The 428947-nt window shown below is 46.6% G+C and overlaps 3 protein-coding genes across 12 annotated transcripts; 1 reads left to right on the top strand and 2 right to left on the bottom strand.

Annotated features, from left to right (window-relative positions):
* Positions 1-39530: 39530 nt before the first annotated feature.
* Positions 39531-95742, top strand: LOC119971359. 4 transcript variants are annotated; one of them, XM_038806789.1, is made up of 13 exons: positions 39531-39661; positions 60796-60876; positions 60971-61015; positions 62476-62519; positions 65674-65851; positions 67804-67885; positions 78870-79031; positions 79640-79726; positions 80430-80510; positions 89249-89285; positions 89565-90631; positions 92383-92462; positions 95074-95742. In XM_038806789.1, exons 8-13 carry the CDS (start codon positions 79721-79723, stop codon positions 95138-95140), a joined length of 1338 nt encoding a protein of 445 aa, XP_038662717.1. In that variant the 5' UTR covers positions 39531-39661; positions 60796-60876; positions 60971-61015; positions 62476-62519; positions 65674-65851; positions 67804-67885; positions 78870-79031; positions 79640-79720; the 3' UTR covers positions 95141-95742. The 4 variants fall into 4 exon arrangements, with proteins under 4 accessions (XP_038662717.1, XP_038662716.1, XP_038662715.1 ...); XM_038806788.1 differs by lacking the exon at positions 78870-79031; XM_038806790.1 differs by lacking the exons at positions 39531-39661; positions 60796-60876; positions 60971-61015; ... (1 more) ...; positions 65674-65851; positions 67804-67885 and adding an exon at positions 75777-78206.
* Positions 95743-102216: 6474 nt separating this feature from the next.
* Positions 102217-333818, bottom strand: carmil2 (capping protein regulator and myosin 1 linker 2). Its single transcript, XM_038805993.1, is given in 41 exon segments — positions 102217-103703; positions 116849-116947; positions 119054-119149; positions 121891-122226; positions 124602-124697; positions 131973-132009; positions 138115-138231; positions 140446-140679; positions 140681-140831; positions 151672-151811; positions 154070-154314; positions 157500-157566; positions 160355-160492; positions 162762-162849; positions 166176-166351; positions 168259-168372; positions 169854-169982; positions 172055-172153; positions 172290-172383; positions 174082-174150; positions 181128-181300; positions 183036-183090; positions 183973-184069; positions 184149-184230; positions 189562-189631; positions 192088-192192; positions 194199-194275; positions 197443-197520; positions 202933-203042; positions 207003-207089; positions 213822-213916; positions 215579-215667; positions 225706-225781; positions 229020-229093; positions 234434-234504; positions 234690-234787; positions 248147-248268; positions 270007-270066; positions 294446-294496; positions 319360-319451; positions 333668-333818. Coding segments are annotated over 41 exon segments (4404 nt in total). The 5' UTR covers positions 333708-333818; the 3' UTR covers positions 102217-103626.
* Positions 333819-355639: 21821 nt separating this feature from the next.
* ctcf (CCCTC-binding factor (zinc finger protein)) lies at positions 355640-427450 on the bottom strand. Of its 7 annotated transcripts, none has more exons than XM_038806780.1 (11): positions 427262-427450; positions 420029-420793; positions 413903-414073; positions 409417-409550; positions 396959-397079; positions 390430-390579; positions 389316-389476; positions 384617-384802; positions 382134-382269; positions 378527-378709; positions 355640-357391 (listed from the first exon to the last, which is right to left on the bottom strand). In XM_038806780.1, exons 2-11 carry the CDS (start codon positions 420786-420788, stop codon positions 357225-357227), a joined length of 2169 nt encoding a protein of 722 aa, XP_038662708.1. In that variant the 5' UTR covers positions 420789-420793; positions 427262-427450; the 3' UTR covers positions 355640-357224. The 7 variants fall into 7 exon arrangements, with proteins under 7 accessions (XP_038662708.1, XP_038662712.1, XP_038662713.1 ...); XM_038806784.1 differs by having other exon boundaries at positions 355640-357388; XM_038806785.1 differs by having other exon boundaries at positions 355640-357388; positions 384617-384799.
* Positions 427451-428947: the final 1497 nt, after the last annotated feature.

Here is a 428947-nt window from a genome sequence, read left to right as displayed (position 1 = left end):
TCTGCAATTCTCCCTGTGTCTGCGTGGGTTTCCTCCGGGTGCTCCGGTTTCCTCCTCACAGTCCAAAGACGTGCAGGTTAGTGGATTGGCCATGCTAAATTGCCCTTAGTGACCAAAAAGTTATTGGGTTACGGGGATAGGGTGGATGAGTGCTTAAGTGGGTCGGTGCAGACCTGATGGGCTGAATGGCCTCCTTCTGCACTCTATGTTCTATGCCCATGATTTCCCCATCCCCACCAGTGGCGGATGAAGTGGTTACAACTCTTAATTTTATGGATACCTTGCCAATGACAGCTACTCAGGTGCGAATATGGTAACAGTGGGATCCAAGCCTGGCAAAACTCCATCTCATGCTTTTTAAAATAAATATTTTTATTAAAGTTTTCATTTTATAAAACACAAAATAAACAAATCCATTCTAACAAAATATCATTTACAAACATAAGAACGTAAGAACATAAGAACATAAGAACTAGGAGCAGGAGTAGGCCATCTGGCCCCTCGAGCCTGCTCCGCCATTCAATTAGATCATGGCTGATCTTTTGTGGACTCAACTCCACTTTCCGGCCCGAACACCATAACCCTTAATCCCTTTATTCTTCAAAAAACTATCTATCTTTACCTTAAAAACATGTAATGAAGGAGCCTCAACTGCTTCACTGGGCAAGGAATTCCATAGATTCACAACCCTTTGGGTGAAGAAGTTCTTCCTAAACTCAGTCCTAAATCTACTTCCCCTTATTTTGAGGCTATGCCCCCTAGTTCTGCCGTCACCCGCCAGTGGAAACAACCTGCCCGCATCTATCCTATCTATTCCCTTCATAATTTTAAATGTTTCTATAAGATCCCCCCTCATCCTTCTAAATTCCAACGAGTACAGTCCCAGTCTACTCAACCTCTCCTCATAATCCAACCCCTTCAGCTCTGGGATTAACCTAGTGAATCTCCTCTGCACACCCTCCAGCGCCAGTACGTCCTTTCTCAAGTAAGGAGACCAAAACTGAACACAATACTCCAGGTGTGGCCGCACTAACACCTTATACAATTGCAACATAACCTCCCTAGTCTTAAACTCCATCCCTCTAGCAATGAAGGACAAAATTCCATTTGCCTTCTTAATCACCTGTTGCACTTGTAAACCAACCTTCTGTGACTCATGCACTAGCACACCCAAGTCTCTCTGAACAGCGGCATGCTTTAATATTTTATCGTTTAAATAATAATCCCGTTTGCTGTTATTCCTACCAAAATGGATAACCTCACATTTGTCAACATTGTATTCCATCTGCCAGACCCGAGCCCATTCACTTAACCTATCCAAATCCCTCTGCAGACTTCCAGTATCCTCTGTACTTTTCGCTTTACCACTCATCTTAGTGTCATCTGCAAACTTGGACACATTGCCCTTGGTCCCCAACTCCAAATCATCAATGTAAATTGTGAACAATTGTGGGCCCAACACGGATCCCTGAGGGACACCACTAGCTACTGATTGCCAACCAGAGAAACACCCATTTATCCCAACTCTTTGCTTTCTATTAATTAACCAATCCTCTATCCATGCTACTACTTTACCCTTAATGCCATGCATCTTTATCTTATGCAGCAACCTTTTGTGTGGCACCTTGTCAAAGGCTTTCTGGAAATCCAGATATACCACATCCATCGGCTCCCCGTTATCTACTGCACTGGTAATGTCCTCAAAAAATTCCACTAAATTAGTTAGGCATGACCTGCCTTTAACGAACCCATGCTGCGTCTGCCCAATGGGACAATTTCTATCCAGATGCCTCGCAATTTCTTCCTTGATGATAGATTCCAGCATCTTCCCTATTACCGAAGTTAAACTCACTGGCCTATAATTTCCTGCTTTCTGCCTACCTCCTTTTTTAAACAGTGGCGTCACGTTTGCTAATTTCCAATCCACCGGGACCACCCCAGAGTCTAGTGAATTTCAGTAAATTATCACTAGTGCGTCTGCAATTTCCCTAGCCATCTCTTTTAGCACTCTGGGATGCATTCCATCAGGGCCAGGAGACTTGTCTACCTTTAGCCCCATTAGCTTGCCCATCACTCCCTCCTTAGTGATAACAATTCTCGCAAGGTCCTCACCTGTCATAGCCTCATTTCTATCAGTCGCTGGCATGTTATTTGTGTCTTCCACTGTGAAGACCGACCCAAAAAACCTGTCAGTTCCTCAGCCATTTCCTCATTTCCCATTATTAAAACTCCCTTCTCATCCTCTAAAGGACCAATATTTACCTTAGCCACTCTTTTTTGTCTTATATATTTGTAAAAACTTTTACTGTCTGTTTTTATATTCTGAGCAAGTTTACTCTCATACTCTATCTTACTCTTCTTTATAGCTTTTTTAGTAGCTTTCTGTTGCCCCCTAAAGATTTCCCAGTCCTCTAATCTCCCAGCAATCTTTGCCACTTTATATGCTTTTTCCTTCAATTTGATACTCTCCCTTATTTCCTTAGATATCCACGGTCGATTTTCCCTCTTTCTTCCGTCCTTCCTTTTTGTTGGTATAAACCTTTGCTGAGCACTGTGAAAAATCGCTTGGAAGGTTCTCCACTGTTCCTCAACTGTTCCACCATAAAGTCTTAGCTCCCAGTCTACCTTAGCTAGTTCTTCTCTCATCCCCTTGTAATCTCCTTTGTTTAAACACAAAACACTAGTATTTGATTTTACTTTCTCACCCTCCATCTGTATTTTAAATTCCACCATATTGTGATCGCTCCTTCCGAGAGGATCCCTAACTATGAGATCATGAATCAATCCTGTCTCATTACACAGGACAAGATCTAGGACCGCTTGTTCCCTTGTAGGTTCCATTACATACTGTTCTAGGAAACTATCGCGGATACATTCTATAAACTCCTCCTCACGGTTGCCTTGACCGACCTGGTTAAACCAATCGACATGTAGATTAAAATCCCCCATGATAACTGCTGTACCATTTCTACATGCATCAGTTATTTCTTTGTTTATTGCCTGCCCCACCATCTCGTTACTATTTGGTGGCTGATAGACTACTCCTATCAGTGACTTTTTCGCCTTACTATTCCTGATTTCCACCCAAATGGATTCAACCTTATCCTCCATAGCACCGATGTCATCCCTTACCAACCCTACCTCTTGAAAGAAAAAAAACCCTTCCCAACCATCCCCATTAAAGTCCCAATCAAATCCATTTGGTCAAGTCATAGAATCGCTACAGTCGAAGGAGGCCATTCATCGAGTCCGCACCGACCCTCTGAAGGTCCACCCAAGCCCAATCCCCCACCCTACCCCAACCACGTAACATCTTTGGACACTAAGGAGCAATTTAGCATGGCCAATCCACCTAACCTGCATATATTTGGACTGTGGGATGAAATCAGAGTACCCAGAGGAAATCCACACAGATGCGGGGAGAATGTGCAAACTCCACACAGACAGTCACCTAAAACCGGAATTGAAGCGGGTCCCTGGAGCTGTGAGGCAGCAGTGCTAATCACTGTGCCACCGTGCCGCCCCCATCCAAGCTCCTTGACAAAAGCCTCCACCTCCTCCGACGCATTGAAAAAATAATCCTCTGACCGGAAAGTTATTCTCAGCCTCACTGGTTACACTACCTGACTCCGCTCCTGAACAGCGCCGACTTTGCCTTATTAAAAGCCGCCCGTCCTTCGCCAACTCCCCTTCGATATCTTGGTATATCCTGATGATGCTTCCTTCCCATCTCGAGTCCCGGTTCACTTTGGCCATTGCAGATCCCGCTCCTTCTCCTGGAAGCTGTGGAATCCAATAATCACCGCCCGCGGTGGCTCATTCGTTCAAGGCTTCTGCCGGCGCACTTGGTGCATCCGATCCAACTCGGGGGGGGGGGGTACATTCACCCGTTCCCCCTCCAAAAACTTGGTGAATATCTGAGAAAAAACTTAGTCACTTTCGGGCCCTCCAGACCTTCCGGCAGCCCAACGATTCTGAGGTTCTGTCTCCTCGACTTGTTCTCCAAGCCATTCATCTTTTCCCTCAGAGCCTTGTTCCTCTCCTCCATCAGCAACATCTCAGCTTCCAACAAGGCGATTTGATCATCGTGCTGCGACAAGGCTGCCTCCACATCCTTCAGCACCTCTCCAAGCTCTTCCACACCCTCCTGACGTCTTTTCCAGCTGCTCCCAAATCGAGCCAAGTGTTTCCTAATTGATCACTTAATGGTTTCTGTCATCACCCTGCCCTATTCATCAAAAAGCTTTGAAGCTGTTTTTTAAACTCCTGCGCCATCACTCCAGTCAGTGTTTTCATCATGATATGAGCAGCCCCGCCCAAGCCCGGGTCCGCCTCCTTTCCTCGTGCTGAGCGTTGTAGGCTTTCTAGTTCTGTTGAAGGATTACCCCCTGTAATCTCCTTGCCACCAGCCCTCTTCGTAGATTTCAATAAATTCCTTATCCCATACAAAATCAGAAATCCCAAAATTCCAAAATCCCTGGGAACCAGGTTAAAAACTCCAAAGCTCCCTTATTTGTGACCTTCTCCCCCCTGTCACCACCAGAAGCCCCCATCACGTACTTTTCATCAGCGGAATGCAGGGGATCCCTTCTGTAGACCTACAGCCTTTTGCCCAGAAGCTCTCGGAGCTCAGCGTGGAGTACAGTCTCATGTTGTGGGGAGCTTGGGGGCGGCATGTGGCGCAGTGGTTAGCACTGGGACTACGGCGCGGAGGACCCGGGTTCGAATCCTGGCCCTGGGTCACTGTCTATGTGGAGTTTGCACATTCTCCCCGTGTCTGCGTGATTTTGCCCCCACAACCCAAAGATGTGCAGGCTAGGTGGATTGGCCACGTTAAATTGCCCCTTAATTGGAAAAAATGAATTGGATACTCTAAAAAAATTTTTTTTTTAATTTGGAGAGGGAGCACTTTGGCTTCCAGGTGTCATGCTGCAGGTAACAGCACCTATCTCCTACTCAGTTAGGATTCAGGTAGAGTTCATCGGAAGCATCTGGACTACCTCAAGAAGCGGGTGCCCACACTACATGATGCCCAACCAGCAGCATTGACGTTCCATTTATGTCAAGAACCTCCCCTCAGCCAGGGTGACCCAACCGTCTATATCCCAGCGCCCGGACCAGCAGGAGGAGGGTTACTCTGGCTCGGAAATGGACACGGAAGAATCCATGTAGACAGACGATTTTGTGTCCGCGACCGAGGTCCCGGTGATAACACTTAGGAGGTCAGCCAGGAAAAGGCGGTCAATGGAACGATATACACCGCCCGACCCAGAATCATGGCAAGCACAGCCTCGGATGAATGGCATAGAAGACCCCCCCCATTGGCGGCTGAAAGGGAACTTTCTGACTTTGGGAAGGAGGGAGAGATGTCAGAACCTCCACGAGGACTATGGGGAAATCATTGTCAATCTCTCTGTGGGACTCGTGGAGTACGAGCTTCCCAGGTAGGCGGCAGAGGCCGCCCAGCTGGAGCTTGTCAAAGACCTATACATAAAAGCCAGCCCAGGTGGGGCCTGGAGTTGTTGGTTGTCCCAACAAGGAAAGGATTGGCAGAGAGTTATTGCAATGGGCAGAGTATTACACATAGTTCAATAAATCCTAATCCACTACTGCCGGCTTCCTCAAGTTACAAAAGTGAAGTTACCTATTTTGGTTGGAAAAGTGATAGTTTTGAAAAGACAGCAAAATGTTAGTAGTCAGAGGGTGTCCTTGTGTAAAATCACAGAAAAGTAACAGATACACCAAATAGGGAAGCAGGTAGGATGTTAACTTTTATTACAAAGTTATTGGAGTATAAGAATAAAGAAATCTAGTTACAATTATATATGGCATTGGTGAGACCACGTGGAGTTTTGTGTACAGTTTTGGTCTCTTTACCAAGAGAAGGATACATTTGCTCTAGAGAAAACAAAACTAATTATTGTGATGAGGAAATTGTCCTCTGAGGAGAGACTGAGTAGATTAGGTTTATATTCGCTAGAGTTAAGAAGAATTGAAACATATAAAATTCTTCAGGGATTGACAGTGTAGATGCTAAATAGCCATTTCTGCCGATAGTCTAGGGATCCCAGTTGCAAAATAAGTTGTAGGCCCGTTAGGACTTAATTTCACAGATATTTCTTCACTCAAAGGGTTAAGAATCTTTGGAATTCTCTACCTGAAAAGACTGAATGCTGAGACATTGAATAAATTAAGGACAAAGATCATTAGATTTTTGGATACTATGGGAATCAAGGGATTTCAGGATGGAACAGGGAAGTGGATTTGACATGGAAAAATGACCATGATCTTACTGAATGACGGAACAGGCTCAAATGGCCAAAAGTCCTACTCCTGGTCCGATTTATTTTGTTCTTGAGTTCTTCTGAGGGATACCTGCAAGAAGGTAATGGGGTCCATCTTTAAATCTGCCACTCTGATTACATCATTTGGGTATGATGACAATTTTAACCAGAGTCTGTGCAGACAAATATTGTGGCTTCCCACCAGGCCAAAGATAGCCCAGAAATTTAAGTTTCCTTGTGGAATAGGAAGAGCGGGAGTCCTCAAGAGGACCTCCAGATTCTTTCTCGAGTGTTGTGGACAGTTCCTTCAGGTAGCAGCTTCCTGCTGCCTCAAACACTCCTACCTCCTGCCAGCCAGCCCGCTAGCACTCCCACCAGGATCAGGCAGAAGGCTGAAAGACATATGAGGCCCAGCAGTTATAATATCCTGGGCAGGATTCTCCGTTGCCCCACGACAATATCGTAATTGCCAATTGGGTGGAGAATCCTTTCTGACGATGGTTTCCGCCACCTTGAAACCAGAGTCATCGCGTTGCGTGCTGCACGCCATTGGAACGGCATTGGTGCGTCATCGAAAGGCCCTCCCCCATGCTCCACTCCTGATGGGTCGAGTTCCCGACCGCGCAGTTGACATGTGGTCTGAGCACTCGGGAACCCGGCGTGGCGGCCATGGACCGTTTCAAGCACCGCCACAATTGGCCGGGAGCCGTGCTGCTGGCCGGGGGGAGCTTCTCGGGAGTTGGGCGGACTGGTGGGGGGTGGCCAGGGGTAGTCCGGTGGGGGGTGGCCAGGGGTAGTCCAGTGGGGCCGTATTTGGCAGGTCGGGTCTGTGCATGCCTGCGCATGTTGTACGGTGCGACCGCTGCAGGTCGTCGCCATGTTCATGCGTGGCCACGGACCCGGCCATTCTCCAGGCCGTTTTTGGCGCGGGAGCCAAGAGTTTGACCCGGCACCACTGCTAGCCCCTCACCGGTCCCGGAATCGGTGAGGGTTCGGCGCTGATTTTGGTGTCATAAAACACCACAGTTTCCACTCCGATGTCGGCACTTAACCGCAGAATCGGAGAATCCATCCCCCTAGGTTTCATGTTGCGTTGGTTTCCATAGTTTGCTGTCCTTGCTTGTGTGGCTCCTGGCTCTGAATTAAAACCAGCATGATAGTATGATCAGGAATAAAGTCGCCATAGTCCCAGATGACTATAGGCTGCTTTCCTCTTTGAAGAGGAGAGCTGACTGGTGGCGATTTAACCTAAGAATCACCACACCTCAGGCGAGAGTCAAGATTGTGGAGGCCTCAGCTGGCATGAATGAGCTGTCATGCCAACTGAGCCAAACCGGCCCACGGTGTTGCTCATTTTACTGGAGTGTGATTAACACGCCTCCGTTTAAAGGCCGTGTGCTTAACACTACTATGTCTCTGTATGTGTAATTATGCTCGGAGTCGCCAGGTGTCGTATTGAGACACCGTCACAAGTATATCAAGGTCAGGTTCAAAGTAAAAAATCCATACACCGATTAGTAAGTCCAAACGATTGGTGTTTATTATAACAAATATAATAAATACTCATGCATACGCTAAAGAGACTAACTTACTTCTAATACTAAACAACTAAATACTTATCTAGACAGGAACAGTCAAGGTCAGGGAGCAAGGCCTTCGTCCCGTTCTTGGTCTGTAACTTTCTGATTGGCAAAGTTGTCAAGAGCTAGCAAGGTCTGGATCACGTAGCGATCGTTGTGTTAGCACTTACAGTTCGATGGCTGATGCTCAATGGCCGGTGATGAAACTGGAGTCAGGATGCGATGCAACAGGTCTGGGCCGGAGTCTGGAAGCAACAGACCGAGTCATGTGCTTGACCTTCTTTTTATAGGTCCTAGGAGGTTCAGGCCCCCTTGGGGTGGTTCCCTCATCTATTGGGTCTTTCCCAATCGATATCTTTCAAACTCCCCAATCCTAGGGCCGTTCCTCGATGTTTGGGGCAGTCCCTACGGCTCTTTGTTTTGGTTGCTTTGGCGCCATTCTGTCTGGGCGTCTATGGAAAAGTATCCATCGATACTTAAATGTTTCTATTGTACCTGGGCCTGGGCCGGGATCACCTCATTAATATGCAGATCTGTTTCCCATTTGCACCTTTGGCTGAAACTCTGCAACTCTTTGGAAACTGGTTTCTGTACGTGCAAAATGCAAAACAGTCTTTTGCAAGCTGTGTGTCCTCACTATGACTGTTTTTTCCTGTGTTCCTTGCGGTTCTCCATTTTGTAGCCCAGTGTCCATCTTAGATGGCTACAATGGTCAGGAATAAATAATCAGGAACTCACAATTAATTTTTATTTCACTGCATGTTAGTGAAGAACAGCACATCTTGTATACATCATAATGAAAGCAAATTACTGCGGATGCTGGAATCTGAAACGAAAGAGAAAATGCTGGAAAATCTCAGCAGGTCTGGCAGTATCTGTAGGGAGAGAAAAGAGCTAACGTTTCGAGTCTGATGACTCTTTGTCAAGCTTTGACAATTTTCCAGCATTTTCTCTTTGTATACATCATAGCCTCTTCACCTGCATACTGTTATATTATTTTATGTGATATACAATGGTGATCCCTTGCACAGGTCTTAAAGTATCAGTAACACCTCAGAATTCTGTTGCCAAACAATGAAATCAGAAGAACCACAAGTATCCCTTTATCTTTGAAAACATTTTTCGGGGCAATGTTAATGATAAGAACAAAGACAGTTATCTCTGGACAACTGGTAACTTAGGGCCATGTGGAAAGATTAGATCAAAATACAAACCATACATCTCGGAATAGTCCCTAAAACGCACACAGTCGTATTTAATTAATTCTCTAAAGGGCTCATTTGTACGTACTTAATAAAAGCAGAATGCTCGAAAGACCAAGAACAAGTCTCCTATTACAATAGATATGAAGGATTCCAGAGCAACGGTCATGTCCCAAAAAGGAATCCTTTTATTACAAATTTGCACTGGTGTCAGGTATGTCTGATTGATGTATTTTGGTGAGTGGAGTTCAGAAACTAATGCTGAAAATTCAAACAAATGATTTATCATGCATTTAAGAATAGTACACAATAATTAATGTAGTGCACATGTATTCAGTGGACCTTTCTCGTTGGAAAATATTCCCCAGATTAAAATTTCTAATTTATTTCTCCCATAACATTTCAAGCTCATTAAATTTTAGGTTTTTTTCCCTGACCTGCTCCCAGATTTCTTTTCAATGCTGCTCCACAACCAGCCCCTTTGATGTCTGAAGGCATGTTTATCTTCTCGTCTTCTCTGTTGCAGCAAATCTCTTGCCTGCGCTGCACTGCCAAAAGTCACATCCTGGAACTCAATAAGACACAAACCAGTTATGTGTTGCTATCATAAGTCAATGGTTGTCAAAATATTTTTGTTGGATGAACCTTTTTTCAAATGGATCGAAATCATGGATCTTCTATCTAAATTATAAAACTATATAATACTCATAATACAAAAGTGCTGCATGTAAATAACATCTTAATGTTTTTACGAAATTGGCTAATTACTTAGCAGCAATTGAGCACAGTTCCATTGATGTAATAGACAATGATGAGACAAACCAGAGAACCCAGAAATCAAGGATAAGTAGAACTTCATTGAGATTCCAGAGCACGCCAATTGAATTGTTTTCAATACAGTTAAAGACTTTGAATTGCTTTCAATACAGTTAAAGACTTACTGTTAATAGCATACATTCAGAAGCAGTTCACAGATCACTTCCAATACAAACAGCTATTAGTCACATCAGTATTATCTCACAGTGTTAACAAACTCAAGACAACTCACTATTTTAATTTTGAAAGTAAACGTAAGATAAAGTCGCCATGGTCCCAGATGACCACAGGCTGATTTTCCCTTTGAGGGGGAGAGCTGACTGGTGGTGATTTAACCCGAGGGTCACCACACCTCAGGTGAGGGGCAAGGTTGAGAAGGCAGGGCCTTCATGAATAACCTCAGCCGATACAGGGATTGAACCCGCGCTGCAGGCCTTGCTCTGCATCAAACCAGCTGTCTAGCCAAGTTTGCTAAACCGCCCTTTTTAAAAGTGATTTGCCATAAACATGCAAGTTTCCTTCCCTCCAATTCTAGTGTACTTATTTGAAAGCGACATTATCTGCAACATTTTATCGATCTGTGCAAACCCAGCCAAGTTCTCAGTGTTAGTTAATCATGCGAGGAATTTACATACGGCAGCATGGTAAAAGATATAAGTAAGTCAAACTGACAGTTTTTACACAAATACAGGAATCAAACCAACAAGAGATTAACAGAAGATGCTGGAAATACTCGGCCGGCCAGGCAGCATTGTAATGGCATTTGCTCACTGCATGAGCCCAAAGTGAACATGAGGCTCCTGGCTGAAAACCAGGGCAGCCAAGGGGCGAGTGGTCAGGAGCGTCGGGGTTGGACGATGTGTCCAATATTGTGCCTGGCTAACGCTACTATTAATTTATACAAAAAGGGCAGCTTGTTTTTTTCTCCCCTTTATGTGGCTCCCGATAATTGTATGGAAATGGGGCTTGAGTGGTGATAATTGGTTTCATGCCATGCTCTGGCGGGATCCCAATTTTGTCTACAGGAGCATGCCAGTTACATTGCAAACGATTCTCACTTTTGGCCTCTCCCGCTATTCATCGGCCGCGTTTAGAACATAGAACATAGAACAGTACAGCACAGAACAGGCCCTTCGGCCCTCGATGTTGTGCCGAGCAATGATCACCCTACTTAAACCCACGTAACCCGTATACCCGTAACCCAACAATCCCCCCATTAACCTTACACTACGGGCAATTTAGCATGGCCAATCCACCTAACCCGCACATCTTTGGACTGTGGGAGGAAACCGGAGCACCCGGAGGAAACCCACGCACACACGGGGAGGACGTGCAGACTCCACACAGACAGTGACCCAGCCGGGAATCGAACCTGGGACCCTGGAGCTGTGAAGCATTGATGCTAACCACCATGCTACCGTTTCACTTGAGCGGGAGCAGAATGAGGCCGGAAAATCGCTCCCACAGAATTTATATGGCTGGTCCAGTTACGTTTCAGGATGTTGATTGTGGGGGATTTAGGAATGCTAATGCTGTTAAATGTCAAGTGGAAATTGTTATATTTTCCCTGGTTGGAGGTGGTCATTGCCTGGAATCATTCCAAGTCTGAACATTATCCATGCTTAGTTGCATGTGGGTATGGGCAGCTTCAGTTTTATTTTTTTCTTTTAGAAAATATTTTATTGAAGCATTTGTAATTTTCACAGTTTAACACACGCAAAACACCTAAAAGAACAAAAAACAGAAAACAACATCCCCTACTACCCCCCGCTCTATTACCTAATTACCCGTATACTAAGTTCCCTGTCCTTATCTAACATTGCCATGCCTCCTCTCCTCTCCCCCCCCCCCCCCCCCACCCTTTCCCCTCCCCCCTTACTGCTGACGTTCAATTTTCCTTGAAGAAATCAGTTGCCATCACCGGGCGAACCCCTGAATTGATCCTCTCAAGGTAAATTAGATTTTTTTCCCCAGACTGAGAGACCCTGCCATATCGCTGACCCACACTCCTGCCTTCGGGGGCTCCGAGTCCCTCCATCCCAGCAAAATCCGTCTCCGGGCCACCAGGGAGGAGAAGGTCAGGATATCGGCCTCCCTCCTCCCCTTGGCCCCCGGATCTTCCGATAACCCAAATATTGCCAGTTCTGGACTGGGAGTAACCCTCCCTTCCAGGACTTCTGACATAATGTCCACAAATCCCTGCCAGAATCCCCTCAATTTCGGACATGCCCAAAACATATGTACATGATTCGCCGGGCTTCCCCCACACCGCCCTCATCTGTCCTTCACCTCCTCAAAGAACCTGTTCATCCGGGCTGCCGTCATGTGGGCCACCTTGAACTGGATCAAGCTAAGTCTGGCACACGACGAGGATGAATTGACTCTCTTCAAGGCTTTTTCCCACAGTTTAATTTCCAGCTCTCCTCCCAGCTCCTCTTCCCACTTCCTCTTCATCTCTCTGGTAGGGGCCTCTTCCCACTCCATCAACTCCTTGTATATCTCCGAAATCCTCCCCTCTCCAACCCCTGTTTTTGACATCACCTTGTCCTGAAGTCCCTTCAGGGGGAGGTGAGGAAAGCCTGGAATCTGCCTCTGTACAAAGTCCTGCACTGAAAGTATCGAAACCCATTCCCACCTGTCAACTGAATCTTCTCCTCTAGTGCCTCCAAGGTCGGAAAGCCCTCCTGGATGAATAGGCCCCCGTGCAGTCCCCCCGGGGCAAACCGGCAGTTGTCACAAATCGTTGACCACACTGACGCCCCCTCCAATCTCATGTGTTGCCTCCATTGCCCCCACACCCTTAGGGCTGCCACCACCACAGGGCTTGTAGAGTACCGAGCCGGTGAGAACGGCAGAGGCACTCTTTGAAAAGCCTTCAAACTCATACCCTTGCAGGATGCCGCTTCCACGCGCTCCCAAACCAACTCCTCCCCCACTACCCAAACCGACCCCTCCCCCACTAGCAGCTTCAGTTTTAAGGAGTCATGAATGGTGCAAGATGTAATTTTGTGCAATCATCAGTGAACATCCCCACTTCTGTCTTTATGATGGTGGGAAGGGACTTCCGGTGGCGGCCATGAGCTGAGAGGTCGCACAATAGGTGGCTCTTGTCTAGAAACTTTGGTTAAGTCCCTTTAACCCCAACAAACAGAATCAACCCCCCCATCGATGGCAATGCCTCCCAAAGTGCTGAGGAACCAGCAATCCAGCCAAAAAATGTCTAGCGAGGAGGAGAGAGAAACCCTAGCCTCGGAGAAGGGGAGCCCGCATGGGGGTGAGGAACCGACGATGGATGGTGCCACAGACCTGAAGGAGGCTGTGAGCAAAATGGAGCGAGGCTTGAGGCCCAAGAAGCAATGAAATGGGACCTCAAGAAAGCTGCCAAGGACCAAGGGGATTGGGTCACAGCCCTCAAAGCCGTGTTGGTGAGGCTGTTCAAAACACAGAAAGAGCTGAAGGAGAAAATCGATGACCAGGAGAACCAATCACATTGGCGAAAACTGTGGATCATGGGGCTGCCAGAGGAGACAGAGGTGAGTTGGTCAATGAGGAGGGCTTCGCCAATCCCCTGGCGGTAGACTGCGCCCACAGGTCACAACGGCGGCAGCCCAATGCGGGGGGAGCCAACGCGGGCGATGATTGTGAGGATCCATCAGTACCAGGATAAGGAGCAAATCCTGTGGTGGGTAAAAAAGCATGCAAGTGGGAAGTGCATTCCATCCGCTTGTACCTAGACATTGGAACAGACCTGGCAAAGTGTCGGGCAGAATTCAACGGGGCCAAATCCATATGGTACAAAAGCAAGATGCGGTTGGTGTGCTCTACCCCACCAAGCTTTGGATCACCTTTCAGGGCAAAGAGTACTGCTTTGATGTCTGGAGGCAAACAAGTTTGTACAGAAACACGATCTGGGAAATAGCAGTAGAGGGCAATGAATGCACTACAGGCTTTTGGGATCCAAGAGGGGCAGGGGCAAACGCTCATGGTTGGGAGGAGCTGGGGAGATAAGCTTATGGGGTTATTTGGGGAATCCGACTTGAGGGGAGCCAGTACACTAGCGAAAAGCGGAAGTATAGCAAAGGAGAAGGTTGCAGTGCACCTCCCGAGAGGGAGGGAGCGCCTTGCAGGAGGGAAGGAGAAAACAGAAGCTCCGATAAAGCAAATGTAAGAAAGGAGGAAATGGGGTTGGGGAGGGGGGTTAGAGAGGGTTAAAGCCAGGGGAGGAGGGAGGGACAGGAAAGGGGGGTGTGGGGGCTCAGGGAGAGGCAAAGAGCAGGTGTGGGGAGGGTAGAAGGCTGGCTACAACAGGTGACATATAGCGATGATGAAAATGAGGAAGCAGACGGTAGCCATCTTGAATGGCCTGAGAGCGAGGGCAGGCTCAAGCAAACAGGGCCGCACCCATAGGATGAGTATGGCTGCCCCCACAGGAGCGGTGGGCAAACCCCATCAGAATAGCTACATGGAACATGAGAGGCCTCAATGGGCTGGTGAAAAGATCCGGAGTCAGGGCAGCATGGTGGCGCAGTGGTTAGCACTGCTGCCTCACGGTGCCGAAGTCCTAGGTTTGATCCCGGCTCTGGGTCACTGTCCGTGTAGTTTGCACATTCTCCCCATGTTGCATAGGTTTCGCCCCCACAACACAGGGGGGTAAGTGCAGGGTAGGTGGATTGATCACTCTAAATTACCCGTTAATTGGAAAAAGTTAATTGGGTACTCTAAATTTAAAAAAAGAGACGATCCAGAGTCCTCACCCATCTCAAAGGCTGAGGATGGACGTAGCCTTCTTACAGGAGATCCACCTGAGGGAGAGGGCCTGACTGCGGGTAAGGAAGGATGGGTGGGACAAATGTTTTACTTATGTTTCAGCACCACGGTAAGTGGGGGGTGGCCATATTAGTCAGCAGGACAGTAACGTTCACGGCGATGAAGACAGTGACAGACCCAGGTGGCCGATTCGTCATGGTCAGTGGGACCCTGGAAGGGGACCCTGTAGTACTGGTAAATATAAACGCCCCAAACTGGGACAACGCAGAGTTTGTCAAGCAAACTATGGCTGAAATCCCTGACACCCACTGACTCATCGTGGGGGGTAACTTTGGTTGCGTGCAAGACCCAAAAATGGACAGATCCAACCCTAGGACGACAGCCATAACAGGAATGGCTCAAGAGCTAAACACCTTTATGGAGCAAGTGGGGCCAGTAGATTGATGGAGGTTCAACCACCTGAGACAGAAAGAGTTTTCCTTCTTTTCCCATGTGCACAAGGCCTACTCATGTATAGACTTTTAATTGTAGGGACAATGGTGCTTCCAGGGGTAGTGAGGGCGGAATGCTCCGCAATCGTAACCTCCGACCATGCCCCTCATTATATGTAGAGTTGGAGAAAGGCCGGGCCCAATGCCACCCATGGAGGCTGGACACAGCCCACCTCGCCAATAGGGAATTTTGTACAAAAATGTCCCAAGCCATCAATTGTTATGTAACCTGCAACCAGAAAGTGGAGGTCTCACCCTCCACATTCTCGCAGGCACTGAAGGCGGTGGGTGATCAGGGGGGAAATAATATCTTATAGGGCCCTGAGGGAGAAGAGAGAAAGGACAGCCAGGTAGTGGCTGATCGACTCCATACTGGAGGTGGATCGGCGGTATTCCTCAGCCCCAACCGTGGAACTGCTGGTGGAGAGGAAAAAGCTGTAGATGGAATTCGATCTGCTCTCCACGAGGAAAGCAGTCCACCAGCTCCACCAGTCCGGGGGGTCCTTCTACGAACATGGAGACAAAGCCAGCCACATGCCAGCACATCACCTAAGAAAGCAGGCTGCCGCAAAATAAATAGTGGAAGTTAGGGATAGGAATGGTAGGATGGTAGCAGCCCCAAATGAGGTTAATAAGTCCTTTGCAAGTTTTTACCGGGGCCTGTACACCTCCGAGCCCCCGGAAAGGGATTCAGAGATGAAACTGTTCCTTGACAGACTGGAAATTCCAGTGGTGGGGGAGGAAAAGAAACAAGGGCTGGAAGCACCATGCAGTCAGGGAAGGTGCTGGGACCAGACAGGTTCCCGGTAGTCTTTTACAAACATTGTGGAACAGCATTGGCCCCGCACCTGCGGGAAATGTTCTACGATTCACTGTTGAAGGGGGCCCTGCCGCCCACGCTGGTACAGGCCTTGATCTCACTGATCTCCAAAAAAGACAAAGATCTGACAGAATGTGGATCATGCAGACCCATATCGCTCTTAAATACTGATGCGAACGTCCTAGCAAAAGCACTGGCGAGGCACCTGGAGGGTTGCCTACCAGAAGTGATCACAGGAGATCAGACCGGGTTTGTCAAGGGCAGGCAGCTAAAAGCAAACATCTGACGCCTGCTGAATGTAATAATGACCACACCCAGGGAGGAGACACCCAAAGTGGTGTCCCCTACAGCTCCTCCCCTTCAACTTCTCTCCCTACTCCATTTCAAGGTTTCCACCAGCTTCAAGAAGACCACCATCAGGGGCCGGTTTAGCACAGGGCTAAATCGCTGGCTTTTAAAGCAGACCACGGCAGGTCAGCAGCGCGGGTTCAATTCCCGTACCAGCCTCCCCGAACAGGCGCCGGAATGTGGCGACTAGGGGCTTTTCACGGTAACTTCATTTGAAGCCTTCTTGTGACAATAAGCGATTTTCATTTCATTTTATTTTCATTTCATTTCATTATACCGGTGCAAAGAGAAACCACGCAACATGCCTCAACGACTACCTTGACTTCGATCATTATAAAATGCTTTGAGAGGTTGGTCATGAGACACATCAACTCCATACCCCCCAGAATGCCTTAATCCACTGCAATTCGCATACTGCCACAACAGGTCCACAGAAGAGGCTATCTCCCTGGCCCTCACTGACACTCATCCCTGGAGCATCTTGACAACAAGGATTCCTACGTCGGATTCCTATTCATTGACTTCAGCTCCGTCTTCAACACCATAATCTCAGCCAAGATCATATCAAAGCTCCAAAACGTAGGACTTGGCTCTTCCCTCTGCAACTGAATCCTCAGTAATCCTACTGATAGACCACAATCAGTAAGGATGAACAACAACACCTTCTCCACGATAGTCCTCAATACCGGGGCCCCGCAAGGCTGCATTTTTAGACCCCTACTGTACTCCCTATACACACACGACTGTGTGGCAAAATTTGGCTCCAACTCCATCGACTGATGACATGACCGTACTTGGTTAGCTCTCGAACAACGGTGCATCAGAAAAGCACAGGACGGAGATAGAGAACTTTTATTTTCTAAAAATTTTGAATACCCAATTCATTTTTTTCCAATTAAGGGGCAATTTAGCTTGAGCAATCCATCTACCTGGCACATCTTTTCGGTTGTGGGGGCAAAACCCACGCAAACACAGGGAGAAGGAGATAGAGAATCTTTTTTTAATATTAATTTAGAGTATCCAATTCATTTTTCCAATTAAGGGGCAATTTAGCCTGGCCAATCCACCTGGCCTGAACATCTTTGGGTTGTGGGGGCGAAAAACACTCAAACACAAGGAGAATATGCAAACTCCACACAGACAGTGACCCAGAGCCAGGATCGAACCAGGGACCTTGGCGCCGTGAGGCTGCAGGGCTAACCCACTGCGCCACCGTGCCCTGGAGATAGAGAACTTAGTGGAGTGGGGTAACAACAACAATCTCTCCCTCAATGTCAGCAAAACTAAAGAGCTGGTCCTTGACTTAAGGAAGCAAAGTACTGTAAATACCCCTGTCTGCATTAATGATGCCGAAGTGGAGATGGTTGACAGCTTTAAATTCCTAGGTGTGCACATCACTAATAATCTGTCCTGGTCCACCCACGTCGGCACTATGACCAAGAAAATACGACAGCGCCTATACTTCCTCAGGAAACTAAGGAAATTTGTCATGTCCGCATTGACTCTTACCAATTTTTACAGATGCACCATAGAAAGCATCCTATTTGGCTGCATCACAGCCTGGTATGGCAACTGCTCGGCCCTAGACCGTAAGAAACTACAGAGAGTTGTGAACACAGCCCAGTCCATCACACGAACCCGCCTCCCATCCATTGACTCTGTCTACACCTCCCGCTGCCTTGGGAAACAGGCAGCATAATCAAAGACCCCTCTTCCAACTTCTTCCATCGGGCAGGAGATACAAAGGCCTGAGAACACGCACTAACAGATTCAAAAACAACTTTTTCCCCGCTGTTACCGGACTCCTGAATGACTCTCTCTCTTCACACATCTTCTTTATGGAGTAGTATTGCACTTTGTATGCTCACCTGTTGCCCGTGCCTATGTATTTACATTGTGTATTTATGTATGTCTTTTTTTTTAAAGTATGGAATAATCTGTCTGTACTACGCAGAACAATACTTTTCACTGTATCTCGGTACATGTGATAATAAAACAAATCCAAACCCAAATGATCGTCTCCCTGGACGCTGAGAAAGCCTTCGATCGAGTAGAATGGAGGTACCTCATGGAGGTGCTTGAACAGTTGGGCTTGGATCAGGGATCATCATGTGAGTGAAATGTCTGTATAGTCTCCCATAGCAAGTGTGCGTATGAACGCCACCAGCTCCAAGTACTTTCGGCTGCACAGGGGAATGAGTCAGGGGTGCCCGTTGTCCCCGCTCCTGTTCGCATTGGCAATTAAGCTATTGACCATTGCCCTTAGATTGGCAGAGTGGTGGATGGGCATTCGGAAAGAGGTCAGGGAGCACAGTTTCACTCTATGCAGATGACCTGCTCCTCTACGTGTCAAACCCCCTGGCCTGCATGGGAAAGATAACAAGACTCCTTAATGTGCCTTCTCAGGTTACAAAATCAACCTGGGGAAGAGCAAAATCTTTGCAGTAAACTCCCAAGGGGGAAAGAGCGGAGCTGGAGGAGTTACCCATTAAGATAACCCAGACCAAGGGCAGCACGGTGGCACAGTGGTTAGCATTGCTGCCTACGGCGCTGAGGACCCGGGTTCGAATCCTGGCCCTGGGTCACTGGCCGTGTGGAGTTTGCACATTCTCCCCGTGTCTGCGTGGGTTTCACCCCCACAACCCAAAAGATGTGCAGGATAGGTGGATTGGCCATTCTAAATTGCCCCTTAATTGGAAAAAATAATTGGGTACTCTAAATTTATTAAAAAAAAAAAAAAAAGATAACCCAGACCATGTTCAGGTACCTGGAGATACAGATGGCTCCCAACTGGACGAGGCTCTGCAAGTGGAACCTCTCCAGCCTGGTGGAGGAGGTAAAGAGTGACCTTCAAAGATGGGACTCACTCCCGCTCTCGCTCGTGGGAAAGGGTACAGGCGATCAAAATGAACATGCTGGCCTGGTTCCTCTTCATGTTTAGATTGCTCCCAATCTTCATCCCCAAATCCTTCTTCACCAGGGTTGATAAGCCAACCATGGCCTTTGTCTCGGGAGAAAGGTCCTGAGGATGAAAAGCCATTTTGCAGAGAGGGTGACATATGGGAGGCCTGGCCCTGATGAATCTCCTATTCAACCACTGGGCGGCGAATGCAGAAAGGATGAGAGGGTGGCTGAAAGAGCCTGAGGCGGAATGGGTCCAAATGGAAGAGACATCCTGCATAGGGACGTCTCTTGGGGCACTGGCCACCGCTTCACCGCCCCCCCGGCCCCCTTGCAGACACACTCAGGGAGTCCGGTGGTAGTAGCCACATTAAAGACCAGGAATCAGTTCTTTTTTTGTTGTTTAAAATTTAGACTACCCAATTCGGAAAGAGGTTAGGGAGCACAGTTTCACTCTATGCAGATGACCTGCTCCTCTGCGTGTCAACAACATCTCATCTTCCGGTTAGGCATGCCTTCCGGCCTGAACATCGAATTCAACAACTTCAGATGATCAGCCCCACCTCAACCCATTTGTTTTCATTTCATTTTAACTGTCTTTTACCATTTCTTTCTTTCCTGCACCTTTCTGCTCTTTGCTTCCCCCTTCCCCTCCCCCCACACCTACAGTTCATCCTCTGATGTTAGTTTCCCTGCTGTTTGACCTTTCACATCTTTTGTCCTCTCTGGGGACTGCCATTAGCACTCTTTCCCCTTTGTTTCTGTGGCCATTAGCACCCGGTTTCCCTGGGTTTCTGTGGCTATGACTCATCTTTCATTCTCACTCCACAGTATAAATATTTCCCACTCTGTCTGTTAGCTTTGACAAAGAGAAATCGGACTCGAAACGTTGGCTCTTTTCTCTCCCTACAGATGCTGCCAGAATTGCTGAGATTTTCCAGCATTTTCCCTTTCGTTTCAGATTCCAGCAGCCGCAGTAATTTGCTTGTACCCAATTCATGTTTTTTCCAATTAAGGGGCAATTTTAGTATGGCCATTTTTGGGTTGTGGAATGAGATCCACCCAAACACAGGAGAATGTACAAACTCTACACACACAGGCACGGTAGCGCAGTGGTTAGCACTGCTGCCTCACGGTGCCGAGAACACAGGTTAGATTCCGGCCCCGGGTCACTGACATGAGACGTTTACACATTCTCCCCATGTTTATGTGGGTCTCACTCTCACAACCCAAAAAGATATGCAGGTAGGTGAATTGGCCACGCTAAATTGTCCCCTAATTGGAAAAAAAGAAATTGGGTGTTCTAAATTTATTTTTAAAAAAAGATAAAATTCTCAATTCTCAATCACTGGATCCGAGGAGAGATTCTACGACTCGTGGAGAAATTTTGCCAAACCCAGCAATTTTGCCAGCAACCGGGGGGGGGGGGGGGGGGGGGGCATGGTGGGGGGATGGGGAGAGTCGCTGAGAATAATAATAATCTTTATTAGTGTCACAAGTAGGCTTACATTAACACTGCAATGAAATTACTGTGAAAAGCACCTAGTTGCCACACCCCGGCGCCTGTTCGGGTACGCTGAGAGGAATTGGGAGGAGGGCCCCATGCTGGGAGTAACACATGCCCCTCTCACATATAAGAAACTGGGGAGGTGGTACCGCCTACCCACCCTCGAAAACGTAGGGTTTAACATGACTCCCTTGATCACTATAAATATAAATACAACATTTTCTGTATGTATACAATTGTTAAGGAAACGCGACCGCGGGGACCAGGGTCACAGACATTGTGACAACCTGTAAATAATATGCTGTTTCGATTGTTTTTGTTTGTTTCTATTTTTCTCTGCTTGTTCTGTCTTGTGTAAAGTTTGATATTGTGTTAAAACTCCAATAAAAATATTTAAAAATGATGGTGGGCATCATTTGATAAATACGCTGAAGATGGTCGTACCTACCCTAAGGAACTCCTACAGAGACATCCTGGGACTGAGATGATTGATCTCCAACTACGACAACCGACTTCCTTTGTGCCAGATATGACTCTAATCAGTGGAGAACCTTCCCCGATTCCCATCAACTTCAATTAAAGGGCACCTTGATGCTAAATTTAGTTGGTAAACTTAGGGTGGTGTGGTGCACTGGTGCCTCACAGCACCAGGAATCCGTCAATTCCGATCTTGGGTGACTACCTGTGTGGAGCTTGCAAATTCTCCCCGTGTCTGCGTGGGTTTCTTCCGGGTGCTTCTGTTTCCTCTTACAGTCTGAAGATGTGCAGGTTAGGTGGATTGGCCATGCTAAATTGTCCCTTCGTGTCCAAAGATGTGCAGGTTTGGTGGAGTTACGAGGCTAGGGCATGGGCTGTGTGGGCCTGGGTAGGGTGTTCTTTCAGAGGGTCAGTGCAGACTCAATGGGCAGAATTGCCTCCTCCTACACTGTAAGAATTCTACGATTCTATGAAGGCTGTCTTGAGGTCAAGGCAGTCACTCTTTAATTCAGCTCTTGTTTCCTTTTTATTGTCACAGCCTGGTTATCAATATTAACTGTATTTCAAAGGCAGCATGTGGCACAGTGGATAGAACTGGGACTGCGGCGCTGAGGACCCGGCCATGTCACTGTCCATGTGGAGTTTGCACACTCTCCCCATTTCTACGTGGGTTTCACCCCCACAACCCAAAGATGTGCAGGTTAGGTGGGTTGGCCACGCTAAATTGCCCCTTAATTGGAAAAAAATAATAATTGGGTACTCTAAATTTATTTTTAAAAAAATATTAACTGTTTTTCATAACCTAGAAACACTTTGGCCTTGACACCTCTGCGACCCTACTTTTGCTCAAGGCCAGGACGAGATAATTTGCCCATTTGGGGCAGTAATGGCTATTGATAGATCCAAGCTGGTGGGTGAAGTCGAAACCAAAACGCAGAGCTTTTTTAAAAACTGAGAGTATCAAATTAATTTTTCCAATTAAGGGGCAAATTTAACGTGGCCAATCCACGTAACCAGCACATCTTTGGGTTCTGGGGGCAAAACCCACTCAAACACGGGGAGAATGTGCAAACTCCACATGGACAGTGACCCAGAGCTGGGATTGAACCTGGGACCTTGGCGCTGGAAGGCAGCAGGGCTAACCCACTGCGCCACCGCGCTGCCCTCAGAGCTTTATTTTACTGAGAGTGCGCGGTGAATAATTCAGTTTTACAATTCTCCTCCCATCCCCCAGTGCTCAAAGTGCTTAATCAAACAAAGCATTCACCTGTTAGCATAACGATATATTTACCGCACCATTAACACTGGCTGGTCTGTTTTAATTCATAGACAGCCTCTTGGGATTGAGAATGACTTGCTTCCTCTCTGGTTCAGTGGGTTCTGAAATGCCAGAGAAGTTCAAATCGCAATTTGAAGACTGCAACAGGCTTGAAGAATCATGTTGATGAGTTGTTTGGATGTTTGTGCGTGCTCTCTGTTGCCTCAACTTTGCCTCTGCGTGAAGTCTCTTTCTGTGTTCGGGGCTTTCCCAAATGAACCTTGTCTATTTTGGTCAGCCACAAGCCAGGGATTCCCATGAATCAGTGAGAATGTTTGACCTCTTCAGAGATGCTTTGACCATATACCTGAAGCATTTCCATGGTCCTCCTGGGAGCTTCCTGCCTTGGCTGAGTTCCTAGTAGAGTGGCTGCTTCTTGAATCTGATAGCATGCCCTGTCCAGTGGAGCTGGTTTTAAGTGATTAGTGGCTCGATGCTGTGCGTGTTGGCCTGGGAGAGGATGCTGCTGTTGGACCGTCTTTCTTGCCACCAGATTTGGAGGACCCTTTGAGGGAACTGCTGATGGTTCATCTCCAGTACTTTGAGGTACCTGTTATAGGTTGTCCAAGTGTCTGAAGCATATAGGAGTGTGGGGATTATTATAAGGGCAGTGATGCACGCTCAATTACACAAAGACCAGAGTTGAATGCAATCGAGGCTTTAATACACTAAGATATGTGACCTCCTACTGCAGCTGGCAAAATGGCTGCTGTACGGGGAGCACACATATTTATAGTCCGCCTACTGGGCGGAACCAGCAGGCAGGGAACTACCCCCGTACCGTAGTACAGGGCCTTACCACAAATCACATAATATATACATCAGTGGTGACTATCACATTCACCCCCTGTTAAAATTGAGTCCGGCGGGGGTGGTGGAGAACTATATACAAGTACATGTTTTAAAATACAGAGAATAAAAAATTGAGTCCAGCGGGGTAGAGGAGAATTATACAGAAGGATAACGTTTCAAGAGTCCCGATCAAGTTACAGGTTCAGTCGGTCTGGAGCCTTGATCTGCTGCTGGGACCGCCGCAGTGGTGGCGGCGATTCCAGTGTTGGTCTGGTCCTTGATGACTCCGGGAGCGTGCCAAAATCCTCGTCACCCTCGGGCGTGGGCAGGGCGAGGACGGATTGTCCTGGGGCGTGAGTTGCGGCTGGGTGCGCTGGGGGAGGGGAGGGTGGCGTCGAGCCGGAGGGGTGTGTGTGTGTGGAACCTGCTGGTGCCAGGTCCCTGAGGGAGACAGTATCTTGGCGGCCGTCGGGGTACGCTACGTAAGCGTACTGTGGGTCGGTGTGGAGCAGCTGTACCCTTTCAACCAACGGATCCGCCTTGTGGAGTCGTATGTGCTTACGGAGGAGTACGGGTCCTGGAGCTGCGAGCCAAGTCGGAAGCGACACCCCGGATGTGGACTTCCTGGGGAAGGCAAAGGGACGTTCATGGGGTGTGTCATTAGTCGCAGTGCATAGGAGCGGCCAAATGGAGTGCAGTGCATCAGGGAGGACTTCCTACCAGCGGGAGGCCGGGAGATTTCTGGACCGTAGGGCCAGCTGGATGGCCCTCCAGACCGTCCCATTCTCCCTCTCCACCTGCCCGTTTCCCTGGGGGTTATAGCTGGTCATCCTGCTCGAGCAGGAACGGACGCAGCTCACCGCTCATGAATGAGGATCTCCTGTTGCTATGGACGTAAGCGGGGAAGCCTATCAGAACGAAGATGGTGTTGAGGGCTTTGATGACGGTGGCAGACGTCATATCAGGGCACGGGATGGCGAAGGGGAATCTGGTGTGCTCATCAACCACACTGAGGAAGTACGTGTTACGGTCGGTGGAGGGGAGGGGCCCTTTGAAATCCACGCTGAGGCATTCAAAGGGGCGGGAGGCCTTTACCAGGCACGCACGGTCTGGCTGGTAGAAGTGCGGTTTGCGCTCCGCACAGACCTGGCAGTCTCTGGTGATTTCCCTGACTTCCTCAACGGAATAGGGCAGATTGCGGGCCTTGATGAAGTGATACAAACATGTGACTCCCGGGTGGCAAAGATTGTCGTGCAGAGTCCAGAGTCGGTCCATCTGTGCGCTGGCACATGTACCTCAGGATAGGGCATCGGGGGGCTCGTTGAGCTTACCGGGGCGATACAAAATCTCGTAGTTGTAGGCGGAGAGCTCGATCCTCCACCTCAAGATTTTATCGTTTTTGATCTTGCCCCGCTGTGTGTTGTTAGTGAGGAGAGTGAATCTCCTGCCGGCCACGTAATGCCTCCAATGCCGCACAGCTTCAATGATGGCTTGGGTCTCTTTTTCGACGGAGGAGTGCCGAATTTCAGAGGCATGAAAGGTTCATGAAAAGAATGCCACGGGTCTGCCTGCCTGGTTGAGGGTGGCGGCTAGAACGACGTCTGATGCGTCGCTCTCGACTTGAAATGGTAACGTCTCGTCGACTGTGTGAATCGCGGCCTTGGCGATGTCGGCCTTAATACGGTTGAAGGCCTGGTGAGCCTCGGCTGTTAGGGGAAAAAGAGTGGATTGGATGAGTGGGTAGGCCTTGTCCGCATAATTTGGGACCCACTGGGCGTAGTAAGAAAAGAACCCCAGGCAACGTTTGAGGGCCTTGGAGCAATGGGGAGAGGGGGTTCCATGAGGGGACGTATTTGGTCGGGATCGGGCCTCAGAGCGGTTCGTGCTGAACAGACACTTCTCCTTGTTGTAAGTTAGGTTGAGGAGAGTGGCGGTGTGGAGAAATTTGGCATGGTTGGCGTCATGGTCCTGCTGATCGTGGCCGCAGATGGTGAGATTGTCAAGGTACGGGAAGGTGGCCTGCAACCCATACCGGTCGACCATTCGGTCCATTTCCCGTTGGAAAACCGAGACCCCGTTGGTGACGCCGAAGGGAACCCTGAGAAAGTCGTAGAGGCGGCCATCTGCCTCGAAGGCAGTGTATGTGCGGTCCGCCGTACGGATGGGGAGCTGGTGGTAGGCGGATTTTAGGTCCGCAGTTGAGAAAACCCGGTACTGTGCAATCTGATTGACCATATCAGATATGCGAGGGAGGAGGTACCCGTCGAGCTGCGTGTACCTAATGATGGTCTGGCTGTGGTCAACGACCATTCTGTGTTTCTCCCCAGTTTTCACCACCACCACTTGGGCTCTCCAGGGGCTATTGCTGGCCTCGATGATGCCTTCCCGAAGCAGTCGCTGGACTTTGGACCTGATGAAGGCCTTGTCCTGGGTGCTGTACCGTCTGCTCCTGGTGGCGACGGGTTTGCAATCTGGGGTTAAGTTTGCAAATAGGGAAGGTGGGTCGACCTTTAAGGTTGCGAGGCTGCACAAAGTAAGGGATGGTCGGGGCCCGCCGAATTACAATGTTAGGCTCTGGAGGTTGCACTGGAAATCCAGGCCGAGTAGTAAGGCAGCGCAGAGGTTGGGAAGGACGTAGAGGCGGAAGCCCTGGACAGTGAGAGTGGCTATGCAGTACCCCCGGATCGCCACGGAGTGGGACTTGGAGGCCAAGGAGATTCTCTGATTGGCGGGGTGTACCACAAGGGAGCAGCGCCTTACCGTATCGGGATGAATGAAGCTCTCGGTGCTCTCAGGGTCCAGCAGACAGGAGATCTCGTGCCCATCGATTTTCACGTTTGTAGAGGCAGTTGCTAGGTTGTGTGGTCGAGACTGGTCAATCGTGACCGAGGCGAGAGACGCGGCTGGTCGTCGATGGTGGCAAACGATGGGGTGCCCAGGGGGCATGGGTCCTGCTACGATGGTGGCGCCCACAAACGACACGTGTCATGGGGAAGACAAGATGGCAACACTTGATGCTCCTGGGGAGGGCAAGATGGCGGCGCCCACGGGCCGCACGTGGTGGGGGTTGAACAAGATGGCGGTGCCCACGGGCCGCACGCGGTCCGAGGAGGGGAAGATGGTGGCGCCCACTGGCAGTACGTCGGAACAATAGCGGCGACTGAGCGGGCCTGGCACACCGCAGCGAAGTGCCCCTTCTAGCCGCAGGCCTTGCAAAGGGCGCTCCGGGCCGAGCAGCGTTGTCGGGGGTGTTTGGCTGCCCACAGAAGTAACATCTGGGGCCCCCGGGGTTGGTTGGTGGGCGCACGGCACAGGCGTGGGGTTGGCTGAGTGGGGTCCCTCACTTAAAAAAAGAAAGATTACTGAACACAGGTGACCTGGGGGAAGGGATCTGTGTTCGAAGAGGTATGGAGGGACGACACGGCGGTACAATGGTTAGCACTGCTGCCTCACGGTGCCGAGGACCTGTGTTTGACCTCGGCTTGATCCAGGTCACTGTCCATGTGGAGTTTGAACATTCTCCCTGTATCTGCACCCCCAACAAACCAAAGATGTGCAGAGTAGGTGGATTGGCCACACTAAATTGCCCCATAATTAGAGAAAAAATAAATTGGGTACTTTAAATTAAAAAGAGGTACGCTCACCCCAGACGAGACAAAAAAAGGTAGGAGAAAGAACTAGGCAGGGTGAAAGGGGGAGGACTCTGTATTGAAGCACTGCACAGGGCGAACTTCATCTCCACATGTGCAGGCCTGAGCCTAATGCAACTAAATAGGGTGCTCAGAGCACTCCCAATGAGAACACGAATGAGTGGATTCTTTCTGGAGATGGAGGACAAATGCGAATGGTGTCAGGGAAGCCCGGCCAACCACACCCACATTTACTGGGCATGCCCCAGACTTGTCGAGTACTGGCCGTCCTTCTTTGAAGACATGGGGCGAAATTCTCCGACCCCACGCAGGGTCGGAGAATCGGCGGGAAGCGGCGTTATTTCCGCTCCCGCAGGTTTTTGAATTCTCCCGCCGGTCATAAACCGGCGTTGTGCAAATCCCGCCGGCAGCCTGTGAAAACAGCTGGCGCCGGCGGGATTTCATTTTTTAAAAACTTACCTCAAATCTCCGGCCCGGATGGGCCGAAGTCCCGCCACTGGGAGGCCTTCTCCCGCCGCCGAGGTTTAAACCACCTCTGGAACGGCGGGCTCAGTGGCGCGAGCAGGCCCCCGGGGTCCTGGGGGGGCGGGGGGTGATCGGACCCGGGGGGGTGCCCCCACGGAGGCCTGGCCCGCGATCGGGGCCCCCCGCTCACTCCGCGGGGCAGTGTCGTGGGGGCACTCTTTCTCCTTCCGCGCCGCCACGGCCTCCGCCATGGCGGACGCGGAGGAGAACCCCGCATCGCGCATGCGCCGGCAGTGACGTCAGCGGCCAGCTGCCGCTGACGTCACTGCCGGCGCATGCGCCGACCGCCGAAAGCCTTTCGGCCAGCCCCGCTGCCGGGGGCGCCGGGTGTTTGCGCCAGTCTTCTGGTGCAAACTGCTCCGGCGCGGGGCTGGCCCCCAAAGGTGGGGAGAATTCCCCACCTTTGGGGAGGCGCGACCCCTGAGTGGTTGGCGCCACTCCCCTACGCCGGCACCCTCCGTCACGCCGGGTAGGGGAGAATCCAGCCCATGTTCAGAGATGTGGGAGTGAGGGTGGAGCCATGCCCACTAGTGGCAGGTTTCAGGGTGTCAGAGCTGCCAGAGCTCTTCATGGCGAGGAGGGCTGATGCCCTAGCCTTTGCCTCTCTTCTCGCCTGCTGGAGACTCCTGCTCGTCTGGCGATCGGCAGCATCACCCAAGGCTGGCTGTCCGACCTGGCGGAATTTCTCAGGCTGGAGAAGATCACATTCGCCATCTGTGGGCCAGACGAAGGCTTTCACGGGGAAGCCGTTCACCAACTTGTTTCACGACCTGTCTGCGGCCAGCAATCAATAAAGTAGGGAGGGAGATGATGACTGAGCAAGTCACGGAACAAGGAAGAGAAAGAAAAAGAGGTGGAAGGCACCGTGGTGGGGGCGGGGGGCATGGGTGTGGGGGTGATGAATGCACCCACAGAAAACATGAGATTCAAGCAGAAGGGTGGAAAACTACAAGAGACTGGTTTGCTGGCAAATTAATGCCTGAACCACAATGTTCATACACCACTGTAAATACATGTTTTGGCCATGTCTGGCAATGTAAAGTCTGCAAGTGAAGTAGTTTCATTAAGTGGGGCAATTATTACAGTTGTCGGTTGGAACTTCTTCTTTTGTTGATATATGTTGACCTTGTTTGACCCTGTGAATTGTGATATCAAATATTAAAAGCTCACTAAAAATATTTTCCAAAAGAAATGATGAAATTCCTACAGCACAGAAGGAGACATTTGGTCCATCAAGTCTGCACCGACCCTCTGAAAGAGTACTCTATCCAGGCCCATTCCCCAGCCTTATTCCAATAACCCCTTAACCTAAACTACACACCCTTGGATACAAAGGGGCAATTTAACATGGCCAATCCACCTACCCGGTGGGCACCGTAGGGATTGGGGTGCTTTATTGACCCCTTTAATTGCACTCTTATTTGATGTTTTTAAGTATCCGTTAATCTTTGTTATGTTCGGGCAGTGCCCCTAAAAGGAGCGGCCCTTTTTGCTTTGTTCCTAAATTTGTTTCCTTTCTTCTATTTGATTGGTTGACCTCAAAAGAGTGGCCAATCCACCTAACCTGCACATCTTTGAACTGTGGGAGGAAACTAGCGCACCTGGAGAAAACCCACGCAAGCGCAGGTAGAACGTGCAAACTCTACACCAGGTATTGTCAAACTCGGGGCCGTGACCCGTGGGCGGGGGGGGGGTCGGGAGGGTCGTGGAGCCGTCCATCGTGGCGCTTCTGAATGCGCAAATCCGCTCGCAACAGCCGCAGCAGCCGGCTTTTAATAATGGTGACTGCAAGCGGCCTTCAAAATGACCAAGAACAGATAAAAAAAATTTGTCTGCACCGTGCATGTGTGCCCAATCATCAGTGCGCATCCACAGTGGGGCCGTAATTTTCTTCATATGGTCATAGCCTTTTTTTTTCAAGTTTGGGGGGGGCCAAAGGGACTAAAGGGACAAAGAGACCATTGGGGCCAAAGGGACCCAAAACCATTTCCTCCATTTTTGTCAGCACCAAACAAGGTAAAAGAAAATGGCGGGTCGCGAAGGTCGGCCGGGTTGGGTCCCGAAGGTTGGCCAGTTGGTAAAAATGGGTCCCTGGAAAAAAAGTTTGAAGAAAACTGCTCTTCATAGTCACCTAAGGCCAGAATTAAACCCGGGTCCTTGGCGCTGTGAGGCAGCAGTGCTAACCACTGTGCCACCGTGCTGCCCAGTAAACCATAACCTTCGTTTTTTAAAATGTATTTTAGTACAAACATGTATCAAAACAAGGTACAGTGAACAAACAAACATGTTTCCCGACAATCAACTATGCAGCCTGTACAGATTTTTCCTCTTTTTCACCCCCCCCCCCCCCCCCCCCGCAACGAACAGCCCCTCAAACACTGTCACAAACATCCCCCACCTTTCCTCAAACCCCCCTGAAGAGCCCCTTAACTCATACTTTATCTTCTCTAATCACAGGAAGTCGTACAGGTCACCCAACCAAGCCCCGGTGGCGATGCGGACCACCACTCCAGAAAGATTCGCCACCAAAGGGTCCGGGTCCACCTCCTCCTCCACTGTCCTGGATAAGACTGCGAACACACCCGTCCAGAATCTTCACAATTTTTCACAACCCCAAACCATGTGCACATGATTCCCTGGCTCCCACCCACACCTCTCACACTCATCTGCTACATCCTGAAAGAACCCACTCATTCTCGCCTGAGTCATATGCACCCTGTGCACCACCTTAAACTGTATCAGGCTCATCCTTGCACATGAGGAGGTCACGCTTACCCTATGCAGCGCCTCACTCCATGCTCCCCAATTGATCTCCACTCCCAACTCTGCTTCCCATTTCTCTTTGATCTTCACCACCCGCTTGCCTCCCTGCTCCCCCAGCCACTTGTACATTATCCCAATTCTTCCCTCCCCTTCCACATCCGGAAGCAGCAGTCGCTCCAGCAGGGTGTATCCCAGCAACCTAGGGAATCCCCTCCAGACCTTTCGTGCAAAGTCCCTAACCTGTAGATACCTGAACTCACTCCCCCTCGGTAGCTCTACCCTCTCCCTCAGCTCCTCCAGACTGACGAACCCTTCCTCCAAATACAAATCCCTCACCTTGACCAGCCCCACTTCCCTCCACCTCCTGTATACACTATCCCCCCCCCCCCCCCCCCCCCCCCCCGGCTCAAACCCATGATTCTCGCACAGTGGTGTTAGCACCGACATCCCTTCCACCCTATAACTGATTCCATATCTTCACCGTGGACTGCACCACCGGGCCCCTTGAATACCTACTCGGAGCCATTGGCAACGCTGCCGTCACCATAGCCCTCAAACTAGACCCCTTACAAGATTCCTCCTCCATCCTAACCCACTCTACCCCTTCTCCTTCCCACCACCGTCACGCCCTTGTCTACACTGGCCGCCCAATAATAATGAAGCAAGTTCGGCAACGGCAACCCCCCCAGCTGCCTCTGTCTCTGTAGCAGGGTTCTCCCCACCCTCGGCACCTTCCCCTCTCACACAAAGTCAGAGATGATTGTATCCACTTTCCAAACAAAGGCCTTTGGTATAAAGATCGGGAGAGCTTGAAAGATAAACAAGAACCTTGGCAGAATATTCATTTTCACCACTTGGACCCTCCCTGCCAGCGTTAAGTGCAGTGTATCCCACCTCTTAAGATCCTCCCTAGCCTCCTCCACCAGTTTTGTTAAGTTACACTTGTGGAGCACCGTCCATTCCTTCGCTACCCGAATCCCCAAATACCTAAACCTATCCCTCACTATCGTAAATGGCATCCCCCCTAAATTAGCCCGCTGTGCCAGCTCATTCACCGGGAATACCTTGCTTTTTCCTACATTCAGCTTGTAAACCATAACCTTAGTTATAGGTTTGAGATCCTGGTCCTCAAGTATTCTTTCCCTTGCTTGGTCGAAGACTGAGCTGACATCTAGGAGGTAATGATAAATTTCATCATCTATGTCAGCCTTCATTGAGTGGAGGCTCCCAAGATATGGAACATTGTCGACATAGATCGTAATCGTAACTTCATTGAAGACTGAAATAAAAACTGAAAATGCTAGAAACACAATAGATGTAAAGAGAAATGCTTCAGGTTTGTAACTCTTCATCAGAACTGAAGACATTGACAACCCTTCTTTAAGAAATACTGTGTTGAATAGGAGCACAACATTTCCTTTCTCCCGATAAATAATCTTTCTTTCAAAATAAACATTTCTTCGATCTAGACATTGGTCACACTGCCCTGGCAAAATCACTAAAACTAATTATGCATTAAATATATAAATTAGGGCAGCACAGCGGCGCAGTGGTTAGTACTGTGGCTTCACAGCACCAGGGTCCGAGGTTCGATTCCCCGCTGGGTCACTGTCTGTGCGGAGTCTGCACGTTCTCCCCGTGTCTGCGTGGGTTTCCTCCGGAGGTTCCGGTTTCCTCCCACAGTCCAAAGATGTGCAGGTTAGGTGGATTGGCCATGCTAAATTGCCCTTAGTGTCCAAAAATGTTCAGAGGGGGTTATTGGGTTATGGGGATAGGGTAGAAGTGAGGGCTTAAGTGGGTTGGTGCAGACTCGATAGGCTGAATGGCCTCCTTTTGCACTGTATGTTCTGTGTGTATCTGTGTACTTCGGCACTGAGGACCCGGGTTCGATCCCGGCCCCGGGTCACTGTCCGTGTGGAGTTTGCATATTCTCCCCATGTCTGTGTGGGTCTCACCCCCACAACCCAAGATGTGCAGGTTAGGTGGATTGGGGGGTCACGCTAAATTGTCCTTTGATTGGAGAAAAAAGAATTGGGTACTCTAAATTTATTGAAGATATATATAAATTGTATAGCTTCAGCTATACATAACAACATTACCTCTAACACATGATGGTTGTGGGGTTAAACCAAATGCTGATATCACTCAGGATTGGAAGAGGTGGTAGAGCAGTTTGGCAAGAGTTTAAAAAAAAATATTTTTTAATTCTCCTTTTTCACATTTTCTCCCAAATTTACACCCACCAACAATAAACAATAATCAGCAACAAATATGGCAATCTTAATAACAACGATCCCATCCTCCCACCAACCCTGAAACATTAGTCCGCATGTTTACATAAACAAACGACAAAAAGGATTTAGGGATTACCCATAGTCACCACCTTGGAAATTACCCTAAAAACCTCCTTCCAGTAATTCTCTAGCTTTGGACAGGACCAAAACATCTTAACGTGATTAGCGGGACGCCCCCACAACGTTCACACACATCTTCTACCCCTTCAAAGAATCGGCTCATCCTCGCCCTCGTGAGATGCGCTTATATACCACCTTCAGCTGTATCAGCCCCAACCTCGCACATTTACTCTCCGGAGCACCTCACACCAGACCCCTTCCTCTATAAGCTCTCTGAAGTCTTCCTCCCACTTTGCTTTGATCCCTTCCAGTGGTGCCTTATCCTCGTCCAAAATAGCTCCGTACACCGCTGACACTACCCCCTTCTCCAGCCCCCTTGTCGTCAGCACTGGAGGTCGCAGTTTGGCAAGAGTTAACAGGATTGCTTCTGTCTTGTTAGCATCGAGTTCCAGGAAGCTATTTATTATTTCAGAGAGTATTGTCTAAATTGGGACAACACAATAAATGTGTATTAGTAAAATGCAGAGATTTATATGAAGATTTATTTTTTTATTAAAATCAGAATAGGTTTCTTCATTAGTTCCGAAACTCACGGTTATCAGTCTGTGTGTCATTTAATACCTTTAAATGTCTTAGAGCCTCTTGCACCTTCAGGCTTATCTGTCAGTCTGATTAATCGGAACAACATAGGCTGGCTCGACGCGCATGCGCATCAACTGGCGGGTGACGCACATTGCGCATGTGCGGACTTGGGGAGGATTTGGGGCCTGCTGGCGCCAAGCGATCGGCCAAGACCTGGCTTAGAGACAGTGCGGACAACACGAACCTCCCTACCCTCTCGGTATGAGATCCCACAACTCTTACATCGGGCGGCCGTGGATTACCGAGCTGTTAATGAGATACGGAGCAGCCAAGTGCCGACAGCGGCCGGCGGCAGCTCAGGTCACTGAGGTAAAGCAGCCGCTTGCTGGGAGGGAGCCTGTCGCTGGAGCTCGACGTGTGTGAATAATGGCACAGATCAGCATCTGTCACCCGCACGCTGATCACCCCATCAACTGGGTTTAAATACCCTGGAGTCCCTTAGACGTTAGGGATGTTTTGCAGAATATTTGGTTTAGAATACAGCACCGTTGGGTACTTAAATATAAAAGCCCAGAATATGAGCAGGAAAACCCTTGGGTGCTCTAATCTCCCAGTGACTGGTTAAAGAGAGCGATTTGTGCAGTTTTGCGAGCGAACGCCCGATTTGTGCTGACAGCTTGGGCTCAGTTGGTAGCACCCTAGTCTCTGTTTAAAAAGTTGGGAGTTCAGACTTCACAGCTGAACCTAACGGGATAATAATCTTTATTAGTGTCACAAGTAGGCTGACATCAACATTGCAATGAAGTTACTAGTCACCACACTGCAGCACCTGTTTGGGAGAATTCAGAATGTCCAATTCACCTAACAAGCACGTCTTTCGGGAGTTGTGGGAGGAAACCGGAGCACCCGGAGGGAAATCCACGCAGACATGGGGAGAACGAGCAGACTCTGCACAGACAGTGACCCAAGCCAGGAATCGAGCCCAGGTCCCTGGTGCTGTGAAGCAACTGCGCTAACCACTGTGCTGCCTGTAATCTTGTATTTACATAGGCCCTACACAGTCGCTTTAATGTAGTGCTTCCCAAACTATTTTCCAATGTGATCCAAATTTAACACTTGAAGTGACCTGAAACAACAGCAAAACAAAATGATTAAAGTTTGTGTATTATAGATCAAAACGTAAAATGAAAAACTGAATTTTAAGCACTTTTAAATATATACCGTTGTAGGTTTCATCCAAGGTCTATTCCCTGGTGATAAGAATATTCAACGAATCCCCTCTTACCCCCACCATGCACATGCCCACATACAAATGAGCTGAGAAAAGAGTTGCGATGAATCGATATAAGTTGTCTTGACAGTCGAGCAGATATATGGTTGGAATGTAAGCATGTTCTTCATCTCCTTTCTTTGTTTGAGATGTTGGTGCAAAATGGCTGTTCATTTCAGGTGCTTTGAGATACATCTGGAAGTTTTATAACAAAGGAAGAGCTTACATTTATGCAGTGTCTTTCATGACCTCAGGACATCCCAAAGTATTTCATGGTCAATGAAGGGAGGCACACTGGTTAACTCTGATCCGTCACAGCGTCAGGGATCTGCCTTCAAATCCGACCTTGGCTGATTGCCTGGAGTTTGCACATTCACTCCATTTCTGCATAGGCCACTTCGAGGTGCTCCGGTTTCCGCTCACAGTCCAGAAATGTGCAGGTGAGGTGGATTGGCCATGCTAACTTTCCCTAGGGTATCCAAAGGTTGGGGGGATATGGTGAAGGATTGGGTCTAGGTATGGCGTGCTTTCGGAGGGTTGATGCAGACTTAATGGGCTAAATGGTGGCCTCCTGACTGTAGGGTACCTATGATTCTAAGTACAGATGAAGTATAGTCACTTGTATTAAGGAACTAAATGAAAGCCAGCCTTTTAGCACCAAAGATGCAGCTAAAAATTTTGTTCTTGAAGCTTAGAATTACTAATCAAAGAAGTGCTAACCTAAGTTTCTAATTTGCCAGTTTGCAGGTTTTTCCTATTAATGATGCTTGTTGCTGTGATTGAATGTTAAAACATTAATGTAATGATTTAAATTGTTTTGGTATGGGCAGTACATTGCTGCCTCACAGCGCCGAGGACCCAGGTTTGATCCCGGCCCCGGTCACTCTCCATGTGGAGTTTGCACATTCTTCCCGTGTCTGTGTGGGTCTCATCCCCACAATCGAAAGATGTGCAGGGTAGGTGAATTGGCTGTATTTCCCCCTTAATTGGAAAAAAAAGAAGTGGATACTCTAAATCAAAAAAATAAATTTAAAAATGTTTCGGTACAAGCTTTGAATCTTTAGCTTATTGCTCATTGGGGATAAATGTTCAGATATTGGGTTTGCAAACACCAAAGAACTGATTTCCTTAAAGGCCAAGTATCGGATGGCTGAATTCAAACAGGAAAAGCTTCACCAAAAAGCTAAAGGTTGAGCTGCAAGCTGGCAGTAGAGTCTGAAGAATTGGGTTTATAAAAGCAGCATTCGCAACTCAATTGTCAGGCAATTGGAGTTATGCACATTCTCCCTTGACTGTTGCAATTAGATTTCCACAGGTCCTAAGATTGCCCAGGAATTGGATTTAGAATACAGTTGCACAATCCAATTATAAATGATTTGTCTTCAAGAAAAAAATGATACCTACAGGCAGTGATTGATTTCACAAAACCACAGTCCAATAGACAACATTATTAAAAATGTAATTTGGGGCTTTAGAAATTATATTAGTGGGAAATAAAGTCTCCAGTAGGCTTTATTTTTGGTAGTGAATCCGATGGAATCTAGATTTTCATTGTGGCGTCTCCCACCTCGTAAAATTAATTTGGGTGGGAGGAAGATGCATTTACTCTTCGATCCTATTATTCACTTTAGTTGGGTTGATGGGGGCCTGCAGCATGGACTACAGGGACTGAAAGAGGATAGCTGAATGAAATATAAACAATTTTTTTCCAGTTCATCTCCTGTCCCTTAAATGCTGAGTAGTTGCTGTGCTGCTGTGATGTTCCACAGACAGCAGACATGGCGGTACAGTGGTTAGCACTGCTGTTTCACAGCGCCAGGAACCCGGGTTCGATTGTGACCTTGGGTGACTGTTTGGGTGGAGTTTTCACATTCTCCCCGTGTCTTCGTGGGTTTCCACTGGTTGCTTCGATTTCCTCCCAGAATTCAAAGATGTCTCACTTACCAACATAACAAAGAGTCAGAGAGCAACAAGTCAGTTCATCAGTCTGACTGGATTCATACCTAAATTATAGCTATGGTAGCACTGTTGCTTCAGAGCGCCAGGGTCTCGGGTTCGATTCCAGCTTGGGTCACTGTCTGTGCGGAGTCTGCATGTTCTCCCTGTGTCTGCGTGGGTTTCCTCTGGCTGCTCCAATTTCCTCCCACAAGTCCCGAAAGACGTGCTTGTTAGGTGATTTGGACATTCTGAATTCTCCCTCTGTGTACCCGAACAGGTGCCGGAATGTGGCGACTAGATGCTTTTCACAGTAACTTCATTGCAGTCTTAATGTAAGCGTACTTGTGACAATAATAAATGTTATTATTATTAACAAAGATGGTGTACATATGCTGAGTGTCAAAATGTGATACCATAGCTATAATTTAGGTATGAATCCAGTCAGACTTATGAACTGACTCGTTGCTCTCTGACTCTCTGTTATGTTGATAAGTGAGACATTTTAGTTGAATCCCAATTCTATTCCAAGCAAACAGGTTCACAACACAAAACTAACCAACTGGCATCAAACGGGCTTTGCTTCTTAAGGTCAAAGCACACATTTTGGTGAGTAAAGCGGTAGACATATTAGAAACAAGAAAAATAGAAGCAGGAGGCCATTTGGCCCTTCGAGCCTGCTCCGCCATTCATTATAATCATGGCTGATCATCCAACTCAATAGCCTAATCCCGCTTTCCCCCCATATCCTTTGTACCCTTTGCCCCAAATGCTTTATCTAACTGCTTCTTGAAAACATGCAATGTTTTGGCCTCAACTACTTCCTGTGGTAACAAATTCCACAGGCTTACCAGTTTATTCTTGTAACCCTACCTCATCTGACATAATCAAGTAATTTTCTTCAATGTTTCATTTTCTATGTTTAATATCTTGTTAATTCAGATTGCATTGACAATATTAAGACATTCCCAGCAAGAATGGAACTCCATACCAAAATCGTAGGGCCAAAGCAAGTGACTTGGTCAAAGTGGTACGTTTTAAAAGTGTTTTAATGGTGGAGAGGGGCAGAAAAGAATCACCAGAACCTAGCTCCGAGGCATGGCCACCAATGATGCAGCAACAGAAATTGGGGACCACAAAAAGACAGAATTGGAAAAACACAGATCTCAGAAGGGCATAGGGCAGGAAGGAGTCAGGAGTGATAGGGAACACTGATGCTCATCTTCCCTCCCCAACCATTCCAAGACAGCCATGATGGTTGTCCTGCAGCAGGGGCCTACCATTATAAAGCACTGCACTGACTCTGTCTCAACATGCCCCAAACTCACTTCACTTAAATTCTTGTAGCTGACCAGAAAACTATAGTTGGCTCAAACACTGGTCGCAGAGCTCCAGCGATCATGGCTGGAAGTTTGTGCATGGACCAACCTACCCTCATGCATGGCAAAGCTCATGGGTGAATAATAAGCACTCTTAAGAAATACTACAGAATCTATTGAATCGCTATAGTGCCCAATGAGTTTGCACCGACTCTCCTGGAGAGCACCCTAACCTAGGCCCACTCCTCTCTTCCATCTCCACATCCAAGAACCCCACCTACTAAGACACTAAGGGGCAATTTAGCATGGCTAATCCACCTAACCTGCAAAGTCCCAACTGGCAATCGTGCTGCCCACTGCCCGCTATATATATCTCTTGAAATACGTGTATACATACCCATGTTCAAATTGTGCTCAGTTGACGAACTCGGTTTGGGTCAAAATTTTTAATTTATCATGCAGATGCCCTGGCTATGTAAATGCAATATATTCTTCAGCTTATTTAATAACAGTTGAAAAATGGTACCAATGCTTGCTATCAGCACATACAGAGCTAAAGTAGGTAGCCATCCGTGTTGACAGTAGCTGACGTCTGTTCTGTTTGAATCTGCAATGGGTGGTTGGATTTTTAAGTTTCTTTATTAAAACTGAAGTATTCTATAGTGAAAACACAGTTGGAGGTGTAGTTATCTGTGCTATATAGATATTGCAGTTCATTCAGGCTTTGAAAATATCTTCTGCCAGTAATGAGTTGATATCAATCTATGCTATTCAACTATTTTTTCAACTTAATCATGCAAACATGTATTGTCCACGGAAACTAACTTGCTATATATAAACTATGTATATGAAAGTTGAGAGATTTTAGACGGTAACAGATACTGCACTGAATTTCAACAATGTACAAAAATAATCCACAACTCCAAATTATTTTAGCTGTTAAATGCATTAACTTCGTAGATAGCAAATTGCTTTATGCTTGCCAGCCAGTTGGGACTTTGCACATTGATATCCTATAATAATGGCTTGGTGGCTTCAGATTATCTGAGCATATTACTATTCCATCGCAGGTTCTACCTGTGTTGTATAATGTATTGTGCATTTACTTTATGTTCGTACTGCATGTATCGTTGATTTGGAAAGGGCAGGAATTTATATTGCTCATATTTATAAACTTTTTCACAGAAATCCAAGAACCTTAGTTCAACCATAATTCTGCTGGAAACATGCCCCTCAGCGTTTTGCTGTAATCATAGAGATTTTTGATGTTGAATGCAACTTTATTCATAAATTGTCACCCTTAATTAATTCCTGTAATTGTGTACCTAGCAATTAAAACGTTGCTTCCATGTTACCTTGTGTGAGTGAACAGCTGGCCTGCTGCCTTGCTATCCTCAGAGATGATGCTTGAGATACTATGCTGTCAACTATTACGGATGGTCTGTATAACTGTACAAGAATATATTAACTCTGATCAAAGGCCATCCCATAGAGGTAGCTGAAAATATAGTACATTTTAGGAAGGTATTGGTTATCTTTCACAGAACAAAGTAATTGGGGATAATTTAGTTTGGAGCTGTGACTGAAATTTAATAGCATCATATTATATTCCCTGACTAGATTTAGTGCACTTTACCAAATACAGCGACAGGAATCCTTTTGCTCAGTCGTATGCGTCTGACAATTTGATACCATATTAGTGATTAAACAAATTGGGTTATGGTTGTTTTCAAATAGAAGCTTTGTTTTGGAATTGATATTCCCAAATGCCAGATTAGTAATTGCACCGAGTTTTTAGAACATCAACTTAAGTGTGGGTTTCTTTATAGTTTGTTCTACCTGAGAACTGGATAAATGAAACTGAACATGATGAACCTGCTGCTGCTGTTGTCCACGTGTCCGATCTCAAACACTACATTAAGGCGGTGGTGACAAAGGAAGCCAAACGTGACCTAGAGCAGTAAGTGTTTACAAATAAAAACACAAACCTAATTTGCTTTATGTAGTAATTACATTGTTGGTGAACTCAGCAAGACCAAGTCCTAGGCTGTGCAGCATATTTTTGACGTATGCCTGAAATAAATTCTGCATATGGCATGCATCTGATACACTGTAAATTGTTACTCAACTTGTCATGCAGTGAAAGGCTATATCACACTAGCACTTATTTGATTTAAGTATCATAATCAATGACCCAGGTTGGATCCCAGCACCGGGTCACTGTCTGTGAGGAGTTTATACTTTCTCCCTGTGTCTGCATGAGTCTCACCCCCCACAACCCAAAGATGTGCTTAGTAGGTGAATTGGCCACGCTAAATTGCCCCTTAATCGGGAAAAAAAAAAGAATTGGGTACTCTAAATTTTTTTTTAAGTATCATAATCTACAGCCAAGAAATTGCAACAGAGCAGTTCAACAAGCAAAAGGAGCATTTAAAAAAAATCATCAGCCATAATCCTCTAATTGATCTTAGCTTTAATTGTTTCCCACCTACTGCCGTTTTGTGCATATAATGGCTCTGGTGGACTTTTCAGCTTTAAAATTGCACTCTATAAGACATGGAATTCTTTTCTTTATTAATTTTTGTTTGATATTTTCTTCTACATTGTGCCACTTGCGTGTACATAACTTTCAGACATACCTGATCATCATCTGCATATTTGGCAGAATACACCTGTTTTGATCATCTAACTCAATAAGGGATTATTCCATCCTATTTCTAATCATATAATCATCAGCGGTCTTTCATTTGTTCATATCCATCTGTAATATTTGATGAACAACCAGTTATTCTTATTGCTTGCAGAGATTTATTTATGTGGACCATAGTGAGGAGTATGTCAGGAGTTTGTCGAACAGGTATGAGGTACTTACTCCCTGTGTGGATATGGAAAAGGGCTGCAGGGAGGATAAGTTAACTGACCACTGCATCATGGTACAAGAGGCCATTCAAGTGGGGGGAGCAAAAAGACGAGTGGTAGTTGTAGGGGATTCTATAATTAGGGGATTCATGGCATCCTTTGTAAGCAGGATTGAGAGCCCCGCACGGTATGTTGCCTGCCCGGTGTCAAGGTGAGGGACATCTCTGACCGGCTTGAAAGGAAATTGGAGTGGGAGGGGGAGGATCCAGTTGTTGTGGTCCACGTTGGGACCAACAACAAGGCAAGACTAGGAAAGTGGTCTTGTTGGGGGATTATCAGGCACTAGGAACTAAATTAAAGAACAGGTCCTCAAGGGTTATAATCTCTGGATTAGTCCTGAGCCACGTGCGAATTGGCATAGGGATGAGAAAGTTAGGGAAGTAAACTCTTGGCTAAAGGAGTGGTGCAGGAAAGAGGGGTTACATTTCATGAGGCATTGGCATCAGTATTGGAACAGCAGGGATCTGTACCATTGGGACGGTCTTCATCTGAACTGATCTGGGGTCAGTGTTCTAGCGGAAAGGATAAATAGGGTGGTCACAAGGACTTTAAATAGCAAGTGGGGTGGAAGGGAAGGGTGAAACTACAGGAAGAATAATGCTTAATGGGAAGTAAAGCGGTAAGTTAGAACGTGGGGTGGAGGGTTCAACTGCAGGGAAAATTTTGAAAAGAGTTAAGGGGAAGAAGAACTCAGGTGATGTTATTAATGGAGGTGTTAGGATTCAAAAAGATCGTTAAAAAACTAGCATAAGGACATTTTACCTGAATGCTCGTAGCATTCGAAACAAGGTAAATGAGTTGACAGCACAAATGAGTATGATTTAGTGGCCATTACAGAGGCATGGTTGCAGGGTGGTCACAACTGGGAGTTAAATATCCTGGGGTATCAGACTATTCGGAAGGACAGATAGGAAGGTAAGGGGGGTGGTGTAGCTCTGATATTTAAGGATGGCATCAGGGCAGTAATGAGAGAAGATATAGGTTCTATGGCGAAAAAGGTTGAATCCATTGGGTGGAAATTAGAAATAATAAGGAGAAAAGGGTCACTGATAGACGTAGTCTATAGGTCAATAAATAATACCACCATGGTCGGGCGGGCAATAAACAAAGAAATAACTGATGCGTGTAAAAGTGGTACGGCAGTTATCATGGGGGACTTTAATCGACATGTAGATTGGCCAAACCAGGTCAGTCAAGGCAGCCTTGTGGAGGAGTTCATAGAATGTATCCGCGATAGTTTCCTCGAACAGTATGTAATGGAACCTATGAGGGAGCAAACTATCTTAGATCTGGCACTGTGTAATGAGACAGGAATAGTTAATGATCTTGTAGTTAGGGATCATCTCGGAAGGAGCAATCACAGTTGGTTGAATTTAAAATACAGATGGAGTGTGAGAAGGTAATAGCCAATACCAATTTCTTGTTCTTAAACAAAGGAAACTACAATGGGATGAGGGAGGAGTTGGCTAAGGTAGATTGGGAGCAAAGATTTTATGGTGGGACAATTGAGAAATAGTGGAGGACTTTTAAAGCAATTTTTCACAGTGCTCAGCAAAAGTATATACCAGTGAAAAGGAAGGACTGTAGGAAAAGGGATAATCAGCCATTGATAGCTAAGGAAATAAAGGAGGGTATCAAATTGAAAGAAAATGCATCAAAGTGGCAAAGATTAGTTGGGAAACTAGATTATTGTGAAATATTTAAAGATCAACAGAAAGCCACGAAAAAAGCTATAAAGAAAAGTAAAATAGATTGTGAGAGTAAACTAGCTCAGATTATAAAAACAGATAGCAAAAGTTTCTACAAATACATAAAATGAAAAAGAGTGACTAAGGTAAACGTTTGTCCTTCAGAGGATGAGAAAGGTGATTTAATAATGGGAAATGACAAAATGGCCGAGGCATTGAACAGGTATTTTGTGTTGATCTTCACAGTGGAAGACACAAATAACATGTCAATAATTGATGGCAAGGAGGCAATGGCAGGTGAGGATCTAAAAATGATCATTATCACTAAGGGCAAGCTTTAAAAAAAATAAATTTAGACTATCCAATTATTTTTTTCCCAACTAAGGGGCAATATAGCGTGGCCAATCCACCTAACCTGCACATCTTTGGGTTGTGGGGGTGAAACCCATGCAGACTCAGGGATAATGTGCAAACTCCACACACACATGGCAGCATGGTGGTGCAGTGGGTTAGCACTGCGGCCTCACGGTGCCGAGGTCCCAGGTTCGATCCCTGCTCTGGGTCACTGTACGTGTGGAGTTTGCACATTCTCCTCGTGTTTGCGTGGGTTTCGGTCCCACAACACAAAGATGTGCAGGGTAGGTGGATTGGCCACACTAAATTGCCCCTTAATTGGAAAAAAATAAATTGGGCACTTAAAATTTTTTAAAAAAAACTCCACACACGCACACTGACCAGGGGTCAGGATTGAACCTGGGTCCTGAGTGCCATTGGCAGCAGTGCTAACCATTGCTCCACTGTGCCGCTCCAACATTAAGGGCAAGCTAATGGGGGCGCTGAAGGTAGATAAGTCTCCTGGCCCTGATGGAATGCATCCAGGGTACTAAAAGAGATGGTGGGGGAAATAGCAAAAGCGCCTGTGGTAATTTATCAAAATCTGCTGGATTCCGGGCAGTTCCGGCAGATCAGAAAAGAGCAAATGTGACGCCACTATTTAAAAAATGAGGCAGACAAAAGGTGGGTAACTATAGCCCGGTTAGCTTAACTTCTGTAGTAGGGAAAATGCTTGAATCTATCATCAAGTAAAGAATAGCGAGACATCTGGATAGAAATTGTCACATTGGGCAAACGCAGCATTGGTTCATGAAAAGCAGGTCATGTTTAACTAATTTATTGTAATACTTTGAGGACATAATGAGCGGGGTGGACAACGGGGAACCGGTGAATGTGGTGTATCTGGATTTCTAGAAGGCATTTGACAAGGTGTCGTACAAAAGGCTATTGCATAAGATAAGGGTGCACAGCATTACGGGTGATGTATTAGCATGGATAGAGAATTGGTTAACTAACAGAAAGCAAAGAATGGGGATAAATGGTGTTTTTCTGGTTGGCGATCAGTGGTTAGTGGTGCGCCTCAGGGATAAGTTTTGGGACCATAATTGTTTACAATTTACAGAGATAATTTGGATTGAGTTGGGGACCAAGTGTAATGTGTCAAAGCTCACAGATGATACTAAGGTGAATGGTAGAGTAAAGTGTGCAGAGCACATTTAAAGTCTGCAGAGAGATATAGATAGATTAGGTGAGTGGGAAAGGGTCTGGCAGATGGAGTAACAATCTTGGTAAATGTGAGGTTATCCGTTTTGGTAGGAATAACAACAAAATGGACTATTATTTAAATGGTAAAAAATTGCAGCATGCTGCTGTGCAGATGGACCTGGGTGTCCTTGTGCATGAATCGTAAAAATTTGGTTTGCAAGTTCAGTGGGTAATTAAGAAGGCAAGTGGAATTTTGTCCTTCATTGCGAGAGGGATAGAGTTTAAAAACAAGGAGGTTATTATGCAACTGTATAGGGTGCTGGTGAAGCCACACCTGGTGTACCGTGTACAGTTTTGGTCTCCTTACTTGAGAAAGGATGTAGTGACACTGGAGCGGGTGTGGAGGATGTTCACGAGGTTGATTCCAGAGTTGAGAGGATTGGCTTATGAGGAGAGACTGAGTAGACTGAGACTATACTCATTGGAAATTAGAAGAATGAGGGGGGATCTGATAGAAGCATATAAAATTATGAAGGGAGTAGTTAATATAGAAGCAGGGAGCTTGTTTCCACTGGTGGGTGAAACTAGAACTAGGGGGCATAGCCTTAAAATAAGGAGGTGCAGATTTAGGACTGCGTTGAGGAGGAGCTTCTTCACCCAAAGGGTTGTAAATCGGTGGATATCCCTGTCCAGTGAAGCAGTTGAGGCTGCCTCGTTGAATGTTTTTAAGGCAAAGATAAATAGATTTTTGAACAGTAAAGGAAATAAGGATTATGGTGAGCGGGCGGGTAAGTGGAGCTGAGTCCATATAAAGATCAACTATGACCTTATTGAATGGTGGAGCAGGCTCGAGGAGCCAGATGGCCAAATCCTTCTCCTAGTTCTTATGTTTTTATGTGAGCTCAATTATTTATGTTTATTCTCGGTGAGATAGATACAGTTTTTTTGTGTTACCCATGAGCAAAACATATCGGCTCATTGAATCGGCACCGTCCCTCTGAAAGTGCACCCTACCTAAGTCCAGACCCTTGCCGGGGCTGGTGTAGCACAGTGGGCTAAACAGCCGACTTGTAATGCAGAACAAGGCCAGCAGCGCGGGTTCAATTCCCGTACTGGCCTCCCGAACAGGAATGTGACGACTAGGGGCTTTTCACAGTAACTTCATTGAAGCCTACTTGTGACAATAAGCGATTATTATTATTATTATTGCCCTAACCCTGTAACGCCACCCAACATTTTGTCCATTAAGGCACAAATGTACAAAGGGATTTAGATAGGTTAGGAGAGTGGGCAAAATGTGGTAGATGGAGTTTAATGTGGATAAGTGTGAGGTCAAGCATTTTGGTTGGAAAAATGGGAAGGCAACTTATTATCTAAATGGGGAGAGACTTTGGGGTGCTCCATTGCAGAGGAATCTGGGGATCCTCGTTCATGAGTCACAGAAAACTAGCATGACCTCTGCCGTTATCCGCGGTCTTCGCTAGACCAAATTATGTTTTGTGGCGAGGAGTTGGATTGGGGCTCCCCTAACGGGGATGCCATCTAATGGTTTCCTCTGCCCACTCCCTACTTGTTTTCATTAATATCAGAAAATTGCTGTCTTTGTGGTGTTTAGGCATTCTCTGTCTGTGTGGGTTTCACTCCATAGAAAGATGTTCAGGCTACGTGGATTGGCCAAGCTAAATTCACTCTTAGTTGGGGAAAAAGAAAATTGGGCACTCTTTTTAAAAAAAAAAAGGAAAACTAGTGTGCAGGTACAGAAGGTAATAAAGAAAGCAAATGGAATGTTGGCATTTATAAATAAAGGAATAGAGTATAAAGGTAAGGAAGTGCTGTTGCAACTATACAAGGCATTGATGAGAGCACACCTGGAGTATTGTGCACAGTTTTGGTCCCCTTATTTGAGGAAAGATGTAGTGGCATTGGAGACAATTCATAGGAGGTTCACTAGGTTGATTCCAGAGATTGTGGGGGGGGGGCATGATTCTTCGTCCCGCCGCGCCACATTTCTGCCCCGAGCGGCTGGCGGGATTCTCCGTTATGCCAGCCGGTCAGTGGGGTTTTTTCCCATTGTGGGGCAGCCCCCACACCGTCGGGAAACCCCCGGGCGCCGGCATAACGGAGAATCACGCCCTGCTCAGAACCCATCCGAGGGGTTTGTCGTATGAAGAAACATTGAACAGTTTAGGCCTACAATCTTTAGAGTTTAGAAGGATGAGGAAGATCAAATGGAAGTATACAAGATGGTAAAAGGTATGGATAAAGTAAATGTGGAGCGGAAGCTTCCTCTTGTGGGGCATTCTAGAATGAGAGGTCATAGGATAAGAGGTAGCAAATTTTAAAAGGAGTTGAGGAGAAACTACTTATCTCAAAGCGTTGTGAATCTGTGGAATTTGTTACACCAGAGTGTGGTGGATGCTGGGACAGTGAGTAAATTTAAGGAGGAGTTAGACAGATTTTTAATTGGTAATGGGTTAAAGGGTATGGAGAAAGGGCAAGACGGTGGAGTTAAGGTCAGGATGAGATCAGCCATGACGGAATGGTGGAGCACACTCGATGAGCCAAATGACCTAATTCTGCTCCTCTATCTTTTTAAAAATAAATTTAGAGTACCCAATTCTTTTTTTTTCCAATCAAGGAAAAATTTAGCATGGCCAATCCACCTATCCTGTACATCTTTGGGTTGTGGGAGTGAGACCCACGCAAACATGGTCTTCTCCAATAACGTAGGAGCTTATATTGGCCTATCCACCTGACCTGCACCTCTTTGGATGTGGGAGGAGACCCATGCAGACACAGAGAGAATGTGCAAACTCCACACAGTCACTCAAGATTGGAATTGAACTCAGGTCCCTGGCGCTGTAAGGCAGCAATGCTGATCACTGTGCTACCCTGCCACCCATGTTTTTCACCATTTACTTTGGCCAAGTTCATTGTATCTGTTGCTAGTGAAACACAGACCTTTTATTTAAACAATGCAGTTATATCATGTCCACAACTTAATTTTTTTTTAAGTTAGTACCCAATTCAAATTTCCAATTAAAGGGCAATTTAGCGTGGCCAATCCAACTACACTGCACATCTTTAGAGGTGCGGGGGCGAAACTCACGCAAACATGAGGAGAATGTGAAAACTCCACACGGACAGTGACCGAGGGCCAGGAACGAACCTGGGACCTTGGCGCCTTGAGGCAGCAGTGCTAACCACGGAATCACCATGCTGCCCTACAACTTAATTTTCCACTTTCAATTTATTATTGTTTGATCCATATTAATAATGTGAATATTAACAGTCACCTGGCCAATCTGAGCTAATTAGATCTTGGAGAATCAAATGAGGCAGGTATGGCAAAACCATGTTGCACTATAGCCTGCATGTGCATTATTTACCTTACAATCTGTGTCTGCTCTGCTGCCCTCCCCACTTTAGATACCTGGGGATGCAGGTTGCTCAAGATTGGGGGGGGGGGGGGGGGGGTCCGTAGGTACAACATTTCTAGTTTGGTGGGGAGAGTGAAAGCTGATCTGGCAAGGTGGGATTGTCTCCCTCTGTCACTGGCGGGTCGGGTACAGGCAGTTAAAATTAATGTGCTGCCGCGATTCCTGTTTATTTTTCAATGCCTGCCAATTTTCCTGACAAAGGCATTTTTTAGAGAGATTGAAGGGATGATTACCTCGTTCATATGGGGAGGGAAGGTGGCCAGAATTAAAAAGGTGCTACCACAGAGAGGAAGGCAGGCAGGGGGTTTGGGTCTTCCGAACCTGATGTATTATTACTGGACGGCGAATGTGGAGAAGGTACGGAGTCGGGTCAGAGGGGTTGACTCCCAATGGGTCAAAATGGAGGAGAGTTTGTGTCAGGATTGAAGGCGCTAGCAACAGCGCCACTCCGAACGACCCGGGGGAGATACTCAACGGGTCTAGTAGTAATAGCTTCGTTGAGAATTTGGAGGCAGTTTCAACAGCACTTCGGGTTGGGGGCAGGGTCAAGGGAAATGCCTATTCGGGGGAACCATAGATTTGAGCCAGGGAAGTGGGATGGAAATTTTCAGAGATGGTTGGAGAAAGGAATTAGGACACTAAAAGATTTGTTTCTTGGGGGTCGCTTTGCGGGATTGAAGGAGCTGGGAGCGAAGTATGGGCTGGAGCAGGGGTAAATATGTAGATACATGCAGGTTCGAGACTTTGCCAGAAAGGAGATACAGAGCTTCCCAGTAGAGCCGGCTTCCACATCGCTGGAGGAGATGCTGACGACAGGGGGACCGGAGAAGGGGGTAGTATCGGCGGTTTACGGGGCTATTTTGGAGGAGGAGAAGGCGCTGCTAGAAGGGATCAAGGTAAAGTGGAAGGAAGAGTTGGTAGAGGGTATGGAGGAGAGATTTTGGTGTGAGGTGCTCTGGAGGGTGAACGCCTCCACCTCATGTGCAGGGTTGGGGATGATACAGCTGAAGGTGGTGTCTAGAGCGCACCTTACAAGGGCGAGGTTGAGCCGGCCCTTTGAGGGGGTAAAAGATGTGTGTGAACATTGCGGGACGCCCCCGCAAACCACGTTCATATGTTTTGGTCCTGTTGAAAGCTGGAGGATTACTAGAAGGAGATGTTTCGGGTCATCTCTAAAATGGTGCACGTGAAACTGGACCTGGGCCCTCGGGAGGCCATATTCGGGGTGTCGGACCAGCCGGGGTTGGAAATGGGCGCGGAGGCAGATGTTGTAGCCTTCGCCTCGTTGATTGCCCGAAGGCGGATCCTGTTAAGGTGGAGATCAACCTCTCCACCCTGTGCCCTGGCGTGGCGGGGGGACCTGCTGGAATTCCTGACGCTTGAAAAGGGTCAAATTTGAACTGAGGGGTAGGATGGAGGGATTCTACAATTCATGGGCGTTATTCATTATGCACTTTCGAGAATTGTATCGTACTGAACATTAGGGGGGTTGGGGGCTGGGAGGGTTGGGGGGAGGGGGGGACTGTATGTGTTAATGGTGACTATGGGGTGATTCCTGATTCCTCTTTGTCATTTGTTTATGTTAACATGCGGGCTAATGTTTGGCGATTTGGTGGGAGGGTGGGATCGTTATTAATATGGGGATTGACATTACATTCGTTACTGGTTATAGTTTATTGTTGGGTGTAAATTTGGGAGAAAATGTGAAAAAGGGGAATTAAAAAATCTTTAAAAAAAAAAACAAATGAAAGAGAAGAACAGTTTATACTGTATGACAAGAAAGTGCAGATTGGTTGGCAAGTGGACTCTGGTTGAGGTCAAGTCATGGAGAATGCACTATTTGATGGTGACTGACAGTTAACTGCCAAAGATTGTTTGATTTTAAACCAGGCAGTTTGACTTTGGTCAAGGCATTGCCCTGAGGAATGAGCTAGCAAATGGTTGTCACTTATTTTGTTTAGCTGAAACAGGTGCAATGTGTGTACATGTTATTTCTGTCTGTCTGCCCTGTTAGCATCTTAGTACATGCAAACATGTTCTCACTACATTGAGGGTTGCATAGCAAATGATATCCAATTGTGGAATCACATCTAATGTTGGACACTGTGCTTGAGCTTTGCAGACACAGGCTGATTGGGTAGAGTCCATACCTTGCCTGTGGCGAACAGTGGAATGGACATGCTGTTTGGTTTGATCCGCCATGCTTCGGAGTGTATGGCTTACATACCTAGCATCCTACTGGCCCTGAATCCATATACCACATTACTCATTTTTGTGATGGGCAGAAAGTCATTTTGGCTTGATTGCAACATTGTGTGAGCGGTGAATACCACTTGTGTTACTAATGTAGAGTAGAACATAGAACATAGAACAGTACAGCACAGAACAGGCCCTTCGGCCCTCGAAGTTATGCCGAGCCATGATCACCCTACTCAAACCCACGTATCCACCCTATACCCGTAACCCAACAATCCCCCCCTTAACCTTACTTTTAGGACACTACGGGCAATTTAGCATGGCCAATCCACCTAACCCGCACATCTTTGGACTGTGGGAGGAAACCGGAGCACCCGGAGGAAACCCACGCACACACGGGGAGGACGTGCAGACTCCACACAGATAGTGACCCAGCCGGGAATCGAACCTGGGACCCTGGAGCTGTGAAGCATTTATGCTAACCACCATGCTACCGTGCTGCCCCAGTACTAACATGAAACAGCTAGCTTCACCTGTTGCTCAAATTGGTGGATAATGCATGTGTTTTTTTAAATATGCAGCTGCATGTAATAATTTTATTCCCTGTCTTAATAGGTTCCATTCTGTGCATAAGTTCACCTTTGAGATGGGGCATAATACGTTCTGCCTATCACACAAATGAGTAATGTGGTATATGTGGTATAAAGTGGCAAAGATTGCTGGGAGATTAGAGGACTGGGAAATCTTTAGGGGGCAACAGAAAGCTACTAAAAAAGCTATAAAGAAGAGTAAGATAGAGTATGAGAGTAAACTTGCTCAGAATATAAAAACAGACAGTAAAAGGTTTTACAAATATATAAGACAAAAAAGAGTGGCTAAGGTAAATATTGGTCCTTTAGAGGATGAGAAGGGAGTTTTAATAATGGGAAATGAGGAAATGGCTGAGGAACTGAACAGGTTTTTTGGGTCGGTCTTCACAGTGGAAGACACAAATAACATGCCAGTGACTGATAGAAATGAGGCTATGACAGGTGAGGACCTTGAGACGATTGTTATCACTAAGGAGGGAGTGATGGGCAAGCTAATGGGGCTAAAGGTAGACAAGTCTCCTGGCCCTGATGGAATGCATCCCAGAGTGCTAAAAGAGATGGCTAGGGAAATTGCAGATGCACTAGTGATAATTTACCGAAATTCACTAGACTCTGGGGTGGTCCCGGTGGATTGGAAATTAGCAAACGTGACACCACTGTTTAAAAAAGGAGGTAGGCAGAAAGCAGGAAATTATAGGCCAGTGAGTTTAACTTCGGTAATAGGGAAGATGCTGGAATCTATCATCAAGGAAGAAATTAGGGCAGCACGGTGGCCTAGTGGTTAGCACAACCGCCTCACGGCGCTGAGGTCCCAGGTTCGATCCCGGCTCTGGGTCACTGTCCGTGTGGAGTTTGCACATTCTCCCCGTGTCTGCGTGGGTTTCGCCCCCACAACCCAAAAATGTGCAGAGTAGGTGGATTGGCCACGCTAAATTGCCCCTTAATTGGAAAAAATAATTGGGTAATCTAAATTTATAAAAAAAAAAAAAATCAAGGAAGAAATTGCGAGGCATCTGGATAGAAATTGTCCCATTGGGCAGACGCAGCATGGGTTCGTAAAAGGCAGGTCGTGCCTAACTAATTTAGTGGAATTTTTTGAGGACATTACCAGTGCAGTAGATAACGGGGAGCCGATGGATGTGGTATATCTGGATTTCCAGAAAGCCTTTGACAAGGTGCCACACAAAAGGTTGCTGCATAAGATAAAGATGCATGGCATGAAGGGTAAAGTAGTAGCATGGATAGAGGATTGGTTAATTAATAGAAAGCAAAGAGTTGGGATAAATGGGTGTTTCTCTGGTTGGCAATCAGTAGCTAGTGGTGTCCCTCAGGGATCCGTGTTGGGCCCACAATTGTTCACAATTTACATTGATGATTTGGAGTTGGGGACCAAGGGCAATGTGTCCAAGTTTGCAGATGACACTAAGATGAGTGGTAAAGCGAAAAGTGCAGAGGATACTGGAAGTCTGCAGAGGGATTTGGATAGGTTAAGTGAATGGGCTCGGGTCTGGCAGATGGAATACAATGTTGACAAATGTGAGGTTATCCATTTTGGTAGGAATAACAGCAAACGGGATTATTATTTAAACGATAAAATATTAAAGCATGCCGCTGTTCAGAGAGACTTGGGTGTGCTAGTGCATGAGTCACAGAAGGTTGGTTTACAAGTGCAACAGGTGATTAAGAAGGCAAATGGAATTTTGTCCTTCATTGCTAGAGGGATGGAGTTTAAGACTAGGGAGGTTATGTTGCAATTGTATAAGGTGTTAGTGCGGCCACACCTGGAGTATTGTGTTCAGTTTTGGTCTCCTTACTTGAGAAAGGACGTACTGGCGCTGGAGGGTGTGCAGAGGAGATTCACTAGGTTAATCCCAGAGCTGAAGGGGTTGGATTATGAGGAGAGGTTGAGTAGACTGGGACTGTACTCGTTGGAATTTAGAAGGATGAGGGGGGATCTTATAGAAACATTTAAAATTATGAAGGGAATAGATAGGATAGATGCGGGCAGGTTGTTTCCACTGGCGGGTGACAGCAGAACTAGGGGGCATAGCCTCAAAATAAGGGGAAGTAGATTTAGAACTGAGTTTAGGAGGAACTTCTTCACCCAAAGGGTTGTGAATCTATGGAATTCCTTGCCCAGTGAAGCAGTTGAGGCTCCTTCATTACATGTTTTTAAGGTAAAGATAGATAGTTTTTTGAAGAATAAAGGGATTAAGGGTTATGGTGTTCGGGCCGGAAAGTGGAGCTGAGTCCACAAAAGATCAGCCATGATCTCATTGAATGGCGGAGCAGGCTCGAGGGGCCAGATGGCCTACTCCTGCTCCTATTTCTTATGTTCTTATGTTATGAATTTCAGTGCCAGTATGATTCTAGGTATGTAGGCACCACATCCCAAAGACTGGCAGATTGTATCAAACAGCATGCCCCTTCTGCTGTTCAGAATGGGCAATTGGGTCCGTACCCAACCAGCCCGTGCTTGAAAATCTCAAAATACAGTATACAACATTTGATACAATTCTGAGATTGTACAGCATTGGTTAAATAATCCTCAGTGTGCTAAGAATTATGATGACAACCAATTAAGATTGTCAGCCAGGCTGCAGTGTGGTGGATTTGCATGTACTGGCCCTGTTCTTTGCAGACAGAAAGCACTTGTACATATATTGTGCTTGTTAAGTGACAGCCATTCGCTGGTTGATTCCTCAGAGAAATGACTTGACCAATCAGAGTCAATCTGCCTGGTTTGAATTTAAACACAGCCGTCAGTTAACTGATGCATTCTCCATGGTAATGCCTCTACCAATCAGAATTCACTTCCCAACCAATCAGCATTCTCTTCTCATATAGCATAAATTGTTGTTCCCTTTATTACCTATTATTAATTGTTCTGATGAGTGCAAGATGAAAAGCTTCAACAAAAAAATATTTTTCCAAGCAATACTCATTTTCTGTACTACCAACAACCGACTATTTATATCAGTTTTAAAGTTGTGTATATTATGTAAATGAGTTTAGAAATTATAGATTCATGAATGAAAATTTGTATTTTCTTCCACATGTGTTTCCCTGACACCCACAGCTCATTGTATGCACTCTGTTAAAAGCTTGTTTTTCGGGGCAGCACGGTGGCCTCATGGCGCCGAGTTCCCAGGTTCGATCCCGGCTCTGGGTCACTGTCCATGTGGAGTTTGCATATTCTCCCCGTGTTTGCGTGGGTTTCGCCCCCACAACCCAAAAAAAAATGTGCAGGGTAGGTGGATTGGCCATGCTAAATTGCCCCTTAATTGGAAAAAATGATTTTTTTTTTTAAAAAAAAGCTTGTTTTTCAGATATATGCATTTTTCCCCTCAAATTTTAGGGAGGAAGAAAATTATACATTCAGTGATATCAAAAACAAAATTGTCATTTTGAGAAAATTCAATGTTGAACTCAGATTGGAACTGCAGCTGGTAAGTGATGACGTCAATAGCACATTGATGATTTTTGAGATTAATTTTGCCTTTGAATTGCAATGCAGTAGATGGAACAAAGGTATTTCTAGAAGCTCACATGAAAGAAAAAAATTAAGTAATATTATGATGTACTTTTCAAATGATTGGAAGATTTTGCTAGTGCGCATAAATATTGTTGCATTCAAATAATGTGTTCCACACCTTCCGGGCGGCCCAATGCCGGAGTGGTTCACACCACTCCTTGGCGCCGGTACGGCCCAGCCCGACGGTTAGGGGAGAATCCAGCCCCATGATCCTCTTTCTCTAAGAACTTCCCTCTATCCCTCAATGCGGTCAGGAGGCGCCCGAAAGCCGGCACGCCATAGCCAGTGCCGGCCCGCCCACCAATCAGTAGGCTCTGATCGCCAGGCCAACATAGAGGACTCTCTTCCCCCCCCCCCCCCCCCCCCCCCCACCCACCAGTACGCCCCCCGCAGGTCCCGCCAGGTAGGACCATACGTAAACCACGGCGGCGGGCACTCAGCCCGTTGAGGTGCGGAGAATTGTTGGGGGGGGGGGGGGGGCGTTTTCGACCCAGTTGGCGGCCCGGCGTCGGAGCGGAGTGGCACGATTCTCGCCCTCCCCCCCGGCGATTCTCCGACGCGGCGCAGGATCGGAGAATCCCGGCCGAGGTCTCAGTCTGAAACGAAGCGATCAGCCATACAGGATTGAGATGAGGAGAAATTTATTTCCTCACAATGTTGTGAATCTTTCGAATTCTCTACCTCAAAGAGCTGTGGAAGCTCAATTGTTCGGTATATTCAAGATGTAGGTCAATAGACTTTTGAATGTTAGGGAGACACGGTGACTTAGTGGTTAGCACTGCTACCTCACGCGCCGAGATCCCAGGTTCGACCCGGCCCCGGGTCACTATCTGTGTGGAATTTACATATTCTCCCCGTGTCTGCATGGATCTCACCCCCACAACTCAAAGATGTTCAGATAGGTGGATTGGTCATACTAAATTGCCCCTTAATTGGAAATAAAAAGAAATTGAGTACTCTAAATTTATTTTTTTAAATAGATTTTTAAATACTAAGTAGATATAGATAAAGGGGGCAGTGTGAGAAGTTGCCTTTGAAACAGGTGATTAACCATGATCTTATTGAATGGCAGAACAGGCTCAAAGTTTTGAATGGCCTACTTTTATTTTTTATCTGGAGATGGTAGTGAAAGAAACCCAGAGTAGAAGCATGATGGCTGAAGGCTATGCTCCAATTGATGGAACAGCTGGTGGGGTAGATACATAGGATGTTGACTTCCGGTGGCGGCTATGAGTGAGTAGGTCGCACATTTGGTGGCTCCCGTTTCAGTCAGACTTTTGGACCTTTTCCTCCGACTTTTTTGCGTCTTTGAGTGTGGAACTGGAAAGCAATAGTACTCGGGCACAGGACCCATACAGAATTGTATGGACCTAAGAAGCCGGAGGGACCGTAAACAGCAGAAGAAGTGGTCGAGTAAGGGCACAGTGGAGTCTGTGAGAGAGACCAGCATGGCTGGTGTTCAGAGCAAGGAGCCGACAGCCCAGCCCACAATGGAGCAGCTGCTGCAGACTATGCAGGAGGGCTTTTTGGCTCTGAAGCGTGACAACTTGGAGCCGCTACAGAAGTCGATTGACCGGATGGGAAAAAGGCTGGATGATCAGGCTGAGAAGCTCCAACAGTTGGAGAAGTCAGTGGAGGAGCAAGCTGACTTTCAAACGGTGGCGGATGTGGAGATTCGGAGGCTGAGGGACCAACAAAAAGTGCTTCTGGAAAGGCTGGAGGACCTGGACAACAGATCTCGCCGGCAGAACGTGAGAATCATGGGTCTCCCGGAGGGGGCAGAGGGGCTAGACAGTGCCGCATATGTAGAGGGTATGTTTCAGAAGTTGCTGGGGAACGAGGTGTTCCCGCGTCCGCCGGTGGTGAACAGGGTACGCAGTGAGGCAGCTGCGACAAGGGGGTCCCCCACGAGCGATGGTGGTATGTTTCACAGGTACCTGGACAAGGAACGGGTGCTGTAATGGGCAAAGAGCACACAAAGCTGTACTTGGGACAATACCACCCTGTGTGTTTACCAAGATTTGAGCGCTGAGGTGGCCAGGAGGAGGGGAGGCTGCAAGCAGGTGAAGGAGATACTGTACAAAAACAAGGTGAAATTCGGGCTGCTTTTTCCGGCGCGACTGTGGGTTATGTATGAGGTCAGCACCACTATTTCGATGAACCCGATGAAGCGATGGACTTCATTAAGAAGCAAGGGCTGGCCCTGAGCTGAGGACATTTGGACTCATGTTAGAACTTTTAAGTATATGTGGTGTCTCTCCCGTTTTGAAAAGTGCCTGCATGTTTGGGTCTGTTTTTGTCATTTCTTTTTTTGACCTTTTTAGGGGGTTGGAAGGTAGTAGGGATGTGGTTTTTTTTGTATACTATTTGCGTGGTTTACCTGAATGTTTCCTGTTTGGGCTCTTTGATTATTTGGAGTTTGGCTGGGGGGAAAATAATAAAGAAAACAGTTAAAAGGATTGGGTTAAAATGGATGCTGCAGGGGAACTTTGTGTAATATTTTTCTGTGTCTGTATGGGAAGGACTGAGAGTGCCTGTTATTTCGTATCTCTTTTTCTTTCTTGTTTAACTTGAATTGTGCTATTGTGGGGGTTGTTTATGACTTGCATAGAGTGTTTGCTTAAGTAAGGCTGATCTGGTGAAGTGGTGTGGAGGAGTTGAGGGAGCGGTGACTGGGAACAATGGATGGGAGACGTGCTGGCGCCGAGGCTGGGAGCCCCAGGCTAGCTGAGAGCAGCTAGTCAACGGGAGCCGAGGTGAGGCGTGTCCATATAGTTAGATTAGAGTAGGGGTTAGGTGATAGGATGGTGTTGCTAGGGGGCGGGGAGGAGTCGTTTTGCTGACGGGGATGGAAACTGGGCATGGCAACAGTGAGGAGGTCATGGGTGGAGCCGGTCAGGAGGCGGGCCAGATGAAGCGCGACACATGGCTGGGGGGCTGGCCAAGGAAAGGGGATGGCTGACCAGCAAAGGGGGGGGGGGGGTGGTTGAAGTGTCCCCCAACCAGGCTGATCACCTGGAATGTTAGAGGGTTAAACGGGCCAGGGAAGAGGGCGCGCATCTGCGGGTTCTGAAGCTGGACGTAGTCTTGCTGCAGGAGACGCACCTGAAAGTGGCAGACCAGGTTAGGTTAAGGAAAGGCTGAGTCAGTCAGGTCTTTCATTCGGGGTTGCAATCCTGATTAATGAAAGGGTACAATTTGAGGCGGAGGGCACAGTTGCCGATGTGGGTGGCTGGTTTGTTATGGTGAGGGGTAAGCTTGAAGGGGTGAGAGTAGTCCTGGTCAGTGTGTATGCCCCTAATTGGGACGATGTGGATTTTATTAGGAGGATGCTAGGGAAGATCCCCGACTTGGATTTGCGTATGCTGATCATGGGCGGGGACTTTAATACAGTCCTGGACCCGTGCCTGGACCGGTCATTCTCAAGAACGGGCAGGTTGCCAGCGATGGCAAAGGAACTGAGAGGGTTCATGGAGCAAATGGGGGGAGCAGATCCGTGGAGATTTAGCTGGCCGACGGCGAGGGAGTTCTTGTATTACTCCCATGACCACGAGGTGTATTCCCGAATTGATTACTTTGTGGTGAGTAGGGACCTGCTGGCCGGAATAGTGGGGGCAGAATATTCGGCAATTGCCATATCAGACCATGCTCCGCACTAGGTAGTCCTGCATTTTTGTAAGGACAGCTTTCAGTGCCCACCATGGAGGCTGGAAGTTGGACTACTCGCGGACGAGGCGGTGTTTGAGAGGCTGAGGAAATGCATGCTGAATTACCTGCAGGTGAACGATACTGGAGCAGTCTCGGCAGCGGTGCTCTGGGAGGCACTGAAGGCAGTGGTGAGAGGGGAGCTAATTTCAATCCGGGCGTACAGGGACAGGACAGATAGGGCAGAGACGGACCGACTGATTAAGGAAATTCTATGGACGGACAGGAGTTACGCGGAATCTCCGAGGCCAGAGTTACTCAGGAAACGACAGAGGCTGCAGGCTGAATTTGGGGTGCTGACTACAGGCAAGGCTGTAGAGCAGCTTAGAAAGGTAAAAGGCGTGATTTATGAGCATGGAGAGAAGGCCAGTAGAATGCTTGCGCAACAACTAAGGAAGAGGGAAGCGGCTAGCGAAATAGGGAGGGTAGTGGATGGGGAAGGTAACTTAGTGGGTGATCCGGCAGGGCTGAACAAGGTCTTTAGGGACTTTTATAGGAAGCTGTACACTTCGGAACCACCCGGGGGACCGGGGGGACGAGGCGATTCCTGGACGGACTGACCTTCCCAAGAGCGGGGAGGGGGTTGGTGGACGGACTGGGGGCCCTGGACAGGATCGAAGAGGTATTGGGGGGCCTGAAGGTCATGCAGTCGGGAAAAGCCCCGGGGCCAGACGGGTATCCGGTGGAGTTTGACAAAAAATTTACCGGGAGAGTTGGGTCTGTGCTGGTCAGGGTCTTTAATGAGGCAAGAGATAGAGGGAGTTTACCCCCGACGATGTTGCAGGCCACCATCTCGCTCATTCTGAAACGGGATAAGGACCCGGAGGCTTGTGGGTCATACAGGCCGATCTCTTTGATCAACATAGACGCCAAGTTACTTGCCAAGATTTTGGCGACCAGAATTGAGGACTGTGTACCAGATGTAATTGTGGAGGACCAAACCGGGTTTGTAAAGGGGAGGCAGCTGGTGGCCAACCTAAGAAGGCTGCTCAACGTGATTATGATGCCCTGGGGAGTAGGGAGGTCGAGATAGTGGTAGCCATGGATGCCAAAAAGGCTTTTGACCGGGTCGAGTGGGATTATCTGTGGGAGGTACTAGCACGGTTCGGGTTTGGGGCGGGGTTCATCGACTGGGTTAGGCTATTGTATCAGGCCCCTGAGGCGAGTGTAAGGGCGCACAGGACGACATCAGACTACTTTAGACTGCACCGTGGGACAAGACAGGGCTGCCCTCTCTCCTCACTGCTGTTTGCGCTGGCCATATAGTCGCTGGCAATTGCACTGAGAACTTCTAGGGGCTGGAAAGGGCTGGTCCGGGGAGGAGTGGAACATAGAGTCTCGTTATACACAGATGATCTGCTGTTATATGTATCGGACCCAATGGTGGAGATGGGCGGTATTATGGCAACCCTGAGGGAATTTGGCCGGTTCTCCGGATACAAACTGAACATGGCTAAGAGCGAGTTGTTTGTAATTCAGATGAGGGGGCAGGGGAGTAGCTGAAGGGGTTGCCGATCATGGCTAGTGGGGAAGAGTTTCCGATATTTGGGGATTCAGGTGGCACGGGACTGGGGCAAGTTGCATAAGCTCGACCTGTCCCGACTGGTGGAATGAGCGAGGGAGGAGATCCGGAGGTGCGATGCGCTTCCGCTGTCATTGGTGGGGAGGGTGCAGACTGTTAAGATGACGATTCTCCCGCAGTTCTTGTTTGTTTTTCAGTGTCTCCCCATCTTTATCCCGTGGTCCTTCTTTAAGAGGCTGAATAAAATTATTCTGGGATTTGTATGGGCGGGGTAGATCCAGGTGAAGAGGGTGATGCTTGAAAGGAACAGAGGAGAAGTGGGGCTGGCGTGGCCGAACTTCAGCAACCATTACTGGGCGGCCAACATAGCGATGATAAGGAAATGGATGGTGGGTGCGGAATCGGTTTGGGAGTGGATGGAGGTTGCTTCGTGCAAGGGTACTAGCTCAGCAGCCCTGGTCACGGCGCCTCTGCCCCTTCCGCGGGCATGGTACTCCACCAGCCTGATTGTGGTGGTGGCTCTTCGGATCTGGGGCCAGTGGAGGAGGCATGTAGGGGAGGTCAGAGCATCGGTGTGGACCCCAATCTGTGGCAACCACCAATTTGCCTCGTGGAACATAGACGGGAGGTATCGACTGTGGAGGAGGCCGGGGATTGTGAGGATGGGGGATCTGTTCCTGGAAGGGAGCTTTCCGAGCATGAGGGCGCTGGAGGAGAGGTTTGGGCTGGCGAGAGGGAACAACTTTAGATATTTACAAGTGCGGGATTTTGTACGCAGACTGGTGCCGTCCTTCCCACGTCTCCCACCAAAGGGGAGGCAGGGCAGGGTAGTTTCTAGGGGAGAAGTGGGAGAGGGTAGAGTCTCAGACGCCTACAAGGAGGTAATGGGAGCTGAGGATATGCAGATCGAGGACCTGAAGCTTTAGTGGGAAGAGGAGCTCGGGGTGGGGGGGGGGGGAGGAAGGAGGATGGAGGACGGTGTCTGGGCAGAAGCCCTGAGCAGAGTAAACACGACCGCAACATGTTCCAGGCTCAGCCTGATCCAGTTTAAGGTCGTGACCGGGCCCACATGATGGTGGCTCGGATGAGCGAATTCTTCGGGCTGGAGGCCAAGTGTGCTAGATGCGCCAGAGGGCCGGCTAACCATGTACACATGTTCTGGTCGTGCCCTAAACTCAGGGGGTATTGCAGATGTCATGTCCCGGGTATTGAAAACTGGGGTGGTAATGAGCCCTGAGGTGGCAATCTTTGGGGTTTCAGAGGATCCGGGAGTCCAGGAAAAGAGAGAGGCCGACGTTCTGGCCTTTGCTTCCCTGGTAGCCCGGCGACCAATACTGTTCGCATGGTGGGACTCAAAGCCCCCGAGGGCTGAGGTATGGCTATCGGACATGGCAAGCTTTCTTGGCCTAGAGAAAATCAAGTTCGCCTTGAGAGGTTCGCTACTCGGGTTTGCCCAAAGGTGGCAGCCATTTATTGATTCTTCGCAGAAGAGTGTCAGCAGGGAGGGGGCTAGGGTAGAGTAGAGTAGAGTGGGAGGATATTGAGGCAGGTCTGTGCGTGAACAGAGCCATGGTTTGCACTATGTTTAATTTGTGTCTTAACATCCTTAGTTTTGTACTGTACAATGTCACTTTTTCTATATGCCTAAAATGCCTCAATAAAATTGTTTGTTTAAAAAAAAAGATACATAGGATGTTGGAGGTGAGAGGAGCACTTGGGGATGGGCATTAATTAAATGCTGGCCTAACCAACGAAACCTACATCCCTTTCATGATTTTTTATTAAATAGGCTCCGGCAGCAATTTGGATATAACTGTTGAGATAAGAAAGAAGTGCACTTGGCTGTGGAGGTTTGGTGAAAGGCTCAGAGGGAGTTGTTGGTCCTTGAGAATGTTGGTTATGTTGAACAGAGACATCCAAGGGTCCCATTAGTAATACTTCATTTTCTTTTTTCCGTCAGGAAGCTTGTGAATTCTATCTTGTAGTTCAGGAGCTGAAGATCCTGCCAGCAGAAACGTTTTTTTTTGGAAACATGTTCATGGTAGGAGATGTTCTGTGTACATAACGGTTTACAATCAATGTTTTATAATGTTTATTGTTAAATAGCTAAATTTTCAAATTGCTTCCAATTACAGCAACTTGGACCCTGCTGTGCAGAAGAAATTGAGAGAATTCTGGCAGTAAGTAAACACTATCTCTGAATAGTAATCCCAAGAGAAATGGTTAAGAGGGCTCCATCATTTCCGCCTGCAGCTGACTTCCAGGAGGAGCCAGGGATTGATGACTGTCTTCTGAGTTATTTGGAATTCTGTTCCCAACTCTTTCCCTCCACCCCCACCATCTTGTGACATCTCTCCCACCCTCAAAATTTACCTCTCAATCTAACCTTTAACCATGTTTTCAAACAGTTTCCCTCTGCTTCCTTTTCATGAAGTCACTTGGGGTAAATTGTCTCAGTAACTTGCTACACAAGTGCAGTTGTGTCACTGTCAGTTTGGTTCCCGTTATATATTAATCAAAGATATTTTTACATCAGAATTCACCAACGGTACTTTGGACTTAAATGGATCTTATTTGATTGGGCCACTATTTTTGACAAACCTTCTGTGAAAATAGATTTTAGTTTGAATCTAACTCCTCTTTATGCTTCAAACCCTCAGCTTATTTCAGAAATCAATCTTTTGGCTCCTTTGTTGAAGATCAAATTATTTTATAAAATTTCCAGCAAGAGAAGTACATTGATGTATTAGTGCTACTGAAAGTGTAGTTTTTCCCAAATGGAAATCCCTCAGTCTCAACTATACTGACTGTGTCAGGTAGAGTGGACAAACATAATCAGCGTCGCATTCCCAAAGGAGCGATGAAAAGATGCAGGATAACTATACCTCGGACATTCTTGTATTGTCACTGTGGACCATTTTGGTATTTATAGAGGCCTTGAAGCAAGTAAGAAAGAACCTTGAAAATCTTAACCAGACTTTTACAAATTTCAAAGTTAACAGGTCTTTATTTTCATAAAGAATCATGGTTCTTCAATTTTTTTTTTAAATTAGAAAATATATATTTTCTATACATATTATGGCAGCATGGTAGCATGGTGGTTAGCATAAATGCTTCACAGCTCCAGGGTCCCAGGTTCGATTCCCGGCTGGGTCGCTGTCTGTGCGGAGTCTGCACGTCCTCCCCGTGTGTGCGTGGGTTTCCTCCGGGTGCTCCGGTTTCCTCCCACAGTCCAAAGATGTGCGGGTTAGGTGGATTGGCCATGCTAAATTGCCCGTGGTGTCCTAAAAAGTAAGGTATGGGGGGGGTTGTTGGGTTACGGGTATAGGGTGGATACGTGGGTTTGAGTGGGGTGATCATTGCTTGGGTGCTCCGGTTTCCTCCCACAGTCCAAAGATGTGCGGGTGAGGTGGATTGGCCATGCTAAATTGCCCGTAGTGTCCTAATAAAAGTAAGGTTAAGGGGGGGTGGGGTTGTTCGGTTACGGGTATAAGGTGGATTCGTGGGTTTGAGTAGGGTGATCATGGCTCGGCACAACATTGAGGGCCGAAGGGCCTGTTCTGTGCTGTACTGTTCTATGTTCTATGTTCTATATGAATATTAATTGTGGAACTGAAATTTAATACTCTCCATTTTGTAGAAACCATGTGAATAACATGACAGAGCAAACAGGATCTTTTTCTGGTAAGCTTCCTCTTTATTTTTCCTCCTGTTATATATACTGTTGCAAATTCGACAACAGTTAAATTATCTTTAATTTTGGTAATGTTTTGTTTTAAAATGTGTAGCTGCTATGCTGAAAGCACAGGTGTCCAAATCCACATAAGTTTGAAGGTCAATTGATAAACAGCTTTAGAACAGCATTAGCATGAAACTTGAGCGTGATTGAATTCATGATAAAGTTGGAAAATGGAAACCTTTGTGATGGATCCTTTTTTTAAAAATCTATCATATGTAGAGAAGACCTAAGCATTTTTGTTTGCATGTATGAGTTATGCTTTAGTTAGAGGAAAATAATCTTATCGGGGCTATTGGAAATTTTAGAAAAGAATTAGCAGTTACAGTTCTGGGTATCTTTCTAGGGGCAGCGTGATGGCGCAGTGGTTAGCACTGCTAGCTCATGGTGCTGAGGACCTAGGGTCAATCCCAGCCCCGAGCCACTGTCCGTGAGGACTTTGCACATTCTCCCCGTGTCTGTGTGGGTCTCACCCCCACAACCCAAAAAAGATGTGCAGGCTAGGTGGATTGGCCACGCTCAATTGGCCCTTAATTGAAAAAACAAAATAATTGGGTACTCTAAATTAAAAAAAAACTCTCCTGTGGCCTGTCATCCTCTCACCTTAATTCATGTCAGCAGGGCATTTGCCAGTAGAGGTCATTGGCATGGTTGATTTTACCGCTCCGCATTGTGCCAAATTGTAGTATTCTAATTTCTAAGGTCAGTTATCTCAGCACAGACCAGGAATCAAACTGGGACCGTTTCAGCTTGTATGCTTATTGCTACACTCCACAGTGTCATTATCCATGTAGCCATTAGGACAGTCTGGCTACATCATATTCTGCTTAATTAAGTTAAATATTCATTAAAATTGATGCCGAGGTTAATTACATGATGAACATAGGTTCATCATGAGCAGGTTATTAATCTAAATTTGTTTGTTGAAAATCAATTTAGAACAAGATTTTGAAATAATATTTCACAGTATGCTATACTTTAGGTTTGACATTTTGGGTATCCTCAGGGTTAGGAACTACTTGAAGTGCTGGTTCATTAATTGTGAGATGTAAACAAACATCTGGTTCTGGAGATGGGAGGTGAAAGAGATGAAGGGTTTGTTTCTGGAGGGGAGACTTGGAAGTTTAGAGGAGTTGGGGGTAAATTGGGCTGCAGTGTGATGAGGGTTCTGGGTATATGCAAGTGCGGAATGTCATGAGAAAGATTTTTCCGAGTTTCCCGGTGGCACCGCCATCCTCGTTGTTGGAGGAGGTACTGTCGGTGAAGGGGCTGGAGAATGGGGTTGTCTCAGTGATTTATGGTAGGATTACAGAAGAGGAGAAGGATTCGATTGAGGGGAATAAGGCAAAGTGGGAGGAAGAGTTGGGGATGGCGCTGGAGGTTGGATTATGGTACAAAGTGCTGCGAAGGGTCAATGCTTTGACCTTGTGTGCGAGGCTGGGGCTGATTCAGCTAAAAGTGGTATATAGAGTGCACTTAACAAGGGCGCAGATGAGCTGGCTATTTGAGGGGATGGTGAATAGTTAATAGAATCATAGAATTTACAGTGCAGAAGGAGGCCATTTAGCCCATCGAGTCTGCACTGGCCCTTTAGAGGAGCACCCCACTTAAGCTCTCACCTCCACCCTATCCCCGTAGCCCACTTTTCTTTTTATGTATGTTTTTAAAAAATATTTGAGTGCCAATTAAGAGGCAATTGAGTGTGGCCAATCCACCTACCACGCAAACACGGGGAGAATGTGCAAACTCCACACGGACAGTGACCCAGAGCCGGGATCGAACTTGGGATCTTGGCACCGTGAGGCTGCAGTGCTAACCACTGCACCACCGTGCTGCCCTCAGTGATCCCACTTAATCTTTTTGGACACTAAGGGGAATTTATCATGGTCAATCACCTAACCTGCACGTATGTCTTTGGACCGTGGGAGGAAACCCACACAGATACGGGGAGAACGTGACCCAAGCCGGGAATCGAACCTGGACCCTGGAGCTGTGCAAGCGATTACATGTGAAGCAACTGTGCTAACCACTGTGCCACGATGTTGTGTGGGAGGGGCCCAGCCAATCATGTCCATAAGTTCTGGTCCTGCTCGAAGTTGAAGAGGTATTACGAGTCGGTTTTCAGCACCATGTCCGAGTTTTTGCATGTGGATCTGGAGCCGGGTCCCCTAGAGGCCATATTTGGGTTGTAGAACCCGCCAGAGTTGCAGACAGGGGCGGGAACATATGTCTTGGCCTTTGGCTTGTTGATCGCTCGCAGCGGGTTATGGTTCGGGGTTGAGGCCATGTTCTCTCCCCAGTGTCTTGGCATGACTGGGGGACCTGCTAGAGTTTTTCGCCTTGGAAAAGGTAGCATTTGCCCTTAGAGTGGCCAATGAGGGGTTCCATCGGAGATGGGGGGTTGTTCATTTTTGCACTTTGGAGATCAGGTTGCTGCCAAAGGATGTGGGGGGGTTGTTTTGTTTGTGTTAAAATGTTGAATAAAAATATTTTTCAAGAAAGAAAATATTCTATAATCTTTATTAGTGTCACAAGTAGGCTTACATTAACACTGCAATGAAGCTACTGTGAAAGTCCCCTCGTTGCCACTCTGACGCCTGTTTGGGTACACTGAGGGAGAATTCAGAATGGCAAGCACATCTATTGGGACTTGTGGAAGGAAACTGGAGCGCCCGGAACAAACCCACGCAGACACGGGGAGAACGTGCAGACTCCACACAGACAGTGACCCAAGCCGGGAATCGAACCTGTGTCCCTGGCGCTGTGCAAGCGATTACATTGCATGATCATAAATCCTAATGCTTACAATAGTTTATAATCTGGACAAGGTATTATTTATTCTGAAACAATTTCTGTAGCATAGTTATTTTTTATTTGTCCAGCCCAAGTACTTTTTTCATAACGTAATAGGTGTGTCCGGGAGGTGCAATAAGAGATTGGACACATGTTTATTACTTTTGCTCCAAGATTACCTAACCTGCACTGGGAAATCAATGGTTCTTCGACAATATTAATGGAATTTCACATTTAATGGTGTCTTGTAAATAAGCTGAGTGACTCAGAAATGGTAGAATGAAAGATTTTTAAAATGTTGTGTTTTAGGTCTCTGTTTATCAAACCTAATAGCAGCAGTAGAGGATGAAGATAATTCATTAAAAGTGCAGTTGAACTCTGCCTTGATTTAACTGATAGATCCAAAGCTTCAACATCTACTTCATCCTATTTGTTACCATCAATTCATCCACCTACAGGATGGAAAACTTCGAGCAGAAAAGATACGGTACATCAGTTTCAACTTTTATTTTCAATTATTTTAGTTAATATGATATTGGGTGTGCTGGTTGAATACAGGCTGAGGAGCATTGAGGTTCAGTCTGATTCTAGTGGGTTATAAAACATTGACCTGGGTTCATGTTCAGTCCAAATGGTTCTGGGCGGCATGATGGTACAGTGGCAGCACTGCTGGCTCATGGCGCCAAGGACCCGAGTTCGATCCCAGCCCTGGGTCACTAGTCATGTGGAGTTTGCACATTCTCCCTGTGTTTGTGTGGGTCTCACCCCACAATCCAAGGATGTGCAGAGTAGGTGGATTGGCCATGCTAAATTGCCCCTTAATTACATTTTTTTAAAAGTCCAAATGGTTGGGATGAAAGTCTTCTAGAGCTCTGGTGACTAAGGATTTGAAGTGAAAACCTTGTCTGCATCCTACTTTTAATTTACAGACTGCTATTTCGCATTTCTAAGTTCTAAATGTATGCTGATGGCATTGAACTCTACCTCCCTGTCACTTCTGTCACAAATCTGAATATGGAAATTCTGTACAGACTGAGCCTGTTTTTGAGCCTCGAGTTGATTGATGTTCAATTGTTTGAGCAATTTCAGAAAAAAAAGAAAAGAAGGTTCAGAACAGATCCAGCGGCTAGAAACTAGACACCTATGAGGCAACCTATTAGCAGCAGCAGAATTATATTCAACCACAATCTTGTAATCTTAGTCAGACATATCCCTTACTGCTTTTACCATCAAGCATGTTGTTCATTGAGTGACAAGTGAATACATTGAATGGTCCAAGTTTTTAAACAGCATCAAATCAGTTGGTTCAACTGTTTGACAACATGACAATACCAATTAGGAGATTTCCAGTGTGTGCATGGAACGTCAGTGCATGCATGTTTCCGAGCATGGAGAGCCATGCGCACCACTCCGCAAGCAGTTAGGAGCACTGCATGTTTTATTCCGAGGGCTTCTACCTTCTGTAACACTGTCCTCGTGGCATTACAGATCCAAAATTCACGCCACATGTCCTTAATATATGTTAACAATTATATCCTACGTCACTTTATCAGACATCTACTGGAAACCATCTGCTTAGCATCCATTGTTCCTAATTAACTCAAATATTTCTACGTGAGTATTTATATATCTCCTATATAGTTCCAGAGCTTGACATTAGGCTGAATCATCTTTTAAAGGTACTGACTGGTAGCTCACAGATGGTTTTCCCAAGCAGCCTTTTTCACGTGTGCACTTGGGCAATGTGTTGGCTGACTCAGCATGTAACAGGAATCAAACGTGTAACCCCTTGGCCTACATATTTCAGTACCACATCATTTAACCGTTGTATTGGGAGTTTCATGATTTAAATCATTATAATTGTGCAACTTTTGACCGAACTCACCTGCTTCATTTATGTAATCAACCTAATTGTTACCTTCCCCTAAAAACCTGGCTGTATCTATTTGGAACTCTGTGACCTGTCATCTTTTCCTGTTACTTGTTTCAGAGAGGTTTGCACTAATTGTTAATATGAATGGCTCATCAGTCAATGATCAGAATTACACCTGGGTGAATCACTCCTTTTAAATGTCTTTGCTTATGCTTGATTGACATTGCGCTAGGGAAACTATGTGATTTCCCAATTTGATGCTTTTAGCATAGGCAGCTTATAAATAGCTGCACGTTTGTAGCATCATTTTTAGAATGCAGGAAAATAAGTTGAGGGCCATTAATGTTTTTTATAGTTAAGATATCGCTGGAGATGAATGTAACCAGAGCAAGTTAATGTATGTTTGGACTGTGTTATATACACATGAACTTCTTTCATTTTGTGAGAATTGATCATTTTTCCAGGATTGTGACATGATTAATAATATTTGAAAAATAACAATATTCTGAGGTAGTAAAAATGGTATTTATGTAGTCATCATACTAACAGTTGATTTTGTCCTGTAGAACGAGATAAATATTTTCACTATTCCTGAAGCCATGCTTATGATTTCGTCTAATCAAGAAGAAGTCTTAAATAATATAAAAGGTAGGCTGATCAGTGCCCATAATTTATTCAGCGAAAATTACAAACACATCAAGATTTTATAGTTCTGCTTTGTGTTCTCATTCTTTGTTTTTAAACATATTGCTCCCTATTAGTGTTTTTTCCCTCAGCAAAGTGAGATTGCCGGAGTTGCACACATCTTCAATTCTTTTCTTAAAAAGTGATTATTGGAGAGAATGGTGTGCAAGTCACCTAGTGAAAATCTGGAGAATTCCATTTTGAAGGTTGTGATTTTTATTTGAACAGAGGTAGCTGAGGTGTTGGGATTTCTTTATTTTTGTAATTCACATTAAACATCTACAGGTACAGTTTCTTATCCATCTCAAACTCATGCCCTCAGGGACAGAAAAGACGGTAGAGTAAAGTGCTAATAAGCAACGTGTGCATTTTTTAAAAAAAAATAATTTTTATTGAAAGAGTTTTTCCATACAGACATTTACCCCTACTAATTTTAAATTATTTACAACACAATCCCTCTAGGCAAATATCCCTCCCTCGCCCGCCCACTCGCGCGCACCATTCCTCCCCCCCCCCCCCCCCCCCCCCCAAGCAACAACTTAACAAACAAGGCAGCCTACAGTTTCAGACATGAGCAGCGAGCAGACTTGCCCGCGTTACAGTCGTGCATGCCCCCCCACGACCATTGCTGCCCCCCCCTCCCCTCCCCCCCCCCCCCTCCCCTCCCCCCCCCCCTCCCTCCCCCCCTCCCCTCCCTCCCCCCCCCCCCCCCCCCCCCTCCTCCCCCCCCCGGGTTGCTGCTGCCGCGACCCCGAACGCCTATCTCTGATCTAAAAAGTCAAGGAAAGGTTGCCACCGCCTGGAGAATCCCTGTACCGACCCTCTCAGGGCAAATTTGATCCTTTCTAGCTGAATATAGCTAGCCATATCATTAATCCAAGTTTCAACGCTTGGAGGCCTCGCGTCCTTCCATTGAATTAGTATCCTTCGTCGAGCCACTAGGGACGCAAAGGCCAGTATTCCGGCCTCCCTAGCCTCCTGTACCCCCGGTTCTACCCCGACCCCAAAGATCGCAAGCCCCCATCCTGGTTTGACCCTGGACCCCACCACCTTCGACACCGTCCTTGCCACCCCCTTCCAGAACCCTTCCAGCACCGGACATACCCAGAACATATGCACATGATTCGCTGGGCTTCCCAGACATCTGACACACCTGTCCTCACCCCCAAAGAACCGGCTCATCCTTGTCCCCGTCATGTGAGCTCTATGCAGCACCTTAAATTGAATGAGGCTCAGCCTCGCACACGAGGAGGAAGAATTGACCTTCTCCAGTGCATCCGCCCACGTCCCGTCTTCTATCTGCTCTCCCAGCTCCCCTTCCCACTTGGCTTTCAGCTCCTCCCCTGATGCTTCTTCCGCCTCCTGCATTATCTTGTAGATGTCTGATATCTTCCCCCCTCCGACCCAGACCCCCGAGAGCACCCTATCACTCGCCCCCTTACTGGGGAGCAGGGGGAACCCCTCCACCTGCCGCCTAGCAAATGCCTTCACTTGTAAATATCTGAACATGTTTCCCGGGGGGAGCTCAAACTTCTCCTCCAGCCCTCCCAGGCTCGCAAACCTCCCCTCTATAAACAGGTCCTTCAGCTGCCGTATGCCCACCCTGTACCAGCTCTGAAATCCCCCGTCGATGTTCCCCGGGATGAATCTATGGTTCCCTCTTATTGGCGCCGCCAACAGACCTCCCATTTCCCCCCTGTGTCGCCTCCACTGCCCCCATATCTTGAGGGTGGCCGCCACCACCGGGCTCGTGGTGTACCTCGTGGGGGGGAGCGGCCATGGTGCTGTTACTAGGGCCCCCAGGATTGTGTAGCCACAGGACGCCCTCTACATTCGTTTCCAAGCTGCCCCCTCCCCTTCCATCATCCACTTGCGCACCATTGACACATTTGCCGCCCAGTAATACCCCGAGAGATTGGGTAATGCCAGCCCTCCACTGTCCCTACTCCGCTCCAAAAAGACCCTCCTCACCCTTGGGGTGCCGTGCGCCCACACGTAGCTCATGATGCTACTCGTCACCTTTTTGAAGAAGGCCCTAGGGAGGAAGATGGGCAAGCACTGAAATAAAAACAAGAACCTTGGGAGGACCGTCATTTTGATTGACTGCACCCTCCCCGCCAGCGACAGCGGTACCATGTCCCACCTCTTAAATTCCTCCTCCATCTGTTCCACCAGCCTGGAAAAGTTCAACTTGTGGAGGGTCCCCCAGTTCCTTGCCACCTGCACCCCTAAGTACCTAAAGCTCTTTCCTGCTCGCTTGAAGGGGAGTCTCCCAATACCCTCTCCCTGGTCCCCCGGGTGTATCACAAAAACCTCGCTTTTGCCCAAATTTAGTTTGTACCCCGAAAAGTCCCCAAACTCTGCTAATAGTTCCATTATCTCCGGCATTCCCCCTTCTGGGTCTGCCACGTACAGCAGTAGATCATCCGCATACAGCGATACCCGATGTTCCTCCCCTCCCCTAGTCAGTCCTCTCCACCCGCCTGAACCCCTCAGTGCCATCGCCAACGGTTCAATCGCCAGTGCGAAAAGTAAGGGGGATAGGGGACATCCCTGCCTGGTCCCTCGGTGGAGCCCGAAATACTCCGACCTCCTCCCGTTTGTCACTACACTCGCCGTCGGGGCCGAGTAGAGCAACTTCACCCACTTAATAAACCCTTCCCCAAACCCAAACCGTTCCAACGTCTCCCACAGGTACTCCCACTCCACCCTATCGAATGCCTTCTCCGCGTCCAGCGCTACCACCATCTCAGCCTCCCCCTCCACTGCCGGCATCATAATTACATTCAGCAATCTCCGCACGTTCGTGTTGAGCTGCCGCCCCTTCACGAACCCCGTCTGGTCCTCATGGATTACCCCTGGCACACAATCCTCTATTCTAGCTGCCAGGATCTTTGCCAGCAACTTGGCATCCACGTTCAGAAGCGAGATAGGCCTGTAGGACCCGCACTGCACGGGGTCTTTATCCCGCTTCAATATCAGGGAGATCAGAGCCTGCGACATTGTCGGGGGCAGAACCCCCCCCTCTCGCGCCTCATTAAAGGCTCGTACCAGTACCGGTCCCACCAAGTCCACATTTTTCTTATAGAATTCCACCGGGAACCCATCTGGCCCCGGCGCCTTCCCCGCCTGCATCTGACCTATTCCCTTGACTAGCTCCTCTAGCCCTATTGGCGCCCCCAGCCCTTCTACCAGCCCCTCCTGGACCCTTGGGAACCTCAATTTGTTTAGGAAGTCCTCCATTCCCCCTCTCCTCGTCGGCGGCTCAGACCGATACAACTCCTTGTAAAAATCCCTGAAGACCCCGTTCACTTCTTGCCCCTTCTGCACTACCTTCCCGCCCCTCTCCTTCACTCCCCCAATCTCCCTAGCCGCATCTCGTTTGCGAAGCTGGTGTGCCAGCATCCTGCTCGCCTTTTCCCCATACTCATAGACCGCGCCCTGCGCCCTTCTCCACTGCGTCTCTGCCTTCCTGGTGGTCAGCAGGTCGAACTTGGCCTGCAGGCTGCGCCGTTCTCCCAGCAGCCCCTCCTCTGGTGCCTCCGCATATCTCCTATCCACTTCCAATAGCTCCCCCACCAGCCTCTCCCTCTCCTGCCTCTCCTTTCTTTCTCTGTGTGCCCTTATGGAGATCAGCTCTCCCCTGATCACTGCCTTCAGGGCCTCCCAGACCATCCCCACCTGCACCTCACCCGTGTCATTCAAGTCCAGATAGCTCTCAATGCCCTTCCGGACCCTTTTACACACCTCGTCGTCCGCTAACAGCCCCACATCCAGCCGCCACAGCGGGCGCTGGTCCCGCGCCTCCCCCATTTCCACATCCACCCAATGTGGTGCATGATCAGAGATCGCAATGGCCGAGTACTCAGCTTCCCGTACCCTCGGGATCAGCCCCCTGCTCAACACGAAGAAATCGATTCTGGAGTACACTCTATGGACGTGGGAGAAAAAGGAATACGCCCTCGCCCTCGGCCTACCAAACCTCCATGGGTCTACTCCTCCCATCTGCTCCATGTACCCCCTCAGCACTTCTGCCGCTGCCGGCCTCCTATTGGTCCTTGAGCTCGATCTGTCTAGCCCGGGGTCCAGCACTGTGTTAAAGTCCCCCCCCCATGATCAAGCCCCCTGCCTCCAGTCCCGGAATGAGGCCCAATAGGCGCCTCATAAAACCCGCGTCATCCCAGTTCGGGGCATATACGTTGACCATCACCACTTTCTCCCCCTGAAGCTTACCCTTCACCATCACATACCTACCCTCCTTATCCGCCACCACCTCCTCCGCCACGAACGACACCCTCTTTCCCACCAGAATCGCCACCCCCCGGTTCTTTGCGTCCAATCCAGAGTGGAACACCTGTCCCACCCACCCCCTTCTCAGGCGAACCTGGTCCACTACCTTCAAATGGGTCTCCTGTAACATTGCTACATCAGCCTTCAGTCCCTTCAGGTGTGAGAATACCCTTGATCTCTTGACCGGCCCATTCAGCCCCCTCACGTTCCAAGTGATCAGCCGGGTCGCGGGACGACCCGCCCCCTTCCCCTGCCGATTAGCCATGTCCTGTTCCCTGCTCGCCCCGGGTCTTCTGACCCGCTCCCCATGGCGATGGCCCCCTCCCCCCACCCCTCCAGTCCTCCACTTCCCGTTCCTGGTCTTTCCAGCAGCAACCCGGTGTCCCTCCCTAACCCCCCCCCCCCCCCCCCCCCCCCCCCAGGCTAGGACCCCTCCTAGCCGCGATGTACCCTCCATCGTACTCCCGTAAGTCAGCTGGTTTACGCTGACCCGGCTGCTCCTGCCACACTCCGACTCCTCCCGGCTCGGGGGGGGGGGGGGGGGGGGGGGGGCTCCCCCCCCTTGCCACTCCCCCCCCTTGCCACTCCCCCCCCTTGCCACTCCTCCCTGGCCCCGCTCCAACGCGGGAAAGGTCGCCATTGCTAGCCACGCCCCACGCTCCTCCCCTTCCCCCTCCTCTGCCCCGCGCGCGGGAAAACAGAGGAAAGCCCGCGCTTTCGCCCTGCCACACCCCACCCCGCCATCTTCAGTTCCACCCCCGTCCCCATCCATGCCTGTAAAGAACCCCCCCCATGGAGCCCATATCCCCGATCTGCTCTCCCCCCCGTCCCGCCTCCCCAACTTAACATTATAAATAACAGATAGATAACAAATAACAATGTACTTAACAGTCGCCCTCTACCAAACAATATAAATAACCATAAATAACCACAATAACTAAGGGAAGTTGGCAAAGGGGGGAAAAACATCAGAAGAAGAACCAAAGCAAGAGTTCAAGATCCAAACAAAGAAAGGAAAAAAAAAAAGGGAAACCGTTCCAATAAGAGTTGCACAGTTCCGACACAGCCGAAAAAGAACCGCTTGTTCCGCTGAAAGTACCCGAGCGGCTACGGCCGCCAAGTATCCCCTGGGTCTAATTCGAGTCCAGTTTCTCTTCCTGTACAAAGGCCCACGCCTCCTCTGGGGACTCAAAATAGTGGTGTTGGTTCTTGTAGGTGACCCACAAGCGCGCTGGCTGCAGCATTCCGAACCTGATCCGTTTTGCATGTAGCACCGCCTTCGTCCGGTTGTGCCGGGCCCGCCGCTTTGCCACCTCCGCACTCCAGTCCTGGTACACCCTCACCATCGAGTTCTCCCACTTGCTGCTCCTTTCCCTCTTGGCCCACTCCAGCACTCTCTCACGATCGCTGAGTCGCTGGAACCGCACCAGCACCGCCCTCGGGGGCTCATTTGCTCTTGGCTTCCTAGCCATGACCCTGTAGGCCTCTTCCAGCTCCAGGGGCGAAGGGACGGCCCCTGCCCCCATCAGGGAGCTCAGCATTTCTGCTACGTATCCCGGGAGGTCTGACCCCTCCAGGCCTTCTGCCAGGCCCAAGATCCTCAGGTTCTTCCGCCTCATTCGGGTATCCAGTTCCTCAAAACGGCTCTGCCATTTCAGGTGGAGTGCCTCGTGCACCTCTACCTTTCCCACGAGGACCGTGGCCTCCTCCTCCCTCGCAGTCATCTCCTGCTGCAGCTCCCGAATCGACGCCTCTTGGGTCGCCTGGGCTCCCATCAGCCTGGTGGTCGTCGCATTCATTGACTCCAGGAGCTCCACTTTCAGCTCCGTAAAGAAGCGCAGGAGAGCGGCCTGCTGCTCCTCCGCCCATTTCCTCCATTCCTCGGGTGCGCCACCGGCCGCCATTTTGGTCTTCTTCCCCCGCTTTTTTTGGGGAGCTGCTGTTGCTTTCTTTGCCACCCCACTCCGGGTACCGACCATAAAGTTGGTCTGGTTCTCCTCAGGGAGCCTTCCCCCACCGGGATTTGTCCTTCCAGCGCCGTTGGGGCCCTCCAGTCGGCCCAAAAACACCTTTGTAGCAGGAGCCGCCAAACGTGCGACTTAGCTAGTCATAGCCGGAACCGGAAGTCAAGCAACGTGTGCATTTATTCAAATGTGCATGTATCATCATTGTGCAAAGGAATTGTAGTATTGTTTCATTGTGTTTCTTGTTTTATATAACTTTCCCCTTTGAAAGAAAATTGAATGCACACGCCTGATTGCATTAGGTGAGCAGGATGTTCTGTTTAACTATTAACTAAAACATTTCCTGGATCTTGGACATATTACAGAATCTGTTATATTTGCTTTTTATTTCAATTATAAATTCTAAGACAAAAATTGCATTTATTTTTCTCATACTTGCTCATGGTCTCTTTCTTGCATTCCCTGTCATGAGTTGGCAGGCACATGCCTGCTCTCTCTGGATACAATTTCAACCAATTTTTGTAAGTTTTATTTTCTTTTGTGGAAAACATAATATTGTTTGATACTCCCAGAGCTCTGGGGCTTGATTCTCTGAAATTGACCCCCATAGGGGGCCAGCACGGCGATGTAGCGGTTCACGCCGCTCCAGCCTCCCTTCCCGGCGCCAAATGGGCGCTGCGCCTACCCACGCATGCGCGGGGGACTTCTTCATCGTGCCGGCCCTGATGCAACATGGAGTGTTGGTTTAGGGGCCGGCCGCACAACAAAGTAGGCCCATGGGGGGGGGGGGGGGAGAGGCCGGCCCGCCGATTGGTGGGCCCCGATTGCGGGCCAGACCCCATCGGAAGGCCCCCCCCCCCCAAAACAGGCCCCACGACCCTTTGCGCAGAATTCCCGCCGGCAGCGACCAGGGGTGAACGGCGCTGGCGTGACTCTGCTTTTTCCGTGCGGTCGCTCGGCCCATCCAGGCCAGAGAATCACCGACCCCGCCGCGTACAGCGGCCCGCAGTTGTGCTGCGTCAAATGGCGCAAATGGCCTGGCGTGGGGCGCGGAGAATTGCGCTCCTGATATTTTATCTGAATAGCCTACTCTGAAAATTGAGCTCAATGACTAAATGGCCCGTATTTTGTATGCAGCCTCAAACAAATGTCGCTCACATTCACCTTGCTGACAACTGCTCACAAATAATTTTTTTTACTTTTGAGTGGGGGACAGTGCACTTCCCTCTACACGACATTGATGACATTGTGAATGAGGCACTTCAACAAATTACATTGAAGAATGCTCATTCAGGTGCAACATCTAAACCAGGAAGCATAAATTAGATCTAAGCTAGCTATATAAAGATTGGGAAAGAAAGATGGATTTATGAGATTTTAAAAATCTCAACACTGAATATTGACTCTTTACTGAATATTGACTTGGAGGGGAACTTGCAGATGGTGGTGTTCCCATGTGTCTGCTGTCCTTGCTCTCCTGGGTGGTAGTGGTTGTTGATTTGGAAGGTGTAGTCAAAGGAAAGTTGTTGCACTGTATCAAGTAGATGGTACACACTACTGCCACAGTGGAGGAGGGAGTGAATATTTACGATGGTTGGGAGGATACCAATCAAATAAGTTATTTGTTCATGGACGATGTTGAACATCTTGAGTGTTAGAACTGGAATCATCCAAGCAAGTGGAGAGTTTTGCACCACACACCTGCCTTCTGCCCTGTGGCTGGTAGATGGACAGGCTTTGGAGAGTGAGGAGGTGAGTTACACGCTGTAAAATTACCAGCTCTTGGTTTGACCCTACTCATGTAACCGTAGTATTTATATGCTATTGGAATTACATTTTTGGTCAACACTAACCCCGCAGGATGTTGATGGAGGATCCAGAGTTGAAATGCTATTGAACATCAACTGAGAAATGATTAAATTCTCCCATGTTGGAGAAGTTATTGTTTTGCACTTGTGTGGTTCAGTTGTTACTTGCCATTTATGAACCCAAGCCTGAATGTTGTCCAGGTTTTGCTGCATGAGGGCACTGATCTCAGTACCTGAGGTGTTGCGAATCACAGAATTGTTATGACACAGAAGGAGGACATTTGGCCCATCAGCTCTGCACAGGCTCTCCAAACGAGCATTATGCTTAGGGCCATTCCCTTGTTTTTTCCTCATACCCATGCATATTGTTTCTATTGAAGTGATCATCATGCCTCCACCATGCTTCTAGGCAGTGCATTCCAGACCCGAACCACTCATGTGAAACTATTTTGTCTTGCATCACATTTGCTTCTTTTCCAAATCACTTTAAATCTGTGCCCTCTCATTCTTGATCCTTTTATGAGGGAAACAGTTTCTCCCTATCTATTCTGTCTAGCCCCCTAATGATTTTGGACACCTCTATCAAATCTTCTCCCAGCCTTCTCTCCAAGGAGAATATTCCCAACCTCTCAAATTTATCCTCAGAACTAAAGTTTCTCATCCCTAGAACCGTTCTTGTAAATTTCTTCTGTACTCTTTCTAAAGCGTTCACATCCTTCCTATAATGTGGCGCCCAGAACTGTACACAATATTCCAGCTGAGGTCTAACTAGTGTCTTGTCTAAGTTCAGCATAACCTCCTTGCTCTTGCACCCTTATTAATAAAGCTCAGAATATGATATGTTTTATTAACTGCTCTTTCCACCTGTCCTGCCACCTTCAAGGATCAGTGCATACATTCAGCCAGGTTCTTCTGCTCCTGCACCCCTTTAAACATTTTGCCCCTTATTTTATATTGTCTTTCCTTGATCTTCCTTCCAAAATGCATCACCTCATACTTCTCTGCATTGAACTTCATTTGAAGTTCTTCACTGATCTCTTCACAGTTCACAATATTTCCAAGTTCTTGTATCATCCGCAAACTTTGAAATGGTCCCCTGTATGCCAAGAAATAGATCGTTTATAAATGATCAAGAAAAACATGAGTCCCAATGCCAACCCCTGGGGAACGCCACTACAACCCTTCCTCCAGCCTGGAGAATATCCATTGACCATTACTCTCTGCTTCCTATTATTAAGCCAGTTTTGTAACCACGTAACTACTGTCCAATTTATTCCATGAGCTATAACTTTTCTCAGAAGTCTGTTGTGTGGCACTGTGTTGAATGCCTTCTGAAAGTCCAGGTACTGCAATCAACAGCATCACCCTCATCAATCTTTTCTGTTGCTGCCTCAAAAAAACTGAAGCAAGTTAGTTAAACACTATTTCCCCTTTGGAAATCTATGTCGGCTCTTCCTAATCAATCAACATTTTTTCCATGCGACTACAAATTCCATCTCAAATAATTGCTTTAGAAGCTTGCCCACTACTGACATAATATTGAATGGCTTTTAATTTCTGGGGCTATCCGTTCAACCTTTTTTAAATAAAGGTGTAACATTTGCAATTCTCCAGTCCTCCGGCAGCTCCCCAGAGTCTGGAAGATTATGGCCAGTGCCTCTGCAATTTCCATTCTCACTTCCTTCAATATCTTTAGATGCATTTCATCTGGTCCTGATGCCTTATTAAACTTTAGTACAACAGTTTATTCAACACTTCCTCATTATCAATTTTGAGCTTTACTATGGACAGAATTTCCATGTCTGTCACCATGTCCTGGGTAGCACCTACCTCCTTGCTAAAGACTAACGCAAAGCATTCATTTAATACCTCAGCCATGCCCCCTGCCTCCATTTTTAAATCCCTTTAAGGTCCCTAATCAACCCTACTACTTTTACCACCTTTTTACTATTTATATGCCTATAGAGGCTTTGGGTTGCCGGTCTTTTCTCGTAATCCCTCTTTGCTTCTCTAATGTGCGTTTCCACCTCCCCTCTGAACCTTCTGTATTCCTCTTAGTTCTCAACTGTATTTTCTACCTGACACCTGCCAAAAGCACACATTTTCTTCCTTATCTTAATTCCTATCTCCTTTTTCATTCAAGGAGCTCTGGATTTGTTTGCCCTACCATTCCTTTTTAAAGGAATATACCTTGATTGTGTCCGGACTATTTCTGTTTTCAAGGTAACCCATTGTTCAGCTACGGTTTTTCCCACCAACCTTTTGTTCCAGTCTAACTGGCTCTGCTCCGTCTTGCCCCATTGACATCAGCTTGCTCCCAGTTAATTATTTTTACTTTGGATTGCCTATTTTCCTTCTTTCATCATTCTAAACCTTACAATACAATGGTTGTTATCTCCTAAATGTACCCCCACCAACACTTGATCTACTTGGCCACTGCATTTCCAAGATCCAGGTCCAACAGTACATCCTTTCTTGTTGAACTGGACACATTGCTGTAGAATATTTTCCAGGACACAATCTTGGAATTTAAAAAAAATTAAATTTAGAGTACCCAATTGTTTTCTTCTCCAATTAAGGGGCAATTTAGCATGGCCAATCTACCTAACCTGCGCATCTTTGGGTTGTGGGGGTGAAACCCACGCAGATACGGGGAGAATGTGCAAACTCCACACAGAGAGTGACCCGGGGCCCGGATCGAACCTGGGCCCTCAGCGCCTTAGGCAGCAGTGCAAACCACTGCGCCACTGTGCAGCTGCAACAATCTGGGACCTTTTGCCCCTCTCTGCCCGTTACACTTACATTGTCCCAGTCTATATTTGGTTATTAAAATTCCCAATTAAAACTACTCTATAATGTTTGCATCTTTCTGTAATTTCCCTGCAGAATTGTTCTACATCCTTCTCACTGCCACTGACCGCTTCAGTCATCAAGAAACATCTCCACTTCTGATCTTAATGATGGAGGGAAGGTCATTGATGAAGCAGCTGAAGATAGTTGGTCAGAAGGCCAAAGCCTGAGGAACTCCTGCATTGTCTTGAGACTGAGGTGATTGGCCTCCAGTAACCACAGCCATCTTACCTTTGAGTTAGATATGACTCCAATCAGTGGAGAGTTTCCCCAATTCCCATTTACTTCAATTTTGCTAGGGCTTCTTGATGCTGCACTCTGTCAAATGCCATCTTGATGTCAAGGACAGTCACTGTTCCCTAACCTTTGGAATTCTTTTAATTTTATTTTGATCAAAATTGTAATGAGACTTGGAGCTGAGTTGCCTTGGCGGAACCCAAACCCAACATTGATCAAGAGATAAATGCTGAGTGAGTTAGCTTGATAACATTGCTTTGCTAATGATTGAAAATAAAAGGGTGGTAATTGGGTGGATAGGATTTACCCTCCTTATGGGCATGACATACCTGAGCAATTTTCCATACTGTCGGGTAGGTGGCAGTGTTGTAGCAGTACTGGAACAGCTGGACTAGGGGCGCAGATAGTTGTGGAGCAGAAGTCTTGAATACTACAATCCAGGTTGTTATGAGGGCCCAGAGCCTGTTCTTTATCCAGCCCATACACCTATTTCTTGATCTAACCAAGAAATCAAATTCACTTGGTCTGAACCATTGGGAAAACTAATCTGCTTTCATTTTTAATATTAGAATGGAAGGATGATTTTGTATGCACTGAAGATGCAGACTCTGAGGTGGAGCATAATGGTGACACAGATACATCCTTAAATAATGCAGGTATGTTTTCACAATGAGGACAACAACTTTTTGGAAAGTCGTGCATTAAGAACAATAACCGTTTGATATTAAACATAAATTTATTGAATTTAGAAACTTAGAGGACTGGTACAGTATCTGATAACCAGCCACTGATAGCGAGAGAGATCTCTGTAGCGATTGATGGGACAAAATTAAATGTCTTATTTCCACTTTTACATTCTGTCTGCACTTGTAAAATGACATCAGCGAATTGACTCAAACTATCCCATCACCACAGTCCTCTTATACCACTATGACTCTGCTAGTTACCTAGTTTAAAGTAAGTCTTTGAAAGTTTCAAATCATCTGTTTGGGTCTCAATAAAATGGTAGCACAAGTGACATTGCAGTTGTCCTCAGTCTAGATCACTATCCAATGATTGTAGTTTTAAAACGTATATGTGTCGGCATTGAGTGAGGACATGATTGCCTTGGCCCTGCAGATACTTACTATCTAAGCGCATAAGGAGTAGTCACTGGAGTAAGGTAGACTAGGCGTTTATGAGGCTATACACCAATGTAGATCGACATCTTTGAGGGGATGGAGAAGATTAAATATAAGAAGAAGTCGAAAAGAGGGATGCTATCAAATCCTTAAAAGAAACATGCATCAGTGTTGTTTAATATGTTAAAAACCATGTGATAAAGCCCATAAGGAGAATTTGTTGTAATATGTGTCACAGATGGACAGGAAGTTGTATCTTCACAGAATCCTTGGAATGAAGTATTACCTGTGCGTCTTGCTGGAACTCCATCTTCAGGGGGTGAGTAATATGCTTGGATTGGTTTTCAACTCTTGCAAACAAATTTCCAAAGAGAATAGTTTGAGAATTAAAGGCTGAAACCAATGTTTATTAAAGTGATCAATCGCCGAGTGAGTTATTCAGCTGTGTGTATGGCAGAACCTGTTTTTGAAGTCTAACTAGTTTTAATACCATCTTGTGCTGAAGCAGTAAATCTTTTTGCCTACAAAAGATGCGTTAAAAGTCCTGTGGGTTAGCAGTTGTTTGCAAATGTTAATTTTTTAAAAAGTATGTTTATTGAAGTTTTATATAATAACAATATAACAATCTATGAAGATGTAAGGGTACAAAGTCAAAAAGTTACAAACAGATCCCCAATAAAAAACACAAACTAAGCCGAAACGTATAACTAAACTCCCAATAGCTGAATGTGTCTAGATCCTTTTTTAAAAAAGGTAATAAGGGCAGCACGGTGGCCTAGTGGTTAGCACAACCGCCTCACGGCGCTGAGGTCCCAGGTTCGATCCCGGCTCTGGGTCACTGTCTGTGTGGAGTTTTCACATTCTCCCCGTGTCTGCGTGGGTTTTGCCCCCACAACCCAAAAAATGTGCAGAGTAGGTGGATTGGCCATGCTAAATTGCCCCTTAATTGGAAAAAATAATTGGGTAATCTAAATTTATTTAAAAAAAAGAAGAAAAAAAGGTAATAAAAGGTTACCATCTAAGGTAGAACTTCCCCACCGACCCCCGATGGTATATTTAATTTTTTTAAATGCAGGAATGACATTAAATTGCCAATCCAGGTAGAAGCACTGGGTGGGTTGGGATACCTCCAGCTAAGCAATATTTACCTTGGGGTTTCCAGTGAGGCAAAGGCAACAACATCCGCCCCTATCCCAGAGTGAAACGCCGGTGAGTCTGATACCCCAGATATGGCTACCAATGGACATGCTATAGAACCACCTGAAGAATCTCCAATAGTGTTGAAGAAGGAAACCCAGAAGCTGGCAATCTTGGGACCAACAGATGAGTTTATGGTTAGTTGGGGTAAGTGAACAGCGATCACAGCTGTCTCCCACGCTTGGGGGAAAAGCCACTCATCCTCGCCTTGGTCAATTGCATCCTGTATAATACCTTGAACTGAATCAAACTCAAATAGCACAAGAGGAATTGGTATTGACCCTGTAGTGGGCCTCCCTCCAAGCCTCATCAGTAAGCACAGAACCCAGCTCCCTCTCCCTCACCCATCCAATGGGGCGGGATCCGATGAGAGAATATAGTGCGCTTGTTCTGGGTGAGTGTGCTTAACACTCAATTTGGCTCTGTTTCGTTACTTAGCTCTGGAGTCGCCAGGTATCGTTAAGATACCGCCACAAGTTTCAAGGTCAAGTTCAAAGCAATAAAACCATACGCCAATTAGTAAGTTCAAACAACTGAGTTTATTATAATACAATTATAATACTACCCATGCACACGCTAAGATGATTAAACTATCCCTACCACTAAATAAACCAATACTTATCTCAAAGGGAACTGCCGGATCAGGGGACAAGGCCTCTTGCTCTGCTCTGGTCTGCAGACTTCAGGTTGGTATGGGTTAAAAAGGGGTCAGGAGTGTCTATCTCTGGTAGCGATCGTTGTGAGACACTTACTTGCTGGCGGCTGCTGTCCCAAACCTCTCCTCTCTCTCGTTCAAGGTCTTCTTTGGCAAAAGCTGGTCGAGATGCTGGTCCAGAGAGGAGGGCTGGTTAAGAAGAACGAACTAAGTGTGGGACCTGTCTTTTATAGGCGGACCCCTTTTGGGCGGACCCCTTTACCTGCTCGGAATCGATTGGGTCTCTTCCCAATCGATTTGTTTGAATCCCCCCAATACTGAGGCTATCTCTTGGCTACTGGGCGGGCCTTCAGGTGCTTTGTTTTCGAACCCCACTGGTGCCGGGGTGTCTGGTTTCCCATACACTGTTGCAATCACTTCTCTATTTGTGTCCATTGTCCCTGGGATCGTTCCATTGCTATGTTAACTATCCCGGAGATTGCCTCATTAGTATGCGGAATGTTCGTTTCGGTGCTGTCTGCTCTCTTAGCAGACAGAATACACATTGGCATGGTGCAGCCTGCTTGTGCTGCAAACATTGTCCATTTTAACCTGCAAGCTTTGCGTTCCTCCATTTTGTATTGAGGGAATGGCCAACTTCGGTGGCTACAATAGCGATATAATTCTGAGATAGATTCCTCGCCAGTTTGAACCAAGGATAAAACCTGCAGCAAGGAGGAGGGCAAGGCCAAAGGAAAGGAAGGAAAAGTCTTACCAGAAAAATCACGAATCTGAAAATAAAGGAAGAGGCTAGAAATGGGCACCGGAAATTTGTCAGCCAGCTCCCTAAAACTGGCAAAATCTTCCCTCTACAAATAGGTCCCCAAAATGCTTAAGTCCCTTTGCCTTCCAAGATTTAAATGAAGGGCCCAAACCTGAAGGTAAGAAGAGGTGATTGTTACAAATTGGGGCTAAATAAGACAGGGAAAAGAGCTTGTGCTGCCAAAGCTGTTTCCAAATCCTAAGGGAGGAGACCACTGCCGATTTGAGGAAAATCTAGCAGGAGAGAAGGGCAGTGGTGCAGTAATTATGGCATGAAGAGTAGAGATAGTCCAGCCGGAGAGCAGGCCTCCATGCTGCCCCAAATAGAATCGAGGTCACTAATTCACAGCAAAACGTTTTAGATGTTATTAACCCAATAATAAATCAAAAGATTTGGGAGAGCCAAGCCTCCTGCCTACCTGTCTCTTTGGAGCTGAACATTGCGGATCTTGGCACTCTTGCCCAGCCAATTGAAAGCAGAAATCAGTTTGTTAACCTTAATAAAATGGGTTGGGGTAAAAAATGGGGATACATTGAAAGAAAAAGAAAAACCTGCGAAGTACATTCATTTTAATTTCTTGGGATCCTGCCCACGATAAAACAGAGGGAGGTTGTTCCACCTCTGTAGACCTGCTCTGACACTATTAAAAAAAAAAAAAAAAATTTAGAGTACCCAATTCTTTTTTTCCAATTAAGGGGCAATTTAATGTGGCCAATTCACCTACCCTGCACATCTTTTTGGGTTGTGGTGGTGAGACCCATGCACATAGGGGGAGAATGTGCAAACTCCACATGGACACTGACTCGGAGCTGGGAATGAACCTGGGTCCTCTGAGCCACGAGACAGCAGTGCTCGCCATTGTTCCGCCCTCTGCTCTGACACTATTTATCAGGCTTGAATAGTTTAATTTATGAAGTGAGTCCAATTATGGGCCACCGAGATCAAAAATAACGGAAACTGGTATTGGAAGGGCGGAAAGATAATGAGCTAAACTGAGCTCTTCTACCGGGGGGGGGGGGGGGGGGGGGGGAGGTCACTGGAAAACATTTACTCTTGCCTAAATTCAATCTGTAACCAGAGAAGGAGCCAAATGTGTTAAGCGTCTTCAATATGCTGTCTGTGGAGGGGTTTGGGTCTGTAATGTGCAGAAGTAGGTCATCCACATGAAGCGACATCCAGTGCTCCACTCCATTACGACAGATACCTCTCCATTGACCAGAGGCCCCTAACACCAAAGAGAGAAGCTCTATCGCCAAGGCAAACAAAAGTGGAGAAAGAGGGCAGCCCCGTCTAGTGCCCTACCCAAGGAAAGTAATCTGAGTGTAGAGCTGGCAGTAGGGGCATTGTACAACAAACAAATCCAAGAGGCATATTCATGGCCGAATCCAAATCTCCCAAGAAGCTCGAATAGGTATTCCCATTCCACCCTGTCAAATGTTTTTTCAGTCCAGAGATAATATACCCTCAGGCTTGGGTGCTGGGGAGGGAGAAAGAATAACATCTAAAAGGCAACTTATATTGTCGGCCCTTCACAGACCTGTTTGACCCTCCAAAATTATACATGGGTGGCAAGGCTCCAGTCGGAGAGCCAGGACCTAAGCAAACAGCTTAATGCCTGTGCTTAAAAGTGGGTCGTTATGAATCGCACCCGGCTGTGTCCCTGACCCCCTTAAGCAGCCAGGGAAATAAGGCTTAAAATCATAGAATCCCTGCAGTGCAGAAGGAGGCCATTCTGCCCATCGAGTCTGCACCCACCCTCTGAAAGAGCACCCTATCCCCGGAACCCCGCCTAGGGGCAATTTGGCCTAGAAAATCAACCTAACCTGCACATCCTTGGACTGTGGGAGGAAACCGGAATGCCCAGAGGCAACACATGCAGGCACGGGGAGAATGTACAAACTCCACAAAGACAGCAACCGAGGTCAGAATCAAACCCGGGTCCCTTGCACTGTGTGGCAGCAGTGCTCAAATTTTATCAATTTTCTCTTACACCAGCTGATTTTAGGAGGCGACCTGAACTGTAGACTCTAAATTGGATGGTTCCAAACCTAAATATCTTGGATGGTCAGTGCTTTGTCTTCTTTTATGGGGGCAAGGGAAGGAATCCCTGTCGCTTTTTACATCTGAGCACTCAGCGTCTTTCTTTTTTCCCCACATCGCCATCATGCGTATTCCCGCAATGATTTAAAAAATTTTTGATAGGGCTGGGGCATCCGTAGAACATGTTGGCGTGGTTGGCCGGGCCTCCCTGGTACCATTCACATTTGCCCTCCATCTCCAGGAAGAACCTGCTCATTTGGGTTCTTGTCAGGTGTGCTTTGCGCTCTACTTTCAGCTGCATGAGGTTTAGTCTTGCACATGAGGAGGTGGAGTTGGCCCTACTCAGTGCTTCACTCCAGAGTTATCACCCTATTTCCGTCCCTAGTTCTTCCTCCCATTTTTCCAGTGCAGAAACTTATCCTTTCAAAGAGTCGTCCGTACAGGTCCCCACAGTTTCCCTTCCTCAGACTGTCCGCGTCCAGTAACTCTTCTAGAATTCTGCTTCGAGGGGGGTAGCACACTGATGTAGCACACTGATAAGTAGTTGGACAATGTTTACGGCGACGATGACGTCCTGAACGGGGCACTGGTAGTCCTTGTCAAAGTGTATGCGCAAACTGGGACGACACGGAATGTGTAAAGAAGACCATGGTGGAAATCCCCCGACATGGATGAGCACCGAATGATGATTGGGTTTTTGGTTGGGTGGGGGGGGGATGATTTTAACTATGTACAGGACCCACTGATGGGCAGTTCGAACCCCAGAACAGGGAAAATGGGCATGGCTAGGGAGCTAGGAACAGATGGGGGCGGTGGACTCACCTGGGTGAGAAGGAATTCTTGTTTTTCTCACCAGTACACAAGGTCTATACATACATCGACTTCTTTATAGTTGGGAAATCGGTGCTTCCAGAGTTAGGAAGAGCGGAATTCTCCGCGAATGTAATCTCCAACCACGCTCCACACTACATGGATGTGAGGTTGGAGACGGGCTATGCCCAACGCCCCACATGGTGGTTGGACACAACCCTCTTGGCGAACAAGGTCTTTTGCCAGAAAACATCACAGGCCATAGGCGAGTACATTATGAACATCCGGGATGGGGATGTCTCACCTTCCACATTCTGGGAGGGAGTGAAGGTTATAGCTTTGCCCATGATTACAGAGAGTTTGTCGGAAGCACTGCAGCTAGCACCTGAGATGCCAACAGTAGGACACGTGGGAGTTCGGATGTTGGGCAGGAGATGACTCAGAGAAAGAGATGTTGACAGCTGTTGAACACCTATCAGATGACAGTGGTAGTGAACCAGATTCTGAGAAGTTTCAGATCGAAGATGACCATAAGGATGAAGAATCAGACGAGGGTCTTGTCTTCGATTTTGGTTCTGATTATGAGGTAATGATAAGCAGTTGTTGCAAGAATGGTGGTAGGGAGGAGGAGACAGTCATGAGTTTTGACTTCGATTTTGGTTCTGTCTATGAAGTGATGATAAACAGTTGTTACTGAATAGACTCATCACTAATTGCTCATGAGCAATTGGCAAGCAATTCTTCTGAAGCTAGTAAAGAAGATAGCAACCCAAAAGTAGAAAATGAATTGGACCTTGCTAACAGTAACTCATTACCGCCTCTTGCTGTAAACCCGTTGCCATTCCCATCAGGTGAAAGAATTTCCCAGAGCAGGCTTGCTTTGAAGGAAAGTATACCTGATAGCACTTTAAAATCTTATGAGGAGAACTCCGTTTTCCTCAGTATAGCTTAGGGACATTCTGGTGGACTTGAAAACCAATAAGAATTACACAGGCCTGAGGCGGATCTTCTGAGTGAAGGTCCAGGCTAATGAAAGTGAAAGTGACTTCCCAGATAGAATCCCACAGTCGGATTCGGACTGAATGTTCCAGCCAGAGGATCCTTGTTAGCCCTTTGACGGGTGGTTCTCAATCACTCTGCGTCCTGGAAGGACAACCAGCTAAAAAAGCAACATCCGAAGCAAGAAACTCATTCTGCTCACTACTCCCACCCATCTTACCACAACCTCCATGCCACATCTCTTTCATGGGATGTGGGTGTTACTGGCTCGCCCACTATTTATTGCTCATCTCTAATTGCCCTTCAGAAGGTAGTGGTGAGTCACCTTCTTGAACCGCTGCAGCCCTTGTGGTGTAGCTACACCAACTGTGCTGTTAGCAAGGGAGCTCCAGAAGTTTGACCGAATGATAGTGAAGGGCCGGTGATATAGTTGCAAGTCAGGATGGTGTGTGGCTTGGAGGGGAATTTGCAGGCAATGGTGTTCCCATGCGTCTGCTGCCCTTGTCCTTCTAGATGGCAGAGACTGTGGGTTAGAAGGTCTCTCCTACCCTACCCCAAGCAGCCGTGGTGCTGGTGTTGGAGAAAGCGTGGCTTCACTCCCACTGACCCTGCTGCTCTATATTGAAGGCCTTGGGAACCCACTGTACTCTCTCTTCTTCTTGAGTTGGAAGGTCGGGCTAGAAATGTGCAGCTCCATTCCACTGCAAGTAAGAAGGTGTGGAGTGGCAATACGATTGTGGTTGCCACTCCTCAGAGCTTCTAGTCCCAATTGTCTAAAATGTAAGCTGTCATCGTTCAAGTAGTGTCTATTGGACTATTAATGATTGTAAAGCCATCCCCTGTCGCAAAGTAATTGTCAGAGTTGTCCACTAAGTGATTTGTGTACAATTGAACACACTATCAGAAAGCACAAATATGGGCAGCACAAAGTTGTGTAGAAATTATCATTTAAAAAAATTTTAATTAAAAAAAAATAAATTTAGCGTACCCAATTCATTTTTCCTAATTAAGGGGCAATTTAGCGTGGCTAATCCACCTACCCTGCACATCTTTGGGTTCTGGGGGCGAAACCCACGCAGACACGGTGAGAATGCGCAAACTCCACACGGACAGTGACCCAGAGCCGGGATCGAACCTGGGACCCCGGCGCCGTGAGGCAGCAGGCTAACCACTGCGCCACTGTGCTGCCCGCTAATGCTAACTACTGTACCACCGTGTTGCCCCAGAAATGATCATTTTTGACTACATATGTTAATTTGTATGATTGACTTCAGAAAATGTTTGGAACTTTAAACTATAGAATATAGAACAGTACAGCACAGAACAGGCCCTTCGGCCCTCGATGTTGTGCCAAGCAATGATCACCCTACTCAAACCCACGTATCCACCTTATACCCGTAACCCAACAACCCCCCCTTAACCTTACATTTGAGGACACTACGGGCAATTTAGCATGGCCAATCCACCTAACCCGCACATCTTTGGACTGTGGGAGGAAACCGGAGCACCCGGAGGAAACCCACGCACACACGGGATGTGCAGACTCCACACAGACAGTGACCCATGCCGGAATCGAACCTGGGACCCTGGAGCTGTGAAGCGATTGTGCTATCCACAATGCTACCGTGCTGCCCCTATGTTTTCCTTATTACTGTTGAATTAGTTCAGTGGGGGTACTCTTATGACAAAAGATCCTGGTTTCAAGCCCATTCCAGTGCAGTGCTAAAAGAGTGCAGTATTTGAAGAGAAAAGAGAAGTTTTCCATGGGTCCTAGCAAAATCGTCAAAACACTTTCTCATTTATCTAGTTTTTTTCTACGATTACGCTTGTCAATATAACTATGACTACACTTCAAAATAATTCCTTCGCTGTGAAATGCTTGGGGCTTTCTGAGAACTGGCAAGGTGGAAATAAAAGACTTATTTATTTTTTAACCTGGATTATTAGCACTATTTTGTAAAATTAGCTAATGCATGAGGGAGGAGGGGTTGCAACACTTGGCTTCAGCAGCTCTGTATTTAGGTTGCCGGATAGGACAGTTTTCCATTCTAATCCGTATGAATGGACCTTTGCTAGAAGTATATATTTGTGGATATCAGGTCAGGGTGGGATCAGATTCCGCTGTGATGCTCTACAGTTGATTAGCCTGTCAACACACCATCGTAGTCAGGTACCAGATGTTACCTGACTCCAGTAAGGATTCAGTGACTTTAGTGGAGTGGGGAAATTTGGCTGCGTAAAGAACAAAAAAGGGAAATATTTTAGTTCTTTTATGTCCTTGGGAAGGTGGCAGGTTCAATCCATGGTCTGTTAGTTGATTCTTTTTCATGTTTAGACCATGACTGCTCCCACCTCTGTGTTTATTCTAGAGTATTATAGAATGGATGGGATTAGTGTTAGTTATTAAATTATCTTTCAGCCACTTAGTTTGTGATATAATTAAGAAACCTAGTTACGTATAGGTAAATAAATACATTTCTGAAGTACTTTTGATTTAGAAATTAAATTAATCAATCTCCTGGACATGGAAGTGAACTTCACTTGTAATTCTCAGGTGAACTGGATCAGAGGATGGAAGAAAGTGAACCAGGGTATGCAGATATAATTCAGTTCCCACTTTTAAATTGTACACACTTGTTGTATTTCTGTTATACATTCCTATGTCTACATTTATAATGGAAACAGCATATGTATATAAATGTGTCTGATATAATTACACCTTCCCACAGTGGTGCCATTGGAGTATAAATGTACCGATTAAGAGTTTGTGATGAAAATGTTGACTGGCAGTATGTCTGATTGTAAGGTTTTTAATACTTGGATCGAATGAAATGGCACAATTAATTTATACCTGATCTCTTTTATTACAGAAACTTATTTTTCATGTGCTTCAGAACCATATAAGAAGCATTTTGGTGAATGTAATGTTCAACTGTCTTCCACGTTCTCTGATAGTCCTGCCTACATCAAGAAAGCCATTGAGCATCAGTTTCTTAATAGCAGTGCACAGGATCCAGAGAAATCATTACAGTTGTATACAGACAGCTCCCAGCAAGAACAATCACATTCAGAAGAACTGTGTGCTGGTAGTCCCTCACACACTCCAAACACATCTGCAGACAATAGACGGGTCAGAACAGACCAGGCAGAGTCTGAGGAGCTACCTGTAAACAACATAGAGAAATCTCTAAACCACAGCAGGACTGCCTGCACACGCTTGTTTAAAAATATATCTCCTCTCTTGGTTGCAGCTAACAGTTACAGTAATTTGAATTGTGTGGGCCTTTTTAAAAATATAGCTCCTGTGCCATCGACAACAGGAGGAAGTAACACGAAGCAAAATGGTGGACCAAGTACAGAGGCACAAAATTACTCAACAGTAGCCGGAAACTACATGCTGGAAGTGGGAGAACAGCAATTAAATCAAGGTGAAGGAGAAGAGCCCTATGAAATCCTGAGAGCTGGGAAAAGGAAACGGCAATTTGTTGATTCGGAGGATGAACCAGCGGAGGATGAACCAGATGGAAACAGAGTTGAGCCAGGCACGTCCAATGCTGTAAATGGGGATCAGAACTCCTTGAATGTCAGTAGTGATGAAACTTTCATTGGAACAGATAATTTTGAAGAAATAACTAATGATGTTTGTCAGATGAATACCACTGCTAGACGTGACAAATCTTGCGGAAAGCATGAAGCTGGAAGGAATGCAATGTTTAAAGAAACTGATTTGGGAAGTGTAACAGAAAACACAATGACAATGGTGTCAAGAAAGTATAATAAACTTGATTTTACTTCTGAGAGACCACGTGAACAAGTCAGTGATTGTAGAAGACAGACATCCTCAGAAGCCTCTATTGTGCAGCCCACAGCGGATGTTTCTGCTGGTATGAAACATGCACTTTCTCCCAATGCTAAACAGGACAAAGTTAAACCTCTGGTAAGCTATCTAACAAACATTAACCTCAAACTGCTTAGTCTGGATGCAGGATTACTGGTTCTGTTTGAATTTTGATATGCTGTGTGCACTGTCACTTAAAATAGGAACTTTCTTAATTTCTGTGCAGTTGGACTTTCAAGTGTTAGTGTGTTCTTATTGACATGCCCGCAGGTTGGCATGATTTGGATTTCAGCCGTACAGTTTTTGCTAATTTCTGTGTACTAAACATTTTGCACAGTCTACACCAATTCTTGTTTGCTCCTCACAAATTGCTGGAGAAAATAAAAATAACCAGTGTCAGTTAAAATGGAGCATCCAGGAAAATGATCAAAGAAAGAAAGCTGTCCTCCTTCCTTGCCAGACCGCGCTGCACTGCAACACATTGATCCTAGGCCATAGTGGAGTGTAATAGCAAGCTACATGTGATGATTTTAAAGTCAGGAGGAATTGGAGCAGGTTTGCTGGTAACTTTGCAAACTACATCAGGTGGGATGCAAACATGTTTGTTTCTGGATTGAGCTGCATCTGGAGTTGATGTAAGTGTGATACGAGAGGCTTTTATTCTTTACCTTATTGAAAGACCATTATGTTCTTTAAAAATGTACTTAATTTCCACTATAATCTTATTCTCTCTGTTTTATATTATCCCAACAATTTTTGTCAATTAAGAAGATGTACAGAACCTTAGAGGATATCTTAACTTGCACTAGACTGATTATAAGGATTGACAGATGCATGATTACATTGCCAGTCATTCTCCCCTTGTTTGCGTGGGTTTCGCCCCCACAACCAAAAGATGTGCAAGCTCGGCGGATTGGCCATGCAAAATTGCCCCTTAATTGGAAAAAATGAATTGGGTGCTCGCAATTTATTTTAAAACATGATTACATTACCAGATGACAAATTGCAGTAACTCTGAAGTTTGTGGCAGGCTTGCAGTGTAACTGCCCATGCCATCAGATTTGATACACATCATTCAACTTGCATTCCTGACCTGGAGTCAGTGCACAGTAGCTTGAAGACAGAGGTGTTCAAATTTTATGCTTGAGTGGTTACATTGCTGACATCTTTCCTGTAAACGCTAATGCCATGACTTTGCTGTCACTCATCTTGCAGTTCCAGCAAGTAACACGTTCAGTCTTTCTAAAGTAAATCAGATTTCTATGAGATGGCTGATCAAGGTGGTTGCTAAAGCAGTAGGAGTGGCAACTGATGTTGCAGAGACATTTCGGGCAGCAGTCCTGCAATATAAATGCAGCATGAGAAAAGCATTAATTTTCAATATCCTTGTGAGCAGTTGTCACTTGACATTTGCACTGTACCATTAAAACTGGCAAGGAAAGGGCTCAAACTCAAGCATCAAAAGATAATGTGCCAAAGACCTGCCTTTGGGCAAGGCACTCCTGGATGAATTGATTGTACCATTATTAGAGGGCAGGATGCTTCACTCAACATGTGTATGTAGTAATCAGGGTTAAACATGATGTTGCTACTGATAGTGTTAGTTATGTAATGAGCAGGTGGTAATGAAGTTTAACATAGGAAGGTTTTACTAATCAATGCTTGCTTTCTAACATGTTTAATCCATTGTTTGCTTTAGTTATGCTTAATTCCTTCCATCATTGCTCAGTGTGTCACTCTGGTCACACCTTTTGAGCTTTTGCTCAAAACCCAGCACCTCACTGCGGGAGCGTCTGAAAGGTTACAGGTTTCCTGAATGAGCCATAAGTATCTTTCTGTAATTTTTGCAGAGACATCCTGATGGAAGCCAATTTTTGTACAACTATCCAGCACCCACTGATGAGCTGATCTCTCAAGTTAACTCTGTAAGGTTTGTATTCCTTATTTTTTTTAAATATCTCCCATTTCCATCAGCTCTCCCTCTCTGAGTCTCACCCTAATATCATTAATACTCTTTGGTTAAGTCACTAGCAACCAACCATTTTCCTTGCTTCTATCAGATTTCCCCATAAGAGTGATAAAGCCTCCTTTCAGTATAGTTCCAGTGGGAATGGCAGTCATGCATCATTGCCTCGACCTTTGCATATGGTAGAAACTACATTTCTATAGTGCTTTTCAAGTATAGAGAAATGTTAACCTTGTAGGATGGTAGATGCTGATCAGAAGTGGTAATTGATTGGAAAGGTGAAAGCCTGATTGAACTGGAGGGCCTTAAGGAGGCTTTTGAAAGTGAGGAGAGAGATGACAAAGTGGAGAAAGTTCCAAAGGGTGAGAATGTTATGTTTGAAACAGCAGCTGCTATTGGTGGGAATGAGGAATAAACTAGTGCTGGGGGAACAGGGGATTATGAAGTGGTGTACAGTTGGAATAAATGGAGTTAGGGTGGAGTGAACTCTTGAGATATTTGGAAGTAATTTTAAAATTGATTTCGAGAGGCACGTGAAATAATCAGAGCCTAATGAGATGATAGATGTGAATGTGGACTGTCGGATTCTGGATGAAGAGCTAGCATGAAGAAGTAGAGTTGCAATATAATGGAACAATGGATTAAGGTTTTAGCAACACTGGCACAGTGATTAGCACTGCTGTCTCACAGTGCCAACTCCACACAGACATTCTCCGCGTGGGTTTCCTCTGGGTGATCCAGTTTCCTCCCATAGTCCACAGAAGTGCAGATTAGGCGATTGCCCATGCTAAATTGCCCTTTGGTGTCCAAAAGTTGCTGGGATTGAGCCTAGATAGGGTGCGCTCTCGGAGGGTCGATGCAGACTCAATGGGCCAAATGGCCACCTTCTGCACTGTAGGGATTCTGTGATATATTCTATGAAAAGAGGGAGAGTGGTAGGGGATGTGTCAAAGGTTCAAAGATGGAAACAGTCAGTTTTAATAATAGACTGCAAATGGGGATAGGTGTTGATTCTGGGCCAAGTAGCTGTCATTGTGGCATATCTTAATCTCAACCTGAGGTGAAAGACTGGGGTAGATGATGAAGTGAAAGCTGGAGTCATTTAGATGCATTCGGGAGTCAAAAAAAGTGTCATTGATCTTGATGTCAAAAGGCAGTTGAAGAGGGCGGCAGTCTTGAGTTAAGCACTGGAAATAACAAGGTACTGCAGTGTCCATTTGGAACAACCTCTGTGTTGCTGTTGAAAGGGAGCACATAATGATGATGAGAATGAAAAGGTTGGAGCCTTCAGTATAAAAGAAATGTGAAATTAGCAGAGGAGGAAATGTTTTGGAGGCAATTTATTGTCTGCTATAACTGGCCAGATTGGAATCTCATGAGAACATCGTAGGAGTGTCGTAATGGAGAATGGAATGGGTTAACTCTATTCAAGCTGGTGGAAACCCCAAGGATGATCAGGCAAGAGAGCAACCATTGTTGCCCTGGAGATTTGACCAGTGCTTTAACCAAGGAAACAGCATAACTCAGAAAAATAGCAAAGAGGTTTCAGAACAGTACGGTGGTTAGCATAGTTGCTTCACAGCTCCAGGGTCCCATATTTGATTCCCGGCTTGGGTCACTGTCTGTGCGGAGTCTGCACGTTCTCCCCGTGTCTGCGTGGGTTTCCTCCGGGTGCTCCGGCTTCCTCACACAGTCCAAAGATGTGCAGGTTAGGTGGATTGGCCATGCTAAATTGCCCTTCGTGACCAAAAAGGTTACCTGGGGTTACTGAGTTACGGGGATAGGGTGAAGGCGTGGGCTTAAGCTTACGTAGGGTGCTCTTTCCAAGGGCCGGTACAGACTCGATGAGCCAAATGGCCACCTTCTGTGCTGTAAATTCTATGATTCTATGAATAGTCCGAGAAAATGGTGGAATTGAGACTGGAATTTTTTTCAGTAGACTGTTCACAGTTTGGAAAATCATAGGCACCATGTTGAAGGATAGATATGAATTGATGTCCATTAGCATGTACCTCAATAGATAAAGAGCTGTGAGGTGGCTGTTTTGAACGAACATTTTAGTGGGCTTCATGGACAAATACAAGTTTAGTGAGAGAAATTATGGAAACATTGTGGAATAATGAGAGGGGAGCTCAAGAAGAGGACTGCAGTGAGGGAAGGTATGATTTGAGGAAATAATTGAATCTTGATTTTTTTTTCCACATTTGGCATTTGTTGTCGTGCTGAAAATGCAGTGAGAAGTTGAGATGATTGGTGGTTGCAAAGAAGAGTTTGAGGTTATTTCTCATACTGTAATGACCTTTAGGTTGGTTTACTACTTGTTCATTACATTGCTAAATCATAGCACTCTAAATTTACTTATCCGCGATTTAAAAACTTAGATTCTTGTCAAAACATTAGCAGCCATATCTCAGTTTCAAATGCCTTGTTGCCTGAATGGAAAAATGAATGATAGTAAGCAGAAATGCTATTTCAGTTGTATACAGCGTTTTAGTTCTCACATTGCTGGATGCAGAAACTGTTAATGTTTTCTTGTACATTGGTTTAATTTCACAAAATCTGCATTGTTTTTCAGGGTTCCAAGTGGGCTGCTGAAATGGGCTGTTTCATATCTTACTAAATCAAGTTTGACACAAGACTGACTGCTGTTCATTACTAGCATGCAATTGCTCATTTATCTTGTAACAATTTATATTAATAGCAGTGTTTGTATCTTTTTAAAACACAATAAATGTTTTTTCCATATTTTGTAACCTTGATCCATGTTAAAGTTTATTTATTGCAGTGTTACCACAGTGTAATAATAGACCAACACACATTAGGGATGGGGATTCTGATATAATGCTACATCCATGGGCTGCGCTCGCCACTTCTTAGCTGCTGACTCGCCGAGCTGGAGTCTGGAACAGGCAGGCTGTCCATACAGCTTCCCAGACAGAGATGGTTCACAGCCCTGGAAGACTAGGAGGATTGATGAAGCATGAGGGAATCCATGCCCTCACTATTAAAAAGCTTAATTAGTGAAGGGAATTTTGGAGCAGATGAAAGATTAGCCTTAAAATGGAGGTTAAAAGTATCATACAGTAGATAACAATTATAACTGAAATAGTTTCTTATTGGTACCTTGTGTTAATTGTTATTATTCAGAGCTGTTAGTGATGTAATGTGTTTTAAGTATGTGACATTCACAGCAAAGATCTTTACTGTTATTTGTTAGTAAATAAAAAACAATATTCTTGGTGAGTATTTAATTTTCTTGAATTTTTAGAAGGCTGATTTGCAATCACATAAGGACTAAATTTGTAGTTGTTCAAACTTTGCTCTACCGTTTAAGCCTAAATTCACCATGCAGCTATTGATTTGTTCCAGCACTTTGTCACTTCCACATTTGAGTTTCTTAACCTCAGCAAAACCTTCATTGTCTTGCATCCCTAGTACAGTTTTCACTCCATACTCAAGTCCAAGGGGATATGTTTGAATATAGCACATTCATTGCTAGTTCGAGCTGTACTACATTAAACTCTACCTCATTTTCCCATACCAAAATCACACATTATTCTTAGGATTGCCCTGAAGGCCAAAAGCGCCCTTCCTCCATTATAATATCAGTCCTCAAACTCATCTCTCCCTCTTCCAAGCCCACCTTGCAGGGAAACAATTATTTTGTCACCAGTATGAAGATCATCCATTCAGCTGCCCCTGCCTCTTCCTTTTCACATTGCCCACAGATTGTCCCCAGTCCCTTCAGTGTCAACCGTTGTTCCCCAATATCCTCTCTGAACTTTTCATCCATGAGACCTATCTCCTGTTTCCTGCTAAACTCCTGATTGCCAAGCTTCCCTTGTTGGCTGAGATTATAAAACTTCAACAACTTGCAATTGCACATCACCTGTAACACAGTGAGGCATCCTATGGTGCTTCACAGGAGCATCATCAAGCAAAATTTGACAGCAAAGCACATATTCAGAAAGAGGACAGAAAGAAGTGGGATTTTTCTTATTCGAGTGTTTCCTTTTATATACGACAATAAAAATAAACAAATCTACAAACCAAATACAATTTACAAAAGCTCCATATTAGAATTGGCCTCCGAGACCCAAATCCCCATTTTACTATATAGAATGTTCTCTTTATTGGTTTTTCATTATCATACATAGTAAGGTCGTATAGCGACACATATATTACATTGTGGGAAGTTGCTCCTATTCGGCTGCCTGTATTTACAAACTTTAGGTCTGGGGAAGGACCCCGTGTAGGGTGTGGTCGGCACGTATGCCTCCCTATTCTCTCTCCCCTCCCCTCTCCCTTTTTGTTGATGTTTGTGGTTCCTCTGTCTCTCTCCCCCCCCCCCCCCCCCCCCCCCCCTTTGCTCCAATGGCTGTTGGCTACAAATAGGCCCAGGATTGATTGATTGATATTTATTGTCACATGTACTGAAATACAGTAAAAAGTGTTTTCCTGCGGCCAAGGGAACGTACACAGTACGTACATAGTAGACAAAAGAATAATCAAAAGAGTACATTGACAAATAGTACATCAACAAATAGTGATTGGTTACGGTGCAGAACAAGGGCCAAACAAGAGCAGCATAGGGCGTTGTGAATAATGTTCTTAAAAGGAACAGATCAGGCAAGGGTGAGTCATTGAGGAGCATAATAGCTGAGTCGAAGAAGCTGTTCCTATGTCTGGATGTGCAGGTTTAATAAATTTCTGTATCTTCTGCCTGATAGAAGGGTGTGGAAGAGAGCAAAGCCTGGATGTGGGGGGTCTCTGACAATGCTGTCTGCCTTCCTGAGGCAGCGGGAGGAATCAATGGGAGGATGGCTAGCTTGTGTGATGCATTGGGCTGAGTTCACCACACTTTGCAGTTTCTTGCGATTTTGAGCTGAGCAGTTGCCATACTAGGGCTGTAATGCAGCCCGATAGGATGCTCTCTATCGCACATCTGTAGAAGTTTGTGAGAGTCGATGCAGACATGCCGAATTTCTTTATTTTCCATAAGAAGTAGAGACATTGTTGGGCTTTCTTGACTGTTGCATCAACGAGTGGACCAGGGCAGATGTTGGTGATGGTGACTCCCAGGAACTTAAAGTTATCGACCATCTCCATTTCGGAGCCATTGATGTAGATGGGTGTGTGTTGTACTACGCTTCCTGAAGTTGATGATCAGTTCCTTGGTATTTCTAACATTTAGAGAGAGGTTGTTTTCGGTACATCGTCCAACCAAGTGATCTATCTCCCTTCTGTAGTCTGATTCATCGTTGTTTGATATACGACCCACCACAGTTGTATCATCTGCAAACTTATAGATTGAGTTGGGGTTGAATCTTGCTGCACAGTCCGTATGCGTATAGGAGTACAGTAGACGACTGAGCACACGTCCTTGCGGGGCTCCAGTGTTGAGGACTATTGTGTAGGAGGTGCTGTTACCTATCCTGACAGATTGCGGCATGTTGGTGAGAAAGTCAAGGATCCAGCTGCACAGGGAGGGGTCAAGTCCAAGGTTGCAGAGTTTGGTTATTAGTCTTGTGGGGATGATGGTGTTGAACAGGTTGGTGAATGGCCTCCAGGTCTTCTGGAAGCTCTCTTCCGAGTCCCGGATGGTGAATTTGATTTTCTTGTGTTGGAGCAATTATGACAGAGTCAGCCAGCCAGTCTTCAGCTTTGGGTCTTCAGCTTCTTATCGCCAACTGAGCAGGATTCTTTGGCAGGTGATTAAGGAGGCAAAAGCTAGGGTATCGGCCCCCACCCCATAAAGAGTTCTGGCTGTTCTGATACCCTGGAGACTGCCTCTTTTGGGCACAGTTCTCAACCCCACAACCTTGGACCTTTCTTCAAAGAAGGCTGTCCAGAACCTGACAAGTTTGGGGCATGTGGGTGTGGTTGGTTGGCCAAACCGCCCTGGCACTGTTCACATTTGTCCTCCACCTCCAAGAAGAACCTGCTCATTTGGGTTCTGGTTATGTGTTCTCTGTGTACAACTTTCAGCTGCATTAGCCTTGTGTATGTGGAGGTGGAGTTGACCCTGTTCAGTGCTTCACTCCAGAGACCCCTCCTATTTCAATCCCTAGCTCTTCCTCTCATTTTTCTTTTGTTTCGTCCAGTGAGGAGCGTGCCTTTCCCAACAATCACCCGTACAAGTCCCCGCAGTTTTCACCCCCCCCCCCCCTTCAAGTTGCCCGCGTCCAACAGTTCTAATCGTGATTGTCCCAGAGCCCGTGGGTATGTCTTTGTTACCCTACAAGGGAAGCTTTTGACTTGCATGTGCCATAACTCGTTCCCCCTCTCTGTCGGTTGGAGCCTCTCCATCAGTTTTCTAGCATTGTCAGTCTATTGTCCGTGTAGAAGTCACTAACTGTCAGTGTTACACACACACACGCACCCCCCCCCCCCCCCCCCCCCCGCGGTCCTGTTCCACCTTTTAAAGGTGGTGTCCATTTTGGCTGGCACGAACCTGTGATTGTTGCAGATAGGGGTCGTAGTGGACATTTCGGTGAGACTGAAGTGTTGTCTTAATTGGTTCCACGTCCGGGACATGACAATTACCATTGGGCTTGTAGAGTGCTTTGCCGGTGGGAATGGGAGCACTGCTGTGGCCAAGGCCCGGAGGGATGTCCCTGTGCAGAACCCTCCATTTTTACCCATTCAGCTTCTGGTTCCTTTATGCATCCCCTCACTCTTTCCGCTGTGACTGCCCAGTGGTAATATTGCAAGTTTGGGAGGGCCAAACGCCCCATGCTTCTCGTTCTTTGCAAGACTTTTTCGAGCATCTTTGAATTCTTGTTCTGTTGCTTAACAGTGCCAGGGTCACAGGTTTAATTCCCACTTGGTTCACTGTGGAGTCTGCACATTCTCCCTGTGTCTGCGTGGGTTCCTCCGGGTGCCTGGTTTCCTCCCACAAGTTCCGAATGACGTGTTATTGGGTAATTTGGACATTCTGAATTCATCCTCCGTGTACCTGAACAGGCGGCGGAATGTGGCGACTAGGGGTTTTTCCACAGTAACTTCATTGCAGTATTAATGTAGGCCTACTTGTGACAATAAAGATTACTATTATTAGTCTGCCTTTGTTGTCCCTAATCTGTGCTATTTTTGTCTTTCCTCGTGGCTGCCTGCTTTCTCAGCTGGTGAGCGAGCAGGTGGTTGGCTTTGTCCCCGTGTTTGTACAAGGTCTCCCGTGTCTGGCAGAGTTGGTGCATTGCTTTTCTCGTGGACAGCAGGTCAAAGTCCATTTGTAGCATTTTCCTCTCTGCCAGAAGCTCTATTGTCAGGACCGCGGAGTATCGTCCGCTTATCTCCAGTATGGAGCTGCCTAGCTGCCCTCTCTTCCTTGTCTCTACGTGCTTTATATGCAATAATCTCCCCCTGATCACAGCCTTCAGCGCCTCCCAAAACGTGGAGGATTAGACCTCCCCATTCTGGTTGTTGGTAATATACCCATCTACGGCCTGTGGTATTTTCTCGCAGAAAGCCGTGTCGGCAACCTCCACTGGGGGGGTCCATCCAAAAATGGGAGAATTCTGAATGTCCAATTCACCTAATAAGCACATCTTTCGGTACTTGTGGGAGGAAACCGGAGCACCCGGAAGAAACCCATGCAGACACTGGGAGAACGTGCAGACTCCACACAGTGACCCAAGCCGGGAATCGAACCCGGGACCCTGGCGCTGTGAAGCAACAACGCTAACCACTGTGCTATAACCATCGTAATTAGTTTCACGGTATTTCAGAGCCACTCAAGTGTGAAGGAAGATTAATGAAACTTTGCAGACAGCTGGATGTGCGTGAAAACTGCCAATCACAGCCTAGTGAAAGCAATTTCACAAAGAACTGAATGAAAGACTTGCAGATCAAAGATCTGAAGAGGCACATTGGCGCCATGGTTAGCATTGTTGCCTCATGGCACTGAGGTCCCAGGTTCGATCCCGGCCCCACGTTGTTAAATGTGGATGCCAAGTTGCTGGCGAAGGTGTATGATTATGTGTGTGTGTGTGTGTGTGTGTAGGATCCACACTGCTCCAATCCTTTTCTTCAGTATCAGGGAGATGGACGCCTGCGATAGTGTAGGGGTGAGCTTCCCCCCTCTCCCTCGCCTCGTTATATGCCCTCACCAGCAGCGGCCCCAGATCCCCCCCCCCCAAAGTTTTCATGAAACCCCACTGGGGACCCATCCGGGCCCGGTGCCTTCCCCTTCCTGCATTGCCCCATACTCTCCATCACCTCCCTCAACCTAATGGGGGCCCTTTGTCCCTCCACCAAGTCCTCCTTCACCATGGAAACTCCTACCCATCCAGGAACCACTGCATCCACCCCCCCCCCCCCCCCCCCCCGACTCATATAGCTTCCTATAAAACTCCTTTAACTCCACATTCACCCCCACCCCCAAGGTCCAGTACCGTCCTTCACTCTACCAATCTCCCTTGCCGCCTCCTGCTTTCTACGTTGGTGGGCCAGCATCCTGCTCATCTTCTTCCTGTACTCGTATTATTCCCTGGCCCTCCGCAACTGCCTTACCTCCTTCCCTGTGGACACCAGCCCAAACTCTATAGAACATAGAACAGTACAGCACAGAACAGGCCCTTTGGCCCTCGATGTTGTGCCGAGCAATGATCACCCTACTTAAACCCACGTAACCCGTATACCCGTAACCCAACAATCCCCCCATTAACCTTACACTACGGGCAATTTAGCATGGCCAATCCACCTAACCCGCACATCTTTGGACTGTGGGAGTCTCGAGCCTCTGCCTCTCCCTCAACAACCCTGCCTGCGGGGCCTCCGAGTACCTCCTATTCACCCTCTGAATCTCTTCCACCAACCTTGCCATCTCTGCTTGTTCCACCTTTTCCCTGTGTGCCCGAATCAAAATAAACTCCCCTCTAACCACTGCCTTGAGTACCTCCCATAGCGTGGAGCCGTGACCTCCCCTGTATCGTTGAGTTTCACATACTCCAGGATGGCAACCCTGACCCGCTCGCACACCTCCTCATCCGCCAGTGACCCCCACATCCAGCCTCCACCAGCTCCCTTCTTCTCAACCCACTTCTGGTCTGAGGATCCATACACCAGCAGTCTCACTATGAATGGGGAAAGGTCCAAAGAAACCCCCCCTTGAGCGGGAGCTACCAAATGTGCGATCATTCACTCCATGGCCGCCCCCGGAAGTCTCCTCCACTCCACATTAACCATCAATACCATAATGGACTGATCATCATAAGTCAGTAAATTAGACTTTCATTTTAAATGTGTTTTTAATCTCATCTGCCCCATTTATCTCTAAAGCAGGTGAAGTGGAATATCGACCATACCGTCATAGAAATCATCATACAATCCCTACAGTGCAGAAGGAGGCTGTTCGACCCATCAAGTCCGCACCAAACCAGCACCCTATCTAGGCCTGCACTATTTCAATAACCCCACCTAACCGTTGGACACTAACGGGCAATTTAACATGGCCAATACACCTAATCTGCATATTTTTGGACTGTGGGAGGAAACCAGAGCAGCCAGAGGAAACCCACGCAGACAGGGTGGCGAACGTGCAGACTCCACACAGTCACCCATGGCCAGAATCAAACATCGGGTCCCTGGCGCTATAAAGACACTATGAGAACCTTGTTGGACACCAGCAATGAGGTACACCAGCCTTTGAAAAATTGTAGGGGAGTATGCTCAATGCATCATGCAGGAAATTGGTTTTGGAACAGACACAGCAGCATTTTATCCAGAATTTCACTTGCTTTTATTCAATATAAAAAAATTAAGATGTCTGACACCAACTGACAGCAGAGCTAAGTTGGGTCTCTGCTATTATCAGTGGTTTAATTTCATCAGGCATATAAAATATTTCTCAGGAAGTTTTAACTTGGCACTAAACACTTAAAACTGGAAAAGGCAAACAATTTTATAACAAATGAGTATTTGTGATTTTGATTTAAATTTAACAAGCATTTGGAAAATATAGCTTAAAATGCAAAATATCAGAAAATAAAAAATGAGGCAGAATTTAACTCTGCGACTTTGGGAAAGCTTTGAAATTGGACAGTACCGTATCCTAAATAAATTGTAACCTCCCTCCATCAGTCAGAGGGGTGGTGTAGATTATTTAAGGTGTGGATATTTTATTGCCACACTTGCTGACAGTCCTTGGGACAGAATTAACACCAATTGTTCTCTCCTTATTCCTCCCACTTTCTCTCTCCCCCCCCCCCCCCCCCAACCTTATAGTGAAGACTAGTAAAATGTAACTGTTTTGCGTTGAGGATGGTTGGGGGGGGGAGGATTAAACAATCAAAGTTGATCTCCTCATCCTTTGCTTCATATTGATCTGGAGCACCTCTAAGGGTTCTAACGGAAAGTCATCCCAAACCTTTTATCGAAACATGAGGATCCAAATCATTAAGAAACCTGTTTGTTTGATCCTTGTTTATGGCTATAAACATCATTAATTAGTCCTTGGATTTTGTTCATTCCTGGATGAGGAGTTTGTGCCCTTTTCAGACAGTGAAGAATGGTGTCAATAGCCTGTGAACCCTGCTTCAGTGCACTCTCTTCTCGCTCAGTCAAACTTACCACAAAACATATTTGCAAGCACATTGAAACAGATATATAACACTACGTTTTCCTCTTCCCTTCAAGGACATCTTATGGCAGGCACAATGAGATACTGCTAAATCTGCTCAGATATGGGGGAGCTGTAAGTGGCCAGCTTTCCCTCCACCGGAACCTACTTTAATCTCTCCAGTCTGCAAAATCATTCTGAAGGATAAACTGGACAGTGTCACAAAAAAAAAGAGGTAGTACATCAAGTTGTTTGTTCCTGGATTCCTGCTCCAGGTCCCAACATGCAGCGAATAGAGTATCGATTAAAGCGATCATTAGATGGCCAAAACTATGTACACGCAGCTTATGTATATTATAAATCCTTCATTTCTGTGATGCAATTTATGTGAAAATGTATCAAAAATATGATTGTTAAATGGAAATAATTTCCTGTTCCCCATGATTTTTGCAGAGATATTTCAAGCAGGTATACAGGACAGACATCTCCACAATCTAGTCCATTGGTCCACAAGTGAAAGTCTCCTGGGCAGTCTGTCCCTGAGCATTGATCAGAAAGATTTTCTTCTTAAATTGCAGTTGTTTCTTCTGTGTCTTCAGAGATCATTGGAGATAATAATTCTGCTGTGTGGATTTCACATTCGTCTGTAAGATTAATGGTCAGACATGAATACAGAACCAGACTGCAGTAGACTCCTCTATTGAGCATTGTATCTTTTATTTTATTCATTGGTTGTGGGCATAGCTAGCTGGGCCCTAATTGCCCTTGAAATAGTGGTTCATAGAATCATAGAATTTGCAGTGCAGAAGGATGCCATTCGGCCCATCGAGTCTGCTCCAGCACTAAGGGAAATTTAGCATGGCCAATCCATCTAACCTGCACATCTTTGGAGGAAACTGGAGCACCCGGAAGAAACCCACGCAGACACGGGGCGAACGTGCAGACTCCTCACACAATGTCCCAAGCTAGTATTCGAACCTGGGACCCTGGAGCTGTGAAACAACTGTGCTAATCACAGTGCTACCGTGCTGTTTTAGTTCGCTAGGCCTTTTAAGAGTGAAATGAAAATGAAATGAAAATCGCTTATTGTAGGCTTCAATTAAGTTACTGTGAAAAGCCCCTAGTCGCCACATTCCGGCGCCTGTTCGGGGAGGCTGTTACGGGAATCGAACCGTGCTGCTGGCCTGCCTTGACCTGCTTTCAAAGCCAGCGATTTAGCCCAGTGTGCTAAACAGCCCCTAAGAGTCACCAAATTGCTGCGTATTGTCCTGCGTACAGCCCAGACAGATCGTTCCTACATGAAAAATGGTTTCATGGTTATCACTAGACTTTAAATTGCAGATTTTTATTACCATGTACTGTGGTGGGATTCAAACCTGTGTCTCCAGGGGGTCTCTGGATTATCAGTCTAGTGGCAATACCACTATGTCACTATCACTGTTAATCATCTGGGAAAGGTGGAGACTTGATGGCGATGGGGTAAGAAACAGTTCTGCTAAATTTCTGCCCTGTTTAACTTTCATCCTGGATTAATGGGGAAGGGGGAAGGGTTTGGTGGTGATGTTGAAAAGTGTCATGGGGAATTTATTTGTGATGTGCCCACATGGGCATGGATTGCTCATTCTGATAATATGACACAAAATGTCAGGTTCGCTGTTTTTAAACATGAGACGCAGCACAGAATAGAGGTTTTCATGCTGGGTTCACAACTATTTTGGATGATTTGGAAGAATGTTACAATATTGTGCAGCAATTTAAGGTTTATTTCTTTGGAATTTTGAATCTCTACCTGTCGTTCAATTCCAGCAAATTTTAACAGATCTGAAAAGTTAGAAGTTTTTCTTTCTGCTACATGTTGTTGGAAAAGAGGCTTCACTGAAACAACATGGATTTCAGGACTAAAGCACCTATGGAGCCTTGAATAAGCGACAACAGCATCACCAGAGCTCGGATTATAGGATTGTCTTATTTAAATTAGCCATGGAGTGACTTCGCTCACACTGGTTGGTTCCACGTATGTCACCCTTGAAAAAAGAGACAAGTACTTTGCAGCTAAGATCCACCAGCAGAAAGTATCTTGACAATGCAGCGCAGGCAAAGCACCTAATGAGCTCACTGAGTTGTAGGGGTCAGTTATCTCATTTGGCGAGATGGCTAGTGTGTGGTGCAAAATAATACCAGGGTGGTGAAGGTTCAATCCTTGGACTGGCAGAGTTGGTCCATGCAGGTCTGCCTTCTTACCTTTCCCCATGGTTGATGTGGAGAGGTGCCTCTCAAGCTGTAGAACTAGTTGTCTTTCCCTAATGGAGAGAGAGATGCCTGTGGTCCTTTGAGACTAATTACCTCTTTGAGTCTCTTTGGATTTTTCATACGCCCTGTCAATCAGTGATGGTGTCGGCCTTCCACATGTATAATAATGACTAGTCCACTGTTTCTGATTTTCACACTGCATGTTCAACATCCAGCCCCGGATTAGCATACATTTCCCCAAATTAAATGTAGAGAAGACCAAAGCTCATTATGTTTGGCCCCCATCACAAACTCTGTTCCCTAGCCACTGCCTGAGGCTGCAATCTTGGCATTTATTTAATACTGACTTGAGCTTCCAATCACATAACCATTCCATCACTAACACCATCTACATCCACCTCCATAACATTGCTCCTCTCTGCCTCAACTCAACTGCTGCTACAGATCTCAATCGTGCCTTTCCAACATGTAGTTTTGAAGTATTCCAATGTTTTCCTGGCCAGCCTCCCATTTTCACACTGGATAAACCTGAACTTATCCACACTTCTGCTCTCATATCTGAACATGCACCCACCTCTCTGTTCATTTATCACTCTTGTGCTCGCTGACGTACATTAGCTCCTCATCCAGCAATGGCCAATTTCAAAACTCTGATCCTTGCTTTCGGATCCCTCTATGACTTTTCCCCCTCCATATAACATCCGTCAGTCCTGAAACTTAGCTCCTCCAATTCTGGCCTCTTATACATCCCTGATTTTAATTGCTCCACCATTGCCTGATGTGCCTCCAAGGGCTTAAGCTCGAAGATCTGGAATACCCTTAGCTAAACATTTCTGCTTCTCAGTCTTCTGAAAAAGTCCTCAAAACCTCTCTGAGGCGAACTAGAGTGACTGCCCTTGACACCAACGCAGTATTTGCCCAAGTATGGCATCAACTTGATAAACTGGAGTCAATGGGAATCTGGGGCAAAACTCTCCACTGGATGGAGTCGTACCTGGTTGTGGCTGTTGGAAACCAATTATTTCAGTCCCAGGACATCACTGCTGGACCTGCTAAGGGTAGTGTCCGAGGTCCCAAGAATCTTCAGTTACTTCATCAATGTATGCTGAGAAGTGGGCAAATTTGCTGAAGATTTCACAATGCTCAGTACTGTTCACAACTCCTCAAACACTGAAGCATTCTGTCCATGTGCAGGAAGACCTGGACAACCTATAGGTTTGGGCTGATAAGTGTCAAGTAGCGTTCGTGCCATATAAGTGCCAGGCAAGGACCATCTATCGCCCCACAACATTTAACAGCATCACAATTGCTGAATCCAGGGGGTTATCATCATGTACAAGGAGAGGGGAGACACGAGGTGACTAGGCTCAACTCATGGCTTTTGTCTTTGCATTTACAGGCAGCACTGTCCCTCTATCAATGTACTCACACACAGGCAGGTGGTGGCTGCTCTGCTCTGGGAGTGCTCAAGCTCTCCCACACAGGCAACAAGTGACTAAGCAACTATAGGATTCACCCTCATGTGAAGATGGTGGAGCGAGTTGGAGATTCCAGGAAGAGCGGCAATTGCAGCAACAGAGAGGTCCGGGATAGCTGTAGAGTTAGAGAGGGCAAAGAGGAAGCGCCTTTCCTACCTTCACAGCATATCAAACTTTCCACACCACCTGAGTATGAACCCTCAGATTGATGATGCACTGGACACGTGTACATACACACACACACATCTTCTCATACACGCTCTCACACACTCATGCACACCACAAAACATGTATGCAAGCACATAAAACAGGCATGCAAATTGATGCAATCATCAATTCACACGAGATAGAGAGTTGAAGTAAACAGTAGCTTTAATCAACTAGAACAGTGCCTGCCTGCGACTGCTCTGCAGTGAGAGCTGCCTACAGGGCAGCTGCTCTTTATACCTCCCCTCAAGGGGGCGGAGCCCACAAGGGCACCAACATGATACGATCAGTGTAGTACACTACAATGGTCCATAGGTGGAGCCTACATGGGCAACAGCGTGATACAATGTAGTAGTGGTGAATGATTACTATAATACGTTCACCACATTCACTCCCTGTTAAAAATTGAAGTCCGGCGGGGGTGAAGGGCTCACAGGTTCAGTCTGTCCGGCGCCCTGATCGTGCGCTGCGATCGCCGGAGTTCTGGTTTCGCAGCGGGTACGGGTGTCGAACTCGTCGGTGCGGGCATGGGTGGTGAACTGGCCGATGCAGGCACAGGTGTGGATTCCGGGACCGTGTCTTCAGGAGCTTCATTCCTGTAGGTCGGCGAAGGGAGGGAGGGGGTACGGGGGGGGGGGGGGGGGGGGGGGGGGGGGGAGCACGGTAGCATTGTGGATAGCACAATGGCTTCACAGCTCCAGGGTCCCAGGTTCGATTCCGGCTTGGGTCACTGTCTGTGCGGAGTCTGCACATCCTCCCCGTGTGTGCGTGGGTTTCCTCCGGGTGCTCCGGTTTCCTCCCACAGTCCAAAGATGTGCAGGTTAGGTGGATTGGCCATGATAAATTGCCCTTAGTGTCCAAAATTGCCCTTAGTATCCAAAATTGCCCTTAGTGTTGGGTGGGGTTACTGGGTTATTGGGATAGGGGGGGGTGTTGACCTTGGGTAGGGTGCTCTTTCCTAGAGCCGGTGCAGACTCGATGGGCCGAATGGCCTCCTTCTGCACTGTAAATTCTATGATGTAGGGGCGGGGGCGCTGTTCGGTGTAGGTTGGGGGGATAGGTTGGGGTGATGGTAGGGGATCCTGCGGGTGCCAGATCCCGGAGGGAGACCGTATCCTGTCGGCCGTCGGGGTGCTCTACGTATGCGTACTGGGAGTTAGTGTGAAGCAGCTGGACCCTCTCGATCAGAGGGTCGGACTTATGACTCCTTACGTATTTGCGGAGTAGGACGGGCCACGGTGTCGTCAGCCAGGACGGAAGCGAGACCCCGGAGGTGGGATTCCTCGGGAAAACAAACAGACGGTCATGAGGGGTCTCGTTCGTGGCTGTGCAAAGGAGTGACCTAATGGAGTGGAGCGCATCGGGGAGGACCTCCTGCCAATGGGAAACTGGGAGATTCCTTGACCGTAGGGCCAGGATGGCCTTCCACACCGTCGCGTTCTACCTCTCCACCTGTCCGTTTCCCCAGGGGTTGTACTTGGTCATCCTGCTCGAGGCGATGCCCTTACCGAGGAGGTACTGACGCAGTTTGTCACTCATAAACGAAGAACCCTGATCACTGTGGACGTAAGTGGGGAAACTGAACAAGGTGAAGACACTATGTAGGACTTTAATGACGGCGGCCGCGGTCATGTCGGGGCAAGGGATTGCAAAGGGGAAGCAGGAGAACTCGTCAACAACGTTGAGTAAATACGTGTTGCGGTTGGCAGAGGGGAGGGGCCCTTTGAAGTCGATACTGAGGCGCTTAAAGGGCCGGGAAGCCTTTACCAGGTAGGCCATATCCGGTCGATAGAAATGCGTCTTACATTCCGCGCAGATTTGGAAGTCCCTGGTCATGGCCCTGACCTCCTCGGTGGAGTAGGGCAGGTTGCGGACCTTGATGTAGTGACGAAGCTGGGTAGATCCGGGTGGCAGAGGTCATCGTGGATAGCTCGGAGTCGGTCATCTTGCGCGCTGGCCCATGTGCCGCAGGACAGGGCACCTAAGGGCTCGTTGAGCTTCCCAGGCCGATATACTATATCGTAATTATAGGTGGAGAGTTCGATCCTTCACCTCACGATCTTATCGTTCTTGATCTTGCCCCGCTGTGTATTGTCAAACATGAAGGCTACCGACGTTGGTCAGTGACGAGGGTAACCTCCTGCCAGCGAGGTAGTGCCTCTAGTGCCGTACGGCTTCCACGATGGCTTGGGCTTCTTGTTCTACTGAGGAGTGTCAAATTTTGGAGGTGTTGAGGGTACGGGAGAAAAATGCTACTGACCTGCCCGCCTGGTTAAGGGTAGCAGCAAGGGTGACCTCTGACACGTCGTTCTCCACCTGGAAGGGGACGGACTCGTCCACCGTGCGCATCGCGGCTTTGGCAATATCGGCCTTAATGCGGCTGAAGGCATGACGGGCCTCAGCCACCAGTAGGAAGATGGTAGCTTTGATCAGTGGGCGGGCTTTGTCCGCATAGTTGGGGACCCACTGGGCATAATAGGAAAAGAACCCGAGGCACCTTTTCAGGGCCTTGGGGCAGTGGGGAAGGGGGAGTTGCAGGAGGGGGCGCATACGGTCGGGGTCGGGCCCCAGAACTCCGTTTTCCTTGACATAGCCGAGGATGGCTAGTCTGGTTGTGCAGAAAACGTATTTCTCCGTGTTATAAGTGAGGCTGAGGGCTTGGGCGGTTTGGAGAAACTTCTGAAGGTTGGCGTCGTGGTCCTGCTGGTCATGGTCGCAGATGGTGACGTTGTCCAGATATGGAAATGTGGCCCGCAGCCCGTACTGGTTCACCATTCAGTCCATCGTTCTTTGAAAGACCGAGACCCCGTTGGTGACGCAGAAGGTGACCCGGAGGAAGTGGAAGAGGCGGCCCTCTGCCTCAAAGGCCGTGTAGTGGCGGTCCTCAGGGCGGATTGGAAGCTGGTGGTATGCAGACCTCAGATCCACTGTGGAGAACACCTGGTCATGTGCAATCTGATTAACCATGTCCGCTATCCGGGGAAGGGGGTACGCATCATGGTGTGTGTACCGGTTTATGGTTTGGCTGTAGTCTACAACCATCCGGCTCTTTTCTCCGGTCCTGATGACCACCACCTGAGCTCTCTAGGGGCTATTACTGGCCTCGATGATCACTTCCCGCAAAAGTCGCTGGACCTCTGACCTGATAAAAGTCCTGTTCTGGATACTGTACCGCCTGCTCCTGGTGGTGACGGGTTTACAGTCGGCAGTGAGATTTGCGAAGAGCGGGGGAGGGTCGACCTTCAGGGTCGCGAGGCTACATACGGTGAGAGGGGGTAGGGGCCCGCCGAACTTCAGGGTCAGGCTCCTGATGTTGCACTGGAAGTCCAGTCCCAACAGAAGAGGAGCGCAGAGATCGGGGAGTACATATAGCTTAAAGTTTGCGTATTCAACGCCTTGTATCGCAAGGTATGCACTGAGTGCGATCCAGAAGCGAGGGAGATTGTTTGAAGTGCGGGGGAGATTTGGAGCGAACAGCGCCTTACTGTGCCTGGGTGAACAAAGCTCTCTGTGCTCCCGGAGTCAAACAGGCAAGGCGTTTTGTATCCATTGACCCGGTCGGTCATCAAGGAGTTCCGGAGGTGCTTTGGGCATGACTGGTCGAGGGTGACCGCACCGAGTTGCAGGTAGCCGGCATGGTGAGAGATGGTGGTGTGGTCCCAAGATGGTGGCCCCCGTCAGTCGCACATGTCGGGCGGCATGGGAGACGGTGGCCAAGGTGGCGACCCCCATGAATCGCACCTGTTGTGCGGAGTCGAAGATGGCTGCCCCCATGGAGAGCACGAGGCAGATGACGTGCCCAAAGGGGGCGGAGCCTCTGAGTCTGAGAGTCGGGCCTGTGGTTTGGAGGACTTGGACCTGGCCAGGTAAACTTTGGATTTGTGTCCTATCTTGCTGCAGTCGCTACAGTTCACGTTTCGAGCCGGGCAACACTGCCTGGGGTGCTGGTGCTGGCCGCAGGAATAGCAGGGTAGCCCCCCCCCCGGGTTGGGCGGACAGCCGCGCGGCACAGGCTTGGGGTACTCTCTGGTCGCGTGTCCACGAGGGGGTTGTGTGATTGGAAGGGAAAGCATTGAGGCTTTGAAATGCTACTTCTAGGGAGGTGGCTAGTTTTACCGTCTCTTCTAGGTCGAGGGCGCCCTTCTTGGGCAGGCGTTGTCTGACGTAGTTGGACCGGATCCCAGCCACGTCGACGTCCTGGACGGCGAGTTCCAAGTGCTGGGAGGCCGTGACGGCCTTGTCATTGCAGCTTCGCGCGAGGACTTTGAGGTCGCGTAGGTACTCCTCCAGCAATTCCCCGGGGTGATGGCGGCGAGAGGTGAGGAGATATTGTGCGTACACTTCGTTCACCGGCCTCACGCATAGGTGCTTCAGCATCGCGAGGGCGTCTGCGTATGTGGTCGCTTCCTCGAGCTGCACGGAGATTTTATGGCTCACCCGGGCATGGAGGAGGCTCAGCTTCTATTCGTCGGTGACGGAAGGCAAGGAGGAGGTGGCGAGGTAGGCCGCGAAACATTGCAGCAAGTGTGAAAAAATCCCTTTGGCCTCTGCGGCCTGTGGATCGAGTTCCAGTCAGTCAGGCTTGAGGCCGATTCCATCGCGATGTTGTAGTTGATTAAACTGATGCGACCATCAATTCACACGAGACAGAGTTGAAGTGAACAGTGGCTTTAATCAACTAGAACAGTACCTGCCTGCGACTGCTCTGCTACTGAGAGCCGCCTACAGGGCAGCTGCTCTTTATACCTCCCCTCAAGGGGAGGAGCCAGGGGCTGAACCCACAAGGGTACCAACATGATACAATCAGTGTAGTACAGTACAATGGTCCATAGGCGGAACCCACATGGGCAACAGCGTGGTACAATGTAGTACAGTGGTGAATGGTACAGTACAAATGAAACACACATGCGTTCACACAAAACACATGCACGCACACACAAAATAGGCATGCACACAAAGTACATGCATGCTCACACAAAACACAGGCATGAGAAAACAGACACGTGCACACAAAACAGGCATGAACACAGAACACAGGCATGCATACACAAATGCATGCAGGCACACACAAAACACAGGCATGCATGTGCATACAAAAGACCGGCATGAAAACAACACACACAGACACAGACACAGACCCCCTCCCCAAACCTCCTACCCGCACATTGGGCCAGGAGAGCGGGAAAACGCAAGCTGAAGAACAATTTACTTTTGACCCCTACCTTCATCTGAATTCCACTAAGGTCAGCTTAGAATGCATGTGAACAGAGGCGAATACAAAGTTGGTGTTAGTTAAACCCAGCTCCTTAGCTCAGCCCTGGGCCCTCCTCATTCACTGGTGGCCAGGACCTGGGGCCTAGACTGTCTCTTTCTAGCTTTACTGCTGAAGTGAAAGGCAACAAGGATTTTAATGGTTAGCTCTGCTGCTTGACACTTTTTAATACTGTAGCCATATTCAGTAATTACAATTTTTTTTTAATGATCAATTTATTGTTTTTACATTGATTTTATTTGCTCAGTGAGCTTGCATTTTCTTCATTTCAACTTTTTTGAAATTCATATTGAATGTGCCAAACTAGATTTTAGGCAGCTGGTGCTGGGTTGCTTGCTGAAGGGGAATGAAAGGCTCACCAGAAATCTGCTTGGATTTGGAGAGCTGGAAAAAATGGTTAATTTTGCTCCAATAAAAATGGGAAATGTTGGAAATGTTCAGCATGTCTGGCACCATCTGTGCAGAGAGAAGCAGGTCAAATAATCCTTTGCCAGAATTAGTGCAGATCATGGACCTGAAGTGTTGACTCTGATTTTCTCTGCAGATACTGAGTATTTCCAGCATTTTCTGTTTATCTTTCAGGTTTCCAGTATCTGCAATACTTTGCTCTTCTGTTATTTGCATCATGCAGGGCATTGTAAGCGTGGTTAGTTCCAATTTAAAATAAGAAAATATCAATCAAAGCAAGGTGTAATTTTTCTGTTAACAAAGCTTATGTAGGTAGAAACAGCACATTATTGCAGGTGAATTGGTTGGAGCTAATTTCCGAGAAGATCTTTCCATTTTTAAACTTGGAAGTGAAACCAGGAGTCATGCACCAATAGAGCAAGTCATTGTTAGTTTGAGATATTCTCATTTGTGCATAGGATTGTTGTTTGAGGTGCTTGCGAAGTTTAAGCTTTTTGGATGTTGCTGTCCAGAAATTGCACAGGGCCAGGTTCAGAGAAGCGGAGCTTGTTACATAATAAAATTAAGAAAGTTGTGTATAATGGTCTGAAAAAGCCTTGGTTGTAAAGTATATCAAACCCAAAACCTGAGCTATAAATGGGCTTTACAACTGAAGGCATAGAGTGTAAAAGCCAAGAGGTTTCACTAAACTGATATAAAATGGTTCAACCCCACTGTGACTATGGTTCCCAATTCCAGGCAGCTAAAGGCTGTGAGGGGGAGAGTCAAAGGGGAGAAACAGAAGAAGCACCAGGGCCCGATATTTTCTGGCCCTGCCCATCGTTGGCTGGAAACTGAACTGGACTAGCATCTAAATACTGTGGCCACAAGAACAGATCAGAGGCTGGGAATTCTGCAGTGAATGACTCCCTTCCTGACTCTTCAAAGGCATCTACCATCTCAGGGCACAAGCCAGGAGTGTGATGGAATACTTTCCACTTGCCTGGATGAGTGCAGCTCCAACAACACTCAAGAAGTTTGATACCATCCAGGACAAAGCTTGATTGGTATCTTATCCCTCATCGTAAACATTCATTCTCTGCACCATCACCAGTGTGTATCACCTACAAGATGCACCGCAGCAACTCGTCAAACCACCTTCAACAGCATCTTCCAAACTCGCGGCCACTACTACCTTGAAGAACAGGGGCAGCAGATATACGGGAACACCACTACCCTAAGTTCTCCTCCAAATTGCAGACCATCCTGATTTGAGGCTATACAACCATTCCTTCACTGTCACTGGGGTTTAAAAACCTGGAAATCCGTGAGGGTGTACCTCCACCATATGGATTGCATGGTTCAATGGTGCAACTCACCAGTACCTTCTGATGGGTAATTAAGGATAGACAACTGCCATCAACACTCAGATCATACAAAAGAATAAAAATATCTGTCCTATTAACTTTTTATGTTCCTGCAAAGTGCCTTGGATGTTTTACAATGTTGATATATATAACTACAAATTGTCATTGTTGACACAGGTCTGGAAATGGAGTATAGAGGGGGGGTCGTAACAAAAAGTTAAGGAAAAAATTTATATACAGTTTTTGTAATCCTTATTTTTGTGTATAAACCCAAGCAAGAAGGGACAAAAGTAATGAAAACATTAGATGCTTGTAAGAACTTCAATGTCTACTATTCCACACACAATTTTCACTTTTCAAAATGTCCTTGTAGCTGAAGCCCTAGGACCTTCTATCCAGGAGGCCTAAAATCACATGAAAGCACTGAGACCCGGAAGTGCCAAGATCACAAAACATGGGTGATTAGATTCGCTAGCCAGGATTTTCCAGCTGTTCGCACGGTGGGATCTTCTGGTCCCGATAACGGCGAACCCCTGCTGTCAGTTTCCTGGCCGCGGAGGGGCCAGAGAACGTGAAACCCCTTTGACAGCAGCGGGATCATAAGATCCTGTTGTCAGTGAATGGTGGTCCGGCTCCACTGCTGGGATGGGGGGGGGGGGGGGGGGGGGGGGGGTGGAAGACTCTGCCCAGTATATTTGATAACATTACTGCAGCACAGACAGATAAAGAACATTATTGTATGCTGTAGTAGATCATTTTCCAAACAGTAATGGGAAAGTAGACCAGTCAGACTTTGTAAAGGGCGGGAAGCTTTCATCTAATGTGAGGCGGTTACTCAATGTGGTTCTGGCCCCTGCGATGGGGCCAGAGCCAGAGAGAATTCTGTCATTGGACGCAGAGAAGGCCTTCGATAGGGTTGAATGGAGATACTGGTTTATGGTTTTGGTGAAGAGGGGGTCTTGCAGAGGGAGAGGCAGGCAGGGGGGCTGGCGCTGCCGAACCTGTTGTTTTACTATTGGGTGGTTAAGGCGGAGAAGGTGTTGTGTTGGTTTGGGGACCTGGGCAATGTCTAGGTACAGATGGAGTCAGGGTCATGTAAGGGGTCCCGGTTGTGATGACTACTCTGCTGTTCACTCCAGCGAAGTATTCATCGAACCTAGTGGTCACCTCTACGCTAAAGATATGGTGGCAGCTTTGCCAGTATGTCAAGCCGGGGGGGGGGGGGGGGGGGGGGGGAGAGAGAGAGTGGGTATAGGACTTATTTTTAGAGGGTCAGTTTGCTCCCTGGGAGGAGCTGAGGGCGAAGGGAAACCTTGGTGGGATGGATATGTTCTGGTACTTTCAGGTGCATGACTGGATCCGGCAAGCGTTCCCGATATTCCCGGTGGTGCCACCGTCCACTTTGCTGGAGGGAATTGTTTCTTGTGTGGGGTTGGAGGAGGGCAGCTTGTCCGTGATATACGGATGGATCATGGGGGAAGAGCAGGTATCGGTGAAGGCTAGGTAGGGGGAGGAGTTGAGTCCCATTTTGGAGGAGGAGATGTGGAGTAGTCTCTCCCTCGGGGGAATGCCACGTTATTCTTTGCAAGGTTAAGTTTGATTCAGCTCAAGGTGGTGTTCAGTGCACATCTCACCAAGGACAGAATGAGTCATTTTTTTGAAGGGGTTGAGGATAGGTGTGAGTGTTCAAGGGGGCCATCGATCCACATGCACATGTTCTGGTCCTGCCCAAGTAGGTGGGCTTTTGGGGCCTTTTTTAAACACCATATCGGCAATTTTAAATATGGATTTGGGGCCTTGCCATTAGTAGCGATATTTGGCCAGCCAGAACTGATGATGGGTGTGATGGCGGATGGGTTCGCTTTCGCCTCCTTCATGATGAGGGGTGCAGTTGACGAGTTCTATCGAAGATGGCGTCAGTTTGTATTGCATTTCAAGGATCTGGCCACTGTTAACTGTAAGTGGGGGGGGGGGGGGGGTGTTCTATTGGGGAGAGTGGTTGTATGGGTTGGGGGGGTTTGGTTTGTTATGGTTTGTTGAGGTTTTGATACATGGTTTGTGGTTTTGATTGCTATTTTGTACATGTTGCATAAAATGTTAAAAACCTAATAAAAATACTTTAAAAAAAGTAATGGGGAAGTGCTCCATTTAGTACTGCTAACATCCTTCATACACACAAATGTAAGGTTGCCAGAATTCACTTTTTAAACAAGTTTCTAATAGCTTTAGTGAAGTGTCAAGTAAAAAATAGTCTACAATGGATAAATGTGTCTTTAGGAACTTATTAATTACCCAGGCTGATATTTCTAAAATATCTGGTAATCAATATGTACCATTCCACATTTCAGGCTACAGATCCTATTCTGATGGGGAAAAGAGCTTCAGCGTTGTCAATCTTTCACTCTGTGGCCTTTGTCTGTAGCCTCAGCATAAACCAGTATCTCAAATCTATAGGCAGATAATGAGAAATGTACACACCACCAAACTTATGCCCTACAGTGGCCAAGTAGTTAGCACTGCTGCCTCACAGAGCCAGGGACCCGGATTCAATTCCAACTTTGTATTTTCAGTTTGCACTTTCTCACCATGTCTGCGAGTGCTCCGGTTTCCTCCCACAGTTCAAAAATGTGCAGGTCAGGTGGATTGGCCATGCTAAATTGCCCCTTAGTGTTCCAGGGATGTACAGATTAGGTTACAGGGATAGGGTGGGGACGTGGGCTTAGGTAGGGTGCTCTTTCAGAGGGTCGGTGCAGACTCGATGGGCCAAATGGCCCCCTTCCGTACTATAGGAATTCTATGGTTCTATGGTACTGAGCAGAAAAACTCACCCTCTGATCTATGACACTCTTTTGTTCTACTTGTCTCCATTTGTCCTCTTGCCCTGACAAGGGTTCTTGCTTTTCTTGGCAAAGGAGTCTTTAAATCTGCTGTTGATGACAATAATATAGTGCATGCTTGATTTAAAACAACATGGCATAAAATGGAGGAGTTACTGGCTGCCAATGTGTTCAACAAGTGAAAACCATTTGACCCACGAAGCGCAACTCCACAAATAGTGCACAATTTACACCCAATTGGAGTCAACTCCAGTTAGTTTGCCCGGGGAAGGTTTAGTATAAATACATTGTAATTTTGACAAGTTATCAAGTGAAACTCCAGCCTCTCTGATGGCCCATCATTTTCATGGACAGATACTGTGATGCATTTCTCAGTCGATACCATGTTAGCTGATTTCAGCCAGAGTAGCAGCCGGATCCATCAGCATCTTTTAATTGAGGGGGGGGGGGGGCACAATCATGGAGGGTTTCCATGTCAAGAATGGCCACATCAGCTCACCACCAGAACGCTACCAGCTGCCACACCTGACCACCTTCGGAAAATGGAACAGTCTTCCCAGAGCATGGTCGGCACGGTGGCACTTCAGTTAGCACTGCTGCCTCACAGCACCAGGGACCCGGGTTCGATTGCAACCTTGGGTGGCTGGATGGAGTTTGTACCTCCTCCCTGTGTCTGCGTAGGTTTCCTCCAGGTGCTCTGTTTTCCTCCCCCAATCTAAAAATATGCAGGTTAGGTGGATTGGCCGTGCTAAATTGTTCCTTAGTGTCCAAAGACGTGCAGGTTAGGTGGATTGGCCATGATAAATTGCCCTTAGTGTGAAAAAAAAAAGAAAAAAACCATTAAGTGGGGTTTCTGGGTTACGGGGGTAGGGTGGAAGCGTGGGCTTAAGAAGGGTGCTCTTTCCAAGGGCAGGTGCAATCTCAATGGGCTGAATGGCCTCCTTCTGCACTGTAAATTCTATGGTTTTATGACTTACTTTCACCCTCTTAGTTCCTCGTGTGGTCCACAGAGGCAGGCTGGAGAAGTGCTATCGGAATCTAACTGCTACTTTATGGCTAGCTATGGGGAAACAGCATGGGGATCACGGGATGAATAACTACTGATTTTCATTTTGCTGCTTCAAGTGTTCAACTTTTCCTTAAAGGATGAAAATCATCTCCGTCTCAGAAAACAAATCCTCAACAAATTTAAAGAAATTTCTCCCAATTATTTCACTCTTCGGTACAATTTTAAATTGGTAACTGCTTATCACTGATTCCCCAACTACAGAGCAAATATTCTTTCCATATTCACTCTTGCAAATGTTTCCTAGTTTTATAAAGTTCCTAATCATTGTGGCTGAGTGTAAATGGAGAGATATATGGGAAGTGAGGAGACTAATGCTCCAGAAAAGAGCAGCGAGAAAGCAGGAAAATGGGAATGACAAACATATCGGCTATGATTGAATGTCGGAGCAGACTCAATGGGCCGAATGGCCTAATTCTGCTCCTATTTCTCATGATCTTATGGCGCACACACACTAAGCTGAATCATATCATTCTGATGTTCCGAAATTGAATGATCAACAGGAACTTCATATGGGGGCTTATGCTACAAACCACATTCATATTCATTAGCCCCTGATATATAGAACATACAGTGCAGAAAGAGGCCATTCGGCCCATCGAGTCTGCACTGACCCACTTAAGCCCTCACTTCCACCCTATCCCCATAACCCAATAACCCCTCCTAACCTTTTGAACACTAAGGGAAATTTAGCATGACCAATCCACCTAACCTGCACACCTTTGGACTGCGGGAGGAAACCGGAGCACCCGGAGGAAACCCACGAGGAGAATGTGCAGACTCCGCACAGACAGTGACCCAGCGGGGAATTGAACCTGAGACCCTGGTGCTGTGAAGCCACAGTGCTAGCCACTTGTGCTACCGTGATGCCCACATATATATTGTCCAAATGCAATGAGGCCATTACCACAATGAGCAGAAAGACCTGCCTGTTCCGCAGGAATGGGGAGAGACAACAGAGGATCACCGCTGCCCACCTCAATGGTTGGTTTCAGATTGGCAGCGGCGAGTTGCATGCCTGGGGAGGGTGCCAGGGTGGGAGAAAGCCAAACTGCAGGAAGTAAATTAGTCTGAAAATAAATAGGAACTTAGTGGTCATTCTCCACATGAAAGAGCTGCCAATTCCCTACCTTCCGGCTGGACTGGGCTGCTCATCTGATCCAATTGTGCTTCAGAGACAGACAGAACTTTCATTTGGGTAAGGGGCTTCTCCTGGTGATTTATATCTAGAAATAGGAAAAAACACATTGATTAACACAGGCCCCAAAAAAAATGCTGATTTCCATTTCCACCCTTGTTGCAAATCCAGTGCCACATTCCATCCAGGTCAGAGAATTAAGTGACCTGTTCCTTTGATGCCTCCTTAGCAGTATTCAATGCAACTCTGAGGCACTCATGAGAGGAAAGCTCTTGGGGCAGATTTTAATGTTGGCCATTGGGGTATTGCCTGCCTGGGAGAAATGGAGATGTGTGTGGCATGGTGGGGGGTTGGGGGGCATATTGTTTCAATTGCAGAAAGTCCGATGGAATTAAGTGCCGCGGGTCTTTCACGGGGTTCAGGATCCTAAAGGCAGAGATCCCATCCGCCGAGAGGTGCCAGGCAATCAGAGGCCAGCAGCTTTTCAGTGCCACTAAGAGTGGCGGATGCTGTCGCTAAAGCAACCAGGGAGAGGCCTACGATCGCCGAGGGACCCAGGGCACAGGTGAGTGAGGGCAGGTTGGGAGCTTTTGGCTGATAGTTGAGAGGTCAGAAGGAAGGGCAAGTGTAGCTCTCAAGAGGTCCGCCCCTCCCTTCCTAATGCCAAGTCCCTCGATTCCCACCCTCCCCTGCCCCAGGGTACACCTGCAGCCACCTGAGTTGGCCACTTCCCAGGTTCAAAATGGAGAAACACAAGGAATGCAGGGAAAATTGGACAATCCCAGAGAAACAAGCAGTTTGCAGACTTTTCCTGTGTATTCTGCCTGCAAAGACAGCCCTGAAACCAGCAGCCATACATATTAATGATCGATTACCGGGCACAATAGTAACAGTCAAAGGTGATCGAAGTAAAGCTAGACTCCTCGGCGCCAGCAGGAGTCCAAGACAAAAGAAGCAAACGGGCACCCAAGGACCGCCCAGCGATCGGGAAACAGCCCCAGTATTGGGGAATTCAAACCAATCGATTGGTATGGGATCCAATCGATTGGAAGTAAGCTCGGGGTCCGCCCAAAAGGGCGCAAAGCCCCTGAGGACTATAAGATAGAGCCCCCAAGGTCAGTTCACTCTCTTAGCCGGCCCTCCCAGCAGAACATCTTAGCAGCTCTCTAAGAACTTGACCATAAGAAGGAGAGGCCTGGTCAACTGCTGCACCAGTAAGTGTCCAGTCAACGCACGCTACGAGATAGATGCTCCTGACTCCTTAGTCTGTACCAGCTGGAAGCCTGCAGACTCAGGATCAAGCAAGAGGCCATTGTTCCCTAACCCAGCGGGTTCCCTTATCCAGATAAGTATTGGCCTATTAGTGGTAGGAATAGCCTAGTTTTTTAGTATTGTATGCATGAGTAGCAATTAACTGTGCATTAATAAACGTGTTTTGATTTGAACCTTACTAATTGGTGTATTGAGTCATTGATCTGAACTTGAACTTGAATCTCGTGGTGGTATCATAAGGATACCTGGCGACTCTAGAGCTAAGTAATAAAACAGAGCCAATTGAGTGTAAAGTGCACTCACCAGAACGAGCAACACACCCAACACCCACCTCCATTAAATTCTGCCATTCATCTCATCCTTCTACACCTGAGCTGGAGAAAATCTCAATGATAGAAACGGAGTTAGAATGAATGAACTGCAATGCTTAGCCGCTAAATTCGGTATGCTCTTAATTTGCACATTTTGCTTTTAATTTCTTACAGCCATAGAATATTTTCATGCACCATTTTAAGGAAAACCTCAAACATGCATGGTGTGTATGGATTCCAAGAGTTTTCCGAAGCCTATGATCAAAGAAGGCAAATATACTATGAAGTAAGATGGTGGAAATATGTTTTCTCTATGTTCCACAGGCAATAACTAGTGTATTCATGCTAACATCCTGCAATTTAGGTACCTTAAATCTAAGTTTGTCACCAGAGTTTCTTACTTTAGCTATGATCTCTTTACTTTGATTTGTACCATAAATAGTGCAAGTGACTTTGTGTGGTGTGGTATATTGCAACAATTGTCATAGGTTTTTATAATTGCCATGTATAGAACATAGAACATTACAGCACAGTTCAGGCCCTTCGGCCCTCGATGTTGCACCGACCTGTGAAACCAATCTAAAGTCCATCTACACTGTTCCCTTATCATCCATATGTTTATCCAATGTCCATTTAAATGTCCTTAGTGTTGGCAGGCAGGGCATTCCACGCCCTTACTACTCTCTGAGTAAAGAACCTACCTCTGACATCTGTCCTATATCTATCTCCCCTCAATTTAAAGCTATGTCCCCTCGTGCTAGACATCACCATCTGAGGAAAAAGGCTCTCACTGTACACCCTATCTAATCCTCTGATCATCTTGTATGCCTCAATTAAGTCACCTCTTAACCTTCTTCTCTTTAACGAAAACAGCCTCAAGTCCCTCAGCCTTCCCTCATAAGATCTTCCCTCCATCCCAGGCAACATCCTGGTAAATCTCCTCTGCACCCATTCCAATGCTTCCACATCCTTCCTATAATGCGGCGACCAGAATTGCACGCAATACTCCAAATGCGGCCGCACCAGAGTTTTGTACAGTTGTATGGTATTTGTTGTGCATACGAGTTGCTGCATTTGCAAGGAATTATCATTTGCTATGTGTTATAATTACTGCCTGTACTGAAATTCCACGGAAATGGCGCAGACCATAAAAATGGCGTGATAACAAATTACTTCCCTAACTATGTGCCTTTAACTCTTCAGCAACATTTCTGAACTTTAGAAAAAATGAAATGGTCAGCGGTACCTTTAGAAGGTGAACATTCTTCATTTTTCTTATTATCCTCCGCCTCGTTGTCCGGTTTTATCATTGATGTTATATTTGTTGGTGTATGCTTCTCACTGCTGGGAGCTTCATCTTGAATTATGCCTTTTTGCAATGCTATAAGCTTTCTTGGAACTGGTACAGGATTTGAACTCTGCTCTTTGCTCCCGTGTTGCAGATTTTTTCTGCGAGGAGGAGGAAGCAGGATTCTCTGGACCCCGCCTGATGTAACTTCTTGTCTTTTTGTTTCTTCTTCACTATCAGATTCTGCATTCTCAACTCCTGTGGACAATGGTCCTTCAGAATTCTCCTCTTTATCTGAATAAGGAAATGAAGATACTCACTTAAACAATATTCAAATATCTGGGGCGGGATTCTTTAATAATCTATGTCCACACCCCGGCGTGAAAACCGGCGCCAACCACTCCCACGTCAACACCCCCCGAAAGTGAGGGATTCTCCCCTTCCTAGGGGGCTATGTTGGCGCCGGAGTGGTCCACGCAGCTCCAGCCGGTACTGAATGGCCCCCGCGAGTTCACGCATGCACGGAACGGCCGGCGTGATTCCGCACATGTGCGTTACGGCCGGCGTGATTCCGTGCATGCGCGGTACAGCCGGCGTATTTACGTGCATGTGCGGGGGTTCCCTTCTTTGCGCTAGCCCCCGGACAATATAGCAGAACCCTACAGGGGCCCGGTGCGGAGTAAAATACGCCCCCACGGAACCAGCCTGCCTGCCGATCAGTAGGCCCTGATTTCAGTACAGGCCTAGGCTAGGACACCGTGGGGGCCCTCTCCGGGGTCGGATCCCTCGACCCCCTCCAGGACAGCCCCTGCACACTCACCTTCCAGGTCCCGCCATGTGGGACCCGAGTAATGCACGGCGGTGGGACTTGGCCAAACTCGTTGGCCACTCGGCCCATCGAGGCCCGGAGAATCGCTGGGGGAGCCGCTGTCAACGGTCCCGACCGGTGTGATGGCGATCCCGCGGGCGCCCGAAAATCGGCGCCAGAGAATGGGGAAGCCAACATCGGGGATGGGGGCGGGGTGCGACCCGGCGCCGGGTCGGAGAATCCCGACCCTGGATCCTGGTTTCCAAAGTCTTTCTCTTCTTGCCTCCGTTCTTCTTCACAAATTACGTTTGTATTTACTTTTAAATTTGGAGTATCCAAATTTGTTTCCAATTAAGGGGCAATGTAGCGTGGCCAATCCACCTACCCTGCGCATCTTTGGCTTGTGAGGGTGAGACCCTCACAGACACGGGGAGAACGTGCAAACTCCACACAGGCAGTGACCTGGGACAGGATCGGCACCGTGTGGTAGCAGTGCTAACCACTACGTCACCGTGCCGCCCTCAAATGTCATTTGTAGCTGGGATAATTATTTATTGTGTCAAATTGTGCCCAGGATGGGCGAGCAAAGCAATGTTATTGCATTCCATCCGAACATTCCTAAACCTTTATTGTCATCTGCACAACATCCAGTTGAGATTGACTGTAAAAAGCGCCACTTACCTCAAAACCTACTGTTCAGGATGAAAGTTTTGTCATACCAAATCATGCCATCATTCAATTGCCTTGGTTTCAAGTCATGGATTCACTTGCAGAATGTGAATCTAACCTTCCAAACCCACAACCTCTACCATCTAGAAGAACAAGGGCAGCAGATACACAGGAACACCCCCACCTGGATGTTCCCCTCCAAGTCACTCACCATCCTGACTTGGAAATATTTACAGTTTCTTCACTGTCACTGGGTCAAAAACCTGGAACTCCTTTCCTAACAGCACTGTGGGTGTACCTACACCTGAGGGACTGCAGCAGTTCACAAGGTAACTCACCACTGCCTTCACAAGGGCAGTTAGGGATGGGCAATATATGCTGGTCTAGCCAGTGATCCCTGTGAAAGACATTTTTAAATGTCTCTGCAGATTTACTGCTGGTGTAATTGTTGATGACTGGGGATATTGGTGTGTCATTTGTTTCAATGCCGTAAATTAATCAATGATACAATATATAAATTCTGTACCTGCAATACAATACCTGTGTTTGTTAGTAGTTAGACACCTGTAACAGCTACTGCCCAATGTGTAACTAAACCATGCAGATTCCATAGTGAATTGACTCATTTCACACAAGGGAATGGGGGTCACTGCAATTGATCTCAGTGCCTCTGCATAATGGAAAAATCAGCCATAATTTCCACTCCTGATCATAATCCAAAGATCATTGCTAAAAATGCATAGGTGTCAATGTCAGATGACAAAGACAAACATGCGGTTGATTAGCCCCTTGTCGTATCCTCCAAATATCCCAAACATTCCACAAGGGATGGATTACTTTTGAAGGAGTCACTGTTGAACACGGAGTTAAAGTCAGGATAACATTTTGGTTGCAATAGGTCCACTGTGAAGTGGGCTGCTGAAAATCAACGAATGGGGGTGAAGAGAGGTATCTCTTGGTTGAGGTAAAAAGTGGTGGCTGACACCGTAGAACTTTAAGCCAGCAAGAAGCCAATATCTTCGGCACAACATTGAGGGCCGAAGGGCCTGTTCTGTGCTGTACTGTTCTAATTCTGTTCTAATCTTCAGGGAAAGGTGAGAAAATAAACACCTTGCATAACTTCAAAAAATCCAACAACTGCCAACTTCCACAGTGGACAAGTTTTAAAAGCTCGAGGAATATTAAAGTTTACCTGCATTACTGCCTGCACAGGTTTTAGCCATATTGGCTAGTGCACTAAGTTTCAGAGATTGAGGTGGAGGTTGTGGTTTGTTCTCTCCAGGCATTCCTACTAAACAAAACACACATAACTCCATTAAATGTAGAATAACTATTTTCGTATCTCAAACACAGCGTACATACATAGATACATAATACTTTTACAAAGGAACAGCTCATGACAAGTGTTAAGATCCCGACCAGACCCCAAACATGTTTTTAATTTTTAAAACTGTGAGGAAAGGAGTGATTCCACTGACCAATGGACATATGGGGCGGAATTCTCCGCTCCCGGGAAAAATCGGGAGGGACGTCGTGAACTCGGCCGAGTTTCACGACGGCCTCGGAGGCCGCTCCTCGCCCCCTATTCTCCCCTCCAGGCGGGGCGAGGAGCGGCGCTCCGTAACTCTCGGCCGCGGGGGCGTCGCGCCAAGAATGACGCGGCCGGTGCGCCTAATGACGTCAGCCGCGCATGCGCAGGTTGGCCGGCTCCAACCTGCGCATGCGCGGCTGACATCATGACGCTGACGGCACGAACCCGCGCATGCGCGGTAACCGTCTTTCCCCTCAGCCGTCCCACAAGATGTGGCAGCTTGATCTTGCGAGGCGGCGGAGGGGAAATAGTGCACCCGATTTGGACGCCGGCCCGACAATCGATGGGCACTGATCGCGGGCCTGTCCCCTCCTGAGCACAGTCGTGGTCCTCTTTCCTTGCTAGGCCACCTACCATTCCCAAACGGGCTTCTCACTCCCGTTTCATGACGGCAGCGACCAGGTCTGTTTGCCGCTGTCGTGAAATGCCCGCGAACGGCAGGGCGCTTGGCCCATCCGGGTCGGAGAAAACGGCGAGCGGCGATTCTTCCGAGCAGGGGGGGGGAGGGGGGGATGTAGAATCGCGGGGGGCGCCAGGGGGGCATGAAATTTGTCGGGGGGCCCTCCCGCGATTCTCCCACCCGGCGTGGGGAGCGGAGAATCGCACCCATGGTATATTGAAACAAACTTTATTATTAACACAGGATTACTACTGGATTGATATCACAGAAACTAGCTTACAATTCACAGTTAAACCATTCTTAACCCTAAAAGGAAACTTCTAACTGATACGATCTCTATCTCCAATAAAGTTAGCAAACACAGGGATACTTGCTCTCCTCTGGATAGAGATTTCTTGGAAAGACTGACGAGAGAAAGAAAAACCTATTCAGACACCAACTGCAAGTCTTGCTTTTGGGAGACTACTGCTTAATCTGACATCCTTTGGCAAAATCTCTTGCTTATCTTAAAGCTCTGAGTAAAACTAAAAGTTAAACTGGCCGCTACAGACCTGGCTCCTCCCATATATTACATCATCTTTAAACCATTCAGATCCTTTGACTTGCTCACCCAAGTTCAAACACAAAATGTTTCAAATTATCTACACTCCAGGGAATCTTCTTCCTCTCAACAAAAGTCCTTTCTTTGCAAACACATACATGGATGAAATGAATGATGATTTCACTTTTGTGACATCTTAATTGAACCATGTGCAGCACACCCTATCCAGCCAGAGATTCTGGATACCTTAGCCTAGGTTCTTCAATAATATTACTACAACAAATATATATACACCTGAACTGAGGCTTTTAAAAACATCACTACACCAGATATATAATAAAATGTACATACCAATATCTCACATTCATCTCATAAGATAAATGCAGATAACCCATTTCAGCTTGTTCATCTAAAATCATACAGTCCCTTATCACTGCATCCAGATGGGCGGCACGGCGGCCCAGTGGTTAGCACGGCGGCACAGTGGTTAGCACTGCTGCCTCATGGCACTGAGGACTTAGGTTTGATCTCTGCCCCAGGTCACTGTCCGTGTGGAGTTTGCACATTCTCCCTGTGTTTGCATGGGGGTCTCACCCCCACAACCCAAAGGAGTTCAAGGTAGGTGGATTGGCCACGATAAATTGCCCCTTAATTGGGAAAAAAAAATCACTGCACCCAGTTTCCCTCATCACTACATCGACTTTCTCTCATCACTGGATCCAGTTTTCGTCATCACTGCATCCAGTTTCCCTCATCACTCTATCCTGTTTCCCCATTACTGCATCCAGTTTTCCTCTTCTCTGCATCTAGATTCCCTCTTCACTGCATCTAGTTTTCCTCATCATTGTATCCAGTTTTCCTCATCATTATATCCAGTTTCACCATCACTGCATCCAATTTGCCTCATCACTGTATCCAGTTTTACCCATCACTGCATCCAGTTTCGAGACTGATGTGTTGATCATTCTTGATGCTGTGAAGTTTTCATTGACTAATTTCCTACTCTCAAGGTTTAGTTTGGGGTCGTGCTTTGTCTACGTGCTTTGTCTACGTGCTTTGTCTACGTGTTTTGTCTACGTGTTTTGTCTACGTGCTTTGTCTACGTGTTTTGTCTACGTGCTTTGTCTACGTGCTTTGTCTACGTGCTTTGTCTACGTGCTTTGTCTTCGTGTTTTGTCTTCGTGTTTCAGGCATGTTGCTTCGCAGTTACATTCCTTGTGAGCTGACACTTCATGGTTTCTTCAATGGTTCAGCTTAGCTCAGTCTCCTGGCACAAAAGATTTGATTTATGCATCAGTTTGAGAGCTCCATTCCTTCTGCATGGCTGAAATGGGCTTGAGGGGTGAGCCTGAGCAGTGCATTACACTGGTTCCAGTTACCCAGGTTAGATTAGGAGGGTTAAAACCACCTCGAACTCCTCGGCACAATGACCAGCAGTCCCCATCCCACCCCTCCAGGCCCCCCATGGGATCCTCCCCCCTCCCAGTCTACCAAGGCCCCCCTCTCCCTTCTTACCCTGCCATTGGAGAACTCGACTGCCCCCTGACTACCCTCCTGATCACCCCCCAACTCCATTTACCATCCCAACCTCCTGACTGTCCTCTATCCCTGACCACCAATGATGAAACATCTATGTCTTGTTACAGACGATTTATATCATTCTCACTTTTTGGCATATTTTGAAATTTTACTCATCTCCCAAATGTATAAGTCATTATCTATATACAAAGAATGGTCTGAGAATTGACCCTTGGGGAACACCATTGTCACCATCCACCAATCTGAAAAATCCCCTTTTGACCATGACCCACTGTTTTCTGTCTTAAGGTTTTATTCAAGCTGACAGTGACCTTACTGTTCCATGAGCTCCAATTTTGTTAACTAGCATTCCATGTGGGGTGCATTGTAATAAAATGCATATGGACAACATCCACTCATTCCCATCATCAACTTTCTCAGTTACTTCATCAGAACATTCAATTAAATTAGTCAACCACTGCCTTTTTACAAATCCATCCTGGCTATCCTTACTTAACTCAAACCTTTCTGAGTGCCTATTATTTTTTTATCTTATTACTATTTCTAAAATGTTACTCAGCACTGATGTTAAACTGACCGGCTTGTAGTTACTAGGAATGCCCTTATACCCTTGTGCAGGGTGTCATGTTATGCCACTCTCCAATCCTTCGGTACTTCCCTGTCCTTCGGCATGTCTCCATAGGGAAGATTCGAAGATTAGGACAATTTAAGTTCTTCAGCTATCTCCAACCTCACTTTCCTTTAGCAAACTGGGATGTGAACCATCCAGACTAAGCAACTTATCCACTTTAAGCATAGCCAGCCAAAGCATCCTGTCTATCAATTTGCACTCCATCCAATGCCTCTAACATTTCCGCTTGTGTTGATATTTTGTCAGCATCCTCTTCTTTATGAACACGAATACAATGTACTTATTAAGTATTCTAGCTTTGCTCTGCATCTCCAAGCATATGCCACCCTCTTTGTCCTTACTAGGTACCACACAGCCTCTTATTACCCATTTACTATTTACCTGCTGGTAGAAGAGTTTGGTTTCCCTTTTAGGTTGTTTGCCATTCTATTCTCATATTCTCTCTTTGCCAGTCTTATTTCACTTCCCCTTTCAACTTGCATTTGGCCCGATTCTTACTGGAAGACTTCACCTGACATGCAACCCCTTTATTTTTGGTTTAATCACATTCTTTATCTCCCTCATTGTCAAGGATCCCTGGCTTTGGTTTCCCTATCTCACCCCCTTGTTGGAATGTACCTAGTCTGTACCTGAAACATCCCCCCTTTGTTCTGTTGCAGTTTTCCTGTCAGTTTTTGATTCCATTTTACCCCGGCAGATCTCTTCTCATTCCACTGAAGTGGGCCCTCTTTCAATTTGAAGGTTCTACTTTAGATTGTTCCTTGCTCTTCTCCATTACTAAGCACTCTAACCTGGGAGTTTCCCCACAGACACTTTGGCCACTTGGCTTACCTCATTCCACACCGCCAGATCCAACAATTCCCCACTTCCTTGTTGGACCAAGAATATACTGGCCAAAGAAGTTCTCCTGAACAACATTTCCGAAATTCCTGCCCCTCCTTATCATTTACTCAAACATTACCCCAACTTGGGTAACTAAAGTCCCCCAGTATCCACCATTTGCACATCTCTGAGATTTCCCTGCAGATTTGCTCCTCTACCTCTCTCACTAATTGGGAGCGATTAGGAAACCCCAGAAATGCGATCATACTCTTTTTGTTTTGCAACTCTAACTAAATGCTATCCTTCCCCCCTCAAGTACATCCCCCTTTCCAACACTACAGGTTTTTATTAGGAGAATTTAAAAGAAATTTAGGTTAACCAAATTCTTTTTGAATTAAGGGACAATTTAGCGTGGCCAATCCACCTACCTTACACATCTTTTTGGGTTGTGGGGGTGAGACCCACGCAGACATGGGGAGAATGTGCTCATGAGGCGAGTTAGTGAAGTTTCACATCTGTAATTATTATGTGAATGCAGATGCAAGTTATTTTTTTGTATATGGTGGAACCTACTGTATTGATGTTTTTGCTGCTGTTTAAACATTTCTTTGAACAAACCTAATTTTTAGTTCTGGTTTAAATCAAAGTCTGTCAAAGTGCTTATTCTTCTCTGAAGTCCAGGAGGGCTGTTGTAATCTCCATCTGTGGTGGGAGTGCTATCTCCCAGTGTAGTTCACTAAAGAATCTAATTCAGTTCACAGAAATGGCTTGTGGGAAGGATTCTTGTTATTTCTAAAATGGTTTTTATTACATTTTATTGCATTAGACCCTCAGAAATTGCTGGGTTTAGTGACATTACTTTGCACCCAAGTTAATAGAAAGGAAGAACTATAATTGGTATAGTTTTTTTCTGGCCGTTTATCACGGTCTAGATTTTTGGGTACTTACAAATCCATTACTTTAGATCCTCTAAACCCTTTTCAGCTTTGTGTTTGAACTAGCCCTTCAAAAAGCACGTGTACATTGTACAATCCCGAGTGTCAAGTTGCTAATGCAATATAATCAGATTCTGTGGGTTCTGTTCTTTCCATGGAGGTTAGATCACTGTTTGCTGGAGTGCAATAAAATATGACAAATTTTTAAAAATAAATTTAGAGTACCCAATTCATTTTTTCCAATTAAGGGGCAATTTAGTGTGATCAATCCACCTACCCTGCACATCTTTGGGTTGTGGGGGGTGAAACCCACGCAAACACGGGGAGAATGTGCAAACCCCACACGGACAGTGACCCAGAGCTGGGATCGAACCTGGGACCTCGGTACCATGAGACTGCAGTGCTCCCACTGTGCCACCGTGCTGCCCTAAAATATGACAAAATTGATACTTCAGCGCATGCTAATTCCAAACAAAATGATCTGCTTTTAAAATAACTCTTTGTCCACTAAGATACCTGTTAAAGAAGTATCACATAATGAATTGCATCATTATTCATTGCATGCATCAGTATTGAACACCCCAATGGATCTCCTGAGTTAACTTGTACTTTACATTGCATTAATTCAATAGTAAGCCACCCATTGCAAGGAGTTTGTACTTTGCATTTTGTTCAGATTGTTTAAGTTAACCATGATTAATGTATACGTTGTCCAGACTCACATATGAAGAATGGCAAAGCACCAGATGGCTGCTTGCGTCATTAGCGACATACCCCACTAAAAAATTGGGCTGAAATTTCACAGCAAGAATGTTAAATTTGCAGTGGGACAGTCAGTTCAAAACAATTTAACTTTGTTAGTCCTCGTATGGGTGGAATGCTGCTAATCTCATCCTTGGTTCTCAGACACGTTCCACTTAAATTCTGCAGCTGCCTGCCAATAAATGCATGGGAAACTTGTTTAGCCTGAGTTTTCCTTTTCCCGTCTGGGTAAATGCCTCCTGTCTACTTAGTGCTTCCACCCAAAAGACCCGGCTGAGATTGGGAATTTGCATGGCAGCAAAGATTTTTTTTTAAATTTCCAATTAAGGGGCAAGTTAGCGTGGCCAATCCACCTTCCACGCACATCTTTGGTTTGAGGGGTTGAGACCCACACAGACACGGGGAGAATATGCAAACTCCACACAGACAGTGACCCGGGGCTGGGGTCAAACCCGGGTCCTCGGCGCTGTGAGGCAGCAGTGCTAACCACCGTGCCACCGTGACATGGCAACAAAGATACATGGCCCAGAAGGTTCAAACATTACATGGAAGTGTGACATTTAACTGTCCTTTCATGCTTTCTTAACACTGCCAGGAAAATATACATCAGATTCTTAAAAATTAATGTACAGACTACGTACAAAAAAGAGTAATCTGTACAAGCGGCGACTGAAAGGCTAGGAAAAGGCAGAGAACTATGTTCTCATACACTCAATGCAGCACCAAGAAATAAATTCTTCACCACTGATAGTGGGAATTTTCCAATCTAGGATACATGCTGTATTTGATTTGCATTTTTGAAATCGAAACAGCAGGAGCTGGGCTCTGATTCGACATTTACAAGCAAGACAGCCAGCAATGGACACCTAAATCCCATTAATACAGAGTTAAATCGGGCAGCACGGTGGCCTAGTGGTTAGCACAACCGCCTCACGGCGCTGAGGTCCCAGGTTCGATCCCGGCTCTGGGTCACTGTCCGTGTGGAGTTTGCACGTTCTCCCCGTGTCTGCGTGGGTTTCGCCCCCACAACCCAAAAAAAATGTGCAAAGTAGGTGGATTGGCCACGCTAAATTGCCCCTTAATTGGCTAATCTAAATTTATAAAAAAAAAAAAATAAAAAAAAAAATACAGAGTTAAATTTGATCCCTTGCTTTGATTTCAGAGATGAAACAACATTGCATGACCAGCTTTTGCTTGTGTTTTCATTTCATGAATGCAGAAACTGCATGCAGCAAATTGTGGTCCCAGTTGTGGTGATGCTGCTCAATTATACTAAGAACAAGAGGAGTTTTTTTAAGTAACGCCAATATTTAAATGATCATTTCAGTTTCCTATGTCTTACCATTAGAGTTTGTTCCATCTACTTCTGATTCTGCACCCTAAAAGGAAAGAATAAGTTATCACAAAGTATACATAGTGTCTGGTACGTGTATTTAGTGGAGTTTAATTCCATTTACCCAAAGCCATTAAACAACAGCCATTAAACAAACTCTCTGAAAACCAACAATAAATGGGCAATCAATGTTAATCCCTTTTTCAAGTCAGAAGATGATGATCATTTTCTTTTTTGGGTCCCTCCTGCATAATGCAGCGTCAATGGCTGAGCCGGGAACTTTCTCCCTGGCTTCTGCTAACGGGACTCTGAAACTGGTGGTGTTACAATACTCTCGTGAATCGCTTGCGTACCCTATGATTTCGAAATGTATTCGTGAAATTCACATGAGAAATTTAAACATAGCTTCCGACATGTTTCAATTTCACACTTACATAGTTAGCCATTAAAAATGGCCATAGGTTGTGCGACTTTCAAGTGAGTCTTCAGTGCTATCCTTTGTGAATAGTGATGAAGATTGTCAGAGAATACAGCAGGATATAGATAGGCTGCAAAATTGGGCAGAGAAATGGCAGATGAAATTTAACCCGGACAAATGCGAGGTGATGCATTTTGGTAGATCCAATTCAGGTGGGAGCTATAAAATAAATGGCAGAACCATCAGGAGCATAGCGACACAGAGAGATCTGGGCATGCAGGTCCACAGATCCTTAAAAGTGGCAGCACAGGTGGAAATGGTGGTAAAGAAAGCATCCGGCATGCTTGCCTTCATAGGACGGGGTATCGAGTATAAAAGCTTGCAAATTATGTTACAGTTATATGGAACGTTGTCCAATTCTGGCCACAGCACTACTGGAAGGATGTGGAGGCTTTGAAGAGAGTACAGAAAAGGTTTACCAGGATGTTGCCTGGTATGGAGGGTATTAGCTATGAGGAGAGATTGAATAAACTGGGATTGTTCTCCCTCGAGAGATGGAGGCTGAGGGACGACCTGATAGAAGTTTAGAAAATTATATGGGGTATAGATAGGGTGAACAGTTGGAGGCTTTTTCCCAGGGCGGAAATGACAATTACAAGGGGTCACAAGTTCAAGGTGAGGGGGGAAAGGTTCTGTGGAGATGTGCAGGGAAAGTTTTTTATACGGAGGGTGGTGGTGGCCTGGAATGCACTGCCAAGTGAGGTGGTTGAGGCAGATACGTTAGCGACCTTTAAGACTTATCTGGATAGATACATGAACAGACGGGGTACAGAAGGATATAGGCGGTTGGTCTAAAAAGGACACGTGATTGGTGCAGGCCTGGAGGGCCGAAGGGCCTGTTCCTGTGCAGTACTATTCTTTGTTCTAATACTGGTAATGCAACCATCCATAGGGGAGTACTTGACTGCAATTCAGGAAATTACTGTCCAGCCAATTGTCCTTCCCTCCTTGTGAATCTGTGTTATGTATGTGGACAAACCACCTGCCCCGGCCTTCCATTCTATCTAGGCATGGGCCTTTGAAATTTCCTGCAATACAAAGTGCTCCTTGTTGAGCTCATTTTACGATGGGTACAAAAAGAACCAATTTCACTGCATTATCACATGCTTCAAGGATGCAGGATAAACGTCTGACCGAAGATTGGAGTGGTCCACTTTGCAGGTGCCTGAAACAGTCACCTAAAAAAAGTATTAAGTCCCCTGCTTATGCTAACGAGAGGGCTGATTACCCACTTAGAACCCCAGCAAGAAATTAGGTTGGTCTGAACAGAACAGGCCTGGGGTGTTAGCTGTACTTCAAAACTAATTCACAAGCTGGGATTTCAGGGAACGGGGGAGAGGGGGAGAAGGGGGCGGGGGCGGGGGCGGGGGGGGGGGGGGTACAAGAGGGCATTTTAAATGCTGGGTGAGGTCTGCTAGGGACATAGGAACAGGAGAGGGCTATTAGCCTGTAAGCATGTTCCACAGTTCAATGAGATTATGGCTTATCTGAATTTAAGTCTACATAACATCTTTGTCCCTTTCCCTTAATACCTTTAGATAACAATAATCTATCAATCTCAGTTTTGAAATTAACAATTGATCCAGCACCTGTAATGGGAATGTCACTTTAAGAAATGTTTGTTTGCTCAAGTGGCTGCAGTGATGTCAGAGTGTGGGTGGAGCTGAGCTCTGGCTCTGCTTTTTAGTTTCGCTTTGGGGAAAAGCTTGGGTGTGTCTGTGTTTTTGGTTTTGTTTTACTGTTGGAGCTGAAGCCAGCCAAAGAAGGTGTAATTTTGATCCCTGCCATCTATAGATCATTTGGTGATTTCAATGTGGTGTTCTCAGTAGTGAAGTTAAGCCTGATGTCTTTCTGTTCAAAGGATTATTTTTGCCTCATGGATGTTGAAAGGAAAGTTTAAGTATTACTTAGAATGTTGTATTCTTTGGGGATTGTATTTGAATTGATGGTTACGAAGATGTTCACTGTATGTTTTAAAAACGTTAACTGAGTTCATAGAATAAACATTGTTTTACTTTAAAAATTACTACTAAATTTCTGCTGCACCACACCTGCAGAGTGGGTCATGTGCTTCCCATACCACAATCTAGTAAAAGTCGTGGGTCAGGTGAACTCCATGATACACTTTGAGGTTCTCTGAACTTCTACCACCCTTTGTGTGAAAAAGTGTTTCTTAATTTCTGTTCTGATAGAGCAGGTTCTAATTTCTTGCCTGTGTCGTGTTGACCGACACTCCTTGATAGAGGAAGCCGTTTCTCGCTATCTACCCTATCTGCTCCCCTCAGTATCCTGAAACTTTGATCAACTCATGGTGGTGACATGTAGGAGGAGGTCGCATGTTGGGTAGCTCCCGCCAGAGTCCTCGGTTTTTGGCCTTCTTCACCCACTGTTTGGTGGGAATTTGATTGGAAACCTTTCCCAATTGGACGTTGGTCATGAAAGCATTGCTCAAAGCCAAAGAAAGAATGTTTTGAAGAAAGGTGGGAGAGCTAGTCCGCTGGCAGAGTGGGGTTCATTGAGGAGTGCGGTGGGAGGAAATATGGCGAAGGTGAGCTCTCCGGGTGGGGCCGCTCTGATAACAATGGAAGCACTGGCAGAGGTGATGGTGGCTGAGTTTGAGAAGCAGTTCAGCAAGTATTTCGAGCGGCCTTAAGATGGCTTAAAAGGCCATGCAGTCAAGTAAGGCCCCGGGGCCGGATGGGTACCTGGTAGAATTTTATAAAAAGTTCTCAGTGATATTGGGGCCGCTGCTGGTCAAGGTTTTTAATGAGGCAAGGGACCGAGGGGTGCTTCCCAAGACCCCAGATGGCTACCATCTCCTTGATTTTAAAACGGGACAAGAGCCCGGAGTTGTGTGGGTCTTATACGCCGATCTCCCTTCTTAACGTGGATGCCAAACTACTGGCAAAGCTTTTGGTCACTAGGATTGAGGATTGTGTGCCGAGTGTCATTAGGGAGGACCAAACAGGGTTCGTTAAAGGTAGGCAACTGGTGGCGAATATAAAAAGATTGCTCAATGTGATCATGATGCCCTGGAGGGAAAGGAGGTGGAGGTAGTGGTGGCTATGGACACGGAGAAGGCATTTGACCGGGTAGAGTGGGACTACTTATGGGAGGTGCTGGGACGGTTTGGATTTAGGGTAGGTTTCATCGACTGGGTCAGGCTGTTATATGAGGCCCCGGAGGCGAGTGTGAGGACAAACAGGGCGACTTCCGACTGTTTCAAACTGCATCGTGGGACGAGATAGGGGTGCCCCCTCTCCCCACTGCTGTTTGCGCTAGCTGTAGAGCCGCTGGCAATTGCACTGAGGGCTTCAGGGAGCTGGAAGGGGCTGGTTCGTTGGGGGGGGGGCATAGGGTTTCATTGTATGCAGACGACCTGCTTTTGTACATTTCGGACCCGATGGCAGGGCTGGATGGAATCATGGTGACCCTGGGGGAATTCGGCCGGTTTTCGGGGTACAAATTGAATATGACAAGAAGGGAAATGTTTGTAGTCCAGGAGAGGGGCCAAGGGGACCGGCTGAGGGAGCTGCCGATCCGGTTAGTTGGGGACATTTTCAGGTACCTGGGAATACAAGTGGCGCGGGATTAGGATTGACTGCACAAGCTGAACCTGCCCCGGCTGGTAGATTAAATGCGAGGGGAGATCCGGAGGTGGGATGTGCTCCCGCTGTCGTTAGCTGGGAGAGTGCAGACAGTTAAAATGACGGTCCTCCCAAAGTCCTTATTCATGTTCCAGTGACTCCCCATTTTCATTCCACATTCCATTTTTAACAGGATAAGCAAGATCATTTTGGGCTTTGTATGGGTGGGCAAGTCCCCGCGAGTGAAGAGGGTGTTGCTCGAGCAGAACCGGGGGGGGGGGGGGGGGGGGGGGGGGGCTTGCACTGCCGAATTTCAGCAACTATTATTGGGCGGCTACATAGCCATGATAAGGAAGTGGGTGGTGGGGAGAGGGTTGACTTGGGAGCGGATGGAGGCAGCCTCATGTAGGGGCACCAGTCTGGGGGCGTTGGTAACGGTGCCTCTGCCGTTCCCGCCGGTGCGCTTCTCCACCAGTCCTGTAGTGGTGGCGGCTCTTCGGATCTGGGACAGTGGAGGAGGCATGTGGGAGCAACGGGAGCATCAGTCTGGTCCCCGATATGTAACAACCACCGGTTTGCTCTGGGGATGTAGGGTAGTGTCTAGAGGATGTTGGGGAAGGGAAGTGTCTTGGATATTTACAAGGAGCTCATGGGGGCAGAGGAGACGCAGACTGAGGAACTGAGGCATAAATGGGAGGAGGAGTTGGGTGGAGAGATTCAGGAAGGCCTGTGGGCGGACGCGCTGAGCAGGGTTAATGGGACTGCGACATGTGCCAGGCTCAGTCTGGTTCAGTTTAAGGTCGTCCTCCGGGCCCACATGACAGCGTCCTGGATGAGTAGATTATTTGGCGTAGAGGATAGGTGTGTAAAATGTCTGAGACGACCGGCAGACCATGTCCACATGTTTTGGGCATGTCCAAAACTTTGGAGATACTGGCAGGGGTTCGAGGACGCCATGTCTAGAGTATTGATCACGAGGGTGGCAATGGGTCTGGAGGTGGTGATTTTCAGGGTTTCAGAGGCCCCGGAAGTCCAGGGGGAGAAAGAGGCCGACGTCTTGGTCTTTGCTTCCCTGGTAGCCCGGAGACGGATACTTCTAACTTGGAGGGACTCGAAGCCCCCGAAGTCGGAAGCCTGGCTGTCAGACATGGCGAGTTTCCTGGTCTTGGAGAAAATCAAGTTTGCCTTGAGAGAGTCGTTGTTAGGGTTCGCAAAGGTTTATCAAAAGGTTTATCAAAAAAAGAGTAGGTAGGGAGAAACTGCTCCTGTTGGCGGAAGGATTGGGAACCAGAGGTTTAGGATGATTGGCAAAAGGAAAAATTATCTTTTGCAGTGAGTGAATAGGATCTGGAATGCACTGCCTGAGAGTGTGGTGGAGGCAGATTTGATCATGGCTTTTAAAAGAGAATTAGATCTTTATCTGAACAAGATGAATCTGCAGGGCTCTGGGGAAAAGGCAGGAGAGTGACATTAAGTGAATTACTCTTGCAGAGAGCTGGCGCAAACATGGGCTGAATGGTCTCCTTCTGTGCTGTAACCATTCAATGTCCCCATTTCCTTATTTTCATCAATATCACCGTAATACATTTTCAAATGGCCCACACTGCTTCTGAACCCCCCTTTTTCCCAATGTAATCTCCAGGTTTCACTGGAAATTTGATGTCACTATGGGTCCACCAATAGCCCATGGCCTTCTGCACCTAAATTACTCAGTGGCTGCATTAACTGGCAGTATCCTGATTAAAAGAACATTCAAATAATCTAAACACAATGGAAAATCAAACCTTGTTAGCTTTCATTGCATAAAATACTAGTGCAGAGCTGGAACCGAAAGACGCTGTGGTTTATAATTCTTCAGATAAACTGTTTAATTTGAGATATGTTAGAGAAATAAAGGGACTTGATTTTACAAGTTGCCTTCTCACATCTCCAAAATGTCCCCAAGCCCTTCACAGTCTGTGTGTTATTTTTAAAGTGCAATCACAGTTGTTACACAGGCCAATGTGCTGATAGGGGTTTCCTCATAATATCAGCAAGATTGCTACAGACCCTACTCATGCCATTTTTAAAATAAGCTATTTCTTACCAGTTTCATCTTGGGGTCAGAGTACAACACCTTTAGACCTGCTCTATCTAGAGCTCGGTGGATGTTCTGCTCAGATCTGAGCAGCTGACTTCCCTCACACAGCTCCGAGTTAGGTTCCTGGGAGTTGACAAAAATGATAGGAGTTCTAACAGTAATTCACCAAACTATAGGTTTCAAATGACAATGCATTTTTCAATTTAAGCAAACATTAAGCTCTATTGTACCACTAGCCCTTTACAGGTAAGAGACAAAAAAATGAAAAATAAAACTAATGTAATATTTTTTTCACTGTTAATGTTTGGATCTTCTTTACTTTGCACCTTTTTCTGATGTTGCTAACTCATATTGACTACTGCTCCATGCGGACCTTACAGAGCATCAAACCCGAGTTTGATTCTGTCCTAACACATCAAGTGGGCAGCACGGTAGCATAGTGGTTAGCATCAATGCTTCACAGCTCCAGGGTCCCAGGTTCGGCTCCCGGCTGGGTCACTGTCTGTGCGGAGTCTGCACGTCCTCCCCGTGTGTGCGTGGGTTTCCTCCGGGTGCTCCGGTTTCCTCCCACAGTCCAAAGATGTGCAGGTTAGGTGGATTGGCCATGCTAAATTGCCCGTAGTGTCCTAAAAAGTAAGGTTAAGGGGGAGTTGTTGGGTTACGGGTATAGGGTGGATACGTGAGTTTAAGTAGGGTGATCATTGCTCGGCACAACATCGAGGGCCGAAGGGCCCTGTTCTGTGCTGTTCTGTTCTAAATCTATGTGCCACTTCCCAGCATGAATCCATGGTGATTCTCTTCCCATCTGCTCAAGGCCTAGGGTGAGGTTAAGGACACAGCCTGACTCCCCCCAGTGATCAGTTAACCAAGCACAGAACATGAATAAAAGCTTGGGCCTTCTGATTTGCAAGAATCAATTATTCAATGCAATTATCAGTCCAACCATCAAGGGAACTATTCGGTCTTAATTATGTCTTTCTCTAAAGCCATAGATTTCCTCCACCCCAACTCGCAATTTCATTCAGCCAGACTGGGCCTGGGCCTCCCAAATTTCTGTTGGGTTGCAATGAGACCCATCAGGAGAGATGCTGGGTCGTTATTTTAATTCTTTCACATGTGAGTGTTGCCAGCTAGGCCAGCATTTGTTACACTTCCTGAATTACACATACAAAGGTGGCGGAGAGCTATCTGCTTGGATCACTGCAATCTATGTGGTGCAGTTACACCCATAGTGCTGTTAGGTAGGCAGTTCCCACAGTGTTGCCCCAGGGACAGTGAAGGAAAATTCTAAGTCAGCAAGGGAACTTGCAGATGGAGGTGTATCTATACGTCTGCTGCCCCTTGTCCTTCTAGCTGGTCGGGAGGTTTGGAAGATGTTGTCAAAGGAGCCCTTGCTGCAGTGCATCTTGCAGATGATACACACTGCTGTCACTGTGCCTCGGTAAGATTTACCAGTTTGGTCTCTCAAAGAAATAGAAGTCAAATGTGGTGTTTGCAACTTCCTCAGCTGGTCCTTGGCAAAGATGAACTTGGTAGCAGATGAGAGTCTGGGGATGAGTTAACCTGCAAGAGCCATTTGTCATAATATACATCCAGGTATATGATGGTGCCCAGACAGGTAGTGATCGACACACAGGATGACCACTGAACACACAGAACACAGCAGCCAAGCACCAGACAGGACACGACCACTATAAAGCCAGAGGGCACTAGTTTTCCCGCTCTCTTGGGATCCAGCCTCTGAGACAGTCAGAGCTCGTGAGCAGCAACTAGAACATACACCATGTGGTAGTAAGATAGTCTGGTCAGGTTAGCCTCAGGTCTCCAGTCAAGTCAGTATAGTGTCAACCCACAGTTAAAACATATATGATAGTTAAGTGATCAATAAATCGAGTTGCATTTCTTCAAGTGTTGGAAGCCTGTCTCTCTCACACTGCAGTTAACACATTCCTCGCTGACCCAGCTTACCCAACACATCACCACTCAGCCAGGTAATGCTTTTTTAAAAATTTAAAGTACCCAATTCTTGTTTTCCAATTGAGGGGCAATTTAGCATGGCCAATCCACCTACCCTGCACATCTTTGGGTTGTGGGGGTTGTTATCCATTAAAATACCCAGAAAATGCTGTAATAAACTAGTTCCATCAGGATTTGAAAAGAGGAAAACTGATTAATGTTTCAGGGTAGCCCTTCATTGGATCTGGACAATGCAAAGTGATACATTTTATTTCAGATTTCCAGCATTGGCACTTTTTTTGCCAATCTCTGTTAGCCATAGTGCATGCACATTGTATTTTTCAGCAAGCTTTTAGAATATTGCCATTGTTTTCAACATACCTTGCCACGTACTGCGAACTGCATTGACAATTCCTCTGCATCCTTACTTCCTGGGAATAGAATTAACGAGCGTGCTTTGATACCTCTTGACGATGACTGGTGCCTGAGTGTACTTTCTTGCTTGGCTTGTTCTGCGCTGCCCTCTTGTGGTCTAGCATGACCATGCATCTCTTCAGATCTATTCTGGAACTTCATGATATCCATGGACAAACTTTTCTTGCCTTTCTGTTGGTTTTCCCTCAGGATCTCTCTCTGCCTTTTGTATTTTATTGAACCTGGTTTTCTTGAAGACAAACAAGTCACTGAGTTTGGGATATCGCTTTTTTGTCTTTGGGAGAGTCAGTGTTGAGGTGCTTGGGTCCTCTTGCTTTGGAGTTTGACCTTTTCTGCAAGAAGCGACGAAATAGGTTAAAAGAGCGAGTCAGATATCAGCAATACAGGTCCCTGGGGTACAAACACCTTCTCTGGTTTAGATTCCTCAACTAATAAGGTTCTTAAGTTAAGGCATTAAACTAGATTGCTCTAACCAACAAAAATGGAGGTTATGCATAGTTTGAAATTAGTTACGAATAGATGCTGAACAATTTTGACTTGGCCTGAAGTTTCCACCAGCAATTTTACAACATCAGTTGCACAAATGAGCCAGGCTGTTAGTCACAGAAAACAAGGTGAGCTCAAGGTTATCATCCTTTGAAGCTCCAAATAGCAACATGTCATTTTGATGCATACTTGCAAAATCTAGAATATAACATCAAAAAGCTGAACATGTAGCATGACCAGTCAAAACTGGATTAGCTACCAAAGACACCCTACCATAAATAGGATAAATTGCTGTGTGCAGTGTGCTATTGTGGGTACAGGAAGAATCATTTAGGTTTCTGTTTTCTGATAATAAACACTGCAACAAATGACAAGTTTCCTCAGAGCTGCATGGGTATAAAACACACCAATAACGAGGCGGTTTCTACGGAAATCAGCAATCAATGATGCGGGGAAGGGGGAGTGGGGATACAATTTTAACCTAACCACCTGGCAGAAAACCAACAGGATCGTCGCTTCAGCCACCTTCTATTGAGCTCAGCAGTAAGTAAAATCAGGTAGGGTATACAACGTGCTGTCGTATTATCATAACTAACAGCATTTCAAGGGTTAATGCAGTACCGTGAATAGCCACTAGAGTGAGCTGCAGATACTACTATATAAAGCAGTGATGCTGGACCTTAAGGAAGGAGTGTATGCAGGAGACAGCTAATGAAGGTCATAAGAGCAATTAGTGTGAGAAAGTTAGATTATAGTTTATACCAGTTAGTGAGATTAGCAGTATACGAGTGTAGTTAGGTGTTATTGATCAATTCTGTACTTTAATCAGGACTAAGTGTCGAAACCAAGTTTAGTAGTGTCAATAAAATCATAGCTTGGTTTCAGTAAAAGTTATACTGTGGTCTTTGTGGAACACTATGCCAACTATCCTCAATAAGCAACACAAAGAACACCATACGTGCATGGATGTGGGGTTAGAGAGGAGGGGTGAAAAACATCTTAAAAGTAATTCAGTTACTTCACAATACAGAATCATCGTCCCTTTCATTGTGTCGCACCCATACTAACCGGAGCCACTCTATGGAGTGGGACTGGCGGCCACCAGCACCCCGGGTTCCACCCCTCACTGCCGTGCATCTCGGAGTCAGCCCCCGGAACAAGGTGGCATGGCGGGGCATGTTCCGGTGACATGTGGACCAGGGCCTCAGATATCATCCATTGCATGTAATATTTGTGAGGAATTGGGGAGGTTGTGAGGCTGGCGATCAGCAGCGTCTTCCAACCAGGGACCCTTTATTCCCCCATTGCCCCCCCCCACCCCCCACATTCCTGGCCATCCGACACGCCCTGGCCATGCACCCCCAGCCACAGTGGGGGCACTTGGTCACAGAACCTCATACCCTGTATTGCAGACAACTGCACGTAACGTCACCTGGACTGGGTGCTGGTCCCCTCACCGGTGCGCACACCCACCTTCTGCTCACAGAAATGTCCCCAGTGCTGCCCCTGGTTGTTCCAAATTTGGTGCTGATTCCGACAGTGCTCAGGTACCATGTCCAGGCATCAGGGTCTCATTAGAATGCTAGGCTATAACTCCCCCGTGCTACATGACCCGCCAACCCACGGCATCCACTTGGGGGCTGTGAAGCCTTCACTTGACCACAATCACCAATTCCCAATTAGCAACAGCCTTCAGCTGCGTGGCCAGAGGCCTCCACGGTCAGTGGCAGTTATGGGTGGTCGGTGTGGCAGACAGGCAGGGGCTGGGGCTGCCCCTGTAATGGGTACACATCCAGGGGATGGCATGGCAGAACCACGGGCATTGAGACCCCCTCTCTCCAAGCCCAGGGCACACTCCCCCCTCCCCCAACCAATGGCGGCCCACACAGACCAAGGCGGAGAATTCCGACCACGGCGGGGGTGGGATTTACGCCGGCCCCGGGCGATTCCCCGACCCTGTTGGGGGTCGGAGAATTCCGCCCCTGGATTTGCATAAACTGGTCATGGGAGGGGACTTTAACACAGTTATTGACCCTGGCTTAGACTGGCCAAACTCAACAACGGGCAGGGTGCCAACAATGGCTAAGGAGCTAAAAGGGTTCATGGAGCAGATGGAGGAGGGGGGGGGGGGGAGGGGTTGGGGGGAGGGGGGGGGGGGGGGGGGACCCATGGAGATTTGGGCGGCCGAAGGTGAAGGAGTTCTCCTTCTACTCACACATGCATAAAGTGTACTCCCCAATCGATTTATTTATTCTGAGCAGGGCTTTACTGACAGCGGTGATAGACACGGGGTACTCGGCGATCACAATCTCAGACCATGCTCCGCACTGGGTTGACCTGCAGGTTAGTAAAGACAGTACCAGTGCCCGCAATGAGCTTTGATGTGGGACCTTTAGCTGACGAAGTGGGTGTGCGAGCGGCTGAGGAAATGTATTCAGAACTACCTACAGGTCAACGACACGGGGGAAATTTCAAGCAGCGGGTTGGTGTGGGAAGCACTGAAAGCGGTAATCAGAGGGGAGCTGATCTCGATGCGGGCCCTTAGGGAGAAGGTAGACAGGGTGGAGGTGGGCCATAAGGAGAAGGTAGACAGGGCGGAGACGGACCGACTGGTAAAGGACTGAGGAGCTGAAGCGCAAGTGGGAGGAGGAGCTGGGAGGGGAAATAGGGGATGGTCTATAGGCGGACTCGTTGAGTAGAGTCAACGCGTCCGCAACATGTGCCAGGCTCAGGCTGATACAATTCAAGGTCGTTCATCGGGCTCACATGAAAGTGGCCCGGATGAGCAAATCTTTGGGGTGGAAGACAGGTGTGCACAATGTGCGGGAGGACCAGTGAAACCACGTCCACATGTCCGAAGCTTAGGGGATTTTGGCCTTTGGTTCCCTGGTAGCCCGGAGACGGATACTATTAGCTTGGAGGGACTCAAAGCCCCCGAAGTCGGAGACCTGGCTATCGGACCATGGCTAGCTTTCTCTGTCTGGAGAAAATTAAGTTAGCCTTGAGAGGGTCAATGTCAGGGTTCGCCCGGAGGTTACAACCCGTTTTGTCGACTGTTTGTTGAAAATTAATCGTCAGCACGGAAGGCCGGGGGGGGGGGGGGGGGGGGGGGGGGGTTAGTTTAGCTTAGAGTGGGGGATTAATAAAGGTGGGACCTGTAAGGAGGGAGACGGCTTTTTGCACTATGTTTATAGATTGTTTATTTACATTGTTTATTTTGTTGTTGTTATATAACCAAAAATACCTCAATCAAGTATTCACTAAAATAAAAGTGGGACAGAGGATGGGAGTGGTGTCTTTCCTTGTCTTTTGAGGAAGATGTGCCCCTGAACACCCAGGGTTAGCACCGGGGACATCTCTGCAACCAGAGGGTGGGTGTTTGATGAAGATGATCCCCTGTCCCCTGTGGGTGAAAATACCTGTGTTATATATAAAACCTGTTTTATATATATACATATATATCTATATATATATATTTCTGCACACCTGAAACTTTAACTCACTCTCTCTCTCCAAAGATGTTGCCTGACCTGCTGAGTATTTCCAGCATTTCTGTTTTAATTGAGGCCCATAATGAAGGCTGATGGAAGCAGTAATAAACTGGTTAGCAAAGCAGAAGCACATGTGTTTAAAGTGTTGGTGTGGATGTGAAACCGGTTAAGCAGGGTGCAGTGGTGAATGATTGATTCTCAGACTTGAGAGAAATATACAGTGGTGGCTCCCAATGGTTCATCTTAGGGACAGCTGCTCTTTTCGGTTTATTTTAATGCGATGGACTTGTGCATAAGGGAAGAAAGTTTGCAGTTGGAACATAGCGTGGAAATGTAGTAAACAGTGAGGACACACACACAGACTGGCAAAAGTGGAAGACAAGAGGGCGGCACGTTGGCGCAGTGGTTAGCACTTTTGCCTGACGCTGCCGAGGACTCGGATTCGATCCCGGCTCTGGGTCACTATCCGTGAGGAGTTTGCACATTCTCCCCGTGTCTGTGTGGGTCTCACCCCCACAACCCAAAAAGATGTGCAGCATAGGTGGATTGACCGCACTAAAGTACCCTTTAATTGGAAAAATTCATTAAAAAAATAAAAGTAGGAAGACAGTACGGCAGGGGAAAATTAAATGCAGAGAAATGTGAAGTGAATTAGTTTGGTCAGAGTAATGGGGAGAGGTAGCGTAAACTAAAAGTCACAATTTTAAAGAGGGTGCAAGAAAGGAAGAGACTTGGGGTGGCTTGAATGCTATTGAAAAAGCCAGCGGGATCCTTGGCTTTGTAAGTGGAAGTTTATGTTAAACTTTTATAAAACTCTGGTTAGGACACAACTGAAGTATTGTGTCCTATCTTTGACTCCACACTTTAGGAAGGATGGCAAAGCTTTGCAGAGAGGACAGAGAGTGCTACTAGAATAGAATAGCAATGAGCAACTTCAGGTAAGTAAGGAGAGTAGAGAAACTGGGGTTCCCTTTAGGACATGGGCTATGTGGCGATTTAATAAATTTCAAAATTATTGCAGTGTTGAAAGAGTCGCAGGGAGAAAATGTTTGATGATTAGAACTTTCACATAATTGGCCAAAAAAAAAAACAGGGATGGTGGCTGAGAGGAGAATCTTTAAGGCAACAGGTTATAATAATCGGAATGGGCGGCGGAGGGAGATTTCACAGGAACCTTCAAAAGGTCATTAGTTAATTACTTGAAAAGGAAAAAAATTTGCAGAAAGAGTAGAGGAATGGGGACTAATTGGATAGCCATTTCAAAAAGCCAGCACAGGCAAGATGTGCTGAATAGACTCTTTCTGTACTGTATGTGCCCAGGAACACACTGTGGTATCCTAGCCAAGGTATCGGTTATCTCAGTAGCTTGCTGAGGTACATAAAGTGGTACAAATATTTCAAAGATAATTTGCTCCTTCCCCAACTCCTTGTTTCGAACCAAATACCTTCATAGGAAAATAAATTATTTCCATTTAATGATTAGCGTCATTTCCACGCGTGACAAAGGTTCTTCCTCTCTCTCCCCTGCTGCTGCCCACTGCAGTTCCTGACTGAGTAAAAGATGGCTGCCACTCTTCAAGTGAACACCAAGAGGTACATATGAGTAATGCGTCTGATTTTGAACCCGGTTGTTTCCCCTACCGTCGGGTGGGTTGGATTTTGTGAAGCATTTGGGGGCCTTGTCCACCAGTCAGGGAACCCGCGGGGATCTCATGTCAGTTCATGGGGGAGGCCCAATGGAATCAATGGAGGGCGGCACGGTAGCACAATCATTAGCACTGATGCCTCACAGCTAGAGAACCCGGGTTCAATCCCGGCCTTGGGTGACTGCCTGTGGAGTTTGCATTTTCTCCCTGTGACTTTGTGGGTTTCCTCCGGGTGCTGCAGTTTCCTCCCACAGTCCAAGGACATGCAGGTTTGGTGGATTGGCCATGTTAAATTGCCCCTTAATGTCTAAAGATGTGCAGGTTAGGTTACAGGCATAAGGTGGTGGGCGGAGCAGGAGACCTGGGTAGAGTGTTCTTTTGTAGGGTTGGTGCAGACGTGATGGGCCGAATGGCCTCCTTCTGCACTGCAGGGATTCTATAATTATATCAAATGCCCTTCAGGCACTTAGGTGGCCACACCAAGAGCTGCTGGCCAATCAGAGGTTGACAGTTCATCATTGCACCAGCACCAGAGAGGATGGTGGAAACTGGCAGTAGCGCACTCAGGGGGAGGCTTTCAGCAGCCCTCCACTTCCCAATGCTGGGTCCCTCGACGGGCACTGAGCAACTGCTATTGAAAGAACCCCAGAGGATGCTGGCAAACCCGACAGGTGTTTGTTGGCTGGCGTTCTCAGAGTTCAGGAAAGCTGTGGGGCCCCTCACTAATAAATTGCGGTGGACTCAGGGGTAAAAGTGGCTCACTAATGACATCCCAGCAACAGCGGCCAGCAATCCCACAAACTCTGCTTAATTGGGTTGAGGTTTTCACACTGCTGGGAGACTGACATCTTCCTGGTCACCATGGTTCCTGGCATTAAATCCAACCCAACGATTCTCTTACTGTTCTTTCGCACAATACTTTATCAACATTTGTGAAGAAAATACATGGAACAAAGGTTTTCTGGAGAGCAGTCAACAAGCTTGGCAAGATAGACGTGCCGCAAACAGGCAGGACATTGGTTACCAGTGATTCCCAAATTCTCATAGGTTCCCAGAAGTGGACTTTAACCCTGTGTAAGGTCATTAGAAATAGGAGCAGGACTAGGCCATTCGTTTTCCAGCCTGCTCCACCATTTAGTATGATTAGGGTTCATCTTATTGTAGCCTGAACTCCACTTTCTTGCCTGCACCCTTGTGGTGATTGTCACTTTAAGGGCAACATTGCAGATTAAGGCTCACCTGGCCTGGGTGACATATCGAGACTCAGAGCCGGGAATCACCCAAGGGGGAGGAGTTCACCTCGTGCATTGGTATTTTAGAATTAGCTACAAACATGCTATGTGGCATAGTGGATAGCACTGCTGCCCACAGCACCAGGAACTTGGGTTCAATTCCAGCCTTGGGTGACTGTATGTGTGTGGCATTTGTAGGTTCTCCCTGTGGCTGCGTGGGTTTCCTCCGGTTGCGCTGGTTTTTTCCCCACAGTCCAGGGATGTTCAGGTCAGGAGGATTGGCCATTCTAAATTGCCCCTGATTGCCCAATGATGTGCAGGTTAGATGGGGTTACAGCGTTAGGGTGGGGGAATGGGGTGCTCTTTCAGAGGGTTGTTGCCAATTCGATCGCCTGAATTGCCTCCTTCTGCACTGTAGGAATTCTATGATTCTATTCTTATGCTGCTGCTGAAGATCACATGTAAACAAATCCCTTCAACAGAGAAGTCTCTGAAAATGCGTCATTACATCTCCATACTCCTTGACTCTCTTTTACAGTCATGAATATATTCAAAGAACCGGCCTCCACTATTCCCTGAGCAGAGAATTCCAATGACTAACAAATCTATCAGAGAAGAAATTTCTCCTCATCTCCGTGTTAAACAAGACTCACCTTGGGCTGGATTCTCCGATTTTGAGACTAAGTGTTGAAGCCAACAGAGAATCTGTGGACTTTTCTGACAGAAAAGCCGGCGCTGCATCTGGACCGATTCCGCTACCATTGAGGGGCTAGCACCGGTGCCACATGGAACACAACCGATTCCAATGAAAAACAGTGTGGGATTCACCGGGTCGGTGATTGACACTCGGGAGGCTGACATGCTGCAGCCGCACATACACATTACACTCCCCAGACATACTTATCCAAGCCCAACAAGATGGCACTGGTTGTGCTGGAGCGCGTCATATAGCTGATGGGTCAGCTGCGGCCAGAGGGCACACGGGGGGTGGCCTGGGGCGACATCTATATGACCCATGGCACCAGGGTCAAAGCGGGCTGTTAGCAGTGTACGCAGCTGAGTGAACGCCTTGCCGGCTGCGGCAATGGTGTTCTGCGTCCGTCCACCCTGACCCCACAGCCATCCCCTGCTACTCCCCCCAGCCCTGGATGAAGCCCCTCGGCCGGCAGCACAACCTCCAGCAAGCTATGACAATGTTGGATACCTTCTATACCCTCTCTCCCCCTCATCAGCCGCCACTCCGGTTTCACGATTTTTAAAAGCCAATGTGAACCGCGCCGTCGGGAACGCGGCCCATCAGAGGCGGAGAATCGCGGAGGTCCCGGAGAATATCGGGTCGAGTCTGCTGATGATATGCAAACGGTTTACTGTACGTGGGGAGTGAAACGCACTGATGCCGTTTTGAGGTAACGGAGAATCGCGATTTGCCGTCAAATCAGCACCTGCTGTGATTTTGGCGTTGGAAGTCATTTTCCGCCAAATCGTATTTCCTAATTTCGGCGTCGGCTATGCAGAATCTAACCGTGCCCCCTAATTCTAGATTCCACCACAGCAAGAGCACATCCTCTCAGTATTTACTCTGTCAAATCCTCTCAGAATGATTCAGTAAAATTAATTCTCATTCTTCTAAACTCCAAACAGCATAGTCTCAACCTGCTCAATCTCCAAAACAAATCCCTTGTCCCAGAAATTAGCCTCAATATTGAGAGTTATCTTGCCTATGCTTAGTAATTGCAATACACAGCCAGCGACCAGGAACCCATGCCCTGAATTATTCAGCGCCACTGCTGGCCTAATGATGCTATCATATTTCCAATGGAAATTGTAATTTTGCAAAACCACAATCATTATTCCCACCCACAGCTGCATCATCTGGTGGAACTACATTTGTGAGCAGAGGTGATTTTAATCTGCACAGAGAAGTAAGCATACAATAACCTCAAAAGCGCAGACTGTCTGAATGAAATGCATCAAATAATGAGCAGGCTGACTGAAGGCTGACTCTGTGGATCGAGTCTTTCCTCATTCTTGCTCACACATAACTAACTTCACCAGAAGGAATTGGAATAACCTGATTAGAAATGCCGCTGGTTAGTTGAGCCTAGGTTAATAAGTAAAAATAATGTTTTAAATAAACAAATTGCTCTTGATAAAACCCACAGGTTTAGGTTTTTCTGCAGCCAATGTGGGAGCTGTGAAAAAAACTCCCAATTTTGGTCCAACCCAGAAACCAATTTTGGGTTTTGGGTCAGGACTCTGACATTGGGGTCAAATTGGGGTCAGGAATCGGCACTGTGTGAGAAGCATGTGCCCAACAATGATTTTGTGGCCAGAGGGGAGACTCACTGTGAAATGACGGACAATGGCCAGGCTGTCGAAGGCCTCCAGCAGAGTAGGGGTTGCCGCCTGCAATTCGGGTAGGGAGAGACGGTGTTGCCATCTTGTGGCAGCCTTTCACCAATTTTTAAAACTTCTCAATTAAATAAATGTGCACATTATGGGGCCGCCATTGGCAGCCTGTGGGCACAGCTGTGCCCAGTAGCATGGGAGAATGTCAATGCCTGCCGGGAGCAATGGTCCCTTGGTATGCCACCAGGAGGCAGTCTACAGTGCGCCGGAGTGCTTCGGGCTTGAGGGTGAACAGCTCTTTCTATTTCCAAATCTGCCTCTTGGAAAATGGCCCAGGGGCCAATGGTTGTGGCAAATGAACACTCCAGCCGGCGTGCAATCCTCGTGCATGCCTGTCTCCTATATAACCTTGTATTTTGGGGCAAAATGATTCTGCATCAATTCTGTCAAATGTTCCTTTGAAAGATAATAATGTCTTGCTTTGACATCTCCTGGCTCTAGTAGCCCTCAAGAGGTTTGGAGGAAACAATATAGAAGCATTAATGCTCCCACAATTCAAGTCGGCTGTTTTGAAATATAACACCTGGTGAAAAGACGGAAGGGCATCAGCTAACCCAGGGTTTTCCAAAGCTTTCCAGCCATGGAACCATATTATCGGAACCCCAAGGAAACATTCTTATTATGTTGAAGAGTTAAACCACAAAAAATTGATAGTTTTTGCACAATTAGTACAAACAAACAAAAACAAATTTAGAAAGTATTTTCTATTTCTTATTTGTATACCTTTATTTTAATTAAAAAGTTCTCTCATTCAACAAATACTGAAGTCTTACCTTCTATTTGTCATTTTTAATAGGAGGAGTGAAGCTTCATCTTTTGTTCATAAATTTGTTTAATATTAGGAGTGTTGCTGGAGAGTTGGATTTTCATAAGACCATAAGACATAGGAGCAGAATTAGGCTATTCGGCCCATTGAGTCTGCTCTGCCATTCAATCATGGCTGATGTGTTTCTCATCCCCATTCTCCTGCCTTCATACACCCAAAAGAAGCACACCCTCTCTCTCACACACACACTCTCACCTCTCACACACACACACTTTCACCTCTCACACACACACACTTTCACCTCTCACACACACACACTTTCACCTCTCACACACACACACACACACTCTCACCTCTGACACACACGCACTCACACTCTCATCTCTCACACACGCACTCACTCTCACACGCACACACTTTCACCTCACACACACATGCTCTCACCTCTTTCTCTCTCACGCGCACACACTCTCATCTCTTTCTATGTTGCTCTGTGCCACATCCGCTCTGTAGCTCCATAGTCACTTCACCTCTCGCCACCTGCTCCGCTGTCTGGTAGCCTTCGCTCTCGGCGTTGCCTGGGGCTTTCAATACCGCCTTTGCCACTATTTGCAGCTCATCCAATTGTCCATGACGATGCCTGCTTCTCAATGCATTGTCTGCTGATAGGCTGACTAGTGTGCCTATCAGTAGCAATTGCAGTGTGAAAACCACTTTCGATTGGACAAGCTGGAAGCAAAGCTTTTTTCAAATTTAAAATGGTCAGCCCCATCGTGGAACCCCCGGATGTTTCCTTCGGAGCCCTGAAATTCCACGGAACCCAGTTTGGGAAACACTGAGCTGCCAGTGACCTACAACAGGATCTGGATAACATCCACACTTGGGCATACAAATGGTGGATAACATTTTTGCTACATAGATGCCAGCTAATCACCATTTTAAATGAGGCAAAGCCCCCCCCCCCCCCCCCCCCCCCCCCCATAACCTTCAGTGGCACCATCACTGAGTTCCACACCATCGCAACACCATTGGCCAGAAATTGACTGGACCAACTGCAACAACGCTGTGGTTTCAAGAAAGCGGCATTGGCTGGGGACACTGTGGTTAGTGGCTCACCTTCTGACGGTGCACTCGTTACTCACCTGGATAGTGAATCGTCCAAAGCAGCAGGCACATAAATGCTTTCTTCCTGAACTATCTTCTTTGTGAAGAATTCTTCCAGTCCTAGATCTAGTTTACTCTCAGTTGCATCCTCTCCCTTCTCCTGCTCAACAGGCTGTACCTGTACCAGGCGCAAACACAACACAATGAACAGCCCAATCTGACAGCATCCAAATAGCAGAATACTAAAATGCTTCTAAAGCTTTTCCTCTCAGAATAAGCTAGTCACAATTTCATGTCAATCCTAATTGATAATCATTCGTGTCCTGGTAAGAATCTCAGTAAAAAAGTGAAACCACCCTTGACTCGAGTTAATGTAGCATTTCGCAGGCACACTGAGCATTGGGCTTTTTGATTAATTCAGACTCAAGGTCTAAACCCTCCTGACCGTAACGATGACCTTCATATGAAGCATTACAGTCAAGGGAGAGGAGGAACCAGCAGATCAGTACAAACCCATTAGGCTGTCATGGAAGATGATGCTACAAGACAAACAAAATAATTGCTAAAACTTACTCAACTGATAATGACTCCCTCCCAAACAGCGACTCCAGAACCTGGGAACAGGGAGGCACAGAGCTCATAATATACTGTGCTGGTCTGATCTTCCTGTTCCCCCTCAGGGCCTGGGCTCCTGAGGGCCGAGTGTGCATTTGGGGCTTGCAACAAAGAAAAGGAATAACTAATTTCACTGTCTTTGAGTAGAAAACTGATTTTGGAGAGAGGCTCTTGATGAATCAGAGGTGAAAAATTTCCTTACATTTTTAGGCCTCCCCAGCTTTGCTACCTGGCCCCTCAGGCTCTCCGATTTGAAAAGGCCGGGAGAAAGGCCTCCACCAACTTCTGGCATACTGGCAGCTTTTATTGGGGGGGGGAATGCGATGGACAGAGGGGAATACGTTGCCGTAGTTCATTATCATTAGTTTGTTACTAATTATTGCCTGTTGCAACTCAATAATCAAGTTCCCACCTTCAGAGAAATACCAGCTCCCCTGAAAGAACATCATGGAAGGAGGATCTCCCCCTTTCTGCCTAGGGACTGGGCACTCTTCAGCCATACTGAAAAGCAGAATTAGCTGCCACATTTCCAGCTCCTTGCCCCGGGGGCTCCATATTGTTGAAACGTGGATATTGTTGTAAAATTCCCATTCAGCCTAACTCCGATCCTAATCCCATTCCAAACTATTTTCTGCAATTTATTAAAATGAAATCCTTTATTTTTCCGAACAACTGCGACTCTCTGTGCTGTCGTTGAAGGTATCTTGTCAGGTTAGCCTAGCCTCTGGTGATTACGATTTATAGGTGATGCGCTAACAATTGCACACAAAGACACGAATCGGTACAAGAGAGGCTTTATTACCGTGAGATGTTATTCCCGCGACTGTAGCTGTAGAATGGCAGCTCAGGAGAGCTCATGAATATTTATACTGCTCCCTGTGGGCAGAGCTAGCCGGCAGGGGCTGACCGACAAACCCGTAATAGAGGTACTGCTGTACATCCCCTAATACAGGCACACACATATATATACAGTGGTGGATCACCACAATAGGGATAACCATGTTCAGAATTAAAATGCAGAGAACCCTTCGATTCTGAAATTCTATGAGGCAGTTGGATTCTTCATGAAATAATTTTTTTAGCACCTCAGTAACCATAATCTGTACAAATCCGATTTCATTTCTGCTGGCATTGCCCATGATACTCGAAAACCTTAATAACAATACAGTGATTTGAAGACATGGCTGTTCATTTCCCAGAATGCCTGTGGGAACTATGTAAATGTGATTGACTGATACACCAGTGGAGGGCGCTATGTTGCCAGCGTCCACCCTTTGTCACTGCTTTATTTATTGTGCCCTGTTATTTAATGCCTGCAATTCACCTGGATAAAGGAGAGGCAGAGAGGGCAACACACACACACACACATATATATTTCCTTTCACACTCTCCTTTGATCTCAGCTAACACACATTAAAAATCAATCCAAAATCACTATAAGGTTTAACAGGGTTACAATTATTGTTGACAACTCTAAATCTGGCTTGGTGCAAATAAAAACTCTCCAGTATGTCAGATACAAAGTTTATCCTAAAATTGGAAAACAGCATGGGATCTGGACCCTCAGCTTTAGTGTACCCCGATCTTACAGTGTTTTGGACCATTAAGATTTTTGACACCTGGACTGATGAGAAGAACGGGAAGAAATGAACTCTATTTGTGATTGTTGTTTAGTTTTTACTTCTCCCTGATCCTTCTTGTTTATGATGTTAATCATTAGCACTTAAACCAGTGGACTGTGCAATGTTAGTGATTGGCCAAATGTTCTTTGACCCGTTTGCTAGCTTGTCTCCACAAAAGATGCTTCAGGGACAGACTCACATTGGGTTTGGAAGGTGGTTGTTTCCTGGTCCTGTTTGGCCTGGGCCTGCTCCTGGTGCAATGTGACAGCTTCATTCCTTCAGTTGGCAAATCTGTAACAGTGTCTGTAAAAGTGGTCTCTGCACCGCTCATATCAGCGGAGGCCAGGCAAAATTTAACAGAACAACTGCTGACCGTTAACATTTGTTCTACAACTGCAGAATCTGTTTCATCAGCTTGCCTTTCCATCTCTATGTCTGAGATTCCTGAGGCAAAGAAGATGACAAGATTTAGGTTTTATTTCAGTAAATAGTACATTTGCTGCTCATTCTTTATTCAGCCTAACATCACTCTGAGTACCCCCCTCCCCCATGGCCACCAGTTCTTTATTCAGCTTAACATCACTCTGAGCATAATAGTACATTTGCTGCTCATTCTTTATTCAGCTTAACATCACTCTGAGCACCCCCCCCCCCCCCCCCCCCCATGGCCACCACTACACCCCCCCCCCCCCCCCCCCCACTGAAGCTGCTGACTTGAGCTGGGTTACACTGCTGTTTTCTATTCTGGCGTCTCATCCAAATGGCCATTCTTTTTGAATATCAATAGACTTTTCAAACCTTGAAGTATCACACTCAGTCCTCTGTTAACTCAGTCTGGATGATTGTTGCTCTGTTCGAACCCCCAGGTGATGACACCGCTTCTCATGGCCATTTTGCCACCCCAACCAAGTTCAATAATCTCAGCAAAGACAGAACTGAACTTGGGACATTTCTGGTCTGTGTGGCTGTAGTGGACAGGGCATTTGCTCCTTGGAAGAAATATGCATTTCTGCTAATGAAAAGCTGCACCATATTCCCAGATATCTAAGCGATCTTTTAACTCCCTTGCCTTGCCACACTGCAGGTCGGATGATGCGAAATTCATTCAACCCGAACACAGTTGGGCTCAGCTCAACATTTTTGTTCTGAAGGAGTGTCTTTTGGACTCAAAATGTTAACCCTGTTCCTCTGTCCACACATGCTGACTTTTCCCAGCATTTATTTCAACATTTTTGTTCCCAGTCATTTACACAGGTCGGTTCACACCGGATGGTGATCCCCACTAGGGAGGGGAGTTACACCAAAGCAAGTTCCTATGCATTGTAAGCCTCTGGCTAACGTCACATACAGATATAGGTGACTTTCAGACCCACTTTCCACTTTGATGACCCTTAATCATATCCACCAATCTAAAAACACTAATGACTGACGCCTGCTTCCTCTGGGCATTCACTCCACTTTGGTGGATATCTTGGGTCTCACTCAAACTTCATTGGGTTAAAATTGAATTCACCAACTTTACACTGTGACCATTCTCTTCCATCTTTTAAAAAAATTAATTTGGAGTACCCAATTATTTTTTTCCAATTAAGGGCCAATTTAGCGTGGCCAATCCACCTACCCTGCAGATCTTTTAGGGTTGTGGGGGTGAGACCTACGCAGACACAGGGAGAATGTGCAAACTCCACGTGGACAGTGACCCGGGGCCGGGATCGAACCCGGGTCCTTGAGGCACCATGAGGCAGCAGTGCTAACCACTGTGCCGCCCCTTTCTCCTCCATCGTAACCATTTTTTAATATCATGTACATTTTTGTTTCAATGTAAAAACATTCCTTCCTCCTCCCCCATTCCCCACAGCTGGTCATCTATTTCTTGCTCTGAAGGTTGCTACATTTTGGTTCCAATCTCACCCAGCTACAGCGTAGTATCGAACACATTTCCTTCTATCTCAGTTCTGGTGAAGAGCCAAGTGGATTCCTGCCCGGTGCAACGTGTCAAGCGCTCGCGAGCCAGCCCCAAATCAGACTCTGTGCTAGGTGTTAGATGCAGGATTCACCCCGCACATGGGACCCAACGGCTGAACCTGGGAGATTTTGCCAGGGCGCCATTTAGCACAGGTCCACCCACACCAACGTGGACCAGGCACTTGCGGGGAGAGGGGAGGGGCATATTTCTTCCAAGGAGCAAATGCACTGTCCACTACAGCCACACAGACTAGGAAAGTCCCAAGTTCAGCAAACTAACTTCAGTCCGCTGAATCGCGCCCATTAACTCTTGCTCCCTCTGCCTACAGATGCTTCCAGACCTGCTGCAGTTTTCCAGTGTTTTCTTCTGTTTCAGATTCCAGTATCTGCAGTATTTTGTTTATTTTATGTAAATACTACTACCTGTTTAAGGCAGTTTCCTGCCAACAAAACTATTAAAAGAAGGATTCAACAATACAATTACACTGCGGCACCCAGCCCAACATCAGCCTTACATAACACAGTAATTCTATGAGGCGGAGATGCCGGCGTTGGACTGGGGTGGTCACAGTAAGATGTCTTACAACACCAGGTTAAAGTCTAACAGGGTTTGTTTAGAATCACTAGCTTTCAGAACGCAGCTCCTTCATCAGTTATGGGCGGTATTCTTCTCCTTCCCCCCCACACACTGGGTGGGAAAATCGCCAAGGTGCTGCACGAGTCGCGACACGCCGCCCCGACACCCTCACGCGATTCTTCCACCCCCCCCCAAAACCAGCGGCGCGAGAATCGCGGCGGGCCGCTCGGAGAATCACTGCAAACGGTGTGCGGCGGTTCTCCGGTCCGGATGGGACGAATGGCCGCTCCGACACGACAGGTTCCCGCCGGCGCCGTCCACCCCGGTCGCTGCTGGCGGGAACTGTGTGGGAACGCTGGGGATCAGCCTTTGTGGGGGGGAGGCTCCTTCACTGGGGGTGCCTCCGATAGGGTCTGGCCCACAGTCGGGGCCCACCAATTGGTGGGCCGGCCTCTACCCCCCCCCCCCCCCCCCGGGCCTAGCTCCTTCTGCGGCCGCCCCCAGAACACCGGTGCCATGTTGGTGAGGGGCCGGCATGCGTAAGGTTCCTCGCGCATGTGCAGGATGGTACGGCCCAACTGCGCATGTGCAGGATGGCACGGCCCAACTGCGCATGTGCAGGAATGAAATGCCCCAACTGCGCATGCGCGGGTTGGCGCGGCGCCATGGGAGGCTGAGGGGATAATTTTATGAAGCACCTGTTGGCGGCAGCAATCTCTCCCACCTCATAAACAATAGGAAGTGTGGGGCAAACGTGAGAAAACATCTGGCAATGGGACTCAAGAGAAAGATAGCGTCATTAAGCTGGGAAACCTTATCTAAAAAAGACTTGCCCAAGGAGCCTCGACTTGTTTGGAGTTATTAGTAGTCGAGAGGTAATGGGAAGGTTACTAGGGTTCCTATCACCAAACACATTGTAAGATTGTACTCTCTACATGTGGGAAGATACTAGTCTTACATGGTAAGATGACTGCCTCCTTCTCCTTGAATGGGATGACCCTGTAGCTAATATTGACTTCAATTGTTTTCCTGGGTCTGAAAACAACAGCAAATCAATTAAAATAAATGTATCAACAACACCACTTACGGTTCATGGCTGTGGTTGGCCTGATTCTCCTGGAGTGTATTGTCTTCCTGCGAAGCATAGTCACACTCTATAGAAGAGACATTACAGGATCACAGAAGTGTTACGCTGCAGAATGAGGCCATTTGGCCTATATTATATCTGTAAATATTACTGATATTTATAACTTAAATCATTGCACCATTATTCTGACATTCTTAATATTCTGCATTGGAATGTGTAGTCAGGTATCCATAACTGAATTACAATTACCATAAATACATCCAATTATGCATCAATTTTAGCTTCTGATTTAAAAGACATTTTCCTCTGAACACGAATGCCCTCAACAAAAACTTGTATCAACATAGCACCTTTAATATGGCAAAACATCCCAAGTCACTTCACAGGAGCATTATCAGACAAATTAGGGCGACATGATGGCACAGTGGTTAGCACTACTGCCTCACAACTCCAGGGACCCAGGTTCAAATCTGACCTCGGGTGACTGTCTGGAGTTTGCAGGTTCTCCCCGTGTCTGTGTGGGTTTCCTGTGGATGCTCCGGTTTCTTTCCACAGATCAAAGATGTGCAGGTTAGGTGGATTGGCGACACTAAATTGCCCCTTACTGTCCAAAGGTTTGGTGGAGTTACAGGGTTACTGGAATAGGACGGGGGATTGGGCCTAGGTAGGGTGCTCTTTCGGAGGGTTGGTGCAGAGCCGATGGGCTGAATGGCCTCTTTTTACCTTCTATAGGTAATTCTATAATTCTATGAAAGTCTGAGCCATAGGAGGTGATATTGGAGTAAATGACCAAAATCCTGGCCAAAGAAATTGGTCTTAAGGTGCGTCTTGAAGGAGTAAAGGGAGGGACAAAGGTGGAGCGATTTAGGAAGGAAATTCCAGAGCTTAAAGGCCTAGACAGCTGATTAGTGCCATTGGCGGAATAATTAACATTTGGGATATCCAGAAATGGTGGAGCACATAAATCTCAGAAGGTTGTAGGGCTGGAGGAGATGAGAGGGAAAGGGAGATGCTTTTGACCAAGTTCGCTCACTTAAAAAAGTCACCTTTCAGACCGATGCACTGCGGACCCACAATGAGAATATTCTGCTGGGAAATTGGATTGAACCTAAAGGGCAAACTGTGTTGACAACTGGATGTCAATCTGAAGTCTGGTTTGAATTATTGAGCTGGATTTGCCGCCTCGCTTTGCCGGTTGTGGAGTTCCTGATGACACGGAGAATCCAGCGTCGTGAAGAAAAAAGATTGGCGCCCACCCCCCATTCTGTTTCCAATGCTCGGGCCCCTCGCTGGCATCAGGATCGACGTTCGCGCCCCGCGTCACTTAGCGGGCCGGGCATCATATTCTCCACGCCCGCAAGATTCTCTGGTCCTCTGGGTCAGGAATCCTGTGAGCAAGAATCACCACTGGTCCTGACGCTGTGGACCTCTCTTTAAGACAGTTGGTCTCAAAGTACATCCGAGGGCACCTTCCCTCAACAATTCAAGACCTGCCCACTGAACCCCCCCCCCCACCAGAGACCCCCTGAATAAAGAGACCCTGAGAAATGCCTAAAGAGACCCCCCCCCCCACGAGAGACCCCCTAAATAATGAGATCCCCTAAATAAAGAGACCACCTAAATAAAGAGACTCCCCCAAGAACCCCCTAAATAAAGATACTCTGCCATAACCAACACAGGACTTACGGGGTGGGAACAATCAGACTCCCCATAAGCCTCACCGAATACTGGTTCAATCCAATTTCCCAGCTAAATATTCTCATTGTGGGTCTGCAGCTCCCGTTAAGGAGTGGGGAACCTTAAACTATGTACAGTTATCTTCTGTATAAAGTCGGCCAAAGAGAGGTAAGTTGCATGGTAATCACATGCTTGAATGCACTTAGTGATTGGAAAGCACTTACCTCTCTTTGATGTGGTTGATGTTTATAAACATTGGGGTTTTAACACCCTCACCCATGAAGGGAGATGACTGAATCAAGGCTGCAGCATTTTGTGAAAGCTGTCAATCACAGCCCACTACTAGAAATAAATGAATGGCTTGCAGCTACAGGATCCGAGAGGTTTAATCACAGGTTGCAGTTGTTCTCTTCCCAGGAATGTACACGTGGTGCTTCCAGATAAGTGTTACAACTGTAATTTCCTTCACTGCCCTTGTCTAGACTACTCTCTAGCTTCCAGACAGAAGTCTTTTTCTAGGGGTTCTGTGGTGGGTGGGGAGGGGTGCCTCTAGTTAGGCTGTCCCTGTGGGGTCTCCCTCTAGTTGGGAGGTCCATGTGGGGGTCGCTCTAGTTAGGGGGTCTCTGTAGGGTGACCCTATTAAGGGGGTTCCTGGGGGGTCCCCCTATTAATCTATTAATGGGGTCCCTGTGGAGGTTCTTCCTATTAGGAGGGCCCCGAAAGGGGGGGGGGGGGAGGTGGCCCTCAGGTGGACTTTGTGGGCAACTGCCTTCAGGGGTTACTCTCTTGGCCCACCACCAGGTCCACCATGTCAAGTTCACGTTTGGGGAGACCTATTGTGATTCCTGCCCACGTGATTCCCGGCCCAGAGAATTCACACCATAGTCGCAGACGGAGAATTACCAAACTCTGTATCAAACTCTTCATGTATTCCCTGGAAACTAAATCTTTCTTAATTTACACTGTAAAGAATACTGAATTAAAGAAAAAGAACATAATTAACAATCCTTCAGTCTTCGATGAGCCACGAAAAAGCCAATCTATTAAATTGTTGCAGAAGTCATGAAATAGAGTTTGTTACTTTCTTAGCTTAAAAGCACAAGCGAAGATCCCAAGGACAAGAAAGCATCCAGAGGAGAAAGTCAATTCCCAAGTTGAACGTCTGCTATGAACAATACCTCAATTGGTGCCAAGTTATTATCGGGTTTGTCCAATGAATCCTTAGCTTCGCTGGTTGTGGTTTCATCTTTTGAGCTTTCTGCATTTGCTTTGTCTGAGGATAACGTTTCACTTGGTGGTTTTGATGCATGAGATGCCTAAATGGAGAAAGACATCGCTGAGTGCGTGTAATTGAAATAGCAAAATAACATACATGGTGGTTTCGATTGTGACCCGAGATCTAAAGAACAAAAAGCTCATCCCTAAGTAACTGGAAGGATGATTTATTAACAAGCATAGAATTGCTCCTGAATGTTTTATAGTTCTTGTTACTGGACACTGATTCCTGCTATTTGTTCAATTCCACCGTTAAAGGCTATATCTCATATCCCGGCGGAAACCTTTATTGTCTTCCTCCTTGAATGCTGTATAAAATATTTTGAGTGGATAGTTCCTTGGAGCTGTTCCCACTCCATCACCATAACTGCACCATAGATCAGCTGCCGATCTTACACTTTGTCCTGATTGACTAAAGTGGAATGGAAAATTATATGGGGCGCAAAACTGTCAACTGATGCAATCTTGTTAGTTTTTTCCCAGGTGGTTAGATTAACTTGAGCTCCTCAGATTTATGGATGCCTCTTGTCCATGTACATAGAACTGAAATTCTAATACCTAAAAGTGTCTTTTCAAAAATTGTTCTCCCCTCCATGATGGCTGGCACGGTAGCACAGTGGTTAGCACTGTTGCTTCACCGCGCCAGGGTCCCCGTGTTCGATTCCCGGTTTGGGTCACTGTGCAGAGTCTGAACGCTCTCCCCGTGTCTGTGTGAGTTTTCTCCGGGTGCTCTGGTTTCCTCCCACAAGTCCTGAAAGACGTGTTTATTAGGCGAATTGGACATTCTGAATTCTCTCTCAGTCTACCCGAACAGGCGCCGGAGTGTGGCAACGCGGGGATTTTCACAGTAACTTCACTGCAGTGTTAATGTAAGCCTACTTGTGACACTAATAAAGATTATTATTATTATTAGGTGCCGACAGTTGTTGACTGTCTTCCAGGATGATCCAGTGGCCGTTCTTCACACCGGAGCCATCATGTTATTTGGGCACACTCACAGTTGAGATTGATCCAGTATTATCTAATCTTCAATTGATTCCCATAGACAGGCACTTGCCAGCAGGAAAGTTGTTCGGAGCGGAAATCAGGAATGATTATCTAGGAGGTACTGAGGTAGAGATTAATTCGCACAGCACAGGCCAGGCATCAGATTCAAGGAAGAAGCTTTCAAAATTAATCTTTTGGAGCTATCCAGTAGCTATCCAGCTAAACAACTATAGAGCAACATATAATTAATGCCAATTATGTTATCAACCTTAAGTGTGTAGAGAAGCTGTACCTCTTTATCTGGTAATAGGAGAACATTGTGTAGTGGTTATATTATTGGATTAGGAACCCAGAATCTGGATTAATGATCCAGAGACCTAAATTCAAATCAGATCACAGCAGCTGGGGAATTTAAATTCAGTTAATTAAGTACATCTGGAATTAAAAACTAGAATGAGCAATGGATGACACCTTTGGATTTTCATAAAAACCCATCTGGTTCACTAATGTCCTTTTGGGAAGGAAATCTGCTGTCCTTTCCTGGTCTGACCTACAGAAATGTGGCTGACTCTTAACTAGCCTCTGAGCTGGCCTTGCAAGTCAATCAGTTGTCAAGAAGGGAATTCACAACCACCTTCTCATGGGCAATTTGTAGTGGACAACAAATGCTGACCTTGGCAGCAACGCCCACATCTCAGAAATGATGGGAAAGAATATTCGGCACGTTTTCCTTTTGCTTCTTGAGAAATCAATTTGAAAACACAAGGGTGAAAAATAGGGCCAATCTTTCCGAGGACAGATGATTGGGTGGAAGATCAACACTGGTTGGGCCAACTGGCCTGTTTCAGTGTTTCAATTTCCATGTAATTCTCAATTGAATTTTGAATGTAACCATTGCAGCAGGATTATATTTTATAAATTGGACAATGGATTGTTCTTCCGACAATGACAATTATTTTGGGTAAGGTCCCTGGTAAAATAGGTTCTAATATACAGAATAGTACTTGGCACCATGAACGTTAATAGACAAATGAGGGGGGAGCATCTCCATGATAACTAGGGGGTGGGAAGGGGGAGGGCAAGGTAAGGGTGAAGTTAGAACCCGCAGGCGCTCATTGGTCTAGGGGCAGGCAGAGGGGTGCAGCCCGGGGGCAGGCAGAGGGGTGCAGCCCCGGGGGGCAGGCAGAGAAGTGCAACCTGGGGCTGGCAGACTACACAAAGATTTTAAGTTTACGTAAATTGTACAGTTAATTTCCTATAGGATTTGACTCTATCACTGTAAATAGAAGCACAGACCACAGCGGAGCACATAGCAACACTCACAAGCTTCTGCTGAGCAATGGTCAGGTCCTTCAGAATGTGGTCCACAAAGTGGTCGATTAGAGCAGCAGTGACATTAAGCTTCACTTCACTGTGTCAACACAAAGCAAAAGTATTTGTTATTTATTGGAGCTAATCAAGCATCTTCTCTGTCAGTGAAATCATCTTACTAATTATGCTATAGGTGAACACAAATTCCTTGGTACAATTGTACTTTGTATTGTTAGCTAGTTAGTAATCACACTCATTCCACTACCGCTCCATTGGGTCGGAATGGGTCTACAGAACAATGATATCTAGGAGTCAGTACTGCCGTACCTCTCTTTGGGGAGGTAGATCCACAGTAATGTGTTTGACTCTAAAATGCCCTCTGAAATGGCCTTGTTCTAGGGCAATTAGGGATGCAAAATAAATGCTGGTCCAATTAATTTTTTTAAACTTCTTTAAATTTAGAAAACACATTTTTAAAAGTGACTGGAAATAGATAAAATATGAGTTTGGATCTTACAGCTATTTCCAAAGTGAGAGGCAGAGTGCAGAGACATTGGGCGCGATTCTCCGCTCCCCACGCCGGGTGGGAGAATCGCAGGAGGGCTGCTCTGGCACCCCCCGCGATTCTCCCATCCCCCCCCCAAAATGGCGTGTCGCGTTTTGCGACACGCCGCTCGGAGAATCACCACTCGCCCTTTTTCCTGGCGACCGGTTATTCTCCGGCCCAGATGGGCCGAGCGGCCTGACGGTCTCGACGGGTTCACGCCGGTGGCAACTACAACTGGTCGCTGCCGGCGTGAATATCGCGCAACAGGTAAGTGTGGGGCCTGTGGGGGGTGGAGGGAGGATCGAGCACCACAGGCGTGCTCGTTAGGTGACTGGCCTGTGATCGGTGCCCACCGATCGTCGGGCCGGCGTCTCTAAGAGATGCACTCTTTCCCCTCTGCCGCCCCGCAAGATCAAGCCGCCACGTCTTGCAGCGGAGGGGAAGACGGTAACCGCGCATGCGCGGGTTGGAGCGGGGCAACGTGCGCATGCGCGGCTGATGTCACTTAGGCGCCGCCGACCGCGTCATTCTCGCCGCGCCACTTTGACGAGTTTCTCGCAACACCGCTCCTAGCCCCCGGGGGGGGGGGGGGGGGGGGGGGGGGGGGGGGGGAATAGGGGGCGAGGAGCGGAGAATCGCGCCCATTGCCTCTGTGGCATGTTGTAAATGTTTTAACATTCTCCTACTGTTGTGTGGGTACAATCCCATGCCCTCCTCACCTATACCAGGGTATTGACATGTTCACAATTCACAATTGTGAACATGCCACAGGCCTGCTTACAAGTAACATTTGCTTTTGCTGGACATTCCCTCCCCACTATGTTTATGGGTTTAGTAAGGAATCATATTTGGCAAAAAGAATAGCAACCAAACATTTGACTTTTCAATGTAGTTTGCTGCTTTCTGTGCTTTTTTAGGTGAGCGGTCACAGCTGCAGGTTAAGGAAAAAAAGATGTTCCTGGTTTAAACTAGTGATAAATTCCACAGTCACCGTCTGAGGTCAATATTTCCTCCATTACCCTTAACAACATACTTTAAATCCCAGCTTCAGCTGAGTTCCTGTCGTCCACAAAGGGTTTGAAATTTCCAGCCCCAATTCTCTTTCTTGTGTTCAAAGTCAATTGCCATCAAATAGGCAGCTTAAGTGCTATTAGCATCCATTGCACACGAGATGGAGACTTTCATTGTTCATTTCACTTGTGACCCAAAGTCAAGGGAGAGGAAGGTTATTCATTAACGGTTATTCATTTTAATTCATTGTTCCCATTTACGATGATCAGGTATCAAGAAGATAAAATTCAACAAATGCTGTAGCCCATTTTTTTAAAGTTAATAACGCTAATACATTAAAAAATTATTTGCCTTTTTGTTAAGAACATAAGAACTAGGAGCAGGAATAGGCAATTCAGCCCCTCAAGCCTGTGCTACTATTCAATACGATTATGGCTGATTTAATCTCGGCCTCATCTCCATCTTCCTGCCCGCTCCCCATAACCCTTCATCCCGCTACTGATTAAAAACCTATCCATCTCCTTAAAGTTGTTTAGTGTTCCAATGCCCACTGCCCTCTGGGGTAGAGAATTCCACAGATTCACAACCCTTTGAATGAAGTAATTCCTCCTCAATTTTGTTTTAAATCTGTCACTCCTTATTTCCAGAATGTTCAACAAGGGGAAACATCTGCTCTGCATCTACTCTGTCAATCCCCTTTAGCTTCTTATATACCTCAATTAAATCTCCACTCATTCTTCTTCACTCCAGCGAGTAGAGGCCTGAACCGCTCAATCTTTCATCATTAGACAAGTCCTTCATCCCTGGAATCAATCTAGTGAACCTTCTCTGAACCGCCTCTAATGCATTTAAGCCCTTCCTCAAGTAAGCGGACCAAAACTGCACGCAGTACTCCAGATGCCATCTCGTCAATGGCCTATACACTTGCAGCAGCATGTCCCTGCTTTTATATTCTCTTCCGTTAGCAATGAATGCCAAAATTGCATTTGCCTTCCTTAGTACCTGCTGCATCTGCGTATTAACTTTCTGCGATTTGTGCACGAGGACTCTCAGATCCCCCTGCACCGAAACATTTTGAAGTTTCTCTCCATTTAGATAATAAGTTGCCATTTGAAAAATGAATGAAATGAAAATCGCTTATTGTCACGAGTAGGCTTCAATGAAGTTACTGTGAAAAGCCCCTAGTCGCCACATTCCGGCGCCTGTCCAGGGAGGCTGGTACGGGAATCTAACCGTGCTGCTGGCCTGCTTGGTCTGCTTTAAAAGCCAGCGGTTTAGAGCTAAACCAGGATTTTATTCCTCTGACCAAATCCCACCCCACACAATTTATTTCAAAGCCATATCTACAGCCCTAATTATTCGATTTGCCAGAACACTGGTCCCAACATGATTCAAGTGGAGCACCATCCCAACGGAACAGCTCCCTCTTTCCCCAGTACTGGTGCCAATGTCCCATATTGTCTGTTAATTATTGCACAGAGACAAAAACATTCTGGCAGAGATAGGCTCAGGGAAATTTGCATTAGAATTAGGGTTCATTAAAAGGGAAGGGCAATTCAGGAGAACCATTTTTCACTAATTAGCCATGAATGAGGAAAGTAATTTCTCCATCCGAGACCTTTTGCTCTCGATACTTCTCATTATCCAATCATAAATGACGCATTGATAAAAAGATGATGAGCCTCTGCTGAGCTATACAGAAATGTGTATTAAAATATTAAGTTGTGTCTCATTAAGTACATGTATTTTCTGAATTGACATGGGGCCAGAAATGCTTTGAACAATAATCTCCTCGAGATTCTGCTTCCCCATTAAAAGTAATTAATGGAAGACTACAGAGTAACTCTGGAGTGGTGGACTATCCAGACCTGAGTTTGTTCACAATCTCCAATCCAGCCTGTTCAACAATCACGCTCCTTGTAAAGTCCTTGGGAATGACGAGTTTATCAAACACTTTGTTAGTGATCTGTTCCTGAATGTTGACTTTCTGCAGAACATGAGGACAGAGGATGCTGGTCGATTTCATGAGGGATTGAATGAGTGTCTAAGAAGAGAATCAAAAAGAGCGAATTAGTTTTACCAAATGATTGTGAGAACATACAACTAAATTTAAGGATGATTGGACCCTTCTTAGAATGTATTTGTGCTGTGACAGTCTTTTATAAGACCATAAGAAATAGGAACCATTCAGCCCTTCGAGCCTGCTCCACCATTCAATAGGATGGTGGCTGATATGGCATTCCTCACGTCCACTTTCCTGCCCTTTCCCTGTAACCCTCGATTCCCTTACCGATCAAGAATCTGCCTGTCTCAGCTTTAAAGACACAAGGACGCTGCTCCACAGCTCTCTGTGGCAAGGAGTTCCAAAGACTCACAACCCTCTGAGAGAAGAGGTTCCTCCTCATCTCAAACTTAAATGGGCACCCCTTTATTCTGAGACTATGCCCTCTGGTCCTATGAGGGGAAACATCAGCATTTACTCTGTCAAGCCACTTAAGAATCCTCTGTGTTTCAATGAGATTACCTCTCATTCTTCTAAATTCCAGTGAGTAGAGTCCCAACCTGTTTAACCTTTGCTCATAAGACAATCCCTCTGAACCGTTTCTGATGAAATAATGTTTTTCTTTAAATAAGGGAACCAAAGAATTCCAGATGTGGTCTCACCAGTACCTTGTACAATTGCAGCAAGATTTCCCGACCTTATACTCCAACCTCCTTGAAATAAGGGTCAACATTCCATTAGCCTCCCTGATTACCTGCTGCACCTGTGTGCTAACTTTCTGTGTTCTGTGCACAAATATCCCCAAGTCCCTTTGTGTTGCAGCTTTCTGCAGTTTTTCTCCATTTCAATAATACTTTGTTCTTACTTCCAAAATGAACAACTTCACATTTCCCCACATTATGGTCCATTTGCCAACTTTGTGCCCACTAACTTAACCTATCAATATCTCTTTGCAAACTGTGTGTATCCCTCTCGCAACCTGCCTTTCCACCCATGGTGGTCTCATTTCCAGGCGTTGTCTTCAGAATGGTATACAGCTATTGTTTACTTTACTAGAAAAGGTAACCCATGCTCTAGGTAACCCTGGGAAATCCTGAGCAGTAGAGGCACAACTGAGGTTAATGTTAAAGTTAATCTCAAGGTCAAAGTTAATCTCAGTTGAAAAAGAGGAATTCAGAAGGACCACATATACAATTACCCACAACACCACAATCAGTTCTTGCCTCTATACATAAACATTCACAACCTACAACATCGGACTACAGCCCTTAGGAATACCGTCATAATCACACGGAACACAGGATTGCATCTCCTGTGGGGAGTTTCTTTTCCGTTAGGAGCAATATCCTTCTCACTCCTGTGAAGCCCCTTACCACCAGATTTGAATCAGGCATTCCAATTTCAGTAGCGGGTAACCGAATTTTCAGAACTGAAGAACAATTTTCAATTGACATAACCGAAAGTGCCTTGTGCAAACACGGGTGGATCTATTTGCGGTTCTGCGCACATGCTAGATGCCTCATTTGAGGTTCCATGCATGTGAGAACAGGTCAATCGCATTTAAGCTTCACCCATTGTCCAAATTCACTATCTGGCTATGAAATAGGCAAATGTTTGGAGCCATATCAACAAATCAGCTTTGAATGCACAGGAAATTTGCCACGGTTACACAGTGTCCCACAGGAACATAAAAACTAATAAATGAGAGATGAGACATTCCAGAGGCGTGAACTCAAGTGATGCTGACTCATCACCATACTCGTGGCCATCACAAAATCAGTTGAATAAGGGGGCATTGTGATTTCCCAGATAAGGGTGTGTTGTAAATTCTGGATAAACACAAAGGGGTTAATTTTTCCCCAGAGGGAAATGTCAGCACATAATCTGTGAGGGGGAAATGGTGCGCAGAGCTTTTAAAGACTCATATCAGCTGGACAGCTGCTCCTTACCTGGATTTCCTCTTCCACAGCCTGAGAGACCTCTTCAGCAGCTGACTCCAGTTTGTGCTGCACTGTTCTTAGTAAAGGTGGAGTGTTACCCATTTGATACAAGGTCGGTAACATCTGTAGAACAAGAAGAGTTGGAGTTGGAAAGAGAGAAACTCGTGGTGGGAGGTGCAAACAATTATAAAAGTTTTCAACATCATTAATAATTAAAAAAATATATAAAACTTTATGCCACCCCTCAATTCCTGATTTCTTGGCCAAACTGTATCAGGATGGGTGAAGAAGTAGAAATTTGAAGGTGTTCATGAACTAGAGTTCTCCAAGATCGAGTGAAAAAAATACATGTTGAGGGAAATGAGGCAAACAGTTGCTAGATTTTCTTTGATGTTGTTAATTAACTCAAGTATGGGAACAGATGAAGATCAAGAAAGATTATTCAGTCCAGCCTACCATGTTTCAAGTATCTCGAAGGCTCTTTCATTACAACCCTACCAGCTAATTACCAGGAATTGGAAAAACTGGTCATCACTCAGATCATAGAATTTTACAAAAGGAAACTGACCATTCGGCCCCTCGAGACTGTGCATTTCTTCTCCTCCACATAAGACATCAGGCCTGAACTTCCTTGGAGTGGCAATCAAGAGTTGGAATGTCACTCTGCTTCTAATTTTTTACTTGGAATTATTCCGATCTTTTCTCGACCAACCTCCTGACTCAAGCCAGGGGCAGAACTGTACAGGGCTCCCAGGGCCTTCTGTCGAGGGGTTTCAGATTTGGATACAAGGAGGCTATGCCCCTTTTTTTTACGGCACTGACTGCTATAAATCAGGTGAGTAAAGGTCCAGCTGCTTTCAAGCCCGGGAAAAGGTGGGTTTGTCAGGTAAGTGGTTAGAGGGCAGTCAAGGGGTGGGAGGAATTCCCTGGGGGTTCTGTGGAGTGGTAGGAGACCCCGGGGGTTTGGGGAGGGGTTGTTGAGGGGCCATTGAGCCACTGGGGAAAACAGGGAGGCAAAAGGCACTGAAATGACATCCTCCTGCTGACAAAGCATGCTGAGCATGGTCTCATTATAACAAATGCCCCCTTCCGCCAGAAGGACAAATACAAAACCACATGGAGACATATTAGTTCAAAGCATTAGCACCTCCTGAATTATGCCATTGTTCGGGTCAAAGATCTAAGTGATGCCTGTTTCACTCAACCTATGCAGGAGACTGGGAATTGACTGGGAGGAGCTTATTCAAAATAGCGACAACTTGTCCAGCAAGCTGCATCACGCTTTGATTCCCAATGTCTTGATAATGAGGCCCAGAGGCAGCAGTGAACGAAAGAAAAGGACGCAAATCCTGGACTCCAGATCCCACTACTTCATGGGCTAGCCTGCTCTATATGCCCAGAGATTAGCAGTCAACAACTGACCTGTTCAGTCACATGAAGACCCATGACAGGAACCTGTGACCCTGAGTAAACATCATCTACGAATCAAGAAACAGGCAATGTATTTAAATGATTACAGCAACTAACATTCCAGAGTAGTGATATGCCAATCCAGTAGGATATGGAAGTAAGAGGATACACTTTTAAATATTTCAGGGACTCACAGTGGTTAACATCTTAGCCTCCTTTATGGTTTCTTCAGCAAATGCTACATCTTCTTGCCTTTCTTTCACGGACTCGTTGCTAATGATGTTCAAATTTTCTTGTACCCTTTCACACATACTGTCCACCATCTGTACAAAAAGGTAACAAGTTACTGTGGATTTGGTCAATTACTCAACCCTGTACATTATTCTGTGCCCTAAATAGTGTGTGCTTCCTGTTCACAAACTCTGCTTCCTGTTGTCAAAATGTTTGATCATGTTTTCCGATCAACATTTACCATTGCAAATTTCTATGTCAAAAATTTTCATTCAACTTTGCAACATCAGGTGTCACAAGTCAAGGGCAGCATGGTGGCCCAGTGGTTAGCACTGCTGCCTCACGGCACTGAGGTCCCAGGTTCGATCCTGGCCCGGGTCACTGTCCATGTGGAGCTTGCACATTCTCCCTGTGTTTGCGTGGGTTTCACCCCCATAACCCAAAGATGTGCAGGGTAGGTGGATTGGCCACGCTAAATTGCCCCTTAATTGGGAAAAAATGTAATTGGGTACTCTAAATTTATTTTTTTTAAATGACACAAGTCAGCTGTGGGCTCTGGCCAATAGGTAGCTCTGCAGAGTAGGTTTCCGAAATCTCTTTTCCAAAGCATCGCAATCCGTATACAAAGGAAATTTGATATTCAGCAACTGACCATGAATAACCTGTTCATATCTTATATTAGGCACAACCTTGAGATATACATAAAACATCAATTCAGCTTTAACCTTACTTTTGCAGTTTGATCTTGGAGCATATATAAGTTATGGTATTAACCATGGGCGGGATTCTGCAATAATGGGGCTATGTCCCCACGCCCGCGAATAAAAGCACGCGAGTCACTCTGGACTTACCTGGAGTAAGTCCAGGGTGATTCTGCAATTTGTTGGGGGCTATCAGAGCCCCGGAGTGCTCCTCGCTGCTCCGGCTGCCGATATGAGGCCCTGCACTTCTGGTCAGGGGCCTGCGCATGCGCACGGTGGCGGCCTGTGTCGGCAGCCCCGAGCGACATGGCGGACCCACACTGCGGACCGGCACCAAGAAGATAGGCCCCCTCCAGATTGCGCACGCCCACGGATCGGTGGCCCCGATCAATAGCCTTGCCGTCCTGGAGGCCCTCCCCGGTGAATGATCCCCCCCCCCCCCCCCCCCAACTAGGTCGGCCGCGGACTGAGTCTGCAGCCGCCACGCCAGGTGGAACCATGAAAGAACCACACCGGTGGGAACTCGGCCAGCTGCACCTGGAGAATTGCTCCGGGGGCCACTTTCAATGGCCCCCGACCGGCGGTGTGTCGACCGTGTGCACCCGATTGGCAGCGATTCTCCGGGGACCGGAGAATTGCGTGAATGAAGCCCATTCTACGCCCCTGTGCCGAGCGCGATTTTGGCCCAGAGGCTCGGAGAATCCCACCCCATACATAGTAAACCTTAGCTTTCAAATTTGGGCTCCATTAACGCCAGCAATGCTGCAAAGTAACTTAACTCAACAATTTCCTCCTGTCCTGTTTATTGTTATTTGTTTTTTTTTTAAAGGGTGGCATGGTAGCACAGTGGTTAGCATTGTTGCTTCATAGCTCCAGGGTCCCAGGTTCGAATCCCGGCTTGGGTCACTACCTGTGCGGAGACTGCACATTCTCCCCATGTCTGTATGGGTTTCCTCCGGGTGCTCCGGTTTCCTCCCACAAGTCCCAAAAGACGTGCTGTTAGGTGAATTGGACACTCTGAATTCTCCCACTATGTACCCAAATAAGCGCCGGAATGTGGTGACTGTGGGCTTTCCAGAGTGACTTAATTACAGTGTTAATGTAAGCTTACTTGTGACAATAAAGATTATTTTTTAAAAAAAGAAGGTAATGGGCTGAATGTTGTCAGCATATATGTGGAAGATGTCCTCACATTATGGATGATATCACCAAGGGGCAGTGTGTAGATGACGAAGAGCATAGGGCCAAGAACAGATTCTTGAAGGCATGCCTAGATCACTGCCTGGGGCCAAGAAAATAAGCCAATTTATCTATTGACTGTTAAAGATAACAATCGGCGTGGTTTTATTGTGCATTTCTGCATCATAAATGCAGGGGTAGAAATTATTATTGACAATAGGAAAATGTTGTGAGAATTAACAGTTAATTCTGATTGTCTTATCAATAATAAAGCATCTTCTTACCTGCTGTGTGGAGGTAGTTACAATTCTCTCTTGCAGTCGAAAGGCTTGTTCTGGAGAAGATTTCTTCATCTGATTGTTCCGAAGGAGATATGACTGTATCTAGAAATCAGATATCGACCATGTAAGTTTTACATTTTCTGATATACATTTCCAAGTCAGTGTTGTACAAAATGCAAATTCAAAATCACAATCATTTGTGCGGTGCTGTCACAAATAGGATCGTGGACATTTTTACCTTCTGAAGGGCCTCCTCTGTTTTCTCTGGATTGCTGCGATAAGCCTGGGATATATCACTCATTGGTAAAGGCATTGACCTTAGCGTATAGTTCCTGAGGAAAAAGAAATCAAAGTGATGACTGATCCCATTTCATCATGTCACAAAATAATAGTAAAAGGAACAGGGGGAAGACTAACAGAGAACAAATAAAGAACTTTCAATCACCACAACATTTTCTTTCACCTCATCTCATTACGAACACTTGAGACGGGCCTTACCAATGGGTGACCAAAAGTCAGACTTCAAAGTTGCTCAGTTTTTGATAACAGCTTTGAATTAATTTGTTTGATACACTTAGTAACTCTAATTCAAGAAAAGCTGAGTACTTGAATATATATTCATGCATGTTTCATCTATTGCTTATTTCAAGCTTTTTACCATAAACATTAATAATGCTGAAAGAATATTATATCTTCGACTAAACTGCATGACAATGATCCTCCAGCATTACGTGTTTTGAGTTGTTTTCATGTTGATATTTGAGGATTTTCCCAATTTCTCCCCCTAACACAGTCTCAGTTCTTCAACACCAGCAAGATCAGCACAGTGGAGATTTGGTAGATGCCCCCATTTTGTAGGTTTCTGTATGGTTAATGCTGAGCTGCTCCAGTACAGGTACACCACTGGATTTACTCAGCAATGTCAAACCTTTCCCAGGTACATCCTGCTCACAAAATGCAGGACAAATCCAACCCGGCCAATTACCACCCCATCTGCTCTTGGTCATCAGCAAAGTTTTAAAAAGTTCATTTACGGGATGTGGCTTCGCTGGTTAGGCCAGTATTTATTGCCCATCCCTAATTTCCCATGAGAAGGTGATGGTGAGTTGCCTTCTTCAACTGCTGCAGTCTTTGTGGTGTGGATCCACTCACAGTACTGTTAGGGAGGGAGTTCCAGGATATTGGCCCAGCGACAGTGAAGGAACGACAATATACTTCCAAGTCAGGATGGTGAGTGACTAGGGTGGGAACTTCCAGGTCATGTTGTTCCCATGTGTCAACTGCTCTTGCCCTTCTAGATGGTAGCGGTCATGGATTTGGAAGGTGCTGTCTAAGGAACCTTGGTTAGTTCTTGCAAAGCATCTTTTAGATGGTACACATTGCTGCCACTGTATATCAGTGGTGGAAGGAGTGTTGAAGGAGTGCCAATCAAGCAGGCTGCTTTGTCCTGGATGGTGTTGAGCTTCTTGAATGTTGTTGGAGCTGCACTCCTCCATCACACTCCTGACTTTGTATTTGTAGATGGTGAACAAGCTTTGGGGAGTCAGGAGATAGTTTACTCGCCACAGCATTCCTAGTCTCTGAACTTTTCTTGTCGCCACAGTATTTATATGGCTAGTTTAGTTTCTGATCAATGGTAACCCCTAGATGTTGATGAAGGGGGATTCAGTGATGGTAACGCCATTGAGTGTCAAGAGGTGATGGTTAGATCCCCCCTTGCTGGAGATGGTCATTGCCTGGCATTTGTGTGGTGTGAATGTTCCATGCCACTTCTCAGCCCAAGCCTAGATATTGTCCAGGTCTTGCTGCATTTGTGCGTGGACTAGTTCAACATCTGAAGAGCTGCAAATGGTGCTGGACATTGTGCACTCATCAGCAAACATCCCCAATTCTGACCTATTAATCTTTGATTTATTTCAATCTGGTCAATAGAGAAAACGAAAGCCACATTTTCCTCTCTTCTGACATTTTATTGCAGAATAAAACAGGCACATAAGATAAATATTAACACCATATTATTTCTCAATTACCTCTCCAGAGCATTTGCAACATCCATAAATCCCACAGCTGCAGTGTTGTTTCTATCCCAAATCACGGTTCTGCCATTGAGAAAGTTAAGACTGTTATTAGCTGCTTTGCACCCCTAACTACTTTGTTCATTTCAGATCAGACTGGAAAAGCTTTAACTGGTCACAGATGAAGAATGTATTTCACAGGTAGAAATATAATTTACACTGTACCCCTAATGCAGTAATTTATAATTGTTATCAGTTTATATAACCATATGGCTCGAACTCTCCCGACTTTGGGATCCTCTGTTCCCGCCAGCAGTGCACCCCCACCTGCGTGTTTCCCGGCAGCCTGGGGTGGCTTCAATGGGAAATCCCATTGACAAGCGGCAGGAGTAGGGAATGGCACCGCCAAGTAATATGTGACAGGGTACCAGGGAATCCCACCCATAATCCTGTTCGAACATGACCAGTATTTTGTTTAGTCTTTAAAACGATTATTATTGAGAGGCTAGAGTCACAGTTTAAATCTGAGCTAGCTACAGTGCAGACTTTGTTTGCACTGAGTGCTGAATTTGGGTGCATTTGAGTGCTATAGTGAGAGTTTGGTGACTGAGGGAGTTAGGAGAGGAGGGAGTAAGGAGCTCCTTTCATTTCATCTCCTACATTTCCTCAAAGAGCGTGAAGGGCGGCGGGAGTTTACAGAGAGTGCAATTGACTGGGAGCAGAGTCGGAGGGCGGAGTTCCAGTTGGCCCACAGTGCAGCCATATTCTGTAAGGTAAGAGGGGATGGAGGCTAGGGCAGTTGCTTGCTCCTCCTGTAGGATGTGGGTGGTGACGGATACCACCGGTGTCCCCACTGACTATACCTGCGGGAAGTGCACCCAACCCCAGCTCCTGAGAGACCATGGGCGAAATTCTCCGACCCCCCACAGGGTCGGAGAATCGCCCGGGGGCGGATTAAATCCCGCCCCCGCCGTGGCCAGAATTCTCCGCCACCCGGGAATTGACGGGTCGGGAATCGCATCGCGCCGATCGGCGTGCCCCCTGCGGCGATCCTCCGGCCCGCGATGGGCCGAAGTCCCGTCGCTGAGAGGCCAATCCTGCTGACGTCGTTTCAACCACCTCAGGTGGTGGCGGGATTGTCGGTGCGAGCGGGCCCAGAGGTCCTGGGGCGATCGGACCCCAGGGGGTGCCCCCACAGTGGGCCCCCACGGTGGCCTGGTCCGCAATCGGGGCCCACCGATCGGCAGGCGGGCCAGTGCTGTGGGGGCACTCTTTTTCTTCCGCCACCGCCACGGCCTCCACCATGGCGGAGGGGGAAGCGAACCCCCCTACTGTGCATGCGGCGGTTGTGACGTCAGCGGCCGCTGACGCACTGATGCATGCGCGGACCGGCGAAGGTCTTTCGGCCAGCCCCTTGCCGGGCGGCGGGCGTCAAAGGCCGTTGGCGCCGGTTTTGGCGCCAGTTGGCGTGGTGCCAACCACTCCGGCGCGGGCCTAACCTCCAAAGGTGCAGAGAATTCCGCACCTTTGGGGAGGCCCGACGCCGGAGTGGTTGGCGCCACTCCGCTACGCCGGGACCCCCCGCCCTGCCGGGTAGGGGAGAATCCCGGCCCGTGTTAGGTAACTGGAGCTGGAGGAACTTCGGATCATCCGGGAGGCAGAGGGGTAATAGAGAAGATCTACAAGGAGGTAGCCACACCCAAGGTACAGGATAAGAGTAGCTGGGTTACAGTTAGGGGAAAGAATATGAATGGGCAGACAGTGCAGGGATTCCTCGTGGCTGTTCCCCTTCAAAACAAGTATACCGTTTTGGATGCTGTTGGGGGATGACCTACCGGGGGAAGGCCCTAGCGGCCAGGTCTCTGGCACTGAGTCTGGCTCTGGGGCTGAGAAGGGAAGAGGGGAGAATAGAAAAGCAATAGCGATAGGAGACTCAATGGTTAGGGGAATAGATAGGAGATTCTGTGGTCGTGAGCGAGACTCTCGGAAGGTATGTTGCCTCCCGGGTGCCAGGGCCAGGGATGTCTCGGATCGTGTCTTCAGGATCCTTAAGGGGGAGGGTGAGCAGCCAGAATGTGGTGCACATTGGTACCAACGATGTAGGTAGGAAAAGGGGTATGGATGTAATAAACAAGTTTAGGGAGTTAAGCCGAAAGTTAAAAGTCAGGACAGACAGAGTTGTCATCTCTGGTTTGTTGCCGGTGTACGTGATAGCGAGGCTAGGAATAGGGAGAGAGTGCAGTTGAACACGTGGCTGCAGGAATGGTGTAGGAGGGAGGGCTTCAGGTATTTGGATAATTGGAGCACATTCTGGGGAAGGTGGAACCTGTACAAGCAGGACGGTCTGCATCCGAACCAGAGGGGCACCAATATCCTGGGAGGGAGGTTTTCTAGTACTCCGGGAGGGTTTAAACTAATTTGGCAGGGGAATGGGAACCGGACTTGTAGTCCAGCAACTAAGGTAGCTGATGTTCAGGATGTCAAAGCGTGTAGTGAGGCAGTGGGGAAGTGAACACTGACAAAGGAGAGTACTTGCAGGCACGGAGATGGTTTGAAGTGTGTATACTTCAACGCAAGAAGCATCAGGAATAAGGTGGGTGAACTTAAGGCATGGATCGGTACTTGGGACTACAATGTGGTGGCCATCATGGAAACTTGGATAGAAGAGGGGCAGAAATGGTTGTTGGACGTTCCTGGTTATCGATGTTTCAATAAGATTAGGGTGGGTGGTAAAAGAGGTAGGGGGGTTGCATTGTTAATTAGAGATAGTATAACAACTGCAGAAAGGCAGTTCGATGAGGATCTGCCGACTGAGGTAGTATGGGTTGAAGTCAGAAATAGGAAAGGAGCAGTCACCTTGTTGGGAGTTTTCTATAGGCCCCCCAATAGCAGCAGAGATGTGGAGGAACAGATTGGGAAACAGGTTTTGGAAAGGTGCAGAAGTCACAGGGTAGTCGTCATGGGTGACTTCAACTTCCCAAATATTGAGTGGAAACTCTTTAGATCAAATAGTTTGGATGGGGTGGTGTTTGTGCAGTGTGTCCAGGAAGCTTTTCTAACACAGTGTGTAGATTGTCCGACCAGAGGGGAGGCCATATTGGATTTGGTACTTGGTAATGAACCAGGGCAAGTGATAGATTTGTTAATGGGGGAGCATTTTGGAGATAGTGACCACAATTATATGACTTTCACTTTAGTAATGGAGAGGGATAGGTGCATGCAACAGGGCAAGGTTTACAATTGGGGGAAGGGTAAATACAAGGCTGTCAGACAAGAACTGAAGTGCATAAGTTGGGAACATAGGCTGTTAGGGAAGGACACAATTGAAATGTGGAACTTATTCAAGGAACAGATACTATGTGTCCTTGATATGTATGTCCCTGTCAGGCAGGAAAGAGATGGTCGAGTGAGGGAACCATGGTTGACAAGAGAGGTTGAATGTCTTGTTAAGAGGAAGAAGGATGCTTATGTAAGGCTGAGGAAACAAGGTTCAGACAGGGCGCTGGAGGGGTACAAGATAGCCAGGAGGGAACTGAAGAAAGGGATTAGGAGAGCTAAGAGAGGGTATGAAAAATCTTTGGCGGGTAGAATCAAGGAAAACCCCAAGGCCTTTTACACATATGTGAGAAATATGGGAATGACTAGAGCGAGGGTGGGTCCGATCAAGGACAATAGTGGGAGATGGTGTATTGAGTCTGAAGAGATAGGAGAGGTCTTGAATGAGTACTTTTCTTCAGTATTTACGAATGAGAGGGGCCATATTGTTGGAGAGGACAGTGTGAAACAGACTGCTAAGCTCGAGGAGATACTTGTTAGGAAGGAAGATGTGTTGAGCATTTTGAAAAACTTGAGGAGAGATACGTCCCCCGGGCCTGACGGGATATATCCAAGGATTCTATGGGAAGCAAGAGATGAAATTGCAGAGCCATTGGCAATGATCTTTTCATCCTCACTGTCAACAGGGGTGGTACCAGAGGATTGGAGAGTGACGAATGTCATGCCCTGTTCAAAAAAGGGAATAGGGATGACCCTGGGAATTACAGGCCAGTTAGTCTTACTTTGATGGTAGACAAAGTAATGGAAAGGCTACTGAGGGATAGGATTTCTGAGCATCTGGAAAGACACTGCTTGATTAGGGATAGTCAGCACGGATTTGTGAGGGGTAGGTCTTGCCTTACAAGTCTTATTGACTTCTTTGAGGAGGTGACCAAGTAGTGAATAAAGGTAAAGCAGTGGATGTAGTGTATATGGATTTTAGTAAGGCATTTGATAAGGTTCCCCATGGTAGACTTATGCAGAAAGTAAGGAGGCATGGGATAGTGGGAAATTTGGCCAGTTGGATAATGAACTGGTTAACCGAAAGAAGTCAGAGAGTGGTGGTGGATGGCAAATATTCAGCCTGGAGCCCAGTTACCAGTGGTGTACCGCAGGGATCAGTTCTGGGTCCTCTGCTGTTTTTGATTTTCATTAATGACTTGGATGAGGGAGTTGAAGGGTGGGTCAGTAAATTTGCAGACGATACGAAGATTGGTGGAGTTGTGGATAGTGAGGAGGGCTGTTGTCGGCTGCAAAGAGACATAGATATGATGCAGAGCTGGGATGAGAAGTGGCAGATGGAGTTTAACTCTGAAAAGTGTGAGGTTGTCCATTTTGGAAGGACAAATATGAATGCGGAGTACAGGGTTAACGGTAAGGTTCTTGGCAATGTGGAGGAGCAGAGAGATCTTGGGGTCTATGTTCATAGATCTTTGAAAGTTGCCACTCGAGTGGATAGAGCTGTGGAGCAGGCCTATGGTGTGTTAGCGTTCATTAGCAGAGGGATTGAATTTAAGAGCCATGAGGTGATGATGCGGCTGTACAAAACCTTGGTAAGGCCACATTTGGAGTACTGTGTGCAGTTCTGGTAGTCTCATTTTAGGAAGGATGTGGAAGCTTTGGGAAAGGTGCAAAGGAGATTTACCAGGATGTTGCCTGGAATGGAGAGTAGGTCTTACGAGGAAAGGTTGAGGATTGCAGACCTTTTCTCATTAGAACGGAGAAGGATGCGACTTTATAGAGGTTTAAAGGATGATCAGCGGAATAGATAGAGTAGACAGTCAGAGATTATGTCTGCATCAATGGTGCTGAGGTAGTGTAGCCATGTAAAATGGCCTCCTGCAAAGGACCATGGGAATTGTGGTCAATTTGGGACACAGACAGATACACAGCCTCTGTATATTGTGCAAAGAAACCAGACTTGGCTGAAACTTGTATCCATTTAGAGTCGATCACCATTTCCCCAGGACAATAGAGTTTGAATCAAGGCGTTACAACAGTAGCAGACTAATCAGCACCACCCCCGCTTATTTGGAAAGGCCTACGTGCCTGGGACAATGATAGCTAGGACCCGCCCAGCTATTGAGGTATCCAACTCCTAATTGGCTGAGATCGATGAGGGTGATCGAGAACCCTATCGATCCATTGGACCTGGAGTAAGGACCGCCCAAAATGGCACGAAAGGGACAGAGGATAAGAAGCCCTGCGCACTAGAGATCTGTCTCTTTTGGGACCGGCCTGTGTGTGACCAACTGCAGCAGAACAACCAAGTTCAAGGAACCATGACCATTCCTGAAGGACGAGCCCAGCTGAGACAAACCCAACCACTTCCAAACCGACCACGTGGACCCGGATAAAGGCCTTATCTCGCACAGTGCCGGTCACTCGAAGTTAAGTAAAGGTCATCTTAGTCGTTAGGTGTAGTTTAGTACGGAGCCGCATGTGTTATTGCAAAGAGATACAAGTCTTGCGTTATTAATAAACTGTGGTTTTGAGCTAACATATTGGTTGTGTGGTCATTTGGTCGACATAAGAAACAGCTTGTGGTTCACCCCAAAGTAAAGAAGGCAACAGTAGAGATGGCTGAAGCTTCAAATTCCTCGGTGTGCACATCACCAACAATCTGTCCTAGTCCGACCACGTCGACGCTACGGCCAAGATAATAACAATCTTTATTAGTGTCACAAGTAGGCTTACATTAACACTGCAATGAAGTTACTGTGAAAAGCCCCTAGTCGCCACACTCTAGCGCCTTTTCGGGTACACTGAGGAAGAATTCAGAATGTGCAATTCACCTAAGAAGTACTTTTTTTCAGGACATGTGGGAGGAAACCAGAGCACCTGGTAGAAACCCACAGAGACACGGGGAGAACATGCAGACTACGCACAGACAGTGACCAAGCCCGGAATCGAACCTGGGACCCTGGTACAAGCACAACACCGCCTATACTTCCTCAGGAAACTAAGGAGATTCAGCATGTCCACATGGACTTTTTTTTCTATTTTTCCAGATGTACCATATAAAGCATTCTATCTGGCTGCATCACGCGAAACGGCCTCCGTCTACTCTGTCTACACCTCCCGCTCCCTTGGGAAAGCGGGCAACATAATCAAAGACCTCTCCCATCCAGGTTATTCTCTCTTCCAACCTCTTCCATCGGGCAGGAGATACAAACGTCTGAGAACATGCAACAACAGCTTCTTCCCTGCTGTTACCAGACTCCTGAATGACTCCTCTTCTGGACTGAACTGATCTCCCCATGCATGTTCTCTACGGAGTAGTACTACACTCCGTATACCTCACCTAATGTCTATGTCTATGTATTTACATTGTGTATTTTCATATTTCGTATTGTGTATTTGTATGTTTTTCATGTATGGAACAATCTGTCTGGACTGTATGCAGAATAATACTTTTCATTGTACCTCGGTACAAGTAACAATAAACTCAAATCCTAATCCAAAATTGTAGTTCATTTGTTGAGTTTGGAGCAACATTTAATTACTGGGAAATGATGTGGTCGATGTATGTCAGATACTGGGATCACGCCTGCCTTGACTATATTGCCGGTACAAGGTGGGGTGGAAAAGCCACCATCCATCATACTTTAACCCGAGCACTGGCCTCCTCCATGGCTGAGTGCTGTACAAGAATTGAGGTGTGTGAAACCATCGGCTGCTGATATTCATGAATGTGACATGGACTCCCTGTGATATGACACATATTAAACACACACTACACGTACCCGAGGCTTGTGTTAATCTGTAAAGCTTTGGCCAGCATCTTTGCTCCCGTGTCCCCCATAGCATTGCCACTGATATCAATCTTTTTCAAGCAGGTGTTACTGCCCAGAGCGTTGATAAGAACGTTGGTTCCAGATTTTAATCGTGAATCAGCGACCGACAGTGACCGCAGGGGCTGAAAGAGAAAGCAAGAAATTATTTTTAAAAGTTACATTGAGATACATTCATCACATTTTGTCCCCTTGCATTTTCTTTGCCCCCCCCCCCCGATCCACATCAGTGAAAAGCGACAACAACTAGGGTTGTTGTGAGTTACAGCCAGCACCTTCCTTGAGCAGCTGTGAAGAGAAGACATCACTCTCCCCATGGCAAGTGGCACCTGCCCTCCACATTTGACTCCCTGCAGCAGCAGTGTGGAGATTAGACACTCACTCTGTGAGGAATCTGGGATACAACTTCTGTCTACGCTCCATGGAGTAACTAATCAAAATATGGACCTTTCCACACCACTGCGCCAACCCAGATCGCACTGCTGACTCAGATAACAATGACTTCTAAAATCTGTCCCTAAATTGGCTATTTCCAAACGATCTGAATTTGTGTGAAATTTAGCCAACAATTCCGAATCTGACCTGTGAGTTGAGGTGTCTGGAAGCTGACCCTGCTGAACCACTCAAATCAAAGCTTTGATTGGGACCTCCCAAATGTAGGATTTTGTTTTAACTATAAACTGTTGTAATATCTTTGCTGGATGATATCATCAACCTGCAACTGGAGCTTGCAGCAAAGATCCTGAAAAGTTCCTTTCAAACTGTGATTCTATCAGGATCCAAACTGGCAATGGTAACTTCAGCGCATATCACTGTATCAGATTAACACGAGCTGAAGAAGTAGAAACAAAAACAGAAAAAGCTGGAAATGCACAGATCTTCTGGCCGTATCTGTGGACAGAGGAACAGCTAACGCTTCAGATCTGGGAGTTTCCATCAGTTCTGTACCATGGAACCTTTCCCATTTAATCTATCCTGTCCAGCACCCTGTCACACACCTTTTCCTTTGTTCTTTTCACTTGCTTGAAACATATTACATCCATAACTTCCACCAGTTCCGAAGAAAGGCCATTGATGTAAAATGTTAATGTGAATTGTTTCTCTTCACAACTCCTGCCCGACCTGCTATGTGTTTCTAGCATTTTCCATTTTTAATGTTGGTCTTCCAGCGACTGCATTATTTTGCTTCTGAAAGTGTTTTCTCTCGATGGGGCACTTTACAATCTCCCAGCCTCAGCATTGAGTCCAAAAATTTAAGATCATAGCCACTGCTATGGGGGAAGGTGCTGCTAATTGTTTAGCCCTAACCATTTGCCCCTCCTGTACACCCAAAATCCAATTTTTGTCCCATCACCGCCCTCTTTTCCTTTGCACCATCATTTATTTTGTTATTCAATCATCCCTGCCATCTACTCCATCACAGACCATCCATTTTGATCATTATCCCCCTCCCCCGCACCCCCCTCCCCCTCCATGCACCCTTCTCTGCATTGACTTATAAACCATTAAATACTTAACGTCATCTTGTTCTGTCAAAAGGTTGTTGACTTAAACTGTTAACTCTATTTCTCTTTCCACAAATACTGGGCCACTTACTATGGGCGGGATTTACTGGCTGTTCACGCCAGCAGGAAATTTCAGTCCCGCGCCGGCGCATGGTTTTCCCAGCGATGAGGGGTGCTGTCAATGAGAAATCCTGTTGACAGCAACAAGACCGGTATATCTCGTTGGCTGGCCGCCTCCCCCGTTAAAAAACACACGGTGGGATGGTCAGTAAATCCCGCCCTAAGTGTCCACCATTTTCTGTTTTTATTTCCCTGTATTAACTTAAGTTATTTTACTTCTTGATAACAAACTTACACACTCTTCATCCTGGATGAGCTGGACAATCCTGTGAAGAACATCAGCCAAGGCTCTGAAAATATGAACACAGGTGATTCAAGCTAATCAAGACATGGGCACAAATGCTCTTTTTTTCCATCGAAGACAAACATGTTTTGACCTGTTCCTGCACCACTGTATTGATTTAGACCATAAAGCCATAAAACATAGGAGCAGAATTAGGCCACTTGGCCCATTGAGTCTGCTCCACCATTCAATCACGGCTGATATTTTTTTCACCCCCATTTTCCTGCCTTCTTCCCATAACCCCTGATCCCCTTATTAATCAAGAACCTATCTATCTCTGTCTTAAAGACACACAGTGATTTGACCCCCACAGCCTTCTGTGGCAAAGAGTTCCACAGATTCACCACCCTCCGGCTGAAGAAATTCCTCCTCATCTCAGTTTTAATGGATCATCCCTTCCGTCTGAGGCTGGGCCCTCTGGTTCTAGATTTTCCCACTCGTGGAAACATCCTCTCCACCTCCACTCTATCCAGGCCTTGCAGTATCCTGTAAGTTTCAATAAGATCCCCCCTCATCTTTCTAAACTCTAACGACTACAGACCCAGAGTCCTCAAACCTGGTGGGAAGATAGCCCTCACGTAGGCCTTTAATTGGCCACATTCCACCCCCACCCCCACCCCCCCCACAAAGCGGGCACTGAGCTGTTGTCAATGGGAAACTTCCTTGACAGTGGAACAATATCACGGAGTGATTCCCTGGCATTTACCAGCCACCAACCTCCAATCTTACCAACTGGGAAGCAGCAAAATCTTGCCCGGTAACACTGTTTCTCTCTCCACAGATTCTGCCAGACAGGCTGAGCATTTCCACCGTTAACTGTCTTTATTTCTGATTGGCAGCAGCTGCAGTATTTCACCCCATGTGAACTTGTCGGTGTGTCTCAACTTACTTTGACTTTATATTGAAATTCTTGCCAAGTGCCACGTGTCGGATGGATTTGCTTCTTCCGATTGACAAGACCAGCGTCACCATGTCAGAGTCAAACCCTGTAAAAGGCAAAAAGGAGAAATTAAACACACCCATCCCCTTGTCCCAGTCAAAAAGCCTCTGTGGAGAGTCACCTACCATTGTCTGATAGGTCCAGGCTGCTGATAGAGTTGGCATCGATGATGTGGTCCTGAATCACCTGGGCACCTGCTGATCTCAGCTACAAGAGAAACAAAGTGAAGATGTTGGTTCAAAAATGCTGCAAATATTCTGTCAACGGGTACCTGAGACAGGACGCGCCCTGCCACCCAGCACATGACCCATCCAACAAAGGCAATAATAACTGGGAATCATTTCATCCCACAGGGAGGGAGTGAAACCTGTGGGTGATTGTCTTTCCCTCTGGGACACTCCCACATATCACAGCAGTGATAGAACATAGAACATAGAACACTACAGTGCAGTACGGGCCCTTCGGCCCTCGATGTTGCGCCGACCTGTGAAACCATCTGAAGCCTATCTGACCTACACTATTCCATTTTCATCCATATGTCTATCCAGTGACCACTTAAATGCCCTTAAAGTTGGCGAGTCTACTACTGTTGCAGGCAGGGCGTTCCACACCCCTACTACTCTCTGAGTAAAGAAACTGCCTCTGACATCTGTCCTATATCTATCACCCCTCAATTTAAAGCTATGTCCCCTCGTGTTGGTCATCACCATCCGAGGAAAAAGACTCTCACTGTCCACCCTATCTAACCCTCTGACTATCTTATATGTCTCTATTAAGTCACCTCTCAGCCTTCTCCTCTCTAACGAAAACAACCTCAAGTCCCTGAGCCTTTCCTCGTAAGACCTTCCCTCCATACCAGGCAACATCCTAGTAAATCTCCTCTGAACCCTTTCCAAAGCTTCCACATCCTTCCTATAATGTGGTGACCAGAACTGCACGCAGTACTCCAGGTGCGGCCGCACCAGAGTTATGTACAGCTGCAGCATGACCTTGTGGCTCCGAAACTCAATCCCCCTGCTGATAAAGGCTAGCACACCATATGCCTTCTTAACAGCCCTATTAACCTGGGTGGCAACTTTCAGGGATTTATGTACCTGGATGCCGAGATCTCTCTGTTCATCTACACTACCAAGAATCTTGTCATTAGCCCAGTACTCTGCATTCCTGTTACTCCTTCCAAAGTGAACCACCTCACACTTTTCCGCATTAAACTCCATCTGCCACCTCTCAGCCCAGCTCTGCAGCTTATCTACGTCCCTCTGTATCCTATAACATCCTTCAGCACTATCCACAACTCCACCGACCTTTGTGTCATCTGCAAATTTACTAACCCATCCTTCTACACCCTCTTCCAGGTCATTTATAAAAATGACAAACAGCAGTGGCCCCAAAACAGATCCTTGCGGTACACCACTAGTAACTGAACTCCAGGATGAACATTTGCCATCAACCACCACCCTCTGTCTTCTTTCAGCTAGCCAATTACTGATCCAAACCGCTAAATTACCTTCAATCCCATACTTCCTTATTTTCTGCAATAGCCTACCGTGGGGAACCTTATCAAACGCCTTACTGAAATCCATATACACCACATCAACCGCTTTACCCTGATCCACCTGTTTGGTCACCTTCTCAAAAAATTCAATAAGGTTTGTGAGGCATGACCTACCCTTCACAAAACCGTGTTGACTATCGCTAATCAACTTGTTCTTTTCAAGATGATTATAAACCCTATCTCTTATAACCTTTTCCAACATTTTACCCACAACCGAAGTAAGGCTCACAGGTCTATAATTACCAGGGTTGTCTCTACTCCCCTTCTTGAACAAGGGGACAACATTTGCTATCCTCCAGTCTTCCGGCACTATTCCTGTCGACAAAGACGACATAAAGATCAAGGACAAAGGCTCTGCAATCTCCTCCCTGGCTTCCCAGAGAATCCTAGGATAAATCCCATCTGGCCCAGGGAACTTATCTATTTTGACATTTTCCAAAATTGATAACACCTCCTCCTTTTGAACCTCAATTCCATCTAGCCTGGTCGACTGAACCTGGGTGTTCTCCTCGACAACATTGTCTTTCTCCAGTGTAAACACTGACGAAAAATATCCATTTAACGCTTCCCCTATCTCCTCTGATTCCACACACAACTTTCCACTACTATCCTTGATTGGCCCTAATCTTACTCTAGTCATTCTTTTGTTCCTGATATACCTATAGAAAGCCTTAGGGTTTTCCTTGATCCTATCCGCCAACGACTTTTCGTGTCCTCTCCTCGCTCTTCTTAACTCTCCCTTTAGGTCCTTCCTGGCTAACTTGTAACTCTCAAGTGCCCTAACTGAGCCTTCATGTCTCATCCTAACATAAGCCTTCTTCTTCCTCTTGACAAGTGCTTCAACTTCCTTAGTAAACCACGGTTCCCTTGCTCGACAACTTCCTCCCTGCCTGACAGGTACATACTTATCAAGGACACGCAGTAACTGTTCCTTGAAAAAGCTCCACATTTCGATTGTACACATCCCCTGCAGTTTCCTTCCCCATCCTATACATCCTAAATCTTGCCGAATAGCATCATAATTGCCTTTCCCCCAGCTATAATTCTTGCCTTGCGGTATATACCTATCCCTGCCCATTGCTAAAGTAAACATAACCGAGTTGTGATCACTATCACCAAAGTGCTCACCTACATCTAAATCTAACACCTGGCTGGGTTCATTACCCAGTACCAAATCCAATGTGGCCTCGCCCCTTGTTGGCCTGTCTACATACTGTGTCAGAAAACCCTCCTGCACACACTGTACAAAAACTGATCCATCTATAGTACTCGAACTATAGTATTTCCAGTCAATATTTGGAAAGTTAAAGTCCCCCATAACAACTACCCTGTTACTCTCGCTCCTGTCAAGAATCATCTTTGCAATCCTTTCTTCTACATCTCTGGAACTATTCGGAGGTCTATAGACAACTCCCAACAGGGTGACCTCTCCTCTCCTGTTCCTAACCTCGGCCCATACTACCTCAGTAGACGAGTCCTCAAACGTCCTTTCTACCGCCGTAATACTTTCCTTGATTAACAATGCCACACCCCCCCCTCTTTTACCATCTTCTCTGTTCTTACAGAGATATCTAAATCCTGGAACCTGTAACAACCATTCCTGTCCCTGCTCTACCCATGTCTCCGAAATCGCCACAACATCGAGATCCCAGGTACCAACCCATGCTGCAAGCTCACCCACCTTATTCCGGATGCTCCTGGCGTTGAAGTAGACACACTTCAAACCAGCGTCTTGCTTGCCGGTGCCCTCTTTTGAACTTTTAACCCTATCCCTGGCCTCACTACTCTCAACATCCTGTACACTGGGACTACAATTTAGGTTCCCATCCCCCTGATGTTGCTCCAGGGCTGTGCATGAAGAGATTTGACTCGCCAACCTCTTGAAAAAGGATCCGTTACTTTTTCAAATGTATTATGAAATAAGTTAAGGATCTGCAACCCCATCACAGACAGGCCTCCTAGTTAGGTACATGGGCTGTTTGGTTGTTGGATCAATGTCAATAGGATGTAGGAACACAAGTAGGTGATACAGCCCTTTGGGCCTGTTGAGGCATCCAGTGAGATCATGGCTGAGCTGTGACCGAGCTCCATTTTCCCGCCTTTTCCCCATTTACCTTCACACCTTTCAACAACAAAAATCTATCCATCTCTGTTTTAAAATTAACAATTGACCGGCTAGCATCAATTGCTATTTGTGGAAGAGAGTTCCAAACTTCTACAACCCTTTTATGTGTGGAAGTGTTCCCAAATGTCTGGCTCAAATTTTAAGCTGTGTCCTGAGACCTAGACTCCTCAAATTGCACAAATAGTTTCGCTCTCCGTACCCTCACCCTCTCTCTGCCCTCACTCTCTGCCCGCACTCGTCCTCTGCCCTCACCCGTCCTCTGCCCTCACTCGTCCTCTGCCCTCACTCGTCCTCTGCCCTCACTCGTCCTCTGCCCTCACTCGCCTCTGCCCTCACTCGCCCTCTGCCCTCACTCGCCCTCTGCCCTCACTCGCCCTCTGCCCTCACTCGCCCTCTGCCCTCACTCTCCTTCCCGCTATCCCCCTCTGCCATCCTGCTTTACTCCCTCTGTTCTCCATCTACTCCCTATCGGCCCCCCATCTGTTCTATATCTGCTCCTTTTAAGATCTTGAAAACTTTGATCAAATCACCCCTTAATCTTCAAAATTGCTGGGAATACATTATTAGTTTGTGCAAAGAATCCAAATGTCATTCTGATAAATCTACACTGCATTCCCTCCAAGGCCAATATATCCTTCCGAAGGAGTGATTATCAGAACTGCTGACATTAACTCCAGGTGTGGTTGAAACCGGGCTTGTGTATTGCTGAAGCATGATATCCAGCCCGTTGGATCGGAACATAATTCCACTTTCCTGCCTGTCCCTCATAACCCTCGATTCCCTTGTCGATCAAATCACATCACTGTCTAACTCAGCTTGGAATACATTCAATGAGCCAACCTCCAGTGCTTTCTATGGCAGAAAATTCCAAGGATTAGCGACCCTCAGAGAGGAAATTCATTGTCATCTCCACCTTAAATAAGTGACCTCTTATTTATAAACTGTCTCCTATTTCCAGGTTCCCCCAGGAGGGGAACATCCTTTCAAAATTTATCCTGTCAAGACCCCTTTGAATTTTACCTGTTTCCATAAGATCACCTCTGATTCTTCTTAAATGTCAACGAGTACAGGCTCAACCTGCTCAACATTTCCTCAGAACACAACCCCTTGATGCCAGGAATCAGCCTAGTGAACCTTCTCTGAACTGCCTCCTTGCAAGGAAGGACATCAAAATTCAGTACTCTAGACGAGGCCTCTCCATTGCCCTGTACAGTTGTATCAAAACGTCCCTACTTTTATACTCCATCCCCTTTGTAACAAAGGCCACCATTCCATCTCCCTTTCTAATTACACGTTGTACATGCATGCTAACCTTTTGCACTTCATGATTGAGGACACCCAGATCCCTCTGTACTGCTAAATTCTGCAATCTCTCTCCATATAAATAATATTCTGCTTCAGTATTCCTCCCACCAAAGTGAAAAATCTCTCATTTTCTCGCATTATACTAAATCTGCCAAATTTTTGTCCACTCAATAAGCCTTTCTATAACCCTTTGAAGACTCTTTGTGTCCTCCTCACAACTTACATTCATAGCTATCGCTGACAGCACATTTAACGAGATTGGAACTGGATGAGGACCCAGCACTAATCCCTGTAGAACCCCATCATACTGATTTTATTCTGTTGTTTTAATGATTTTCTCCTTCACACCTGTGAATTGCTTCATTGAAAGCAAAGTGCAAATTCAATGAGTCAATGATAAATATTACAATTGTTGGCAAAGTTGACCACACATTTATAGCTTTTGGGTCAAGATTTTTAAAAAGCCTTTTTCTAACAAAAGTAAAATGGTTGGATGGAACCTCTATAGGAAGTACTGGATCCTGGTCTGATAGCACAGTTTTCTATTCATTACCTCACAGTTACTAAGGTCCAGATGTACGTCACAGATGTGAGCGTTATAAGCCAGGCCCTGAAGAATGGCTCTGCAGAGTTAAAAAGAAAGACTATTTGCAAAAAAAACCTAGCATCAAATATCATATTGACTCAATCAAAGCACGGTCGGAGGTAACAGCGGGGGTGTTATTAAAAATATCTCCTGGGGGTGAGTTTTACAGCAGAGTATTTGAAGGTGGGTGGGGGGTGGGACTGCTTGTAAAATAAAACAGATGGCCAGCCTACCAAAACATGCCACCCCTGACCTGTCCCCCCGTATTAAGGGAGGATGAGTAAGCGTCAGCAGACCACCGGCCCTATTGAGGCTCTTACATGGCCAACTAAATACCAGTTAAGGGCCTCATTCCTCATCTACTGCAACTTTATGGCCTGCAGGAGAAAGGGCCCACCTGGGCAGCTTTGACAACGTGAGCGGCAGTGGGAGCACAGCCTCTAAAACACAATCCCCCCCTCCCCCAGCACCATGGTCTTCAATCTCTGGCTACCCAAAATATCCAGACCTTTTTACCTTTGAATCCAGGGGCATCTTCTTCCTTCCCAGGGACTGCTTGTAGTCCCAGTAGTGGCCACTATTCTCTTTTGGCACTGCTGGGACTACAGAGTGACCAACCGATCAGATAGCCTGGCAAGCCTCAAGGGCTGCACTTCCTCCCTGATGGGGGCAGGAATCCCACTCTCAAATAATTAAGGCCGCCCCAGCATATCATCACCGCAAAGTAGCTGGATTTCAGTCAGCAGAGTGCTGACAGCAGGTGGTGGGTCATCTGTTGCCCTGTTAAATTCACCCTGTAATTTGAGTGATTGCCTTTGGTAGTCACATTGCAATTTTAGCTTATTCCTAAATTTGACCTCCAATTTTCTTCTCTTTTTTTGGTTTTCTTGAGGCGATGGCTGAATTTGAATGAGGTCGGGTGATGATTGTGTTCAGAAAGCATCCCAAGGCAGGATGAAATGGGATTTGATGGATTAGTTCATCTATTTCTGACCAGCTCCTTGTCAGATGTTCCTATTATTCTGATGTCAGTAGAATGGGTGCCACATTTTGCAATACGTACCTTAGTTGATTCCCTGATTGATTTGAGTTCAATTATTGTGGTAATTCCTCTGGTGGAAGATACCAGAATTTGATGGCATCATTTTGGAATAGAGGAGAGAGTGAATGTTGGGCACCTGTGGAGGGACATGGACAGGGAGAGTTGCTGGGCAGGAATGTAGGGTGTTTGGCAGGATTGGGGGAAGTGCTGGGTGAGGGGATTTTATTTTATTTATTGTCATGTGTACCGAGGTACAGTGAAAAGTTTTGTTCAGCGGACAGTCCAGGTAGATCGCTCCATAGGACATATTATAAATACACAATGTAGGGCAGCACGGTGGCGCAGTGGATTAGCCCTGTCGCCTCACGGTGCCGAGGTCCCAGGTTCTATCCCGGCTCTGGGTCACTGTCCGTGTGGAGTTTGCACATTCTCCCCTTGTTTCACCCCCACAACCCAAAGATGTGCAGGGTAGGTGGATTGGCCACGCTAAATTGACCCTTAATTGGAAAAAATTAATTGGGTACTCTAAATTTAAAAATAAATAAATACACAATATAAATACATAAACATAAGACACTGGGTGCAGCATATAGTGTTACAATTGTAGAGAAGAAGCTTCGAAAGATCAGTTTAGTCCATAAGAGGACCATTCAGGAGTCTGGTAACTGCGGGGAAGAAACTGTTTTTGAATCTGTTAGTGCATGATCTCAAACTTTTGTATCTTCTGCCCCATGGAAGAGGTTGGAAGAGCGAAAGCCTGGGTGGGAGCGGTCTTTGATTATGCTGCCTGCTTTCCCCAGGCAGCGGGAGGTGCAGGCAGAGTCAAAGAACTCGGGGGCAGGCTTGCGTGATGGACTGAGCTGTGTTCATGGCTCTCTATAGTTTCTTACGGTCTTGGGCCGAGCAGTTGCCATACCAGGCTGTGATGCAGCCAGATAGGATATTTTCTTGGGTACATCTATAAATTAGTAATAGTCATGGAAATGCTGAATTTCCTTAATTTTCTGAGGAAGTAAAGGTGCTGTTGTGCTTTCTTGGTCATAGTGCCGACGTGGGTGGACCAGGACAGATTGTTGGTGATGTTTACCTGACAGGATTTCCTGACAGGGGAGTGAACGAGCACTGAGCACAAGAAGGGGACTCTTGGCAGAGGAGAGTTGCTGGGTGGGTGACTGTCCTGAACTTTGCTGTACTCTCTCCAACCTTGCTGCTGTCTCTCTTTAATTAAGCTTATAAAGAAAACTAGTGCAGAGCCAGCCCTCAGAATTTAACAGTTCTTCAGCCCCAGTCAGCTGTCTGTTCCCCAGTCACACTCAGGAACACTGCACTGATTGTATTGTGCTATTACCACCAGGCAGAGATACTTGTAAAATGAATGATGGCTTTCACAATAATTTAGACATTTATTACAGTGACACGTTTCAGAAGCTTTACTGATCGCTGAAACATACCTTACACCTTCCAGTGGCAGCTTAATACCAGACAGTGTAATGAACTTTAATGACGAACAGTTGCTGAAGAACTGCTTCAGTGAAAGAGGGACTTCCCGAATTTTCCTGAAAGAGAAGACATTGCACTGACTGTAACGTGTATTGAACCACACAAACTGTGATCGATTCTTCAACTTGCAAGCCAGATAGAAATACTGGAATTCGGATTAGAGAAATCAATACAAATGAAAATTGGGCAGATTTTATAACTTGGCAACAACAGTCTAAAGCAGAGTGGCAGGTGGAAACTCAACCACAACAAAGATAGGATCCGAAAATCAGGCAGAATTCAGTGGAAGCTTATCAACGAAACCACACATGTCCATTGGAGGTAGGCGAGCTGAAGAGGGTTAGAGTGAGGGTGTGAGGAATGTTGGTATGAGGAAGCAACGACTGTTAGAGTTATGGAGTGAGGATGTCAGAGTGAGTGGGTGGATTGTGTCGGAGTGAGGGAGTGAACTGTATCAGACTGAGGGGAAGAGTGTCAGATTCAGGGGGTGATGGGTGTTGGAGTGAGGGAGTGAAAATTCAAAGTGAGGGAGTGAAGTTTCCAAGCGAGGGAATGAAAATTCAGGGCAAGGGTGTGAAGATTCAAAGTGAAGGAGTAAAAATTCAGAGTGAGGGAGTGAAGATTCAAAGTGGAGAGACAACTCAGAGTGAGGGGCTGAAGAGTCAGAATGAGGAGGTGAAGAGCTAGCGTGAGATAGGGAAGAGTCAGAGTGAGGGGGTGATGAATATTGGAGTGAGGAGGTGAAGAATTTCAGAGTGATGGGGTGATGAGTGTCAGAGTGAGGGAGTGAAGAGTGATGGAGTGAAGTTTCAAATAGAGGGGGTGAAGAGTCAGAGTGAGGGAGTCAAGAATGTTGTAGTGAGGGAATGAAGATCCAGAGTGAGGGGGTGAAGAGTTTCGGAGTGAGGGGTGAAGACTTTTGGAGTGAGAGGTGAAGAGTTTGGAAGTGAGAGGTGAAGAGTTTTGGAGTGAGAGGTGAGAGTTTTGGAGTGAGGGTGAAGAGTTTTGGAGTGAGAGATGAAGAGTTTTGTAGTGAGAGGTTGAAGAGTTTCAGAGTGAGGGGGTGAAGAGTGTTGGTGTAAAGGGGCGAGGAATGTTGGTGTGAAGGGGTGAGAGTGTCAGAGTGAGGGAGTGAAGAGTGTCAGCGGGAGGGGGAAGAGTCAAAGTGAGGGGGTGATGAGTCAGGGTGTGAGAAGACTGAGTGAGGGGATCAAGAGCGTCAGAATGAGGTGGCAAAGAGCGTTGGAGTGAGGGAGTGATGACTCAGAGTATGAGGAGTCTGAGTGAGGGGGCGAAGAGCGTCAGAGTGAGAGGGCGAAGAAGTATAGAAACATAGAAGATAGGAGCAGGAGGAGGCCATTTGGTCCTTCGAGCCTGCTCCACCATTCATTATGATCAAGGCTGAACATCCAACTCAATACCCTAATCCCGCTTTCCCCCATATCCTTTGATTCCCTTTGCCCTAACTGCTTCTTGAAAACATTTAGCCTTAACTACTTCCTGTGGTAACAATCTCCACAGACTCAGCACTGTCTGGATGAAGAAATTTCTCCTCATGTGTCCTAAATGGTCTACCCTGTATCTTTAGACTGTGACCACTGGTTCTGGACATACCCATCATTGGGAACATCCTTCCTGCATCTTCCCTATTCAGTCCTTTGAGAATTTTATATATTTCTATGGGATCCCCCCTCATTCCATCTGAATGCGAATACATTCCTAACCGATTCAATCCCTCCTCATACATCAGTCCCACCACTCGGTTCTAATCATCAGGATCCTTTCATTTGCTTCAACATTTAGGGAATTAAAAGTGAGTTTTCTTCAATTTAATCGCTGTGATTTCACACAGGCTTTTAATTAAAGTCTAATTGGGAGCTACCATGTGGTTGGGTTTTAAACATTGCTCCAACTTGTGTGAAGATATCGGAATCCATCGGGGCCATGTGAAATTGAATGATTTGGGGTCTATGTTTGTGTCAGTCATGATTCCCACTGCATCAGCCTATAGGGAAATCTGAAAGAATTTCAACTCGTTTCACTCCAATAGGCGGGTACTTACTTGTGGGAAAATACATTCCGGTTGAGGATTAGAGAGGTCAGATGTGTACAACACCCACGATTCAGTGCCTCAAAAAGCTGAAAGAGGGACAGACAGAAAATCAGCCATGGAAAACCAGAATAAAAATTGTGATGGATTTCAATTTATTATGACATAAAATAACATCATCGGACTTTTTGACGTCTCAAATTCTGACATAGTAATTACTGTCATAGTTCCTCGCTTATTGATATATAACTGCTTCTCCCCATATAAGTTCTTTCAAGGGCAGCACACTGTAGCTTCACAGCGCCAGGGTTCCAGGTTCGATTCCCCGCTGGGTCATTGTCTGTGTGGAGTCTGCACATTCTCCCCGTGTCTGCGTGGGTTTCCTCTGGGGTGCTCCGGTTTCCTCCCACAGTCCAAAGATGTGCAGGTTAGCTGCATTACACATTCTCCCCGTGTTTGCGTGGGTTTCACCCCCACAACCCAAAAAGATGTGCAGGATAGGTGGATTGGCCATGCTAAATTGCCCCTTAATTGGGAAACATAATTGGGTACTCTGAACTTAGAAAAAAATTTATTAAAAAAAAGGTTAGCTGCATTGGCCATGATAAATTGCCCTCAGTGTCCAAAAGGTTTAGGAGGGGTTATTGGGTTACGGGAATAGGATGGAAGTGAGGGGATAGGGTGGAAGTGAGAGCTTAAGTGGGTCGGTGCAGACTCGATGGGCCGAATGGCCTCCGTCTGCACCGTATGTTTTCTATGTTCTATGAGGGCACAGCCATACACCTGCACACATCAGTGTCCCCAAAGGCAGCCTCCTCACCAGGAAATAGGAAGCAGGAAAAGGTGTCCCTCTGGATGTATCACAGTTTTACCCGAGTTCTGACAGATACTTAAATGATATTCATGAATTTGACTTTCTAAATACTGCCAAAAAGCTGAAATATATGTCTGATGATCCCACTGCTTTGAAGGTAATGCCAGTTTATAGAGGTGATGTGCTGGCGCCATCTGTTGGTGCCTCATGCACTTCAACAAAGATCGGGGAGAAAGAAAGAGCGAACTTGCATCGTCCATGACCCCAAGATGTCCCACAGGGCTTCACAGCATTTTCAATATAGGACAATGCAGCACCTTAATTTGTACACAGCTAGATCCCATAAACAGCAATGAGATAATAGGCTAACTGAACAGTTTTTGATGATAACGTATGAGGGGAGGGGACAACGAGCACATGTTGAATGCCTCAAACGCAAAGTTGTGAATCTGAAGGTTGCTGTTGTGGGACATAAGGGGCAGGGGACAACAGAACAAGGTGGGAGGGGATTGTCCCCAGGTCACAGCTATAGGCCTCCTGGCAATGCACATGCAGTAACAATTGGTGGAGGTTAAGGGGAGCAAGTTAGCCATCCAATTCTTTAGGTACACAAAGAAAGAAAGACTTAACTTGTATTCATATAGCTCTCTTTCTTGACCACTGGATGTCTCAGAATGCTTTACAGTCAATGAAGAACATTTGAAGTAATGTGGTAACGTAGGAAACACGGCAGTTAATTTGTGCACAGTGTACTGCAAACAACGATGTGATAAAGGCCAGATAAACTGTTTTGTTGTAATATTGATTGAGGGCCAGGGCACCAGCATTAATTCCTCTGCTCTTCTACAAAATACTGCCCTGGGATCTTTCATGCCCACCTGAGGGCAGCACGGTAGCACAGTGGTTAGCACTGTGGCTTCACAGCGCCAGGGTCCCAGGTTCAATTCCCCGCTGGGTCACTGTCTGTGCGGAGTCTGCACGTTTTCCCTGTGTCTGCGTGGGTTTCCTCCGGGTGCTTCGGTTTCCTCCCACAGTCCAAAAACGTGCATGTTAGGTGGATTGGCCATGATAAATTGCCCTTAGTGACCAAAAAGGTTAGGAGGGGTTATTGGGTTACGGGGATAAGGTGGCAGTGAGGGCTTAGGTGGGTCGGTGCTGACTCGATGGGCCGAATGGCCTCCTTCCGCACTGTATGTTCTATGTTCTACGTGGGACCACGATTTAAATTTTCACCCGAAAGACAGGAGTGAGTGTCAGGGTGGGGAGGGGGGTGGAAAGACAGAGGGGAATGGAAAAAAAATTGTGAATAAGCGGTGTGAAGGAATATCCGTCGTTTTGGTTACAGAGGGACACAGATAAGCTGCAGAGCTGGGCTGAGAGGTGGCAAATGGAGTTTAATGTAGAGAAGTGTGAGGTGATTCACTTTGGAAAGAATAACAGGAATGCGGAATATTTGGCTAATGGTAAAATTCTTAGCAGTGTGGATGAGCAGAGGGATCTCGGTGTCCATGTACATAGATCCCTGAAAGTTGCCACCCAGGTTGATAGGGTTGTGAAGAAGGCCTATGGTGTGTTGGCCTTTATTGGTAGAGGGATTGAGTTCCGGAGCCATGAGGTCATGTTGCAGCTGTACAAAACTCTGGTACGGCCGCATTTGGAGTATTGCGTACAGTTCTGGTCGCCTCATTATAGGAAGGACGTGGAAGCTTTGGAACGGGTGCAGAGGAGATTTACCAGGATGTTGCCTGGTATGGAGGGAAAATCTTATGAGGAAAGGCTGATGGACTTAAGGTTGTTTTCGTTAGAGAGAAGAAGGTTAAGAGGTGACTTAATAGAGGCATACAAAATGATCAGAGGGTTAGATAGGGTGGACAGTGTGAGCCTTCTCCCGCGGATGGAGGTGGCTAGCACGAGGGGACATAGCCTTAAATTGAGGGGTAATAGATATAGGACAGACGTCAGAGGTAGGTTTTTTACGCAAGGAGTGGTGAGGCCGTGGAATGCCCTACCTGCAACAGTAGTGAACTCGCCAACATTGAGGGCATTTAAAAGTTTATTGGATAAGCATATGGATGATAATGGCATAGTGTAGGTGAGATGGCCTTTAGTTTTTGACTTCCCATGTTGGTGCAACATCGTGGGCCGAAGGGCCTGTACTGCGCTGTATCGTTCTATGTTCTATGTTCTATGGTTTTGTACGTTAACAGCATCTTCATTTATCTCCTTCCCCTCATTCCAATGAAGGAAAAATAATCATTTGGAAAAAATAATACACTACTACTCACATCAGAAACAAATGTATTACGTTGTGTAGAGTTTTGAAACGGCCAGCTCCTGAAATAAGACTGGAACTACTACAGAGACGAAGCTGACAGCCATTACCTAGTCCGGGGAATTTAGGAATAATGTTAGAGAGCTGAATCTAAAGAGTGCAATACTTACAGAATCCAGGGCACAGTCTGTACCAGCCAGATCAAGGTGAGCCAGGGCATTCGGATGAGAAATGAAATTATAAAAATTCTGACACAAAAAAGAAAGCAGAAGCCAAGTTTGTAAACATTTTGCCTGAAATGTCAAGTCATGTTTAAGTGATAAAATAAATGTCACCACAGCCCCTGGGGATCATAGGCTGTTCTCCCCTTTGAGCGCTGACTGGCGGTAATTTAACCTGAGGGTCACCACACCTTAGGCAAGGGGAAAGGTTGAGAAGGTGGGCCTTCATGAAGAACATCAGCCAGTATGGTGATGGAACCCACACTGTTGGCGTCACTCCGCCTTACGGAACTAGCTGTCCAGACAACTGAGTTAACTGATCCTCAAAACTGTGAATATTAATCATAGGCTAAATCTTTAAGCTTAAAAAAACATTGTATTCCTTTATTTGCTTTTTGCCTAAATAGAGTTCAGATTGATTATTGTGAAGGCTGAACTCATTAGACGGGTCCCTAGGTGTGGTTTCAAAGCTGGGCATAATGATAAGACCATAAGACAGGAGTGGGCAAACTACGGCCCGCCAAAGGTGTTTATGCGGCCCACCAAGTCATTAAAAAAAAATAAAAAATTTGGGGGGGCTGTTGGGTTACTTACTGGTATAGGGTGGATACATTGACTTGAGTAGGGTGATCATTGCTCGGCACAACATCGAGGGCCGAAGGGCCTGTTCTGTGCTGTACTGTTCTATGTTCTATATGAAGCGCCCAGAATCATAACCGGGTGAAGTAATTACTTTACTTAATATACTATGCGGCCCTTTAAAATTGTGAATTTCTGAATGTGGCCCTTGCACGGAAAAGTTTGCCCACCCCTGCCATAAGACATAGGATCAGAATTAGGCCACTTGGCCCATTGAGTCTGTTCCGCCATTCAATCATGGCTGATATTTTTCTCATCCTCCTGCCTTCTCTCCATAACCCCGATCCCCTTATTGATCAAAACCCTATCTATCTCTGTCTTAAGGGGCTGGTTTAGCACAGTGGGCTAAACAGCTGCCCTGTAATGCAGAATAAGGCCAGCAGCGCGAGTTCAATTCCCGTACCGGCCTCCCTAAACAGGCGCCGGAATGTGGCGACTAGGGGTTTTTCACAGTAACTTCATTGAAGCCTACTTGTGACAATAAGCGACTATTATTATTACTATTATAAAGATCATGGCTCGGCACAACATCGAGGGCCGAAGGGCCTGTTCTGTGCTGTACTGTTCTATGTTCTATGTTCTAAGACACTCAGTGATTTGGCCTCCACAGCCTTCTGCGGCAAAGAGTTCCACAGATTCACCACCCTCTGGCTGAAGAAACTCCTCCTCACATCTGTTTTAAAGGATCGTCCCTTTGGTCTGACTTTGTGTCCTCTGCTTTTAGTTTTTCCTACAAGTGGAAACATCCTCTCTATGTCCACTCTATCCAGGCCACACAGTATCCTGTAAGTTTCAATAAGATCCCCCCATATCCTTCTAAACTCCAATGAGACGCAGAGTCCTCAACTGTTCCTCATACGACAAGCTCTTCATTCCAGGGATCATTCTTGTGAACCTCCTCTGGACCCTTTGATGACACTGATGCAGTGTATCAGTGTCAATTAAAATGCTCCAGTACCCTTTCAATTCAGAGGTGTGTTTAAGTAATTGTAAGGCCAGAACCAAGTGTTTTCCAATGCAGTTGTCACAGCGGAAGTACTAAGTGACGAAAGGTACCTGGTTTGACAGTGATGTGAACTGAGAGCAGGTAATTATACTGTATTGTCGGCTTCCCTACTGTTCTCACGGATTTATTTCCTTTTACTGTCGCAACAGAGAGTTGTCAATCCTTTCAACAATAACATCTGCAGGACTCAGGTCCGAAAGGTTATCAATAACAAGATTACATAAATATTGACTCACTGCAGTATTATAGTACAACTGTCTTTGGACCACGTTAAATGACAAGTAATACAACCTGGTTCCTAGGTTCAAGGTGATCGCTCTTGACTTCTAGAAACTGCCTGCTCGGCTATAGGGTTCTTGAGAATGTTAACTGCCAACGCTATAATCACACTCAGTGCATCAGGGTTTTATTATGTGTCTTCAGTCCCTTGATCATGCTGTGTTGTTTGGTTCTTTCATCCACAAGCTCAGCCAGTGCATCAAGAGCCAGCGCATTGTAAGAATTTAAATTTGCCATCTGATGGGCAAACAGTCAACCGTGGTTAACGTTCTTACAACCCTGAACTCTCCGAACTCAAGGGAATGCAAGCCAGGTTCATGCAACCTGTCCTCATCTTATATCCTTTAAGTCCTGGTATTATTTTGATGAACCAGTGCTCTCTCTGCTTACAAATTGTCTTTGTTCACACACAGAAACACCACATTGCTCGTTGACATCCACCCTCTTGCTAAAATACCTGGCGCGAAGCAAGCAGGGAGATTTGACTCTTAAGAAATCATTGAGTCATGCGGACACGGAGCTCTGCCAACCAGTAACGCTTCTCATGTTGGTAGGAAGCTGAGCACTCTGTCACTTCTTTAATGATAATTACAGGCGATGGAACAGATCAACAAGGAGATTTGCTAAAGTGCATCAAACACTGGGGATTGTCTCAGTCCCAAAACTGAAACATGGGTCAGCTACAGTTACCCTGTACACTTTACAGTTAACTGTGAATACAAATACGCTTCACAGCAACATGAAATGCACAATATAATGCTACTGCTAACCTGTTTTGCTGACTTTTAAAAAAAAATCACCATTTGCTGTTTCAGGTGCGGATTTTCTGCAATAATCACTCAGGTTTCAAAATGCCTTCCACTGCTCAGCAATTGAAAATGATAAACTGTGGATTTTAACTGATCCTGCAGAGAGGTGATGGGAATTGGTTCTCTGTTTATTCAATTAGCATACAAATTCAACTGAGAAAATCATCTACAAAATCTAGCAAACGCACAATAGAGAAAGCTTGAGCCAGAAACATAGACTTCTACAAAGGGCGCTGATCAAGCTTGTAGATGGTGCGTTGATCTATTTTCCCATCCATGGTTAATTGAGGCTAATTCTTCCTGGAAACTATCAGAACATCTATAGATTTTGTGTTGAATTATTCAGTGTGGTTTTGTGCAGCATGTTATTAGTCATTCGGGGTGAAAATAGAGGTCCTGAAATATGTAACATGGGTTGTCAATTTGCTGTCATCCATTTTAGACCATCACACAGAGTCAACATTACTCCCATTCACTTTCAAGCAGATCGGCTTAAATCAATGTGGAAAGTTGGACATCAGTTTGCAAACAAGCTGGACAAATTTGGCTGAGGAGAAACGTTAGTCCCAATATTTACCTAGCATTTGTAAACTGGAACTGGGAGTGATCTGAGAATGTCTTTTGAGAAGGAAGTTGTTTGGAACTGAGCAAAAACTTTGTATAAACAGGAACTTGAAAGTTTACCAGTTTCAACTTTCATTGTACCAATTAGTGATTCCCACCTTTTGAAACTAAGTTCATTATTAATAGTGCGCTGAGTTGCCATTCTTGGAATAAGGGGCAACCCATTTAAATAAATAAGGAGGAGGAATCTCTTCACTTATAGGGTGATGAACCTTTGTAGGCTGTGGAAGCTCAATCATTGAGGATATTCAAACAGAAATAGATAGATTTCTGGATACTATTGACATCGGGATAAGGGGATAGTGGGGAAAATGGCATGTGATGTAGATAGCGTTATCTGTTTGAATGGCAGAGCAGGCTCAATGGGCAGAATGGCCGACTCCTGTTTCCACGTACCTATGATCTTATATAAGTTGCGGGATTCTCCCTTCTGGAGACTATGGTCGCAATTCTCCGCACTCACGACGGTGCGGAGAATAGCGGGGTTCGTAAATTTTTACGGCCACGCTAGTCTGACGCCCTCCTGCTATTCTCCCCCCCCCCCCCCCCCCCCACGCCCGACTCCCGACACGAATCGCTGCCGCAGCGATTCACAGCTGGCCGATGGGCCGAAGTCCAAGCCCTTTACGGCTGTTTTTACGAACGGCAAACACACCTGGTCTGGCCGTTCGTAAAAACGGCCGTAAAGTCCCGATTTTGAAAACCATGGCACCGATTGGCACGGCAGTACCACGGCCGTGCCAAGGGTGCCATGGGCCCGCGATCGGTGCCCACCGATCGCGGGCAGCGGGTCCGATTCCCGCGCACTCTTTGTCCTTCCGCTGCCCCGCTGTATCACTTCGTGGGGCGGCTGAGGGGCATCCCGGCCCGCGCATGCGCGGGTTTTGCGCAAATGCGCGATGACATCATCCGCGCATGCGCGGGTTGGAGTCTTCCAATCTGCGCATGCGCGGCTGACGTCATGTGACGCGTCAGCCGGCGCAAACTCTGGCAAGCGGGCTTAACGAAATTCGTTAAGCCCGCGATGCCGGAGTTCACGGCCGCGGCATACTAGCCCCGACCGGGGATCAGAATCGGTTCCCGGTCGGGGAGGGGGAGGCTGGCGTCAAACCCGCCCGGATTTGACGCCAGCCTTACGATTTCTCCCTGTCTGGGAGAATCGCGCCCTATGTCCTCACACCCGCTGGAAAACGGACGCAAATCACTCCGGACGTTTTCCTCGAAGGTCCGGGGTGATTCTCTGTTTTCCCAAGGGGCTAGTAGAGCTCCAGCGTGCGCCCCGCAGCTCTGGTGTCGGCGGGGCCCTGTCAGCCAGACCATGCAGCTGCGCATGCACCTGGTGGCCCACATCGGCGCGGGCGCCGCCGACATGGTGGAGCCACACAGCGGGCCCACGCGGGGGAAGGTAGGTCCCTCCCAGATCGCAATGGCCCGCCGATCGGAGGCCCCAAATCACGGGCCTGGCCACTGCTGAGGCCTACCCTGGAGTCAGATACCCACCCACCCCAACCAGGACCGCCACCGCGAGTCCCAGTTCCCGCCGGGTAGTGCCACGTGTCAACCACGCCGGCGGGAGTTCGGCCGGTTGACCGTGGAGAATCGCCGCGGGGGCCTGTTCCAGCCCTGCGTTGACCGCGCGTGCTGGTCTAGTGGGTCCGTGGAGAATCACGGAAGCGCCGTTGCGACGGATTTCCGGCATGAACGGCTATTTTCCGCACCCGCGCCAGGCGCGATTCCAGCGCGGAGGGTCAGAGAATCCTGTCCGTGTTCTTTGATCCAATGCTTTATAGCCCAGATGAGAAAAGACAAGGCTGCTGGTGGAATTTAAATTTAATTAATTAATCTGGAATATAAAGCTAGTCTCAATAATGGTGACCGTGAAACTAGAATTGTTTGTCATAATAACCCAACTGGTTCACTCTGCCCTTTTGGGTCCTTACTTGGTCTGGCCTACGTATGACTCCAGAGCCCACAGCAATGTGGTTGAATCTTAACTTTTCACAGTTCAAGGGAATTATGGATGGGCCACAAATGCTGACTTAACCAACATCCCATTACAAAATATCTTCAAAATTCACTTACACAGGTATTCTCAGCAGCTAAAATCCCAGGGTTTCCAGAGAGGTCCAGGTGAACAAGAGAGGATGCAAAAGTTTCATTAGCAATAAAGGACTGAGCCAAAGAGTTCAGACCTGAAAAGGCAAAGAGAGAGGGTGAATAGCTATTGCAGACAAAGGGAATAACAACAAGAGATGTAATAATAATAATCTTTATTAGTGTCACAAGTAGGCTTACATTAACACTGCAATGAAGTTACTGTGAAAAGCCCCTCGTCCCCACACTCTGGTGCCTGTTCGGGTACACTGAGGGAGAATTCAGAATGTTCAATTCACCTAACAGCACATCTTTCGGGATTGCAGGAGGAAACCGGAGCACCCGGAGGAAACCCACGCAGACACGGGGAGAATATGTAGACTCTGCACACACAGTTACCCAAGCCGGGAATTGAACCTGGGACCCTGACACTGTGAAGCAACAGTGCTAACCACTGTGCTACGTGCCGCTCATATGGAGTCCAATTCAGCGGACTTAAAACAAAGTCTGTTGTCGGGTGCGTTTGGCGTGGGAGATTCGTGGAGGCTGCAGCGCCGAGAATCACCCCACTATTCCACGGCACTTTGCCGTTTATTTTGGCCTTGGTGAGTTTCGCTCCGCGAGGCAACATTTGAGTAATTTCTGCTGGCGAGCTGTCTATGCCATCAGGAACGGTTGTTCATCAATCGTCAATTTGGAGCAGCAGCCCTGGCCTTCCACCCACTTTCAGGCCACCCCACTTTACTGACACCCTCTCATACCCCAACATGTCGAGGCCCCTGGGAACGCCCCCTCACCAGCATCCAATTGGCAAGGTCCCCCCAGCCCAAACTCTGGCAGTACAAACCTGCCACCCGGGCATCCTGTCAGTCTGTCACTCTGGCAGTGTCGCTGGCACCCAAGCAACCAGGCACCCAGCCCCGGGTCACAATCCATGTGGAGATTGTACATTTTCCCCATGTCTGCCTGGGTCTCACCCCTACAGCCCAAAGATGTGAATGGTAGATGGATTGGCCATGCTAAATTGCCCCTTACTTGAAAAAAAAAAGAAATGGGCACTTTAAATTTATTTTACAAAAGTAATGTATAACTGAACTATTCCCATTGAGACAGTAATCTATAACTGAGCCATTCCCATTGAGACTGTAATCTATAACTGAGCCATTCCCATTGAGACTGTAATCTATAACTGAGCCATTCCCATTGAGACAGTAATCTATAACTGAGCTCTTCCCATTGAGACAGTAATCTATAACTGAGCCACTCCCATTGAGACTGTAATCTATAACTGAGCCATTCCCATTGAGACAGTAATCTATAACTGAGCCATTCCCATTGAGACAGTAATCTATAACTGAGCTCTTCCCATTGAGACAGTAATCTATAACTGAGCCACTCCCATTGAGACAGTAATCTATAACTGAGCCATTCCCATTGAGACAGTAATCTATAACTGAGCCATTCCCATTGAGACAGTAATCTATAACTGAGCCATTCCCATTGAGACAGTAATCTATAACTGAGCCATTCCCATTGAGACAGTAACCTATAACTGAGCTCTTCCCATTGAGACAGTAATCTATAACTGAGACGTTCCCAGTGAGACTATAATCTATAACTAAGCCATTCCCATTGAGACAGTAATCTATAACTGAGCCATTCCCATTGAGACAGTAATCTATAACTGAGCCATTCCCATTGAGACAGTAATCTATAACTGAGCCATTCCCATTGAGACAGTAATCTATAACTGAGCCATTCCCATTGAGACTGTAATCTATAACTGAGCCATTCCCATTGAGACAGTCATCTATAACTGAGCCATTCCCATTGCGACAGTAATCTATAACTGAGCTCTTCCCATTGAGGCAGTAATCTATAACTGAGCCATTCCCATTGAGACAGTAATCTATAACTGAGCCATTCCCATTGAGACAGTAATCTATAACTGAGCCATTCCCATTGAGACAGTAATCTATAACTGAGCCATTCCCATTGAGACAGTAATCTATAACTGAGCCACTCCCATTGAGACAGTAATCTATAACTGAGCCATTCCCATTGATACAGTAATCTATAACTGAGCCATTCCCATTGAGACTGTAATCTATAAATGAGCCATTCCCATTGAGACAGTAATCTATAACTGAGCCATTCCCATTGAGACAGTAATCTATAACTGAGCTCTTCCCATTGAGACAGTAATCTATAACTGAGCCATTCCCATTGCGACAGTAATCTATAACTGAGCTCTTCCCATTGAGGCAGTAATCTATAACTGAGCCATTCCCATTGAGACAGTAATCTATAACTGAGCCATTCCCATTGAGACAGTAATCTATAACTGAGCCATTCCCATTGAGACAGTAATCTATAACTGAGCCATTCCCATTGAGACAGTAACCTATAACTGAGCCATTCCCATTGAGACAGTAATCTATAACTGAGCTCTTCCCATTGAGGCAGTAATCTATAACTGAGCCATTCCCATTGGGCCAGCAATTTAACATTTCAACATTTTCTCCAGGTTGTAATCTGTAACTGAACTATTCCCATTGAGCAGTAAGTTCTAAATGAACACATTCCGTTGACACAGAGACTAATTGAACTCTTTCCAAAACAGCACAGATGGTCAAAAAGAGTCATTTGTTCCAGTTCTCTTCGAATTCTGCCAATCGTGCACCGAAGTTATGACTGGAGGATGAAAATTCTCTGGAAATACGATACAAATGAGTATCAATTGGAGAACATGACCTTTTCCAAATCACTAGCCAGTGAGCATCGCTGGGAAAATATCTGTGTGTGTGTGTGTGTGTGTGTTAATGGCAGGTGAGGATTGACCAGGCTCAGGTGTATGACTGAGGACTCTTTCTGTCACTCAGTTACAAGCTGCTTGTACATCTAATTGACTCTGCTACAGCCACTGATTTGTGTCCATCCCCACTGACCCCTACCCAACCCCCACTGATCCCTGCCCAGCCCCCACTGAACCCTGCCCAACCCCCATTGTTCCCTGCCCATCTCCCATTGATCCCTGCCCATCTCCCACTGACCCCTGCCCAGCCCCCACTGACCCCTGCCCATCCCTCACTGACCCCTGCCCAACCCCCACCGATCCCTGCCCAGCATTCACTTCTGAGGAGGACAGAAAAAAGCATGTGGCTTGAACATATTGGGCTGGATTCTCCAAAAATGGGGCTATGTCCCCACGCCGGTGTAAAAACGCTGCCGTTTTACTCCAGACTTTCCTGAAAAAAAAGAGAGCAATTCACTCACCTGCAGGGGGCTAGCAGGGACCCGGGAGCTTCACGCAGCTTTGGCTGCGGAAACAGTCCCCCGCACTTCCTGTTCCGAGTCCACGTATGTGCACGGTGACGGCCTCCAGCATTCGTGCCGAGCGCCATGGCGACGTGGACCATCAGCATAAAGAAGATCCCCTGATCGGACCCTTGCTGCTTCATCTGAACCACACAATCACTGCCCCAGCTGCCCATAAGGCACCCCCGATGCTGTTCCCCCCCCCCCCCCCCCCAATGCTGCACCCCAACCCCCCCGACCAGGGCGGCAGCAGACTGCGTCCACAGCTGCCGCGCGAGAGTCCCGACCGACCAGACGTTGTTAGAACCACGCCATCGGGAACTCGGCCAGTCAGGGTTGAAGCATTGCTGGGAGGGCCTCTGGCAATGGCCCCCCAGCCGCGCGACGTGACTCGTGGGAGAGCGATTCTCTGCGGACCGCTTGTTTCGGGCGTAAAAGCCAATTCTCTGCCCCCGCGCCAAACTCCATTTCAACGTGGGGCTGCAGAGAATCCAGCCCATTGGCTCCCGAGTTTAGATTTGTGGATTGGAGTAACTATAGCACAGAATAAAGCCTTTTTGCAACTTACTTCCAAATGCCAAACACTGTCATGTTCATCAATCATTTTGTAGAACAGAGGTGCGCACTGCAAGATAGCTGCAACTTAATTTTCAGGAGTATATGAGGTCCACATAGAATAATTTGTAATTTGCAATTAAACTTGTAGCTGACTGAAACTTAGTGGCTTGGTGGACATTTACCTTTTGTAGTCAATGATGTTCTGGAGAGGTTGAGGTACTTCAGTCCTTTCGACAGCTTTTCAAACTGTTGACTGAGTGCTGACACACCTATTGAAGGCAGGGAGGACAGATATTACAATGTATTGTTCATCAGTTTAACTTTATTGATGTTTTATGTTCCCCTCCCTCTTCCATCAATCTCCTCTGTGCTGGAGAGTTCAGGTAAGCCACCTGCATCCAGGCCCTTTCTCCATTTTGTTAATACATTAATGGTAAGGAAGTCCACAGGGGTGCCTTCTCCTCCCTTGTTTTGTTCTTCCTTCCTATGTGTTTGGGTATTTTCAGTCTGTTGCTTGCTACAATCCATTGCTCTAGTTCAGAACTCAGACTTTGAGTATAATGTGGTCAACTACCTTATCTTACCAGTTGATGGCACAGCACCTACTTCACCAATCTGTTACACCATCAGGTCACATTTAAAATATCTAATAAATGGTGCAGTTAATGAGTTACGTCCATTTACGTTGTTGGGTTTGTTTTAGTTCTCATTTTTTCTGTGGCCAGCTGTGTATCTGGCACATGCAGGAACCCCTTGCCACTGTAACAGAGTCAAGACATAGGGACACCCAAGTTTCTATAGAAATGCTTCTGAACCTATGATGGACAGCAACATCCAAATGTAAATGTTTTGCAGCCCTAGAAGAATCTATTAATGACAAAACATCAGTCATTAAAGGAAGCATTGCAACTCTTTCAGAAACGCTCGGAACAGACACTTAGAATGCCTTTGATGCATCATTGATGAGGATATTGAATAGGGTGGGTGACAGTGGACGATTTCGCTCTTTTTTGAAATGGGATAGACTAAGTGAGTATCACATCTACCTTTATGACACTCTTAACCCGAGAGTGCCCATCCTAGGTTTAGCCATGTACCATCATAGTGCCGAGCTTCCTCATGAAATACAATGAAAATCTTAACTGAAATCAGTTAAAACAACACGTAAGTTGAAGTGTTGTGGCACTCTGTGAACTTATGTGAAGCCACAACCTCCTGCAAGACTAAAACCCAGTCTCTTCCTTGTTGATAACACTGACTCAAAATATCAATCTAAGAACCACTGATATCAGCAAGATCTCTCACTCGTTTTTGCTCTCATTAGAAATTCCCTTCTTGCAACTACAAACCACAGCTGTGCTCTAAAATAGTGGGTGGAATCTTACCAAATTTTTTCAAAGTGCTGATTCCAGTGAGAAAACAAGGACGAATCTTACTGGTGCCGACGGTGGGAAAACTCACCAAATATTCACCCACTTCAACAAAATATCCTTTTCCATGTGATTCACTCCGCAACTCATGGCAGACTGCCTCTGACTCGCTCTCCAGTGTGGCAAACTTACTCTCTGCAGTCATTGGGGTGCTCCTTTTAAATGCCTCCCCAGCACTCCCTTGCGCTTGTTCCAAGTCCATTCGGGGGAATGGCTGACAGGAAGACAGCACCAAGATTTTCAGAGGAAACCATCACCACGCTCCTGGATGGCGTGGAGCAGATGTGTGACATTCTCTACCCACGATCTTGCAGAGGACCATCAAGCAAAGTCACCACCCCCACCTGGGAGGCAGCTGGCGCGATAGTGAGTACCAGCACAATCAGTAAGAGAATAGAGCAATGGCGCTAGAAGAAGATGAATGACATTTGCGCAGCCAGTCTGCCTCCCAATGTCTTCCACTGCACCCCTTCACACACCCTTCACACCCCCACAGTGATCTCTCACCCAGCCACCTCATGGATTCCCAACACTTGTCATGGCGCCCCTGCACCCTCCCACTCCCAGTGGTTCCCCCCAGTAGATGCTCCTCACATCCCCGTTCCCACTCGCCCTCCATACATGCCAGCCATTATCACCATTTGATCTGGCAGGACTCGCGCATACACTCTCCCCCTCGGTCTTATGGCCAAACAAACCCGAGCATAGCCAGCGTGAGCGGGCACAGCCTGCCGGAGTGATGTCTGAGTTGAGATGGCTACTGCTCTATGAGAAGAGAGCGCTTGAGGTGACAAGTGAGGAGCCAGATCCCACCTGTGCAAGGGTGAGGTGGGTGTACCTGACAGAAGTGAGAACCCTCAACACATGAAGGCATGGTGCAAGCCTCATGTGAGTTAATTTTCTCCCATCAATCTGCCCCTGTGATGCACTAATGCCATCTTGCTTCCCTTGCAGGTTGGATATTCGACCAGCCCATGCCATTCTTGCACTTTCTGGAGACCACAGGCTAGAGCAGCTCTGAGGGAGGCATCTCAGAGACAAGCATCGAGGAGGCATCACAGCTTCCACCCTCACCCTCCAGCAGTGCAGATACTCACACCTTGGTGGGATTAACTTGTAGGCAGGCAGCTGAAGATCCACAGCAGACGGAGGAAGGAACATCCCAGGATCTGGCACTCAGAGAGATGCTGGAGCCCAGGACACTGCTGAGCCCCTGGCCGATGACGTGCTCCTGGATTCGGTCATCCCAGAGCTGCTTCTTGGACTGCAAGGCCGACTGTCTCTTTGCCTTCTGTCTGTGGTAGTCACCATTGATTGTATATTAGTTGTAATGATGATTATTAGAGGTAATACGGTAAGGCTCCTGTACTACAGGTATGGGGGTAGGTCTCTGCCTGCTGGCTCCACCCAGTAGGCGGAGTATAAATGTGTGTGCACACCCGAGCTGTTTCCATTCTGGTAGCAGCTGCAGGAGGCCACACATCTCTGCTTAATAAAGCCTCGATTACTCTCTACTCTCGTCTCGTCGTAATTGATAGTACATCACTGTCCGAGGAGATGGTGCCATCACTCCAATGCCATGAGGCTAACACTGAATGGTGGAGCCCACAGTGGAGCCTTGGTGTAGCAGGTCCATTCCATGGCTCAGCTCATGACCTCCATGGTTGAGGGCATGAGCTCTATGGTGTAGGGCTGCGCCAGAAAAGCAGAGATTCAACGCAATCTCACGAGACGTTGCAAGGGGAATCCCGCCCACAATCGGTGGATCAATTTTTACCAAATCTGCATATTAGAGCGAGGCAGTAAGCCTTACTCTAACGAGCAGGTTCCAAAGGTACCGGAGGCTTTGGGATTCAATCCCTTTGGGGACCTTGGCCAAGTGCTGTTTGGTATTGGTCCCCACAAACAGGGATCAGACGGTAAGGCACACGTGGGGATCTCCAAGGGATCAGAGGCCCCTAGTTGCATGCCCTTTGGGAAGGGTGGTTCCCTCACACTGCTGGTGCCACATGGATACCCTGGCAGTGCCAGTCTGGCACCTTGGCAGTGCCACCTGGGTATCAGCATGACCCTCCCATGTTGCGTTCGGGATTGGGGGAAGGTCGGGGATTCATTTCGGGGCCTTGGAGATCGGGACGCCATTTAGAAATGGTGTCCCGATCTCGCGCTACAATGGGGAGTTTTGGCGAGTGAAACTCCCCATTGTAAAAAATGGGGCTATTTGTGGCCTTGGCTGCGGTTTCCCCATTTAGGCCCCTTATTCAAAGCAAGACGCATTGAATAGCCATGTGTCACTCTGCACTGCGAGTGCCGGGAAACACACGGCCAAACGCGCTCGGAGACTTTGTCCCTTTTTGGGAAGATCGTGCCCAATGTCTCTGGACCCCATAGTAAGCCCGTTCACTGACAGGGTGCGTTCAACTCTCTGTCAGGCAGGAGTCACGCATATCACTGAGGATGCAAGGAGCGTTGCTCTATCCTCACTGCGTCATCATAATTCTACTGCAGAGACCAGCCAATCGCTTCAGTGGCCTGCCCATGAATGTAGCCACCATCACAGCGACCTCCCACAGGCACCACAGTCGTCAGCAGATGGCAGACCCCATGGTGGGCAAGCTGTTCACAACCTAGTCCTGGTCATCATTAAATTGAGAAGCTATGGCAGCACGGTGGTGCAGTGGTTAACACTGCTGCCTCACGGGCAGCACGGTGACATAGCGGTTAGCATTGCTGCCTTACAGCGCCGAGGTCCCAGGTTTGATCCCGGTTCTGGGTCACTGTCCGTGTGGAGTTTGCACATTCTCCCCGTGTTTGCATGGGTTTCACCCCCACAGCCCAAAAATGTGCAGAGAAGGTGGATTGGCCACCTTAAATTGCCCCTTAATTGGAAAAAATGAATTGGGTACTCTAAATTTAAAAACAAAACACTACTGCCTCACGGCGCTGAGGGCCCGGGTTCGATCCCGGCCCCAGGTCACTGTCCTTGTGGAGTTTGCAATTTCTTCCATGTTTGCGTGGGTGCCAACTCTTGCATCTCCTGGCACAAATGGTCCATCGTCCCCCGGGACAGACGTAGTCTTCTCCGGCACTAGACCGCAGACATCTGGAGGTAGGAAGTTCAACGCCAGAATATCCATGATCAGTAGTGTCTCCTTTGAGGTGCTGCCATTTTTGGTCTTGCTACCTCAAGAGTAATTGGCCCTACCTCCCCATCCACTGCAGGGTGCTGTTCCTGGCTGCGTGCAGCCGCACATCAATGTCATTGCTCTTGGTCGATCGCAATCAAAATTGCTAACCCGACTGAAAGAAAGAGAATATCAAAGCCAGCGATGAGGATGTGACAATGCCCTAACCCTCAGCTCTCTCAGGGTCTGGGACATCCACCCGTGCGCATCCCCCTCTGTGAGCACCTTTCCATTATGCCTCACTCCCTCCACTGCCGTGGAATAGCTACTTCCCCACAGTTATCCCTCCCAACTCCATCTAAATGAAGAGCTTTGACCCTTGAGAGCCTCTGTGGTCTGCATGAACCCCCCTCCCCAAGGGTGAGGTGTAGGGCAGTTGATGCATGTTTGTGCCTCATGGGGGAACAAGACGCTGCCCCCCATCATCCCTTGAATGGGATGACCACTGATTGGCTTCAACATAATGCCTTGCATTGGAGGCCATATCTTTGTTACCTCTCTGTTATGTTGAGGTGAGTATATGAGCCTTAGAGTTCAATGTTTGGGGTCAATGTTTCCAAGGGGTTACAAATTGGGCACCTATCAGTGGCACATTTATGCATCGTGACGCTGGCTTACTTTGCACATTTGACTCATCAAGGAAGGGCCAGGCAACTGGCTTCCCCTTGTGGCAGGCGAGGCACACCTGATTCATGTGAAGACTGCAATTAGCATGCCAACTTCAGCCTTAGAGGACATCCTCATTCGCCCAGCTCACATGATCAACCAAGCCTTCCAACTGGAACAGCCAGCCACCCAGACACTAACCCCAGACAGCCTGGCATTCATAACCAGTGACCTTGAACTTCCTTACAGCTCATGTCTTCTGGCTTCACAGTGTTGTCTGAGTGTGGGAGTTCATTCTCACTGCAGTTGTCCTCCCCCTGTGCGAGCACTCAGGTCCTCATGAAGCTGGAAAACACCCTTCTCAGAGCCCCCCACTCTGTCCATGCAACCTCGCCTCCAATGGGACCCCACCCAAGAACTTTACCATTGCCCCCAGTGCCGACCCTATGGATTCATCTGCTCCTGCTCACTTTCCAGCTATCACTTGGGAAGGGTAATCCACCAGCGGCTGTATCACCACAAGTCCAGCAAGGATACACGGGGAGCGCTGCCTTCATACCAGCCGCCAGACCTCTTTAAACTGAGAGGCTCACAGATATGAAGGGTCTGTGAGTGACCCCAAGCCCCAAGATGGCGAGACTGAACGCCCCTCAAACCCCTGGCCATGGGTTGAACTTATCTGGGACCCCGTGTCCTTGCTGGTGCCCCCTCTGCGACTGGCACCCTGAATGGCCATGGTGACATAAATGCTCACCTTCGGAGGTGAGGTTGCCAGGTTGCTCACCTTCGGAGGTGAGGTTGTTTTTAAACAGCTGTTGTAAATCACGCCGGCTGACCAATGAATATTCAGTGAGTGGGGAAGACCTGGAGGGAGGGATCCCCAATGATATTATAATGTATTAAATGAAGGTCCCGGCCTTCCAAGACAGATTTATTGTTACGTGGCTGGCGAGGGTTGTGGAAAATCGGAAATCACGATCTCGCCGAATTTTCAGCGCGTGTCACCGTTCTCACTGACAGATGCAAATGTGCCCAAAGTGTATGTATTGATGTCTCAAACAAAACCCTTTCTCTAATGTTGTATATGCAGTCTCCTGGAACAACCATAAAAACACAAGAAAGGCAATGGATAGAATTGAAGGTGACCATTTTGTAAATGAGATAAACAGAAATTCCATCAGAGAGAAGAGCAGAACCTTTTTGGAGTCGTGGAGTTTTGGGGACTCGTGGCAGTGAATTAAATCCTTACGCAAAAGCAAAACGCAATAGTGGACGGCACGGTGGCATAGTGGTGAGCATGGCTGCCTCATGGTGCTGAGGACCCGGGTTTGATCCCAGGCCCGGGTCACTGTCTGTGTGGAGTCCACCCATTCTCCTCACCCCCACAATCCAAAGATGTGCAGGGTGGATAGATTGGCCACGCTAAAATTACCCCTTAATTGGCACTCTAAATTTATGCAAAAAAAGCAAAGCACAGTGGACTGTGGAAATCGGAAATAAAAACAGAAATGAGTTGTTTTTTTTAATCAAGTGGAGGAAAATACTGATTGACAAGGAGGATACATTGTCCAGTTCGACCTGCATAATGTATGGTTGCTATTGGCTATTCCTGAAGTTTCATTCATGGAACCTTTTCATGGTGTGTCCGAACAAGGATTCATGGTGGTACAATTGTCCTTGCATTGGACTGAAACTGGAAAACAAATTCTGAGCTGTATCAAAATAGCTGTGTAACAATTTTACCAGTAAGAAATAAATCAATGCAAGTGAGGATCTTTACCTCTGTCCTCCAGCTGGTTGTTTGATAGGTTTACTGTGTGAAGAACAGGGTTGAAATTCTCTTCTAGAGCCAGTGCTATTTTCTGCCCAGCATCACTGAAACAGTAAGGCACAGTGTAACACACAATTGACTGACTAAAGCTCAACATTACAGCAGCAGCATATAAATTGGGGACCTGTAATCCCGGACCACTCTTTTTCATCTCCTATTTAGGGTAAAATTATGACAGAGCACAGTCAAAAATGAAGGCAAAGGACTCACCTATAACTATGCTAGATCACAAGACTAAAAGTTCCCTGAAATAAACTCAAAGAGATACCCAGGGAGCACAGGCAGAGTCAGTTTATCCCATGCAGTGAGATATGAAGATCTTTCTCTCAAGTCCAATCACTGAAGGTATTTTGGGCTGATAATTGGATATGGCTCATTTGCCGGCACAAGTATCACACTGTGGCTGATTGAGGGATTTCTTCCAAGAGTAGCTGTATGAACAGCATTACCCATTTAAACCACACTTTGAATTACAGAGGTGTAAAAAATAATTTATTTGTACAAAGCAAAATTTGATGTTTTTAATTTTAAAAAATGTTCATTTTTAAAATAAATTTAGAGTACCCAATTCATTTTTTCCAATTAAGGGGAAATTTATCAAGGCCAATCTACCTACCCTGCACAACGTTGGGTTGTGGGGGTGAAACCCACGCAAACACGGGGAGAATGTGCAAACTCCACACGGACAGTGACCCAGAGCCGGGATCGAACCTGGGACCTCGGCGCCATGAGGCAGCAATGCTAACCACTGTGCCACCGTGCTACCTAATATTTTAATAAATTAACTAAATTAAATATAATTCATTTCAAGCTAAAATCAGAAAGCTCATGTCACAGATAGCACAACAGATTAGGGAGCTTTTTTAAAGGAGTAAATAGATTGCTCCAGAAATACCTGGAATCGATACTCCAGTGTAATCCTTATATTGTCATTTGATACAAAGTGATGAGGATTTTGAATAGGGTGGGGGACAGTGTTCGATTTTACTCTGCAGACGTATAGGCCAAGTGAGGTGTTCTTTGTCACCTCACGATTTGAGCTTGATGTCCATTATTCCTAACATTTCAAAGTCTTTAACAAAAACAATTGGGGCTACACTTATTGATCAGCTGGTTAAGACAGTGAATAGCTGGCCAAGAAGGTCAGAATCGTCTCTTATTCAATCTCTTCAGGCATATCCGTCAAGATTTCCACTCATCATTATTCGCCAGAGTGAGCTTGTATGAAGGCTACATGAGGAACCACCTATGGAACTGCAGCCAGGGGGAAGTAATTTTCTGGATAATTGGGGCAGCATGGTGGCACAGTGGTTAGCACTGCTGCCTCACAAATCCAGGGACCCGGCTTCAACTCTGCCCTCGGGTGACTGTCTGCGTGGATTTTGCACTTTCTCCCCATGTCTGCGTGGGTTTCCTTTGGGTGCTCCGGTTTCCTCCCACAGTCCAAAGATATGCGGGTTAGGTGGATTGGCCTTGATAAATTGCCTCTTAGTGTCCAAAAGGTTAGGTGGGGTTACTGGGTTATGGGGATACGGTGGATGCGTGGACTTAAGTAGGGTGCTCTTTCCAAGGGCTGGTGCAGACTTGATGGGCCAAATGGCCTCCTTCTGCACTGTAAATTCTATGATTCTATGGAAGTAGGAAGAAAGATGCATTACTGATTGTTAACATGTTGGAAACACCGCCAAAATCAATAGTCTACTTACAACTTCATTCCTGCATTTTCCAAAACCAACTCCTCCAGTTTGCTGGATAAACTGATCACGTAGAGGACCTGCTCTATCACGTCAGGGCTCTGAAGGGGACAGAGAATATGAAAAAGACTATCATTTGCAATGCCATCAGGTGGCTCCCTACTGAAGATTCCCTTTCATCACTCTCTTTTGTGCCATCTGTATGTAGCTTAGTCAATGCCAAATTTCCAAGTGGATTGACACAGCTGCAGGTTGTCCGAGGTACTGACAAAGGCTATAAGTATATTTCTCATAACGTGGTAAATCTCTCCCTCAAGAAATGGGCAGAACTTTCTTTTATAGCAAAATAGAAATGACTACATTAAGACATGGAGATCTGAATTACACTGGGAAGTAATTGATGGAACCATCAATTCTACGGACACGTGCTTGTAGGATTAGAATAGCGGTTTTAATATACTTACAACAGAGCCAGCCTGTTAGCCGTTGAACCTTCGATGAACTGGCTGGCTGGCTCTGTGGCACGGATCTTTATACAGCAGCTCCAGGGGGAGGAGTTCTGGGCGGAGCCAAGGGGGGAGCCCAGAACAAACTCTCGAGTACTCACAGAGCTACTCCCCCTGGTGGTCAGGTAGTGCAACTGCACTTACAATATCGGTACATATATACAATGGGAACAGAGTGACATTGGTAACTTATAATACCGTGTGAATCTCATTCACCACATTCACCCCCTGTGAAAAAAATCAAGTCCTGTGGGGGTGGTGGCTCACAGAGTTAGTCTGTCCGGTGGACGAATTGTTCGTTGCGATCTGCGGAGCACCGGGGTTGCAGCCTCTTGCGGTGGCTGGGTGGGTGTTGAGAGCTGTGGTACGATGGCAGACACCGGGGCGGGTCTCATCCAAACTTCATACACCTCTGGCTCGACCGGAGACTGGGGGCGTTGGGGGCGGGCTGGTGCTGGCGCATGGAACAGGTGGGGCGAGCTTGCGGGATCGGAGGCGCGAGGGGGCGGCAGCATAGGGAACGGGGTAAGGGGTTCCTCAGTGGGGGTAGGGGGGGCTGGATCCAGCGGGTGCCAGGTCCCGAATGGATACTGTGTCCTGGCGACCGTCCGGGAACTCCACGACTGCATACTGGGGGTTGGAATGGAGGAGGCGCACCTTTTCAACAAGGGGGTCAGTTTTGTGCCCCCTGACGTGCTTCCTCAGGAGAACTGGGCCTGGTGTCCTCAGCCACGCCTGAAGTGAGACCCCCGTGGTGGTGCCCCTAGAAAAAATGAAGAGACGCTCGTGAGGGGTTTGATTGGTCGCTGTACAGAGGAGCGATTTAATTGCGTGGAGCGCGTCTGGGAGGACTTCTTGCCATTGGGAGACTTGGAGTTTTCTAGACCGGAGGGTCAGTAGGACAGTCTTCCAGACCGTTGCGTTCTCCCTCTCCACCTGCCCATTCCCCCTGGGGTTGTAGCTGGTAGTCCTGCTCGAGGCGATGCCCTTGTTGAGCAGGTACTGACGCAGCTCGTCGCTCATAAAGGACAAACCCCTGTCGCTGTGCACATAGCTGGGGAAACCGAACAGGGTGAAGACACTCTGCAGGGCTCTAATGACTGTGTGGAAGGTCATGTCGGGGCACGGAATGGCAAAAGGGAATCGGGAGAACTCATGTTGAGGAAATAAACATTCTTGTTAGTGGAGGGGTGTGGCCCTTTGAAATCGATCGCATGGCATTCAAAGGGCCTAGAAGCCTTGACCAGGTGGGCCCTGTCTGGTCTATAGACGTGCGGTTTGCACTCTGCACAGATCGGGCAGTCCCTGGTGACCGCTTTTACCTCCTCGTTGGAGTAAGGCAGGTTTCGGGCTCTGATGTAGTGGGCGAGCCGGGTGACCCCTGGATGGCAGAGGTCATCGTGGATGGCTTTCAGACGGCTGATCTGCGCGCTGGCGCATGTCCCGCGGGATAGGGCATCCGAGGGCTCGTTGAGCTTCCCCGGTCGATATTTAATATCGTAACTATAGGTGGAGAGTTCGATCCTCCACCGAAGGATTTTATCGTTTTTTATTTTGCCCCTTTGCGAGTTGTCAAACATAAAGGCAACCGATCGTTGGTCAGTGATGAGGGTGAACTTCCTACCTGTGAGGTAGTGCCTCCAGTGACGAACAGCCTCCACGATGGCTTGTACTTCCTTCTCGACTGAGGAGTGTCGGAGTTCTGAAGCGGATAGGGTACGGGAGTAAAATGCAACGGGCCTCCCTGCTTGGTTTAAAGTGGCTGCTAGCGCTACCTCTGAGGCGTCGCTCTCAACCTGAAAGGGAGTGGATTCATCCACGCCCGCATGGCTGCTTTGGCGATGTCCTCCTTGCTGCAGCTGAAGGCCTGGCGCGCCTCAGTTGACAGGGGAAATCGTGTGGCCTTAAAGAGTGGGCGGGCTTTGTCCGCATATTGAGGGACACACTGGGCGTAGTATGAAAAGAACCCCAAGCACCGTTTGAGTGCCTTGGGGCAATGAGGGAGGGGGAGTTCTAAGAGGGGACGCATACGGTCCGGGTCTGGGCCCAGGACTCCGTTCTCCACGACGTAGCCGAGGATGGCTAGTCTGTTTGTGCAGAACACGCATTTCTCCTTGTTATAAGTGAGGTTTAATTTCTGTGCCGTTTGGAGAAAACAGTGGAGGTTGGCATCGTGGTCCTGCTGGTCATAGCCGCAGATGGTAACATTGTCCAGATACAGAAACGTGGCCTGCAGCTCGTACTGGTCTACCATTCGGTCCATTGCTCATTGGAACATCAAAACCCTGTTAGTGATTCCAAAGGGAACCCGGAGGAAATGGAAGAGGCGGCCATCGGCCTCGAACGCCGTGTAGTGGCGGTCCTCCAGGCGGATTGGGAGCTGGTGGTATGCAGACTTAAGATCCACCGTGGAAAATAGCCAATATTGGGCGATCTGGTTAACCATGTCTGCAATTCTGGGGAGGGGAAACGCGTCTAGGAGCATAAAGCGATTTATGGTCTGACTATAGTCGACGACCATGCGAAGGTTTTCCCCGGTCTTGACGACCACCACCTGAGCTCTCCAGGGACTATTACTGGCCTCTATGATCCCCTCACTGAGCAGCCGTCGGACCTCCGATCGGATAAAGCGAGGGCAATAGTTTGGCTCACAGGAAAAATAGGAAACGAACAGCGTCTTACCAGCTCTGGGTGTATGAAGCTCTCGGTGCTCCCGGAGTCAAAGAGGCATGGCGTGCTGTACCCGTTGATCTGGACCTCCGCCATCGAACTTCGTAGGTCTTGGGGCGGGATTGATCTAGGGTGACCGCGTTGAGATGCGGGCCGCGTGATGGGTGCCCGGGGAAGTTGTAGTCTTCCGAGTGGGCGTCCGGTCGAGTAGATGCCGGTACGTTCTGGCGAGCTTGATGCAGGATCGCTGCGCTGAGTTGCGGGCCGCATGATGAGTGCCCGGGGAAGTCGTAGTCTTCTGATGCGCTATCTGAGCATAGAGATGCAGATGGGGCCCGTGGATCGCACGTGGTGAGCGGCGAGGAAGATGGCGTCCAAGAGGGCGGCCCCCATGAGTCGCACGTGGCCAGCCACATGGTGGGGGTTTGCCAAGATGGCGGCCCCCATGGATCGCATGTGGCGGGAGGGGGTGGAGTCGGGGCGTAGGCCGCAGCGTTTCGGGCCCCACGGGCCTGCTAGTGCTGGGAGCGATTTGTTCTCTCTACTGGGGAGTTAGAAACTGCGGCCCTTTTCACGAGGCACACTCTGGCATTGTGGCCTTTCTTCCCGCAGCTGCTGCAGGTCGCAGATCGGGCTGGGCAGTGCTGCCGCGGGTGCTGGCTTTGTCCACAGAAATGGCAGGCTGGGGCAGCTGAGTAGCTGGCTGGGGCCGCAGAGTAACTGGCTTTGGCAGCGCGGTAGCTGGGGGGCCGTGCGGCACAGGCCTGGGGGAGTTGTTGGTCGGGGGCCCACGATGAGGTCGCGGGGTCCGCGGGAATGAGGTGAGGCTGCGGAAGAAGACTTCCATAGTAGTAGCAGCATCCACAGTAGTATCTAAGTCCTGGGCCCCCTTTTCTAGCAGTCTTTGGCGCACATAGTTCGATCTAAGGTCCGCTACGAAAACGTCCCGCACAGTAAGCTCCCTATGTTCAGCCACGGTAACGGCTTGATAATTACAGTCATTAGAGAGATTGTTCAGTTCACGTTTCTGTAGGCCGCTGATGACGGCGCGTCGTAAACACGTGGCGTGCATAAACCTCGTTAATGGGCCTAATGTACATTTTGTCCAATATCGACAGTGCTGCGGTGGAAGAACCGGCCGGATTTAGCTGTGTGGAGATTCTGTGGAGTAGGCTGAGCTTTCGTTCCTCCATTGTTTCAGTGGTGCTGGCTTCTGACAGGTAGGCCTTAAAACATCTCAGCCAGTGGGAGAAAATTTCTTTAGCCTCTGCATCCTGCGGGTCGAGTTCTAGGCGTCCGGGCTTGAGGGCTGCTTCCATGAATTACTTCGACTGTTTCATAAGTATATTAAATTGATGGAACCATCAATTCTACGGACACGTGCTTGTAGGATTAGAATAGCGGTTTTAATATACTTACAACAGAGCCAGCCTGTTAGCCGTTGAACTTTCGATGAACTGGCTGGCTGGCTCTGTGGCACGGATCTTTATACAGCAGCTCCAGGGGGAGGATTTCTGGGCGGAGCCAAGGGGGGAGCCCAGTACTAACTCTCGAGTACTCCCAGAGCTACTCCCCCTGGTGGTCAGGTAGTGCAACTGCACTTACAATATCGGTACATATATACAATGGTAACAGAGTGACATTGGTTACTTACAGTAATCAGAGTTCAAGGGCTGTTAAATGTGAAGGAAGAAGTTAGTACTGGGAGAAACTAAATTCTGCAAAATGATCCATGTTGAACTTCATTCAAAATAAACCTGTCATTTACCATAATAATTTAGAGATTTTTAAAAAGATTATCAGTTATCATTAATAAGTTGCTACAGACGAAGGGTGCAATAGTATCAGTCCTGCAAAGGCAGAACCAGAAGCAAAATTTGAAAAGAACACATTGGGTCAGCTGCCCGACGGAGTCCTGCCTCCGAACGATTTTGCTGGGAGGTGGAATCGACGTGTGGGCAGCTACCCTACTGGCAGCGGCAGGAAGACAATAGGTCAATTACCAAATCAACTGGGGACAAGTTCCTGACACTGCCAGGATCACCTCAGAGTTGGATGAGACTTCCACTGAGGCTGGCTGGTACCTGGAAATGGCCTCCCTGCAATGGTGGGCACGGGTAGAGACGCCATCAATATCTCCTCTTAACCCCATCATGGAACACCAGGGGTCAATGGGCTGCAGCTGCAGCCACAAGCAATCATGTGACTCCCCCGCCACAATAACAACTTGTCAAACATTTCACAGCACTGTAGTAGTACCTCACAACACTAGGAGCAGCAAATATTTCCAAGTTAGGACCGTATTGGCAAACCTCAAATTGCACAGCTACACTGCTCAGTACTGTGGGGCTATAAGATGTCCTGATAATGGTGAAAGCACAAGAAATGGTATTCTGAACTTTGCTGAACATATTGTAACTCTGTGGGTTTGCTTCACCATCTACCATGCTGATGGTCACATGATGCGATGATAATGGAGTGGTTGACTAATCATAGCAATCATGATGCACAACATGCCCATTTCTGCTTTGATCGAAATGGGCAACACATAAACCTGATGCATCCACCTCATCTTAATGATTGTTGCATTGGCCTGTACAGCTCCACCATCCTTGCTTCTGTATAGTCTCTGTGAAGAGGACCCCAGCAGAGCCGCCTGCTATTCTTAAAGGCAGGCTACACATTAACGGGAGAACATTATTACTGCAATGTAAATAATTGTGAAGTGAACGCCAGGGCAGATACAGCAACATCATGGACTGGATTTTACACAGAGGTGCTGGCCCCAGCCCTCTTCACTTAGAACTTGGGGCTGAGTGCCTCTGCTTGTCTGGGTCACCCCAAGCGGATTTTATAGCCATTGGAGCACTAATTGGCTCAGGATGGGTCTTCCACCCCTGCCTCCGAGACTATTGATCAATCAGATGCTGACAGCTCTCTAGTCTCAGCAGATCAACCAGGAGTAGCGGTCAGCCTCTGCTGTGACTGCAGGCAGTCCCCTACGTTAAGAAGCTACGAAGACCAGATTCAAAGGGAAGTGGGGGGGAGGGGGTTTCTGTGGGCCAATCTGGTAGGCCCCGGTGGTCTGAGTGCAGAGGACCAGGTTTCGGAGAGAAGGAGGGAACACACCCAAGGGAGTACCGTGGGGAGGGGTCTCTAGTGCCCAAATAAGAGGGACCCCCCCACACCTGAGTCCGCAAAAAAAACATCAGGTTTCACCACATGTTTATGCATTTCCTGCCCCGGGAGGCCCTTAATTGGAATTTGGGATTGTGACATCATATCTGCCAATGCAGCTATGTGACTTCGGGATAGCGTCCGTTCAATGGGATGGGCTTATATGCACCACTCTATTGCAGCAATGGCACATCAACAATGCAGTAAGTGGTCAGTGGAAAATTGCATGCGGATGTGGGCCTTGAGTGCTGCTATGGCAACAAATTTCTAGCCCTGTAAGTCTAAAGTCACCTGCTCACCATGTGTCATGTTTCATAATTCTCATTCAACTTATCCTAAATTAAATCTATCTCATTTGCATTTGAATGAATCAGTACTAGCTGCTCCCAATGTCTCCCTCATTCATGTTTCCAGCTCACTGTGCTGAACAATCACAGTTAAATACCTTCCAAACACAGACATGATGGCTGGTTAGTGAACAAGCAGATAGACAACCCCTTGCCCCTGGCCAGTGATTTACTGACAGCTGACTGGCAACCGACTTGCAGCTTTTAAACTAAAAAAAAAGATTAAATATTAGTTTGATAAAAACACAATTGACATACTACTTCCTCACTATTTACCACTGAGCTCCCACTCTTACCAAATTCCTGTTTTAAAGACCTCATTCACTCCATTATGTTCTGTGATGGAGTTGTCTTCACTATAGAACTATCAGGTCTGACTCACAGTAAGTCTCTGCATTAGTTTGACCGCAATAGATGTAAAACAACTGAGCATGGACTCACTAGTAATTAGTCTCGTGTGTGGAGGTTCAAGGAAACTTGTTATTGCTGAAAAAATACATTTTGTCGAAGCTTTTCATCTTGCACTCATCAGGACACTCACAAGAATACCAATGTCAGGGGAAACAACAACTTTATACTATATGAGAAAAGAGTGCTGATTGGTTGGCAAGTGGACTCTGATTGTTAAAGGCATTGACAATGCACCAGTTAATAGTGACTGACAGTTAACTGCCAAGCAATTGTTTGTCCACTCAATCAGGCGTGGTGTCTGAGGCTGCTCTGTTTCGTCAGGGAAATAGTCAAGTAACTGTAGAACCTGCACCAACCGGGCCTGCAGCCCCAGAACAGAGTGAGGAAGATGCTGCCAGTGTTCGTCAAGATCACCTTAGCCCTCAATTACGACACCTCAGAATACTCCCAGGCTGAAGCGAGCAACATCATCAACATCTCTCAGCTTGCCATGAATTGCTGCATCCAAGAGGTTTTTGAGGTCATGTATGCGAGGAGAGGGGACTTCATTGTTTTCTGTCTAATCAGAGAGAAGCAGGGGGAGTGGGAATGTGGCTTTGCCAGGATAGTGTGATTCCCAATGGTGAAGGGAATCAGTGACTGCAGGCACGTAGGTCTGTGGGTGACACATCTCACTGGGGAGATGCACCATAGCCATAAAGGATTCCACTCCCTGACTGTGCAGTTCACGTGCAACCATGTGCAAACTTCATGTTGGTGAATGCTCGTTATTCTGGCAGAATCCCGAGTGCTTTTATCCAGTTCCAGGCAGTGAATCACGTCATCTTCAAGCCATCACAATAAATCAGAAAGTGGCTGATTAGCAACAAGGGCTACCAACTCTACAAGTTTGCCACCTGTCCATAGGTGGGCAGGGCTCACACAATGAGAGCCATGCTGAGACCATAAAAGTATGGAGTTAACCATTGGTGTTATCAAACAACAGTTCTACCACTTAGACCATTCTGGAGAGCGTTCCAGTACTCATAATAATAATCTTTATTGTCACAAGTAGGCTTACATTAACACTGCAATGAAGTTACTGTGGAAATCCACATGTCGCCACATTCAGAATGTCCAAATTACCTAACAGCACATCTTTCGGGACTTGTGGGAGGAAACCGGAGCACCCAGAGGAAACACACGAAGACATGGGGAGAACGCGCAGACTCCGCACAGACAGTGACCCAAGCCGGGAATCGAACCTGGGACCCTGGCGCTGTGAAGCAACAGTGCTACAGTGCTACCGTGTCGCCCAGGGACGCATCTCCAAATTCCTACTGGCCTGCTGCATCCTACACAAACTGGCAATCATGAGGATGCAGTCCTCACCACCAGGCATTTGGTGAGTAGTTCAGGAGGAATAAGAAGAGGAAGAGGGGGAAGGAAAGAGGCTGAAGAGAGGAAGATGAAGGAATAAGGAGGTGGTGGTGTAGTGGTATTGACATTGGACTAATAATCAGAAACCAGGGTAATACTCTGGGGATCCAGGTTCAAATCCTACCACTGCAGATGGTGAAATTTGAATTCAGTAAAATAAAATCTGGAATTAAAAATCTAATAATAACCATGAAGCCATTGCCGATTGTTGTAAAAACCCTCCGGTTCACTGATATCTTTTAGGGAAGGAAATCGGTCCTGCTTTTCCTGGTCTGGCCTACAGACCCACAGCAATGGGTTGGCTCTTAACTGCCCCCTCAAGGGCAATTAGGGTTGGGCAATAAATACTGGCACAGCCTGTGAAGCCCACATCCCATGAATGAATTTCAAAAAAAAAAGAAGGGGGGAGGAGGATGAGGGAGGGAGGCAACTGGGACATTATCACTCCAGCCAGACTGTTCATGAGAGGCACTTCAGACTCTGACTCTCCAAGAACATGCTCAAATCACCTTTGCTCCTCAATTTCCCACCATTTCCCCTCTGTTACAATTACAATGTCCTCAAATGCCAAAATCCTGAAATGAACGACTCTGTAAAACAATGATCCCATCGCAATTTATTCGAACAACACTTCCATCTCAAATATTCAGCTTTTTACTTTCTCTTGCACCTGCCCTAGAGTTTTGACTTTATATTTGCTAACGGCATTACATCAAGCATGCATGAGCTAATTGTACATTGTGATTCCCAAGCTTGCAAATGAGCCTTACCCAATTTAGCCCTGTGCCTCAGTACCAGAGTTTGTCTATTCTTCTGTTACATCGGTCCACCTCCACCCAAACTAAAGACATTCCAAGTAAAGCAAGCGTTGCTCAGACATGCCTTTCCTGAATGTTAACTGTAGTTCTCCTGCTCTGACAGGTAACACAAAGCAAACTTTATCTCCGAAAATAAGTGACCGTTTGCAGACTGCTGAATTTTGACAATTTCAAATGAGAATCTCTTCCTTGAAAATCTCACTCCCCAACTCCCTCCAAAACAATGCTTAAACTGATACAAGTGGAAATGTTTTTTTCAGGATCTATTTCACCTCGGGAGGAGTTATAAATGTTAATTTGTGTAGAGTAATGCTCGCTGGACATTTGGATTTAGAGTGAGAACCACAGAGGTTCAGGAGTGTCACAGAGTAATGCTGTCTTTGGCCGAATGTTTTCTGTTGCTGGCAAACAATATTGAAATACTCATACTGTATGCCTTTGATCTAACTTTTCAGATTACCCTGGACATTGGGCAAACAGAAGAAAACAAGGCCGCATGGATCAGTCTAAAAGGGTCTGGTTCGCTATCAGTAACCTGCTGAGTTGATATTTTGGCATGTGAATATGTAGCACGGACACCAATCAAATATCAGTTATTTCCTTGATTGCGTTCTGACTTTGGATCGCACACAGGAAATAATTTGGAGTACAATACTCACTGTGTTTAGTTGCAGTTCATTTAGATTTAAAGCCTCTCATAACCAGGCAGTAAACAAGTTTGCTTTCTAGACTTGACAGTAATGCCGCCTGATTCTTGGTGTAAAACATTCAATTTGTCAAATAGGACTCACCAGCCGTAAATCCTTGGAGAACAGCTTTGTAAACCACTGGTTAAACGCCAAGGCTGCCACACTCAATGCCACATCTCTGCCAGACAGAAAAGTTAGTTACGTTTATTCAAGACAATAAACATCATTATGTATATTTAGAAGAGCAGAATGAATACAATCATTTCATTTCAGGCTTGGGGGATTTTTGGTAAGGTTTTCTTTCTGTTTTGTTTTCCTGCTCTCTTTACTCCTATTGCTGGCACTCACGAGGGACCGGAGAATGGACGACCATAACTCTTCTTCTGGGTTTTCTCCCTTCCTCTAGAGAGTGACCTGTGATTTCCTACAACCTTCTCCATCCCAAGGGCAGGAGTGGGTCATTCAACTCCATTCATAACTCCTCCAATGATGGAACTAGCCATATCAACCTATAGAAGGACCTGGATAACATATAACCAAAGGCTGACAAATAGTAGATAATGTTCCAAATGATGATTGCAACAAAAGCAAACTATTCCTCCTTGTTTGTTTTTAGATCTGCCTGCAGCCTTTGACATGGTTGGCATCACCATTTTCATGCAATGCCTCTCTACGCTCATCTAGTTGGGCTGTTCTTGCCTGTTCCAGTTTTATCTATCTCATCATATCTAGACTACTGTGAGCAATTCTCCGAGGGTGCTGGCCCCAGCCAGGATTTGTGATGTGCCGTTGAATCGGGCAAGAGGGCCAAATCGGATTCTCGCTGGGTGTCAAACCCTTTGCAAGTCTCCCGGCCACCAGCCAATCTACATACATTTATATATAATTACCGGTGTTTGCTCCCAACACACCAGCTGGAAGTCCCATGGTGCCAATCTCTCCTGGTCCTAACAAGTGGGGACCAGGCACCTTGGACTCCGAGGAGAGAAAGGGGGTACCCTTTCTCCACTTACCTCCAGGGTGCTGGGGAGAGTCCTTCAGGGAGATGGAGGTCAGGGGGAGCTCAGGCTGGGCTGGAGTAGCTCAGGTGGGGTATCTTTGCCAGGATGAGAGTCATATGGCAGGTCTTCCCTATGTAGTTTAAAAATCATTCACCTCCCTTTCAGCAGGTCAAGTTGTAGTTAAAAGTCATCCTTCTGATGTGTTTTAACCCTTTGATGTCTCTCACTGCATATCAAGTTCAAAGATCTGATAGATGAAGGTGAAAGTCTTCCCTCTTCAGCCTTGAAGCCTCTCCCAGCATGGCAAGTTCAAAAATCTGTCAGATGAAGGTAAAAGTCTTCCCTTTGATGTATTGGAAAACTTTTTAATGCTTTTTTTCTCAGTCAATTTCATTCCCCTTTAACTTTTTCAAGCCTCCGGATATGTTGAGAAGACTAAAAGCTTTCAGCTGCATTGTTTACATTTAATTTCATGGTTTATTACCTTTTACAGGCCTCTTAATTGGCAGGTCCCAGCTATTTCAAAGGAGGGTAACCGTTGTTTCTTTTTATAGCTCTTCACGGTCCATTAACTCTGGAGTGCTTCCTCTTTTGAACAGGTGTTGTTTCTAACCACAGTTTGTTTTTTAAAATGTTGTGGGCGCGATTCTCCGACCCCACGCCGGGTGGGAGAATCGCGGGAGGGCCGGGCGAATCACGCCACGCCGCCTTGGCACCCCACGCGATTCTCCCACCCCCCCCCCCAAATGGCGTGTTGCGTTTTGCGACAGGCCGCTCGGAGAATCGCCGCTCGCCGTTTCTAATGGCGACCAGCGATTCTCCGGCCCGGATGGGCCGAGCGGCCTGCTGAACCCGATCGGTTTACGCCGGCGCCAACCACACCTGGTCTCTGCCAGCGTGAACATCGCGCAACCGCTGCATGTGGGGCCTGTGGGGAACAGAGGGAGGATCGAGCACCAGGGGCGTGCTCAGGAGGGGTCTGGCCCGTGATCGGGGGGGGGGGGGGGGGGGGGGGAGAGAATAGGGGACGAGGAGCGGGCTCCAAAGCCGGAGTGAAACACTCCGAGTTTCACTCCGGCGTCGGCACTTTGTCTCCCTTTGGGAGAATCGCGCCCTGTGTCTTTGTTCGAAAGGGCTTCCTGGAAAGACTAGGCACGCAATCTAAGTGCTTCTCCCACACCTGGTCTGTAGAGAGGGTACTAACGCCCTTGCCCTATATCAGAGTCCATGGCACCAGGTTGGCACTGCCAAGTGGCGGGCCTGAAGGAGGAATGGGATGGCATTTGGTGAGCCCTTAACAGGGTGACGCTCATTTGGGGGCATGGTTCACTTGCCAGCAATTTGATGGGGAGGAGGGCCTTGCCTGCAATTGGGGAGGGGTGGGCAGCACTGTTATTCTGAGATTGCTGCACCCGATCTCTGAGCAGCGGGACCTGTCAGCAAGTTTAGGTTCCGTACTTCTCAACCTGTGCCTCTCCAAAAATGTTCCCAAGTGCTGTTGAATAATACCTGACTAGCGCTGCCGGGGCGAGTGGGAAATGCACCAATTTTCCCACTGGTGGCAGCACTTGTTTTTATTTAGAGAATCAGGGTAATCGTTTACAGTGACTTATTTTCCTGCTCCCACATGGTTACCTCTGGTGTTCCCCAAAGGTCTATCCTTGGCCCTCTGTTGCTTCTCATCTACGTGCTGCCCCTCAACATCATCTGAAGGCACAGTGTTAGTTTTCACTGACAGCACCCAGCTCCACCTCATCACCACTTCTCGTGACTCTTCCACTGTTACTAGCTCTATAACATCACTCATCTTCAGCCCCTGTCTCAGATCATCTGCTCCTGAAACCCTCATTCATGCCTTGGGTACCTTTAGACTCAACTATGTGACTTTGTGTCATACATTTTTTATAATGTTCCTGTGAACGTCTTGGGACATTTCATCAGATTCAAAGGGCTCTATGTTGTTATTGCTCGCACAACATTAGTGCCAGTGAAAATTGCGATCACATCTATGATAGCACTCAGACATAAAGAATGGCCAGTGGAGGGTAGCCAGCATCAATTGAACTGTATCAACAACAAGAGTAGCTTCAGGAACAAATGGGAGGGAAATAAACTATTCAAATAACAATCAGGTGCAGGAAATATATTTTTGTATACCTTGTATCTTTGCTAATATCCTTATCGATTTAAATTATTTTTGATTCTAATCCCACGATAATGGACTATTTATGCCCAGTATCCACCTGCAGTCAATGGGTCTCAATATAGGGGCAACACCACCCATTTTAGCTACTAACAAAGACAAATTTGTACTCCTATTTCTGAGTTGATCGAGGTTGAGCCCATTGATAGAAACTTTACTTTTCATTTTAGTTTACGCAAATGATTTGAAAGAAAGGAGTGGCCTGAACTCACCTCGCGTCCAAGTGGCTGAAATCTAGCAGATTAAACTCCTTGGTATTCTGGCTGTGGTAGATGGTGTCTACATCCTTGAAGGAGAAAAAGAGAGAAGCCAGTGAACTGATCACATTTGAATCTTGTCACTAAAAGTCACAGTGCTCAAGGCAGACTAATTATGCACATCAGCTTCAAGAGAATTTACTTTTTGAAAGGTCATGTTGAAGACACCTGGGCTAAGAGAGATATATTAGGAAGTTATAGACACATTAGTCTAATATCAGCAGTGGGGAAGTTACTAGGATCTGTTCTTCAGGACAGTCACTAAGCATTTGGACAAATATAAGTTGGGGCGGGATCTTCCAGGACGTGAGACCCGTGTTTCTTGGGCGCAAACTGTTCGCTGCCGGCGGGATTCTATTTTCCCGCCTGTTGGCAATGGAATTCCCCATTGTAACCATCCCGCTCCTGCCGCAAAACTCGCTGGCGGCTGCGCAGTTGGCGGGAAAATTGAATCGTAACGAGTGGAGAGTTTTGTCCTTGATCTCTGATTTGTCAAGGGTAAATCAGGTCTAATCAGCCTAACAGAATTTTTTGGGGAGGTAGATAACATGGTAGATAAGGGATTGTCTATTGATGTTATTTATATGGACTTTCAGAAGGCATTCAACCAGGTTCCGAAAATTGGAATTACTGACCACTTATTAAGTTGGATAAGAAATCGGTTAGTAGGTAGGAAGCAGAAGATAGGTGTAATAAATACTTCTTAAAATTGGGGTGAAAGCAGGATTAGGCTATTGAGTTGGACGGTTAGCCATGATCGTGACAAATGGCAAAACAGGCTCAAAGGGCCGAATGGCCTCCTCCTGCTCCTATCTTCTATGTTTCTATATTTCTATGACCAGTGGTTTCCATTATGGATCTGTACTGGAGCCTTAGCTTTTCACTGTATTTATAAATGACTTGGATGAAGGAATATCTGAATTAGCTAATGACACTAAAATAGGTTGTGTAGATAATAAGTTGAATAGATTTAAAAGAAATAAATTTAGAGTACCCAATTCATTTTTTCCAATTAAGGGGCAATTTAGCATGTCCAATCCACCTACCTTGCACATCTTTGGGTTGTGGGGGCGAAACCCGCGCAAACACGTGGAGAATGTGCAAACTCCCTACTGAGAGTGACCCAGAGCTGGAATTGAACCTGGGACATCGGCGCCGTGAGGCAGCAGTGCGACTCACTGCGCCACCGTGCTGCCCCGACAATGGGTTGTATTGATAAGGAGCAGGATTCTCTGTTGGCTGACGGTGAAATCGCAAAGCGAGATTGGGCAGAGAATAGGTTCCGATGCCAAAATCACGGCAGGTGCCAATTTGACGCCAAATCACGATCCTTCGTCACCTCGACAGCGGCATCAATGCATACAGGAACGCACGTACAGTAAACACCATTTGCATATCACTAGTGGACCCGATCCGGTATTCTCCGGGGACTCCACAATTCTCCTTCTCCGATGGGCCGAGTTCCCGACGGCGAGGTTCACTTGTGCATTTAAAAATCCTGAAACTGGCGTGGTGGTTGATGAGGGAGAGAGAGAGGAGGTAGGACACAGAGAGGAGCGACTGTGGGCTGCCGGGCTGGACACTGGCTGGGCTGCCTGCCAGGGCTGGGGGAGGTGGGGATGGTGGGGGAATGGGCCAAGTGGCCGGGGTGCCCCCCACACGACCGGGGTAGTGTCCAGTCCCAGACCGCCATTACCGTGGCTATCTTGCTGTGCACCCACTGACTACCCACCTTGACCCTTGGTTCGGCAGAGTGATACCGGCTGCCAGGGCGCCATTTAATACTGGTTTCTACAAACGTGGACCAGTCGTGATGGCACTGGGGAGGAGGGGGGGGGGGGGGGGGGGGGGGGGGGGGGGGAGTGTTCCCGGGGGCCTCCCCGAGGTTTGGGGGGGTGGCAGGGAGGCAAAGTCTAAAACTAGGTTTGGGGGGGGGGAAGAGAGAGAGAGAGAGAGAGAGAGAGATTGGGGAAGCTAGACAAAATGGCGTCCCAGTCCGCGAGGAGCCACTTGCCAGCAGGAAATTACTCGAAGTGCGGCCTCAGCAGAGAATAACTCCCCAAGGCCAAAATAACCGTCAAAGTGCCATTAAATAGCGGGGTTTTTCTCGGCACTGCAGCCGCCGAGAAACATCCCGCTAAACATACCCAAAACCCCACATAAATATTTTTTCCGGTTAAATTGCGTCCATGTGGTCCTCCACCACTGCACAACACGTGGCAGGGTGCACGGAAAATGCCACTGTGATTTCTACACCACATTGGCCAATATTACTATTTTGATTATATTTCCCTCCAACTTGTAGCCACCCTTCAGATTGTGGAATATGCATTACTATAGACTGTTGGTTGTGGTCAGCTGTGGGCTAGATTCTTCGACCACGCCCGCTGCAAGATCGCCACGGACGGGACGTGGACCATATATGGGTCCATGGACCTGGGGCGAGAATTTCCGGTTGCCGGACAGGCCCGGATGAAAATTCCCACCCTTTGAGTATAAGTCCCATCCCAGAAATTCAGCACAAAAATCAAGGCTGACACTTCACTTGAAGAAGGGGGTGAAGTTCGGGAGGCTGTACCCAGCCCGTCTATGGGTCACACATAAGGAACGGAGCTTCTACTTTGAAACACCAGACGAAGTATGGACTTTTATTCAAGGGATGAAGCTGGAGGCGAATTAAAAGACACTGAAGCCTTGGAGAAGTACTGTGGCAGCGGTTTGTTGTGCTGGATTGTATAAATTTAAGTAGCGCCATGTGAAATAAGGGGCTGTGTGGATGGTTAAAGGTTGCTTTGTCCTGCAGGGAGCTGGTTAGAGGGGGGGGATGGGCTTTGAATTTGGTTCTGCTTTTTGGGTGATTAATTTTCTAATGTGACTGTTTCTTCACTGTTTTTTTTCTGATGTTTGTTTACTGGGGAATGTGATGTTTTTAAAATGTTTATTCATGTGGGGGGAGAGGGGAGAGAACAATGGGGAGTCAGACTGCTTGGTGCCGGGGGCGGGAGCTGGTTCAGCGTACGAACCGGCTGAGGTCGGGGTATTTTGAACTACACCGAGGTATGAGGCAAAGGTGCCCCCTCTCCCCGTTACTGTTTGCTCTGGCCATAGAGCCATTGGCCATGACATTAAAAGCCTCTGGGAACTGGAAAGGGCTGGTTCAGGGAGGGGGGGGGGGGGGGGGGGGCACCAGGTCTCGCTCTACGCAGATGACTTGCTCTTGTGGATTTCAGACCCGTTGGAAGGGATGGGGGAAGTATTGCGAATCTTGGGGGAATTTGACAATTTTTCGGGGTATAAGTTGAACATAGGGAAAAGTGAGATGTTTGCGATCCAGGCGAGAGGGCAGGAGACGAGACTGGGAGAGCTGCCGCTTAGAATGGTAGGGAAGAGCTTTCAATACCCGGGAATCCAGGTGGCCCGGAAATGGGAGGTACTGCACAAGTTAAACCTATCCTGGTTGGTAGAACAAATGGAAGGGGACTTTAAGCGATGGGACATGTTCCCGCTGTCACTGGCGGGGAGGATACAGTCCATGAAAATGACGGTCCTCCCCAGATTTCTGTTTGTCTTTCAGTGTCTCCCCGTCTTCATCCCAAAGGCCTTTTTCAAGCGGGTGAATAAGGTTATTTCGGGCTTTGTGTGGGCGAGTAAATCCCCACGAGTGCAGAAAGTGTTGCTGGAGCGCAGTCGGGGGGAGGGTGGGTTGGCACTGCCGAACTTCAGTAATTACCACTGGGCGGCTAATATACTCATGATTAGGAAGTGGATAGTGGGGAGGGGTCGGCATGGGAGCGGATGGAGGCGGCGTCATGTAAAGACACCAGTTTGGCAGCACTAGTAACGGCACCTCTGCCGTTCTCGCCGTCCAGATACTCCTCAAGTCCGGTGGTAGTGGCGGCTCTGAGGGCAATGGAGGAGATACAATGGAGGGAGCATCGGTTTGGATCCCGATTTCTAACAACACAGGTTTGTACCGGGTAGGCTAGGTGGTAGGTTCCGGAGTTAGCAGAGGGAAGGAATTAGAAGGATGGGTGATCTATTTATAGATGGGAGCTTTCCCAGCCTGAAAGCCTTGGAGGATAAATTTAAATTGCCAGCAGAGAATGGTTTTAGGTATTTGCAGGTGTGAGACTTCCTGAGAAAAGAGGTGCCGGCCTTTCCGCTGCTGCCGCCGCGAGGGGTACAGGATAGAGTAGTTTCCAGTACCTGGATGGGAGAGGGGAAGGTATCGGATATTTACCAGGAGCTTTCGGAGGAGGAGCAAACCCCAGTGGAGGAGCTTAAGGGCAAGTGGGAGGATGAGCTAGGAGGAGAGATAGAGGCGGGTCTATGGGTGGATGCCCTAAGCAGGGTTAATACCTCCTCATCGTGTGCCAGGCTTAGCCTGATACAATTTAAGGTAGTCCACCGGGCACACATGACAGCGGCTAGGTTGAGTAAGTTCTTCGGGGTTGAGGACAGGTGTGCGAGGTGCGCGGGAAGCCCAGCAAATCATGTCCACATGTTTTGGGCATGCCCAAAGCTTTGAGGGTTTTGGCAGGATTTTGCTAAGGAAATGTCCACGGTGCTAAAAACATGGGTGGTGCCAAGTCCCGAGGTAGCGACCTTTGGAGTGTCAGAAGATCCGGGAGTTGAGGGGGCGAAAGAGACCGACATCTTGGCCTTTGCCTCCCTGGTAGTCCGGAGACGGATCTTGTTAATGTGGAGGGACTCGAAGCCAGAGTGTAGAGACCTGGGTTAATGACATGGCTGGGTTTCTCAATCTCGAGAAAATAAAGTTCGCCTTAAGAGGGTCAATGGTCGGGTTCACCCGGAGGTGGTAGCCGTTCGTCGACTTTCTCGGGGAAAATTAAAAATGTCAGCAGATGCAGTATTCCAAAGGGTGGGGGGGATTGTTGTTGTATGGTTGGGGTGCGTGAAGATTGGCCGGGGGGGGGGGGGGGGGGGGGGGGGGGGCTCCGATGGTACAAAGGATTGTAGTGGTAATTAAATGCTGTACCATGCAGTGTTTGCATTTATATTGTGCCAACGTGTGGGTTTCCTCCGGGTGCTCCAGCTTCCTCCCACTGCCCAAAGATGTGCAGGTTAGGTTGATTGGCCATGCTAAATTGCCCTTAGTGTCCAAAAGAAAAAGGTTGGGTGGGGTTACTGGGTTACGGGGAGGGTGGGGTTGTGGGCTCGGATCGGCTGCTCTTTCCAAGGGCTGGTGTAGACTCGATGGGCTGAATGGCCTCCTTCTGCACTGTAAATTCTATGTACATCACCTTCGTTCTCCTCACTTCCTTCACAACATGATCGCTGTACATTTGCATTTATTTATGTGGATCTGGTTGGTTTGTTAGAAATGCTTTTGTTTAACATAGACTTACCCACTGGATCTCTTCCTTGAAGGGAAACCCATTGTAATCGCACAGCGCAGCGTAAGTCTCTGAATAGCCACCTGAAAATTTTTATTTTTAAATAAACATTTTATTGAGGTCTTTTTGGCATGGTAACAGCAGCAATATAAACAATGTACATGAAAATATAAACATAGTGCAAATACCACGTCCCTCCCCAACAGGTCCCACCATTAATTAACCCCCGAATCTACGCTAACCTAACCCCTCCCCGCCATTTACATACCACATGGCCCCTGATTAGCGTTGGTCTGTTCATCGAGTGCTGATGTGATTTTTTTGATTCTCTCTTGTAGCTCAGGGGAATTCTTCTTGAGTAGCTTTCTAAGAAAATGGATTAAAAAAGTGAAGGGATTCATTGTCACAGTTTATGTCTCATTCAACCTCATTGAAAATGAAAATGGCTTATTGTCACAAGTAGGCTTCAAATGAAGTTACTGTAAAAAGCCCCTAGTCGCCACATTCCAGTGCCTGTTCAAGGAAGCTGGTATGGGAATTGAACTGTGCTGCTGGCCTGCCTTGGTCTGCTTTAGAAGCCAGCTCTTTAGCCCTGTGCTAAACTAGCCCATTTGCAGCTAAGTGTTCTCCGAATTGATCAGATGTGTACATTAATTATTATTTGTAAAATAACAGGTGATTTGAATGCTATAAATTAATGAATCAAGCACTAAGCAAGTTGCAAAAGTCATTCAAAATTTTAGATTACTGTTTGCCGTGACTAGGGGCTTTTCACAGTAACTTCATTGAAGCCTACTTGTGGCAGTAAGCGATTATTATTATTATTGTTTATCAATTGGTGTTCCACTTTCCATAAGGTGCTGACACCCCACTTAAAGGGCATTGTCAAATTCAGGGATTTTACAAACCTTTTTGAACTGGGATGATCTGCTGCTTGACCCTGGTTCTCAGCTATGAGATAGGAGCGGCAAAGTGGCCAACAGTATTTATCGGAGGGCCTGGTGACCTTTGCACCATTCAATTGACACCAATTTTTCTTCAGCAAGAAAGTGGAGCACAACATAGAACATACAGTGCAGAAGGAGGCCATTCGACCCATCAAGTCTGCATCGACCCACTTAAGCACTCACTTCCACCTTATTCCTGTAACCCAATAACCTCACCTAACCTTTTTGGTCACTAAGGGCATTTTATCATGGCCAATCCACCTAACCTGCACGTCTTTGGACAGTGGGAGGAAACTGGAGCACCCAGAGGAAACCCACGCAGACTCGAGGAGAATGTGCAGACTCCGCACAGACAGTGACCAAGTAGGGAATCAAACCTGGAACCCTGGCGCTGTGAAGCCAAAGTGCTAGTCACCTGTGCTAACGTGCTGCCCAATGTGTTGAATACACCACCTTAAAAGGATAATATTCAGCTAACATATTGTGAGCAGGTGTCAAGTGAAATACGATGGAAGTGAAGACCATGGCACACCACGGGCGCGATTCTCCCAAAACGAGAGAAATCGTAAGGCTGGCGTCAAACCCAGGCGGGTTTGACGCCAGCGCGCCCCATCCCGACCGGGAACCGATTCTGGTCCCCGGTCGGGGCTAGCAGCCCGACGCCGTAAGCTCCGGCATCACGGGCTTAACGAATTTCGTTAAGCCCGCTTGCCGGAGTTAGCGCCGGCTGACGCGTCATATGACGTCAGCCGCGCATGCGCGGATTGGAAGACTCCAACCCGCGCATGCGCGGATGACATCATCGCGTATTTGCGCGAAACCCGCGCATGCGCGGGCCGGGATGCCCCTCAGCCGCCCCGCGAATGGATACTGCGGGGCGGCGGAAGGAGAAATAGTGCGGGGGCATCGGGCCCGCTGCCCGCGATCGGTGCCCACCGCTCGCGGGCCCATGGCACCCTTGGCACGGCCGTGGTACTGCCGTGCCAATCGGTGCCATGGTTATAAAAAGCAAGTTGTTCCCGCCGTTTTTACGAACGGCCAGACCAGGTGTGTTTGCCGTTCGTAAAAACAGCGTAAAGGGCTGGGACTTCGGCCCATCTATCAGCTGAGAATCGCTGCCGGCCGTAAAAAAACGGCGGCAGCGATTCGTGGAGTTGGGCGGGGGGGGGGGGGGGGGGAATAGCGGGAGGGCGGGAAAAATGTCAGGAAGGCCCTCCCGCTATTCTCCGACCCGTCGTGGGGGGCGGAGAATTGCGCCCCACATGTCTGGGACCGTAGGCAATTATCTCCTGATAGAAAATTAGCATAAATTTAACTATCAGTTCGAAAGTAGCCAGGCCCCTACACCATTTATTCCTCCTCTTCAATATATTATGGTACCTAACGACACGCATGGAAAACATTGGTTAAAAGAAATGAAGCGGTGGACTAATTTATACCAGTGCTGGATAAAATATGATTTCTGCTGGCTAACAAATTAAACCCAGCAATCTTCCAGAACATGGGGAAATGGGAAGGTGTCACTCTGCCTGCTTCGCTTCTGCAATCTTGTCCGAACCTGTATTGTTCTGAGAAAGCGGCATGTGTTCTTTTTTATTCATCCATGCGAGGTGGGCTTCGCTGGCTAGGCCAGCATTTATTGTCCATCCCTAATTGCCCTTGAGAAGGTGGTGGTGAGCTGTCTTCTTGAACCGCTGCAGTCCATGTGGTGCAGGTATGCCTACAGTGTTGTTACGGAGGGAGTTTCAGGATTTTAATCCAGTGACAATGAAGGAACGGCAATATATTTCCAAGTCAGGATGGTGTGTGACTTGAAGGGGAACTTCCAGGTGATGATATTCCCATGTGTCAGCTACTGTGAAGAAAATGTTATTATTTTTAATATTTTGGGGGTTTAATGTGTTATTCTGCGTATGTCTGTGTTTGTGCGCGTGTGTCTGTGACTGATTTAATTAAGCTGGGGGCTGGATGTTTACAGAATGGAGGTCATTAAAATGCAGGCACTCAAAATGAATATGATCAAGTTGAATTTTCTGTAAGCAAATAGGCCATGAGTAGAAATTTGCATTAGTGGATAAAAGAAAATTTGTTGTCTTCAGTTATTAAATTTCAAAGGGAAATAAAAATGGTTTCCAACTTGGGAAAGGTCCTAAAGGTCATGAAGGTCATGGTAGCACAGTGGTTAGTACTGTTGCTTCACAGCTCCAGGGTCCCAGGTTCGATTCCCGGCTTGGGCCACCGTCTGTGTGGAGCGTGCATGTTCTCCCCATGTCTCCGTGTGTTTCCTCCGGCTGCTCCGGTTTCCTCCCACAAGTCCTGAAAGACGTGCTGTTAGTAAATTGGACATTCTGAATTCTCCCTCCGTGTACCCGAACAGGCGCCGGAATGTGGCGACTCGGGGCTTTTCACAGTAACTTCATTACAGTGTTAATGTAAACCTACGTGTGACAATAATAAAGATTATTATTATTATAAATAAACATGGAATCTTTATTACATTTTATTTAACCTGAAAGTTGTGGCAATAGGAAAAACATAAAAGCTCTTTACATTCAATTTATTGATGGGAGCTTTCGCTGTTTGGATGATTTGAAGGAGAAGTTCGAATTGCTGGGAGGGAATGGGTTTCAATATCTGCAGATAAGCAATTTTGTGTGAAGGCAGGTTGCGACCTTTCTGCTCCTACCGCCACGGGGGATTCAGGACAGGGTAGTTTCTAGAACAGGGGTGGGGGAAGGGAAGGTTTTGGATATCTACAAAGAGCTTATGGAGTGGGAGGAAACCCAGATAGATGAACTAAAGGGTAAATGGGAAGATAAGCTGGGGGCGAGCTAGAGGCAGGTCTGTGGGCGGATGCTTTGAGAAGAGTCAACATGTCCTCAGCATGTGCCAGACTCAGCCTGATACAATTCAAGGTGGTTCACTGGGCACACATGACGGTGGCCTGGATGAGCAGGTTTTTCGGGATCGAGGACAAGTGTGTGTGGGAGGGCCAGCAAACCATGTCTATATGTTTTGGGCATGCCCAAAGCTTAGGGGATACTGGCAGGGATTTGCGGATGTCATGTCCACAGTACTTAAAACAAGGGTGGCCCCGAGTCCAGAGGTGGCGATCTGTGGAGTGTTGGAAGGTCCGGGAGTCCAGGGGGTGGGAGAGGTTGACGTTTTGCCCTTTGCCTCCTTGGTAGCCCAGAGATGGATATTGTTAGCGTGGAGGGACTCAAAGCCCCTGAAATCAGAGGTTTGGGTTAGCGACATGGCTGGGTTTCTCAGACTGAGAGGGTCAACGTTGGGGTTCGTCCAGAGGTGGCAGCCGTTTATCGACCCCTTTGGGATAGCTAAACTGCCAGCAGAGGCAATAAAGGTTGGGGGGGGGGGGTTAGACTACTTTGTGTTTAGGGTAGGCGGGATTAGTGAGAGATGGAGAGACGTTTTTTGCACAATGTTTGTATTTGTACCGTTTATTGTTATAAAATTATAAATGCCTTAATAAAATGTTTTTTTTAAAGTTTTCCTTTGTTCAGAAATGTTTTAACTTAATAATGCTGTTGATTGGTTCCTGCAGTGCATCTTGTAGATGGTGCACACTGCTGCAACTGTGCATCAGTGGTGGAGGGAGTGAATGTTTGTGAATGGGGTTCTCGGAACTGCACTCATCCAGGCAAGTGGAGAGTATTTCATTACACTCCTGACTTATGAAGTGGAGATGCCGGCGTTGGACTGGGGTGAGCACAGTAAGAAGTCTTACAATACCAGGTTAAAGTCCAACAGGTTTGTTTCAAACACGAGATTTCGGAGCACTGCTCGTTCCTCAGGCTCCTTCCCTACGTGCTCTCATCCCACGTGATCCCCGCATTGGAGATCTCTACTGCCTCCTGAACGCTCTCAAGACCAACCGCAACATCGTCATCAAACCAGCAGACAAAGGAGGGGCCACCGTCATACTGAACAGAACAGACTACTGCAAAGAAGTATACCGCAACTCAACAACCAGGAATACTACAGACAGTTACCCGCAGATCCAACCAAGGAACACATCCGCCAACTCAACAGACTGATCAAGGCTTTGGATCCAGCCCTTCAGAGCACCGTACGTGCTCTCATCCCACGTAATCCTCGCATTGGAGATCTCTACTGCCTTCCGAAAATACACAAGGCCAACACACCAGGCTGTCCTATTGTTTCAGGCAATGGGACCCTGTGTGAGAACCTCTCTGGTCACATCGAGGGCATCTTGAAACCCATCGCACAAGGTACACCCAGCTTCTGTCGCGACACGACGGACTTCCTACAGAAACTCAGCACCCATGGACCAGTTGAACCAGAAACATTCCTTGTCACAATGGATGTCTCGGCACACTACACCAGTATCCCCCATGACGACGGCATTGCTGCAACAGCCTCAGTCCTCAACACCGACAACTGAATCTCCAGACGCAATTCTGCAACTCATCCGCTTCATTCTAGATCACAACGTCTTCACCTTCGGCAACAAATTCTTCATCCAGACGCACGGAACAGCCATGGGGACCAAATTCGCACCTCAATATGCCAACATCTTCATGCACAAGTTTGAACAAGACTTCCTCACCGCACAGGACCTTCAACCGACATTATACACCAGATACATCGATGACATTGTTTTCCTTTGGACCCACAGAGAAGAATCACTGAAACGACTATACGATGAGATCAATAAGTTCCATCCCACCATCGCACTCACCATGGACTATTCTCCAAATTCAGTTGCATTCTTGGACACACTCATCTCCTTCAAGGACGGTCACCTCAGCACTTCGCTTTACCGCAAGCCCACAGATAACCTCACGATGCTCCACTTCTCCATCTTCCACCATAAACACATTAAAGAAGCCATCCCCTATGGACAAGCCCTCCGTACACACAGGATCTGCTCAGACAAGGAGGAGCGTAACAGACATCTACAGACACTGAAAGATTCCCTCGTACGAACAGGATATGGCGCTCGACTCATCGATCGACAGTTCCAACGCGCCACAGCAAAAATCCGCACAGACCTCCTCAGAAGACAAACACGGGTCACAACTGACAGAGTACCCTTCGTCGTCCAGTACCTCCCTGGGGCGGAGAAACTACAACATCTTCTTTGCAGCCTTCAATACATCATCAATGAAGATGAACATCTTGCCAAGGTCATCCCCACACCCCCACTACTTTCCTTCAAACAACCGCGCAACCTCAAACAAACCATTGTTTGCAGAAAATTACCCAGCCTTCAGAACAGCGACCACGACACCACACAACCCTGCCAGGGCAATGTCTGCAAGACATGCCAGATCATCGAAAATGGATACCACCATTACACGTGGAAACACCACCATTACACGTGGGACGTAGGGAAGGAGCCTGATCCAGCAGAGGGCAGCAGAGCAGAGCTTCTGATTGGCTGTTCCGGGGACATTTGCAGTGCAGTGCGGTCAGCGTGAGTTGAAGGTGCACCTGCATCAGTGACCCGAGGAGTTCGACGGAAGTCAAGCATCCAGCAGAGGGCAGCAGAGCAGAGCTTCTGATTGGCTGTTCCGGGGACATTTGCATACGTGCAGTGCGGTCAGCGTAAGTTGAAGGTGGTTTGTGAAGGGGCTGTTCTTGAGTGACAGCTTTACCCGAAACACTACTTGCGTACTGTCTCCCACCCATCCTCCTCCTCTAACCAAAAAAAAAGTTCTGTCCGTTGGCCTAGTTTCAGCCGTTCTGAGGAGGAGGAGCAATCTCTGGGTGAGTATAAAAACTCACTTTAACCCGGGGATCGAGGCCTAGTTTCGGGAGCCGTTCAGAGGAGGAGGAGCAGTCTCTGGGTGAGTATAAAAACTCACTTTAACCCGGGGATCGAAGCCTAGTTTTGGGAGCCGTTCAGAGGAGGAGGAGCAGTCTCTGGGTGAGTATACAGACCTAACGGTAACTTCCTGTTTTCCACTTTTTTTCAAACGTGACATCAGAGGGAAGCTGTGATCTGATTGGTTGATAACCAATCTGCCCCAAATTTAAAACTCGTAAACTTAAATTAAACAAATTAATTAATTAGAGCTGGCTGGTCAGGTGATGTGCTTAAGCTGCTTGATGTGGGAGCTGACAGATCCCATTGCGAGCTGCAGCGACCACATCTGCAGTAAGTGTTGGCTGCTCGAAGAACTCCGGCTCAGAGTTGATGAGCTGGAGTCTGAGCTTCACACACTGAGGCACATCCGGGAGGGGGAGGCTTACCTGGACACTTTGTTTCAGGAGGCAGTCACACCTGTCAGAGTAAATAGTTTAAATTCTGCCAGTGGCCAGGGACAGCAGGGTGTGACTGCAAGTCAGGCAGGTAAAGGGAACCAGCAGTCAGGAACTCAGGAGCCTCAGCCCTTGACCCTGTCCAACAGGTACGAGGCACTTGCTCCCTGTGTGGATGGCGAACAGGGCTGCAGGAAGGATGAGTCAGCTGACCAAGGCACCATGGTTCAGCAGGCCATTCAAGGGGAGGAAGTAAATAGACAAGTTGTAGTTGTAGGGGATTCTATTATCAGAGGGATAGATAGTATCCTTTGTGAGCAGGATAGAGGGTCCCGCATGGTATGTTACCTGCCCGGTGCTAGGGTGCGGGACATCTCTGACCGGCTTGAAAGGATATTGGAGAGGGAGGGGGAGGATCCAGTTGTTGTGGTCCATGTCGGTACCAACAACTTAGGCAAGTCTAGGAAAGAGGACCTGTTTAGAGATTATAAAGAGTTAGGATTCAAATTAAAAAACAGGTCCTCAAGGGTCATAATCTCCGGATTACTGCCCGAGCCACGTGCAAATTGGCATAGGGAGGCAAGAATAAGGGAAGTTAACACGTGGCTGAAAGAGTGGTGTGGGAAAGAGGGGTTCCTTTTCATGGGACACTGGCATCAGTTTTGGGACAGGGGGGACCTATACCGTTGGGATGGTCTCCACCTGAACCGAGCTGGGACCAGTGTTCTGGCGAAAAGAGTAAATAGGGTGGTCAATAGGACTTTAAACTAGAGATTGGGGGGGGGAAGGGAAAGTCAGGGAACCAAGAGGTGAAGGAATCAGTGGGAAGCGTAGCTGCTTAGGATTACAAAAAATCACGAAAAGACAGAGCTCAGGAGAGGTTACGATAGTCCCCATCTCACAAAATATGACACAGTGTATGGAAAGGCTCAGTAAACCAAGGTCCACCACACTAAGAAAACAAAAAGGGACAGTCAATAGGGAATTAAAGGTGCTATATTTAAATGCCCGCAGTGTACGGAACAAGCTTGTGGCCCAGATTGTGACTGGCAGGTATGATGTGGTAGGCATCACAGAGACATGGTTGCAGGGGGTTCAGGACTGGCAGTTAAACATCCAGGGATTTACAACCTATCGAAAAGACAGAGAGGTGGGTTGAGGGGGCGGGGTTGCCTTGTTAATTAGAAATGAAATTAAATCAATAGCACTAAACGACATAGGGTCAGACGATGTGGAGTCTGTGTGGGTAGAGTTCAGGAACCACAAAGGCAAAAAAACCATAATGGGAGTTATGTACAGGCCTCCTGACAGTGGTCAGGACCAGGGGCACAAAATGCACCACGAAATAGAAAGGGCATGTCAGAAAGGCAAGGTCACAGTGATCATGGGGGACTTCAATATGCAGGTGGACTGGGTAAATAATGTTGCCAGTGGACCCAAAGAAAGGGAATTCATTGAATGTTTACAGGATGGCTTTTTGGAACAGCTTGTGATGGAGCCCACGAGGGAACAGGCTATTCTGGACTTAGTGTTATGTAATGAGCCAGAATTGATAAAAGATCTTAAAGTAAGGGAACACTTAGGAAGCAGTGATCATAATATGGTAGAATTCAGTCTGCAATTTGAAAGAAGGAAGGTTGAATCAGATGTAAAGGTTTTACAGTTAAATAAAGGTAATTACAGGCACATGAGGGAGGAACTGACGAAAATCGACTGGAAGCAGAGCCTAGTGGGAAAGACAGTAGAACAGCAATGGCAGGAGTTTCTGGGAGTAATTGAGGACACAGTGCAGAGGTTCATCCCAAAAAAAAGAAAGGTTATCAGAGGGAGGATTAGGCAGCCATGGCTGACAAAGGAAGTCAGGGAATGCATCAAGGCAAAAGAGAGAGCCTATAATGTGGCAAAGAGTAGTGGGAAGTCAGAAGATTGGGAAGGCTACAAAAACAAACAGAGGATAACAAAGAGAGAAATAAGGAAGGAGAGGATCAAATATGAAGGTAGGCTAGCCAGTAACATTAGGAATGATAGTAAAAGTTTCTTTAAATACATTAAAAACAAACGGGAGGCAAAAGTAGACATTGGGCCGCTCCAAAATGACGCTGGTAATCTAGTGATGGGAGACAAGGAAATAGCTGAGGAACTTAATAAGTACTTTGCGTCAGTCTTCACAGTAGAAGACATGAGTAACATCCCAACAATTCAGGAAAGTCAGGGGGCAGAGTTGAATATGGTTGCCATCACAAAGGAGAAGGTGCTAGAGAAACTAAAAGGTCTGAAAATTGATAAATCTCCGGGCCCAGATGGGCTACATCCTAGAGTTCTAAAGGAGATAGCTGAAGAAATAGTGGAGGCGTTAGTTATGATCTTTCAAAAGTCACTGGAATCAGGGAAAGTCCCAGAGGATTGGAAAATCGCTGTTGTAACCCCCCTGTTCAAGAAGGGAACAAGAAAAAAGATGGAAAATTATAGGCCAATTAGCCTAACCTCGGTTGTTGGCAAAATTCTAGAATCCATCGTTAAGGATGAGATTTCTAAATTCTTGGAAGTGCAGGGTCGGATTAGGACAAGTCAGCATGGATTTAGTAAGGGGAGGTCGTGCCTGACAAACCTGTTAGAGTTCTTTGAAGCGATAACAAATAGGTTAGACCAAGGAGAGCCAATGGATGTTATCTATCTTGACTTCCAAAAGGCCTTTGACAAGGTGCCTCACGGGAGACTGCTGAGTAAAATAAGGGCCCATGGTATTCGAGGCAAGGTACTAACATGGATTGACGATTGGCTGTCAGACAGAAGGCAGAGAGTTGGGATAAAAGGTTCTTTTTCGGAATGGCAACCGGTGACAAGTGGTGTCCCGCAGGGTTCAGTGTTGGGGCCACAGCTGTTCTCTTTATATATTAACGATCTAGATGACGGGACTGGGGGCATTCTGGCCAAGTTTGCCGATGATACAAAGATAGGTGGAGGGGCAGGTAGTATTGAGGAGGTGGGGAGGCTGCAGAAAGATCTAGACAGTTTAGGAGAATGGTCCAAGAAGTGGCTGATGAAATTCAACGTGGGCAAGTGCGAGGTCTTGCACTTTGGAAAAAAGAATAGAGGCATGGACTATTTTCTAAACGGTGACAAAATTCATAATGCTAAAGTGCAAAGGGACTTGGGAGTCCTAGTCCAGGATTCTCTAAAGGTAAACTTGCAGGTTGAGTCCGTAATTAAGAAAGCAAATGTAATGTTGTCATTTATCTCAAGAGGCTTGGAATATAAAAGCAGGGATGTACTTCTGAGGCTTTATAAAGCACTAGTTAGGCCCCATTTAGAATACTGTGAGCAATTTTGGGCCCCACACCTCAGGAAGGACATACTGGCACTGGAGCGGGTCCAGCGGAGATTCACACGGATGATCCCAGGAATGGTAGGCCTAACATACGATGAACGTCTGAGGATCGTGGGATTATATTCATTGGAGTTTAGGAGGTTGAGGGGAGATCTAATAGAAACTTACAAGATAATGAATGGCTTGGATAGGATGGACGTAGGGAAGTTGTTTCCATTAGCAGGGGAGACTAGGACGCGGGGGCACAGCCTTAGAATAAAAGGGAGTCACTTTAGAACAGAGATGAGGAGAAATTTCTTCAGCCAGAGAGTGGTAGGTCTGTGGAATTCATTGCCACAGAGGGCGGTGGAGGCCGGGACATTGAGTGTCTTTAAGACAGAAATTGATAAATTCTTGATTTCTCGAGGAATTAAGGGCTATGGGGAGAGAGCAGGTAAATGGAGTTGAAATCAACCATGATTGAATGGTGGAGTGGACTCGATGGGCCGAATGGCCTTACTTCCGCTCCTATGTCTTATGGTCTTATGGTCTTATGGAAACACCACCCACCAGGTACGCGGCACATACCCGTGCGACTTGACCAATGTAGTCTACCTCATACACTGCAGGAAAGGATGTCCCGAAGCGTGGTACATTGGCGAGACCATGCAGACACTGCGACAACGAATGAACGGGCATTGTGCGATAATCACCAGGCAGGAATGTTCCCTTCCAGTCGGGGAACATTTCAGCAGTCAAGGGCGTTCAGCCTCTGATCTCCGGGTAAGCGTTCTCCAAGGCGGTCTTCAGGACACGCGACAACGTAGAATTGCCGAGCAAAAACTTATAGCTAAGTTCCGCACGCATGAGTGCGGCCTCAACCGGGATCTTGGATTCATGTTGCATTACATTCACCCCCCACTGTCTGGCCTGGACTTGCGAAATCCTACCAACTGTCCTGGCTTGAGACAATTCACACCTCTTTAACCTGGGATTACCCCTCTCCCTGGGTCTGTAATGAATTGATTACCCGCAAATGCTTGCATTCCAAGCATTGTCTGGCATCTCTGACTTTGTCTATATAAATGTTTCCGGAACATATCTCTCCATTCACCTGAGGAAGGAGCAGTGCTCCGAACGCTCGTGTTTGAAACAAACCTGTTGGACTTTAACCTGGTGTTGTAAGACTTCTTACTGACTTATGAAGTGTAGATTGTAGACAGGCTTTGGGGAGTGAGGAAGTGAGTTACTCGCTGCAGTATTCCAAGCCCCTGACTCGCTCTTTTTGCCAAGAGCATTTATAAAGCTAATCCAGTTCAGTTTCTGGTCAATGGTAATCCCCAGAATGTTGATAGTGGGGGATTCAGTGATGCTAATGTCATTGAATGTCATGGGGCAATGGCTAGATTCTCTCATGTAGGAGATGGTCATTGTCTAACACATGCATGGCCTGAATGTTACTTGCCACTTGTTAGCCCAGGCCTGGATATTGTCCAAGTCTTGCCCCATTTGTACACGGACTCATTTGTACACTGACTCAGTATCTGAGGAATCGCGAATGGTGCTGAACATGTTCATCAGCAAACATCCTCACATTTGACCTTATAATGGATGGAAGGTCATTAATGAAGCAGCTGAAGATGACTGGGCCTAGGATACTACCCTGAGGAACACTAGCAATAATGTCCTGCAACTGAGATGACCCTGGCATAACACAAACTGAGCGTCAGTGAGCAGGATATTGCAAATCAAGCACTGCTTCATCGCACTGTTGATGACCCCCTTCCATCATTTCATTGATGATCAAGAATTGACTGATGGGGCAGTATTTGGCCAGGTTGGATTTGTCCTTCTTTTGTATATAGGACATACCTGGGCAATTTTCCACAATGCCAGGTAGATGCCAGTGTTGTAGCTGCACTGGAACAGCTTGGCTTGGGCTGTGTCAAGTTCTGGAGCACAAGCTTCAGTACTATTGCTGGAACATTGTCAATGCTCATAGCCTTTTCAGTATCTAGTGCCTTCAGCCATTTTCTGATATCACATGGAGGGATGTAGAGCTTAAATGACCAGTGGGCATGGCAGGGAATTGAGTATCCAATAGGCACACACATTTACGGGTGTTATTTAGTTTTACAAATTTCCTTTTGATTCTATTGTGCTTTTAAAAAATTAATTGTGCTTCCCCAATACAAAGGGCATGTGCAAATGACAAAATCCAATGTCATCTTTATGGATGAATTTTAAAGAGGCAACTGAAGCTCCACTTACTCTTCAAAATTCTAATTTAAATAAAAAAGTCAATGACATCATCAGACAAGGTTACACACAAATGAAAAATCAACTGTCATGAGGTGCCCAAAGAAATTAGAAGCTACTGAGGTGTCAGAGGAGTAATTGTTGCTGAGACCTTGCGGGAAGAGACTGCAAAACAAAAAGAATCAATCACAGTACACAACACTATAAATGCATCTTACCAGCATTAGGTTGCTCTTTATGGAGAATGGCTGATTAATTTGAATCTGAGATCCACAGGGTGGTCTGATAAAGAATTGTCAAAACCAAATGCATGGGGTTTTTGAGATAGGTTTGTGAGCGCTGTCTTGTCAAACACAAATCGCCGATGCCAGCTGGCTGCCAGGCAAACACGATATTTAGGCGTTCTCCTGGACAGTAACAGAGGGAGTTCAATAGGGAATCAGCTACATCCATCTGAAAATCCCTTATTACTGTTTTGAGTTTCCATAATGAAGTGGTGGCAAATAAGGTGGGAAGGAAGTGGCTAGGGGGAGTTGAAAATATCCATGGCTTCTAGTAGAAGTGGTTTGGGGATGTTGCTGCTGCATGGTACTGTCAAGAGCACCAGGAATCACACAAAATCAGCTGCAAGTAAAAAATCATATCAGCAGCCTTTTCGAAGCAGGTTGACCATCCACCCATTTCACAGCCCCAGCATGTGGGGTGGGGGTGGCAGCTTTCTCACATGCTTTGCCTCCACAGCAGGAGGTATCCACAGCCTCTTGATGTGACGCTTTGCTTCTCCTGCCTTTCATTTACATGACAGAACTGCTGCCAACATCAGGGGACTCCATCAACACCATCACCCTGTGTATCATAAATAGGTTTATAAAGCCCAGAGTCTGTTCAAACATAGCACTGCTGTGAAACACAAAAGTGAAGAAAAGGCACAAAAGCAAAGCCTCCATTTGGAGGCTGACTTACCCTGGTGATGAATCTGGAAATATTTTTTTGAGTGAGGCAGTGACATGACTAACCACCTGCTCCAGATCTTCAAAGGACATGAGTTTCAGATGGTGCGAAAGTTTCTCAGTTTCTATGACAACCTGTGGTGAAAGGACAATTCACTCAATTCCCGTTTAATTGTTAACCAATTTACCAGTTCCCCTTTTCTTTGTAAAACTAAAATTCATTCTGGGATTTCAGAACAATACACGTCATGGGCATAATGAATATAAATGGTAAACCTGTAACTGACAGAGCTGTATGGATAGATGTGTACAGAGATTAGCCATGTACCAATGTCCTTGATTTGTACATAACCCTTTCTAAGCTCATTGATTGAAATCTATAATGTCATCATCCTATATACAATTGCCTGAGTAATATACAGTTTTCATTCACTGATTTCTTTCCATTTTCCTCCCCTCTTCTGACGCCATTGACTTCTTGCTTGGATCAACAGTCATTGGGTGCCTTGTTCAAGTAACCATCGTTCCTGGTGATTCTTGGGAAAAAATTATTGATACCGTTTTTGACTGTGAAGGAGCATTACAGATGAGCCCACCCTCTTGCTCACCCAACATCGATGAATCCTTCTGGATGGTTTGCTGGGGAGCAATCAGGGATGGTGCATTGGTTAGTTTTCCTCTCCCAGCACTGTCATAATATATACCAATATATTATGGTGCAGACACACACTGATGGACACACACTCAGGGACCAATCAACATGTACAAACACCGCAGCCAATCACCAGTTAAAATACACACACTATAAAGGCAGAGGGCACCACGGTTCCCGCTCATTCTGGGTGCTGCCTCTGAGTGTAACAGGAACTTATTCAGCCCAGCACAGACTTACACCATGTGCTGAGAGAATCAACTGGTTCGGACAAGGCTTAGGTCTCTAGTTCAAGTTAGCATTATTTAGTCATCGTGTGTTAGTTAGTTAGAAGTAGTTAATAAAATTGAGTTGAACCTTCATCCGTGTTGGAAGTGTCTGTTCATCTCTCAAGCCTACACAAGCCAACACATCAAGCACAGGTAAATTATAATGGCCCTACTGTGCCCTGGCTAATATCAGTTAAATCAGCTCAGCTCAAAGATGACTAAGGAATCATCCCAGTATGAATTTCTCAGCTATGCAATGAGTAAACCCACTGGGCTACCAAAGCAACAAATCCCCCCCCCCCCCCCCCCCCCCCCCAGGCCTTTGACCAGTGGCACCTTAGTCAATGTAATACATAGATTATAGGCACAATTTAACAGTCTTTTCGGCATTAGGCACATTTCAATATGCTTTTGCGGGATTCTCCCAGTGCCTGGGGCCTAACGGGGACCTCGCCAGGATGTCATTTGGTACTGGTTTCCACAAATGTGGACCAGTTGCAATGGCACCTGGGGCATCTCCCAGGTCATTAGTGACCCCTGGTTGGTCGGGGACAGGGCAGGATGGCACCCCCTCTGGCATGTGGTGACACTGCCAGGGTGCCCTGATGGCACTGCCAGGGATCAAGCTTGGGGGCGGGGGGCCTGAACAAGTGGAGGGGTGTTCCCGGGGCCTCCCCGAAGTTGAGGGGTGGGGGAAGAGTCTGAAAGTGGTGGGCGGGGAAATCAGGACAGCCAGACAAAAATGGTGCCCCAATCTTCAAGGAGCTTTTCCTTCTGGACTCGCTGGCAGGAAGTGACTAAGTACGGCCTCGTTGGAGAGAAGCTCCCACGGCCAAACAAAATGGCAAAGTGCCATTGAGTAGTGGGGTGTTCCTTGCCACTGTAGCCACCAGGAAACGCCCCGCTAAGTGTGCCCAAAACCAGAAATAGATTTTTTTCCCGGTTAAATGGCGCCCTATGAATCTCTAATTTTTGACATAGTGGAAAAAATGTTGGATGTATGTTTTGAAATAAACGAACAGGTTCTTCGAATATTTCACATTCTGAAATTTTTCGACCTGCTTTGTGCAGTTATTGATATTGACCAATTTATGTTCTTTGCCTGTGCTTAATCTCAAACATGTTAAATTCGCTGATGCGGTATCTTACATGGCAGTTAAGTAACTGAACAATATAGGACAGGAAGGTCCTGGTCTCAGTTATCAGACTGTGCGGAGTTAGCTGATTGTGTCTACATGGAAATAGGGTGCCCTGGAGCTGAAAAAGAAGAATAAAGGGTCAAGAGTCCCCAAGCCTGAATAATATCCTGTTATTCCTGCTGGAATTGTGCCAACTGGGCATATAGGGTCTCCGCGACGGCGCGGACGCACCTGCTCCAAGCTCTGAGAGATCCCAGTCGGCGCCTGGAAGGAGCCTGTGGCGTAAAAGGTGCTAGATATGCCATGATCTGGCAGATATGTCGCACTGTCTCCCTGCTCAGCTGGAGTCTTTGACGGCATGCCCGGTCCAGCAGGTCCTCGAATGACGGGCACTGTCGGTACACACGAGGCCTCATGCGGTGCCTCCTTTGCACTTCTTCCTCCTCAGCCTGTTGGCCAGCCGGCTGTCCATTCTGGGTGTTATATTGCTTACTGTAATATATGCTACTCATTTGCTTCTTACCAAGATGCTCTTAAACTCGATGTTGATTAACACTCGTAGTCGTCCAATGAAAGCAAATAATTTGAGTAACTTAAACAAATAAACTGGGAGCTCTTTTCTCTCCAATACCTTTACTAGTTATTAAATAAACAAGGTTGAATAAGAATAAACTATGATTATCTACACTTGCACTCTGTGCTAACTCTCTCTGCTTCTAGTCACTAGTCACAATACACACAAAGAGGCGGGAACTTAGATTGAGTCTGTCTTCATATCCCTTGTTAGTGCTGCCATCTAGTGATCACTTAGCTGTAATGACTATACATTAACCCTTCGTATATATACAGATATGCAGATCACTACACTGGACAGCTGCCTCCTGTTTCTCTGGGACCGCACCACTGCTGCACGCTCTGCAGCTGCAACTACCTCCTCCTCGAGCAGCTACAGCTCATTCAGCTGCAGGGCATCCCCCAGGGCTGCGACGACTAGCAGGAAGGCCACCATTACTGGTTGAATTCCAATATCCATTGTCTGCGAGGTGAAAGGCCTCTATGTTAGCATCGTACATACCCCGTGCCCAACCAGGTCCAATGGGCTATATGTCACCCCCCCCCCCACCCCCATCCCCTAGGCCCTGTTGGTGGGGGCAGGGATTCAGGGGTGATGGAGTGGGTGCACCTATATGGCCAGTTTCAACTGCAGAACTAGAGGCCAAGGTGGGTGGTCAGTGTGGTGTGTCAGGTGGATGTACCTTTAAGAAATAGGTGTTTATCAAATAGCTGCAGCGATGTCAGTGCGTGGATGGAGCTGGGCTGTCTGTCTTTCACTTTCGGTTTTGAGCTGGCAGCTGCAGTGCGCTTTTGGTTTTGTTTTCAGAGGTGGATAGCTGCATTCAAATCAAGCAGCTGTATAATGAACTCTCTCTCTATAAGCTAAAGAATGTCTCCAGATCATTGATGATTTCAAAGTAATACCTGTTTCTGTAAAGCATTTAAACCTGCTGTCTTTATTTTTAAAAGGATTTAACTTATGGATGTTGTTTGGGAAGTTATTAAGGGTTCCCTATAGAATATTGAATTTGGGAAAGTATCGGTGTTTGTAGTTGATAAGATGTTTACTGTGTGTTTATAAAATGTTAACTGGATTCATAGATTAAACATTGTTTTGTTTTAACCACACACTTTAGCTCTCTGTTGCACCACACCTGTAAAATGGGCCCTTGTGCTCTCCATAACCAAAATCTATTTAAAGTTGTGGGTCAGGTGAACTCCATGATATACTTTGGGGTTCTCTTAACCCTGGCCCATAATAAATTGGGGGCTCGTGGGGTAAAGGTCTATCTTTCGTGATTGGCTTAGTGAACTTAAAAACAGTGAAGGATGAGCATATTTGTGTTTGCTTTTCAGGTTGGAATTCCAGTAAGTAGGGAGTGTGTTGTGGACAATGGCTCTTTCAGAGGTTCAGAAGTTTTTGGGGGTGGAGAAGGTCACATGCAGTACCTTACAAACAGAAAAAAAAAATAGGCTTTTAGATTTGGCAAAAACATTGCAGTTAGCGTTACCTGATGGCACACGAAAAGAAGAGGTATTTACGGCGGTAGCTGAGCATTTAAAATTGCCTGGAGATACAGTCTGATTCATTAGAAATGGCAGTAATTCAGTTCCAAATCAAGCAAGTTGAACATGAAAAAGAATTAAAGCAGCTTGAATACAAAATGAGAGAAAAAGAGAAAGAGAGAAACAAATCAGGAAAAAAGAAAAGGAGAGAGAAGAAAGAAACAAAGAAAGAATAGCCCTAGCAGAACAAAAAGAAAGAGAAAGGGAAGTACAGATCAGGTAAAAAAAAGAAAAAGAGATAGAGAGGAAAGAGAAAAAGAGAGAGAGTTTGAACTTTAGAAAATGGGTCATGAAACATGACAGTCAGTTAAAATTGGCAGATGTAATGGGAAACGTACAGTTGTAGGTTAGTGAATGAAAAATGAAAATCGCTTATTGTCACGAGTAGGCTTCAATGAAGTTACTGTGAAAAGCCCCTAGTCACCACATTCCGGTGCCTGTTCGGGGAGGCTGTTACGGGAATCGAACCGTGCTGCTGGCCTGCCTTGGTCTGCTTTCAAAGCCAGCGATTTAGCCCAGTGTTCTAAACAGCCCCTAAACAGTGACGAGGATAAAGACAAAGTGCGTCATTGTCGAAGGCTTGGTGGGGATCTATTTAAGTATTTAAGTACGGGTAGCACGGTAGCATTGTGGATAGCACAATCGCTTCACAGCTCCAGGGTCCCATGTTCGATTCCGGCTTGGGTCACTGTCTGTGCGGAGTCTGCACATCCTCCCCGTGTGTGCGTGGGTTTCCTCCGGGTGCTCCGGTTTCCTCCCACAGTCCAAAGATGTGCAAGGTAGGTGGATTGGACATGATAAATTGACCTTAGTGTTGGGTGGGGTTACTGGGTTATGGGGCTAGGGTAGAGGTGTTAACCTTGGGTGCGGTGCTCTTTCCGGGAGCCGGTGCAGACTCGATGGGCCAAATGGCCTCCTTCTGCACTGTAAATTCTATGTATGTAAGTATGTTCAAGCATTGCCACGGTTTGATGAGAAGGAGATAGAAGCCTTTTTCATTTCATTTGAGAAGGTAGCTAAACAAATGAAATGGCCACAGGACATGGGGGTATTACTGATTCAAACAAAGTGGTAGGTAGGGCATCACTATCAGAGGAGGTATCTGGGATGTATGAGGAGGTGAAAACATTAATCTTAGGTGCATATGAACTAGTGCCTGAAGCCTACAGGCAAAGGTTTAGAAATTTAAGGAAAGAACCTGGTCAAACATACATGGAGTTTGAAAGGATTAAACAGAGTAATTTTGATAGGTGGATAAGGGCTTTGAAAATAGACCAAACGTATGAAGCTCTCAGAGAAATTATACTTTTGGAGGAGTTTAAAAATTCTATTCCTGATGTAGTAAGAACTCTTGTGGAAGAGCAGATGGTTAAAACTGGCGAAGCTAGCAGCAGAAATGGCAGATAATTATGAATTAGTTCATAAATAGTTCATAAATTAGTTCGGGGCAGCAGGGTAGCATGGTGGTTAGCATAAATGCTTCACAGCTCCAGGGTCCCAGGTTCGATTCCCGGCTGGGTCACTGTCTGTGTGGAGTCTGCACGTCCTCCCCCTGTGTGCGTGGGTTTCCTCCGGGTGCTCCGGTTTCCTCCCACAGTCCAAAGATGTGCGGGTTAAGTGGATTGGCCATGCTAAATTGCCCGTAGTGTCCTAATAAAAGTAAGGTTAAGGGGGGGGTTGTTGGGTTACGGGTATAGGGTGGATACGTGGGTTTGAGTAGGGTGATCATGGCTCGGCACAACATTGAGGGCCGAAGGGCCTGTTCTGTGCTGTACTGTTCTATGTTCTAAATCAAAGCTTGGTTTCCGACATCAGTTTCAGCCTGTGAAGGATAGAAACTGGGGAAAAGAGAAATACTCAAGTGGCAGAGGTAAAGGAGATCTGATGGGAGATAATAAGGCGAGTGTACCTCAGATTAAAAAGGAAACCCGGGAGGGTGGCAGAGAAATGAAAAGTTTCAAATGTTTTCACTAATAAACTAGGCCATGTAAAGTCACAATGTTGGTGGTTAAAGAAAAGCACGGGGAAGGCTGATGTGGTAAAATAGGATGAGACCGTTAGGTTTGTTAAAGTGGCAAAGGAAAGCCCAAGTGAAGCGAAGGAGGTGCAAAAGATTGTACAGCCTGATCAAGAGGTGATTGATAAGAAGGTGCCAGATCTCTTTAAAGAATTTACTTGTGTGGGTAAAGTTTACTCATGTGTATCAGGAGGAGCAGGTAAAGAAGTCACAATTTTAAGAGATATGGGAACTAGTCAATCTTTAATGGTAAGAGATGAGGAGTTATGTAGTTTGGGAAGAATATTGCCAGAAAAGATGGTAATATGTGGAATTCAGGGTGAGAAGAGTAATGTTCCATTATATAAGCAAGGTTGGAAAATCCAGTGAAGAGTGGTGAAGTGGTAGTAGGAGTATCTTGTTCAGGAATACAGTTTATCTTGGGTAATGATATAGCTGGATCACGGGTGCAAGTGCTGCCTACTGTGGTAGATGAGCCAGTGGAAAATCAGACAACTGAAGGGTTGAAGGACGAATATCCTGGGATTTTTCAGGATTGTGTAGTAACAAGGTCGCAAAGTCACAGGTTAAGACAAGAGGAGAAATCAAAGAGTGAAGATGAAGTTGAAGTTCAATTATCAGAAACCATTTTTGATCAGATGGTTGGGAAAGAACAAGAACAAGTGGAGGATGAGGCGGATATTTTTAGTTCAGGAAAATTGGCAGAGTTACAACAGAAAGATGTAGAAATAAAATGGATGTATCAGAAAGCATACACGGAGGAGGAATCTGAGTGTATATCAGAATGTTATTATGGTAAAAGTGATGTCTTGATGAGAAAATGGAGACCTTTACATATGCAGGTGGATGAGAAGTGGGCAGAAGTTCGTCAAGTGGTATTGCCAGTAGGGTATAGAAAGGAGGTATTCCGAGTGGCACATGAAGTACCAGTGGGAGGTCATTTGGGAGTAAGGAAAACTCAAGCTAAAATCTAAAAACATTTTTATTGGCCTGGACTACATAATGATTTGGATAAATTTTGTCGATCATGTCATACATGTCAAGTTATAAAACCAGCGCCCATAATATCCATTCCAGTATTTGAGGAATCTTTTACAAGGGTCTTAATTGATTGTGTAGGACCGTTTCCTAAAACGAAAAGTGGGAATCAATATATTTTGACCATAATGGATAAGTCAGCTAAATTTCCAGAGGCCATTCCAGTATGTAATATTACAGCTAAAAGAATTGTGGAAGAGTTACTTAAAGTCTTTACTAGATATGGACTACCCACAGAAATACAATCGGATCAAGGATCAAATTTTACCTCAAGGCTATTCAAAGAAGTTATAGATAGCTTAGGAATAAAACAATTTAAATCAACTGCATACCATACAGAATCGCAGGGAGCGTTAGAAAGGTGACATCAGGGGCAGCACGGTGGCACAGTGGTTAGCATTGCTGCCTACGCCGCTGAGGGCCCGGGTTCGAATCCCGGCTCTGGGTCACTGTCCGTGAGGAGTTTGCACATTCTCCCTGTGTCTGCGTGGGTTTCACCCCCACAACCCAAAAGATGTGCAGGATAGGTGGATTGGCCATGCTAAATTGCCCCTTAATTGGAAAAAATTAATTGGGTACTCTAAATTTATTTTAAAAAAAAGAAAGGTGACATCAGACATTAAAGACAATGTTGACGACTTATTGTCATGATTATCCAGAGGATTGGGATGAAGGATTTCCATTCGTACTGTTTGCAATTAGGGATGCACCTAATGAGTCAACCAAATGCAGTCCTTTTGAACTGATTTTTGGTCTTGAGGTAAGAGGACCACTTAAATTGATGAAGGAAAAATTGGTGAGTGAGAAACCGGAAATTACATTATTGCATTACGTGTCAAATTTTAGGGAACTATTAAATAGACATGGGGAATTGGCTAGACAACATTTAAACGTTGCACAAAATGTGATGAAACGGGTAACGGATGGGTAGCGGACAAGAAAGTAAATGTTTGTAGTTTTGCCAGTGGAGATAAAGTTTTAGTATTGTTACCAGTAGTAGGAGAACCTTTAAAAGCAAGGTTTTGTGGACCTTTTCAGATTGAAAGGAAATTAAGTGAGGTGAATTATGTGGTAAGAACGCCAGATAGAAGGAAAACTCACCGAGTGTGTCATGTGAATATGCTTAAAAATGTACTTTCAAAGAGAAGGTGAGCAAAAGGAGGAGGTTTTAATGATTCTAACTCAAAGTGAAGAATCAAATTCAGATGACTTTGAATTTGACATCCCTCAAATTAAATTGGAAAAAGAGGATGTTCTTTAAAATTGGGATCAATTGTTGAGTTACCTTCCAGAGGGAAAACAAACTGACCTGAAAGAGTTGATATCACATGGGAAGGTTTGTGGAGATAATTTGCGAAGCACTAAAATGGCTATACATGATGTAGATGTAGGAAATGCTGTTCCAATTAAACAACATCCATATAGACTTAACTCTTTAAAATTGGCACAGGTTAACAAGGAAATTGAAAGTATCTTAAAAATGGCATAATCAAAATGTGGTGCAGCCAATAGAACTCACCCATAGTGATGGGACCGAAACCAGAAGGTACCCAACGGTTGTGCATGGTCTATAGAAAGGATAATGCAGTTACAAGAACGGACTCTGATCCTATCCCACGTTTGGAGGATTGCATTGAGAAGGTGGGACAATCAGCTTTTATTTCCAAACTGGATTTACTGGCAGGTACCTTTATCTGAAAGGGCGAAGGAGATTTCAGCTTTTGTGACTCCAGATGGTATATACAATTCAAAGTTATGTAATTTGGCATGAAAAACGCCCCAGCCACATTTCAACGTTTAACTAACAAAGTCGTTTCAGGATTACCCAATTGTGTGGTATACATCGACGATCTGGTAATTTTCAGTCAGACAGAGAGAGAACATTTGAAGCATCTGATGGAGTTATTTGAATCGACTTCAGGAGTCGGGCTTGGTGATAAACCTAGCCAAAAATGAATTTGGAAAAGCCCAAGCAACTTTCCTTGGCCATACTGTGGAGTTTCCAATACCCTCAACACGAAGGGAAATAATGCAATTTCTTGGCATGAATGGATTTTACCGGAAACTTGTGCCGAACTTTCGCAGTGTGGTTGCTCCACTGATGGACTTGCTAAAGAAGCATAGCAAATTTAGGTGGACAGCAGAGTGTCGACAGGCATTTGACTGCCTGAAGGCTGTGTTAACCACTGCTCCCGTGTTAGTCATCCCAAATTACACAAAACCATTCAAAGTGGCTGTTGATGCGAGTCTTGTGGGCGTAGGTGTGGTGCTCTTACAAGAAGACGATGAAGGACTAGTGCGGCCTATTGGTTATTTTTCGAAGAAAATAAATAAGCACGAGAACAAGTATTTAACGATTGAGAAGGAGACTTTGAGCTTGGTGCTGGCTTTGCAACATTTTCACATTTATGTTACTAGCAATTTGTCTGAAACAATGAAATATTCTGATCATAATCCATTGACATTTTTGGAGCAGTTCCGGAATAACAATGCCAGACTGTTTCGATGGAATTTATTGTGACAGCCATTTCATTTAAAAATGATACATGTGGCAGGACGAGAAAACGTGATAGCTGATGATTCGTCACAAATGTGATGAAAAGAAGTAGGTTCAGTGGAGGAAGGAGAACTAAAATGGACAATGTTATTAGAAATGTTTGTGTGTTTTGTTTTGTTAAAAAAAAATGTTTGTTCACTGTAAATATTTATTAAAGGAAAGTGAAAAGGTGAAAAATGAAACCATCTTTAAGTTTTTTTTAATAAATAATTTTTATTGAAATTTTTACAAAATACAAAATATAAACATCTTAACTCTATTAACGTGCAACCGCGGTAACACCCCATAAACAATGCCCCCCAGCTTCAAGAGCAACTTCAAACAAAAGGAAGAAACAAAAACAAAGAAAAAGAGAAAAGAAAAAAAACAAAGGAGAGAGATAGGACCCTCCACAAACCCTTGTGCACAGTTCTCCCTCCCCCCAATCCTCCCCCCCCGCCCCCCCCGGGTTGCTGCTGCTGTCAGCCTGTTTCCCTACCGTTCCGCCAGGAAGTCCAGAAAGGGCTGCCACCACCTGAAAAACCCTTGTACTGATCCCCTCAGGGCAAATTTCACCCTCTCCAATTTAATGAACCCCGCCATATCCGAGATCCAGGCCTCCACGCTTGGGGGCCTCGCATCCTTCCATTGGAGCAAGATCCTCTGCCGGGCTACTAGGGACGCAAAGGCCAGGACCCCGGCCTCTATCGCCTCCTGTACTCCCGGCTCCAATGCAACCCCAAAAATTGCGAGTCCCCAGCCTGGCTCGACCCTGGATCCCACCACCCTCGACACCGTCTTTGCTACCCCATTCCAAAACTCCCCCAATGCTGGGCACGCCCAAAACATATGGGTGTGGTTCGCTGGGCTCCCCGAGCACCTAGCACACCTGTCCTCGTCCCCGAAAAACCTACTCATCCTTGTCCCAGTCATGTGGGCCCTATGCAGCACCTTGAACTGTATGAGGCTAAGCCTCGCACAGGAAGAGGAGGAATTCACTCTCTCCAGGGCATCCGCCCACGTCCCCTCCTCAATCTCCTCCCCCAGCTCCTCTTCCCACTTCCCCTTCAGTTCCTCCACCGAGGCCTTGTCTACCTCCTGCATTACCCGGTATATGTCCGAGATCCTCGCTCCTCCGACCCACACCCCCGAGAGCACCCTATCCCGCACCCCTCGTGGGGGCAGCAAGGGGAACCCCTCCACCTGCTGCCTGGCAAACGCCCTCACCTGGATGTACCTAAACATGTTCCCCGGGGGGGAGCCCAAACTTCCCCTCTAACTCCCCCAAGCTCGCGAACCTCCCCTCCACAAACAGGTCCCAAAACCATCTTTAAGTTGATGGTTTATTTTTTTTTCTTGGGCGGAGGTGTCAGGTGGATGTACCTTTAAGAAATGGGTGTTTATCAAATAGCTGCAGTGATGTCAGTGTGTGGGTGGAGCTGGGCTGTCTGTCTTTCACTTTCGGTTTTGAGCTGGCAGCTGCAGTGTGCTTTTGGTTTTGTTTTCAGAGGTGGATAGCTGCATTCAAATCAAGCAGCTGTATAATGATCTCTCTCTCTATAAGCTAAAGAATGTCTCCAGATCATTGATGATTTCAAAGTAATACCGGTTTCTGTAAAGCATTTAAACCTGCTGCCTTTATTTTTAAAAGGATTTAACTTATGGATGTTGTTTGGAAAGTTATTAAGGGTTCGCTATAGAATATTGAATTTGGGAAAATATCAATGTTTGTAGTTGATAACATGTTTACTGCGTGTTTATAAAATGTTAACTGGATTCATAGAATAAACATTGTTTCATTTTGAACATACTTTAGTTCTCTGTTGCACCACACCTGTATAGTGGGTCCTTGTGCTCGCCATAAACAAAATCTATTTAAAGTTGTGGGTCAGGTGAACTCCATGACATACATTGAGGTTCTCTAAACCCTGGCCCATAATAGGTGCGCAGCAAGATGGCTGCCATGCAGGCTACGGCAATGGTGGTCTAGTTCCGTGGTGGGTTGCACAGCCACACAGCCCATTTCCCGCATTACGAGGTCCGGCAGACCACAGTCCTGCCTCTCGGTGCCCTCCCTGCTCTCTCTCCCTCATCAGCCATGACGCCATTTTTTTTTTTTTTTTCTTTTTTATAAATTTAGAGTACCCAATTCATTTTTTCCAATTAAGGGGCAATTTAGTGTGGCCAATCCACCTACCATGCACATCTTTGGGTTGTGGGGGTGAAACCCACGCAAACACGGGGAGAATGTGCAAACTCCACATGGACAGTGACCCAGAGCCGGGATCGAACCTGGGACCTCGGCGCCGTGAGGCAGCAGGGCTAACCCACTGCGCCACCGTGCTGCCCATGACGCCATTTTTAAAAGCACAAGTGAACCTCGCCATTGGGAATTCGGCCCATTGGAGGAGAATCGTGGAGGCCCCGGAGAATACCGGTCGGGCCCGTTAATGATATGCCAACGGTGTTTACTGTACGTGCAATCCGGTACGCATTGATGCCACTGCCGAGGCAACGGGTAATTGCAATTTGGTGTGAAACCGGGGTCTGCCACGATTTCAGTGTTGGAACTGATTCGCCGCCCAATTGAGTTTCCCTATTCCTCGTCAGCCAATGGAGAATCCCACCCTGGTTTAATCCGGAATTATCCATGTCCAAAAGAGACTGATATGGGTTGATTTTATTTGATTTGTGTAGTTGTCTGAAGATATTGGGCCGCATCCAACATGCACTCCAGCAAACAGAGGAAGTGCAATTTAATTAAACAGCCCTACAATGTACTATTATTACCTTATCATAGCTGAATTGTCACATGTTCGTAAAATCAGAGAACTTTGAACAGGAAATAAACCTGGATAAAAATTATTGCAGGATCAACAGCCTGTACTACATGTTCAAGGACAGAGCTTCCAAAGATCAAAGGACGGAGAACTTTTAAGTAAAATGAGTGGTTATGCAAACCAGTGTGACGCATTTTTGCCCGAGAGATACCAAGTCTGTTTTCCATTGTGGAAATGATAAAATCTTTTGACCTGAGCTTATTGTTTCCTGCTGTATTGCAGATTGAGACTTACAGGCATATGTTGCCATTTTAGTCGTTTTACTGCAGCGTAAATGTCATTCTGATCAATGAACGTCATCTTCAACTTTTTGTTTAACAATTTTTTTGTCCCGTACTATTCTAAACCACAAAACCTGAACGATACAGCACCTTTAACAGGATCGCATTTCACTTGAAGGGACCCATTTGTTTGGTCTCTGAAAAAACATCTTCTCTGCACGTTTTTCACCCTTCCCTCGGGGTGCTGACTCCTTGGCTGGGTGTCCTTCAGTGCGGACCAGGCACCCTCTGGTACGTCACCCGAATGGCTATTGTTTATGTGCGAATGTTTTGAGTGCATCTGCAGGCTGTTCCATTGTGAGGTTGATGGGAGACCACAGCGAGGCGAAACCACAGTACATAGATCTACGCAGGGCTGGCAGATAGCAATCAGAAGCAGAACCCCGGCCTTTGCTTTCATTTATTAAAGCCTAGGTACCAAGGGCAATTAGAGTCCACTTAGCAGAGACCAGATTCAAACTTGGTATTTCCCTAGTCCATATGACTCAGTTGCTTCCTTGGGACTACTGGGGTAAACGGTCATGTCCACAACATTATCCAAACTAAAATTAATTAACTCTGCAGGTGCAGGGGCCTGAACCTGGGACTAGAATTCCGGTTTCTTCTCAAATTGCAAGCGTCTATCATTTTCATATCTCTGTATTAGGTAACCAAAACGGCATAGCACACCAAATGAGGACAGGCCATTATCTTATAGCGCAGCTGTAATATTTTCTATTCACCAGTTCGGTAAACAACAATTGCAATGTTTATTTACATATAACTACAATGCAGAGGTTTGCAGATTCGTGGCAGTGCGTCAGTTTCAGGATCGAACTGGTACAGAAACCCACGTTTGCTGGGGCGATTCCCCACCCTCGTCACTGATTGGTTACCCGTGTCACGTGACCCTCTTGGCAGATCGCCCCCATAAAGGGGACAAACACCATATCCCTCCCTCAAGTTCTTTTATACACGGATAATAATGAAGTTGCTTAGTCGCCAACAATTAGAACATTAAGCACATGCCATCAGTCAATCATAAATGGAGTCTTTCAGGTGGTTTCTGTTTTCTAGTGGAGCGGTGTAACTGCTCTGGCGGGGGTGCTTCTACTTTCTTTTTAAAAATATTTTTATTGAGGTTTTTATATATAAACATCCAACACAACCATACCACAAAGCAAGCAAACAGGAATACTAATAACCAATAAATAAATATCTAACACTCCTCTGTCTCTCCTCCCTGCCGCTACCCCCCACCTCCCCAACCTTCTTTTTTAACCCCCAACACTGCCCCCCCCCCCCCCCTACCCAATGTTGACATTTTAACTGTTTTTGAAGTAGTTGATAACGGCTACCATCTCCGGGCAAACCCCTCCACAGTCTCTCTCAAGGCAAACTTGATCTTTTCCAATCTGAGGAATTCTGCGAGGTCACTCACTCAAACCCCCGGTTTTGGCGGCCCCCATCCCTCCACTCCAATAACATCCGTCTCCGGGTTACCAGGGAGGCCAAGGCCAAAACGATGGCCTCTTTCGCCCCCTGGATTCCTGGGTCTTTAGACACTCCAAAATAGCCACTTCTGGACTCGGGACCACCTTCACCCTCAACACCTCAGACATAATGTCAGCAAACCCCTGCCAGAATCCCTCCAGCTTTGGACAGGCCCAAAACATGTGGACATGGTTCACGGGCCCTTCCCCGCGCACCGTCCACACCTATCCTCCATCCCTTCAAGAAACCTGCTCATCCTGGCCACCGTCATTTGTGCCATGTGGACTACCTTGAATTGAATAAGCCTTGCACACGAAGAGGATGCAGAGCCTCCCCCCACGGACCAGCCTCCAACTCCCTTCCCAGCTCTTCCTTCCACTTCTGCTTCACTACCCCTATCGGGGCGCCCTCCCAATCCATTAGCACTTTACAGATTTCCGACACTCTGCCCTCACCCGCCCCTATCTCCGACACCTTGTCCTGCAACCCCGGGGGCAGCAGGTCGGCAAAGGATGGCACCTGGTTCCAAACATAATCCATCACCTGCAAATACCGGAACCCATTCCCGGCGGGCAGCCCCTACCAACCCCTCCAAGTTCCAGAAGCTGGAATATTTAAATATCTAATAGTTAGATATTTATCTAACTTGGCAGCCTGATTAACTGTTAATCTGTAGTCTCCATAGATGCAAACTGTTTTATCAGGCTTTATCATGAGAACTATGGTTGCGAATAACATGTGAATTGAACCGGCTGGATAATAACCAGTCTCCCAATCTCTTTGACTCAGTCTCCAACTTTCCTCGCAAGGCAGATGGTACTGGTCTCACTTTAAAAGAAGTAGGGGTTGCCTCTGGATCTATATAGATCTTTGCCTGGAGGCTCTTTATTTTACCTAACTCTCCGCGAATGTAATATTTCCTGCTCAACTGTTAGGTCAGCAAGTCAGTCTTCAGGATCGAACTGGTACAGCAACCCACGCTTGCTCGGGTGATCCCCCACCCTGGTCCCTGATTGGTTGGTTACCTGGGACACATGACCCTCTCGGCAGACCACCCCATAAAGGAGACAAACACCAAAGTAGCATTATAAATATTATACAGCTCATTTCTTTTTTAGTGCAACTAAATATTTTCACCAGTTTCTTAAATTTACACATTATGACCCTTTTCCTAATCAACATACACCTCCAGTTAACACAAATTGCCTCTTTTGGTTTCATAATTATTATTTTATGCTTACCTATTATAATGTCACAAGGGGCTGAAGATATTGACGTACTGGAGGGCACTGGAGGAAAGGTATTTTTGATACTCGCTCCTCCACTTTCTAGATCATGTCCGTCCTTACTCAACATGGCCACTGTGAATACAACCAGGCCTTACACAAGATGGCCACTGGCAATCCCAAAAGGAACTGCTGACCTTTAACCCAGAAGTGAGTCCACGTCAATTTTAGAGATGAGATTCAGCTGCAAATCTTTAGATAGCTTCTATAAATAAATTGCCGAGCATTAGTGAGGGTAGAAGCCTCAGTGTGGAAGCAAGGAGGACGTTGAATTCCTCTGTGAATTACTTGCTGTTTGCTTTGTGGGTTCCGATCAGTACCGGACAACGAACCCACTTTGTAACCTGACTACGGACTGTGTGAGAATCTATCTCAGTAACTTGAGCCCATTTTCCATTTAGACGACCATGAACTTGGCTACGTACTTTCCCTTGTGTTAATCAATAAATTGTTTATAGGGCAGCACGGTGGCCTAGTGGTTAGCACAACCGCCTCACGGCGCTGAGGTCCCAGGTTCGATCCCGGCTCTGGGTCACTGTCCGTGTGGAGTTTGCACATTCTCCCCGTGTCTGCGTGGGTTTCGCCCCCACAACCCAAAAATGTGCAGAGTAGGTGGATTGGGCACGCTAAATTGCCCCTTAATTGGAAAAAATTATTGGGTAATCTAAATTTTTTTTTAAAAATTGTTTATTGATTTGGCATGGTCTTCTGGTGGCTTACGTTGTGTCTCTAAACCCACCTATACAGCCGTCCGATCCCTTGCAATTTCACACTATATTGAATGGTATCTTGATATCTTTATGATCTAAATCCTGTCTAATGTATATAGGTAGATGCATAGGTTAATCAAGGACAACCAGTGCAGATATGGTGAAGGCACACCGGGCTGGATTCTCCGTTGGTGGGATCCTCCATTTTGCCGGCAGCGCACTCACGCCCGTGGACTTTCTGATGTCATGGGGGTGCCCACAATGGGAAATCCTATTGGCCGGCTGCTGGGAAGGAGAATCCCGCTGCCAGTGGAGGCGCGCTGCACACAAAATTGGATATGGCGGGACGGTGAATCCTGCCCACCATGTTGGACAAATTAAGAATAGTTTTAAGAAGTTCCAGGTTCCTTAGATAATGGAGCTGTGGTCAATGTGATGTATGTAGATTTTAAGAAGGCAGCTACAGTAAAGGTGTGTTGGAGGTTGCTACAAACATTTACAGCTGTGATACGAGAGGAAATATCAATAGGAAGTTGGTCGATGGACAGGAAACACAAGGTTAGAGGAAATGCAAAGAGAATAGGGGCGAAGGGGTTATTTTTGGATTGTTTCAGCAAACAGCCACCACAAACACATTGGTGGAACAGCTTCCTTTTGCAGTTTAAACCATCTATAGAACATAGAACATAGAACAGTACAGCACAGAACAGGCCCTTCGGCCCTCGATGTTGTGCCGAACAATGATCACCCTACTTAAACCCACGTAACCTGTAACCCAGCAATCCCCCCATTAACCTTACACTACGGGCAATTTAGCATGGCCAATCCACCTAACCCGCACATCTTTGGACTGTGGGAGGAAACCGGAGCACCCGGAGGAAACCCACGCACACACTGGGAGGACGTGCAGACTCCACACAGACAGTGACCCATCCGGGAATCGAACCTGGGACCCTGGAGCTGTGAAGCATTGATGCTAACCACCATGCTACCGTGAGGCCCAAAAGTTCCACAAATTCTGGCTGCACTGGTCCTCATTGTTGACCCTTGCCTGTTCATTTTGTATCAGCTACAAATTGGAGATTTTGATTACTGTGCCCTTTTCCAAGATGCCAATATATTCAGTCTTCAGGTTTGCAAGCCATTGATAGGGAAATTTAGACTAAATCAGGGTTGTGACTCACAATTGACCTCCATTGCCCACCCCATTGGATTATGGGAGAAGGTCCCATGCTTCGGAGGCTGTTTGTAATTGCCCGCACCAGTAAGGGTGCATCCAAGACATCTACTTATGAAATTTACTGCAAACTGTGGTGTAGGTCAAGACCTGGAATATCAGGGCTCAAATCTATTATCAATTCCTTCCAGCATCCTTTTTTCAGAATTACAGATTCTTGATCCCACAAAGAATAGAAAGGGTCACAAGACCAATCCCTGTGATACTCAACTAATAATCTCCTTCCAACCTAAAACACTTATATTAAGGGCATTCTACAGTTACTACCTGTGGTGGTATGATTAGTATAGCTGCCTGCCATTGGTGCAGAACACTGGCTTACCATTGGCCCTGGTCGGTCATGTGCCTCTCGACCGGTTGGTTGAGACCAGTCATGTGACAGCTGCCCGATTGGTCGAGAGGCTGAGTTAACCCCGCCTCCAGGGCGGGGTATAAATACCCAGTACTCCCGGCTGTCGTCCTTCTACTGTAATCGACCGCAGGGCTAACATCTAGTAGATTAAAGCCATACTTTTGTTCAGCAACTCGTCTCGCATTCAACTGGTACATTGATGGTACATCACTACCTTTGAAAAAATTATCCGATGCTCTACGTTACCTCCTACTGTTGACTCCTTACCTCGGGCATTGATCATTGAGTTCTGGCATTGCTATATCAAGAGGATGCATTATAAAAAACCTGGAGTAAGGCAGGATTTGAGGGTTTATATGTGGGCTGTGCTGATAGAACTGATGAGTAACTTAGTGTGGACAAGAGTATTTACACACTCTCCATAGAACTAATCAAATAAAGTTAAACTCACATAGCTAGAATGTGATCCATCACCATGGAATGTGAAATCACATTGAACAAAGACTCTTTAGTACTCAGCATTGCATAAATAGGAAGATAAAAGCAAATTACTGCGGATGCTGGAATTTGAAACAAAAACAGGAAATGTTGGACAATCTCAGCAGGTCTGACAGCATCTGTGGAGAGAGATCGGAGCTAACGTTTCGAGTCTGGATGACACTTTGTCAAAGAGAGAACTGGAAATAGGATGAGATTTATATATCTTTGGGGGGGGGGGGGGGTGTGGAGCAGTGGGGCTGGATAGAGGGCCAGTGATAGGTGGAGATTGACAAAGATGTCATGGACAAAAAGACAAAGGGAATGTAAATGGTGGTGATAATGACTAGGAAGGGTGCCAATAGTGGCACATTAAAGAGGTCAGAATATGTTAAGAGCACAACAGAGGTAAGCACTGTGTCAAGAAATACATGCTCAGCTCAGTGGGCCTCTGACGAGTAAATGAGTGCATTGCTTGCAACTCTCGTCTCGGCAGAGTTGATATTTGACTCATTAAGTCATAACAATGTCATTCATTAGTCAGACTTTTAATTGGCTACAAATAAAATGGATGTGGAAACTGTTTAGGATTTAGCATTTTAAAATAAAAACACATGTAGAAATAAGTAAATTAAATAGCAAAATGTAAAAATGCAATTAAAATTAAAATAGATACGAGACGGGGCAGCACGGTGGCCTAGTGGTTAGCACAGCTGCCTCACGGCGCTGAGGTCCCAGGTTCGATCCCGGCTCTGGGTCACTGTCCGTGTGGAGTTTGCACATTCTCCCCGTGTCTGCGTGGGTCTCGCCCCCACAACCCAAAAACGTGCAGAGTAGGTGGATTGGCCATGCTAAATTGCCCCTTAATTGGAAAAAATAATTGGGCACTCTAAATTTTTTTTTTTTTTAAATAGCTACGAGACTATGGGACCAAGGGAAAACAAGACACAAAGTAAATCATTTAAATTTATTGATAGCGGGTTCGATCCCGGCTCTGGATCACTGTCTGTGTGGAGTTTGCACATTCTCCCCATGCCTGCGTGGGTTTCGCCACCACAACCCAAAAGATGTGCAGGGTAGGTGGATTGGCCACACTAAAATTGCCCCTTAATTGGAAAAAATGAATTAGGTACACTAAATTTATATTTAAAAAATAAAAAAATGTTAATTTATTGGTAGTTAAATATTTTTTATTTTATTTAAAATGTTGCCTATTTGCAAGTTGCAAATTCTAACCCTGTTCAAGTTGGGTTTGCTGATCTCAACGGTGGAAACCCCAGGACTATTTTAATTGGTCGCAATAGCTTTGTGTTGACAAGAATCTTGCCAGGCTATTGTTGCAGATTATTATTGAACCTCCCCCATGGAACTCCATGTATGTGGGTGCATTGTGAGAACAGGATCAGGCTCCGCTGTGATGGCCCTGCAATGGGTGACCCACACGGACAGTGACCTGGGGCCGGGATTAAACCCGGGTCCTCAGCGCCATAGGCAGCAGTGCTAACCGCTGCACCACCATGCCGCCCCCTATATCCAGCTTTGTTGAGACATGATTATGCACACCACTATGTACTGCAGGATTTACAGCAGACACAATCTCTGGTTTTGTATCTCAGTTATACTCTTGCCTTGAGAAACTTCAGGAAGGTGAAAATGGCTAAAACAGCTGGGGCAGCGCGGTGGCACAGTGGTTAGCACTGCTGCCTCACAGCGCCAGGGGCCCGCGTTCGATTCTGACCTCAGGTGACGGCCTGCTTGGAGTTTGCATGTTCTCCCCGTGTCTGCGTGGGTTTCCTCCGGGTGCTCCCGTTTCCTCCCACAGTCCAAAGATGTGCAGGTTAGGAGGAATTGCTACTCTAAATTGCACCTTCATGGCCTGGGATGTGGAGGTGAGATTGCGGGAATGGGGTGGGGGAGTGGGGCTAGGTGGCGTGGTCTTTCCGGGGGTTTGTGCAGGCTTGATGGGCCGAATGGCCTCCTTCTGCACTGTAGAATTCTATGATCTTAAAGGAACCTTTTGGATGGCTTCTCATCAGTAATACACACAATTACAGTTTTTTCTGGCTTGGGGCTATTACTTTTACTTTTCATTCAAGTTTATCCCATAATACAGTAACTTTAAACATACAATATCATTATGAAGTAGGGAAGTAAACAAGGCAGTAGACAGTTTACAAGCGACCTGTAAATTGCAACAGTGACTACCATGGTAGGTGAGTTGAACTGTTCTATAGTCCACATAGAGATCTGTATAATTTTACCTGTCTGCTTAACGTTTTGTATTATTATTTAAGGTAAATGCGAACTCCCTTACCTTGTAACAGTGTCTAGACCAGGGGTGGGCAAACTACGGCCCGCGGGCCGCATGCGGCCCGCCAAAGGTATTTCTGCGGCCCACCAAGTCATTAAAAAAAAAAAAAAAATTTTTTTTAAAAAAAATTTTTTTTTTTTTTTTTAAATTTTTTTTTAAGGTTAATGCGGGGGGGGGGGCTGTTGGGTTACTTACTGGTATAGGGTGGATACGTTGACTTGAGTAGGGTGATCATTGCTCGGCACAACGTCGAGGGCCGAAGGGCCTGTTCTGTGCTGTTCTATGTTCTATATGAGGCGCCCAGAATCATAACCGGGTGAAGTAATTATTTTACTTAATATACTATGCGGCCCTTTGTGAATTGTGAATTTCTGAATGTGGCCCTTGCACGGAAAAGTTTGCCCACCCCTGGTCTAGACTATTGCAACCCTTCTCTTGTATTCTCAAAGTGCTTTACGCATGATAGAAATTAAGTCAGCCCACATTTTCATGCTAAATTTATTTAGACAAATCAGTGAATGCGATATTTCTAACAGTAACATGCAAATTCTCTTCCTTTATTAACAACATTCAAAACTACCCAAACTCAGGCTGCATGGAGTGTTACAAAAAGCATGCGAGGTCAGTGCATTGGTTGAATGAGGAAATGCAGCAAATTGGAAAAAGCAGCAATTGCTTGCTGCTCAGAGCATCATTTTATGTTAAAACATTCTAATCCCAGCAGGTTGTTGAATCCATCCTACATCACATACCACATCATATTTAACGTTAGCAAGGTGTTATCCTTAATAGTTTTAAAGATCAGCAACAAATTATATTTTCTATCCTCAATAACGTGGAGAAAAAAAAACATGCCAAAACACTCAGCAAATGCCTTCTTGAATGTTTCACAACATTTAAGATTAAAAAGCTGATAGCCAGTGGATGACACAGGAACTCTTACATAAAATACATTCCACATTTTGAGGACTGACGAGAAGTGTTACCTTCGCACCTTTCTATCTTTTTGTCACATTTTTTAGATGGTTTGATTATTGGCACAAACGTGCTGCTGTGTTTCAGAATCCCTTCAGTGTTAATGGGGGGGGGGGAATGTTAATTAGCAACATTTTACAGAGTGATTAATGTGCTTACCTGAGTGTGGTCGACGGCATTGATTGCATTGATCTCCAAGTAGTTGAAAGAAATTTCCACCTAGAAGCAAGAGGCAAATGGATAAATTGTTGGCACTGCGGGCAGAGTATATCAGAAAGACACGATGGGACGCCGATCAATTCCATGAAAATGAAAAGTTCATCATGCGGCAGCACAGCTAACTCTCTGGGGTTTACCAGCAATGCTGGCGACTCAGACCAAAAACTGATCGAGGTTGCTATTTACTTTGCGTACAGAGAACTAAGCAAATTAAGAGCGAGGTCATTTGTTTATAAATAGAGCTTTGCACTGTGGCAGCCTACTTATATTGAATACGTAGAGAAACCACTGTAGGGGAAAGAGTGTGGAAGCAAAAAGGATTAGCCAATTTCTTCAAATAGAAACTATAGTTTACGACGTCATCATTGCGGATGCATTGGGGAGGAAATAAAGGATGGATTTATTTTTACCGTGGGATGTTTTTGGATGGGCAGTGGGCAGAGCAAAGAGGTCGCCCGTCCGATGTCACCATTCTGAGGACTGTAACATTTTAATGTTGAAGTTTAATGGCCAAATTTCCCATAAACCCAGGTGCAAAGATGCACCTGAATAAACAAGACTCCGGGGTTCTTGCTGCTGACTTGCCCAGAAGGTGAGCTGGAGTACAATCATAGAACATAGAACAGTACATCAGTTGAGAATTCTCAAAAGAATTTCCAGATACAGACTTCTAGCAGTTGAAGAGGGGGATATCTGGTAAACCCAAAGCCCTTTTTAAAGATTAAATACAAGAGGCGGGATTCTACGTCCAGCGACGCAGGAATCGCGAAAGGCGATCGGGCGGAGAATCGCGCATTGGCCGAAAATCGAGGCCAGTGCCAGGCGCCCAATGGAATGCCATGCTCCGGTGCCTTGACAGTGGCGTGAATACATTCCAAGCCGCCATGCAAATTGTACAGTAACCGCCATTGGCATATCATCAACGTCCCAACTCGGCATTCTCTTTCTAAACATTTTGTTAACATTTTTCCAGTTAAGGTGCAATTTATCGTGGCCAAACTACGTAATCTGCACATCTTTGGGTTGTTGAGGTGAGACACACGGAGAGAACGTGTAAACTCCACAAGGACAGTGACCCGGGGCCCGGTTTGAACCCAGGTCCTGGGTGTCGTGAGGCAGTAGTGCCAACCACTGTCGTCCCAGCATTCTCCGGGCCTCCTGTGATGGTCTGCTTCCTCCAGTCAGAATTACCGACAGTGAGATTCACTTGTGATATTGAAAATGGGGAACCGGGTTGCAGTGGTTACTGAGGGAGTGAGAAGGGATACAGAAAGTGGCCAACATCGATATAGTGTGCTGACAGCTGTGCCACTGGCCAGGGCATCTGCCAGGGCCGAGGTGAGCAGCAGGGTGCAGCCAGGAAGTTGGCCGTGAGGTCGGGGTGGCCTGGCACAGACCAGCATTGCCACAGCCTGCAAGACAGCCATATGGCACGCCGCTGACTGTCCACTGTGAACTTAGCGCCACAGGTGGTATGGGTGCCTCCCCAGGCCTCTCACCTCTGGCCTCTTGACTTCAACATTTGAAAAGTTCTATTGAACAGGCCATCATTTAGCTCGAACATCTAACCAGAAAGATAAACCATCCTAATGTTCAGGCAAGATCATCTTGATTCGGAGACAAATGAGGAGATACTTTGGAGCTGATGGAGACACACAAGCAAGACCCGGTCCCCTCAGACGCCATGAAGCTGCCCAAGCAGATGCTGAAGCAAAGTGGCAGACAGTGTGAACACCCGCAGCATCACCCAGGACAGGGATTCAGAGCCATAAGTGTTTCAACAACCTGACTTAAACAACAAGGATGAGAATAATAATGTCCTAGCTCTATTTTGCTGCATTGGGTTACAACACTTACCCTTCCCCAGCTCTCCAAATACTTCTCTTCCTCCACATAGATTTCCGTCAATCACAGGTGGGCACTGTACCAACTTTTCTTCACATTACCTGTTCTTCTGGCACAGTATAGTTTAACGGCAAGGAACTTAAAATCAGTAAATTCCCATGGAAAGACTTGCAAGATAATCCAGCCAGGAGATACCACACAGCTACCAATGATCTGAGTATTTGAAGGTGAATGTCCTTGCAAATACTCATCCCAATCGTGATAACAGCTGGAAACTTGGCACAGACTTGTACAATACACTGGCGGTGATCACTAACTTTCCTATTCATAAAGGCGACTTATTAATTTGGAAATACCCTGATGGCTATCTGAGGTATTGTTCGCAGTCTGACATTGTGGAATGCCAGCTATGACAGCAGAAATATTTAAAGTTCCGAAAGGTTTTGATAGAATAGACACAGGGTGAATTTTTCCACTTGTGGGGATGAGTAAAGCAACAGGCCATCATTGTAAGGTGGTCACTAAGAAATCCAATGGGGAATAGTTCAATGAGGAAAGGCAGATGGAGGCTTCAGGGTAGCATAAATACTGTCATAGGCTGATTGGGCTAAATGGCCTTTTTGTTTTGCTGTATATCCCATGTCAACTTGTGTAAATCATTTTCTGCTGACTGCTGCTGTCCATGGAGTTTTTGTCAAATCTGTGCCTTTAGCGACGAAAGTATCTTTTTCATAGAATTTACAGTGCAGAAGGAGGCCATTTGGCCCATCGAGTCTGCACCGGCTCCTGGAAAGAGCACCCTACCCAAGATTAACACCTCCACCCTATCCCCATAACCCCATAACCCAGTAACCCCACCCAACACTAAGGGCAATTTTGGACACTAAGGGCAATTTCTCATGGCCAATCCACCTAACCTGCACATCTTTGGACTGTGGGAGGAAACCGGAGCACCCGAAGAAAACCCACGCACACACGGGATGTTCAGACTCCGCACAGACAGTAACCCAAGCAGGAATCGAACCTGGGACGCTGGAGCTGTGAAGCGATTGTGCTAGCCACTATGCTACCGTGCTGTGATCTGTTTGGTACAGACACGGAAGTAGATTGACGAATGGGATTGAAGCCACATGCTTCAGCTTGGAAAGAGCCCAGTGTGGGGAAACAATTCAGCCCATAGTCAGCTTAACACTTGTGATAAGAGGCTGACAAAAGTCTTTAAGGTCCTCTTCAGCTCCCCAGAGAACTCCATGGGCAGGGTAAGGACATCTGTCAGTTGCCTGTCCTTATTGCTGGTCCTCGAGTTTCCTTCACCCTTGACATCCAATGACAGTAGAATGAGCAGGATGAGTGAGTCCCAGACTTCTGGTTGGGTTTGAAGACAAAGAACTTAAAATCAGTAAATTCCCATGGAAAGACTTGCAAAGTAATCCAGTCAGGAGCTATGCACACAGCTACCAATGATCTGAGTATTTACAGGTGAACATTCCTTCAAATAGTGACCCAGTTGGCATTTCTTTTCTTTTTTTTTTAAAATTTAGATTACCCAATTATTTTTTCCAATTAAGGGGCAATTTAGCGTGGCCAATCCACCTACTCTGCACATTTTTTTTTTGGGTTGTGGGGGCGAAACCCACGCAGACACGGGGAGAATGTGCAAACTCCACACGGACAGTGACCCAGAGCCGGGATCGAACCTGGGACCTCAGCGCCGTGAGGCGGTTGTGCTAACCACTACCCAGTTGGCATTTCATGTTGAACTGCCGTAGTAAAGAAATAAATAAGAATGGAAAATGGTTTGCTGGGCTGGCAGTATCTCTGGAGAGTTAATGGGCTGAATTGTACTATGTGTTTTGGGACCTTGATGCTGAGCTGAAAAATGTGTCCCAAACCCAAGAAAGTACAAATTAAAGTTCAGGACGGCCAAGGGGGAAGGCCGCACCAATCACTGCCTTTCCTGTTCATGGGCTCTTAATTGGGGAGAGAGCTTCAGGCCCTGATGTTTCCCCCAGAGTGCTTCAGGGGAGCCACTTCCATGAACCTTCCCATGTGGCAAGGCGGCGCAAGTGTCAATGGCTTCATAAAATTACCCTTAATTGGGCTTTTAATTATCAATGTACCAGAAGAAGAGGTGAGGGAGGAGACCTGTGTAGGACTGGAACATTCATGTTCCACATCTCTCACAAAAAAGTCAGACATAGCTAGGACCCATGTGGATACCCATAGGAACACCCTTCATCCAGAGGAAGTGACTGGAGTTGACGAACAATTTCAGCCAGATTAAGGAAGGTGATGATGGATGGGGATTTGTTTAGCCTCTGTTCAAGGAATTAGCAGCAAGTAATATTTTGGTGGCGTTGAAGGTGTATAGGGATTGGACATCCATGGTGAGGGAAACAGATCGGACCAGGAAACTGTAAAAATTATGGAAGACATCGGAAAAGTCACAGATGTCGATGGGAAGAGTATAGAAAGTAAAAAGAAAGAACTTGCTTTTATGTAGCATCTTGGGATGTGGGATGTGCTCCGCTGGTCACTGCGGCTGCAGCAAAAAACTTTCCAAGTTCCTTTATAATCCAGGAGTTGAGTTGAAGACCGTGGCCGGGATTCTCCGAGCCTGCACCGGGTCAGAGAATTGGTGGGGGGGGGGGGACCCGAATCCCACCATGCTGCTCTGACGCCGGGCCGCCGATTCTCCAGTCGCTGGAGAATCGGCGCGAATCGTGCTGCGCTCGGGTACGTTGAAAGCGGTCCCCGCAGCGATTCAGCACGCTCGACGGGCCGAATGCCCACCGAGTTCTGCCGGCGTTGTTTGTGTATGATCCTACCCGGCGGGACCTCGGCGTTCTGGCTGTGGGGGCCATCCTGGTGGGGGGGCGGGGGGGGGGGGGGGGGGGGGGGGGGGGGGGAGCTGACTCCTGGGGGGGGGCCTCTACGGTGGCCAGGCCCGCGATCGGGGGCAACCAATTGGCGGGTGCAGTAATTATGAGGGGGGGGCCTATGTTCCTCCATGCCAGGCCCCTTTACGGCTCTGACATGTTGCCCGCGGGCCGGTGCAGAGACGGCTGTGGTGCGCATGCGCGGACCCGCACCAGCCGTGGCGCACATGCGTGGACCCACGTCGGCCGTGGAGGGCCGGCTTTCGGTGCCGGAGCAGCGGACAGCATTCCGGCGCCATTCCAGCCCCTGAGGACGGGGAGAATTACTAGATCTGGAGGCCCATTGACGCCAGCGTCGCTCGCGCCAGTTTTGACGCCAGTATCAACACTTGGCCGGGATTTCGGAGAATCCTGGCCCATGTAACTGCAATTGCAGAACCAATTTTTAAAAATTCATACTTGGTCTTTTCCAGAAGTCAATGAGTTTTGCGCCTAAGGTTCCCATTGATGGAAAATTCAGTGGGCAGGTTTCTCTGAAAGTGGGGCTATGTCCCCACGCCGGCGGGAAAACCGGAGCCAACGACTCCGGCATCAAAGGCCCCCCAAGGTGAGGAATTCTCACCTTTCTAGGGGGCTAGGTTACTGCCGGAGCCGTCCAGCTACTCCAGCCGGTGCCAAAGGGCCGGCGCGAGTTTGTGCATGTGCAGAACTGCGGGCGTGATCTCGCAAAAGCGCAGACCGGCCGGCGTATTTCTGCGCATGCGCGGGGGTTCCCTTCTCCACACCAGCCCCCAGGCAATATAGTGGAGCCCTACAGGGGTCCGGCGCGGAGGACAGAAAGCCCATCAGGGAACCAGCCCGCCTGCAGATCGGTGGGTCCCAATCGCGGGCCAGGTCCTCCCGCCCACCCTCCAGGACTGGGCTATCCACCTCTGGGCTGCATCGCTCGGACTGTCTAACACCGTGCATTTTCTGTGTTCTTACAACCAGGAGAAAGCTGCTCATAACTGCCGAGAGCAAGAGGAGACAGAGGGGGACCGCCGGACCTGCGGCCCCTCACTGCAACACAGCAGAGTGCCCTGAATGTGATTGGCAGGCCGGAGGAAAGGGCAGTCGCCGGGGTGGGGGGGTCAGCATCGCGCAAAGAAGTGAGACCCCGCTGAGTTGCAGTTCCTCATGGTACATGCATCACCCCCCCCCCCACCCCCACATCCACACCACCCCCATACCTCTGCTCCACCACCACCCCTACACCTCCCTCCCCACCGCAACTCCCCTCCCCAACACACCCCCACCACCCCCACTAGCCCCCCTGCCCGCAATGCAGTCATGCATCTTGTGTATTGCGAGAGCTGCTGGTGATGGGGCAGAGGTCCCCTTCTGATGTCCCCCACCCCAGCCAAAGCCAGAACCCCAAGTGCTGAGCAGCGATGAGGATCACACCCTCATGGACGGAGCCATCGATCCTCATCCCAAGACACCCAGGAACTTTGAGTCCGGTTAGGACACAGACATCCCGTCACAGCTGCCTCCAATACCTTCCACCATCCCAGTTGGACAGCTAGTGAAGAGGCTCCTGGGGCACTATCAGGTGCGCATCATGCTCATGCTCCGTACAGCAGGTACTCTGTACAACAGACAGTCGAAGGGCAGGCCGACCACAGGGACTAGCTGCCGTCCAGACGGATTTTGGACTTCTGGAACAGATGGTCCCATCGATTGTGGAGATGTAGTTGCAGAACCAGGGACTTCATGAGGGGTTGTCAGTGAGCATCCAGCACCTGCAGGTGCAGTTGGAGGATTCCAACCGTGTGCAGAAGCAGGAAGTGGTGCCAGCCACATGTGCCACCCAGGCCAACATCGGATGGGTAGCGGCTGCGGTGAAGGCCTTGGGGGAGAAGGTTTTGGCTATAGATCAACATGCCCAAGGCCTGGGGTATTCTGGGCAGGCGCTAGCCGAGGCCCAGGAGAGGGCTGCCATATCACAGGCAGCTATTTCCCAAAGCCACCGAGATATTCCAATGGCGCTCCTGAGCATGGCCCAGTCACAGCTGGCCATGATTGACAGCCTCGTCGGCATTGCCCAGATGCAGGCTGACATGGCTAAAACACAGAGGGAAATGGCCCAGTCCCAGAAGATGGTGGCACAGTCGAGCACGATGTGGCGTAGTACCAGAAGGAAGTGGTCCACTCCCTCCCTGTGCTCCATGGCCGCAGGCATGCAAACCCTGGTCGAGATGTCAGCGGACCTCCAGGACTGGCAGTGGCAGGTGGCCGGGGAACCTTAGGAATTAGCTCCCCTCGCACCCCCATCATGGAGCAGCCCGGGGGCCACCGGGCACCCGAGGAAGGAGGAGGTGATGGGGCTCATGTTGGTAACTCCCGGAGGTGATGTGCCAGAACACTGCAATGCCTCAGACTCGTGGCCTCCTGTCCCTTGGACACCCGAGCAGCAGCCGGGCCCATCCAGGCCTAGTCGCCCCACAAGACGGCCGCCAAAGGGAATCCAAGTCACAGGGCGAAAATCGCAGTAGGTCGTCACCACTCCTGGTGTACCGACTGGGGATCCAACTAGGCATAGTGCTAGGGTCCATAAGGCCAGAAAGGTAGACACTTGTTAGGTTGGCATGAGTGCAGGGCACAAATCTGTATATATGTTTTCACATTAAACACCTGTGCACAATGTTACAACCTGTCTTGGTGCTCTGTCAGAAGGGTGTGAGCGGTGAGCTAGTCTGGGTTGGCTGCAGAGCGGGTGCGGGTTGTTGGGAAGGGGCGGATGTTGGGGGTGGGCATGGCCCAGAGACCGTGGTTCAGCCAGCGCTCACTGCCGTGGTGTCCCACTCCCACTGTCCCTACCTCCGCGACCCCAGGGAATCGATGGGACCATGTGATGGAATGGCCAGCTCGCATGCAGAGATCACCCAGGTGGACGGTAGGAGGACTACAGTGGGTAGGAGTCAGGAATTGATAAATGATGCGGACCACCAGAGCTCATCCTGGAACAGGTTGTCATCATCCTCCATTCCATGGACCATACCCGCTGTTACTGCCAACCCTGGGCCTGCACCCCATAGTGCGGCAGGTAGGTATCAGGGAGGGGGTTGCAGGCGGGGAGGGGTGGGATGTGATGTCCCACCTCTTCCTCATTTGATGTGGGCTGACAGTCATCCTCCTCCTCCAGCACGTCGTCCCTCACTGCGCAATGCTTTGGAGGACGCAGCAGGCCACCACAATGCGGCAACCCTCCCAGTGCTATACTGGAGGGCACCTCCAGAGGGGGGTCCAGGCACCTGAACTGCTCGGTCACGTCCCTGGTCGCTGCATGAGCGTCATTGTAGCGGGTCTCGCATCGGTCTGTGGCATCCAGATAGGTGTCGTTAGCCATGACCACAGCGGATAACACCCGTCACCCAGGCGCCAACCCGCCAGCTGGGGGTGCACCTCGAAGAGGCCGTGAATCGTCAAGTGTGCCAGGATGAAGGCATGTTGCACACTTCCCGGGTATCGGTTGCAGATGTGCATGATGCACATCTGATGGTCACATATCAGCTGCATGTTCATTGAGTGGAACCCCTTTCGATTTGTGACGATCAGCCTATCATCAGCATGTGCCTGTTGGACGACATGCATCCCGTCAATCACCGCCCGGACCTGGGGCATCCCGGCGATGGCAGCGAATCCTGCTGCCTGGGCATCCTGGTAGGCTTGGTCCAACTTGAATTGGATGTATTGAGCCGCCTGGACGTATAGGGCCTCTGTGACGCTGCGGATGCACCTGTGCACCGAGCTCTGAGAGATTCTGAACAGTTCCCCACTTAGCGCATGGAAGGACCCTGTGGTGCAGAAGTCAGGGCGACATCACCATGACGGCCACTGGAATAAGATGCCCTCCCCCATTGCCCCACAATGCAGATATGTCGCTCTGTCCCCTTGCTCAGCCGGAATCATCGATGGCATGCCCGGTCCGGCAGGTCCTCGAATGACTGACGCTGCCGATACATGCAGACGGAGAATCCCGTCCAGGGTCTTTACTTGGGAGAGGAGAAGAGAGAACCTTACTGCTTCATTGGCATCTTTTCCAGACTACTCACCCCACTGTCTTTAGCAGCTTGTGTTAAATAGATTTTTAAATGGTTACTTCAATCACATGACCTTTCAGAAGCAGTTTGTTTATCTGAACCAATGGTTATTTTTGTTTCATGGCCAGGGGGTGAGTAGATACTGTCATGTCCCAGCCATTAATCACCTGAATGAGTCATTGTCCACCTTGATGAGATAGGAAGACATATTTCCAGAGACCATTGTTCCAGCAGACTTTCTTTGACTGCTGGCTTATGGAAATGCAAATACTACGTCCAGTACATTTCAGTAAATCCCTTTGAAGTGGTCCTTGGCATCCTTCAGTGGGTGTTTTTGGATGTTTGAATTGAAATTCACAGTGGAACTTTCCAGAAGCTGGACAACTTGCCATACCAGATGTCAGGTGATTTGTAGCAGTCAGCTTTAGTCAGTATATTTTCTTGTCTTTAAAACGTCCTCTTTAATCAGTCCAATGTATATTTGGTCAGTCGCTGAAATTACAGATTAATATCACTCATATCACAACAGCGTGACAGATACCACAAAGTGCTTTACAGCCAAATACGTATTTTTAAAATGTGCATGCTGCTGTAAACTAAGCAAATCTACTAATGATGGTGAAAATGGCATTGGAATTGGAGCAGGAAGAGAGCGCTAGGAAGAGTTCCTCAATCTTTCGGCCACTCCCACCATCCCATTCGTATCAGGTGGAACAAGTTAGAAATTGTCATTAAGTCTGAAATAAGCTATGCATGTCTAAAGTTCTGTACAAATGGCAATCTACTGTGAAATGAAACTGTTTTACAACAACACAGTGGAATATTTGCCCATGAAATTAAGTGAATTACATAATTGATAATGGGGCTGTATTTCATTATAATCCATCTTTCTGACTCCAAATCTACTGAAGTAGACTCAAATTAATACTACTCTTGCAGCATATCGCATGAAAACAAGCAACTAAAGAAACAGTGTGGACATGTGCAGGTTTGCAGCAATGAACCAACCCACTTGTCTCTGTTTTGAGCATCTCGTACTCGACTTTTGGCTGTTCACTCTTTATCGTGTTTTCGCTACAGCCAATAAATTTCTTGCACCTCATTATATTTGCTGCTGCCAATATCATTTTTTTCTTAGAACATTGAATTGTGTTTAATAGCTAACTTTGGCCCAGATTGCTTTGTTAGTTAGCATTCATATAAATAGAGCTGTGGTCTGTATAAAGCATATCCACTTGTCAACTCTGAACTGTGGTTAATTACTTTTTGTAGCAATTTGGCATTTGCAATATGCAATTATATTTGTCAATGTTAGTGGCGGAGTAAAAGTACAATGTTAGTGGCAAAGGGCAGCGCGGTAGCACAGTGGTTAGCACTGTTGCTTCACACTGTCAGGGTCCCAGATTCGATTCCTGGCTTGGGTCACTGTCTGCGTGGGGTCTGCATGTTCTCCCTGTGTCTGCGTGGGTTTCCTTCGGGTGCTCTGGTTTCCTCCCACAAATCCCAAAAGGCGTGCTGTTAGGTGAATTGGACATTCTGAATTCTCCCTCTGTGTATTTGAACAGGTGCCGGAATGTGGCGACTAGGGGCTTTTCACAGAAACTTCATTGCAGTGTTAATGTAAGCATACTTATGACAATAAAGATTATTATTATAAGTGAAGGATCTTTGCTCAATCGCTGATATTTGAATATTTAAAGATGAAAGCAGTTTACTTCTGTGTTTATTAATTTGTAGATGTGATGTTGGGAATTTTATTGGCTATTTGGAGATGGGCTGGGAGGCAAGAGGGGTGCTGAAATGGCAATGAATAAGATCAGGAGGGAATCTCCAAATGTTTCTGCCCACAGGGGAACAGCAGCGGTTCTGGTGTCCACCAATTGGAGGCTGTTGATCAATTAATTGGCTGATAGAGCCAATGGAACCTGAGGAAGGAGCTGTGCTCCGAAAGCCAGTGATTCGAAACAAACCTGTTGGACTTTAAACTGGTGTTGTAAGACTAGGGCCAGGGTCCCAGGTTCGATTCCCAGCTTAGGTCACGTTCTCCCCGTGTCTGCATGGGTTTCCTCCGGATGCTCCCGTTTCCTCCCACAGTCCTAAAGATTGTGCGAGTTAGGTGGATTGGCCATGATAAATTGCCCTCAGTGGCCAAAAAGGTTAAGTGGGGTTACTGGGTTATGGGGATAGGGTGGAGGTGTGGGCTTGGGTAGGGTGCTCTTTCCAAGGGCTGGTGCAGACTTGATGGGCCGAATGGCCTCCATCAGCAATATAAATTCTATAAAATTCTATGACTCTTTACTGTGCTCACCACAGTCCATGCCAGCATCTCCACAGCATGGCCTATAGATGGATATTAAATTGGGCATGAGGGATTTGACTAGTGATGGAACCCCCTTCTTTGTTCACTTTGGAAGGATGAACATAAAAAGCAGATTATTACTAAAATTGGGAACAACTGCAGAATTCCAAGGTGCAAAGGGATCTAGATGTTCTCATGCATGAGTCACAATGTTGTTTTGCAGGTAAAGTGTAATATCCCCTATGAGGCCCATGTGGATACCCAGATTGATCTCCCTGTGGCTTGATCTAGGACAAAGCAGCCTGCTTGATTGGTGTCCTTTCCACAAACATTCACTCCTTCCACCACTAACACAAAGGAGCAGCAACGTGTACCATCTGCAAGATGCACTGCAGGAATTCACCAAGATTCCTTTGGAAGCACTGAGAATTTGTGGCTCACCCATATTCAGAGCTGCTCAACCTTCTGGACTGAGGATACATGATGTACTCTTGTGAACCGATCAAAAATAGCTTGACAATTTTTTCCCCCCAGCAGCTACTCATGACAATTAATAGCTTGCACTGAATATAGAAAAGGACCTTTGAATTAACTCGGATTCTGAATCCTGCAGCAAGTAACACGCCTCCCGACTTCCCACAGCCAGTCCACCATTTGCAAGGAACAAGTCAGGAGTATGATGGATGAGTGCAGCTCCAATAACACTTGAGAAGCTCAACACCAAAGCAGCCGGCTTAATTGGCACCCCATTCACAAATGTCTACTCCCTCCACTATTGACTCACAGTAACAGTGTGTATCAGCTACCAGAGGCACTGCAAGAACCAACCAAGGCTCCTTCAGACAGCACTTTTGAAACCCTGACCACTACCCTCAAGGACAAGGGCAGCAGACACATAGGAACACCATGTTCCCCTCCAAGCCACTCACCCCATCCTAACTTGGAAATATATTGCCGTTCATTCACTGTCGCTGGGCCAGAATCCTGGAACTCCCTCCCTAATAGCGAGTGTACCTACAGCACTCGGACTGCAGCAGTTCAAGAAGGTAGTTCACCAGCACCTTTGCAAGGGCAATTAGGGTGGGCAACAAATGCTCAAAAAGCCAGTGAAGCCCAAACTCATAAAATTTAATTAAAAGAATTGCCTTGACATTGTAGACGTGAAAAGAGTGTTTCCTATTATGGGTGAGTCCAGAATTAGGGGGCATGATCATGATCTTATTGAATTGCAGCGAAGGTTCGAGGGGCTGAATGGTTTATTTCTGCTTCTATTTTATATGTTCACACATTCAGTCAGCCTCCCGTAAGCTTCCCGAGGGAAGAGTCTTCCTTTTCAGAGTCCCATGGTCCAAGGAGGGGTCGCAGTTCCGACACCACTGCTAGAGGATTGCTCCGATTGCTGGGGTCTCTCTTCCCAGGAACTCATACCAGATCTTCAGGGGAGCCTCTCCTCCTCCCTGTAGCGTCGGCAGCAGCTATCTCCATTGGTGGAGTTGCCACAGGCTATGGAGATGTCAGACCTCTGATTGAGCTCCTCTAGTAAAATTGCCATTGCATTCCTGTTGTCTATTCGCGCAGGCTCAGGAGCCAACATCAGTACCACGGCATGTCGATAGGATCCTGGTTGATGAGTCATCCCCATTACAATATTTCAATGAGACAGCTGAAAAGCAGTTAATTTTTCTTGAGGGATGTCCATTTCCTGCTAGTTAGAGGTGCTGCCACTCAAGAATTCACTTGAAGGTCCGCTTAAGCTTCTACAAGAGGTGGCACACCATTTGAATATCTCACCAACCAAAGACCATCTTAATTAATTCAGTTCTAGGGCAGCACAGTGGAGCAGTGGGTTAGCCCCGCTGCCTCACGGTGCCGAGGTCCCAGGTTCGATCCAGGCTCTGGGTCGCTGTCCGTGTGGGGTTTGCACATTCTCCCTGTGTTTGTGTGGGTTTCGCCCCCACAACCTAAAAATGTTCAGGCTAGGTGGATTGGGCACGCTAAATTGCCCCTTAATTGGAAAAAATGAATTGGGTACTCTAAATTTATATTAAAAAAGAAAAATTAATTCAGTTCTATTGAGTTACAGCCCATGGAAAAGTTTTATTTACCATTATGATGGAAACACTCCTTAGAAACATAGAAAAAATAAATAAACTTCATTAATTTGTCATTTTTGATATTAGTCTAACTAGCCAGGATTAAGTTTGCATAGTTGAGAGCGGTTTTGGTGTCAACATAAAAAAACAAAGCAAATTTCTGTCTGTGGATGAATAAATTGCAATGGAGGATTAGGAGTGGAGCAGATGCTGAGCGGAAGAATCCAGAACGAGGGGGCACAGTTTTAAATAAGGGAAGCTGGATTCCCTGTTCCTGAGACTAAGGGCGGCAGTCTCTCAGTCCGGGGCTGGGCCGGAGAATCCCCGTGACCGGACCACGTTGGCCCGACGCCGACACACAATTCTCCACACAGAGGAGAATCGGCGCCATTGGCGCCAGCGTGGTTGGCGCAGCGCCGGTCGCGGGCCGCTCTACGCGGCTGGCCCACCGATTCTCGGCCCGGGATGGCCGTAGTGAAAACGCTGAATCCTGCCGGCGCCGTCCACACCTGCTCGCAGCCGGCGGGAACGCTGCATGGAAGGGTCGGGTGGCGGCCTGGCCCGCAATCAGGACCCACTGATCGACGGGCCCGCCTCTCTGGCTGGGGACCTCCTTTCCTATGCACCGGCCCCCTGCGCCATGTTGCGTCGGTACCGGCACGTTGAAGGAGGCCACAGCAAGGGCAGCACGGTGGCCTAGTGGTTAGCACAACCGCCTCACGGCGCTGAGGTCCCAGGTTCGATCCCGGCTCTGGGTCACTGTCCGTGTGGAGTTTGCACATTCTCCCCGTGTCTGCGTGGGTTTCGCCCCCACAACCCAAAAATGTGCAGAGTAGGTGGATTGGCCACACTAAATTGCCCCTTCATTGGAAAAAATAATTGGGTAATCTAAATTTAAAAAAAAAGAAAAAAAAAAAAAAGGAGGCCACAGCGCATGCGCGCATTGGCGCCGGCGCAACTGCGCATCCGATCCTGAGAATGGCCCGTTCACGCCGTCGTTTACGTCGGCGTGGACACTGCCGCGGGATGGGAGAATCCTGCCCTACGTGTTGATGCCAGGGCAGGATTTGTGGACTTTTACGACAGCAAAACTGCCGCCGTCCCTGGGACGATTCAACATCCGTTGAAGGAAAAGAACCAGCGCCTACGTGGAACAGGACCAGTTCCAATGAAAAGTGGTGTCTGATTTGCCAGGTCCATGATTGACACTCAGGAGGCTGACAAGCTGCAGCCACATATACACAATTCACCCCCTCATACAAACTCATGCCAGCCAACCAGATGGCACTTGTTGCGCTGGAGTGCACCCATCCCGTTGATGGGTTGGCTGGAGCCAGAAGACACCTAGGGGGATGGCCTGGGGCGACACCCATACGACCCGTGGCACTAAGTTCACAGTGGACAGTCAGCGGTGTGCACAGCCACATGGCTGTGGCAATGGTGTTACATGCCCGTCCACCCTGACCCCACAGCCCATATCCGCTATTCCCTCAGGCTTTCAGCACAACTGTCAGCACAATATGGCGATGTTGGGCGCTTTCTGTCCTCCCTCTCTCCCCTTCAGCAGCCACTGCGCCTCTTAAATGATTTTTGAAATCACAAGTGAACCTCGCTATCGGGAATTCCCCCCGGTGGAGGTGGAGAATCGTGGAGACCTGGAGAATACCAGGTCAGGCCCACTAATGATATGCAAACAGCGTTTATTGTACATGCGGAGTGGAACACATTGATGCTGCTGTCGAGACCGCAGCCATGCGGCTGTGCACACCGCTGACTTCCCACTCTGAACTCAGTGCGACTGGAGAATTGCGATTTGCAAGAACCCGGTGCCCGGCATGATTTTGGCGTCAAAACTGATTCTCCACTCAATCACCTTTCCCGATTTCGGCGTCGGCCGACAGAGAATCCCGCTCCCCCGTCTCCCAATTGAGACTGAAATTAGGAGGAATTTATTTTCCTCAAAGGATCATTAATCTTTGGAATTCTCTTCCATAGAGATTAGTGGAGACAGGGTCATTGAACATAGTCAAGGGTGAGTTGAACAGATTTTTGATTGACAATGAAGGCGAGGTTAATGGACAGGAATGAAAGTGGAGTTAAGGCTCCAATCAGACCATCCATAATCTTGCTGGATGGTGGAACAGGCTTGATGAGAAAAATGTCCAGGTCTCATAAACAATCTGGCTGAGTTTCCTAGAGTCACACATTTGCAGACTGGAAGAGAAGAGGAAACCCATCCCAGATAGATTTTCCTGTTATTGCACTTGCCATAAAGGATAGCCTGGGCACAGAAAGGAAAATTGGACATGGAGCATCATGTCTGCAATGGGAGCATGCTTTATTTGCTGTCCAGTAAATGAAGTGGACAAAGGAAATCAGACGATTCATTGTGGACGTGCAATATCCCTGCTTGATTTTCTGGGGAATCCTTCAGGCCTCTAACAATTATTGGTCATTTTAATCCTCAAGATTAGGTGGTTTGGGTCCGAGTGAACAATTAAAAAAATTAAGATGTAAACTCAACCACAACACATCCAACTTCCATTTAACTGGGAATGGTCACCAATCTACTCTCAGGAGGTCAGTCGGTCAGTGGAATCTTTTAAGGAGACTCCAACCTGAAAATGAAATGAAATGAAATGAAAATCGCTTATTGTCACGAGTAAGTTACTGTGAAAAGCCCCTAGTCGCCACATTCCGGCGCCTGTCCGGGGAGGCTGGTACGGGAATCGAACCGTGTTGCTGGCCTGCTTTAAAAGCCAGCAATTTAGCTGAGTGAGCTAAACCAGCCTCCACTCCTGCGGACTTTTCGTTGTTTTTTCACAATTTTGTCAGATTCCCCAAGGCTCGGGAAGCACAGCTTAAAAAGAGTTGAGAAGAGCTGCATCCATAAGGTAAGAGCATTTACAGCACTGCTTGTGGGTCAGGGGGAGCAGGAGTGTTTCCGCTAAGCTAAACTGGCTTACCTGCTTCCCTCTCCATGACTGGGCAAGCCCCCCACCTCCATAATCACTGACCTTCCCCAACTCCCCCCAAACACAATGATCCACATTCTGGAATGTCCTCCTGCACCAGTCCCCCATGTGAGGGCCATTAACTCCACAGTGCTCCTGACAGTGGAGCATTCCTTCATTGGAATGTCAGCCTCAATTTTACACTCATGCCTAGAGTAGGATTTTAACTCTCAACTTTCTGAGGAGAGAGTGCAACAGCCAACACACATGATTTGACTTTGATTGTTTGCTTTCCAATGGAACCGTTGCATTCCACAGAGTATTTGATGATCTCAGTGTACATCTATTCTTATAACCCTCAAACGTATTCTAGATAGTTATTCATGGAGAATCCTTTTAGAAGGGATCAACCAACACGTTAACTACTTTTATTGTGCATCTGTCACCAGAATGACAGGGAGTGGGATAGCTTGATCTTGGTTTCAGACAATGCTCGGCACAACATCGAGGGCCGAAGGGCCTGTTCTGTGCTGTACTGTTCTATGTTCTATCTTCCGTGTGTAACATTAGTTCCGTTGACACAAAGGAGAACAGAACACATTAAGCAAAAAAGGTCATGCCTTAAAAACGTACCCGAGGATGTGCCATATTTCAAGTAAGACTGGTTTTGTTTATGTCTAATGAAATGGTTCAGACACTCATGAGACAGTACCCCTTTTTCCTTCTGCTTTCTGTGAGCAACTATGAAACCAGTAAAAAAAGAAGTCTTTCGAAGTTTTTGGGTGCATTTGACCAGGTCTGTTTGATTCTGTTGTGCAATAGATCCTGCTGTCCTGCCCTGCACCATTTTCCACTGAATGCTCTCATAAGCAGCACTAGTTTGTTGCTGAAGTGATTATATTGTGTCAAAGGGTGCATCAGTTCCTCCTTTTCCATTTTAAAAACTGGTGCTGTGATAAATTATACAAAAAGGCGGCACTCAGAAAATAGATTACACATTTTCCAACTTGTGAGCCACTGCTCCAGCTGTACGCGTCAAGTGGCAGTTCAGGCAGGGAAAAAGAAAATTGGAAGGGAGACATGCTCTTCATTGCAGAGTCCAACGTCTGATTAGCTTGTCAGGAATATAAGTGGCTAATTAAACTGGCCAGAAAATGCATCAGCTCTCCTTCGAGAAGACTGGCATTTTCCAATGCATGTTTCCATTTCCTGCTTTCCCCACAATATTTTGCATGAAGAATGCAGTTCACTTCCAGAATGTTACAGAATACATAGATTAATACTCTTCATGTGGCGACTAGAGGCTTTTCACAGTAACATCAATGCAGTGTTAATGTAAGCCTACTTGTGACAATAAAGATTATTATTAACCATTGTGCTACCGTGATCTATCCAGTAAACTGAAGACAGAAAAAAGGAGACGGTTTTAAACCGCCTTTCTAAGCAATAAGGGGAGTGATTGCTAGTTCAAGTTCTTCTGACAACTTATCATCCTATTTCACTCCATCCTGCTTACCACTACCTTAACTGGTCCTTTCAGAGGTTGCAAAGGTGCCTGTCCGACACAGGTAGGAGCCTCAGTGATATGTGAAAACTGGAGGCCAATGATTTGTAATTTAAGTGTTGAACTTCCCTCCATGGGGTCTTGAGGATCGAGACTGCTTTCCCCAAGCCCCACAGGAAAATCTGGACTTCTGCTACCCCGATCTACTGCCCATCCCACAAGACACTGGGCAGAATTCTCTCACCCCAGGGCCGGGCCGAAGAATCAGGGGGACGGGCGCGAATCGCGCTATGCCGCCACAACGCCGGTCTGGCGATTCTCCGGAGAGTGGAGAATCGGCACCAATCGCGGTGTCGGTCCCCGGCGATTCTCCGCCCGGGATGGGCTGAGAGGCCGCGCAGAAAAAACTGGGACCCGCCAGCATGGTTCACACCTGCTCTTACTTGGCGGGACCTTGGCTTGGATGCATCCGGGGGCGGCCTAGTGGGGGCCGGGGGGGGGGGGGGCCGCCTCCGCTGTTGCCTGGCCCGCGATCTGGGCCTACCAATCGGCGGGCCGGCCTCTCGGGCTGGGGGCCTCTTATGTTCCACGCCGGCCCCTGTAGCCCTACGCCATGTTACATCGGGGCTGGTGCGGAGAAGGGAGCCACTGTGCATGCGTGGCAATCGCGCCGGTCCTACTGCGCATGCGCAGACCCGCTGCGTCCATCTGACGCCGGGGATCGGCAGCTGGACCGGTGTGGGGAACTCCAGTGCCATGCTGGCCCCCTGTAGGGGTCAGAATCGCTGCTCCTGAGGCCATGTTGACGCCATCGAGAAACACAACGGCGTTTACGAGGGCGTCAACACTTACCTCAGTATCACAGAATCCCGCCCCTATCTCTCGCCAATGTAACTCAGTGACAGTGAGCAGTCTCTCAAGGCACCCGTTCTTTAGCTGCTGACAGCCAGCTAATAACCTCTCTGTCTGTTTGAGGCAGGCAGTAAATGAGATCCAGGAGTTAAAAAGCAAGGGGCTCAAATTGATGCCATCAGGAGCATTTGATGTTGAATTCCACTCCCAGTTAACATCTCCATGAGTTGATATTTGACTTTTCAGTTCAGTGGAAACCATAACCGGTGTTCGCTATTGAACAGCATTTCCTGGCTCTTCTGTTGCAGCTGATTGAATGCAGGGAGAGAGTGGACGCCTCAAGTTGGAGGTGCCTTGTCAGCACTTTCAAAATATTTAGGGGAAAAAAAGTCCACAACTACCAGCCAGCCACACAGTGGCGCAGTGGTTAGCACTGCTGCCTTAGGGTGCCGAGGTCCCAGGTTCGATCCTAGCCCCAGGTCACTGTCCTTGTGCAGTTTGCACATTCTCCCCGTGTCTGCGTGGGTCTCACCCCCACAACCCAAAGATGTGTAGGGCAGGTGGATTGGCCACACTAAATTACCCCTTAATTGGAAAAAGTAATTGGGTACTCTAAACTTGTTTTTTAAAATGCAAGATCACGCTCCAAGGTGGAGGTCAGAAACCAACAAATCATCTTCTGGAGAGTGTGAAGAGAGGGACAATTTTCAATAATCCAGACACCCATCAAAACTTGTAACTAAGAAAAAGACATTAAAAATGCAGTGTTCTGGATATTAAATAATGGCTGCCATAGACAGACATACCCAAAACCTCTTGTAAAGACAACGTGTGAAGTATTTCAGGGCAAGTCTGCCAGCCACTACAGAGAGATTACAAGTGACATAAGCGGTATCAAGGGCAGCACGGTAGCATAGCGGTTAACACAATTGCTTCACAGCTCCAGGGTCCCAGGTTCGATTCCCGGCTTGGGTCACTGTCTGTGCGGAGTCTGCACGTTCTCCCCATGTGTGCGTGGGTTTCCTCCGGGTGCTCTGGTTTCCTACCACAGTCCAAAGATGTGCAGGTTAGGTGGATTGGCCATGCTAAATTGTCCTTTGTGTTCAAAATTGCCCTTAGTGTTGGATGGGGTTACTGGGTTATGGGGATAGGGTGGAGGTGTGGGTTTGGGTAGGGTGCTCTTTCCAAGAGCCGGTGCAGACTCGCTGGACCGAATGGCCTCCTTTTGCACTGTAAATTCTATAAGAAAGTCTTCACCTGAGGAAACAGGCTGAAGGCCGCTTTCTCTCCCTATCTTTTGGAATAAGAGTGTCACTTGGTTTAAACAACCAACTCTACCAGAAACCTGCCAGTGAACCTAAATCTCATAATGGCAACTTATTCTACATCTGACCGCATCTAAGAAACTAATCTGAATAGGTCAATGTTTAAAATCTACGCCTCGAGGAAAATCAAAAGGCACTTAACTGTATATCTTTTTGTCTATTTTTATTGGTGTGGGGGCGTACATACGGTACATGAGAGCTGAATGCATGATATCGCATTTGTATTATTTTTCTATGGTTTAGCGATTAATAAATTTGCTTTCGTTGATTCAAAGAATATCTTGTATGATTGGCTCCTTATTGCTGAAAACATTCCGATTTGGAAAAAGAAACACAAACCACTGTTGTGACCAACCAAGGAGGTTGAATAGAGAGGGGAGCCAGTATAGACAGACAGGAGTCAGGTTCTCTCCTGTATGACTAGGCCCATTATGACAAATGATGACTTCAAGATATCATCCCATCTTTACTTTTTAGACTGATGAAAAGACTGTTGTGCGGAATCTCCCCACAGGTGGGTTCCAGGTGATGGGGCAGGCATGCCACACAAAACATCATGTGCGGGATTCTCTGTTAGCCAACGCCAAAATCGGGAAAGGCGATTGGGTGGAGAATTGGATTTCATGCCGACATCGCAGCAGGAGCCGATTTAATGCCAATATCGCAATTCTCCAGCACCTCGAAAGTGGCATCAATGCATGTACAGTAGACATCGCTTGCATACTAATAGACACCATTTGCATGTCATTAGCGGGCCTGACCCGGTATTGTCCGGGTCCTCTGATTCTCCACCTCCAATGGGCCCAGTTCCCGACAGTTCACTTGTGCTTTTAAAAATCGTGAAACCGGCGTTGTGGCTGCTGAGGGAGAGAGGGCGTACAGAAGGTGTCCAACATCGCCATGATTTACTGACTGTTGTGCTGCTGACCGAGGCGCTTCTGCCAGGGCCGAGGGGAGTAGTGGGGGTGGCCAGGAGCATGGGCTGTGGGGTCGGGGTGGACGGGTATGGAACACCATTGCCGTAGCCAGCAAGGCAGCCATGCAGCTGCAAACACCGCTAACAGCCCACTTTGAACTTAGTGCCACAGGTACCCTCTGGCGCCAGCTGACCCATCAGCTGTACGGACGCGCTCCAGCACAACCTGTGACATCATTTTGGCTGGCATTAGTGTGTGCGGAGAGTGTAATGTGTATGTGCAGCTGCAGCTTGTCAGTCCCCTCCCCAGAGTGTCAACCACGGACCCAGCGAATCCCACACTGTTTTTCATTGGAATTGATTGTGTTCCATACAGCACCAGTGCTAGCCCCTCAATGGTAGTGGAATCCAGGTATGGCGGCAGTTTTCCTGCCGTGGAAGGAAAAGGTATGGCGGCAGTTTTCCTGCCATGGAAGTCCACAAATTCTGCATCGGCATCAACACTTGGTCTCAGAAATGGAGAATCCCACCCATTATATCTGGATTTTCCGGCCCCTCCCACCATGCAAAATGGCGTAAGCAGGACCAGAAGATCCTGCTGGCGACTAAGGTCAAGCTTCCACCACAGGAAAACACGCTGCCGTGTGTGTGTGTGTGTGTGTGTGTGGGGGGGGGCCTTCAGGGGAAGTCTGTTGTGGAGTTGAGAATATTTGAAGGGTTTTTAATGCAGTGATTGATCACCCAGCTCTGTCTTTAACAAATAAGTGACCATTAAATTGGCCAGTATTATGGAAATGTTCAGATGTATTAGAATTCTTTCTGCAGAGGACAAAGGGCTCTTATGCATTCAACAGTATTTAGAATCAGATATTAATGTGTCATCTGGACCTCATGCTTTGATTTTTAGATTAATTTAAAGCCGAAAAAGCAATTTAACTTTTGAAAAAACTGACCAGCTGGCTAGCCATGTTCCGGCAGCTTCACTTTTATTCAACTCTGTCGTGATTGTTTATGCTATTGTGCAATGAAATCTCACTCTGAATGCTTCATTAAGTTAGAATACCCACTAATGGATTAGCTCAGCAGTTTGTTTAGAAGCTATTAAGGGAACTGTGAGCTTGTTTGATTGACAATTTTATAACCATTTACTAGGATTATATGTATCTTGGAAGTTGTTTTTAAATAGTTGTTTGTTTATTTTGACAGATTCCTGAGAAGGGGAATAGTTTTTTCATGTGGAGTTGGAATGGTTTGAGTGGCAATTTATGAGCTTCTACGAGGACTAATTGGGTGGGATCTACCAGCCGCGTCACGCACGAACGGGAGTGCAATATGGCGGTAGATGCTGGGTGATGCCTCCCGCAGGCTTCTCAGCACCCAGTAGGCCTGGTGAGATTTTTTTTTCTTTAAATTTAGAGTATCCAATTATTATTCTCCAATTAAGGGGAAATTTAGCATGGCCAACTTACCTAGCCTGCAAGGGTTGTGGGAGTGAAACCCATGCAGACACAGGGAGAACGTGCAAACTCCACAAAGACAGTGACCCGCCGCCAGGATCGAACCTGGGTCCTCAGCGTTGTAGGCAGCGGTGCTAACCACCACACCACCGGGCTGCCTCATGAGATCTACCCAGATCTCACGAGGTGTCGAGATCAAGATTCCGCCCACAATGGTCATGACCAAGCCGTGCTCGCTTAGTAGGTCTTAAACCTACTAAGGCCTACTCACCTGGGCTCTACCGGCATCTAACAGCCTCCCTAGGGTGTCCTTAGCCAGGCGCCGTTCAGTACTGGTCTGTACAAATGGCAGAACAGCACCCAGGAGGTCTCCCAGGCCCCTAGGTGGTCGGGGATAGGGTGGGGTGGCCCCCTGGCCCTCTCCCTGGAACATGGGCGCTTTGGCACTGCCACCCTGGCACTGTCAAGGTGGCATTGCCAGTGTTCCCAGGTGCCAGGGTGGCATTGCCAAGGATCAGGGCCCAAGAGGGCCATGAAGAGGGTGGATGGGGTGCATGAAGGGTGGGGGGTGCACGGCACGCAAGAGGGGACCTCCTGGAGGTTCGGGGGGGGGGGGGGGGGGGGGGAGTGATGGGTGGGGATTCTGGAAGGGCAGCCAGTAATGAGGCATGAGGGGGGCCCCCAGAGACCAGCTAGCGGGGTGTCCTGACTTGGGGTGGAGGGTAATGCCCATATGTGTGGGGGTGACATTGCCCATGGGTGGGGTTGTTGGGGACCCACAAGCTCACTTAGAGATTGGGGCACCCTTTCAAAATAGCGGCCCAATTCCCGAGGAGTCAATCTGGCCAGCAAGTTCAGCTCCCCAGTGATTAAATGAATTCTAAGGGTGGGATTTACCGACCAACCCAGCCGCATAACTATCGGCGGCAGAAGCGGCTCGCCATCTGGATTTACCGACACAGCTGTTCTCAACAGTATTTTCCAGTGACTGCACTCTTCGTCGCCGGGAAACCCATGCGCCAGCGTGTGACGGGAATATCCCGCTGGAGCCAATAGATAGCGCCCAAAGTGTGGGCTAAACCAGGGTCCAAAAAAGTGACTAATGTGGTTAGATAGCGGTGGGGAACTCACCGGGAAACTCCCAGCAAAACCCGCCACAAATGACACTTAGAAACATTTCTGTTAGATCGCGCTCATTATTTTCATGTGAAATTTGAATGGGTGATTATTTATTTATTTTGATGGTTTTCTATAATCCAGACGCAAACCAAAGATATATGGTTGTATTGATTGGAGAAACAGGCTTGATGGGCCATATGGTCTACTTGTGCTCCTGTCTGGTGTCTTATGAGTTCTGACAATAGTGGAAACTGGGTGAGTGGGTATGGAGAATGCATGGTGGGTATGGTGGGGATTTGGGGCATGAAGGACACATGGGTTGCATGCAGGGGGTATGGTGGTTGGGGAGATGGCAGTGGCGTGCGGCGAGAATTAGAGAACCCTACAGTCATGAATAAGACTGGGCTGATGCCCCAGTGAACTGAGGCAGGTCTTCTAACCTGCCAGCCTGGGCATCTACCCACCTCCCCTTCCCGCCTCGGGCCTGCCACAGGAGGCAGCGGACTCAACTCCAGCCTGATCCCAACTCTGAGGGGAGGAAAAACATGTTAGTTGGGAATGCATTGTCAGAAAATGGCCCGACTCGCGATTACCGACCCAAAACGGGCCCTACGTTTCCACCATTAACAAGTTAGCTCTGTTAAACACAAGGGCCGCTTGTGAGATTTTAGCTTCACGTTCATGTGGCTGGATATTTCTTCACCATCGAGAGGCATAGATCAACCAAACTTGGCTGGCCCCTCTGGCAATTACAGCTGATTAATATGGCACCCCAGTGTGTGACGCAGACCACTATACAACACTGAATTGTCCGTGAGGCACCCTGGGAATTCTGTCATGTGTTCAGAATGCATTAAAGTGAGACTGAGATGGTCAATTCAAGGAAAATCCATATGATGTCTGTTACTACCACTGCCACATCAGGGCAGTGACCTATTAAAAAAAAAAGCCATTTTTAACAACTTGCCAGATATGAAAATGATTGAAAATGTTTCAGAGTGTTGCACAACGTATGGAAAACAAGGACAAGGATTGAGAAGGTTCCAGGGCTTACCTTGGCAGAGAGTCGAACAGGCAGCAGAAATGCTCTCCACAATGTCAAGGCCTGAAACATAAAGAAAATTAAATAACACACCAGCCACCTATGGTGAGGAAATGGTTACAATTAATTAAAACAGCTTTTTGACGTGCAAAATATATCACAAATACAAAAAATGATGTACAGGAATAAAGCCAATTGTCCCATCCAGCCTATGCCACACAGTTGTACTATCTTATGAATCATGATGCATTCACTCTATACCCACTGTCCTGGGAAATGTTAATATTAGATCAAAACCCAAGTTCCTCTCCAACTTTTCCATACTTTTATTCCAATTCTCTTCTTGCACAGAGCAGTGGCTGACTTTAGTCTGTTTCCATAGCTAGTAATGACCAGAACAGGGTTGATGATCTGCCACCGAGAGCTTAGAGCTTGACGGGCGCCACTCCACATCAAGCGCGGCCGACGAGTTTATCCCATTCCTATCGCCAGTCATTGCCACGAGCTTCCTCTTTAAGGAGAGTTAGCCAGGATTGTGGGACTATTATTTTCAAGAAGCAGAGACTGTGCTACTGGACTGCTCAGATGACAGGGGATGAAGCACAAACTCACAAATGGGGAACTGGTTACTTCATGTTTATGTACAGCTTCAATGCTTACTTTATCTTAGCCAGGAAAGTTCTCAGCTGAAGAGCACCATCTAATACTCTACTTTTGAAATACTTCTTTAGCAGTTTATAGACTTAGCTGAAACTCTGATTAAGTGCTTAACTCACTCCCTTCTATTGGTGTTCTTTTTATTGTTCGTCTGTTATTGGGTGTTCAGTTTTTTCAGTCAGTTTTGCCATTTAACCTGTGGGGCTCATTTGAGAGATGGGTGAATTGCATGAATGTTATCACATTGAAAGGAGCACTGGCGATGAAGTAAAATGGATGATATTGATTCAGCTGCCTGTTATGCAACACTCCATTTTTAATTCCAAGTTGGGCCCTGAAATGTTGCCAGAGTGCACTCCTGATCCAGGTCTGGCAAACTCCCAAAAAACAGTGCAGGTGTTCGGGTGCTAGGCTGCTCCCCCAACCTCGACAAAAATTAAAAATCACAGGCGGGGTGGGGTTGAGGAATCGGGAAAACGGTGCAACAAAATAAGACCAATCACAAGGCCTCAAATTATTTTTGAAGTGGACTTAACCAACCAATGTACCACAAAAAACAACTTGTAGAATTTTTCAGCACCAGAATAATTCACTTCAATATTTCACGGAACATCATCACATTAGCCCAGAGAACCATTCTGTACGGAATGACTTTGACGTTTAATCCAATTCAGGAACTGAAAATGCTCTCATCATATTGAGTAACATCTTTAGCAGTTTATAGACTTAGCTGAAACTCTGTGATTAAGTATATAAGCAGGAGTTGGGGAAGAGGGGGTGTTAAAGCCCAATTATGCATCCTCAGAAGAGGAAGAGGCCATTTTAGTCCCAGGATTGTTTGAGAAGGAGGAGAGGGGCAGGGGATTGGGAGAGTTTTAACTAAACTAGCTTGTAGGCTCTGAGTCCAAGCTCAGGAATTCAGATTGAAATGTATAGGAAAGTTTAATTTTCGTACTTATAGTTAGCTGTCGTTTAGTTATTTATTTTCAATTCTCTTCTCGCGCTTAGCGACACACTAAGGCAGACTTTCATCTGTTTCCAAAGCTAGTAATCCCCAGAACAGGTCACTAGTCTGTCACCAGAGGGTTATAGCTTCAGGGTCGACACTCCATATAGTTTAGTAATGGCATTAGTCAAATAATCAAAGTATGGCAACTCTGATGCTCGATCAATGACTCCAGAAGTGAGATTGGATGACAATTGAAGGCTTTATTGGACTAGATGTTTCCGCCAGCAGCGCAGGTACAGAATGCAGCTGCTAGGGAGACACAGGCTCTTATACTCCGCCTTACTGGGCGGAACCAGCAGGCAGACTTCACCAATGATATTGCTGTCTCAGGTACCTCCCACACCAATGGTCTTACAGCATCAACCTGGGTACCGTAATACCCCTAATACCGACTACCATAAACTCCATATGATTTTATGCTGAATTCTGGGATACCAGCTCATTTGGTCTTAACAATACTATGGCAAAGCCGTTTTCTCAACAAAATCACATTGGTAAACACTTATTTTAATGAAGGTCGATGGGACATACCAATACCTCCAGATCAATTAATCCATGTTCCCAGACATTGCATGCCATCTCATCGCAAATAAAAGCAGACATTAAAATTATTCTCACTTATTATACTCTAAATATTATATCTTAAGTACTACCCACTTTATTTGTTTCAAGGTTATCAGCAACTTTACCTCGCTATCCTTTGTTTCAAAACTAATTCATTCCAAGTAACCACAGAGAGAAATGGCCTCTAAAAGCAGTCACTGATAGGGATCTGCTTTAATACCAATTAAATGAGGTCTGAGACAATGAGCTCAAGATATGAATCATGGGGCATATTTTCCTCACCCTGAACAAATGGGCAAGGAAGATATCATGATCATAGCAAGAAGTAACAGAGACAAACTTTAAAGAGAGGGATCATCCAAATGTATTTTGCACCTTTAAAAGGCGAATCAGGGGACAATGGCCAATTAAATCAATGGATGACCAACACCTTTGGGAAACCAGTCAGAAGTTGACCATGCATCCCTTAAGCCAATAAGGTAATCATATCGCCTCATTTAGGGTAGTCAGAATGGAATAACCTCATTGATCATGCTGGGGGTTGAGGCTTGGCAAGAGTTAACAAGCAGCAGTTTTCATTCACCAGGTTGCGCAGCAAGTTTGAAACTGAAGAGTCTGCTGTCTCCAGGGAAGCAGAAGTTACGGGGAGAGAACCGAGACTAAGTGTCAACCAGTGCACAGGGCTGAACCGGAAAGCAAGGGCTGTAGTACATTTGCAAGACCTGCCCAGATTGAGAAGTATTAATACACAACTTATTAAAAGTTTCCTGAGTTATTTCACCAAACTGACTCCTGTTGCCTATATGGTTAAAGTATCAAATGAACAGAATTGCAATTTAAATTCAAATGATACAGAGCACTTACTAATGGGGTTGGCAATAAATATGGCCTTGACAGTTCCACACACGTCCTACAAACAAATAATAAAAGAAAGGTAATGTTTGAAGTCAAAATAACCCTGTAGTGTCAGAAAATGACAGTGTATATTTTAGTGGATTATATGAATAATCACTAATCAAATGGTTTATGGCATTGGCTTCCTAGACTGCCTATTGGCAGCATCTGTAGCATAGTCATTCTAAATGTAGAATCCAGGTTCTGCCTAAAATGCATGGGGATTTTGTAGTAGTCAATATTGTCACTTGAGATACTAGGCCTTGCAAAGGAAACTGAGATTCTCTTAGTTTTGTAAAACAAAAAGATACTGTGTTGCAAATGCAAGAAACCTAGAGATGGCCTACTTTCAAGAACATACTTAATGACCTAGATATTAATGTGGCAGTAGTATGTTTTTGATTATGCACACTTTCAGCAAAGTAATACTTCTTCCATTGCAATGTATATATTAAGAAGCAAGTTAAATTTGTTGTTGCAAGTGTGAAGACTACTCACTTAGGTCTATGAATATGTTGTTTGCTCAACCAATCTTTACTATATAAGGGTACATCTGAGGAGGAAGTAGGATCATAGGTTGGAGCGGAACTTGCACCCCTTACTTTTATCATCACACCATCACTTCCTGACCCCTGTGAAATGGCACGCTCAGGAAACAGATTAATTTCTCCACTGTTTGAAGTACAGCACACAGTGCTCTTTTTACTGTGGGTATATTCCACCTTTCCCATTTGTGACAATACAGGGGTCTTGCAGCCTCAATATTGAAGAGACAAGGTTCCATTAAAGTTTCATAATTAAGCAGCAATATGCTGGCTTCAAGAAACTGCCATTTCAGAATTAATAAGGATAATTAAAAGATTTTTTTTTTAAATTGACACTTTACTGCCATAAGTCTCTGGTACATTGCTTACCTTCAATTAATTCCAAAGTATTAAATTCTGTTGATGTGCAAGACCTTTGCATTGGGGGAAATGGTGGCGGAGGGAAATCATCGTCTTTTATAATGCGTTATTCTCGATTGGGTAGAATTATCCATTGAAACTGTTGACACAAGCATCTAACTACACTTTGAATAAACGAGTATCTCCTGAATTCCTTTGGGGATTTTTGAATGGCCCACAAGTGGAGACATCTATGGTCTACCCTATTGGAGACATCTATGGTCTACCCTATTGGAGACATCTATGGTCTACCCTATTGGAGACATCTATGGTCTACCCTATTGGAGACATCTATGATCTACCCTATTGGAGACATCTATGATCTACCCTATTGGAGACATCTATGGTCTACCCTATTGGAGACATCTATGGTCTACCCTATTGGAGACATCTATGATCTACCCTATTGGAGACATCTATGGTCTACCTATTGGACTCCGTCACATTTTAAAGACCTCCACCATGTCACTGCTGTGCCTTCTCTTTTTCTAGAGGGAAGAGTTTCAGCCTTTTCTGGTAATTTTAATCTTTCTTTGTAAATAATTTATGTTCCTTATCCAATGTCTCTTATTTTTATAAAACGGGGACCAAAACTGTCCACTGTGTGGCTAATCAAGGAGCGTGATTCAGCGGACTTAAGTCCGCTTTCAGTGCTGCAGCACCAAGCATCACTCCGTTTTTCAACGGCTTTACAACGTTCCCTGCTGAAGCCCCTTATCCAACACGAGTAGTGTTTTATAGTCATGTGTTTCTCGCTGCTGTGAGTGCCGGGAAACACACAACTAAACGCACTGCCGATGGGACTTTGTTCCCTTTTAGTAAAATCGAGGCCATAGTGGGGTTAGATAGCGGTGGGGAACTCACCCACAGAGCGTCGGTGGGAAACTCCTGGAAAAGCCTGCCACAAATGACACTTGGAAACTTTTCCATTCGGGAAGTGTCATTTTGGGTGCGATCTACTGGCTGTTCACGCCAGCAGGATATTCCGGTCCCATGCCGGGTTTCCTGGCAACGTGGGGTGCAGTCACCAGGAAATCCAGTTGACAACGGCAGGGTCAGTAAATCCCGCTGGTGAGTCGCCTCCACACCTGGTGCATTGGTCAGTAAATCCAGCCTTTTGGGTGAGTTTGGCAGGGGGTTTTTGCACTGACTTTATGGGTCAGATCCGGGTCTGGATTCACCTACACTTAGGGTGAGATTTAATGGCTGCTTTGCGCTTATGCGAGAACGTGATGAGCCGTTAGATCGCAGGAGAAGTCAAAATCAAGAACTGCGCCGGGCGCCGATCTGTTTGTGATCTAACCGGCCCACCCCCATTGGCTAAATCAGGATCCGCCATAGCATGCCGAGAAACCAATAATCACTACTTAAGGTCAATCTCCATGCAATTAACGGGAGCGACCCCCCCATGAAACGGGCTCCCGTGATCTAACAGAATCCCCAGCGAATGGTCACACAGGCGCTGATTAGTACTCCATTTTAAAATCGTGTAGCTGGCGAAAGGGCTGCTGCCGGGACCCGTGGATCTTCGTTCCCGGGCAATGAGTCTGAAGGCAATGTCGTTGCTGCCCTGGTGCTCGGAGAGGCTTGGGGGAGCCCTTGGGGGGGGGGAGGTTTGGGGGCAGACTCATTATGGGTGGGTGGCCATCGGGGGGGGGAGGGCAGAGCAGAGGGGTGGCCGCCCATGATCTGACTGGAGGGGAGGGGGGGGGGGGGGGGGAATGGATGCCTCAGCGCCCATGGGTGCGCCATGCCATCCCTTGAATAATGTTCCTGTTCCCGGGGCAGCCCCCAACGACCACCCATAATTCTCACTGACTGCGGGGGGCTCTGGCTGCGTGGCTGAAGGCTATTGCTAATTGGGATTTGTAATTAGGGGAGCACTTCACACATCCCAAGTGGATCCCATGGGGTGGGCGAGACATGTAGCATGTGGGAGTTATTGCCTAGCATCCCAATCAGACTATAATGCCTGGACACTGTGCCTGAACACTGCAGGAGGCAAGATCACAGATGCAGTGGCCAACATCCAAATCCCCAGGGGCTGGACCGGGGATATTTCAGTGATCAGAGGGTGGGGATGTGTACAGGGGAGGGGACCAGAGCCCGGTCCAGATAACGTTTCATGCTGGTGTCTTGGGCTACAGGATGTGGGGTTGGGTGACCAGGGACCCCCGCTGCGGCCGGGGGTGCATGGGCAGGACGGGTTGGATGGCAGGGGATGTGTGTGTGTGTGGGGAGGGGGAGGAACAATGGGTGAATGGAGGTTCCTGGTGTTGGGGAGACTGCTGGTGGTCAGTCTCTCACCCTTTCCAATGCTTCACAGGTATATATGCAATGGACGATGGATGATTCTCACCCACAAAAAGTGTGAATCTCATATTAATAAATTTAAATTATTAGCATGCCCCCCTTGCCAAATGACACTCCTTTCAGTAAACATGCAAGCCTCACTGACGTGAGTTTACAACAGGTTTGGCCATGCATGAGGCCATTGAGGGGATCCCTCCAGGGAGTGGGTAGAGGGACATGCCCAGGCCGTGCCCCAGCACTGCCCCCCTGTCCTGGGGACATGCCAGGAGCAGACTCTAGTTTGGGGGGGGGGGGGGGGGGGGGGGGGTTTGTGATGTGTGGTGGGTGGAGTGGAGAGCTGGCACTGAGGGGGGTTTACCAATGATGAATATCGGGGTGGGGCAGGGGGGAAGCGGGGGAGGATTTGCCGACGATGAATGTTGGGGGGGCGGGGGGGGGCGGCGGTGCTGGGAGAGTGCCCAATTCTTCCATGATAATGGGAGCTGGGGGTGTGGGGTGTGCAACGCCACAGCACTTGAGCCGGTTCCTGGCTCTGGGGCCCCATCCCGTTAGAGTGACAACGTGAACCACACCACTTTTTGTTTTGGCAAAAAAGTTCATGATTCTGTGAGAAAACTAGTCTGTGCAACTGGAGAGCACAGCCAGTTTTGTGTTTGAGCCTGACACTTTGCTAAATTCTGGTGAGATTCTGCCCTGTGTGACCATTAACATGTAGGCTGCTTCATTCTCGGATCGAAATAGATGTTTTCAGTGATTTGCCACTGAGCATTGATATTCAGAATGAAATACTAACCCGATCTTTTAATACCCTGGGTGCCCCATTTAACTTATGAAAACATTAACTGTATGAGATCCATTGAATAAATATCTGCCAATGAACTATGAATGGTATAAATTTGTTTCAGAAAGCATTCTTAAAATGAATGTGAAGTTAAAATACTTTTAAGTATTAATTTAATTACAGGAAACATAATTTAGTGGTTGCTTAAAATGTCTCTTTCAACAATGTGCATTCCTCAGACCCACAGCCTTGTGGTGGTGTTCCAAACCCCCTGATCGACTCCCCCAACCTTTCTTTTTTTTTAAATTTAGTGTACCCAATTATTTTTTTTCCAATTAAGGGGCAATTCAGCGTGGCCAATCCACCTACCCTGCACATCTTTGAGTTGTGAGGGTGAAACCCACGCAGACACGGGGAGAATGTGCAAACTCCACATGGACAGTAACCCAGGGCCGGGATTGGAACCTGGGTCCTCAGTGCCGCAGCCCAGTGCTAACCACTGCGCCACATGCCGCCCCTCTCCCAACCTTTCTGACTATTAGCCTGGGAACAGTTGACCAATAGGGATGGGAGAACACATGATTGGATCATTCAATCAGATTACTTCAAAAAGTACTTCCGGTGGCGGCCATGATGTGAGTGGTCGAACACAGGGCAGCTCCTGCTTGAAGGAGTAGAAAAGAGCTCTTTTTACCTGAAATCAGGTGCAACTTTGATGGAGAAGTGTAACTGAAGGTCGGAGGAGAAGCTCCCCACCCCCAGGAATGTATGACTGCTGGTTATCAAACCCGGGAGAAGAAGGTGAAGGACTTGACCAAGGAGTTGGAAGGGACCTGTGGTGTAGCAGCCAATGAAAGGGTGGTGGAGGAGGAAAGGCTAGTGCAAGCTGGAAACCCCAGATGGAACAGTTGATGGCCTTCATCAAGGAAGAGTTCCGCCAGAAGAGGAAGCAGATGCAGGAGGATCGCTCGAAGGTCATCGAAAGGGCTGTGGCACCACTGATGGGATCGATGGAGAGGCTGAAGAAAATGACCAGAAGCACAGGGGTCGCAGATCCGAGAGATTGGGAGGATGATGTTGGACCACCGCGATTGGGTGGTAGCATTGGAGGCGGAGGTGGGGCTCTTAGGAGGCAAGGCCCCTGAGGTGGACAGAGCGCACAGGTCTCTGAGGCAGAAGGCGAGAGCAGGGGAGCTGCCGCGGGCGTTGATTCTGAGGCTCCACCAGTTCGTGGAAAAGGAGAAGATTTTACAGTGGGCCAGAGAGAAGCGGAATTGCAAATGGCAGGGGAACAAGCTCCGTATATACCAGGGCATTGGAGCTGAACTGGCAAAATAGCGTGCGGGGTTCAACAAAGCCAAGGTGGCGCTGTATCGACAGCAGATCAGGTTTGGGGTGCTCTACCCGGTGAAACTATGGGTGACTTATGAAGGCTGGGAATACTATTTTGAGACCCCAGAAGTGGCCAATGTCTTTATCAAGGAGCATAAACTGATCAATTTTAGGAGAGAGAGGTGTTTGCACTTTGAAGTCATTGAGAACACAGGTAGAGTGGGAGTTGTAGGGAGACGGTTTTTTTCTTTTCCTCCAATGTGGAGGTTTTTTTCTTTTTACTGTCGGGTCGATAAAGGGTAGCGGGGTAAAAAGTTTGTAAGGGGGCAACTGCCCCCCCCCCCCCCCCCCCCCCCCCCCTCCTGCTGCCTGGGGCTGTGTTTTTTTCTTTTTGTTTGTCTTCGGGGGAGGTGACTTATGGTTCAAGATGAGTCTTTGTTTGGGTGGGGGAGGGGGTGTGATCAGCAGGGAGTACTCTTCACGGAACAGAGAGGTGAGGGCGAGGGAAGGGTGGTCAGTAGGAAGAGTAGTCACACTGGCAGATATTGCTGGTGAACAGAAATGAGGTAGGGGAGAAGATCGTGAGAGGTAGCCGCCAGTGGGGGTGCTCTGGGGGGGTGGAACGGGGGGACACGTGAGGGGATATGTGATGAGACGAGGTTGGAGAAGAAACATGGTCAGGGGCGGAGAAAGGGGCCATCTTGGATGGGCCAGGTACAGGGTGAAATTAATGGGGGTAGAGCTGAAAGGTGAGGCTGGCGGATGGTAGAGGGGAATGGGAGGCGTAAGTCCCTGGTATGGCCGATAACATGGAACGTGCGAGGCTCAATGGACCGGTGAAGAGATCTCGGGTCTTTGCGCACATAAGGAGTTTAAAAGCGGAGGTGGTCTTTCTGCAGGAGACACACCTCTGCGTAAAGGACCAGGTTAGGGTGAGGAAGGGGTGGGTGGGACAGGTTTTCAACTCTGGGTTTGATTTAAAGTCGCGGGGGGCGGTCATTTTGATGAGTAAGAAAACAGAAATTGTGAATGCGAAGGAAGTGAGGGACCTGGGTGGAAGCGATGTGATTGTGAGCGGGGTATTAGAAGGGATGCCGGTGCTATTGGTGAATGTGTAGGCACTGAATTGGGATGATGTAGGTTTTATGAGGGGGTTGCTGGCAGCAATCCTGGACTGGGCCATGCACCAGTTGATTAAGGGAGGAGATTTTAATTGTGTCCTAGAGCCGAGGGTAGATAGATCGAGCCACAGGTCAGTGGGTAGAATATGAATAGCAAAGGAGCTGGGTGGGTTTATGGAAAAGATGGGCATGGTGGGCCCGTGGCGCTTCAAGAACCCAGGGAGAAGGGAGTGTTCCTTTTTCTCACGTGCATAGGGTGTATTCAAGAATTGACTTTTTTGTGGTGAGCCGGGAAGTTTTGGTTGGGGTGGAGAGGGCAGAATACGCGGGGAAAGTAATCTCGGACCATGCACCCCACTGACTGGAGATTCAGCTTAGATCGGGGTGGGAGCAGAGGCCAGGGTGGAGGCTCGATTTGGGGTCGTTGGCAGTTAAAGGGTTTTGTGAAATGCGGTCTGTGATTAAAGATTATGTAGAATTGAGCCAAAGCGGGGAGGTGCCGGCCGCCACATTTTGGGAAGCGCTAAAAGCGGTAATCCGGCAGGAGATTATCTTGTTCAAGACACAGGGCAGCACGGTGGCCTAGTGGTTAGCACAACCGCCTCACGGCGCTGAGGTCCCAGGTTCGATCCCGGCTCTGGGTCACTGTCTGTGTGGAGTTTGCACATTCTCCCCGTGTCTGCGTGGGTTTCGCCCCCACAACCCAAAAATGTGCAGAGTAGGTGGATTGGCCACACTAAATTGCCCCTTAATTGGAAAAAATAATTGGGTAATCTAAATTTTAAAAAAAAAATCTTGTTCAAGACACATGCATTGAGAGAAATGAGGGAGGAATATTAATGGATAATGAACGAGATAGTGGAGGTAGATGGGGAGTACTTAAAGGTTCCCACCACGGAGGGAATGGTGAGGATTACACGGGCAAATTGATAAATTGACGAAGGGGAGGGTGGTAGGGCTAGGAGGGTGCAGTACGACTACGGGAAGAAGGCGAGTCAAATGTTAGCCCATCAGCTACAGAGGCAGGCCGCACCCAGGGAAATAACGAAGAAACAGACTGGTTAGGGGATGTGGTGTCAGAGTCAGGGAAGATAAACAAGGTGTTTGGGGATTACTATAAGGAGCTGTGCAGGGCAGGCCCAAGGGGGGGGGTGGAGGGGTGAAGAGGGGAACATGGGACGGTTCTTAGATGAACTGGAGGTTCCACAGTTAGACAAAGAGAAGATGTAGGCACTAAAGGAGCCCCTAGGGCTGAGGGAGGTATTGGATAGTATAAGGGGTATGAAGACCCCAGGGGCCCGATGGTTACCCGGCAGAATTCTATAAGGCCTTTGTGACGACCTGACACCACAGCTCTTGGGGGCATTTAATGAGGCGTTGGAGAAGGGGGAGCTTCTGGAGACGATGATGCAAGGAATGATCACATGAATACCAAAAAAGGGGAATGACCCAATGGAATGCGGGTCGTTTAGGCCCATATCATTGTTAAATACGGATGTGAAAGTGCTGGCTAAGTTGGTGGTGGGAAGGATGGAAGGTTGTGTCCCGAAGGTGGTTGCAGAGGACAAGACAGGTTTCGTAAAGGCACCTTTCTAGTAATATAAGGAGGCTGTGATCATGACCCCGTCGAGAGCCCTGGTACTGTAGGTAGTGCTGTCCATGGATGCGGAGAAGGCATTTGACCAGGTGGAGTGGCGGTACAACTTTGAGGTCCTGGGAAGGTTTGGGTATGGGCCGATATTTGTGCACCTGTTATATGTGGCATCGAAGGCGAGTGTGCGGACAAATTGCATGGGTTCCCGGAACATAGAACATACAGTGCAGAAGGAGGCCATTCGACCCATCGAGTCTGCACGGACCCACTTAAGCCCTCACTTCCACCCTATCCCTATAACCCAATAACCCCTCCTAATCTTTTTGGACATTAAGGGCAATTTAGAATGGCCACCTAACCTGCACATCTTTGGACTGTGGGAAGAAATCAGATCACCCGGAGGAAACCCACGCAGACACGAGGAGAACGTTCAGACTCCACACAGACAGTGACCCTGCGGAGAATCGAACTTTGAACTGCACAAGCGAACAAAACAGCGGTGTGCACTGTTGCCGCTGCTGTTTTTCCCTGGCTATAGAACCTCTGGCAATGGCTCTTAGGAGGTCGACAGAGTGGCGAGAGGGCATCAGGTGTCGCTATACGTAGACAAGCTACTATTGTCTGTTTCGCACCCGCTGGGGACGTGGAGAGGATCATGGGATTGTTGGGGAAGTTTGGGGCGTTCTCTGGATACAAGTTAAATGTAGGGAGAAGCAACTCGTTCCCGGTGAACGAGTTGGGTCGGCAAATCAATCTAGGGAGAATGCCATTTAAGGTGGCCAGAGTTAGGTTTAGGGATTCAGGTAGCGAAGGAATGGGCAGTGGTCCACAAATGGAATTTAACAGAACTGGTGGAGGAAGTTAGGGAGGATCTGAAGAGGTGGGATACGCTGCACTTGACTATGGCAGGGAGGGTCCAAGTGATGAAGGTGTATATTCTGCCGAAGATGAATATTCCAGACACTCCCGATCTTTGTACCGTAGGCCTTCTTTCGAAAACTGGATATGATTATTTAGGACTTTGTATGGGCTGGGAAAGTGCCAAGGGTTGGGAGAGTGCTGTTATAGAGAGAGGCAGAAGGGAGGGTTGGCGTTGCCGAACCTGCTACATTATCTGGGCGGCGAGCGGGGAGAAGTTGAGGCGGTTGTGGGAAGGAGAAGGGGTAGAATGGGTTAGGTTGGAGAAAGAATCCTGTAGGGGTCCAGTTTGAGGGCTATGGAGATGGCGGCATTAGGAAATAGTCAGAGAGCCTTGTGGTGCAGTCCCCAATGAAGGTGTGGAACCAGCTGAGGAGGCACTTTCGGATAGAGGGGATGTCGGTATTAACGCCATTGTGTGAAAACCATGGTTTTGAGCTGTGGGCGGGGAATAGATGGCATGTGGGGCTGGTTAAGGTGAGGGGTTTGTACCAGAAAGGAGGGTTTGCCAGTATAGAGGAACTGAAGTAGAGGGTAGAGTTCCAGAGAGGAAATGAGTTTCGGTACCTGCAGGAAAGGGACATTGCGCGGAAGGTTTGGAAAGTGTTCCCCAGGTTGCCAACTGCTGCTTCCGGATGTGGAAGGGGTGGACAGGATTAGAGACATATAGGGCAGCACAGTGGCACAGTGGTTAGCATTGCTGCCTACGGCGCTGAGGACCCGGGTTCGAATCCCGGCTCTGGGTCACTGTCCGTGTGGAGTTTGCACATTCTCCCCGTGTCTGCGTGGGTTTCACCCCCACAACCCAAAGATGTGCAGGTTAGGTGAATTGGCCACGCTAAATTGACCCTTAATTGGAAAAAATAATTGGGTACTCTAAATTTAAAAAAAAAAGGATTAGAGGCATATAGAGGTGGCTGGGAGAGCAAGGAGGTGAGCAGGTGATGAAGATTAAGGAGAAGTGGGAGGGGAAGCTGGGCGGGGAGATAAACCGGCGAGTATGGAGTGAGGAACTATGAAGGGTAAATGCAACCTCCTCGTTTGCTAGGATGAGCCTGATACAGTTCAAGGTGGTACACAGGGTACATATGACTCGGTCAATAATAAGTGGGTTCTTCCAGGGAGTGACATTCGAGTGTGAGAAGTGTGGGCGGGGACCAGCGAATCATGTTCATATGTTCTGGGGCTGCAAAACGTTGGGGAGATTTTGGGTGGGAATGTTCGCGGAGCTAACCAGGATAGTGGGGGAGGGGGTTTAGCCTGATCCTTTGGTGGCGATATTTGGGATATCGGAGAAGCTGGAGCTGATGGAGGGGAGGAAGGCTGATGTTGTGGCCTTCGCCTCTCTGATTACCTGGTGAAGAATTTTGTCGGAGTGGCGGTCGGCATCGCCACTGGGGGTAGCGGCCTGGCTGGGGGACTTGTATGACTTTCTTCGGTCGGAAAAGATTAAGTATGAATTAAGGGGTTCAGCGGAGGGCTTTGAGGCAAGGTGGGGGATGTTTGTGGCCGTGTTTGAGGAGCTGTTCATCGTGGGGCGGGGCCGGGGGTGAAAAAGGGGGAAAATTGTATAAACTGTAGTGGTGTGTTGGGGAATTTGTTCCCCAAATTGTTCATATTTGGTAACTTTTTGTATATGTTTGGAATAAAATATATCTTAAAAAAAATGATTATTGCAAAAATAATTAGAAGCTGACGAGTCAGGAGATTCAGAAATATTGGTCAGATAGTTGGCCACCAACGCTATTCACAATGTAACAGTTGATTTGCCACCACAACAAAAATACATGCATTTGCACGTATTGTGTATGTCTGCATCAACTGGGGTCACAGATAAGGATCTCCCGATTCATTGTCATCAGATATTCAGATTTCAGATTTGCATTGGAGTTTGAGAATTGATATTCTTCGAGGGGTCCAAACCGTATTAAACAGGAAACGTGTTATCAGACCCACCCATTATGCTGTTAGAATAGCTCTATTCCATCATGGCAAATCAGAAATCAATAACACTCAAAATAACAGTGCAAATCTTAATTACGGGACGCTTCCTTCAGGCTGCATTATGACACTGACAAGTTTAAACCTCTCACAGACAGAAGTTGTCAAATACTATTACAAGGTCCCAGAGTGGGGAAAGAGGATGAAATAAGAACTATAAACTGAATGGGCTTGAAAATATTTTCTTTAGAAAAGAACTTCCCTCCTGTATCAACTGCGATCAGAACCACATCATGTTGCATTGACAGCAGTGCTCTTCCATCTTGCACATCATTCACTCCAGCGGCTGAAATGCTTTTTTCTATTTGCTGTAGCTCAGGCCAACTAGGTGCACATTATCTGTCACCTTGCCTCAACCACATGTTAAGAGTGGTTAAAACCAGAGCTTTACAAACCAAGATTGCAAGTATTCGCCGCCATGAACTAGTTAAGCCTCAGTAAATATATTATTTGCATCATCAAACCTCTTTGCTCTTGTACAGAAACTCATGTCACAAAGGCTAGCTCACAGTTATCATCCCAGCTGATGTTGATACTGGTCAAGCCAGATTCCAGAGTGGAACCTGTCTTGATGGATCCTAATTTTTAATTGGGGGGAATTATCCTCCTCCCACTGCCGGTAGCAGGGTTACCGATGCAGTGAAGAATCGAGCTTCAGGCTAAAAACGGGATCGGCTCCCAGGGTCTGATGCTCTGGCCCCTCCCGTCGGCAGCAATGAGATGTACACCTCACACCGGTGGGAGGATGCAGATGGGTTATTTGCATCCGATTAATGGGCTGGAAGCCCGATTCTCCACGCCTCCGTGATGCTCCAGCCCTCTAGGCCGGGATTGATGGAGGTGGATTGGTGCAAATATTTTCTAGCATGGCCCTGATGTACTGGACCCTGTGGTGGGTCAAGGGGTAAGTATGTATTGTAGGTGTCCCCAAAGCCCATCGGAGGGCCCCTCCCCCACCCAACACAAATCCTGCCCAGCCCACCTCCATCAGACTCCCCCCCCCCCCCCCGACCTGCTCCATACCATAGACCCCCTCCATCTCTGAGACCCCCCTCAATCAGTCATCCCTACCTGGAAGCTAAAGGGCAATCCAGGTAATAACTGTGCAAAATCACTGCTGTTTCACTTATCAGTCCCTTACACGTGCTGTTTCAGTAGAAACTGCGGAAAGCAGCAGCTGTTACTTCATAGAAAGCCAAAACTCATCACAAGGCTTTAACCCCCTCAGATCCTTTGATCTGTGAGGCTTTTATTCACTTTCAAAGAGAAATAGCTTTTAGCACGTTGTGATTGACAGGGTAATAACTTCCAAACAGCCAGGTATCTGGATTGTTTATTTTAATCTCCCTTCATGCATGAATGCATTTCAAATACTCTGTTGTGAACCTAACCACAATGTTTATAAACATCTAGCTATGATTTACAGGTCCTCATCACATCAAAAGCAGTTAAGTGATTTCTGCTGAGAATGCGAGGAAGTGCCTTAACGCGCAGAGCATTTGCAATAAAGCGGATTAACTAACTGTGCAAATAGACATAAATGGATATGATATAATTGGGATTACGGAGACATGGCTGCAGGGTGACCAGGGATGTGAACAGAATGTCCAGCAGTATTTAGTACTTAGTGAGGACAGACTAAAAGGAAAAGGCGGTGGGATTGCATTACTGGTTAAAGAATAAATTAACGCAATTGTGAGGAAGTCCATTAGCTCTGGCAATGTGGAATCTATAGGGGTAGAGCTGAGAAACACCAAGGGGCAAAAAACGTTTGTGGGTACCATATATAGACCCAAAACTGCAGTGGTGATGCTGGGAATAGTGTTAAACAGAAATTAGAGATGTATGCAATAAAAGAACATCTGTAATTATGGGTAATTTAAATCTGTATATAGATTGGGCAAATCAAATTAGCCTCAATATCGTAAAGGAGGAATTCCTGGAGTGTATACAGGATGGTTTTCTGGACCACTATATTGAGGAACCAATTAAAGAATAGGCCATCCTAGACTGGATACTGTGTAATAAGAATCATTGGCAATCTAGTTGTGTGAGACCCCTTGGGATGAGTGACCATAATATGATAGAATCTTTATTAAGATGGAGAGTGAAGTAGTTGGTTCTGAACTGTTCACGACGGCGGCAACCACACCTGGTTGCTGCCGTCATGAACATGGCGCGCCAGGTAAGTGTGGGGCCTAGGGGGGTGGATCGGGGATCGAGCACCACGACCGTGCTCGGGAGGGGACTGGCCCGCGATCAGTGCCCACCGGCACTCTTTCTCCTCCGCGCCCCGCAAGATCAAGCCATGTCTTGCGGGGCGGCTGAGGGGAAAGACGGCAACAGCGCATGCGCGGGTTTGAGCTGTCCAACCCGCGCATGCGCGGCTGACATCATTAGGCTCCACCGCGGCATCATTCTTGGCGCGCCGGACCTTGAAGCCAGGGACAAGGCCCGGCCGCCGAGTTTCCCGGTACGGCCCGCCTATCCCCCCGGGTAGGGGAGAATAGGGGGCCGGAAGAGGCTTCCGATGCCGTCGTGAACCTCTCCAAGTTTCACAACGGCGTCGGGCCTTGCGGAGAATTCCGCCCTAGAAATGTTGGAGAACGCAGGATTTAGTGAGAGGGAGGAACTGAAGGAAATCAATATTAGTAGAAAAATGGTGTTGGGGAAATCAATGGTATGTATTGAAGGCTAATAAATCTCCAGAGCCTGATAATCTACACCCCAGAGTTCTTAAGGAAGTGGGTCTAGAAATAATGGATACATTGGTGGTCATCTTCCAGGATTCGAGACTCTGAAACTGTTCCTGCAGATTGGAGGGTAGCTAATATAACTCCATTATTTATAAAGGGAGGTAGAGAGAAAATGGGGAAGCCTGAACGCTGGTCATGTTCATTTTACAATGAATTTAGAATTTTAGAACCCATTATCAAAGATTTTATAGCAGAGCACTTAGAAACCAGTGACAGGATTGAAGAGAGTCAGCATGGATTTATGAAGGGGAAATCATACTTGAAAAATCTACTGGAATTCTTTGAGGATGTAACTAGCAGAGTTGACAAGAAGGAGCCAGTGGGTGTGGTATATTTGGACTTTCAGAAGGCTTTTGACAAAGTCCCACATAAGAGATAGCTTGAAAAATTAAAGCGCACGGGATTGGGGGTAGTGTATTGAAATGGATAGAAAACTGGTTGGCAGACAGGAAACAGAGTAGGAATTAACAGTCGTTAATGACTAGTGACTAGTGGGACACCGCAGGGATCAGTCATGTGACCCCAGCTAGTCTCCATATATATTAATGATTTAGATGAGGGAACAAAATGTAATATCTCTAGATTTGCAGATGACACAAAGTTGGATGGGAGGGTGAGCTGTGAGGAGGAAGCAGAGATTCTTCAGTGTGATTTGGACAAGTTGAGTGAATGGGCAAATGAATGACAAATGCAGTATAATTTGGAGAAATAAGAAGTGCATTTGGTTGCAAAAACAAGAAGGCAGACTATCTGATTGGCCATTAATTAGGACAGGGAGATGTGCAACAAGATCGGGGTGTCTTCGTAAACCAGTCACTGAAGGTAAGCAGGCGTTAAAGAAGGGAAATGGGTATGTCGGCCTTCATTGTGCAAGGATTCGAGTACAGGAGCAGGGATGTCTTGCTGCAATTATGCAGGGCCTTGGTGAGGCAACACATGGAATATTATGTGCAATTTTGGTCTTATCTGAGGAAGGATGTTCCTGCTCTAGAGGGAGTGCAGCGAAGGTTTACCAGACTTATGCCTGGAATGGCGGGACTGATGCATGAGGAGAGATTCAGTCGGTTAAGATTGTATTCGCTGGAGTTCAGAAGAATGAGAGAGAGTCACATGGAAATCTATAAAATTCTAACAGAACAAGACAAGGTAGATGCAGGAAGGATGTTCCCGATGGCAGGTGTGTCCTGAACCAGGGGTCACAGTCTGAGGATATGTGGTAGACCATTTAGGACACAGATGAGGAGAACTTTCTTCACGCATAGAGTGGTGAGCCGATGGAACTCGGTACCACAGGAAGTAGTTTGAGGCCAAAACCTTGCATGTTTTCAGGGCAGCACGGTGGCACAGTGGTTAGCACTGCTGCCTCACAGCGCCGAGGTCCCAGGTCCGATCACACCTCTGGGTCGCTGTCCGTGTGGAGTTTGCACATTTTTCCTGTGTCTGCGTGGGTTTCACCCCCACAACCCAAAGATGTGCAGGGTAGGTGGATTGGCCACGCTAAATTGCCCCTTAATTGGAAAAAATGAATTGGGTACTCTAAAATTTTTTTTTTTTTTTCAAGCAGTGCATGTTTTCAAGTAGCAGCTAGATATAGCACTTAGGGCAAGGAAAATCAAAGGATATGGGTGTGGGGGGGGGGGGGGGAAGAAACGGGATTAGGCTACTGAGTTGGATAATCAGCCATGATCATACTGAATGGCGAAGCAAACTCAAAGGGCCTCCTCCTGCTCCTTGTTTCTATGAAAGCACTTATCTCCTAGATGTGTGCATGCAGCCGGGTTTTGGGGGGGGGGGGGGGGGGGGGGGGGTGATCTGGCATCTGGCTGCCTGCTCAAAATAGCAGGACTCCAAAAAGAATCCCGTGAGTTCCATGTGATGCACGAGTTTGCTTGACAAGTGAGAGTGAATCGCTCCTGGGTGCCACTCCATGCACCAGCGCAGACCAACCGTGATTCTACTCTGGGCGAAGAACTCCTAAACGGAGAATCCAACTGTAGAGGGCACTTACTGCACAGATTCACATCAGTCTGCTGATGAACTTTTCACAAAAGAATAAAATATTTATTCACTAAAATAATGAACTATATTACACACGCTAAAAAGATTTTAGATTCTAAAAAGAAAGGATTTCAATACAGATACCAGAAAATTATTCTAATTTATATTATTCCATTTATCGCAGCAACTGTACAAAACCCCAGTGAAGATTTACCACTGTAACAACACCGAGGTTTCTCGCTTGGGTTAAGTCAGCTTCAGTTTTCTTAGAATCATAGAATCCCTACCTTGCAGAAGGAGGCCAGTCGGCCCATCGAGTATGCACCGAGCCTTCAAAAGAGCACCCTATCTAGGCCCACTCCCCCACCTTATCCCTTCAACACCAGCTAACCTATGGACAATAAGGGGCAGATTTAGCATGGCCAATCCACCCAACATGTACATCTTTGGATTTCTGGAGACTTCTGAGTATTCACTCAATGCTTCCTTCAATTGGGATTGCTCGCTGCGACACCCAAAAGCTGAAATCTAAGCTCACTATTGCTTTAACTTCAGGGCAAATAAATGGGGTTGTTAAATTCAGTTTCTCATGAAGGTTTTTCATAGGATTCAGACCTTCTTCCTCCACCTTCTCGTCTACAGACGTTAACTGTTAGTGGCTACCAGGGTTTCTTTTAACACAACTTTTTTCAGAAGATGGAACCCCCAAACATCTCCTGAGTCCTAGTTGCACAGCCAACCCACAGCACACTTGCTGCTTGGCAGCTTTTTTTTTGACTCCTTTCTTTCTTCTTAACTGGGACATGTGCACTGTTTCTGTCCCTTGCCTTGGATGTCCTTTTGAGACCTTACCCTTTCCCCCGTCCCTTGTCTCTCTCTCCGGGACAGTTCTCATAAAACTTATTAATTCTATGTGCGATGTAAGTTCACCATCTGTGAACGTTGTGGTATTTTGAGGGACAGCGTGTTCCAATGTTAATACTGAGGTTTGTGCCGACTGACAAGGTTCAGACCTGCCGTGAGTGTGTAGTTAGGTTCCCCAGATTAGCTCAAATGTCTGTGATGAGCAGGGAGTGAGTCAGCCTGAATTCAAAGAGAAGTGTCCAGAGAGGGAACAAGGGAAGAGGACAGGCAGGGGTTCTAAGAGGGGTTCCAAGAAATCTGGCAAAAGCTTGATGAGGAACTGAGTTTAAGGAACTCATTCTCCAGTTAATGCAATAGTCAGTTTGGGTTTCAGTCTTTGATGTCTCAGTATTACCACACCCTGGGCTAGTGTGCGCTGAATTCCAGCCCCGTGCCCCAGAGTTACAACACAAGTGAATTAACCAATAATTCTTCTATAAATATCCAAAGTCTTTGGCCCCTGCCTGCCCAATAATTACAGTCACCAGGTTTGTAAGTTTAAATACAATTTCTGTTTATTAATCACAAGGAAGGGCAGCACGGTGGCACAGTGGTTAGCACTGCTGCCTCATGGCGCCGAGGTCCCAGGTTCGAACCCGGCTCTGGGTCACTATCCGTGTGGAGTTTGCACATTCTCCCCATGTTTGCGGGGTTTCGCCCCCACAACCCAAAGATGTGCAGGCTAGGTGGATTGGCCACGCAAATTGCTGATTAATTGGAAAAAATGAATTGGGTACACTAAATTTAAACAAATATATTTATCACAAAGGCTATCATGAAAAACACAGTAAATACAACTGGTTAGCGACAAGCAAATATCTACTACCCAGACACACAAGACAGACAAACACAGAGGGGTGGAGAGGGGTAAACAAAAATAAGGATGAAAGTTTAAAAAATAAATAAGGATGAAGGTCAAAAGGTAACGGGCGGGATTCTCGGGCCCCCGCCGGGCCGGAGAATCGCCGGGGGGGCGGCGTGAATCCCGTCCCACTGCCCCGATGCCGGCTCCCTGATTCTCCGGTGCCGGTTTTTCAGCAGGGGCAGGAATCGCATCACGCCAGTCAGGGCCGTTGGCAGCGATTGGGGCCCACCGATCCGTGGGCGGGCCTGTGCCCTGGGGGCAGTCTTTCCCTTCGCGCCAGCCGGTGTAACAGTTCGCTATGGCCGGCACGGAGAAGAACCCCAATGCGCATACACTGGGGTGACGCCAGTATACGCTGGCGCTCCTGCGCATGCGCCAACTTGCGCGGGTCGGCGGAGGCCATTCGGTGCCGGTTGGCTTGGAGCCAAGCCCTTGGAGATGTGGAGGATTCCGCACCTTCCGAGCAGCCCGATGCCGGAGTGGTTTACGCCACTCCCTGGCACCGTTACGGACCGACCCGCTGGATAGCTCTGGCGCCATTTTTTCGCTGGGGGCGGGAAGCGCGTTGCGCCGGTTGGGAGCTGTTGGCAGCGACCCCCCCGGCGATTCTCCGCCCCGCGATGGGCCAGGTGGCCACTCCTTTTTGGCCGGTCCCGCCAGCGTAAATTACACCAGGTCCTTACCGGCAGGACCTGGCTCTGCGGGTGGCCTGCAGAGTCCTCGGGGGGGGTTCTGGCCCCGGGGGGGGGGGGCCCCCACGGTGGCCTGGCCCGTGATTGGGGCCCACTGATCATTGGGCGGGCCTGTGCCGTGGAGGCACTCTTTCCCTCTGCTTCGGCTGCTGTAACGGTCCACCATGGCCGGCACAGAGAAGAACACCCCTGCGCATGCGCTGGGATGATGCCAGTACATGCTGGCGCTCCCGTGCATGCACCAACTCGCACCGGCCGGCAGAAGCCCTTCGGCACCAGTTGGCACGGCGCCAACCCCGCCGGGTAGCGGAGAATCCCGGCCCTTATTTCTCATCAAACTGGGCTTTCAGCTCGTGGTTTGACTTCAAGCCTCTGCAGTCTCAAGAGAACTGCACCCAGAATATTGGTGGAGAGAGTCAGCCCTCACCGTGGTCTTCAGGACAGAATTAGCTGGATATTTTTGGAGAGAGTTAGTTGGATCTCTTCCCCGTGCTGCCAGAATCAAAACTGAAACCAAACGCAAGCCTTGGGACTCTGAAAAACATATCAGCGGGATAAGGTTCAATCACCACCTGTTACCGGGCAAGCACAGCCTTCTGGGCCACTTCATTGGACACCAGCCAATCAATCAAATGAGTCTTTACTGATGTTGGCTACTTTGCAATCACCAGTTCAAACCAGTACAGTCTTCCGTGTGCTTCTCTTTGAATTAAAGGTACAGGATTCTTACAGGCTGCTGACTTAAAGTGAGGTGTCCATCAATCGTCCATCACTCAAAAGTGCAACAACAAAATAAAAAAAAGGGGAATAAGCAGGGAATAAACAGGAAGGACCCTTACATTAGGGAGTGACCTCAACTGAAGAAAGTGTCCACTGAATGCTCCGGTGTCTGCCAGAAGAAATCAGTTTTCAGCCAAGTCAACACAAGCAAGAAACCTTGGTGAATCAGTGGTAAATCTTCACTGGGATAAAAGGAATAGTATAAGTTTGAATACATTTCTGGTATGTATATTGAAACCTTTCCAACCTTTCTGTCTAGTGTAAGATAGTTCATTTTTCTTGTTAAATAAATGTTTTATGGCAGCACGGTGGCCTAGTGTTTAGCACAACCGCCTCACGGCGCTGAGGTCCCAGGTTCGATCCCGGTTCTGGGTCACTGTCCGTGTGGAGTTTGCACATTCTCCCCGTGTCTGCGTGGGTTTCACCCCCACAACCCAAAAAATGTGCAGAGTAGGTGGATTGGCCACGCTAAATTGCCCCTTAATTGGAAAAAAATAATTGGGTAATCTAAATTTAAAAATAAAAAAAAATAAAATAAATGTTTTATTCTTTTGTGAAAAGTTAAGCAGCAGACTCCCGTGAATTTGTGCAGTAACTGCACTCCACAGTTTTAAAAAATAGTTAGGGAGCGGTGTTCTCCAATAATGGGGCTATGTCCCCATGGCCCCGAATCACTCTGGACTTTCCTGAAGAAAGTCCAGAGTGATTCTCCTTCCTGGAGGGTCTAGCAGGGCCCCGGAGTGCTCCTTGCAGCTCTGGCTGCCGATATGAGGCCCTGCACCTCTGGTCGGGGGTCCGCACATGCACACGGCGGCGGCCTGCGTCGGCCGCCCGTGTGACATGGGGGACCCACACCGTGGAGTGGCACCGAAAACATAGGACTCCCCCAGATTGCGCATCCCGCGGATCGGTGGCCCCCGATCAGTAGCCTGGCTGTCCTGGAGAACCCGCCCCACCCAGTGAAGGGGATCCCCCCGCCCCCACCAGTGCAGCCGCCATGCTGAGTTCCCGACGGGTGGACCATGAGAGAACCACTCTGTTGGGAACTCGGCCAGTTGACGTCGGAGAATCACCATGGGGCCTCTTTCTATGGCCCCCGACCAGCGCCGCATGGACCGCGCGTGCACGATTCATGGCGATTCTCCAGAGACCGGAGAATCGCGGGAGCGGCATCGGGCCCGATCTCAGGTTTGACGCCCATTCTCCGCACCCGCGCCGATTTCAATTTCGGCGCGGAAGCTCGTAGAATCCCGTCCAGGACCTCTCAAGCCAGGCAACACTCTGGGGCTTGGCTTGTCCAGTATAACATTAGCTGTGATTAATGCAAATTAGGTATAGCTCATTTAGGAACACAGTATGCGTTCAAAGTCCTTAATCTTATTTCACTTACATAGCTGTTTTTTTTAGAAGGAAAATGAAGAACAATTATAACACACATGAATTTCCCCCAACAAATTTATTTCCTTCTCTTTTCTCAGAAGACATTGGAAGTTACTTGTTTGGGTCCAGTTCTCGGACACCAGTCAATTTACAATCACTTAACTATGTGGCAATTAATCAAGCGTGAAATTTGGTAGTGAGTCTTGTCAGATTCTCACCAAAGCACTATTCAGTCCTGTCCGCCTGTGTAAGCTTCCAGCAAAAAGCAGTTTTGATCAGTGGTCAGGTATATCCCGACACTATCTCATGCTATTGTAATATCCCTATAGCAGCCCTGCCTGAGATCAATGAACTTAGTACAGGCTGGAGATGATTCTGTGATCTACCGAGTCTTTATGGTCCAATTATTTAATGGTGAAACTCATAACACAATCAGCAGAGCCTGCATCTGCTTTTTGAAGGAAATTTCATAAAAATTCTAAAACAGGAATTACAATTAAATAGTTGTGGGCATTCTTGGAAGGCTTAAAAACGATGAAGCCATTCAAATATCTATAATGAAGAAAGTTGCAAGCAAAATACCTTTAAGCTCCATAGTGGGTTAATATTGAAGGTGTTTTTTAAAAAATACCAAATTTTTAAATGATATTTCCCTCCATTTCTTCCCTCTGGCTGTTGTTAGGCCTTTGTATTCTAAATTTAATGGAGACGAGGAATATCATTTTACACTCTACAAATGGTAGCAATCCAACAAAGGACATCAAAGTTCACTCCAAGGTGAAGTTTCTCTCTCTTAATGACAAGAGTCTTCACCCTATTTTGGCATTATGGAAAACAGTCAATTGGATAGAACAGAGCATCAAAGGAAAGTTCAGTTGAGTATTAATTCAGTGTCAGTGCTCAGTCCAACAGTCTAAGGTTCACTGCATTAACATGGGATATTGTATTATAATTAAATAACAATCAGAATAAATGTCAGCTCCCTGCTATATGAACAGATATCTCTCTCCCTCTCAGTTTTCTTTAATCTGTTCACTAAAGGAACGATTGTCCTGAACAGCCCACCAAAATGGTCACTCCATAATTTAAGCTGGTCACTTAGTCAACTTTGAATAGCATTGATGCTGAACCCATATTTTTACTTTTACTCTCCATGTACCCAAATGACAATAAGGCCTCCTGTAGCACCCCCCCCCCCCCCCCCCCCCCCCCCCCCCACCACACACACACACACACACACACACACAACCATTGTTATCCTGGAGTTAACTGAATACAAGACAAGTTTCAAATTTGTGACATTTCTATCAAAGTTGTGGGATTACAGGTTTCCTAATGTTACGAGAAAGGTAAAAGGTAGTTCTAAATGTCATTGCCGCACTATAAGTGATTTGTCAAAATAACTCAAACGTTGAAGAACATACCAATATTTTCTCTTCGGATTTACACTTCGTTGTTAATCTCACTCTCTTCATAAACTCTACCTTCTTTGGTTGCAGAATTCTAGTTACGTATTCTGTAAACAAACAAAACCCTTTAAAGTGTTGATGTTAGATTAGATTTCCCCAAACCAAGAGCAGGTTAATGAACCTGCTCAGAGAAAAAGACAATGTTGAATATTGCAGTTTATACGTGTCATTTTGTGACAAGATATAATGGCCATGAGAGGGAATGGAATGAGAAGAGATCATTCATCCATCAAAGGTCCTCTTTCCACAGATCACATATGATTCATTATAATTCTTGTGGCACATAAACACAGACATGGATCAGTTGGCTTGTTTCTCTGCTGTACATTCTGTGTAATTCAGTCTAAAGCCTAGCTTGGCTGATTCACAAAATAGTTTGCCACTGTGATTAAAAATAATGTTGATTGAATATTGAGACTTACCAGACCATTAAATCTTTTAAAGAGGCTACTAACTGTAAGTTAAACCTTGAAGATAAAAGATCCTTGAATTTTCCTTTCCATCTCCAAAGGTATGAGGCTATTAATCCAGCTAGGTTTCCTTCAGTTCTGCTGTATGGGCCGTCACTAGTCTGGAGGTTGGACAAGCGTTGTGGCAGGTGGAGTGAATTTTCTATTCTTCCTGTGCAGCAGGAGCAGACTCATTTTGATGGCTAAATTAAGAACAGAGGAGCTCCACACAGGAAATCAAATGCACAACATGCTGGTGGCTGGGTGCTCTGTACAATCAGCTAATTGTGAGTTGTCTAGGGTGGACAATTCCATGTTAATGACCAAAGTTGTGGACCCCTATGAAATGAATGGAGCTGCCTCAGGTCAAGGTCTCCAACAATGCTAGGGAAGGAGACCCAAAATTCCGGTTCGTTATTGAACAGCAATGTTGGATTTTTGCACAGGTAAAACATATCGTTGTCTCAGCACGATCAGGTAGTGAGTCGCTGAGCCTTACAGATGGAGCAAGTCTCAGGTTTGATTTACTGGACCTTAGCCAGGCTGGTAGGAAGAATGCCCTCATTTAGCTTCAAGGTCCTTGGATTTTAGTGATCAAAAAGTGTCATTTGGGCTCTCAGTTAGTATAAAATATGTTATGAGTTGACTGCACCAAGGGCTTTTCCTCTTTCTATTTTAGAGCAGCAAGCTACTGCAGATGCTGTAAATGGGTAATAAAAATAGAAAATGCTAGAAAACTCAGCAGGTCTGGCAGCATCTGTGGAAAGAGAAACAGAGTTATCGCTTCGAGTCTGTATGACTCATCTGTTGTTATAGCGACATGCTGCGCTTTCTTCTATAGGAAATCTGCCGATGCAGCCCAAGGGGTTATGTTGCTCAGTCTGTATTGTCAAATGAGGCATGCATATTGCTGTAAACCTTTCTGCTGCTAAATTACAAACTTTGTTTTTTAATGTACTCGCATATTTATGAAGGTTTTACATTTTAGAGAATGACGCAACAAAAATACAAAATAATACATTGCCTTGAGCAAGGCAAAAAATAACGGCTTAACATAATGAGTACAGGAGAATGGCTTGATACAATCATTAGACAAAACTAGATATCAATACAGCCCCACCAGAAATCGAGGGAGATACAGGATGAGCCCTGCAGACATGCACGCCCTCACACGCTACACAAACACGCAACCATCACGAGAAATTCTATGTGCCATGATCAGGTGTGCACCGACGTACATCTCCCTCAACCCCAGCAGTGCCAAAGGCACCAATGACCCATCACAGCCTCCTCTCTTCAAATACCAGACCCATCTGCACCTGTGAAAGAACCAAGAGTGGATTCATCATACCCACCCTCCCAAAAACAAAAGAAAATGGCCAACGTTTGGGGGAAGTTACATGTATGCAACACAATGCAACTGCACCCCAAAGCAGGCACCCAGCAGAACCAGGATCATTCCATACAATTGTGGTGGGAGGACTGATGACAACAAGTTCAAATTATGATCAAACCTTCAGGACCTCGCAAAAGAGGAAAGGAAGGAAAAACTAGAACTACCAGAACTAACCTACCCGATAACAAAGGGTCAGGGCTCAACCCAGAGCCCGTGCCTCCATGCCCCTGCCATCAATGAAGAGGCGACCAGGCCACTCAATCACGACAAGAAGACACCACATCCCACCAGAATGACAGTAGAATATCCACCAAAGCTCAAAACTCGACCCAATCCCAGGCCCCCATGCACCAGAGAAGCAGAACCCAGCCTCTCAGGATGCCCCCAGCAAGCGCCCTCAAAGAGGGGCACCCCAAGCCCTTAGGAGCCACAGGATAACAGCCACAGCACCAGACCTGTCTTAGCCCAGTACCACCCGACAAACAAGAAACTATACCCCCAGCACCTCCAGCACACCCCAAAAACTTGCATCCCCCCATGCTGAGCCTGTATCTTTCCAACCCCATCCAGGGAAACCCCCCCCCCCCCCCCATCCGCACAATGTAGCCACCTAAGATGGATACTGGGCTACAAAATGGAGAACTGCTAAGGCTGCAGGAAGAAAACAGTCTTAGCAAGGACAAGCCGTTTGCAGAAGGCTAATTAGCATTCTGCACGTACAGAAACCAGTTTATGGCCAGGTGCAGAATCTCAGCTAAAGGTGTAAATGGCAACAACGATTTGCATAGTAATGAGGTGATCTAGATCCAGGCCCACACAATAGAAACATTTAGGTTTGAATGGATACTTTGAGTAGACGCCCAGACAAAACGGCACCATAAGTATCCATCACAAAGCACCATAGAGACCGCCCCACCCATCGAGAAGCGACCCTCAGATTGGGGGGTTTGGAAAATATCGATTGGGAGAAGGCCCAATCGATACACGGCAGGTAGAGACCACCCCGAAGAGGCACGGACTTTGGGGGGACCTATAAAAGTAGACCCCGCACATGGTCCGGTCTGTTGTTTGGCTCCGGCTCTGCTGTTGTTGCTCCGGCTTGCTGTTGTTTGGCTCCGGCTTCCTGTTGTTGCTCCGGCTTGCTGTTGTCTTGACTCCGGCTCTCTGCTGTCTTCATCGCTTGCTGATACATCGCATCCCGACTCCAGTTCCATCACCAGCCATTGAGCCACCAGCCATCGAACTGTAAGTTTCACCACAACGATCGCTACGTGAGCCAGACTTGCTAGACCCTGACGACCTTAACACTTTGAGAGTTGCAGACCAAGAACGGGACGAAGGCCTCGCTCCCTGACCTTGCCTGTTCCTGTTTAGATAAGTATTTTAGTCGTTTAGTTTAGAAGTAACTTAGTCTCTTTAGCGTATGCATGTGTATTTATTATATTGGTTATAATAAATATCAATCGTTGGAACTTACTAATCGGTGTACAGATTTATTACTTTGAACCTGACCTTGATATACTTGTGAGGTGTCTAAATACGGCACCTGGCGACTCCGAGCAGAATTACATACACAGAGCTGTAGTAGTGTTAAGCACACAGCCTTTAAACGGAGGCGTGTCAATACACTCCAATAAAACGCATAATACACTCAAGTAAAACGTGCAACAACACATATTAATAAAAAGAGGATAATTACGACAGCCCCAGTTGGAGAAGAAGAAGAACCGTCAAGCACCCCCCCCCCCCAAAGAAGGGATGCCCAAACTAACTCAAAGCGACCACCGTCACAGAGAGGATACCCAGAGCAATCCCCCTCCTCATCAAGCCAACCACAATTACTGAGCCCACTTTAGCATGTACCAATACTAATCATCACGTTCTAATAGCTCAAAGGAGGAGTAAAGAGATCCCCAAACCAAGGGAAAAAAACTCAAACTCAAGGAAGAGTCAGAGGAACCCAGTCCATCCCAGGATACAATATCTGTCCAGGGCATTTAAGGATAAAGACGCAGATTCTTAAATTTAAATAACAATTTTTAAAAAATGAATAAGTCCAAGATGGATTCTAACTGGGGGCTCAATCTCAATCTCTGTGAGGACTGAACTAACCCGACCAACCCCAACCATCCACTCTTCACTCTGCCCCAATTCCACTTCCTTATTAATGAGACAGGAAATGATCAAAACATTTCCCTTCCCCAACGACAAGGATTAGAAAACATAATGGTAAAAAGGAGCAAAACTGTGCACAAATCACACTTCTCATAATTAACTCAATATGGTTTTGCTCAAACAGGATAATCAACGACACAGGCCATCACACTCACGTTTTGCACTCTCCTGCAGGAAAAAAGACAGTAACAAATAATCAACAACAATATCAACAGGAAATAATGTCCAGGATTATAGAAGTATCACAGGGTTATTTGCAGGATAAGGACATAGAGCCATATAATGCCTACAGTGCAGAAGGAGGCCATTCAGCCCATCTAGTCTGCACTGACCCTCTGAAAGAGCACCCTACCTAGGCCCACTCCCCCACCCAATCTCCATACCCCCACCTAACCTGCACATCCCTAAACACACTAAGGGGCAATTTAACATGGCCAATCCATCTAAGCTGCACATTTTTGGACCAAGGGAGGAAACGGGAGCATGCGGAGGAAACCCACACACACACGGGAGGAAAGTGCAAACTCACACAGATCGTCACCCAAGGCTGGAATTGAACCTGGATCCTTGGCGCTGTGAGGCAGCAGTGCTAACCACTGTGCCACCTTAACTATCTTCCATGTTGCACGAGAAGATGAAGGATAAAGCAGGAACAACGAGCACTCTTTAGGATCTCTCCTGATTCCAACATTCGAAGCACAAGACACAATCACTTCCACCATGCAGTCTCTCTGATACTCACGTGGTCCACAGCCTAGGCCCTGGATGGGGAAAATGACTTGACCAACTTGACCATCTCCAACCCCTCACAACAAGCATCCAGAATAGGACAATAAAGGACCAGTGATTGTTGGGCCCAATCAATCCCTGGCCTCGGTGATAGGATACATTGTACTTCATCGAATCTGATGCACTCAGCCTCCAAATAAAGATGACCAAAACATGGTCGCCAATTTTCAAGCTCAATCAGGAACTTGCCTCCCACCTCTCACCAGGCGCCAGGCACCAGGCCCACCCGGCCCCCATCTCCCGAACATGTCAGGATAGACAACACATCACGCAACAGGATCTCGACGACATAAAGGCAGGCTCTTATCAGGGAATGTTCTCTTTTGAGTGCAAGAACCTTCTCGTGCACCTCCACCACTCTCCTAAAGGTACCCAGCAATTCTTCAAAGTGAGATCAAACGATCTGCACCAGCGAGCCGAGATCCTCAGCCAAGACAATGGGTGCGATCTACCAGCTGTTCACGCCTGCAGGATATTCCGGTCACACGCCAGCGCACGGGTTTCCTGGCAACGAAGGGTGCAGTCTCTGCGAAGTCCTGTTGGCAATGGCGAGGTCGGTAAATCCTGCTGGTGGCCTGCTTCCGCCACCAAAAATCACCCAATGTTTTCGATGGCGGCCATCATTCAGATGCACACAGCACCACCAAGGCTGGGCCACATCCCAGCCCACACCGACTGCCACAAACAAATGAGGATTTTAACAGTTTATCTCGGCTCTTACTCGCAGAAACGCCAATCAGGAACTTCCAGGGACACAGCACAAGCCGTGTAACCCAGGAAAAGACAAATCTGAAAAGTGCACCAGGATAAAATGATGGATTAAAAGATGAGCCGGAGCTCGGGAAAACATTCCTGCACTTACATCAGGTCACCTGTCTTAATGTACTAGCTTAACACAAAACTGAAACAAAGTATTGAAGAGTACGTACGTTAATTACTGTGTATGTACATGTAAATGTCATTCAGGCAAAGATTCCATAAAAAAATTATTTGGTCTAAGCAGTGTTCTTTAGTTCCACATGTTCCTCTGATATTTGAGCAATTTCATCCTTAAAATTTTCTTTCAATCTCTGGTGGCGGCCATGGTGTGAGTGGTCGCACACAGGGCAGCTCCTGCTTGAATGTGTAGAAAAGAGCTCTTTTCACCCAAAATCGGGTGTAACATCGGAAAAGTGTAACTGAAGGTCAGAGGAGAAGTCCCCCCCCCCCCCCCCCCCCAGGGAGTGGCATGTCTGTTGGTTACCAAGCCCGGGAAAAGAAGGTGCAGGAGTTGGAAAAGACCTGAGGCGCAGCAGCCAATGGAAGGATGGCTGAGGGGGAAGGGCTAGTGCAAGTTGGAAAGCCCCAGATGGAACAGTTGGTGGCCTTCATCAAGGAAGAGTTCCACCAGCAGAGGAAGGAGATGCAGGAGGATCGCCCGAAGGCCATTGAAGGGATTGTGGCACCCCTGAAGGGCTCGATGGAGAGAGTGGAGGCTCAGGGGTCACAGATCTGAGAGATTGAGAGGGTGATGTCGGACCACAGCGGTCGGGTGGTGGCATTGGAGGCGTAGGTGGGGCTCTTAGGAGACCTTTGCAAGATGTTGACAGCAAAGGTGGAGGAGTAGGAAAATAGTTCGAGAAGGCAGAATCTGCGAATAGTGGGCCTGCCGAGGGAGAAGAAGGTGCGAATGCCATGAGGTATGTTTCGAGGATGCTGGCGGGGAGTGGTTAACATTGCTGCCTCACAGTGCCAGGGATGAGGAGGGATTTTTCTTCTTTTTTCTGTTGGGTTGACAAAGGGTAGCAGGGGTGAAAAGTTTGTAAGGGGACAGCTGTGTGTGTGTTCTCTTGGCTGTATTTTTTCTTTTTGTTTGTTCTTGGGTAAGATGACCTGCGGTTCAAGTTGAGTCTTTGTTTGGGTGGGGGAGGGGGAGATCAGAGGGGAGCCTTCTTCACAGAACAAAGAGGTGGTGGAGGTGTGGGGGTCAGCAGGAGGAGCCTTTGGGCAGGAGTTGTCACATTGGTTGGTAATGCTGGTGAATGGAAGTGAGGTGAGGAGAAGAGGTGGCCATGGGGGAGGGGGGCAGGAGGGAACGGAGGGAGGTGCGACACGGCGAGGTTGAAGAAGAAACATGGTCAGAGGTGGAGAAAGGGGCCATTTATGATGGGCCAGGTACAGGGTGAAATTAATGGGAGTAGAGCCAAAAGGTGAAGATGGCGGATGGTAGAGGGGAATGGAGGCATAAGTCCCCGATAACGCTGATAAGTTGGAACGTGCGAGGGCTCAATGGACTGGTGAAAAGATCTTGGGTCTTTGCGCACTTGAGGAGTTTAAAAGTGGAGGTGGTCTTTCTGCAGGAGACGCACCTCTGCGTGAAGGATCAGATTAGGTTAAGAAAGGGATGAGTGGGGCAAGTTTGCCACTCGGGGTTTGATACAAAATCGCGCGGGTGGCCATTTTGATGAGCGAGAAAATGGGGTTCGTGAGCGCAAAGGAAGTGAGGGACCTGGGTGGGAGCGATGTGATTGTGAGCCGGGTATTAGAGGGGACGCCGGTGGTACTGGTGAATGTATATGAACCAAATTGGGATGATGTAGGTTTTATGAGGAGGTTGTTGGCAGCAATCCCAGACTGGGCCACGCACCAGTTGATTATGGGAGGAGATTTTAATTGTGTCCTAGAGCCGAGGGTAGATAGATTTAGCCCTAGGTCTATCGGTAGGATGCGAATGGCAAAGGAGCTGGGCAGGTTTATGGAAAAGATGGGCATGGTGGACTCGTGGCGCTTCAAGAACCCAGGTGGAAGGGATTGTTCCTTTTTCTCATGTGCATAGGGTGTATTCGAGAATCACCTTTTTTGTAGTGAGCCGGGAGGTTTGCTTGGGGTGGTGGGGGCAGAGTAAGTGGGGATAGTAATCTCTGACCATGCGCCCCATTGGCTGGAGATTTGACTTGGATCGGGATGGGAGCAGAGGCCAGGATGAAGCTTGATTCGGTGTTGTTGGCAGATAGAGGGTTTTGTGAAAAAGTGCGGGCTGTGAGTAAAGATTATCAAAATGGGGAGGTGTTGGCAACCACATTATGGGAAGCACTAAAAGCGGGGTGGTCCAGGGGTGAGATTATCCCGTTTAAAGCACATGCGGACAGTAAAAGGAGGGAGGAACATGAATGGCTAATGAATGAGATAGTTGAGATGGATAGGGAGTACTCGTAGATGCCCACCACGGTGGGATTGGTGAGGAGGAAAACGTTGCAGAGACGATTCGATAGGTTGACGACGGGGAGGGCTGTTTGACAGCTGCATAGGGCAAGGAGGGGGGGGGGGGGGGTGAAGTATGAATACAGGGAGAAGGCAAGCCAGATGTTAGTGCATCAGCTACGAAGGCAGGCTGCATCCAGGGAAATATTGAAGATATGGACTGGGCAGGGGATGTGGTGTCGGAACCGGGTAGATAAATGAGGCATTTAGGGATTATTATAAGGAGCTTTACAGGGCGGGCCCAGGGGGTGAAGAGGGGAACTTGGCACATTTTTTAAATGAACTGGAGTCTCCACAGTTGGAGGAAGAAAAGAGGCAGACGCTTGAGGAGCCACCTGGGGACAGTGGACAGTGTAAGGGGTATGAAGTCGGGAAAGGCCCCGGGGCCCGACGGAAGTTTATAAGGAGTTCGCAACGGGGTCCTTTAATGAGGCGTCGAAGAAGGAGGAGCTGCCAGAGACGATGATGCAGGCAATGATCACATTAATACCAAATGTGACGAAAGACCCGATGGAATGTAGGTCGTTTAGGCCCGTATCGCTGTTAAATACAGAGGTGACAGTGCTGGCTAAGTTGGTGGCGGGAAGGATGGAAGGTTGTGTCCCAGAGGTGGTTGCGGAGGACCAAACAGGCTTTGTAAAGGGCAGGCAGCTTTCTAGTAATATAAGGAAGCTGTTAAATGTGATTATGACCCCGTCGAGAGTGCAGGTACCGGCGGTAGTGGTGTCCATGGACGCGGATAAGGCATTTGACAGGGGAGTGGCGGTACCTGTTTGAGGTGCAGGGAAGGTTCGAGTTTGGGCTGAAACTTGTGGCATGGGTGCGCCTGCTATACGTGGCACCGAAGGCGAGTGTGTGGAGGGGCTTGTTTAGCACAGGGCTTATAGAGCTGACTTTTAAAGCAGACCAAGGCAGGCCAGAAGCACGGTTCAATTCCCGTACCAGCCTCCCTGAACAGGAGCCGGAATGTCGCGACTAGGGGCTTTTCATTTGAAGCCTACTTGTGAGAATAAGCAATTTTCATTTAATTTCATGTCAATGACACGGGCTAACAAAACTTTGAACGGCACAGGGGAACAAGGCAGGGGTGCCCTCTGTCGCTGCTGTTGATTGTACTAGTTTTAGAGCCACTGGCAATGGCTTCTTGGGGGGTCGACAGAGTGGCGAGGGATTACAAGGGGATGAAGGGAGCACCGGGTGCCGCTATAGATGGACAGCCTACTATTGTATGTTTCGGATCCATTGGAGAGCATGGAGAGGGTCATGGGCCTATTGGAGACGTTTGGGGCGTTCTCGGGATATAGGTTAAATGTAAGGAAAAATGAAGTGTTCCCAGTGAATGAGTTGGGTCGGCGAGCCAACCTGAGGGGGGGGGTTACCATTTAAAGTAGCCAGAGATAGGTTTAGATACCTGGGGATTCAGGTGGCAAGGGAATGGGAGATGCTACATAAATAGAATCTAACAAAGCTGGTGGAGGAGCTTAGGGAGGATCTGAAGAGATGGGACACATTGCACTTGACTCTGGCAGGGAGGGTCCAAGTGGTGAAGATGAACATTCTGCCGAGGATCCTGTTCATATCCAGACACTCCCGATCTTTGTACTGAAGGCCTTCTTTTGAAAACTGGATATGATTATCTCAGACATTGTACAGGCAGGGAAGGTGCCAAGGGTTAAGAGGACCCTGTTACAAAGGCAGAAGGGAGGGTTGGATTGCCGAACCTGCTACACTATTACTAGGAGGCGAACGTGGAGAAGGTGAGGCAGTGGTGGGAAGCAGACGGCGTAGAATGGGTTAGGCTGGAGGAGTGATGAAAAAGGGAATAATTTGTACAAACTGTTTAGTCATGTGTTGGGGAGTTTTCTCCCCGAATTGTTTATGATTTGTAACCTTTTATGTAAGTTTGGAATAAAATACATTGAAAAAGAAATTTCTTTCAAGGCCGATTTTAACATTGAGTGCCTGGCAGTTAGGGGTCTCGTTAAAGTCACACTCCAATGACTAGTTGCACAGTGGTAGCAAACCTACCTCTGAGCCAGAAGCACTGGATTCAAGTCCCACCCAGAACTTGATGGCCAAGGAAGGTGAATTCATAATGTGGCCAAACAGGTTGAGTATCAACCTGTAAAATTCTTCTAACACATGGCAATGGTTTGTGGTAAGAGTGGATGAGACTCCTAGTCAGCAACCCTCCTCCCATCTTCCCTCATCTCAATCTTTCACTGTACCCCTCTATTTCCTTCCCCTTCGGATGCTTGTCTGACTATAGTAGACATTTCAACCATTCCCTGGGGTAGTGAGTTCCACATTCTTACCACTCTTTTGGTGAAGAAGTTCCTTCTGAATTCTCTATTTGGATTTCTCAGTGACTATGTTGTACTGATGGCCTCTAGCTGTGCTCTTCCACATAAATGGAAACATTCTCTCTGTATCCGGTCTGTCAAAACCATTTATCATTTTAAAGACATCCCTATTTTTCAATTCAATAAGCTTGAAGTTTGATTTGCTTTTTTTAAATGGCCTTGTTAACCTGTGGTACAACTTTTAATGATTGATGTCTCACCTTGGGAAAGCAATAGTCATTTCCAAGGAGCTCAGTGTGATACTTTTAAGCCATTGTAATCAGTGGAAAGAGATTGCAGAGCTATTTAGGTATGCATTGCTACTCCATTAATCACAGACTCACTGCACTCAAGGTTCCCAATCACTACAATACACTTCATCACCCCTCATTCTCATCATGTGCACACACTCACCAGTTTACAATCCTCCCTCACCCAGAACTCATACATTACACACAGGCTATCTATCACCTATTACAGTATGACAGGTGCATTCTCAAGATGCGTCACAAAGCTCAGTAACACGCACCGTTCTTTATCGCAGGAGAACTCCGGCCAGTAGGCTGACACCAGAGGAGTAAAAGGCTGTCTACATAACCTGTTCCCCATCAAAGGAAGCTTGCCTGCCATCATGGGGAGAGGTAGAATCAAGGTAGTGGCAACTGGCAACGCTGGAGGAAATATTGCCCAGTGTTTCTTATCCCATCTGGCTTCCATCACACTCCACATTATAAGCTGTAGATGCTTACACCGCTCCCTTCTCTCTCCCTACTCTCCTGCGTTAGCCTAGCTGACCCTCATCTCTCTCTTTTCATTTCAGGTGCTGGTAATGTGGAAAGTCCTATTGCCAGTGGAGCCTTCATCAAGATGCACTAATCACTTGATCAGAATCTCACAAGTCCTGGCATTGGCTGAATTTTGGAGGTTAGGTTGGAGCAGCTGCCTACAAGTTGTGACGCTGCATGCACCCATTTGCAGGAGCTAGGGAATGGGGTAGGATGCCACAGGTACTAGCTCTTATATTAGCTCTGCTACACAGAGGACTCAGATGTTTATTTCAACGGGCCTCGGTATCAAAGGCGATGGCTGGGATCTGCCAGGTAATGCTAGGAGCACTGGGTAGCCTACACGGTGAACTTGCATTCGATTGCACGGAGCATGGGGGGAGTCCAGACCCAACTAGTCTCACGGCTTTTTGCTGAGTATGAAGACATTGTAATGCAGGCATTTTCAAAGTGGGGGTCGCGGGCGGGTGTCAGGAGGGTCGCAGAGCCATCCGTCGCAGCGTTCCTGATCGCGTGAATTCAGGCGCAACGACCGCAGCAGCCGGTTTTTAAAAATGCCGGCTGTGAGCAGCTTTAAAAATGATGCCATTTTAAAAATGCAGGCGTGTTGTGCATGCGTACCCACTCATCAGTGCGCATGCCCAGAGCCCAGAGAGAAACACCGTCTCCTCCTGACGTCAGCGCACTGACCCAGGAGAAGATTCTTTTAAAAATTCAATTCAGTCTTCCTGCTTCTGTCTTGAATATGCCCAATGGCTGAGCCTATATAGTGAATTTTAGAGATTAAAAAGATTCACAATACTTTGTGTTAAGTAATTCCCCCTCATCTATGTCTAAAATCGTCACATTGTAATTTGCAGAACACATCCCCAGGCTGTAAACCACCCATCTGAGGAAAACTTACATTCTGCATCTGCTCTGTAAAGTCCGGAGAGAATAATGCCTGTTTCAATGAGGTCATTTCCCATTCTTCACTACTCTAGAATATAAGCCCAGCCTCACCTCCCGCATTAAAGGTAAGAAAAAATGGTGGGTCGTGAAGGTCGGTCGCGTGGGTTGTGAAGATCGGCGGGTGTGGGCCCTGAAGGGTGGCCTGTTGGTAAAAATGGGTCCCAGGCAAAAAGGTTTGAAAAACATTGTTCTAACATGGTCCGAGTGGGCAGCTCCATTAACACAGTGGCACACACCACTGAGGGGCCTTCTCCTGGGGTCTGACAGATTCCATGATACAAATCGCCGCCGTGGAAACTAAGACAGCTGCAATGTGAGTTTTCACAGTTACCACACAATTTGAGATGGTTTCCATCTTGACTGTACGGGCCTTTAAAGCGCTGCAGCAGCCTGTCCTCTCTTCTTAGGCAGAGCCACAGGAATGCTCAGGCACTGTTCCAAGAGATGATGGCTTTATTGCTTGGGAATAGCATACTATTAGGAGGACAGCCCCTGCCAGACACTCCCTCTGAGTCCAAGCTGTTAGTGCCATACACTCAGCCTGCTCTGGCCCAAATTGAGATGCTGTAATCTGCAGCTGGGCCTGCTAAGCCCAGAACTGCTGAAGGTTGTCCTTCATGCCCATCCTGGGTCCTCATTGGAAGCCCAGCAGCCTTCCAGCTCTCAAGCTCAGCCACTGGGAAGCATCTTGGAGAAGCTTGAGGATATGGAAAGACCGGCAGTGAAGGCTGACACAAGAATTATTTTAAATTATTTCTAATACAAATGTAATTGAGTTGATAGATAAATTTGGTTTATGATCTGGATATGCTGCTCATCCTTATAGTGAAGTGAGGACAGGATCCATAAATCTGAACGCAACCAGATTGTAAGGACAATGATAAGGATTTGTACGTTTAGGAGACTGGGTTCTCTGATTCAGCTGAAGTGTTCCTCAATGAATTTGGTCACAGGGGGTGAGGCTTAGCAGCTCCTCCTCCCTCACATGTTGCCGCCTAAGTGGTAAAGACTCAACCCTCATGATGGTGAAGTTGTGGATCATGGAACAGACAACCACAAATCTCAATACCTGCTCATGGGGTGTCTACCAAAGCTCCCCAGAGCTGTCCAGGTAAAAGAAACATTGCTCGAGCACACCAAATCAATGCAGGATGATTCTCATTGTGGACCTGCTTTGCAGCTATTCCTGAACTCAGCCATGTCCAGGGGGATAGCTATTATTGCCCAATAGCTTGCCTGGAACTTGGCAGCATGATTGGAATAAAAGAAACATATAAGGCTGGCGCAGGAAGGAAGAATCACAACTTCCACAGGATAGCGGGTACTTCCTGTTGGAGAAGTTCATGCACTTCCAGCCCACTGAATTAAGAACCTATTGGTGCCCAAAAGACAGCCACTGTACAGGCACACTTGAAGGCCAACAGATTAAGATATGTTTACAAAGCTATTGCCATTAAAAAATATATATATAAATTTTGAGGGTAACTAGGAACATTAAATATGTTTCACGATTTGAAAATTGTACTTTAGTCTTCCCAAAAGATATTAAGGACTCACAAATTAAACAATGCTTAAATTATACCCATTTTCTTTTAAAATTCTTTTGCAATGCATTCATCATATGTCTCTCCAGCACTGGTTTCCAAGGCCTATACTACAGATGCATCTGGACAAGTATTATCCGCACAGCAACAGGGGCAAGCAATCCCACATTCTGGATAACACGACGATTGCAAATTAATTAAACAACGTAACCTTCAAACTGACCGTGTCGTCACAATGCTGACAACACCCCTGCTCACCGAGTGAACTTTCCATTGAAGTATACTTTCCAAACTTTCAACAATATTCTCATGTTTTTACTACAGAACAGTAGATATGGATATACCCCAGCTGAAACAAAACTGCATGCCACTTTGTTTAGATCTTTAGATAGATCTGTGCGGTCCAAAAACGTTACAGGTGTTACTTGTGCACGACACAGCACAGATCTTAAGCCACATGCTCAGTATCTGTTTGCTTTGTGTTTTCAAAAGTGCCACCTTGCTCCAATAAAACTGAAATATAGGAATCTAAAGAGGGCACAAACAAAAATGTGGTCTTCTTTTAGGATTAACAAGAATCAAAAACCATTACCTTGCAGCTCTTCGGAGATATCTTGACTAGAAGTAGCCATTTCTGCAACGACAGCCTTCGTGATTATGCAGGTACTGAGAATGAGAGAAATATCAAATTGAAGCAGCTACACATCCTGCTGCAGTAACCACACTAAACGAAGAGGAAGCAGCTCTCTGGAAATACAATAAAGAATCCAATCAGAATACCTCAAAAAAGATTATTTGTGTGTTTTAATGAAATGTATCCATATATTATCCAAATAATGTATTTACTGCCATCATTGTTTGTATTTAACTAGTTGATATTTTAACCTGTAGGTACCTAATACTCACTCATGCAAAATAGAAAGCGAGTCACAGTACTGAAGGTAATTAATAGCGAAACAGAATTAAGTTGTGTTGTCTCTGTTAGTGACATTTGTCCAAACTAGTAACAATACACATATTACTTTGCTCCTGCAGATTACAGATTCATTTTTGATTTTTGTTTTCAGTTTGTTGCAGGAAATGTTCTCCACTGAAACATCTTGCAAAGATTAATAAAGTGTGAGGCATAGCTGGAGTCTGATCCCATGCGATGTGGGCATAAACTGCAAACAAATAAGGGGCAATCGTCTGAACAAAACTTGAATAAAATAACTTGGTGAAAGGATAGAGTTGGAAATGAAATATGTGCAGTATAATACCTTGTACTGTATAATGGATACCTTATTGTACAGCAATAAACTATTCAATCACGACAAACATGATTCAAAGTAGGTTTTAGAGTTTGCCCGTTAATTCCTTGGTGCTGATAGGAGCGTAGAGTGTCCATGCTATGACCGAGGTCAGCAGCCTTGATGTATTCACAATAACTACATTATGTCAATTCATTACTTGGGAATTCTAGATCCATCTTATCCTATAACTATAGCTATAACAATATTCACACAAACATAATACGATGAGATTCTGAATTGTTGTTAGCCTTTTCCTTGCTTATCTATCCACCAGGTCAGTGGTTTGCAATCCTTTTTGGTTGAAGAATCCCGTTTCAAATGTATCATGGGATCAACGAGTTGGATGTGGTGTAGAATGAGACAGTGCTGTGAGTTCAATTCTCGTGTCAGCCGTGGTCGTTCATGGAGAGCTGCCTCTTTGCCTTGCCCCATTGCTTGGAGAGTCAACAATGTTTCCTGCCAGCAACATGGTTTTAGGTGGCAGTACTGGCTGTTGGGACTATATAACCACTGTTTCTTTAGGGGAGATGGTGGTGGAGAGGGTGGTGTCATGGTAATGTCGCAAGACTAGAAATCCAGAGGCACAAGCTAATGCCCAGGGGCATGGGTTCTAATTCCTGCATGGTAGCTTGTGGAATTTCAATTCAATTAATAAAAACTGGAATTCAAAGCTAGTCTCAGTAGTGATGACGATGAAATCATCATCGATTGTTCCATCTGTATTTTTTTTTAAAGCCCATCTGGTTCACGAGAAAGCCTGCCGTCCTTACCTGGTCTGGCCTACATGTGACTCCCAAGCCACAGCAATGAGGTTGACCCTTACCTGCCCTCTGAAATGGCCTAGCGAGACACTCAGTTCAAGGGCAATTAGAGGTGGGTAGCAAATGCTGGACTTACCAGTGATGCCCACATCCCATGAAGGAATATAGAAAAAAAGACAGAGAGTAATACCTTTATGGTTACTTGTGGACCTTTCAAATGGATTAGTGTTAGTTTGGATTTTATGCTCTCTTGCCAGGTGGGGTAGAAGGTAGGGGGGGGGGGGGGGGCAGAAAACATTCCAATCACCTGAAATTACTGCACTATTTATATATAAATAATGATGAGCACATTAGTCTCACCGTTATTTTGACAGGAAATCTGGGCCTACATGTTAGGATCAGTAATTGTGTGGGACTTCACATCTGCTATGTAACTCAAGTTCTGCCTGCACTACACCACCATCTAGTGGCTAAAGTGTTTTGGCAGCATTTGAAGCACAAACAATTTGGAAATCCAAACTACTGTATTTGTTCCAATGACAGTGGGAGTATATTCAACTCACTGAAAATGGACTTTCATTTGGTCTGGTCACTGAGCATGAAAATGTAGTAAAATGTGTATCTTCGCACACGTTCTGTATGAAACAGCCTCAAGAGTGTGTAAACTACCTATAAAACATTATGTACATACTTCAAAAAAACAAATCAGCTTTGTAATGGATGATGTTAAGTTTTCATACTATTAAACTGATGCACTTTCTGCCAAGTGGAAGTCTAATGAACATGTCCAAATTAACCCCCCCCCCCCCCCCCCCCCCCCCCCCCCCCCCCCCCGCCCCAAAGGAATGTCACTAACACAAAGTAATATGCAGGGAGTCCAAAGAAAACTAAAAATATTGTATAATTCAAACAATTGAGAGATCGGAATTCACCAGTTGCATAGGTGGACATTGCAACTTGTAAGTCCAGAATCGTCTTATCATAGAATTTACAGTGCAGAAGGAGGGCATTCGGCCCATCGAGTCCGCACCGGCTCCTGGAAAGAGCACACCACCCAAGGTCAACACCTCCACCCTAACCCCACAACCCAGCAACCCCACCCAACACCAAGGGCAATTTTGGACACTATGGGCAATTTATCATGGCCAATCCACCTAACCTGCACATCTTTGGACTGTGGGAGGAAACCGGAGCACCCGGAGGAAACCCACGCACGCACGGGGAGGATGTGCAGACTCCGCACAGACAGTGACCCAAGCCGAAATCGAACCTGGAACCCTGGAGCTGTGAAGCAATTGTGCTATCCAAAATGCTACCGTGCTGCCCTACGTCTTCTAGGCATATACCAATCCACTGAACATGGGAAAGTTATCATCCTAGGATTGTGATCGTCCAACTTAAATCAATTCTAAAATTGGACCAGCAGAAGGGCCAAGTTTTTTCTCTTTATTAGATAAGTGCGGCACGGTAGCTCAGTGGTTAGCACTGTTGCTTCACAGCGCCAGGGACCCGGGTTCGATTCCCAGCTTGGGTCACTATTTGTACGGAACCTGCACGTTCTCCCTGTGTCTCTGTGGGTTTCCTCCGGGTACTCCGGTTTCCTCCCACAGTCCAAAGATATGCGGGTTAGGTGGATTGGCCATGCTAAATTGCCCCGTGTTGTTCAAAGGTTAGATGTGGTTACTGGGTTATGGGGATAGGGTGGAGGTGAGGGCTCAAGTCGGATGTTCTTTCAAGGGCGGTGGAGACGCAATGGGCTGAATGGCCCCCTTCTGCATTGTAAATACTATGAACTATGAAGTGGCATTAGAATGAAGAAAATGTGATTTGCAGAGCGCTAAAGCATTGATTATGATGGAGGGATTTCCTTTTTGATGAGTAAAAATATTGGCAACTCAGTAACTGATCTCAATCTGCGTTCGTACAAGAAGCCAGTTTATAAGGAACTTTATAGAGCAAAACTAGACACCAAGCCAGGTTTAGTGATGTTAAGACAGGCTTGGCCAAAGGGATAAGTTTTAAGGGACACCTTTTAAAAAAATATTTTTATTTGCAATATTTTCATCATTTTTGCCATAGAAAGAAAGAGAACAAAAACAGAACAATCCCAACAATATAAAACATAAAAACAGACTCATAAAAACAAAAACGAGAACGGACATCCTCCTTAGCATTCAACGGCAACCAACTCCCGAAAGTGCAAAATAAACAAACCCCAAGAATTGTGGAACCCCTTCTTCACCCCTCTCAATTGAAACTTCACCTTCTCCAGGATCAAAAACTCTATCAGGTTCCCCCTCCACGCTGAGGCACAGGGCGGAGAAGCTGACCTCCACGCCAACAAGATCCGCCTACGAGCGATCAGCGAGGCAAAGGCTAAAACGTCCACCCCTGCACCCACCTGCAACTCAGAACGGTCCGACACCCCGGAAATGGCTTCCAGGGGACCAGGTTCCACATCCATATGCAACACCCCGAGATACCTCCCTCCAGTACCTTTCCAGCTTCGAACAGGACAAAAACATATGAACATGATTTGCGGCACTCCACCCCACATCGCTCGCAGACATCCTCCACCTCCTCAAACAACCAGCTCATCTTTGATTTTGTGATGGGCGGCACGGTGGCACAGTGGTTAGCACTGCTGCCTCATGGTGCCGAGGTCCCAGGTTCGATAAGTACGGGAAGACATAAGGAAGGAGGATGTCCAAAAACCAAAAGAAAGCCGCTGTGAAGAAGGGGGCGACTGAAGTTTCACCGTCGGGAAGGGTCTGCTCAGCAACTGGAAGGATGGAGGTGGCTGGGCCACTGGGCGGGGCCGCACTGTTCACGGTAGAAAAGATGACAGAGGTGATGGTTTTGGAATCTGACTAACAGTTTGCAATGCACATGGAGGGAGGAGATGAGGAAGAAGATGATGGCAGCAATTAAGGTGCTGGTGGAGGAGGCGATTGCCCCGGTGAAGATGGCGGTATCGAGGGCATTGGCCGGGGTGCGGGAGCAGGGTGAGAAACTGAAGGGAGTGGAGGAAGCCTTGTCGCAACGCAGCGATGAGCTCACCTCGATGGGTGACGTGCTGCAGAGGGTGGTGGAGGCCAACAGGGGTCTGCGAGCCAAAGTGGAGGACCTTTGGGGATTCAGGTAGCGAGGGAATGGACGGAGCTCCATAAGTGGAACTTAACGAAGCTGGTGGAGGAGGCCAGGGAGAATCTTAAGAGGTGGTATACACTGCACTTAACGTTGGCGGGAAAGGTCCAAGTGGTGAAAATGAATATTCTGCCGAGGTTCTTGTTTATCTTTCAGACTGTCCCCATCTTTATACCAAAGGCCTTTTCTCGGAAAGTGGACACAATCATCTCTGACTTTGTATGTGCGGGGAAGGTGCCGAGGGGGAGGAGCGGCGGTGGGAAGGAGAAGGGGGAGGGTGGGTGAGAATGGAGGCGGAATCTTGTAAGGGGTCTAGTTTGAGGGCTATGGTGACGGCAGCATTGCCAATGGCTCTGAGTAGGTATTTAGGGAGCCCAGTGGTGCAGTCCATGGTGAAGATATGGAATCAGCTGAGGAGGCATTATAGGGTGGAAGGGATGTCGGTGCTAACGCCGCTGTGCGAGAATCATGGGTTTGAGCCGGGGGATGGATGGTGTATACAGGAGGTGGAGGGAAATGGGGCTGATCAAGGTGAGGGATTTGTATTTGGAAAAGGGAGAGGGTAGAGCTGCCGAGGGGTAGTGAGTTCAGGTATCTACAGGTTAGGGACTTTGCACAAAAGGTGTGTAAGGGATTCCCTAGACTGCCGGGATACACCCTGCTGGAGCGACTGCTGCTTCCAGATGTGGAAGGGGAGGGAAGAATTGGGGATATATACAAGTGGCTGGGGGAGCAGGGAGGCGAGCGGGTGGTGAAGATCAAGGAGAAATGGGAAGCGGAGTTGGGAATGGAGATCAATTGGGGAGTATGGAGTGAGGCACTGCGAAGGGTAAACGGGACCTTCTTTTGTGCAAGGATGAGCCTGATACAGTTTAAGGGGGTGCACAGGGTGCATATGATTCGGGTGAGAATGAGTGGGTTCTTTCAGGGGATAGCAGATGAGTGTGAGAGTTGTGGGCGGGGGCCAGCGAATCACGTGCACATGTTTTGGGGTTGTGAAAAATTGGGAAGATTCTGGGTGGGAGTGTGTGCAGTCTTAGCCAGGCTAGTGGAGGAGGAGGTCGACCCGGGACCCTTTGGTGGCGATATTTGGGGTTTCAGAGAAGCCGGAGCTCATGGGAGAGGAGGAAGGCCGATGTCGTGGCCTTCGCCTCTCTGATTGCACGGCGACAAATTTGCTGGAGTGGCGGTCGGCATCGCCACCGGGGGTAGCAGCTTGGTTGGGTGACCTGTATGACTTCCTGCAGTTAGAGAAGATAAAGTATGAGTTAAGGGGCTCAGCGGGGGAGTTTGAGAAAATGTGGGGGATGTTTGTGACCGTGTTTGAGGAGCTGTTCATCGGTGGAGGTGGGTGATGGGGAGAGGGGGGGGGGGGGGGGGGGGGGGGGGGGGGGGGTGAAAAAGGAGAAAAATCTGTACAAACTGTATAGTTGATTGTTGGGAAGTATGTTTCCCGGGATGTTTACCTACTTTGATACAAGTTTGTAATAAAATGCTTTTTTTAAAAAAAAAGAGTGCAGGACCTGGAAGACAGATCTAGGGGGCATAATCTGAGGATCATGGGCTTGCCCAACGGGGTGGAGGGCCCGAGGCCGACGGAGTATTTTGCCAAGATATTGGCGGAGCTGTTGGGGGAGGGAGAAGATCCCTCCCGGTATGAACTGATTGCGTCATAGGTTGTTGAGGCCTAAAGCAAAGGCGAATGAGCCGCCAAGAGCAATGATTATTTGTTTTCTTTGGCACTGTGTGAAGGAGAAGGTCCTGAGTTGGGCAAAGCAGAAGTGCGAGGGGCAGTCAGCTGGGGCTGATTTACGTATTTATCGGCATTGTCATAATATACACATCAGTATATAATGGTGCAGAGACACTCACTGACTGACACACTGCAAGACCAATCAACACACACACACCAGTTAGAGCCATCCGCCCCCCACCGCCGCTCCGCATCACTGGCAACCTCGGTGCCAACTGGAAAATCTTCAAACAATGATTCCAGCTTTACCTTGAAGCCACAGACCTGGAAGCTGCTTCAGACGCCAGGAAGATTGCTCTCCTCCTCCCCACGGCCGGGGACCACGCCATTCATATCTTCAACTCTCTCACTTTTGCTGAAGGTGAAGACAAGTCCAAATTCAAGATGGTCCTCCTCAAAATTGACCGTCATTGTGACATCGAGGTAAATGAAAGTTTTGAGCACTATGTCTTCCAACAGCGTTTGCAGCGTAAGGATGAATCTTTTCAATCTTTTCTCACCCACCTTCGCATCCTTGTGCAGTCCTGTAATTACAGATCCACCTCCGACTTCATGATACGCGACCAGATCATTTCTGGTGTACAGTCAGACCCCCTACGCCAGCAGCTCCTGAAGGTTAAACAGCTCACCCTTGCGGTAGCCATCGAGACCTGCATTCTGCATGAACACGCCACTAACCGATACTCGCACATTCAAGCGGCTGAAACGGAACGGCAAGGTCCACACAAGGCAGAACGGGTGCAAGCGATCAAGCAACTCCAGGGCCTTGGCCTGGATTTTGGCGGCCATTTCACGGCCTCCCGCGCATGCGTGCACTGACCGAGGGTACGGCGACGCCTGTGGCTCCGCCCACTTAAAGCAGCAATGTCCTGCAAAATCCCGACGCTGCCTACAATGTGGCACGCTTACCACTATGCTGTCTTATGCAGGTGTGCTCAACCTACTACCTCTCGTCGCTCCAACCAGCTACGCAGGGATGTCTGCGCCATCCAGCCCACGGTCGCCGAGTCCGATTCCGACCTGATGCCGAACATTGACACCGAGGACCCTAAAGCACCATTTCAGGTGGGCATCATTACCAAACACAAGATGCCCCCAAAGTCAAAAGTCAAGTCTCTCCCGATATGCAGCATTGACCCGGACGACGAGTGGTGTGCCACCCTTACGGTCAACCAGAATTCGTCGTCCACCTCAGAGACTAAATGGGGGAGATGGCTCACCAGGGGAAGGCAGCAGTAGTCAAGTTCATGGCACCATGGCTGGCTCTACTGTACAGAATGGCTGGAAAAAGAGTGGAAGGGCTATAGTCATAGGGGATTCAATTGTAAGGGGAGTAGATAGGCGGTTCTGTGGTTGAAAACGAGACTCCTGAATGGTATGTTGCCCCCCAGGTGCACAGGTCAGGGATGTCTCAGAATGGCTGCAGAACATTCTGAAGGGGTAGGGTGAACAGCCAGTTGTCGTGGTACATATAGGCACCAATGATATAGGTAAAAAACGGGATGAGGTCCTACAAGCCAAATTTAGGGAGTTCGGAGCCAAGTTAAAAAGTCGGATCTCAGAGGTAGTAATCTCAAGATTGCTACCAGTGCCACGTGGTAGTCAGAGTAGAAATGAAAGAATAGACAGGATGAATGTGTGGCTTGAGAGATTTTTGGGACATTGGGACTGGTTCTGGGGGAGGTGGGACTACTACAAATTGGACGGTATACACCTGGGCCGGACTGGAACCAATGTCCTTGGGGGTGCTTTTGCTAACGCTGTTGGGGAGGGTTTAAACTAATGTGGCAGGGGGATGGGAACCAAATGAAGAGGTTTGTAGACAGTAAGGAGGTAGTAACTAAAGCCTGTAATGAACTAGATCATGAAGTCAGCGTGACTAAGGGGAAGAGTAGGCAGGGAGCAGATGATGAACGCAAAGGGACTGGTGGTCTGAGGTGCATTTGTTTTAATTCAAGAAGTGTAGTAGGTAAGGCAGATGAACTTAGAGCTTGGATGAACTTAGAGCTTGGATTAGTACCTGGGAGTATGATGTTATTGCTATTACTGAGACTTGGTTGAGGGAAGAGCATGATTGTCAACTAAATATCCCAGGATATCGATGCTTCAGGCGGGATAGAGAGGGAGGTAAAAGGGGTGGAGGAGTTGCATTACTGGTCAGAGAGGATATCACAGCTGTGCTGAAGGAGGGCACTATAGAGGACTCGAGCAGTGAGGCGATTTGGGCAGAGCTCAGAAATAGGAAGGGTGCGGTAACAATGTTGGGGCTGTATTACAGACCTGCCAACAGTGAGCGTGAGATAAAGGTACAAATATGTAAACAGATTATGGAAAGATGTAGGAGCAACAGGCTAATGGTGATAGGAGATTTTCATTTTCCCAACATTGACTGGGATACACTTAGTGCCAGAGGTCTAGATGGAGCAAAATTTGTAAGGAGCATCCAGGAGGGTTTTCCAGAGCAGTATGTAAATAGCCCAACTCGGGAAGGGACCATACTGAACCTGATGTTGGGGAATGAGCCCGGCCAGGTGGTTGAAATGTCAGTCGGGATTATTTTGGGAATAGTGATCACAATTCCGTAAGTTTTAGAATACTCATGGACAAAGACGAGAGTGGTCCTAAAGGAAGAGTGCTAAATTGGGGGAAGGCCAACTATACCAAAATTTGATAGGAGCTGGGGAATGTGCATTGGGAGCAGCTGTTTGAAGGTAAATCCACATTTGATATGTGGGAGGCTTTTAAAGAGAGGTTGATTAGAGTGCAGGACAGACTTGTCCCTGTGAAAATGAGGGATAGAAATGGCAAGATTAGGGAACCATGGATGACAGGTGAAATTGTGAGACTAGCTAAGAGGAAAAAGGAAGCATACATAAGGTCTAGGCGACTGAAGACAGACGAAGCTTTGGAAGAATATTGGGAATGTAGGACCAATCTGAAACAAGGAATCAAGAGGGCTAAAAGGGGTCATGAAATATCTTCAGCAAACAGGGTTAAGGGTTAAGGACATGATGGATGTTGAAGTTAGGGATAGATGTTTGATTACTCTAGGTCAAGTCGGCATAAGGAGGGAGGATATGTTGGGTATTCTAAAAGGCATTAAGGTGGTCAAGTCCCCAGGTCCAGGTGGGATCTATCCCATGTTACTGAGGGAAGTGAGAGAGGAAATAGCCGGGGCCTTAACAGATATCTTTGCAGTCACCTTGAACACGGGTGAGGTACCGGAGGACCGGAGAATTGCTAATGTTGTCCCCTTGTTTAAGAAGGGTAGCAGGGATAATCCAGGTAATTATAGACTGGTGAGCCTGACGTCAGTGGTAGGGAAGCTGCTGCAGAAGATACTGAGGGATAGGATCTATTCCCATTTGGAAGAAAATGGGCTTATCAGTGATAGGCAACATGGTTTTGTGCAGGGAAGGTCATGTCTTACCAAATTAATAGAATTCTTTGAGGAAGTGACAAAGTTGATTGATGAGGGAAGGGCTGTAGATGTCAAATACATGGACTTCAGTAAGGCATTTTATAAGGTCCCCATGGTAGGCTGATGGAGAAAGTGAAGTCTCATGGGGTCCAGGGTGTACTAGCTAGATGGATAAAGAACTGGCTGGGCAACAGGAGACAGAGTAGTAGTGGAAGGGAGTTTCTCAAAATGGAGAACTGTGACCAGTGGTGTTCCACAGGGATCCGTGCTGGGACCACTGTTATTTGTGATATACATAAATGATCTGGAGGAAGGTATAGGTGGTCTGATTAGCAAGTTTGCAGATGACACTAAGATTGGTGGAGTAGCAGATAGTGAAGGGGACTGTCAGAGAATACAGCAGAATATAGATAGATTGGAGAGTTGGGCGGAGAAATGGCAGATGGAGTTCAATCCGGGCAAATGCGAGGTGATGCATTTTGGAAGATCCAATTCAAGAGCGAACTATATGGTAAATGAAAAAGCTCTGGGGAGAATTGATGTACAGAGAGATCTGGGAGTTCAGGTTCATTGTACCCTGAAGGTGGCTGCGCAGGTCGATAGAGTGGTCAAGAAGGCATACGGCATGCTTTCCTTCATCGGAAGGGGTATTGAGTGCAAGAGTTGGCAGGTCATGTTACAGTTGTATAAGACTTTAGTTCGGCCACATTTGGAATACTGCGTACAGTCCTGGTCGTCACATTACCAAAAGGATGTGGATGCTTTGGAGAAGGTGCAGAAGAGGTTCACCAGGATGTTGCCTGGTATGGAGGGTGCTAGCTATGAAGAGAGGTTGAGTAGATTAGGATTATTTTCATTAGAAAGACGGAGGTTGAGGGGGGACCTCATTGAGGTCCACAAAATCATGAGAGGGATAGACAGGGTGGATAGCAAGAAGCTTTTTCCCCCAGAGTGGAGGACTCAATTACTAGGGGTCACAAGTTCAAGGTGAGAGGGGAAAAGTCTAAGGGAGATATGCGTGGAAAATTCTTTATGCAGAGGGTGGTGGGTGCCTGGAACGCATTGTCGGCGGAGGTGTTAGAGGCGGGCACGATAGCGTCATTAAAGATGTATCTAGACAGCTACATGAATGGGCAGGAAGCAGAGGGATACAGATCCTTAGAAAATAGGCGACAGTTTTAGATAGAGGATCAGGATCAGCGCAGGCTTGGAGGGCCGAAGGCGCTGTTCCTGTGCTGTAATTTTTCTTTGTTCTTTGACGTACTATCCCCGTGTCCGTAACCGTCCTGGTCTCAGTAAATCCCATCCTCTTGCTGATCAGTATGGCTACTCCCCAGCCCTCGCCCCGTAACATGAATGATACATCTGTCCCACCCAGCCCTTCCTTACCAGTAATCTGTCCTTCTCCCTTAGGGTGTGTCTCCTGTTGGTAGATTATGTTGGCTTTCAGGCTTCTCAAGCGGGCGATGACTGTGGATCTTTTCACCGGACTGTTCAGTCCCCTTACGTTCCAGGTGACTATTCTGATGGAGGGGGGTTTCCCGTCCCCCCCGTTTGTGAAATATCCCATACTTACCTGTTGGATGCACATCTGCAATCCGGGGTTTCTCTTTGTTAGGGGGCCAACCAAAATGGCCACGGTCGCCGCTCTCACCATGAGGTTGGGCCTCTGCGCTCCCAAGTTTCCCTTTGTCCAGGGGGCATCCAACATGGCCGGCAACTGTGTGTACACCACGTGGGTGCATCCCTGCATTCCAGGGTCTCCCTCCAAAGTGACTGCTTGCGGCACCATCATGGTTTCTCAGCGTGCTCTGTGCCTGCCAAGCTTATCATGCTGCCAATCCTTAGCCCTCCGTCTCTTAGTTGTTCTATGCACTGCACCTGTCCACCCCTCCCCATGTTCTCCCTACCTTTCGCTGTGCCCCCATGTTGGCCAGGCGCTCCCTCTCCCCCAAAAGGCAGCCGTGGCCCCCCTTAGTGCCTGTCTTCCTGCGCTAGCCCTCCCTGCTGGTATGGTGGCTCCAGCCCCCAGGGTGATTCAACCCCATGTCCGAGTTATCTGCCTGCCTACGTTCCCTTCATCAACCCCTCACCTGCTTTCCCTATCACCACTCTCTCCTCTCTGTAGTCCGACCCTTAGTTCAAAAGAAGGCAGAACAGTCCTGCGCATGCAGTCTATAAAATAGTCTCTGGTTTCCGCTTTTCCCTCCCATTGCCGTCCTTCTCCGGTGCCTCTTCACCTCTGCTGAGCTGTCCCAAATCAGCTCTTACAAATTTGTTAGCCTCTGCCGGGGTGTTCAAGTAGTGTTCTTTCCCCTGATGGGAACAGCATGACAAATCGTACCCCACTTTTGTAGAGCGTGAATTTCGCTCCGTTGAATTCGGCCCTCTTCTTAGCAAGGTCCACCGCAATGTCCTGGTAGACCCGGATCCTATGTCCTTCCTATGAGCTTGACTTCGGCTGCCGGGCCCATCTCAGGTACCGGTGCAGCTTAGCGATAATCCCTCTCGGCTGTTCCCCTGCTTTGGGTTTCGGCCGGAGCGACCTGTGTGTCGTGTCAAGTTCTGGGGGGGGGGGGGGGGGGGGGTGGAGAAGCTGTCCCTCCATGACTAAATTACCCAGCATTTGTGCGATCTAGTCCGTTGGTTCCCTGCCCTCCGGCAGGCCCACAATCTGGATATTTTGCCATTGAGACCTGCTCTCTTGGTCCTCGACCTTCCCCTTCATGTTCCTCTGGGCCATAACGAACCTTTTTACCTCTGCCTCCAGAGCTACGATCCTGTCGCTCTGGTCCAACGAGGCCTTTGAGGTCCAGGATTGTTCCCTCCTGCGCCTCTATCATGTGCTGGAGGGAGGCCATCGCCTCCATCACCACCTCCTTCACTGCCAACTGGAACTCTGTTTCCCTCATGGCTGCCAGTTCCTTTTTAAGCTCTTCCACCACCCAACCCCTGGTGCGGAGGTTGTGGTTGTTGTCTGCCTCTGTTCAGGTTGCTGGCCTACCCAGTTTTTGGGCAGCTGGGGCTTCCAGGCCGCTTTGTGGTTTCACCGTTCTGTCCGCTCGCTGGTCTTGCTCTTTCCCACCACTCCTGCCCTCTCATCGCCCCTTCAAGATGCCGTTTGCCAGCATCCTTTTTCCCACTGCTAGTCTTCACCTTGTTTAAGATGGTTTTTGGGCCAAGAAACTCATAAAATTAGCTCTTTTGGTTCTAGTTGGGAGGAGAGCCACCTGATGCGTGTCCGCTGAGCACATCGCCGTCACCAGAAACCAACACCTCACTATTAATCATCCAGCCAATCTTTGAGTCATCCACAAAAAGTACTGACTTCCACATAGTGATTAACCAATGCCATTTATGTAAATGACAAATAGGGGACCCAGCACAGATCCTGTGGCACACCACTGGACACTGGCTTCTAGTCACTAACGCAGCTGCCTGTTATCACCCTCTGTCCCCTACAGCAAAGCAATTCCACCGAATTAAATAACCCTGTATCCCCTGTGCATTTGCCTTCTTTATAAGTCTCCCATGTGGGACCTTGTCAAAGGCGTTGCTGAAATTCATATCAACTGCACTACCCTGTCACCGCCCCACAAAATTCAATCAAATTTGTCAGGCATAATCTCCTTCTTGACAAAGCCATGCTGACTATCTTTAATCAAACCTTGCCTCTCCAAGCGGAGATCGATTCTCTTATTAAAAACAGGGTGAGAAAACAAATCTACTTTTATATAGTGCTTTCACAATCTCAGGACATCCCAAAACTTTTCACGGCAAAATAAGTGCATCATTAGTATCTATGCCTTGTAGTCACTTTAGCTGTTGTTCAGTTTGAAGACAAAGATCTTGGAAACACTGTTTAAACTCTAACATTGCAAAATGTGATATTTTGCCTAGGTGGGAAAAGCAATTTTGATACATCAAGGCCTAAGTAAATGCCTGCTTCATTGCAATACAGTTACATCCCACAGCCACAAACATGAATTGCAAAGCTAATCTGTTTGGAGAGAATGCAATTCCAGCAAGGATTAAACCATGCACATAAACAGGACACTGTAGATGTGGAAAATGGAATACAAAATGTTGTAAATACTCAACCGGTCTGGAGCATGGGTAGTTATTATAATTGTATTATAATAAACTCTAGTTGTTTGGACTTACTAACTGGTGTACGGTTTTATTGCTTTGAACTTCACCTTGAAGCCTGTGGCGGTGTCTTAACGGCACCTGGCGACTCCAGAGCTTAGAACAAGAAACAGAGCCAAATTGAGTGTTAAGCACACTCACCCAGAACGAGCAACAACACCAAGATCAAGTATGAATCATGACATTCACAGTATAGATGCACATAGTAGAGGTGCATAAGAATTAATGTCAAATTTAGAAGTGACTGCTACTTTTGCAAATATTTCACAATAAGCTTGATTTTCTGTTTCCCTAGTCAGTTCTTGCTTGTCGGATCTTTCCTTAAGCAGTAGAAATTAATATTGTTTGCCAATTGATACAAACTGAGATGTTTGTGTCTCTTAAAATTTCATGTTGCACACCTTTTTTTAAAAAATAATTTTTATTGGAATTTTTTACAGAAAATATAAAACATAACGACAAACAATGAAATTTGTCCCAGACCGTATCGACGCATGTATCACATCCCCCCACCCCCCCAACGACCAACAAAAGAACTTAAAAATAAATTAAAATTAAATAAACAAACATAGTCATCGTCCCCCCCCTTCCGCCCCCTCCCCCCCCGGGTTGCTGCTGCTGCTACTGTCCCCGTACCCTATCGTTGAGCCAGAAAGTCGAGGAAAGGTTGCCACCGCCTAAAGAACCCTTGTACCGACCTTCTCAGGGCGAATTTGACCTTCTCTAGCTTAATGAAACCCGCCATGTCATTGATCCAGATCTCCACGCTTGGGGGCCTCGCATCCTTCCATTGTAGCAAGATCCTTTGCCGGGCTACTAGGGACGCAAAGGCCAGCACACCGGCCTCTTTCACCTCCTGCACTCCCGGCTCCACCCCAACCTCAAAAATCACGAGTCCCCATCCTGGCTTGACCCTGGATCCCACCACCCTCGACACCGTCCTCGCCACCCCCTTCCAGAACTCCTCCAGTGCCGGGCATGCCCAGAACATACGGGCATGGTTCGCTGGACTCCCCGAGCACCTGACACACCTGTCTTCACCCCCAAAGAACCTACTCATCCTCGTCCCAGTCATGTGGGCCCGGTGCAGCACCTTGAATTGGATGAGGCTAAGCCACGCACACGAGGAGGAAGAATTAACCCTCTCCAGGGCATCAGCCCATGTCCCGTCTTCGATCTGTTCCCCCAGTTCCCCCTCCCACTTAGCTTTCAGCTCCTCTACTGACGCCTCCTCCTGCATAACCTTGTAGATATCAGATATCTTCCCCTCTCCGACCCAGACCCCCGAAAGCACCCTGTCACTCACCCCCTTCGCGGGAAGCGAAGGGAATCCCTCCACCTGCCGTCTAGCAAATGCCTTTACCTGCAGATGCCTGAACATGTTTCCCGGGGGGAGTCCAAATTTCTCCTCCAACTCCTCCAGGCTCGCAAACCTCCCATCAATAAACAGGTCCCTCAGCTGTCTGATGCCCGCTCTGTGCCAACCCTGAAATCCCCCATCAATGTTCCCCGGGACGAACCAAGGTTCCCCCTTAATGGAGTCTCCATCGAGCCCCCCACTTCTCCCCTATGTCGCCTCCACTGCCCCCAAATCTTGAGGGTAGCCGCCACCACCGGACTCGTGGTATACCTCGGAGGAGGGAGCGGCCACGTCGCCGTTACCAGGGCCCCCAGGCTTGTATCTTCACAGGACGCCCTCTCCATCCGTTTCCATGCTGCCCCCTCCCCCTCTATTACCCACTTGCGCACCATCGACACATTGGCCACCCAATAATACCCCGAGTGATTGGGTAACGCCAGCACCCCCCCATCTCTACCCGGCTCCAAGAAGACCCTCTTCACTCTCGGGGTCCCATGCGCCCAAACAAAGCTCACGATGCTGCTAGTCACCCTTCTAAAAAAGGCCCTAGGGATAAAGATGGGCAAACACTGAAAAAGGAACAAGAACCTCGGGAGAACCGTCATTTTGACGGACTGCACTCCACCCGCCAACGACAGCGGCACCATGTCCCACCTTTTAAATTCCTCCTCCATCTGCTCCACCAGCCTGGTAAAAGTAAGCTTATGGAGAGTCCCCCAACTCCTGGCCACCTGCACCCCCAGGTATCTGAAACTCTTCACTGCCCTCTTAAATGGGAGTCTCCCAATTCACTCCTCCTGGTCACCCGGGTGTACTACAAATACCTCGTTCTTGCCTAAATTTAACTTATAGCCCGAGAAGCCCCCAAATTCCGCTAACAGCTCCATCACCCCCAGCATTCCCCCTTCTGGATCCGCCAAATACAACAGCAGGTCGTCCGCATACAGCGATACACGATGTTCTTCTCCACCCCGCACCAGACCCCTCCATCTCCCGGACTCCCTCAATGCCATAGCCAAAGGTTCAATCGCCAGTGCAAAGAGCAAGGGGGACAGGGGGCACCCCTGCCTGGTCCCACGGTAGAGCCTAAAGTACTCCGATCTCCTTCCATTGTTGTACCCCCACTCAATTCTATCAAACGCTTTCTCCGCATCCAGCGCCACCACTATCTCCGCCTCCCCCTCCACTGTCGGCATCATAATAACATTTAGCAGTCTCCGCACATTCGTGTTGAGCTGCCGTCCCTTGGCAAATCCTGACTGATCCTCGTGCATCACCCCTGGCACACAGTCCTCTATCCTGGTGGCCAGGATCTTTGCCAGCAACTTAGCGTCAACATTGAGGAGCGAGATAGGCCTGTATGATCCACACTGCAAGGGGTCCTTATCCCGCTTCAGGATCAGAGAGATCAGTGCCCGCGACATCGTTGAAGGCTCGCACCAACAGGGGGCCCACCAGATCCGCATACTTATTATAAAATTCCACCGGGAACCCGTCTAGCCCCGGCGCCTTACCTGACTAGCTCCTCCAACTCTATCGGCGCCCCCAGCCCCTCTACCAGCTCCTCTTGAACCCTTGGGAAACATAGCCTGTTCATGAAGCTCTCCATCCCCCCTCTCCCCATCGGAGGTTCGACCGGTACAGTTCCTCGTAGAAGTCCCTAAAGACCCCATTTACTTCTGTCCCCTTCTGCACTACATTCCCACCCCTATCCGTCACTCCACCAATTTCTCTAGCCGCATCTCGCCTGCGGAGCTGATGCGCCAACATCCTGCTCGCCTTCTCCCCATACTCATATCCCGCGCCCTGCGCCCTCCTCCACTGTGTCTCCGCCTTTCTGGTGGTCAACAAGTCAAATTTGGCCTGCACACTACGCCGTTCCCCCAGCAACCCCATCTCCGGTGCCTCCTGTCCACATCCAGGAGCTCCCCCACCAGTCTCTCCCTCTCCTTCCTCTCCCTCCTTTCCCTCTGGGCCCGGATTGAGATCAGCTCCCCCCGGATCACTGCTTTCAGAGCCTCCCAAACCATCCCCACCCGGACCTCCCCCGTGTCGTTGGTATCAAGATACCCCTCAATACTTCCCCGGACCCTCCTACACACCTCCTCATCAGCCAGCATCCCCACATCCAGGCGCCAGAGCGGGCGCTGGTCCCGCGCCTCCCCCATCTCCAGATCAACCCAGTGCGGAGCATGGTCTGAAATCGCTATGGCCGAATACTCGGCATCCTGCACCTTCGGGATCAACCCCTGCTCAGGACGAAAAAAATCTATTCAGGAATAGACCCTATGGACATGGGAGAAAAAGGAATACTCCCACGCTCTTGGCCTCCCAAACCTCCAGGGATCCACCCCTCCCATCTGGTCCATAAACCCCCTCAGCACTTTGGCCGCCGCCGGTCTCCTACCCGTCCCTGAACTGGACCGGTCCAGTGGGGGATCCAGCACTGTGTTAATGTCTCCCCCCATGATCAGGCCCCCTGCCTCCATGTCCGGAATGCGGCCCAACAAGCACCTCATGAAGCCCGCATCATCCCAATTCGGGGCATATACATTAACCAGCACCACCTTCTCTCCCTGCAGCCTACCCTTCACCATAATATAGAACATAGAACAGTACAGCACAGAACAAGCCCTTCGGCCCTCGATGTTGTGCCGAGCAATTATCACCCTACTCAAACCCACGTATCCACCCTATACCCGTAACCCAACAACCCCCCCCTTAACCTTACTTTTTTTAGGACACTACGGGCAATTTAGCATGGCCAATCCACCTAATCCGCACATCTTTGGACTGTGGGAGGAAACCGGAGCACCCGGAGGAAACCCACGCACACACGGGGAGGACGTGCAGGCTCCACACAGACAGTGACCCAGCCGGGAATCGAACCTGGGACCCTGGAGCTGTGAAGCATTTATGCTAACCACCATGCTACCCAATATATCTGCCCTCCTTGTCCGACACCACCTCAGCCGCCTCGAACGCCACCCTCTTCCCCACCAGAATCGCCACCCCCCGGTTCTTCGCGTCCAATCCTGAGTGAAAAACCTGCCCCACCCACCCCTTCCTCAGACGAACCTGGTCCGCCACCTTCAAGTGGGTCTCCGGGAGCATAGCCACGTCCGCCTTCAGCCCCTTCAGATGAGAAAATACCCTAGTTCTCTTAACCGGCCCATTCAGTCCCCTCACGTTCCAGGTAATCAGCCGGATCAGAGGGCAACCCGCCCCTCTCCCCCGCCGGCTAGCCATAGCTTATCGACTGCTCGCCCCAGGCCAGCTCGGCCCGCCTGACCCGTTCCCCATGGCGATAACGCCTCTCCTCCACCCCCCCGGCCCACACCAGCTCCTTCCTGGCCATTCCAGCAGCAACCCGGTATCCCCCCCCACCTCCCCAGGCTAGGACCCCTCCTAGCCGCGACGCACCCTTCATGGTACTTCCGTGAGTCAGTTGACTTCTGCTGACCCGGCAGCTCCCGCCAAAACCCATCCCCTCCCAGCATGGGGTCATCCCCCTCTTGCCACACCTCCTTGGCACCGCTTCAGCGCGGGAAAGAAAACCAGTAGAGGCCACACCCCCACCTCCAGCTCCACCCCCCCCCTGCCCCACAGTGCGGGAAACCAGAGGAAAGCCCGCGCTTTCACACTGCCACACCCTACCCTTCTGACGCAGCTCCCCAAAATCCAGTTTCACCCCAACCCCCAGCCCCGTACAGAAGAGAACATATAAAGCACATACCCCCAACGTTCCCCACATACCCCACACCCATACCCAACAGACAAACCCACCCGGAAACAGAGCAAAAAGGAAACCAGCATAAAAAAAACACGTGTCAAAATTGAAGAACAGCAACAGCGAAAACAGCAACGGCCATAGTGTGTCCCCAGACCCTAGTTAGAGTCCAGCTTCTCCGCCTGTACACAGGCTCACGCCTCCTCCGGGGACTCGAAGTAGTGGTGCCGGTCCTTATATGTCACCCACAGATGCGCAGGCTGCAGCATTCCAAATCTGACCTGCTTGGCATGCAGCACCGCCGTCGTCCAGTTGAACCCGGCCCGCCGCTTTGCCACCTCCGCACTCCAGTCCTGGTAGATTCGTACTACCGAATTCGCCCACTTGCTGCTCCTCTCTTTCTTGGCCCAGCGCAGCACACACTCCCGGTCACTAAATCGATGGAACCGCCGGGGGTTAATTTGCCTTAGGCCTCCTGGCTAGCACTCTGTGAGCTCCCTCAAACTCCAGGGGCAAATGGAAGGACCCCGCTCCCATCAACGAGCTCAACATCGTGGTCACGTACGACGGGAGATCCGACCCCTCCAGCCCCTCCGCCAGGCCCAGGATCTTCAAATTCTTTCGCCTCGTGCGAACGTCCAGCTCCTCCAAGCGGTCTTGCCACTTTTTGTGAAGTGCCTCGTGCAACTCCACTTTCCCCACGAGGACCACGGCCTCCTCCTCCCTCTCAGCGGCCTGCTGCTGCAACTCCCGAATGGACACCTCCTGGGCCACCTGGGTCCCAAGCAGCTTGTTGGTAGTCGCATTCAGGGAGTCCAGCAACTCAGCCTTCAGCTCCGCAAAACAGCGCAGAAGAGAGGCTTGCTGCTCCTGCGCCCACTTCCACCAGTCCTCAGGTGTTCTGCCGGCCGCCATTTTGTCCTTCTTCCCCCGCTTTTCTTGGGGAGCTGCTGCAGCTTTTTCCTTTGCCCCACTCCGGGTGAGCACCATAAATTATGGGGAATGCTCCTCTAGACACCTTCCCCCGCCGGGATTCGTCGAGACAGTGCCGTTTGGGGCCCTCAAATCGGCCCAAAAGTCCTTAAGTAGCGGGAGCTGCGGTGCGGCTTAGCTCCGCATAGCCGCAACCGGAAGTTTCCAAAGCCGATTTTCTGACCGCTCCACTCCTAGTCCAGGCCATCCACCGGTGGAGAATCTGAGAAGGAGTGTTCCCACACAGGGAAAAGTCCAAACAGCACCACTACGAGCCCTTAAAAGAGCCCCAAAGTCCGAAAATAGCGGGAGCCACTGAACGTGCGGCTTAGCTCCGCATCACCGCTCCCGGAAGTTCGTCCCCGCTTCTTCAATGGCCTTGGTGAGATCTTTTCACAGTTCTTCCCTCTGCTGCTAGAATTCAGCTTTCATAAAGGCCCTCAAGTCAGCTTGAGGCCTCTAAGCTGGCCCTTCCCCCGCCTGCATGTTTGCAGAGGCTTTTGTCTGCTGCTGCTTCAGCCCAATCTTGCACTGTTTCTGAGGGTCTGATAACCAAGAAACATACTATTCCTGGGGGAAAGTACTCCTCGAGCATTCACTTACGCCTTTTCATCGAAATTCCAACCCGTGCCGCCCAAAAAAGAGCTCTTTTCTGTAACCTTGGGCAGGAGCTGCCTCTGTGTGATCACTCACTCCATGGTGCAGACCGGAAGTCCGTTGCACACCTTTTCTAACTGCTTGTAGAGGTAATACCTTGTGTGGAAATAAATATGGCTAAGATTTTTGGGGAGGTGGTGGTAGCACATTGGTATTGTCACTGGACTAGTAATCCAGGGAAATGCTCTGGGAACCTGGGTTCTAATTCCATCTTGGCAGATGGTGACATTTGAATTCAATAAAAATGTAATTAAAGGTACAAGGATAACCATGAAACCATTGTTTAAAAATGAATCAGTTCACTAACGCCACCACCCAGTGAAGGGCAATTAGGTGTGGGTAATAAATGCTGGCCGAGCCAGCAATTCAAATGAAAGAATTTTATAAAAATAATACCAATATTTTTCAATCCATTGATGAAAATGGGTATGAAATCAAATGCAATAAATGCACAGGCATCTTTTAGAACATAGGAACAGGAGTAGACCATTTGGCTCATCAAGCCTGCTTCACCATTTAACTAGATCATGACTGATAATCGACCACATTATCATACTATCCCTGTATCCCTTGATGTCATTAGCATTCAGAAATTTGTGCCTTGAACATGCTCAATGATTGAGCTTCAAAAGACCTCTGGGGTAGAGTATCCAAAGATTCATCGCCCGCCGAGAGAAGAAATTCTTCCTCATCCCAGTCTTAAATGGCCTGCCCCTTATTCTGAGACTGAGAGAGAGCGTGAGAGAGTGCGAGTGAGAGGGACCAACCCTTGAACTGTGGGATGACCCACAAAATCCCGTGGTGGTTGTGGGCCCAACCTCAGGACCTCACTATCGGCCCGCCCGCTCAAAATGGTGGCCCAGTAGTGCGATTCATAACAGAATGCCTCGCAATCCCCACTGCGCATAAATTTGCATGACAATGGGTAACGAACTGTCTCTGATTTGCACTCCCAACAAGAGCGCCAATCAAAGGTGATTCATCTCCGCCGGGAGAACGTAGTCTCCCAAGCAGAGAATTCCGGCCAGTTACTCCTGTACTCAAACCCCCTTGCAATAAAGGCCAAAATACAATTAGCCTTCCGAATTGCTTGCTGAACCTGCATGCTAGCTTTTAGTGATTCAGGAACAAGGACAGCCAGGTCCCTTTGGATGTCAACACTTCACAACCTCTCTTCCATTCTGTTTTTTCTCCCAAAGTAGATAACTTCACACTTACTATATTTATATATAATCAAGGATTTAAATTACAAAGGAAAATATCAAGTGTTAATGAATGAATCGCAAATGTAATGTAATTCCACTGAAATGAAGACACACAAATGAAAGGCAGGTAAATGGTTTATTTACCAGCTGTACAGCACTACATTAATTAAATGCTTTACCCTAGCTCTCACAACCCCATTGAAATAGAGTATTTTTACATTGTTTTCTCATCAGCTTGACTCCCTTTCCTTCACAAACAGTACAGCTAAATATAAAAAAAACAAAATCAACCCAGAGTCAGCGCTAAAAAGGGGGCAGAAAGCAGATTTAATTGCAATTCACCTAGAACAGAAAAAGAATTTCATGTTGAGTCAGCAAATAAAGCTTCTGACATACTCTTGTGGCACAACTTTCTTGTATCTGCAACAGCGCAAACTTCTTTTAAACTTCACATTACTTTATTTTGCAATACAAAGCACATGGATATACTCACTCTTCAAAACTCTGCCTCGTCCTAGTTTTAAAGGATTAGTTCCATTATGCCCTCTTACAAATACATCAGATACATAATATGAGGTTCAGAGAAGCAAAAAAAATATATAGTTAGGTGGGAGACAGCCAACCTATAGTGGAAATATAAGTAATTAAAATTTACAACATTAAAATCTGCAACTTTAAAGGGATTTGTAGTATGCTGTGAATGTGCTCATTACAATTTGATATTTTCTGCTCTGAACAGCTCAATTTGCAAATTAATTTTTACATGATTCTGCACATATTCACAAACACTGAAGAGTTTGACTCTTTGTGACAAATGTAATTTGTAAACGTCTCAAGCAGTGGTTAAAATGTTACTCTCCTGCACTTTGATACATAATCACTAGAAAAGATTAAAATGTAAAAAAGTTATCTACAACAAGCATGACCATTTTTTTTTGAGATGCCCTGTACAAAAAAGTGAAAACACACAACAGCCGTCAGTGTTACTATGGATGGTCGGTTGTAAAATAATTCATGTGGCTTGAACTTAATTTAACAGTAACACAATGATTTTCAATCAGTGATTTGCATTCTGAGACGCCCAACTATAGCGGAAGAAACCAAAGTTGTATATTATCATTTACAATTGGGTTGCACAAAAACATGACCATACATCCAAAAATTCACAATTCTTTTGTATTTAAAGTTTACTACAAGTCAAATTTCCACCTGCCCAGCTCTTGAGTATAGCAGGGTGTTATGGTAAAAATAGCCTATGTTCTTTGCAACATATATATATATATATATCACAATGGTTCGTGCCACTGGGAAACAATTCTCTTATTATGCAAAAAGAGCTACGGCACAGATACTGTACACAATCGTTATTTAAGGGCATGAACTATTTTACTGCCTTGTGTACATAAAGTGTACAAAGCATCTCATGGTATATACCATTTTGGTTCTGAGAAATCATTGTGAAATTGTATTGGGTACAATTTTTGTAACAAATAAAATAACAATTTCTGATTCATAAATAGCATTCTATGCTATAAAAGGGGAACCTAGTCTAAACTTATTTTAGCTTCCTGGATGAGAAATTCTCTCTAGTACTCAGAAGATTAAATGGTCTAAATCATTTTATAGAAGCATGTGTCAAAGCAAAAATACATGTAATCTTATTCCGCAGGGCCATATTATTAGCATGCCTGGCCTTCCTCCATCACCGGTCCATCATACTAAGGATCATCTCAGGTGTGATGTCTCCATTCTGAGCCTCAGTTCCTGATTGCACCTGCACATCTTCAGCCTCAGGCTCTTTCTTTATCTCAACAATGATGTTTTCGATAGTTGTACTCCCTGGTTCTTGCAACTGTTGAACTGTGCCTGCTGAGATGAAAAAGGAACAAGCTCAATGTCAAAGTTAAAATAAACTACAAAATCCAAAATGTGCTTTTAAAAGTGCAGGGAATCATGTCCTGATCAAATCTGCCCCATTCCAACAAAAAACTGGAAGTAAATCTCAACAAATGCAATGCTCTGTGGACTTTAAAACAGACCAGGCAGCCGGCGGCGCAGTGGTTAGCATTGCTGCCTCACGGTGCCGAGGTTTGTGAAGTAAAAATGGGAAAACATGTCATTTGAAACATGGAAGTCTGGCAAAACCTGACCCGAGGGTACATGGGCAAATGTAGGGAAAAATCCCACGAAAGGTTAACAGCAGCAGCAAAAGGTGGTTTTGAAATGCAGTTAGCCTTTATCAAACAGGCGTTAAGAAAACAGCTTGTGATTGCTCAAGCTGTAAAACTGATGCATGTCTTTCAAGTTAAAGCAGATTGAACTTTTAATTACATTCTTTGAAGTTAATTATTTTTGTAAGCAGTTATTAAAGAATTGCCAGGATCTTCAGTTGAATTAAGTGACAAATATTTAGTTTTGAAATCTTGCTGACACCAGTTGAATATGGGAAGCTGGAGACGACTATCCATGAGAGCACAAGTTAACCCCAAATCGGAGTCAGAGTTCTGACAAGCTACGGGCACTATTTGGTGATAAAGCAACTTTAGAAGTGACAGGAACCAGAACCCCTCTAGGATCAAAGCACTTTTGAACATTACAAAGGAAAAAAATGTAATCAGAGTTCGATAAGCTAAAGTCATGCTCAACATCAATACATAGTCGTGTTAGAAGTAATTAAGATTAAAGATACCTTGAACAATCAAGAGCAAAACAAAGTTACTATACGATAATGTCATATAAACTTCATAACTGCTAGAAGGGAAATATAAACCCTAAATCGGTAACAGCCAGCAGAGTCAGCTCTCATAGCTGTCCTCAGTACATGGTTCGGATAGAACACGGAAACCGAGCAGAACAGCGAAGCCATCTGAGGAAGACCAAAAGTTAAAGAACAAAGGTTGTCAAGGAAGACCTGAAGGTCTAACAACTGACCAGGAGAATCCAAAGAAAAGATCTTTTTACCTTTCTGTAAAAACAGTGATTTCATCTTTTAAAAGAAAAAAATATTACAAAGTCTACTTACTTAGCAACGCGGGACCCAGGATCGATGCTACTAAGTGTTAAGTAGATGAAATCATTTGTGAAGATATGGGTCATACCGGGGGATAACTTGAAAATATAGATTGACCCGAATAGCACCCACTTAAGTCTGCATAGGAGTCAGGGAGTGACAATCCCTGTTCACCATTTAGAATGTCTTATTGACCCTTTTTGGTACAGGGGAATTCTAAGAATAGTGGTGAGTTTTTTTACTTCAGGACCCAGGTTCGATCCCAGCCCTGGGTCACTGCCCATGTGGAGTTTGCACATTCTTCCCGTGTTGCGTTGGTTTCGCTCCCTCAACCCAAAGATGTGCAGGCTGGGTGGATTGGCCACATTAAATTGCCCTTCAAATGAAAAAAAGAATTGGGTACTCTAAATTTATATTAAAAAAACCAGATCTGGTTCTGCTACAGGTGGCTAAAAGTCCAGTTCACTACATGTACCAAATTGCCAATCTCAGCCATGTGTTCCCTATTTATGACAAGAAAATCCAAAGGACAGCCATTTTAGATCTATTTTCACGAATTCAGCTTCAGCACATTATTGTTGGCCTAAAAACCAAATTTCTTTAGATAAGTGAGACATTTAAGTATTGACTGCTTTGGACTTTCGGTGGTGGCATACAAGTGGAAGTCGCACATTGGGTAGCTCCTGCTCTAGGCTCTGGTTATTGGAGTTTAATGCTCGGTTTCAGGGGCAGCTTTTGAACAAGCTGGTGGAAGGCATAAGGAAGGAGGGGAATGACCCAGAAAAAAGCCGCGGGAAAGAAGGGGGCGAGTAAAGGTTCGCCGCCAACTGAACAGGTCACTCTGGCAGCAGGAAAGGTGACGGAGGCTGGATCGCTGGGTGGGGCCACACTCATCACAGTGGATACTCTGACCAAGGTGATGGTCAGAGAATTCAAGAGGCAGTTCACTAAGCACATGAAGGTGCTACGAAAGGCGATGCTGGCTGCAATGAAGGAGTGGGTGAAGTAAGTGATTGCCTCTCTGAAGGCAGCGGTGTCCAAGATATCGGCTGTGGTACAGGAGCAAGCCTTTACGAATTGTGGGCTTGTCTTAGGGGGTGGAGGGCCCCGAGGCTGACTTGAATACTTTGTGAAGATGTTGGCAGAGTTGTTGTGTGTGGGGGGGAGGGGAGAAAGAGAGAGAGAGAGAGAGAGAAAAAGAGAGAGCGAGAAATAATTCTCCCGATGAGCTGGACAGGGCTCATTGGTCGCTTAGGCCCAAGCCGAAAGCAAATGAGCCACCAACGGCGGTTCTAATTTGCTTTCACAAGTTTCATGTTAAGGAGGAGGTCCCAAGTTGGGTGAAGCAAAGGCATGAGGTGAGGATCCGACGGTGGAGCTGGCAAGAAGGTGGGCACCTTTCGGACAGGTGAATGTGGCACTCTACAGTAATGGTGTGAGGTTTGGCATGGTCTGTCCAGGGAAGCAGAGGGTGACCTACAACTCAAAAGACTTCTACTTCAAGATGGAGGCGTTCGGGAAGGCTGAAGGATTGGGACTGAAATGAGGGATGGGGTTGGGAGGCGGACTTGAAGTGAGGGGATGGGGGCTTTGCTCAGCCTTTATTTCTCAATTTTGGTTATTATTTGCTTTGTATGGGGGGGGGGGGGGGGGCGGCACACGGGTTTTCAGGTTAGTTGAATGGGAAAGGGTAGTTTATCTTTGTTACAGGCTAAATTTGGTTACAGTTATATTGGACTTTGGGGTTATGACGGTTTTCTGGGGTGTGGTTTTTGCATTTTTTTTTTGTTTGTCTTTGTTTTCAGGGGCCATGGGGGAGGCGTTTGGGAGGAGGGGAGCCTGGGCAGGACCTCAACACTGGCAAGCGACGGTTGGCTAGAGAACGGGAGTGTGGTGGCATTGGGGGGGGGGAGAAGAAGAAGGAGACAGAAAGGCTGCGGTCGTTGGAAACTGGTCAAACAGGTTTTGATGAGCCTGGGAGGTGTGAAAGGTGGGGGGGATGGGATCCATACTGGGAGAGGTGTTTTCAAGAGAAAGCGGATGGGGGGATTTCGAAGGTAAAAAAGGGAAGGGCAGGGCCCGGGGTTATGATGATGCCGGACAGGAGGTGCGTGTGTGAGAGCCCCACCGGTCAGAATATTAATGTGAAACGTGAGGGGGTTAGGAGGTCGAAGGTCTTTATACATGTAAAGAGCTTAAAGGCCGACATGATGATGTTGCAGGAGACCCATCTGAGGGTGAATGATCAGGTGAGGCTTAGGAAGGGTTGGGTGAGTCAGCTTTTCCATTCAGGGTTCAATAGCAGAGCTCAGGGGTTAGTGGTATTGGTGGGCAAGAGGGTAAGGTTTCAGATGGAGAGTGTGGTGGCGGACTAAGCACGTGTGAAGTAACTGGGCATTAGAGGGGAGGTTGGTGGCACTGACAAACGAATATCGGGACGGTGATTGAGGAATAAGTCGGGTTTAATTGCACGGGGGGGGGGGGGGGGGGGGGGGGGGAGTTTTGCAGTTGGTGGTTTGGGATGCTCTGAAGGCAGTAGTGAGGGAGGAGGTGATTTTGTTCAAGACAAAGGTGGACAAGGTCAAAGTACAATACAGCAGAGGAACAGGCCCTTCAAGCCTGTACCGGTCATGGTACCACCCGTGGCCAAAACTCTCAGCACTTCCTAGTGCTGTATCCCTCTATACCCATCCTATCCATGGGCGCAATTCTCCAAAATGGAGACTAAGAGTTGCGTTGCGTTTCACGACGGAGTGAAACAGGCGCGGGGACAACTGACTCTGGTCCCCACAGGGGGCCAGCACGGCGCTGGAGCGATTCATGCCGCTCCAGCCTCCCTTCCCGGTGCCAAATGGGCGCCGTGCCAACGCACACATGCGCAGTTGGGCTGTGCCAACCCGCGCATGCGTGGGGGACTTCTTCAACGCTTCGGCGCCGACGCATTTGAATGCCTTTTGAACGCTGTTAATGTATCTGCTTCCACAACCTCCCCTGGCAATGCGTTCCAGGCACTCACCACCCTCTGCATAAAAAACCTGCCTTGCACAACTCCTCTAAACTTTGCTCCACGGACCTTAAACCTATGCCCCCGGTTACTGATCCCTCCACCCTGGAAAAAGAGTGCCTGTCCATCCACTTTATCAGTCACCCCACAATCTCTGTCATTCTAATGAAAACAGTTCGAGTCTATCAGCCTCTCCACATAACACCATCCAGACCAGACAACATCCTGGTAAACTTCCTCTGCACCCTCTCCAAAGCCTCATATCCTTCTGGGAGTGTGGCAACCAGAATTGTGCGCAATATTCCAAGTGCAGTTGCACCAAGGTTCTATACAACTGTAGCATGACTTGCCAGTTTTTATACCCGATGCCCATCCAATGAAGGCAAGGATTCTGTATGTTTTCTTGACTACCTGTCCACTTGTGTTGCCACTTCAATGATCTGTGGACCTACACACCCATATCTCTCTGACGTTCTATATTCCTAAGAGTTTTGCCATTTGCGGTATATTTCCCCTCTATATTAGACAGGCTTAGTTTAGCTCAGTGGGCTAGACAGCTGGTTTGTGATGCAGAACAAGGCCAGCAGAGCGGGTACAAGGCAGAGGTGCCCTATTGCCCGTACCAGCTGAGAATTCCGAATTCTCCCTCAGTGCACCCAAACAGGCGTCGGAATGTGGCGGCTAGGGGCTTTTAACAGTAACTTCAGTGCAGTGTTAATGGAAGTCTACCTGTGACAATAAAGATTTATATTTATAATGACTTACCAAAATGCATTACCTCACATTTGCCATTTTTCTACCCAAGTCTCCAACCTATCTATGTCCTGCTGTATCTTCTGACAATCCTCAACACTATCTGCCACTCCACCAACCTTGGTGTCATCCACGAACTTACTAATCAGACCGGCGACATTTTCCTCCAAATCGTTTATGTACACTACAAACAACAGAGGCCCAAGCACAGATCCCTGCGGAACACCACTAGTCACAATCTTCCATTCAGAAAAACATCCTTCTGCTGCTACCCTTTGCCTTCGCTGACCGAGCCAGTTCTGTGTCCATCTTACCACCTCACCTCTGACCCTGTGTAACTTCACCTTTTGTACCAGTCTGCCATGAGGCACCTTGTCAAAGGCTTTACTGAAGTCCATGTAAACAACATCCACCACCCTCCCGATATCAATCGTCTTTGTCACCTCCTCAAAACACTCGATCAATTTAGTGAGGCACAATCTCCCCTTCACAAAACCATGCTGTCCATTGATTAAAGCGGATATGGGGGGGGAATGCTAAAAATTGATTTTGGAGGTGGATAGGAGATACATGGACATGGGGTCTGGACCCCTTGGCTAAGAGGAAGGAGCTTCAGGCAAGGTTCAAAGTTGTCCACAGGGAAAGTAGTGCGTCAGTTGAGAAGGATGATGGGAGCAGTCAATGAGCATGGGGAAAAGGCAGGACTTATGTTGGCTGGCCAGCTCCAGAGGAAGGTGGCAGCGAAGGAGATGGTTCAGGTGTGGGATAAGCTGGGCAAGTTGGCGGTGGCCCCGGAGCAGATCAATACAGTTTTTGAAGAGTTTTATAAAGGAGCTATATAGGTCGGAGCCACCGGTCGGAGGGGGAGGTTCCCTGCTGCTAAAGAAGGATAAGGACCCAGTGGTGCGTGGATCGTACAGGCTCATATCCCACTAAATGTAGATGGCAAGATATCGGCAAAGGTTCTGGCGGTAAGGTTAAGGGATGCCTTCCGAAGGTGATTGGGGAGGACCAAACGGGATTCACGAAGGGAAGGCAGCTGTATTCGAAGGAGGGAGGTTGCTGAATGTGATCCTGTTTCCGGTGAGGGAAAGGAGTTGGAGGTGGTGGTGGCATTGGACGCAGAGAAGATGTTTGATCAGGTACAGTGAGGTTACTTGATGGCGGTATTGGAAAGATTTGGAATTGAGCCAAAGTTTATGGCGTGGGTTTAGCTGTTGTACAAGGAGCCGATGGTGAGCGTTCGCACTAATAGTATGAATTTGGGGTACTTTACATTGCACCAGGGTACAAGGCAGGGGTGCTCTTTTGCCCTATGCCCCACCTGTTGTTTGCACTGGCTATAGAGCCCTTGGCCATTACGCTCAGGAGCTCAGGGCTATGGAAAGGGATAGCGAGGGGGTGGAGCATAGGGTGTGCTCAAACGCCAATAATCTGCTATTCTAGATCTCGGAACCAAGCACATCGGTGGGGAGTATAGTGGAGCTGCTCCAAAAATTAGGGACTTTTTTTTTTTTAACATAGAATTTACAGTGCAGAAGGAGGCCATTCGGCACATCGAGTCTGCACCGGCTCCTGGAAAGACTTCTCGGGGTTTAAATTGAACGTAAGCAAGTGTGAGTGTTTCATAGTTTCCCAGCCATCAGTAGGGGCGGGGGGCTGACATTCAGTTTGGTGGTAAAGCAATTAGGCCTCTCACACTTATTGTACTTTTATTGGGAGGCGAATGTGGAGAAGGTGCAGAGCTGGGCCATCGGAAGCTCCCGATGGTTCCAGGAAGGTACTTGGTGGTGGCCACTTTGAAGATTTGGAGGCAGTTTAGGTAACATTTTAAATTGGGGCCGGGTCCAGGGAGGATGCCACTTAGGGGGAGGGGAGTTGTTTTGGCGATTTATGGGAAGATTCTAGAGGAGGAGGACAGGGTGTCTATGGAGAGGCTTACGGCAAAGTGGGAGGAGCTTGTGGGGGTGATGGAAGAGGGATGTGATGTGACGTGCAGCAGAGGGTAAATGCCTCAATCTGGAGTGCGATGCTAGGGCTGAGACAGTTGAACATAGAATATTACAGCGCAGTATAGGCCCTTCGGCCCTCGATGTTGTGCCGACCTGTGAAACCAATCTAAAGCCCATCTACACTATTCCCTTATCATCCATATGTTTATCCAATGTCCATTTAAATGCCCTTAATGTCGACGAGTCCACTACTGTTGCAGGCAGACATTCCACGCCCTTACTCTCCAAGTAAAGAACCTACCTCTGACATCTGTCCGACATCTATCTCCCCTCAAATTAAAGCTATGTCCCCTCGTGCTAGCCATCACTATCTGAGGAAAAAGGCACTCACTGCCCACCCTATCTAATCCTCTGATCATTTTGTATGTCCCAATTAAGTCACCTCTTAACCTTCCCTCTAACGAAAACAGCCTCAAGTCCCTCAGCCTTTCCTCATAAGATCTTCCCTCCATACCAGGCAACATCCTGGTAAATCTCCTCTGCACTCGTTCCAATGCTTCCACATCCTTCCTATAATGCGGCGACCAGAACTGCATGCAATACTCCAAATGCGGCTGCACCAGAGTTTTGTACAGCTGCAACATGACCCCATGGCTCCGAAACTCAATCCCTCTACCAATAAAAGCTAACACACCATACGCCTTCTTAACAACCCTATCAACCTGGGTGGCATCTTTCAGGGATCTATGTACATCGACACCGAGATCTCTCTGCTCATCCACACTACCAAGAATCTTACCATTAGCCCAGTACTCTGTCTTCCTGTTATTCCTTCCAAAATGAATCACCTCACACTTTTCTGCATTAAACTCCATTTGCCACCTCTCGGCCCAGCTCTGCAGCTTATCTATGTCCTTCTGTAACCTGCAACATCCTTTCGCACTGTCCACAACTCCACCGACTTTACTGTCATCTGCAAATTTACTCACCCATCCTTCTACGCCCTTCTCCAGGTCATTTATAAAAATGACAAGTAGCAGTGGCCCAAAAACAGATCCTTGTGGTACACCACTAGTAACTGAACTCTAGGCTGAACATTTCCCATCTTACAGCGAGCCAATTTCTGATCCAAATTGCTAAATCACCCTGAATCCCGTGCCTCTGTATTTTCTGCAATAGCCTACCGTCGGCAACTTTATCAAACGCTTTACTGAAATCCATATACATCACATTAACTGCTTTACCCTCGTCCACCTGTTCGGTCATCTTCTCAAAGAACTCAATAAGATTTGTGAGGCACGACCGTGTTGACTATCCCTAATCAAATTATTCCTTTCTAGATGATTATAAATCCTATCTCTTATAAACCTTTCCAAGACTTTTCCCACAACAGAAGTAAGGCTCACTGGTCTATAGTTACCGGGGTTGTCTCTACTCCCCTTCTTGAACAAGGGGACAACATTTGAACAGATAGGAGCTTCATTATAATCTACAAATTAGAAAAGTCCTTGGATTGACTTAAACTCTTAAAAGTTATATGAAAGGAAACAGTATTTCACAAATCTTGGAGCAATGGAATTTATTGAACAATTAAGAAAGACAGCCAGAATCTAAAGTGTAAAGATCAGGAACAACTGCCAAGTATGAAAAGTTGCTGATACCGGTAATAAAGTGAAACAACTGATTTACAAATTAAGAAAACTAAAGGTGACAAGGCCACACTATAGCTTATATCATTTTGAAGTTGAAACCTTGTAGAAAATGAACAAGTAGGATAAAGTTGGAGTCGGAAAGGATAACCCTAATATAACATTAGCTTAACCCAAAAATGACCCGAGTCGAATCTAAGAAAACTCATTAAGAGACACATACATCCAAAAGAAATGCTAACTAAGACACAGACAGATTAATTACATGTCAAGAAAAGTGAGAAAAGTTACAGTCAGGAATGGCGAGCTGGTGAGGAGGTAACTGCACGGTTGCGGTTAGGGTAGCGCCACGCTTCTAAATCGATAAAACTTAACTTTCAAACTGTCAAGCAGACAGGCTGCAGGATGCCAGGTGCAGAGATTAAGTGGCCCCAAATTGCTATAAAAACTGGGGGAGCTGAGCAGAGAATCAGACTATCTTCCTCGGTGATGGGACAAGCAACATGGACAGACCGAGCAGCCCAGAGAATCGAACAGAAGACCAAAAGTTAAAGAAAACGGATTGTCAAGAGAGACTTGAAAGTCTGCAACTGGTCCGAACAGGAAAAGACCTTTATACCTTTCTGCAAAAGTAGTTATTCTCTTTTAACTTGAAAAATAAAGTTAAGTTCAAATTGATAACCTGAAAAAGTGGTTATTAGTATTTTCTTTAAAAAGTTTACTTTATTTCACTTAGCAAGCTGGACCCTTGTGTAAGTTACTAAGTGGTAAGTAAATAAAAGTCTTCTGCTGCGTAGGAGTCGGGGAGTGAGAATCCCTGCTCACCATTTAGAATAAACCGACCCTTTTTGGTATAGGGGGAATTCTAAGAATAGTGGTGAGGTAAAAACTACACTACATACTGTGTCAAGAAACACTCCTGCACACATTGGACAAAAACAAACCTATCTAAAGTGCTCGATCTATAGCGTTTCCAGTCAATATTTGGAAAGTTAAAGTCCCTCAACTACCCTGTTACTTTCGCTCCTATCCAGAATCATCTTTGCAATCCTTTCCTCTACATCTCTGGAACTTTTCGGAGGCCTATAGAAGACTCCCAACAGGGTGACCTCTCCTTTCCTGTTTCTAAACTCAGCCCATACTACCTCAGTAGACGAGTCCTCATTAAACGTCCTTTCTGCCACCGTAATACTGTCCTTGACTAACAATGCCACCCCTCCCCCTCTTTTACTACCTCCCGTGAGCTTACTGAAATATCTAAACCACGGAACCTGCAACAACCATTCCTGTCCCTGCTCTAGCCATGTCTCCGAAATGGCCATAACATGAAAGTCTCAGGTACCAGCCCTTGCTGCAAGTTCACCCACCTTATTCCGGATGCTCCTGGCGCTGAAGTAGACACACTTTAAACCACCTTCCTGCCTGCCGGTACACTCCTGCAACCTTGAAACCTTACTCATGACCTCATTACTCTCAACCTCCTGTATACTGGAGCTACAATTCAGGTTCCCAACCCCGCGCTGAATTAGTTTAAACCCACCGAAGAGCATGAGCAAATTTCCCCCCCAAGGATATTGGTACCCCTCTGGTCCAGGTGTAGACCATCCTGTTTGTAGAGGTCCCACCTACCCCAGAATGAGCCCCAATTATCCAGGTATCTGAAACCCTCCCTCCTGCACCATACCTGTAGCCACGTGTTCAACTGCTCTCTTTCCCTATTCCTCGTCTCGCTAACATGTGGCACGGGTAACAAAGTCATACATAGGGCACACCTCACAAAATCAAACATGAGACAGCTGTTGGAGGGTGTGGAGGATGTCTGTGAGCGATGTGGGAGGGACCCCCCAAACCATGTTTTGGTCCTGCCCGAAGCAAGAAAGGTTTTGGAAGACTGTATTTAGCACAATCTCGCGCATGGGTCTTGCACAAGGATGTGAAGTCCAGTACCCAAGAAGCCATATTTAAGGTTTTGGACCAGCTCGGGTTGCAGGTGGGAGCGGATGTTTTAGCCTTTGCCTCGCTGATTGTTCGTAGACGGGTTTTGTTGAGGTGGAGGTCAGTCTCTCCACCCTGTGCCTCGGTGTGGCAGGGGGACCTGCTGGAGTTTTTGACCTTGGAGGAGGTGATGTTTGAGCTGGGGGGGCTCGAAGGAGAGGTTCTACAATTCTTGGTGTTTGTTTATTATGCACTTTCAGGAGAGGGTCGCCATTGACTGTTGGGGGAGGGTTGGGGTGTTTGTTTTCTTTTTTAATATATTGGGGTTGTTTTTGTTTCTCTTTTGTGTGAATATGATGGATATGTGGCGAATAAAAATATTTTAATAAAGGATTGACTGCTTTGCAAATTGGCAAATCAACAACTTAAGTAACATGATTTCTTATTTGTTTTAATCAATTTCTCAACTAGTTTCATAAAAAAGTTACAACATAGAAGGAGGTCATTTAGCCCATCTTGTCCATGCAAGCCCAAGGACACCCCGGTGCCCTTTCTAATCACACCTTCCTTCATCCAGTCCATAGCCCTATAGCTTAGAGCACTTAAGGTGCAGATCCAGGTACCTATTAAGAGAGTTCAGGGTCTCTGCCTCCGCCATCAACTTGGGCAGCTAATTCCAGACTCTCACCACACTCTGCGTAAAAATATTTTTCCATGTCCCCATTACACCTTCTGCTACTTATCTTGAATCCATGTCTGGTTCTAGAATTCTCCATCAACTATGGAGAGAGAAGGTGCCGAGGGTGGGGGAGGATCCTGCTACAGAGGCAGCGGGGGGGGGGGTTTGGCATTGTCAAACTGCTTCATTATTATTGGGCGGTGAATGGGGACAAGGTGCGGCGGTGGTGGGAAGGAGAATGGGTAGAGGGGGTTCGGATGGAGGAGGAATCTTGTAAAGGGTCTAGTTTGAGGGCTATCGTGACATCAGCGTTGCCAATGGCTCCGAGTAGGTATTCAGGGAGCCCAGTGGTGCAGTCCATGGTGAAGATATGGAATCAGCTGAGGAGGCATTTTAGGGTGGAAAGGATGTCTGTGCTAACGTCGCTGTGCGAAAATGGGTAGAGCTGCCAAGGGGTAGTGAGTTTAGGTATCTACAGGTTAGGGACTTTGCACAAAATGTCTGGAAGGGGTTCCCGAGATTGCCAGGATACACCCTGCTGGAGCGACTGCTGCTTCCGGATGTGGGAGGGGAGGGAAGAATTGGGGATATATACAAGTGGCTGGGGGCGCAGGGAGGCGAGCGGGTGGTGCGAATCAAGGAGAAATAGGAAGCGGAGTTGGGAATGGAGATCAATTGGGGAATATGGAGTGAGGCACTGCAAAGGGTAAACGTGACCTCCTCTTGTGCAAAGATGAGCCTGATACAGTTTAAGGTGGTGCACAGGGTGCATATGACTCGGGCGAGAATTAGTGGGTTCTTTCAAGGGGTAGCAGATGAGTGTGAGAAGTGTAGGCGGGGGCCAGCGAATCATGCACACATGTTTTGTTGTTGTGAAAAATTGGGACGATTCTGGGCGGGAGTGTTCGCGGTCTTAGCCAGGATGGGGGGGGGGGGGGGGGGGGATGATGGGGAGGGGGGTGAAAAGGGAGAAAAATCTGTACAAACTGTATAGTTGATTGTTGGGAAGAATATTTCCCGGGATATTTATTTGCTGTAACCTACTTTGATACAAGTTTGAATAAAATGCGTTTTTAAAAAAAAGAAAGAATTCTCCACCAAGGGAAAACATCTTATCCTGTCCACCTTATCCCTTCCTCTCTATTTTGTACACCTCAATTAAGTCACCCCTCGGCCTTCATTGTTTCAAAGAAAATAACCCAAACATATCCAAACTATCCTTGCAGCTGCGCTTTTCTAGCCCTGACAATATTCTTGTAAACCTCCTCTCCACTCTATCCAGAGCAATAACATCCTTCCTGCAATGTGATGACCAGAATTGCACACAATATTCCAGTTTTGGCCTCACCAGTGTTTTATACAATTGCAACATTATACAGTATCCATACTTTCATATTTTATACCTCTGACAATGAAGGAGAGCATTCCTGCTCCATCCTGCCGCTCCACATTTCTACCTCGCCCTGCTGGCAGGATGCTCCGTTACGCCGGCCGGTCAATGGGGTTGTCATTGTGGGGCAGCCCCACGCCGTCGGGAAACCCCTGGCTGCTGGCAAAACGGAGCATCTCGCCAGCGGAGAATCCCGCCACTTGTCTACTTGAACTGCTGCCTTTAGAGACCTGTGTATCTGTAGGCTATGATTTCTCACTTCATCTATGCCTCTTAGGATATTCCCGTTTATTGTGTACTCTTTACAACTGTTTGACCTCTCTAAATGCATGACCTCACATTTTTGTGTTAAATGCCATCTGCCACTATCGCCCACTCCACCAATCCATCTATGTAGTTTTGAAGATTATAGCTATCCTCTAAACCACTCGGCCAATCTTTGTGTCATCTGCAAATTTCCCAATCATGCTCCCCATGTTCACGTCCAAATCGTGAATGTATAGCACAAACAAGGTTCCCAATACCAAGCCCTATGGAACACCAATTGAAACAACTTTCCAATTGCAACGGCAGCCATTGACCATTATCCTTTTGTTTCCTGTTTCGAAGCCAATTTTTATCCAGTTTGCCACATTGTCCTGTATCCCACAGGCTTTCACTTTCTTGAACAACCTGCCATGTGACTTTGTCAAACGTCTTGCTACAATCCATGTACACCACATCCATTGTACTATCAACCCTTCTTGTCACTTCCTCAAAGAATTCAATCAAATTTATGAGGCAAGAGCTTCCTTTAACAAATCCATGCTGACTATCCCCGACTAGTCCATGCCTTTTTATCTGACAGTTAATCCTATCTCTCAAGATTGATTCTACTAATTTGCCCACCACTGACGTAAGACTATCTGGCCTATAATTGCTCAACATTTCCTTTGACCCCCTTTTAAACAATGGTAGCACGTTTGCATTTCTCCAGTCCTCTGGTACCTCCCCTATGTTGAGTGAGGATTGGAAAAACATCCTCTTGAGCATCTATCTCCTCCCTGACCTCCTTCAGTAGCCTCGGAAACAACCATCTGGCCCTGGCGACTTATCAACTTTCAAGGACTTCCTCTTTAAAAATTTTCTAATTAAGGTGCAATTTAGCGTGGCCAATCCACCTACCCTGCACATCGTTGGCTTGTGGGATTGAGACCCACCCAGACACAAGGAGAACGTGCAAACTCCACATGGAAAGTGACAAACCCGGGTCCTTGGCCCCAAACATCCAAGGGTTTCAATCCTTCGAGTACATCCTCTCTCTATTATCCCATCCAGTACCTCAGTGTCCTTCCTGGATTACTACATCTGCATCATCCATGTCATTTGTAAACACGGAGGCAAAATATTCATTTAAAACCCTTCCCACAGTCTCTGCACCTACACACAAGTTCCCCATCTCTTTTATCTCTGATAGGTCCCACCTTTCCCTTAACTAACCGTTTACCATTAATATATTTATAAAACATCATTGGGTTTTCCTTAGCTTTACTTGCTCATCTTTTTTCATGGCGTCTCGTTGATTTCCTTATTGGCTTCGTCCCTGCACTTTCTACACTCATCTAGGCTATCTGCAGTGCTTAGTTCGTTATGTCTATTGTACACTTTCTTTTTCTGTTTGATCTTCCTCTGTATTCCTCTAGACAACCAGGGAGTCAGATTTGTCACTACAACACTTACTTTTGGAGGGGACGTGTCTACTTTATACGTTTATGATCTCCCAGTTCAATGCTTCCCACTGGTTTTCCACAGATTAATTCTCTAGCAGTGCTGGCCAGTCCATCTCAGCCAAATCCCTTCTCATTTCTACTAAATTTGCCATCTCCCAGTATAAAATTTTTACTCCTGCTTTTTCCCTGCCCTTTTCCATGGTAATACTGAATCTAACTGAATTGTTATCGTTATTCCCAATATGGTCACCAACTGTCACCTCACCCATTGCCCTTATTAGTTCCCCAAGACTAGGTCCAGAATTACATCACATCTTTAAAAAAAAACATTTTATTGAGCTATTTCTTTGGCATTGTAACAGCAACAAAATAAACAATGTACATAACAAGAAATATATTAACATAGTGCAAATACCACCTCCTTCTCCCGCAGGTCCCATTACTTACCCCCCTAATCTACGCCAGCCTAACCTCCCGCCCTTCTGCTGACGATTAATTATCTGCAAAGAAGTCGACGAATGGTTGCCACCTCCGGGCAAACCCTAACAGAGACCCTCTCATGGCGAACTTAATTTTCTCCAGGCAGAGGAAGCCAGCCATGTCCAATAGCCAGGTCTCCAATTTCAGGGGCTTTGAGTCCCTCCATGGCAGTAATTTCTGCCTCCAGGCTAACAGGGAAGCAAAGGCCAGAACATCTGCCTTTCTCCTCCTGGATTCCCGGATCCTGCGACACCCCGAAAATCGCCACTTCTGGACTCATTACCAGCCTCCTATTTAATACCTTGGACATGACATCGGCAAACCTGTCAAAATCCCCTCAGTTTTGGACATGCCCAGAACATGTGGACATGGTTCGTGGCTCCCCCCCCCCCACACACACTTTGCACACCTGTCTTCCACTCCAAAGAATTTGCTCATCAGGGCCACTGTCATGTGAGCCCAGTGAACAACCGTAAATTGGATCAGGCTGAGCCTGGCACATGTTGCGGTCGCGTTGACCCTACTCAGCGCGTCCGCCCAAAGGCCCCCCTCTAACTCTCCCTCCAGCTCTTCCTCCCACTTTTGCTTCAGCTCCTTGGTCTGCATCTCCTCCGATCCCATAAGCTCTTTATCCATGTCCGAGATGCTCCCCTCTCCTATCCAGCCTCTAGAAACCAACCTATCTTGAATCCCCCTAAGCGGCAGGAGTGGGAAGGTTGGTAGCTGCTTCAGCAAAAAGTCCCGCACCTGCAGACATCGAAATTCATTTCCCCCACCAATGCAAACTTCTCCTCCAGCGCCCTCATACTCTGGAAGCTTCCTTGTATAAACAAGTCCCCCATCCTCTCGATCCTTGCTCTCTGCCAAATTCGGAACCCCCCGTCCATCCTACCCGGGATAAACCGGTGATTATCGCAGATTGGGGACCACACCGATACCCCCTCTGCTCCCACATGTCTCCTCCACTGCCCCCAGGCTCTCAGGGCCGCCACCACCACTGGAGTGGTGAAGTACCGCACCGGCGGGAACGGCAGAGGCGCTGTTACGAGCGCCCCCAGACTTGTGCCCTTGCAAGAAGCCACCTCCATGCGCACCCACGCCGGCTCCCCCTCACCAGCCACCTCCTCACCATGGCTATATTAGCCGCCCAGTAATAATTGCTGAAATTCGGCAGCGCCAGCCCACCATCACCCCGACTCCACTCGAGGGGACTTGCCCACCCCCCCCACCACACGAAGCCCACAATAACTTTATTGACCTGCTTTAAAAAGGACCGCAGGATGAAGATGGGAAGGCATTGAAAAACGAATAGGGATCTTGGGAGGACCGCCATTTTTACCATTTGAACTCTGCCCGCCAGAGACAACGGGAGCACATCCCATCTCCGGAAATCCTCCTTCATCTGATCCACCAGCCGGGCCAAATTCAATATGTGAAGCCTGCACCAATCCTTAGCGACATGGATACCTAGGTACCTGAAACTGTCCCCAACCACTCTGAACGGCAATTCCCCCAGTCGCCTCTCCTGATCCCTCGCTTGGACCACAAACATCTCGCTCTTCCCCATTTGAGCTGATACCCCTAAGTGGTAAAGCGAAAAGTGCAGAGGATACTGGAAGTCTGCAGAGGGATTTGGATAGGTTAAGTGAATGGGCTTGGGTCTGGCAGATGGAATACAATGTTGACAAATGTGAGGTTATCCATTTTGGTAGGAATAACAGCAAACGGGATTATTATTTAAACGATAAAATATTAAAGCATGCCGCTATGCAGAGAGACCTGGGTGTGCTAGTGCATGAGTCACAGAAAGTTGGTTTACAGGTGCAACAGGTGATTAAGAAGGCAAATGGAATTTTGTCCTTCATTGCTAGAGGGATGGAGTTTAAGACTAGGGAGGTTATGTTGCAATTGTATAAGGTGTTAGTGAGGCCACACCTGGAGTATTGCGTTCAGTTTTGGTCTCCTTACTTGAGAAAGGACATACCGGCACTGGAGGGTGTGCAGAGGAGATTCACTAGGTTAATCCCAGAGCTGAAGGGGTTGGATTATAAGGAGAGGTTGAGTAGACTGGGACTGTACTCGTTGGAATTTAGAAGGATGAGGGGGGATCTTATAGAAACATTAAAAATTATGAAGGGAATAGATAGGATAGATGCGGGCAGGTTGTTTCCACTGGCGGGTGAAAGCAGAACTACGGGACATAGCCTCAAAATAAGGGGAAGTAGATTTAGGACTGAGTTTAGGAGGAACTTCTTCATCCAAAGGGTTGTGAATCTATGGAATTCCTTGCCCAGTGAAGCAGTTGAGGCTCCTTCATTAAATGTTTTTAAGGTAAAGATAGATAGTTTTTTGAAGAATAAAGGGATTAAGGGTTATGGTGTTCGGGCCAGAAAGTGGAGCTGAGTCCACAAAAGATCAGCCATGATTTCATTGAATGGTGGAGCAGGCTAGAGGGGCCAGATGGCCTACTCCTGCTCCTAGTTCTTATGTTATGTTCTTATGTCAGCAGAACCAATCCCCCCCTTCCTCCCCAGCAACACTACTTCAAAACCTAACCCATCTGCTAAACTAAAAATATGCACACCCCCCACTGTGCTCCCGCGAGCTAGCTCACCCAGCTAGCATGGTGGCCCCCGGCGCCAAGAAGTCTCCCACCTATTGTTCCTTCGCTCCCCCCCCCCCAGCTCATACAAACAAATTCCCTCATCTAACAAACCCCAACAGCAAGAAAACACAAAAACGAAAGCATCACCTACCAAAACTCAAACAAACAGGCACGCCTCCATCCCACAAAAGTGCACATCAATACAAACATAAGGGACATTACCAACATCCACAGAGAAAAGAACCCAAAAACGAAAAATCAACCCCGCCCCGGCTTTTCTTATACAGAACCCCCAAAACAGAAACGAAACAGTAAGAGGAGGCCATCACCAATTTAAAACAGGAAAACAAAACACAAAAACAAGGGGGAAAAAGGGCCCAATATAGGCCAACAAGTTGTCTCAAAGCTCGAGAGTTCTCAGACCCCCACCAGTCCTTTTCTTTTTAGCAAAGTCCAGCGTCTCATCGGGTGACTCAAAATAGTGATGCTGGTCCTCATTTGTGACCCAAAGACTAGCCGGATGCAGCAGACCGAACTTCACCTGCTTCTTGAAGAAAATAGACTTGACTTTGTTAAAGCCTGCTCTCTTTCTCACCACCTCCACGCTCAAGTCCTGGTACACCCGGAGGATACAGTTGTCCTACTTACAACTCCGCGTTCGTTTGGCCCACAGAAGAATGCATTCCTTGTCCAGGAACCTATGGAATCTCACCACCATTTCCCTCAGAGGGTCCTCCGCTCGCGGCTTCCTTGCCAGCGCTCTGTATGCCCTGTCCACCTCCAACGGTCAGGGGAATGCCCCCTCCCCCAACAGTTTTTCGAACATACCTGCTACGCATGCCCCAGCGTCTGCTCCCTCAACCCCCTCCGGGTGCCCGACAATTCTTAAGTTCTGCCGGCGGGACCGATTCTCAAGGTCCTCCACCTTCTCCAGTAGCCTTTTCTGCTGGCCCGAAGCATCCCCACCTTCAGTTTCACTGCTGTTTGATGCTCCTCCTGCTTAGCCAGCGCCTTTTCAAGCTTCTGGATCGCCCGATCCTGGGCGTCCAATCTATGCTCTAGCCGATCGATCGATTCTTTAATCGGGTCCAAACATTCCCGCTTCTGCTTGGCAAAACCATCTTGGATGGCCTGCATCACCTGCTCCGTTGGTCGCTGCGCCGCCACCCCAGGGGTCCGGTCCTCGGCCATACTGTCTCCTGCTGCAGCTTGAACACAGCTCTTGGCTAACTTATTATTTCTGCCTTTTCGTGCACTTCTGGTTCTTTGCTCCATACACTAATACTTGGAAACGGTGCCCAATTGCCTTAGCCTTCAAATCCACCGTTTAAAACCAGGAAAAAGTCCGGGGGAAAAGGTCCAAAGATCCCACCAACTGTGCGACTTACTCCTTCATAGCCGCCACCGGAAGTCAGAATTACATCACATCTTGTTGGGCTCGCTCGTCACTAAATAGATTAAAACATTTTCCTGGACACATTACATGAATTTCTCTCCCTCAGTTCCCCATACATTGTTAGATTCCTAGTTGATATTGGGCTAGCTAAAGTCTCCTACTATGATTGCCCTCCTGTGCTTACAGGCATAAATTTGCCTACATATTTACTCTTCTATTTCCCTTTCATAATTTTGGAGTCTATACTCCCAGTAGTGTTATTGCCCCTATTTTATTTCCAAGTTCAACCCATAAAGCCTAGCTTGATGACTCATTTAGTAAGTCATCCCTTCTCACAATGAAATTGATTCCCTAATCATTAGTGCTACTCCCCCTCCTTTTTTATCTCCCTCCCACCCGTGCCAACTGTATCCAGGGATACTGAGCTGCAAATTTTGCCCCTTTTTAAAATATATATTTTTATTGGCATTTATGCACAGTAAAACTTTACGTTCATATTTACAGTGCTTGCCATTCTTATGTACAAGCATTCTTGGTGTCCCTCCACCCCCTCCTTGGCATCCCCCTCTCTCGTTCAGGCTGTTCTGTCCCCGAGCTATTCTCCCCTTTGCTTGCTCCCCCCCCCCCCCCAATGTTTTCTGTTGCCAGCCTTGTGGGTTTGGCTTCTCCCTGTAGTTCCCCTGAGTTTCCTCATCTCTTCCTCCCCCCTTCCCCTTAGAGTTATGTATCCCTGTCTGCTTTCTCCCGTCTCTTGCTTTTTCCCTATTCGCTGTTTGCATCGAACAGGTCTTGGAACAGACTGACGAACTGCCCCCATGCTTTGAGGAAGTCTTCTTCCAACCCTCAGATGGTGTACTCGACATTCTCCAAATGGAGAAATTCCACTAGGTCTGTCAGCTAGTTTGCAGCTGTGGCTGATGGAGCTGATCGCCAGCCAAGCAGGATTCTGCAGCATGTGATTAGGGAGGCAAAAGCTAGGGCGTCGGCCCTCTTCCCTGTGTGTAGCTCTGGCTGTTCTGATACCCGAGGATTGCCAATATCGAACACGGCTCCACCCTCATCCCCACAACCTTAGACATTGCCTCGAAGAAGGCTGTCCAGAACCCGACAAGTTTGGGACAAGCCCAGAACATGTGGTTGGCCAGGCCTCTCTGGCACCATTCACATTTATCTTCCAACTCCGAAAGAACCTGTGTATTCGGGTTCTGGTTAGGTGCGCTCTGCGTGAGGCCTGCACAGGAGGAGGTGGAGTTGGCCCTGCTCAATGCTTCGCTCCAGAGTCCCCAGCCCATCTCTGTCCTCAGTTCTTCTCCCCATTTTTGTCTGGCTTCGTTCAGTGGCAGTCTCGGCCTGTCTAGTAGCTGCCCATAGATTTTCCCACAGTTCCCCCTTCCTTACTGTCCGTGTTATATTTATCAGATCCTCTAGTAATGTGGTTCCCGGGAAACCTTGCAGAGAAAGTGCTTGACCTAGAGGTGCATAAGTTCCTGTCCTGTCTGCAGTTCCAGGTCCCCCACTAGTTCGCTCAGTGCCGCTAGTCTGTCCCCTTGTAAAAGTCCCCGACTGTTAGCATCTCCCACCGTCTCCATTTTTTGAAAGTGGTGTCGAGCATAACTGGTGGGAACTTATGGCTACTGCAGATGGGAGCCAAATGTTGCCTCATCTGGTTCCATGTCCTTAGTGTAGCTACCAATTTGGCCCCTCCTTTAGCTAGGTTTCCTTATAGCAATGAAATCCTGCTACCATGTGTAAATCTGTGCTCTTTTTAAAAAAAAAAAGTGAGTACCCAATTAATTTTCTTTCCCAATTAAGGGGCAAATTAGCAGGGCCAATCCACCTATCCTGCACATCTTTGGGTTGTGGGGGTGAGACCCACATAGACACGGGGAGAATGTGCAAGTCCAGACGACAGTACAGTTCCGTCCCTAGCTCAGCTCAATGGATAACTGGCCTGGCTAATTGCAGCACTGAGCCAAACAGTACATATACAGTACAGCACAGAACAGGCCCACGTCGAGTTAGTGGTCTCATTTAGGATAGCAGTCCTGGACAGCTTGGCATCAATTACACTATACTAGGAAAAACAAAATATTAAAATAGACCCAGTTAACCATGATTCCTATTCCTGGTATTAACATAGAACATATACAGTACAGCACAGAACAGGCCCATCGGCCCTCCATGTTGTGCCGAGCTTTTTCCGAAACCAAGATCAAGCTATCCCACTCCCTGTCTTTGTGGTGTGCTCCATGTGCCTATCCAATAGCCGCTTGAAAGTTCCTAAAGTGTCCGACTCCACTTTCTGAAAGTACATGACGAGCACTTCACAAAGAGATGATCCTATTGTTTGATTCATGAATTGGGCCAAAGATGCACCAAAAACAGGAACTGGATTTACGCAGAACATGCAATTTTTTATGTATATATAAAATGTTACATTACCAATATTTTTATTTGATTGATTAGCCTTGCCAGGTGGTCGACCCCTTCGCTTTTTGACTGGTGTAGGTATGGGTATAACTTCTGCAATAGGCTGCTCCTCTTCATCCTCTTCCTCAGGTTTGCTCACAACTGGCTCGTCCTCTTCATCACCATCTAGCTCAGGTTCAGCATTATCCTCATCATCTACAAAAGTAGATAGTATACACTGATTAAAACAAGATTAAGCATCAAAACAAGATAGTTTAACCCACCCAATACTGAAAATCCAATTTAGTATTGTTTGAGGGCAAAGATTAGCCACCTTACAACTTATTTTGTTCTTAAAAATGTCTTCTTCAATTCCTCTCAAGCAATGCTTTCCCTGCTGCTATATTCAGTATGCCATTGTCACTTGCTGTGAGAATAGTAGAAATGATCCCCCACAAACTTCAAGCTTTCACATTGAAAGGGTCATTAAACCACATTAAGTAATGATCAATATTCATCATGTCAATAAGACATTTAAGGGCAGCACGGTGGCGCAGTGGTTAGTGCTGCCGCCTCACGGCACCAAGGTCCCAGGTTCAATCCTGGCTCTGGGTCACTGCCCATGTGGAGTTTGCACATACTCCCCGTGTTTGCGTGGGTTTCGACCCCCACAACCCAAAGATGTGCAAGGTAGGTTAATGGCCACGCTAAATTACCCCTTAATTGGAAAAAATGAATTGGATAATCTAAATTCATTTTTTAAAAGACATTTAAAAAAAATTAAGTACCCAATTAATTGACCCCGCCCAATTAAGGTGCAATTTAGCTTCGCCAGTCCTACACATCTTTGGGTTTTGGCGATGAGACCCACACAGACATGGGGAGAATGTGCAAACTCCATCGTCAATAAAGCTTAATTTAAAAAAAATCCAAACTTTTTTTTGCCATTTTAGAAGACATTTGCTGAATGAAAAGATAGCTGCTCCAGATCACATGACTCAAGAGTGGCCATCTCTTCTGGTTTCCCACAGAGGTTATAGCCTCTGGACTTTCATTTTGGGGACTTGTAATCACGTGAATATTCATTTCTGTGGTTCTTTGACTGTCGTTCATCATTCTCTTTATTCTGATCCTCCTTATTGTATGTGTACATGTGAGCTTGTGAACATCCTTCCCAACAGCACGGTAGCACAAGTGGATAGCACTGTGGCTTCACAGCGCCAGGGTCCCTGGTTCAATTCCCAGCTGGGTCACTATCTGTGCGGAGTCTGCACGTTCTCCCCGTGTCTGCGTGGGTCTCCTCCGGGTGCTCCGGTTTCCTCTCAGTCCAAAGAAGTGCAGGTTAGGTGGATTGGCCATGCTAAATTGCCCTTAGTGACCAAAAAGGTTAGGAGGGGTTATTGGGTTACAGGGATAGGGTGGAAGTGAGGGCTTGAGTGGGTCGATGCAGACTTGATGGGCCGAATGACTTCCTTCAGCACTGTATGTTCTATGTTCTAACACCCTCCCAGAATTTGCGAAATAAACTGACCTTAGTTAATCATAAAGAGTTTGTTACGTGTTACTTTTAAGATTGGACCTCAAATGGAGGGTTTGGGGAAAGACGCCACAGCCAACTTTTTAAAAATTCAAAAACACCTATGCTCACAGATGGGGAGAGGATAAAGAAGTTCAGTTTGCCTCTCTCCTTTCTGGAACAGGATACCAATCCCACCCAAACTAGAGAGCATAAATGGGTTAATATTGAGATATTCACACTTGACACATTTCAGAACATTGCAAAATGTTTTAACCAGAAGGCCTGGAGACCAGTGAAATGTAAGTTGATGAGGACAAAATATATGGCATGGCAAAAGATTACATTGCTCACTGAAGAGAAAGAACGGGGTAGTTCATTTAAACCATAGAGATGACTCATATATAATAAAACCAAATTACTGCGGATGCTGGAATCTGAAACGAAAGAGAAAATGCTGGAAAATCTCAGCAAGTCTCACAGCATTTGTGGAGATGCTGCCAGCAGAGCTTTGACAAAGAGTAATCGGACTCGAAATGTTAACTTTTTTCTCTCCCTACAGATGCTGCCAGACTTGCTGAGATTTTCCAGCATTTTCTCTTTCGTTTCAGATGACTCACATATGCTCTTTTTACCCACAATTCCATGACCGTTTGCTGAATTATTTAATATCCTTCCCATTGTAGATTTAAATATTTCAATCCTATCCCCCCATCTCAACTCAGAGGACAGTAACTCAAATTAATCCAGTCTCTCACTCTACCCAGGACCTGTGGTCTTTATTATCCCAGTTAGTCGCCACTAGAATTGTTCCAAGGCTGCTATATCATTCCAAAAGCGACACACCCAGAAACTGCATATATTACAACAGATAACCAGCTCAACAGCAGCAGTATCTCCTTGATGTATCTTTCACTGAAGTCCAGCATCCCATAAGCCCTTCAGCTGTAAGCATTATTTTGCTAAATGAAATTGATGCAAGCCTGTTGCACATTTGTCGACAAGAGCACTGTTTCGACGAGTATATCACAAGGGACACATTTTAAGAATGAGTATAACGTCTTTCAAATGAGTTTTGCAATCCATTACCCAACACCCAGAAAATCCTCGCCAACCAATATTACACACTGTTTTGAAGAGGCAGAACTACGATGCAAAGCCCTTGACAATAAATAGCTATAAAGCTCAGAAAAGGCTGACGGTTTAGCCGCCTTCTAGCTGACAGAGGTAGAAAGACTTGCTGCAACCACTGATATTCCAGTAGAACAGGGAAATAAATGGCTTTGATAATAAACAGTTATATTAGAAACGGCTGGGCAGAAAATGGGCTAAGCAATTACGTTGAAAGACAAAGGTCTAAATAAGAAAACCGAGGTATTTGATTCAATAGCCTACTGCTTCATTGGACTTGAAATTTTCATAGTCTCTATTGGGTCTTTCTTATAATCACTTATGCATGCTGGGAATTAGTGGCTCCCCCATATTCAGAGTTGCTCATCCTTCTGGACTGAGGATACATGATGTACGCTTGTGAACCGATCAAAAATAGCTAGACAATCTTTTTTACCAACACCTTCTCATGCCGATCAATAGCCTGCACCGAATATAGAAAAGGACCTTTGTATGAACTTGGGTTTCTCAATGCTGTAGCAATTTTGGCAAGGAGCTTTTTGAAAATGAAATGAAAATCGCTTATTGTCACAAGTAGGCTTCAAATGAAGTAACTGTAAAAAGCCCCTAGTCGCCACATTCCGGTGCCTGTTCGGGGAGGCTGGTACGGGAATTGAACCGTGCTGCTGGCCTGTGTTGGTCTGCTTTCAAAGCCAGTGATTTAGCCCTGTGCTAAACCAGCCCCTATTGTGTGTTAATTTGACAAATGCTTTCTTAAAATCCATATAGACAATGTCCATTGCATTCACTTGCTCAAACGTTTGTTACTTCATTAAAAAAATCAATTAACTTTGTCAAACATGATATGCCTTTTACAAATCGGTGTTGGCTTCCTTTAATTAACTTAACCTCCCTCCCAAAAGTCAGACCTCACTGCCTACAGGTGCTACAGCAAAATCTTTGAGTCAAGTAACTGGTACCACAGCAGAGCATTTAAAAAGAGTTCAATATTACCACTGTCAGTGGAGTCCCCTTTCTTGGACTGCATTTTCCGTTTCCTCCCACGTCCTTTGCTCTTCTTCCGCTCTATAGTATCTCCTTCATCGCCTCCTGGCCCACTGCAATTCTCAGCATGTTTCGTCATTGTATTCTGCAGGAAGCATGCCAACGACAAAATGTTTATGTAGAAGATATTTGCGTTGCAAGTTATTTGGAAAATCAATAACATGCCAAATACTGCGAATGTTGGAAATCAGAAATAAAATCAGAATGTTGGAAGTACTCAGCAGGCCAAGCAACATCCTTGGAGAGGGAAATAAAGTTAATTTTTTCATGACAACTTCCAGGACTCCTATAATTTTAGGAAACAAAATAAATAACCTGACAAATATATTTTAAAAAGTATGTGCTTTTTAAAAAAAAGTGAGAATACTGTTCACATGATTAAAATCAGGACAGAGGTTCCACCAAATTGCCTCCATCTTCGTTATAGATCATAGAATTTTACAGTGCAGAAGGAGGCCATTCTTGCACCGGCTCTTGGAAAGAGCACCCTACCCAAGGTCAACACCTCCACCCTATCCCCATAACCCAGTAACCCCACCCAACAGTAAGGGCAATTTATCATGGACTAAGGTCTAACCTGCACATCTTTGGACTGTGGGAGGAAACCGAAGCACCTGGAGGAAACCCACGCACACACGGGGAGGATGTGCAGACTCCGCACAGACAGTGACCCAAGCCGGAATCGAACCTGGGACCCTGGAGCTGTGAAGCCGCTGTGCTGTCCACAATGCTACCGTGCTGCCCCCGTTATGGCTCATTCTTTTGTAGTTTTTGGTATAAACAATAATGTCTAGATCAGGCAGGCTTGTGACAAGTAGTCCATCATAGCAGCAGACAACAGCATTTAATTTCTCCGGCTATACCACTTTCTTAACTATTTTGGAATGGTATATGCAGACCAAACCAAAAAGAGCTGGAAGGTCATACAAAGAGAATCCTCATGTATTATTAGCTCAAAGAACTTTAACTTCCACAAAAAATTATTTTTCTGACCTTGCACTGCCTGGAACTACTTTCTAAAATGCATATAAATTTGCTTTCATCATCATATATGTGGGGCGGAATTCTCCGCAGCCGGTCGAATTCGTGAAGGCCGTCGTGAACTCGGCCGAGGTTCACGACGGCCTCGGAACCCACTCCCCGCACCTAATTCACCCCCACCTGGGGGGCTAGGAGTGGGCCTCCGTCTTTCTCGGCAGCGACCTCGTCACACCGAGAATGTGAAGTCATCCGCGCATGTGCGGGTTCGTGCCGTCTACATGATGAAGTCATCCGCGCATGTGCGGATGACTTCATCATGTAGACGGCACGAACCCGCGCATGCGCGGTGGCCGTCTTTCTCTTCAGCCGCCTAGCAAGACGTGGCGGCTTGATCTTGCCGGGCGGCAGAGGGGAAAGAGTGCGTCCGTTTTGGACGCTGGCCCGACGATCGGTGGGCACCGATCGCGGGCCTGTCCCCTCCCGAGCACAGTCGCGGTGCTCCCGTCCCAACCGGGCCCCTAGATGCCCCAAACGGGCATCTGGCGCCCGTTTCACGAATGCAGCGACCAGGTGTGGTTGCTGCCGTGGTGAAACGGGCGTGAAGGGCCGGCTGCTTGACCCATCGGGCTCGGATAATCGCCGTTCGTCGTAAAAAACGATTCTCTCACGCCACGTGGGGAGCGGAGAATTCCGCCTGTGGTCTCAATGCTGCCTCTTCCATCAATTGATTGAAAGGTTCAATTCAGGAAGAACCATACAAGCACAGAAGTGGGAACAATCACCATCAAAATTATACAACTACGGTGATTTCCCCGCGAATTTGTTTGGTGGTGGTTGAATACGCATTATTTAAATTCCCAGTTATCTTTTTCCCCCAGACAGCAAAACTAAAATGCAACTTAAAATTAAAGTTAAAATTTTTTTTCACTGCAACAAAGTAATTTACTTTTTTTTACATTTCCAAGTGCTAATTTCGATCACATATTTATACTTGCATCAAATGAATTTAAGGATATTCAAATGGTATTAAAAAAAATCAACGTAATATTTTACCCCATCTTTAAACCTCTCTACAACCGTGACTCTGCCCCAACCTCTCTAATCTCAAACTCTGCAACACTCTTTCTAAATTTTCCAATCCTTTAGTAATAGTCGCTTGTACATCTTTTTTTTTCAACACGATCAGTATAGATGGCTTCAGTTACCAAAGTTCCAACCATTGGAAATTTCTCCCCAAACTTCTCAACCGTTCTACTTTCCCCTTCTCATACAAGACTTTTCTTCAAAAAAATTATTTGATCATCCGTACTAAATTGTTATAAATGCTTGCCATCAGTTTTTCCAATGTTTCTGAAGTATTTCAAGACAGTTTCAACATTAAAGGCATTATATAAACAAAGGTTTTTGTTGGCAATTAATAAGCGGTTTCATCTGAATATAGTATCTGGTACCTTACGAGTGAATGTTTTGCCACATTTTATGCACAAAAAGGTGGCAGGAATAAAATTAGGATCATGGTAACGTTTGAAGTGCATATCCAATAGTTGTTTCTGCCGAAAAGTCTTATCACATCGGCTGCAGGAATAAGGCTTCTCTCCAGTATGAGTTCGTTTGTGCATCACCATGTGACGTTCCTCCAGTGAGAAAAGAGAAAACAAGTAGCATTAAATTAAAGGCAGCAAACAGCTTCTGAAAATAAAGGTGATTGAAGGTGAATCAAATATTTCTGGCCTGTCATGAATTCCACTCACTTTTGATTTGATTCGCATTACCAGCCACTCACTCAGGCTGAAACACACCATGACATCTTGTTCAACACTTCAACCCTAACTTTTCAACCACCACTAAAACTGGTTATTGTCACTTCTGCCTTGAAATGCATGATACTTTCATTAGTTTATTAGGTTACTTTACCATCCTTCACGCTCCACAAGCCACAATATGCAAAAACTCAGCTGCCCAAATGCAATCCAGAACTAAATCCCACATCCATATTTCCCCATCCTTGCTGATTTCACAACCCACAAACTCAAAATACTAAGTCTTCAAATTTCTTTGGATCGCCCCAAAACTCCTCTCGCTAGGTTTCCTTCAGCATCCTGATAAAAATTGTATATTCTCCCCTGAAAGCCCTGCCTCGAGAGAAGATGGATCATTATTTTGAAGTGGCTGAACATGGATCTTGATTTGATGTTTGTAAAACTAAAATGCAGTTTGACGGTCAAGTGGAAATGAGCAAAATGACATTTTTGCAACTATGTTGTAATACCCCTTGTATTTGTGGACAATATAAGTGAGCTAATGTGTCCATCTATTAGTTAAGTGTGACCTGATCACAGATAGCACTACCTGCAAGTTTAGTTCAACATCTTACTTTATGTATTTTGGAATGGGTTTGAGGAAATTATCCAACTATTTGTAAATTTTGAAGAATTTATTATATGCCTTTTTTATTTGAACTTTAAAGAAAATTGAGACTACCCCAAATCTCCTTATACGTCAGCTGAAGGCAAGGGTATAATGATAATCCTGTTGTCGTACATCTGATGTAACTACCTAAAGTCCTGAAAGACATGCTGTTAGGTGAATTGGACATGCTGAATTCTGAACCACTGGTAATGGAACCTGCAGCTGCCTAGTCAGTTCTCTGCAATGCCATCTCCAAACTCCTCTGCCTTTCCATTTCTTTGTTCACTTTTAAAACGTTCTCAAAGCCCATCTCTTAAAACAAGGGTTTAACCAGCACTTAAACCTTCTGAAACAGCTTAGGATACTTTCTTGATTTAAAAAAAAAAATCACTATACAAAACACAAGTTGTTACTATGTTAGTTTTAATTTTATTATAAATAAGACCTTCTCCATTGCTGTCATCTCTGCAAATTCTAGCTGCTTTGAAAGCAACAGTAATTATTAAATACAGATGCTCTAAACTGGACTAAAAGTTCAAACTGCTGAAAGCAACTGAAAAACTAGAAAAACAATATCTGCTGAAATGTCTAGCAGGTCTTAAAGAGTTATTAATTAATGGCAAAAGCATTTTCAAAGAACCAAATTCTTAACTTGTAGACAATTTCAATGTTATATCAAAAGGAGATATAAACAAGAAATTAATGCTCTGGTTCTCTCAAGAAACCCTTAAAATGTAATTTCCTCCTCTAGTGCCATTCTCTGGGGTGGGGTGGGGAAGTGCTACATCTACCTATTATATAATAGAAGATGGTGCTATGGCAACTACTTTAACAAATCCAGTCTTACACGGCTTTCAGCAGTAGGTTTTGCTTCTTCCTATTTAATTTTAGTACCAATCTGAATGAAGTCAAGTCAGAATTAACTGCTTCAAATGGTGCAGAGGATGCTAGTAAGAATCATGTAACTTAGTTAAAGTTGGGCTGGTTGCCAATTTTATCGGTAAACTCCAGAAAAGCTTGACACTTTTTTCACTGGGGGACAGAGTCAATATGGGGCTATACTTGACCCATGTATCGAACTCATGGACACTCCTGAATTTGCACCTCATCTGCAGTAACTTTTCCAATCCAATCTGTCAATGATGCTCTTCTTCTGTGCAGAACAAGAAACCATGGTCACTGTCCCTGAAGGCACCAATATTAAAAAATATTGCGACCATAACATACTTCCAGCAAACAAATTACTTTGAGCCCTTCTTCAGATGTTAAAGCAAGCTTTTGAGCTTTTCACATGCAGAGCATGTGTCTTCACCCGTCTCTAAGACTAGTCAATCATTAGAAAGGATTCAAATAGAGGTAAATTTCACTGAGCCAATACCAAAGTAGTATAAAATTCAATCAAGTCAAATGGCACTAGTGATTTGCAAGAACATCTTGCAAAAACTTAAACGCAAAAATTCAGTTTCCCATAGTGCTGCAAAGATGCACTTCTAAATAAAATTTGTTTCATTCTAGTTGAACAGCAAAACCAAAAGCTGCTGGTGTGAGAGACAAAATTCCTGCCAGCAATAAAAAGACATATTTTAAACAGCGTCTTTCAGGGTCTTTAACCTTATAATTAAGATTAATACTTATTGTCACAAGCAGGCTTACATTAACACTGCAAGCCCCTAGTCACTACATTCCGGCATATGTTAGGTACACAGAGGAGAATTCAGAATGTCCAATTCATCTAACACATACGCCTTTCACGACTTGTGGGAGGAAACCGGAGGAAACCTACACAGACACAGGGAGAACTCCGCTCAAGACAGTGACCCAAGCCGGGAATTGAACCTGGGACCCTGGCATTGTAAACCAACAGCGCTAACCACTGTACTACCGTGCAACCCGTTCTGGATGTTCCAAAGTGCTTTACAGCCATGAAGTACTTTTTGAAGTCTCCGTTGCAATATAAGGAATGTAGAGAATAAATGTTGTAATGTATGAAAGGAAAATTGGAGAGATAGTCAAAAGCAGACTTGTCCAACATATGGCCAGAGGACCGGATGGAGCCCTCTCCTCCACACAGCATCCGGAGCCAGTTTTCAAAATGCCAGTCAAATCATGATGTTTGAATCAAAAGGTCAACATGGAGCTGCTCTTCCAATCAGGCTGCTTCTTTCCCGTGTTTTGATATGTTCAATTGTGAACCTATCAGCAGCGTGTGGGAGAGATAATCTGTGATTGGAGGTACTGTGAGCACCAACGACAGTGAGTTTGAGGCCTGAGGCACCAAGGCCTCTGGAGCTGGACATGATGCAGCCGGAGTGGGACTGGCGGGGGTGGGAAGAGAGAGAGAGAGAGAGAATGGATAAGGGCGAGAGTGCAAGGGAGTGTGTGTGAAGGACAGAATGTCCTTAAGTCTGTCACGCTCCTCGGTTCTGACTCATCCTCACAATCACTCACCCCTTCTCAGTGGGTGAGGCTGAGTGAGTGAGCACCCGGAGACTGGGGGTGAACCAGGTACACATACACCCAATTGCACTCTAATTTATTGCTCATTAGTTTTTTACTGAGCAATTTTCGTATCTTAGTTTTAAAAAAAAATCATTTTTAACTTTAAGCGAACTTCACCTCTCCACGTTTTGCTCATCGGCCTCCCCCTCCCCACCACCATGTGTGAAAAGGCTGGAAAGCTCAAAAGAGCACAATTGCGCAGGAATTTAATCCTATGTGAATAGTGAACAAGACAGAAAAAAATAAACATACCACTTGTCCTCCAATCTTCCACAGTCAAATAGTGATAAATGTAGTATGGTCAGGGAAAAAAAACCAAATGCAGCAGAATCACAATATGCCTTATAAATAAGTTCTTGTTTTGCTAAGATTCGTAAATGTTAGGTTGTACTTACTGCATAGAGAGCTATACATTGGCACATAATATTTTAAAATGTTATGTCTTTCATTCCAATAAAGACATTTTTATGGTTATGTCAAATAGTATTGAAGAGCAGATTCTCTTGCTGAAGAATCGGACTCCTTCATATAACTATCACTTTCATCAAATGGTTGCCAAGGTAAAAAAATAATTGCCAACTAATATGCTTTTGTACAGCACATTTGGGCATCACAGCAACACAGTGGTTAGCACAGTTGCTTCACAGCTCCAGGGTCCCAGGTTCGATCTCCGGCTTGGTCACTGTCTGTGCGGAGTCTGCACGTTCTCCCTGTGTCTGCGTGGGTTTCCTCCCACAGTCCCAAGATGTGCAGGTTAGATGGATTGGCCATGATAAATTGCCCTTAGTGTCCAAAAGGTTGGGTGGGGTTACGGAGTTACAGGGATAGGGTGGAGGCGTGGGCTTGAGTGGGGTGCGCTTTCCAAGAGCCGGTGCAGATTTGATGGGCCGAATGGCCTCCTTCTGCACTGCAAATTCTATGATTCTATAAGTATTCCAAATTACATATCAGGCGTCCAAATTTAATGATCACTCCATTCTAATTGTAGAAGCATGTAACAATTTGATTTACATTCTTAAAATTGTAAATCTTTAATCCATAGAACACTAATATGATCCAAGTATTTCTTACTTGCAAATAAAGTTATGTATCAGAATGACAACATTAGCCCATCAAAACAGGGTTTACCGAACTTTCAGCAAAAGCCATCTATATTGCAATCCCTAAAATGTAGGATTCACTGAATTTACCCATCTGCCATCCACAGCAAGATTGATCATTAGGTTTATTTGATTGTAATACCTGTTTACATGCATAATCACAAAGTTCACATTTGAAACGTTTCTCATTCTTGTGAGATTTCTGGTGTTGTATGAGGGCATATCGCTCATGGAAGACTGCATCACAGTAACGGCACTTCTTGCCTGACTCAAGGTAGGAATGCTGTTTTCTCAAATGAACACCTGTGAAGGGAAGGAAGCTAGAGATTGAACTCATACTTTAAAGCACTATTAAATGCAACAGGTTACTGGATTACACAATTATATCCCTTTGACTTCTGCGTCGCCCTGAATGATAAGATTAATGCATTTTATTTACAGACAAGGGACACCACAAATGTTTCACACCTGACACATACTAGCTTTCGGAACACTGCTTTCGGATTCACCTGAGGAAGGAGCAGTGCTCTGAAAGCTAGTGATTCAAAGCAAACCTGTTGGACTTTAACCTGGTGTTGTAAGACTCCTTACTGTACTCACCCCAGTCCAATGCCGGCATCTCCATATCAAAAATATGGGGGTTGCCATGCAGTTGAGTTGCCAGCATCATTTTATAGCATAGTACAAGAACATGCTTTAGTCACAATTTGCTACTCTATGCGATTCCGGTATGAGCTTGCATTTATTTTGTTCTCCGAGCATCACTTTTTAAAAAATGCTTGTATTACTCATTAAATTCCAACTTACTAAACCAATTTTCATAAACAACTTTCTCTACCCACTCCATATAATTCTTATACTTTACTAGAGGTAAATGAGAAATAAAAATGAAGTGATCGCCTGTACCCTCCAACTTGGAAAGCAACATCCACGATGAGACATTCTTAAGAACCTGTGATATTTCAGGTAGGAATCAAAGGCACTAGATTAATTTTTGAAAATAATTAATTCATCTGTTCAGATGGGGTACAGCATTAGCTTTGTGGTTGACTTGTGTGTTCCTGGTTACTGTTTTCTTGGATATGGATATTTTCAATGCTCAAATTGTGCCACAGTTGTGTTAATATTTGTCACAAGTTACACAGACAACCAGGAGACAGACAAACTTGGTCTGCTGATAAATTAATAGCTTTGGAATAGTAATTTCCCTAATTTGTATATTTATATTCGAGGTTTTAAAGATTTAACATACTTACCTAAATCACTTTTTCTAGCAATAACAGTGTCGCAATGTGGACAGTGGAATTTTGCCACGTTCTCTGTATGTTTCTGTAAAATATGCATCTTCATTGTTCCACTTTGAGTGAAGCGAGCATGGCAGATGTAGCATTCGTATGGCTTCTCGCCTATTTCAGAAATTCACATTTTAGAACCTCCTGATCACTGAACCACAATGGGTCCTATTTTTTGATCAGTACAACTTAAAAGCCAAAGACAACACAAGCTAAATTTTAAAGCATTTAGGAATTCATCCCCACACAAGATTAACTTCAATATTTACAAAAAAGTACACCAGCGTAATTTGGAAAGGAAAACAGTAGCACCCCACAAAAAAAACAAAAACAGCACTCTAACATCTGATGTAAGAAATATCTTTCAGCAAGTGTTGATGAGCTGCAAATATAGGAACTAGTTTCTGTAAATATGCGCATTGTGCACCTACTATAGCTTACTAGGTAAATAGATTGCCCAAGGTGGTATAAACCAGATAGATCTGAAATGTTCAACCGCTGGTTTCCCTTTTCTAAGTACACCAACAACGGGACACTGGTCCCAATTGTCCAATAAAAATGGTCCATTTTTAGGGTGGCAAAACTCAAGAACTAAACCACGAGAAAGCAGATCAATCCTCCAAACGTAGTTATTGTTGCTGCTGTTCAAGATGCATTCATAAGACCATAAGACATAGCAGCAGGATTAGGCCACTTGGCCCATCGAGTCTGCTCCGCCAGACTGATATTATGGCTGATATTTTCTTATCCCCATGCTCCTGCCATCTCCCCGATCCCCATATTAATCAAGAACCTATCTATCTCGGTCTTAAAGACACTAAGTGAATTGGCCTCCACAGCCTTCTGCGGCAAAGAGTCCCACAGATTCATCACCCTCTGGCTGAAAAAATACCTCATCTCGATTTTAAAGGATCATCCCTTTAATCTGAGATGGTGTCCTCTGTTTCTAGTTTTTCCTGCAAGTGGAAACATCCTCTGTACGTCCACTCTATCCAGGCCTCGCAGTATCTTGTACATTTCAATAAGATTCCCTCTTATCCTTCTAAACTCCAACGAGTACAGACCAGCATCCTCAAACATTCTTCACACAAGTTCTTCATTCCAGGGATCATTCTTGTGAACCTCCTCTGGGCCCTTTCCAAGGCCAGCATATCCTTCCTTAGATATGGGGCCCAAAACTGCTCACAATACTCCAAATGGGGTCTGATCAGAACCTTATACAGCCTCAGAAATACACCCCTGGTCTTGTAATCTCGCCCTTTTGACATGAACGCTAACATTGCATTTGCCTTCTTAACCGACGACTGAATCTGCACATTAACCTTAAGAGAATAGTGAACAAGGACTCCCAAGTCCCTATGTGCTTCTGCTTTCCGAAGCATTTCCCCATTTAGAAAATAGTCTATGCCTAGATTCCTCCTTCCAAAGTGCATAACCTCACACTTTTCCACATTGTATTTCATTTGTCCCTTCATTGCCCACTCTCCTAGCTTGTCCAAGTCCTTCTGCAGCCCCGTTGCTTCCTCAATACTACCGGTCCCTCGACAGACCTTTGAATCATCTGCAAACTTAGCAACAGTGCCTTCAGTACCTTCTTCCAGATCATTAATGTATATTGTAAAAAGTTGTGGACCCAGCACAGACCCAAGGCACACCACTGCTCACCGGCTGCCATCCTGAAAAAGACCCCTTTATCCCCACGTTTTGCCTTCTGCCAGTCAGCCAATCCTCTATCCATGCCAGGATCTTACCCGTAACACCATGGGCTTTTAACCTGTTTAACAATAAGTCCCTATGGTGCTAATCAGCCACTGAAGGTCTCAAGCCGTGGCAGATATCATGCACTCTTTCTCCAAGGCTAGTCAGATGTGAAAAAGACCAGAGAAGAGAGTAATTGGTCAGAGCAAGTACCATCACAGGCTGCATCTGACCTGGACCTGTAGATGGCTACCTCAGTCCCTGATGTATGATTATTTCAGGCAGATCATTGAGTGAAGCAGCAAGAGTCTGATGAAGAAAGAATGCTAGCTTGGAATCACTAATTCAAATATGAATATCAGGCACGGACAGAATCTCTCTCAACTGTGACAGCCCCAGACAATGCCACTCACTGTCTAATTCAACTGTTTCAATAAATGAGTATGCAGAAATGTGCTCTTTTACCACCTTAATATAATACTTTGCTATCCTAAAGAAATGGTTTGCTGGTTTTCAGAACCACAGGCATTTGAGCTGCTCCTACATTAATTTTCAGCCAACAGCTCCCAAAGTGTTGTCACATTACATTGCCAGAATTATGCTTCGAACTGTTCTCCCTGACTGGTGATTTCTCACTGAGTTTCCTTGGCTGCTGTTGATGGTCTTACAGGCTAACAAACATCACTTCTCCACCGATGCATGTTGGTCAAAAAGTGTTCAGGCAGACCTATGCATGTGCCAAATGATTGGCATCCACAGTTCATCCAGTACAGATTTTGCTCATCATGCTCTCCAACACTTTGATGCATTATATCTCAGAAGATGCTACAATCGCGAAGATTATACGGTTATGTTTCAGGGCGGTGCCTTTTGGTTTATTAGATAATTTCATGTTGGAATGTCCCTTTAAATTTAGGGTGAAGGAAGGGGGTCAACTGCCCTGTTCTGCAATCGGCCAGGCAGTAAGCTTGGGTAGTTTGATTGTTAGAGATGAAATGAAAACTCCAATTGTTTTACTGAAGAGGGTGCAAGATATTTGCATTTGAGGACAATGGCCAGTCTCAGAGTATACCAACAATAGACGCAGAGTCTCTCAAAGTCCCAGAAAGGTGTTCCAGGTATCAAATTGAAAACAGCAGCGCTGCAAACTATCCATTTATTTCTAAGATGAACAAGAGTTGGGAACAAAGCTAGCTAATAAGATTTCTTCTTAGATACAAAACTAAAAGTGCATCCCATTGCCATAGAGAGATGTAAAAAAAAAATTAAAGTACCTCATTCTTTTTTCCAATCAAGGGGCAATTTAACATGGCCAATCCACCGACCCTACGCATCTTTTAGGTTGTGGGGCTAGACCTACGCAAACATGGGGACAATGTGCAAACTCCAAACAGACAGTAACCCAGGTCCTCAGCGCCATGAGGCAGCAGTGCTAACCACTGCACCACCTCCTGCCATGGGGAGGAGGGAGACATTTTAAAAATTAGATTCCTGGTTTCTCTGTAAACCCATGAACATCAGATAGATCGGGGCTTTCCCCATCTACTCTGTGCATTGGTGTTGTAATTCTCAAGAAAGGAATAACATTTTAAAAAATGAGCCTGCACCTTAACCAGAGATGATGCTGACATCTATTGTTCACCATGCAGAACCCTGGTCAGAGCTCACACTCCGATAGAAGACCATGTTTGAGAAGATTTAAAGATGGCTGGAAGATTTGTCCAGCTTGGAGCTACAGGAGGGATCTAAAGTGTAACCCCCACAGGGCAGCACAAGAACATAAGAACTAGGAGCAGGAGTAGGCCATCTGGCCCCTCGAGCATGCTCCGCCATTCAATTAGATCATGGCTGATCTTTTGTGGACTCAGCTCCACTTTCCGGCCCGAACACCATAACCCTTAATCCCTTTATTCTTCAAAAAACTATCTATCTTTACCTTAAAAACATTTAATGAAGGAGCCTCAACTGCTTCACTGGGCAAGGAATTCCATAGATTCACAACCCTTTGGATGAAGAAGTTCCTCCTAAACTCAGTCCTAAATCTACTTCCCCTTATTTTGAGGCTATGTCCCGTAGTTCTGCTGTCACCCGCCAGTGGAAACAACCTGCCCGCATCTATCCTATCTATTCCCTTCATAATTTTAAATGTTTCTATAAGATCCCCCCCTCATCCTTCTAAATTCCAACGAGTACAGTCCCAGTCTACTCAACCTCTCCTTATAATCCAGCCCCTTCAGCTCTGGGATTAACCTAGTGAATCTCCTCTGCACACCCTCCAGTGCCAGTATGTCCTTTCTCAAGTAAGGAGACCAAAACTGAACACAATACTCCAGGTGTGGCCTCACTAACACCGTATACAATTGCAACATAACCTCCCTAGTCTTAAACTCCATCCCTCTAGCAATGAAGGACAAAATTCCATTTGCCTTCTTAATCACCTGTTGCAACCTGTAAACCAACTTTCTGTGACTCATGCACTAGCACACCCAGGTCTCTCTGCACAGCGGCATGCTTTAATATTTTATCGTTTAAATAATAATCCCGTTTGCTGTTATTCCTACCAAAATGGATAACCTCACATTTGTCAACATTGTATTCCATCTGCCAGACCCTAGCCCATTCACTTAACCTATCCAAATCCCTCTGCAGACTTCCAGTATCCTCTGCACTTTTCGCTTTACCACTCATCTTAGTGTCATCTGCAAACTTGGACACATTGCCCTTGGTCCCCAACTCTAAATCATCTATGTAAATTGTGAACAATTGTGGGCCCAACACGGATCCCTGAGGGACACCACTAGCTACTAATTGCCAACCAGAGAAACACCCATTAATCCCCACTCTTTGCTTTCTATTAATTAACCAATCCTCTATCCATGCTACTACTTTACCCTTAATGCCATGCATCTTTATCTTATGCAGCAACCTTTTGTGTGGCACCTTGTCAAAGGCTTTCTGGAAATCCAGATATACCACATCCATTGGCTCCCCGTTATCTACTGCACTGGTAATGTCCTCAAAAAATTCCACTAAATTAGTTAGGCACGACCTGCCCTTTATGAACCCATGCTGCGTCTGCCCAATGGGACAATTTCTATCCAGATGCCTCGCTATTTCTTCCTTGATGATAGATTCCAGCATCTTCCCTACTACCGAAGTTAAGCTCACTGGCCTATAATTTCCTGCTCTCTGCCTACCTCCTTTTTTAAACAGTGGTGTCACGTTCGCTAATTTCCAATCCACCGGGACCACCCCAGAGTCTAGTGAATTTTGGTAAATCATCATTAGTGCATCTGCAATTTCCCTAGCCATCTCTTTTAGCACCCTGGGTTGCATTCCATCAGGGCCAGGAGACTTGTCTACCTTTAGCCCCATTAGCTTGCCCATCACTACCTCCTTAGTGATAACAATCCTTTCAAGGTCCTCATCTGTCATAGCCTCATTTCTATCCGTCACTGGCATGTTATTTGTGTCTTCCACTGTGAAGACCGACCCAAAAAACCTGTTCAGTTCCTCAGCCATTTCCTCATCTCCCATTATTAAAACTCCCTTCTCATCCTCTAAAGGACCAATATTTACCTTAGCCACTCTTTTTGTTTTATATATTTGTAGAAACTTTTACTGTCTGTTTTTATATTCTGAGCAAGTTTACTCTCATACTCTATCTTACTCTTCTTTATAGCTTTTTTAGTAGCTTTCTGTTGCCCCCTAAAGATTTCTCAGTCCTCTAGTCTCCCACCAATCTTTGCCACTTTATATGCTTTTTCCTTCAATTTGATGCTCTCCCTTATTTCCTTAGATATCCACGGTCGATTTTCCCTCTTTCTACCGTCCTTCCTTTTTGTTGGTATGAACCTTTGTTGAGCACTGTGAAAAATCGCTTGGAAGGTTCTCCACTGTTCCACCATAAAGTCTTTGCTCCCGGTCTACCGTAGCTAGTTCTTCTCTCATCCCATTGTAATCTCCTTTGTTTAAACACAAAACACTAGTATTTGATTTTACCTTCTCACCCTCCATCTGTATTTTAAATTCCACCATATTGTGATCGCTCCTTCCGGGAGGATCCCGAACTACGAGATCATGAATCAATCCCGTCTCATTACACAGGACAAGATCTAGGACCGCTTGTTCCCTCGTGGGTTCCATTACATACTGTTCTAGTTAATTAAAGGCAATTTTGGAATTAGAAGTTACCCAGCTGGTAAAGTAACAAGGAAGGAAGCAGGTCATCAGGAGCTGATCATTTTAAGACTAGTCCCACGAGGATGAGGCGTCCACTTAAGCAATAATGTAACATATAACCACAGAATGAGATTTTCAGCCAAGCTAGAAGTTAAATGGTGAATCACCTTTCTGCAGTTTAAAATATAAGTTGGCTATGAAAGTAGAACAGTGATTAGTCAAGTGTTTTTAAATAATTTGTAACAGTAAATGTTTGAAAACTAGAAATCTTGTCATTCTTTCAGCTATTAACTGGAGGTTTGAATTTATCTTTTTAAAGTTATCCGTCTCTAATGGAGATCATAATAATTAGAGAAAAATGTTGAAATAAATCCCCCAAAATCTAAATAGACTGAACACAATAGGTTATGACATTATGTTGCAACTTTTCAGCATCATAATCCAATCACATGCTTTAAATTATCTGTGAAGGACACAATTGATATCTGCCAGCAAAGTAAAATATTCGTAACAAAATGCACATTTTTCACCATATAGATGCAGCCATAACAAGTTCAAAAATAGGTAGAATAGGACCCAATTTCAAATAAGAGTAAGATGTGGATTACTGTACCAGAGTGGGTCCTCATGTGCCTTTTCAGCTTGTAGGTGTCCCTGCTAGCATAGCTACACAGGCTACATTGGAACGGGCGTTCTCCAGTGTGAGAGCGAATGTGGCGCTTTAACTTACTAACCTGTAAAATCAAACGAACAGTTAGTCAGCCTTAATATACGAGAACTCTCAGCTATTTACATCTCTGGTGAAAATACAAAGGAAATTGCAGAGTTTAGAGCCTTGAAAACTGAAGTTGTGGCTACCAATAGAACATAGAACAGTACAGCACAGAACAGGCCCTTCGGCCCTCAATATTGTGCCGAGCAATGATCACCCTACTCAAACCCACGTATCCACCCGTAACCCGTAACCCAACTACCCCCCTTAACCTTACTTTTTTTTTTTAGGACACTACGGGCAATTTAGCATGGCCAATCCACCTAACCCGCACATCTTTGGACTGTGGGAGGAAACCGGAGCACCCGGAGGAAACCCACGCACACGCGGGGAGGACGTGCAGACTCCACACAGACAGTGACCCAGCCGGGAATCGAACCTGGTACCCTGGAGCTGTGAAGAATTTATGCTAACCACCATGCTACCGTGAAGTACTAAAATCGGGAATGGGCAAAAGGCCAGAATTAAAGGAGCAGAGATCTGGGAGGGATCGAAGGCCAGAGAATATTAGAGATATGGAGGAGTGAGGCCATGGACGAATGCATGAGAATTTTTAAACTGAGGTGTTACGTAACTGAGAGACAATGTATATCAGAAAGTGCAGAGATGACGGATGAATAGGACTTACTGTAAGGTAGGACACAAGCAGCAGATTTCAAAATTAGAGGGCGAGATGCAAGAGATTGGCCAGGAGTGTGTTGCAATTATCATGAAAGGGAGTATATTAGAAATTTGGGTTCAGAAATGGGGTCCCAAAAAGAAGCCGACAATTTAAAGGTTTAAATAGATTGAAGGAAAATGCTATTAGCCCGAACTCAAAGGGGTTGCCCTACCAGGCTGAGTCACAGGCTCCCATTCAGACTTAAACTTGTTAAGAGTGCATAATGTGATTCATCAAAGACCCATTGTCTTTTGGGACATTCCTATTTGACCAGCCATTATCCTATTAACAGAGTCTGACGACCTAATGGTCTATAAATGGAGGCAGGTGCACACAAATGGCTTAGACCTGGTCTTTTGTGTAAACGGGAATGGGCGATCAGCCAAATAACAAGAATAGATTCAAGTTTGACCACCTCGGGGGAGATTTGTTTGAAGGACTGGCCGTTGCTTCGAGAGAAAGCGCGAGAGAGAAATCCCTTTGGGAACAAAGGCAGAAGCAAATGGGAGCCAAGAAGACAGGTCAGGAAAACTGGAAGCAGAAGGCTGTGGAGAGCAGCCATTGCTAGTGAGAGATGAAGCTTTCAAAAGGGATTCTGAATGAGACGTCCGAAGAGAAGATGCCTTCCTAACTGAAAGTGCTGCCTTTGCCTGAATGTGTAAGTGGAATGAGAGCTGTATTTTAATGCCAAGTTTTGTTTAATGGGACCTTGTGTGTTAAAAAGAAACTGCATATAATCTGTTAGTGCTAGAAGTGTGAAGTTTGAAAGTTTAAATATTGTTTTGTCTTTTAACAGCTTTGTTTATAAAATACCAAAGCCCAATTTCTAATATTATCACCCCCAGAACAAATCTAACTTTTCTGGATAGTCCTAAAACTTAAAAACGTTACACATCGGGTTCAGTATTTTAACCTTTGTTGAAGGTTGACTGGGCATTCGTAGCACAATAGTCAAGTCCAGAGATAATGAAGGCATGGATGAAGGTTTCAGTAGCAGAAGAGCTGAGGCAGGAGGGAGTCAGGCAATATTACGGAGGTGTAAAATGGCAGTGTAAGTGATGGCACAGGCGTGATTGGAAGTTCAGCTCAGGGTCAAACATAGTAACGGTTACAAACAGTCTGGTTCAGCATCAGATGTTTGCCTGGGAGAATAATGGAGCCAGTGACTGTGGAACTATTTCTTTGCAGACAACAGCAGCTTTTCAGACTTCCCAATATTTTGTTGGAGGAAATTTCTGCTCAGAAAAGCAATCTGATAATTTAAAGATAATGAGAGCATCAAGGAAAGTAGAGATGGATTTAGTCAGCATATGTGCACAAATCGAGAGCGTTTTTGGATATTTTGCTGATCAGCAGGATAGTTTGAAAGTAGAAAACTCCTATCTGTAGACAGAGTGGCAAAGCGCAAAAATATCACAAACTTTTTTAAATGGTCTAATGTAGACAATTAGCACAAATTTATATTGGCATGAGCTTTGATAAGTGGCCTGCCTAAGCATTTAAAGTGGCTTTCAGAATATTTGTTCAAATCCAAGATTACATTTTTTCTAAATATCAGAGCGTAATATAAATAGGGTGCATTCCCCCCTATTTTTGTTAAGTGGTCAATTCAGTGACCGTTTAGGTCCTCTGTGTATTGCACATATCAAAGAACATTAATGTAGGTATTTCTGATGCAATCTGCCTCAATACCAATGAATACTTTTATCCAAATGGTGGGTAAAACCACAAAATAATGCCCAACTAACCTGCATGTATCTAAATATTTCCCCCATACTTCACTCCCAGCTCCTTCAATCCTGCACAACGACCCCCAAGAAACAAATGTTTTAGTGTCCCAATTCCTTTCTCCTCCCCTCTCCAAAAATTTCCACCCCACTTCCCTGGCTCAAATCTATTGTTCCCCCGAATCGCCATTTCCCTTGACCCTGCCCCCAACCCGAAGTGCTGTCGAAACTGCCTCCAAATTCTCAACGAAGCTATTACTACTGGACTCCCCGGGTATCTCCCCTGGAGCGTCGCTCCACTCTGTAGTAGCACCTTTTTAATTCTAGCCACCTTCCCTCCCCATATGAATGAGGTAATCATCCCTTCAATCTCTCTAAAAAATGCCGTTGGCAGGAAAATCGGCAGGCATTGAAAAATAAATAGGAATCATGGCAACACATTCATTTTACCACCTGTACCCGACCCATCAGTGACAGAGGGAGACCATCCCACCTTGCCAAATCAGCTTTCACCCTCCCCACCAAACTAGAAATGTTGTACCTACGGAGCCCCCCGCCCCCCCCCCCCCCATCTCAAACAACCTGCACTCCCAGGTATCTAAAGTGAGTACGAAAAGTAATTCTTATGCAAAAGCAAAAAACTGTGGATGCGAGAAATTGAAATAAAAACAGAAGATGCAGTAAATACTCAGCAGGTCTAGCAGCATTTGTGGAAAGAGAAAGAGTTAATGGTTCAAGTTGATGAACAATCACTACTCAGAAAAGTTAGAGATGTAATGAATAAAGGCTTTCAATGAAGGAGGGGATGTGCAGGGGAGGGGGCGGGCAGAATAAATGCAACAGGGACAGAGAATCTGGGAGAATGGTATAAAGTCTTTAGAGGAACCAGGGTGCAAGGAAGCATAGTCAAGATAGCTGTGGCAGTCAACGTGCTTATAATCAAGGCAGAAGTCAAGAAAAGGAAGGGGGGGGGGGGGGGGGGGGGGGGAATGGAAATGCAGAAGGATTGAATGCTCATGGTGAAAAGGAGACTGTTAGGACCAGGAAACTGGAAAGTGACCGAAAGCATCAAAAGACTCTTGGATGTGGATGGGAAGAGACTGGACAAGAAATTAGTTCAGTGGAGCAAAACAGGTTGAACTGATGGGTCTATAAGGGCACTCGCATTCATGGATTTTGGGAAGATGCTGTTTGTTCAAGGTCGCGGAACTTGGAGGCAGTGGAGAGAAGATCTTCAGAAGAAATTAGGTCAGTCCTAGAAACAATCCCTTGATTTTTCAGTGGTGGGGTCAAGGTTCAGGGACTGGAGGGGGAAATGTTAAGAGTAGGCATTTGGCCACTTGCAAATCAAGATTAGTGTGCCAAATAAGAATAGCATCACCCAGATCTTTCACTCGGGACTAGATTCAAAGACTAGAGGGGTTGCGATCCTGATCAATAAGCAGGTGGTGTTTGAGGCGGGTAGAATAGTTTTGGACGTGGGTGGTCGGTACATTATGGTCAGTGGGAAGCTAGAGGGGGTGCAGGTGGTATTAGTAAATGTGTATGCGCCAAATTGGGATGTTGTGGAGTTTATAAAGAGGATGCTGGGGAAGATACCGGACCTGGACTCACACAGGTTGCTCATGGGAGGGGACTTCCAACACAGTTATTGACCGTGGCTTGGACCGGTCAAGCTCGAAAATGGGCAGGGTGCCAGCAATGGCAAAGGAACTAAAAGGGTTCATGGAGCTGATGGGGGAGGTGGATCCATGGAGATTTGGGCAGCCGAGGTTGAAGGAGTTCTTCTACTCACACGTGCATAAAGTGTACTCCCGGATTGATTTCTTTGTTTTGAGCAGGGCCTTACTGGCAGGGGTGGTGGACACGGGGTACTCAGCGATCACAACCTCAGACCATGCTCCGCACTGGGTTGACCTGCAGGGTAGTAAAGACAGTAACCAGCGCCCGCACTGGAGGTTGGATGTAGGACTTTTGGCGGATGAAGGGGTGTGCGAGCGGCTGAGGAAATGTATTCAGAGCTACCCGCAGGTCAATGACACGGGGAAATTTCAGCAGCGGTGGTGTGGGAAGCACTGAAGGCAGTGGTCAGGGGGGGGAGCTGATCTCAATCCGGGCCCACAGGGAGAAGGTGGACAGGGCGGAGATGGACCGACTGGTAAAGGAGTTACTACAGATTGATAGGAGGTATGCGGAGACCCCAGAGGCAGGGCTTTTAAGGGAACAGCAGAGGTTACAGGCAGAGTTCAGCTTGCTGACCAGAGGGAGGGCGATGGAGCTGTTGAGAAAGGCGAGGGGGGGCGATCTATGAACACGGAGAGAAGGCCAGCAGAATGCTTGCACAGCAGCTTAGGAAGAGGGAGGCAGCTAGGGAAAGTAAAGGACAGAGATGGGAACCTGGTTGGTGATTCAGCAGGGGAAAATTAGGCGCTTGGGGATTTCTACAGCAGGCTGTACAGGTCGGAAACCCCTACAGGGCCGAGGCACTTCTTGGAGGGTCTGAATTTCCCAAAGGTGGACGGGGAATGGGTAGAAGGGCTGAGGGCCCCAATTGGGCTGGAGGAGATAGTGCGGGGCTTGAAGGCTATGCAGGCGGGTACGGTCCCGGGTCCGGACGGATACCCAGTGGAATTTTATAAAAGGTTCTCAGCGATATTGGGGCCGACGATGTCACAGGCAACAATTTCGCTGATTCTTAAGCGGGACAAGAACCCGGAGCCGTGTGGGTCCCACAGGCCGATCTCCCTGTTGAATATAGATGCCAAGATGCTGGCCAAAATCTTGTCTCCCAGGATCGAGGATTGTGTTCCGGACGCTATTGGGAGGACCAGACGGGGTTTAAGGGCAGGCAGTTGGTCGCCAATGAAAGAAGGCTGTTAAATGTGATCACGATGCCCCCGGAAGTAGGGAGGTGGAGGTAGTGATCGCAATGGATGCAGAAAAGGCTTTTGATCGGGTAGGATGGGACTATCTGTGGGAGATACTGGGATGGTTCGGATTCGGGCAGGGCTTTATTGACTGGGTCAGGCTCCTGTGGCAAGTGTACGGACGAATAAGACAACATCGGGCTATTTTAGACTGCACCGGGGGACGAGACAGGGATGCCCCCTCTCTCCACTGTTGTTTGCGCTGGGTATTGAGCCGTTGGCAATTGCTCCGAGAGCCTGGGTCGGGGGTGGGGAAGACAGAGAGAGAGAGAGAGAGAGAGAGAGAGAGAGAGAGAGAGAGAGAGAGAGAGAGAGAGAGAGAGAGAGAGAGAGAGAGAGAGAGAGAGAGAGAGAGAGAGAGAGAGAGAGAGAGACGGGGGGGGGAGAAGCACAGGGCTTCGCTCTATGCGGATGACTTGCTTCTGTATGTTTTGGACCCAATAGAAGGGATGGAAGAAATCATGAGGGGTTTAGGGGAGTTTGACCGGTTTTCAGGGTATCAGCTTAATATGGGAAAGAGTGAGATGTTTGTGGTCCAGGCGAGGGAACTCGAGAGGCGACTGGGAGAGCTGCCGTTTCACTTAAAAAAGGGAAGCTTTGGGTACCTAGGCATCCAAATGGTGCGGGAATGGGACCGGCTGCATAAATTGAATCTGGCCCGGCTGGTGGACCAAATGAAGGACGACTTTCGGAGCTGGGAGTCAACGCGCCTGCAACATGTGCCAGGCTCAGCTTGATACAATTTAAGGTTGTTCACCAGGCTCACATGACAGTGGCCCGGATGAGCAGATTCTTTGGGGTGGAGGACAGGTGCGCAAAATGTGCAGGAGGACCGGCAAACCACGTCCACATGTTTTGGACATGTCCAAAGCTTAGGGGATTTTGGCAGGGGTTTGCGGACGTCATGTCCACGGTGTTAAAAAGAAGGGTGGCGCTGAGTCCAGAGGTGGCGATTTTCGGGGTGTCAGAAAACCGGGAATCCAGGAGAAAGAGGCAGATGTTCTGGCCTTTGCTTCCCTGGTAGCCCGGAGACGGATACTATTGGCATGGAGGGACTCAAAGCCCCCAAAGTCAGAGACCTGGCTATCGGACATTGCTAGCTTGCTCTGTTTGGAGAAAATCAAGTTTGCCTCGATGGGGGTCACTGTTAGAATTCACCGGAAGTGGCAAACGTTCGTCGACTTCTTTGCAGGAATTTAATTGGCAGCAGACAGGGTGGGGGGTGGGGGGAGGAGAAATCAGATGGTGCTTGATGACAATGTTAGGGTGAAACCAGAGAGAATGAATGCCACTAGTTCAGAGGGAAGATAGGTTAGAGAAGCAGAGAAACTGAGATGGCAATGTCTTGCTTACTGTTCTCAATAAAAGATCTACAGAGGCAATAGGCCAGAAAGCAGGGTCCAGCTCTGTAGAAGTTAACTATTTCCTAATACACCTGATAGGTAAAAGATAGCTATTTAGGATAAATATTAAGCCCCAGTTTTACCCATTTTAAATTAAGGATTTCAACACTCTCATAACCTCAGGTCATCTCAAAACAAACAGCTTACAAAACAGCTTAACACAGCATAATTCAGTTTACTAAGTTCCATTATTCTAGCAAAACCGTACAACATAAAAACAGAAACACAAAAGAACCGGATACATGCAAAAGCAGTAGAGATTAAAACAAACACTTTAACTGAACTAATGAATACATTTTTCAAGACAGAGTCCAAGGACAGGGCAGACTCCATAGCAACGACACAGTAACATGAAGGCTCTATTGTTATAACAGCTAAGTCAGCAAAAGACTAGTTCAAGCTGGTCACGATAACAGCACAATATCGCATTCCTTAACATACACAAGTATGTAGACACGGAACAATTATAACTAATGTTGCAGATTCAAGATTGACAGCTAACCGCCAAATCAAACTCATTTGATTCTAACCCAAACCAATTAGGATGACTTAGAGGTGTAAATAGATAGTTAAAGACTGATATGATTTTGTATAACCATGAGGGCCCGTATGGCCATCTTTATTCATGAATCATCTATACTATGATCTAAACGATTTGCTTTCTCTATACTTTCACTTTTGCACTCTAACTCTTGAAGTAAATGCAAGCTGCTTTGAATTTAAGCAAGAAACCATTTCTGTATTTTTTAAAAGTTAAATTGTGTACAAGTTGCTTCTCTAAGTCCTTTTTGCTAGCTGGAATTATTAGAGAATAAGATTTAAGTGATTCTCAATTGTAATCAAATAGAGGCAATAAACGATCCTTAATTGCACCCGAGAAGTTTGAACTCAAATTTCTACTGAGTTTTAGTGTTCGCAAGTGCCACTAGATCCGCATGGTAGATCTCTTTCAAGCTCAAATGAGAATAAGGGAGATGGGTAAATGGGTGCGATATACAGGAAATAAGACTCCTGGCCAAAGAACTGTGGTACTGAGGCAAAGGTGACAGAAGAATTCTAACAACGCTCAAAATTCACGGAGGTACGCGTGCAAGAGGATGGTGCTGAGGCCTTTGTCAAGGACAAATCATTTGAGTCATAGAGGGGAAGGTCAGAGGCTTTTGCGAATACACAGCGAAGAACGAAAGGAGGAGTGGGGTCAGAAGAATCGATGGAGAAGAAGGATCCAGAGGGGAAGCCATGAGTATGAAGCTGCCTAGATAGATAGTCAGTTGGCTCTTCTTACATACTGCTTTAGGTTTCTAAAATAAATTAAACTATCCTTTCAAGAAATAAAGCACGCAGTAGACAAATTAGAATTAGCTTACCATATAGTTATGTGCTAGGGTGGTTATAAGGTTCTAACAGCATAAATATCAAACTGTATCATGTTCTCACAGAAAACAAACATCCTCACAATCTGTTTATGCACTAAAGACAGAACAATCAAGCAGGAAGGGGCAGGTTACAAATAGAACAAGCAACAGCAAGATCAAGTTGATGACCGTGTCTTCTTCACTACTCACCTCTTCAATTGCTTCCCCATCTGAAAACACAGCGCCTTAACTAAGATATTGCTTATCCTTTTTTATATGCCCTACTTTGGCACCTGTTTTATTTTTATATTTTGCCTGTTAAGAATCTTACATGATTTTCTGTAACAAAGATCAGAACCATACATGCTTTTCTGTAACAAAGATCAATGTGAACTTTGAGAATTATATTTCATCTTTCTTCCAGACATATGCTGGGAGACATAGGTGTCAGTTAACTTCAGACAACAACTTCTAGTTAGTACCTTAACGCAGGACAAGTGCCAAGGAACTTTGCAGGAGCATCAAGCACCATTTGCACTTCTCAAGAACAGTTAAGAATGAACAATAAATATGACTGCTAGCGATGCCCACATTTCTCAAACGAACAAAAAAGTGACACCCAATCGCATGGGAAGATACTAGATAGATGACTAAATGCTTAGTCAAAAAGAAAAGTTTCAAGGAGCATCCAAAAGGAGGAGATAAAAAGCAGAGAGGTTTCAGGAAGGAATTCCAGAATTTCGAACATATGAACACAAATACAAATTAGGAGCAAGAATAGGCCCCTTGCGCATGCTCCGCCATTCAATAAAATCTTGGCTGATCAAATTGCAACTTCAACCGCAAATTTCCACCAACCTCCAATACCCTTTCATATTTTTGTTCATCAAGAATTTATCTAGTTCGGCCTTAAAATTTTTCTTCTTCCACTGCCTTTTGAGGAACAGAGTTCCAGAGACTCATGATCCTCAGAAAACCGCTCATCTCTGGCTTAAATTAACAACCCCTTATTTTTAAAAGTGACCCCTAGCTCTAGATTCTCTGACAAGAGGAAACATCCACCCGGTCAATACACTTCAGGATCTTAAAAGGTTTCGAACAAGTTGTCTCTTACTCTAAATTCTAGGAGATACAAACGTAACCTCTCCAACCTTTCCTCATAAGCCTTAACCCACCCATCCGTCCAGTAAACCTTCTCTGAATTACTTCTTATGCATTTACATTTTCCTTAAGTAAGGAAACTAGTACTGTACAGAGTCTTCTCGATGTGATCTCACAAATGCCCTGTACAACTGAAGCATAACTTCCCTACTTTTATATTCAATTCCGCTCACAATAAAATAACATTCTAATAGCTTTCCTAATTACTTGCTGTATCTGTATACTAGCTTTTTGTGATTCATGCACTGGGACGCCCAGATGCCTCTGTAGCTCAGAGTTCAGCAATCTCTCATTAGATAATAAGCTTTTTTATTTTTCCTGCCAAAATTGGACAATTTCACATTTATCCCAATTCCCCAACCAGCTTACCCGAACAGGCGCTGCCAGAAAGTGGCGACTAGGGGCTTTTCACAGTAACTATATACTTGTGTGAATAAAAAGGTTATTATTATTATACTCCATTTGCCAAATTTTGGCCACTCACTTTGTAGCCTCTTCACATCCTGTTCACAATTTACTTTCCTATCTTTGTGTTGTCAGCAAATTTAGCAACCATATCTGTAGTCCCTTCATCCAAGTCACTTATATAAATTGTAACGGTTGAGGCCCTAGCACTGATGCCTGTGGCACACCACTTGCCACATCCAGCCAACCAGGAAAGGATTCATTTACACCAACTCCTGTTAGCTAGTCAATCTTCAATCCATGCCAATATGTTACCCCTACACCATGAACTTTTAATTTTTGCTAATAACCTTTGGTACGGCACCTTTGCAAATGTCTTCAGGAAATCAAATTACAGTACATCCACCGATTCCCCTTTGTCCATAGGACATATGATTCCCTTCCCAACAATGATGGAATGATTAAAACTGAGGATGCCCAAAAGGCCAGAATAGGTGGAGCGCAGATATCTGAAGGTTGTTGGGCTGGAGGAGTTTACAGAGAAGGATTTGAAAACAAGAGAATTTTAAAAGAGACACTGCTCAACCCTGACTTCAGGTGAGTGCAGGGGTGATGGGGGAACTGGAATTGGTGAGAGTTATATATAGGTGAGTTAAGATATAGGCAGCAGCTTTGGATGACTTCACATTTATGGAGGGTTGAAGCTGGCCAGTAGCATCTTAGAACAGGCAAATCTTGGCATAACAAATTATGCGCTTTCTGATGATATCCCCAGGCACAGCATGTATATGAGAAAAAGGAAGGGTTCAAGGACAGATATTGGGGGCACTGCCCAGGAGAGGGAAGAAATGACATTGCAGGCCATTTTCCGGCTATGACTAGATTGATATGAATAGAACCAGGAGAACATTGTCCTACCAATTTGGACAACAGTGGAGAGGGGCTGGAGGATATGTGCTCAATCATGCGAAAGACTGCAGGCAGATTAAAAATAACGAGGTGATAATAGTCACAGTACAATTATTTGTAACTTTGCTAAGAGCCATTTTAAGACCATGTCAGGGATTTAAATAAGGAATTCGGAGGACGGTGGACATGGATTTAGCAGGCGACAGTACGTTCAAGGACTAGAGAGAAAAAGGTTGGAGATGGGGTGGCAGCCTGAAAGGACAGAGGTCAACAAGTGGTTTTCTGAAGGGATGACGACTGCAGATTTGAAGGAGGGGGGTATGGTATCCAGGGAGAACAAACCATCAAATAACATGGGGACGATGAAGGGAGATTGTATGGCAAACAGTTTAGTGGTAACGGCGTTGAGGCATTAAAAAAAAAATCATCCAATTACGGGGTAATTTAGCATGGCCAATCCACCTACACTATTTGCACTTCTTATTGTCCCTTTAGTTTCTGATTGTTCTCATTTATTTGTCCATTACACCTTTGGAATTGGCCGATATTGGCTCTTCATGATCAGGATCCAAACAACTCAACTTTGACATCTTCATATGTCTACCTCAAGGCAAATGGGAATGGTGTTATTGCTTTATGCAGCACTCCCATCTTTGCTTTGATCACCACTGATCAGGGTTTCAGCCACCTAGATCCCATACTCAGGAGTTCCTTCCTACATTGTCCCTCACTTCTTGCAACATCCCAATAACATCAACAAATGGAAAATCTGAAAAATCTATAATGAGCAGTAATCTGCTTTGCCACATCATTCCCCAGGTAGTAGAATTTACTCTATATTGTCCTAGCCTAGGTCAACTGAGTCACTTTCTGACAGTACTCAGGCTTCTTAGATAAAGGTGGTGATCGTAACTCCATAGTTTATGAAATGAAATGAAAATCGCTTATTGTCACAAGTAGGCTTCAATGAAGTTACTGTGAAAAGCCCCTAGTCGCCACATTCCGGCGCCTGTCCGGGGAGGCTGGTACAGGAATCGAACCGTGCTGCTGGCCTGCTTGAGAAGCCAGCGATTGAGCCGAGTGAGCTAAACCAGCCCGGGAGAGTGCAATACAGGAAGGCATTACAATAAATGAGTCTAGAGGTAAACTGGGCTGAGGCACGGGGCAGCACAGCGGCTAGCACTGCTGCCTCACAGCGGCTAGCTCTGCTGCCTCACAGCACCATGAACCTGGGGTCAATTCCGACCTCAGGTGACTATGTGGAGTTTGCACATTCTCCCACTGTCTGCATGGGTTGCCTTCGGACGCTCCGGTTTCCTCCGACAGTCCAAAGATGTACTGGTTATGCTAAATTGCCCCCTAGGGTGGGGTTGCAGGAATAGGGCAAGGAATTGGGCCTTGTTTGGGTGGCCTTTCGAAGGATTGGTGCAGACTCGATGGGCCGAATGGCCTCCTCTTGCACTGTAGAGATTCTATGAGGTATGGGTGAAGGCTGGCAATGTTACAGGCAAAGCTAGGCAGGTGGTTCTAGTAAGGAGAGGAAATTGGATTATCAGCTCAAACAAACAAACCATTTGGTCAAAAATACAATTATGTGCCCCTATACTAATGTTTCAAAAATAAAATCCAGTCAGTTTAATTTCACATTCCTATGAATCTTCCTCTGATAAATTGAACCCCATGCTGGTTTTTGCTGCCACTTCCTAAAAATCAATAGAAATTCTATCATTCTTCAGTATTTAACTTCTTACCTCCACACTAGCATAGTCGCACATAGAGCACTTGAATGGCTTCTCGTGGGTATGTTTGTAACGACGATGCCTCACCAACTCTCCACTTGTTACAAATGCCATGTCACAATCAGGACACTTGTGTGGTTTAGTACCTACAAAGTTTACAAGGATGTTGTTAATTTTCACTTCATGTTTTTGTAAATTTGGTGTTGAGTCGCAGTGTCTAGTTTTATACTTCATTAGATTCCAGTTTTAGAGACATTCAAGCTATTAATCATATGGCTTAAATAAAATTACAGTTTCAAAACAATCACCATTTTTCACATCAGAAAATTTCACCCATCTCAACTCATAAATTGATTGACAATTTAAAAATAAGTCTCATTAGATTTATTGTCACGTATACCGAGGTACAGTGAAAAGTATTATTCTGCGTATAGTCCAGACAGATCAGTCCATAAATGAAAAAAATTAGACATACGATATACACACACAAGGTAAATACATAGACACAGACATCGGGTGAAGCATACGGAGTGTAGTACTGCTCAGTAGATAAGATGAATGGAGAGATCAGTTCAGTCCATAAGAGGATCATTCAGGAGTCTGGTATCAGCTGGAAGGAAGCTGTTTTTGAATCTGCTAGTGCACGTTCTCAGACTTTGTATCTCCTGCCCAATAGAAGGGGTTGGAAGAGAGAATAACCTGGGTGAGAGGGGTCATTGATTGTTCTGCCTGCTTTCCCAAGGCAGCAGGAGGTGGTTTACAAACCTCAATGCACATTTGCAGTTGCACTTTTCGTGTAATGGAACTTCCTGATTTAAATTTGGGACATTTTTTTAACAGTTTTCTTCCAAATGAAGAGCTAGAATTAAACTATGAGTCAACCAATAACTGCAAACATGAATTTGCATGACTTTTAGGATTTTTGTCCACTTTGAACAAAACAAAGTGTTCTGTTGAGTGAGTTTCAAGTCTATTTTTCCTTTACTCCAGATGGATAGGAACACGAGGACACTAATCTTAGGAAAACCTCAGCACGCTTAAGGCCACCGGCCTTCTGTTCTCAAATTCTCTTGCTACCTCCAGAAAATTACCCATGATCCCTGGATCACCTTCTGTTATTTTCAGAATTGTTAGGACACTATGTCAAAGGCTAATTGTCTACAAATCACCAATCCTGAGCGCTTAGGGACCTGAGCAAGGAAGCAGCACCACTCCTTTAAGTTTGTACTCAAGCATTTATAACACAGGCCTCTCCGCACTCTGCTCCAGAAAAGAGCCAGAAAGAAGAGCTGAGAAGACTGGTTTTGCATCTCAATGTCACAAAAGGAAATATCACATTCAATATTTCAGCACTCAGAAATACATAGTCTGCCAACATCCAAGAAGGGGAAAGAAATGTCATCTCCACTGCAGTAGAGGAAAGGCCCAAACAATTTTCACGTGTGGGCTTCTCCAGGGAACTGTAGCCAGCAAATGGGCACTCCGCTTTAGTTGGGCCTTTTCTTTGACAAAGAAATCAGCCAGTTGTAATGTGCATCCAGGCAGTATTTAATATCTGTATGGGGTCGACGAATGTGGGAGTGAATGCCTGTTGAGCCAACAGGCCAGTATCAGGCCTGAAGATTTGTGGGGCCTGGATGAGCACTCCCCTTCTGTGCCTTGCTGCATGAGGCAACACTCTTCCACTGCTTTACATGCAACAGATCATGCTCAGGGATGTTTCTATAAAAAAAGTTCATTTTATGTGAATAGATTGTTAGCTTGACTTATAAATCCCCATAGGAAAATTGGCTAGATGCAATGGGTGTTGATAGCCCACTCCAATTGGACATGAATATCCTGCTTGATGTCAATCTAGTAGAGTTCAGAACTCTACTCGCTGCTCACAAGGTTATCTCGAGTGGTACACAAACCCATAACCTTCTGACTCAGGTGCAGGAACACCAAGTTGACGGCCCTATGCTTCTTGGCCCCACTAGAATCTCTTCAAAAAAAATGTATGCTTTCAGAGAGGCCTCTGGTTTCCTCAACACCTGGAGGAAATGGAATCAGCGTGCAACAGTCATGCTCTGACATTTCTCCATGCAAATTGCAAGCAAGATCCTATAACAGGTGTAGATTTTCCTCAGGTCAGCCCATTATTCAAATGAGAATCATGTAGCTTAAGTAGTTGAAAATCTCCTCATTCTTTTATATTTACAATAATTTGAGGGTGTGGTTACCAGTATGTTGAATGCCCATTAGAATGAAGATTCAGTGCTGTAACGACAGTATTGTATTGACAGTGTTTTCCCATCATCTCCTTTGTTGGACCATCATCGATCCAATTTTATAATTTCTAGCCATCAGTAAAATAGAATCTGTTAACTGCTAGTGAAAGAGGAGGATATTCAACGATTGGAAAATAATTTAGTAATATTTCCACCTCCCCTGCAAAGTTGGAATTCCAGGCAGGGGATTCTATGCAAAATGTCCTGTACAAATGCACCAAGGACACCAAGTTCTAGCTGTGGTGAACATAACTTGATTACTTTTCCAATTTGCTAAATTATGTCATACTATACAAAAAATTACAATCTTTTAATTACGCAAAAACTGCAAGAAAGAAAATTCGGGGATGAGATCTGGGTTGCAAATTTTGTTGGTGAAAATTTTAGGACAGGAATCCTGAAAAAAACTGTATGAAAAAAGTATGTTTGAATATTTTTAATTTTTGGTTGTCAAGTAATTAGGAAAGCTAATAGAATGTTATAGTTTATGGGAGGGGAATTGAATAGAAAAGTCAGGCAGCTATGCTTCAGCTGTATAGGACACTGGTGAGACCACTACTGGAGTACAGTGTACAGTACTGGTCGTCTTATTTAAGGATGTATGTAAATGTGTTGGAAGCAGATTAGAGAAGGTTTACTGCCAGGAATGGCAGGTTGTTGTACAAGGAAAGGTTGGACAGACTAGGCTTGTATTCACTGGAGTTTAGAAGAGTAAGAGGCAAGACATTTAGAAAAGCTTAATACAATCAGGCAATCAATATTGTTTGACAAATTTTAAGAGTCCTTTGAGCATGACAAGCAGGATGGATTCAGGGGTGTCAGTAGATATAGTGTACTTTGATTTGAAAGAGCATTTAATAAGATGTTACATAAAAAGGTTGCTGGGAGTGATATATCAGCACCAATAAAAGATTAACTAACTAATAGAAAAGAGAGTCAGGATAAATGGATCATTTTCAGATTGGGAAACTGCAATTGGTGCTGTGCCACACGGAACAGTGCTGGGGGCATTAATTGTTTAGGATTTGGGTACGGTTACAGACTGCTTTGTAGCCAAATTACAAAGGTAGGTAGAAAAGCAAGTTGTGAGAAGGATATGAATCTGCAAAGGGATAGATATGTTAATGGATTGGCAAAAAAATGGCACATGAGTATAATGTGGGAAAATGAGGGTTACTGGCATGAATAGAAAAGTAGCTTATTTAAATGGACAGAGATTTAACATGTTGCAGTACAGAGGGAGTTGGGTGTCATTGTATGTCATTGGGTGTCATTATGCAGATACACCAAATAACTAACAAGGCAAATGGAATGTTGGCCTTTATTGCAAGGGGGATGGAGTATAGAAGTAGGGGAGCCTTGTAACAATTGTTCAGGGCATTGGTTAGACCATACCTAGAATACTACCTAGAGCAGGGATGGGCAAACTACGGCCCGCGGGCCGCCAAAAGGTATTTCTGCGGCCCACCAAGTCATTAAAAAAAAAAATAATAAATTTTTTTTAATGGGGGGGGGGGGGCTGTTGGGTTACTTACTGGTATAGGGTGGATACGTTGACTTGAGTAGGGTGATCATTGCTCGGCACAACGTCGAGGGCCGAAGGGCCTGTTCTGTGCTGTACTGTTCTATATGAGGTGCCCAGAATCATAACCGGGTGAAGTAATTATTTTACTTAATATACTATGCGGCCCTTTGTGAATTGTGAATTTCTGAATGTGGCCCTTGCACGGAAAAGTTTGCCCACCCCTGACCTAGAGGGAGCAGTTCAGAGACTTTTCACTCAGGTGCTATCTGGGATGAAGGAGTTGTCATATGAGAAAAAGTTGAGCAATTTGGGCCTCTAGTCACTGGGGTTTAGAGGAATGAGAGGTGATCTTATTGTAACATCCAACACAAGAACAGGTTCTTGCTGGTGTCATCAGGCAGGTAGCAGGTGTAGTCTGAAAACTCAAATGGTGTTTCCATTTCTGCCTGCACATGAAAAATGTACAAATGATGGTTAATAGGAAATAAAATTAGTTTTGAATGGAACATGTTTATGTGGCAAGAATTACATGTAATCTTTGCAGCTACTGGACAAAGATAAATCTGCCAATCATTTAATCTTTTTATAATTTTGTAGGAAATCTTAAAATATTGCATTCAGAACAGAAACAGTATTTTGACATTTCAACGTTTTAAACATCCTGACATACCACATTTTCAATTGAAGCAGATGCTTTTGTTACCTGTGTGTGTGTTGAGATGGTTTCTCAGAAGCGTAACTGTTCGAAAAGCTCTCCCACAAAGGTGACACTTATGCGGTCGCTCATCAGTGTGGCTTTTCATGTGGCGGTCTAGGTTAGAACGTCGGGGACAAGTATAGCTGCACAATTCGCATTGGAATGTTTTCTTTACTCCTAAAATGAAATCAAACATGGTAATTGAAAATCTAATTTTGTTACAAGCATTGTCGTGATCCCCAGAAAATTGGTACACAGATACAAGATACTGTCCATGCTTCCCCCCCCCACAACCCTCAATCTACTATTAAAGATGGAGCGTAGAAATTGTATCAGTTCTAACTTGCTGTGTACACACAGATACCGTGCCCTCTTATTCTCCTGTTTGCTCTTATTTAGGAAAGAATTTGCTCCTATTTAGAAAAGAAATTGCCAGTTACTACCCCAAAAACATGTTGAAATTGGAGCACAGCATATGAACATATTGACATATACAATTATGATGGGAATATAGGATAGAAGCAGGGAGGTTGTTTCCACTGGTGGGTGAAACTCGAACTAGGGGACATAGCCTCAAAGGTGGAGCAGATTTAGGACTGAGATGAGGAGGAACTTCTTCTCGTATGAACATACAGTAGTCCCCCGTTATAACGCGGGTGTTGGGGTACAAGACAACCCGCGTTGCATCCGAGCCGCGGATATCCACGATGGGGGTTTTTTGGCTCTGCAACTTTTTTTTTGGACCGGAAGCATTGGATAAAACCTTCGATCAGAGTTCTGATAAGAACTTACTTTAGTTGACTGCAGAATTATTATATTTAACTTATGGTAGCATAATGTAAGTTAAAGTAAGAAAGTAGCACTTCTAAATTTATTTTAAAATCTATGCATGCGCTTCCCATTGTGAGTCTACGGGGGGCGGGGGGGGAGAGATCAGACCCCCGTAGACTCACAATGGGAAGCGAATGCATAGATTTTTAAATAAATTTAGAAGTGCTACTTTCTTACTTTAACTTGTATTTAACTTATGGTAGCATAATGTAATAATTCTGCAGTGAACTAAAGTAAGTTTCTAACCCACAGAAACTTACCAGGAACGCTGCTCCTCTCTCACTAAATCTCCCTCCAATCAGCCGGCAGTGTCAATTTCAGCGGCCGGCTCACTTTAGATTTTTAAATAAATTTAGAAGTGCTACTTTCTTACTTTAACTTATATTTAACTTATGGTAGCATAATGTAAGTTAAAGTAAGAAAGTAGCACTTCTAAATTTATTTTAAAATCTATGCATGCGCTTCCCATTGTGAGTCTACGGGGGGGGGGGATAGATTTTTAAATAAATGCATAGATTTTAAAATAAATTTAGAAGTGCTACTTTCCTACTTTAACTTATATTTAACTTATGGTAGCATAATGTAAGTTAAAGTAAGAAAGTAGCACTTCTAAATTTATTTAAAAATCTATGCATGCGCTTCTCATTGTGAGTCTACTGGGGGGCAGGGGGAAGAGATAGATTTTTAAATAAATGCATAGATTTTTAAATAAATTTAGAAGTGCTACTTTCTTACTTTAACTTATATTTAACTTATGGTAGCATAATGTAATAATTCTGCAGTCAACTAAAGTAAGTTTCGAACCCACAGAAACTTACCGGGAACGCTGCTCCTCTCTCACTGAATCTCTCTCCAATCAGCCGGCAGTGTCAATTTCAGCGGCCGGCTCACTTTGATCCGGAGAGGGAAGCTGACAGTCGGGGTCCATAAGCCCCCCCCCCCGCCGTATATCGCGAACCGCTGTATTGCGGAGCGCGGTATAACGGGGGACTACTGTATTAACATATACAATTATGTGGGGAATATAGGATAGAAGCAGGGAGGTTGTTTCCACTGGCGGGTGAAACTAGAACTGGGGGTAAAGCCTCAAACGGTGGAGCAGCTTTACGTCCGAGTTGAGGAGGAACTTCTTCACCCAAAGGGTCGTGAATCTGTGGAATTCCTTGCCCAGTGAAACAATTGTTGCTACCTCGTTAAATATTTTTACGGCAAAACGAGGTGGATTTTTGAATAGTAAAGGAATAAAAGGTTACAGTGAGTGGGCGGGTAAGTAGAGTTGAGTCCACATAAAGATCAGCCATGATCTTATTGAATGGTGGAGCAAGCTCGAGGGGCCAGATGGCCTACTCCTGCTCCTAGTTCTTATGAATCCACACCAAGTTTAAAGCTATACTTTATATTTGAAATATCATAAAATCACTACAGTGCAGAAGGGGGCTATTCGGCCCATCGAGTCTACACTGTCCCCTGGAAAGAGCACCCCACCTAGGCCCCCACCCTATCCCCGTAACCCCACCTAACCTTTGGATACTATGTGGCAATTTACCGTGGCTAATTTGCATAACCTGCTTTTCTTTAGACTGTGGGAGGAAACCGGAGCACCCGACGGAAACCCACGCAGACACGGGAGAAAGTGCCAACTCCACATAGACGGTCATCCCAGTCTGAAATTGAACCCGGGTCCCTAAAGCTGAGAGGCAAGTGTTATCCAGTGCCACTCAACTCTATGACCAGGTTTAGCAATGTTGAATCCAAAATATTAATTTGTAAATTACTCATAAATTAGGCCACTGTATAAAACATTATGGGTATCGGGTTAAATATAGTAAATAGAAAATGAGTAAACTGAGGTTTGAAATTAAGGCGAGAGGAAATGCTACTTCAGTTAAGTGGTTTGCCAAAGAAAAATGAAGTAGGAACTTCTGTATGGCAAGTTATTTTATTAAAAATAATGTAAATGGGATGGCACAGTGGATAGCACTGCTGCCTCATGGCGCCGAGGCCCTGGATTGACCCTGACCCTGGGTTACTGTTCGTGTGGAGCTTGCACATTCCCGCCGTGTCTGTGTTGTTCACCCCCACAACTCAAAAAGATGTGCACGGTAGGTGAATTGGCCATGCTAAATTGCCCCTTAAATTGGAAAAAAATTGGGTACTCTAAATTTTTTAAAAATGTCAGTGATGAATTATATCTTATAAGGACTCCTTCAACTACCAGATGCCTGTTCTAGCATGGTAATAGAAATTAACTTCAGCCGAGTAATCCAAATTAATCTCGAAGTATAAACCACGTAACCTTGTCTCAATCTAGCACTATGATGATACATCTCTAGTCTAGTCATCAATCTCAGGTAATTTCTATTTTCAGCACAACAATGCCATGGCTAAAAGTGACAGTGGATAAGACCAAACAAACTGTACATGTGGCTCAAACTTGTGACAACGATTAACAAGGTTGTGACATCAATTTGGAATTATATTTCCTCAACAAGTAGGACACAACATTTTTAACTGCACACTGAATTTACACACAACTGTATATTTCCCTACCGCACAATGGAACTGAATACAAAAAGACATTTGCAAAAGCAAAGATTATTAACGCTCTCTCACAGGAAAATAAGTCACCAGGAAACAAGACTGAAAATTCCACTATGATCCATTCTCCTCTCAAATTATCAATATGGTTCCGTGTGCACTGACAATTAGCTACAAAAACATGGAGAACACAATTTGCAATTCTCTCCATCAAAACAGCTAACAGTTTAAAAGAGTTGAATCTATTATTCATTACTAGTGACATTAACAAATGCTTGAACAAGTCAGCTGTTATGCTGTCAGAGTTAAGATAATGCCTGTGCGCAATAAGTAGACAGAGGAACATTATGTGCTCATCTATTATTGCCAGTAGTAATTTCCATCATTAAGATTCTGATCTTCGTTGCATTGCTATGGGGAGGCAAGTTGCCAGAAGCATCACCTTTCGGTTGCTCTTATCCTCATTACAGATCGGGGAGCAATTCACCTACCAATCTGATGGCATAGCCCAAAAGCCACAAAAAAAAACAGCCCTGCCTGTTTCAGATCTACCCTTCATCTATAGAAAATCTGAATTATGTATACAACTGTTCAGTTACAAATAAACAAAATATTTGGGCTAGTTAAAATGTGTGCGTGTAATAACACTAATGCTATTACATCCTTATGCAATTCATTCTGCTAGAACTGCAGTGGTTTGAATTTGAAAACCAAATTTGAGCACACACATAGAACATAGAACAGTACAGCACAGAACAGGCCCTTCGGCCCTCGATGTTGTGTCGAGCAATGATCACCCTACTTAAACCCACGTAACCCAACAATCCCCCCATTAACCTTACACTACGGGCAATTTAGCATGGCCAATCCACCTAACCCGCACATCTTTGGACTGTGTGAGGAAACCGGAGCACCCGGAGGAAACCCACGCACACACGGGGAGGACGTGCAGACTCCACAGACAGTGACCCAGCCGGGAATCGAACCTGGGACCCTGGAGCTGTGAAGCATTGATGCTAACCACCATGCTACCATGAGGCCCACACCTGTCGATAACACTTGTTTTTTTTTTAAATTTGAATTTAGAGTACCCAATTCATTTTCCCCCCAAGCGGCAATTTAGTATGGTCAAACCACCTACCCTACACATCTTTGGATTATGGGGGTGAGACCCACTCAGAAAAGGAGAGAATGTGCAAACTCCACACAGAGAGTGACCCAAGGCCTTATCGAATCCAGGTCCTCAGTGCCATGAGACAGCAGTGCTAACCACTGTGCCACCCCAATACACTTGTTTTTTGGGAGGACTTTAAAAAAAAAAACAGCACGCTAGGCCAGTTATGTCATGCCAACACATTTCCAACAGATATGGGGAATACGGTAGATTTCTCATACCCTTTTCTCCATCCATCAATACAAATGAAAAGTACTATTACAGGGTTAGGCTTTTCCCAGTTTTATCAACTGGCACAAGGACTGTTGACAAGCAAGGTCATGTATTTATGCATGGTTGTTTTCTCCAAAACAATTAGTTCATGACCTACCACCAGTTTTGTCATATTCTTTTTTAAAATAAATTTAGAGTACACAATTATTTTTCCCCCCACCAATTAAGAGGCAATTTAGCTTGGCCAATCCTCCTACACTGCACATCTTTGGGTTGCGGGGATGCAAACTCTACAGACATCGACCCAGGGCCAGGATCAAATCCGGGTCCTCGGTGCTGTGAGGCAGCAAAGCTAACCACTGTGCCACCTGATTTGTCATATTCGGATTCCCAATTCTGAACTGTCCACCCCGGTCAGTAGAGTTGAATTATATGAGACACGTGACAATTCATATGCTTTTGAATCAACCATCAACACATTCAACTGAAATTATGGTGTACTTCTTCTAAATTTCAGGCTGATAAGGTCGGGGTGTTGGAAAAACTAGGATTATGAAATAGAAAATATCCTGTCAAGCTTACTTGGAGGAAAGATGATTTGCATAAAGGTTACTATTTAAATGCAAGATTCACAGCACAACTTAAGCGTCTGGTAGTTTTAAAAATGATATGCCACTATGCCGACCCTGCTGTGTCATATCCACTAATCTCGCCAAGGCAATGACGTTGTAACAATTCACTGGATTGAAAGAAAGATGAACGTTTATTTATTGCATCATCATGCCTCTCAGAAACATTCCACATATATCTGGCAATACATTATTTTGAAGCAAAGTGATGGTTACATACCCAAACAAGCATGTTCCTTCCCCTCAAAAAAAATTCTGATTCGTCAATAGCCACTTTACCCAACTTGGTAACTGAAAATAGTTAGCTATAATGTAGAATTTTATTCTAAAGCTTTACAGTTAGGAAGATGCAGCATGTAGTTTAAAGTTCAGTTTAGCAACTGGCATGTGTCAGTGATGACCAAGTCAAGACTGGTCTCCAATGTGATGGTCAAGTAGCCCCACTTACTATTCAGGTTCACATAACATTCGTCATATAGCAACAGAGGTCACTGTACATGGAACTGTGTCAAAACATGAATTACTGCTTCCACAGGAAAATAAGATGTTGCTGGGACAGGAAGAAACAGCGAGGGAGTAGAGGATCCCATTCACCATCCAGTGACCTAGTTATATAAAGAACATGACTAAAAAAATTAACATTATAGCTTTGTTCATTTTAAGCACTATCTGGACTTTGCCATCAAGGAGTTGTATTTTATATTAAGTTACATTACGTTTTGAGTGAAATATTGCAATGTACTATACCTTTCTTTTTAATCTTCATTGGTTTTGGAGGCTTCATGGTACCAACCGCCTTCTCTACATTAACCTCTGAAAGTAAACCTTCCTGTTGCTCCTCTTCAAAATCATATACAGACAAGTCAACATCTTTGGAATCATCCACTTTGTAGCGTAGCTTGTTCTTTTTCTTTTTGATTTTTTTGATAGGTGGCTGATAATCAGGATCCTTCTGCCAAGCGGCTGAAGCATCCTCATCCTCCCGCACTTCTATAGACCCATCTTCTACTGTCTCCACTTCACCATTTGCGCCTACTTTCACAACCTGAAACCCTTCAGGTAGGGGAAGGGTGTGACAGATTACAGGATCCCCTTCCTGAAGTTCATCTTTGGGAGCTTCATTCTCATAGTTTCCTTGCAGCTCATCAATACTGCTTTGGGCTACCTGCACTAGCTGCAGTTCACCAAGGTTTATTGGCTGCTCCTCCATATTCACCACCTGCAGTGTGATAATCTGTGTATCATCTACAGTGTCTGACTCATGAGCTGCACCCTCTATTGGTTGCTTCATTTGTAGTAGTGTAGGGTCCAATGGTTGCATCATTACCACTTGCAAGTTGCTGTTCATATCTTGTGCTGCTACCTCAGCACCATCCGATTCTTTCTGCTGCCCATCTGCATCTTCTGGTTGCCCACCTTCGCGTCGTCTTTGATAGGTTTTGTGCTCTTTGACCTTCGTAAACATTTCCGACTCCTCCACAGCCACATTATCTGACTCGGTCGCCATGGCAACTGAAATGTAAGCAACAAAACAATCAACTGTAATGCAGATTTACAAATCAGGATCATATTATTCATAACCAGATATATTTTCACACTGGGTGTCACCAAGGTGTCAGCAAATAGAAGTTCCCTGACTGCTTTTCAATTCATTCAATAAAACCACATTAAAGAAAAAACCTGCAACCACTCAACATTCCTGGATGGTTATATAATTTGATATTATGGATAGTACTTCTAATCATTAGCATACTCAATAGTGGTAACAGACAGTGTTTGCAACAGATGTACTACATTTTTCCTTTAAAAGGAAGACAGGCAAGAGAACTGTGTGACAGGGAGAAATTAGATGTTTGGCAAGTTGTTATCTTAACATGAACTATAACTGACAAGAAAATAGAAAAGGAGGGAGAAAAGTAAGAAATGGGACAATTTTGTTTTAAATCAATAACTAATGAGTAACCATTTTTAAAACTAAATCCCAGATTAACAAAAATCTATACAATGGCCCATCTAGCTGGATTAGAGACATAAAAGCTGGGATTTACAAACATTGCAACTGATAGTTTATAATTTGTTCTTAGGCATTAATATTCTATTATGGAATGAGACAATCTAGGTGGTGGCCAGTCAGCCACTATACCCATGATGGCTCTTTGGTAGAGCTATCCGATTAGTACCACACCGCCATTCTTACCCCATAGCCCTATAATGTATTTACCCATTCCAATTGAATCTACGACCACCATCCTTCAGGGCATTCCAAATCACAACAGCTCAGGCAAAAAACTGATTCATCATGTAATTGCCTAGTCTTTTGTCAATCATTTTAAATTGGTGTTTGCAGGCTACTGACCTTTCTCCTCTCCAACTATACTTTATTCATAAAATGTATTAAAAACTGCAAAATAAATCAGTTTATTCCAATATTGTTACTCACCGCGATTAGTCAATAATTACAATGTTCATTACATGTCAAACATGCCGCCCCTCAATGCACATTGTCGAAAGGCCTCAGACGGCGGTCTTTCCCAATTGTACCTTTGTGGCACCTGCCCCAAATCTTTGTGCATTCCTTAGTGTTCAATTCGAAACCTTGGAAAATATGTATCCTCATTTAATCTGATTACTTACTTCATGATTTTGAACAGTTCGATCAAATCTCCTCTTAACTTTCTCTGCGATAAGAACTACTGTAATTGTGTCAGTGTGCCTACAGAGGTGAAGTGCCTCGTCACTAGTACCATTCGAGTAAATTTCTTTTGCACTTCTCCAAGTGCCTTGAAACCTAAGGTGTGGTGCCGAGAACTGAACACTCCAGCAGAGGCTTCATTACTGTTTTATAACAGGTTAGCTTAACTTCCTTGCTATTGCACTCTGCAGCTATTGATGAAGCCAAGGATATCATGCTTTAAAAAAAAATGAATGCATCTCAACTTGTCCTATCACCTTCAAATATTTGTGTATATAAAGCCCGAAGTTTTTGTTCCTGCACCCCCATTAATTTCACATTGCTTCGCCACAATTTTCCTCCCAAAATATTTGAAGCAACTTGAACATATGTTGTTAACAGATCTGTGCTAACTTTCATTCATCAGCACATAATTGTACAAATGCCAATTAATTTTGCCCTGAATTATTGCCTCTCTAGTTTCTCACTGACTTTAGGCTGATTAGCCTGTTACCACGTTTAGCCCATTGTCGTTTTTAAAAGATAAAGTTGTTACATCTGCAATCAACCAATCCTCTGGCACCACCTTTACATCGGAGAATTGGAAGATTGTGGCTAAAGCCGTAGAATTTTGCATGCCCCCCCCCCCCCCAAACCAGATAGCTTTTCTACTTGGAAGATTGCAAACAAGTACAAATCTATCTAACTTTATTCTATCCAATGTCACTACAGCTTCCGCCACAGGCATCCTCTGGCGGCATGGCAGCACAATGGTTGGCACTGTTGCTGCACAGTGCCAGGGACCTGGGTTCGATTCCCGGCTTGAGTCACTGTCTGTGCGGAGTGTGCACGTTCTCCCAGTGTCTGCGTGGGTTTCCTCCGGGTGCTCCGGTTTCCGCCCACAAGACATGCTTGCTAGTGATTTGGACATTCTGAATCTCCCTCAGTGTAGGCGCCGGAGTGTGGCGACTAAAAGGATTTTCACAGTAACTTCATTGCAATGTTAATGTAAGTATACGTGTGACACTCGTATCTGAAATGAAGCCAGATGTAAAATGCTTATTTATACCTCAGTCATGCTCTATGGCCACAAGAAAATCTTGTTTATGTTCTGTAATCAGCTCCTCTGCCTTTGACTACCTTTTTACTGTGTTTATAAAAGGATTTTGGGTTCCCATTCATGTTAGTCACAAATTGATTCGATTGCTCTCAATCCCACTCACTGCCTTCATTCGCTCTCTGTACTTTCTATACTCACGTTAGTTATTTTAAGCCTAACGTCTCCTTTCTCAGTCTCATAACGCCACATCGCTCAAGTGATCCAGGGAGCTTTAGCCTTTAGCTTTGGAAGTTCTTCCTTTCCCCCATGGCAATATATCCACTCTGCTTGAGCCACTTCCTCTTTGAAGGCGTCTCGTTATTTAATTATTGTTTTGCTTACCAATTTTAGATAGCATCTGGGCAGATCACTTTCAAAACTTGTTGAAGTCCTCCCACCCTAATGAACAGCATATCCATTTTCTCCTCATAGTTCATCTTTTTAATGGATCGGCCTCATTTTTCTCCTCTGCTGTTAAGAAATGGTTATGTGCTTTTTAAGTTGCAACCAAAATGGTTGCAATACAATGCTGCAGGTGCAGCTACAAAACTGTGGTTTCAAGACACCTTCTGGGATTTGACCTAACTCCCTGTTCACTTTGTTTATTTCAGCCTAATTATGCTTTTGCATGCTTGGTGACAACTCAGCCAGTCCCTAGATCTCTCTCGATTTCTCGTTTGGAAAGTTCTATCCCAACCAGGAACTTGGGGAGCCTATTCTCCCCCAATAAAAAATAATTTACTTTGAATGTGTAAATATTGGAATTAATTTGCCACCAACTCAAGCACAAATAGAAACAGAAACCAGAAGCAGGAATAGGCCATTCTGCCCCTCAAGCCTGCTCTGCCATTCACAATGATCATGGCTGATCCTGCATCTCAACTCCACACCCCTGCTCTCTCCATTTACCCCTTTTCTGTTGAGAAATGATTTCCTTACTATACTTCTTGTGACAGTCTCCACAGCCTTCTGTGGTAGAGAATTCCATCGATCTGAGTCTATTTGTAAAATCTAAAATCCTGTTTCCATCATTCCCTAACTTACTCATTTCTTTTTAAGATTTGTGCCAGTATAAAATTAATAACTCTGCACTCAACCTGCATTTAAAGAGCAGTTGGGTATTCAGTTCTTGCCTGAACAATACAGGTGATCATTCAGGTCTTTTACGACATTCAGGTCACTCTCAACTGCAAACCTAGTTTCAGCCAACCATATCCCAACCAAGAATTTATTGAGGCGAATTCAGGTACCTGTCCATTCTAGGTCACTATATCACTTTTTAGGAATGAACTCACAAAATGTGCACGCAGCTACCCTGGAGGTTCAAGGATGCCTTAATCAGTCAGCAATTCAACTGTAACTTGCTGTACCATATCCCATCAACTGTACTTCACTTATAAAAAGCCATTATTCTGTTATGACGTTAACTTTCCACAAGCAAAGGGTAACAGAATAAGACAGAGTGGCAGATCTAATTAGCACACTGTTCTTACACCTCTACAACCAGGGTTGAAACCCAACCTGGATCACACTCGTTAGTTCTTTCTGAAACAGGTTCATGTGAATCTTACGAAGAGAATCAACTACTCATCATTAGAACAAATTGGAAGTATTCAATCAAGAATGAACAACGGGAAAAATGTACATCATGTAGTACAAAAAAGTTCACCCTATATCGGGCAGAACGGTAGCATAGTGGTTAGCATAGTTGCTTCACAGCTCCAGGGTGTCAGGTTCGATTCCCGGCTTGGGTCACCGTCTGTGCGGAGTCTGCACGTTCTCCCAAGTGTCTGCGTGGGTTTCCTCCCACAGTCCAAAGATGTGCAGGTTAGGTGGATTGGCCACGATAAATTGTTCTTAAGTGTCCAAAAAGGTTATGTGGCGGTTACTGGGATAGGGTAGATACGTGGGTTTGAGTAGGGTGCTCTTTGTAAGGGCCAGGGCAGACTCGATGGGCCGAATGGCCTACTTCTGCACTGCAAATTCTATACTATGAAGACAATTTTTTGGTATTGCAAAATAAAACTTGCATCATATCTGGCCTGGATTCTGTGATCAATAAGAAAAGGTGTTCCATTCCTTAGCATCAATATGTTTCACTTTAATGAGCACATAAGTCACTTCATCTAGGCATCCTCCTGTGAATACAGATTGTAGTCTCACCATAACCTGTTCCCATGCATGTGTGTGTGCATGTGTGCGAATATAGTTTTACAATAATGCCCAGGTATCCATTATTTAAGAACAAATATTTTTCTGTAAACGTCAGGCATCGTGAAATCGGAGAACCTATGTTAACTGTGCCTTCCAGACCACCAAAAGATTGTCCTAATTGTGTGTTTAATCTTTATTGTCACAAGTAGGCTTACATTAACACTTCAATGAAGTTACTGTGAAAATCCCCTAGTCGCCACACTCAGGCACCTGTCCAGGTACACAGGAAGAATTCAGAATGTCCAATTCACCTAACAGCACGTCTTTCAGGACTTTAGGTAGTTACATCAGATGTACAACAGGATTATCACTAAACCAGTGTCTTCAGCCAACGTGGAAGGAGATTTGGAGTACTCTCAATTCTCTCAAAGTTCAAATTAAAAAAAGCATATAAATTCTTCAAATTTTAAAATAGTTACATAATTTCCTCAAACCCATTCCAAAATACAAAAAGTAAAATGTTGTACTACACCTGGAGGTAGTGAGTGCTATCTGTGATCAGGTCACACTGAACTAATAGATGGACACATTAGCTCACTTATATTGTCCACAAACATAAAGGGTATTACGACATAGTTGCAAAATTTTCATTTTGCTCATTTCCACTTGACAGTCAAACTGCACTTTTAGTTTTACAAAGATCAAATCAAGATCCATGATCAGCCACTCCAAAATAATGATCCATCTTCTCTCAAGGCAGGGCTGTGCATAAGCACAAGCTGCTAAAAAAAATAAAGTCCGCACATCCTACCAGTACTCACCACTATAACATTTCCCAAATGGGGTGGAATATCCACTTGAGACATCAAAAAAGCAACCTCAAGGAGTCACAAAAGTTCGTTGACAGCACAACAGTGGCTGTTTTACTCTCAAATTCAGTGGCATCTTTCTGACTGAGAAATGCAGACCAGTTTGGTCCCTTTCTTAAAACCATTTATTGCACTGCAGGCAATTTCAAAAATTGAATCTGGCGAGGCCGTTTGTATGTGTATTACTTGAAAACAAGTAATGGAAGCTTCAGATAATTTTTATAACAAGTTATGTCCTCCAGAGTCGGCCGCAATAAAATGTGGAACGATTTCCACACGATGACAGCTTTGGAATTTTTCATCAAAGCAAAATATCTACAATCCTTTAACATTTTTTAAAAACCGACGCGACTGGGTTGGATTATAGCAAATTTGCTTAATACCGAGGCGACAGTCAGGCCACATTCTACTTGCTACTTCCTTTTCAAAGACACTTGACAGATTGCATTTGCAAGTAATGGAGTCGCTTGTCTGGTCTGATTCATTTTAAAAGTCTAAAGTTTTGTGGAAGGGAGTTAGTTGAGAAGGGCGGGGAGGAAAGGAGTGAAAAGGGAGAAAAACAAATCCTGTAGCCGAATGGATTGCCACTGCCTGCTGGATTAAGAATGCAAAGCTTCATTAAAAATGTGTCCGGTTTGCTTAAAATGGCGACGGGATGGGGAGGGCGAGTGAGATATCTTTCCATCCCGCCCCCCATGCCATCTCCCGTTAGAAATAACCCGCCACTTTGCTCTGCCGACTGCGATCAGCCCGGTTATAGAGGGAGCTCTTTGCAATTTACTGCCACCGAGCGGGCCCTTGTGATAGACGGGGGAGAGTGAGACACAGGGGGAAGGCGCTGCTGGCAGCGGCTGCAGCCGGGGGAGCCGAGCCGCGAACAAAGAGGAAAGGCCCGGCCTCGCTTCCCGCACGCCAGGAACCAGCCCCGGGGAGCAAAGAGCCGCCGGGCCGCCCCTCCCCAGACGGGCTCCCGGGCGGCGAGGTGAATCTTGTCTTTTGGAGCCGGTCGTTTAAGGGGCTTTCTTTAGCTGCGGGATTGCAAGTTTTTTTCCCCGAGTATTTTTTTTCCTCTGTCTGAATATAACGATAGAGGGAGACAAACACACCCAGCGCCGACAAGCCCCATCGTGACACCTAGAGGCGGCACAAAGGACCTGCATTTGGCCCCTCTAACCGCTCTCACTTACATTTTCACCGTCTTTTCTTGCAGGAAAAGTCCCTTTCGGTGTCTCCCGATGCCCGCGTGAGGTGCCCGGCTGCCCGAAACACCCTGAAAGCGCGGGGCCAATCTGTTAAAACGTTCCCATTAGAGCAGGGAAGAGAAAATGGCGGCGCCTGCTCTCACTGCGCATGCTCGGCAGCGCCACAACTGTGGGGACGTGCGCGGGGCACTGTGGGTAGAGGGCAGAAAACGCGCGAACTTCTTGTTTCAAAAAGAAACGGTTTAAACGGTCGCCAACGGAAACGAGGGCATGCAGGCCGCGGCAAGAGCCCACCCGGACATGACGTCCGCAGGACAACATGGTGCCTCCTTCGGCATGATTCAGCAATTGCAAGGCCGTGGATTCTCTCTGGAACCTGCTGCAGCCGACCTATCAGGTTATCTCATAATGCTGTCATGTGTAACTTATTTTAATGTACTGGTGAAACAGATCGCAATTGTGAAATTAAAGTCAATATAACAACTGCTGGAGTTACAAATAAAAGGTCAATCAACACCTGGAAAGAGATGAGGATCATCCTTGGACTGAGGTGCTTGAGGGGTCTTTTATGCCAAAACATTTGAGCTGCCAAACCTGGCCGGGTATTTTCCTGGCGATTTCATCACTGTGCCTGCAACAGCCCCCATATCCTTGTCAACAAAATATTTTATCACCAACTCCAATATTCTAATTAATACATTTATTCCAATTTGGGCTAGAAGTTTGCGGATGATACGACTGGTGGGCCGTATCTCAAACAATGACGAATCAGACTACAGAAGGGAGATAGACCACGTGGTTGCACGGTGTACTGAAAACAACCTCTCTCTAAATGTCGGCAAGACCAAGGAACTGATCGTCAACTTCAGGAAGCGTAGCACAATCCCCTGTCTAAATCAATGGCTCCGAAGTGCAGTTGGTCGATAGCTTTAAGTTCCTAGGGGGTCACCGTCATCACCAGTCTGTCCTGGTCCACTCACGTTGCTGCAACAATCAAGAAAGCCCAACAACGTCTCTACTTCCTTGGATTTTGATTTGTTTATTGTCACGTGTACCGAGGTACAGTGAAACATATTTCTCTGCGAGCAGCTCAAACAGATCATTTAGTACATGAAAAGAAAATACATAATAGGGCAACACAAGTTACACAATGTAAATACATAGACACCAGCATCAGGTGAAGCATACAGGAGTGTAGTATTACTCAGGTCAGTCCATAAGAGGGTCGTTTAGGAGTCTGGTAATTGCGGGGAGGAAGCTGTTTTTGAATATGTTTGTGTGTGTTCTCAGACTTTTCCTGCCCGATGGAAGAAGGTAGAAGAGTGAGTAAGCCGGGTGGGAGGGGTCTTTGATTATGCTGCCCACTTTCCCAAGGCAGTGGGAGGTGTAGATCGAATCGACAGATGGGAGGCGGGTTTGTGTAATGACCTGGGTGTATTCATGACTTTCTGAAGTTTCTTGTGGTCTTGGGCCGAGCAGTTGCCATACCAGGCTGTGATGCAGCCAGATAGGATGCTTTCTATGGTACATCTGTAAAAGTTGGTAAGAGTCAGTGTGGACGTGCCAAATTTCCTCAGTTTCTTGAGGAAGTAAAGGGACTGTTGTGCTTTCTTGGTGGTAGCGTCGACGTGGGTGGATCAGGACAGATTTTTGGTGATGTGTACACCTGGG

Source organism: Scyliorhinus canicula, chromosome 9 (assembly GCF_902713615.1).
Source record: "Scyliorhinus canicula chromosome 9, sScyCan1.1, whole genome shotgun sequence".
Classification (NCBI taxonomy): domain Eukaryota; kingdom Metazoa; phylum Chordata; class Chondrichthyes; order Carcharhiniformes; family Scyliorhinidae; genus Scyliorhinus; species Scyliorhinus canicula.
The sequence above is the reverse complement of the archived record's forward strand: the minus strand, read 5'-3'. Positions and strand labels throughout refer to the sequence as shown.

Coding starts and splice junctions, on each gene's coding strand:
- ctcf (XM_038806780.1), bottom strand. CDS start 420,788: ATGGCGACCGAGTCAGATAATGTGGCTGTGGAGGAGTCGGAAATGTTT. Junction 378,710..382,133: donor AGGGGACTCCACTGACAGTG/GTAATATTGAAC, acceptor CTACTTTTGTAG/ATGATGAGGATAATGCTGAA. Junction 357,392..378,526: donor TCAATCAAATAAAAATATTG/GTAATGTAACAT, acceptor TTTTCATCTCAG/CAGGCACAGTTCAACAGTTG.
- LOC119971359 (XM_038806787.1), top strand. CDS start 67,837: ATGCTTATGATTTCGTCTAATCAAGAAGAAGTCTTAAATAATATAAAA. Junction 67,886..79,639: donor AGTCTTAAATAATATAAAAG/GTAGGCTGATCA, acceptor TTTTAATATTAG/AATGGAAGGATGATTTTGTA. Junction 92,463..95,073: donor TCTCAAGTTAACTCTGTAAG/GTTTGTATTCCT, acceptor ATTGTTTTTCAG/GGTTCCAAGTGGGCTGCTGA.